The 555919-nt window shown below is 41.8% G+C and overlaps 117 protein-coding genes across 117 annotated transcripts in view, besides 6 other annotated features; 61 read left to right on the forward strand and 56 right to left on the reverse strand.

Annotated features, from left to right (window-relative positions):
* PVX_118105 (hypothetical protein, conserved) overlaps positions 1-12 on the reverse strand; it is a gene marked incomplete at both ends in the record, with an annotated part of 5199 nt that extends 5187 nt beyond the window's left edge. Inside the window, one exon of the mRNA XM_001615864.1 lies at positions 1-12. This exon is cut by the window's left edge and continues 5187 nt beyond it. Within this exon, the coding sequence (XP_001615914.1) occupies positions 1-12 (12 nt within the window).
* Positions 13-194: 182 nt separating this feature from the next.
* Positions 195-233: a microsatellite.
* Positions 234-2643: 2410 nt separating this feature from the next.
* On the forward strand, positions 2644-3669 carry PVX_118110 (hypothetical protein, conserved; the record flags this gene model as incomplete). Its single annotated transcript, XM_001615865.1, has 1 exon — positions 2644-3669. The coding sequence occupies one exon, from the start codon at positions 2644-2646 to the stop codon at positions 3667-3669; it is 1026 nt and encodes a 341-aa protein (XP_001615915.1).
* A 534-nt stretch (positions 3670-4203) lies between these two features.
* Positions 4204-4227: a microsatellite.
* Positions 4228-4528: 301 nt separating this feature from the next.
* Positions 4529-5892, forward strand: PVX_118115 (hypothetical protein). The gene is made up of 4 exons (XM_001615866.1): positions 4529-4924; positions 5083-5175; positions 5414-5489; positions 5638-5892. The coding sequence occupies exons 1-4, from the start codon at positions 4804-4806 to the stop codon at positions 5705-5707; spliced, it is 360 nt and encodes a 119-aa protein (XP_001615916.1). The 5' UTR covers positions 4529-4803; the 3' UTR covers positions 5708-5892.
* Positions 5653-5680: a microsatellite.
* A 114-nt stretch (positions 5893-6006) lies between the features above and the next one.
* Positions 6007-6031: a microsatellite.
* Positions 6032-6045: 14 nt separating this feature from the next.
* Positions 6046-6721, reverse strand: PVX_118120 (hypothetical protein, conserved; the record flags this gene model as incomplete). Its single annotated transcript, XM_001615867.1, has 2 exons — positions 6046-6428; positions 6664-6721. 2 exons carry the CDS (start codon positions 6719-6721, stop codon positions 6046-6048), a joined length of 441 nt encoding a protein of 146 aa, XP_001615917.1.
* Positions 6722-8444: 1723 nt separating this feature from the next.
* Positions 8445-10384, forward strand: PVX_118125 (hypothetical protein). Its single transcript, XM_001615868.1, has 6 exons — positions 8445-8940; positions 9109-9177; positions 9292-9389; positions 9520-9580; positions 9681-9828; positions 10103-10384. Exons 1-6 carry the CDS (start codon positions 8695-8697, stop codon positions 10246-10248), a joined length of 768 nt encoding a protein of 255 aa, XP_001615918.1. The 5' UTR covers positions 8445-8694; the 3' UTR covers positions 10249-10384.
* Positions 9797-11366, reverse strand: PVX_118130 (mitochondrial ribosomal protein S14 precursor, putative). The gene is made up of 2 exons (XM_001615869.1): positions 10996-11366; positions 9797-10767 (listed from the first exon to the last, which is right to left on the reverse strand). Exons 1-2 carry the CDS (start codon positions 11179-11181, stop codon positions 10615-10617), a joined length of 339 nt encoding a protein of 112 aa, XP_001615919.1. The 5' UTR covers positions 11182-11366; the 3' UTR covers positions 9797-10614.
* A 580-nt stretch (positions 11367-11946) lies between these two features.
* Positions 11947-11971: a microsatellite.
* Positions 11972-12030: 59 nt separating this feature from the next.
* Positions 12031-12061: a microsatellite.
* A 151-nt stretch (positions 12062-12212) lies between these two features.
* Positions 12213-14454, reverse strand: PVX_118135 (hypothetical protein, conserved). The gene is made up of 2 exons (XM_001615870.1): positions 13835-14454; positions 12213-13680 (listed from the first exon to the last, which is right to left on the reverse strand). The coding sequence occupies exons 1-2, from the start codon at positions 13997-13999 to the stop codon at positions 12253-12255; spliced, it is 1593 nt and encodes a 530-aa protein (XP_001615920.1). The 5' UTR covers positions 14000-14454; the 3' UTR covers positions 12213-12252.
* Positions 14455-14491: 37 nt separating this feature from the next.
* On the forward strand, positions 14492-15951 carry PVX_118140 (hypothetical protein, conserved). Its single transcript, XM_001615871.1, has 3 exons — positions 14492-15061; positions 15314-15401; positions 15543-15951. Exons 1-3 carry the CDS (start codon positions 14848-14850, stop codon positions 15634-15636), a joined length of 396 nt encoding a protein of 131 aa, XP_001615921.1. The 5' UTR covers positions 14492-14847; the 3' UTR covers positions 15637-15951.
* A 233-nt stretch (positions 15952-16184) lies between these two features.
* Positions 16185-18271, reverse strand: PVX_118145 (40S ribosomal protein S2, putative). Its single transcript, XM_001615872.1, has 4 exons — positions 17987-18271; positions 17546-17630; positions 16807-17392; positions 16185-16654 (listed from the first exon to the last, which is right to left on the reverse strand). Exons 1-4 carry the CDS (start codon positions 17991-17993, stop codon positions 16508-16510), a joined length of 825 nt encoding a protein of 274 aa, XP_001615922.1. The 5' UTR covers positions 17994-18271; the 3' UTR covers positions 16185-16507.
* A 3268-nt stretch (positions 18272-21539) lies between these two features.
* PVX_118150 (hypothetical protein, conserved) lies at positions 21540-22746 on the forward strand (the record flags this gene model as incomplete). The annotated part of the gene is made up of 2 exons (XM_001615873.1): positions 21540-22421; positions 22543-22746. 2 exons carry the CDS (start codon positions 21540-21542, stop codon positions 22744-22746), a joined length of 1086 nt encoding a protein of 361 aa, XP_001615923.1.
* A 749-nt stretch (positions 22747-23495) lies between these two features.
* Positions 23496-24877, reverse strand: PVX_118155 (hypothetical protein, conserved). Its single transcript, XM_001615874.1, has 3 exons — positions 24222-24877; positions 23827-24029; positions 23496-23732 (listed from the first exon to the last, which is right to left on the reverse strand). Exons 1-3 carry the CDS (start codon positions 24601-24603, stop codon positions 23532-23534), a joined length of 786 nt encoding a protein of 261 aa, XP_001615924.1. The 5' UTR covers positions 24604-24877; the 3' UTR covers positions 23496-23531.
* A 1030-nt stretch (positions 24878-25907) lies between these two features.
* PVX_118160 (hypothetical protein, conserved) lies at positions 25908-28401 on the forward strand (the record flags this gene model as incomplete). The annotated part of the gene is made up of 8 exons (XM_001615875.1): positions 25908-26346; positions 26506-26572; positions 26684-26795; positions 26995-27045; positions 27204-27319; positions 27433-27526; positions 27633-27788; positions 28014-28401. 8 exons carry the CDS (start codon positions 25908-25910, stop codon positions 28041-28043), a joined length of 1065 nt encoding a protein of 354 aa, XP_001615925.1. The 3' UTR covers positions 28044-28401.
* Positions 28402-30596: 2195 nt separating this feature from the next.
* Positions 30597-31358, forward strand: PVX_118162 (hypothetical protein; the record flags this gene model as incomplete). Its single annotated transcript, XM_001615876.1, has 3 exons — positions 30597-30720; positions 30850-31004; positions 31131-31358. 3 exons carry the CDS (start codon positions 30597-30599, stop codon positions 31356-31358), a joined length of 507 nt encoding a protein of 168 aa, XP_001615926.1.
* Positions 31359-32268: 910 nt separating this feature from the next.
* On the reverse strand, positions 32269-41231 carry PVX_118165 (hypothetical protein, conserved; the record flags this gene model as incomplete). The annotated part of the gene is made up of 1 exon (XM_001615877.1): positions 32269-41231. Exon 1 carries the CDS (start codon positions 41170-41172, stop codon positions 32269-32271), a length of 8904 nt encoding a protein of 2967 aa, XP_001615927.1. The 5' UTR covers positions 41173-41231.
* Positions 41232-45024: 3793 nt separating this feature from the next.
* On the forward strand, positions 45025-46245 carry PVX_118170 (pyruvate dehydrogenase E1 beta subunit, putative; the record flags this gene model as incomplete). Its single annotated transcript, XM_001615878.1, has 1 exon — positions 45025-46245. The coding sequence occupies one exon, from the start codon at positions 45025-45027 to the stop codon at positions 46243-46245; it is 1221 nt and encodes a 406-aa protein (XP_001615928.1).
* Positions 46246-47630: 1385 nt separating this feature from the next.
* Positions 47631-51400, reverse strand: PVX_118175 (hypothetical protein, conserved; the record flags this gene model as incomplete). Its single annotated transcript, XM_001615879.1, has 1 exon — positions 47631-51400. The coding sequence occupies exon 1, from the start codon at positions 51132-51134 to the stop codon at positions 47631-47633; it is 3504 nt and encodes a 1167-aa protein (XP_001615929.1). The 5' UTR covers positions 51135-51400.
* A 2067-nt stretch (positions 51401-53467) lies between these two features.
* PVX_118180 (leucine aminopeptidase, putative) lies at positions 53468-55629 on the forward strand (the record flags this gene model as incomplete). Its single annotated transcript, XM_001615880.1, has 1 exon — positions 53468-55629. Exon 1 carries the CDS (start codon positions 53764-53766, stop codon positions 55627-55629), a length of 1866 nt encoding a protein of 621 aa, XP_001615930.1. The 5' UTR covers positions 53468-53763.
* A 1404-nt stretch (positions 55630-57033) lies between these two features.
* On the forward strand, positions 57034-58224 carry PVX_118185 (hypothetical protein, conserved; the record flags this gene model as incomplete). Its single annotated transcript, XM_001615881.1, has 1 exon — positions 57034-58224. One exon carries the CDS (start codon positions 57034-57036, stop codon positions 58222-58224), a length of 1191 nt encoding a protein of 396 aa, XP_001615931.1.
* A 3772-nt stretch (positions 58225-61996) lies between these two features.
* On the reverse strand, positions 61997-65431 carry PVX_118190 (helicase, putative; the record flags this gene model as incomplete). Its single annotated transcript, XM_001615882.1, has 2 exons — positions 61997-62560; positions 64409-65431. The coding sequence occupies 2 exons, from the start codon at positions 65429-65431 to the stop codon at positions 61997-61999; spliced, it is 1587 nt and encodes a 528-aa protein (XP_001615932.1).
* Positions 65432-69838: 4407 nt separating this feature from the next.
* PVX_118195 (hypothetical protein, conserved) lies at positions 69839-73690 on the forward strand (the record flags this gene model as incomplete). The annotated part of the gene is made up of 3 exons (XM_001615883.1): positions 69839-72613; positions 72765-73260; positions 73557-73690. The coding sequence occupies 3 exons, from the start codon at positions 69839-69841 to the stop codon at positions 73688-73690; spliced, it is 3405 nt and encodes a 1134-aa protein (XP_001615933.1).
* Positions 73691-74696: 1006 nt separating this feature from the next.
* PVX_118200 (hypothetical protein, conserved) lies at positions 74697-77370 on the forward strand. The gene is made up of 4 exons (XM_001615884.1): positions 74697-75135; positions 75514-75691; positions 76041-76414; positions 76562-77370. Exons 2-4 carry the CDS (start codon positions 75532-75534, stop codon positions 77108-77110), a joined length of 1083 nt encoding a protein of 360 aa, XP_001615934.1. The 5' UTR covers positions 74697-75135; positions 75514-75531; the 3' UTR covers positions 77111-77370.
* Positions 77371-78572: 1202 nt separating this feature from the next.
* PVX_118205 (hypothetical protein, conserved) lies at positions 78573-81771 on the reverse strand (the record flags this gene model as incomplete). Its single annotated transcript, XM_001615885.1, has 4 exons — positions 78573-80452; positions 80585-80653; positions 80805-81067; positions 81486-81771. 4 exons carry the CDS (start codon positions 81769-81771, stop codon positions 78710-78712), a joined length of 2361 nt encoding a protein of 786 aa, XP_001615935.1. The 3' UTR covers positions 78573-78709.
* A 3610-nt stretch (positions 81772-85381) lies between these two features.
* On the forward strand, positions 85382-86035 carry PVX_118215 (hypothetical protein; the record flags this gene model as incomplete). The annotated part of the gene is made up of 1 exon (XM_001615887.1): positions 85382-86035. One exon carries the CDS (start codon positions 85382-85384, stop codon positions 85856-85858), a length of 477 nt encoding a protein of 158 aa, XP_001615937.1. The 3' UTR covers positions 85859-86035.
* Positions 85431-86450, reverse strand: PVX_118210 (hypothetical protein, conserved; the record flags this gene model as incomplete). The annotated part of the gene is made up of 1 exon (XM_001615886.1): positions 85431-86450. One exon carries the CDS (start codon positions 86448-86450, stop codon positions 85995-85997), a length of 456 nt encoding a protein of 151 aa, XP_001615936.1. The 3' UTR covers positions 85431-85994.
* A 2624-nt stretch (positions 86451-89074) lies between these two features.
* Positions 89075-91732, forward strand: PVX_118220 (serine/threonine kinase-1, putative; the record flags this gene model as incomplete). Its single annotated transcript, XM_001615888.1, has 1 exon — positions 89075-91732. One exon carries the CDS (start codon positions 89075-89077, stop codon positions 91730-91732), a length of 2658 nt encoding a protein of 885 aa, XP_001615938.1.
* A 1020-nt stretch (positions 91733-92752) lies between these two features.
* Positions 92753-94716, reverse strand: PVX_118225 (hypothetical protein, conserved; the record flags this gene model as incomplete). The annotated part of the gene is made up of 2 exons (XM_001615889.1): positions 92753-92799; positions 92949-94716. 2 exons carry the CDS (start codon positions 94714-94716, stop codon positions 92753-92755), a joined length of 1815 nt encoding a protein of 604 aa, XP_001615939.1.
* A 1252-nt stretch (positions 94717-95968) lies between these two features.
* On the reverse strand, positions 95969-99245 carry PVX_118230 (RNA helicase, putative; the record flags this gene model as incomplete). Its single annotated transcript, XM_001615890.1, has 3 exons — positions 98649-99245; positions 96475-98372; positions 95969-96333 (listed from the first exon to the last, which is right to left on the reverse strand). Exons 1-3 carry the CDS (start codon positions 98759-98761, stop codon positions 95969-95971), a joined length of 2376 nt encoding a protein of 791 aa, XP_001615940.1. The 5' UTR covers positions 98762-99245.
* Positions 99246-99929: 684 nt separating this feature from the next.
* Positions 99930-103097, forward strand: PVX_118235 (histidine -- tRNA ligase, putative; the record flags this gene model as incomplete). Its single annotated transcript, XM_001615891.1, has 1 exon — positions 99930-103097. The coding sequence occupies one exon, from the start codon at positions 99930-99932 to the stop codon at positions 103095-103097; it is 3168 nt and encodes a 1055-aa protein (XP_001615941.1).
* Positions 103098-104094: 997 nt separating this feature from the next.
* Positions 104095-105321, forward strand: PVX_118240 (hypothetical protein, conserved; the record flags this gene model as incomplete). The annotated part of the gene is made up of 1 exon (XM_001615892.1): positions 104095-105321. The coding sequence occupies one exon, from the start codon at positions 104095-104097 to the stop codon at positions 105319-105321; it is 1227 nt and encodes a 408-aa protein (XP_001615942.1).
* An 80-nt stretch (positions 105322-105401) lies between these two features.
* PVX_118245 (hypothetical protein, conserved) lies at positions 105402-106611 on the reverse strand (the record flags this gene model as incomplete). The annotated part of the gene is made up of 1 exon (XM_001615893.1): positions 105402-106611. The coding sequence occupies exon 1, from the start codon at positions 105966-105968 to the stop codon at positions 105402-105404; it is 567 nt and encodes a 188-aa protein (XP_001615943.1). The 5' UTR covers positions 105969-106611.
* Positions 106612-107784: 1173 nt separating this feature from the next.
* PVX_118255 (fructose 1,6-bisphosphate aldolase, putative) lies at positions 107785-111622 on the forward strand. Its single transcript, XM_001615894.1, has 3 exons — positions 107785-108159; positions 108290-108370; positions 109952-111622. Exons 2-3 carry the CDS (start codon positions 108368-108370, stop codon positions 111056-111058), a joined length of 1110 nt encoding a protein of 369 aa, XP_001615944.1. The 5' UTR covers positions 107785-108159; positions 108290-108367; the 3' UTR covers positions 111059-111622.
* Positions 111623-111879: 257 nt separating this feature from the next.
* On the reverse strand, positions 111880-113528 carry PVX_118260 (hypothetical protein, conserved; the record flags this gene model as incomplete). Its single annotated transcript, XM_001615895.1, has 4 exons — positions 111880-112382; positions 112531-112593; positions 112722-112815; positions 113126-113528. 4 exons carry the CDS (start codon positions 113526-113528, stop codon positions 112364-112366), a joined length of 579 nt encoding a protein of 192 aa, XP_001615945.1. The 3' UTR covers positions 111880-112363.
* A 786-nt stretch (positions 113529-114314) lies between these two features.
* On the reverse strand, positions 114315-114695 carry PVX_118265 (hypothetical protein; the record flags this gene model as incomplete). Its single annotated transcript, XM_001615896.1, has 1 exon — positions 114315-114695. One exon carries the CDS (start codon positions 114693-114695, stop codon positions 114315-114317), a length of 381 nt encoding a protein of 126 aa, XP_001615946.1.
* Positions 114696-117140: 2445 nt separating this feature from the next.
* Positions 117141-121872, forward strand: PVX_118270 (serine/threonine protein kinase, putative; the record flags this gene model as incomplete). Its single annotated transcript, XM_001615897.1, has 2 exons — positions 117141-117259; positions 117411-121872. The coding sequence occupies 2 exons, from the start codon at positions 117141-117143 to the stop codon at positions 121870-121872; spliced, it is 4581 nt and encodes a 1526-aa protein (XP_001615947.1).
* Positions 121873-123312: 1440 nt separating this feature from the next.
* PVX_118275 (hypothetical protein, conserved) lies at positions 123313-125124 on the reverse strand (the record flags this gene model as incomplete). Its single annotated transcript, XM_001615898.1, has 3 exons — positions 123313-123357; positions 123527-123597; positions 123753-125124. The coding sequence occupies 3 exons, from the start codon at positions 125122-125124 to the stop codon at positions 123313-123315; spliced, it is 1488 nt and encodes a 495-aa protein (XP_001615948.1).
* A 1292-nt stretch (positions 125125-126416) lies between these two features.
* On the reverse strand, positions 126417-127746 carry PVX_118280 (hypothetical protein, conserved; the record flags this gene model as incomplete). Its single annotated transcript, XM_001615899.1, has 3 exons — positions 126417-126467; positions 126632-127245; positions 127533-127746. 3 exons carry the CDS (start codon positions 127744-127746, stop codon positions 126417-126419), a joined length of 879 nt encoding a protein of 292 aa, XP_001615949.1.
* Positions 127747-129585: 1839 nt separating this feature from the next.
* On the reverse strand, positions 129586-130555 carry PVX_118285 (hypothetical protein, conserved; the record flags this gene model as incomplete). The annotated part of the gene is made up of 2 exons (XM_001615900.1): positions 129586-129972; positions 130313-130555. 2 exons carry the CDS (start codon positions 130553-130555, stop codon positions 129586-129588), a joined length of 630 nt encoding a protein of 209 aa, XP_001615950.1.
* A 656-nt stretch (positions 130556-131211) lies between these two features.
* On the forward strand, positions 131212-153832 carry PVX_118290 (hypothetical protein, conserved; the record flags this gene model as incomplete). The annotated part of the gene is made up of 14 exons (XM_001615901.1): positions 131212-131513; positions 131704-131794; positions 131902-131931; positions 132119-132178; positions 132334-132555; positions 132721-132789; positions 132885-133073; positions 133239-134990; positions 135129-137292; positions 137490-152056; positions 152262-153032; positions 153251-153373; positions 153524-153623; positions 153771-153832. 14 exons carry the CDS (start codon positions 131212-131214, stop codon positions 153830-153832), a joined length of 20502 nt encoding a protein of 6833 aa, XP_001615951.1.
* A 1523-nt stretch (positions 153833-155355) lies between these two features.
* Positions 155356-159270, reverse strand: PVX_118295 (heat shock protein, putative). The gene has a single exon (XM_001615902.1). The coding sequence runs from the start codon at positions 158827-158829 to the stop codon at positions 155995-155997; it is 2835 nt and encodes a 944-aa protein (XP_001615952.1). The 5' UTR covers positions 158830-159270; the 3' UTR covers positions 155356-155994.
* A 156-nt stretch (positions 159271-159426) lies between these two features.
* PVX_118300 (hypothetical protein, conserved) lies at positions 159427-161441 on the forward strand (the record flags this gene model as incomplete). The annotated part of the gene is made up of 1 exon (XM_001615903.1): positions 159427-161441. Exon 1 carries the CDS (start codon positions 160230-160232, stop codon positions 161439-161441), a length of 1212 nt encoding a protein of 403 aa, XP_001615953.1. The 5' UTR covers positions 159427-160229.
* A 1995-nt stretch (positions 161442-163436) lies between these two features.
* Positions 163437-164662, forward strand: PVX_118305 (dephospho-CoA kinase, putative; the record flags this gene model as incomplete). Its single annotated transcript, XM_001615904.1, has 2 exons — positions 163437-164131; positions 164533-164662. The coding sequence occupies 2 exons, from the start codon at positions 163437-163439 to the stop codon at positions 164660-164662; spliced, it is 825 nt and encodes a 274-aa protein (XP_001615954.1).
* A 1027-nt stretch (positions 164663-165689) lies between these two features.
* On the forward strand, positions 165690-171278 carry PVX_118310 (gamma-tubulin complex component, putative; the record flags this gene model as incomplete). Its single annotated transcript, XM_001615905.1, has 1 exon — positions 165690-171278. The coding sequence occupies one exon, from the start codon at positions 165690-165692 to the stop codon at positions 171276-171278; it is 5589 nt and encodes a 1862-aa protein (XP_001615955.1).
* A 943-nt stretch (positions 171279-172221) lies between these two features.
* PVX_118315 (poly(A)-specific ribonuclease, putative) lies at positions 172222-175060 on the forward strand (the record flags this gene model as incomplete). The annotated part of the gene is made up of 1 exon (XM_001615906.1): positions 172222-175060. The coding sequence occupies exon 1, from the start codon at positions 172550-172552 to the stop codon at positions 175058-175060; it is 2511 nt and encodes an 836-aa protein (XP_001615956.1). The 5' UTR covers positions 172222-172549.
* Positions 175061-176391: 1331 nt separating this feature from the next.
* Positions 176392-179443, forward strand: PVX_118320 (WD domain, G-beta repeat domain containing protein; the record flags this gene model as incomplete). The annotated part of the gene is made up of 2 exons (XM_001615907.1): positions 176392-176684; positions 177063-179443. The coding sequence occupies exons 1-2, from the start codon at positions 176561-176563 to the stop codon at positions 179441-179443; spliced, it is 2505 nt and encodes an 834-aa protein (XP_001615957.1). The 5' UTR covers positions 176392-176560.
* Positions 179444-179505: 62 nt separating this feature from the next.
* Positions 179506-180813, reverse strand: PVX_118325 (U6 snRNA-associated Sm-like protein LSm5, putative). The gene is made up of 3 exons (XM_001615908.1): positions 180517-180813; positions 180239-180318; positions 179506-180065 (listed from the first exon to the last, which is right to left on the reverse strand). The coding sequence occupies exons 1-3, from the start codon at positions 180575-180577 to the stop codon at positions 179901-179903; spliced, it is 306 nt and encodes a 101-aa protein (XP_001615958.1). The 5' UTR covers positions 180578-180813; the 3' UTR covers positions 179506-179900.
* A 280-nt stretch (positions 180814-181093) lies between these two features.
* PVX_118330 (hypothetical protein, conserved) lies at positions 181094-183426 on the reverse strand (the record flags this gene model as incomplete). The annotated part of the gene is made up of 2 exons (XM_001615909.1): positions 181094-182811; positions 183048-183426. The coding sequence occupies 2 exons, from the start codon at positions 183424-183426 to the stop codon at positions 181400-181402; spliced, it is 1791 nt and encodes a 596-aa protein (XP_001615959.1). The 3' UTR covers positions 181094-181399.
* A 1335-nt stretch (positions 183427-184761) lies between these two features.
* Positions 184762-187810, forward strand: PVX_118335 (hypothetical protein, conserved). The gene has a single exon (XM_001615910.1). It carries the CDS (start codon positions 185405-185407, stop codon positions 187187-187189), a length of 1785 nt encoding a protein of 594 aa, XP_001615960.1. The 5' UTR covers positions 184762-185404; the 3' UTR covers positions 187190-187810.
* A 1154-nt stretch (positions 187811-188964) lies between these two features.
* Positions 188965-193011, forward strand: PVX_118340 (serine/threonine protein kinase, putative; the record flags this gene model as incomplete). Its single annotated transcript, XM_001615911.1, has 1 exon — positions 188965-193011. The coding sequence occupies exon 1, from the start codon at positions 189082-189084 to the stop codon at positions 193009-193011; it is 3930 nt and encodes a 1309-aa protein (XP_001615961.1). The 5' UTR covers positions 188965-189081.
* A 675-nt stretch (positions 193012-193686) lies between these two features.
* Positions 193687-203461, reverse strand: PVX_118345 (hypothetical protein, conserved; the record flags this gene model as incomplete). Its single annotated transcript, XM_001615912.1, has 3 exons — positions 203357-203461; positions 196499-203251; positions 193687-196444 (listed from the first exon to the last, which is right to left on the reverse strand). Exons 2-3 carry the CDS (start codon positions 202744-202746, stop codon positions 193687-193689), a joined length of 9006 nt encoding a protein of 3001 aa, XP_001615962.1. The 5' UTR covers positions 202747-203251; positions 203357-203461.
* Positions 203462-203995: 534 nt separating this feature from the next.
* PVX_118350 (hypothetical protein, conserved) lies at positions 203996-205991 on the forward strand. Its single transcript, XM_001615913.1, has 2 exons — positions 203996-204281; positions 204413-205991. The coding sequence occupies exon 2, from the start codon at positions 204474-204476 to the stop codon at positions 205767-205769; it is 1296 nt and encodes a 431-aa protein (XP_001615963.1). The 5' UTR covers positions 203996-204281; positions 204413-204473; the 3' UTR covers positions 205770-205991.
* Positions 205992-205993: 2 nt separating this feature from the next.
* On the reverse strand, positions 205994-213965 carry PVX_118355 (hypothetical protein; the record flags this gene model as incomplete). Its single annotated transcript, XM_001615914.1, has 2 exons — positions 205994-213711; positions 213910-213965. 2 exons carry the CDS (start codon positions 213963-213965, stop codon positions 206406-206408), a joined length of 7362 nt encoding a protein of 2453 aa, XP_001615964.1. The 3' UTR covers positions 205994-206405.
* A 1542-nt stretch (positions 213966-215507) lies between these two features.
* PVX_118360 (hypothetical protein, conserved) lies at positions 215508-223965 on the reverse strand (the record flags this gene model as incomplete). Its single annotated transcript, XM_001615915.1, has 2 exons — positions 215508-223372; positions 223887-223965. 2 exons carry the CDS (start codon positions 223963-223965, stop codon positions 215508-215510), a joined length of 7944 nt encoding a protein of 2647 aa, XP_001615965.1.
* A 2820-nt stretch (positions 223966-226785) lies between these two features.
* PVX_118365 (protein prenyltransferase alpha subunit, putative) lies at positions 226786-229366 on the forward strand (the record flags this gene model as incomplete). Its single annotated transcript, XM_001615916.1, has 3 exons — positions 226786-227466; positions 227733-228963; positions 229240-229366. Exons 1-3 carry the CDS (start codon positions 227220-227222, stop codon positions 229364-229366), a joined length of 1605 nt encoding a protein of 534 aa, XP_001615966.1. The 5' UTR covers positions 226786-227219.
* Positions 229367-231601: 2235 nt separating this feature from the next.
* PVX_118370 (hypothetical protein, conserved) lies at positions 231602-239695 on the reverse strand (the record flags this gene model as incomplete). Its single annotated transcript, XM_001615917.1, has 1 exon — positions 231602-239695. The coding sequence occupies one exon, from the start codon at positions 239693-239695 to the stop codon at positions 231602-231604; it is 8094 nt and encodes a 2697-aa protein (XP_001615967.1).
* Positions 239696-242545: 2850 nt separating this feature from the next.
* PVX_118375 (methionine-tRNA ligase, putative) lies at positions 242546-245340 on the forward strand. Its single transcript, XM_001615918.1, has 2 exons — positions 242546-243201; positions 243519-245340. The coding sequence occupies exons 1-2, from the start codon at positions 243073-243075 to the stop codon at positions 244605-244607; spliced, it is 1218 nt and encodes a 405-aa protein (XP_001615968.1). The 5' UTR covers positions 242546-243072; the 3' UTR covers positions 244608-245340.
* Positions 245341-245695: 355 nt separating this feature from the next.
* PVX_118380 (hypothetical protein, conserved) lies at positions 245696-248662 on the forward strand (the record flags this gene model as incomplete). The annotated part of the gene is made up of 1 exon (XM_001615919.1): positions 245696-248662. One exon carries the CDS (start codon positions 245696-245698, stop codon positions 248660-248662), a length of 2967 nt encoding a protein of 988 aa, XP_001615969.1.
* Positions 248663-249547: 885 nt separating this feature from the next.
* PVX_118385 (hypothetical protein, conserved) lies at positions 249548-251347 on the forward strand. The gene is made up of 5 exons (XM_001615920.1): positions 249548-249900; positions 250083-250189; positions 250394-250470; positions 250581-250641; positions 250936-251347. Exons 1-5 carry the CDS (start codon positions 249881-249883, stop codon positions 250998-251000), a joined length of 330 nt encoding a protein of 109 aa, XP_001615970.1. The 5' UTR covers positions 249548-249880; the 3' UTR covers positions 251001-251347.
* A 25-nt stretch (positions 251348-251372) lies between these two features.
* Positions 251373-253167, forward strand: PVX_118390 (ADP-ribosylation-like factor, putative). The gene is made up of 2 exons (XM_001615921.1): positions 251373-252472; positions 252735-253167. Exons 1-2 carry the CDS (start codon positions 252053-252055, stop codon positions 252870-252872), a joined length of 558 nt encoding a protein of 185 aa, XP_001615971.1. The 5' UTR covers positions 251373-252052; the 3' UTR covers positions 252873-253167.
* Positions 253168-253301: 134 nt separating this feature from the next.
* PVX_118395 (REX1 DNA repair protein, putative) lies at positions 253302-253505 on the reverse strand (the record flags this gene model as incomplete). Its single annotated transcript, XM_001615922.1, has 1 exon — positions 253302-253505. One exon carries the CDS (start codon positions 253503-253505, stop codon positions 253302-253304), a length of 204 nt encoding a protein of 67 aa, XP_001615972.1.
* A 524-nt stretch (positions 253506-254029) lies between these two features.
* PVX_118400 (hypothetical protein, conserved) lies at positions 254030-255795 on the forward strand. Its single transcript, XM_001615923.1, has 3 exons — positions 254030-254284; positions 254476-254519; positions 254732-255795. Exons 1-3 carry the CDS (start codon positions 254280-254282, stop codon positions 255376-255378), a joined length of 696 nt encoding a protein of 231 aa, XP_001615973.1. The 5' UTR covers positions 254030-254279; the 3' UTR covers positions 255379-255795.
* Positions 255796-256260: 465 nt separating this feature from the next.
* On the reverse strand, positions 256261-257712 carry PVX_118405 (hypothetical protein, conserved; the record flags this gene model as incomplete). Its single annotated transcript, XM_001615924.1, has 1 exon — positions 256261-257712. One exon carries the CDS (start codon positions 257710-257712, stop codon positions 256261-256263), a length of 1452 nt encoding a protein of 483 aa, XP_001615974.1.
* Positions 257713-261453: 3741 nt separating this feature from the next.
* On the forward strand, positions 261454-263253 carry PVX_118410 (hypothetical protein, conserved; the record flags this gene model as incomplete). Its single annotated transcript, XM_001615925.1, has 1 exon — positions 261454-263253. One exon carries the CDS (start codon positions 261454-261456, stop codon positions 263251-263253), a length of 1800 nt encoding a protein of 599 aa, XP_001615975.1.
* A 725-nt stretch (positions 263254-263978) lies between these two features.
* On the forward strand, positions 263979-266090 carry PVX_118415 (hypothetical protein, conserved; the record flags this gene model as incomplete). Its single annotated transcript, XM_001615926.1, has 3 exons — positions 263979-264337; positions 264470-265719; positions 265953-266090. Exons 1-3 carry the CDS (start codon positions 264244-264246, stop codon positions 266088-266090), a joined length of 1482 nt encoding a protein of 493 aa, XP_001615976.1. The 5' UTR covers positions 263979-264243.
* Positions 266091-267089: 999 nt separating this feature from the next.
* Positions 267090-269324, reverse strand: PVX_118420 (structure specific recognition protein, putative; the record flags this gene model as incomplete). Its single annotated transcript, XM_001615927.1, has 1 exon — positions 267090-269324. Exon 1 carries the CDS (start codon positions 268602-268604, stop codon positions 267090-267092), a length of 1515 nt encoding a protein of 504 aa, XP_001615977.1. The 5' UTR covers positions 268605-269324.
* Positions 269325-271026: 1702 nt separating this feature from the next.
* PVX_118425 (serine/threonine protein kinase, putative) lies at positions 271027-279138 on the reverse strand (the record flags this gene model as incomplete). The annotated part of the gene is made up of 5 exons (XM_001615928.1): positions 271027-277725; positions 277867-278075; positions 278297-278539; positions 278748-278808; positions 279019-279138. 5 exons carry the CDS (start codon positions 279136-279138, stop codon positions 271027-271029), a joined length of 7332 nt encoding a protein of 2443 aa, XP_001615978.1.
* Positions 279139-282064: 2926 nt separating this feature from the next.
* On the reverse strand, positions 282065-283863 carry PVX_118430 (60S ribosomal protein L10a, putative; the record flags this gene model as incomplete). Its single annotated transcript, XM_001615929.1, has 2 exons — positions 283306-283863; positions 282065-282713 (listed from the first exon to the last, which is right to left on the reverse strand). The coding sequence occupies exons 1-2, from the start codon at positions 283308-283310 to the stop codon at positions 282065-282067; spliced, it is 654 nt and encodes a 217-aa protein (XP_001615979.1). The 5' UTR covers positions 283311-283863.
* A 4310-nt stretch (positions 283864-288173) lies between these two features.
* Positions 288174-290097, forward strand: PVX_118435 (KS1 protein precursor, putative). Its single transcript, XM_001615930.1, has one exon. It carries the CDS (start codon positions 288762-288764, stop codon positions 289488-289490), a length of 729 nt encoding a protein of 242 aa, XP_001615980.1. The 5' UTR covers positions 288174-288761; the 3' UTR covers positions 289491-290097.
* Positions 290098-291567: 1470 nt separating this feature from the next.
* Positions 291568-293337, forward strand: PVX_118440 (hypothetical protein, conserved; the record flags this gene model as incomplete). The annotated part of the gene is made up of 1 exon (XM_001615931.1): positions 291568-293337. The coding sequence occupies one exon, from the start codon at positions 291568-291570 to the stop codon at positions 293335-293337; it is 1770 nt and encodes a 589-aa protein (XP_001615981.1).
* A 290-nt stretch (positions 293338-293627) lies between these two features.
* Positions 293628-295211, reverse strand: PVX_118445 (hypothetical protein, conserved; the record flags this gene model as incomplete). Its single annotated transcript, XM_001615932.1, has 6 exons — positions 293628-293711; positions 293854-293961; positions 294138-294233; positions 294391-294515; positions 294740-294860; positions 295029-295211. The coding sequence occupies 6 exons, from the start codon at positions 295209-295211 to the stop codon at positions 293628-293630; spliced, it is 717 nt and encodes a 238-aa protein (XP_001615982.1).
* A 1188-nt stretch (positions 295212-296399) lies between these two features.
* PVX_118450 (transporter, putative) lies at positions 296400-299080 on the reverse strand (the record flags this gene model as incomplete). Its single annotated transcript, XM_001615933.1, has 3 exons — positions 297161-299080; positions 296931-297038; positions 296400-296779 (listed from the first exon to the last, which is right to left on the reverse strand). Exons 1-3 carry the CDS (start codon positions 298326-298328, stop codon positions 296400-296402), a joined length of 1656 nt encoding a protein of 551 aa, XP_001615983.1. The 5' UTR covers positions 298329-299080.
* A 2647-nt stretch (positions 299081-301727) lies between these two features.
* Positions 301728-304019, forward strand: PVX_118455 (clathrin coat assembly protein AP50, putative; the record flags this gene model as incomplete). The annotated part of the gene is made up of 1 exon (XM_001615934.1): positions 301728-304019. One exon carries the CDS (start codon positions 301728-301730, stop codon positions 304017-304019), a length of 2292 nt encoding a protein of 763 aa, XP_001615984.1.
* Positions 304020-304518: 499 nt separating this feature from the next.
* Positions 304519-308956, reverse strand: PVX_118460 (hypothetical protein, conserved; the record flags this gene model as incomplete). The annotated part of the gene is made up of 17 exons (XM_001615935.1): positions 308763-308956; positions 308476-308612; positions 308246-308362; positions 308042-308107; positions 307652-307753; positions 307409-307503; positions 307205-307259; positions 306950-307038; positions 306586-306781; positions 306196-306297; positions 305980-306069; positions 305778-305833; positions 305538-305631; positions 305270-305365; positions 305022-305054; positions 304865-304929; positions 304519-304570 (listed from the first exon to the last, which is right to left on the reverse strand). Exons 2-17 carry the CDS (start codon positions 308533-308535, stop codon positions 304519-304521), a joined length of 1368 nt encoding a protein of 455 aa, XP_001615985.1. The 5' UTR covers positions 308536-308612; positions 308763-308956.
* Positions 308957-309872: 916 nt separating this feature from the next.
* Positions 309873-311459, reverse strand: PVX_118465 (allantoate amidinohydrolase, putative; the record flags this gene model as incomplete). The annotated part of the gene is made up of 1 exon (XM_001615936.1): positions 309873-311459. Exon 1 carries the CDS (start codon positions 311394-311396, stop codon positions 309873-309875), a length of 1524 nt encoding a protein of 507 aa, XP_001615986.1. The 5' UTR covers positions 311397-311459.
* Positions 311460-314661: 3202 nt separating this feature from the next.
* Positions 314662-318364, forward strand: PVX_118470 (hypothetical protein, conserved; the record flags this gene model as incomplete). Its single annotated transcript, XM_001615937.1, has 2 exons — positions 314662-317964; positions 318125-318364. The coding sequence occupies 2 exons, from the start codon at positions 314662-314664 to the stop codon at positions 318362-318364; spliced, it is 3543 nt and encodes a 1180-aa protein (XP_001615987.1).
* Positions 318365-318880: 516 nt separating this feature from the next.
* Positions 318881-323906, reverse strand: PVX_118475 (metalloendopeptidase, putative; the record flags this gene model as incomplete). The annotated part of the gene is made up of 4 exons (XM_001615938.1): positions 318881-320184; positions 320355-322878; positions 322990-323379; positions 323551-323906. The coding sequence occupies 4 exons, from the start codon at positions 323904-323906 to the stop codon at positions 318967-318969; spliced, it is 4488 nt and encodes a 1495-aa protein (XP_001615988.1). The 3' UTR covers positions 318881-318966.
* A 193-nt stretch (positions 323907-324099) lies between these two features.
* Positions 324100-327608, reverse strand: PVX_118480 (delta-aminolevulinic acid dehydratase precursor, putative). The gene is made up of 6 exons (XM_001615939.1): positions 326801-327608; positions 326607-326654; positions 325867-326097; positions 325396-325737; positions 324973-325237; positions 324100-324764 (listed from the first exon to the last, which is right to left on the reverse strand). The coding sequence occupies exons 1-6, from the start codon at positions 326915-326917 to the stop codon at positions 324412-324414; spliced, it is 1356 nt and encodes a 451-aa protein (XP_001615989.1). The 5' UTR covers positions 326918-327608; the 3' UTR covers positions 324100-324411.
* A 2397-nt stretch (positions 327609-330005) lies between these two features.
* On the forward strand, positions 330006-333723 carry PVX_118485 (hypothetical protein, conserved; the record flags this gene model as incomplete). Its single annotated transcript, XM_001615940.1, has 1 exon — positions 330006-333723. The coding sequence occupies one exon, from the start codon at positions 330006-330008 to the stop codon at positions 333411-333413; it is 3408 nt and encodes a 1135-aa protein (XP_001615990.1). The 3' UTR covers positions 333414-333723.
* A 2078-nt stretch (positions 333724-335801) lies between these two features.
* On the forward strand, positions 335802-342447 carry PVX_118490 (hypothetical protein, conserved; the record flags this gene model as incomplete). Its single annotated transcript, XM_001615941.1, has 5 exons — positions 335802-341408; positions 341531-341671; positions 341806-341880; positions 342041-342102; positions 342306-342447. The coding sequence occupies 5 exons, from the start codon at positions 335802-335804 to the stop codon at positions 342445-342447; spliced, it is 6027 nt and encodes a 2008-aa protein (XP_001615991.1).
* A 319-nt stretch (positions 342448-342766) lies between these two features.
* Positions 342767-344299, reverse strand: PVX_118495 (triosephosphate isomerase, putative). The gene is made up of 2 exons (XM_001615942.1): positions 343868-344299; positions 342767-343749 (listed from the first exon to the last, which is right to left on the reverse strand). The coding sequence occupies exons 1-2, from the start codon at positions 343977-343979 to the stop codon at positions 343115-343117; spliced, it is 747 nt and encodes a 248-aa protein (XP_001615992.1). The 5' UTR covers positions 343980-344299; the 3' UTR covers positions 342767-343114.
* A 3320-nt stretch (positions 344300-347619) lies between these two features.
* On the reverse strand, positions 347620-348525 carry PVX_118500 (vesicle-associated membrane protein, putative; the record flags this gene model as incomplete). Its single annotated transcript, XM_001615943.1, has 2 exons — positions 347620-347846; positions 348033-348525. The coding sequence occupies 2 exons, from the start codon at positions 348523-348525 to the stop codon at positions 347620-347622; spliced, it is 720 nt and encodes a 239-aa protein (XP_001615993.1).
* Positions 348526-352227: 3702 nt separating this feature from the next.
* Positions 352228-354640, forward strand: PVX_118505 (leucine carboxyl methyltransferase, putative; the record flags this gene model as incomplete). The annotated part of the gene is made up of 6 exons (XM_001615944.1): positions 352228-352295; positions 352490-352578; positions 352881-352945; positions 353073-353135; positions 353233-353658; positions 353792-354640. 6 exons carry the CDS (start codon positions 352228-352230, stop codon positions 354155-354157), a joined length of 1077 nt encoding a protein of 358 aa, XP_001615994.1. The 3' UTR covers positions 354158-354640.
* Positions 354641-354679: 39 nt separating this feature from the next.
* PVX_118510 (hypothetical protein, conserved) lies at positions 354680-355820 on the forward strand (the record flags this gene model as incomplete). The annotated part of the gene is made up of 1 exon (XM_001615945.1): positions 354680-355820. The coding sequence occupies exon 1, from the start codon at positions 355278-355280 to the stop codon at positions 355818-355820; it is 543 nt and encodes a 180-aa protein (XP_001615995.1). The 5' UTR covers positions 354680-355277.
* A 1268-nt stretch (positions 355821-357088) lies between these two features.
* PVX_118515 (histone, putative) lies at positions 357089-360790 on the reverse strand (the record flags this gene model as incomplete). The annotated part of the gene is made up of 1 exon (XM_001615946.1): positions 357089-360790. The coding sequence occupies one exon, from the start codon at positions 360788-360790 to the stop codon at positions 357089-357091; it is 3702 nt and encodes a 1233-aa protein (XP_001615996.1).
* A 6973-nt stretch (positions 360791-367763) lies between these two features.
* PVX_118520 (ubiquinol cytochrome c oxidoreductase, putative) lies at positions 367764-368837 on the forward strand (the record flags this gene model as incomplete). Its single annotated transcript, XM_001615947.1, has 1 exon — positions 367764-368837. The coding sequence occupies one exon, from the start codon at positions 367764-367766 to the stop codon at positions 368835-368837; it is 1074 nt and encodes a 357-aa protein (XP_001615997.1).
* Positions 368838-370262: 1425 nt separating this feature from the next.
* PVX_118525 (hypothetical protein, conserved) lies at positions 370263-375547 on the reverse strand (the record flags this gene model as incomplete). The annotated part of the gene is made up of 2 exons (XM_001615948.1): positions 370263-375235; positions 375427-375547. The coding sequence occupies 2 exons, from the start codon at positions 375545-375547 to the stop codon at positions 370263-370265; spliced, it is 5094 nt and encodes a 1697-aa protein (XP_001615998.1).
* A 2069-nt stretch (positions 375548-377616) lies between these two features.
* PVX_118530 (hypothetical protein, conserved) lies at positions 377617-382015 on the reverse strand (the record flags this gene model as incomplete). The annotated part of the gene is made up of 4 exons (XM_001615949.1): positions 377617-377774; positions 377989-378103; positions 378338-380643; positions 380860-382015. The coding sequence occupies 4 exons, from the start codon at positions 382013-382015 to the stop codon at positions 377617-377619; spliced, it is 3735 nt and encodes a 1244-aa protein (XP_001615999.1).
* A 1074-nt stretch (positions 382016-383089) lies between these two features.
* Positions 383090-391093, reverse strand: PVX_118535 (RNA helicase, putative; the record flags this gene model as incomplete). The annotated part of the gene is made up of 4 exons (XM_001615950.1): positions 383090-383279; positions 383531-383626; positions 383773-386620; positions 386824-391093. 4 exons carry the CDS (start codon positions 391091-391093, stop codon positions 383090-383092), a joined length of 7404 nt encoding a protein of 2467 aa, XP_001616000.1.
* Positions 391094-392793: 1700 nt separating this feature from the next.
* On the reverse strand, positions 392794-394608 carry PVX_118540 (Ctr copper transporter domain containing protein; the record flags this gene model as incomplete). The annotated part of the gene is made up of 2 exons (XM_001615951.1): positions 393331-394608; positions 392794-393165 (listed from the first exon to the last, which is right to left on the reverse strand). The coding sequence occupies exons 1-2, from the start codon at positions 394027-394029 to the stop codon at positions 392794-392796; spliced, it is 1071 nt and encodes a 356-aa protein (XP_001616001.1). The 5' UTR covers positions 394030-394608.
* An 861-nt stretch (positions 394609-395469) lies between these two features.
* On the reverse strand, positions 395470-396057 carry PVX_118545 (2-Cys peroxiredoxin, putative; the record flags this gene model as incomplete). Its single annotated transcript, XM_001615952.1, has 1 exon — positions 395470-396057. The coding sequence occupies one exon, from the start codon at positions 396055-396057 to the stop codon at positions 395470-395472; it is 588 nt and encodes a 195-aa protein (XP_001616002.1).
* A 2267-nt stretch (positions 396058-398324) lies between these two features.
* PVX_118550 (hypothetical protein) lies at positions 398325-403682 on the reverse strand (the record flags this gene model as incomplete). Its single annotated transcript, XM_001615953.1, has 4 exons — positions 398325-398909; positions 399061-399236; positions 399790-400110; positions 401951-403682. 4 exons carry the CDS (start codon positions 403680-403682, stop codon positions 398325-398327), a joined length of 2814 nt encoding a protein of 937 aa, XP_001616003.1.
* Positions 403683-406020: 2338 nt separating this feature from the next.
* PVX_118560 (DNA primase small subunit, putative) lies at positions 406021-410121 on the reverse strand (the record flags this gene model as incomplete). Its single annotated transcript, XM_001615954.1, has 16 exons — positions 406021-406064; positions 406266-406364; positions 406430-406528; positions 406654-406722; positions 406848-406900; positions 407015-407151; positions 407338-407438; positions 407609-407718; positions 407908-407969; positions 408099-408173; positions 408395-408503; positions 408637-408719; positions 408823-408960; positions 409212-409327; positions 409720-409770; positions 410058-410121. The coding sequence occupies 16 exons, from the start codon at positions 410119-410121 to the stop codon at positions 406021-406023; spliced, it is 1410 nt and encodes a 469-aa protein (XP_001616004.1).
* A 1227-nt stretch (positions 410122-411348) lies between these two features.
* On the reverse strand, positions 411349-412182 carry PVX_118565 (hypothetical protein, conserved; the record flags this gene model as incomplete). Its single annotated transcript, XM_001615955.1, has 1 exon — positions 411349-412182. One exon carries the CDS (start codon positions 412180-412182, stop codon positions 411349-411351), a length of 834 nt encoding a protein of 277 aa, XP_001616005.1.
* Positions 412183-413966: 1784 nt separating this feature from the next.
* Positions 413967-416771, forward strand: PVX_118570 (cleavage and polyadenylation specifity factor protein, putative; the record flags this gene model as incomplete). Its single annotated transcript, XM_001615956.1, has 1 exon — positions 413967-416771. The coding sequence occupies one exon, from the start codon at positions 413967-413969 to the stop codon at positions 416769-416771; it is 2805 nt and encodes a 934-aa protein (XP_001616006.1).
* A 584-nt stretch (positions 416772-417355) lies between these two features.
* Positions 417356-425166, reverse strand: PVX_118575 (metacaspase 2, putative; the record flags this gene model as incomplete). Its single annotated transcript, XM_001615957.1, has 7 exons — positions 417356-417403; positions 417625-417661; positions 417783-417862; positions 417997-418078; positions 418199-418649; positions 418855-423810; positions 425019-425166. 7 exons carry the CDS (start codon positions 425164-425166, stop codon positions 417356-417358), a joined length of 5802 nt encoding a protein of 1933 aa, XP_001616007.1.
* Positions 425167-432400: 7234 nt separating this feature from the next.
* Positions 432401-434883, forward strand: PVX_118580 (translocation protein sec62, putative; the record flags this gene model as incomplete). Its single annotated transcript, XM_001615958.1, has 3 exons — positions 432401-433102; positions 433494-434504; positions 434779-434883. The coding sequence occupies exons 1-3, from the start codon at positions 433088-433090 to the stop codon at positions 434881-434883; spliced, it is 1131 nt and encodes a 376-aa protein (XP_001616008.1). The 5' UTR covers positions 432401-433087.
* Positions 434884-435948: 1065 nt separating this feature from the next.
* On the forward strand, positions 435949-436526 carry PVX_118585 (50S ribosomal protein L20, putative; the record flags this gene model as incomplete). The annotated part of the gene is made up of 2 exons (XM_001615959.1): positions 435949-436095; positions 436308-436526. 2 exons carry the CDS (start codon positions 435949-435951, stop codon positions 436524-436526), a joined length of 366 nt encoding a protein of 121 aa, XP_001616009.1.
* Positions 436527-436744: 218 nt separating this feature from the next.
* PVX_118590 (hypothetical protein, conserved) lies at positions 436745-450143 on the reverse strand (the record flags this gene model as incomplete). The annotated part of the gene is made up of 3 exons (XM_001615960.1): positions 436745-449332; positions 449674-449873; positions 450104-450143. 3 exons carry the CDS (start codon positions 450141-450143, stop codon positions 436745-436747), a joined length of 12828 nt encoding a protein of 4275 aa, XP_001616010.1.
* A 1759-nt stretch (positions 450144-451902) lies between these two features.
* On the forward strand, positions 451903-454979 carry PVX_118595 (DNA repair metallo-beta-lactamase protein, putative; the record flags this gene model as incomplete). Its single annotated transcript, XM_001615961.1, has 2 exons — positions 451903-452462; positions 452761-454979. The coding sequence occupies exons 1-2, from the start codon at positions 452372-452374 to the stop codon at positions 454977-454979; spliced, it is 2310 nt and encodes a 769-aa protein (XP_001616011.1). The 5' UTR covers positions 451903-452371.
* Positions 454980-455564: 585 nt separating this feature from the next.
* PVX_118600 (hypothetical protein, conserved) lies at positions 455565-466086 on the forward strand (the record flags this gene model as incomplete). Its single annotated transcript, XM_001615962.1, has 15 exons — positions 455565-455987; positions 456117-456523; positions 456620-456672; positions 456802-457039; positions 457188-457391; positions 457529-457615; positions 457807-457895; positions 458056-458430; positions 458638-458831; positions 458966-459078; positions 459207-461645; positions 461888-464580; positions 464827-465115; positions 465297-465794; positions 465919-466086. Exons 1-15 carry the CDS (start codon positions 455708-455710, stop codon positions 466084-466086), a joined length of 8127 nt encoding a protein of 2708 aa, XP_001616012.1. The 5' UTR covers positions 455565-455707.
* A 674-nt stretch (positions 466087-466760) lies between these two features.
* On the reverse strand, positions 466761-468644 carry PVX_118605 (hypothetical protein, conserved; the record flags this gene model as incomplete). Its single annotated transcript, XM_001615963.1, has 1 exon — positions 466761-468644. The coding sequence occupies one exon, from the start codon at positions 468642-468644 to the stop codon at positions 466761-466763; it is 1884 nt and encodes a 627-aa protein (XP_001616013.1).
* Positions 468645-470029: 1385 nt separating this feature from the next.
* On the forward strand, positions 470030-473822 carry PVX_118610 (hypothetical protein, conserved). The gene is made up of 7 exons (XM_001615964.1): positions 470030-470323; positions 470572-470631; positions 470794-471590; positions 471884-472018; positions 472194-472344; positions 472592-472977; positions 473119-473822. The coding sequence occupies exons 3-7, from the start codon at positions 471156-471158 to the stop codon at positions 473191-473193; spliced, it is 1182 nt and encodes a 393-aa protein (XP_001616014.1). The 5' UTR covers positions 470030-470323; positions 470572-470631; positions 470794-471155; the 3' UTR covers positions 473194-473822.
* Positions 473823-474214: 392 nt separating this feature from the next.
* Positions 474215-476257, reverse strand: PVX_118615 (hypothetical protein, conserved; the record flags this gene model as incomplete). The annotated part of the gene is made up of 1 exon (XM_001615965.1): positions 474215-476257. One exon carries the CDS (start codon positions 476255-476257, stop codon positions 474215-474217), a length of 2043 nt encoding a protein of 680 aa, XP_001616015.1.
* Positions 476258-477554: 1297 nt separating this feature from the next.
* PVX_118620 (proteosome subunit alpha type 1, putative) lies at positions 477555-479228 on the forward strand (the record flags this gene model as incomplete). Its single annotated transcript, XM_001615966.1, has 3 exons — positions 477555-478037; positions 478185-478267; positions 478551-479228. The coding sequence occupies exons 1-3, from the start codon at positions 477989-477991 to the stop codon at positions 479226-479228; spliced, it is 810 nt and encodes a 269-aa protein (XP_001616016.1). The 5' UTR covers positions 477555-477988.
* A 4430-nt stretch (positions 479229-483658) lies between these two features.
* Positions 483659-485143, forward strand: PVX_118625 (hypothetical protein, conserved; the record flags this gene model as incomplete). The annotated part of the gene is made up of 1 exon (XM_001615967.1): positions 483659-485143. One exon carries the CDS (start codon positions 483659-483661, stop codon positions 484682-484684), a length of 1026 nt encoding a protein of 341 aa, XP_001616017.1. The 3' UTR covers positions 484685-485143.
* A 1746-nt stretch (positions 485144-486889) lies between these two features.
* On the forward strand, positions 486890-487279 carry PVX_118630 (hypothetical protein, conserved; the record flags this gene model as incomplete). The annotated part of the gene is made up of 1 exon (XM_001615968.1): positions 486890-487279. One exon carries the CDS (start codon positions 486890-486892, stop codon positions 487277-487279), a length of 390 nt encoding a protein of 129 aa, XP_001616018.1.
* A 444-nt stretch (positions 487280-487723) lies between these two features.
* On the forward strand, positions 487724-491881 carry PVX_118635 (hypothetical protein, conserved; the record flags this gene model as incomplete). Its single annotated transcript, XM_001615969.1, has 1 exon — positions 487724-491881. The coding sequence occupies one exon, from the start codon at positions 487724-487726 to the stop codon at positions 491879-491881; it is 4158 nt and encodes a 1385-aa protein (XP_001616019.1).
* An 840-nt stretch (positions 491882-492721) lies between these two features.
* PVX_118640 (hypothetical protein, conserved) lies at positions 492722-495508 on the forward strand (the record flags this gene model as incomplete). The annotated part of the gene is made up of 1 exon (XM_001615970.1): positions 492722-495508. One exon carries the CDS (start codon positions 492722-492724, stop codon positions 495506-495508), a length of 2787 nt encoding a protein of 928 aa, XP_001616020.1.
* Positions 495509-496170: 662 nt separating this feature from the next.
* Positions 496171-497287, forward strand: PVX_118645 (cytochrome c oxidase assembly protein, putative; the record flags this gene model as incomplete). The annotated part of the gene is made up of 1 exon (XM_001615971.1): positions 496171-497287. The coding sequence occupies exon 1, from the start codon at positions 496598-496600 to the stop codon at positions 497285-497287; it is 690 nt and encodes a 229-aa protein (XP_001616021.1). The 5' UTR covers positions 496171-496597.
* A 604-nt stretch (positions 497288-497891) lies between these two features.
* On the reverse strand, positions 497892-514659 carry PVX_118648 (hypothetical protein, conserved; the record flags this gene model as incomplete). The annotated part of the gene is made up of 2 exons (XM_001615972.1): positions 497892-514140; positions 514286-514659. The coding sequence occupies 2 exons, from the start codon at positions 514657-514659 to the stop codon at positions 497892-497894; spliced, it is 16623 nt and encodes a 5540-aa protein (XP_001616022.1).
* Positions 514660-517835: 3176 nt separating this feature from the next.
* On the forward strand, positions 517836-522716 carry PVX_118650 (hypothetical protein, conserved; the record flags this gene model as incomplete). Its single annotated transcript, XM_001615973.1, has 1 exon — positions 517836-522716. The coding sequence occupies one exon, from the start codon at positions 517836-517838 to the stop codon at positions 522714-522716; it is 4881 nt and encodes a 1626-aa protein (XP_001616023.1).
* A 1191-nt stretch (positions 522717-523907) lies between these two features.
* On the reverse strand, positions 523908-526415 carry PVX_118655 (bromodomain protein, putative; the record flags this gene model as incomplete). The annotated part of the gene is made up of 1 exon (XM_001615974.1): positions 523908-526415. The coding sequence occupies one exon, from the start codon at positions 526413-526415 to the stop codon at positions 524124-524126; it is 2292 nt and encodes a 763-aa protein (XP_001616024.1). The 3' UTR covers positions 523908-524123.
* A 3526-nt stretch (positions 526416-529941) lies between these two features.
* On the forward strand, positions 529942-531465 carry PVX_118660 (tubulin, putative; the record flags this gene model as incomplete). Its single annotated transcript, XM_001615975.1, has 1 exon — positions 529942-531465. The coding sequence occupies one exon, from the start codon at positions 529942-529944 to the stop codon at positions 531463-531465; it is 1524 nt and encodes a 507-aa protein (XP_001616025.1).
* Positions 531466-534897: 3432 nt separating this feature from the next.
* Positions 534898-535772, forward strand: PVX_118665 (hypothetical protein, conserved; the record flags this gene model as incomplete). Its single annotated transcript, XM_001615976.1, has 2 exons — positions 534898-535233; positions 535341-535772. 2 exons carry the CDS (start codon positions 534898-534900, stop codon positions 535770-535772), a joined length of 768 nt encoding a protein of 255 aa, XP_001616026.1.
* Positions 535773-539031: 3259 nt separating this feature from the next.
* On the forward strand, positions 539032-540738 carry PVX_118670 (hypothetical protein, conserved; the record flags this gene model as incomplete). Its single annotated transcript, XM_001615977.1, has 1 exon — positions 539032-540738. The coding sequence occupies one exon, from the start codon at positions 539032-539034 to the stop codon at positions 540736-540738; it is 1707 nt and encodes a 568-aa protein (XP_001616027.1).
* Positions 540739-543745: 3007 nt separating this feature from the next.
* On the reverse strand, positions 543746-544252 carry PVX_118675 (hypothetical protein; the record flags this gene model as incomplete). Its single annotated transcript, XM_001615978.1, has 2 exons — positions 543746-543928; positions 544088-544252. 2 exons carry the CDS (start codon positions 544250-544252, stop codon positions 543746-543748), a joined length of 348 nt encoding a protein of 115 aa, XP_001616028.1.
* A 3546-nt stretch (positions 544253-547798) lies between these two features.
* On the forward strand, positions 547799-548591 carry PVX_118680 (early transcribed membrane protein (ETRAMP)). The gene has a single exon (XM_001615979.1). The coding sequence runs from the start codon at positions 548049-548051 to the stop codon at positions 548574-548576; it is 528 nt and encodes a 175-aa protein (XP_001616029.1). The 5' UTR covers positions 547799-548048; the 3' UTR covers positions 548577-548591.
* A 1980-nt stretch (positions 548592-550571) lies between these two features.
* PVX_118682 (erythrocyte membrane protein 3, putative) lies at positions 550572-553676 on the reverse strand (the record flags this gene model as incomplete). Its single annotated transcript, XM_001615980.1, has 1 exon — positions 550572-553676. One exon carries the CDS (start codon positions 553674-553676, stop codon positions 550572-550574), a length of 3105 nt encoding a protein of 1034 aa, XP_001616030.1.
* Between the last annotated feature and the right edge of the window lie 2243 nt (positions 553677-555919).

The raw sequence follows: 555919 nt of genomic DNA on the forward strand, positions 1-555919 counted from the left end.
GTTCTTCTCCATGGCTCTTCCTGCTCCACGCGGGGGGTGGAGGCATTTAACTCGACAGACGGGGAGCGTAACCAGTGAAGTGGTAACCGGTGACGAGGATGGGCGCAACTTACGCGGTAGGGGTGGATCGCAAAATGGGCTTGTCTGCTCCTCCCACTTTTATTCTACCTACAGGGAGGTGCCAATGGAAAGTCTCCTTCCGAAGGACAGGCAAAAAAAAAAACTAAAAAATGGAAACCCCCCTGCAACGTAAGCTGCTTACCACCCCATTGTAGCATTGATAAAAATTCCCGTTACATGAAACAGTGCAACGTGTGTTTGTATGCTTGGACGCACTGCCCCATTTCGCGTTTTCCTTTCTTACGTTTTATGTTAACCTTTTTTTTTTTTTTTTTTGCATGACCGCTTTGCACGCATGGCTGTCCTGCATATTTTTTTTTTTTTTTTTTGCACACAATTGTGTAAATATCCCCTGTTATGGCTCCCCCCTGCGAAGTGGCAAATCGTAACCTTTGCATCGTTCCCCAGTTGTGTTGCCTACTGATCGGAACTACACAGGTTGGAGTGTCGGGTTAGCCCTTTGGAAGCGTATTACGTATAAAAGCGATCAAAAAGGTGCCCTCTGAAAGGAAGCAAACGCGAGAACAAGCAAAACTGCCTTCCGTTGTGGCCCTACCGAGGTGTGCTCCCATCGCCGGCAATTTGTCTGTCCGATTTTTTTTTTTTTTTTCTCTCTGGATTTTCCCACTTGGAATAATTAACATAAACCTTTTGCACTTCTACGAATGGTATACTTTGGCGCAATGTACTGTTGGGGGGTTAATATGAAGATTTTTTAAAATGTTGCACCCTTTTTGGAGGTGCCTCGAGCGGAGATTTTTTTCACCCCTTCAGATGGGGCACTTCGAATGTGTAGCGCCCAAAGGGGGGATACTGTGTGGGGAAATGAACGCATCACAGGAGGTTAGGCAACCCTTAATGAGCATTCCATGGTGCCATTTTTTATTTCTAACCGATCGGGGTCACCATCGGGGAGGGATACCCTACAACTGAAGTGTTTTTCCCCCTCGCAGGTATGCCCCCATAAGTGGGTCAAACGAGTGAGCGGCTGTGGGCGCTGGGCGCTTCGGTTTATCCCCTCCAGTGCACATCGCCTCGCTTGTGCCCACGCAAATGTCTCCTATGGGTAGAGTGTCCTCACCGCAATTTTTCAGATGAACCTCCAGCCCGGTGCCGAATTGCAGTGAACCCTCTCCGCAGAACAGCGGCACATAAAAGAGCGCTTATGCTCGCTTCACCTGCTTGGAGAAAATGCCTAGCGCTAGGACCCCCACTAGTAGCACCATTTAAGCGCCTCCACCTCCCCATGGCATTACACACATGGCGACTACGGGTGTGCCTTTCTGCCGAATGGAACATCACTTCGCATGCACTAAAGTTTTCTTTCAAAGTTGCGCCTGCGCGGTTGGGAGGAAAGTTTGGCGCCTCTCTTGGTCAACACTTCGTCGGAGGAAAAAGAAGAAGCAACCCCCCCATGTGTGGCTACCTCCGTTGGGACAACCTCACGTGTGCTTTCTCTTTCCACTGCGAAATGACCCCGGTGCTGCGGTACCCACTATGTGTAAGTTCCCCCGCACCGGCACATGGTCTACCTCTCGCCCATGTGTTGCCTACTAACCTGAAGCAGCTCCCCCCGTGGCATGAAAAGTTGGCACAAAATAATTGCTACATATTGCATGCGCATAAGCGTGTGGATAAGCCCGCACAGGTACCCCTCTCCCCCCCACTGTTGAAGTGTTATGTACTACCCTGTGGGGGATTTATTGCCAACGAAAGCTTCCAAAAAAAAAAAAAAAAAAAAAAAAAAAATCCGAAATGGGGCATAAAAATATGACGATAATGCGGAAGAAAGGTGGGAAAAAAAAAAATAAATTAACAAAAGATATCTTTTCCCTTCCTACGCAAGGAAAATCTTTTGCAAAAAAAAAAAAAAAACGCACGCGATCCAGTTTGATGTACAGATAATACTTACATGTAGCAGTACGAGGCACACGCGCATTTGTATGTGGGAGGGAATTGGCAAAATTGCATCAAAAGAGGTGACTTTTGCACAAAACACGGGGGAAGGAAGAAACTCGAGCCGGGCAAGAAAAATCGCATCGCAGGTTATGGGCCATGTAAGAGGCCAAGGCGCAGTCACATGTGCTCTCAGAATTTTGAGGTGAAAGTGAAGTTGACTTTGTGAGGGGAGCTCCACTAAAAAGGGGGAGATAAGAAGCAGTAAAATAAATAGTAGAAGGGAAGAGAAGGAGATATAAAGTAGAAGGGATAGGAAGGACATCTTTTTTTTTGGGGAGGGCAGAGAGACTTTTTCCTAAATGGTTCCCCCTTCAGACTCCACAGGAGGGGGGCTCCCATTCCCACTTCATTAACGCGCGTACGCCTCGGGCGCCGCTTCATCGCGGGGGCTCGCCGGTGAGCGCCAAATCTGGGGAGGACAGAACCGCATGGTACGACGTGCGCTTCCGCAGCTGAGTCCCACTCGGGGAGGGGCAGCAGAACTGGATAGGAGACGCGCACCTGTGCATACGCGCATCCGATCGGCGAAGCGGCAGGAGGCGGGCGAACGAAAGATGTGGAAAAATGGAAAAGTACCGCGAGTTCGCAGACGCAGCCACAGGAATAAACCCATTTTTGCCCGTATGGGTGAATAACAAATTGAGCGTCCACGAGAAGCTTCTAAAGTTTCTGCTCTTCCCACTGGTGCTGTGCCGCTTCTGCTTCCTCTCCCTGACGTTGATTTTTATGATCTTCCTAAACAGTCTAGTGAACCTCTTCATATTCCAATGCGTTAAGGATTTTTTCTACCAAATAATACAGGGCATTTACTGCCGGCTGTTGCTGTTTTATTTGGGCTTCTTCTACATGGATGAGGAGTATGCTAGCCATAAGAGAGTGAAAATAAAATGTATGAAGAAGAAGATCCCCTTCAGTTATGATGACTATGGCCACATATATCTCTCCAACTTCACCTCCTTCGTGGACATTTTATATTTAGCATATCGTCTCAATCCGCTGTTTGTTATTATTAACAAAAATGGAAGTCTCTCCCCCGTTTTTTTTTTTGACTTAATAAAGCTATCTCTGCAATTTTCCCTTCCAAACAAAAAAGGAGAATTTAAAAATCTGGAACAAGTACATGTCTTCGCGAAGAATAAAAAAATAAAATCAGTTGTTATATTTCCAGAGGGAATGAAAAGCAACGGCTCCTGTATTCTCCTTTGGAAAAATGAAATTTTTACACACTCAGAATATGTTATTAAAAATAAATGCAATTTGATCGCTTTTACTTACGAAACAAGTTTAATTCCCAAGAAGTGGAGTCTCTTCTACACCTCTCCTCATACCGTTTTCAATCCCGTCCTTCATATCATCCTTCTCTGTTTTAATATATATAATAAAATTAAAATTGTGTGGCTGAGCGAAAAGGACATTGCCGAATCGTTACGCGAATTTGACTTCTCCCACTGCGATGAGCTTGTGCACTACTTGAGGAGCCTCATGGGCCTCATGAAGCCCACGGGCGGCACCCTCGTGAATGTGAAAGCGGACTTGCTGGAGAAGTTTGTCAAGTATTGGAACCTCACACGGGGCCGCGCCTACCTCTGAGGGGACCCCCACACACACATATATATATATATATATTTCAGGATAGAAACCGCCTAACCCAGCGAGTGTGTAACCCCACTGCGACGCGTCGGTGAAGGCTCATCCATCTGTGTCTTTGATCACCGTGGGGAATTCGCCCCATCTGATGTGATTTATATCCGCGGCTCCAATTGGGGGATAGGATTCCCTCCCCCTCCTTTTTTTCATGGCAACGCGCCATTCATGTGAATTTTTTTTTTTTTTTTTTTTTTTTTTTCCCTTTTAAATGCAACTTTCGATATGTGAGAATTATTCACCCCTTTGTGAAAAAAAAGAAAAAAAAAAAACATGCAATGTGTACGTTCGCGTGTATGGCGTGGAGGGGCAGCTAATGCGAAGGGGAAACTTACCCTCCCCGTACTTTCAATTGCACACCGCGTGGTGTATACGATTATGCGAGCAAGTTTCTACTTCCATATTGCGTTACTCCTGACCCCCCCGCGTGTCCACTTCGAGTAGCCTTCCAAAAAGGGGCAGGCCTCTTCTTCCCCGCGCCGTTGTTTTTTTCCCCCGGCCGAGATGGTACATCCCATATGGTCTTCACAACAGTGGATCTACATTGCACGTACGAAATGGTGAGCAGCATTTTGGATGTCCCCCTCGTGGTTTTTTCGCATCACCCATTTAGTGAGGAATAATCATGCCCTCAGCATAGTTCAAGTGGAGGCGTTTTGCAAAAAAAAAATGGCGTAGCATTTGCTCAGAAGAAAAATTAGGCAAAACTGCCAACTCGCGGGTCCTCACTAATGTGCATACACACTTTTATTATGCAGTGTTGGCCAGAAAAAAAAAAAAAAAAAAAAAAAAGCTATTTAAATTCGTTGCAAAGGTGGGTACACACAAGCGCGGGCATTTTTTTTTTTTTCTTGAAGGGCAGTTGTGCAATTAGCTGTACGATTAGCTGTGCCATTGCGAACACATTCCACGCCAAAGTAGACACAGCGCAGTTGCCCACGCATACAAACACACACATATATATATACTGGTCTGCTAATTCAGATGCGTGCTCCTCCTAAGGGTGGCCCTTTTTCCTCGCTCCCGCTTTAGCGATACACTTCCCAAGTCAAATTTGACCCCCAAAACTGACGGCTCAAAATGAAGCGAATGCTTTTGCTCACGCTCACCGCCTTGTTTTTCGCTACGAGCCGCGACGTAGGACTGTGCCACATGTGCACAACTGACCTGTGCGGGAGATGCTGCCGCCCCACGCGAGATGGTCCCCCAGAGGAGTTCCCGCCGTCGCGGTCGCATTTCGGTGTCGCTGTCGCTGAGTCTGTTGTTGTCACTGTTGCCTCCGTTTCCACTGTAGCCTCCACTACCACCTCTGCCACCATTTTCCTCTCCCCTTTTCCCGCGCCGACATCCTTTTTACAGGCTGCGAAAATAATTTCCAACGCACGATGAGGGGGAATGACCCCAGCGACAGCGTATACTGCAGACTCTGCGACTGCAGCAATCCAAGCACAGGTATGTCTGAGCCTCCACTCGTCCCTTTTTTCATTTTGCATTTAACGCTCCCAGTGGGGTCTACACATGCCTTCACACATCCGAAGTGGGAGCTTTTAAAAATTGACCGCTTACGAGGCAGTGCCCTCCGTGGGTAGCATCCCCAGTGTGTGCATATATATGTGTACATTTGCACGCTTGTACGTGTGCACCCCCCCACTTTGATGCTCGAGCGGCGGTTGCCCCCCTTTCGCAACAGGCTGTGGTTGGGTCGGAGACACCTACGGGAAAGTGATGTGCACGAGTTGCGAGTTCATCAAGCATGCCTCTGTCAAGTATCCCTCACAGGAATGCGAATTTACGAAAATATAAGTTCATAAGGAGGTCTTTTTTTTTTGTAGTCACCTCTTCCCCTTTTTGCATTCCCATTTTTCTACTATAACTTTTTTTTCCCCTCCCTTTTTTTTTTTTTTTTTTTTTTAGAGTAAAATATTTCGATATAGCAGGCTGTGGACATGAACTGAAGAGGGGAAACCTTCTCAATAGTGCCTGACGTGGTGGACTAAAGACCATATCAGTGCTCTCGTGGGGAGCACCTCCCGAATGGGTATTTCCCCCCATGTGTGGATCTTCCCGTGGGTGTGCTTTCCACCACTTGTTAGTGTTTTTTTCTTTTGTTAACTATTTTGTAACTCATCAATTTGTTTATTTTGCGGGTGGCTCGAGGTTGGTAAAGAAAAAAAAAAAAAAAAAAAAGCAAACAAACATGCAAAGAAGCAAAATAATGGCAGGCGGTGTGCTAGACATGCTGCGTAAACCCAGTCAGGTGCACAAAAGAGACCCCCCTTTTGCTACTTCTTGCAAAAGGAAGTGCAAACGCACATGTGCTGCTTAACTGCACTTACACTCGCAAGAGTTGCAACAAACCGATTTTGTAATGTCAGACAGGGCGCACTTCTGCCTCCGTCGGAGGTACACCGGATCGGACACATAACTGATGGTCGGCAATTGATACTTTTGATTATCTCTTAAGTCAGGCATCTTTTCGTAGAAGGGCCCCTGCGCGTAACTTATGAGGGGCACGTCGTACAGAATGTCCTTTGCGTAAAACTCGCTATCTATCTGATGGTAGTACAGAGGAGGATTGTCGAAAGAATTTAATACGATGCGTTCCGTTGGTATGCAGGGGAAAGTGGTGGGTTCCTCCTTACTGCGGAGTGCGTCCAGTTCGTTGTACGTGTAGGTCCTCTCAGTGATTTTTATTTCTTCCTTTTCTGATGGGAAATTAAGGTGGGTGGAGGGTATGCACACACGGCGGGGCTGGGTGTTCATCGGGCGGCCAAGGCAAAGGAGCGCTCGCGATAGCACATATGTATATATATATATACATATGTACACACATGCAAGCGGAGAAGTTGCACACTAATACATGCAGACGGACGAACACACAGATGGGCCGTGAGGCGAGTCGTTGGGACGCCTCCCCGTCTGCTAAGTTGCTATCCTTACCGCAGCAGCATTTGCAGGAGTTGCAAACTGAGCATATAGACTTCCTGAACAAGTTCATCTTGGCGGTCGAAAAGGTGGTAAAAATGGGAGTGCGGCACCGAGGAGGGACAGTTTTTTCGTTATCTTATGATTGTTGTGGATGCGCCGTTGTAGCTGCGATGTTGTTATTGTTGCTGCTCTGTGGGAGGGGAGAGGATAAGGGCGACGCTTCTTCACTCCACAGCGGTAGAAGGCGAAATTGAAGGGGAAGTCCTCTACGTGGGAGTTAAAAAGAACGCCTCAAAGAAGATGTACATGCGTAAGGAGTCAACAGGTGTAAATGCATCTCGGTAATTATGCGCTCAGAGCAAAAATTAGAACAGCCGTAAAATAACAACTTAAAAGAACAACTCAAAACAGCATATATTTTGCAAAACGTGGGGTTGTATTTTTTGATCTGCTGTGCTAGTCGACTTGAAAAAATAGACACATTCGTAACAGTCGAGTTGGAACATAACGAATGGGTTTACCTGAACGTTCATATTTTTTTCTAGCTATTTTGTTGCGTTTATTTTTTTTTTTTTTTTCCAAACAGCCAAAATGGAACATACGGCGTGTGCACGGGGTATAAACAGCCAAAAAGAAATTTGGAAAGCGACTTAATTTTTTTTTTTCACCTTGCCTGTTTGTAAAGAAGCCAAATAAATAGCTTTTTTTTTTTTTTTTTTTTTTTCTTCCTTCTGTGTGTGTGACAAAGGGGTAGCCATTAAAACCCAACAGGGGGGCACCATTTTGTGTGTGTCAAGAGCATAGTCTACCTATTTGCTACTCACTACGATACTTTAAAAAGACATTTTGGATAAATTCGCGCATGTGAGTTTTCCGTGGTGAATATTTCCTATTCTCCCACTTAGTAGGTAAAAAGTTGGGAAAAAAAAAAAGGCACACAATTGGGGTGATAAAAAGGGGTAACCCGCTTACTGCTAAATGGGTGGTGACTAAGTGGAAGAGTCCCCCGGATAAGGTGTACTCACGTTTGGTAAGGGAGTGGCATCATGGTGACACAGCTCATATGTTCATGTCTACCCCTTTCACATTTATTCCGTTATACAAAATTAAAATGAAAAGGGAAGGGCCCTCCCACCAAAATGAGAAACGTGTGTAGATGAGCAAAACGGAGTTATTTAAAACATACGGTGACTCTATCCGCAGTTCGCCGATTTCGCGTTCACAATTTTGGGTCGGCGCCGCCGCACAAGGAAAACTTCCTATACGCTTTTTAACATCGCAAATGAGTGATGGACGGTGTACATATAAAGACGAAGCCCTGGAAATCATACACATATCGCTTTTATTACGCATTTGGTAAATGCCTTTCGATTTTTTTTCCCAGTTGGGGGTAATTTAGGGGGCTAAAAAAGTGTTGCATTGGGGAAGATTAGAAAAAGGGGGGCGTCGTATTTCCTGCCAGAGTGATGTTTAAAAATTCGAGTTTTTTTTTTTCTCAAAATGTGACATAAGAGGGTTCAAATTTTATCCTTTTTTTATTTATTGGTATATAACACTTAGCGATTTTTTTTTTTTTTTTTTTTTTCGCCTCCTTATCTGACTTGAGACCCCCTTTTAGAAAAAGATTCATCCCAGTGTACGTTCCGCCACCCCCCTCTTCCGTCGCATTTTTCACAAAAGGGACATAAATAAACTGCCTCCCCTTGGAAAAACGTCAAAAAAAAGTGTGATAAAAGATACGCTAAATGGGCATCCGTGGAGGGTTAAACAAGAGAAAGATAAACCGCACTGCTGCACTCCCTGTGTGATTGTATCATTCCCTCACGTGGACTTAACAGCATGTTCAGCAAAATGTACGCCTATTTGATGCGCCACACCCGTTTTGAAAACCGAACTCTTTGAAGTATTAAAAAAAAAAAGGAGTGTAGTTACTATGACATGATGTTTTAACTTTTTTTCCACCCGTGAACATCCTAAAGCGTGGAAAATATTTGAGAAAAAAAAAAAAAAAAAAAAAGCAGATACGCTGAGCAGAAAAGAAGGATGGTTCATATTCCCCAAAAGTTGATCGTTCATTACCACCACTGTTCTATAAAAGGTGTTGGTGAATTTTTTATAGACTGCTTAACCGTCCAACTGCTTTTTTTGAAAACTGTTTTAAATTGCCCTTTCGTTCACCTGGTGGGGGAGGCACACCCCTTCAGCAGTTATGGGTCTTACCCCTACGCCTTTAACACACTGGAGGGGAATATCCTCTTTGGAGAAGAAATTATCGACTACATGAAAAATGTTAAAATGTATTTGAGTGGGATGCCGTTTATGCAGCCTGCAGAGAGGGGCTCACCGCATGCGCGAATGTAGAAGTGTTCTGTTTTCTTTTGCCCCTCCTCATCCGAAGTGTATGCTATTAAACCCGATCTGTCTTTCTATCTGTATATCTATCTCCCCCCCTTTCAGGTTTACCTGTTTGACTCGATTGCGTATGAACCCTACTTTGGTGTAGTAAACGAGCTGAAGGCAATTTTGGTACGTCTACCCATTTAGCTCTGTGGCGAGGGGGCCATTTTTATGGAAGATATTTTCCCCTCCCCCTTTTCCAGATTTTTTCAGTACCCCCCTCTCGCAATGCACCCTTCGCAGGAGTACTTCCTTTGGGTGGATGACGAGATTTACCACAACTTTACCAAAAAGATTTACAAAGATAGGTTCTTCTGTTTGTACTATATTTATCTGACGAGGTAAAGCAGTTGGATCATGTGTGGCAGCTTCTCACTCGGCTGAACAGACGTGCACAGACGTAACAAATCTGCACGTGTGTGTTCCGAAAAATGCATTAACGGCTGCTTAATTTTTTTTTCTCTTTCGCAGAAGACTAAGACGGGAAAACTACGAAAAGTGCCAAATGACTGGGCTGGATAACCACAATTTGGTCAGCCCGCCACACTAAATGAGGATAATGTTTGGGGAGAGATGCAAAAAAAAGTGAAGTGTAAACATCGCGTGGATTTTTCCCCCCTTTTTTTTTGCAGAATATAACCAGGCTGAAGAAAATTTTAAGCATCTTGGAGGAGGTCCTATGCAGTGGCGACAATTCCACTGGGGAAGGACGCGACGTCTGCTACTTCGACTGCTTGTGCTTTTCCATTCTGTCTATACTTTACTCCCTTCCGTCGAAATGTAAGCGAGGCGAGGTTTTAAAGGCAACCTTTCGTTAAGAGTGCCAGAAGGGGGGGGCACGAAAAAGTTCCCCCCACATTGCACCATTCGGCGAGTTTGAAAAAGATCGATAAAGGAAAATGGTGATGAGGGGCGAGCGGGGTTCATTTCTTCGCCCATTTTGTGCGGAGCTCCCCTCACGTGGGCCCCCTCCTTTTGGTGCAAATCTCCTTCATTTGAGCTTCCCCCCTTGTGTGTGAATCTGCCTTTACTTGGCGCCTGTTCCCCACTGCAGTCAACGAGGACCTGCAGCGTGCGCTGCTCTCACAGCCAAGCCTGATCGAATTCGTGAGGAGCCTCAACCAACGGTACGGGGTATGGGGAAATGAAAAGTCGTTTCTCCAAGGGGTTAGCGAGGCGAAGTGTTTGTCTCCAGGGTGAGCGCTGGTAGTGGGCGTCTTCCATTCGTTTGAATATGTTAAGCTACGCTACGTTGTGTTAATCAGTGCTATGCTATACCGTACTATGTTATTTTCTGTTTTGTGTTTTTTTTTTTTTTTACGTTGCCCCCCACTGGATGCCAACAACGTGCGTACTTCCAAATTGAGTTCGCCTAACCATCGGTGAAAAACATGGACGGGGAGAAAAAGCGCGCCTAGCCGAGTTTCTCTCTTGCCAAAAATAAAGTAACGCATAAGTGCAAACACCTGTGTGTGCGAAGCATCACGCCTTTTTTAAGGTGCCCCTTTTGGCGTAGTAATAACCCCTTTCGTGCGAGAGGAAGACGTGACTTTTTCTCCCCCGTTTTTACCTGAACAGGTCAGGTCGATAGCCATACTTTTTTAACCACCCTTCTCTTGCCGTTTGAAAAAAAGCCATTTTCGCCATCCTCGTGAATTTGTAAATTCCTCTAGAGTACCCGCCTTGTATGCACCTCATGCGTATCCGGTTAACTCCGACCTGGGGGTGGCGGCGAAAAAAAGGTGCAACAAATACATGCGGGATAAATTAAACGAAGCAAGGTATGCAAGTGCAGAATGGGGTGAATTTTCCAACAAAAGGGGGCCATGCATGATGAGCCCTGCGTTTGTGGTTGTTAGCCGGTCGGTTTAAGACACCCGTGCGGGGGAGCTGCACTTGCAAATCGGCGCTTCTTCCACGCAACTGCTGCTCCTCTGCCGCGCCTACCTTGTTGTTGACCCTTATTTGCCCCTTAAATCCCAGGTTGTCAAACACATTTTTGTAAACCCGCGTGTTGACTTCGGACTCCATGAAGGCGCGCCTCGCCAGAATGTCCCTGAACACTTTCCTGTTGTAACTGGGGAAGCCCAGTGGCACTTGGTTCAGGTAGGGCCCCGGGTTTCTTGCTGCCATGTTTGCTGCTTGTAAGACGATGGGGGAGCGTTGCGGCTTGCCTTGCTCAAGTAGCAGAGCAGGGCTATCTCATATGGGCCAAAAAAAAAGAAGAAAAAATGTGAAAGTTGGTCGTTCACAGGTGGATTACCTGCTTGGGGTGACTCGCCTAAAATGGGTCCAATAGGGAGGAAAACAAAATGGCTAAAAAGTGTGCACCCTGTAGGGGATTTTTTTTTTTTTTTTTTTTTTTAAATGCTCATGCAGAAGGAACGATGTGTGAAGGCGCCCTCGGGGGGGACATTCCGAGCACCGCGCGAAAAAGAAAGCGATGCCATAGTGATGACGCGCATATGAACAAGCGGTTGCGCTACGGCGGGTGAGGAACTACCCCCTTCGCGTTAACGCTCCAATTGGAAGAGGCATAAATGAATGGTGATTTTTCCTGCGAAAGGGGATAAATCTCCAAGCGGTATGCTTCCCCTTTTTTCCGTTTTGCTCACCCCTGTCATGGGGTTGTGCAGCTCATTTGGAGGTCCCCCTCCTACAAAAGCGGACTAGCATATTGAGCACCTGTGAACCGCTTAGCATTAACAACCGGCGGAGTAACTTCTCAACTGGGAATACACACGTAAGAGAATGGCAGAGGTGGACTGCGGGCCCATCATACACCTAACCATATGCTGAACACAAACACGGGGTCGCAGAAAAGGGTTAACAGTTGGACGGCGGTTTGTCCTTTTACGCTGGTGGGGGAAGCCCTCCGCCATGCGGTTTCCCTGCCATGTGCACACTGCACAGAATGGGAAAGCTAAAAGGTTTATTCTCCAATTTTTTGGAAAAAAAAAAGAAGTATTCTTTTGGAGTGATACAAAAAAAAATTTTTTTTTCGCAAATTATTACTATCACGTAGCGCGAAAAAACGCGGGCCGGGTGATCAAATTTTTGCGCAACTCTGCAGGGGGCACGCCTCATCATGCCGCTGTACACACATATATACTTGCACACGCAGGTGCATTGCTAGGACGGGGCGTCCGAGCGGAGACGAGGGCCAATCGGCTGGCTGCCCACCCACGTCACCGCGTGAAGCAGCTACTTCTTGGGGGCAAACCTCGGCTTCACGGATACCATCTTCACCTTCTTGTTGTTAACCGTCTGCGAGCTAATGTTGCACAGGTTTTTTATGCACTTCTGGACGATTAGGAAGCTCTGGTTTTTTTCCTTTATGTTTAAAACGTCTAGGAGAGTCAAGATGTCCATCCTGCCATTGTTTTTTTCAATCAGCTTTAGTAAAATTTTCGCGCAGTTTTCTTCCTTTATTTGTAGTTCCTTGTTTTTAATTTTTTCCTTAATGAATTCGTTGATGCTGTTAGTTTTGGCATTCTGCAGGGGTTGCTTTTTGTTTGGGGAGATTTTTTTGTCCCCCTGGTAATCGTCTTCATCCTCCTCATCGTCCTCCTCATCGTCCTCCTCATCGTCGTCCTCCTCCTCGTCATCCTCTTGTACGTGGCGCTTATCCTTTTGCGGCCTGTTCGTGGCACCACCTTTTTTGACCTTCTTCTGTGCCTCTCTTTTTAGCATTCTTTTTTTGGCGGCTAGATTTTTCTTGGCCATGTTTACAGTTCCGTCATCAGCTTTGTCATTCTCCTCTTCCTCTCCATCTTCCTCCTCCTCCTCTTCATCGTCGTCATCCTCATCATCCTCATCATCATCGGAGTACTGCTTCAGTTCATCATCCTCCTCATCATGCACTTGTTGCTTCAGCAGAGACTTCATAGTCTGTCCGTAAGTCGTCAATCGAGAGAGGTCATTATCTGAGTTGTTTTCCGAATCTTCATTTTCATCATTATTGTCATCATCATCAAATTCTTCCTGCCCAGAGTCCTCCATATTTATATCTTCATCATCGCTTTTCTTCCCATCATTGCTGTAATCCCAGTTGACTTTACTTTTTCTTAAGGCCGTGATGGAGAGAGCAGAATCGACGTAATCAATTTCGTCCTGATTTTCTCTCATTCTTAATTTGTATAAATTTTTTAATCTTTTTTTTTCTTGTCTTTTTAACCCTAAATCGTCATCTTCATCGGATGAATAAGATGAGTCTGAATTTATAATTTTTTTTTTTTTTTTTTTTTTTTTATTTCCTTCTTCTCTCACTTTGGAATTTACCTTCATAACTTCTTCTTTATTTTTTAGCCTTTCAATAATGTCATCTAACCTTCTGTTGTTCTGTTCTGCTTTTAGCTTTTCTTCCGGGTTATTATCTACGTTAAACTTGCTCAACGTTTTGGCCGACAGGTCCGGTTCGAAGACGTGCCAACTGGAGATGGGGTAAATATCCGAGTACTCTTCATTTTCCATTAGCACAAAAAATACATCCGTGTCCATGTTGCACTTTTTGGACATGTACGGCTTGTGATTTGGCTTTGCCTTTTCGCTCGACGGGTTTTTTAGCAGCCAATAGAAGGCGTTGTTGTTTTTGTCGTTCGGCGCGGGGCTTTCGCCATGCTGGTCTTTGGACTGGCGCGGGGGGGGGAAGGGAAAAAGGGGGGGAAAGAGCGAAACGTGTGGAGTGCAAACTGTGAAGTGTGCACTTCGCCGTGTGCGCTGCATTTCTGGCTAGCCGTCCAGCCCAGGTTTAACCTGGGGCGCGGCCAACCGCTGCCCCCCTTACGATGAACGTCACCGGGCCGGCCAACTTGCTAATCTCCCGATTGTCCGTAAAACGGGAAATCAAATATTTCACATCTCCATCCGGTTTGTTTATCCTGATTCGCTTGTTGCCATATTTGGACAGGGTGAAGTCGGAGAACTTCAGGGGTTCCTGTGGCTCCCCCATTTTGCGCTCTTCCGTTCAAGTGGCAGTCGCGGGGTTGTCACTCTGTTTCGGCACGCCTGCATTCGGGTTTCCCTCGCATGGTGAATTCGTCCTTAGCGCAACGTTGCAATTCTATTGGTGGGGAAGAACGGTGGGGGAGGCGTTGCATACGTTCGACCGCACAAAGAGGGCTAAACTGTGCCGAAAAATTGTTCAAATGGCTCGCGGCGGGGAGAAAAACCGACGGAGAATGGGAACATAAAAATGGATGCAAAATAGTAATTCCCGAGGAAGTACGCAAAAATGTTAACATATAAAGTCACGCGAGGGGGGAAAAGCCAAGGAGGAGAACGCAAATGTGAGGAGGGACCAAAACGGTAAAAAATTCTCCAAATGCAGACTGCCGGAAGTACAATACGCGAGCGCTAATCGATGTAAGCAAAACCATACGGACATGGCAAAACAATTTGGCGCCTGCACTATTTTGAGGGGAATTTTTTTTTTTTTTTTTTTGTGCGCTATAAATTGCTAGCAAAGCATTGTTCATACGTTCATATGTTCATATGTTGATATGTTCTTTTTTTTTTTTTTTTCCATCCCGCAAATTGGAAATAAAAAATTGCCCGAAAAAACGTCGCTGCGGTGTTCTGGCGGTAATTTGAGGAGGCACGAAAAGGGGAAGTTTATCCTCGCCAGGTCAGTAGGCACGTCGCAAACCATTCCCTCATAGTGACAATACTATATTACGCTTATCTACTTAACCCTTACCGTACGTATGCAAAAACGAACAGCGCGCCCGCAAAAGGACGAGAAGGAAAAATGACTTCACTTTGTTTAGCTGCCCTGCCAGAAGCTTAATCAAATTCAGAATGGCGTTGAAAAGGACCAAAAAGAAAACAATCGCAAAGGAGAAGGGCCCCCAAAATGGCACAACCAAAAAAAGAAGCAGAGAACAAAACGTCGTTAGCCAAGAGGAGGAAGACCGACTGAGCTTTAACCCCTTTAAAACCAAGGAAGCAATAAAGCCGTTCGAGTTAAGCATAGAAAATGAAAAAACGACCGATGAGGGAGAAAACCAAACAGGTAAAATAGGAAAAAAAAAAAAGAACAAAAAAAAGACCTCCAGCTGCGAGAAATAACAACGCGCTTTTACTCTTTTATCGTAATGGTTGCGCCAAATTATGTGTTAAAGGATTTTTGCCCATGGGGGATAGGCGTGTATACAATGAGGAATGCAAACGCGTAGCACATTTTTTTTTTTTTTTTACATTGCCTGTTCATAATATTTATTCCCTTTTTATTCCTTTTTTTTTTTTTTTTTCTTTTCCGCGATAGACTCGTTTAAGGAGCTGTTAAAGAGAAGGATAAAACAGATGAATCAGAAAATGAAGGAAAAGGAGAAGAAGGTGGCCGCTCACTTTAGGTAAGAGTGTCCGCTGTGCGCAGTGACCGCAGTGGTGCGCAGCTGTTGCCACTTTCTTGCAACTGTTCCCATTTTCCCGCAACTGTTCCCGTTTGCCCTCATTTTCCCTCACGCCGCCCCCGTTTAACCCCCCACTTGCAGACAAACGTACCAAGAGGATATCGAAAACTCGGGGAAGAGCTGGTTCGAAAGCAAGCTGCTGAATGACGTTCCGCGGAAGTTAACCACGTGTTGAGGAGGCGCATGGTTAAAAAAAAAGAAGAAAAAAAAAAAAACACATTTTGATGATAACACCCAGGAAGGACTTAACCCTTACGGATGAGTTCAATTCAGTTGGAGTGCTTCCCCCCACACAATAGTCATTTTAAAAGTGCCCCCCGTTCATGTGGCATATCCCACTATGTCGTTAATGTGTGACGGGATATTTTCCCCCCACATTCTGCATTTAGCAAAGTGGACGGTTATTTGACTCACATTTTTTCAAAGCTGCTGCATCGGTTGAGCAGATATATGGGCAACAAGTCAACCTGTTTGCAATTTTTTTTTTTTTAAAAAGAAACATCGTTTATGTGCTAACACATTTGTGTGAAATTTCCCCTCTATACTTCAACCGCAAATGTTGCAAAAAGGGGAGTGTAAAACTCCACATGGGGCGTATCCTTCCACGGAGTAATGGAAACAAAACAGGGGGAGAAAAAAGCTTACGCACATTTTGGCCCTTTCGTCCAAATTTCCTTCCCACTCTGCCGCGTAAAAAGTGCCTCCGTAAATAAAACCCTTTTAAATATATCACCATAAAATTTGAACTGCTATGTTTGCTTTATTTCATTTTGGTTTATTAAAAAAAAAAAAAAAAAATCCGCCTGCACAATTTTTTTTCTTTTTAATATGAAAATTTAAAATAAGCAACATTCGTTTGGGTAAAAACAAGTGATATGAAAAAAATAAAAAATGGCGTAGCAGAAGTCGCACCATAGCATAAGCAAAGGTTTCGCTTTTTCATTCTTTGCACTTAAAAAGCGCAAGCTTTCCGCAGAAATGCAACTTTTGGGTAATAAAGCGACTGGGCAATTCTTTCTACCTGCATGTTTGTACCTTCAAACCGTTTAGGGCGTCTGCTTCTGGATTTTCATGTTTTGGTAGGTCTCCAAAAAATCTGACCATTCTTCATAGGGAGACTTGTCAAATTTGGTTACCTTCCATAGGTCCGGAGTTAAGTAGCCGTATGTTTTGCTCAAGGCGTTGAAAATGGCCTACAAGAATGGAAAAAAGGAAAAGAAAAGGGGAGATACATGAGGAGGGGGGGCATTAGAGGCAATTACATGGGCGTATGCTATGTGGACCATTAACACAACAATGTGGTGCGTCGTCCCTGTTTGCCTATTTAAGTTTTCCCCATTCTTACCCTTAAAAAGTTGCCCCTCGTTTTGGTCTTTCCACAAGACGAGGAGAAGCAATCCTTAATGCCCGCAAAGTTAAGCATCTTCTTCGTCGTTGGCGCACCCACGATCTGCGTACCCCTTGGAGCTGGCACCAAGCGAATACGAACACTACCACATTTTCCCGAAACCTTCATTGGCACCGTGTGGGGGTCTCCGATTTTGTTTCCCCAGTATCCTCTTCTCACCGGAATTAGGGACAACTTAGCAGCAATGATTGCACCTCTAATGGCGGTTGCCACTTCCTTTGCGCACTTTACCCCTAAGCCACAATGACCATTTCCATCCCCAATGGCCACAAATGCCTTAAATCTCGTTCGCTGTCCGGCACGCGTTTGTTTCTGTACAGGCATAATTTTTACCACATCATCCTTCAAAGGGTGAGCACATTCTCCTGGCTGAAAGAAGTAATCAATAATTTGATACTCCTTAATGGGCAGGGAATGCAAATAAATTTCTTCGATGGAAACAATTTTCCCTTCCTTGACGAGACGTCCCAACTTGGTTACGGGTACCCAGTTCTTCAAGTCGTCTTCCGCGGACCCTCTTCCTCTGCAAAGGGGCAACAACGGGTGGGGTGAAAAGGTGCGCGTGCGCGGTGGAACAGGGTTCGCATAACACATGCATGTAGGCGGCTAGGTGGGGCGCGCCGCTTTATTTTGTGCATGCTCCGTCGCATAACCCTCTTCTCTTATTGCGGCTTACCTTCCTCTTCCTCGTCCTCGGCCACGGCCGCCTCTGGCGCCCCTCATGCCCCTTCCAAATCCTCTTGAAAAGCCTCCTCTATCTCCTATCAGGTGGAAAGAAAAAAGAAAACATTAGCGGCACTGTTCATGCGTACGTTTGATGTAGCCCCCTCGGCGTGCTGCTAAAAAGCTCGGCTGGGGAGGAAGTCAATCGGCAGCAAATGCAGGTATTCAGCCATTTTCCCAAGCAGGCACGTTACATCCGCTTGTGCGGCGTAAGGGTGTACACGAGGAGCATGCCCATATACGAACAAGCAGATTTACATCCACAAAAGTTCATTCACATAAGCACGTACATGCGCAGTGACGCGCCCGTTCTATTAGCAAACATTATGAAACGCCACAGAGGAAGATGGCATAAATGGGAACGCCTTTTCAAAAAAGAGCAATTGCAAAGTACCTTCCATGTTGCTTGCTATATATCACTTGGGATGGTTAAAATTGGGGTGTTAATTTTAACTACCTTCGTTAAGCCGTTACTTGCTACGTTGCGCGGATGGTATGTATCCTCTTACGCAGGCGAAGAATTATCGACTTGCGTTTGCGCTCCTTTTAACCCTGCCTGCCAGGTATTCGTTTTCTTACGTTTGCGTTAATGCTTTAGAAAAAAGATGCATACGAGTACGAGCGTTTTTGCTTACGATAGCTGTTCTCACGCGATTCAGCAGAAATGAAAAAAAAAATTTCGTTCCCTTTTTGAATCGTTCCTTTTTTTAAATTTTTTTTGTGGAGTTCATACGCAGGAATGTTCGCAGTTGCGTGTTGCTTAATTGTTTTTTTTTTTTTAATTGACCGTTCGCGCTGCTCGCGTTGCTGCTTAGCTGCGTGGAAATTTTTTCGCCTCGCAGTTGATACCTGCGTGGGTATACATGTCGCCGCCCCGACGAAAAAGTGGAAAGCTCACCAAAATTGTGTTTATAGAGGGGCAAAAGAAAAGGCTACAAAGTGGTACCTCTGCTGTGCTGCACAATAATATGGTTGGGGGTTTCCTCCCTGTTGTGCATTTGCCCAAGGGGTAAAAAAAAGGAAGCCATCCCGTTGAAGTTGCCGGTCGAAATGCCAACTCAGGTGTGGAGGAAGGCATACGGTAATTACGCATACATTTACATATATATACATACATATATAATATATACATTGGTATACGCTTTTCTGGGTGCCTCTTCACATGTGGGGCCCCCCTTTCAGTGAGAACGCCCCCCGCTGTGCAATCAACTCGGCGACCTTTGCCTGTTGCGGTGCCCTCTCCCCCCCGCCGGCATTACTTTCCCCCCCTTAGTAATTCCAAAAAATAAGGGGCTTTACGAGAAAAGCGCAATGGAGTGCCCAAAAAAAAAAAAGGAGAAAAAAAATAACCATCCGTTTAGGCCAATTTTTAAGCAGCCAAAATATGCCCGCAATAAAACGCTCACATGAAGGGAGTAGTCAGCCACCCCTGTATGCACAACAAAACAAACGGGCTATATATACAATCCTGTAGGGGGTAAATAAAAAAATAGCCACGCGCTAGCAAAATGGGGAGCGGCAACGGTATGTCATACCCCACTGTACACTACACTGCATCAATTGTACCTTTCCAGAGTGACATGGCTGCCACGGTGGGGAAGCATATCCTCTGACCCATTTGGCAATTTCGGATTGCCGAAAATTTCCGAATATTGCCGAAGATAGCCGAAGAGCCATTCATTTGTGGGCAAACTTTGGGGAAGCAGTTGCAAGTTTGGCTGAGCGGTGAAGCGATGCGGGCGCGCGGTATATACCCACCCATGCAGTAGGTAGGTACGTATATTATGTGATTGATTATCCACCTTCCTCACCCTGCTGCGTTCGCTACGTTGGCTACGTTAGCGGCTTTTTAGGGAAAAAATAACACCATAAGAAGGAAGGCGACAACGAAATGCGCCTTTTCCGTTTTTTTTTCTTTTAATTCACATGGTGATCAGCTAAGGATGCTACAATTTCGCTTTTTTTTTTTTTTAATTCGCTAACTTGGGAGGAAGTGTGACAGTCCGTTAAGTTCAGCGCTGCGAGGCGGATTGTTTTCCGCGCGGTGCCTCCTTCCGAAAAGTGAGCCCCCTCGTTGGCTACATTTTCAATGTACATATGCGAAATTGGCATTTTTTTTTTTTTAATTTTGCTATAAGTCATCACTTGGGTTAATTTTCCACTTTGTTATCTCGAAAGAAAGCTCTTTTTTTTTTTTTTTTTATCCCCCCAACACACGATACGTTAGGCTATCCGAAAAAAAAAAAAAAAAAAAAAAATTCAAAAGTTGAAGGAATATTCCAAATGGGACTGCGCCCCATCATATTGGTATGCATTAATAGTATATGGCGGTCCTCAAATGTGATCATTTCCTGCTGAGGAAAAGTTTCCCTCACCATGGCTCCTTTAATTTACATCACAGTCTGATGGTTCTTTCATTTCCTTTATCGCCATTCCGTGCGTGAATGGAGCACACAGAAAATGCGAGCCAGGTACTGAAAGACACGCACGTGTGTATACGTTCGCACATACATGCGTACATAATTACGTGCATACGTTTATGTACTTGCGAAGGGTGCTGGCTGGGGGATGCCGTCCTCTCCGGAAATTTACAACAGATCAAATGAAACGGCTGAAAGCGCGCCGTCCGATTGAAGCCTTTTCCTGCTTGGGCAGTGAGGCCATAAGTGAGTAAGCCTGACGGGAAAGGGCGACTCGGCGGAAAAAAAAAAAAAAAAAAGCAGCGAAGCACGCGAAAGGAGCGGCGAAAGGAGCGGCGAAAGAAGCTGCAAAAGAAGCTGCAAAAGAAACTGCCGAGCAGTCGCAAACGGAGCACCCCCCGTGGGAACGACCTCCTGCGCCAGCAACCCCCTTAAATGTAAAATTAAAAAAAATGAAGAGAAAAGTATGGCCAGTAAAAAACACGCGAAGAGAAAAGTGCCCCCCCCCATAGGCGGAAAAAGAAAGATCACCCCCGGAAAAAATATAAGGTTAAAGGGATGAGGTGTGGGCAGTGCCGCGGATCACCGCGGAATCGTCGCGGGATCGTCGCAGCGCTGTGGAAGGGACCTGTTCGCGTCTACGTGTAGCGGCTCCCTCGTGGCACTCGCTTACGACTGGAGGGGATGCGCATGAGGGGGACTCCGCCCCCTGGTGCTAGCATGCGTACAACGTTGTTGGAGCGTGCACGTATGTACACACGTGCGTATTAATATATGTGTATATGTACGTGTATATTCTCGCTCGTACCTTTGCGCATGCAGTTTTCCGCGAGCGGACCACGCCGCGGTTCAGGCGGCTCGAATAAATGGGCCTGTTTGGTCAAAAAAAAAAAAAAAAAAAAAAACAGAATAAATCGACAAAACATGTGCGCAACAGTTTAATGAATTTCGCTCGAACGTACATACGTAGATGATATATTGTGTACGTTTTAAAATCGTTCCAAGGCTGCATTTTTCGATTATTATTTTTTCCCTCACCTCATTGCCAGCAAGGTGAATAAGACAGTGTATATTGATGCGAATATATAGCCATTCATATGAATTTTTTTTTTTTTTTTTTTTTTTTTCGAGCGAGAGATGTTAAAAGAACAGCTGTTTTGAGACACCTTTCCGTTTTGCATAAACTGCTTGTCCTTTTTTTTTTTTTTCGCGCGGCAGATATGTACGCTCATGAGCGTGTATAAATATATTCACACAACGTGCATTCACACAACGTGCATTCACACAACGTGCATTCACACAACGTGCGTTCACACAACGTGCGTTCACACAACGTGCGTTCACACAACGTGCGTTTACACAACGCGCGATCACACAACGCGCGATCACACATCCGCGCACAAGCGGACACGTAGGGGCAGAGCCCCATGGACGTTTGCGAATCCCTCGGCAGACCCGTGAACCAGCCCCCACAAAGGGAGTTTCCCTTCCTCCCCCTCCTCTGGACAACATACACAACCCTCCACGATGTTTTTATGCAGGCTGTTTAGGAAGACGGTGGTGGTGGTGACAGTAGTGGTGGTGTTGCTAATCATAGCATCGGTTTTGTTAATCCTTCATTTTGTTAGTAACTCGAATTCAAGTGAGAAATTCCCCTTTGGAATTGGAGTATACACATACGACGTGGTGTTTAAGTACAGCCATATTCACGACCCTTCCATTGGCAAACAATTAAATGTTGGTTCAAATGTAATTCCAATCAATGAAGCGCATTCGCCATTCACACAAGGGTTATTTTTTATAGACAATGATACACTGCTCGAATCTTCGGGGTTATATGGAGCTAGCTACATCAGAGAGTTTTCTCTTTCCTCGGGGAAAACCAAAAGATTTAACAATTTAAAAAGTAACCTCTTCGCAGAAGGTTTGGCAGTTGTAGTCGAGCCAATGACGTATAAGAAGTTTATCCTAACTCTAACGTATAAGGAGAAAGTCATTCTCGTTTTTGACTACGACACTATGGAGCTGTACCATTCATTTGAACATGAGTTGGATGGGTATGGCCTGACATCCAACATAGATCTCCTACAATCTGTAGAAGATTTAAAGGCGGAAAACTTTGCCCGCAATCAGAAGCTGTGGACGACTACTGGGGATGACTATCTATACGAAATTGAAATTCCCCACGATTTTTTAAGCACTAAAAAATTGAGCATCTCTGGGAAGACCCAAATTACCTGCGCGGGCTTCGCCATTTATCATGTGAACGAGCTGGAGTACCATGTGCAGGCCAAGACGCTCTACGCCAACGTTTTCCTTACCAAGCTGGTCCTTGAGATTGACATATCCAAGGGCACCTGCCTGAAGATTATTAACTTGTCCGGCCTCGTCGAGCAGTGCGACAGATACGTAAGTGTGGGAGTGGCAGCGGAGGGTGTTGAAAATGTGCGGTACGTTTCGTGTGACCGCCACGTTGTTACACTATATGGTGTGTATTTTTTATGCCCACCATTTGCCCCCCCCCCAGCAGGACGGCCAGAAGAACAAGGAGTCCGTGCTCAACGGAATAGCCATCGACCCGCAGAGCAGCAAGGCGGACCTGCCCAACCTGCTCGTGACGGGCAAGCTATGGCCCAACATGTTCCAAATCAGGCTCATCAAAAGCGTCACCAAGTGGGAGGCCACCGCGGTGCTCAGCGAGTACTTCAAGTCGATTGGGCAGAAGGTCTCGTGAGTGGCCTTCGCGTAGGGCATGATCAAACTACTGCGCGGGTACATCAAGATTATGGCTACAACCTGGGGATGCGCATTTGTGTCCGTTCCCCCTCCTCGTTGGGGACCACCTTTTTTTTTTCTTCATCCCCATCAGCGCTACATCATTGCAATGCCCATAGAGGACCCCCCTTTTTTTTTTTAAGTATGTGTGTGTAGATTCCCCCCCCCGGATGCACACGTACACCAATTTTGTGTCGCACGGATTACGGCCAGCCTAAACTGCACCGTAAATTACTTGCGTTTTTTTTTCCACCATCCGTGTGATAATGTTTCTGTGTTAGCGAGGTGCCGTCTGCGCCACGACGCAGTTGAGACTGCGACGGCGACTGCCCCTGTTGCTGCTACTACAACTGATGCCAATGTTGGTTTTTTTTTTTTTTTTTTTTTTTTGTTCTTTCTTAAACAGACTGTTTATATGACTAAATCGTTGATAAAGAAGTGGCGAATGGCGGGAGCACCTTCAGTGGCTTTCTCTGTGCCGCGCTGGCTCCGCACAGGAGGAAGTGAACACCTGGGAAGTCCCGCCTGCAAAGTGCCACCCATTTGCGCGCGCTTACACGTGAGGTGAGGTGAAGTGGGCTGCACAGTTTATTCCTCCAACGACCCCTCCAATGTTGGCGGCCACTCCAATGTTGGCGGCCACTCCAATGTTTAGGACCCCTCAACGAAGTGAACCCTCCAAATGGGTTCTCTCCCCCCTTTGCGGGGAAAAAAAATCATCGCGGGGAGTTCCCACGCACAAAACTACCTCTGTATTATCGGCCTGTCTACAATGTGCACCACTCCGTTGTGGCACTTCATGTTCGGTCTGATGATCTTCGCTCCATTCAGGGAAATCGAGTGGTCGCAATTTTTAAACTCTCCTGTTATCTCTACAAGTAGGTCTCTGTTAACTAAGTTGGTGATTTTCTCAGGGGCGTCCCTCCTCTCGTTGAACACGAGCCACTGCAAGGGGTGGGGGAGCGCGTGTTGGTGAGGGGGGGTAGATGAGCGGAGGTATGGCGGCATAATAGCCCAATTACAGACAAATGCAACTCACGGGCTGGTAGGACGACCCGTACAGGTCCCTGTAGAGCCAGAAGTCCTTCGCGAAGTGGCCCAAAACGAATTCCATCAACTTGTCTCCTTCTTCATACAATTTGGCTAAACTCTCGGGGCTAATCAATTTCAGAGCCTCGTTCGAAGGCAGGAACCCCGTGTAGGGGCCTTCCAAGGAAAGCTCGTGTACAAGGGAGGTACCCACTGAGAAGGGGGGTGGGGAAATGGGAAAGGAAAATCAACGTGATGGGTACCCCCCAAAGGAGGCAGGACAAATAATAATGGCTCCATAAGAAACAAATAAAAGTGTGTACACCTCAGGGGAAAGACACCCCGTGAAGCGAAATTCTGTGTGCATGTCAGATCGCTGTGCACGCGTCCAACTCGCCGTTGTACCATTGGGGTGATTAAGAAAACGGGAGAATAATTTCAATTCATTATGAGAGTATATCAAATTGACCAACGTCCTCTTAATAGGTTTGTGTTCAAAGCACCAGTACGTTTTTCGATTAATGCTTTCGGGATCGTTCGTCACTTTTTGCGGTTTCCTCAATCCGCCACTGCGTGTGTATAGCCTTTTAATGACAAGGAAGGGTGGGCGGCTCTTTTTCATTCTTTTGTGTTTATGCCTAATTCGGGGGGATGTGTACACGCGTAGGTTTTGTTCAGCCGTTCGGATGCTCCGCTCCCTGGTTAGCAGTTTTTTGCGGCTCCTTTGGCAAAGCGGCAGGGATGGATCTGCGGTGGCGATGGCGATGGTGATGGCGTTGATGGGCATGCGTGCCTCCCCATTTTGTTAACAAAGTGGTGTGGTCATTCAGAAGGGGGTTCTTTTGTGCAGGAGGTAGGTGCCGTCAAATGGGACGCTGCCAACGGGGGGTGGGAGCCATTCCGATGAGGATACGGCTGCAACTGCGCTTAGGATCACAGTCACAGGTTTGCTGTGCCCATTTGAAGGGGAAAAAGGAAGAGGCATAGCGGAAAAGCGAAGCGGACATACAAAACGGACTGCACAAAACGGAGCAAACAATACGACCTTCAAACTGCGCCCCTCATCTGTGCATACTTCGCGCGAAAAAAAAAAAAAAAAAAAAAAAACGCCGCGTTTTCTGAGTTTGCCAATTTTTCTTAATCTTGGAAAACGTTTATTCCCATTTGTTGTTACATTCGTAAGAATTATTTATTTTATTTTTACCTGTTTGAGACATTGTTATTTTTTTTTAATTTTTTCGATGGTGAGTTCATGTGCAAAATTGAGCGAGGGAAATTATGCGCTCCTGTGCGAGGTTTTTTGAATTGTGTGCTGGACAAATGCATACGAGTTTACCAGCGAGGGTATGCGAATTGAACGAATGGACTGAAGTAGGAGCACAGGAGTCCCAGTGAATGCCTTCCGCATCCCTCGTTCGCAATTACAACATTGGGGGGATGCCATTTTAATACGACGCGTCAACAATCGGGTAAGTACTCCAACGGAAAAGTGTGCCGTAAAGTGAGTTCCTCAGTTTGTTCTCCCCTGCCTGCGTCCTTTGCGCAGTCGCGTTTGTGTGGTCTCTTCGGGATCCTCACGAAAGGGGAAAAAAAAAGGGTACACAAATGGGCACACATATGGATGAACAAACGGGTACCCAAACGGATGCATAAGCGCGTACGCCGGCGCACACATACACACGTTTGGCGCGCCCAGCTGAACACAAGGGTACGCCACGTAGCCAGAATTGCGAAGCCGTTGTTCTTTAAGCAGTGACACGCGGGAGACCGAATTGTGTGCCCTTACGCGTTCGCTTACGTGCATACGTATCGGCCCCTTTGTTCCATGGCCAAGATTGTCCGCATAGCCAGAAAAGAAAAATATATATATATCTTAAATTAAGCTCTCATAAAAAATACCATAAAAAGAGCTCTCACAAAAAAACTGCCACACACTGCCATAAACTGCCATAGAAAGGCAAACCACACGGCGAAGCCAAACCGGTAGAGCGTCCCAGCCGCGCCCCCTCCTGAAGACGCAGCAGTTCGGCCAAGAAACCGCCAAGTGGGAAGCAGTTACGCACACATTGATACCCCCGTGAAGCGCTTAAAATGGAGCACCTCTCAGTGACGAAGAACAGCCAAATGAACAACCTGGCGGCGTACAATAATCAGGAGGCAAACTACAGCTTGGCTGCCCCAAACCAGGAGGAATACTCAGAAAACGATCTGTTCTACACCTTTTATGACAAATTTAATGAAATTTTTTTGTTCATACAAAATTTGAAAGAAAATAAAAATGACTTGGAAGACGAAGTGGATGACAATTTAATAAAAACTTTACACAACTTATGTCTTGAATTTTTAAATTATATCAAACAAATAAACGATTTTGGTCATATGAATTTAAGTAAAAATGACCAGGATTTAATAATCGAGTCGTACGAGAAATTTGTGCGACAGTGCAAGCAGTACAACGACAAGCCGCAAGTGAAACAGCTGGAAAATGAAATTTCGAATTTGCTCGACCTGCTCTTTAACAACACCTCAGGTAGGCATAACAGTTGGAGGAGCGGCAAAAAAAGGAAAAAAAGAGAAAAGGAAAAAAAAAAATTAATTTCGCCCCCATGATTACCCTCCTGATGAGGACACATTTCTTCCCTTTCTTATGGACGAGTAATTTCCCCCTGCTCCTTTTCCCCCCACGCAGAGGCAGTGAATACCCTCTTCTCCGCGGACTCTTTTTTTATGGACCACGTGGAAAACTTGAAGCTGAAGTAGGGTCGTCCTCAGACGTGCGAATGTCGTTTTGTGTGTCGTAATTTTTCGCATCGGCAGTTCGTCCAGTGCGATAGCCACAATCTGGACCGCCTTCCACCCCTCTTCAGGCTAACCGAAAGAAACCAAAAAATCGAGTTCGAAAAGGAACGAGTGAGGAAGCTGGAGCTGGAGGCCAAGGTGGAAAAATACGATGAGATGTTCGAGAAGAACAAGCAAAAGGTGAGCATCGCAAATGTGCCCCCACGTGTGTGTGCCTGCGCATGAATAGTGTGTTCTCCATCATATGGATACCGTTTTGTCAGAGAGGCATATAACATGGGTGTTCTTTCTCATCACCATGCATATGTGTGTATGAACATGCACAAATCGGCAACCCACACAGTACTACATTCGCTTCATATTTCCTGTCCCCTCGAAGAATAACGAAATGGACGAAACGTTAAGCAAGCTTAAGAAGGATATCAACAAGGTATGGAGGCTCGAAACGCTGCTGTCAGGGCATGTACTGAGAAGTGTGGGGAGTTTTTCACCCAGTATGGCGCTATTATGGCGCAATTGTGGCGCAGTTGTGTCGCAGTTGTGTCGCAGTTCACTCGAAAATTTCCCCCCTTTTACACCCCCTCCCAGCTGAACGAAAAAATACAAAAATACGACAACTATGTCAAAAAGAAGCGCAAAGAAATCGACATCAACTTTTCGGATACGCTGGACTGCAAGGAAAGGATCAAACTGTTGGAGGAGCAGTAAGAAAAGAGAGTCGATCAAAAGAGGAAAAAAAAAATAAGCACACACGTGTGTCTTGCTTTGCACATGCCCTACGTTTACTTTTGTATTATCACCCCCCCTCCCTTTGCAGCATAAAGACAGTCGAACGGAACATCAAAACAACGCAGTTGTCACCCCTCAAAATTGTAGAAAAAACGGAGCACTACATCATTTTCGAGTTTACGGTATTATGCATTTGTATATTTATTTTTTGTTCATTGTGAAGCGCTTTTTTTTTTTTTCTTTCTTCTTCCCCCTTATGACAGTCTATTTACCTTTCCCCCTCTGCAGACAATACGCAACGTTATGCAATTCAAAGTGAGCAATTACCAGTCAAAGAACGCGCAAGTGGAAATCAACCCCTGTGACGAACATATTCTGTCTTACATAAAATCGAACATAAATAAATGCAAAGACATTTCGGAGATAACTTACTTAATCAAAGAGGTACTTTTGCGTGAACGGTTCAGGCAAAAAGGAGTTTTTTTTTTATTACTTTATTATTTTTTTTTTTTTTTTGTTCATACGTTTTTTCATGATTTTGGCTAGTCACATTTATAAGTTGCCAATTCAAAGTGGCATTTTTGCACAATGCTGTTATGCTTTCTCCTGTGTGTGTATGGACAAATCCTTCACCGTTGCTTCAACCCCTTTTTTACGTTTCATTCGCAGGCCATATACTTAAAATTTCTGGACATTTAAGCTTATCTTTCAACCATTTGGAAGAATAATCCCACAAAAGGGGGAAAGCAAAAAAAAAAAAAAAATCCCAACCTGTGCGTGTATTATTAACCGCTTCACTTTTCACCAACAGTGCGTTGTTGCATAAGTGAGCAAACTGAATTTTCATATGTTTACTTTTTGAATTTAAAATAATTTTTTTTTTAGTGAAAATGCATTGAAGAAATGCCTGTTATGTACGTACATCTATTTGTGTGTGCGCGCATAGTGATGCCCCTCTACCCCCTGGGGTGTATTTTTCAACTCGCCTTTATTTTTCTTTTCCGCGTTTTTGAGTTTGACGCATCAAATTGGTTCGCTCCAATTGTGTTTAAAATAGTACTAAGTAATGAAGGTGATGGCTACGCGGGGTAGAATGAAACCAAAGCAACCGTTTATGAAGCACCCCGTGGAAGGAGTTCCGTCGCACATTGGTGTGGTAGCCGCTACGAAATGTGCAACTTTAAAAGGTTGCCGTTTGTCCCCCCTCTTCATAAGGCTTCCCATACATACATGCGCATTTTTCGCTCGTTTGGAAATGTTCGCCAAGGACAGATGGGAAAAAAACTGAACCAAGCAAATATTGGGCCAAACCACAACATAACGAAATGTGGTTAGAAGTATGGTCCTGACTGAGGTTTCGTAAAATAACGTGCTCGTTCCAACATCACTCAATGGCAGTTGTCATTCCTTTATGATGATTCCCAACCAAGGTGACACTGTTTCGCGCCGTGCACACAGTAAAAGTGAAGGAGTGGATAAAAGGGATAGCTAAGTGGCATATATGAGAGGACTTCTGCGCGAGTTACGCAGTGACGGGAAATGCTCAATGTAGGAGCACACCCTGCGAGTTCTTTTTTTCAAAGGTGAACCGAGCCGCTACTCCATATAACAGCCGGCTTACTATCCATTTCGCTGAAGAGATAATTAGCGATTTGCTTAATCGTGTGCACATGTATGTAATAATGGTGAGCATGATATGCCCCAATGGAGACAGCCTACGTGTATGTAGTACACACCCACCCAACAGGGGAACAAGTTGAGAGGTACCCTCCTAAAGATATGTTGTTAGACTGCAGTTATTCCTTCTTTTTGCTAAGTATGTGCAGAGGTGTACACGCCGCGCTGTCTGCATTCGCCCCTTCTGACAAATGGGCAGAAATGTAAACAACGCGGGGGGCCACACAAAAAGGCCTAATTTTACGCAGCGGCTGGGAAGGAGTTCCCTGGTTAGACGTTCTCGATGTACAACTGGGTTTACCCTTCGTCAAACTTTTAAATAGACAGGAGGGGACATCCCTCCCGACTGCCATGAAGGACGTTTTGCGAACAGGAAGTTCTTTCGCATGATCAGGTGGGAAAACGCGTTGCATGCTACAGGGGAAAGGTGTTAAAATGGAAATCATTCTCCCTCTTTTGCTGCCTTAAAATGGTCTACCCGTCCATGCCGTGTGCAGAAATGTGAGCGGATGTAAACGGATGCAATCAGACGATTACACAAAATGGGTAAAAAAATAAAATTGTCCTCTTCGTTGCGAGGAAGTTCCCACTGCGTTTTAAAAAAAAAAAAATTCCCTACTGCTATGGATACACCTACGCCGATGTGCAGAGTCGTCGAGGCAGGCACTGGCGTGGGGAAAAACACCTAACAGTTTGGCACACAGCACATGTGTACAAGTGAATGTGTCCATTTCTGCCATTTTTCCATTTTGCGCGATTAAGTGCTCCATGGCGAGTAAAACGTACATATACGCCAATGTGTACACAATGGTGAAAGGGAATTGCAGCCGTCACATCAAATGGGAAAAAAAAAAAAAAAAAAAAAAAATCCCTTCGATGAAATTCATTAAAATTAAACAGAGGGGCAGACCGCAGGGTTAGTTTTACCAGCGAAAATGAAAAGGCCAAAATTGGCCTGATTTGCAATCACAATTGGGGGTGGAAAAAAAAAAAAAAGGGGAAAAAACAAACAAAAAAACGAAAAAAAAACGGAAAAAAAAAAAAAAACAAAGAAAAACCACATGACATGCTGCGTATCACATCACACTGCGCGCATTGACTTCCACACTCGCATGGCAAAGTCCACACGTACACATGTAAATTTAACCATCTTCGCGAGGCAGGAAGTGTAAATCAAATGTACGCTTCTTCCAATCACGGGGGTGAAAACGAATGATTAAAAATTCGGAGGTTTCAATTTTTCCCACGAGTGTTTGTACATAAAGGTGAGGAAAAAAAAAAAAAAAAGAGGAAAAAAAAAGGAAAAAAAAAGGAAAAAAAAAGGAAAAAAAATTAAAAACAAATGCGAGGGAATCTGCGCGTGTACGTATAAGTAAATATATAATCGCGAAACATGTCAATCCTCGCCTAACTCCGGTGTACATGCTCACAGCTCTCTTCTTCCTTCACCAGGAGTGACTGTATTCGAAACAAAGGCGGCGAATATCTCCAAAGTGAAACGCAAAAAAGGAAAAAAAGCATTTTGAAAACATTCAAAGTACCCTACTTTTAACATCGCCCAGAGCATATAAGCTAATGACAGAAAATACATCAATTAGGAGGAGGTATGAAAAGAGCTTCACAGAACGGCCAGGCTTCACTGAAGATGAAATTGAGGAAATAAGGGAAGCATTTAATTTGTTAGATACCGATGGGACAGGTGCGAAAAGGGGGAAAAAAAAAAGATGACATATGAGTGGATGAAGCAGTTCTATTCAGTTCTGTTGTTTTTTTTTTTTTTTTTTTTATTTTTTTCCCCCGTTATGTTGTCTTTCACCTTTCCCCGCAGGCACCATCGACCCGAAGGAAATAAAGTGCGCCATGCAGAGCCTAGGGTTAGACGTTAAGAACCCAATGATATTCAGGATGATAGCCGACCTGGAGAAGGACGGCTACTCCTCCATCGACTTTGAAGAGTTTATGGAGGTCATAACGTCCAAGCTGGTAGGCCTGCATGCACACCGCGCATGTGCGTTCGTACGTACGTACGTGTGTGTATGGTAACTTGGCGTGGCATATTCCCCTTCACATAACGCAATTATCGAATTGGCTCCTCCTCCCACCTCGTAGGGAAATAAAGACACGCGGGAAGGCATCCAAAGAATTTTCAACCTCTTCGATGATGACAAAACGGGGGCAATCTCACTGAAGAATTTAAAAAGAGTTGCAAAGGAGTTAGGCGAAACGTTAACAGATGAGGAGCTGCGGGATATGATTGACCGTGCAGATTCCAAGGGCGAGGGGGAAATTTCGTTCGAAGATTTCTACACCATAATGACGAAGAAGAGCTTCTTGTGATGTACCCCTGGGGGGAGGGCGGCCATGAAAGGAGCGCGCATATGCAGCTGCATAATTGGACGTGGCTCCTGAGCGGCAAATTGCATCCCCTGAAATGTGCCTTTTACGTGAGCCACTTTGGCAAAACGCAAAGACGATGTGGTTATCTGGTTAACTCCGCTACATGTCCATCAGGTGTGTATGTCCATTTTTGCGGTGGGAACATTTCCTAACCGCGTTGTGCATTTACCGTGTGGTGCCTCCACCTGGTATGATGATACAGGCAGGATGACTGCCTTGGGGTCGAAGCCATTGCCATTACCGAAGTGTATTTTTAATTAAATGCCAGTTGGGTTACGAAGGGAGATGTCCAGGGGTGGAGATTGCCAGGCATGTTAAGTAATTGTATGAGTACATGCCTGTGTGGAGCGCAACCTCCTCTCTTTACACTTCTCCTACGGCATATTTTTGCCCCTCCGTGGGGGTGTATAAAGGGGACACTTCAATTGTGCGCCCTTCGAACGAAGCCTTCGCGGCGAAAAAGTGTTTCTTCTTTTTTCCTTTTTTTTTTCGTGCGGCATTGCCGATGCCAGAATTTAACAAGTTTTACAAATGTACATTCGTTAGATCGCTTGTCCGTTTGTCCGCAGGATGAACGTGCTGTGTGTACATGGGTACGCCACACATCGAGGCGGTTTGCGCAGGGAGAAAATCCGCACACCCTTTTGGTAAACATAAGAGGGTTAAAAAAAAAGAAAAATGTACACAAGAACGTCTGACGATATGCTGACATAAAAAAAGGGGGGCGAAATTGAGAAGTGAAGAACAAAGCAGGGGCGGGGAAAACACGCGCAATTTGCCAGCACCACGGTTGGCGCACATAAAATTTATGGTAACTCCACACGTGTGCTCCGCTGCGAAGGCGGCAAACTCAGGCGATCAAATTTTGGTTGGTAAACTTGTGGCGGATGTAGGTGTAAAGCTCCTTTATTTGCTCCCGGGGGTAGTAGTGCACGTCGTCCGAGAAGGTGGAGTTGATAAGGTCATTAAAGGTGACGGCGTTCCTGTACATGTCCTCCACCAAGTGGAGGGAAAACTCCTTATTGTTGAAAATGTACTTGAAGAGGTAAAAAGTGTCGATGATTAAGTTCCTCAAATTGATGGTAATAAAAATGTTGACATTCTTCAAAACTTTTTTTTCCATTTTGGTAATAATTTCGACGAGCATGTTAATCACTAGGACAATTTTTTTTCCATTTCCTTTTATAACGTTAACTAAGTTCTGCATAATTTCATCTTCATTTTTCGTCTTATCGATGTGGTAGAGTTCTTTTTTTTTGAAAAAATTGATGTATTCGAAAAAGTTCGTTTTCATAAAGTGGTTTATATTGGCTACCTGAACGTGCATGTGGAAATGTTTGTTGTGCGTCTTTTCGTATTCCTTTACGAAGGAGCTGTTGATGAGGGTGGCTGAGATTCTCTTGTAGAAGTAGTCGCCCTTGGACGCGTACAGGTTGATGAGGTCGTCCAGGATGGAGCGGTTCACCATGTATACGAAGTAGCACGCGAAGTTGTCTTCGCAGGCGCTCTGCGGGGGGGTCGTCTCCCCGGCGGGGGCGTTCGCGCCGCTGGTCATTCCAGCGGTTACTTCACTCGCCTCGCCACCTGCAGCGCCGCTAGCCCCACCGCTAACCCCGCCGCTAGCCCCACCGCTAACCACACCGCTAACCACACCGCTGGTCACGCCGCTACCCCCCTCCTGCGCGTTCGTGTAGTCCCGCCTGCGCAGGCTGAAAATGTTGCCGCAGACGATCTTCTGCATGATGTGGAACTTTATATACTTGGAGATGTCCTTGAAGAAGAAGGAGTAGTAGTCGAGGTATTCCGAGTCGTGCAGGTCGCTCAGCTCGCTGTTGTTGGAAGTCTGCGCCTGGATCCACTCCTCCGGCACGATATCTTCATGCACCTTGATGTAGGCACTCACCAAGTTTTTATGAAAAATATAATCATTGTAGATGTTATTTCGTGGAGCCTTTGTGCGAATGCTCTCAAAGTAGAGGGCGAATCGAATGCAGTTCTCCGTGTCGTCTAAGTGGAAAAATTTCTTCATGAGCATATAGGCAACCTTCGTTTTGAAAATATTTTCATAGCGAAAGTCGTTATACAGGCAAGAGTTGTTGAAGAAGTTTTCCATTACGATGTAGTCATTATACGAGGTGATGATTCTGTCGAAGAGGGTATTGTAGAGAAGAATAGGCATCTGGAACATGACATACAAATTATTTTTTATATGATTCAGGTACACGCAGGCGATTTCCATTTCGTTGAAGCTTATCAAGTGGGTAATGTTCTTTAACTGCATGTTTATGTAGTATAGCAAATTCCTATCGCATATCTTTTTGAGGATATTAATTTTATCATTTTTTGTGTTCATACAATTTGAGGTCAGATGGTTTGATAGCTTCTTCAACTGGCTGTTCGGTTTGTTCTGGCCCAACGGGGGGAGAGATGTTCCCGCACCAGCATCACCGGTGTGGGCTTCACCCGCTTCACCGGCAACTCCACTCACCGTTGCGCTGGTGGAGGTGGAGCTCTTACTTATTTCATTCTCCTTCTCTAGGGAGAAATAATTATAATGCTTCAACATTGCTATGAGGTTCACATAGAGGTATTCATATTTTTCCGTTTTAAAAATTTTGTACTTCTTTAAAACGTTGAGTATGTCTCTCTTGAGGATAAGTTCCAGCAGTATGCACTCGCATGCACTGAGCTTCTTAACCCTTATGTGCGAGGGCAGGAAGAGTTTGTTCTTTCTGGCCTTCCCCTTAGACAGATAGAGGTACTTCTCCTTGATGTGCATGTTCAGGGGCTCCTCCTTGTTGCCGTTGTCCATCACGTCCGACACGTCGCTGCTGTTCGAGTTGAGGATTTCGATCAGGCTGTCCTCCTTGCGCTCGGCGCTCCCCTTCCTGGCCCTGCCCTTCCTCTTCGCGCGCCTGCCTCCACGGCAGCTTCGGGAGCTACTTCGGGCGCTACTTCGACCGCTACTTCTACCGCTACTTCTACCGCTACTTCTACCGCTACTCCCTGCGCCGCTTCCTTCACTGTCCGCCTCCCCCTGGCTGCTGGAGTCGCCGTCGCGGGGGCGCGCCGAGCTGCCCGACGAGCCGGCACTGCCGTTCGGCTCCTCCCGGTCCGTCGAATTGCTCGCCGAATTGCTCGCCGAGTTGCTGGCCGAATTGCTCGCCGAGTTGCTGGCCGAGTCGCTGCCGCGTTCCCCCTCCTGGTCCAGCTGCTTCATCTTCTTCTTCTTTGCACTTCCCTTGCGCTTCCCCTCGGTCTCTCCCCCCCCCTGCGTGTACTTATAATTAAACGACTTGTGGTTCTTATAAAGATTCATATAGTAGTTCAAGTAGGAGGGGTAAATCTTATTGGTGTACATAAAATTCTGGAAGTTTTTTTTCACATCGAGGCTATTTCTTTGAAACCAAAAGTGATATACGTTGAAGGCCTCGAACAGAGACAGCTTGGCGTTCTTCAGGACGTAGAGATTCTCGGCCGAAAGGAACAGCACACTTTCGTAGATGCAGCAGTTGCGGTCTATCCTCTTCAGCATCTTTTTCGCTAACATGTGGATTTGCTCAAATAGGTTAAAGTTATACGTTTCATCAAATTCGTTCTTTATCTTCATAATGCGATTACAAAATTTGTTAATTTTTTCATTGTGGGGGTAGAAGAGGATAACTTTCTCCGCCCAGTAATTTAAGTGAAAATTTAGAACACACAAAAATAGATTCTGTCTCAAGTCATTCAAGTCGATGACGTCTTTGTCTAAGTCCACTTCTATATCATCGAAAGATATTCTCTTGTTATACGCTACAATTCGATTTAGGCTTTTCTTGTCCGTCACCAAGTGGTCCTTCTTCGCATTTTTGCCTTCCTTTCCATCACGATCCAGGTCACCATCCACGTCACTACCTCCATCGTTCGTCTCCCGCATCAGGTAGTTATTCATTTTTAATCTTTCCTGGTCATTCAGTTCGTCCTGTTTCGCTCCTTTCTTCGCCTGGTCGTCCAAAAAGTGGTTCCCCTCACGAGTGCCAAATGGCAGATTCGATTCTTCCATACTTCCATGGTTCGGTTCACTCGATTGCTTAAAAGGTGCTGGTCCACCGCTTGTATTGTTCGTCTCTGCGGTTAGCTGGTTACTCAGCGTATTTCGGAGGCCAAAATGGGAGGCATCACCTCCTGTGGGGGGGAAAAACCCACTGGACGGCATACCACTCCCAGTTTTATCCTTTGTCGGACTGCCTCCCTCCTCTTTGCTATCCCATGGAGAAGCGCTAACATTCAGAACCCCCCTCTCGATTAAGTTGTTCTCTCGGGCACTTAAACTCGTTTCGTTAAGAGACGCACTTAGCATGTCCTTGCTTGGGATGTTATCAAATTTTAACGTGTTTAAAATATTTTTGGTATCATTTAGGGCGCTCCCCAATTTGCTCTTTTTGAAGAACAAACTGTCGGTGCTTAATTCATCGTTTTTTTCATCACCAAAATGGCTTCCACTCGGTCCTTTCCTCCTCGAGTTGTCACCCCCCCACTGATTCGTCTCATCTGTGGAGTCTCTCCCCTTCGACTTGGCCGCTTCGTCCTGGTCCTCCATGTCTACGTTCCTCCTCCTCTTCCTGTTCTTCACATCGTCGTAGTTTATGTGGTCGCTAACGTTTGCGCCGCTTTCCACTGGGCCGCCGAACAGGGAGCCTGTCTTGGGGGCGGCACTTCCAAAGGGGGCACCTCCAAAAGGGGCACTCCCAAACGGGGTGCTTCCAAACGCGCCGCTCCCAAACGAGCCGCCCACATTCGCACCAACCGCGCTTCCGTCAGTGCCCACCCCAGTGGCGCTAAACTTAAACACGTCGGATCGCTCGGGCTGCGCACCGGAAAGGTCCCCCTGCTTGCTCTCCCCCCCGACGGAAAAAACGGACGTTTTGTTTTTCTCCTCCCCCGTCTGCAATTCGTTAAAGGACGACGTTTTGCTGGGAAGGCCAAAAATGGGCGTCGAACTCCTGTCTTCCTTATTCGATGGAAAAACGAAGGGAGAAGCGCTCGTTTTATTTTCTTCCATTTTTGTTTTGCCAAAGCCGAAAGGGGAAGGAACAGAATCATTTCCTTTAGCACTCGCATCTTTATTCTGCCCATTTATAGACGATACAAATGCACTGCCAAAAACTTGAAAGTTGTCTTTTTCGTTTTTCCTAGACAATTTGTCTTCACCTCCTTTGTCTTTCTCTGGGAGGTCATTTTTATCCCCCCCCTTTGGCTCCTCCTTTTGCTCGCCCTTTACTTCTAGAGATCCAAAACCGAATATTCCACTTTTGGGTTTCTCCTTCTCCGTCGTTGCGGTGGTGTTTTCCCCCGTCTTGTTTAAAGCGAAGGGAAACAAACTGCTCTTCATGCCTGTCTGGAAGGTGCCTTTCTCATTGGGGTTATTACCACTGATGGGGTTCGTTGAGGGCGTGGTCGCGGTGGTGTCTCCATTTCCCTCCTTATTCGCTGCGTTAGCGGCGGCACCACTTCCTTCATTTGAGGCAGACGTGGCTGAGCCGAAGATGGATGCTTTTTTGTCGCCCCAAGTTGTTTGCGGCGCGCCCAGTGCGACGCTGTTGCTGCCGGTGCCTCTGTTCTGCCCAAACAGGGAGGTACCACCGGGCGCATCGTTGGCCGTGGTAGCGGTAGCGGTGTTGGCGGAGGTGCCCCCCTTGGAGACGCTATCCACCGAAGTGCTGCTAAAACTGAAGGGGTTGGCGCCCGTCGAACTTCTATTGCCAAGCAAACCATTCGACAAGGACGCACCCAGGGAAGTGTCAACCGCATTATTCGTATCCGTGGAGGTCCCCATTTTGTTATTCGAAAACAAAGAGAGCATATTACTTTTGGCTGTTTTCCTCTTCCTCTCCTCGAGTGTTAATTTTTTCACTGGAATAGCCAAACCGGGGTTGTTATTGTGGGGATCATTTTTGGTTCCATCTGGGGGGGTGAAAAAGGGGCTCCCTCCAAAGGGGTTATTATTATTATTATTATTGTTACTACTGTTTGTACTTCCACTGGGTTGATTATTTCCGAAGAGATTGTTCGTGCCGCTCTGGAATAAATTACTGCTGCTGCTTCCGAACAGGTTACTGCCGGTGCTCTTCCCAAAGGTGGTGGTGGTGCTATTGCTCTGCCCCATGCTGCTGCTCGAAGCTGCGTTGAAGGTAATTTTGTTTCCCATCTGATTGCTGCTTTGGTTAAAGAGGTTATTGGCCTTCTCCTGGTTGTTACTGCCACTGTCGTTTATGCCTCCACTCCCGCTGATGGTACTCCCGCTGATGGTGCTTCCAAACAAGTTTGTACCTCCCAGAGGGGGCGCACCCGCTCCTCCTACGGGGGGGGGAGGATCCACCGCGCTGCTACTCTTGTTCTGCCCAAAAATAACCTTCATGGGTTTATCCTGGTTAATCAACAAGCTATCCTTATTCACATAATTTGAACTGAAAATATTATTTTCTGGATTTGCGTTACTGTTGGGGGTTAGGAGAGTATTGTTCTTCACCCTCTTCGAGAAAAGCGGCTTTTTATTTACACTAAACTTTTGTCCCGTATCCGTGGAAAGCTTCAAATCTTTGAATAACTCCTTCGAACCACTTTCGCTGTTAAAGAGGTTCGCCAAGTTGTTTGCACTTGGGGTTGTGCCCATCGGTTGGAAGTGCGGCCCACTTGGGTTGCCCTGCGACAGGTTATTCCCCATGCCAATGGTCGCGCCTGGGGTTGGGGCCAGACTGGAGCCGAAGCCGAGGGAGCCGCCCGCGCCCCCGGGGGGGCCATTCAGCCCGAGACTGCCGCCAATACTTCCGCTCACATTTCCGCCAATACTCCCGCTCGCATTGCCGCTGACACTGCCGCTAATCCCGCTAATCCCGCTAATCCCGCCAATCCCGCCAATCCCGCCGGCGGCCTTGCTAAACGGACTGTGGTTGGCGGCGCTGCTGAGCTGCATCCCAAAAATGTTGGTCTGGTTGGCGGCCGCGCCTGCGCCTGTGCCCGCGCCACTCGTGCCGAAAATGTTCTCGTTCGGCTTGGCGCCCCCAAAAAATCCCTCCTTCTGAGCACCAAGGGCGCCCTGAAAACCGGGGCTCGGCTTCAACGACACGCCTGTGCCGCTGTTCATGAGGCTTCCGCCGCTTGCGCCGCCTCCCCGTCCGAACCCCCCAAAGGTGTTTGTACCGCCCAAGCCGCTACCCCCGCTAAGGGTGTTGGTGCCGCCTAAGCCGCTCCCCCCGCCAATGCTGCTAGCCGAGGTACCCCCCCCTGGCATGAGCGAAAAGGTCGAATCTCCCTTGCTCTTTTGGCCAAAAATAGACATAGGGTTACCTCCAGAAGAGGAACCCAACTGCATACTGTCCTTGTCCTGGTTCCCAACTTGACTGTTATTTCCAAAGGGAAAGAGACCTTTGCTTTGGTTCTTCCCCGCGGCATTTCCAAAGAGGGAAGTGCCTTGTGTATTTTTCTCGAAACCAAAGATGCGGCTGTTACTGCTGGAGGAGAGGTTCATGTTTGACGTTTCCGATGAGGAGTTATTTTTGGGATTAAAAATGCTGGTCGTTTGATTCGACAGGTTGTTCATAAGACTGTTGCCAAGGGTAGCAGTAGTTTGATTGCCAATGGTAGAAGCGGTTTGATTGCCTAGGGTACCACTGTTTGGACTGCCAAAGGTGTTACTGCTAGTTAGGCTGCTCTTCATTCCAAATAGGCTCCCCGACAGGGGATTGTTACCGCTGGGGTTCGCGCACGTGGCGCTGGAGTTATCTTGCGCGTTCAGAACTCCAGAAAAGGCGTTGGTGAACTTTGGCACGGTGCTATTTCCGGGGGGGTGCTGGATCGAATTATTGCTTAGCGAACCTCCAAAGAGAGACGTCGCCGCGGATGTGTTGGTGGTGCTAGTCGGGTTGGAGGTGCTTGACTGGGTGGTACTGCTAAACGGGTTGGTGCCGCTAGCCTGAGTGGTACTGCCAAACAGGTTGGTACTGCTAGACGGGGTGGTGCCGCTAGACGGGGCGGTGCTGCCAAACAGATTGGTGCCGCTAGACTGAGTGGTACTGCCAAACAGGTTGGCGCCGCTAGACGGGGTGGTGTTGCTGCTCTTCCTGAACAAGCTGCTTTCATTACCCTTGTTGCTGCTAAATATGTTGTTGCTTTGGTTAAATCCTTTGAATGGGTTGCTATTGCTGCTATTGTTGTTGCTTCCGCTCGCGGTCACGTTCGTGGTGGAAATTTGCAGACCACCACTCGGAGCGCTGCCACTCGGAGCACCGAAAAAGCCGGTGCCGCCAATACCACCTGTGCTACCCACATTGGTGGAACTTACAAAATGACTGAACGTGTTAACCTTGTTAATATTTTCCCCATTTGAAGATTTGCTTTTGTTATCCAAATTAGTGGCATCGGGAAATCCCCCGCCCAGCTGTCTGTTCCTATTTTTAAGGTTCGGGTAGTCTAAGACGCCATTTTCAAAGTGATGACCACCGCTATTGTGGTTGGAGGTGGAGGCAACCGCTCCGGGTCCTAAGCCAGCCATGTGATAGCTGCTATTGCTGGCACTCATATGGTGGGTGTTTTTCTTCCTCCTCTTCTTGGCATGTGAAATGTTAAAAATCTTGGGATGCAGGTTGATGAACATTTCCAGCTGCTCATTTATCTTGTTAATACTCTTTTTGATCTCCAACCTATTATTCAGGTAATTTAAAAACCAAACAAAAACGTTGTACCTTGCAAATTCGGATGAGTACCAATACTTGTGTATGATGAAGTTTGTGATGTGGTAAAATATTTCTATATTGTTAAATTTTTTTTTTTCATTAAAGAGTAAGTTTTTAAATTCTATGATGTAGTAATTTTTTTGACTTTCATTTTGGAAATGCTTTTGTCTGAGGTGTTTTTTCTTCCTCACATCTACTTCCATTTCAGCTTCATATTTGCTGCTGCCCCTTCGATTGCTCATTACCTCATCGTAATCGTCATCTCCGTAATTGGACGAGTTGGCCGCTACGGATGTTGTTCTGGACCTTTTCTTTGACTCCTTCGTGCGAGAATTTCTTTTCCCATTTGTGTGATCTCCTTCAGAACGTTCATTTGCTAACTGGGTATTTGCCTCCTTTCCGGTTGTCGCTTCCCCCCCCTCGTCCTCTTCCTCCTCACCTTCCAAATGTTTTAGCGTCCTTACATTCACGTGCTTCTTATTTTGGAAGAAGTCAAAAAGGAGGCACACAATTACTAGAATTTTTTGATAGTACAAATTTTCACAATCTAATTTTCTCACTACTAAAGTTTGCACCTTCCGAAGGACTTCCTCCACGTTATATTCGATGATCAATTTGTCGATATTTTTTTTACTCACATTTGTGTTGTTCTTTCCATTACTCCCTGGAGCTCCTCCCCCCTCGGCCGCCGAAGCGGAGCCACCTGCATAGAGCTTCTCATTATACAGGCAGACTCGGTAAAAATGGATGTACCATTTGTTGCTGAAATGGGTTCCCTTATTTTCGACGTTTATGATGCTCTCGAAGTAGCTCAGCAAGTTGTCCTTGTAGTTTGACACGACCATGCACCTCGGCTTGTTCTTCCTGGGCGTGGAGTATATTTGGTCGTAAATTATTTCCCTGTCGTGGCGGTCCTGGCGGTCTAGGCGGTCACCCCGATCGTGCCGCTCATTCCGCTCATTCCGCTCCTGCCGGTCGCACACGTCACTGCGGTCGCCCCGATCCTCGTAGTTCTTCCTCTTCCTCCCGTGAGACGCCATCTCCTTTGCAACTCTCGCTTGTCTGGTATTTACAATGGCGAAAAAGGAGCGCGGGGGAGAAAAAAAAAAAAAAAAAAACTCACTTCAGGGATTTCCTCTGAACATAATTCTCCCCTTTTTCGATAAGTCAATTTAGTGCAGCTGATCGCTTTGCAATGTCATGTGTGGCACATGGGTGGTATACTTATAAAAAAGGAGCGCCCTCCAACCCACAATGACAACGTACTTCAGTTATTTTTCCTACTTAATGTGCGTCCCCTCCTCTTATATTACACACGGTACACATATATCGCAACTGCTGCAGCTCTGCAAATTTTACATAACTGCCAGGGTTACAAAGCTTCTGGGTGACGCGAACGGGAAAAGCTACGCCCATCTACACATGCAGCGTACGCGCGTCCCTATGGCGCCACTTCGAAAGGGTCACTTCTTCTCTGTGCGCCTTTTCCCAAGAGAAGTGATCACCCAAAACCCACGTTGTTTCAAACGGGTTGATGAGCATAAAACACTTGTGCCTATATTATCCCTCCGCGGAGTAAACTCGGCAGAATAAAAAAAAAAAAAAAAACAAATGAACAGGATTTAACTTGGTTCAAAATTTTACTTCTCCTCGTTGAGTTTCCCCCCTATTTGATGTTCACTCTGGAAGAGTAAATCGGTGAGAGAAGCGCTACCTTCCCCAAAATTAAATTCAGCTCCCCTTGTCAAGCGTCGTATTTATATGGACGTGCGCGTGGTACGTACCTCTCTAAGTACGGAAGGGGAAAAACACGAATGAAAGCAAAAACGTGTGGGTAAAATGCAAAAGGCGTCAAGCGCGGGGGGGACTTGCGCGTAGGCCAATAAGCGAAGGGGTTAAAAACAAACATATAAGTTAAGCGTACTTTTTTTTTACATAAGCAAAGGTATTGTGCTTACAAAAGTACAATTGCGTATGCCATTGGAGGAGTACGCTTAGCAGCCGTGTAGTACTATGACCGTTCGCGAGTGCTATGTGTTTACAATTAAGGCAAAGGAAAAAAAGGAAAAAAGGGAAAAAAAAGAAAATAAAATAAAATAAAAAAAAAAAAAAAAAAAAAAAAATACCAAACTGCGAAATGGTTCGTCGAACGAAAAACAATTTATGGGAGAGGGAAAAAAAAATTCACAAGGGAACAAGCGAACAGGGAGCCGGTCAACAGGCGAACAAGCGAGCGGCAAGCACGTAACAAAAAAACAAAAAAGCGAATTACGCTTGGCAATAATTTTGCCATAAACGACATATGCACAGGTAAACTTGGTATCTTTCAAAAACGACTCGCTGGGTACCTTCCTGTGTATTTCCTCCAGCACGCACTCGCTAAAGCGCGGAAGCAAAAGGCGAAGCGCATATGTAATGCAATGTAATGTAATGCAAGCATATACATACCTGCACATGCAATAGCCCCCGCGCATATAAGCTTTCCAAGGCGAGCACCATTTCCTTGCTGCCAACCACGTGAGTCGAATTGTTTGTTCACAGGATGAACAGGCTTAAGCACAAGCACAGCTTTGGCCTTTCCCCCGCCACGCCGCAATGTGGCACCATGCACACGCAAAAGGGGGAAGTAGCGCACAGGGAAGGGGAAAAATAAAAAAGGCATACACATGTGTACGTACGTACGTTCGTGCGCTATGTTAAGCATGTTTGTACGCGCGTAGGCATATGGGCAGCACAAGTTTGTTCTTTTCAAAATGGAGGTATTTTTTCTTATTTTAATGCATGCGGCTAGGCGGACATACGCAGATAAATTTATTTGGGGGAGAAAAAAAATAAAAAGCTCGATGGGGTTCACTCATGGGTGGCTGTTCATGAAGGTGTAGCATACCCATTCTGGGGATGCCCTCTCACAGGAACGTATGTATGTGCCTATAACTGCACCTGTAGGGGGTACCCAAGTGGTGGCAAAACGGTTATGTTCCCCTGCCAAAAGGAAGGAAAAAAAAAATTGCGCACAATGGTTAAGAATGGGAAAGTGCTGCATAGAGGGGGAAAATCACTTCGGAGGTTTTACCTTGTACTTTTTATTTATTTTTTTTTTTCTTCTTCGCCTGGTCTGTTCATTTAGAGAAGATGTTGCAACATATGTTTGGTATCCCCTCGCGGAAGTTATGGCATACTGCTTGGACACGTTTCTGAAGAGAGCGGCCATCCGTTAATTTACAGTGGAAAGGGGACCAATTTTAAAACATTTAACGACGTGGAAAGGGTTAAAAAAGGGAAGGAGAAAAGGTACCCTGGGGAGTAATTCACTTCCGCGCATAGGTCAATTCGTTCGTTCGCTAGTTCGCTAATTCGCTTGGTGGCTGTTTTTTTTTTTTTTTTTCCAAGCTTGCCTTTTAACCCTCCCATTAACACGGAAAAAGCAGCACGCTGCGAACATGCAGGACGCGAATCATTGGCAACGCTCATCGGTGCTGAGTAAAGGCAAAAATGCACACGGGCAAATGTGAGTGCACGGTGTGTGCAAGCGATCCGTCGCGTAATGTCGGTCTGCCCCCAACCGTGTCTCCCCTTTTTAGGAAGCCGATCTTCTCACTCCATTGCGAAAGAACGGCACACTAAGGCGAAGCAAAAGGACACCCCAGAGTGGCCCTTTCGAACGGCATTTATCTTATCCACGGTTTTGTCACATGGTGAGGTAATATGGGGCGCCCTTTCACGCAGTCATATTTTTTCCGTTTGACGAATTGGTAGCTTCTTCCCAAATGGCTCCTTTACCACCTTTGCCACTTCTGCCACTCCATCGAAAGGGCGCAAAATGTAGAACAACAAGTGGGAATATATTTAGCCTACATGTTAAGTGCCCCTTTAGGTAGTTACCGTCAAGGGGTAGGGGGGAAACTTAAGGACTTTGTCTTCTTCGAGCATATTTTTGTTCCATTTCGGTGGGAACCAAGCCTAACATGGGACCCCAAAGGTGTTGTGCATAAAGGAGGGGGGCTTCCTCTGGTTTGGCTCCTTTTCCTTGCCGATGAAGTGTGTAGAAGGGAAGCTGTGCGGAGATGCTCCCCACCTCGGCGGATGCCACCGGGGGTGCTGTAAATTTGTACGGAAGTTTTGCGGGCCAATATTACTACTGCAGCTGTGCTCCAGGCTAGTAGACGTATACACCCCTTTCACGTGGCCGCTTATTCTCCAAGTGGAAAATACGCGCAGGGCTATTTGCAAACAGTTGCGTGCACCTACAGTGGGACAAAAAAGGGGGGAAAAAAATACATATATACATTACAACATTTGTCCCACCTTTTTTTTTTTTTTTTTTTTTGTATCCCCTGCGTGGCTGCAACTTTATGTGTCCCACAAATACCTCGCCGATTAAAAAACAAAAGAACGAAGAACCGGAAAGAAAATGACCAGCTTGTTGGTAGCAACCCAACGGAATGCTAATTATTCTCCCCCGTCATTGTGGAAATACGTGAAAGCGACACGCACAGGGGGAGATTTGTTCAGGGACAAACCGCACAATGATAAGGCATATTTTGGTAAAATTGTTTTTTTTTTTTTTTTTTTTTTTTCCATGTGGCACTTTGTGATAACTGCAAATCGACGAAGCGTACCATTTCGTGTTTGGCCTTCTTTGAGATGCGACATGTTGGGTGTTAATTCAATGCGCATATTGTTGTAGATCTGTGTACATATTTTTTTTTTTTTTTTTTACACTGCACATTTGGGGTTGCACTGCCCACTTTGCTTCACCCATTGGAAGAGAAGGGGTTCCCCGTTTGCCTAATCATTGAGGTTATCGCGAATAAGTGTACAAAGGATCACCCTGAAGAGCACACCATCTCTGTGCAGCCGACTTTCGCAAGTGATTAGTGCAGAGAAGGATAATGCACAACGGGGTGATGCTTTTCCTCTGGCTGGGAGTTTGCCTGACCTGGTCAGGTCAAAGCAGGAAGGAACCCACAAAACTGCTGAGCTTCATCGGAAGGGAAAACCACCCACCTGGAGGGAAAAGAACTAACACCAAGGGGTACATGAGCGCAAATACGACAGTCACAGTGGGGGGGGGAAATAACATAGCCACTTTAAACGAAGGGAATTACAAAAAAGAACTGAAAAACGTTAAGGTAAAGAGAAACATAAGCGAAGCGCTACATATGGCCACGTACGAAGAAATGAAAAGAGACAAAAGTGTCTACGTGTTGGGGGAAGATGTAGGCCTGTATGGAGGGTCCTACAAGGTAACAAAAAACTTGGCTCACTTTTTTGGGTTCGCCAGAGTGCTAGACACACCAATATGTGAAAATTCATTTATGGGGTTAGGCATCGGGTCGTGCATAAATGGATTGAGGCCCATAGTGGAAGGAATGAATTTGTCATTTTTAATTTTAGCCTTTAACCAAATTTCTAACAATGCATGCATGATGAGATATATGTGTGATGGCCAATTTAACATTCCTATTGTAATTAGAGGACCAGGAGGGATAGGAAAACAGTTGGGCCCAGAACACTCACAGAGAATTGAATCCTATTTGATGAGTGTACCGGGGATTAAAATCGTGTCTTGCTCCACCCCATTCAATGCTAGGGGGTTGCTAAAATCGGCCATACGAGATAACAACCCTGTTTTGTTCCTCGAGCATGTGTTGCTATATAATGTCGAGGAGGAAATACCCCTCCTACCTTATACCCTACCGATTGATAGGGCCGAAACGGTCAGAAGAGGAAACCACCTCACCATTTTATGCTACGGGGTTACTAGGCATGTCGCAATGGAGGCAGCAAAAGAACTAGCTAATATCAACATCGACGTTGAGGTAATCGATTTGATCTCTTTAAAACCGTTCGACTTGGAAACGATTGGGAATTCTTTGAAGAAGACAAGGAAGTGCTTAATTCTGGACGAGTCCGCTGGGTTTGGGGGCATTGGTGCTGAGCTGTACACCCAGGTGGTTGAGAAGTTTTCCCCCTTCCTGGAGAGGCGGCCCGTCCGCCTGTGCACGAAGGACGTGCCCATAGCCTACTCCAGCAGGTTCGAGGACGCCTGCATCGTCAAGAAGGAGGACGTCGTCTACATGGCCACCTACATGCACGGTCAGCGGGGGTAGCGGCATTAGCGGTATTAGCGGTATTAGCGGCGTAATCGGGGGTTGCGGCGTGCCGACTGAAAAGCCAAATCCCCGCTCGAGTAGCGCCTTCTTATGTGTGCACGCACCCGTCCATTTTTGCATGTTCCCAAATGGGCAGCCATTTTTAAGCCCCCCCAATAGGGAAACCCCTTTGGCACAGAAAAACGCTGCCAAACGCTGCCACGGTGGTTTTACCGTAAAAGCGCACGCATAAGTGCATCACCAATGTAGACCGTCCCAATGTGCACCATCCCAATGTGCACCGTCACGGATGGAGGCACACAGCGTCGCGCAAAACCGCAACTCAACGCAGAATAACCAACTGAACAGAAAAAAAATTAAACAAAAACCTGTTGATGTTTCATAAGGGGAAATTTCATTTGACTTTCCCCAAATAAGCGGGGAAAAAATGAAACCTTATAAAAGCTTAAGCGTATGCGGGGCACAAATACACACACAGCGGGATAAAAAAAAAAAAAAAAAAAAAAAAAAGCGAGGTTAATACTTAAAAACAAATGGAGGAACAAAAACAAGGTGTAAAAAATAGGGACAAAATTTTAATGAAATGTTAAAAATGCACTGCGTGGGGGGAAGGGCAGAGATAGTGCTCACTATTCGTTGCGTCAAATTGGGAAGTGATGTGGCATTTTTTCCTCCATCAGCGTTGCAGTGGGTTGCCACATGGGGGCGGCCAACACGGCCTGGTGTGTGTGCCTCCCCCCCCCTGAACAGTCACAAATTAGCCATTCGTAAGATAGCCATAAAGAAGTTACCCATTTCGTCGCACCGCTCTACCCAACTGAAGGAATCTTCAAATGGTGCACTTCTTTCCTGTCTTCTATCAAATTAATCGTTGCAACGCAATTTTTGGCAAACCCCTTTTCACGACGCCAGTGCGCTAGTCACCCTCTCGGTTGGTGGTTCTTCCTTGGTGTGTGCAAATCATCATCATGGTAAGTTATGAGAAGGCACTTGTTCCTTCGTCGGTCCCACCGTGTGCAGGCATATGCTCAGATTATGTGTATGCCTCAACCGTCTCCTACGCAATAACACCTTCATCTGATTATGTATAACTTTTAGGCAACTCCACGGGGGGGACCTCTCCCTATATGAGAAAAGACCGCCTTAATTTTGTCACCCATTCTTGTCGGCACCCCACGAAATGTTCACATAAAATCAGTTCGCCGTAAAAGGGGTATTAAAAAAAGAGGCTCCTGGGGGGCTTCAAAATTGTGTGCATATGGCTTGGGGCAATCTGCTCGATAGTATGCTCTTCCGTGGTAGTAGTCCGAACGGTTCCAATACGTTGCCAGCTCGCTGCCTATTCACCGCCATCTCGCCGCCAGCTCGCCGCATATCCCCCCTCAGAGGTACCTCTTCCCGTGGTGCGCGAGGAGGGGCCAGCCCACGGCCATGCGCGAGAGGTAACTCTGGTCGGTGTGCTCCCGGGGGTTTAAAATAAAAATGGGGAAGTGGGCGCCCCCGAAAGTGGAGTGCCTCTCGCTCATCGTGTCCAACAGGTGGTCGCTCGTCTTAACCACGTAGAGAGGCATTATATTAAAAGTCAAATTGTCATAGAGGAGAGAAAAGTACAACACGTTCCCCCGGTGCCTAAAAACGTACAACACGCAGCACCACATAATCAGCTCGAAGGCGTATTCAATCAGAATGACAGTCCCCGTTAAAAAATTAAACATGGCTTTTAGCAAATGAAGAATAATTTCCAAAGTGAAGAAGCTAACAATGATAAGTAGGTACAATTTATACATGCCCAATTTGATCTTCAGAGATTCTTCCCAGGAATTCATCATGCGTACACTTCTAACAAAGGAAAGCTTCACTTTTAAAAAATTTTGAATCGATAGGATGTTGATGACAAGTACCAGTAGCAAGCTCATATTGATAAAGATCAAAATGGGGGTATCATTAATTACATTTAGCTGGTTAAAGGATGTTAAAATGTATATGCTGCTAATAATTAGGGTTAGGGTTAGGTTTTCCCTTTTGCTGAATTGGCCCCTTGTTATCATGTACCCCTTACTGATAAGAATGAGGTTGCCATAGAAGATCGTATTGAACATGGTGTTCAGAGCCATATAGGCCAAAATGGTATACTCCACATAGCGACTATTATTGTATGGATATTGGAGCATGCAGAAAAGTAGCAGCATGATGTAGGATACCAGTCGAATGATAGAGGGAGACAACATCAGTCTATACAACGGGTTCAACATCTGTCTCCACACATTTTGCACATACACTATGTAGACCACATTTAGTAATAGCCAGGCTGGTATGAAGAAGAGTATTAATGCCCATTTTATGGTGTTAAATTTTTTGCAGTTATTTTGGTACACTTCTGGGGGAGGCATGTGGTCAATGTACACGGAAAAGTTGCTTCCTTCCTTCATGTATTTCTTCATATTTTTTATTATGGCCTTTTCTGCGTCCGTCATGTGTTCTCTGTTTTTTCTATTGTTCGTGGGCGGCCCGCCATACAGCTCTCCGCGGGCGCTCACCTCGAAAATGTAGTTCTGGTTGTTGTAGTTGATCAGGTAGTAGTGGAACCCCCCCTCGGACCCGGCGTACGTGCTCACTATGTAGTCAGCGCTATTAGCGGTGTTGGCGGTGTTGGCGTGGTTGGCGGTGTTGGCGTGGTTGGCGTGGTTGGCGTGGTTGGCGTGGTTGGCGTGGTTGGCGTGGTTGGCGTGGTTGGCGTGGTTGGCGTGGTTGGCGTGGTTGGCGGTGTTAGCGATATTGGCGGTGTTAGCCGTATTAGCCAAGTTGCTGGAGGTGTTTCCACTGCTCGCTTTGCTCGCGTTGCTCACGTTGCCCACATTGATGGCGTCGTTTGCTCCGCTTCTGCACAGCTCCCACGCCCTATCGGGGTGCAGCCCCAGCGTAGGATCATCTTCCCCGTCTAACTTCCCTCTGTGCACCTGAAATAGGCGAAATAGCTGGCGGTTGAAACAGTGAAAGCCTTTCATGCGGGCCAAATGGGAATACAGCCGCGATAAATGGTTCTCCCCCCATTTTGTCGCCACCCTTCCGTGTGAATGACCCCTTTTGTGGTGATCCTCCTCGCTCCGCTTGTCTGCCCCTCCTGGTAATTCTGTTTGTTTCCCCTGCACACACCTATGGTGCTCATTTATGAGGCACTTCCTCCCTACCGGGTTCATCACGTGGAAGAACTCCCTCCGCGTATTCACATCCCCATCAGGGTGCACGACCACCTTGCATGTTCTCAAAAAAAGGTTCTTTAAATAATCCATACAGTTGTCTCCATAGTTATAGTAGCAAATGTCCTCCTCCCGATGGGGCTTATCCCAGTTGGGCGAAATGTATGCATCGATCTGTTCCTGCTGTTTGGAGTGACTGCCTTCCTCAGGGGGGTCCATAAAACTTCGCTTGTATACAGGCACCTTCAGGGGGACTAAATACTCCGTGAAGTTTCGCAGCTGAGCCGTTTCTTCCTCGACTACGTAGGAGACGACCAGATAGGAGGTTTCTTTTTTCAAATGATCCAGAATGATAATAGCCCTTTTGTTAATAAAGCAGGTGCGTTCTTTGTGGCTATATTTTTTCTGCCCCTTTTTTTCACTCGTGCTGCTTTTCCCGTAATGCTGCTCCAGAAAGGGGGTGAAGCGGCTCTTTGCCTTCCCCTCGGGGTGGCAAGAAAATCCCCCCTCTTCTCCCACCTTGACCAGTCCATCAGAAAGGTGTTTATACTGAATGTATTTCTTTAAAATGTTCGCGAAGGTAGAGTTGTGCGGCACCTTCTTCTTTATGCTGTAGATGTGATTTCCTTCTGCAGGGGTGTGAACATCACTGTTATCTTCATCTTGTTCCGGGTCAGAATTATTTCCCGTTTTGCGAGTATTTGCCACCCCATCGGGTTTCTTTTCCGTTCCCCCTTTTGCATGCTTCTTCTTCTTTTTCCTGTTGATCCGTTTGGACTGATTGATGATATCGTTTTGATGTTCACCGGAGGAGTGGTACAGCACCATCTGTTCCCCTCCTTCAGTGTTTTCCCCTCCTGGGGAGGAAATCCCTCCTGTGCAGTCCGAAAAATATGTCTCCGATTTGTTTATAACATGGGGTTTTTTTCTGCGCACGTTCTTCGTGAGGAGTCCCTTCATAAAGGGGTAAATCTCGTATTCGTAAATTTCTTGGATCAAATTCAAGTGGCTACTCTGGCACATCTGGTTAGAAGGGGACGGCTCAACCTCTGTGCTGTCCTTCCTCCACGCATCGCTACTGTTGCTGAGTTGCCGGTCTACCTTACGGCGATCGGAGTGGTCTCCACACGTGAGAATTCGCTTTCCTCCAAACAAGGAAGCATCCGGGAAACCAAAATGGATTGGTTCAAATCCATTCCTATTGTTGACGCAGTCGGGGAGGCACCAACTGAACATCTGACTCAGCCGCTCAGAAATTCTCAACCCCATTGCGGCACACCTGTTCTGGAGCAGTTCGCTTGGGATTCCTTCCCCATCGGTACGGATGCAGTTTGTACCTCTCCCCTGGGGATAATCCTCTACGTAATGGGGCACGCCGTTCTTTTCATGATTTACCCCGCTACTTACTACACAATTTTTATAAAGGACTATTTTATCGGACTGAAATAGCACTTTTCTGCTTCTCTTCTCCTCCTTCTGCGCGTGGAGCAACTCGGGGGGGAAGTCATCGCTCCTGACGTCCACATACTCGTAGAAGAGGTGAAAATCGGGGAAGGCCTGAATGTACTTGTTTTCGGAAACCCCAAATGGAAAGGCATCACACGGGAGGAGGTAAAACGAGGAGTTGTTGAAAAGGACAGATGTTACGAACAGACAGGTGGACATGTAGAAAGGCACGAGCGCTTTCATTTTATTTGCGCGTCCCCTGTGAGGGTCTTATACTTTTGGAGAGTTCGTCTGATGGGGGCGCACATGGGGGGGGATGCATCCCTCCTCTCTGGGCGTAAGCTTCGGATTAAGCGGCCCGGATTGAGCGACTCAGATTGAGCGGCTCAGTTTAAGCGGCTTTCTTGCGTCTTCGCCTCGTATCCCTTCTTCACCTCTTCAACCGCGCGTTTCCTTTTTTTACATTTTTTGCAAAAACGGGGGACGAAGCTTCGAAGCGCCCATTTGAGACAGGTGACCGAATTGTCTGCTTACAAACGAACAATAAAAGGACAAAAAAAAAAAAAAAAAAAAAAGGAGGGATAGCCGTACCATGCACGGAAAGAGACAAACGCGCATGTAGACAAGTGGAAAAAAAAAAAAAAGAAATATATTTTCCCCCTTGAGGAATTTAAAAAAACTGTAGAGTGAACAAATGAGTGGGGATTATCCTACGAATGGGCTGATAATGTACATCCCTTGAGGGAGCGGCAAAATATTAGCATATTTTAAAGAGGGGGAAAAAAAAAAAAATTGAAAGAAAAGAAAGCAGTTAATGATCATACAAATAACAAATCTTCGAACAGTAAAAATGGTTAAAGGAAAAAAGCTCGATGCATATTGTGCAACAAAAGCTTCGTACAAAAACAACGGGATGAATATTTTCCCACTTACACAAATGATATGTTGAAAAGGACTGGCATAACGCGAAATGGGTCAGTGTCCAGCTGCATTAAATGCGCAGGAGGGGGGGAGGGGACCAAGGAAAAAAAAAAAAAAAAAAAAAAAGAAGAAGAAAACACACATGTGCCAGTTCATTAAGCTGCCCCTTCGCAAAAAAAAGAAAAGCGTGTTACATACATGTTCTGCGAAACATGTGCATGTTTGCCAAAATGGCACAAAGGTGCGAATGGGAAGAGCGAACGGGCGCGCGAACAAATGAGCAGGCAGCTACGCGGCAAGGAAGCCACGTAGCGATGCAGCAATGCAACAATTTAGCGATATGACGATGTGGCAATGCATCCACGTAATCAAATAGTCAAATAATCATATGATAAAATGAATAGTGGCTCAACGCAAGGAGCAATTCCCTACGTTGGAAAGGGAAAAACGCAAAAAGAGGCTTAAAAGGAAAAAAAAAAAACAGCCACAATTTTGCAGTAATATCAAACAACCCTTTAACAAACGCGCAATTTTTAAATCGTAAAAAGGGGAATTCTGGTTCAAATGAAATATGCCAAAAATGAGAAAACAAAAACAAAAACAATGAAAAGATCGAATGGAGCAAAAAAAAAATATATATAAATCCCTTCAATGTCGTTGTTTAAAAAATAAAAAACTGGCACAGATTAAAACTAAATTGTTCACCAAAAAAAAAAAAAACAACACCGACGGGGGGCGGCGCATCGAGGCAAATTTGAAACAAACGAAAAGGGGAAGAAAAAAAAAAATCGAAAAATGGCAAAAAAGAAAAAAGAAAAAAAAGAAAGGGGGAAAAAACGAAGAAGCAAAAAATGCGAAAAAACAGAATATACACCAACTGCGGCTGAACATCGCAAAATCTGCGGGGTTGCCATTTTTGCACAGGTGCGCGGAGCACGCGCACATACATATATATATACATATACATATAAATGTATATGTGCACATTCCAATACGCGGTGAACACGGTATACCCTACATATGCGGGGCGGGCTTGAAGGGGGGCCAACGGGAAGCGTAAAAAAGGTGCTCTTGCTTTGGGTGGGAGCCAAGGCATATGGCCATTCGCGCACGCACATGGGCAATACATGCGTTCGTATTATGTATGCACTTATGTAGGTATCCTGGTAAGCTACACTGGCCATGGGCACGAACAATTGAATCGATCCTACGCATGTAAAGTTGCGCTCTCTTGAGCCCTCCAAACTGCTCTCCTTAAGGAACGATGGCTGTGTGCACCCTTCCCCCCTACACCAGCGCAGCGATATTTGTATGAATACGCATTTGTTTCAAAGTTGGCCTCTTTTTGAAACTCTCTCATCAGCAAAGGGGTGGCACTCCCATAAGGTTTCCCCTCATGGAGAGTGGGCATAAAGCAGAGCAAGAGATACGCACTGCGTCATGAGCATGTACAAGCGTTCGCCATCCCTGGCATACCTTCACACGGGTGCGCGCCCCCCACCTACCCATATCACCGCTGAGTGCTCAGGCAAGAAGTGATGCAACGCGGGGGGGTGCAGCGGCCAAGTGGCGCGAAAAAATTAAAAAAATAAAAATTAAAAATTAAAATTAAAAAATAAAAAATAAAAATTAAACAATTAAATGGCCAAAAGGTTAAACACTTGAAAAGGAAAACTCAGCCAAGCAAAACATCATTTTACATTAAAGTACGTTACGCAACAAAGCAACACTTGAAGAACGCGCGAAAACGCCGCACGCGCAGTTTACACCCTGTTCTACGCTCTACCAACCAAAGAGCCAACATTCTCGCATGCTCAGCAGAAAAAGGCATACGCACTTTGCACGCGCGATTGTATTCTTAAAGGTACAGGAGCAACTGTAGGGAACTCTCCCCTTCCGCGCTTCAAGCCGCACGACAACAACGCGCGCCTTGGCGAGTCTGCAGCTTTCAATGCCTCTTTTAAGATCATCGCAGCATATAAAAAACACGTATTGGAATATCCCCAAAAAGAGCTTCCGAACAGGCGTACCACAATTTGCAGAGAGCAAGAAAACTCGCATTTTGCATTTGCATCCACTTTGTAAAAGCGCGAGTGGTGTTGAAAGCCCCCCATTTTTTGATAGCCAAACGTTTAGCAGCATTAGCAACAGGAAGGAGTTTCGCAAAATGGCGACCACAGTGCCGCAGGTAGTGTCCCTGGACCCGACGACCATCCCCATAGATTATCACACCCCCATAGATGACTTGAGCATAGAGGTGAAAGACATCAGCGCGGAGGCGTGTCCCGCGGATGAGGGTTTGATCGTATTTCTGCTCAACAGCGCCCCGAAGCATAGCAGCAGTGGTGGGAGCGGCGGAAACGGCGGCAGCGCTGGCAGCAGTGGAAATGGCGAAGGCGGCGCGCAGATAAAGATAAACTCCAGCGTGAAGGACAACACGATCAACGAATTTCTAAAAGAGGGAAATATGGAAAACTTTACGGGGAAGTTAGGGACGAGTAAAAGCTTCTACATCGCCAACGACCAGAAGAAGTACGTCAGCCTTGCGTACGTGGGATGTGGCCCCGCGAACGAAGAAACGGAGCTAGAAATTAGGAAAGTGGCCTACGCACTGGTGACCTTGTTGCATGATAGCAAGCATAAGAAGGTTTCCATTATATTCGAGATAAAAATAGAAGAGGCCCTTTTTAGGTTTTTCCTGGAGCACTTATTTTACGAATACGTGACGGATGAGAGATTCAAATCCGCCGACAAAAGTACGGAAACAGATTTTATTAAAAATTTATCTTTGCACATTGCCAATGCGGATGCGTACAAGGGGCAGATAGACAAGGCGCGCGTGTATTTTTACGGCACCTACTACGCAGCGCAGCTGATAGCAGCTCCATCGAACTATTGCAACCCAGTTTCGCTATCCAACGCAGCTGTGGAGTTAGCCCAGAAGGTAAATCTGGAGTGTAAAATTTTAGATGTGAAAGAATTGGAGGAACTTAAAATGGGCGCATATTTATCAGTCGGAAAGGGAAGTATGTACCCAAATAAATTCATCCACTTGACGTATAAAGGGGCCCAAACAGGAGCTAGCCAAAATGAAAAAAAAAAAATTGCACTGATAGGAAAAGGAATAACCTTCGATTCGGGAGGATATAATTTGAAAGCTGCTCCAGGATCTATGATAGATTTGATGAAATTTGATATGAGTGGCTGTGCGGCTGTCTTAGGATGCGCCTACTGTATTGGTACCATCAAGCCAGACAATGTAGAGGTGCACTTCCTAAGTGCAGTTTGCGAAAATATGGTTTCCAAAAATTCCTATCGCCCTGGTGATATCATCACAGCTTCCAATGGAAAAACGATAGAAGTTGGCAACACGGATGCTGAGGGAAGGCTAACCTTAGCTGATGCGTTAGTGTATGCGGAAAAGCTGGGGGTAGATTACATAGTCGATATTGCCACCTTAACAGGAGCTATGCTGTACTCCTTAGGCACCAGTTATGCTGGCGTTTTTGGAAACAACGATCAGTTAATAAATAAAATATTAAGCTCTTCTAAAACGTCCAATGAACCCGTCTGGTGGTTACCCATCATTAATGAATACAGGTCCTCCCTAAATTCCAAGTACGCTGATTTGAATAACATCTCCTCCAGCGTGAAGGCGTCCTCCGTGGTGGCTTCCCTTTTTCTGAAGGAGTTCATCGAGAATACGCCCTGGGCCCACATCGATATTGCGGGCGTGTCTTGGAACTTCAAGGCGAGGAAGCCCAAGGGCTTCGGCGTCCGCCTGCTGACCGAGTTCGTCCTCAACGATGCCGTGTGAGCGCGGCGAAGCGGCGGTTAAGCGGCAGCGAAGCGGAGTGACACACACTCTGCAGGCGCTACCCCCCCAGGCACTCCAGAGGCTGATCTACCACGTGTAGGGCTTCCCACCAACTCGCCTCTCCACACATCGTAGAGCACCAGCTAGCCATTTCGAGCTTGTACATTTCTGCCTATATAAGTATCCATTCTTTCCAACTAGCTTGTGATTCACCATTCACTTCTTGCGACGTGCCTTAGCGGTTCCTCTCGAGTTGTACATGTTGTACGTGTTGCGCGTGTTGCTTTTTTTACCTACCCACCTGTGCAAACGAAAGATTAGGAACTTCTCCCCAAACGAGTTACACACGAATAGCGATCCAACACGAAATTGAAAATGATGAAGTTGGTGCGGAGTTAGGGGCTCCCCAGTGAACTGATGTGCGTCATGCGCAATAGCAATCGTTCAAAAGGACGTGCTCACTTTTATTTGCATGTGCTTATAAGAGAGTGCTTAATCTTGGGCCTGTAAAGGAGTGCCCGAACTGAAAACGTTGTTGATGAGTTTCCACTGAGGCGTAGATGGGCCATCCTTTTTGTGTGTCTCCCCCTCCTAGCAGGGAAGCCCCGCCAGGCACGTACCAAAATGGTGCGACGCTGCTTCGGCCCATTTTAAACAACTGCGCGTTAACGTTTTGGCTGCACAAAAGAGAGGCAAAAAAAAAAAAAAAATATATTTTTGACGTTCCCCCCTCGCGGTGTACGTACAGAAAAGTGCGCATCACGCAAATGTACTTGCACACGTATGCTGTAAAGTGACGTGTGCACTGCTCGTAGGACGGAGCGAAACCGAGGAAGCACTCAAGCTGCACGTTACTTCTGCGGAAGGAGGAAAAAATGACAACACAGGGTGGTAAAAAGGGGTAACTAAATTACACACATTGAGGGTGCCATCCGCGGGGGGGATGTGTCCATGTGGAGAATTATTCATTTCTACTTTAAAATTTTTTTTTTTTTTTTCCCGCTTGTCCTAACCGCTGCTTAACAATTTATAAAATGTGAATACCTGCATGCGGTGGAGAAGAGGCATCAAAGAAGAACTCTACTCGGCATGCTCACCATTGGGGGGGGGCACACGGGGAGTACCTTCCTCAATGCACATCTTTACAAAAAGTAAAAAAAAAAAAAAATGAACCATATGGATGTGTGCAAAAAGTACCGTCTTAGAAAGACCGATCTGTGTGGAGGTCATCCCATAACGCCATGGAGAAGTGGCACAAATGGTGAAAAAAAATGCAGTGAACATAGACGGATGAACCGTCAAAGGGATGAAAAAACAAGTGGGTCAACTTCCAAACAAAAGGGAACAGATGGACAGGTAAAAAAAAACTCTTTTTCCCCAGTCGGCACACTTCCCAACCGTTCTATGCTGAACAAAGGAATTGAAACGATTTGGAATTCTCTCAACAGAGGTGAAGACAATTCCGTGGATTTATTCAACGTGGATGTTTACTCATTTTTAACAGAAAGGGGAAAAGAAAAATTTCAAAAAGTTATTTTACCCCACCTCTTATACAACGCGCAGAAGGTGGATGAACTGAAAAATGTTTTATTTGAAGATGAGGCTAATCCAAGTGGTGGTGAGTTCCACTTGAAGAATGTGTGCCAGGTGAAGAGAGTAGCAAACGAGAATGACTTGTGTTTGCTGGTAAAATTGGAAGGGGGAAGGGGAAGTAGGCCGGAGGTGAAGACCCCCCCCCACGAAATGTTGGTTTTATCGAAAAAGGCCTTTTTTAAAATAATACAGAGGGGATGCTTTGCTACAAATGGACTAGAGCATAAAAGTGAAGTGCTACTGAGGACGGTCCTACAAATGTGGAAACATAAGGAGGTGTTCTTTTCCAATAATCGGGAGAGTGCTCTCCTTAGGGGGGATAATTCACAGGGGGGGGTTACCCTTTCTGATTGGAAGAAGTGGAGCGAGAGGAACTGCAACGCGGGGGAACCTTCCCTCCTAAGGGAAGACTACCATGTGATGGAAAACGAAAATGTGCTCAACGATGTCATCCACGAGAGCATACTACTGTTGACGAAAAATGGTAGGCTGAGATGTAGCACAGAGGGGGACCCACAAAATGGAGACCTATTAATGGGCACACTTAAGCGGAGAAAATTCACTCAAATGAGGGGTTCCAGAAGGGAAAAGAAATGCGTCGACCCGATGGGCATATTGAAGGCGTTCCTAAAGAAGGACGCCGGAGGGGTAAAGCACAACGACGCGCTAAGCGAACTTCGCGAATGCACCTTTCAGCCGAATGTTCGCAAGTTTGTGGAAGCCGAAGTGGGTCGCGTGGCACGGGAAAAACGGGAGATGCACACCAAAGAGGGGATCGACGCAAAGGCCGAGCGAGAGGATCTGTTCGAACGGGCGGGTGGTCACATAGCAAGCGATGTGCACAAACGCCTGTTGGAAGAGTCCTCAGCTGAGCATGCCAATCGAGGGACGGAAGATGAGCGCGTCGCCACGTATCTGCAGATGTGCTGTCTGTCCTACGGGGTTGATATGGTAAGAAAAAAAAGAGACAGCATAAAAATGGACGACCAATGGACATACTAATTGGCGGACATTGTGGAGAATATTACTTACGCTTTTGTTAACACCGTCAAATGGGTTCGCACATCTAACGCGCGTCCTCATAATAACTGGGCACTGCAGATTGTACCTATGTTCGTGACGCCGTCGATCTGGCCCACTTAAGCCAAACAGTGTAAAAATGATCTTCCCCTTCTCATTTTCCCCTTTCACAGGAAAAAGAGTCCAAACGGAGTACATACAATCGTCACGATGTCACGCGGCAACCAACGCACAGGGAGAGCAGGAAGATATGGCGCAGCAGGACACCAAAGATGAGCAGTCACACGTTCGAAGCAAACATAATGGGTGAGCGAAAAAATGCTAGTGTTAGAACTCCTAATGGGAAAAGTGCCTGGGCGGATGGGCTCCGCGGAGGCTACATAAGTAATTACTTTAACTTCTCAGTTGTAGATAAAAATGGAGCACTCTACGGGTCGACCGCTTGCAAACCAGATTACAGTAGGGACATACGATTGCATGGCAGAAAGCTAAAAACGAAAGTTGTGCCTAACGTGGACTTATCGAACGATATGCTTCGCTCACCCTTTTCAAATGCAAACTGCCTTGCCTTGGGGGGAGATTCCCCCGGGGGGTTGCTCTCTCCAAGCGGTAATACCACAGTTGATGATGTCAGGAATAAAATTGACGGCGATAGGACCATCACCCGTGGCGGGAAAAAAAAACCACCATCCTGGGGTAGTCAACCTTTTCTTCCGCTTCACAGCAGTGGACTGACAAGTGCAAAATGGGAACCTCAAAGTGTGCGCGGCGAGGTGAGCGGTGAGGTGAGCGGCCAGCTGGGCGGTAGAATAACCAAAGCGTGTTCTTCCATTTCGCCGAGTGACCCTCCGAAGATCATTGCGGTGAAGTGGGAAAGGTCACTGGACGATATAGAGAAAGAGCTGTTGTGCTTGCCCCGGTCGGTCCGCCTCGTGCAGATTTGTTAAAAAGGGGGTGGCCACTGCTTCGACGGCTTCACGCGAAGCGGTTAAAATGGAGCGGTTAAAATAGCTACTTCCCATTTGGGCCAAATAACATATAAAAAATGAAAATCTTTTACAAAAGCAGCGAACCGAATTGCATATACCTCACGTGAAGGTTCAGTTCAACAACCCTCTTGGGAGGTTTCACCAAAATGAACTTTCTTTTTTTTTCTCCCCGCGTGTCACCCAATTGGGCGCTGAGGAAATTATAGCATTTCCCACTACGCTGGAAAAGCCGCCAAAATCAGCAGGCATAATGGAACGCCTTGACTGGAAACACACGTGATCTTAAACGTGCCAATTCGAAATGTCGCGCGCAATGTGCACAGTAGCGCAAGTTGAGGTGTTCTTACGACTTCGCATAAGCAGAGCTTATCGCTCAACCTTTCAGCGGTACGAAAAATTGATACACTGCACTGGTGTGAATATATGAGCATCGCCCTATCTCTATGCGCGTTACTGCTAAACCATAAACGCACTGGTTTGCTTATGCACAATTTGTGATGACTTATTGGCCACTTGGAAGCAGGAAGGGGGGTTGCTTGTTTAATTGTTCTTTTATTAATGCTCAAGGCATTAAAAGAGGGGTGCCACGTAAAGGATGCAAAATAAGCGTATTCAGCATTTCGCGCGGTACAACAATAGGTTCAAAAAAGGGCATACGCAGAATTGTAAAAAAATTGCCACATCGTAATGTGCCCATCCAATAGGAATTTAGCTCAGCTTTGTATTCATTTTGAGCCAAAACACCTGCCGCTAAAAAAACAAAAATATCTCATCAGCTTTGATCCTACTTTCTACTTAAACACTCTGATAATAAGAATACATTTTTGCGTACACAAAACAGCTTTAAAAAATTGCCTTCCATTCGTATAGCTATTAATGCAATACCCCCATAACACTAAATTACCTCCAATATAAAAACAATCAGTAGGCACCTTGTAATAAACTTCCCCTAATAAATACAAACCAACTAGCCCACACAAGAAATGCAAAAGATTGATTAGTTATAATTGTAACGCGCCCGGAAGGCACGACAAAAATTTGTGGTATAACGTATTTATTGTACCTACTACACGGCAATCTTTAGTAAAAGGCGAAAGATTGATACGTTATGTAGTAAGTACATACCCCAAACGGTATTTACTTAGCACTCACACTCACTATGTATTTTTTTCAATACTGAAAGTGTACCTCTCGCAATTGGGATATCATCTAGCTTTTTTTTTTGCCAAAAGGGGGGGAAAAAAAAAACACTCCCTATATTTTAAGAAGTACACGCTTTATGAACATTCATCCTTGTAAGTACCCATTATGATGAATTTTTTTCCTTAAAATTTGCGTTTTTCCGTAAAATTGCGTTTTTTTTTAAGCGGAGCCCTTTTTCCAAAGTTGCTAGCCAAAAGTGTGGAGTGCAAAGGGGCTACGAACTCACATTTTGCGCCCTTCGCGCTGACGCCGTGTAGGGCTAAAAATGAGAGAAAAAAAAATGCCCATAGGGATAGGAAATGCATTACGCCTCCCGTTACGATAAAAAGCAAGTAAGAGCAAAGGGATGTTACTCATTTGTTTAAGCGAAAAAAAAAGAAAAAAAAAAAACACAACAATATGTAGTAGTACCATTCCATTGTTGCACATACGAATTGCAGTGTGGAATGAAAATAACCGACATATGGGCTGTCCTAGTTTTGTGTGCTAAAAATGGAGAAAATTCAAATCACCCCACTCAGTTTTTCTATTTGGCCTATCCGAACGGTTCTACTTTGTTCGCCTATCCAAGAAGAGTTCTTTTGTGCGGGTCTGTGCGGGTCTGTGCGGGTCTTTCTTGTGACCCCCGCGTGCATCACTGTTCCTCCCCACCCATCCTAGCATAGCAGCTGTAGCAGCGTGACTGTTACGACTTCTCTGCCGTCCCAATAGGGAGGCTTAGTGAAGGCCTCTCCCCACTTCGACACCTTTTTGCCGAAAGGATCGCCTCGCTTTTCCTTAAAAAAGGCGCGGACAATTGCGTCGCGATGCACGTCGCTTCTACTCGCTTCGCCTCAATTCGATGCAAGGTGAAGAATAACAAATTGTGTCTGTCGCTGCGCGTAGTTGCTAGTGGCACGTGCAGTTGTATATATATATGCCTGCACGCGTGTACACGTACAAATTATACACGTGCAAACGTGCGCAATGCATGTGCGTATACGCGTGCGAATGTGTAGATATGAATGTTTATTCGTTTGTTCATCCATGCAGGGAAGCCCCAATGCAATTTTGCCCAGTCATGCAATAAACACGTAGCACGTAAAGTGATACGTTTTAAAAGGACTCCAAAAAAAAAAAAAAAAAAAAAAAAAAAAGAAATACTCCGACCTACTCGCGCATTTCGCTAATTTACAGTGTTTTAAAAATGTATTATCGAAACGTGTATGAAAGGTGAACTACAAATGGTGCAAAGCTGGCGCGCCGTCTGAAGTATGTGCAGTTACCGTTACCGTTACAGTTACATATGTATACGCCTGCGCATGCCGTGTTTTAAATGCTGCGGCTGCCACAGGCCCACAGAAAACAGGCTCCATGGACATGCACACATGTAAAAGTGCAATGTAGCGCTTATATATGCGCACAGAGCCACACCCGCACAACGGCATAACCGCAGCAGAGCATACTTCACACACCGCTTTAACGCTGGTAAATTTTTTAATAAAGCTTCCCATCTTTTTTTTTTTTTTTTTTTTTTAAAGAAAAAACATTAACCCTTTTTGCATAAAAGGAGGAGAAAAAAATTAGTAATATCTATTGCTTCCCTTCAGCGGAATGCTATTTACATTGTGTGATGAACGACCATAACCGTAGTAGGGGTTTCTCCTTGGGTTGTTAACAGCAGTGTAGGATATTTTCTCCAGCTGAGGGGGCACAGGCTGTTCAGATTCCCTTAGTATTTTAACTAAATCTCTAGCTAGTCTATACTTATCGGATGTTAAAAAAGTGAAGGAAGCTCCGTGAGCTCCTGCTCGACCAGTTCTTCCAATTCTGTGCACATAATCTTCAATTTGATTTGGGAAATCAAAATTAATGACATATTTTACATCCTTGATGTCTAGTCCTCTGGAAGCTACATCCGTTGCGATGAGAATGGGACTCTTTCCGGTTTTAAAATCATTCAGCACCCACCTTCTCTCATCCTGTTTCTTATCCCCATGTATACATAAGGCAGGCACACCATCTAGCCTCAAAGCCTTGGTGATGAAATCTGCATTCTTCTTCGTTTCCACGAAGACGATGATTCTGTCGTTGTCGCGGAATATTCTCTGAAGCAGCAACTTCAGGTTTGCTATCTTTTCGTGTTCCTAAAATGGAGGAAGAAAGGCGCGCAGATTAGCACATAAGGGGTCAGGCAGATACAAGAACATGCAGGGGAGCAAAATACTGGCTGTGCACGTGGGCGTAGACATACACAGGGCGTGCACATACATATGTAAACATACATATGCACATGGGTGTACATTTGTGCAACTGTGCGAACGAGCGCGGGGGCAAGCCGCACTCCAATACGCATTCAACTTGTCTTTCAAAGACGCATTCGGACGCGCTCGCAGGGGCGCCTGAACTGCTGCGCGCGCCGTCACGCACATAACGCATACCACACACGCGCGCAATCGCATCATAAGGATCATATTTTTGCCTCGCCCCTATTCGCGGTTGAATAAAGGCCCAGCAAGAATATCATAACTAACCTCATTGCAAATTTAAAGTGATAGGACTTCGCATAAAAAAGGGAGGAAGGGAAGGGGAAAAAAAGGGAAAAAAAAAAAAAAAAAAAAAGAAAAGAAAAGAGAAGAAAAGAAAAGAGAAGAAAAGAAAAGAGAAGAAAAGAAATTAGTAACAAAGGAAGCATATTATGCTATTTATTCATTTCTTTCTTTTTCTTTTCTTTTTTTTTTTTTTTTTTCCCCTTTTTTCCCTTTCCCCTCCTCCGCTTATTTCCCATTTTTCGACAATCTTGCCTCCTTTCTTCTTGAAAATTTTAGTACTTATCCACATGTATGTCATACACGGCGCTTACCTACCTTTTCTCATCTTAGCCGTTGCCATTATGTACCCCTCTCGTGGGAGTTTCGCAAAACTAATGACACAACAGGTGCGCGCTTAGTACGGTAGGGGGCCAAAATATGGTCGTCCAGAAAAGCAAACACTATATAGACAAGCGCGCAGCAACAGGGGGGGGGGGTGGTCGTACCACTCTTCACAAATGGCATACATGCGGACAAATACAAATATTTCGACAGAGGAAGGGCTCGCAAGATTGTCAGAATAATCGAAAGTACTTTCCAGTCGAAAAAAAAAGCTCCTCTTTTGCTTTTATCACTTGTAAATTTGCAATGAACTGCTAATTCTCTCCTTAATAATAGCAATTCCGCCGTATGTGGGCGGTGGCGCGTGCAGAATGGGCGCAAAAATGGAACGAAACAATGGAGCGCACAAATGGAGCGCACAAATGGAACGAAACAATGGAGCGATCATATGGAGCCATAAAACGCATTCCGCGTGGTGGAGGCACCGACATAGAACACACCACCGCGGTGCAGGCACGCGGACGGCTCGGCACAGTCGTGTAGGGGGAATGCACACGGGAGCGTGTTACGCAGAAGGGTCCTCAAAGAGGTCACTTTCCGCACGTACGTAAGAGCGTACAAACACCCATGTATATATATACATATATATATTTATATTTACATTTAATGTACACGCACGCCGCGTAACGTCATCAAACTACACAAAACAATCGCCCACTCGAGCACGAGAGGCACGCGGCGCGGTTCACGACACGGGGGGAACAAAAACAAAGCGAGCGTAGCAAAAATTTGCCTACACTGGTACAAACAGCTCGTGGTGGGACATTTCCACGAGCGCGAATTTTTCTGGCGTAACAGGGGAAACGACGAGGGAGCAACCCTAACAAAGATTCCCCCGTTGCCAAATGACACAACGGAAAAAACAGCACTGAAAAAAAAACAAAAAAATGGAACACATGAAAAAGGCACAAATTCGACACAAAAACAAAAAAAAAGATCAAATGATGAAGGGACACACCATAAAACGGGAGCAGCACATTGCCTCGCAGCGGGCATACGGCACACCACGCACAACTATGATGACAGAAGGAGGAACACACAGCGAATGCACAAATTAATTACCTCAATCAGATAAATTTCTTGCTTAATTCTACGGCACGCAGTTAACGTTAGAGAACCAACATTAACATGTATTGGTTGTTGTTTACACAAATCTCTCGCTAAGGATTGCACTTCCTTTGGCCAAGTAGCTGACCACATTAATGTTTGTCTGTCAGGCCTAATCTGCTCAACAATTTTTCGAATTTGAATTTCGAAACCCATATCTAGCATTTTGTCGGCTTCGTCCAAAACTAAGTAGGTAACTCTCATAAGGTTGGTAACATTCTGTTCCAGTAAATCGATCAGACGACCTGGACATGCAATTAAAATGTGAACCCCTTGTTTGAGGGCATAAATTTGACCACTCTTTGGAACACCTCCATAAGCACAAGTATTCCTTATTTTAGATTCTATAGAAAATTTGATACATTCTTGTCTGATCTGTTCAGCTAGCTCTCTCGTGGGAGCCATCACCAAAACGATTGGGCCATCTCCATACTTTAAACTTGGTTGAGCTAAAATATGAACAAATGCAGGCAAAATAAAAGCTAATGTTTTCCCACTTCCCGTTTCAGCCTTTCCAATCATATCCTTTCCTGAAAGTGCTATCGGCCAACCTTGTATCTGAATAGGCGTCGGAGTTACAATGTTGTTATTTTTAAGCGATTTTAACACATAATCTGGGAAGCCAATTTTGTTAATAGATTCTACTGGGTTGGGAACCCCTTCTCCTTCCAAAATGGTAATTCTGTGTTTGTCTCGAATATCTTTCACTTCCTTCGTTGTCAAGTTGCTTATGTCATCATGTTCTTTATAGAAGTTCTTTTCAAATGGAACTAACTTAACATTAGTCCAATCAATTTGCATTAAGTTTTTTCCTAAGGTACTTGAGCTGTTACTATTATTATTGGACATGCCCGTGTGCCCTGAGTATTCTCCGTAATTGGGCCTGAATTGCCCGTAGGCCGCCGCTTGGTAGTTCACATACGGGTTGGTGTAGTCCGGGAAGTTGGCGTATCGGTTGTAGTTGTTGAAGCCTCTCATTTTGGGTGGGGGAAGTAGTAGACTGACGGGTTGCTCAATGGGCTACAGATAACACTTTTGACTTGGTAAGCGGCCTATTTGGCTAGTTCGGTTATACGGCTTCTCTTGTTGACACGTATGTAAGTGTTTATACACATACACGAAAAGTGCAGGGATGTGTGTGCAACTCGCTGCGCTTGTGCGCTTACAAACTTTTGCTTTTGCGAGCCTTCCGTTACGCACGTTGGAGTTTTACTAGAACAGCTGCGTCAAATTAGCGCGCTCCAACCTTTCTCGACTTTTGGAGGGTAGCTCAACAGCCTTTTTGCTGCTCTATATATTTCGCCTCCGTCAATTTGCACACTATTGCAAATTCCGTTACGCATTCGGGTCCGTATGCATATGCGTTGTGGGAGCATCTACCTACGCGCACGCCTGGAATGCGTAAGTGCGTGTCCATAAATGTGCGCTTTGAGGAGGTATATCCCCCAGAGATTTTCTGGCGAACTTGCGCAGAGTTACGTTTGCCTAGGCGTGCTCACGTGAGTGGCAAGCATATGTACATATACACGTATATATATGTATATATGTTTATATACGCTTATATATGCTTATATGTGTTTACATATGCGTAGCCTGTTCACACATGCAGCTCTTCCACAGGAAACCACCCTTCTATATGTAGCTACGCGCGCACTGCTCTTGTACAGTAACGTGTCAAGGGTTCGCAACGCGCGCTCTGTGGGGAGGATGAAGATAACGCGTTACGCGCATAAACGTTGACGTCGATTTTGTAAATGAAGTGGTAAATGAAGTGGCAAATGGGGGAATAAACGATTGGTTAAATCGACGAGCGGCTGAACGATAAAATAACGCAGGGAGATGCATAAACGTTGCAGGCGTTTCAAAAAAAAAAAAAAAAAAATTCGCGCTCATTTATGTCGACATGAACAAGAGCGATACACGAATTGGTGAAACATTTTATGGCTGGCAAAAAATATGGCTCATTTTACCATACGGTGACCTCAAACACGGAACGCATATGTAATTGCCATGTATGCTATAAATATAAGTACATATTTACATATTTACGTGCGTACATGCTTGATTTTATACATATGCGTGGGGCAATGGGCGAAAGGAAAAAGGCTTCTCGCGTAACTGCATTAATTGAGGGGAAACGTAAACGCAGTAAGAAGGACGAACGCTAAATGAAAACTTTAACGAACGCGCGCGAAAGGCTTGGAAAATGGTCACGCAAAAAATTGCGAAAAGGTATACGAAAATTTTTACGAAAGGGAAAATGGTTAACGAAACGAAAATTATATAAAAAATGTAAAAAGTGGGAAATGCATAGGAAGAAAATATATTTCCTTAAAAATGCCTTTTGCTGATACGACGAACACGTTTAATTAGCGTAATAAAAAAAAAAGAAAGCATAAATTGTTATATATATATATATATATATATTCAGTACTGGCAAAAAAGAAGCGTAAAAAAAAAAAAACGCTATTGAGAAAGGGAAAAAAAACCCCTCGAATTTTTTCCTTCATTTTATTTATAATATAATATATGCGTGGGCTACGCATTATTATGCATGTAATGCCGCGTACATGCAATCCAACCGCGTGTTTGAGGCCAATCTTGCGTTTTCTGGCTACTTACAATTCAGAGGTGAATAAGCGCGTCGCTTCAAGCAGTATGCCAGCTGCGCGATATGCCCGTGCCACACGTACGCGTACGGAATGGGACGAACGACTACGCTTATGTATAAATGTACATGTATATATATCACTATATATATGTTATACTCGTATGTACGTACTTTTGCGTACACTGGAAGTCATCCGAGCGAGGGGGAACAAAGCGCATCTGCTTGCATATGTATTTTTTTTTACGTGAAAAGGCCTCGCATAATGGTCAATATATATTTTTTTTTTTTTTTTTTAATTTTGGCTTGATAGCATACCTTCCTGATGAGGTATTATTCCCATATATAGCTAGCCAAAAAAAAAAAAAAAAAAAAATTATATATAAAAAAGAATAACATTGCGAAGGGGTACATATTTGCAAAAAAAGGCTACCTCATTTGGGCGAGCAAAGTGAACGTAACTTTAAGGCGAAAAAGGCATTTCGCAATTTTCCCATCAGCATAAAGGCATACACGTGTACGTATACCTTATATGCATACGTACGTACGTATGTGCTGCAAAATATGTGATCAAGGAGGTGGAAAAGGGGCGCGAGGGAGGCGTAGCTGGCGTCCCCAGCCCAGCTAACGTATGTAGAAATAGCTGCACAAAGTTATGCTACGCGATGTGCCCACCTGTGCAGGTTATATATTTGTTTGAAGGGGTAAACACACACGTGGGTTTGTTTATTTATCCGATTGTGCATTCTCCCGCTGGGGGTTTGCCTGTCGGGTTAGTGCCCCTTTGGTAAAGCTTCTGCACATTGTAGAGGGCCATTTTTTTGCGTTGGAAAATTTGGTCAATCGCGTGGAAAAGGCAACGTGGAAATGGAACATATCGCGGTGAAGATGACTTTCCACCCCCCATCTTCGTCAGGCCTCCTGAATGCTCCCACGAACGCGTAGCTACGTACATAACGAGGTTTGCTTCGTATATTCGCATGTTCGCATGGCAGAAAAAAGGATCGGCTGATTTTTATACCTCATTAAAGTCGCATTTTCATCAAAAAAAAAAAAAAAAAAAAACAGGAAAATGACCAATTAAGTGGAATGCCCATTTTGTACCCCCCAATATATCAGGCATTTCCACGAATTAGATGCTCTTTTAGCGAATGGCAAAATGGGATACTCCCCATTGCTTCCTATTTGGCTGAGCATCCTTCAGTTGGTTCAGCAAAACATCAAGTCTGCGGTACACTGGGGAAAGAGATCCCCAAAATGGAAACTTCGCCAAAATTGCTTGGCATTATTTGATGTTTTATCAACTCGCCCAATCTATGCATTCCAATGGTGTTGTTCTAATTTCCCTCCGATCGCGACTTTTCAGCGTCCACGTTGCTGCCCCAGTGGAGATCAATACGATCATAACGGAAAAGGGAGGTGTTTGAAAAGGAGCACAATTCGATGGTAATGCCTTTTTCCCGCTTGATTCGTATGGCGGTTTTTTTTTTTTTTTTTTTTGTGCATTTTTACAAGTGGTGATATCAAGGGGGAGCTAAATTGTGTGGTGGAAAAGGACACCAAATTGTCTTGCAGTTCTTTTCCTCATTTGTAGTCTATAGGTGTAACGTGCGCAAGTGTGTACACATAAGCATATGCACAGTTTGCTTTTCCCCCGAAGTTCCTTCAAAGCGGATTGGTTCATTTCGATTGGCCGAACGAATACCATTTCTGGAGAGATGATGGCGGCATAATTTATCTCTCCCCAGGTGAACAGCCAATATATCACCTTCAGTTAAACACATGCATGCGGTGTAAATAATGCGAATAAGTATAGACCGATTTGAACTGCTCATGTGGTGAAAAGGTGCCTCATAAAAATGGAAAAGGACGGAATAGGCTGTTCTTTCGTATCATTTTTTATGGCCAAATTGTGAAGCCACTGGGGGGCATTTTCGTGCCCATCTCTTCCCCCTCCCACAACAAGTAGTAACACATAATTTAAGAAAAAAAAATATTAATTCCCTGTTGCGGTCTTTTTTAGTAAGTAGAACAAAATCTGTTTTATCACTTTTGCTGGATAAGTACTACCCTACAGCAGTGCATGTACTATTTGCCCGCTAGGGACATACCCAAGTGAGCACTGCCGCGCGAATAGGGTTAAAAGGGTCTTGCAAAAGAGAAGAAAAAAAAAAAAAAAAGGACTTGCCTGCATGCGTGTGTAACTATACGCACATGCGCTTATAACATTGCAGAAAAATGAAAAAAATAAAATAAGCAAAAGGGGATAGATCAATTCGGTGGTAAGCAGAACAGAAAAAAAAAAAAAAAAAAATTAAGTGCAAATGAAACGTATGCTCAAATGCAGCTCTGTTAAGCAGAGAAAAGTTTAAAACGTGGCTCGACCGTGCAACGGAACATAAAACTGTTCGTGGAACTATGTCATAATGAGTTACGTTATTTAATGTTATGTAGTGTTATGCAATGCTATGTTTTTTTTTTTTTTTTTTTTGTGAGGCATGTTATAAATTTATTTCTGCGCGGAAGTCGCCTGACTTACTTAACCTTTGAGAGAAATAACATTTTTTTTTTACATTTTCCACTCTTCAAACGCGTCATTGCAGGTCTGTTCGAAAGTCTGAGGAGCTTCCCTAGTACTCAGCAGGGTGGTTGGAAAATCGTTTCCGTCCGCTGGGCGCCTTCTCCCTCAGTGTTCTTTCTGCCGTTCTGGAAGTTTTACCATTTTGCCCGGTGAGCTTCTACACTAGTGGAACCCCTTAACACATCGCAGTTAAGACATGGATCCGCACTGCCACGAGGGTAAGTCCCAAAAGGAAGAGGAAAGGAGGGGCCATTTGAACGATAAAGTGGTGCGTGACTACACTAACGGTAGAAATGTATGCTCCTTTCCTCAGGATGTAAAAAATGTAGGCTCGGACCGTTGCTGCAAAGCGTTGGAGGGAAATCCCCTTCGCTGCATGAGTGGGAAGGATGGCCACAATGGTTGTGCAAGCGGGAGAGCACCCCCTTGTGATGACTCAAGAGGCGAAAATGTAGTGGCCAAGAAAAAGAAGAAGCCTTTTCTTAACAAGTTATGCAAAAATTATGTAAAGCTGACTCTGCACAGACCATGCTGCATCATGCTAAGTATAACCATCGGGTTGTTAATTGTCACTCTAATGAGCATCTCCTTTTACATGAACATATTTAGCGAGGAGGAAAGTAGGTCCGAAGTGCTGGGCGCTTTTTTGAGAAAGACAAATGGAGAGGAATTCACAAAAATGAATGTCGCCAAAGCGAGTGATGTAGTGATTCACACAAGTGACAGTATAGGGAACACAGTGGAACATTTTTTTAATTTTTATAAAAAGGAAAAAACGGCAACGTTGTTGTTTTATCTTGATAAGGAGGAGGACAATACGATTCTGGAATACGACACGCTGAAGGATATCTTCTTCTTGGTGCAATTCTTTAAGCAAATGAAGACGGGAAATAAAAAAAATTGGGGTGAAATGTGTAAAAGGTTTGACGTCCCTTTGATGGAGTCTAAATGCTTCGTGCTAGGGTTGTTCACCATTTCGGAACTTCAAAATGCAGAATATGACACGACCCCTAATTGGGAGGCATATTTTGATGGCCTCCTAAAAAAGGACGAAAGATCTTTGGGCAATTTTTTCTACAACGCACTTATTTTTCTGCCCAATTTTTTATATCAGCCTCATATGTTCGATATGAAGAGGACCAAGATAAAGGACATCACATCTGATATCTCTAAAAATGTGGAGGCCTTTTTATTTGTCTTCAATTTCGATGAAGGCATTGACGATTCTTCCCTAAATGAGTGGTATCGTCTGCTAAACATGCATGTGAAATTAATAAATGAGGGGGAAAAAGAGTTCGTAACGATTCACAATTTGGACAGCAGTACGTACGTTCACGAGATAAATCAGAGTAGGAATTGGAGCATGGCAGTTGTGAATGAAAAGGTATTGGAGGATAACGAGCAGTCGTTCATCAGTGTAGGTATCAAATCGAATTACGTCTTTGCCATTTTGTCTTTCCTCTTCATGGCCATTTATGTATGTACCATTTCGTCTGACGGGTTGAAGCATAAGGGACAAGACGAAGGAGCAGAAGCGATGAGGAGGAGGTTTTTACTTATCCTATCTGTATATTCGCTGACGTTCTTTTCCTTCTTCTCCACCTTCTTCATCAATTTGGTTTTCCAAATTAATGTTCTACGAATTTATTTATTAAATTTTTTCCCCCTCTTTTTCCTAAGCTTCCTATTTTGTTGCGTCAACATATTTTACCGCAAAAAGTGCGTAGTGGGACCTTCCAAAATGATGATGCGCAGAATGAGGTGCGCAAAACATTCGAAGAACGAGTCTGTTGATATGACTACCTATTATTTGCGAGCTAGCTACAAGTCACTTTATTTTGTGGGCAAAATTACCCTCATCGTTTTGGCTGTATACCTGGTTGGGTTTGCCTGCACGTACAGAATCGTCAACGTTTTTTCGCTGAACTCGGTCTTGGCCATCGTTTGCCTGTTTGTGTACTACGCTACGTTTTTTAACAACATGTTTGCCTTTTTGTTCTACAAGGATAGGCACTTGCTGTTGTCACCATCTCAGTCGCCACCAGATTCGAAGTCGGTTTGTAGCTCTTCGGGGGATCAGCCCGACCAGCACGTTATAGCCTTTTCGGAGGTGGCACCCAGTGGAGTGTCAATGAAGAAAGGATGCACATCGAGTGGTAACTCTCCAAATGGGGAGAGCCACCTCTCTCCGAACGCACACTACGCATGTGTAGGTGCGGATGGGAAGAAGCAACATATAAAAAATTCCGTCTACCCAAGTGGTAAGGAGGATAGTACCGAAAGGAAGGGAGACAACAAAAAAGCAAACCGTAGGAGGGCCCAAAAGAAGGGGGTCCTCTTCCTCGGTGTGTTATTTTTTCTTCTCCTTTTAGGTCTCTTCCTAAGCTTCCTAATAAGCAACGAGAAGATTCACCTGGATGTGTACCATTACATGACGAAGGAATCGCCCCTGAGGAGGTTCATCCAAAATTTTGAGAAAAAGGCGGGCTTCGTAATCGAGCCGGCATACTTGGTGTTGCCTTCTTCCCACGAGTTTGACTACGAAGATGAAGAAAATGCAAATTTGTTAATCAAGCTAGTAAACGAAATGAAGGAGGAAGGATGCATTCATGAGCCCATCGTATCTTGGATTCACGCATTTGAGTTGCTAAAAAATGACTGCCGGAATGTAGGCTCCTTCAACAACCAGTACGATTTGGATCGTTATAAAAAATTATGTCATGACATTACTCCACAGGGAAAGAGCAGAGAACTCCATTTGAATAAGTTAAAAGAAATATTTTTCAAAGAGGAGGAAAAGACATGTGATAGCTTTTACCAAATTGTGTACGAATGGATGAATCACAATGAGGAGGGGGTATATGATAGTGAATTTTTTAAGATCAAAACGATTTACGGGGGCGAAATTGGCTTCATGCTCCCCCAGTACTACAACATAAGGCCGCACTTGTTCTACGGCGACTACGTGAAGGTGAGTCACCCCGTCTGAGCGTAACACACGATGGGGGTGAACTGTCCATGTGGAGGTTTTTCCCTTCCCTTTCATCAGCACATCTGTAAAGGGGTCATTTTTCTCTCCTATTTTATTGCCACCTCCCCAAATGCGCCTTTTTCCCCCCCAGATGGACGACCCGCACAGCATATCGAGCAGCCGAATCGGCTTCGTCCTGCGCAACTACGCGTCCGACCAAGCAAAGAACTTTGCAAATTTGAACAGAATAAAAAATATTGTAAAAAGGAGTAACTTAAAAAATGTGTATTTTTACTCCGAAAGTTACGTGCTCTACAATCAAGCTACCAGATTTTTGTCAGAATGCAAACTGATGCTAATTTTTTACTTTTTAATTTATTTATTTTCTCTGTACATGTTTAACACCTTGGGGGTGGTAATGATATTTCAGTTTTGGCTCTGCTACAACTTGAGTGCGCTTTACTTTCTGCATAGCTTTGCAGTCAACACGGACGCGATTACAATTATTTTGCTAAAAATGGGGGCAGTCATATCTTTGTCTCATTACCTGTATGGCACTCTCTTTTTTAAGTCCATCATGCTGGACGGGAAGAGTTATTCCAACAGCATGCGTCAGTCCTACCCCTACGTGATGTTTCTACTGCTGTGTAAGTGGAGCACAACATGGGGAGCAAAAAAAAAAGAGAAAAAAGGGAGGGGGGGGAGTACCTATGCTTGGGGGAGCAGCGACAAAGGGGCTTTTACATAACGGATAGATGAACAGAAAGTTTAATTTTTCCAAACGGGGGATCCCCCCTTTTTGCGTAAAATCATTGTGCATATGAATAGGAGGAGAGCTTCTCCTCCCCCCCGCCTCGGAAGCATACCCATTTTTGCGCGCTTCACTAAACTGACATGTCTCACTTCTCTCTTTTTTTTTTTCCTTTTCACCCCCACTTGGCAGACCTTATTAGCTTCACCCTGGAAGACTACGCATCGAACGTTTTGCGGCTGCTCATCCTGAACCACGTCGTCTGGTTCTTCCTATACAGCTTAACAATTTTTTACGTCCACAAGGTGTACGTGAATAGGGCATGACAGTTGCTCTGCCATTTAGCTGCTCTGATCGTTTAGGTGCTGAGCGCTCGGAAGAAGAAAGCGCCTCAGGGGAAGGAGGAGAAACTACGCAACACGCAGCGCAGTAGTACCATGCGGTGTTATTTTTTATAACCACGTAGATACATACGCGTGTGTGCCACCGGTTTCCCTGCCCCTGCCTCTCTGTTAACTGTTTTTAAGAGAGTATTCTCCCAGGGGTGGTGGTTCCCCCTGCTGTTCAAAATGCACACCTTCTTTGATTGTCAAAAAGGGGCGAAACGGGACCCCCGTGTGATGCCCTCGCATACAAATGAACCACTAATTAGTAAACCAACCAACCAGTCAACCAATTAATCGATCCCAATTTGGTGCAAAAGAGCTTATCGGGTTGGTTTCCAAAAAAAGGGAAAGCCCCACGCGGGAGTAACCGCACTGTTGCTGTGATAGCACACATCTGACATTTTGCCAATTTGCTGCTAACGTGATCGACACCCACTTGGTTTTACTTTCTTCTAAACGTTTGGGGGCCATCATTCGCAATTTTCCCTTTTTTCAAAATGTGCCACTAAAAAAAAAAAGGGTCGTGGCGTATGTGCAGTGTGGCTCGAAAATGCGCTTATCACCTTCGTCATTTAACTTGCCCTCTATGGGGTCCCCCTTTTCACGCACCAGAAATTTAGCTCTTCTGCTGGGGGAGGCCAACGACGGCAGGTATATTCATTAAGCGAGTTGTAGAGTTGGTATGCCGAATACGAGGAGGAGTGCTGATGCGTTTTCTCTTCCTGCGTGTTAAGCTAGGCATAAACGAAAAAGGTGCAACTTGGGGGGGAAAACAAAGAAGTGAAGGAAGAAGTGCGGAGAACGGTGCGAAGAACGGCGCCACGATGCGGAAGCATTGCCCCAAAAACGAGTGCAAAAATGAAAGCACTTTTGCGCAAAACCACGTATGCTCAGAACGCTACGCACAAAACACATATTCACATGCGCCGCTCGTTTCACGTTGCTCGTTACTCCTCCCTTGTTGCGCTCTACCCCCATGTGGGCCCACTGCGCATACAGCAGCTTCTTCCACTACTTGGCTCTATTCAAGCGCGCAATTAAGCGGACTTTGCACTGGGATTAGAGCTGCTCAGAAAATATGGCGCCACATAACCCTACCCCTCCCACGACCTGCAAAAGCGGCACATGAACACGCCAAAGCACGTCGCGCTCACTCATATGGATACAGTGCTTATATGTGCTTACATATGCTTACATGACTTATATGTGCTCATATGTACTTATACTTTACTGCGCGAACGCAAGTATTTTTTTTTTTTTTTTCCCATGTTGAGCCTTCACTTGATTGTTATAAATAGATCAGATAGCATTCCCCTCCTATTCGAAGCTGCAAACAGTTGAACGTTTTAACCCCTCCCCAACCCCTGCAAAAGTGAGAAATTAAGGTATGCGCGTAAATTTGTATAGGCAAAAAAAAAAAAAAAATAGCTGCAAGGGTATTGTACTGTTGCTGCCGTATGGTCCTGACCCTACGACGGACATGCTGCGTGGTTTTTTTTTCCCCACCAAGTGAACGCAACACTTGTGTATGATTGTGGTCAGCCCATGTATGAACAAATCGTGGAGCGCGCCCCGGGAAATGGGACCGCCTGAATAGCCCTCACATGCATGTCACATCACACTGCGGTCAAGCGAAGCTGCGTATGCGCCCATCCGCCTAACGGCGCAACTGCTTAACCGCTCAACCGCTCAACCCCCTAACCGCTCAACCCCCTAACCGCTCTACCGCAATTAAACCCCCCTCCCCCTTTGCACTGCCAAAGGTGTGCACGGCCGAAAGCATGGCGGCGAAGATTCGATACAGCGTCCACACGACGAACAAGTACTCCGTGTTCGATACGGACAACTCAGATGAAGAAAATGAAAACAAAGCATTGAAGGAAGCCAAGAAGCGCGAAATAAATAGTGCCTATGAGGAGAGGTCCCACAGCAACAACCCAGGTAACATGAGCGAGGGGGCCAACCGCACAGGTGTAGTGGCCCGTCTGTATACGTTTACTTGTCCCATTTGTATTCCATTGAGGGAAGTTACACGCAGAGCAGGTGTGCGTACGGTTATGCGGTGCAATTGTGTATACCTGTCTGGGGTAAAAAAATGGAAAGTTTTTTTCACGCACGAGAGGAATTCTGCACACTGTGTGATGTGTGACTTTATCCGGAGTTAACACAACCCCGTAGAATGTTATAAGCAAAGTTTGGAGCTTCCATCAAACGTAGCCCCCCCATCTGGGGGGTACCCCACAATTAACGCTTGACATACCTGTGATTGTTTTCTCCGCTCCCCTTGTAGAAAAAAAAAAGATAACCGAAATAAAGGACCACAAGCCAACCGTGGCTTCTAAAGATGTCAGTGCGAAAAAGGTCAGCGCGTACAACGACCGGTATAGCAAATACCCTGTCTCTTCCATCAACGAGTTACATGAAAGTAGCCAAGGAAGAAGCAACCGAGAGAGTTACCACCTAAGGGGAAATAATATAAGAAGTAAATTCCCTCGCAAGAGAGGAGTGGGAGGTGGCGTCGGCGCAGGATACAGTAACACATCCACGAATATCTTATCCAGCAGTAATTACTACAGAGGTTCGAGGGCCCATGACTATAAGATGGGGACCGACAGGAGGAACTACAACTCTTCGTATAATTATAGCAAGTTCGACCACAGGGAGGTAGGTGTCAACAGGGCGTCATCCGTAGGTGCACCTGACGTTGCATCCGTTTACGCAGATGCAGTGCCTACGTGAGAGTTTCCACCATGCGAGTACGCACACTAACCAACCGCTAACCCCCCCATTAATTAACACATCACCCTGCAGAGAATCTTCAACGAGCGGAACGATAGCAGAGGCAAACATGAAAGTACAAAGAGAGAAACACACGTAGAGTCCATAAGTAAAAATAACGAAGAGAGCACCAACGTGGCCAGGAAACATGACTCGGTTACGATTGATTATGATTTGTATAGGAAACAACAGGAGAAGAAATTAATTTCCAATAAGAATGTGATGGAGAGTACAGATAAGAAGGCGAAAAAAAATACTTCGAATGGTGAAAAGAGCAAAGTTACAACACATGGTACGAGCTCGAGCAAACGAAATGACCATGCGGATGATGAAACAAAGGCAGATCATCCGAAGAGGAAAGCAATAAATGTTTATCAGTACATTTTGGAAGAAGGGGGAAGAGTTGATAGGATCCCAGGATTTCGCAGAGGGTATCGAAGCTATAAAAAATCGGATGAAGCCAATTGGAATAGTAGGATGGAAGGCAAGGCGAAAATACAGATAGACGAGAAGCTTTTTAAGAAGAGAGACCCGCCCAACATCAACGATGCGCGAGCCTTCCCCTCCTTGACCAGCAAATGATGCCAATTCGGAGTTTTTTTTGTACATGTATATGTATTTGTGTATATGTATTTGTACATGCCTATTTGCCCACGCGTATATACTCGTGCGTATATACTTATGCGAATTTGCCCATGCGTATTTGCCCATGCGTATTTGCCCATGCGTATATACTCATGCGAATTTGCCCACGCGAATTTGCCAATGCGCCTGCATAAGCGTACTTACCTGTACGCATGCATGTGTGCAAGTCTCTGTCCAAATGTGAAACAACCGTATTTTTAAGAAAAAAATTATTTTTTTTATTTTTTTAAAAATTAAACTGAAATGAAGCTCATATGAATATTTTTTTGTTCCAAGAGTGGTTGGCATAGAAGATCATTTCCCGGGGGGACACATCATTCTCGCTGTAAAGCGGTAGTTACACACTCGTACGATAGCAATTTTTTTGTTAGCCCCCCCGGTGTAGGCGTACTTTTCCGAGCATGGCAGCTTCCCCTACGCGCAGATAAATAAGACTAATTTGTGGCTGCCTTTTTTCTCAGCGTGCGCAAAAAAATTTGAGCAAAATTTGCGAGTTCTTACTTTATTAGGGGGACTATACCATGTATGCCACCCATTTGGAAAAATCCACTGCGGTATACATCACCGGGGTGGTCATACGTATGTGAAGTGAAACACGGGAAGGGACAAAATCAACAGGTGGTACCGCGTGCCACGTGAAAAAAAAAGCCTCTTCCACTTGGTGTTTCCATTTCTTAAGCGTGCCCCCTTTGGTCACACTATCAAAATGGGAAAGAGTTAAAACATCTTAATTTTGTTTAATAATAAAAGTTTTTTTTTTTTTCTTTTTTAAAAAAAAAAAAAAATAATAAAAAAAAAAAAACGAATAGTATGGAATAAAAATAAAGGATAAAAAAAAAAAAATCTATATTTTAAAATTGAAAAAAAAAAAGGTGCATACTCATAATATGACAAATGCGTTCGAACAAAACACGCGACAATTTCGGTTTGCGCTTCGCAGATAGTCATAACGATTTTGATGACGCATGAGCACACGAAAATGTCTGTACGCACGTGTGTACGTACATGTGCAGGTGTGCAGCTGGCCGTTATTACTTTCCCCTCTCGCACAGGAAGATGCTTGTACTGTCTGTAAAAGTAAACACACCTACGTATTTTATGGGGCGCGCGTTTGGGCACTCCCGGGCATCATCTTCTTCTTCTTCCTCCTCTTCCGCTTCTTCGTTCACTAATTTGAGATCCTCCGAACTGTAGTGCTTTCTTTTGTCACGCAATCCTTGCGGATCTAAGGGTAGGGGCGCTCGCACATTTGGGGGGGAGGCGCACCTTCAATTCAAGCTGGTTTTTAAATGTCTAACTCTGGGAATTACGCTATGCATCCCCCCGGGCTTTCCTTTCCCCAATTTGGCACTCCACACGTAAAAATAATTAGAAAAATGAATCGCTTTTTCCTTTCCACACTTTAATGATATAACGATAAATGGAGGCATAATCCACCAGGGGCGTGACAAACAAAACAAAAAAGTGACAAAAAAAAAAAAAAAAAATCGAGGGAGGCAAAATGATAAAGCGAGATGGAACATTTTTTTTTAAATCCTATTTTTTAACAAGATATGCTGCTAACGAACTAAACTGATTGAGCCAATTGGGGACTTCATTTTTGTTTTCTTCCTTTCGAGTTGGTTCGCTTAACTCATTGGAGGCACCATTCTCCTGGTTCAGCTGGGTGGCAGAGTTATTCTGGGCTGCTATAACCCCTTTTTGAGCGTTAAGATCACTGCGGGATGGCACGACCTGCGTTGTCACTGCTGCGGTTGCATCGGGCTTGTTCGCATTGGGGAAGCCACCATAGTTGTTACTGCTGCCGTGGGGCACGTTGTTAGCTACGAGGAGGTTATTCTTCCTCACCCCTTGTGCGTTCTTGAACGTGTTGCTGTGAAGCGGGAAATTATTATTCACTACGTTGCCTGGGCCACCACCTCCCCCCTGCTTAGCAAAATCGCCATAAAGACCACCGTGGTTGTTTCCGTTAATGTTACTGTTCATCATTCGCCCGGCACCCACCGCTGCAACTGAGCTGGGAAACTTGTTCTGATGATGGTTCAAATTTTGAAAGTTCTTGTTCACATGGGTTTGGCTGGCATTGGTCACGGGGGATTGTTGCAGATTAAAATTGGCAGCCACGCCAGGTTGGGCAGCCATACCAGGTTGGGCAGCCATACCAGTCTGAGCGGCCACACCATCCTGCAGCTGCGTCCCCAACATTGCTACACCATTTTTTTTATCGAAAAATTGCGGGTTATAACAGACAACCCCCAGGAAGATATTATTAAAATTGTTCGAGCTGTTTCCACCTCCAAAGCTGTTAACACCTCCAACGGAGTTGCAGAATTCTTTAAAAATGGGACTTCCCGGAAAGATAAGATACATATGCCAGTCATCACTTGTGGAGGACAACCCTACTCTATCCTTACTATTAAAATAATTTCTATAGGCATCCAAAATGGATTCGTCTTCTTTGTTCTCTATTTGGAAATAATACGTGGCTTCTATTTTGGGAAGAGTTTTCATTTTTTTCCGGTGACTTATAACTATGCTGGAGATGCCATTGTTCAGAAATTTTTTTACATCCCCGTTTAGGGCATATCCGATGACGCTCAGATTTTTTTTATTCTTCATTTCGAGGGTTCCTTTCCACAGGGCGTACTTTACATTGCTAGTGGGGCTGTTCAATCCCGTGTTGGGGATGGAACCTCCACTGCTATGCATGCCAGTTAAGAGTTTATCATTTCCGTGGAGCTGCCCCCCTTCCTTGTTTGCTATCCCACTGTTCAGCATGTGGTGCTTGTTCGGTTCTTTCAAAGTGGGAGAATTCTTCCCCCCTGTTAAAAGGTTATTCTGTTCGGAGTGGTACAGTGGGGCACCAGGATTGGTACCACTTGCACTCATGAGGGTATTATTCCCCTTGAATTCGTTACTAACCACACTGCTATTATGCGTGTTGCTTATTGTATTGGTAGCGATTGTGATGTCTACGGCGGGCCTGTTAAAGACGTGCTGGGCGCACTGCCTCAAATGGACACACAGGTAGAGTTTTATCCTGGGGGGTTTGTTCATGCCATCCTTAACTGATGATTGTGACATTTCTTCCAGTTGCTTATTTTTTGCGTCTCCAAGAGGTTTATTCATCATTTTATTCTCTTCGTGCGTCCTTATCAACTTGTTAATCTCTACGTCGTTGCCGCTTCCGCTGGGCAGGCCGCTCAAACTGCTCGCGCCGCCCAAGTGGACGTTCTCCATGGAGTTGCTTCCGGCTGTGCGGAGTCGCTTGTTTGCATGCTGTGGGGGGGAAGAAGAGGGGGGAAATGAGCAGGGGTGGACAGATGTGAACAGAAGTAGGAAACGATACGAATAAGTAACACAACGCATGTGTGCAATGGAAAATTTCCTAATGGTGCGAAGTAATCCTACCCCGTGTTCCCTAAAACTGGCTGCCTCCGAGTCGTACGGGTTGACGCTATCATCATTTGGGATGACATCCTAAGGGGACAAAAAAAAAGGGTAAGAAAATGGTCGCAGGGGGTAGCAGATATTCGGAGATGCACACAAAAAATATAAGCCTATGGATATGCACTAAATGGAGGGGGAGCAAAATAATCAGAGCATCGCTTATGCGGTCACGCAAAATTACATTTCTCGCCATGCGCTTGTTACTGTTGGGGTATCTGTTGTTGTAGAACTGGTTGTTCCGATTCATTTTTCGGCTGAACTTGTTGCCGCCGTTCGCGGGGCCAGTCATGTTTGCGCCGCTGTTCATGCCGCCACTATTGTTACCACCGCTGTTGTTGCTGCCCATGTAGGGGTAGTTGTTATAAATGCCACTTTCATCCTCATCGTTATCGTCATCTACTTTGTTGTTGTACCTTTTGAAATCAATTCGTAAAGCTCTTCCATCTACAGAAATACATAATTAGGAAAAAAAAAAGAGGAGTAATAAATGTGTGCCTAGCCGTAGATTTAATGGGAATATTTTTTGTGAAGAACGGATTGAAGGTGTAACTAAACGTGAGACAATGCTGCGGGGCACAGCGGAATGCAGAGGGGGATCATCTGAATAACAGGAGAGGTGCCACGGTACGGCTGAAGCTGCGCCCTTGGCCGCTATCGCAGAGATGGCAGTGATGAGTGCTATGGCGGATGAAACGACCAAGCGGAAACGCAAAAAAAAAAAGAAATGAAGAAGAGGAGAAACGGAGTGACGAAGAAACGAAGCAACGGAGCAAACGTGCAAACCCCCAAACAGTCGCAGTCATAGCCACAATCACTGCCACCGCCACGGTGACGCGCGAAACTCATTCGCATGAAGGATTACTTAGAAACTTCCCGTTCATTTGCTTTAGACATCTCTTAGCCTCCTCGGGAGCGCTAAACAGAACGTGGGCATATATGGCATACGGTCCGATACTTGTGTTCACTTTAAGGTTTATACTTTCGATAGAACCAAATTGTTTGAATAAGTCCAACAGTTCACTTTCTTTTGTCTCTTTTGATATGTTTTTTACGCACAAAATTCTAAGCGCCCTTTCATCATATCTACTCTCAAACTCTTTTTTACTAGTATTCAAACTAGTTTGGTTTTGTATTTGCACATCGGTCATTTAGTCGAAACTTTACAGAAAAAATAAAAAAAAAAAAGGCTAAAAAAAAAGATACGTCATTTGAAAATTCGCGTAACGAAATGAACCTTCTTTTTGTCCCTTTATCAAACTTTTCCGTTTCCCTGTTTTTTTTTTTTTTTTTTTTTTTTAAAAACTTTATAAATTATTTCCCACTGAAGGGGTTATAAAATATAAAAGGATATTAAAAAAAAAAAAAAAAAAAAAATAGGATTTATTTTTGTGTGGTTTTTATTTTTTTTTTTTACTTATTTTGTTAACAAATCGACGAAGGCTAATTTTCTATGGAGAATTTGGAACGTTGCACTGGGGAAAATTACTTTTGTTGTATTATTCTTAGCTATAGGCGCAAAAAATAATTCTGAAATATTTTCTTATCGCTTCTGGTATATATTAAAATGTACAGGGGTGTGTGTGTGTGTGCTACGTGTATAGTTGTATATATACGCGTAAATATGCACTAGGGTGATTGGGGAAAAAAAATTGTGACAAAAAATAGAGGTATGTGTTATTTTGGAAGTTTTCCTGCAAACTGTTTGGTAATCTCCGGTGGCATTTTTCTTACTCGCACATGTATATACATACACATATGCTCATTCACGCACGTATAATTATATGCTTGGACGAACGCGCGTGTGCGCACGTATGAATTGTATACGTAAACACTTCTATTTGTGCGAACGTGAAGAAGAGCGCCTCTCCTTTTCTGTTCTATTTCAAATCATTTTCCTTTTGCTATTCCACATATGTGCGATGCGTGTAAAAAATGGCCCTACACTTTAAAGGATGTGCAAGACGGGGGAAGGAGCACCGTTCCAACCGAGTGTTCCCACTGCATGTACCACTGAAATAGCAGCGTTCTTTGCGTGTACAAATCGGCAAAGTGAAGGGGTATATATACAAATGCGCAGGTATGAAGGTGTGTATGGTATATACATATATATTACATACATACATATATATATATGTATACATAATACATGTGTGCGCTGGTTCGCTATACTTAAATATGCTTAATTGCTGTGCTCCCTTTCAGCTATTCTGTATGTTGATTACGCTTTGCACATTAAATGGGGAAAACACAAAAAATTTACAGAGTAATAATACAAGCTGGCCTATTCAAATTCAACTTTAAATTAAAACGTCATTTTGTACCTTTCGCGTTGGCTAAGCAAATGTTCGTTTTGCGCTTTAGATAAACGTATTTATTTAAAATGCAAAGCATCAGCAGCCTTATTGCGTTATGGAAAAAAAAAACATACGCAAAAAAATAAATAAATAAAATAAACAAATTCAATTCGGCTTACATCACATTTAAGGTTTTCTTCTAACGTGAACCTTTTTCTTTATACATGTGTTTGCTATTGAGAGATTCAGGAATTGAATTTCGCGTTCAAGTATGTCATTTGCCTGCTTTCGATGACAATCTACATTTTTTATCTTTTTATGCGTTATTGCGTCGCAAGAAGGCATGTATACTATTATATTATACTAATTTACTTTTACAGTCATTCACAAAAAAAAAAAGAAGGCTGGGTTCAAAGCAAAAGGATATATTATTTTTTAAATGTTGAATCCTGCCATTTTACGCGTTTACATATTTCTTAAAGACTTTGCCGCAGTACGCTTCGCAAGTTGAGTTCACTCGATTTAAAGAAAATTCATATTCATGTTTTCTTTCTTTGCGTTTAACGTATGTACGTACAACTTGCGAAAAAAATGAATATGATGAGGTGAAGCGGAAAGTACGCCAGCCAGGCATGTAGGTACTGAATACTTAATTAAATGGTATACATAAAATGTACATAATGAACATATATACTTGCAGAATATATATATTACATTTGGGAGTTTCGCGCAAAAAGAAATAAATAAGGGTTTTCGTTTCATATATTTGTTTCGTAATCCGTTTTACGCGTTTATATGCGGTTATCTGATTAAAAAATGTTTTTTTGGAATTGTATAAAAAATTGCGTGTTAAACGAGCGTTAAGAAAAGAAAAAAAATAAAATGAAAAGAAATAAAAAAATAAATAAATAAAACGAAAAGAAAAAAAAAATAAAATAAAATGAAAAAAAAAAAAAAAAAAAGCAAAAAAAATGAAGCAAATTTTACGAAAAACGAAATAGCTTTATTTTTTTGCCATACAAAATTATTGCATAATTGCAACGAAAATCAGGCACGAACTGTCAGCATGGGGGCCTATACGTGCATGGAAACGCACTAAAAAAAAAAAAAAAAATCACATACATTTTTTCGCTCATAATTTTATTTGTTAGTTAATACAAATGGGTATATAATAAAAATAACCAATTTATGGCTCATGGCAGGAAAAAATGGCTAAATTTGTTAGCATGATTTTTCCCCCTTTTTGGCCGTTTTTGCGAAAGGGAGGTTATTCACTGCATTTATTTGCCTCATAATTGTACCATATAATTGTCAAACAGTTCGACATGCGTTTCTTGGCAGAAAACTGCTATATCATTTTTGCGCTAAAAAGTGCGATTTTTGTAGCAGTTTTTTTTTTTTTTTTTTTTTTTTTTTCGCACTGAACATAATTACCCTTCCCTTTGCTCGCTTTTTTCGCAAAGACATTTTTGCCGTCTTCACTGCGTATGTAGCAATTATGCACATGTCCTCACTTTTGAAGAAAGTGTTTAAAAGAAGAAAATGTTAAATGATAACCCCCCCATAATATATATTCGTACATAATGCAGCTTCAGTGCCACGCGTATGGGTATTTTCATTTCACACACATAAAAGAGTAACATATTTGTATGACCCGTTCAGGTGAATTCGCAAAAGAATTGAACAGTACGTATCATCGGTGGCGTATTTTTTGTGAGTGCATGTCAGTTCATATTTTGGGTGCAAACTAAGAAGACGTGCTGCATTCCCTACGTTGTCACGCCGTGCTGTGTCCCAACCGCCTTTTTTTTTTTTTTAATTTTGACATATGCAAAATTGACAAGCAGGACTATTGCGCAAAAATGTGGATACGCTTAAGTACGTTAGCATGTCACTTTATTAACCCTACGGGGGTGGAAAAATACTGTTGTGCGTAGCTTTTATGTTTAGCCACCGTTGCGCAGCGTATGGGCAATTTTGAAAAATTCGGTGCGATTATACAAGTGCGCATTTGGGCTGCTGTCAAATGTAAAGAAAAATTAGGTGTACAAAAGTGATCATGTAAGGGCATCCGTTTCGTCGGGCCGCTTGCGAAAGGCAAAAAATTGCATATATATATACGCACATGTGCATACGTACGCATGTATAACGAAAACTTTATGTGTTCAAACGGGGACATAAACATACATACAATGTACGCGCCACACCCCTGACGGGAGACCAGAACTTTCTTTAAAACGCGTTGCCTGTTTGTTCTTTTTCGAAAAATGATTGATAAATCACAAAACGGATTAACGCGCCGTCTGTAAGCGTATCCTTACGTGCGTAAAAAATAAACCCTATTTGGCTCCTTAAAAGGGTGAAAAATGTGGAATCGCTCAATTCACACTTTAAAAGGCAAAACGGCGTTGCTTTAAAGGCATGTTGAAAAAGGCAAATTCGTTAATTCTTAATCAGCACAGCGATGCAGGCAAGTGCTTTGCGCACAATACCAAATGTGGCTAAATTCGAATGGAAAGCGTACGTCGTGAAAGTGCGCAGAGTTCGAATTTGCATAAGGGGAGAAATTTTTGTTTTCTCAAAATGGCGTTCTCAAATAGGTGTCTTCTTAAAATGTGCGGAAATACCAAAAAAAGGGAGGGAAGGGGAAAGGAAAACAAAAAAGCAAACAATGAGGCAAACAATGAGGCAAACAATGAGGCAAACAATGAAGCAAACAACGAAGCAAACAACGGAGCAAGCGAAAGTGCCCCCCAATTGGAAAATTTACGACTCTAATATTATTTCCAAATGGGTGAAAAATAACGAACGAACGAACGAACGAATGAGCACACCGCCGAACGTGCGACACAAATGGCCTTTGAAAAATAGAAAGCCACCAGCTCTGCGCAAAATAAAAAAAATTATCCGTAAGGCGCTCGCTCTTTTTGCTAACTGTTAATAACCAGTTGCGCATTTGCCTCGTTGAACCGCTATTTTTTTTTTATTTTCCCCAATGAGTGGCACTCAAAAATATGTCCGCGGTGCAGGTGAAAACTTTCCCCTTAAAAAAAGAGGAAGAAAGTTCACAATTGCGTTCATTTAAAATGTTTTCTTTTTTTTAAATCTTTATTGTACGAAATGCACGAATCGATTATCCTTTTCGAGGCTTCCTTATTAATTGTGAGGGATCTTTTATCTTCATTATTTTCTTCGTTTTTATCCTTTATTTCTTTCATCAATAATTGTACCTTTTTTAATTCATTTTTAATGGGATGGTTGCTGAGAAAGTCGCCCGATATTTTCAAATAGGAATGAAAAATAGAACAAATGGAGTAGGCAAGAAATGAATTGTATTCAGCATACTGCACAGGGTTTAACACACCTTCCAAATCTTTTATCGAATAATGATTGTTTAGTAGTCCAAAATTTTTTTGAAACTCTTTAATGGTCGAGTTTAAATTTTTAAGAATTTCTACATGGTCATCTTTTTTTATTTCTAGTGTACCGTCTTTCTTGCACCCTGGGGGGTTGTCATTTTTTTTTTGGTCCATTCGAATTAATTTTTAAAAAAATGACGAATTTTGGAAAAAAGGCGAATTCAGGGGCGAACCAAAATTTGTACTCTTTCAAATGTGGGAACGTAAATTTGGTTACTGTTCCGTGCGTACTCGCGCAATTGCGCACTTTCCTTTTTGAAAAATTTTCGGAGATATGAGAAACAAATGATTCGATTAATTTCGTCTGAATGAACTTCCCATTTTAAATTTCTTTCACTTAAGATAGGTATCAGAAGGTAAGGGGCTATGACAAATTTTGGAGTTACTTATACGTGCACATTTTTTTTTTGGTACGTATTTTTAAGCCTTTAGGGCGTTAAAAAGGGGCACAAATGGGCTATGTTGAATGTAGAACGTTTGCCGCATAAATAAGTTATCAAAGCGCTACGAGTTTGTTGCAATTTTTCGTTTTCTCATCATATCGTCTCCTTCAGCGCATTTCTTAGAAATAGCTACACGTGTGATAATTTTACATGTGAGGTATGTTCCCCTTTTTTGGCTGTTCATACAAAGTAGGGAGATAATTCCCCATGTTTTGCGAGCCTGGCTTATAGCTGCTCTATCACTGTGTTAAAAAAAAACCGTCGCAGTGGAGCATTATCCTTCCGGAAAAATACACACAATGTTGTGAAGTCGCAAATTTACAGAGTTGCTAAGCTGCCAATATTACATACAAATAATGGCTTCTCTTCTCTGTGTGATATTAATGTCTGACGCGCAGGTATACATGTGCAGTAAATGTGTACACGAAAAAAAAGGAGAAATTGGGAGGTTTCCCATTAGGCGTAAAAGAAAAGCATTTCCGTCACCCTGGGAGTTGCATAAATGGGGCCACAATCGAAATGACGTGATTATTTCCTCTTCATCGAATTTTTCACATCATTTTTTTTTTCCTTCTTAAAATATAGTATACTTCACAATGCAGAAGAAAATCGCGTTTAAATTCATTCCACTCGCTCGCATAAAATGGGAAGGAGTTTCACAGGTATATATTTTTTATAAATACAAATTTAATGAGCGTATGAAAAAATGACTCGTGCGGGTAGAAAGCAGGCGCGTTTTCACCATTTCAACGTTTGTTTGTTTTTCTTACTCGCGTTTGTTTTCCGCAATTTGTGCATCTTTCAAATTGTGCTGCGCGGCGTGAAGGGGAAAATTTTTGAACAAAAATAAAATAACAGGAATGCGAAATATTGCGAAATGTTAAGAAATGTTGAGAAATGTTGAAAAATGTTGAGGAAAGTTGCAAAAAATGACAAAATATAAAGCAAAAGGAAAAAGAAAAAGGCAAAAGGTAAAAACTGTTCCCGATGCACGCAATTTTCGAAATGCAAACTGAAAATTAACCCTGTCGTAAAATTACACTATGGAGGAGCGGCGGAATGGCATGTGAAGCGCACTGCGTTTTTTGTTTCTGTTTTTCCTCATTTTGTTTTGTCAAGTAGGCGGCAAAATCTTTATAACTTTCGCCATGTACATTTCAACATGCATATGACACATGGAAATGAGGAAAGGTGTTCGATAACACAAAATGTGAATGTTATAATATATATACAGTTCTGCGCGTCGAGCTTTGTACATCCATGGAATGATGATCCCGGGAATGATAATTGTGCCAAAAACCTGTTGTCTCTGTTTCTATGTACTACATTTATTTTACAAAATAACATTGTTAGGGAAAAGGCAGGTTTCGTTTTCACGAAATGGTTATTTTAATTTTTTAATTTTTTTTTTTAAATTCTTCACAGTGTGCCTATGGAGTGACTTTTCCATTTTGAATGATCTTTTTTAAAATTCCCCCCCAAAATAAATAAACAAATAAATGTGAAAATATATCAGCACTGGGAACGCAAAGTAGGATATGCAATTTTGTTGCGTTTTCCTTTTCCTTCATTTGGCACTTCATTTTGCATTTGCTCTTTTCTCGATTGCTTTTCCTTATTTTTTCGCCAAATTTTCGCCGTTTTTTTGCCAGTTTTTCCCCACCTTTAGCCATTTTTTCTCCTTTTTTTTGCGCCATTTTTTTCCCAACTGAATCCATTCATCATACATACCACTTTTACCAAGTTAAGAAAACTCCGCGTTTAAAAAAGTGGGAGGCTCTTCCCCGCCCTGCATGATTGCGCTTTGGCGAAACGAAGCCCAGTCATGTGAGCGCATGTGGAATTAGCGTCATCCATGTAGCATATGCCATATGCATATATGGGCAAATGACACTACGTTGTGAGTGCTCTGCTGCCGCTCGCCTGGCGTTGCTCCGTGCATATAGCGTATGAGGCTGTTCACGCGGGAAGGCAGAGCGTAAGCGCATCGCATATACATACAATGCGCATGGGCGAAAAAGTATTCGTATAATATACAAATATATGTTCCGCGCTTTCTCATGTAAACTCCATCCCTGTGCCAAACACGCGGGGTAAATGGAAAGTCACCAGTTTTATACTTATGTATATGCATTTATGCATACATGCATACATATGTATCTTTAATTCCCACAAAAAAGCAATACGCGCAGGGAAACAATTTGGAAAAAAAAAAAAAAAAAAAAGAAAGAGGAATGTTCTGATGGCTATTTTTTTTTTCCTTTCTTTTGAGTAAAAAAAAAAAAAAAAGCCAAAATGATCCAAGAGAACTACAAGGACGGCAGTGAAAAATACAGCAGCAAATATAGAGAATATAATTATTACAGGAGTTATATAAGCGATATAAAAGGCAAGTACATGGGTTTTGGAAACATGCAAAGGGATAGCCCCAACGGCAGGTATTTTAATGACCCTCGAAGGAACAACAATTACTACTACCGCAATCGGGAGGGGAACCTGCACGACGGCGCGTACGGGAATTCGCACAGGAATTCGCACAGGAACTCCTACAGGAATTCATATAAAAATTTGCACAAAAATTTGCACAAAAATTTGCACAAAAATTTGCACAAAAATTCGTACCAAAATTCGTACCAAAATTCGTACCAGAACGGGTACCACGACTCGCACAACCACGTGTACAATAGCGGCTTCGGCAATGCGTACGGCAACCCCTACGGGAGCGGCTTCAAGCTGCTGAAGGGGAAAAGAATCAGGAGCTTCAACAGCACCAGCAACTCCAGCCGGAAAGGAAAGCTCTTTAAAAAATTTAAAAACTACGATGTGGACGAAAACATGATCAGGGCGTATAAAAATGGGAGGAAACGCAGCTACTCGTCCATGAGGGAGATAAATGACAGGGAACAAAGACACCATAAGGTGTACCTAGAGTCCAAGTACCACCACGAGGAGCATCAAAATAATTATTTAAAAGGATTTGACTTTACCAGAAAAAGAAACTACTATTCGTACAAAAAAAAATTGTACAATAGTGATAGAAGAAACTACGATACCCACTTTGGACAGGGGAACATTTTTTACAATAATGAGTATTACCTTTTTAACGACGGCGCTACGTTGAAGAAGAAGAAAATGTATTATGGGAATAAAAATAGCTTTCGAACGAATTCGAGAAGTTATAATGGGCACTCTGACAGGATGAATAATAAAAGGAAAGATTCCAACCGAAATGGGAAGTACAAAGCGACCGCAGTGCATCAGAAGGAGACAGGCAGTTTGGGAGGGGGACCAAGTGCAACCAGTGCAACGAGTGCAGCTACGGCGGTGAGAATTTGCAGCTATAAGGACAAGGATGACAAATCGAATAAATCTTTTAAGTTAAAAAATACCGATACGACACGAGATGATGGTACAGGGAAATCGGACGTGAGGGATGAAATTATGGGAAGTAGGAGGAACCTCGTCGTGTGCAGTGATAAGGAAAAAGGCTCTCAGCAATCGCTGCGTAAGTACACTCGAGGGGTAAGGAAAAGGAGAAAGGCCCCCAGCAGTTACAGCGGTACGAGAAGTGGACGCAGGAGCAGGCGAAGGAGCAGACGAAGAAGTAGGCGAAGGAACGCGCAGCGAAGGAGGCGAAAAAGAGATAGCCTCAGCAGCAATGAAGAAACGGGAACGAGTGCTCTATCACGAAGAGGAAGCAGCTACTCCTCAGTTGAAAATAAAAAAAAAAACCATGCCGATAGGTACAGCAGTGAGTCCTACAGGTATACCCCCTCAGACGAATCCACAGATGATATATCGTCGAGAAAAAAATACAACCACAAAAGAAACAGAACAAAATTTTCAGATATGGAAGATAACAACAATAGGAAGAAAAAAAAAAAAAAAAAAGAAAACTACGATTCTGATGACGAAATTGTACATTTTAGTTGGAAGAAGGGAATGGTCCTAAACAACTGTTACGTGGTGATACGAAAAATGGGGGAGGGGACCTTCGGGCGAGTCCTCCTCTGTCAGCACATGGACACGAAGAAGTACTACGCGGTGAAGGTAGTACGGAATATTAGGAAGTATACCAAATCTGCAAAGATAGAGGCAGATATTTTGAAGAAAATCCAAAATGATGATTTTAAAAATAATAATATTGTAAAATACCATGGAAGGTTTATGTACTACGATCATATGTGTCTCGTCTTTGAGCCACTTGGTCCATCCCTTTACGAAATTATCACCAAGAATAACTACAACGGGTTTCATTTGGAGGACATCAGGCTGTACTGCATCGAAATGTTGAAGGCTTTAAGTTACCTCCGCAAAATATCCCTAACGCACACCGATTTGAAGCCAGAAAATATTTTGCTCGACGACCCCTATTTTGAGAAAACGTTAGTAAGTGTTAGAAGAGCTACAGATGGAAAGAGGGTTCAGATTTATAGAACCAAATCTACGGGCATAAAATTAATCGATTTTGGTTGTGCCACTTTCAAGGATGGATACCATGGGTCTATTATAAACACAAGACAGTATCGTGCTCCGGAGGTTATTCTAAATTTAGGTTGGGATGTGTCAAGTGACATGTGGAGTTTTGGTTGCGTCTTGGCTGAAATGTACACAGGGGACCTTTTGTTTAGAACCCATGAGCATTTAGAACACTTAGCCCTGATGGAAGCTATCGTTCAGCCAATCCCCAAAAAAATGATATGCGAGGCGGTTAGAACGAATGGGGCTAAATATATAAATAGGGATGGTCTTAGATTGGCCTGGCCAGAAAACGCCTCTAGTTTTGAGTCCATTAAGTACGTCAAGAGGTGCCTACCCCTGCACAAGCTTATAAGGAACGATTTGTTTTGCGACTTTTTGTATAGCATACTGCAGATCGACCCCGCGCTGAGGCCGGCCCCCGCCGAGCTGCTCAAGCATAGGTTTCTGCAGGAGAGTTGTGGGTACTACTAGGGGGCGACTGTGGCGGCGAGGTGTGGCAGTGAGGTGTAGCGGTGGCGATGTAGCATTGGTGATGTTATCCCTCTTGGGGCACACCTCAAACGAAGTGGGAGAAAAACACTCCGAGGAGGACCACCCATTTTTAGGTAGTTGTATTTTTTTGCTCCTCTTTTGCTGCTCGTTTGCCCCCCATTTGAGTTTACGCAAAACTGATTATTTTTTACCCATCTAATTTGTTCTCATTTTTTTAATTCACCATAAGTTTTTTTTTATTTGTGATTTTAGCTATTTCGCCCACCCGTTTTATCCCCATCAGTGTATGCGCCTCTTTGGGGGGGGTGGCCTGAAAGAACGGCATTTTTTGAAATTGCCACGGTGTAAATCATAATGTGTCTTTTTTTTTTTTTTTTTTTTTATTCCTCTTCCCCGTGTGATGACCTCTACACAGATATGGTCTCCACGGTGGATAAATATATCACCCCGGGGTGTTACCCCTTTAATTGTATTTTTGGTTCATTTTGTGGGGCCCTAAATTTTTGTGTACACAAGTGGGGCCCATGTGCAAATTTGCGAATGTGCATATGGTTACATTTTTATATGTACGTTCGTGGGTTTGCAATTTTCTGCGCACGCATCGAACTTATCATATTTTTCCTAATTTTTTGTTTTAATGTAAAGCAGCGCTCTGTAAAATAATTCCCTCACTCATAGTGTGTGCTGCCTCTGCGCTATGAGGTAGCACTTGGTTAAAAAAAGAAAAAAAGGAGAACTGTGACGACAAAGTGGGGCGTAATACAAGGTACGCAAAGAGGCGGCTTAAATGTAGGCACAAAAAAAAAGAAAATGCAGAGGTAGGCGCTCTTCGACGGCGCGTTGAAAAAGGAAGAAGTGCCGCTTATTATTGTGTCTGTCCTGAATATCTTTTGAGAATCACTCAAGGGGTGCAAAAAATGGGAAAAAAGGCTGAGGGGGTGCTTCTTCATTTGCGATAACAAGATATCGATTTACGTTCAAAAAAGCCCTGCGGGGGAGTCAGTACAGCGTGGTTAAGAGCTTCCTTGCCTGAAAGCCATTTCCTCCTAAAAAAAAAAAAAAAAAAAAAAATTACACTCCGAAGAACCTTTCGGATGCATGTCCCCCCGTTATTTGCACATCTCAGGGGGGAGTTCCCTTCCCATGTGTGCCCAAATGGGAGAATTCCAGATGCGGGGGGAGGGAGTAACCCTACCAGTCAGCATGTAGAAGTATTCCAACTTGTTCACATCGAAATTGTATATGACGTCCTGGTTGTACAGATGGGCAACGTAATTCTTAAACTCGCGGAGGGTGAAATTACGAGCAGTTTTAACATCCCTTTTGTGTATGCCGAGCAGTTCTGGCCTGAAATTTCTCCTATTTTCTCTATCCCAACAGGTGGAAACGATTTTAACGCACCTTTTATATTTATTGGCGTCCCATTTGAGAAGCAGCTTAGGAATAGTAAAATAGTACGTAGGAATGTACCCATTATATTTTGTATTTTCAAAATTTATGGATAAATATTCTGAAACACTGAGGTTGAAATTGAACTGATCGACAGCTATGAGAAGGGGGAATTCGGTTTGTTTCTTCAAATGCTCGAACAATGCGTAGATGCAGAGGTTGGCATATGATGCATTATTTATGCCAATGTGTGCTAATTCTAACAAATTAGGGGGTGTAGAAAATTTATCTAAAAGATTTGGAATTTTTACATTGTCATAGTAAAATTTGTACAATTTTTGCATGTACAAATTTTTTTCCCTTTCACTTAAGGCATTATAATTTTGCTCATCATTTGCTACTTCCGCATCGATCGTTTTTTTGATAATGTCATCATAAATTTTTTTGTTATACAATAGATGTGTTCCATCTAGGCAGGTGCTTTCGAGTATCCCTTTATCCACTTTTAACTTTTTTAAAAATGATTCATTTGTTTTTACTAAGTCTTCAAGAAATTGCCTGCTCAGTTCAGGCTGAATATACAAGTTCGTATTGCTTCTCACAATGGTGTTAATGTCAAATTTGTATTTTTTTACATCTGGGACGAAGATAACAAGCCACTGGTTTAGCTTGGCCCAGAGGACCACGCTGTTCAGGATGCAGCTCTTTCCTGTTCCCCGCTTCCCGTCTATTAGGAAGCTCCTGCTTTTGTAGGACATCCGCTGGTGGCCGCTATGGTAGCCGCTGCTGTAACCGCCATTGGGGTTGCCTTTCATGCTGCGCGCTTCTTCAGCGGAGTCCCCACTCGCATCCCCCCCATCGTAGTAACTCGCGCACTCACCCCTTTGCGCAAAGTAGCTGTCCAGCTTGTGGGAATCTCTCCGCTTGCGCAGTTTGTAATTCTCTTCAAAGTGCTTCAACTCGTCTACAATTTCGTACGCCAATTTTCTGAATAGCAGTCCTACGCCCTTCAACTGTTGCGCCTTCTTTATCAATCGGTGATCAGGTGCTATTTGGTTCCTTTCCAGTTCGCGTAGAAACACGTCGAGGTTATCATGTTGGTGGTCTCCATCGGGGGAGGCCTCCTTTCCTTTGGTTTGGGTGCCACTCTCCCGATCGGTGCCCCCCCCACCGTGCATCAAGATATCCTTGGGCAACTCCCCTGCAAGTCCCTCTGGGAAAAACCCGTCCAAGTGTTCCTTCTCGAAGAGGAAGCACTTATCCACATTTTCAATGGCGAAATGGGAAGGGGTGACACTCCCTACCCTGTCATTCTTCACATTGATGTACATTTCTGGGTTGAAGAAAAAGTCGGCAACATTTTTTTTTTTCACCGGCCCATGAATATTTAGCAGCTTATTAAATCTTTCCTCTTCATATGGGAATGCCACCAACTCTTTGTTGTAAATCTTCATCAAGTCGTCTTCATTTCGTTTGCGGTTTTCTCTATACGTGCTGTGCACTTTACTGTTGTTGATAATGGACGGGATGTTGTACGTGTTGAATGGGCGCACAACCCCCCGGGGGATTTTCATCTTTCGTTTTGGCCAAGGGGGATGGGAAAAGGGAGACATGGGGTAAAAAAGGGCAATCCGCTTTGTTCGCTCATTATTCCCCGCTCCAGTGGGGCTTCTCAAAAAGGGGGGAAAAAGAAAACATATGGGACACTTCCATAGGTATAAATGGGCTAGCACATACACCGATGAGCAGAACCCCTCTGTGGGGAGGCCAAACTTACGTGTGGGGGAAAGCGGCCACTCCGCGCCTCATCAGTGGAGCAGCGGATTCAAAATGGCATATGTACAAGCGGAAGAGGGCTAAACTGAATGGCGCATTGGTATGAAACGCGCTCTCAAAAAGGGATGCACAAACGGTTAAAATGTCACCGTCGCGGGAGGAAGAAAAAAAAAAAAAAAAAATTCACGCAGGATAAATATCCGTACATGTATTATCGCACCCCCCACAGTTTTAAGTTACCTAAAAGTGGAACACAGCAGGTGAGCATTTTCGATTTGAAAAACCATCACTCACGTGGACCTGCTCAAGTGGCTCCCAACAGGTGTGCATCTGCGCATTTCAAAGACTCGTTCGTTTGTAGAAGGGGCGGAGCGGAGTGGTGACCGTGTGGAGAATTCTGCTGCTAAAGCTGTTCGTTGGAGCACCGACTGTGCGTGGGACTATGTTGTGCGGTTATACGCATTGGATGCAAAGTGGCCCCCTCATGTTGGTCACTCAAAGCTCGGGAGAACGCTGCCTGCACGGGGGATATGCCGCTTCAATTTTGTGCCACTTCACCATGTCATCGTTATGGGGAGACGACTGATAATCATTGGGGTGTTTATGCACAGAGGAGCTGAGATTCCCCCACCCGGTTTGCTAATTTGTTGAGAACTATTGTTCCTTTTTTTTTTCAAACGTTAAGGGGAGAAAGATGTTCACTTTTGCGAACAAATTGGGGGGGGTAAAAAAAAAATGCATAAGCAAACATAACATGAAAGGTGCAAACACAGACTCGAAGAATGCCACATGGGAAGTGATGGCGAAGGGGGGTGTAGAATAAGTGGGCAGATTAAACTGAAAAAATTGGAACCAGATCGGCAGAAACGGAGCAAACGAAGCGTAAAAAAAAGGGGTTGCTCCTAATTGGGTTACTTAAAAAATGGGGAGAGCTTCGTCCCTTCTTTGTACCCACAACATAACGAAGCGCAGAGACACATGTTCATCATCAAAAGGGGGGGAAGCTCCCCGAATTAATTTTTCCTCTTTTTAGTGTTCTGCAAACTGCTACTACTCCCTGTAGAGCGTATTGTACAGCTCCTTCTTGAGACGTAGCAACTGCTTGAGAATGGCCTCGTTTGTTATTTTCCCAGATGGGGTGTCCGAGTCGGAGGAGCTTCCTTCTTCGTCTTCCAATTCGGCTTCTCTAGCTAGCTTGCTCAAAAGGGATTTACTCTTATTGTCCTTTATTTGGTTTTGCAGTTGTACCATTTTGTTGCAGCAGAGAATTGCGGCGTTCATTTTGGCGTCTTCGTGGTCGCTGATTCGCTTCACCATTTCGAGTTCGTGGAGATTCTCCAAACTGAGGCCTATTTTCTTGAGCGAATTTTTCCAGCGCGCGATTTCGTCGTCCGTGATGAAGCAGATGCAGGTGCCTTAAGGAGGTGGAGGTGAAAGGGCATAAGAAGGTGAGCATTTCTCGGAGCGTATGCTTAAATATACGCTAAGACAACTGGTATGTTTTCACCCCAACGCAGTTATGAAGTTGCTTTTTCTTTGGGGGGGCGACTCTTTACCTGTCTTGAAATTTCTAGCCGTGCGGCCAGAGCGATGCACAAAGGTGATATCCGAAACGGGACAGTTGAGCTGAATGATGACGTCACATTTGTCTAAGTCGATTCCTCTGCTTAGCACATCCGTGCAGAAGAGAACGGAATGGTTAATCGATTGAGAAAATTTAGAAATGCTTTGCATGCGCTCCTTGAGAGACTGTTTGGAGTGTATAGAGAAAATGTTTATCCGTTCCTTTAGCGACAAGTCGCAACGGTATTTTTTTGGCACAGATGACTCTACCCCTTGGTCGAAGAATAAGAATCTAAATATGCTATTCAGCTCCTTCGTTTCCTTGATGGTGTTTACAAAGATGACTATTTTTTTTACCTGCCCATGTTCAGCACTGTCACTGTTGCGGTTTAACTGGTTGGGGTCATCTGGGGAGTGGCCCGCTGAACCGCTCAGGAAATACAGCTTGAGAAGGTAAAAAAGTTTTTGTAGGACCTTTTTCCTTTCGCATTTGACCATACTGAGGGAAAGTCCATCGGGGAGGATGCTGCCTCCGCCTTCCCGGGAGGAGTCGCCTTCCAAATGGGCATCAGCCAAATTGATGATGCAAGATTGTTCTTTCCTAATCGTAACACAATTTAACAGTTTGGCCAGATGTTCATTTTGCAGATGGACTGACAACCCTAGAGTAGCGGAAAGGAGAAACGTTTGAATAAATTTTTTCTTCTCCCCCACGGACTTGTACAAATGCTTGGCAATCAAATTGATGTCCCTCATGAAAGACGTTTCTATCATCTTATCAATTTCGTCGCATGCAAAATATCTGACGTGTTTCATTTTATCCAAATAGCTTATCTTATCATTTAGGAGTAAAAAGTACTTCAATCTTCCCGGGGTGCAAACTAAGATTTCTGGTTTGTTGGAAATAATTCTTTTCTGTTTGTTAAGATTTAATCCTCCAATGATTGTTGCGATGTAAATGTGGGTGTACTTATTTATGTTGCTGAAGTGGCTTAAAATTTGAATGGCTAGTTCTCTTGTGGGGACTAGTATGATGCACCTAAGTTTGGGAACGCAACTTCCCCTTTTTCTGTATTCCCTTAATTTATTTTTTACTATATTGTTTAATATGGGTATGCAGAAGGTTAGCGTTTTTCCCGTTCCCGTTTTGGACACTACGATTACGTCCTTCTTAAAGTTTATGGAGTGCTCAAGGGTCTGCTTCTGTATTTCTGTTGGCTTCCAGAAATTGGCGTCATGTAAAGATTTCATTATGCTGTACAGGAGGTTTATTTTTCCCCTCAGGTTCCACCTGGCGTAGTGCACCTTGTACTTCACTTCGTCCGCGCGTTGGAAGTGCTCCTCATTTTGGATAACCTTTTGTATGTCGAATTTTTCCCTTTTGGGGCTCTCCCCCTTTGTGCGGTCAGCGGTGGTGGGGGAAGCGGTCGGGTTGGCAGAGCGTACGGCCTGATCGTTGGAAACACCCTCCTCATTACCTCCCGTGGGGCCACTTTTTGGTCTTTTTTTTTTTCTCCCTCTTTTTTTTTTCCTCCTTTTGAACCCCTTATGGGTGTCCTCCCCTCGGCTGTCAATTTCGAGGGCGGGTTCACTACCAGCGGCGCTCTTCTTGGGGTCCCTTTTCCCATTTGACTTTTTCATAACCTTTTTAGAGTCCTCCTCCTTCGAAGTTGTCTGCTCCACATTTTCGCGTTTTCTCTTTTTGCTTCCTTTACTAGGAGATAACTTCCTCCCATTTTTGTTTCCATTAATTTGTTTTCTTTTTATTCTTTGCTTGTTAGTGCCACTCGTTTCACCTCCCTGGGGTGAACCTTCCAGGTCGTCCTTGGTTAGAATCTTTACGCTTCCCGCATCGGCGACCTCGATGGACACCAGTCCTTTTTTGCGAAACCTGAAAAGGGGTAGCACAAATTGGAAATGATAAATTTGGGGTAGATGAAACGAGGACCCATTTCGCAATGTCCTAGCAGTGTAGCGTTATTTTTTTTCTCCTCACAATTGTGGAAAAAAAAAAAAAAAATTATCTTAAAATTTGGGATATATATTGAGTGGTCCATACGCAGAACTTAAACAGTGAGGGGAGTAGCAATTCCCCTTGTTTGTCTCCGCCGATCTTAATGCATCAGCAGGGACGCTTTCGCAAAGGGCCACTGCAGTTGCGCCTTACTCTTTGAGGAGGGGGGTCTTCACAGCAAGGGGCTTGAAAATCATTTTGCTTTGCGGTCTGTTTTGCCTATTTCGTGAGTACGTATATTTTTGCATGAGCATATGCGTGAGCATGTACCTATACAGGCATGAAGGCCCCCCCGGTTGTCTCGCCTTTTCCTATAAATTGCGTTACATCAGGGGGTAAAAAAACGTTTGCGTGAAGAATGCCAGGCACTGGAAGGGGCAAAACCGTGTAGCAGTTGCTCCCACAGGGATGTACGCAAACATGGAACAGCTTTTCGAGCGCCGGGAAAATAAGCAGCGCAGGATGTTCCAAAACGGAGGAAAATTAAAGAGCAACTGGGGAAAGAAGCGAGCAAATGGGGAAAGAAACGTTCAAATGGTTAAAGAAACGATCAAATGAAGTCAAAAAAAAAAAAAAAAAAAAAAAGTAAAATACCAAAATGGTAATGCTCCAAGGGGGAAAAAGAAAGCGCAAAAACTGCAAACCTATTAACGCTGTAAATTTATGCGTACAAGTTATAAGCTGCGAAGTTTAAGCATGTAATGAGAATGTTGCCCTTTTCTTGCAATCTCATTCACTTGTAAACGCCGCGTTCTACGTGTCGACTCGACTGCTCACCGTATAATGCTGTTCGCATTGCGCACTGGGCGCGGGGTTTTGGTTATAAATTCCCCCGCACTGAGCGCCGCTCATTTTTTCTCTTCCATACTGCTATACATTGATTTTTCGCTCCTTTTGGGAAAACAGAAAAAGAGCGAATCGCAATGAGGCAAACATATCGGATGATCGGATGAGAGGCAGTTACGTTACTTTTACCACCTTAAGGAAAAAAAAAAAATACTACTCGATTTTTTTTTTTTTCAATGTAGCAGCCCCTAAGTAGCCACATTTTAAGCATTAGCGCAAATTAATTATACACTGGTGCACGTTCTAACTTGCGGGGTAAGCGCTTGCCTGCTGCCGACGAATGTATAACCGCGCACATGCGAGGAGAAGCGCTTCCGTATGTACGCCTATACATTATGCGTAATGTACGCTCCTCGAAGGAACGAAAGGAGCTCTCCGAAATATGACCTCTGAATTGTGAAGCGAATGCCAACCGAAGCGTTGATCGAAGTGCCAACCGACGTGTGAGCTTTGAGAAGATGCCCCCTTTTTATGTCTCCTAAAGCTCGCCCACTCGCCCAAGTTCACCTGAGAAACCTGTGCCAGACGTTTTCCCGCCTGCAAATCACACCAGAGAGAGGAAAAGGAAAACCGTGTGCCGCGACCAAAATGAGCATAAGCGTTTACAAGAGCAAAGTGTTCAACACCAAAGATGTGGTCGACGTATGCATACACCAGAGGCACCTGAAGCTGGAGCCGTCCAGCTTTAAGGATTCCGTTTATAAATTGAACGAGCATAAGATAGCAGTAGACGAGTTAGCAAAAGCGGATGGGTCGTTCACCACTAGGGAAGAAGTACCTGTAGGGGGGGAAGAAGCCCCAAAAGGGGGGAAAACCGGGCAAGGAAAACCCCGCAGCTATCACATGGACGAATTGAAATGCTTGTACTTTTTTTTTCTGATAAATATGCTACGATTTAAGAACAATTTGGATTTAAATTTGATAAGGAGCGTTTGCTGTTCGATTAATAACACCACCGAGTGTACCTGCGGGGTCGAGGGGTCATGCCCCTCCTCAGTTGTTCCCTTGCCCAGTGCACCACCCCAAGGGGGACCGCCTCACAGCGAAGTGCTAAAACAGTTCTTCATTTCGAATTTGGAAAAATGTGCCAAATTGGAATACAACCTTAACGATTTCAACATGTGTATAAGTGGTGTCCTAGAAAACTGTAGCATCGTTTTTTTGAATGCCTATAAGACGGTATCCTTGTGCAAGTACCTGACCTGCTGCCTTTGCAACCTTCTGGAGTTATTTCACATAAACAGTGAGGTGCTATTTAAGAACGCCTTTAACAGTAATGCGAATAATAGCAACATACAATCCATAAATGAGCTGATAGGCAAGATCAAATGGATGACTCACGATTCGAAGGTGGAGAAGAATAAGGACTTGTCCAAAATTTTTAGCGCAAATTTGTTGTTGTTTGTTTATACGCAAAGTAAGCTAACGGATGACGGTGAATATTTCATGTACCTAATAAATCAAAATTTTAAAAACAGCATAGATAGTTATAGAAGTGAGTACACCGAGGGGATGAACTCGTTAAATGGCTACATCACCATGTTGAGTAGAAGCATAAATGACACTCTTGGGGTGCACATCAAGAATGTGCTTGACATTACAGCCAAGGTGGTGCCATTATTTGTTGCGAAGTTGCACGAATTTGTTACGGCGAATGAGCAAATTGTGGAAGAACACGCAGATTTGAAGAAGCCCCTGTCGAACGGGTTTATATTGCTCCACGACGCCACCGCTGAGCAAAACACCTCTACAGGTTCGCTCCTCTCCAAGTTGTATGAAGAGAAATATTTAAAGAGCATCGAGGAGAGGTTCCTACAGATGGAACTCCCCAATGAGTTGCAAAAGTTTAGCGAATTGAACAGCATATTTTGCGAGCTGCTAATTCTGCTAACCGATATGATCATTCAGACGAACATTATGTACGACATAAAGGCTTATAACAAAGCGCTAGCACAATTGTTGAAGAATAAAAAAGTGTCTGGGGGCGTTCACCACATAGGGGTAGGGTGCCTCGAGTTTAAGAACTTTCTCTACTCCCTGATGGCAGAAAAGGGGGACTCCCAACTGGGCATTTTTAAACCAACAGAAGGGGAGACAAACGAAGCAATACCTATAAGTGGAAATAAAATCGTTATCAATAACTTCTTTCCTGCACTGAGGAGAAGTTTAAATTTGTACAAATTGGACGACCAAATTGGGGAAGTGCTAATCCAGAAGAATATCAATTTTAATTTGAAAGTTCCCAAAGGTGCCAAAGACTTTACAGGGGAAGACATGCAGTTGAGAAATATCTTTTTCGATTTTATAAAGAAAAAGTTTTTACTACACGGGGCAGTAGAAATAGATACCCCCATTTTTGAACTTAAGGAGACATTAACGGATAAATATGGAGAGGACTCCAAATTAATATTCGATTTGAAAGACCAAGGAGGGGAAAATCTATCCCTTAGGTACGATCTAACTGTGCCTTTGTATCGCTTTGTAAATACAAACAATTTGAATTCCCTGAAAAGATTTCATATAGGGAAAGTGTACCGGAGAGATGAACCGAGCATGAATAGAGGCAGGTTTAGAGAATTCTATCAATGCGATTTTGACATCGTAGGAAAATATGATACAGTCCGCACAGACTTCCACATTCTGTTTATATTCTGGGACATTTTAAATAACCTAAAAAAAGTGATTGGCAATTTTAACTGCAAAATAAATCACAGAAAAATTTTAGAGTACATGCTTCTCTCCAGTAATATTCATAAGGATAAGGTAAAAACGATTTCCAGCAGTATAGACAAATTGGATAAAATAACTTTTCAGCAATTTCGGGATGAGTTATTAAATGAGAAAGGAATCCCCGTCGAATCGGTTGATAAAATAGAAACGTACATTTCGAAGACGTTAAGTTTGTCCCCTTTTTTGGTCATCGAATTTTTAAGAAACGATTTAAATGAATCCCCTTTTGATGAAGCATACAAAAATGAAGTGTATCAAGTTATTAACCATTTGGAGGAAATTTTTGAGTTGCTAAAACATTTTAATATGCTCAATCAGTTTTCCTTTGATTTGTCTCTCGCCAGGGGGTTGGATTACTACACGGGGATTATCTTCGAATTTGTTCTCCTGTCCGAGACGGGACTGGGGAGTGTGGCTGCGGGCGGGAGATACGATTACCTGATAAGGAACAAGCGCAAGGAGTACATCCCCTCCGTTGGCGCTTCTGTCGGTATTGAGCGGATCATTGCCATCGCCGAGGGGGTGGTAAAGAAGGGTGGCTTGTTTGTGGGTCCAGGGGGGGGCGGCCTTCTCACAAAGAAGGAGGTAACCGTGGAGGATTCCCCCCACGGGAAGGTTGCCTCTTCGGGGAATGCCGCTTCCCCCGGCCTGGCCCTGAAGGACAACTCGGTGGAAGTCCTCATATGCAACATCAAGAAAAACTGCTTTAAAGAGACCATCGAGTTGTGCAAAAAGTTGTGGGAGGAGGACATATCGACGGAGTTTATCTACGTGAAGGACCAGAAGATACAGAAGCAGCTGGTGTACGCCTTGGAGAAGCAGATCCCCCTGGCGGTTATAATTGGCGATGAAATTGAAAGGGGCGTCATCAAACTACGGGAGCTGACGCAGGACAAGGAGAAGTCCGCGGGGGAGCAGGAAATCAAGCTAGAAGATTGTGTGCAGGAGATAAAAAGTTACTTCAGGGAGAACCTGACGTGGAAGCAGAGCATCACGAACGCTTTGTTTGGCCGGGCGGGGGTGTAGCGGCGGTCGTAGTTGGCGGGGAAGGACACGCGTAAGCTCTGCATGTCCCTGCCGCTGTCACTAAGAGGCGCCATTTTTTACCACCGCTGTGTTGAGGGGTGAGCGGGAGAGCGGCGAAAAAAAAAAAAATTAAAATTAACACAGAAAAGTTGTAACCCTATTCGAATGAGCAAAAAAATGGACGCACCTTTGCCACACGTAGTTGTGCAAGTGGGCAAAAGGTGAAGCCGCTCCATTTCGAATTTACGAAGCGTTTTTCACAGCATTTTTAGCGCACATTCTGCGTACATTTTTAGCACACTTTTTGCGCACCTTTTGCGCGTTTTTTCTTCCCTTTTTTTTTAACCCCGTTTAACCGCGTCCCCGTCACGAACCAATAAAAAGCCTTTCTTTTGAAAAACGCGCCAACTTATTGGCAAGGCGATTTTTTTCCAAAGATTTACAACATTTTATGGGCGTACATGGGGAAGCAATTTCGCTACACCTTCCGAATGCGAAGCGGCAAACAGGCCTTGCCGTTTGAGTCCTTTTTGCGCGTGCAGTTGGTGGAACAGACAAAGGGAGCGAAAGGGACAAAAAGGGGAGGAAATGTAAATGTGTAGTACACGCTGAGCGCCTCGAATAGATCACTTGAAATTTTACTGCTCTCGTCATCATTGTGTATGCACATGTGCGTATGCAAATGGGGGGGTTGAACCGGGTGAGCTTATCCTGGAATGAGCTCTCCCTCGTTTGAACGCGCCTGCCTGGGGGTCCTCTCCACACGATGTGATGATAAATTAGAGAAGGGAAAAAAGTGCACATACATTTGGTACACACTTTCGAATCAGCATACTCAGGCGCGACATGAATAATTCGTAGGCTCATAGCGCTGATTCGAAGAGGGGAAAGCAAAGAAGGTTCACCCCCAATTGAACTGTTTTTTTTTTCCTATTTTTTTTTTCCTCTAATCTGTCGTAACGGAACGACTTTTCCACGTCTGCTCCTCTTCCCAAATATGGAAGTCGAGTGGGACAGCGAAACTGTGACAAAATTTTACAATTATTTGTGCGGGACGATTAGCTACCAAAATTGCGTCGAATTGGAAAAGGATCTGCGAATCGAAACCGGAACGGAGGAAAAATTAAACAAACATAGTTGCAGCTCATGTAGTGACCATCATGGCGATGTAAATATAAGTTGCTTCAAATTTAAAAAAGATGATGATGATGTACTGGGAGAAATACTAGACAGTGAAAAGGACCAAGAAAATGTGAAAGCGTCCCTGGCAGAAATAACACAAAAGGCATTCACCATATATTCAAATGTAATTGCCAAGGCTGCTTCCAAAGGGGATAATAAAGTAACCCTAGAAACGGATCATTTTTTAAGAAGTGATATTTTGAGACTCGTTTTTAGTAAGTACATAACAACAAAGGCGAAGGAAAGAATCACAGAAATAAGTTCCAAGAGCACAAAAAATATTGTCACTTTGGCGAACCCTCTGAATATGAACGAACATGACTTAAATAAAATAGAAACAGACACAATTGCAAATTTGATGCACGATTATGTGGGGCTACAGAAAAATTTCCTGGGGAGGGACTACACTAAGTTAATATTTGACGAGTTAGTTTTTATAGAGTATAATAACCAGTTTAACTCATTTGGCAGGGAGTACAAAAATGTGAGAACCGATTTTTACTGCTGGACGTATATTACTAGCTTGGACAGGCAGAAACAGAGGGGGCTATATAAACTGCTGAAAGAGCTGTCATTACTCCCGTATGAGCTAAATAAAAAGGCAAATTTATCCTTGCAGATAGGTACGCTATTTCAGTTTTTGTACTTCTCCCCTAATAAGTCTTATTTAAAAAAGCATTGCCAAGGGGGGTATGGCAAAATGGACAACGGAAAGAAAGTTACGTGTATTTATGTCCCCTTTGTGCATTCAAATGATGACGTAGAAATTAAGTTGTACAGAAGTGAGTACAACGGGGTGAATGAGGAGAGTGAGGAGAGTGAGGGGAGGGGTAAGACAGAACCGAACGTTCGTGATGCCACAACCGTTCCGTCCAACCAAACGGATGATGGTGCCCCTTTTCGCGTGATCAAACCGGAAAGCGACTCGCTCATCTTTTTGCAAACGAGGAATGTCTCGTACGAAATTTCGAAGACGAAGAATAAGTTTTTCACCGTGAACTTTTCCATCTCGGGGCCCGTTTCCACGGAGCGGCGCTTATAATTTGACGTACGCCATCGGGGCGGTACATAAAAAGGTGCATACTTGTGTACACGTGAGTCAGCACTTATGTGGCACTCTGCTCAAATAGTCCTGCGCTTCTTTCTAATTTTCTTCCTCTTGTTGACGTAGAAGCTCCAGTACATTCCAGCGTTTCTTTTTTTAACTCCCATTTTTCCGATAATCTTGTAGTACTGTTTCTTCCTAATAGTTTTGAGCCAACTAAAATGCAGTGTTTTTTCTACACATCCGCTGCGTATCGAATTGGTGGGGGGTGTTCCCTTTCCAGAGTCTTCACTCCGATGGGGGCTCTCACTTCCCCAGGGTCTACCTCTGATGCTGTTCCGTATGCCATGTGTTGGGATAATACACTCAGTGCTGTTTCCCAAATGGACGCTTCTTCTATGCCCCATTTCGTAAGTTAACCCCTTTTTATGATAGACGGTGCAGTCCCCGAAGAGCAGAAAGGAACTGCCATCATGCGGCACGTTGCTCACCGCTTCGCCTTTTTTATTTGCTAAATTGCTAAAACGGAAGTAGTTGCTTGTGCGCACAATTTTGTTTACTAACGGAACAGACGCAAAGGTGGCCTTCTGGTGGTTCTTACAGATTTTCCCAATTAAAGGAAGGCAACTTATTTTTTGAAGCATCTTCTATGGGCAAAGAGTTCGGAGCAGTAGAGGCGTTCTTTCATCTTCCTTACGAGGGTGTTATGCGTCCGTTTAGCTCTCCCCCAGGGGATCATATAGGTGAGGGGGTACGCGGTTTTTTTAGTCGTTTTTTACGCGTTTTTTTACACACGCATTTACGCCTGTATTTACACTCTGCGAAGAGGGGTGGGCAAAAGCAAACGCGTGCTTAGCGCATTCCTTGGAGGTGTCAGGTTTGAGGTTCACTATTCGTAAAAAGGTGGTTCATAAGATTGTCACATTTGCAGTGGTCCGCATGACATGGCTAATTGGGGAAGTGTGTGTAGGGGGTGCTCCTCACACGAAAGCATGTTCGATATGAACAGCGGGATTTATAGTGACCGTTTGGGTTGCACGCAGGAAGAGCGCAGCTTGTTTGCCTCGCAAAAAGTGGAAATAAACAACATGGCACAAAAGTTTGCGGAAAAAGAGTTCGATGGGTTACAAAAAATGAAGAACAAATTAGTGATGCAAAAAGGGGGCAAAAAAAAAGTTCATCCTGCGTGTACATATATGAACGTAAGCATTTATAGTTCCTTTTAAATGGCGCAATAGCGGGGATGCAGCGCGGGCTGAAAAGGGAGCTTCCTCCGCCTCACTGCTTGGAGCAAATGGTTATATTTGTTTACAACAGTATGGTGGGTGTACCTGTGCAATATATGCCGAAAGTGAGATAAGTAGATGTTCATTAAACTGCGCCAACCTGTGTGCACAGCGCAGCTAAGCGATGAGAAGGGGGAATCCTTTCTTGAAGTGATTCCAAGCCATGTGATTATGTCGACATTTTGCATTTTTTAAACAGCGCGCTTAGGGGCACATGCCCGCAGGTACGCAATTATGAAGGTACCCAGTTATGCGTGTCCCTGGGAGGAAAGACAAAATAATCGCGATGGCGCAAATTGCATTTACACCCCACTGTAGTTTCATGGGGGGGAAACTATAACACACTTAAGCGTAATCACGCGCAGTCGGACAAGCGACAATGTGCAGCATTGTGATAGCCGATGGTGGAGAGAATCAGAAATGCGTGTTGAGCACCCCGTGAAAAAAAAGAAGAAGAATTATCTTTGTTTTGACCCTCCATACGTTTCGGCTCCTCTCGCGCAGAGACACGCTTAATATGAGCGGCAAAAGAACATCAAAAAAATATGAGTGCAAAGAGATGTTATGGCCCTGCGAACACTCGCTGGTGAGTGCCAAATTGCGCCCCACTTATTCTGCAAAGCGCCCAGTTATAGCTAGTCCCACGTGCACGTGTGGTTATGTGTGTATATATATATGTGTATATGTGTACATATATATATATGTATATATTTGCGCACACACGTTCACACCTGTTTGCGTGTCTCGCGTACTAACATTCGAATGTTCCCCCCTTTTAAAGCGCACGCTAAGTTTTTCCCGAGGTAGAAAGCTGTTTTTTTTTTTTTTTCTTTTTTTTTTTAGCTTCCACAGGTAAAACACATTTATAGAACTCCTTCCTATCCATTTTCTTCGAACGCATGTTGGAAATTTTTTTCCCCTTTTTTTGGTACACACATGTAGTACGTTCGAAACTTTTCGTGTCCAACTTTTTTTCGCTTTATCGAACAGAAAAGGAAAACGACCAATAAGACGTTTAACGATGTGCAAAGTTTTGCGAAGTGTTTTGCTTTCACGCGAGAGTTAATACGTGATGATTTTTTTTTTTTTTTTTTTTTTTTTTAAAATGGCTATTTAAAAGAAGCGTTCACACCATTTTTTTTTTTTTTTGACAAAATTAAAAATTAAACTTTTTCATCTTTCCATTTAAATATTTTTACAAAAATTTATTTTCCTTTTTTTCATTTTAAATTTATCATTTTTGCATTTTAATTTTTTTACACACATTTTTGACAAAAAGGAACACATAACTGTTTTTAAAACGATTAACCACCCCTTCGATCGCTTTGCTTCAGCATTTCCTCCGCTTCGTCCATTTCGTCCATTTGGCCCATTTCGCCCACTTCTTCCTCTTTTAAACGCAAAATTAAAGCAATTGTGCGATTAAAAAATTCATTCCATGCTTCACATTCAAGTTTGAAATAACACTCATTCAGCCGAACACATCCCTGTCCTCTCACCCCTTTGGCAATTACATATTAAAACGATTGGCATAATTTTCAACACAGTGGTACGCATATAGAGGGCGAAATGCATTGTTATAAAGCATTAATTTTGTAATCAAGTTTTAAGGAAAAAAGAAAAGAAAAAATTTCTATATACTTCACCAGGAAGAAAAACACCTATTTTTATTTTTGCAGGGAAGGAACACCTACGAACACCTACATTTGACAGTCCTACAAATAACATATTTACCGCAAAACTTTTGACTTTTAAAAATGGTAAGCCATAATGATGGCAAACTGGAGTTTGCCCATATGTAGAAGTACATGCGAACGTTTAGCGGTTTCGGCACTTACATTTACATTTACATAATACATAGAGGGGGAAAAAAAAAATGCATTTTTTTTCCTTTTTTTACATTCGCATTTTATGGGTATATACCTCCAGTTTCTATTCGAGTTTCCTTTTGTGAGCGTTTTTTTTTATGCTGAGGAAGGCCTGCGTGGGTGGCACTTCTTCCGTTGCACCAGGCAACTTACATCTTTTGTGCCGTCGTTTGGCAGTTCACATACACGCCGTTGGGAGCGGCGCTTGAAAGGGAGTAACCCATGTAGTGCACTTTTGTTCCCAATTTAGTGCCCACTTTTGTTCCCAATTTAGTGCCCACTTTTGTTCCCATTTTTGTGCCCACTTTTGTTCCCATTTTTGTGCCCACTTTTGTTCCCATTTTTGTGCCCACTTTTACGCCCATTTTTGTGCCCACTTTTACGCCCATTTTTGTGCCCACTTTTACGCCCATTTTTGTGCCCATTTTTGTGCCCATTTTTGTGCCCATTTTTGTGCCCACTTTTACGCCCACTTTTGTGCCCATTTTTGTGCCCATTTTTGTGCCCATTTTTGTGCCCACTTTTACGCCCACTTTTGTGCCCATTTTTGTGCCCATTTTTGTGCCCACTTTTACGCCCACTTTTGTGCCCACTTTTACGCCCCCTTTAGTGCACATGTACGAACTTCCGCCCCGCGCAATTGCTACAAACGGCGATGTGGTGGAAGTAAAATCACCCCCTTCAACCAACCACGGAACCGGTGTTTACCGCGTAAAGCATTGACCGGGGTGGCTTGCACGTGATATGGTATGAAGTTTACATTGACATACCGCAAGGGGCACGTACGCATTAACTGCATGTATAAATATGTCACTCTTGCAAGTGCTACATGCGAGTGCTACCTCTGCGCACTTCCAAATTTGTTGAATTTATTTGTATGTCGCTTTGGGAAATATCTTTCAATTTGGTACGTTTATTCCAAATATATATAAATTCATTCGCGAATTCTTTTGCTACATTTTTTTCACAAAAAAAAAAATATTTGCATAATTTTTTCTGAACTTTTAATATATTTTCCTTCGTGCGATAGCTCTATAAGTATATACATATATATATACATTTATATAACTATACCTATACGTAGAACATCTTATTGCTCACAAAATGGTACTGAGCATAATTTGAGAGCTTTTCACTTGTTGAAAGAAAAGAGAGATGACCAAATGTTTGGGGTTGGATGAGTGTTCCTCACCCCAGTAATGGTCATGCAATTTTGTTGTTACATTCGTGTGATATAATATGTATATGTGGGCGTTCCGCTTTTCCCCTCCCGTTGTATATGTGCCCAATTGTAGTGTACATAAATTTGCGTGCGTGATAGTACATACTACATACCGAGAAAACACAATTTGTGCACAAATTGCAAATTGGCTAGCTGGGCAGAAAAAAAAAAAAAAAAAAAAAATGTAGCCATCTTCCTATTATGCCCTTGCAAACACTGATGTCGATTTATTTTCGCCCCCCTCCGTGCAGGCCACTGGATCCGAATATAAAAACGCCCCCCTCAAACTACCCGCAGAAGTTGCTGAAGAAATAGCAACCACAGCAAAGAAGCTTGTTGAAGCAGGAAAGGGAATTTTAGCTGCTGACGAATCGACCCAAACTATTAAGAAAAGATTCGATAACATCAATGTAGAAAACACCATCGAGAACAGAGCTAGCTACAGAGACCTACTTTTCGGAACCAAGGGATTAGGCAAATTTATATCAGGAGCAATTCTCTTTGAAGAAACCCTATTCCAGAAGAATGAAGCTGGTGTCCCTTTGGTAAATTTATTACACGATGAGGGAATCATTCCAGGAATTAAAGTTGACAAAGGATTGGTTACCATCCCATGCACTGATGATGAGAAGTCCACCCAGGGATTAGATGGTCTAGCTGAGAGGTGTAAAGAATATTACAAAGCTGGTGCAAGGTTTGCAAAATGGAGAGCTGTATTAGTAATTGATCCAGTAAAGGGAAAGCCAACTGATTTATCCATTCAGGAAACTGCATGGGGATTAGCTCGATATGCATCCATCTGTCAACAGAACAAACTTGTGCCAATTGTTGAACCCGAAATTTTGGCCGATGGTTCTCACACTATAGAGGTATGCGCAACTGTAACTCAGAAGGTCTTAGCTTCTGTTTTTAAAGCATTACATGATCAGGGAGTTTTGTTGGAAGGAGCTTTATTGAAGCCCAACATGGTGACCGCAGGATACGACTGTGCTGTGAAAACCAATACTCAGGATATTGGTTTTCTCACAGTGAGAACTTTAAGTAGGACAGTGCCACCATCCTTACCAGGAGTTGTATTCTTATCTGGAGGTCAATCTGAAGAAGAAGCATCTGTCAATTTGAATTCCATCAATGCGTTAGGCCCACACCCATGGGCGTTGACCTTTTCCTACGGTAGAGCATTGCAGGCATCTGTCTTGAATACCTGGAAAGGAAAGAAGGAGAATGTTGAGAAGGCCAGAGAAGTGTTGCTAAAGAGAGCAGAAGCGAACTCCTTGGCGACTTATGGAAAGTACAAGGGAGGTGCAGGCGGAGCCGATGCAGGAGCATCCCTTTACGAAAAGAAGTACGTCTATTGAGGTTTCCCCACACATACGAAGAAGAAGAAGAATTATTTAAAAAAAAAAAAAAATGGGCACTTTGAATTTGAAGCATCAGCAATGTGTGTAAATATGTACAATATGAGTCCGCCCCCTCTGATGAAGCGCCACAAAACGAAGACTTTACCCTTTAGGAAGTGTGTCCTGCTAGACACGGATTCGCACAAACCTGTGCAGATGAAGCAGTTATATCTGCTGCTCGCCGCATAAGCTCCTTCCTTTTTATGCGTGCCGGAACCATCTGCATATACACCGTTTCGTAGCCCCGATGTATTTTTACTTTCCCCCCCCAAGCCGATACGTATATATATGCATTCCATGTACTATTAGCAAGCATTCACGATTTTTCTAATTAAATTAGTGCTTTGACCGAGCGCCGACAAAGGTGTATACGAGCACGTGTACCACCTATGTATGTATGCACGTATGTGCATGTGTACGTGTGTGTCCATGTGTTCATATGTCCCATCGATTATCATTTTTACACCACGTGTCAAGCCATGCAGCCGAGACTTTTTAATATTAATTAAAAAAGAGTCAACCAAAAAGAAAAAAAGTAGAGTAGCGGTAGTGGTATAAGCAGTGATGATAATGCGAGTAGGAATAAGCGAGCTAGCTAAATAGCTAATTAGGGACACGGCGTGCACAGAAAGTGCCTCCCCCGTGGTGCAATTCCGTCCGTGTTCGTAAGCGGAACTGCACAGGTTAAGGCAGCATTCTCGCAATGTACATTCCCCAATGATGATCATTTTTGCACACATTCATTCTTGTTTGAAACAGTTGGCGGATTAAAAATTGTGGAGGAAAAAAAAAAAAATGAGCGGTACAGAAAACGCTAAGGGAAAACAAATTAGGGTTATTCTATCTATGTATTCGTTGCATATGTGCCAAATGAAACATGTAAAAGTTGAGCACTCCGCTATACTAAAAAAAAAAAGAAGCGGGAGGAGGAGTTCACTGGGGTAGTGTACACAGGATGTATGTGCAAAATTGAGAGTTGCAAATGGCCGTCTACATAAGCCCATTCGGGGTGTTTCCTCATAAGAAGCTTACAAAATGTTGGCCACCCCGAATCAGCTTCTCCCCACTGCGTGTACTTATGGCATACACCCTTCAAACAGTAATGCATATAAAACTATGGTTACAAAAAAAAGTGAAAAATTACAATTCCGCGGTGTTACGTGGGAATGCAAAATTGAGCTGCCTTTCCATGAGGAGCACCTCTTGCTGGACTTGTTCACTTCTTCGAGAGGAGGTTGGCTAGCCTTATCGATGCTTTATCGCTTAAATGAAAATAATGTAGCTAAAGGGGGGATAAAAATATGGAGCGCAGCACAGTGTTAGGAATTTGCAAATAATGAGAACGCAAAGATGCAAGAATTTTACGAACATGTGGCACTTCACGGGACTTCCAATCGAATTGGACAAATGTTCGACTGCCTCGTGGTTACCTTAAGATGCAGCCGAGCCATCCAGGGATGAGAATCTTCTGATACTCCCTGAAAATTACCTTGCTGAGCGAAGTTTAAAGATAGAGTGCGCACATTTGGAGAAGAAAAAAAGGCAGAGTTATTATAAAAATGCTTTACAATTTTCCTCTGTATCGCTCTTTTTTTTTTTTTTTTTAAAAAAAAGGTCTTACTTGAATGCGGAAGCTACGAGGCCAGAAAATATGGGGGAGATCACGCTACTCTCAAATACGGTGTTCAATTCCCAGCACGTTAGGGTGCAGAAGCCTTTGGAATTGGGCAAGCGATGGGGAGTACGTATGTATGTGTGAGGTGTAAAGACAAAAATATATATGTAAACGGCAAAATGGTAAAATGACATGGCAGTCAGATAGGAGGTGGATTGTATCATCAATACACTCTCCTTTCGCGCACATCTTTGTATGAAGTGAAATGCTATGAAGACGGTGCGTAAAACCACGTGGGGGAGACACAAAATGGGGCCTTTTCATAAACGATGGGCATACATCTATACGTATGTACATCTGCACATGTGAAGGTATATCCACGGTGCCCCCCTCTCGCTATGCAGGCCTACATGTCCAGAATGCAAGTCTCGAAGCGAGGAAGTTTGAGACCTCCATGTTTTTCTTCAAATTGGATAAATTACGGAAGGGGAAAAAATTACAGACATATTTGTTGCCCTTACGACTACCGTAGTAGTTTAATTTACTAGCCAGACGGATTTTTCTATGATGAGATAAACTCTTGGGTGATAAGTGAGCTGTGTTCGGAGGACCCTTATTGCGTGCTACTGAACTGAACCCTTTTTTTAAACAATGAAATAGCAAGTTGTCATTTTTATATACATAAAACTTTCTATAAATTTCACGTCTAAAAACGTAACCAATTATGACCCCATTTAGGTACATTCGAATGGTGTACATGGATACGATGTTTTTGCACTTTATTTGGCTATCCTCCTTCATCATATCATTCATTTTAGCCTTTCCTCTGAGCGGCTGCTTGGTTGTGAGCTTGGCTGGTCGGTCGCGTACGGTGGCGGGGGTCTCCTTATGCGCCGATTCTCGTATTTCAACTGTTACGCTTCAGTTTTTTAGTTTTTATTTTTCACTTATTATTTTTAACTTTTTCTTTTTAACGTTTTCTTTTTCTTTTTTTTTGCCTTATTTTAGCTTCTCCGCGGTGACAACTGGCATAAGCCGAAAAAGCGGAGTGCGGAAAAAGGCCACGCAAGCAACGCACGTAAGCTCATCAAAGCTCACACAAACGCACATACGATGAGAGAGAAAGCACATGGATGGGCAAACCTATGTATATGTTCGCACGTGCGTACTACAAAGCATTGCGTTTTTATTTATTTTTTTTTTTTTGGGGGGGAGAGAAGGCTCTCCCATTTGCTCCTATTCGGTGTGGTTTCCTTTTTGCTGAATTGACCAGAAAGTGCATGTAGCTTAGATGTACATGTTGAGAACAACTGAACGTGTATTTTATCCTCCTCAGTTTTGTTCTTCCATTTTTTAACACTTGGCGTGTGTTCCCTCGTCCAAATTGGGGAAGAAAATGGATGAATTTTTTAAAAAAGGAGGACAGGAGGGGGGACAAAAATACGTTCGACGTTTTGTGTGTCGTTTTATTGCTTCCCATTTTGCAACAACGCTAATGATGTTTGGGTGGGCATACGTGTGAAGTAGCTACGGAGCTACGTATGTATGGGCGGATGTATGTATGGATGTACGGGCGTGTTTTTCTCTTGGGGTGACCCCTCACATGATGGCCTTCTTAATATTTTCAAGCTTCGTTTCCAAGTTTTTGAGGAAGCACAGATTTTTGTTCCTCTCCGTGGTCAGTATATCTGCCTGCTTTTTTACGTCTTCGTTTTTTTCATTTATTATGTTAATTTTTTTGAGCGCCTCATTTTTAAAGCTCTCCAATTGTTCGTACGCCTTTTTCTTTTCTTTATTCAAAAATTCGGTGATGGTGCTTTTTTTTTCTTCGTACAATTTGAGATAAAGGGGGTTTTCCGAGTTGGCCTTTTCTTCTGTGGGGATGTCCCTTTCAGCGGACACGTCCTGCAGCGCCTTTGCGAGCTCGCCTATCTGTTCACGGAGTGGGAGAAGCACGCCTATGTGTAGAAGCACCCCCATGTGTAGATGCATTCGCGCCCATTTCACCGCGCTGCACGTTTTTTCCCCTTTTCCAGTACCTTCATGTTTAATCCTTTCGGCTCTGCGTCCTTTTCTGTCATTTTAGGAAAAAAGGCAAAGGGGCACACAGGAAGCGGCCAAGTGACCTTCTACTAATCCTCTCAAACGTAGCGTTATGCCTCTCTCGCGGCAGTATTAAAAAGTTTTTTTTGAAGAGAGGCAAATGCTCAAAAGTGTACACACAAAGTATGCCGTTAGGTGTGCCCCTATTCCTTCTTGCAGAATACTCATGTGGGCTTACAAATACGGAGCGCCCGTTTAGAAGTCACGTTTAGTACAAGTAGGAACGAAATGTTATGTGCACATTTTAGGTGGTGAAAAGGGAAAATTTATTTTTTCTCACCTTTTTTTTTCAAATGGAAAAAAGTACTTATCATGGTGTCTAAATGTTTTTTTTTTTTTTTTTCAAAAAAAGAAACTAATTATGCTAGATGATTACCCCGACTAAGGATCCTTTTGGGGAGGAACCTTCACAGTTAAGGCACGTAAAAACGGTTTTTTATTTTTTCCCATTTTCCCCTTTTTTGTGCAAATTTAACCACAACGCAAAATCAAAGTTTGCATTCGAACACTTAAGAAAAGACGTCTTGTTTAAGAATGAACATTTCAACTTAAAAAAAAAAAAAAAAAAAAGCGCATGTTGCGCATAATCTATTTTTATTTGTAGGTAATATGCTATAGGTAAGTATGACATTTTGGAAGAATTATTTTTTTTTTTTCCTTCATGGCAAGAGCATACAAATTGCAATGCCCAAGATGGGATCACCGCAAAATTGTCCTGCTCGCGTATTTCGAAATAGGGAGAATTTCACTAGCGCGATTTAGACTCACGGGTTGGTTTTTTAGAGTTTAGATTTTTAAGCTGGTCTCTTAGAACTAACATTTTTAAGCTGGCCTTGGCAATAGGCGTTCCAATTTGCCCTTTTAATTACCCGAATAACTGCCTTCTTAATTCCCATTTAAGTTATCTTACTAATTACCTTATTAATTGCCCCCCCCTCCCTATGAAGTGCGCACATTAATTTCACCCAAGAAGGATTTATATATCCTCCCGCCCGTCATTACGAACGCGAGCGAACGTGAAGGAACGCGTCCGACGTGCATATCTCCCCCAGGTTTACACTAATCGAAATGATTTTTTTAAAATAATGCGGGTTATTTTACTAGTAGTGTAAAAAAGGAAGGACGCAAAAAAGAAGCACTTTAAAAGGAAATATAATGTGTGGTGTAGTTTCCCTCCAAATGAGAATTCTTCTTCCCCTTTTATAAACCAAAATGGAGGGAATGCTTTACTAATTCTAACGGTAACGCGGCAGACGTGACGTAGTGTAAAATGACCTAAATGTATAACGCTTTACACTACTGCGTTATTATGTCATTTTGCTGCTCTGCTATTATATCACTTTGGTTTTTTTTTTGCTTTTTTTTTGCTTTTTTTTGAATTTTTTTGAATTTTTTTTTGAATTTTTTTTTTTTTTTTCTTTTGTACATACATCATACCCCTGTTGATAAAAATAGTGTGACAAATTGGTTTGAAAAAAAAGGGGAAAAAATTGAAAAGTGAAAAGTGAAAATTGTGCAAGTTTTTAAAACAAAAATTTTCAGAACTTGCCAAGGGGCGTGAAAAAATATTGTGAAAAATTCAGTTGCCCTTGTGAGAAGGAGACATATACGTGCATGCGAAATTCATTTTTTTGCCTTTTCCTTTTCTGGGAGTGGAAGGTCGCACAGATTTGGGCAGCCCATTTTCGCCCCACTGGAAAAGCAGAGGTGAGAAAATTAGGAGCAGAAACGAGGAAGGCACAGAATAGGCAAAAATAGGTAAACGTAGGAACAAAGTTCAGGAGCAACATAGAAAGGACAAACCTAGGAGCCGCGACTTATAACCTGAAACGCAAATTTCCGAATTGCACATGTACCAACTACGAAACGGATAAGTCGACCGCACGGCGAGCAGAACGACAAAAGGGTGGAAGTAACAAAATATATATGCCCCTAAGAAAGGAAGCAAAAGAAGAAAAAATAAAATTTATGCAGGAAAAAAACGTCTTTGGAAAATGATGTGCGAAAATGTGTCCTCGTTAGTGGTTCGAATGTCAGAAAAATGATATTCCCAGAGGGAGGTAGAAAAAAAAAAAAAAAAAGCATCAAAATAGCGCATCGTAACGCATCGCATCGCTAAGCAACGAGGGAGACTCTTCCCAAGAAAGAAAGCAATTAGGGCCAAGTCTGGGCGGCTTCCCTGCAGTGGCATTCGGCGTGTAACACACTTCCCGTGCATGTGTGTGTATATGTGTGCGCACGTGTGCGTATGTGCTCGTCCTGCACACCCGCACTCGCATTTCTGCGCTTCGCACAGTGAAGGGTGTAAGCAGAGCGAAAAACATGGAAGAGAAAAAAACTGCGCGGGAAGAAAAGGATCTCATTTCTGCGGAAAATATCTTCCACGATATCTGCACCTTGATTTTGAACAAGAACATCGAAATAGAGATCATCCAAGAGGGGTACTCCTAAAAGGAAAAATATTTGAGTGCCATTTGTGGTAGCGCCTGATGGTGCAATGCATCACTTGTGTGTATCCGTTGTATGCCTGTGTATGTCCCGCTCTTCCTCACTCTACCCGCTTCTTTTTTTTCCCCCCACTTCCTCCCCCAGATTGCTGAAAAAGGTGATGGGCGATGAAGACTCCAATAGCATTCTGTTCCTAGAGGAAAGCACAAACACGCAGAACGATTTGACAAAACTGAATGCACATCTGGAGGTAGACAAAGCAAATTGGTCTCCAAACAAACACGAACTGAGGTACGCGGATATTCACATCACAGTCGATTTTAATAAGAAGCAGTTAAGTTATAGCATCGATAACTCCAAGATACATAAATGCTATCACTACAGAATTACTCTCCTGCTGGACCATATTACACGAGAAGGATTCCCCTTTAAGGATAGCATTTTGTATTTATACCATGGGATTAATGATAGGAGTTCCATGACGTGTGGATGCTGGCAGGATGGGAAGACTGTCGATAAGTCCTTAGAGGAGGACGAATCTAAAGATGTGAATATTCTCAATAGTGGAGAGATTGGAGAGGGTAAGGCGTTTTCCGCGCGGGAGAAGTCCGAAGAGCATATGAATTGGTACGAACAAAAGGATAACTTATTTTTGCACAAAAATGAAGACATAGAACAGTTGAGGAGAGCTCCCGTTTCGTACGCCTTCGATCAGAACATCATTTTTTCCAACAAGGAAAATGACGATTCGGATGGAAAGCGGTCGCATAGGTCGTCCCAAGTGAGGCATCCAAAGAGGGAGGTTGCTAAGCGGGCGGAGGGGAGCATCACAGATGGTTCGTCTTCCGATGGGGGGGCGGACTCGGAGAGCGCCAGGGAGGAAGAGAAGGAAAAAAAGAAGGGAAACAAGGGAGACGCTGCCCAAAACGGGGAAGTGAAAAGAAGTTGCCCTGATGAGGAGGAAGAAGAGATAGAAGACGTCTCCGATGGAGGGTGCCAACCGGTGGGCAGTGCCGCAAATGTGGGCACAGATGTAGACGCTGACGTGAACGCAGACGTAGTGGCAGTCATGGGCGCTGACGCTGACGCTGACGCAGAGGACGCGATTAAAGCGGGGAAGGAAGAGAGCAGCCACAAGGATGAAGGCACGGGATTTTCCATCAAAGATTTGGAAGAAATTAGCCACTTTCTTCGAGATGATTACATGAACAAAAAAGGGAAAAGTGGCAATTCCCTCATGATGGGAAGTAGGGGAGGAAAATACGTAAGAGAAAAAGAAAAAAAAAAAAAAAAATTCATGAAAATTATGAATGAAAATATCCCCCTAACGCTTATTTTGTCAGATAAGGGTAACGAAATATGCAAAGAATTGATTAATAAATATTCGAGGTATTATCGAGATTTTGTGGAGGAACGTGTTCTAGGGTGTGGCGGGTTCGGATACGTAATGAAGGTAAAAAACAAGCGATTTAATATTACCTATGCTTTGAAGAAAATAACCCTGTGCAGCAGCAAAAAAGGAGCGTGCTCTTACCTTCACTCCAGTAGTGACCTAATGAATGAAAACAACCGATACATAATGGAGGAAGCAATCATGATTGCGAAGCTACAACATGAAAATATTGTACGGTACTACGATGCCTGGGTGGAAAATAACATCGATTTCTACCTGCACGATGAAGTGGAAAATAACTACGAACATGTTAGTAAAAAGAAAAAAAATTATACACACTATATGGAAGAAATAGTGAACATGCGGCAATACTATAAGGAGAAAAAGGGGATAGACATTAATGAGAAATATTTGTACATTCTGATGGAGTACTGTCCAGGGAAGACGCTGAGGGAGGCCATCGACTGCGGCTTTATATATAAAAATGAGAACCTCCTATGGGAGTTAATAAAGCAAATTTTAAAAGGGCTACACTACATACATGATATGAACATTATGCACAGAGATATCAAGCCATCCAACATTTTCCTCCAAATTAGTGATAACATCTTGACAGCCAAAATAGGGGACTTCGGATTAACCACCCGAATTGATAACAATAGTAATAATATCAACCCATCCGCAGGGACAGTGAATTATATATCCCCTGAGCAGTTAAATGGAGAACATTTTGATCAAAAGGCGGATATCTTTTCCCTAGGTGTGGTATTCTTCGAAATGTTTCACGAGCCGTTTTCTACCCTCATGGAGAGGTCCATAGTGCTATCCAATTTGTTAAAAGGGATTTACCCAGATTATATAAAATCGGATCAAAAAATTTTCCACTTTTTATCCAAATTGTTAGCCATAAACCCGCAGGAAAGATCTTGTGCGTATTCTCTACTGCATGAAAATTTTCTATTCTCCTTCGAAAAGGACTTCACCGAGATTTACAATTTAGTGGAGAACAAAAGGAACTGTGAGGAAGTGCACACCATAATTAGTACCCTCTTTGACAAGGTTGAAAATAGCAAGGGAGAAAGTCTCATCAAAAAGGAGGACTTGGTATCCTTTCAAGGCGCAAAAATGTTTACAGACGAATCGGATATGAAGAAGTGCATTAAGAAAAAGATTATAACTTCTTTAAGAAAAAGGGGAGCCATTTTTTTAATCACTCCAATGATTTTGCGGAATAAATATTACACCAATTTGGAGCACTTCCATGTGGATGAGAGTAGCAGTTCACACAGTGTCAGCAAGAAAAAGGACCTCAAAATGTCCAACATTTTTATTAACACCAATAGGAATGCCCTCCTGGACAATATGGTGTACCTACTAGACATTTACGGCAACAGCATCACCTTGAGGCCCTCCTTCTTTTTCGCCTTCTCTGAGTACATTTATGAAAATATCGAATGCTACAATAGGTATAATGAATCCAATTTTTTCCTCAAGTTTTACACCAGTGGGTGCACGTACAAATACCCCACCGTTCGAAGCAAGCCATCGAAAAAGGACCCCCCTTCTGCAATTTACCCAGAGGAAGCTGAAAAAATATTCTATTGCATTTTAATTAGCTCGAAGAATGTGTACGGACAGGAAGAATTAAATTACCTCTCCATCTTCTCCAATGCGGATATTCTCGTATCTGTCTGCTCCTTGTACAGCCACATTTCGCACCTTAACAAATTGATGTTCCTATGGTCCTACATTGACCTCCTCCCTCTGATACTGCACGAATGTTTAGACATCTCGCCAGATCTCAGTGAAGAAATGAGTATTCATTTAAAGAAAAATTCGCCCCTCCTGGGAAATAAAGCGAACATTGCTCCTCTCCTACAAAAGTTCAAAATTAGCAGCAATAATCTCCCCAAGGTGTGCGATTTTGTGTATTCCCTATTTCAGCTCAAATGTGAAAATGGAAAAGTGGACGACTATTTAAACTCTTTGAGTAGGTTCATATCGGACGATTTGAGCAAAAAGGGTGTCCTTCCTCCTCATTATAAAAGCTCTTCCGCTTTACATGGGGATAAGGCGAACGCAAGTTATGGCCCCAGCGATATTGCCACAGGGGGGGGGACCATCACCGGTGCGAATGCTAGCGGTAATGTCGCTTCTCCCAGTACTGCTAGTGGGACCCCCAGTGCAGGTACCAACGATGTATCCATTAAAAGAGTCCAGATCGTGCCGAACGAACAAGCGAATCTAAGCGCGATTAGCAAAGTGAAAACCCTTTCGCTGATAGATAAGGTGAAAAAGATAAATAGTTTTATTGGGACAAGCTCCATCATGGAAAATACCTGCTTTGATTTATTCCTGAATTATGAAGAAAGCGTGTTTTCAAATGAAATTATATTTTACGTGATCGCCGAGGGGAAGAACAGGGATATCATAGCGTGCGGCGGGAAATTCGATCGGGTCATTCAGCATATGAAGAGCTGGGGTACGGCGGCAGGTACGGCCTTGCCTTGTACAGTTTTGCCCGGCACAACCTTGCCTGGCGGTGTGGGTATACTCAACGACCCTGGCAGCCGCGCTGGCAACGACCTGGGAATCTGCCTGGACAGCGACACCTGCTACGGGGGCGACTACGACACGGGCGGTGGTGGCACCGATTCGAAGCTGCTAAACATGAAGGCCTATGGGGTAGAAATTTATGTAGAGAAAATATTCCTTAAGGTGGCAGAGTCGAATGAGAAACCGCCTCTAAATGTTCAATCTACTGCAACATCGGAGAGGACGCAGATTTTTAAAAACATTTTACCCTCCCCCAATCATGAAAACGTTTTCTCCTGCTCGACAAATTTAATCCAGTCGCCTGTGAGCAGTGGCCCATTTAGTTACTCCTCCCCCAAGGTGGTTATTCAGGTGCACGAAATGTCGAATCTGCTGATAGCCTATGATTTGTCCAAGCAGTTATTACACAAGAATATCCCTTCGTATATTTACTTTTCCGCCAATAATGCAAACACGAAAAAGAAGATAAAAAGTTTTAAGCCGCACAAGATAAAGTTTATCATTTCGATCAAGTCAAGTGGCAGCGACGTGTCTTTCGATGCCCACAACCCTATCAAGTTAAATAACGTTAATTATAAAATTTTTAATTCGAAAAATGAGGACTACAGTTTTATGCAGCAGGAGGAGTTAATAAATTACTTAATTAAGAACGTCTAGTTGGGTTTTTCCGCGGGGAATTTTGTGTAGCTCCCCCCCAATGGGGTATTCCATATGGCCAGCTTAGGTGTGGGGACAGCGGGAAGCGCAGCTAGGTTGAGTTAGACTCCTAAGCTCGCGCTATCGCACGTTATGCACACGTTGCATACACATCCCGATGGGGCGGATCATGACAGCACACCCATTCGCAAGGTTGGCTGGCCCTCCATGAGCACACCTGCCCCGAGTGCACTCCCGCCCATCGCACATTCGACGTAGTACACAGCGCCGCTGCTGCCTATCTTTTCATGTTCACCTTTCCCAATTGGAAACATTATTAATTTTGCTATCGTTGCTCATTTTTTGTGATTCTGTGGGGTTCTTATTAATGCCATTTTGTCAATATTGTGAAGTCTTTTCCTTTTTTCGTGATTTTTTTGTCATTTTTTTGTCACTTTTTGCCATTTTTTTGTCATTTTTTTGTCATCCTTTTGCCATCTTTTTCACGATTAAGCGTGGATACGCGTTTTTCCGCCCCCTGGGTGGTGCCCACGCAGACACACGCATCATGGGCCCCTCTGCCCCGCTTGTTTGTAAGGACCACAAGTATATTTGTATATACTTCACAACGAGATAACGCACGTTTGCGTTAGATGATAAAATTCGCCGTTCGCCTTTCATTTAAGGAAGCGGACGGTGACATATTCGTATTGTGCGTATGTACACGCATATATTCTTGTACATGTGCTTATGAGCGCACTCCCCTTTTCTCCATTCTTAAGAGCCAACTTTATGAAGTCTCGAACGCATTTATAAAAGAAAAACTTCGCTGTGGAGTTTTAAACGACCCTACCGATGGTGACAGCATGGCCAAAATTCGTCTCCCCCTTTACTTTTTGCTTCCCTACTTTGCTGTGCCTGTTGCTTCAGGCTGAACAGAAAACATATCACAGGGATAAGTAACGCTGTAGGAGCAGCACACAGTTTGTTTATTTTCCCTTTCTGAACCTATTGGTTACTCCCTACCTTCTTGAATTACGCCTTATTGTATTTTCAGCGAATTTGTCCTAGCTGGACTTCGAGGAGGGACAAACACAAAATGGGGGAAAACAGAAAAGGAGAAATTGTTCGAAGGGGTTCACGCGCAATCTACCCCCTCATGTGTGTGCCTTCGAACAGTTTCTCCTTTTCCTTTTTTCCAACAGAACGAACGAATAGGTGCACATTTTGCGGGAACGTAAAAACTATCCATGTGTTTCAAATTAAAAAAAACGGATAGGGGAGAATCTCCTTAAACGGATAGGAAGACCCCCCTTAAACGGAAGAGTTATCTCCAAATAGGAAAAACGGGAGGAGGGTGCGAAACCCATTTGGGGTAAATTGCACAAGAAAAAAGGCATATTCAAAAGTTTACAAAAAAAATGAGAAAAAAGACATTCTTCCATATGAGTAGGCCTTTAATTATAAATCGTCCAAGTTTTCATTTTCCTTGATGTGTTTAATGGCCTGATGGGTAAAAAAAGGAGAACGTGGCGAGCCGTGGATCAAGGACGGTCATATAGCGCACACACACGTGCATGTAATGTGCATGAAATGAGCGTAAAATTGCACGCACGATGAGCAAAATGCACATTTAATGTACTCCCTCCATGTGCGCAATCTTGCGTCGGCATACCAAAATGGAATATTCCGCTAGACAAGTGTCCCTATCGTCAATGTACATGAATTTTCTCAAAACGTCAAGGCCTACGGAAAGGAAGAGAAATAGGAAAAATGGGAGAACACCGATGATACACTTTACGCCCACTTGAACGGGGTTCCCACTTCTTATGTAAGTCCACATGTGGGTAGTCCTCCCCACACAGAGATATACACACACCCCTGGGACTCTTCCAACGTACCGTTAATCTGTTTGATATAATTGGACACCTCTGGATTTGCGGAAAAGTTGGCCACGAAGCTAAGGATGTATCTGTTTAAAACAAATTTATGGTAAAGCATTTCCTCCTTTTTCTTAAAATGTTCACTTCGCACTCGCAAAATCGTTTTTAAGTACGTAAAAATAATGTCAACGAAGTTTTTTTTTTCTGTACAAGTCAGGTAATCCAGTTCTTCATAACGGTCACTAAAAATGTTGGAAATGAATAAAATTAGCTTGAAGTTTTCCAAACTGAATTTTTTTTTATGATATACGAACATATCCATGAACAGAACATTTTTGTGATACAATTCGATGTGCGTTTCTTGGAAGTTGTCAAAATAGTTTATGTCATTTATGTACGTTAGACTTTCCCTTATATGCTCAACGGTATTTTTGTACACATTTTGGTATTTGCAAATTTGTTCTGATTCCAAGTTTTTTTCATCAAGGATGTTGTACACTGCTTCGTAAATGAGCTTAAACATCAATGCGATGTATTTGAGTAAATAATTTTTGTTCTCCCCCCGGTGAGCAATTTTGCACTTCCTCGCTACAATGCCTTTCTTGAAAAAAAAAATCACATTTTCGTTCATTTTTTCCGTGTGCGCGTAAAAATCAACATACAACAATTTCATATTTTGCAAAATGTGTAAAAATAACTTATTTTCATTTTTCAAGGAATTCTCAATAAATATATAAAAGTAGTTACAGATGGTTGCCTTCTTTTTAATTTTTTTTAAAAAATCCCAAAGGGACAAAAAAAGAACAAAGGAAAAATCTTCCACTGTGCAAAGCTGCTCATACGTTCTCTCGTTTATTATAAAATTGTTCAGCAGCATAAAAATGTAATCCTTATTAAGCTGATTCATGATAATATGATAAAAATAAAAGGGGTACAGAAATGCAAATATTTCCCAGCTGTTTTCATTGTGGGTTACTAAATTGATTAAAAATATTAATTCGTACTTGTCCATGTCTGCATATGGGGAGACATTTCCAGTTGTTTTCTCTCCTTCCGGGTCACTACTTCGATTTCCGCTTACGCTATTCACATCGTCAGCATAATTTTGCCTCCCTAAAAATAAACTCTGGTATGTTTTCCTTTCCGTTATCTTTTTTTTAATCGAATCGTTATGTGGGATGTAAAAGATGAGAATTTTCAGCGCCTTTATGTAGTTGTTCAGCTCCGCTTCACGCTCTTCTACTCCTCCCTCGATTTTGTTTTTGCATATTGTCAATAATTGGATAAGTTTGTTCTGTTCATTCTCGTCTAGTGTGGCTCCTCCCTCTGGCTTCCTGAAGTTGTAATGCTTCTCGATGAAGTCCACTTCATTGAACGGCTCCGGCGACATGGTTTTTCTCATGCGCTGGTTTGTTAAGTTGGTTCAGGTGGGTCGCTTTTCAGGTGGGTCGCTTTTCAGGTGGGTCGCTTTTCAGGTGGGTCGCTTTTCAGGTGGGTCGCTTTTCAGGTGGGTCACTTTTCAGGTGGGTCACCTTTTAGGTGTATATCTTCCAAGGAGAATGTTGCTCCTTCTTTCCGCTTTATATTGGTCAATTTTAACATCTATTTGTGAAAAGGGCACGAAGCGGCCATTCCTACACGTGCAGTGCATATATGTAGAGGATGTTACTCTTCATTTTGCCCGCGTCATTCTGGGCGGCCGATTGTTCACGCAATTCAGTTTTTCTCATCGTTTCGTTTGAAGCATTTTTACGGCCTTCCTTTTTTCTAAAAAGAGTTACCTCTGAAGGGTTTTATTAGGTGTATATTCTGCTCGGCTCTCACTTTGAACCTTTTTTAATCATCCCCGAAATGTTTCGAATGACGATATGTATGCGTTGTTTTATGTATGCAAAATGTGCTTTTTTTTTTTTTTTTTTTCTCAATTTTTACACCTTTTCGTTCCTCTCCCACTTTTGCTAAGCAACGTATGCACTGCTCTTCAATGTGGGGTCATTTTAATAAATTGCAATTTCATCGCAAATTGATGTGATAAAAAATGTGGGTAATTTTCGAAAGGGAGAGGACAAAACGGCCAACCGTCACTTCTACTGTTACTACTTAACTGTGTAGGACCCCTTGGGAGTAATGTCACCCGAAGGGGGCACACGTTGAAAGAGATGGTCGGAGAGCGGGGCGTAACCAATTCGGATGTACCTCTTTCGCGGTAAAAAAAAAAGGAAAAATGGATGATGTACACCTTGTATGCCCCCTTATGGTGTGAAGTTATGCTCGTGCCATTCTTTTATCCTTTTTTTTTTTTCAATAAATTATACATAGGCGTTATTAGAAGGGGAAATTTATTACAATGTTTGGAAATATCCAGTTTTTGTGAACCTCCCCCATGGGGGTCTTCATCAACGCAAAATGGGGTGCAGCAGCGGTCCATCGTACAATGGAGCGATGAAAAGAAGTATCAATAAGAAGGATACGCAATTAGAAGGGAATGGCAATAAAAAGGAGAGGCATCGGCGCGGGCATTACAAAAAAGCAACACTAAAAAACGTAACCAAGCAAAAAACGGCAATAAAAGGAGCAACTACGCCAAAAAGAGTGCATCACAGTTGGAGTTACTGTTTGACAAAAAAGGGGCGTAAATTTAAAAACACAACGAAGTGATGACGCAAGGTAATGTCGCGACAACTACAGACCGTGTCCTCTCGTTTTCACCATTTCGGTTGCTAACTTGTCCGTCTACGGGGGGGTGGAAAAAAAAAAAAAAAAAAAAAATATATATATATATATATATTTATACACATGTAGAGTGTGGCAGCACAGGGGCGATAATGAATATGTCACACAAATCGCACAAGCTGCGGTTAACCACTTTCGCATTTTTCCCTCCCTTTTGGTATTACCTCCGGATCATAATCAGGGAACTCCTTAATCAATTCGAAAATGGCATTTCTCGTTTTTTCTATCAACTGATTGACAGTCATTCCAGGGGTCGGGTAAAAGGGTTCCCCAATCGATAAATACGCAGTTCCCAATTCAAACAGTTTTGATTTGACATTCCATAATTTTCCAGAGGCATGTAATGCACATGGCAATACTTCACAATTATTTTCAATTGCGAATTTAAAAAAACCTGCTTTGAATAACTGTAACTGTCCATTAATAGAACGTGTGCCTTCAGGAAATACCACTGTGCCTATGTTCATATCTTGGTACTCTTTACATGTTCTCATAACCTCCACTACACTTCCTGGCTTTACTTCCCATCCACCTTTCCCTTTGGTAAAATGAATCGGGATGTCTCCTGCCAAGTACAGCATCGGTCCTGCAATGGGTATTCGAAATAACGAGGCCTTAAAAACGTACTTCAAATTCCATTGCACCGTACCTGCATTAATTACCCACGGGTCTAGAGAAGATAAGTGGTTGATAAATATAATAGTTTTGGATGGCTTGTATCCCTTCTTCACTTTCCTGATTATTTTTAATCTCCAAAATGGGTTCAACGGGCACCACACTGTGTCGAAATGGGGGGGAAATCGCCATCACATGAGGGGTGGCAATGCATACGAAAGGGTATAATAATTTGGGTACCTCTCCACACACACATATGCATACACATACGCACGTGTGGTTAATTAGCGCTTTCTCCTTTTTCGGTGCAGTGGAGCATGTTGGCTGTCCACACTTCTTTTTTTCCTTCCACATGGGGATGTTTTTTTTTTTGCGCTCTGCTACACCTCGCCCAACTGTGGCTCTCACTCTGGTGGACCCTTTTAAGCAGCCTGCCCATTTTCTACTTACTGAAGTACATGGCAATCCTAAAGCAGTAGCCAAATATCGTTACTCGCGCCTTTTTGTTGCATATAATCAGGGGGAAGAACACAACGATGCATAATAATTGCGAGACAAAAGCAAGAGTGACTAACACCAGTATGAAGAAATAAATGTAAGCGGTAGCAATCAACCTAATGACAACATTAGATTGCTTGTCTCCCTTTTTTTGGGGTTCTTCCATTTTTCCTAAAATGTAAGTTAGTTAATATGTTGGGGTGTGGGGGGGGGAAGAGAATGAAATTCTGTTCTTCGCAATTTGGACCTTTTATATGACACTGTTGCTTATAGCATAGTGCGATATTTTTATGGCTGTGTTGTTGTAGCTATATGTGCAGCTTCACAGGGGGAGAAATGGGGAGCAATTATGTAATGCGTGGAATGGTACAAATTGCGGGGAGGCCTACAAATTACGTGGAGGGGCTTTCCCATAGGGGGTATGAACACTTCAGAGGGGATGCATCACATGCAGAGAGGCACTGTCGTCACGCAGGGGGGGCGTTCACATGTACATATGTGCTTAAAAGTTCGCACGTGTTGTGCGTATTTGCGTGAAGCTTGAGGGTGAAAGGGTGCCGAAGCAACAGGAGTGGAAGAAAAAAAACACGAAAAATATAGGAAAAAATATAGGAATAGAAACAAGAAAAAAAATAGGAAAAAAAATAATAAAACAAAATGGAGAAAAAAAAATCACCACCCTACGCACAAAGTCGCTTTAAAAAAAACTATAAAAGCTCGTTCTCACCGCGACAATCGCTTCAAGTGACTGCTCAATTTAGACGTCACCAGGGGAAAAATAAGGGGAAACGCCAAAAAAAAAAAATGTTAAGTGGGGTAGTACTCTGCGCAGGAGATGCTTGTGTGGATGTAAACTTGCAAAAGGTGAATAAACGCAGATCGATAAGCATATAACATAACACTTATGCGGGCGCGTATGTACACCTGCTTAGCGAAATTGAGTCTCCATGGAGGCAATTTTAAAGAATGCCGTGTTAGCGGGTAAATATCCTGTACATATGATGGTATAAAACCCAGGGGAGAGAACGAGCAACTGGCAAAATGGGTGTCACTATATAGGCCCAATTTACAGTGCGCCCCTTTGCCGTTTGTCAATGTTGCATGTGAAATTTTTATAACACATACAAAATGGCAGAGAGTGAAATAAATACTGAAAAATAATGAACAAATGGATGAAAAAAAAAAATGCAGAAAAATGGTTAAGGGGAATGCCAACTTGTAACATTACATAATTTCATTTTTTCGAAAAAAAAGTGAACAATTCAAAATGCGAAGCAGCCGATTTTACGTTCCAGGTTAAGTAAAATGTTTACGTATTTTATTTTGCGTATGTTATAAAAGTACATAAAAAAAAAAAAAAAAAATGGACCACAGTTAAATGTCCCATTTTATCTTAATAACGTATGTTGTAAACTCTATGCATTTCGAAAATTGAGTAAACGCCCAGTTTGCAAATTTGAGCACACAAAGTGAATGATGGTGTCTGCATGTAGGTAATAAAAATGTATGTGCATGTGTGGCAGGCGAGTATATGATAGCTTTACGGGGTGTATGTAAAAACGAGGGTAAACAGAGAGCTACTTGTGCCGTTTGGAACAGCTTAAAAAAGGAACTGTTAATTTAAATAAGTTGCGAAAAAGGAGGAATAAAAGTGCCCTGTTGCATCACATCCGCTTCGTTCGTTTCGCGGAACAGCGGTGTGTACGTGGACTATGAAAGTGTGAAAAATACACAAACATGGCTCCCGCGAAGCAATTCCACGCTGATATAAAACTATGCTAAGTGAACGTTCCAGGTGTACAAATGGATGGCAACGCTTCTCCCGTAAGTGCAAGTACAATTACGACTTTCCCCCCTTTTTGTGATTTTCCGTCCTGCGTTAAAGAATTAACCAAAAAAGGGGGAAAATGCATACATGTATATATGTACACACATTTTTTTTTTACATATGCGTGCCGCTCGACAATGCAGACAGGCATACAAAGGGTTGAAGATGCAAACATGTTCACTTTTGCAATCGCACGGAAACGGTCAGCGAGGATAACCTGAATTTTCGAATTCGCTTTTTTTCATTATCGAGGTACTCCTTCAGGTATATCTGCTTTTCCACCCCAGACTCATCTTCATATTTGTCTCCAAAAATTTCCTGAACTTCCAAGTCCATTTTTTCTCGACCAAAACGCACATACAAAATTTGCAGCGTTTTCTCCACAGTTATGTACCCATTCATTTCGTAATCGAACATGAAAAATTGAATTATGTTGTATAGGTCACTTGGAATTTGCTTCTTCTTGTCGTTTACGCACCGCAAGTAGAGAAAATAAATTTCATCATAGTCTAGGCAGTTGTCCATGTTGTCATCGAACTCCCATATCATTCTTTCGACTTCGCTCTGGCGGAGGGGGGGAAAAATAATTTTTCATCGGCCTATCTGCCTATTTTTTTCTGCCTATCCGCTTATTTTTTCTGCCTCCTCTATCCCGACAAAGAGACACAGCTTAGCGCTTCCTCTTGAGGGTAACCCACAGATAGCGAGTTACACTACGCTGATTGGCAAAAGTTATAACGTTCTCACGCTCAACGCAAGAGGGGCACTACGCACTCTCATTCGCCCATGGCTGCTACATCATGTTGTATGAAGATGCAGATGTAAAGTGCCTAAAATGGGGGTACTCCTAAAAAATGCGTAGCTCATTTGAACGCAAAATGAAGCAGTGGGGAGGAGGCATAACCTTGGAAATCTTGTAGTTATATTTATGCAAAATGTCATGCAGATTGCAAACGGAAATTTTTCCTGTATTGTCCTTGTCCATCATCTTAAAAACTCTCTGCAGATTTTTTTTTTCCGTGTTGGAAATTTTTTTCAAATTTTTGATGTCCAGTGGGGCTATAAATCCATTTCCACAAATATAAAAGTTGGGATTCTTTTCATTATTTAATTTTTCGATAACGGGTATGTACGGGTTGTCGTTCATTTTGTTTGGCTCTATTTGTTTCTTTTTGTAATTGCTTCTTAACTACACTGGCGGATTTTCAATTTTGTTAAACTTGTTATTGAGTGCCACGTGATGAGCAGCATTCCTTCGATGAGAGTGCCAATTCGTGTGAGGAAAAATATTTGCCATACATTTAAAGTGTGCAAAGAAAAAAAAAAAGCTAAAGAAAAGGGGAAATAAATCGTGCCGCTTAAATGGACAAGAAAAAAAAAAAAAAAAAAATAGGGGCCGCGAAAGAGAGAAATGTGAAAACATTTATTTAGGAAGTAAAAATGAATTTCAGCCCTTGCGCAGTTACCATACAGTAGTGGCAAAATTGCAGTGTAATACTTCTACAATGATAAAATTCGCATTTTTTCCCTTTTATGCATCTCCAAAATTGTCATTTTTTTCCACTCTTTATTTCGTTACACATGTCTAACTGCATTTCATGCATCAAAAAAAAAAAGGGACCTACTTATACACATGCCCTACGCTCGCGAAATAATACGCATGCACATGAGATAAAATGTTCCCACAGAATGCACCGCGATGTTGAAGCATAATGGCATAGCGCAAGACTGATTGAGAAAGCGAAGTGTGCCCCAATCCGACATTTGTTCACCTCTTTTTCTCCCTTTTTAAACGCTTTCGAAATGGAAGAAGTCAACTGCAGCGGGGTGAAAGATAACAAATTTGGGAGCTGCGGCAACAAGGGAAAAAATGCTAAATGTGACGAGGACGAAGGGGGGGGTTCCCCTTTTTTGAGGCCCGCCCACTTCGTCCATAATAGAGAAAAGGCTTTAAAAGAGTTTATCAGGAAAAAATATGAGGACATGACGAAAAAGGGCACCTTAAAGGATAACATTTCTTGCAACTACTTTCAGATCACCCCAGACATCGTTACCTTCACATCTTATGCCCCTTTCAAAAAATACGAAAGGGTGGTAACGTTAAAGTAATTTGACCTTTCGCCGTTGTAAAGGGCAACAAATTGCGCAGCGAGGGTGTCCAAATACATTCTGCATGCCTGCTCATATTCGGAGAGTGCGCATGGAGCTTTCCGCAAAACAGTTAGCAAAATGTAAGTCCCTTTCTGGTGATAACATTTCTGCAAAAAAATTTTTCTTAAAAAATAATTCCTGTAGAAATATCGATGCCAACGCGAGAAACCTCAAGTTCGAGTTAGGGGAAAATCATGTCTTCAAAGTGAAGCACATTTCGGATGTGAAAAAAAAGGTAAGGCTTTTAAATAATTCCCATGTGAAGCATGGAAATTTTTTTTTTTTTTTTTTGCACAACTTGTTAGTATTCGTATTATCTCCTCTATTGCTTCATTTTTTCAGGTTGCTCCCGGCATGCTATTTACCTTCAAGGTTGGGCCTTTACACAGCACAATGGCTTTTTTATGTTTGCGAATTGAAGGGCAGTCTTCAGAATTACACGCTGTGGAGACAAAATTTTGGCAGGAGCGAGGGGGGATGCGAAACCCTGTGGGGGTAACACTTATAAGGGTTCGTTAAAAATCCGCTTCGATAATACAACCATTTCTTCTCACTTTAGGTGGAATTCTACCCTCAGTCGTGTGAAAACTACGAATACGATCTGGAGATTCAGACAGAGGTATGCAAAACGTGTACCGCGGGTCTAGGCTTTGTTATGCTTTCCCATAAAAAAATAGCACCTCCATAATTGGACCACCCCCTTTGTTTTTCTTCACTTTGTAAAACTGCACAAGCGCACATTTCGATCGACAAAAACTCCGTTCTACACTACAGGGTAAATGCTTTACATTGCCTATACGATGCATGAACGATGAAATCATTTTGGATGTGCAAAATGAGATAAAGATGAATGAAACGCCCATTTATATGAAAAGCGAAAGAATCATAACGATAAAAAATGTTGGGAAATATGAAAATAAATTTCAAATCAGCTTAGCACCTCCCTTTTATGTTAATTCTTCTATCCATGTGCTGAAGGAGGGGGAGATGATAGAAGTTAGAATTTTATTTTTTAAAATGGCGACATGGGGGATAGAGACGCTCTTCGCTTAGCGGCAAAGTGGCGTGCTTCCTTTTGTCCTTTCGAATGGAGTCCATCCCTTTCTGAGGGTACAGATACATGCCAACACATGCGCGCATACGTTTTTCGCACAACTGCAGATGAAGATCACGTTCCTGCCTGTCCAAAAAAGAACTTACGAAGACTACATGATTATAAATTATGAAAATGTAATGCGCACATTGAAATAGAGCCTATTTTGCACAAACGGATAAGCCAAAGTGTGCAACATTTTAGAAAAAAAAAAAAATTTTTAATTTTTTAGGGAATAAGCACCCACACGAAAATACGAGGAGAAGGAATTGTGGCCGAGGTGCTAATAAAGGATAAGGACCTCACTGCTGACGACGTTTACGTAAACAGACGCAAAGAAATAAACGTCGTCATTAAAAATTTGTCCTTCTTTTTGCTGACCTACAATGTAACGAAGTATCATGTGTACGAGTGCAAATACGTAAGTGCGAGCGGCCACGCGAAGCATTCTCTGCACATAAATTATTGCACTTAAAAAAGTATTAAAATGTATTAAGATATATTGAAGCATATTAAAATGTGTTAGAATAATTTCCATCCCGCAAGAGCAGACCCAACTAGTCACTCCCATTTGCACGCCTTTCAGGATGACCCTTCAACGGACATAAAAGACGTGACCTTCGACGAGGGGGACAAAATAATCCAAAAGACGTTCATTCGGGACAGCGAGTTGTTGGACGAGAATATAGTAGAAAATGCCCTATGCAAAAATGAGGAAGCCTTCCAGGGGGGGGGCGACAGCGAAAGTGGCAGTGGCGAAAGCGATAGTGACGATAGCAGCAGTGACGATCGCAGCGATGACGATCGAAGCTGGGGAACACCCCCCACAGGAGACCAACTGCCCGAGAAGGAACAGCGTGACGCATTTCATTCAGAAACTTCAGAAAGGTCACTCCCATCACGCTATGATGAGCCAAAAAGGAGTAAGAAAAAAAAACAACAAATCATAGACATATCCCCGAAGAGCAAAAAACTGTACAGCGACACAAACACCCCCATCACCATTTCAATGTGTCCCCAGTTTGCCTCATTTTACAAAATAGTCATATTCGTATTTATAAGGGGATATAAGAAGGAAGAAAAAATAGTGGTGTACTTAAAGAGTATAGCCCCCGAAATTATCATAAGGGAGAGGATCCACAAAATTGATAGCATTCTCATTAACACATGCAGAAGGATATCCTTCGAACTGGTGAACAACTCCCCGTTTGATGTTCCCATGAAGGTAGAAAAGGTAGAGGATAATTATGACGAATTTGAAGTTGCATGCAGAAAGTTTACGTTACTGAAAAATTCTACCCACCTTCTCCAAATGGTATATATGCCAAAAGTGAATGGAGCATCGGAGAAGACATTCATAATTCATCAGAAGTATACAGATGTGAAAAGAGAATTAAAAATAGTGAGTGTTTGCAATTTTCCGCAAATCCTATTAGACGCAGAAGAAATAAACTTTAATCATGTGTCTCACAGCTTTGATTACAAAAAAACGATCACCATAGTGAACAATTCAGAGCTGACTCTTCACTACGGGTTTAATATTCCTAACGAATTGAAAGATGAAGTAAAAATTGAAAAAAATGGTAGCATGTTGAATAAATATGGGGAAGAAAAAATCGTCTTATCATTTTGCCCTAAACAATTGAAAAGATACATGACGAGTGTAGAACTTTATCTAAGTGAAATTAAAAGTTATAAAAAGATCCTCCCTTTTCTTGCCATCTGTTCCAAGCCGAAAGTGTTATGCGAACCCGTTTTTATCAACATAGAACCTATGGTTATAGATAAAATGTACAGCGAACAAATTAACCTCATTAACCAGTCGGAAGACACAGATGTGAAATATGAATTATTTGTGGACGAAGAAATCTACGACATTTGCGAGTTTCACATTTCTCAGAAGGATGGAGTGGTCAGAAGGAACCATCTCCAAAGTGTCAACATTAGCATAAAGAGCAAAATTATAGGGTACATCCTCATCGTGGTTAAGGTTAAAATATCTGGGTGTGAAGATCTTTTATTTTTAAACATTAAAGCTTGCTGCACTTGTCCCACCATAAAAATTATTCCTAGTATAATTGACTTTGAAAAATGCAACTGTTTAGATGTAAAGGAGAAAGTTTTTGAAATAAAAAATGAAAGTCCCATTAATACCTTTATCAGCTTGTCCAACGAGCTATCTGTCTTCAGCTTTTCGAAAAATAACTTCTACATAGAACCGCACGATTCTGCTTTTGTGCCTGTCTCTGTTGAGTGCTTGGACACGACGGCGTACGCGGACACGCTGCGGGTGAACGTCCATCGGAAGGAGGACATTTTGGTTCCCCTCAAGGCCCAGGTAGGGGCTCCTGCGCTCCGGCGGGGGCGCAATCAGCGTGACCGCTAATCGGCGAAGCGGTGAAGCAGTCAAGCGGCCATACGACCATACCGCCAAGCAGCCATACCGCCTTACCGCCACACCGCTTCCCCCCTGCAGGGAGTCGGATCGCCCATCCTGGTCAACCAAAGCGGCATAAACTTCCAAGTCGCGCACACGAGCAAAAAGTACGTCCACGAGCTGATCGTCTCCAACAGAGGGACGAGCGACAGGAGCGTGTACTTCCTCTTCGAGTCCGAAAAGAAAAGGAAGAAAAGGAGTGAAAGCCCCGAAATATTTGGCGTGACCCCAAGGAGCGTATCCATCAAGGGGGGCAGCGAAGCGGTGTGTATTGTAAGCGCGCTCAACTGCAAAGAGGAGAAGTGCGAGGACATTCTCTACGTGCATGAAGACACAATCGGTAAGAAGAAACTGTGTGCTAGTTTTAAAAAAATAAAAATTGAAGCTTCGTTTGTTCACCCGGAGATCGAAATAAGCGACATTGCGAATTTTGTTTACGACTTTAATGAGCGAGGGGGAGTGGAAAAAGACGATTGGGAGGATCACCCCACGGAGAAGTGCCAAAATTGTGTAGACGAAAGTGGGGAAAACGGACCAAAGCAGCGTGTTACCCGCTCGAAAAATACCAACAGATTGATGCAAGAAATCGAAATGAAGAATCTGCGAAATGCAAATGTAAAGTTCACCTTGTCTACGAAGTTACCCTTTTCTGTGGAGCAAGAAGTAATCGAACTGAGAGGAATGGAAAAAAAAAAAAACCGCATATTTTTTGACATGGATTTTATGAATAACAAAATTAGTAGCACCTATCAAGATCATCTGATCGTCCACTTTGTTGAAAATGGAAGAAGACAAAAATATGAATTGCTCGGAAAGACGATATATCCCAACATCGAGATGAATAAAACTTCTGTAGACTTTCAGTACATTTTAAAAAATTTATTTGCCCAAGAAACAGTGGAAATAAAAAATGTGTGCAATTTTAAAGTGTACTTCCAGTGGTTTTTTGAAGAAAATAATATGTATGCAAATTTTAATAAAGTTTTTAATATAATTCCCCATAGGGGGGTTTTACTGCCTTACGAGAAAAAACAAATCACGCTTACCTATAACAGCATAAATGAAAGGTATTACAATGTTAATGTTTTATGTCAAATTAGGAATGGCCCCATGTATCCTCTCAAATTGATAGGTGGATATTCGGACATTAAGTATAGCATCAACAAGAGGGAGCTCAATTATGATGTGCACTATAAATCCGTTGGGGAGGATTTGCTGACCATCCAAAACACGGGGAAAATTAAACTTTTCGTTGAAATTGTTTATAACGTAAAATTTCCCTCTCTACTGTATACGAATGTGAATAATTTTTTTGTCGAGCCGCACAACAGTAAGGACATCGTTTTTTACTTCATCCCTGGTATTCCGCAAAACGTGACGGAGACCATTTTGCTTAAAATTTGCAATTTTGAGGAAATTAAAGTGAGTTTGCGCTCCAGGGACAGCTCGAATGTGTTGCTTCTGACTGTGCGGGATGTTGCGGAGGGGTGTGCTGATGGGAAAAATGGAGAACCAGCGGGTGGATCTGCTGATGGGAAAAATGGAGAACCAGCGGGTGGATCTGCTGATGGGAAAAATGGAGAGCTAACGGACGAAGTGTACCCGCAAGAATGCGATCCAAACCGCGAAACAAACGGGGGGAGAAACAACAGCAAATTTAACCCCATAGACAGCTTGATAAACAAAGCCTTTTTACCCGATGACGAGAATTCCCATTATGAAAATCAGCGAAAGGGGCTGATCCAAAGGCTGAAAAGCAGGTACGCGGGGGTGTTTCTGACCCTCGGCAGGCATATCGAAGAAATATTGGCCCTTTATCACGACCGAGTGGGCGGAGATAGCGCGCAAGGGATGTACACGGAGAGGAACGACGAAGGAATGGGCATAATGGGTGACGTGGATGAATTGGGAGAAGCGGGAGAATTGAGCGAAGCGGGTCAATCGGGCCAATCGGACCAATCGGACCAATCTGTTGAAGTCCAGGGGGAGAGCCAAATGGACAACTCACCCCGCGACTCCGCTAAAAAAACGGACTCGTCCGAAGGCCCCAAGCGCAAGTACAACCTCATAGGCATCTTAAAAAGCTACTGCGCGAAGAACAGCGGCCTTTGTGGCATCTTTTCCGATTTGCTGAAATCCTTCATTTTGAACCAAAAGGATGACAAGTACATTCTCGGGAGCTTTTCAAAGTTGCAGAAGTTAGGTAAACCTGTTTTCCAGCTTTGATAAAGCCCTCGAGAGGGGTGGTTGTGCTCACTCCTCGATGCACTGCATTGTTCTGAACAGCGCTGTCGAGTCTGTATCGCTTATCGCGTGGGTAGCTTGTACGGTTTGTGTGGCATACGCAGCACGTTTAGTTTGTGCCCCTTTTGTTATGCCCTTTTTTTACGCCCCACGCAGGCAACTACGAGAAGCTCTCCTGCCACAGCTACGTAAACAACGAGCACATCCTAAAGTACCTGAAGCGGGTAATTTTAGAAAGCAACAGCGAGCTGCAGCGGGTCTGCCTAAATATGGGCAATGTAACGATCAAGGAAAAGAAGGAGGGAGTAATAACGCTAAAAAATTTAAGTAAAGACAAAGTAGGGTTAAGCTACCATTTGGGAAACCCCGAAATGAAGGACGTAATAACAGTAGCATGCGAACATAGGGAAGTAGATAAGGACCATTCCATCATCTTAAAAATTATAATTGATAATAAGTGCGCAAAGGAAAAATTATTTTCAGAACAAATGTTCATATGCATGAATGACAATAACTACTACACAGTGGAAATAAATTTTAATTACATCATCCCGGATGTCCATCTATTTTATGGACAAATTCTTTTTGAAAAAGTGGAAGTGAAAAGCTGTTTATGCAAAACGAATCGGTTGATAAATGCCAAAAATGTGGATGTAAAATTTAAAGTGAAAAATATTATTTTCTACAATAAAAAGTTAGAATATAATCATTTGAAGAAAAAGCCCCAAATATTTATAATTCCCAGTAAGGGGATCATTAAGAGCAATTCATTTTTGGACATTCGCATTTTCTTTGAGCCTTCGGATGTGTATAAGAATGCCAAAATAAGTATCGAGCTGTTTGTTTATCATTCCAATTTTACGAAAAGCATGGACGCCTATCTGAACAGCGTTAGAGATCACGTGCAGGCTGACCCAAGTGACATCATTGTCAAGCCGCTCCTCCTCAACAGTGGAGACGTACACCACAAAATGAAAATTACCAACTTTAACAATTTTTCAAAGTACCTGTTTATTTACCACTTGGATAACTACTATAAGTACTTTCAAAGCTTCCTTTATGACCTCCTGGATATTCACTCACATATATACATTGAAAAGAACCAAGAGGGGGATTTTTTTTACAGCAATTTGATGCACTACTTGGTGGGTGTGTACAGAAGGCAGTTAGAGCGAATAAGTTGCGACAGGGGGGGGAGAAGCTTTCCAAACGGTGACATTAATAGTTATATCGCACAAAGTTGGCATAGAGACGAGGTTAAGGAGGACCAACAAGTGCTCACGCACGAAGGGGAGGGTGTCATCCCAGAGGATGAAATAAAAGCAGGGGAAAGAGACCTCACACATGCAAAAGACCAACCTGCAAAGGGCCAAAAAGGAAGCAAACCTGCAGAAGAGCACTGCAAAGACAAAAAGGGAAAACACAAATCAAAAAAGAAAAACGAAAAGGAAAGGGAAAGGGAAAAAGAGAATGACAAAAGAGATGAACTAACAAATAAGAAGGAAAAACTGAATGATATACTAGCCGATTGCATACCTCCAAAAAAAGATGACCCAAACGGTGTAGGTACAGTCCCGAATGACCAACAAAGGAATATCAAAATTTTAGAAAATAAAATTGCCATCTTAGAGGAACTTATACAGAAAAACGAAAGCAAGTACAATTACTTTGAAGAATATTTAAAAATAATAAAAGTGAAAAAAAAAATAAAACAAAATTTCCTGCTCATTTGTCCGAAATATGTGAATCATAGAGGGATTGGACGCTACCTGCTGAACAACACCGTTTTGAATTTTTCCCCCCTCAAGAAAACAGAAACGGGGAGCGACCCTGAGAGTGATAACTTCCTAACGATTGGCGAAATAATACGGTGGTGTAACGAGATTAACGAGAAGGACAGCTACCCCCCCAGCGTGAAAAGGAGCTTCATTCATTACATCATCCACGAGAGGAGCGTAAATCGGAATAGGCACTCTACCAAAAGGCTAAGGACGTCTAACCGAAGCATGCACGAAAGTTTGACGAACACGGTGAATGCTGCGAATGCGACCTATTCGGGGCTCTCTGCCTTTTCTGGGCAGACGCATCAGAGCAGCTTGGACTACTACGTGAGTGAAGTGCTAAATGTGGGAGAGAAAAGGAGGGACCCGGAGCAAGCCGAGGATGGCATACACACAAATGACGGCGTAAGAATTAATGGGGATAAAGACCCGCACCCAATTTTAGAGGAAGGTACATCTCACGGGAAAGTAGGCGTCCCAAATAAAGATGCTCATGCCGCAAAGGAAACGAAGGGGGATAACGAAAAAGACGCGAATGGCCCAAATGTGGAAAAAAATAAATTCAAAAAAACCCCAAACTTGAGAAGTATAAAATCTAAGATAGACAATAAGCATGCGATAAATGTGAATAGGAAAAAAAACAACTGCAGGAAGGAGAGCGGAAAAAACAATGAGGGGGGTAGCTTGATGGACCAGAAGGCATTCTTTAACAAGTACAATTTGAGACACAATTTAGATTACGTGAAGCACTTTTTTCACTTTGCCCTCCTCAACGATGAAGAGTTTATGACTGATGTGAAATCGTTGCTAAAATTAACCATGACGGAACGGAAAAAAAACAAAGGAGAAAATTCTAACAAAAAGAATAGCAGCTTTGCAAACTTGTTTGAGATAATCCTGCAGAAAGTGCTACTCTCCCCGTTGTACGTGAATGGGGTGGTGTTTTTCTTCAAAAAAAATGAGTACATAAATTCGGAAAGTTTTTTCAACACATTTTTGAGGCTCACCTCGGATGAGAATAATCATATAATTTATTTGAACCCGGTGGAGGGGTATGACGAATTTTTTAATCCATCTAGCGGTGCGGACAGGGGGAAAGAAGCGGGTGAAAAGAGAGGCAAAGATGCGGGTGAAAAGAGAGGCAAAGATGCTGGTGAAAAGAAAGGCAAAGATGCTGATGAAAAGCGAGGCAAAGATGGAGAAAGCGAGGGGGGGAAAAGACGCGACGCAAAGGAGAGCCCCACAACGGACGCGCAAAGACTTAAATACTTTTATGAAAATATGACCAAAAAATATCAAGAAAAGATTGAGCGGAAATTAAAAGAGAAGCAGCAAATCGAAAAAATAATGGAGTCGTTAAGCGGACACACCGATTGGGGCAAAGCCGAACTGGTTCCACGCACTGTGGATGGCAGTGAGAAAAGGGGGGACACTGACGAGGAAGGGAAAAACGCCAACTTAGAAGGTAAAGTGGAAGAAGCGGGGGAATGTTCTTCATCCGTTGAGAAAAAAGACGGAGATGAACTGCTAAGAAGCTCTAAAAAGGGTGATCCATGGGTAGACACAAAGGATAGAGACATGTTAGGCGAAAAAGGGCCAAGCACGAAAAAAGACGTGCAGTGTATGGACGCGAATTCGCACAACGCTGTGGAGAGGCTGTATGAAAAAATCGTAATTTGCAAAGAAAAAAAAATCCTGAAAGAGAAAATGATTGGCCAACTTAACACTCACTGTGTTGAGAGAAACGCACAAGTGGATGAGCAAATTATCAAGTATAATAAAAAGGTGAGCAAAATAAATAGCTACATGAAGAACAGCGAATATGTGGAGCATGTGTCATTTTACAAAGAATTAAAAACTGTATTGCGTAACTTATTGAGAGATCTTTCAAAGAAGGGAAAGGATGATGACGATTCTGCCAACTTGGCGTGTCCCCATATAGCGGACCCTCTCGCGGGTAAGACACAAACGGGAGAAGCAGCTGATGATACGGCACAAATTGGGAAAGAAAGAAGAAGCAACATGTACGTAAGAAGAATAAACATCCAACTTAGTGAAAACTTTGTGGAAAAAATATATCAAGAGGATGAGGGATTAAAAAACGTAAGTAGTGAACTCACCGATGGGGTAGCGATGACGGGAGAGAAGATCGAAGAGGAGGACATTGGCAAAGTCGCAGAGAGCACCACCAAAGCTGTAGAAATGAACAGAGTTAATAACAAATTTGATTCGCAGCATGTTCATAAGGCACGCGGTGGAGGCAAAAACAAAAACACCGTCAGTGAAAAAATGCCAAACGGAGACGCAACAGAACGTTGTAACCAAGTTGAGAGAAGCGTAAAAACGGCTGTTAACAAAAATGAAGAACTGGTCAGGTACTTAAAGCAAAAGTTCGTTCAAGTCAACTTCTTTTACTTTTTTATAAACGAAGAGTTATGCTTTAGAAAGAGGAATGTTCTGAAAGAAATTTCCAAAGTGGTGCAGGAAAAATACAGAGACGTAAAAACGTCCGCCTACTTCTTTGACATCCCAGACGCCAAGATGTACGACGCATTTAATATGCAGAGCTTCATTCAGACTAAGAAGAATTTGGAAAAATGCGAGTGCAACTTTTATGCTACCAGTGAGAAGGAGCAAGCTGGGGTGGCGGCTCGGAGAGACGGGTGCGAAGAAGACAAAGTGGCGAAAGAGGAAGAGCACGGGGGGGAACCGCAAAAGGGGGATGCACAAGTAGAGAACGAGTTAAAGAGAGGCAAATCGAAAAGGAAGAAAAAGGAAAGGAAAAAGGAAGCCAAGAAAGGCAAGGAAGAAAGCGGGAAGGAGAAGGACAAACTTGAGGACCCAGGGGATGAGCACAAAAGTGAGAAGAAGGAGAAAAGGAGGAAGAAGAAGAAGCGAAGTGGGAAGGAAGGCGAGGGAGAAAAGGGGGAGGACAACAAAGCGGAGAGGGACAACAAAAGGGAGGATCACAAGGAAGGCGAAAAAGAGGAGAAAAAAAAAAAAGAAAAGGAACACCCCAAAGGTAAAGACGAACGGGAAGAGAAGAAAAGGAAGGGGAAGAAAAAAGAAAAGGAAAAGGAAAAGAAAAAGGATACCAAAGAGAAGCTAGACGAGAGCGAGCTCAAAAAAGGGGGTGCAACGCCGGAAGGTAGAAACAGCCTCGACAATAAGGGAGAAAAGAGAGAGAGCAAAAGCGAAGAAGGAAGGGAAGACCCCCAAAAAAACGCAACCAACGATGGAGATGCGAACAAGATGTACCTCTACGGGGGAAAGGAACTTACGGAGGAAGCCTACTTTGAAGAATTGGAAAAAAAAAAGTACGAAATAAAGGATGAGTATGACCACATTTTCTATAACTTCCGCAACGTACATGCAGTAGATGAAGCGGGAGAGAGGGGAAAAAAAAAAGACCATTACGTAATCGAGTTTTTACAAGTAGACAAGTCCTACGATAACAAGGACCAAATTCGATACAAAAATATCACCCACGTAATGTTGCAAAAAAGCACATCCACGGAGATTAGCGTAAAAATTAACACCTGCAAAATAGTGAGCATAAAAAAAAGAATATGCTTAATAGACCTGCTTGGGAATTACTTCTATTTAAATCTTCTTGTGGTGGTGGATAAGCCTAGGATTTACTCCAACCCGTATTTCATATTCAGCAACAACGTTGTTATGTGTGCCCCCCGAAGTAACTGCTTTGTAATGTGCCAAAAGCTATACCATTTTGACCGGGTACTGATAGGAAGAAAGGTCCACTCATTTAAGCACATCATCCAGTGGGAGTTAAAAGACGAGTGTGAAGAGCACCTCCTAAATTTTTTAAAAAACTTTAGAGATATCAATTCGCCCAAATTTAAAGTAGCAAAAATGAAGACGAAAAATATGATCTCCATTTTGAGCAACGAAAAGGATAAGCACAAATTGAAGAACTCAGATGGGATGAAAAATAGCGAAATTGATAAAAATTTGTACAAACACGTGCAAGTTTTGAACTTATTTAACTCCTCCCACTTCGACTGCTTCGTAGAACTTTCTTTTGAAGGTGTTCCCTGCAGCAGTGATAAAAATTACCAGGCGAATGATCTTAACAGTGCCGACAATTTCTTAAGCCATAACGATTTTTATGTGTACCCCAAGAAATTTTTCATCCTCTCCAAGAAATGGAAAAAAATGATCGTTTTTTTTTTGCCCCAAAAGGTGGGTCCCTTTCTGGAAAAATTGCAGCTGTCTATATATTCGGTAGCAAATGGGGTAGTAGACACAAATTACACAAAGGAGATAACAAATGGGGGGAAAAAAAGGGACAGCGAGTCACTCCGCGATGATAGCCTTTTCTCTAACGATGTAGACTTAGCCAACAAACAGGTTGACAATTACCTGTATGATATATTTTCTGTGTCCTTAAAGGGGGAAGGGATAAAGTGCTGCCTGAAAATGAGCGAAAGTTGCTTAAACTTTCACAAAATTCTCTTAAACTCTGTTCAGCAGAAAAGTGTAGAATTGAAGAACTGCAGCTACTGCGACCTTGCCTGGTTTGTGGACCCTGCCGACTTGAGGAGCGACTCCCCATTATGCATAAATCCCACAAAAGGAAATTTACTAAAAAGTGAAAAGAAAACGATAACAGTTACCATCAAAACGGATAGCGTCAATATGATAAAGAAAGAAATAAAAATCAACTACGTGGAGAAGAACTTCAGAAAAAGTGACAAAACGAGGAACAACGTTTATTTCACGTCCCTCGCGGTGGAAGCGGAAGTTTGCAAGTCATTCATTCAGGTAAGCACCGAAATGGTGGAGGAAGCTGCTAAAGAAGCTGCGGAGGAGAAATTCGACTCACTAGCAGAACGTGCCACCGCTGGGAGGGTCCCACTAAAGGATAACCGTGCTGCCACGAAAGGGGCTCCCCCAAATGGCAAGCAGTTATTGCCTGCCCACCTAGGGGACGTCTTAGAAGAAGACATTAACTTCAAATACGTGGAGGTAAATCAAACCAAAGCGTGCTTGCTCAAAGTGAAAAATACCGGAAAGTTCAAAATATTCTACGTGGCAGAATTAAATGAGGACCCCTTTTTAAATTATGTAAGCATGGAGTGTCTAACAGATAGCCTAAGTTCAAACGAAACGAAAATAATAAAACTGAAGGTAAGATCAGGTAGGAAGGCCAAATTTCAAAATGTGCCTCTCATGGTACACTTCTACGATATGGAAAACAACCACATCCAAACGTACAAATATGCCATTTCTGTCTTTTTCGATTATAACTATGTTAGGGTTATCCCTGCCATTCTAAATTACGACTCTGTGGAGGTTAAGAAGGAAGAAACTCGGTTCTTTAAAATAATTAATGATGGACATTTTGACTTTAAATACGAGATTAAACTGTTGAAGAGTAAGATAAAGAACGCAGAAAAGGATGAGGTGATACGGTACAACAACGTGGGGTGTGTGCAATATAAGGCAAATGCCGATTTGAAAAGCCCCTTTTCCATTTCACCAATTAGCGGGTTGGTGAAGTCCAAGGGGGAACAAACAGTCATGGTTCTTTTTAATTCCGCTGAGGAGAGGCAGTACAGATTTGTGTACATTGTCGAGGTGGAGAATCTCATGTCGGATGTGTTGCATACTGATAGGATGAAAAAGGAGCAGAAGGCCAACAGACAACCCCCTGACTGTCACAAAGAAGTCATTAAAATTTTCGCCTCGTCTGTGAAACCAACCATTTCCTGCGATGTGAAAAATATATTCGAAGAAGTGCTGCTATTAAAAAAAACAGAAAGCTATGCCAACTTTTTAGACCATTTCTTAGGCAAAAACAGCTACTACAATTCGGATGATAATACGCTATACTACAGATGGTGCCACGTGAATGAGTGCATTAATGAGCGGATAAAGATCTGCAACACGTCCGATGTAAATGCGAAGGTTCATGTAGAAATTAAGGAACTCGAATTTGCCAACCATAGGAGTAGAAGCGGAAAGGGGAAAGAAAAGGAACGGGAAAAACGGGGGGACAAGGCAAAAGAGAACGAAAACGAATCAAGAAGATCTAGTGTAAATCCTCAACAATCATCCCCCATCCGTTTTAACATGCGGGTTCAAAATGATAGTGAAATAAAGTCCAAGTGGTGCTTGACCGAACTGAATGAACAACGGCGTGGTGTCACCTACGGTGGTGTGTCCTCCTCTCTCAGCACCACCACAGGGGTTACGCGCTACCAGCACAAATATTTAGACATATGTTTTTATTCAAACCAAATAGGAAGTAAAAAGTTTCTCGTAAATATCCACCTGGCAAATCAGCAAAATGTGTTATGCTTTTCCTTTTACATAAGTGTAGAATTTTTTTTGCCCTCCATCAATCTGATCATTCCTCAAAGCTTGCTGAAGCAGCGCCGAGAAGATAAGGTCTACGATTTGGGGGACATCCACCTGAACAGTGTCATTTCGTTTAAAGTGGGATTAAAAAATTGCTTCAAGTATCCCGTCTTTGTAAAGGTCTTCTTTGAAAGGGTTAATTCGGTGCTAGATGGTTGGCATAGTAAGGAGGGGTGGAAGGCACAACTAAAAGGCAGCGCCGAATTGGAGAGTGCCTCCAACAAAGAGGCAGACTTTAATGAAGATGGGAATGATAGAAGTACCACCTTGTTGAATGACTCAAAGGAAGCTCAGCGCAAAAGGGGGGAAGCAAAAAGTAGCAACGTTTCAGAGTCCACACATGGTAGAAGCACTCCCTGTGACGCCGCAAAGGAGAAAACCTGTGTGCAAGAAAAAAAAGATATTTATAATGCCACAAATAGCAGCTCCTTTTTTACTACCCTTGATGATCATGTAGAGATGCGCACGAAAAACAACACCACCTACTTTGACTACAAAAGTGATAAAGATTTGGTGTACAAAACTAGGGAGAAACAAATGCACAAGTTCAGTTTGGGCTATCTCTACTACATAGGGCACAGCAACTACATGATAAGGGAAAACGAAGTGGAAAGCATTAAAATAAAAGTGGATAAAAATAAGTTGGAAGAAATGATAAAGAGAAGGAACACACAATTGGGGGGCTTAAAAGGGGTAGAAGGCGAAGAGTGCAAGGCGGTGGATGACATTTCAAACGAGATCGACGCGATTGAGCAGATAGCTACCCCTCATGGTGAGCTTAACAAAAAGGGATTAGAAGTAGACATTAATGAAAAGGGCAAAAAAAGTGTTAAGGAAAAGCTGAAGAGGCAAGATGTGGACAAAAAAAAGGATGCAAATAATGTGCGAGAAAATTTAACCAAATTTTCAACTTCTCTGAGCGCTAGTCAAGAAAAACAACTTTTAGGAAGCATACAAATTGGCGTGCTCAATAATGACTACGAATTTTACAATTTAAAATTCCTTGGAAATGTCGTAGAATCGAAGAGCTACTGGAATTTAGAACTCTTAAAAAGTCGCATACGAAAAGTGTATGGCGGTAAAAATGTGGACATTTTTAAAAATCACATCAATTTTGATCTGCTACCTGTGGGGTATAACCACTCATTTAGGGTTCCCTACGTGAACGACAACAGCCACGATTTATTCTTCCATGTAGAGGTGGAAAAAAAGATAAAAGGTGCCATTGACATCAGGCCGTTAAGTGGCTCCATACCAGCGAATAGCTCCTTTCCGTTCTGTGTTCAAATTGACATTAGGGAACCCATCAATTTGGTGAAGAAGCAAATCCCCTGCAAGTTCTCCGCAAACCCTTTTAACAAAAAAAGCCCCAAAGTGAAGGATGAAGATGGAGTGTATGATGACTCCTTATACGTAAGTTTAGCCTCGGAAGAAGTAAAATTCTCCTGTAGTAAAAAAAAAATTATTTTCAAAAATGTTCCCTTCTTCAATTATTCCAAGAGCGAATTGGTGCTGGAAAATATGGCCAATGTAAAGGTGTATGCCGAATTGAGCATCGTGCCATTAAACGGGTTGGATGACATAACGTCTGTTTATGCCTTCCGCCCGTTTAGCGAGAAAAGGATCACCTCGTTAGTGAAGGGGTTGGGTAAAAATCTCCTAATGAATGAGGCTACTGGGGAGAGGACAAAACAATTGGGGAACTCGCCAGGCAATTCTAAGCAAAGGGGAGGCACTACAACCGCTTCGGAAGATAACCACCCGGTTGGTAACCCTAATGGGGTACAAGCAGAGGATAAGACGGGCGAAAATAACCCCATCGACGAGTTTTACCTAACCAAGCACGACTTGACTTCGTCCGATTTTGGAGAAAATCCTCGTAACGGGGAAGGAGAAGGAAGCGGCTTTAACGAGACGCACATTGAGGAGAACCACCTGGTTGGAGAAGGCAGCGAAATAATTCCAAGTGGAGATGCAACAAGCACACCGCAGCAGCAGTGTAGGGTCATCAAAAAGTATATAACCATTAAGGGAAAGCACAAGAAGCGCCTGCAACTGTTTTGCTTTCACCACGTGTACAGGAAAACCTTCGACGCAGTGCTTCACATAAGGATAAAATTCTACAGCCAAATTAGCATACCGATCAAAATGACATTCGAAAATTACGACCACAGCAGCTTATTTGTGTTGGCGGACTGGAATCACAACTGTATTGTGGATAACATGGAGGAGAAGAAAAAAGTTCCAAAAAAGTGCAAAATGGTTGTACTCAGCAGGGGAGTGTTAAAAAAGGTAAGTCATAAAATATACATGTTGAACATTTCGAAGGATACCTTACAGTACTTTTTCGAGAAAATCAGCGAAATGGGAGAAAACGGAGGGAGAAACCCTATTCCGCTGAGTAGCGGCAAACAGAACGGGGAAAATAAGAAGAGCGAAAAAAACAACGACAACAATTCTGAGTGTATTAACTATAAGGGGTGTGTAAAGGAGAATAACTTTTCCCCAATTAGATTCCTTTTTAACATTTTCAATTCGATGGACTACAGCGGACGCTACAACCTTTACGTAAATGATAAGAAAGAGCAGCCCATCGATTTTGAGCTCAAGGTAATTGAGCCCCTCATCTTTTTTAATACGTCTTCTATACACGTCAACAATTTAATATTAGGAAAAAGCTACTGCTTCGTTTTTTACCTAATCAATTTTGACCTAATGGACATCCACTTTGAGTTTGACCAAAATTCGTATAACTCGTTTAACAGCAAAAAGGAGACCATCAGGATTGTTCCATTTAGCGGCGTTGTGAAATCATGCTATAGGAAGAATAAGTACCTATACAAGGAGATAAGAAAATTAAATGAGGATAATTCCATAGGTGTAGACGATCCAGATGGAAAGGGAACTATCGCGGAAGGGAACTCCTCCGCTCGTGCGACTTCCACGTCGAGCAATTCGCACGAAAGTGACTCTAATGGAAGCGGCATTCTGGGTGATATTCAAATTAAAGGTGCGTTAACTGGAGAGAGGAAAAGTGTAAAAAAAAGGATAAAGGTCAATTATGTAAACAATTATGAGAATGTTAAGCTGCACAACGAGAGTGACAACTGGTCGTGCTCGCTCACCAATTCGTCGGACGCGTCGGCATCTTCATCAAATCTCAGTTCTGGCAAAAATAAAGCAGAACAAAGGGCGCAAAATGAGAGAACTGTGCTATATGGAAGGTACAAGAAGGAATACATCCTCCCAGCGGAATTTCCGCAATGGGAATACATAAATACGTCGTGCGATTCGGGCAATGGGTCAGACAGCGAGTCAGGCAGCGAGTTAGACAGCGAATGGAATGGCAAAACGTATGTTAGCCTACCAGAGGGAAACAACAGAAAGGGAGACAGCCCTCACAGCAGTAAGTTTTTCCTGCTGAATTATTACCTGAGAAATATACGGAAAAGCGATAGCAACAAATTTGTAAGAGACATCAAACATGTGAGGGGAAAAGGAAGGTGTAAAAAAATCAAGCTGTTCTTCAAACCACACCTCGAACAGTTCTACAATTTTAACTTGCTATGCAAAATAGGGTCAAAGGAAGCACCCCTACAGGTTAATTTCAAAACGCAAGTCAGTAAAATTAATATAAATTGTTATGTTGAAAATTTCGACAAGGAAAAAATGCAACTCAATTTGGAGGAAGGCACATGGAGTGGAAAGCAAAAGAAATATAAAAGTCAAATGATCCATATTTACGACCTCATAAATTTTAAAGAAACGTTAGTAGGACGAAAAAAAGTCTCCAAAATTGTTATTGAAAATTTAGGTAATTTTGATCTAGTTTATAAATACTACTTACAAAAAAAGGATGAAGAAATTCGTATAATCAGCAGTGGGGATTGTATTCCCCAGAACTCCACTTATTCCATTTCTGTTGAGTATAACCCTTTGAAGAACCAAACGTACGTTAACTACTTGACCATTAATATTATGGACTACTATCTTCTTAATTTAAAAATCACTGCTGTTGCGATTAGCTTTTTAATTAATTTTTCCTTTTACAATTATGACTTTGGCAACGCTATTTTGTTCCCCGTTTTGGATGACAGCGCTAAGGTGAAGGGGGTGACGAACATAGACCAGCGCTGCGAAGAGAGCTTTTCCTCCAGTGACAGCTCACTCTCGTCTTTGATTTCTGCCTTCAAAAGGAATGAGAGGGATAGGAGGGTGAAGGGGCGCGAGGAGGAGAAGGCCAGGGCGCTCGCCGGCGAAGACGCGCAGGGCGCGCCTGGGAAGCATAAAAAGGGCAAGAAGAAAAGGCACAAGGGGGAGAAGCGTGACAGGAAGGAGGAGCGGCAGGAAAAGGGGAAGCAGGATAATGCGCAGAATGAAGTGGACGAAGAGGCTAAAATGAGCGATGCCGCTGAACACGCCGAGAAGGAAAAGGGGGAGGACAAATCGAAAGAAGGCCGCAAGAAGGAGAAGCGAAACAAGGAGAAGCACACACCCGCTACGACGAAACACCCACCCGATAAGGAGAAACACACACCTGCTAGGGAGAAAACGGAACAGGAAAAAGACCAAAGCAAAGCAAACGATGCCGATTCGAGCCAAGGTAGAAAAAGCGGAAAGAGCAAAGTCACGAATGTTGCGGGATCCAAAATTAAACAGGCGAAGATGCAAAAGGATCATGCAGACAACGAAATGGACGTCCTCCCAGAAAAGGAAAACAACAATGCGGTAGAAACAAAACTTGTGATTAGCAACAATAATGATGAGGACTGCTACATAGAATATGAACTGAATGAGGAATGTCTCACCATAACAAACCTTCGAAAAAAGGTGCACCTGAAGAGAAAAAGTAGGATCTGTCTTTTTATCCAATTTAAACCAAAAGAAGAGAAGAATTATAACTTCAAAATACCTTTTATGATAAACGGAGATGTAGACAAAATGGTTTACATCCACTTAACAGGATCAGCCACGCATTTCAAATTGCCCTTTTCTAGCAACAATTCGAACGAAATTCATTTTGAGGATGTACATGTGGATAAAGAAAGCGTTTCCAAATTTACGCTGCACAATAAAAATTCAGAAGATATATTTTTTAACGTATTAAATTATGGCTACTTGGAGAAGCACTACCTCTCCTTTGTCAAGTTTGACAATTCCGTTTTGCACACCTTAAAGAAGAAGGAAAAAAAGACTTTCGAGGTGAAGTTCCTCCCCGAGAAGTACCTTAACATGCAGATCCCCCTATACCTGGGTGTAAGCTACCGGGGGAAAAGAATAGCCTACTACTTGACGAGCATTAAATTGAGCAGCATATGCTACAAAATTGTTCTGAAGGAGAATTTGCTCACGTTCAACAAGGCGGGGCAGCAGGATGGAAGCGCGCTGTGCGCCGCAGACGCGAGTCGGGTTAGCCAAACGGGAGGAGCTACCCAAACGGGGGAAGTTACCCAAACGGGAGAAGTTACCCAAGTTGAGGAAGTTAAGGAAAAGCTGTTCAAGGGCGCGCACCGCAAGGACTCCATAAAGGGCAGGAAAATCCAGCTGCACAACAGGGGCGACATGAACGCCCAGTTTCAAGTTGTGTACCCGCAAAAGTACGAAAAATTCTTGCAGGTGTATCCAAAAAAGGGGATTATCTTTTCCTTCAACTTAACGAGCATTTACATCTTCGTGGACACCGATTTTGTGACGAAGGATTTGTTCCTCAACGATGTGTTCGTGGATTTGCTCCCCAAATTTAATAAAATCAACAGCAAAATTTTCTTAAACATATTTATTAATACGCGCAATGACATGATAAAGTGCAGGAGTGCGTATGTGAATAATTCGAAGTTGATCACTGCAGGGGGGAATGCACCGAGTGGGGAGGTCGCCGATGATGGGAAGACCGCCAAAGGTGGGAACATCGCCAATGATGGGGAAGCCCAAAATGAAGGGGGAAAAAAACGAAGCGCAGACCGCTGCGAAAAAGGCGAAAGAGATGAACACCCCGACTGTGACGACAAACGCGTCAATACAATTTGCCTAAAAAATGAAACCATTGTCACCTTCCTGACGGACATCAGAAAGCAGATAAGCAAGAGCATCGAAATATGCAACGAAACGGAAGCGAACTTTAAAATGAAATATAAGTTCCTGTCCAATGAGAACAATTTCTTCTCGCTGGCAAAACATGAAGACGTTGTGAAACCGAACGAAAGCGGAACATTTCAAATCGTTTACAATCCTCTGTTTGTGCAGAAGAGGAAGAAAAACAGTAACAACTATCACAACACCTTGTGCTTAAAATATTTGAAATATTTCCCCAAAATTCATCATATATCCAAGCTGGTAATTTATTACCCCAAGGAGGTGGTGAAGAATTATACCTTATTAGGCTATGCAAATAGTACCACTTACGAAAAGAAGAAAAGTTTCAATTTCAAATCGAAGGTTTTGAACAGTGCCTCCATCAGAATAAAGAATTGGCTAAATGAAAACCAGACGCTGTTCGTTTCGTCTCTTTTGTGTGACAAAGATTTGAACGTTTCGCATAGCGACAGCTTCTTCTTTTACGTGAGTGCGGCAGTAGGCAGTTAGGCGCAGCAAAATTGAGAAAAAAATAAAATAAATAAAATAAATTAAAAATGGTTAAACGGAGAATAATTGAACCAAGTGCGTAACATATAGCAGCATCCAGTAGGCAGTGCGCCCCCCCTTGGTCGCTCAACCGAGGAGCGAAAAAAAAATACGCACCCCTGTTACACTTCCCTACCCGCAGATACAAAACAAATTCGAGCTAACCAATAAGGAGGAAAAAAACGTGCCATTTAAAGTCATATCTTTGAAGGAAGGAACCTACCATGTGATGCTGACCTTTTCGAATGAAAAATATGAAGACGCGTATAAGATTCTCCTCCAGTTTGAAATCACCAAAAACGAATTTCTCTCCATAACAAATGTAAAGGGAAATAAAAAAGAAATAGTAAAAGAGCAAGTGAGCATTTACAACCCCCTGGATGAGGATGTAAAAATGGATGCACTCCTTGACTACACGTACGCATTTTTGGACAAGTCTATAATTCTGCAGAGGAAAAAAACTAATAATATTAGCATATACTTCTGCCTGGTTAGAAACGAAACCGACAGAGACGTCACCATCTCGTTTGCCAATAAAACAACAGGAACGTACAAATTTAAATTTATTCTCAACGTAAGCATGAACGATTTTGAAGATAACTTTTACTTCAACACAGATTTGGGGTCTATTCAAATAAACGAAATATCTTTTACAAATGTGTGCAACCAGAAAATTAATTACGACGTGGTCATAGAGGATTATGACGAGGAGAACAAAAACTCCAAGCAGATATTCCAGTGCGTCGACAAAACCGTCAGTGCTAAATCCGTGGATACAAACTTTTTCTTAAAGAACGAGACACTCAATAACTTGACGGAGAAGATTAACCTTACCGTAAAATATAACCCCCCCGATGTGCAAACGAATAAGGCCGTTTTGAAGCTCCTCTCAAAGGAGGGCATCATTTACAAGGTTGTAGAGAAAGCGCGCAAATGAAAAAAAAAAAAAAAAAAAAAAAATGAAAATGTTCGACACTGTTTCCTTGTGGAACAGTGGAATGATCAAATGGTGGAGAAGCAAGCGTTATGTGTGTGTAGACACGTGCATTAGGGCACCTCTTCACAGGGCATACATACGCACAATGCGCTGCTGCACCATTAAACACACTCGTGATGCTAAATTCCTTGCAGGGGCTGCTAATCGGGAAAAGCGTGGCGCCGAAACCGAAGGGACCGATATTCTGCTCGTCGCAAAAAACCACACTCATTTCATTTACGAATCCGTTCTTTCACGCGAAGCAGTTTTTTTTAAAAGTAATGAGGCGCTCGTGAACGTTAACAAGTCGACTTGGCGGGAGCGCGCGTACGCGTGGGTGCATATGTTTATATGCCCTTATTTATGCTTGTCTACCCTTCTTTGTACCCGTCTGCCCTCATTTCTGCCTCGCCCCTTTTTTCCCCAAGACGGACGAATGCTTTTCTGTCCCATTTGAAGTCACCAAAGTGGAAGCGCGCCAAACAGTTCATATACCAGTCAAGTGCAAAGCGACAAGTGCCATCTCCGGTAAGAGCAAACGTGGGTGTTCAACCGAATGGCGTAGCGGGAGGGCGCACAAATGTGTATATACGAGCGTGTAGAAGTTTTACCGCTGCTGAGCGTTTTTACCCAGTTTTCCAAAAATGACATTTCTTTTTTTGCTCCCTTTTTAAGGCAAACTCATCATCAAGTCGGAGGATGACATCACGTGGATGTATTATTTGACAGGGCAGTAAAATAAAATAAAATGAAATGAAATGAAGAAAGTTGCTGCTGAAGGATGTCACCTTTTTGTCCAAGAAGACACAATTGTCTCCAACTTGAGAAAAATTTTATCTACTTTTTTAAAAAACTTTTCATCGTTTATCCTTCGTTTCCATAGATAGAAAGTTCTCTTCATTTTTCTTAACATGTAATAACGACGTGCCTTTTCAAATTCGTTTTCCACTTTTTTTGCAGTCAAGTGCAGCCATTTGTAAAATGTGCTCGTCACAATTTCATCAATTCTGTTTTTTTTCACCTTAAAAGGAAACAAATAAAATAAATAAGCAGAAAACGACTTTGCGTGTATAAATGCACACACCAGCGCATACGCACGCATTACGAACATGTGTGCTCAAATTAACTTTTTGACAAATTCATGTGGGTAAATGCCTACGCCGTACTTTTAAGTATGCCCCTCTTGTGGCCAATAATTTTTTTTTGAGAATTTCGAAGAAGCGGAATTTTACAATTTTCCTCTGTTTTGCGTCAGTGAAACGGGTGATCGACTGTGCGACACATTTTGCCAACTTGCTTGAGCATTTATGTTTTCTGTTTTGGTAAGGAAAAAAAAAATAAGCGCTCGTGAATGTTCAGCACACAACATAGACGCAGTTGCGACAAAGTGGGGGTTATTTCTGTGCAAACTTTAGAAGAAGGCGTGAAGAGAGCAGATAATTAAAAAGGTTGGATTTTGTCCAAGCACGAAACGGGAAAAGTGCCTTAACGTAAGGCGCAAAGGAGGTACAGAAAAAAGAGAAAAAAAGATAAACACGTGCAACATCAGCGGTGGTATTCCTTTTGTATACACATTTTTTAGACGCATTTTGGCCTTACAGAAAGGATAGAAAAACGAGTTCCCTCCTTCTCCGAAGATCGCTTAGCTTAAGAACGCAGAGCAGGCTCTGCATTTTATAATAATCATTTGTAATTGCAGAAAATGCTCGTCTTTTCAGCTTAGCGCGATAATACTCTTTTACAACTTTTAACAGTTTGGCATGCTCTGCTTTGTCTTCTTCTATTTTTTTCTTTTCCCTAAAGCGTTATTTTGAAGGTGCACAAACGGTTGTGAGCGGAAGAGAGGTGCCCATTTTTTCTCAATTTTATTATTTTTTTTTTTTTCCCTTCACAGGTCATTTTCAAAGTGGGGCATTTTTTTCCATTTCGTACAGTATATTATTAAATTGGATCCTTTTGGCCGGTAATAGCTTATTGGGGGGAGTGTCCCCTTGTGCATTTTGCTGCTTAACTTTGTCGATGAATTTTTGCATCTTTTATGAACAGCTATGTAGACGCTTTCGCACGGGGGAAGACGACGTTGTTTTGAAAGGACCTCTCTACGTTATTGTCCAGGGGGAGTCAGGGGCAACAAAATGCATTCGTTAAAAGTGTATGTACCAACTCGCACAAGTAAACGAAAACTGCCATACTTTTAACATTTCCAAAGGGGGATGCGCAATTTGAGGGAGCTTACTCGCTTTGTGATAAGTGCGAGGGGTACTACTTATTATTCTATTAAAAAAATTGCTTAAATCTTAAAAAAAGAAAAAAGAAAAAAAAAAGGAGAATAATAAATTGCGTTGGAACTGTCCAAACGTTTGAAAACATTTGTAAGATACGAGTGTGTAACTTTTAAATGTAAAGAGGAGGAATATGCATTTATTTTACAAGTGGGAAAAAAAAAAAAAAATGCATACGAAAATGTTCACACATTACGCACATAATAAAAATTTTCAGAGTTAATTTAATTCTTAATTTGGTAAAGATTAATAAAAAAACAATTTGGAAAGTTTACAGAGCAGACATGTGTACGCACGTGAAAATTCCAAACGAATTTGCGAGATGAAAAAATTCAAAAAAGGATATACATATTAATATGTACATATTAATACATGCGTATACTTATATACATGTGCATACGCATATACATACACATATACATATCACTGTAATGATTAGACAAATGGGTGGAACTTATGTTGAAGCGCTGCGTGGGGAAAACATACACGCTTGTTATTTTCCGCCACTCAGCCATGTGGAACGTGCATGCACATGCGCAGCTTCACATGTGTGCATTTAAAAAATGGTTGATAATTAAAGGGGCCGATTGGCAGCCTACTCGTCCTGTGCGCCCGCATCATAAGACGGTTTTGTCCGAGCCGCTAAACATTTTGTCATTAAAAATGTTTCGATCGATGTTGTACAAGTTTGGATCCAGGCCGTTCATGTTACTTCCATTCAGGGCGCTATCGCTTAGGCCATTTGCACCTATGCTGTTTGTGCTTGCATTTGAGCTTTCATTTGCATTTGCATTAGCACTTGCGTTGTCTCCCCCCAGGCCGTCCAAATTGCTGGCGCTCAGTCTCTCTTCCCCGAATCCGCCCGTGCTGCTTGCATCCGCGCTGGGTTCACTTAATCCGGCGGACTCGCTTGAGCTGGATGGATTGTCAAGTGCTGGGTTACTCCCGCCTGCGTTGCCCTGAGTTGAATCACCCTGCGCCGAATTCTGGGCCGGCTCGGAACTGCTAGACGGGCTACTCTCTGAAGGTGTGCTGTCCAGATTACCCTGAACATTCATCAAATACGTCTGGGCATTTTTCTCCATCATCCCGATGACCCGCTTTGCAAAAAGACCAGTGTCGTCAATGGTGTACCCCCCCTGCATGGAAGCAATGTCAAATATCTGTTCTGCAATTTCTGAATTTTGAGAATTCATTTTATCTATTTGTATTAAATGATTTAGCTGTTTGATGATGTAATGGTTTGGGTTAATTTCTAGCACAGGTTGATTGGCTGACTGCCCCCCGAACATTTCATTTTCTGACATTCCTTGCGCGGTGGCTTGTTGTTTCATGTACTTTTGCATGGAGGGGGATATTCCCATTTCGCCTTGAACTAGCAAAGCAGGAGAGTTAATCAGCCTGTCGGAAATGCGGACTTCGTGCACTTTATGAGAAAATTTGTTATGTAGCCATCTGCATAATATTTCGTATTTCATTTTTAGCTTATCTAGGCTATCCGTCTGGTTTTGATCGTTTTCTTTTTTTAACTTCAAGTCCGCTTTGTTCACATCCAAGACATCGTACCCTTTGTATTTATTGACAGTCAGGGAGGACAAGCAAAATTCATCTATCGGCTCTAGGGAGAAGAGCACATCATAATTTAGTGCTTTCAATTTTTCCAAAGAGGGGGAATTTTGCGCGGTTTTTTTATTTTCCCCTGAAATGTAATAGATACACTTTTGATCGGGTTTCATATTTTCTATGTAAGTGTCCAAATCGATTTTTTTATCTCCACTATTGATGGAATAGAATTCAACTAGGGAGGCGATTTCTTCCTGATTTTCTTTATCCTCCACGACTCCAATTTTGAGATATTTTCCAAAGGTGTTGAGAAATTTATTCCATTTTTCTCCTCCGGTTTCTTTGAGTCCTTTCATCATGCTGATACTTTTAAGAACAATTCTTTTGTTGATAATGGAAAGCATTTTTGACTTCTGCAGAATTTCTCTTCCTACATTTAAGGGCAGATTTTCACTGTCCACAATACCCCTTAAAAAGGTTAACCATCTGGGTATAGATTCTGAGAATTTATCATTTATGAAAACTCTTTTGACGTAGAGACGAATTCCTCTTGATTCTTCATCAAACATATTTTTACTCAATTCCCATGGGAGTGATCCTGGGATGTATAAAATGGAATTGAAAGAGATTTGTCCTTCTACGTTAAAGTGGACATAGGCTAACGGATCATCATATGCCTTAAAGGTGTTTTTATAAAAGCTATAGTAATCATTTTCAGTTAGTTTTTTTTCGTCTTGCTTCCATATTGGTAACTGCACGTTAATTTTCTCCCATTCGTGATATCTTTTTGTTATCGTTTTCATTTTCATTTTATCTCCATCTTTTAGGGACACCGAATCGTCTGGAACTCTTTCATAGTCAATTTTTTCTGACCATATTTCGATAGGGAATTTAATAAACTCGGAATATTTTTTGATTAATTCTTTTAACTTATAATCCTCCAAATATTCGTCGCATTCTTCCTTCAAGTGTAGGACAATTTTTGTCCCACTCGATTGTATGTCTTCATATTCCTGTTCATATTTTTTTATTTCGTTAACCATAAAGCTGCCATTCAAATCTGAGAACCATCTAAAAATGGTATTTTCTTTTTTTGTGAATACCTCCACTTTTTTAGACACCAGAAAGGAGGAGTAGAAACCAACTCCGAACTGTCCAATTAGGTTACTATCCGCTTTGCCTTCCTCAATTTGTTTTAAAAATTTGGCAGTCCCCGATTGGGCGATCGTTCCTAAGTTGTTAATGAGTTCATTCTTGTCCATGCCAATTCCGTTATCTGTAATGGTTAGCGTTTTGGTTTCTTTATCTGGTTTGATTTTTATGATTAGCTTTTTTATTTCATCCACTTGTTCTTTGTTTTCTACCTCTCCATTGTTGTTAGCTCCCTCGGGGGTGGATTTTTCCACGTCACTTTTAGCTACCGATGAGTTCGCTATATCCTGTGCTTCTTTCATTTGTTTCTCATTTTGCAGTATTATCCTTTTCTTGTCACAGGCGTCCGACGCGTTCGAAATTAGCTCTCTCAGAAACACATCCTTATCTGTGTATAACGAATTGACTATTATGTCCATAACTTTATTCACCTCTGCTTTGAAATTGTACTTTTCCACCGGAGAACTGTCTGCCGACATGTCCTCCCTAATCGTCTTCACGTCATCATTAAAGCTGTTTAATGTGTTTCCCTTCAGTTTTTTTTTTTTTAAAAACGTTTTATTTATCCTATTATCTATGTGGTACCTACTCGCGTTTTTGTAATTCAATATGTAGTTTAATTTTTCTGCATTTCGAGCAGTATTATAAGCTTCTGTTACGTCATTTGGTTTTAGGAGGGCGGCAAAAAGGAGGCACAGTATTAGTTTTATTTTGTTCGCGACACGAGCATTTTGCATTTTTCACGGCTTCACGTTTTGTTTGTCTGTTCAGAGAAAACGTGTTGAGGTGAAAGCGTCCTACAATTACACTAACACTAACACCAGCTTGCCCCCCGCACGAAAGGGTGTGGTCATGTAAAAACATGTATGCACGTGCGTATAGGCAAATGTGGTTGCGCGAAGGAGGCAAAATTTAGAAGCAGTTCCTCATTAGCAGCGCTTGCCAGATTGTACACATGTTTTTTGTGATAAAAATGTTTGCTGCAATGGTGTTGTGGGTTTAGCGGTTAAAAGAGGGCAGGTATGCGAACTGCTGACAAGTTTCACGTTCTGTTTTTTTATTATCCCTACTTGGAAGGCGTTTTTTTGGCAGCATTAAGTTCTTGACCTTTCGCAAGTGTAAACATTTTGTTAATTTTGCTAATTTTGTTAATTTTTCCTATTTGCTTATTTTTTCGTGCTATACATAACGTTCCGCATGAGGCGCTTTTTCGAGTCCGCGTCGCATGGGCTGCGGCTTTTAGCGCCTTTTAGCGCCTTTTAGCGCCTTTTTTTTTTTTTTTTTTCCCCTTCCTCGGTTAATCCCAAAGGCATTTAATTGAATACCTTTTTTTTGGAAATTTTGGTCTGCTCATAAAACAAAATTAAAGTGAACTGAACGAACTTGACGAATGAATGGCCCCAAATAACGCCAACTTTGTCATGCAAATGCATACTTGCGGGGATTTCCAACAGGCACAGAGAAAAAAAATAAAGAAACAAACAAAGTTAACGAGCAAATGTTAAAATTGTTGGGGAGTGAAAAAATTAAAAAAAACATACGTAGGAAGTGAATATATAAATATATGCATATACGAATGCAAGCAGGAGAGTAGCAGCAAAAAGGGGAAAGTACCGTAACGGACGCGTTTGGTCAAAGTTTCTGATAAAAGTGAGCAAGGAAACCGCGCAAAATTAATAGCCCTTTGGACAAGTGGTGAGAAAATTCCACAAATGCATTCTTCTTTTTTTTTTGGAGACGTCCCTCTGTTCCCTTAAAAGGAGAAGCACTTTTCCATGAAGACCTCCCAAACGTAGTAGAAAAAATTGTTTGTTTTGCACATAAGAGCAACCTTGAATGTACGTGGAGCGAATCGGAAGGAGCGAGAAACGCGGCAGTAACGCTGCAGTAACGCGGAATCAACGCAACAGTAACGGCGGAAGAAAGTAGAAGAAAGCCCAACTGAATATAAATACCACCAATCGCGCTACACACGGAAAACGAACAAATAGGAAGCTGTCGGAGGTCGCTGTTCTGAAGAATTGCGTAGGAATGGAAATCACACATCGGACGACGCCTGCACGCAGATCGTTTACGCATAAGTGATCCATCACCTACATGTAAGCATTTACTATTTTATAAACGACAGGGGGAAAAAATGTTTAGGAAGAGAACCATAAGTAATTTAAAACATCGAAAGAAAACGGAGGATATAAAAAATGAAGAAGAAAATAGCAGTGCAGAAAAAAAAGCCAAAAGGGAAGAAGACCCAAATGATGAAACCTTAGGTGGTATTAATGAAAAAGACGGGCATATTAAAAAAGGCGATTTACACGAAAGAAAAGGCAATAATGACGATGATGAAGACGATGTGGTGTGCAAATTTCTGTTCAAGAAAAAATTAAAAAAGATGAATGAGGAAAACAATATGCACTTAAAAAGAAAACACAAACTGATGATACAATCAAAGAGTGAAGACGTTAAAGAGCCTAACGTAGCAGAAGATCGGGTGTACAAAGGAGATTTCAGCGTTTCGAAAAATTATGGCTCGTACGATATAGACGAAGACTCGAAGAATGACTATAGGGCCAGAATGGAAAGAAACATCGAAATAGGAGAAGAAATACTAAAGGGGAACTTAAAGGACAATGTTTATAGAGGAAAGGACGCTCACGAAAAAGCTCTGATGATCAGCAAAGATAGCTTGGCCAAAAATAAATACACAGGATTGTACGGCCCGGTACGAAATAGCGGCGCGAATGTGAGAGTCACTCTGAGGATTGACTATGAACCGTGCATATGTAAGGACTACAAAGAAACGGGTTATTGCGGATTTGGAGACACGTGCATTTTTTTGCACGACAGAAGTGACTACAAAAGTGGGTGGAAAATTGAACAGGAGTATGAGGAAAAGCGAAAGAGAAATGAAGCTCTCCGAAAGGAAAAATTAGAAAAGTGGAACGAAAAAATGTTGCGAAAGTTAAAAGAGAGGGAGGAAGAATTGGGCGACTGCGAAGATGGGGGTGATGGAGAACATGGGAAAAGTGCGCAAAAGGAAGGGGAAAATAATAGAGGGGAATCCCCCGAGTCGTCCGCTGTTTCTTCCTGCACAGAAAAGGAAAACTCTGACAGCGACTCGAGTGACGGCGAAAATAATCTCCCATTTGCTTGCATAAAATGCAAAAAGAAATGGAAACTCGAAATGAATCCAAGTGTCACTGAATGTTTCCATTATTTCTGTGAAAAGTGTTTCATTGAAATGTTTCAGAAAAATAAAAAATGTTTCAAATGTGGATTGCAGTTAAATGGAATTATGAACGTGGCCCATAACATTGTCGACATTCTGAATAAAAGAAAGTCAGCCAAATGAAATTAACTAGCTCTTTTTTTTTTTGAGCACACGAACAACGTTGTTTAGTGCGCAGACCATTTGACGCAGTTCAGTTTTGTTCCCCTTTTAAGTGGTCTCTCCATTAAAGCAGTTATTCGAATCGTCGATTTAAGGGAAGATAAGCGATCAGGCCTATCTGTTCATGTGCGTACGTTTTGACGCATGAATAGCCCGCTCCAGCTTTATTTCCCCCCCTGAAAACCGCTTATACGAGTTGAAGTCCGTTTTGCGCCTGGCTACGCAGTGGAGCCAGTCCGTGCAGTCACTTTATCGCGATTATACCACTGTTTTATCATTTTACCTTTGCCGAATTGCCCCTTCGCAGTTTAAGTTTTTTTTTTTTTTTTTTGGTGGCCTGAATATTTTTTTTTGGCCTCTGCATTATTAGCATAAATGTCAGCGCAGACATCAACACACAAAATATGTGTTCATTTTTTACGTTACTCCAACTGCACTATTTCAACAACAACCGTGTGTTTAGTGCTTGCCATCGCAATTTTGTTTCACAAACGTTATTTGATTTTAACACATACATGTGTCAACGTGACGAATATGTAAGCTCCGTATTTTTTTAGTTATAAAGCAGTAGTAAAAACGCTTTATTTTGTTGACCAAATTTGCCTACTTTTAACTTGAGGGAAAAAGTTGGCGGTAACGGTAATTGACACTCCTCTTTTTGTTAGTTCTGAATTGGAAGAGATCGCGAGTGCGGATGTGGGAATATGTACGCATGAAAGTGAGCATCACGTGGCACAACATAGTGTAGTATAGCACAGCATAGCAGAGCAGTCATGCCAATTTCGCATATCAACACGCATATGGCCTAAACAGGTATGCACTGCTATTGTACGTATGTAGGCAATTGTGTACATATGGAAAAACGTGATTTTTGATTTTACATTTTTTAATCGCGCGCGTGTACCACTTCTTCCCTTCCGTTAAAAGAAATAATTATAGTCAACGCTATGCAGTGTATATTGTGTACTGAAAAAAATCCACATTCAAACGTTTATATTTTATTTTTACAAATTATTTTTTTTTTTCCAAAATTGAAAAAAAAAAAAAAAAAAAAAAAAATGCCATTCAGAGTTAATAACAATATGCATAAGCATGAATAAATAAGTGTGAGTTTATCACATTTTATAAGAAAAATAAAAAAATAACGAAATGCATATAAAAGCACGCTTTATGATATAATTACGCACACGTGGAAGCATTACATATATTAGGATGACAAGTTTACCCCCCTATGCATATCTTTTTTTTTTTTTTTTTGCTCCATTTCGTCATATGATTAATGATAAATGAAACGCACAGTGCGATAGTTCGTCAGCCCCATTGTATCAGTCCATTTCGAGAGATTTGTTTTTGTGTTCCAAACGTGTTATTTCCGTGTTGAGGCGTAAACTTTCGTACGTACGTGCGTACGCAAGTACGTAAGTACGTATATGTGCACATGTGTATGCAACGCGTTAATTCCTTTTTTTTATAAAACTCCAACACGTATGTACAGTCCCCCCTGTAAATTTATGCACACGATAGACAAAACAAAAACGGATTTTTCTTTGCTGTGTACTTGTACCAGCTGTAGTGTGAATAGCCCATTTTTGAGCAGGAAAAGATTTGCAAATATTGCAAGAGTGGTTAAGTAGTATAAGGGCCGGCGCATCGGAAGATTAAGGGGACGCTCCTTTGTGTACGCATTCGCCAAGCAAACAAAGTAGGAAAAAAAAGCTGCAGCTGAATCTGAAGCGGGAGAAGGTGCGCCAAAAAGGGGAACCTCGAAGGGGAGCTGTGCAGGAGAGCGGCTTGGAAGAACCGCTAGGAAGAGCCGCCACGACGAACCACGACGAAACGCTACAAACCGCTACAAACCACGACGCGCAGACAAACCGCAGAAGTGATCAGCCAAAACAATCGCCGCGCAGAAACGAACACACAAAAAAATATGACTCTAACAGGAAGGAGACAATTATGTTTTTAACATTCTTTTTGGACAAATGTATTCCATGCTTCCTGGCACTAGGTTCAATTCCTATTGGGTTTATAAATCGAAAAAACAAATTCAAGAAAATAGAGAATCACAAATATGCCCTGGTCAGCACAATAGTTATGAACAGCTTCTTAATTTACATAAATAAGTTTTTCGGTCTATTAGGAATATTTAATTTTTTTTTGGGAAACTATCTATGTCTAATCGGTATCACAGGAGGAATTGCAGTGGGGAAATCAACATTCTGTAATTTTCTAAAAAAAAAAGACGTGGTTGTTATTAATGCGGACGAAATAACTAGCCAGATATACAAAAAGGGATCAACATGTTACAAAAAAATTTTGAAGCATTTCGGAGAGGACATCCTGAACAATGACAAGTCTATTAACAGAACTTTGCTACGAAAAATTGTCTTTAACAATGAGGAAAATGTTAAGTACATTAATAAAATCACCCACACGTATATAATAATACAGATAATCAAGGAATGCTTAAAGTATAAATTTCTGCACTTTAAATATAATGTAGCGATAGAGGCCCCTCTGTTAATTGAAACTAAATTGTATTTATTGACCAGCCCAGTGATACTTCTTAAATCGTCCGTGAAGAATCAGATAACGCGTATATTATCTCGAGACAAAAACTGCACGTACGACACGGCAATGAGTATAATCAAGTAAGCGTTGTAAAAGCGCCAGCTTTTTAGCGCCTCCGATTTGGCCCGGCGCACTACTTGACGCAAAAAAGGGGGGTTTATATGTAATGAATACGCATGTGCATATGTTTACACGTGTTGCTCCTTTTTATGGGCCCCCTTGCGTTTGCTTCGTCGCGCAGATTTAGGGGCCGCTGCACTGCCGCACTACAGCACTGCTGCTCATATGGAAATGCCTTTTCGCCCAAATTGCCGCGCGGCAAAAATGTTTGTTCTCACATATTGCAAGCCGCACGACCCCCCTTTGCTTAATAAACGCGGGGAAGTATACGCCTCAACGTGCGCGTGCGTACTTATTTACCGGAACCCCCAGTTCGGTGAATTCACGGAAACGCTTTTAATTTCCCCCCTCTTTTCCGTAGAAACCAGTTGCCAACGGATGAGAAAATAAAGTACGCGGACATTATCATAAACAACGATGGGGATTTACTGGACCTGCAGATGAAATGCGACGTGGTTTATAACAAATACTTAAAGAGTTTTTTCTTTTAATTGGTGCGCGTTGTGTACGTAGGAAAGCCTAACAATTTGTCGGCACGAGAAGATACAGGCGAAAGTGCCAACTCGCATTTTTCCTCCAAAAATGTAGAGAATATTTTTTCCTCTCCAGTGCGTACGCATGGCACATTTGTGTATACCCCTATGTACATTAGCACGTACATACGCATGTAAGCTGTGTATAAATGCGTAATTTTCATACACGAATGAATTGTAAAAAGATAACTGATTTGAGACCCCATTTTTATTTACCCAATTTTTGCCATACTTTAATTCCTATTCGTTTTTTTCCTTCGTATTGGATTTTAATTTTAAAATTATGTAATGAATTTTTTTTTTTTTTTTTTTTTGTGTAATTTTTTTTTTTAAACTTATAACACAATGTTGAAGTTTTGTTACTACTAAACTTTTTTTTTTTTTCTTTACGAATATGAACAATTTCTAAAAAAATGGTTACTTCTTTACTAAAGTAAACTATTTTTACTTTTTCGCAATTTGTGTAAACCTCTAAATGTAAGAAAAAAATATTATGTAGCACCACGGACCGGTCCTGATACAATTCCCCCAATGTGTAAAACGCTGCAGGTTTTGACATTCCTTAAGCGTAAAAATTTGTTTACACGAAAGAAAAAAAAAAAAAGTCCACTAAAAAGGAAGATTAAAAGGGATATAAAAAAAATAAAAAATACACGAAGAGGGCTTTTAAATATACGAAAGGGAACAAATCGGCATAATGTCAAACAAGGAAAAAAGCAGAAAATGAAAAATGTAAGGGAAGAGGCACAAATGTGGGAAGCCCGAGCTTATAAACGTTTATGAGCAAGCTCCCAGCCCCCCACAAAAAGCCACCAAATCTTTTGCATAATGTCACTCTGAAGTAGCATATATGTACCTTCATACATATGCGCACGCAAAGATATTCCCACGTAAAAGCACAGTTACCTACGTGCCTGTGCGGGTTTATGTATTATCCCCCCCCTACACACACACATACACCCTGAGAATTACACCTCAAGTGAAGATGATCCACGAGATCATACTTAGCCTTATAGGGCAAACGGGGGACATCATAATTTTAGCGGATAAAAGGAGAAATAAAACGAAAAAGGAAAACAACTTAAATATAGATGAATACTGCTTTGAAGTAAATAAGAACATTCACATTTTTCTAAACTCAGAAATAAAAATAATCAACGAAATTGTACAGCTGGGTTACTACTTTTACGTGATGAATGTATTCTGCTTGCTGGTTAAAAAGAACACGATTTATAAAAACCTGACGCACGTACACAAATTTAACAAGTTAAGTGAAGGGAGGAAGGGGAAGGGTGGCACGAGAGAAAGGCTACAAAGAGATGAAGACATCTCCAGCACTGCAAGTTCCTCGTCCAACAGCTCCTCATCGAACAGCTCCTCATACGAGTCATCTTCTGACAACGAATCGGAAGACAGTAATCATTTGAGAAATTCTCACCAGAAAAAACGAGACGAAAAAAAAAAACAAATAGATAACTACTTTGGGGTAATTTTAAAAAACATCAAAAGGTTAAATGGGGTAAGTCCGTATGGATACTACGCAAATGGTATAAGCAACGAAATAAGTAAATTCATGAGGAGGTACATGAAAAAAATTAGCGAGATTGAGGAATACATAAATAATAATAGCAACACCCCATTAACACAAATTCTAACCATGTTAGAAAAAAAGAGAGAGGAAATTATCATAATTATAAACATTATAAAAAACTATCTAGAATTTCAAAAGAGGGAAGAACAGAATGTGCTGGAAGGAGAAAGTAGAAACAAAACAAAAGAACTGATGGATTATCTGTACGAAAATTGCTTGAGCGGAAATTCACGAATTAAAGGCATATATCACAGGTATTTCAAAAATTTGGGGAAAATTTTACTCCATCAAATATTTTCCTGGATACTTTATGGCCAGCTGCTAGACCCGTATTACGAATTTTTTATCCAAAAGAGGCAATTCATCTACTCTGATGATAAGAAGATTTTTCTCTCCCCCGAAGAGTTGTACGAAAATTTAACGTTAACCAATGTCCAGAGCTTAAATTTCGAATGGAATTACCTATTCTTTCAATCCGTTTCAAATTTACCTGATTGCTGCCTAGATAAAGTGGCTGGTCGTAAAATCCTCTTCATAGGCAAGTCAATTCGCATACTAATTAGGAGCAACAAATGGAACACCAGCGATATCGTGAAGCTTTTCGCGATCACCAAGATTTTGTCCAAAGCGTTTGATGAAGCTTCTCCATCTGCAGGGTATGAGGAAGTTGCAAATTTGGAGCAAGCGACCAGTCCGATGAAGCCCTACAGCGGTGTAGGAAGCGAACACGGGCCGAACAGGACAAGCGGTGTGGGTGCTGGGAGGGGTGAATCTATCCCCAGCAGGCACGGCCACTTACATTCTTTAGACCTTTCCAGCTATGACAGCTCGGACAACCGCTCCGGGGAATCTTCCTCGGAAGGTAACAAAAATGAAACCATAAATCTGTACTGTAAGGAAATATTCGACATTACCATAGAAAAGATAAGAAGCATCATCGCATACAAGTTGTGGAAATATATAGTTAAGGACATCAACTTGATTAAAATTTTCGACCTGTTTAGGGACATTTATCTACTGAACAATGGAGACTTTTACGATTATTTTTTAGAAAAATCCTGGTCTCTCATGCATACACCGCCAAATTCGAAAAATGAAATTCTGCTGAAAGTACTGGCATGGAAAAACTCATCCCTGTCAGTGGAAGAGTACTGCAAGACTAAGTATGAAAATAAAAAGGACAAGTTAGTTCTGGAGAAATGTGAAGATGACGTACTATTTGGTGAAGACAACAGGGACTTAAATGCGTCCACCTTTTTTAGTAGCCCAAATGGATACCATTTTGATAATGACAACTCGGAAAATATCATTTCGAAATATTTCTACCCAAGAATATCTTACAAAAAATTTTCGTACGATTCTTTCGAAAGAGAAAAGTACGACAACTTGGTACTGGGTGGCATGTGCTATATGTATGACAAAAAGATCATTCTAAATGATTTTTATAAAGGTATACAAACCTTGAGCAAAAAAAACTACTACGATTATGATAACGTGTTCAGTGTGTGCGTTAACAATTATCGGCAACAGATTCTGAGGGGGTTCAAGCACGGCTTTGATTTTTCGGTAAATTTTAACAATTTTTTTGATAACAAATTTGTAGACATAGGTGGTAATAATGGGGCAAACGTGAAAGGGGGCGCTGTAGGTAGTAATGCTAAGCAGGATTTTCCGGATAATTTCCTGGTCGGCTGCTGCTTCGCCTTGGTTATCCATTCAATGAAGAACCCGCTGCTTTACAAAACGGACGTGCTGCACAGCTCCCTGGGGTATTGGGGATCTCTTGGAGATTGCCTTTCCGTTGAAATTAAGGTAAAATTTTTCGAAAAGGAGAACGGCGCACAGGAACAGGAGGATGCTTCCTCGGAGCAGCAAACAGGTCCCCCTGTTCAGTATGGGGATAAGCACAACCATGTGGTACTGGGCGACGTCGAAGTGGAGGTCTCTCTCTACATAGGGGGGAAAGGCATATCCTCCTTTGTCCACAACAGCAACAGCTACACCGTGGACTACGCCAGGGAGTCCATCCTGAACAACAAACTTTGGGCAGACAATGTAAACCACGAAAAGAAGAGGCTGTACGAAGATATGGAAAACGATGAAGGTTACTTACGGAAGAGGAATGCCAACAGTGCAGATGCAGCAAATCAGGATGACCTGATGAGTGAACATGTGGAAGGAAATTACGAAGAAGCTATAAAACAACCGGTGCTGAAAATCCAGAGTAATAAACAGACATTTTATAATATAAATAAAAACACGCTAACAAAATTCCGGGTGCGAATTAACTGCCTGAAACACTCCTTCAGTGTGTACATACAAAAACTGGATGAGTACACCCTCCAGCTGAATAACCCGAAAAATAAAATTAAGCCAATTATCCATATCAGAGCATTAGATATGACGCAAGCATTCACCCTCGACATTGGAAATGGCTACATAGGATTTTATACCTGCCCCATTTTATTCAAACACAAGTTGCTGGAAAAGAAGAACAAACTGAATGAATGGTTCAAACGGTTCTACAGTGAGACGCTGAATGCCCGCTCGCCTATTTACAAGAAGAATTTTTTTAACATGGGAGACGAAAAGAATAGGGAAGCGATACAAAACGAAATGAGAAATATCAACAAGATGATTCTGTACAGAAATGGGAATAGCCAGAAGAAGGGGGAATTAAACCCCGTAATAACCAGCTGTAATAGGGATAACGTGAAAAATGCGCTTCTGTTCAGCTCCTATGACTGCTCAGTGGAAATACACAAATGGTTCCACCAGTCGTACAAGTCCCCCATAGAGATTCCCGAAATTGACATAGACAACGAAACGCTGATATTTTATGACAAGCAGATAAATAAGAACATACAAATTCATAGCGGACTGAATTTGTGGAATAACATAGAGATTTATTTCAAGCTCACTTGGCCAATAGCTCTTATTATCAACACGAGTACCATCTATACGTACAATTCAATTTTCCAGTTTCTTTTCCTCTTGGGCAGAATTTATTACAATTTAAAAATTTTATGCTACCATAATAGGCATTTGTACAAATATTTGAATTTTAAAAAAGGGGGGCTGCTTTTTTCTCACTTGTTTTCGATAAGATACAAGATGCAGTTTTTTTTCTTCCACTTGATTAAGTATTTGCAAGAGGATATCATTAACTACGAATACAAGTTGATGATTACGCAGATTCACAAGTCGAAAGATTTTGAGTACACCAAATCGATTCATGACCTATACATTTCTCAGGTAGCCACCAAGTGCTTCTTACGGGTTCAGGATATAACGAACCCTTTGTTGGAGCTGATAGATACGTCCTTCAAATTCTGCTACTTCTTCCAGTGCCTAATAGAAAACGAGTTGTTCACAGATATATTAAACTACGAACTGGTGGATGAGCAGGAGAAAAACAAAACAAAAAAAGGAGACATGGCAGAGGCGGACGACGATCCGCATGATAACAATCATGAGGAGAAGGATAACGATTTAAATCAAGTTATTGAAAAGTTACTACAGTACAATGACACCTTTAATGAAAAGCTAGTCAGTGTCATGAACGAAATGGTTAACATAAGCTCCAACAGCAACCACGCCTACCTTGTCCACTTCCTAACCACCCTAGATTTTAACAATTATGTAACGAAGATAAAGGACTCTGTGGCGAAGGCCAAATCGGTTGGTGCTTCCCTATCGGAGAGTGGAACCCAAAATGAGCAAATGCAACAGGTCTCCTCCATCGAGGGAACCAAATCGGACCTCGGCAACGCGGTGGGTAGCAGCCTAGCAAGCGGTAACGTGGGTGATAACAGACGGGACAGCAACAAAAGGGACGACCACAAAATGGAGTACATGGGCATTGAGAACGTGAACGCGAGCGATAGTTACTACGCAGGGGGGAAGGAAAACCACGCGAACAGGCTGCTAAGTGGTTTATCGCACCGCATCAGCGGAGTGGACTACACGAGTGAGGCGAACCAACTTGGGGGTAATAAAGATTTTTTAAAAAAGAGAGTAGTTGACAAGTTCAGCAATTTGTTGCATAGCGATGTTGAGGAGAAGTGGGGCATACAGCGCAGCGGCATAAACCAGTACAGCCGCATCGGCATGTCCGAATCGGTAGACAAAAGCGTTTTAAATGGAGCTCCCATCCTCAGCCTCTACGGCAATGCCGACGGTTACTACGGCAGCGGTAACGACGCCAGCTACAATCGCGGCGGCATCGCCAATAGCAGCTACAACGCGCTAATTGACAAGTACTCAAACATACTGAACAGTTACATGAACAGCGGCGGTGGTGGCGGCGGCGGCGGCGCTGGCGGTAGCTCCGTTTACCAGGTTTCTCAAAATTACATAAACAGTTCGCACGTGGACTCGTACAACCCATCGTTAGACGTCTCGAAATTGAGGCACATAGGTGACGCTTCCCATGCGGTGGACCCCGGCATCACGGGTAACTCCGGCAACGCGGGTAACGCGGGTACCGCGATCAGCATGGGAGCCGTCCCTGGTGCCCCCAGTTTTAGCGTGCACAGTTTAGACGCTGGACTAAGCAGCAACAACGTGCCAGGTTATGAAAACAGCCTGGCAAGCAACATGAGCAACCTCCTGCGCAAGCTCGACGTAAACGGCAAATCCAACTTGAATAGCAAACCCAACTTCAGTCAAAATTTGCTCAGCGCTAACCACGGGTACGGCAACGCGTACGGAAACGCGCCGGCCGATTTAAAGAGCCTCCACGATTTAAGCATCAAGCAGAATTTCAACGTGCAGAATTTGCTGGACAACTACAACTACAGCTATAACGGCTTCTCCCAAAACGGCACCTTCACCAGCCATAGCTTGGACAAGCTCGGCAACGATAATAACCTCACGTCCCAGATGTATAACCTCTCCAGTGAGTCTAACTATGGCAACGTCCCCCTAAATGTGTATCGAAATGAAAATAACAACATTAGGGAAGCGGATCGGGAGAAGTAGTAGTGCCTACCGAATAGGATAAACTTTTGCGCAGATGGGGGGAGCGCTCAAGTAAGAGGCAGCAAGAAGCGGCGCGACTTTTTGCACCCCCAACGGTTCTTTTGCCATATAACAGGAACTTTTTTGTATGTCTGTAGTTGGGTATGTATACCGCTGTGTATAGGTGCATACCTACTGATGAATGTTTTTTTTTTCTCCCACTTTGGAACACCTCTGTTTTAGAGAGCCCCCCACATTTTCCTAATCTTAATTGTTAATTTTTTTCTCATCTGTGCATATATACACATGTGTACTTATATACCACATTGCGCGCGCCTCTTTTGTTAATCCCATTTGTCGAGTTCATTTTTTTTCCACTTTTTATCTGCCAAATGGGAGTACCTTTCATCGCGCCTGTTCCATTTCGTTTAAAATTTGTTTGTGATTGATTCTACACAGTGTTATACTCTTTTTATGTTTGCGTGGTTAGTGAGGTCCCAAAGGGATGGCGAAGATTTTTTTTTTTTTTTGTTTGTACCTACTTTGTATTGTTTGCAAGCACCATTTTGTGCACTTTTTTTTGCTCCTAATTTGGGGTGCAAGTAGGCCCTAACTTTACCAAAAACCCCAAAAATGACAGCCGCGAAAGAGTGTTACGTGCACATGTTGGAAAGCACAAAGTTACAATGCATACATCCTAGATGCCGCCTCAACAGTAGGATGTACGCGCTCGGTTCCGCTTCTGTAGAAACTTACACAACCTTTTTTTTGTTCACAAAAAATGGGAGTAATAAACTATACGGGGAAAAGTTTTGTGTAAAAATTGAATAGCTGGGGAACACGTTGGATATATTTTTTTTTTAGCCCGTTCAGCTGGATTTGCTCCCATTCGGCTGTTTTCCGCATCTACAGTGAACCATGTCGTAGGCGCGCAAATGATACGACATATGGATGGATGGCTGACGATGCTGGCGGTACATGAAAGGAAACAAATTCTTTACCCCCCCATTCTGCTAGGGCAAAACAGCACAGCTACGTGAGAACTTTGCAGAAGGCATAAGTTCCTCCACCCCTTAACCGCTTCTACACGTTTGTACCCCGTCGATTGTCCCCCATTTTGTACGTTTACCAAGGCAGAAATAGTTACAATCCCCCGTGTAGAATGCAGATCACCGCCGCTTAATTTTTGATGTGATATTTTTCCGAATTTGTTCGCCTAATGAAGGGGTATAAAATAGGGAAAGAATCGCCCCCTTTTGCACATTGCCCCATTTTGTAGCTTGCCCCACTTTATGATGTCAAATGTAGCGAATTATTTCTTTAAAAATTTCGTTTTAAAAGAGAAAAATGCAATCCTGAAATGTGGTATGTTGAAAAGAAGGTACTCCAAGATTACAAGTGTCAATGTGAATAACTGGAATGACATTCACAGGGAGATAATTCACAAAATCCATGACAGCGATTTCGTTTCGATTGACGTGGAGTACACAGGGCTGCATCTAAAGGATGAGAGGTACATATCTATTGATTCCAGTTATGAAGCCCATTGTTATGGAGCCAAATCTTTTTTCCCTTGCCAAATTGGAATCACCGTGGCGAGGAAGAATGACACAGTGGAGAAGGAGAAACGAGTAGCAGACGGAGGGGGGAAAAAAGAAAAGGAACAACTTCGTAAGATGAATATACACAATATTAAAGTTTCAAGACAAGGGAATGAACAAGTAGACCACAAGTACTGCTTAAAGGGTAACCAAGAGTGGGACATATCACCCTACTGCATTTATGTTTTTCCAAAGGAAAATAAGTACTTCAGTGTATCCACAACTACTCTCATTTTCTTAAAGGAAAATAATTTCGATTTTAACGAGTGGATTTGTAATGGTGTTGGTTATTTAACGCCACCTGAAGAGGAAGAAAAGAAAAAAAATATCTTCGAAAAAATCGACGAGCTAAAAAATTTGATGAATAAATGTAACACTAAAACGGGGGATGCCAAAGACAAAGAATTGGATGACAGAAAAAAAAAAGTAGATGTAGAGAAAATCATTCAAGAGATAGAAAATTATAAAATTGTGGACGACGAGGATAAGGAAGCCGTGATTGAGATAATAAGGAAGATTGGGATTTGGCTCACTCGCGGGGATATGCCCCATCCTGAGGGGAGGTTCACTCACGGAGAAGGGGATAAAACAAAATCGCTGGAGAAGACCAACTGTGCAGATGGGAGATCATTACACCGGTCGGAAGATGTGGGGGAGCCCCATTCGAATCACATCAATGCAACCTTTCAACGAGATGGCAGCAACGGGGGGAATTGCAACGGTGTGTACACGGATTACGTCCATGGAGGGGGGCGGCGTGAAGAAGAAAGTGCCACGTTCAGGGGAAGCACTTCCGGTTTGACAGAATCTGAAAGTAATGGCCATGTTACTTCTGCCCATCTAAACAGTGGTGATATCCCATTGGACTGTAAGCATGTAGGCTCATCCCTCGGTGAGTTAAACCAAGGGGAGGTAGTTAGGATGGACTTCCCACCCAGGGCAAAGCCAAACGATGATCCATCGGATTGTCCCCTATACATAGAAATAGAGAACCCGTACCTGCGGTTACTTGCGCATACGTTAATAACGAAATATTTCAGCGGCATTTTCTGCATATCCGTTAAGGTGAATGATAAGAAGCATTTGGCCGTCTATCGAACGGAAAGGGATTCGTACAAGGAACAAATTAGGGCACTAGAATTGGAGATAGAGAAAATAAACCAAACAGTTGGAGTGAGGTTGCTATTTGATGAAATTATAAAAAATAAAAAAATCATCATTGGCCATAATTGCTTTTATGACATCCTACACATTTATCAGACCTTCTATCATGAGCTGCCAAATTCGATTAGCCTTTTTAAGAATAAATGGACTGAATTATTTCCCTACACATTTGATACTAAGTACTTGAACGAAACGAATGAATATTTATATGCGCTGAATGGCCCTGCAACTTTGAAGGGGTTATGTGAGTACATGGCTTCCCTAATTTCGGCCAGCAACGATTTCGATTTTGTTTTTAATTTTACGAATGGCCATTCGGACCTCCCTCAGTGTTTTATCCCACTTGTAAAGTTGGGGGATCAACCAAGTGATGCAGTGGGTGATTTTCTTGGCACCACAGAGAGGTGCGCTTCCATCGATGCGAAAGAAGAGGCAAAAAGACGCGCAGATAATGAACATCCTATCCGTTGGGATGTAGAAGAAGAAAATATGCATCCCGATGAAACAGTATTAGCGCTCCCCCAAGGAAAACGCCACGACTGTCAGGCAAACGCCAAAACGAGTGACGAACACAACGCAGGTTATGATAGCCTCCTAACATGCCTGCTTTTCATTTTCCAGTGCCACTACATTTTGAGAAAAAATGATATGATGTGGAAAAACATCTACTTTAGTAAAACCAAAAGCACGAACGAAAGCGTGAAATCCTTTTTTGACATTTTTTTAAGTATGTGTAATAAAATAAAGATTGTAAAAACGCAGCCGAATGTGGTGTCGCTCACTAGTGCGGAAAACTACGAAATGGCGAGACATTTTTACATGTATGATTATCCGAGCTATTTTAAAAAATGGGAGATTATGAAAATTTGGTCCCCTATTTGGATCTCTCTAAGTAAGGTAGATGACCAGTCGTGCTGGATAATAGCCAAAAGTGACGACGACGCGAAAAACATTAAGATGATATATAAGATGCTGCAGAACCCGCAGTTTAAGCTGTGCACCTACGAGGAGTACCTAAACAAGTTTAAGTCCAAGTAGCTCGGGAAGTGTTTTCCAGGTGCGTTTGCCAGGTACGTTTGCCAAATACTTGTGCGCGTGCGTTTGCTAAGCACGTGTGTGCGTGCTTTCCTGTGCTGTCCCTTTTGCCGGTATGCCCATCTACACGCACACCCGTGCGTCTCATTTGTATTTCTATTATTTTGCCCCCCTTTAACTCCACAAACCACTTCCTAAATTTTAATAATTTGTTTAAAATTTTACTTCCACTTTGAGTAACTGCCGATCCCCCGATGAGCTTCTCCCTGGTAGGAAGTGCCACATTCGGGAAGGACCCATGCGAGGTGTACACGTGATGCATAAGCCCGGAGGAGCACGCTCACTCGTAGGTCCATTTTGCGCAAGATTATTGAGGTCCTTTCCTCTCTATTTCCCCCCTCCTGATCCTTCTCTGCGAAAGGGAATTTTTTAAGGCAGGAATACGCTTCTGTGTCGGCTGCTTAAACGGAGCGTATTTGCCTAATAATTTTATCACTACAGAGGGGCCAAATTATTTTTACGACTTATCTGCTTAAGTAAAAGGGGTTGTCGAGCGTGTGATTGGGGAGTTCTCTATTCTTTGCATCGGCAAAAAGGTACACCAGTTGAAACGAATACATTTAAATAGAACCCGGGGGGGTGTAACTACTCGGTGTGTCTTTTGATGCCCCTCCTCAGGCGCATTTGTTGAAAGTGAGCGGGGATTACACTTCCCCAAGTAATTTTTACGCACAGTGTTTCTCAACATGGGGGAGACGGCACTGTGAGTAAATATGCCATAAGGGTAAACCTTACCCATGTTTGGTCAAAAGGGATAACAAAAAAAAAAAAAAAACCCTTTCTGGTATACCGTACGAGAGGCATACGCGTTTAGTGATAGCAAAACGTAGTCATCACCTGTCGACCCGTTTCCCTATTGTGGAAAAAATCCCATTCTGGGTATAACCTCTCAGATGTTATGAATAGGTCCCCAAGTGTTGCCCCCATTTTGCCTTAGGTTCTGCTTCTGTTAGAGTCTTTGGCCTGTCGATTATCCAACAAAAGGCATGTGCACATATAGGCACGCGGGCGTTATCGCTATGTGTAAGTAGGTACATAAGTATTGTATGCCCATGCTGGGCATAAGGAAGTGCATAGCTATGCGGCGCAGGGAGATCAAAAGGCCCAGTTGCGCACTGCAAGTTTGAGGCGAAATTAAAATTGAGATAGTATCCATAAGGGTGGGAGCGGGTGCGCAGGGTGACCTGGCGCGTCGTTAGCTTCTACCCTCCAACTAGGTAAAAATAGCGAGGGGTAGAAAAAAAAAAAAAAACTACATATATATATGCATATATATATGTATGTACATAGATACAGCACAAAGCGCGGCCCCTAATACTTATTAGAACGGCCATAAGGCGTTCCCCTTATTCATGCGGGAAAAAAAGAACATTCGCGTAAAATGCTTTCACCCGTCGCACGCAAATCTCCTCTCTCTTGTTTTTTTCTAAAATATGGTGAAACATGAACGATAGCGACACTAAAAAATTCAGGAACATAAGCGAAAAGGTCCAGGGGAAGTACACCCCAGTTATAAAGTTCGGGGGAACGAATAAATACATCAATAGAAATTACACAAATGATTCCGGTACGGTCTTAAAAAGGAGATAGAAAAGGGCATAGTGAAATGTGAACTGCTGTGTTGAATGCGCTTAAGTACATAACACCTGTGGGTAGCCCAGTTTGGGTGGAAGCAATTGGGGGGAGGGGGAAATTATTAGGGAGCCTCATTAGGCAACCCTTTTAGGGAGCCCACTACCCCGCCTGCTTGTCACACGGACCTGGTTGTCACTGGGCCGTTTCACGTAAATCCCATGTGTAGTTGCAAACCCGCGTGTGGCTCCCTACCCCAGTTGCCACATCATACCAGACGCGCGTGCACATACGTATTTGTACGCCCAAAGAATGCTAGCAAACGAGAGAACTCACTCCCCCCCCAAAACCCTTTGTTTATTCCCCCACGCAGATGCCACAAATGGTATAAGTTTTACCGGAGATGAATTCAACTCAAAGAGCGTAGACATATACTATGATAACAAGTACGGGGTCAACCGAGTGTGCTTCTCCCCCCAAGGGAAGTACGTAGCAGGGTGTGGAACAAACGGAATAATTTACGTATACGATTTGTATGAAAATAAACTGCTGACAAAAATTTGCACAAAGATTGACAACATAAGGGACTTAACAATAAGCGATAATGATAAGTATATATACGCCTGTGGTGATAATAAAATTATAGAAATATTTGATCTGTACGAAAGTAAGAAGAAGGTCTTTAACGATGACGTTGCGAGGTATGTGGACGTTTCCATCCCGAGCATAATTAAGAGTCAAAATGGGAAAAGGGAAGATTGCGCTGTAGGGAGAAGTGGGCACAATGGCGGGAGTGACGAAACGGGGCAGGGACAACTGCCCCTGAAGGGGGGAAGAAGGAACCCACTCGATAATATCTACGCCCCATGGATGAAGGTTAAGCATAGGGATTTTACCCACAATAAAGTTGTGTACGTCCCAGTATATAACTACAGCGATTTGATCAAAAGCAACATCAATATGGTAGACTTAAATTGCATTAAAATGAGGAAAGTAAATCCAGTTATTAATAAGTCCCTATTTATTATTAAAGATTCACATGAGTGCAGCACCTCCTGTTTGGCAGTGCCAAATGTAAGCACCTTCTTAGTGTACTCAGGGGGAGGGGATGGGTTGTTAAAAATATGGGACATCAGAATGAATATGTTTACACTACATAAGAAAGGAAACAATAAAAAGGGTACATCCAATGTCATATTTTTAGATAATAAAAATCCGTATGCTTCTATATGCTCACATGAGGACATCCTGACCAGCATCAATTTTAACAACACGATTGACCATGAAGGTGCGTATAAAATGAGGAGGGCAGAAAGGAAGAGAGAGATGAGAGCCAGGGAGAGGAGGCAACGTGCAGCTAATGGGAACAACTCCCAAATGGAAAAGGAACCACACAGTGGGAAGACTGAACAATCGGCCAGCTTCGAAAATGAGAAGCTTTTCTTGGACGATGAGGGTAACAACTCGTCCTTTTCCTCCTCGTGTTCTTCCGTGTCCTACTCGTCCATCACCTTTAACCTGACGAGAAACAAATTTAATAACATCCTGATGACAAGCGGGTACGACGGGTACATTCGCCTGTACGACATTAACAATAATATTATTAAGTCCTTTTATGATGAGGAGAAAAGCATCACGCACTGTATGTTCAGCTATAACAACAAATATATCATTAGCACGAACAAGTCCAAATACGCAAAAATTTTTGACTTTATCTACATGAATAATAAGAAGAACGCAAAAAATATGGTGACGTACCTTTCGAACTACCAATCTTACCATTTGAACAAGCCCAGTGGAGATAACCCTGAGGGGGAGGATGACAATGAGTATGGCAACTGCGCCAAGCTGTACGATGACAACTTTTCGAAAGACATATACAGCGATAAGGAATTCCAGCCCTGCAACATTAAAAATATATATGAAGATAAAGAACTGGAGGAAAGGATAAAACTGGTTAACGAGTTAAACAGGAAAATAAGCAAAGAGGATAAGAAGAAAGCCGCGGGCGAGGGGGCAAACAAAGTAGCAAACCAAGTAGCAAACCAGGTAGCAAACCAAGTAGCAAACGGGGTGGATAACGGAGTGGAACACGAATCAGATGGCACCTACTCAAACACAGACTCCAGCGTCTTTGATGAAAATACCATAAAAACGAACACCTTTTACGAACATGTTAATAAAAAGTTGGAGCCCACGTGGTCCCTCTTTCTGGACAACATGAAATATATGAATCTCATCCCGTACGATGAGCTAAACGAAAGTCTGCGGAGAAACCACGAGTATGTCAAGGCGCATTATAAAAAATTGAACCATAGTAGTGGTAAAAGCAATTACAACCAGGGGGAGGCAAACTCGGCAAAACAAATCTACCACCCGGGAAAGGACGAAAAGGAACACATGCTGTACTACGAAATGTCAGATATTATAAATAACGAAACGGATATTCCTAATTTTTATTCCTGCGTAGCGGGGGATAAGTGCATCATCCCGTCAGTCGACACGTATGCACATGTGTATGACATATACACAGGTTTTCATGTTAACACAATAAGTAATCTGTACCTGCCAAACTATCATCATAATGATAGCTCCTATTTTGACTCGAGCAGCACACACCAGCCATTTTTCAAAAAGAGGCATTTGTCTTTTTTAACAAGTGCCGACACGTACCCGAAGAACCAGAATATCATTGCAACGTCGAATGGGTACCCGGATGGCTCCATTGTCCTTTGGGTTTTTGCCCCCTTCTAGTGTGGCAGATGCGTTGCGATGCGTCCACAAGGGGGTGGTGAAATAGGGGAAGAGAAAGAGGAAGAGATGCACCTAAAAGGGGGGGCTATTCGTACCAGTTACGTCAACACATTGCGGACCCTCCTTCCACCCCCTTTTTGCCACACGCATAAAATGCATTTTCCCCCAAATGATCTTTTTTTTTTGTATACGATATATTTTAAAAAATGTGGTATCACTGCGGGGGAACAATGCGCCACCAGTTCGAATGTTCTCATTCACAGGTGTGCACATTTATACATACACGCTCGCGGGTGTCACCTATCGCGCGGGCAGGTATTTGCAAAAACGTGAAAAGCGACTCTTCACTTTGAGAAAGACACAAATTTGAAAAGAAGAAAAAAAGAAAAAAGGAAAAAGGAAAAAGGAGCGTATTATCCCACTTGACATGCGCAAAAAAAAATAAAATAAAATACCATCATGCGATGTTTTCCTCCAGCTTTTCTTCATAATCGTAGTAATTAACCGGGACACCTCCTGGGACCATTATTGTTATGTTCAAACCGTTCAGCAGCAACTTTTTTATTTTATTCACCTTTTTAACGTTGTTCACGTAAGTGTATTCCGTGACATCTTCTAGTACCTGCGCGGGGGGGCAAAGCGGTTATTAATTGTGACAGCGGGGGGTTCGCTAAATGGACAGAGGTGATGTTGCACGGTGGGCTTTGCTTAGCTTTGCACTGCTTAGCTTTGCCCTGCTTTGCTTTGCTATGCTTTGCTTTCCTTTCCTTTTTTTTTTTTTTTTTTCCAAATTACCATATTCACGTATTCATCAAATCCGACGAGCTTTCCAACTATTTCTTTGTCACCCTTCAGCATCACCCATATTTTGCTGCCTAAAAAGGGTTGTTTGGAAGGGGGGCATTTTAGGCGCGCAAATCGGAAGCAGTTCTCGAAGAACTGCCTTCCCCTCCTAGTGGCGCGCAAGCATTTCTTCCACACAACGCGCATACAGGTGCATGTGCTTATCTAACTGCGCACACGCTGATGCAGATTTGAACTAGAAGATGCATAGCGCTTCGTTCTGAGCGAACCTATGCACTTATCCATGAGGGCAAGAGGCAAAAACGTTTCTGACCCACTGACTGTCGCCATTCTTGTTAAACTGCGTAAAAGGGAAGAAAATGAACGGGCTGTTCCTCTTAAATATGTACATAGAACTATAAATGGAGCATACGAACAGCCGTTACGTGGTACTGTTATGTTGGCTCCTTTCTGCTTCGCTTCAGTAGCGGTTCAAATATGAAAACTTCTATACATAGCACTGGCAACGATATAGCGGTAACATCACATGTTCGTTCTTTTCTACTTATTTTTTGCGATTTTTTTATATTTAAAAAAAAAAAAAAAAAAAACTGTTGTGGAAATTTTTGCAAGTCGGTTTATGCGCCAAAAAAGAAAAAATTTTGCACAATTTTTGAAGCGGAACAGAGCGTTTCACTTAAAACAAAAATATTAAAAGGTGAGCGGCGCCAAATGGAAAAACAGCCGCGAAGAGCCCTGTTCAGTGGTGGGCATAGCCCATAAATATATGCAAATGTATGCATATAAATCAAGTTGCCCTATTAGATGTGATATCATCAGGGGAAGCGAACGGGGAAGCCATATGGGGGGGAGAATAGCGCTAAGAAGGCTACATAGCTTTAAAATGCACAAATGTATGTGTATACGTGGAGTTACACGTAGCGGTCGCGCGGGGGAGTCTACTTGATGCCCCGCTTCGACTGGGCAAACGAAAAAAGAAGAGCCTTCAAAAGGGCCCCCAAAGGAGTGCCAGGGCAAACTTTCGCAAAAAAAGAGTATGTAAAAATAATGATAAATAGGTGCAATCGGCAACCAACATGCGCATGTGAATGAACAAATGGGGAGTTAACAGATACGTGAGGGACATACACCAGGAACTCGCAACAGAAACTGCTAAGAGCTATCCGAGTTCATGATTTCCCTGGCGAACTGCTTAACCGAGCGAGGCAATTTTTGGAAATTGTCCTCTTGTTTTTCTATGAGAATCCTTATGAAGTACCTTGCATATATTAAATTTAAGGTGCCCATATTTTTTTTTTTCCGCCTCAGAACTTCAAGAGATTTGTGATAAACGTCGTAATTGGTGCAGTTCAGTTGGAGGCAGCAAAAGGGGACCTGCGTCAACACATGCAGTGAGCAGCGCTCTATATTTTCCAAATATTTTTGTATTAACAAATCGGTGACATCTTTTTCTAATTCGATGGGAACATGGCAAAGATTGTGAACCTTACTTGGGGGCAGCTCCTCCGTTCTTTGCTCCGGGTGGGCACTTTGCACAGGTGTGTTATTCAATACCGCATGATTATCCTTCCCCAGCTGGGGGGATTCACAATTTACTTCTACTTCTGGATTGCCACCTCTTTGTGCGCCTTCCTTTTCGTCCGCTGATTCTGCGCTCTCATTCGTCACTGCTTTGTTACGCTTCTGAAATTCTTGATGCTTGTTGGGCAAATCACATGTGTCGTTTTTAACCACCTGGGGATCGAGCAGTTTGTCTAAAAATGACACCTCACTGGGTAGATTCCTTCGCCGTAGTGCATCTAACACTTGGGCGACTGACATCATGTCCATCGAGGGGATTATTTTCTTAACCTTCTGGAGAGAAACAAAATAAAAAGTATCATCTTTAACTTTTAACTTAGATAAAGACCACATGATGTTGCTGAATTCCCGTTGCGGAATTGTGTCAACAATTTCGATCACTTTATCCTTCAGTCGGTTTAAAAAAAATTTATTTTTATGGTTAAATTTGGCCATGTAGTGAACTGCATTTGTGATGTTTACGTAGGACAGCTGATTAACAAAATGGTCATTGTTCATGTATTTAATTATATATTTGAGAATGTTAATATTTATGTTGCACTTTGCAAATGCGTTCAGCAGCAGGGTTAGGTGGTGTGGTTCTACATCCCTTTCCTTTAAATTTTTATAAAACTTTTTTGTAAAAAATTTAAAAATTTCGTAATTGTTAACATTTAATCGGCTAATCATGTTTAGTATTAAGATGGAATTTACCACGCTCAAATTGTTGTGAATGTGTTCATCATTTTTTATTTTATTCAGTATGGACGCGATTATTTCGTTGTAATTAGAGGTGCATGCTGGAGAGTTCTTCACCTTTGGGCTGTGCGAATTTTCGTTCACTCCCCAATTTGCAAGGTTCGCTATAATATCCTCCTGCAACATGGTTAACGAACTTAAAATAATTGTCAAATCTAGGGTATTGTACTCATCTAGGTTTTTCTTAAAATGGTCTATAATTGGCTCAATGCTTCTGTGCTCTCTTAGACCGGCTTTCACCAAATCTGCGGCGTGGGTGGAAAGCGGGTTTGGGCAATTTCGTTAGTTTGTCAAGATGGGGGTGAGTAAGCCGCATTGGCTTAGGGAGCGGCAAACTATTACATAAAAAAAAAGAGGAAGCACACACGATTGCACATATGCCTATACGGATATATTTGTATGTGCACATTTGTGATGCTCTCCGTCCTGTGCCATTGCGCTCTCCTGTTTAATGGCCGCGCCTTTCACCAAAGGGACTTACTATGAAATACGTTCACGGCTATGCTAGCGGGCATCGCGTTCAGCCTCTTAATTAGGTAACCAAGGGTCGACACATTAAACTGGTTGTCATACACTTGAGAGGCAGTGTACAACCTCAGTATTCTATTAATTTGGTCAAAGGAGTATCGGTGTATATTGTTTTTAAAAACGTCGTAACTGCTTTTTAGGATTTTCCTGTCGTTGCCATTGTTTCCATTGTACTTTTCTATTATTTTCAAAATTTCTTCATTTTCAAATTTGTCTATATTTTTTATAATTAGTGATTTTAAGTTTTCCTTAAATGGGATGGGCAACTTCGCGGCATCGTCACAAGTTATTTTGCTCACATCGGCAATGGCGGCTTTCAGGAGTTTCCTCATTTTGCGTAGTTGCTGTGCTTTTCTTTTTCGCTCCTTTTTACACCTTTTATGGGCACTTTAGCAGTTCCTTTTTCAATTTTCAACTTCGTGCCCTTCGCAAAAAAGTTGGAATATTTTTAATTTTTTTTTTTTTTTTTACTTTTAAACGTTTTACATTTCAGTTTGGCATACGTACATGTGTGTCGTAGGGGAGATGATACGATATATGCATTTTCAGTTGCAGGTCACAATTGGCAACTATTTATCCATTATTTTGCTTCTTTTTTAGGGGAGTTTCCATTTAAGTGTGCGAGGAGGCAAATGTAGAAGAAGTGTTCGTGGCATTGGAAGAATGCGAATTTAAGCCTTATACTTTTTTTTTTTTTTATATCTACGACAACGCAGTTGTGGCATTTTTGGATCCCCACCATTTGGGGATAAATCATCGATGAAAAAAAGGAAAAGAAAAAATTATATTTTCCTTACTGCCTATTTTTTAAAAGCAAAAACCATTTTTATTTTATTTTGCGTCACATTTATTGTTGTTTTTTTTTTTTTTTTTCTTCACATTAGATGGTTTAAAAAAATGTATCCCATTTTGAAGGATTAACTTTCAAGGGACAAAATGGAACAAACGAAACGTTATTTCAATTTTAGCCAACCAAAAAATTGATTAAAAGGACATTTTTCCGTTTTCCCTATACATATATGTTTAACCGTTCATAAAACTATCTGCTTTTTTAAGCCGATCTTGTTAGCCCAGGGGAATGAAAAGTTGAATTTTCTCGCATATAGCAACAAGTAGTACGAAGTGAAGTAGAACTTGTTCACCTGCATTCTTTCCGCATTATTTTGAACTTTTTTAAGCTGTAAGATAGATATATCTTTCCCCATTTTTGCTCTCCGTGCAGTTGGAGCGTTCACGGATAATCCCAACTTGGGGTTACAGCAAACTGTTGGATTTTTTTTTTTGGCCAAATTGGGCATTTTGCGAAAGCAAATGAATATACTCTTTTGTCATGCTTACGTAGACGCATTTGTACATGTAAAAACGTTTAGCAGTACGAGCGCATACGAATTGCATATACATGTACATGAAAAATTGTACGCTTTCTTCACGTTTTGCGAAAATTCTATTTTTTGACAGCCCTTTTTAACTTTACATTTTACCAAAAGGGAAAAAATAGCGAAAGAAAATACGTGCTGAAAAGGAGTATACATTTATGTACACATTTTTGTGGCCCCCTCCAAGCGGCGTACATATTTCCCACTCGCAGAAAAAAAAAAAAAAAAAAAATGTACATAAAAACGCACGTGAAATGAAATAAAAGAAAAAAAAGTGTATAACAAATAAGCATATTTAAAACGCAGTAAAATGGGCAATCCAAATTTTTACGCATTTTTCACCTTCAGCCATTTCCCATTTGGCGCATACAAATTGTACATTTTTTGATAGTAATTATATGCCTTTTTATCAAAATGTAAAGTATCCAAGTTGCACACCTGAATGTTTGAAGAGTGTATGCGTATGTGAATGTGGCATATTCCGCGCATCCGCCCGTATATTTCTTATTGGCACATCCGTATGCATATTTATAATTCGCACATCCGTATGTATGTTTTTTAATTCACCCATTTGTGCAAACTTCCGTGTTATTATTTTTGCCGGAGGTAACTTTATGCGTTCCCCACAAGGCACGCATGAACGGCTAAATTAACAAAGCGCATCGCGCGGGGGAACTTGAAGTTCATTTTATTTTATATGTATAGCTGCACTTTAGCCACTCCTTCTACTCCCCCTATGTGTGCGCAATTTAATTTTTAAAAAAGGAGAAAAAATTTACCCCTAGTTATAATAATTAAACAAAGTAACGCCAAAAAAGTGTACCTCAAAACTGAACGAATGAAGCATCTTCTTTTTGAGAAACACCCCATATGCGAGCTTTTCCTGCGAAGATTAACCCCCCCTTGATGTGCCCACGTACTTAGAAAGGTAAAAATGTTTAACGTGTTTTCGGCAGCCTTTTTAGACAATAACTCCAACAATTTTAACAACGGTAATAAGCCCATTAACAGCAATATAAATAAAGGTAACAACTTAGCGAGGTCTATTTCGACCAACGTAAATAACGAAAATGATAGAAGCAAAAATTTGCCATTAAAAGATAGACTGGCCACAGTGAGAAATGCCCAAAACATTTTGAACAAAAAGAATTTAAATAAGCCGGATGAAACGAACAACAGCGGAAACAGTAAGGGGGGTGAAAATGCCAGTGGCAGCGCAGTCAACAACGGCGGAAATGCGAACCATGGGGAGAAAAGCGCCGCCAGCAGTAGCAACGCCCATTTAAGCGAAAATGCAGCAAATGCAGCGAATGCGGCGAATGACGGGAGTAAAGCAGCCCCGTCCGCTGTGGAGAACCATTTAAGCAAATTTAAAAACTATTCCAGTGTCGTAAATGAAAAACAAAATGAAGAAGTGGAGAAAAAATTAAAAAAAAGAAAACGAAGGAGGAAACATGTCATATTAATGGAAAGAATGAAGCAGAAAGAGAAGGACAAAAAAAGACTCAAAGAAATGGGCAGTCACGAAAACAATGATGAAGATGACGAAGAAGAAGGAGAGGAAGACGAACATGAAGAGCGAACCACGCAGAAAGTGGCAGGAAGACGTGGCAGGCCATCTAAGCGCTCGCAAAATAAATTGCAGCAAAAAGTACATCAAGAGGAGGAAGACGAAGAGGGGGAAGATAACGACGAGGGGGATGAAGATGACGAGAAAGAGGGAAAACATAACCGTAGAAGTAAAGGCGCGGATGCGAAATATTCCAAAAAGTTTTCCAACTCAGGAGACAGCAGAGGAGGAAAAACTTACATGGATAACACCCCCACGTTCCGGAGAAATACCAATGATAATAACGAAGGGGGAATGAAACCGAAAAGGAAGAGGCGGAAGAAAAAAGAAATGGAGGAATACCGAGCGCGTTTATTAAAAGAGAAAATGCAGCAACAAAATTCGTTGAGCAGCGTCTTAACCAAGACCAACAGTTTTAACAATCATAACAACGCCAATAATAGTAACGCTAATAATAGCAGCCACAATAATAGTAACAATAATAGTAATAATAATGAAAACAACGCACAAGGAGAAGTTAAGGTGAAGAGGAGAAGGGGAAGACCCAAATTGAGCGAAGTTGCAGCCATGAACAATGCCAATGATAAGTCGAAACAAAATGACATAAGAAAATATTATAGCAAAAATAGCGACCATCAAAGTATGAACAGGGGTGATGGCGGCGCAGAAAATGAAGAAGAAAATAAAAATGTTCTTAAATTAATTAATACCTCTATACAGGAAAATAATTCATTCATGAAAAAATCACCAACCGAAATTATAGAGCTTGAAAAGATTTACAAAAATAATATTAAAAAAGGCGTTACCTGTATCCCTTTAAATTACCAAAGCAGAGGAGGAGGAATGGCACTTATATTAATAGGCACACAAACGACCTATGGCCCAGTAAAAAATACCTACGGATTTATGACCTTTCTCATTTTAGATTGTGATTCAAATAATTTTTTCATCGACACAGGCATGAAAAGTAACGCTATAGAATGCGAAAAGCACATGCAGTTGTTAATTAGCCCCGGTGATATGTACATGTTTAAAAACCAGAGTCAGGAGGTGGAGGTGCGGCTCTTGCTAATTGTGTGCAACAGAATGAACGAGCCGTTTGACGCGAAGCTGCATATAAAGGACCCAGAAATTAACGTCCACAAGTAGGTGCAGGAAAAACGCTGCCACGGATAGCGGTTATGTGCCGCGCATGGATGGATGTAGGGGGCATGAGTGCACCCATGCGTGCTTGCAAAACCCCGACGGCGCTTAAAAGGGAGCGCGGCCTGCGAACAAGGGGGAAACGGTGCTAGCATTTAAAACGTGCACTTGTGATCCACACGGGGATTGGCACAAGTGCGGAAAAACACGTATGTGGAAAAATGCACACGTCGGTGGTTGCGGAGGAAGGGTTTCAGGATATCCCCGAGCGGCCCAACTTGGGGTGGCATCTGCAAGGGGCAAAAAATGGCTAGCCTGCAAATGCCGCGTTGTTTTGAACCCCTCGGTGTAAAATCGAATGTTTGTTGATGGTACGTGTATACATATGCGTACACACATGTGTATATTTTTTCTCATCATTTTTTTGTTGCCCCATTTGAACAGCATTTCGCGCCGCAAGTAACTACCCATTCGTATATCTACCCATTTGCCCCCCCATTTGCCCACTCCTTTACGCGTTTATTTTTGCGCAGCATGTAAGAGTAATGAGTAAGCGTAATGAGCAATCATTCCTCACCCCCAACATTGTAACAAAGCCTTCGTTATGGTATTCATTTTTTTAAGTTGCTAAAAAAGATATGTAGCACATGCCCCGCAAAAGAGTTAGTGAAACTTTTTTGATTCACCCTGTTTTTTGTTTTATGCCCTACGTGTTTAGTACAACACGCCATTATGATCTTTAAGCCTTCCCCCTTATCAGTGCCTTTTTTTTTTAACCACAGTGGAGGAAGTATTTTATGCAAACCTCATGTGCAAATGTGCGTACGGTGTGCATATGTGAATTATATACGTACGTGTAAATGTGCTTGTAACGCGTATGTTTTTTTTTTTTTTTTTAAGTGAAAAATTTAACAATTCAGAAAAATATGTTCCTTCATTAATATGAAAATGTATACTAATTATGACACGTGGTGCACAGTCTTTACACTCTGTGCAGTCACTTTTTACAAATTTTTTGCAATTAGGTGTGCACAAGTGTGTACCTTTTTTTTTTTTTTTTTTTCCTTTCCCTTCCCGATAATTATGATACTCGTATGTATTTTTTCCTGTCCTATGCGCCCAAGTTGTACGTCTTTAAAGAAAAATTTCCTATAAAAATAAGGTGAAACAATGTAGGTAAGCCATGCTTGTAAGTTTAAGCAGTTGGACAGTAAGTGCATACGTTTAAAGAATTACACATGGAAGGTGTAGCTTGTGGGTATTAATTTTTTTTTTTTTTTATATTGAGAATAATTAACGCGTGAAAATTTCTACTTAACTTGAGCGACGCTTTAAATAGGAACAACCTTGAAGCGCGAGGGGAGCGGTGCAAGGCAAAGCTAAGTGACGTAGAGTGCGTCACAAGCGTAATTCTCGGCAAGCGATTGACGGTGAGAGTTTCGCGACAGTGACAATTGCAAAATTGATTGTAAGAAAAAGATTTGCACAAAGGAAGCTGCACAATAGAGTAAAAAAAGGACATTTTTCACATTTTTGAAATGTTACGAAGGGGGAGAGGAAGCTAGAAAAAAAAAAAAAAAACTTCTAAAAATGTGTACATGACAATTTTTCGCACTAAATGAAACTAAAGTACGCGCCTTTCACCCCGCTCGGCGTGGCTCACCCGTTACAAAGTACGTTCTACACAGTTGGTTGGATTGGCCTCAAATGATTTGCTTTTTTTTGTTCCTTTTTCTGCTCTTTTTTGTGTTATTTCTTCTGCCCCTTTTCTGCCCATTTTTCTGCTCTTTCTGCATATTCACCAGAAAGGCACAATTCATTTACAAATCCATTTACACAATCTCATCTGCGCTTAGTGTTTCTCCTTCTCCATGCAAGGCAATTTAAAATAATAAAAAATGCTGAACAAGGAGGATTACCTAATTTCCCTTTTTGACGTAGTTGAAGGGTTCAACAATTACTGTACATTGTACAAGAAGAAACATTGTAGCACTTTTATTTTTTCTAGCAAGGTGCTCACGCAAAATGAGAGAAGTAAGGACACACAAGATTTTAAAAAAGCCTTTAGCGGCTTTGTAAGCAGAATAAAATTTTTACATTTGCACATTGTGGAGAAGGGCAGCCCGTATGAGGATGTCCAGAGTGCATGTGTGGGACGGGGTGACAGCAAAAGTGAGGAACCTCGGGGGGAACTGCGTCGCAGGGAGAAAAATGATCGTTGCGGGGAGGAAGCCAAAAATGGAACCGCTCAAAATGGAACCGCTCAAAGTGGATTCGCACAAAATGGACCCCCACAAAATGGATCCCCACAAAATGACACACACTCGAGCGGCGAAGTGAAGCAGCAATATGGGGGTGAAAACAAAGTGGACGAAAGGGCAGAAGCGGGGAAGGATCAAAACACGGAGAAGACAAACGAGGAAGATCATAAAAAAAATTCAGGCCAAACAAACTGCTTCGACTTCCACGATGTAGAAAGGGAAGGTAGAAATGAAAGCTACTCGTGTGGGGTCCATTTGTCACAGTCCGATTGCAGCTACACGGATGATTCACCAAGCAGCACAGACTTGAGCGACGAAAACGGGGACCTAATTCTTAGCCAAAGAAATGAGACGCTAATCAGATACGTCGTGGGCTTAGACTATGCGCTAAATGTGAGGAGAGTGTCCAAGGAAATGTTAATAGAAGAAATAAAGGAGTTTTTTAAAGTTCATAATAGCAACGTTAGGCTAAGCGAGTACTCCTCCTTTTTAAGTGACGAAACTATGGGTATGTTGAAGAGGAGGGCCAAAAATGATGCGGGCGGTGGCCATGGTGATTATTTAAATGTGCAGAGAAACCACACACCTAAGCATAAAAATGTAACCGTCTTTTTCTCCATCCCCGGGAACTATTTCTTTATAAAAAATTACGATGACCAGAGCAGGGACGCCCTTTCCACCTCCAACCACACGAACTATGAGAGAAGCTTAAATGGCATTACCCTATACACACTGTCGAATAATTCCTCAAGCATAAACGGAAACAACTGCAATTTGTATAAGGACCATGTGCTAAGTAGAAATGACTCTTACAACAAGTTCAGCTCACCAACATTTGGAATGGAAGTCGAGCGGCAAATGTCTCCCAACTTTGGTATCATGGAGGAGGAAAACAAAAGCGCACACAGTGGGGGTCACGAATTTGAGAGCAGTTCCTATCAACCGAATGGAGAAATGGATCATGCCTGTTTGACACCCAATTTGAAGAGTAGTCCGATGAACCAAAACGATATAAAATTGAACAAATTCGAAAGATGCATTCCAGAAAAGGAGAATCATGTGAGCGATTCTTCCCCTAATAGCAGTGGCGGTTACAAAAATCGTGACGGAAATGGCAAAAGTGCTCCCCATCAATCGGAGAAGCACCACACGTATGAAATTGACAGCGTGGAGAAGAAAAAAAACAACCTACATAGCAACACGAGCGATTTTTATCAAAGCATAAGTGACTTTTACAAAAGCAAGGAAAATGGTAATAACTCCTGTGAGGAAGGGAGCAACACCTGCATGAAGAATAGCTCCCTCTTTTTGAATAGCAATGAAACGAGTGTACAGACGAATGGTAAAAGCTACCAAGAAAATGAAAAGAACATAATTAACCTGTTCTTTGACGACGAGCTGTCAAGTGCCATAACTATAAATAATGAATCCTCCTTTGGTAAAGCAGTGGAGAGCTGCAGTAGAAATCTCCTCCATGATAAGGACCCTGCAGATGTGGATGGGGGCAAATCTCAGCAGAGTGATAAGGATGTGCCAAGTGAGGAGAACCACCACGCTGGTGTGGAGCAAGCGGTAAAGTACGAACGAGATGAGCGCAAGTGGCTTGATGAGTACTGCGAGGGAGATTACAATATGTTTAGGTCAAAACAGATCAAGAAAAAAAAAGAGCTAACGCTTGGGGGGTCAAATGGGATACCTATAGGAGAAAAAACGGAAAAGGGATCCCCACAAGAGGAACAAAAGAACGTTAAAACGGACCGAGTTACCATTTGCCATGAAGGCAGCCACGTTGGAAGTAGCCACTACAGTGACCCTACCAGGGTTGACCAAAATTGCTGTGACCACACGTATAACGCGATTAACCTAAGGATCATATACGAAAGTAACAAGGGCGAACTGAATTCCAAGGGGGAAATCCATTTTTTCCCAGGGCAGCTAATTTTGAATAAATATAAAGTGGTAAAAATTTTGTCCAAAACAAAGTTCAGCACCACGCTTAAGTGTTTAAATGTGCTATACAGGAAAAGGAAAGACAGGGGTGATGCTCACCGTGTAGATAATTGCATGCAGGGTTATCCTAGGGAGTGTTCATTGGCACATGCAAGCGATTCCTCACTGTTCAACGCTTCTCCCATTTTAGGAGATTCTAAAGGGGAAAGAATCCCACGTGAGAAACCCCAGGAGGGAGTAGAAAAATGCATCTCCAAGAGGGAACCCCCTTTTGGAGCCCAATCTGCGAGGGATAAAAACTACAAGTACGTCTGCTTAAAGGTGATGAAAAATGGAAAGAGCTTCCTAGACCAGGGACTGTTCGAGCTGATCGTTCTAAACATGCTATCGAATGAAAGTGGCGACTCCCAAAAAAATGGAAACGGAAATAAGCACACAAATAAGAACATTATACAACTGTATGATTACTTCTACTTTAAAGAACATCTAATCATAGCGACGGAGTACATGCAGAGCGACTTGTACAATTATTTTATTAAAAAGGGTAAGATAGGGACTCTAGGGCAGCTACAAATCTTGGCCAAGAGCCTGCTGGAAGGCTTGGCCTTTATCCATTCCAAAAATTTAATACACTGCGATTTGAAGCCTGAAAATATTATGATAAACATGAAGAGGGGGAAGAAGAAACTGAAAGGAGTAGACAAAGGGGGGCGCATAGAAAAGGGTTCCGACTCAGGTTTGGCAACGTTGGGTAGTGCACACAGGAGCAATTCATCCGCGCGGAACGATGTGTGTGTCGCGAAGGAGAACTTCTGCTTCGCAGCTAGGTTGGAGGAAAAACCGGGTAGTAGTACTAGCAGTAGTAGCAGCGGCGGTAGTAGTAGTACCCGCAAGACTCCCGCTAAGGGACACATCTTTAGCAGCGAAAAGTTTGAAAAAATAAAAATAATAGATTTCAACAGCTCTATATACGAAAGCGACAAGCTAGAAATGTACGTTCAAACGAGATCGTACAGATCTCCAGAAGTTTTACTGCAACAAAATTACGACAAAAAAATTGATATATGGAGCTTGGGCTGCATATTATTTGAATTTCTAACGAAGAAAATTCTGTTTGATCATCAAAATATATATCGATTTATATACTCCATAGCGTCCTACATCGGGCCCTTTCCATTTTATATGATAAAGGGTTGCCGCATACCACACCTTTTCACAAAGCACGGATTAATAATTTCGAAAAAAATAAGTGTTGACAGAGGTTGCGGTAACAGCGTTAAGGAAGAACCACTTGATGAGGTGGATGACGAACCGGTCATGTTTAACTCGAAGGACTTCTTCCACTTAAATAAAAAGAAAAGCCACACAAATGATTTATTAAAAGGTACGCATGCAAATCAGGGTTCGCACTGCGCGTCCATACGACGTAAAGAAATTTATTATGATGTTTGCTACCCAAGTGACAATCTGCTGAAGCGTAATTTTCAAATTGAAGACACTTTATTTTTGGATTTCCTCTTGTCACTACTGCAAATCGATCCGTGCAAACGGCCCAACGCGGATGAGGCGTTGAAGCATCCGTGGCTGAAGCGGAACATTTACCATGACGGGTTATGACGCGGCTGCGGCGCGGCAGTGGATAGCCACTATGGAGGGGGGCCGCTCACATAAATAACGCCACGACACCGCAACAATGCGGCACCACAAACGTATTACACAGTCGCGCGCGCGGTAGTGGGGGAGTAACAGCCAAATTTGGTACACACCTCGATAGGAATTTCCATCACAAAAAAAATAAAAAGTTGAAAAATCATAGCACAGATGGGCTGGCACATCACAACTAGGGGTAGCGCAGCATGGAAGCACATCACAGTGCAACATGACAGCACTTCACATACAACACGCAGTGGCTGCACAAATGGGGGCAAAGAAAACTGGGCAACGAAACATAACAAAGTTAAAAGTAAACGCAAGGGAAAATAACCTGTGTGGAATCGATTTTCCAAGCAGTGGAAAAGCCAGACAAACATTTTTGCGTAAATTTTTTTTTTTTTTTTTTTCGTAGTTTTAGCTAAACAGTGATAGTGATGCTTGATTTTTTTCTGTAGTTTTTTCCAACCAATCGGATGAGCAACTTTTACTTCTGCTTCGGGAAAGGAGCGCTTCCGTTAACGTTTAAAATGATTAAGGGGGTTAAGAAGGTTCCTTTCATTATGTTATGAACCTGTTTTGGTTATTGTTAGCAGAGGATTGGCCTGCATGTGTTGCGCTAAGGAATGGGTGACTCTGGGCTTACTTTTTGGCCTCCTCATTTTGTTCGCTCGTCTGTAGGTTTGTCTGTGGGGTTGTCTGTTGGTTTGCCTGTTGATTTTCCTGCAGGTTTGCGTCACCGTTGCCCTTTTCGGGCCTTTGGTCAGACGGTTCCTCCTTTTTATCTGGCTCCGCCGTGCCCGCATTTTCTTCGCTCTTCTCAGGGCCATTGGGTAAATTCTCCGGCTGCTGATCCGTTTGATCACCTGCCGTTTTCTCTTTCGCGCTGGGATCCGCACCGCCGTCTGGTGCCTCTGACTTAACGCTATATTTGGTCAACAACACATTTAGTAACTCTTCGAAGATATTTTTAAATTGCTCATTTTGGTTGTTATCTGTGTATAGTATGTAGTAAACGATGACGATGCTAATCCTCACGTTGACTTGCAATTTGGATATGTTTTTAAAAACTTCCTGGTCGCACTCGGGTAGGTTTTCCGCCTTTTCTGCAGCTTCCAGATTGTACGGTTTTAAGAGCTTCTTCTCCTCCTCATTTAGGAAAGAATAGCCATTTTTTATATGCCTAAAGCAGTTGACATGATGGTCCTTCAAGCAGAACGCATAGGACGATGAGACGTAGATAATATTTTTAATATTCTCGATAAAGGTCTCTTTGTAAATATTTAAAATTTTCTTCGCCTCTTCCTTAATCGTTAGCAGCGCGTGGTAGAAATGCTTCAAAAAGTAGAAGATGCAATTATTTTCACATGCCGTTTTGGTGACAATTTTATTGCACGACTTGTCGTGATTTAGGCAGAGCAAATCATACAGGTTGACGTCATTCGGTTCTTTGCAATCATTCGGTGAAGCAGAGTCGTTTTGGCCTTCACTGGGTTGGCAATGGTCGTTATGGAGTCCCTTCTTTCCTTCATCGCTGTGCTCGCACCCATCCCCCGCGAAATTCAGGAGCGAATGCAGGAAGGACAAAATGATGTGGCTCACGAAGCTTATGCTCATGCTTTTCCTGTAGCAGACGTTGTCGTAGCTTAGCATTTTCTTGGCGTACAAGTAGCTGAAGTAGTAATTATACTGCTTATGCAGCATGGTGTGTATATAATAATCATTGGCATAGTTGAACAAATTGGTTAGCACGTTTAGGTCTTGATCCACCGTCTCTATATTTTTGTAATTAACAATGCAGCCGCAGTTTTCGTATTCGTTTTGCTTCCACATTTTGTCCGAAATGTCGTTGTTCCTTTTGTTGTGCAGGTTGAAGTTGAGCAGGGCTTCCTTGCAGTAGTTGCTCTTCGCGTGCGCAGCTGCGTTTCGCTGCTCCTGCTGGCCACGCTGGGATTCGCTCGATTCGCCGTTCGGTTCGCGGTTGGCTTCACCGTTCGATTCGCCGTTCGATTCACTCTTCGCTCCACTGCTGGCTCCACTTTTCGGTCCACTTCTACCCCCCTTTTCGACCGACTCCCCCCCATGCGCACTTTTGCATATAAAGGGGAAGTAGTAGTTGTACGTGATGAGGGGCAGGATGATAAAGTTGCTTATCAAGTCTATCAGCTTTTCATCCCTATATACGTACTTGTCCTGTTTGGAATTTTTCTCGCTTTTGTTGTTGGTGCCACTCGCCGAATTGTCCCCACTGGGCCTTTTCACCTTTTTAAAAATATAATTCTCATTAAACAGAAACTGCTGCAGCTTTATGTAGGCTTCACTTCTGGTTCTCTTGGAGCTGAAGGAGCAGGCCAGAGACAGAACAAAACATATGAGCAGAAAAATGTACATTTTTTTCAACTCGATGATGTTTTCAAAAGCGATATTGTCCTTGTACTTTTTGCACAAACTGGAGTTGTAGTTTTCATTTTGGCAAGATCCCTCTGTTTCCTCCCCCTTGTTTGTTCTCTTCGAGTTGTTCATATACATGTAAGTACTTTTATAATATATGTTCGAAATAATGTGCAGGCACTCTGAATTGATAGAGGCGATATGTGCATTAATTTCTTCCTTCTTGTTATTAAAATATAGCAAATAGGGGAGAAGGGAGAGAATAATATTTTCGATATTAAAATTGTTCAATTTTAGCAGCACATTATTATTGTTAATAATGTTGTTAATACTTTCCGTGTAGATGGTTGCCTTTTCAATGTAAATGTAAATATCTTTATCATTCAACGAAATGTTTGTGTTGTTGGTATTTTTGTACAGAATATTGTTGGGCGTGATGAGCTGCAACATGTGCAGGTAGATGTTAATGATGCAGCTGTTTACATAAACGTTTTTAGAGATTTTCTCCAGCATGTAAATTATTTTGTCGATGAATCGGTAGAGAATATTCTTCTTCAGGAACTGTAAAATGTACATGAGGTATATGCCACAGAGGAAAAAAAATTTGCTGTTCTTTTCCCTAAGCTGTGCGTAGTTACTATCTGCGAAGATGTGCACACTGCTCGATTTGCTTGCTCCCCTTTTGCTCATCTTCTGCTTGTCGTCTTTGTATATACTAAAACAGATGTACGAAAAATTGATGATGCTCATGATGAGTTGCTCAATGAATAGCCAGTCCTCTTCCGCATCCGTCTTGGGAATTTTTATAAGAAATATGTTCTTTTCTATATCATTTATGGCTACCTTTTCCTCCTTGTAATGCAACTTTTTGTCGATATTTTCGAAATTCTCCTCGTAAATTTGGTAGGACAAATTGAGATCATTTGCGATGTCCTCTTCCGCCACAAATTTTATGTCTTCCATTTGGTAGTCCTTAAAAATGCTGTTATAAATGCTCACAAAGATGCTGCTGTCGTAGTTGATTAGGAGGAATTTATTCAGCAGGTTGAAGAAGTGCTCAAACGTCATTACGGTAATTTTTAGGTGCATAATGTACGTTTTTGTGTACAGGTTTATCTTAATTTTGTCCATCAGGAGCCCCTTTCCCTTATCCGTTAGGCTGCCCTTGCTTGGGTTGCTCCTCGGGTTGGGGCCCTCGAGCAGCATTTCGCTCGCGCTGTGGGTGTTCGCGGTGTGCGGATTTGCGGTGTGCATTTTCGCGGTGTGGGGTTCGCAATCCGCTTGGACGTTGTTACGCTCGTCGCAACTCGAATCGCTGCTGTCGCCCGAGCTGGCCTCGTCACAGGCATCCTCACAGGCGTCCTCACTGCCGCCATCGTCATCAACGGCGTAGGAGTAAATCTTATCAAATTCGTCCTTGTGTTTGCGCGGCTCGCCCCGTTCTTCTTGGGAGTCCCCCTTCAGCTGCTCAGCCCCATCTCCGTGGGTGCCACTTTCTTCAGCAGTTAGGTCATTCTTTCTTATAAAAAAGGAGTCGCTAGATATGTCGCTGAATTCTGAGTCGCTGGACGTGACGTTCGTCGAATTGTCCGTGTCGTAGATATTATTCAAAGTGAGGTCATACCGATTTTTTTTTTTTTTTTCATCATCCTCGTTCTTTGCCGCGCTCCTATGGGTGTGTCCCCTTAGAGATTCCTCCACAGGTAAATTTATTGGAGAGCTCATTTTTCCACACTTCTGTTGAGCCGCCCCCTCTTTGAATATCTTTGTAGCGGTCCTCCTGCCCATTCTGCATATCATGCTGTACAACACATAGGTGTAGTTAATTTTAAAATACATAATGTGAAAGAGCATTTGTGAGGTGAGCAGTTTCTCCTTCGTGTTGTAAAACAAATCGAAGGAGTTATCCGCGTTTATTAAAACTGGGTTGGAGTCATTAATACTTTCTTGGGCGTTATGAATTCCGGCGCTTTTATCATTTGTCATATAGTTGTGGTTGGCCATAATTTGCATTTTTAGGCTTGAGTTATGCAGATCGGTTCTGCTTCCCTGGTTGGCGTAGTGCTGTTCACTGTGCTTGGTAACTGAACATTTGATCATCAAAATTTTGATCAAATACACAAAACTGGTGATGTTCAAATTGGTAATCATATTGTTGTAAAAATCGTTTATGGTGAAAAAGTTGTAAATATCTAATTTTAATCTTTTATAAATTGTGACATTGTCTATGATGGAGCTGTTATCGACATTTTTGGGATCCACTTTAATATGCACATAGATGTGGTTGAGGTTATCTTCATCATTATCCTCTTCTTCCTCCTCATCATCATTATGTTCATCATCATCGTCTTCGTTTTCTTCATCCATCTGCTTCATTTCTGCACTAATTGTAGATATGCTTTTTTCCCTATGTGCATGTTCCTGCGTTTTGTCTTTTTTTTTCTTTTTCTTTTTATCTTCATCGAGTTTCTCAGAATAGCTTTCCCTAAATATGATGGACAAATTGGAATTTTCATTATTGCTATGTCTGGAGAAGAACATACTGCTAAATTCGTCAATCCATTTTGACTTGTTCATTTTTTTAATATTTTTTTTGAATATCAAAAATGGGTGCTGATAAATTTCTGTTATGCTTTTGTTGATATTATACGTCTCCACGCAGTTTCCCTTTTTGTACATTCTGTGGAGGAAATCCTTGTCGTTATTAAATTGGGTATTGTTTATATACATGTGGGGGTAAAAGAAAATGGGGACTAAATCTATGGTAATTAATTTGCAGAGAACATTTATGTATATTACCCACCCGTCTCGAAATAAATTGTGGCACCTTTTGATGAGATGAAATAAGAGGTACAGTAAAGACTGCGATTTTTGCGTCAAATAAAAATTGATGTATCTAAATATATAACAGAGCTTATTTATATTTTCTACATCATGGTAGTAGGCAAAATTTGTTATGGCCATTTTGAATATGCTCAGGCAATTTTCTGTCAAGTTGTAATCACTGGTACGTTTGAAAATTTCGAAAAAAATCGGAATGAAATTATTCTTAATTAACAATTTGTTAATGTCAAATTTGTAGAAGTATACCTCCTTTGCCTTAAATGAATGATAGTTTTTGTACTGCTCTTTCCTTTTTTCGAGCAACTTCCAGTACTGATTATCATTTGTGTAGGAGCTCTGCGTATTGGAGAACAGCTTAATTTCTTCATGCAGTATGCAGTTGTAGAGATTTTCCAAATATATTCTATCTACATTTTTGCCGTTATTTATTCCCCTGTTGTTTTTAATAAACTCTTCCAATTTCATTTTGTTCTTCACCTGGTTGTTGTGCAAATCTGTGTTTAACATAATGATCGAATAGGTTAATATGAAAATAACGTCGCTGTTTTCTACAATCACGTACTTCTTCTGCACTTCCTCTTCGCTCATCAGTTGTATTTTCTTCGAAATGGAGTGCACATTTCTGTGGATGTAATCATGCATGTCGACGTCTTTTTTTAGATTAATTTTTTCCTGCACATTGCTACGTTTCGAGGTGTTTTTTTTTTTTTTCTTCTTCTTTTCGGGGCTGCCTCTTTTACGCTCGCGCGGTGCGTCTCCATCTGTCTCCTTCAGTTCGCCGCTCTCACCTGGTTGGTTATTACTACGGTTGCTGTTGCCCACCCCTTCGTGCGAACTATCATTCAGGAAATCTATCAAGATGTACCTCTTCGTGTTGGCCAGCTCCTCATCCTTCAGTAAGCAGTCCACTTTGTCACCCTCTTGGCGGTAAACCCTATCTAAGTCTCCACAAATCGGATTGGAATAAAAAAAACACAAGCTGAAATGTTCTAATATCCTCTCGATTAGCTGCGCTTCCCCTGGTAACTTGAAACAGTGCAAGAACAGTCTCAACGAGGAGAGTAGCGACAAGTTGCAAAAATCAAACAGTCGCACGTAGCTCTTCAAAATGTTTATATTTTTTCTGTGCGAAATGTATTCCCCCACAAATTCTTTGTCTAGAAAGGGGTTATACCTCAGAAACTTCGCGATGGACTTCAAAAAGTGTGGATCCTCCATCAGGTTCCTTTGAGCGATACTAACAACGCTGTTTCGTTTCGTGACACTTTGTGAGCCGCTGTTCTCCGTGTGGGCAACGTCCGCCCTGTTCGCATCGCTGGGCCTTCTCTGCTTCCCGCTTTCTGCCTCTACACCGTTTTCTCCATTTCTGGGGTGCACGTCATCCGAATGCACCTCCGCCGTTTGGGTTTCCCCCGCGTTGGCGTCATAGCCCGCCCCTCCGCGCGTACTTACGTTTGCATTTTCGCCTCCTGACAATTCGACATGGGAGTGGGTCTCCCTCTTCTCGTCCCTTACGTTGCTGTTATCCCTCCCTCCACTGGGACAACTGCTGCCTAGTGGTGCCTCACCGGTATGGTCTTCAACAAACTGTTCCGCTGCATCTTTTATTAAGTCACCATTGAATTGGTCTATTGCAGAATGGACGTTGCTGCGACCAGAGTTGGGTCCCTTCTCGGCACTTCTCACATCACTGGGGTTATGCGATTTGGGGCTTGCGCCATCGTCACTATTTTTGGAAGCAGCCAAATGCGGCTTTCCATGAGCTTTATCACTGTTAAACTTGTCTGCGTCCATCTCCCTGGAGGCATGGGACTTCTCATCATAAGACTGGTTCGAATGAACAATGAGCTGTTCATGTTTATCTGCCATTAGCGAATCGAGAATAGAATCATTTCTATCCACTTGACTGAGGGTGTCCACCGTTTGGATCATTTTCATTTTGATTAACTCATCGATGGATTTATTTTTTAGTGTGTTAAAAATGGTTGCCGATTTTTTTAAAATTTCTTTTCTTATTTTTTTTTTCCTCATCAAATGTTCCTTATTTTTGATGTAGTCCACTTTTATAGACTCCTTAACATGTTCGAAAAGCAAAATGGAGCAAAGGAGGACATACCTTTTGTCCTTACTTGATGTGAGAAAGTTGAGGGAGTACAGTTCATTCATGTTGCTTTTTTTTGGTTCCTGTTTTTCTGGAGCATTTTCGGTGCCTTCTCCATGCTTAGCGGGATTTTTTTTACCATCATTTGGCTGAATCACTTCATCTTTTTTTTTTTTCCCCTTGGAGGATTCGTTGGAGGAGTCTAACGCGGTTGAGCTTTTATTGCCCCCACTTTCATCCTTCAGTAGATGTTTTTTTTTTTTTTTTTGTATTTTTCTCTTCTCGTGAAACTTCTCCCTCCAGTTTCTACTTCCAGATGTGCCTCTCAGCAACTCGATTTTCCCAGAATGGATAACATAGCCAAAAATATCTGCGTATAAATCGTTTCTGAATTCACTTATGAGCTGATTTGTGTATCCGCCTATATCGCCCATTCGACTGTTCGGATCGTTCAATACGTTGCTGCCACTTCTGTTGCTGCTCACAGCTGAGGAGGTGGCACAAGTTCCCAAGCAGGGGATTATTATGTGCAAGATGTTCTTTACCATCTTAAAAATGACTTCATTTATAATGGTCGTATTGTGAATAAAATTTATGCACAAATCGAGTACGGCTTTTATGAAATTTTCCAGCAGGTCAGATGCGTACAAATTAACATCATGGTTGTAATATATTTCAAAAAGGACATTTTCAAGACAAAAATAGGACAAAGTTAGCAAGGCAGTTTCTGTAACATTTTTGGAAGAGCTCTTCTTCAGTATGCTTAATAATATATTAATAAACACTTCGTTGTAAATGCAAAAGTGTTTCTTATAAAGGATAAAAATGTTTATATAGGTCCTCATGGACCTGCACATGAGGATATAGGACGATGAGGTGATGTGCAGAAATAGGCTCCTTATTATGTGGGACAGAGCGTCAAAGTTTTTGTTTATCAGGGCGTATCCGCAAGTTTCCAGAAGAATGTTCAGCAATCTGAAGGAGAGCACATTAATGCACTCCATATTGTCGTTCGAAATTTCATTTTCAAACAAGTCATTATACAGGGCAATGCACTCCTTCGTTTTTAACAAATCCTCGACGAACTTATTTTTGTTGCTATTCATTAGTATCAGAATGATGGTTAACAAATCGTGTATGAAGTCGTCATCTGGGAGGCCCGCGGCATTCGCGCAGGCGTTGCTGGATTGGTTTGCACACGCGTTGCTCGATTGGTTTATGCAAGCACTGCTAGCATGGTTTGCGTACCTATCGCTAGGCTCATTCGTGCTGACGTTGCTCGGTGCGTTGGCAGCAGCGCTGATGACGCTGCTCATACTGGCGCTGCCCGCGCTACTAGTCAGATTATTCATTACAATGTAGAAAATGTTTTTCAAGATGGATTCACAATTGCCCTTAAACAACAGGGAATACTTATTATTCTTGTATATTTTAAAAATGTAGCAAATGATTTTTATAATATTTTTCCTATCAACAACTTTGATGGCATTACACAGTATATTATTAAACAAAATGATGGTGTCGTAGAGTATAATTTCTTCATGGTTAATATTGTTGTAGTTGATAGGTGCACACAGTAACGTTTCTATGCTCACGTTAATGATGTTATTCCCTTTGTTAATTAAAAAATCGGGGTTTTCTTCCTTCTTATGAGGAAATTTTTTGGTTAACTTATAATTTTTTGAAAAAAAATGATATTTTTTTTTCTTCGGGATTTTTTCACTCATCTTGGATGACAGCACCTCGCCATCATCATGCTTTTCTTCACCCACTTTGAGATGACCATTTTCGTGTGCATCGTTTAGTGCCTTCTTATTTAAATGCCCATTCTGATTATTCCTCACATCGTGATCGTTGTCGATGGAGATGTACGACTCCTGTTTTTGGGAAATATTTTCATCATACGTCTTTTCATTGAAATAGCCACTGTTATACTTTAATATGTGGTCCAAGGAATGTAAAGCGTTCAATTTTATTTTGTAAAAAATGTTATTATTTCTTATAATGTTTAAAAAGGGGGCTATATGATATATATCTAGCTTATTATTAAATTCGTGTATGTCTATTTCTTCCTTCAAGCTGTTGGTCAAATTGCTGATGCTGTTGTACAGGATGAACAGTGCGTCTACGATGCTGGAGTCTAAATTTTTATTATACTCATGCTTTTTAATAACCGACAGTACGTTTATTATTTCATTTTTTATGATGGTGAAAATGTTTAATCTTGTCAATTCGTCATGTAGAAATTCGGGGTTTAGGTATTCTATTCCGAAGTTTTTTCTATCGTCCTCATTGTATTCATACGTGTGTTTGAAGCATAGAAATTTCTCCATTTTTTTTTTTTCGTAATATTTGTTGTACTCCATTTTTCGCGAAGAGGGGTGTGTGCAAATCTGTTACATTTCTATCAGGGGGGTAACTATTCCTTTTACCTTTTAATCAATCGCTGACGAATTGTCGTGAACAAAACTGCGTAACTGCTCAGGATGGGGTTCTCCAAGCTGCACAGCTGGGTGGAGAAGCAAGCGACTGGGTTGCCCCTTAACTGGTGCTACGCACGTTATATGCATACACAACATATGCATACGCGTATTCACGCTCGTACTGTTATCCCCCCACGGGGATTTTCCCCTTCCATTTATTCTTTTGCGCAGCCACGATACGACAGCTTACACGCGCAATTGTCGCTCCTTCGAAGACGTGAAAATGTTATATACACACATTCGCAATCTTTTGATGAATTCAAAATTGGATTTTTTTTTTTTTTCCTTCCCAACACAAAAAAATGTGTCACTCATTTGAGCCTACGTAACACTTCTTCCCATTTAAAAGGTTCTGCATACTTTACATTCCAAAGTGCAGATTATTCTGCTGAGAAAAAAAAGAAAAAGGTTAGAACAGAATGACTACCCAGGGTATGCTTCAGAAAAAGGGGCATACAAATGTAATATACACTTTTCGTGTACAACTGGGCACCTTATCTCCTTCACTGATTTGGGAAGATAAATTGGGCGAAAATTTTCACAAGGGAAAAATTCAAAAGAGCGAAACAAGGAAAGAGTAGAGCATGAAGCGTAAAAGAAAAAAAAATTGTGATATTGTCATATAAAACAAGGGTTTAAAAAAAAAAAAAGTTTCCTACCGAAATGTGAGGGAACAAATTTTTTTTTTTTTTTAAACTACGCATAAGGGTAAAAAAGGGCCTTGCAAATCAGAAAGGGAAGAAAAAAAAGGGTATACATTTGACAAGAAAATGGAAAGGAGCTGGGATTACACGTAATGTATGCATAAGCGCAAAAACGTTTGGATGCCTACCGACTGTTTTTTTTTTTTTACTAACATGTATTGTAATATGCGCCATGAGCGTGGCACAAATGACCCCTACGATGAAAAAAAAAACATTTCGTTGCAAGGGCGTTTTTCCTCTGCGATTAGCTCCCCCCTCTTTTTTCAATATCGTCGGCTAAAAGGGAAGCAAATTGAGAAAGGCTACTCGCATTACGCTATGTTCTTAAAGCGAGTAGGATGAAATTCAGTTGAGTTATTCAAAAAAAGGTGGCAAAAAAGCACTTTTCTGACAAAACGAATTTTTTATTATTTTTTTTTTTTTTTTTTGGACTACACCCTCTACCGCTTTTTGTCGTACACTTAACTCAAATTGCACCGGCAAAAATGGGAAGAGGTCCTACGTCCCATTAAAGCGCTACAAATGTTTGCAAAAAAGAGTATTACACAATAAATATATCCATATGGAACAGTTTAATTTTTGTGATGCGTAAAAATGGGCAGTTCATCCCTTCTACACTTTAAGGTTAAGGAGCGTGTTACCGGCAGTGCGGTTGATTGCGCTTTTTACAAACACACGGATTTGCCTACACTATGAAAAAAATTGCCTAACAGTGTAAGAGATGTTTTCGTTGTAAGGTTAATATTGGGCACGCATTGTTCACAGAGCGATCCATTTTTTTAGTGCTTTATTTCCCCCTATTTGTGGTACATTTGGGGGGCTTCCACCATTCACCGTTTTTTCAGTGTAAGCTGATCCGCGGTCCCCCCAGATGTAACGTGTGTAAGGAGCGCCTGCCAAAAATGCATGCACATATGTGTACGCACCAACTGGTTATCCCCCCAAGACGCACTGCTTATGGCACACCTCGACAGGATGAGGATGCCCCAGTTTGAACGCCTAAAGCGCTTCCAATGGGCGAGAACAAAAAGCCAGTTCAGCAGCGCCAAATCGGCGCTATCGAGTGAAAATCTGAAAAAAATAAAAGACCTCCGAAAAATCACAAACTTGTCGGTAGGCATATGTAAAAATATTCTGAACAAAAATGAGTATAACATTGAGAGAAGTGTTAATTATATTTTTCAAAATTTTAATAAAAGTTACGAAAAAGAGGCGAAGTTAACAGAAGGGTACTACTGCTTATCGTCCAGGGGAAACTGCACAGCGATAGCAGAGCTGAACAGCTACAACGACTTAGTAGCGGAGAATATACATTTTAAAGAGCTGTTAATTAACTTGTGTAACAAATTAATTGGAGATAATGTAACTAGAAAAGTAGGGCAGATAAATTTGGACGAAGAAATGCTGTCTCATTATTTGCCCCTTTTCTATGATGAAAACAAAATGGACGTTGACAAATTGCTAAACCGTGTGGAATTTAAAGATATTTTTAAGCATATATATTTTAACAGGACCATAGGGCAGCTTATCAACTACACATCGTACATTTTAAATGACCATATTTTTTTAAGCAAATATTTGCTCCTTAATTTAGACCATCTGAAGAGTTGTCACCTAAATGTGCACATCATTAGAAAGAGCTATCATCATAAAGAAACCAAAATTGACAACTTTGTTTTATGCAAAGGTTTTTCCTTTTCATTTTTGTTTATTAAATCTGATGAAGTTATCCCAGAAAGGGTTGAACTGATCTTAGAAAAATTCGCTTCACTTGTATGTGTGAACATATTGATATATAAATCGAAGCGATGTTCCAGCGCAAACCAGTTTGACATTCGTGGCTGCTTCTATGTCAATCACGTTGGGCGTTCCGCTAATGAGTTGGGGCAAAATGGAGGTAACGCTTCTTCGCAGAGGGGCAGCCAAATGGGCAGCACGAAAGGGAATGCTATGAAGCGAGAAGGAGCTGCCCATGAAGAGAGTGGCGCCGACGAGCACGACGACTTTCTGCAAAAAAAGGTGCAATCGTTCTGCATACTACGTGAGTACATAGAAAAAATGGATCACAAACTGTTAAAAAGTATTCCAAAAGGAGATGTAACATTTTCAGAAATGATTAAACTTATGGAGGAAGAATTCAAGATGAAAATTTTTGTGAAAATTGTGTACTCTGTGCTTAATGAGGACATGCTCATTTTGTAATTACCCTGGGGCGACCTCGCACCGGCGGATTAGCAAGTTCGCGATTTGTGTACTATTTTGGTTCTCACGCGTTAAAATGTGTGCGCATGTGTGCAAAGCTTCTATAGTTATAAAACGCGTCAGTTTTGAGGGCTACCCCCCTTCTTTGTAGAGCCATTCTTTAATAAGAAACTGCGCTCTGTTACTACATAGGAATAGAAAAATAGACAACATGTTGGTGCCTAAATTGTTGCTTCACGTGGGGCTCTTTAAACGAAAGTGCGCGCTTCTTTCGTTCGGTTGTATCTCCTGCGGGCGATTTAAATATAGTTGTGAAGATTAGTCTGAGTAGGGTTGGCCATCCATCACTTGTGAATCACCTCACCGGCAAAGGCTCTTTTTTTTTTTTGCCAAATTGTGCCGCTTTTTATCTCGTCCCGCATGGCTCCATCGACGTGATCACCAAACGGCGAATAGTCGTTCTCACTGAAGGTGATAAATAAATTATTCTCTCTTAAACGGTACTTTCTCGGGCACCAGTTTGTGCCATTTAGATGCCGATACGCTTTTACGTTCCCTTGCACCCATAAGGAATGGAGCGAGTTATTTTTTTTTGTCTAAAAATTCGTTGCTAGGTTTGTTGCCCTAATCGTTTCTTCAGTTTGGCAATTCCGTTGGGAGGCCATTTCTGACACGCATGTTGCTTAATTGGATGTTTTGCGGGTTTGAAAAAATTCTTTGGACCGAGTGGTGCACGGCTTCCAACCTGTCATCCGACCTGCCACCCAAATATATATTGTTCCCGCTCGCGGAACAGCTTTTTTTTAATGTTTGCCTTTTCTTTTCGCACCCTTTAGTTGTGCCTCTTTCGTTTGTTTTTGTTTTCTCCACATTTTCACCATCCGTTTTGTCACTTTTTATTGGCAACTCCGCCGCGTTCTGTGCCACCCTGCTCATCTTGTTCAACGTGACGGCGTCTGCATCATCATCATCCTCATTAGCATCCTCCTCCTCATCACCCTCATCATCACCCCGATCATGTGTGTGTTCAAATTGGCGCCCTTCGGTTGCGCCCATCTGGTCGAATTTACCCCGTCCCTGTGTTGTCATTTCGTTGTCTACCTCGTAGGTGTGCACTACGTTTTGGCCCCTGCTTCTAGGGCTTTTGCTGCCAATAGCTTCGCTGCTGTCGCTGTCGCTGCCGCGGCTACTTTTCCGGTGGACCTCCTCGAAAGGGAACAGACCCGAATCTATGTTGCTGCCAGGTGGACCGTTCCCAATCGTGTCATCAAAAATGGCAAAACCGCGGGGATAACTTAAATTTCTGTTGTGAAAAGAAAGCGCTTGCTTTTCGGAGCCACACTTGGCAAACTGGGGAAGGCCATCAATTCCGCAGTTTGCAGCAGAAGAGTAGCTTTCGGCAAAAGAGGAGTTTTCGCCGAGGACATTTCCACTTTGACTTTTTCTTCCGCTTTGGTAGGCACCCTTTTTCAGAACATCACTGTTTAGCGATGAATCCGTTCGGGTGGGGGTGGCAAACTGACTGCTCCCAGAGCCAGTAACGTCAAGTGCATTTTCGAATTTCTCCGTGTCTAAAAGGTTTACAGCATCCGCTGCAGTGTGAGGGATATATTTTTTACCCTCCTTTAACTTGCCTCCAAAATACTCCCCCTTTAGTGTGCCAACCTGCTCCCCACTTTTCACCCCATCGTTGTATTTACTTAGCGTTTTTATTTTATGTTTGCAAATCGCACAGGTGTATTTTTCTCTCCTGATGGATTCGTTTATCGACGAGTTTAGAACGTCCCTATCGTGACGATTTTCCAATTTGAATAAATACTTATCACAGAATAGGCACTGTATATAGTTCACATCGTTTGAAATGTATTCATTCCATTTTTTTATTTTCTCAATAATTTGATCTAACTTATTTGTGTTGACAAAATTGTGGACGGTACTATCGCAGTTGCTGCTCCCTCTTACGGCCCAATCGTGGTCTGCAAAATTGAAGCTTTGAGAAAAGCTGTTCGAGTGGTAAAAATCGCTAAAATGGGAGTGGTTAAAATGGGAGTGATTAAAATGGGAGTGGTCAAAATGGTCGTTTATTTTTTCGTTGTACTTCGTATTCACCGTATGGTCGTCACTGATGAGGGCGTTGCCTCTCTCGCCAGGGCTGACCATCCGTGGGGACTCTTCCTTTTGCGTCGTGTATGCCTCTGCCTGAATTGTCCCCTTTTGGGGGGTGCTCGAGGAGGGGTTCCAATTAAGAGGCGTGTCTCCGTATATATGCTCACCGATATATTTTGATTTTCTCAAACTGTCTTTTTCGTTGCATGAAGGGAAAAGGTAATTTTCCTCCCTCTTTCCGTTTAACGAATTGGTGAAATTTGAGTATTCCTCTGGATTATAATCACCTCTTTTTAGTTCCTCCCATTTTGCCTTTATCCCACTTTGGCTTACGCTCCGATGAGTGTTGAACGGTTTGGAATTTTCTTCCCCCATGACTCTGTCGAGTGTGTCCTGCAAATCATCGAAGAAATTGGAACTTTCCCTCTTTTCGAAATTGATATGTTCGTCCAGATTGTAATTTTCCCTTTTATAGTGACAGTTTGATTCATCGAAAGGTGGACTTAACTGTCCGTTCTGTTGACCATTTTGTGAGAGGCACTTCGTCTCGCTAACTCCTTTGCGGTGTCTTCCAATCTGATTCATTTGCGTTGCATGTGTCTCACCTTGTGTTAGCTTCTTTTCTGGGGAGTCCCCTTTTTTTTCCTTCCCCAACCAGTGTGCGTTTTGAATGGGCGTGTTTTCATTTTCGTCCCTCTCAGCATGTGGAATGTTATTTGCTTTTTTTTTTTTTTTCTTCAATTTTGCTCCTACATACCCTGAGTGACTGTCACCATTGGTGAGCAAGTCTACATAGTACTTTTCCACCACATCAGCCGTAGCGCTGCTATCCCCATTGTGTTCTCGCGCTTCGTTAAAATTGTCTACCCGTAACTTGGACAGGTTGTCGTTTCCATTTTGCGCTTCTTCATCGTTAATTGCGTTGGAGTGTTTTTCGTATGATTCCTCTTTTGCGTGTTCTTCCCCTTTTTTGCGTTCTTCCCCTTTTTTGCGTTCTCCCCCTTTTTTGCGTTCTTCCCCTTTTTTGCGTTCTCCCCCTTTTTTGCGTTCTTCCCCTTTTTTGCGTTCTTCCCCTTTTTTGCGTCCTTCCCCTTTTTGGCAACCTTTGCTCGTTCCAACACTTCCCTGCGCAATCTTCCCTCTGCTTATACACAGTGAGTTTACAATTTGGTCGTAGGAGCAATTTAGCTGGTACATATTTTTGCTTTTCCCCAAGCTGTCATTCGTGTTACTATTATTTCCGTAAACATTGATATAGCATTCGCTTCGTGGGGGATACTCCTCGGTGCGTCCCCCATTTGGGAAGCTCAGCCATTCTGCATGCCCCCGCCCGCTTCTACACTTATCACTCACGTTAAAATGCGTGCTGAGTTGTTCTACAGTGATTGAATTTGTCAGATGATTGTTTTCATTTGGCGAGGCCAAATTCTCCTTTTTTGAGCCTCCTATGTGGTGCCTCATTCGCGTGAGGTGTTTTTCAAACGGGTAATTTTGCTCACCTACTAGTTTACCACTTAAAGTAGACCTGTTTTTAACGCCCAACGAATTTATCGATTTAGCTGACCGCATGCAGCCTTTCCCTCCTGCAGTATTATCATACAGTTGTTTTTGCTTATCCTTATCGATTAACAAATTAGGACTTACGTGATAAGTATTGGCTGCGTTTAAACTTATGTCCACTTGATGCAATGACCTACTCGTGGGGATCTCCTTTTTAAGGGGATTGTTTTTCCCCCCCGTTTGTGTAATATACGTTGATGTGGTGGTAGCCCACTTGGAGTTAGCCATTCGGTGGGCAGATCTCTCACTTGTGGCTTCTTCTCCGTTGTGGTTTCCTCTCCATATGGTGCCACACAAATCGGGGGTGCTTTTCTGATTCCACCTCAAATTGGTCGAAGCGAAACTGTCACTCTCTTTCTTAGGGGTGTATTTTCCCCCACCGCAGGGGGTGCTATTAATAGGGTGTTTCGTCACACTCTTAGTAAAATGCGCAGAGAGGAGTGATTCTCCTGCGAAAAAAGGGCTACAACTGATGTGGCTAAAATTCGAGTTCGTTCTTGTTACAAGAAAATCATTTCCACAAATAGGGGTCTGCCTAGTGAATATTTTCCTCTCTTTATTTTCCCTATCCGTTGGGACAGGCCGATTTGTCTTATTGCATTCCCCCACTGCGTACCCATCTGCACAATTTAAATAATTGCCGCATTCTCTTTGCTCAATTTTTTGTGCATGTTCATAATTTGGGTCTCCTGCTCGATTGGGCGCATTGCCAAACCTTTTACGAAAATTGCCTCTTCCTTTTGCACGCAAAACGTAGCAATAAAAGGTGTTCGCTTTGAAGTGGTGCAAACATTGCTTGTAATTGAAAAGAGAGAGGGGCCCTTTAAAGTGAAATTCTCCTTTATCATAAAGGGGCAAGCCATTTGGTGCTGCACATTTTAAACCCCTTAAGAGATAATTCGAAATGGCGCTATGATGTCCTCCCGATTTAGTCCAATTGTGTAGGAGATATTTAGACACCTTAATTCTGTAGAGCAGCTCGTACCTAGAATGTTTTTTTGCACAGTGGTCTTCCTTAAAACTTCCACTTTTTCGCACAAGTACTTTTTTATTCATTGCTTCACACATGGAAGCTTCTTTGCGCGTTCGCTTTGTCATTGTTGAGCCCCTCCAAGAAGGGGGGGTTCTTTTTCTCATCCTCATATGGTTCATTTCTTCGGCACCATTACGCAGATTGGTCATGTCTGCGCGTTGGAAAGGACAATCCGGTTGGTTACTTTCCACCGAGTTGTCTTTGCAAAAGAACTCGCTCCCATTTGCGGAACGATCGCTTGATGGACTTTTCGCGAAGGGAGGAGCTTCTCTCCTAGTGATGCTATTGTTTTTTCGCAAACATTTCTTCTCACTTTGATTTAGATAATATTCAATTCGTTTGATTCTTTTGTCTGTTTGAACGCAAAGTTGGTGCACATCTGCGTCGTCTTTGTTTAGATGATAAATAAAATTTTCTTTTCCCTTTCCGCAATCGCATTTTTTAATCTGATTCGTTGAAACGGCTTCCTCATCGCTCGAATTGTGTAACTTATTTTTTTCCACCATGCAGTTATTTATCCTTTGCACAAGTTCGTTAATTAAGAAGTTGTCTCCTTCGCAACCCTCATGTGTGGAAGTGCCCTCGGCTGGATCGCCGTTCTTCACTTCTTCTAACTCTTGAGCATTTTTTCTGACGTAGTCCCTCAGCCTGCTTAAATAATTATATTCCTCCTGCAGGAGGAAGTTCAGTTTATGTTTATATCGAGTGTAGAAGGATAGTATTTCTTGGAGGATGTGTTTCTTTCCCCGGTCGTTGCCTTGTCGATCAGTGCGCACATCCCCGTGCGCGTCATCTTGCGCGTCATCATGTGTGCCATCATGTGTGTCATCATGCAGGTCGGCACTTATGCAATTTGCATGTCCCTTTTTGCGCTGCTTTCCAAGCTCTATGTTTTCCCCTTCATGTGGCAATTCGGACCCTTTCCTACTTAGCTTAACTGCATTGGAGTCCTTCCGTATGTCATTTGTGCCTCTTTCTGCTACTGTTCTATGGCCCTTAATGGAGGTGTTCCCTCTTCTTAACTTCTCAGTTGGTTCGTCGAAGTCTACAGCAAGCGCTCCTCCATAGGGGGTGTTACTTATGGTGTTGCTTCTGCTTAGTGTGTTTCCCGTTGCATGGCTTAAAAGATAAGCAATTTCACCGTTTGAGTTGTTTAAGTTTGCTTCTCTTTTCGCTGCAGAATTGGATGAAGTCCGTTCCTTTTCAATTCTTCCATCTCGTATTTTTATTTTACTTCCCCCTGTGTTTTTCCACATTTCTGCGTCTACACATGTGTTGTGTGTTTTGCTTTCACCTTTGGGGGAAGACCCTTCGGCTTTCACTTCGTACATTAGATCACCTGCTTTGCCATTTGTGGTTAGTCTCTCCCTATGTGTGTCGCAACTATTAAGGGGGGGTATTCCATAGTCGCTCATTTTATGCAAGTCTTTTTCAGCGAGGCAACTTTTGTTGTTTTCTTTAACGTGGCTTGAGTTCCTTTCATCATCATTGTTGGAGTTACTTTCGTGGTTCTTCCATTCGTTCTCACACGGTGTGGCCATTTCGTGGTATAACTGATCACCTTTCCAATTGTTTGAGTTTTCTCTGGTGTGTTCAATGGACCTAATGGGTGAACAGCTATGGCAGTCCTTTACGCTGTTGACATATTCACTTCGGGGGTTAGGAGACTCCTCTTCGAGTGTATGAATCCCTCCCCGTGTTGCACGCATACGCTTTTCTATCTTCTTTTTGGCAAAAATTGCCATGTTTATTTTTTTCCTCTTCTTTTTTACCACTAAGAGTTGGAATTTCTTACCGCCTGAGTTGTCACATTTGGGGAAATGGTGTCCCCCCATTGGGTGGTCAATTAAATGAAGTCTGCGATGGGGTGACTTGTATTTTGATGCCCTTCTGGGGGGTGTATAACCATTTCGGAAAATGTCTCTACAGGTGTGACTGCGTTTATTTTTAAGATTACCAAATTTGTTATCCCCACTGTTGGCTGATTTTTTTTTTTCTTTTTTTTTCCCATTATTGTGGTTACGTCTCCTACCCCTTTTGTCGTCACTGACTTGTTCGCACATTTTGTTCTTTTGCTTAGCAGCGCTGAGGCTTCTTTTACCTTTTTTGTAATTACTACTACTTGGCACAGAAAAATTGCTGCTACAGGAGCGTATGTAATATTGACCGTGTGACGTATTGCCTCTGCTGCTACAGGAGCGTATGTAGTGTTGACCTTGTGATTTGTTGCCGCTGCTGCTACTACGACTGCTTCTTTCCTCCCCCATAACGGATGGGTTTTCAAATTGGCGGTAAGTGTGTTCATTTCGGTACCCCTTTTGTGGGGGCGCATTACCCCGTTTAGTGAAATAATGGGGAGTATTTCCTCGTTCTGCATTTATTAAATCATTTTGATTAATCCTGTTGGAGGGGCATCCCTTCTGGTTCTGCCTACTCCTGTGGGCTGTCCCTTTTGCGACTCTGTCTTGGCCATTTTGGTAGGGGGGATCCAACCTTTGCATTTTCGTATGCTCTTTTCTTTTCTCCCTTTCTTCGATTTTATCATCTACTTCGCCCCCTAAACCGTTTTTAAAACTTTCGCCTTTACAACTGTGGTGCATATTATAACATTCGACGGCGTTGTCTTGAAAGGGGGAAAAGGACGCGTGTTCCTTCCCAAAACTTCTAGTCTTGATTTTCAAAGTGGCACATGTCTTCTTCTTATCATTTAGAACTTTCCTAAATTCGATTAACGATTCTGTTAGTTGGTCTTTATTTTCTTCATTCGCATTTTTTCCTTTTACATGTTCATTTTGGTTCCCTAAATTGTTTTTCAATTTTTTGAGTTGTTCACTTTTGCTTTTTAATTTTTCATTTTTACTTTTTATACTTTCTCTTTCAACTGTTTTAAAAATCCTTTGGAAAAGTTCATTTTCTTTGATGCTTGACAAATCGAACTTGGCGCTGGTGGGGGGGTCCCATTTGAGTGCCTTAATATCTTTACTACCATCGAACGTAGTTTTTTTACATTTTTGGGACAAGCTGGATGGACCTTTCCCGACATCGTTCTTCTTCTGCCTAAAGCTGCACCATTTGTCCTTCTCGCTTGCATTTCGCCTGGAACCAACTGACGTGATGGTTAACTTTTCTACCTTTTGATTGACGTCATCTTTACGAATGGAACTGTCCGCGCTTCTCTCCTTTGCCCCATAATTTTGTATTTTCCTGATGTTCTTTTTAGATTGGGCTAGCTCATTTACAAGGCTGCAAAAAAAAAAGGGAGGGATAATTCACACACGCATCATATTTTGCCTGCAGGTGTGTAGACGCAGCAGGGGAAGCATTGCACAAAAGTGTGTACCCCCTCTTGTGGGCAGTTTACACGTTGACGCGTTAGCTACGCGGCATTTGTGGGAATGGCTGTGTCTATATGTATGCGCGCACTTGGCGCGTGTTGCCTACTTTTCCAAGTTTTTGTCTTCCGCTGGAACGAGCGAAAAGAACTTCTGTATGAGCATGTTACATGGGTGTGTGTGTGCACAGGTGCTAAATTAGCTCAAAGGGGTTACTGCAAAGTTGGAGGGACGACTGGTCAGTGTTGCCCCTTTGCGTTTTATTTCTCTACTTTAGTTATTGCATATATGTATATTTTTTTTTTCATGGTCTTTTACTTTTTTTTTTTTACTTTCGAGATAATTCGCCTCGCACACATTAAATTTGCGCTTGGCTGACCCAACTTTAACCATGCCCTGAGATTTACAAACCTGTCGTTACGCAATTCGCATTCCTTTTTGTAATTTTTTCCCCCCGTAGCGCATTGCATACACGAATGCGCCGCTTTAAATCTTATGTGCATGCCCTAGTTGCAAAGAGAACTTTGCATTTAGCCATGCGCAATTTTGCCGCCACACGAATGTTTTATTGAACTTTACACAGGTTAACCCCAAACCATTTTAAGTAAAATTTTTCAATTAAATTTTATCACCAGTTAAGGAACATGTGAGCTGTTCAACTGGGGAAATTTAGCCATACAAAAAAAAAAAAAAAAAAAAAGTGCGACACACGCTTTTCTGGGCGCTCCTTACAGCACGTGCAAATTTTACACGTAATGCCTGCCCTGCAGTAGAGAAAGCAAAATTGTAAATATAACAAGGACAGTGTAAGTACGCGCAAACATTATAGAGAGAAGATTCCTGTATACACACGCGCATGCTTTTTTTGATGCGCTTAATATACCCATTTGGAGGAAAAAAAAACACACATACTCGAGTTACACCTACGCTGAAGTGGAGAATAGTCTTATGTGGCCCATATAACGCCAGATGGAACTTAGGAAAATTATAAAGAAGGCATTTTCGAACAAAAAAATAGCGGGGCAATTTTAAAATAACATTTTCCATTTGCGTGATTGCATTTGTCCCTTGGCGATGATGGCCGAGCGCGGAATGGACAAGTCACAATTTCGTTTTTTTGCTAATGTTTGCCTCATTTTGGAGTTAAAAAAAAAGACACTCGCGAAATAGACGAATGTGTGGTTAAATAAATATGTATGCAAGTGCACACATATGCAAGTTTTTACACACGCATGAATGACCCGTTTTTTCATGCGAGGCATGCATTGCGGGAGCAGTCACTCCGCTTTGTAAGCATTTTCGAGGACTGCCAACAAGCGGAATGTTCTCACCTCAAACGTTCAAGGTACGAACCATGTTACGTTAGAAGAAATATATGAGAGTGTTGCCAAGTGTTGCCATGTGTTGCCATGTGTTGCCACGTGTTGCCACGTGTTGCCAAGCTTTGCCAAGAATTGCCTGACTTTTTTTTCTCCTCCCATGTGCGTCTTATTTACCCGCTTATAATTTCGTCAAAGTGTGAACTGCGCGAATTACGCGTTGTGGCGATATCCAGAAACATTAGTTCCCCCCCTGGGAGGGGGAATGGTGCTTCCCCTCTTGCGCCTTAAAATTGTAGCTTCGACCTTCTAGACAGAACGCTATTTTGGCGATGGCTGCGGCATATATGCACATACATGTGCTTGTGTGTGAGTGCCCCCCCTACGATCAGCCTTCCTCAATGTAGCCACTTTGCCCGCACGTTATGTCTTGGCCCTTATCTTCGTTCATCGCAACTTCGGGTGTAAACTGGTATTCGATGTTATTCGAGTTGTCCTTTTCCGCGCGCCCGTAATTCTGTGCATGTCTGTAAATGTACATGGACATGAGAATTACAACTGCACCAGCGAAGACGGTTATGCTTCCGTACTTGAATGTTTTGCTGTTGTGGGCTTTGCTTTCTTTGCGTCCGTTTTCGCCTGCGTTGTTATTTCCGTTCCCACTTCCGTTTTCACTACCCTTTTCACCTGAGTTATCATTTCCGTTCCCACTTCCGTTTTCACTACCCTTTTCACCTGAGTTATCATTTCCGCCTCCGTTCCCACTTCCCTTTCCACCTGCGTTGTCATTTCCGCCTTCGCCTTCGTTCCCACTTCCCTTTCCACCTGCGTCATCATTTCCGTCCTTACGTTTGCCCCCCTCGGTGGCCTCCTTTCTCTCCTTCTCATCCTGACTCAACGTGTTCATTACGTCCTCTTGAAGCTGCTCGTCCAGGAGTTCATTAACCCTCTTGGACATATTTTGGGGAAAGGGAGCTTTGGTATCATCCGAATCTATGATAAAATTATTCTGGCCAACAATAAGATATTTGTCATTTTCTAATTGTCCCTCGGAATTTTTTTTATAAAATAGCTTATGGACGCTCTTCACATCTGAGTAGAACTTGTATGGGTTTTCATTTTTTCCCCCTTCCACTTGTTTGGTACCTTCTACAAAATCTTCAAGGACGTCTAACTTTTCCTTAACATAATTTTGTTTTTCACTGTTCGTTTTTTTACTATTATATGTATTTACTACATTATCAATTATTTTGTTTATATTTTTTACATCAGCTTTTTCTGATTCAATTTTTTTCGATTCTTCGACTGGAAATATGCTCGTTTTTTGCTGCGTAATTATAGAATCTGTGTTTACATTGGTTCTACCCGAAACTTCACCAGTTGGCTCGTTTTTCCTGTTTGCGGTGGATGCGTCTTCTACCTCTTCCTTCACCTCGCCAGCTGTTTCTTCACTCACTACACTTTGTGCATGCGGTGATATGCTTGCCTTTTTCTCATCATCTATTTTATAATCTAAAATTTGTTCATGCTTGTCTTCCACTTTTTGTTCATTTTCACCATTTCCATCTAAGGTGTTTACTCCTTCATGTTCCTTTAGAGTCACTTCCCCCTTTTCGTTATGTGCAGAGTGTGTACTAGCACCTGCCAGTTCTTCTTTCTTTGCCCCACCTCCCACTGTCCCATCAATGGGGTTCGCGTTATCTTCATGCAGCTTCTGGTCTATGTCAGAAGTTTCGCCTTCCTCCGTTGTTTTGCTCTCACGCGATGCCTCGATAGGTTTATCCTTTATGGTCTCACCTTCTTCCGTGCTCCCCCGTACGTGTTCGCTTTTGACGCCTTCGGCTTTAGCTGCTTCGCCGTGTTCACCAGTAGCTTTAGGTTCGCCCACTTCTATGTGTTCACCTGCTTCTTTATGCTCACCAATAACTTTAGGTTCGCCCACTTCTATGTGTTCACCTGCTTCTTTATGCTCACCAATAACTTTAGGTTCACTCACTCCTGTTTGTTCTCCTGTTACGTCATGTTCACCAGTAACTTTAGGTTCGCCAGCTTCTTTACGTTCTCCTGCTTCGTCGTGCTCACCAATAACTTTAGATTCTCCTGATTCTTCACGTCCACCTGCTTCGTCGTGCTCACCAGTAATTTTAGGTTCACCTACTTCGCCATGTTCTCCTCCTTCTTTACGTTCTCCCGATTCTTTACGTTCTCCTACTTCTTTATGCTCACCAATAACTTTAGTTTCGCCTACTTCGTCATGTTTTCCTGCTTCGTCATGTTCACCAGTAACTTTAGGTTCGCCCACTTCTGTATGGTCACCTACATCTATGTGCTCAGTCACGTCTTTACGTTCTCCTGCTTTGTCATGCTCACTAATAACTCTGGATTCTCCTGCTTTTTTACGTTCTCCTGCTACGTCGTGTTCACCAATATCTTTAGGTTCGCCTACTTCGCTATGTTCTCCTACTTCTTTATGCTCACCTGCTTCTTTATGCTCACCAATAACTTTAGGTTCGCCCACTTCTATGCGTTCACCTGCTTCTTTATGCTCACCAATATCTTTAGGTTCACCTACTTCGTCATGTTCTCCTGATTCTTTATGCTCACCAGTAACTTTACGTTCACCTGCTTCGTCATGTTCGCCTACTTCTTTATGTTCTCCTGCTACGTCATGCTTACCAGTAACTGTAGATTCTCCTGCGTCTTTATGTTCACCTACTTTGCCATATTCTACTGCTTCTTTATGCTCACCAATAACTTTAGGTTCGCCCACTGCTGTTTGTTCTGCTTCGTCATGTTCACCAGTAACTTTAGGTTCTCCCACTTCTGTGTGTTCACCTGCTTTTTTACGTTCACCTACTTCACCATGTTCTACAGCTTCGTCATTTTCTCCTACTTCTTTATGTTCGCTCACATTTGTGTGTTCACCTATTTCCCTACTTTCGTTTACACCGTCATGCTTACTTGTGGCTTCCATTGCATCTGCACTTTCACCTATGTCTTTATGTTCGCCTACATCGTTACGTTCACTTGCGTCCACGGCTTCGTGTTTGCCTTCACTTTTAGCGGCAACTATATCCATGTGGTCTCCTTTAACTTCAGCTACTTCTTCCCTTTCACCTGCTTCTTGATGCTTTTCTACATCTTTGTGTTCACTTTCGCCCACGGATTCGTGTTTGCCTTCATTTTTAACACCCACTATATCCATATGGTCTCCTTTAACTTCAGCTACTTCTTCCCTTTCTCCGTTGGCTTTGTGTTGGCCTGAATATGTGGGTTCATCTACATCTGTGGGTTCACCCACATCGGTGTTATCACCTATATCGCTATTATCACCCACGTCGCTATTGTCACCCACGTCGGTATTATCACCCACATCGGTACTGTCACCTACATCGCTATTGTCACCTATATGGTTGCTTCCCCCCTTACCTTCACCCATGTCTTTGTGTTCGCCTATTTCTGTATGCACACCCACATCTGTGCCTTCAGCTACATTTGCACCTTCATCTACGCCTTTATCCTTACTTTCATCCTTTGCTTTATGTTCATCTGTAAGTTCATTCACGAATTCACGTTCAAGTGCATCTTCTCCTTCAGCTGCATCTACCCCTTTGACTGCTCCTCCTTCTTCTACTGAGTCTCCTCCTTCTACTGCTTCACGTCCTTCAACTGCTTCTCCTCCTTTGATGGCATTTCCCCCTTTGACTGAATCTTTTCCTTCAAATGCTTCACCTCCTTTGATGGCATTTCCCCCTTTGACTGCATCTTTTCCTTCTACTGCTTCTCCCCCTTTGACTGCATATTTTCCTTCAAATGCTTCACCTCCTTCAACTGCTTCACCTCCTTCAACTGATTCTCCTCCTTCAACTGCTTTTCCTCCTTCAACTGCTTCACCTCCTTCAACTGCTTCACCTCCTTCAACTGCTTTTCCTCCTTTGACTGCATCATTTCCTTCAAATGCTTCTCCTTCTTCTATTGAGTCTCCTCCTTCTACTGCTTCTCCCCCTTTTACTGCTTCACGTCCTTCAACTTCGTCTCTTCCATTGACTGCCTCTCCTCCTTCAACTTCGTTTCTCCCTTTAACTGCTTCTTCTACTGAGTATCTTCCCTCAACTGCCTCACCTCCTTCAACTGATTCACCCCCTTTGACTGATTCTCCTCCTTCGATTGTGTCTCCCCTTTCAACTGCTTCTCCCCCTTCAACTGCTTCTCTCCCTTCAACTGCTTCACCCCCTTTGACTGTGTCTGAATGTTCTCCCACAATTCCATCCGCCACATGATGCCCCTTCACCGCATGGTCTGCTGTTACGTGTGTTGGAAGAGCTTCTCCGGTTAACTCGTTTCTGCCCTCCGTTTCATTTGCCAAGTGGTCACTTTTGGGTGATTCCTCTAGTTCTGTTCTACCGGCACTTGTTTGATCCTTTGTCTTGTGTTCCTTTGCAGCTTCTTCGTGTACTTTCTGTTGTGTGTGGACATGATCTGCCTCCAATTCCTCTGCCACATGTCCGTTGGATGTTCTACGTTCTTCCTCAATTTCTTCTTTTGCTTGATTGTGTATAGCGTGATTATCAGAGGATGCTCCTCCTTGAGTATGTCCCCCCGCTGTTTGCTCTTCCTGTTCCCTTTCACTTGACAGTACATCTCCCTTTTCACCATTATGTGCGTCTGCATGTTCTCCAAAGTTATGACTTATTATGCTGTTTTCTTTCATCATTTCTTCTAACTCTTCGGGATCATACGTATTGCCATCTTCCACAATATTTTCTGCATCGTTTTTATCCGCTTTGTGCATTTCGTTCATGTCAGTTTGTCCTACGTGTTCCCTTATGTTTTTATAGGATGCTTGATGTGCATTTTCGTCCCCCTCGGGTACTTTTCCTCTGTTGGTATCATCCCCTGATGTTATTTCTCCTCCTGTAGATTCAACTGCCATTTTGTGAGTTTCCCCATTGTTTTCAACGACTAAATGTTCTTTGCCTGTTTGAACACGCATAAAGTGTTTCCCTTCATGGCCTTCATCGAGACTTCTATGCTCGCTAATTGATTTACTTGATGCGTGACTCGCTTCTTTCGCATGCTGGTCATCCGTTTGATCTTCCGCTGTAGCGACGTGACTGTCAAATACGTTGGCCGAATTGGCATCTTCCGCGTTCCTGTTTTGTTGCTCACTTTCGTGCTCGCGTTCGCGTTCGTCTTTGCCTCGAAATTGATGTTGACTTTCTCCCTCGGTGTGCATCTTATCTGCGCCTATTCTTTCTCCCTGTAAAACATGCCCATCGGCAATGTGACTCTCTGTGTGATGTGCCTCTGTTTTTGTTTCATCTGGAATGGCGGATTCGACGAAATGGTGGTCGCTCTCTTCCGATTTTTCCTTCATTTGGTGTACAGCATGAGATTGCGTACTTGCCGCTATGCCCCCATCCGTATCATGCGTTTGCTTATTATGTCCACTAGCTCGTCCATCGTTCGCCCCGCGCATCTCTGCTGTGTACTCAGTTGGTGTTTGTTTCTCATTTTCCATTTCTGGCAGTTCATACTGTTTTGTGGAGCCATCCGGAATGTGGTTCTTCGTTATAAAGTCTCTTATTAATTTGTCATGGCTCTTACTTTTATGTTCTTCTCCTTGGCTATCGTCCACTTGTCTATTTAAGTCTACCTGTTTAGTCTCTGTGTGTTGTGGCTGTCCCCCTACCACTTCCTCACCATTTGTACTTCCTTTTTGTGCATCGTATTTCACTTCATCTTCCCCTTTTTCGCTTCCCTGCTCTGCAGTTACTCCTGTTTCTCCGTTTACTTGATCATTTCGTGTCGCAGCTTCAGCGGCGTCATTCCCGATTTGGTTCGGGTGTTCGTTCGAGTGTCCGTTGGCGTGTTCGTTCGAGGACCCGTTGGTGTGTCCATTGGCGCTTTCTTCGACTCTGGCCTCGTCTTCAACGCGACCATGTTGCGCTATTTCCTTCTGTGCACTTTCCTTTGGTGCATCTGTACGAGCAGCTCCTGCTTCTTCTTCTACCCCCTTGTTCACTTGAGCTATTTCATCCTCTCCACCTTGACCATCACCACCCGTTTCACCCTCCCTTTTCGGTGTATCACTCTCTTCATACAATTCTTGCTGATGTTTATCAGTCAATCCGTCCTTCCCATCATGGGTGATTTTATGAACAGGTGAATTGTTATGATTAGCTGAGGAGTGTCCCTGCGATGCGTCTACTTTAGGGTCTCCACTTTCCGCATCAGCACCGTTCTCTGATGGGATATAATCATTTGAATTTACCTCGTCATTTTTAGTACCACCAATTTGAGACTTCGTGTTGTCATTTTCTTGTGGATTTATTGGTTGATTATTTGAAGGTCCTCCAGCTTCTACTTTAGGCAAATGGCTCTCATTTGACAAACCGGGTGAATCAATTTCCGCAGTTCCTTCTTTTGCCCCTGTGTCAATTGTATCCATCTTTGCGATTTCATCTGGTTTGTCAAGGTCGTTTGCTTTGATAATTTTTTGCTCCATTTTCTCTTCCTTTTTTTCTGCTGCATCAAGTGTATTTTCCGCCTCCTCAGGATTGAGCCTAGTTTCCTGGTTAATGCGCTCTTTAGCATTTTCGCCATCCCCTTTTCCATCCCCCACTTTTTCACCCTCCTCCAGCTTCTTCCCATCAGTTTTTCCTGCAGTGTCCGAGTCCTCCATCCCGACATGTGTGCTTCCGTCTTGGTGCTTTCCATCTGCTTTACCTGCGATGTCCTCATTTGTAGTTTGGACGGTATTGCCCCCGCTTTGATCCTCCACATTTTTCTTATTAGCGGTACTTTCAGGTGCCGTCTCCACGCTAACCCCTCCAGTTTTATCCTTTCCACCTGCCTTCCCTGCGGTGTCCTCCTTTGCAGTTTGGACGGTATTGCCCCCGCTTTGATCCTTCCCATTTGCAGTCGCCGCGCTAAAACGTGAGTGAACCTTTCCATATACCTTCACATCGTGCGTATCGGGGTCTGGTTTCTCCTTAATGGCGAAGTTTCCCAAATGGTCGATGATCTTTACTTCATCATCTTCCTCGACATACTGAATCAAACGTTTGTGATTTTTAATAAGACTGCGCTGTCTTTCTATAATCGAGTCTGTTTTTTTTTTTAGTTGAGCGGTTGCTTCCCGCATCATTCGTGGATGAGCACTCTCTTCGTCAAATTCACTTTCGTGTAATCTGTTCATTTTCGTCCGTTGTGTGGTTTCTTCTCTACGCAATTGCCATGCATAATCATTAAGCATTCGTAGTAAATTATCATAAACTTCATGGCGTCTTTTTGCTTTTTGCTTGGGTGAGCAAACTGGCAAATCATAACAGGGGACATACTTTTCTAAGAGTTCGTAATTTACAACGTGTGGTGTGAACATATATCCTTCACCACAGATACCTCTGCAGCTGTACATTTCGCTGGCGCATTCGCTTCTGTAATCTTCTTTGATTATTAACTCATAATTGAAAAGGTTCCTACAATTAGCAGTGTAGTAATCCTTATTAGTGACATTACGTCTGAGGGTAATTCTTTTGGGCATGGTCCTCTGTCTTTTCCTAAAATCACAAGGCCCACTCCAATCAGACCAGTCGTTATACCTCTTACAGGTGGCACCATATTCCAAAGCATAGCAAAATCTTTTTATACTGATTCTATTGTGACTATCAATTTCGTCCGTAAAGAAATATGCTAAAGGAACATGTGAAGATTTATAATTACTCATTTCAGAGATCTGAAAGGTTATCTTCTTGGATTCCTCAGAATTGTCTGAGAAGAAAAAAACCCCCAATTTTTTGCTTCTAATGTCTCTTATGTAATTTATGAATTCATCAGAATATTCTGAAGGTTCCATTTTTCCAAAAAATTTACAAATAATTATAACATTTTTTGATTTTCGCATATCGCGTTTGTTTAATATATACTTTTCGTAATACTCCTTCAAAGACCCAAATACATTTGAGTGCTCATGTGTTGTAATTCCATAAGTTTTGTGTTTCTCCTGGAAATGTTTTAAGGTTTCCATCATGTCATATTGATTATCCAATAGTTTCCTATATGTATACAAAAGTTTATCATCAAAAAAGGAATATGATAAATAATTCAAAGTACCCTTCATAGTCATCGCCTCGCTTGCAATTCTGAGGCCTAACAAATAGGAAAACCACTCATTATGATGAGATTCTGCGCTAACCAGGATGTGCAGGTTCATATTCTTACAGTAGTCTTTAAACGAGTGGCTATCTAGTCCTGAGTTGGTAAGATGGGAAGTGGGGTTATGCGCTAGCGTTAGGGCAAACATTTATCCTCGCGCAGGGTACACCGGAAAGAAAAAAAATAATAAAAAAAAAATAATAAAAAAAAAAAATAATAAAAAAAAAAAATAATAAATAAAGCTCTCCCACATATTGCTTATAAGCGGTGTGCATATGTTTGTGTGGAGTGCATACGCATGGTTCACTGGAAAGGCACTCTTGCTCACACGTAGGAAAGCATTTTCAGAACGTATGACGAAATTTCAGTTGCAAGAATAAGGCATGTATAGACAAACTCCGTGTAGCGGTTTTATGAGCAAGCACTCGAGGTTCAGCGTTAGGCTTTAGGGGGAAGAAGGTCTATTTTGAAACATCCGCTGCGGCATGTTCTTAGAGGATCGACAAACGCGTTTGCCTCAGTATATTTATACACTCATATGTACAACACATGCTTGCATACATGCGCACATAGGGGGCATGTCTTTTTTTTTTTTTTTTTTTTTCCTTACCTAAATACTTTTCACTATAACTTTTGCCAAATGCCAGGGGCAAAAGGCTAAAGGTACTTAACAGCATTAACAAGTTCATTTTTAAGGTAAAAAAAAGTGAACGTAGTATTGAACACGGGGAAAACTTCTTTTCTTTTTTTTTCTTTTTTTTGAGAAAGGTCAGCAGGCACTTTGTTCTGTAAACGCATATAGCTCTTTACTTTATCCTCTACAGTTGTATCTTCGTCTAGGGCTATATTTCCACGTTTAGATTTGTACAATCCGCGAATGTGAATCTTCCTTTCTTATTTAACCCAGAGCATGTTTAAGCGCATCGGTTGTGCCCCCTCGTGGTTCTTAGTACACGCGCGCAGGTGTCTACACATGCATGTATAAGCAAGTGTACAGATATGTACATAAATGGGTATACAAATATGTGCATATATATACTTATACTTATGTTTATTCTTTCTTTCCTCCTCTTTCTTTCGTTTGGTTTTGTTTCTTTTTGTTTCGTTCTGTTTGGTTTTGTTTTGTTTCCTTTTCTTTCCTCTTCTTTTCTTTTTTTTCTTTTTTTTCTTTTTTTTCTTTTTTTTCTTTTTTTTCTTTCCTTTTTTTCCTTCCCCTTCGCAACGGGACAACCCCTTTTTAAATCACAGCGTGCGCCACAAGCCAATCGTTCGTGTGCGCATAACCATATGCAAAATAGAGCATACCCTTCAGGTGCAAATCTGCAAACATAAGCAACTTTACGTACACCGAAAAGCAAACGGAACGTAGAAAAGGAGTTAGCTAGTTGGTACATTAAAGGAATAACCTACACAGGAAGCACACAAAAAAGATTTTTTCATTTTTCATTTTCCATTTTCCCATTTTTCCCACTTTTTCATAAGAGGAAATGTTGTTGTGTGTAGAACGGAAAGCACACCAAGTAGGCAACCAATGCATGTGTGATTGGCTAGGAAAAGAATGCCTAAAAATTGAGCTGTTCTGTAAGACATTTTTAGTAGAATTTGCAATTTATACGAAATAGTGATGTTGCATTATGCCCAGGGAATTCGTGGGGAACGCACGCAGGGAGGAAAGAATAAAGAAGAAGGGAAGACAAGTGGTGGTTCCATCCACTTGGCCTCGCCTACCCATATGAGTTGTAATTTTCTTTTCTTTCTTTTCGCGTAAGCTTCCCACCTTGCGTCTGCTTCTAGCAGAACAGAAATTATCCGCCTTTTACTCACCTGATGGAATGGCTGTAAAATTTCCAAAGTTCCACTTGAGTTTTCGTTCTAGTACAAGTGAACGCAAATTAGCTGAGGACAAAATGGGAGGCCGTTACCCCTGCGGGTTATTCATTCCTGCCAGGTATAGTGGCGTGGCTGCAAAAGGGACACCCTGCTTCTACCAATCCGTGTCATTTTAAGCAAATTTGTTAACATTAATGTGTTTATGCCGTTTATGCCGTTTATACTGCTTATACTGTTTATGCGTTTTTTTTTTTTTTTTTTTTTTTTTATTGTCTTTTAAGACGTTACTTCCATCCACGCCAAATTGCTTCTTCCGTTTACCCCTACGTGTTCGCCATGTTGTCATTACATGAGGGAAAGGAAAATGTATACACATGCGAAAGGTGTCACTCATGGGTGGGTAATTATTTCTACACTTTTTTACTTTACCTGGCTTGTTCATATGCGTCTACATTAAGCCTGTAAATTTGCTTACGGTTGAAAAAATGAAGAAGAGGTGGATCTATCCATGCACAGGCACTTTTCCTTTCGTTAAATCCGGAGGTACCCCCCTCATCGCGCCAGCGAATAAATACTCGCACACGTATATATGTACATATGTATATATTTACTCATTTTAATGTGCTCCTTTTTTTTTCTTGGCTATGAACGACCGTTTACGCGTGATTTAAAAAAAAAAATTTCCGCGCAACTTAGTATGTAAAAATTGCTGGGTAAAAATAACCAGAGCGCAGTTGGCCTCACTCAGTTGCTTCCTTTTGTCTTTAATTTGCTTCAAAATAGAGGCCTGCGCAGGCTTCATTATTCGCCGTTCATAAATATTTTAAAATTTGTGGGTAACAATTGTGTAAGCATATTTTGGGAAAGAATGCGGTAAAATTGCACCCCCCCTTTGCAGCAAAAAGGTGTTGCAAAAAAGGCGGCTAAGTCGCAAAAAGGAGGTTCTCAAAATTGCAATTTTTTGCTCATATTTGCAAAAATGTTATCTTCGCGCGATTCGAAATGGCTACTCCGTAGGTGTCGAGCGACTTCGGCGGAAATGCCAACTGGGTGAACACGTGCGTATGTGTGTGTATGTGCAACGCCGGGTGTTGTAAAAAATCGCAGTGGAATAAGCACACTGCTTGCTGCCCCTATCATTCATCTGTGTGCATGTACAAATTATATTTCCGGTTCGTCATGTAGCTGTGCCTATTTAACAACCTTTTTTGCGTTATGAAAAAATTTAATAGGGGGGAAAGAAGCCTCAGGGTGCGTGCCCTCTGCGCACATAAAAAAAGAAACGCAATGGCAAAGTGGTGGTAATATAAATATTCCCTCCCATTTTAAGCATTTTTATACGGTAAATGTGTGCATTTTTGCATCTTTTTTAATCATCACATTTTTAAGAGAGGAAAGAAAAGAAAAAACTTAACGTTTTGGGATCGCTGAACATTTAGCGGTGAAGAACTGTTGCAACTTTTTTTTTGTTTCTCCTTTTGCGCGACACTTTAGAAGTTCACTAAGTATCTCACGAAAGGCAACATATGTGTATGGGGGAAAGGATTTAAAAAGGCAAGAGTTCAACACACGCCTTTTTTTTTGGGGGGGTTGTTTGTGCTTTATTTTGTATCCTACAAAAAGGGTTACGCTTCTTCATTTGGTTTACGCAGCCGTGGCGATGCGGCATCGGCAATTTTGCTGAGTAGCAAATATTAATACAACGGTAGGTCGGCCTTTTCTTCCTGTGGCCCTCCTTTCCGCATCAATCCGGGTATCTTCTCAAACGTTCCAATGGTATATGTAATTGCGTTCAGTTTCCTCCAAAAATAGAGGAGCCCAAGTGGTGGAAGAGCCAGGTGTTCGAATTTAATCATGACTGTCACCAGAGGGCATCGCATAGCAGTGTGGTGTTCACCCTTCCGCAAATCGCTTCCCCTTTTTGACGTAAAAAGTATTAACCTCGTTTGAAAGAGTTGTGCAGCTTTGTCATCGAGGGGGGGAGCAGAAGAGAAAAGATAAAAAAAAAATAAAAAATAAGAAGTAACAAATAAGGAATGCCGCGTGAAAAATAGCGTGTGAAAAATAACGTAGGAAAAATTACGCATCTCAGATAATATAGCTTAATTGCAAAATGCATGGACGCAGAGCCAGCAGCTCGAAAGATGAGAAAGCCAAGCTAGAAAAGGTCAAAGAATTAATCCCCCTTGTGAACCACTTGATAAAAAAGAAGAATGAAAAAAGCTACGATAAAGAATACATCGAAACGACATCCGTCATTTTGAGGAGGTGTCCTTATCTGCAGACTTTGTGGAATTTCAGGAGGGAATATTTTGAGTCCATGCAAAATGGCAGCGCACCGGTTGGCGAAGTGGGGAAAGGTTAGAAATGGCACCCCTTGTGCGGCATACGTGCTACACATTATAAGAGAGGGAAAGAAAGACAAATGGGGGGAGGAATTCCCACTCCGAGGGTGCACACCAGTGTGTGCAAGGCGTCGCAAATTGAGAAAAGGGGGTTGAATCTTTTCACCACTAAAGCCACACATATTTGCAGCATGTCGTATGAACCTGGTTTTTCATACTACTAAGGAAAAAATACATCATGAAACGGTTCTGTTTGAGGGCATTTTTACTCCTTTTTATAGGCGACGAAGAAGCGGATTGCCCCAAGAACCCCCTCCCTGAGGAGCTAAAAATTTTGATGAAAAATGAAAACACAATGGTTGAAGAAATTTTGAGCAAATTTAACAAGTGCAACGAATTGTGGTTTCACAAATTGTGGATAATAAAATTTTGCCTAAAAAATGATCTAATGGATTTTTCTGACCTTATGAACGAGTTAGAATTTTGCAAAATCGGCTTCTACAAAGATGATAGGAATTACCACTGTTGGAATTATCGGTCCTATATCATCGCATGTGTGCATATATGCGTGAAGAGGGGGAAGCAGGGGGAGGCTCACAGAGGGGAAGGCAGCAGTGACGAACGCGACCCCCCCTCCGCAGAACTTGGCAACCAATTTGACGTCCACAAGTCCAATTACGAGCTGTCGAAAACACTAATTGAGAGGAATTTTTCCAATTTCTCCGCCTGGTTTCTGAAATACACCATTCGTGAATCTTTAATTTGCACCGAAAACGAGTTAGACTTGATAACAAATGCAATTTTCACGGATCCGTTTGATCAAAGTCTGTGGGAATTTTATAGATGGTTTCTTTTTCAAAAGGGTAATGACAAGGAGGAGATATTTTTCACTCTGTTGCAAAATAATTGCATTTATTTCTTTTTCCAAAATTTGATTAAGGTTAACTTATCCAAATCAAAGTGTTACGATGATAATGGAAGGGAGATAACTGGAGAGTGGGGCCAGCATTTGGTAGCTCTGAACAACCCGCAAGACAGTTTCGAATCCTACGTATACTGTTTCAAACTCACTGATGAGCATATCCTTTTGAATGGCCAGCCTACTTATTTAAAATTTTGCATATTTTATTATAAGTATAATCTTTACGAACCAGAGGAGGTACATTACGAAAAAAATGTCCTGAGCGATCTGATGGTGTGCCACGACTATTTGGTTGAAGAGGACAAGTATGAGCACAACTTTGTGTACCTGATCGATTTCCGGAAGTTTTCCCAAAATGAACATTTCAAAATATTGCTAGATTATGATAGACATAGGGGAGCAGACCCTAAAATGGACTCAAATTCTAGTTGCGTTAGCCCCTTCACTCCGCTATATAAATATATCAATCGCTCCAACATACTGTTGAACACAGCCAAGCACATAAATTTTGCTTCATTAATTTTGGAGCTTGAGAAAATAAATGAACTACTACTTTTGGAGAGCAATTGCAAGTTCGCCTTATTTACCAAGTAAGCCAAGGAGAAGGGGGCTCTCCCTCCGCAGGAGTTTGCAATTTGTTCGTCGCGCCGAGGCATATGCGGCCAGGTTAATAGGCCTTTTGTGCGTTTTATGTTGGTGTGTTCGAAATGTCGAGAGGGTTCACCTCTGAGGGGGAACGGACGTGCGACAAACGAAGAAGCGCCGAGAAGTGTTGAGCAGCGGCGAGTTGCCCCTCTGAGCGCGCGTACAAGTGACTCATTCATGTGCGCGAAACATTTAATAAAACCAAAACGATAACATTGCAGGTTCGAAATGCTAAGAAGGCTGGAACAGTTCGACGAACTCTTCCACCTACTTGAGTTGCTAAAGCAAGTGGACAGCATCCGGGTGGAGTACTACAAAGACTTGGAGACGGAGCTGCGGATACAGTAATTTCTGCTTCGCACATGCCTGTGGTTGTGCCCTCTCTTTTGTGTGTTTTTACCGCCGTGTTGGTTTGTCCTCCCCCTCATGTTAACGCCCCCCCCGTGCAGGAAAAAAATACATGATTACTATGGGGATTCCGAAATGGGTTAAGCGCATTCAGCAAAAAAAAAAAAAAAAAAAAAGAAAAAGGAAAAAGGAAAAAGAAAAAAGTCGCTTCACTCCTCGCGCATTTTGAAATATAAGCTGAAGCAGAAACTTTCGTCCGTGTCTTCCCCTTTTCGATAGGCGACAACGGGGCGCTGGACCTGAGTGGTCTAAACATTGACAGCGTGACGTACCCCCTCATGATTGAAGCCTTTTTTATACCCAGCATTAATTTGTCCAACAATCTCCTATCAGAGTCGTAAGGGGAAAAAGCAAAGAAGAGGGCCGAAGGGGCGGCTCCGTGCACAGTGTGTACATAAATATGTATGCATTATGCATCTATACTTGTATACATGCATGCTTGTGGGAGCGCTCACCCATGCGCGCTTTACGCCTTGCCCACCGCAGGTACACCGGCAAGTGCACAGTGAACTTTTTGTACAACCTGAGGGAGCTAAATTTGAGTCATAACAAAATAAAGCGCCTCGTAGTGCTGATGAAGAACTTGTACAACCTGAAGTTACTGGAGAGGTGAGTTTATCGAAGGCGTAGAAAGGGGAGAGAGCCCAGCTTGTTGCAGTGCCTTTTTCCCCTCCAACTGGATATATGAACATATGTATATATCTATACATATATGTTCATATGTGTATGTATTTTTATTTTTTCCCCGTGCACGCCCAACTTGCTGCTTAAAAAATTCGGCGCAGGCTTGATGTTAGCAGCAACGCACTGGCAAATTTGGACGAAGATCTGGACAACTACTCCTTTGTATTGTTGCCCAATTTGAAGTAAGCCAGATGGACCATCGCGTCAGCGAAATTGCCTTCACTTATTGCGCATTTAGTTGTGATTTCCTTGGTTCATTCGCCGACAGGCGTGAGAGGGAATTCCTCCCACCTCCTCTACACTGTGCTGTGAATAAAAGGTGCGCACCCAGGGACGCCCCCGTACGCATGTTTGGTATATATGCATGTATAGCCTCATACAAACTGATGCGTTTCTGTTCCCTCACCCTCCCCAAGACAAATTAACATCAGCGATAGCAACCTTTCCACGCTGCTGAGCAAGAGGTACAAGCATATGAGCGAGCTGAACACGTATAAAGTGATGCAGGACGGTTGGCAGGTAATTTTATCCAAAGGGTAAGGCGACGTGGCTGCGCAAGACATACCTATTAGGAAGAGTGGAAACGTCCGATGAAATGCTGCCCTGCTTTCGAAAATACACACACGAAGAAGAAGTGGAAACCCGATTGGCGCTTTATTAAACGCGACATTTTTGCTTAACCCCGAATGGTTTTCCCGTTGAAGTGATGAAAAAGGAAGTCTCGCGCGTTGAGGGCAGCTCCAACACGAACAAATAAGTAACGGGGTAAATATTTATGGACGCACTGTAGAGCGCAGCCGCTTGAATACACGTTTATGTAGCGCCTCCAAAGATCGCTTAAACCTCGTGAGAAACCCCCCACGTGTCGGGCACGCCAAAACGCAGAAAACGGCCTGCCCACGCTGGAACATTTCTTTCTTAATTTATAAACAAATGGAAAGGGAGTTTTTCAAAAAAAGGCAAAATGGAAAAATAAAACAAAATAACAACAAAAGGAGGAAGCTTCAAAAGGTATTAATTCTGATTAAAAAATTGCAAATGTGGAGCATGGTTTACACGTTTTTTTTTTTTTTTTTTGCACAATTTATAAAAGCGGTTTTAATTAAGTACACATCAACAACGGCATTTTCGCGCCCGTTCGGACGGCGTACACACGCATGTGCGGGAGTAATACGGATGCACACTGCACGTGTGCAATTTTTATGTTTTTAATTTTGATTTCATCTTTACACAAAAAAATAAAAAAAAAAAAATAAAATAAAATAAAAATAAAGTAAAAATGCAAATGGGCGGTAAGAAACAGTTAATTCACCCTACCGTGGCAAATCACTCACAGGTAGGGGGGTCTCTCCACGAGTTGTGCTTTCCACGTGGCATTTCCTCCAACTCCCTGAATGCATGCACGATGTTGCTTCTTACTTGTAATACACTCGGTGGAACTTGTTTGTCTAAACACTCCAACTTTAATTTTATGAGTTTTCCCTATTTTGTTCATTTTTTACAGGAGTAATTCTCCTGCCCCGTGTTCGCTGAATCATTCAGAGAGGACAACGTAGAGTTTTGATTTTTCAACACGTCCAATTTTTCTAAACTATAAACCTTCTCATTGCGATGGTTGTTATACATGTAAATAAGATTCACCTCGTCGTCCGAAATGAAAAGGTCGTCTATATTAGTAAGTCCACTGCTCTGAATAATATTATAAAAGTTGTCATCATTATGGGTGTGAGACGATTTGACAATCCCATTATTATCTGTTTGGTCTTGCGAAAGGCTATCCCTGCTGGGGTTCACATTGTGTACATAACTTAGGGGCAGGTCTTCATTAAGCAGAACATTTCTTTTGTTGTATTCTTCTTTGAAAAATGGCTTATAAAATGAAGAAAGCAATTTAAAAAGTTTTCCATTTTTTTTGGTACTCAATTGGTTGCCTCTTAAGGGGAAATTGCCATTTAGCTTTAATTTGTACACGCGGTTATTGTGCCTTATTATGAATGTGTTCATTTTTGATAAGATGCTTTCGTTCAAGGTGCCGCCGCACCTTTTTTTGCTAATACAGTGCTTGCCCGGCTTGTCCGTCTTGGGCAGGTTACCGGCGCAGCGGTTGGCCCTGACCAGCTTTCCGCAGCCGCTGCTGTTGCTGTACGCGCGTACCACCGCCGATGCCGACGCCGTTGCCACGTCCGTGGTGCTGTTCGGGGAAGAAGCCCAGCTTGGCGCCCTCATGCATAACCCTCTGCAATTTCCTGTAGTGCACTTCTGCACGCACTTGTCATTAGCGCCATATTCGCTGCCGTCATAGTTCGGGCCATCCCCCCTGCTACAATTCTTGACCAAATTGCATGCCTTCGTTGGGTCCCCCTTTAGGTGGTCCCTTCCCCAACTGCAGGACTCACCCTTAGATTGATTTTCTAAATTTTCCAAAAGGCATGTATCCAGCTTATATTCGCAGATGGGTTCTTTTAAAATGGGTTCCCCAAAATGGTCATAATTTTTTTTAATATCATTTAGAGGCATGGTAAGAACTAAATATTTCTGGTCTTGACAAAAATACTGATTCTCTCTTTTCTCCTTTTCAATTTCGTACTGAAGCAGTTGAAAAATAGATTTTAAATTATCGCTACATCTGTAGCTGTTTGTAAAATTTTGAATTAAAAAATTAATTCTCTCCAAGTCCTGTATGTACTGCTTATTAAGATAATTATCCGATTTGTCTTTGTAGTTTTTCAGAATGTTTGCAAAGTCGATAGAGAAATTGTTGGTAAAGCGAAGTGTCGGTATTTTATTCGTGCCACTGTAGGGTTTGTTCCAACTTTCGCTATCCTTTCGTAGCACTTCATTTAGGATGATTGCGCTCTCCAATTCGGAATACGCAACTTGGCTGTTCGCATGGGCCGCTCTTTTATCTGCGTCACTGGGTGCACTCCCCACGTGGATGTTAGTCCCCCGATCAAAAGGTCCACCGTTGTCACCGCCGCGATTACCGCGGTTACCGCTGTTACTGTCGTTATTTTTTCTAATGCCGTGAATGGTAGTGTCTCTCCCATGGCGTGGGAACAAACCGTTCCCATTTTGTGCGTCCACACCGTTTACGCCGCTTCCGTATCGCCCACCGCTTCCTGGGTAGATGTCTGGGAAGGGGGCAGCGCCTCCCCTGTGCATGTACCCTAGGCTGCGTTCATCATTAGGATCCCCCCAGTGATAAGTCCCCTTTGCGCCTATTCCCCCCTCCATGTTGTTCGTCCGTTTGCTTTCACCTGCATTTTGTTCCAAATCGGTTTTACGGGCAAACCAATCTGACTGCTCCCCGTTAACATTGATGTGCAGAGCTTTATTGAAAAGGTTCATCCTACTTGCGTCGTATTCTTTCTTTTGGCTTGTTCTGTCCATAGGGGGGGTGACACCCATGGTATCTTTCTCCTCCGTTTTGTAAAAATTGATTCCCCCATCCATGTTTGTGCTTTTTATGTGTGAGTGTAGGAAGAAGGGATTTTTCTCGATGCCCCTTTGCGCGGCTTTCGCTTCTTTTTGGAAGAAATTTAGATGAGGGGTGTAACTATTTACATTAGTGTCTGCCTCCACTGGGTTGTAAATGATGCCACCGGGGTCTCCCATTCGTTGGGGTTGCTCCTGTGTTGCGTTATTTACAAACACATGATGCGTACTTTGCACCGATTTTGCCACGTGTGCAGGTGCCCCCCTACTCATAAACTGCGCATTGGAAATGCTATCCCTTTTGTAGATGTGGTCCACTTCTTGACCTCTCGAGGAGAACAAATCGCTCTTTCCCTTTTCATGCAATAATTCGTCCCTCCTGTCATCGTTAAAGCGATTCTTACAAAGTGCGCCGTTATAGTTTTTCCCTTGGGTGAACTTCCCTGGAAAGATTTGCTCCTCACGTATGTATGCATTTTTACTTTGGTACGCACGCGGATCTTCATGTATGTAATTCATATTCACACCTGCATTGGTGTTTAGGCTTACGTTCACCCCTTCATCGTTCCTTTTCCTCCTCTGCGCAGTTAACAAAGTATCAGGTTTTCTACTCCACTGGCTGCTTACACTGTCTTTTAAAAAAATGCCGGCCTCTTTCTCATAGATGCCGTTATAGGGGATGTCCTCATTTGACATGTTGCTACTTCTGTTAGGATAATCTTCTGTTTTTATACCATGCTTTATGTATTCTGTCCGTTTAAATGGGTTATCCATAGAAGGTACTTCTTTCGTTCTGTGCTCCTTGTGGGGGATGTGTCCACTGGGTGGATCCCCATTTGAGAAGGTCCTATTTAGCATTCGTTTTGAGTTACGCAACAGTTCTTCTTTATTGCTATGCGTAAAAATATCGTCCAACTTACCATCCTTTTCGTAAAAGAGAGGGGCCTTCTGTTTAAAGCTCTCTCTCACTAAGTGTCTCCCCATCCGTTGATCCTCCATTGGGGGTACTTTCTCACCACAACTAGCCGCGTCCCCCGTCATGATTAAATTTTTGAACTCCTCATTTTGGCAATCAACCCTCTGATGTGCAAATTCATTTCCGTTTATCAGATTTGCAGCGTTACTTTTTGCGTTCCTTTTTGCGTTATTTCCCGAAGGGATGTTCTTCAAATGTGCGTCCATATGGTTTAAGTTACCTCCCCCCAAGGGTGCAGGTGCACATCGCATGGTGCAGTACCTTTCTTGGGGGACATCTCCGAAGTTTTCCTCACTTTGGGTCACTAACTGTATGTCCTTTTTTTTTTTGCTTAGGGAGCCTACACTAGCAGGGTTGTCAATGCTACCCATGCTGTTTTTCGACGAGTGTGTTTTATAGTTTGCGATGGAAATGTCCCAATAGCTCATGCGTGGGTCATTCATGTGGGCACCCTCTATGTGGGTGTCTCTCGTGCACATGTTTTCTCCTCTCATTCCGTTCATCGCGACATCGTTTGCGTTGCTGTAGAAGTGCTCACTTTCGTGATGCATATTTGCGCAGATTTGTTCATCCCCATCAGGGGTGCCTCCCTTTTTTACAGCCCTGCGTCCATCACACTGTGCAGTTAGATTGCCATTTGGGTTATAGACCAATTTGGTATCTCCATCCGTAGGGTTGTTACTGCAACCGGTGGAGGGACACCTCTTCGTCTTTTTTCTCTTTTCCTTTAAATTGCCACAATCGGTGTTGTCCTCTCCTGTTGAGAGATCCTCTCGCTTGTCGTTTTTACTTTTCGCCAAATTGCCCTGCCTTTTTTTTTTCGCCACACTGTTGGTGAGGTGACTGTCCCTTTCGACTTTACTGACTGCGCGGTTTTGTTCTGCAGCGTTGGAGTCTTCGTCGGAGTCTCGGTTCTCCGTTCCGTTACCAGAGGCTTCCCTTTCGCGTCTGCACCTTTGGTTCGCTTCTTGGTCGCTACAAAATTTTAATTCCATTTTTCCGCTACTAGAAAAATGACTGTTTTTGTTCTTTCCCGTTTTCGCCTTAACGCTTTGGCTTTCGCCCTCATCCGAGTCGTCACCACTGCTGCTTATATCACTCATACCGCTGCGCCGGTTGCTACTTGGGCTTTGGCTATTATAACCATTGCCTGTGTTGGTCCCCCTGCTATTCCTAATGCTAGCGGTGTTACTGTGCAGGGGGGTTCTATGCGTCTTCTTCACATTGCTCTCTTTCAAGCGAGCAGACTTCCTTGGAACAGTTTTACTGTCACATTCGATTTCGTCCTTCTCGTGGTTTTCACTGCTGGACGAGTTAAAGCTACTGCTACTTTGGTTGGCGCCCTTTTTTCGGGCAGATTTCTTACTAGTGTTCTCCTTCGTTTGATGCTCCTTTTTGCAAGCGACAACAGAATGTGTCTTGCTGCCTGGTACATTTTCCCTCACAGAACAGGCACGTTGCTCATAATCCGAAATAATGTGACTCGATTTCTTCTTCATTTTGCACTTGACCACCACGTTCGTGTCATCACCATGTGCATTATCTTCATCTTGTGCCATTGTTTGTTTGGTCTTTAACGGATCCTCTTTCTTCTTTTTTTTTTTCTCTTTTTTCATTGCAACAGAGTTTTCGTTATATTCCTGCGCTATTTGCGATTTTTCCAAAGTGTTAGCGTTTCCATTTTTTGCTCTCCCCCTGCCATTGGCTTTGCCTCGCCTATCACCACTGTCCCGATTATTATAACCGTCGTCTTCGTCGTCACTACTGTCTCCTTTGTTACTACCTCTGTCGCCTTTGTTAGCGCCACTGTCGGCTTCGTTCTGGTTAGTAGCTACGTCGTGCCTAAAGGGGTTCATAGAATGAGCGGCTTTGCTGGCGACGAGAGGGTCATGCGCGTCGTCACGCGCACTTCCCCTTTCACGGTCACCATAATGATCGCCCCCCTTGTCGGCACTTAATTCTTTTAAAGCGTTATGTTCGCCTGGATATTTTTTACTACCCCTTTCGACGCCGTTTCTAGGATCCGAATGGTTAACATTGGGTGAGCTGCTTCGTCTGTGCTTGTTTTTCACAGAACTGTCCTCACCTTTGAGGCTCTTTTTGCAATCATTGTTCCCTCCATCTTCATCACGACTGCTGGCTGCACCCCTGTCACTGCCACTTTCGGTGTAGCGATCACTCCCATTATGTTTTTTTTTTTTTTTTTTTTTCTTCTTCTTGACATACACCGTGGGTGCGTTTCTGCATTCGTGTTTGCACTTATTTTGTTGCAGAGGCGCTTTCGCTTCGTCACAACTGTGTACATGTCCGGGGATTCTCGCATCGGTGCCAACCCCTTTGTTACTTTTATTAGCATTGTTACAGTTAGCGGAGTGGTTAACATTGTGCCTACAGGCATCGTTTCGGCTCACACGATTTCCGTCAATTCCATCGATAAAATTGAACTGCTTGGCGTCTTCATAAATGCAACTTATGTCATCAATTAGTGAGTTACTGCTACTTCGATGGAACTGTCCATTTTCTTGTTTCCCCTTCAGGTTCATTTTTCTTTTTGCATTACACTTTTTTTCGCTCCTATTTTTTACTTCTTTCGTAAGTGCATTTTTTGAGTTGCGGCTTTTTTGGGCTACCCTATTTTTGGGCTCCACAAAGGACTGCATGGAGCTCGGGAGGGACGACTCGGAATATGAAGAAATATATTTACTTGATAACTCTTCATTGGTTTTTATTTTTTCATTTTTTTTGTTTTCCTCATGTAGGTAGAACGTATCGTTTTCATTCCATTTCGCGTTAAAAGGAAATTCCCCATCGGTTTCAAGTCCCTCTTTGAAGTAATGCTGATCCTTGTCTGGCTTGTTCCTCTTCACATCCATTTTGTGTTCTCTGTCAAATGGGTCTTTTTTAGTGCCTTTCTTCGAATAATGGTTAAAACTGCTGCTGGGTACTTCCGATCCCGTTTTGAATATATATAGGCCGTTTTTTCCTACACTATAGTTATCATTACTATTTGTTGCTGCGTCCCTTTGGGTTGGACCTTTCTTGTTGGTTTTCTCACCACGGGGGGGAAGCTCATTACCAGAGTTATGGTTGTCAACGCGTTGGCTATGAATTGCATTGCAATTTCTTTCCACATTGTTCCGATTTTGGTTGCTCTTACTACTTCCCCCGTTTATGTTGCATTTTTCGTTGCCCTTACTAGCAGTACTACCGCTTTTATGACTGCTACACTTTTCCTTGCCGTTGGGAAGCGGAGCCGCATTCTCGGCTCGCTCCTTTTTCACATAATGATAGACACTGAAGGGGTTGTTCTGCTTCATTTTTGCGGAATCGGCTTTATTGCTACATTCATCTGAGCGGCTGTCCTTTTTATTTAAAAACTCGTTCAGTGCACTTCTGTAAAAGTTAGTGACATCACCATTGTTGTCCTTCTCTAACAGTTTCAATGTTTCAAATGAGCTAATATTAGACTTATTTGCTAATTCGGCTTTGGATAGTTTCTCCTCGTTTTCTTCTATATACTTCTGATCGATTAGAATGTGGTGGGGTGTCGCTGGTTTGTTTTTTGCTTCCTCTTCGTTGTACGTGTGCCCTTTTAACACGGGGGAGCTATTATACGGGTCGTTGCATTCTACGTTTCTCATGTTGGCGTTGAATCTGTAACTGCTGTGGCTTCCCTCAGCGATGTTATGACCGCTCGGGTTGGCGCTCCCCGCATTATGGTCATTCGCGGCGTGGTCATTCACAGTAGTTCCCCCCGCTTTGCTGGCCACGCCGCTACTATGACTCTCCTTGCTGGGGGCCTTATTCTCCGCAGCGTCATTTCGAATACCCTTGCTATCATAGGCGTATTTGTTCTTCCTCTTATTTTTCAAAAAATTCAAAATGCCCATATTTGTGTTGTTACTCTTTTTAATATTAAGATTGTTAAACATGTCGTAGATCTTAATTCGGTTGTTCGTGTTTTCCCTTTCGATGCTCTGGAGTCTATTTGAGAAGTGCAAGTCGCCTTGCTTTGTTTGCTCATCCATTTCTTGAAGAATTCTATTCTGTGCGTCTTCGTCATTGTACACGGATAGCGAATTCATCTCATTGTCTCGCATGACCAGCTCGGCTTTCCCCACTTTGGCGTAGTCACAGTTGTCGTGTATTAAATTTTCGTTCAGCGAGCTTTCATGTGCATAGGGGAAGCACTCCCTTTTTTCCGCCTCATAGTTTCCATTCCTGCTTCGCAAGCTGCGGCTACTGCAGCCGTTGCTGTGTCGTTTATTATGCCCTGCGCTGCTTCCGTGGATGCGACCGGTGCTGCTTCCATTAATGCGACCACTGCTGCTGCCATTATTTTGGCCGCCATTATTGGCACTGCCGTTGTAGTGGTGTGCAGAGGTATGATCGTTTCTATAATTAAAATAGCTGTTGTAGTTATAATCCGCGTAATCGTTATTCTGTGTAATGTCGTTTTTGTTCATCAAAATGGTGCTGCTAACATCGGACATGCTGTCGTAGTTATGCTTCGAAATGATGGCATCGCAGTTGCTGTTTATATTTTCTATTCCCTTGTTGGTCGTTTGGATTAAATTATTATAATGATTGCTTATCATGTTGACGATTTGGTCGTTATTTTTGTTGCCGTCACTTTTGTGGCCGTCACTTTTGTGGCCGTCACTTTTGTGGCCATCACTTCTGTGGCCATCACTTCTGTTGCCGTCACTTCTGTTGTCGTAACTTTTGCTGAAGTACCTGTTGTGAATGCGCTCTTTGGACAGAATAATGTTCCTTTGATCGCTAAGACTAATCAGATGGCTTCCGTCCACCCTCACTTGTGAGCTTCCATATTTATTACTAAGTATGTACTCTGGGTCCACATGGTGGTAACTGTAGCTTTTCAAATGTTCCTCTAACGTTTTGCTATGCAAGTCGCTATTTTTGCTGCTATCTTCATCCATTAAATTATCACCACAGTAGAGATAATTCTTGTTGAGATTTCCATTTGGTGTATCGAAACGGTCTAGGTAATTTTTTTCCGCATTTTGCATCATATGGTCTGCATCATTTTTGCCGTAATAGCTTTTACCTGTCCTGCCACTGCTTCTCTCCTTTACGTTTAAGTTGTTGAGTGAATCTTTTTTGGTTATAAATTCATCGTTCAGGCTATCTACATTGACGCATTTGTACATTTTCTTCTACCTAATGGTGTAATCATAGCGTAAAACGTGAAAGTTGAAACAAACGCGGGGTAGGGAGGAGGCGATGAGACCAAACGGAACAAACACTGTGTTATTCGTAGCTACTGTAACTGTTACGTACGGTCAGTGTGTTGGTACGCATTTGTTCATACGGCAGAAATGTATATAAAACTTTGCATATCATTAAAACAAAAAAAAAAAAAAAAAAAAAAAAACTACTTTGTGTATACTTATACATATGCATGTAAGGTAAAAACGCGCGCGAGGAAAAGAAAAATGACTTAATTTTAAACAAAGGGAACAATGGAAATACCAAACAATGTACAAAATGTGAGTGACGCGCTATTGCGTTTTATCATTTTTTGCGAGTCGGTGGGGGAGCGTGAAAGCAAGAACGGGAAGTATAGCATGTCACATCATGCGTTCAGGCGGCACGCGTAAATTCGACGCGCTCGTATGAACAAATCAGTGCGTTCCTTTATCAAAGCTGGGAAAATTCGCAAATAAGAAAATTGGCAAATTGGCAAATTGGCAAATTAGCATATTCGCAAATTAGCACCTTCGCATTTCGCACATCCGCACATTCGCACAATTCACCAAACTCTGGCATAACCTTCTTCACAACGCTTCCTCATAACAATGCCTTTAGCGCGCGTGCCAAAAAATAAGGTGAAAAATGCCTCGCGCTTATTTCGCTCTCTGGCATGTTCTAACAAAGTTATATATGTATAATAACGTATGGACTTATTTTTTTTTTTCCTTCTTGTGGCTGTTCGCTTAGGCCGAAGCGAAGGGCACGGCAAATGGCCGAGTTAACACAAAATGGCACATAAGGATAAGTGTTCAAAAAATGGAAAACAAAAAAAAAAAAATTGCCTCACACTTTGAACGTGTTTTATTTTTTAAATAATTTTCACTTGTTACAAATGCGTACATTCATTTTAAAAGTACCCCCCCAAAAAAAAAAAAAAAAGGACACCCATTTTGAATGCCATCACAAGAGGATGCAAAGTTTCGTGTGATCCAAGTGGATATACAATTTTGTAAAAATGGTTCGAATATGGAAGGTGTAGGAATACGCCGAATGACACCGAATTTTATTCTGCATGAACAAGTTTGTTCGCGCTAATCGTAGCGCAGTTTATGATAACGTCCCGACAGTTCCAACGTAGCGTTGCGTTTCGCCGCGGGGGTGATCCTTGGAGCTGCACATGTTGCGTATGCCTTATGCATGCAAGTCTGTAAGTACACATATGTTCACGTTTATACGCGTGCAAGCTGCACATGTGCAAATGCATGTCGCTTAAAGGTGAACAAATCGTCGCGTAGAATTAAAGTAGGTTGCGTCCGTTCCGCGGGAGGGGTGAAGTTGCGTCGCCGTGAAGGCTCACTTGTAGAAAAAAAAATTCCAACTTTGCGAGGAGGTACAAACGGAAAAAACTGCTAAACAAAAATGGAGCATTCTTTCGCCCACATGTTTTAACGCTCCCCTTATTTTGGGTTGCCACATCTTTCTGTAGAAATGGCATTTAACTGTTTCGAATGGGTACTTAACACAAAAATGTGGTTTGCAAGGATGGATTTTTTTTTTTTTATTCTTTTTTGCATTCACTGTCACATGGGAAATAAACCAGCGGCCAATTTTGTCCATAATAAATCAGCACAGGTTTGCGGCGGAATGGTCATTAAAACGGTACGATAAAAGGTGCGATTATAAAACCGCAAAACTGGTGCAAAGATATGCAATTGCCATTTTGTAACGTTTGTAAATTTTCTACTTTGCGCATTTCTGAAGAGCTGAAAATGTAGAGAAGCATTTAGACAAAGTGTGCTATGCATGATTTTGACGAAGTTGTTTTTTTTTTTTTTTATTTGTTTGTTGCCCTGTGCTGAAGTAGAAAATTCTGTTCATTTCATTTTAAAGAAGTGACGGGAAAAAAAAAACGTACGTTGGATATCCCTTTTGTGGAACGTAATATCCTACCATTTTTTTTTTTACAATTGGGCAAAAGGAGCAAACACGCATTACGCGCGTACTACTAAAAGGGGAGAAAAATAGTACACTTAAACGGAGAAAGAAAAAAACTTTGCGAAGAAGTGCGTTTCTGATTTATGACAAACTGAGCATGTGTACAAACTGGCACATTCAAACACCCCCATTTTTGCGGCGTAGCTGCCGCGTAAAATATGCTCGCACAACAACTCCCGGAGGGTTCTATATTTTTTAAAAAAGGAATCTAAGACGTGTGAGGAGAGGTGAGCACAAACATGTGATACATTTCTGCTGCTTCGACGCGAACGATACCTGTTTAGTTACATTTTACAGGGAGAACTCCGGATGTGTGCGAAATGGGCACAATTTCCCCATGTGGGTTACTCTTTCTGCCCACATAATGGTACATGCATTTTTTCTCATTTCAAAGGTTTACATTATTCGCTTTTCCCCACCGTACATCAAATTTTTACACGCAAAACGTATATCACATGGATGTAACATTCGGATGTATTTGTGACAACCCTGTATGGTACGCCTGCCAAAATGTTGGCCTGCCTTTGTAGTCCCTTTCCAACGGAATGGCGATATGACTACCTTTCTGCAACGTTTTTTTTTTATTTCGCTTTAATTTTCTCTTTTCTGAAGAGGTATATCTTTTTAAGCGCTTCCAAATTTTGGAGAAATTAAAAAATGGTCACATAACCTTTTGGGTAGGGGGGGGCAAAAATAGAAGCAACGTGTAGTATGATGTATGCACGGGTTGCTTCTTTTCCGCGTAGGCGCCCTTCATTCGGCCTACCCGTACATTGTCATATTTTTTTTTTTCTCGCTTCATTTTGTTGAATGGGTACAGTATACGTTGTCAATTAATTTGAGTTGTCGCCGCATGTAAAAAAAAAAAAAACATAAAAAAGTTCCACTCTTACGAATGGTATATTTCAAACATGACGTGAAAAGCAGCTTACAAAAAAAAAAAAAATACAAAAGTACAGAAGTACAAACGTACAGAAGTTCAAAAGTACAAACGTACAAACGTACATGTACAGATGACAAGTGAACGAAGAGGCAACGAACAGCAGAAACGGTTAACCGCTTTGACCAGTTGACAAATTGTCGAACCAAAGCGGCTAGCTTCCACTGGTAAAAATCGAAAAAGCGAAGTTCGAAACGCGCATAAAACGCAAACGCATGCATGTATATATTATGAGAGGGCTGCACGAAGCAAATATGCTAATTCGCCAAGCAAAATTGCTAACTTAAAAAAAAAAAAAAACTTACATAGCTGAAGGAATTCACAAAACCGGCAGTTCCGTTCGTCATATATAACGACACAACCCCCTTTAGAAAGAGCGTAAAATATTTGTCGAGGAAGATGTGTGTTTTAACGTTAGTGCAGGACGATGTAAAATCAGATATTCTGAAATTGGTCCTTGACTTTATCAAAGCGGTGGTCGTCAAAGATGATGAAAAGGTGGCTTTTCCCGAAGTGCGACATGAAAAGGTAAAAATGGGAGCAAGTACACGGGGGAATATAAGCGGAAATGTGTTTATATGTAGATGTTGCGCATTACGCGAGGGGGCCATCCCCAATGGGGCAACATACTGAGCAGCGATTTATAACGCCGTTATGTGCCCACTTGGAAGGACAATTTTTTTTTATACCAGCGATGTGTGCACCTACATTGTACATTTATTACATGTTGCAGTTGAGTTGGCTAAAAATAAACACGTGCAAGTGTGCCTTACCTTTGCGTAATTTTTACGCAACGCGTTTTTTTTCATTTTTCATCCCCGTCTCTGCCGCTCCCCCCTTTGTAGAAAATTTCCTTCCAGTATAAGGACAAACAGTACAAGGAGCTGTTTTGCACGCTTTACGCGATTATCGATATATACGACTGCTACAACGAACTGTTTAACGAAGATGAAGGCAAAGTGAGCGAAAATGAAGAATTCATTTTCCATTTGGCAAGTGACAAATTTAAACTGAAGCAGCTAGACATGAAGCATTTGAATGATTTGTTATGCGAAAAATCGTACATTGTCTCGAATAGGCATGCCTCCATAGTGGACATTTTTTATTTCTGCTCTGTTTATAAACCTTTAAGTGAAATGCCCGCCAAAGAGAGAGTCGAAATTTCACACATATATAGGTGGTTTTTACACATTCAAGAAACCCTAGTGGGGAAATTCACTACACTAAAAAAGTTGGAAGTTAGGGACAGTCTGGAAACTTTTCTAAATAGTAAAAATGTAATGAGCCCAGGTGAACGAGCTAATAGTGTAAGCATGAGACAACAGAAGGATGATAAGAATGCAAAAAATGAAAATGGAGATAATGAAAAAGGTAAAAAGAAAAATAATGCACAAAATAAAAATGCCCAGAAAAAAAAAGTAGAGGAACCAAAGAACCTCGATGATATTACCAGATTAAATATTATCGTAGGGTATGTAGAGGAAGTGGAAATTCACCCAGATGCCGATACGCTGTACTGTTTGAAGATAAATGTGGGGGAAGAAAAATCCAGGGATATTTGCAGTGGCTTAAGACTTAAAAAGAATTCAGAAGATTTACTACACAAATACGTTTTAGTGCTAGCCAATTTGAAGGAAAAGTCCCTTAGAGGAAGAAAAAGTCACGGTATGGTTTTATGCGGGTCTTTTGGTGAACAAATAGAGCTACTTGCCCCCCCAGATGGAGTCAACGTTGGGGAGAGAATTATTTGTGAAAATATGGACGTCAATAAATTGCCAGATAAAACCTTAAGCTTTGATAAGGAGAAAAATCCCTTTTTTCACATCCAGCCACATTTGCTCGTCAAGAACGGTGTAGCGCATTATAAAGATGCCAAATGGCTCTCCTCCAAGGGAGAAATCACTTGCCCCCTAGAACAGGGAACAATTTCGTAGAGGCCTTCTGATAATGCCCCATGTTTGTGTGTATCCTATGCATGTGCGATGGTGCTATGTGTAACGGTTGAGAGGTGGGAATTTACTCGTGGGGTTAGTGACCGAACGGGTGAACGAAGAACAAACAGCTGCGTAACCGAAATGCACAACGGGGAAGCAGGAGAAGCGGAAATCATGCACGCGAGGGAGGCCAAAAGGCCATCTCCATCTTTCGCTCCACCTTTTCTTCGCGTCGTCACTTCCTGCGCCTCCGCACATGCATATGCACATGTCCACACGTTTGTGTTTATGTAGAAAACCGCCTTTACGCGTATTCACCAAACAAAAAATGTATACTCTTTCGAATTGTGCCCTTTATATCAATTTTTTCATAACAGTTAAACTATAAAAAATGAAAAAAAAGAGCAAAAAAGCGCAAAAAAACGCAAAATAAAAAATCGTATAAGGTGTCACCCATGGGCATAATGCACGCACGTCGTGAAAGGATTGCTGGGGGAAGGAGGCTAAGCTCCCCAACCTGAAATTGTGCCAGCTGAAATGAGTGGCCGTTTTTCCCTGCAAAGGGAGCAGCGAGGATGAAAAGCGTGAAAGGGGACACCTCTGCGAAGTAAAAAAGGGAAGTCACTTGCCTAAAAAGTTGAAATAAAAAGGCTATTTTTTTGAGGCAATTAACTGCACAGGGTTAACGTGTGTGTATGCGTTTGTGTTGGTGCCGTTCCTTACTGCTGCTTAGCCAAAAAAAAAAAAAAAAGCGTCGTAATTTTTTGCCCACGCATTAGCAACGTTTTTGCAGAAAGGCGCCCAAATGAATATGCAAATGATGCCATTTTTAAGTCAGCGCAGAGAAGGAAAGTTTTTTTTTTTTCTCGAAGCGGACGATTTGCGCAATGCGTTAGATACGCACGTGCAGAACATGTGGAGGCATACCTCTGCAGAGAAAGGCTGACGCGAATGCGAAGTTGGGGGACGCACCAACGTGGCTGTGCAACGGTGAGTGGCCAGCATGACCGGTGATGGGAATACCGAGAAGCTCGCCGCCGATCGCTGTGCCGAACGCAACGCCAGGCACCCCGCTTGGTAAGGCGAAAATGCAGCTACTGGGCCAGATCTTTCGAAGGTACGCCAGCTTACGAGCCAAACTGAGGGCAGAACAGGTGAGCAAAAATATGAGCCACAGTGCGAGAAGCCGCGTGAGCAACGATGCGTACGGAACGCACGGATCGCACGGATCGCACGGATCGCACGGAGAGGCGGGCAGCCCCAACGGCGTAAGCAGAAGACAGCGGGAGAGGAACACAAAAATAGATGCAAAAATATATGAACAGTTAAAAAAAAAAATGCTGGGGAAACCCATGAATAAGTTGCAAAGGAAATACCTGAACGAGAAGAGGCCCAATTTTGCGCCCATATTTTTAGACCAGTTAAAGCCAAGAATGATACTGTACAAAACGGCCATTCAAGTGAGTGAGCTGCCCTTACCAAAATATCCAGAAATAGCATTCATAGGCAGATCAAATTGTGGAAAATCTACCCTAATCAACGAATTGTGTGGAAGAACAAATAAAGCGAAGGTGAGTAAATTACCAGGATGCACGAAAGAAATACATTTTTATAAAATAGCAAAACCTTGCTTGTTATGTCTAGTCGATTTGCCAGGATATGGGTTTGCCCATAGTAAGGAAGAACTACGACTACAGTGGAATGAATTTACTTTATTTTATTTAAAAAACAGAAAAAATTTAAAAAAAGTTTTTGTTCTCATTGATTGCAGAATTGGACTGAAAACAAGTGACAAAGAATTGCTCCATTTTTTCGACCGTTATAATATTAAGTACCAGATAGTCTTAAGCAAATGTGACTTACTGAATACGAAAGACTTAGCCATAAAGATTCAAATCGCGAACGAGGAAATCGCGTGCTTTAAAAATTTGGAGGCCCCCATCATTCCCCTCAGTTCGCTCAAAAGGCAGAACTTGAATGAGCTGCGGAGGGAGATTGCCCGGTACCAGCTAAACAAAACCATCGTTAAAAATAACATCGTCATGAAGATCAACGACTTGATCGAGCAGAGGCGGTTGCGCAAGTTGGCGGCGGGCGCGATTAGCGGTGTTGGCGGGGTTAGTGGTGTTGGCGGCGTTGGCGATGTTAGCAGCATTGGCGATGTAAGCAGCGTTAGCGGCGCAGTGGAGGGCCAGCATAACCGCCCCCCGGGGACCCCCCCAGACGGGGGCCACGCAGAAGGCATAAGCAAAAGCAAAGGTAAAAGCAAAACTAAAACGACCAGCGTAGGGGAGACCCTGTCGAAGGACATCCTACTCAGCGATGACACCATTTCGGACGCATTAAATAGGTGGAAAAAAAAGGACACACCGATGGTGGACAGACCTTTTAATCAGTTTATGAGTTCCCACATGAAGATTATAATAAGTGCCCTGCAAGAAAAGTTTCTGCGCCACTGCCGTGAAGAGTTTAACGAGAGCGACCTAAACATTATTGACGACGTGATTGAAAAGTGTGGTAAACTGGGCCACCAAGATGAGAATTTGGCGAACCCATCCACAAGGCAGATAAATGATGCAGAACAGTTCTGCGTGAACAACACACGGGGTCATCACAATAAGGGGACCACCTACATGCAAAATAAACAAAGGAAATACAAGAAAGGGTTGCAGTTAACGGAACAGCAAATGGAAGGTGACAGGGGGGAGAGGCACCCTGGGGGAGAGACCATTGGCAACGAATCTAATAAGGATGTTAGTGAAGATTTACCCCCACGGGGAAGATCCCATGGAGGAGCCAGTAAAAAGATTGATGTGAAAGAAAATAAGAAAACCTACGTGGGGAGCAGCGAAACGGTGTCAGAACAGACGTGGGGTGCCGACCAACCGGTGGGTGATAATCACTCATCATATTGTTCAAACGGTCTGGAAGTTCCCCACAGTGTTGGGCATAAAAACAAAACTGGTGATTATTCAAATCTGCCCTTGCTAAGCAGTATCGACTCGATGGAACTAGAAAAGGAGCTACTCTTGGACAGTCTGCTTTTATCGGATGAAAAAAAGAACAACCAATATGAGTACCTCCATTGCGAAGACGTAAAAATGGATAATCTATTTGAAGCAAAAATAAACCAATCATGTAGCGATCAGTTTAAACGTGAGGATTATTCCAAAGTTAAGGAAAACCTTCTGTTGGAAGAAGAAGATACATATACCCCCGAGGATTATGCAAGTGGGTTAAAGAGGAGTAAAGCGGCCACACAGAATGGGGACATCCTCTCCAGTTACGCCTTTAACATAAAGGATAAAGGCACGCATCAAATATACGAAAAAATAAAGTCAGATGCGTACAAGATGTATAGAAGTAGGCAGCTAGAAAGTTTAGAAGCGCAAACCAGTTGGGGAACACCTGGACGAGGCAAAAATGTGCACAAGGGGGAACCGCACACTACCGTTCGTTCCGCTTCACAAGGGGACAGCACCAGTGTGGGAAAGGGCTCACCTATATGTAGTGGCTCCCCTGGTGAGCTAGCCACCCCCCAGGGGGCATCCCCCGCGAATAGAGAAAACACAGATATGAAGAAACATTACATTGGCTTAAAAACCAGAAGCAGCATTATCAAGGGAACCAAAAAATTAAAATTATTTGGTAAAAAAAGAACCAATGATATTGTTCACGTCCCTACCGATTTGGCAACGGACTATTTTAAGCTAAGCAACAAGACCACCGTTTACGATAAAAGGAAGAACAGCTGGAATTACATTAACTCTAAGTATAATAAGTGGCTTAAGAAAATGACCCGTAAGAAGATCTCCACCGAAATTACCAGCCCAGTTAAAAAGGTAGACGTCATGGTGAGATATGCGCAGAAACAGGAAAGCAAATATAAGAAGGAGAAAAACAAACTGCTTATGCGGAAGAAGGACTTGGGCATGATCACCAAACCGCCTAATCATAAGAGGGGCCAAAAGATTTCAAAAAATTTTACCCTATCGGATGAGCAAAAGATGTTTGATAGGGAGGCCTTTTTTAAGTACCGCGATGTCCAAAAGTGACTTGTGCACGGGGAAGGTGTGCAAATGGTTTTGCATTCTTCTGTGATGTGTGCTAATTGGGGGTCCTCTAATTTGGGGTCCTCTAATTTGGGGTCCACTAATTTGGGGTCCACTAATTTAAGGCACCTCTGCGACGGGGCATCTTCCGAATGGTTGGTCGGTTAGTCAGTTTATCAGCTGACCAGTTGGTCATCCGTCAGTGGCAGCCTTTTTACCGTTCCAGGTGTTCTTACGTAGTTGCGAGAAAAAAGCGCACATCGTTTTGAACCGTCCTCTATATATCGCATACGTACCACATGTTTTTCGTAAGGATGGCCCTCCAAAAGGGGGGGAGCCCATATGGCTATGCGGCACATGGGCATTCCGTACATTCGCAGGGAGGTGTACTCCCTTGTACATAGCAATGTGTCATTCCCCGCTTTAGCTCTTTTTTTTCTCTTTTTTTGTAGAAGTGTAAAACAGTCCTCTTTTGGAACTTAACCAATGACCGCTCAATTGAACGGTACGTTTGTGCATCAAAAGAAGAAAATAAAAAAAAAAAAAAAAAAAAAAGCAAACATGTTATATGCATACTTGTGTATATGTGCGCTTCTGTTTTACATTTTTTACGCATCGGCGCGCAATTTGCCAAATATTTTTCCCCCCGCTTTTCACAAATTTGTCTTTTCAAAGTGCACGTAATTTTGCCGTGTAAGAAAATTTGTCGAAGGAGAGGCATATGCACATGTACGTGGTCTCTCCCACGTGGCCGCGCATGTAATAAAGCTTACCGTGACTGAACTGGCTCAGTACACATCACAACTGCAGTTAATAAGAACGCCCCTTTTTATAAATTTATTCCTTTCTCTTTTTTTTTTTTAATACGATAAAACTTTGCTAATTTTTCATCGGCTCCTCGAACCCGCAGAAAATCCAAAAAAAATTGCGTGTTTTACGACAGGCAAATTTTTTCTTCCATATTTTTTTTTATTTTCCCAGCGCTCACCTGTAGGGGGAAGGGGCACACTCTTTTTATTACTCCCCAATTGGTCACTGCGTATTTTAACGTAAGGGCCAACTTTGCTACGTCGAAGGGACGCACAATTTGGCAACCCTGGCATAGGAGCGGCACATCAAGGAGGGCAAATCCCCCGATATAGCTTTTATGCCTGTGCGAAAAGATACTCGTAAAGTTTTACAAACAAGCGTAAGATATACACCTTTCCCGTGAACCCTAAAATGGAACAGTTCATAGCGCCGTAAGCAGGAGGCACATCGACCATGGGGGGATGATCGATCCTATCGCCCCGCACAAATTTACGTCTCCCCATGTGGATACATGCGTACCTATACATGTATATATATATGTGTAGCTATGCACGTGCGTATTTATGAGACCCTTTCTCTATGCCCCCTTTTTTTTTGTTCCCCAAACTGCCAGGAGAGTCAACAAAAAATACCTGAACAAATTTTACAACAAGAATGTGCGAATAGTGGGCAAGGTTTTAAAGAAGGAAGGAGGGGAGCTGACTCTGCAAACGTGCGATAGTAAGAGAGGGCTCTACAAACGTGATGTGATTACACCGTGCGAGCATAAGCATGTGCATACCTCTGTACATTCGTATATGCGCTAGGAAGTGTGCACCCCATTGCGCAGATACATTCTGTGTCTATGTATGAATATGCGCGTGTACACACTGGTGCCACGCTTCAACACCTGATGTTTTTTCCCCAAAATGGAATGCTTCTCAGATGAAGAAATAAAATGCTTTTTGAGTGAAAGCCAAGGGGAAGACAAGTTAGATCAGTATGTCGAAGTTTTAGGGAAGGTAAGGAGGCGCCATATTATGCATTTACGTCTGTTTGGGAGAGTCTCCCATGAGTGCGTTGGTTCGTTACCTGCACATGCGAGCTGCAATCCGCTTCTCCTCATTTTTAGGTGAACGAAGATGACACGTTAAGCGATATAGTGTACGTACAGAATGGAGGAAATTCTTTAAGTAAGCAAAAGAATATAAAGAAAAAGGGGGAGAGAACTTCCCCTCCTTGCACATGAGACGTGTTAAGCGGCCTACTGCCATACTGGCCATATGCGCACAAGCAGGTGTGCATGCGTACTCCTGTTCTACATCGCAAATGGGAAAAGTGGACGCGAAGAAAAGGAGTTATGCCGCTACGATAGTTAAACACTTCGGAAAGTTTCCGCTTCTTAGAAGTTTACAAGTTCGATGCTGTAATGAAATAAAAAATTCACGTTAATTTGCATCTTTTCTTTTTTACTTCCTTTTTAACAGATTTAAATGAAATAAATAATTTAATAAACTTAACCTTTCTCGAAGAATTTGGGGAAATCTTTTAATTGCCTCTAACGAAAGGAGTTATTTTGTGTACGCCTTGGGCCTGCATGTTGCGGGCATTACACAGTGGGGTTTTGAATAACACCCTTTTATGTTTTTATTTTTCGCAGTAGAAGTTTCTTTTTTTGAGATACTACTGCTATTTCGCGGGAAATTTACCTTTTTTTTTTTTCCTTTTCCGCGAAATGTTTTCATATCAGTTCGATGGGATTTCTCCCATTGCCTGTAAATTTTACGTTGCCTTTTTCCTGCTTCTTTTTGAATGCATAAAGGCGTTTGTACTATAAAGCGAACAGCGACGTTATTTCTTTTTTTTTGCCACAATTAAACTGAATTAAATTAGCAAACAGGGCAAATATTATACCTGCTATTTTGACCGGTGAGGTTATCACAACTTGCCATTTTGCGTGCATACCAACGGGGAGGAAAAGGCATTAAATTTTATGCATTTTTAAAATCGGCCGCGCGTCGATGTGGCCGGGCATTTTTTCCTTCATTTTATTACACCCCAAAGGAGGATTAACTTGTAATAGCGGATTGGTGTGCGCGTGGAGAAAGGCATTTTGCAAAAATTGAGGAATATTTTTTGGAATTTCTCCCTTGTGAGAACTACAGCGCGAAATTGCTTTTCGTGCACGATTGCATTGGCATCACTTCAAACCGTGACTGATTAAAAATGTCCCTATTTCGAAACGGAAAGGGACAACCGTTTTAATGGCATATTTAGCGCATCAGTATAGAAGCTCGTTAACCGCTTTGCCATTTCGCGAGGGGGGAAGTATACAAAAGAGAGGCATAAAAATGCACGCAAAGGAAGCATTCAGGGGACTAAGGGTGATGACATTACTGACACTCGCTTCAACTGCACGCTGTTATCCGAAGTGAGTGAAAGGGGACGTGCGCCTGTCGTATACCTGTGCAGGCAGCACGCAGGTGTGTGTACGAGTATGTACATATATATATTTATATCTATATGTATGTGTGTATGTATGTACTCCCGCTGAGCCATTCGCCCGCGTAATTTTAAGGAGGCCCCCCCCGGGAACGCGCCAAAATGGTGCTCCTGAAAATTCTCAAGAAAATAAAGGAAAAGCAAAAAAACTTAAGAATAATCATACTTGGGTTGGACAACGCGGGGAAAACGACAATCGTGAAGAGGCTCCTGGGGGAAGACATTTATAAGGTAAGTCCCACGTTCGGATTTACCATTGAGACGTTGCAGTTTGATAAGCACCTGATTAATATATGGGACATAGGGGGGCAGAAAAGCATTAGGCACTTTTGGAAAAATTATTACGAGAATGTAGACGGCATTATTTACGTCATCGATAGTTCCGATTTGTTCAGAATCCAGTTATGTTCATATGAGTTGAAGCAAATTTTAAAAGAGGAGAGGCTCTACGGGTGTTCCCTGCTGATTTTATCTAACAAGGTGGACATAGAGAACTCTTTAAAGGTGGAGCAAATCGTTCATGTAAGTGTTGCGCAGTTTGGCAGTTTGGCAGTTGTTCTGCTGCGCTGCTGCGTTGGCGGGGAGAGCCGAGCGAACGGGAACGCGAACACGCAAATATACATGTGCATGCTTCTGCACATACGCGGTTAAGCGCAGCTGCGTGATCGCTCCTTTTTGAAGCGCACTCGTCTAAGGCGTAGTTCGTAGCACCTCTCGAGTGATCCACTCCTGTGCTTATAGAGACACACATGCCCATGCGCCCCTTGAACAATTCTCCTCGCAGATTTTGAAGCTAAACGAAATGAACATCGATCGCCACTGGTGCATAAATGAGTGCAGCGCTTTTTCGGGAAAGGGGTTACTAAAGTCGTTTATGTGGTTGATCGATGACATAAGCTACAGAATTAACAGCACTTACTGATTTGGTTCCTCCCCCTCGCGCTTATTCGAACAGGATGTGCCATTCAAGAAGCTGTACGTTTGTTTGAAGCGCATATGTATGTATTATTTCTTCCCATTAGTGCAAAGTGCGCGCTTTACTCAAGGTCCTATTCCACTGTCAGACAATTTTGCATTTTTTAGGAGTTAATTGCTAGCGAAAAGGAGAAGATCACACAAGCGCATAAAAAAAAGTTACTCTGTTGCTTTCCACGTATGTATATTCATTTACATACGCAAACACGTGCACACACAATTGCGCAATGTGCTCTTAGCAGATGGCATTTTTTGAAAAAGTGCAACGCTTTTTTGAACGAATGGCCATTTTTCGGAGTACGTTTTGGAAACGTATATTCCCCTTGAATGTAAAAAAAAAAGGTAAGACAATTCGGCAAATGAAATAATTTCCGCATTACTCTTCCGTTTCGTGCCTTTCCGTGTACTCCAACTGTTTTATCACTTCTTTTTCCAAAAAGTCGTATACATTTTCTTTGCACAAGCAAACTGTCTCACTGATTTTTTCTATCAAGAAGTTTTTGTCTTCATTCATGAGCAGAATTATTTGCATCGTTGGCTCGTCGCATTTCACTAAAACTCCCTTTATAGCAGTAACCATTTTTTTACTGTCTCAAAAGGAGTGAATTTTTTCCCAACCAGTTAAGCTTTTGTCATAATCGATCGGCGTACGTGCGCTGGTTAATGTGGCAGCTGGATTAGAAGCTCATATGGTTAGCTCTTTATGTAATATGTGGCCCCCAAAAAAAAAAAAAGGGGGAACTACAAAAAAATTATCTTTAAATGTTAAGCTGTGAGCGGGATGGGGTTCTCCACACAGTCTTTACAACTGGATTATTCACCCCAAATTTTGTGCATAATTTTACGGCAATTTCTTTCACCATAAATGGCATAATTTTTCGTACATTTTTACTGAAGCAAAAGCAGCATTTTTGGGGGGAGGAAATGCTATGCGAAAAAGTAGGCACTGCTTTTTAGCAAAATGAGCGTATATTTTTTTTTTTTTCATATATGATTGTACTATACCCACGGGAGGGGGCTGATCGTACGTGAGGGAAAAAAAAAAAAAGATAACGTTGGGACGAACGGAATAAACGAAATGATCGCATCGTAAAAAGCAAAATCGTTGGAAAAAAAAAAAAAAAAAAATAAACGCACGTCAGGACATGTACGCAAATAAACACTCGTGCCGACCATCAACACGTTTTAGCAGCACAGGGGGACATAAGTGGAAAACGCACAATTTTGCAACAACACAAATATTTGGGGAAGGGCAAATTGCTAACCTGTTCAGCTGAGCGGACAAATACATTTCAGTCAAGGGGATAAGAAACCGCGCTCCTGTGAAGCATTTTTACAAAACAGACAAGCGAACATGAAGTAAGGCCGAGGGGGAATCGCCAACGCGGGAAGGGGGCGCGGCGGATGCTTTGCCCTGTGCATATTTATGCTATCACATGCTCGTTGTGATGGCCACATTTCATTTCGTGCACGCCGCTTCACTTCGCCCCATTTCGCTCCATTTTGCTACACTTAGTTTATCTCTTTCTCTGAACGATTTTCCCCCTCAGATTTTTCAAGCCTAAGAAGGAGCACACGCTGGACGACGCATATGGTAATAGCGTTTTATGGGCGCAAAAAAAAAAAAAAAGAAAAAAAAAGCACCATGTAGGGTGTGTTCCCTTTAAGGGTTCATATGTTTGTTCCCCCCCTTTTTTACTAATCATCTAAACGTCCGGTGAATGGACACAACACCGCACGTGTAAATGGAAGAGTACGGCCAAGTAACATGCCCCTTCTCACGAACACCTGCTCGCCCCTTCGCAGGAAACCTGGAGAAGAGCGTGAAAAGCATTGATGAAAATATCGACAAGTACAACAAGGAGCTCAACATCATTAAGCAAAAAATTGAGGAGGAAAAGAAAAAGAAGCCAGTCAATCAACACGCCATTAATAACTTGAGAAACAAAGCGGCCATCATCATTAAGAGAAAAAAAACGTATGAAAGTAATAAAGAAAATACGCTCGGAATTCAATTTAATATAGACCAAATAAAATATGCAAATGATAATGTGCAAATGTCAATTGATACCTGTAAGGCTCTGGAGAGCACAAGCAAAATTATGAAAAAAAATATGAAAAAAGTGAACATTGCAAAAATAGAAAAATTGCAGGATGACCTTTTTGATTATATGGAAGAGGTAAAAGAAATTGGGGAAGTTTTGTCTTCCTCTTATGATATTCCCCTAGAGTTGGACGAAAACGAAATTGATGCAGAGCTGTCCCTAATCGAGGATAGCATCATAGACGAACAGGTTGAGGATAACATTACTGATTATTTAGAGAGTGACAAAGTGGAAGAGAAAGAGGAAAAGGCGCCGGAGCAGGAAATGCCTGTCACGGAAAAAAACACAGAATTTGTTAAAAATAAAGCAAACCAGAGTGAAAGTTACTATACGCAGAAGGAGAGCTAAGGTGGAAAAGGCGACCCTCAGTGGTATGAATGTTCGTTGCAGTTAAAGTGGGTCAAGTGAGAAAAAAAAACACACAAAAAAGGGAGAGATAGGATGGGGGGGTTAACCACTGCACTGCTCTTCTTCTCTCATAAGCTGCTTACACAGGTGTGTGCATTTATTTACCCCCGCATTGGGGCTCCACAACTGCGAGCCGTACACTTTTCGCTTCAACGCCCTCGCATGGGCAAGGTAAGCGGTTTAATATTTGAACATGTTATCGTAGTGGCACGTACCACATTTTGTGTGCACCCCTGCTGAATTAATGTAGAAGGTATTCCTTTTTTTTGGGGAGGCCTTTATTTTTTTTTTTTTTTTTTTTGTAAATTATCGAATCCTTTTAACGCCTTTTTTATGCCCCAAGTGTGGCACCCATATGAGTATTCGTCGCGTAGGAAGATAAATTTGTCTAATCAGGAGCAACACATTTGTAAAGAATGCGTGGCAGAGATGGACGTTGAGGGGGGTCATGTCAGTGGGCATTTCTCCTCCAACTGCTGCCTTTTAAGATGAATCGAGGCGAAACAGTACATGAGGAATTTCACAAATATAGGAAAAAAAAAAAAAAATGTTTTCCCTTTCGATTAGTTTTAAGTACCACTGGGGCTAATTATGTACACAAATTCACGAAAAAAAAATTGCAGCAAACGGTTTGGAGGGCTGTTGTGCTGGTAGGCACACAGGGAGGCAGCATGTTGAACGGTTGCGTTTGCCTAGGTGATGACTATAAGCGGCAGGTTTTGACGCACACGTGTGGAATAATGTACATACGAATATGCACACATGTGGAATAATGCACATCCGAATATGCACACGTGGCGGTATATACTGCCCTGCCGGCGCTCAGGAATCCTTCTTAAAAATCTTGGAGGGTTTATACTTGCTGTCCTGTTCGGGAGAGCACATGAAGGGCCAGTAATCGTGCAGGCATTTCTCGAAGACGTGATTTATAAACTGATGGGTGTTGTTTGCGCAAGGCTTGTACTGGTTGAGAGACGAATACACATTATTATATATGCATTTATTTTTTGGGGTAGCGCTAATTGAGGGGCTTTTAAAATTAGTAAAGACATCATGGTCGGGGGAAAAATACTTGCTGTTAAAATAGCTGCACTGATTGCTCATATTGTAGGCTCTTATTTCGGAACAAGCAATATGGTGGCAATTATACATGTCTATATTTGCCCTTGCAAAATCAAAGGCATGTATAAGTTCATGCGTCAGTATATATTTGAGCTTATAATAACTGTTAATATTATTTGAACACAGCCAAATGGTGTTGCTTATAGGGTTGTACCCACCTACGTAATTTGATTTTCTTTCCTTGGAAGGAGCAGTGGTTGGGTTGTTACTATACCTAATGGGGGACAATTCCGAGCACGAGCAATTTTCCTTGCTCTTTGGTTGATAATTATTTTTATTATTCACAAAAACATCACCCACTTTGTACGGGGGGGTGAAGAAGCTCCCCACCTTTTGAAAAAATGTTTTCTTCTGCTCTTTATTATTAGGGCAATTTATGTAGATAACGTTAATTGGGCGATTTAACGCAGATAAGGCGTCCACTAGAATTTTAACTCTATAATTGTTCAACACGAAGTACATAAAAAGTTGCAACTTTATTTTGTCGTACGGACTTATGTCGTCATTAAAGTGGGTTACAAATTTGCTTTCCTTTTTTATGAGTGCGCTGTTTGGCAGGGAGTTATCTGGAGGGGGGTTATTCGGGGAGTGCTTCTCTGAAGGGGAGTTCTGTGGCAGTTCCCCTTTCGTTAAAGGTGTCCCCTCGGGGTAAATTTGCCCTCCCCTGTCTGCGCCACTCCGTGGTTTGTTAGTCTTGCTCGACAAGCCATTCTCCGAATTTGCGTCTATTTGCTTCTCTCCTGTCTGGGGGGCATCCCCCTCAGCGTTGCGATTCGCCGTGCCGCTTTGATTGCTACCCCCGAGTGTGGTTTCCCTGCCTTGGTTCATCGTGGGGGTGCTATCTGCCCCTCCATCAGGCGTGACCTTTTTATAGTGGTGAACAAATCCCCCATTTTTTTGAAGCATAGATTTGAAATTATCATTTATGTTACAATTGATCACGAAGAGGTCATTATAGTTCGGCCACTTGCACACATTTTTATATTTCAGTGAGTATTGTACCAAAAATAACATGTCACTGAGTTTCTTTTCTTTTCCTTTTTTTACAAAAATTTTTTCTACACTCTTTTTTAAATCAAATTGGTGGATTTCTTTACCAATTTGTTTAATTTTTTCCTTTCCTCGTTCCACCCTCTTGCGTACCTCTTCCATCTTTTGCTCTATGCTCAGCGGAAGGGGCATAAATGGGTGAAGCTTTTACTCTTTTCCCTGAACATGCCTTCCGAGTGTTCCCTTGCCTGTTCGATTTTTGCCTTTCATGTTGTACGCAGCACCTTTTTTTGCGCTTTTCGAAAGGGGCATAAAAGGAGATATCACTCAGGGGGGGGGGAAATAATCGCGATGACGGCGGGATGAAGAGAGAAAAAAAAAAAAATCAAATTACACCTGTGCGAGGGGTAATACCCAATGGAGCAAACCGAGCAAACGAAGCAGCACCAGCAGAAAAACCGAAATGAATAAAACGAGCTACATACAGAGGACCCAACAAGGGAAATATTATTAAACGTTGCAAAAGTGTAGATAACTTACAACCTACACGAAATGGAAAAACAAATGGGGGAAAAAAAAGAAGTGTTATTTCCAAATCCGTGCGCATGGAAAATTTTTCGCAAAGTAAGGACGTCCCCTCCTTATACAATTTGGGACAATGCCTCTTTTGTCTGCGTTGCTCATCATCCCAATGTGAGAAATGATTAAGCAGTACGTTTAAGAAGGCAAGCAAATTGGGGCGTGCGATAAATTCCCCTACCATTGGGTGTGAGCTCGCATGTTGTTACCAATTTTGAGAGTGCCTCCTCGTGGTGGAAAAAATGTATATGCACATATGTAGATTCAAAGTAGCTGATGTTCCCTATGAACGTTTTAAAGTTGCAAAAAAGGGGGGAAAGCGTTTACGTGCCCCCTTTTCCGTTTCGAATGAAATTTCAACGTGGTGTGTGATTAATGTGTAGGGAACACCTTCCGTTTGTTCTTTTTAGCTTTATCTAGCTTCGTTTAGCTTTTAACTTGCTATGGAAACGTGTGCAGCCAAGATGGGCTTGAACTTGGGTACATTCTCTTCCAGTTCGATTGGACCCCAAAAGAGGTTCGCTTACATCGATTCCGCGTTTTGCGGGTTGCTTCTACATATGGGAGAAATTGCCTCCTTTGCACGATCCGCCGCTGACTCGCTTTCGTTTCCGTGAAGGCGGTAAAAAGACCCCAATTTGAGCAGCTCCAAGGTGAGATGTATTAAGGAGATTATTTCCATCCGGAAGCGACGAGGAGAGGCGAATTTCAAAAAAGGGGACGCTTAGAAAGAGGGGTACCTTTCCAAATATAATTTTGCAACTTTTTCATTTTTCAGTTCTCTCATGTGACAGTTTAATAAGCTGTCCGCGTAAAATTGCAAAAGCGCTCGTTGAAGGGACGGCTGTTTCTGCTTTGCAGGGGGTGCGCCTCCCCGCCTTCCATTCGTGGTTTTTGTCCGAATGGAGAGAAAAAAATAACAGACACATATGTGCATATATACATATTGCCATCAGAAATTTGCGTTTTTTGGGACATTTAATAAGAATAAAAAATGAAGAAAGCGGGAGCGGAGAAGCAACGTGTTAACCTGTTAAGAGGAAATTATACTGCAAAAGTTTGTTTGTTTGCTTGTTTTTTTTTTTTTTTTTTTTTTTTTTTTGAACCAAATTAAGCATTTTTAATCAGAAAGGAGGGAACGTGTGGCAAAAATCATGCATGTTGCAACATGAACATAACTTCATTTTTTAACAAATAAATGAGAAAAAATAAAAAAAGGCAAAGTGGTGTATTTTCTACAAAGCGAAATATACACAGTTTGAAGCTTACACCATAAACCATTTTTGACGAAAAAAAAAAAAAACGCTTAAAACGGTAAGGATGTTCTTCCCATGTTGCGTTCTAGCACATCAGTAACGAAGGTGAAATGTCAAAACAGACGTGAACATTTTCGAAGATGCGTATTTGTGTGTACATATGCGCGTATACATTTTGTTTTTTTTCACATTTTTTCGTTTTTGTTTCCCCCTTTTGCGTGTCTGCAGTCTGCAAGGTTTACAGGTGAGCAGTTATTACTTTTCGCCCACTTGCAAAAAGGGGGAACACTCAAATGCGCCAGTGAGCGGTGAGAAATGACGAAGCTGCCAAAGGTACAGAGCCGTATTTTTCCGCCGAGGGCGAACGGGATGACTTGACGTGTGTTCACTCACGCGCATAGATATGTATATATATTATATGTATATATGTGTATAATGCATATGTGAAGGTATATACGTATGCGCATGTTACTCACGCGTTATGTGCATAGCATATGCATAAACACATTTTGCGCGCATACGCAGCCTTCTTAATGAAATGTAAAAAAAAAAAAAAATACATACATGTAATAGCGGCAAAATATAACAAAGACAAAACACAAAATGAACATACAATTTTTATTAGAATTTTTCTTCATCGCATGCTAACCCCCGTACCGTTATCAAAGCAACATTTGATAAGTCGGCAAAACATCCTCTTTAAGCGTTTCCCATTTTTATTTCACGCCATATTATTCTCGCCGAGTGGGGGGAAAAATCGCATCACCCTTTGTTGCAAATGAACATATTGTACATAAATGCGCAGCACTTTTTTCGCAAATCTGAAGCACATATTTGTGTAAATTCACCAACACGAGCAGGAAAATTTCAGGTGCCAGTACTCTGTGCCATTATTAGCAACCGCAACAGAGTGAAGGAAAGGCGTGGGCGCGTAAAACAAATTAAGTTAAGAGCGGCAGGGGACTCGCTGCAGAGGTGACCCATGATTTGTAACTCACGACGCACAACGCGTTTCCAAGGAGGAGGATGCCAGTCTACATGTGACGCTTAAAAAGGTACAATACGTGGGGGGAACAAGTTAACGTGTACATAAATTATACACGCTTAAAAAAAAAAGGAAAAAAATTCGCACATGAGGAAATATGCATATAGCAACATGTATACATTTTACCTACATATCTACAAGCTGCACTTTTGCTGCTTTGATTTTTCGTTTTATTGCCGTTCCATTTTTCATAAAATTTTTAATCAAGGCTATTGTTTGCGCGAAATGGTGTTCCAAAATGGCAAATGAGAGAGGGAAGCGAAGCGCTGTTACACGTGTTTTCGCTTACGTGGTATGAGTGTTCCCCGTCACGCTGCCTCAGCATGTATAAATGTTTATGAACATGTCGAAGTGCGTGTACATTTATTTGCCCTTTTTTTTAAACGCAATATTATAGGTAATGCTTTTTTTTAGCGCTCCCCCTTTTTGACTGTACTGCGGAGCTGGGTCAGGATCGTCGCAGCGTGACTTGTTCCCATTCGTGAACCCATACATTGGGGGTGAAGTAGCATACACGTGATGTATTTGCCTCGCCGTTTGGGGTAGATAGGGAAGCAAAGAGGTACCTGCAAACGTGGGGATATATATATACATACTTATATATACACTAACGTTTAACCGTGCGGATCAGTTCTGCATGCCGCTTGACTTCCCCGCGCTTGGGCGTCCTGATTGAAGAAGAGCAGGTGGAGCGGCTCGAGCTGAGGGCGCATTGGGGGAGATACGGACGGTGGGCAAGATTTTCACCAGGAGGGAACAGCGTGGGATACAGCTATTATACCTATTATACCTATGTGCTAGGCGACTGTCCCATACAAGTTGCTTTGCTATGTGGGGGACTTTTTAGCAGGGCTGCGGATGCGTACGTGTACACAGGTTCCTCACCTTGTGTTGTGCACTGATGTGAGTGCTTAACCCTGCCGTTCTTGTCATTCTGCCGCCACTCCTCTTTTTTTGTGCTTACGCATAACGTTGTGATAAGCGGCCAGTTTGGTCCCACTTGAACAGTCGGAGGAGCCCACCATGGAGTCGCCAAAAGCCTCAATGCATGAAGCGTACAAGAGCTTCTGCTCGCAGCACCCCCTGAAGAAGTTGTCCATGCCGAAGAGCGACCTGGTATGGTCCTACTACGACATTAATAGTAGAAATGAAAACATAGTGATTTTTCTGCATGGGATATGTGGGACAGCCGGGTGTTACTTTTACCAACTGGATGCACTGGCAAACTTAGGGTTCCGAGTCATCTCCTTTCAGTACCCATGTTATAATTACCTAAAGGATTGGATAAAAAATATGTGTAACATATTGGAATATTTAAATATAAAGAAGGCACATTTTTTTGCCTCCGATTTGGGTGGATACCTAATGCAGTTGTATGCAAAATTGTACCCATCCAAAGTGGAGTCTTTAATTCTGTGCAATTCGTATAGAAGGACAGATGACTTTGCTGCAGTTGCAGCGTTCAGAAATGTCTACGGGAAATTATACAGCTTTTTGCCCCATGTGCTATTAAAAAAAATTATATTGGAAAATTATATTTATGTAAATTATGTGAATATAGATTTGAAGGAGAAAAATTCTTTAGAGTTCATGAGTAACGAAGTGGACTTAATATCATCTGCAGACTTGGGGGGAAGAATAAGTTTGCAATTGTCCTCAGAAAACGTCGACAGTATTTGTGTCAACGATAGGAGTATCACCATTCTGCAGACATTAAATAATACCTATGCGGATAGCCTAAATGAGGACATGAAAAATGCTTACCCGTATGCTAAACATGCCATCTTAAAATCGGGGGGCTCCTTTCCCTACCTCAGTAGGCACGAAGAGGTCAATATGTACATTTTGGTTCACCTGAGGAATAACTGTAATGCTGTTTTTGTGAAGGAGCAAATAAGTAGCATGAGTTATATGCACCAACTGAAAAGTGAAGAAGTGGACATTGAGCAGTTCGCTTCTGGGAGAAAATTTGGCAAACGGGTTGATGGGAATGTTCGCAAGATGACCAGTGAAGGGGGGAAGTGTAAGATTAGCACCATCAATCGGTGTGGCACGAGTCCCTCTAGTGGTGATATGCATAAGGGTACAACCTACCACACCGAGGGTGGAGACCCTAACGGGGCTACCTTTTCGTATAAGGAAAGGAGAAAAACGGAGGAAGGCAAAATAAAACAGGGAGTACGTAGCATCAGGAGGGATGGGCACCCAGAGGAACAGGAGGATCTTTTTAATTTGTATAAATATGGCAGCTATAATAGTTGTGAAAATTTTAGCCGGAAGGACACAGTGACTAGCGAGGAGACCGTTAACAGCCACGAAAAGGTGGACGCCGTGGTCAGTAGTGGTCAACATAGTCGCTACCGAGGCGGTGCGTATGGGGAGGTATACCCCACGAAAGATGATTTCCACGCTGGGGGAATAAGCGCAAAGTTTGGTGAAGAGCGCCACGAGAGCTATGCCAAGCAGAATCCGTATGAAGAACAAAATGAACATTGCGCGAATTTGCACAATTACACAAATGAGGCATTCCCAGATGATCCCGACGCGGACATCGTGGGTATAAATCACAATGACGGTTATTACAAAAATGGTTATCAGCACGTGAGCAGAAATGTGACGCGCGAAGACGATGTGTATGGCAGCCCTAATGGCGAATATACGTACACGAGCAATGAGGACATCCAAACGGCCGGGCGAAGTGTGCGTAACTCGGAGGAACGCTACAACGACGAGTCTTTAAATTATGCCGACAGCTGTAATGAAAATGACCCGCGGTATGGCCGCGCAAATGTTAATAAAAATGACATTTTCTGCCATTTTTAACCTTCGCCCATGGGTGTTTTGTTTGTGTATAATATCCCAGGAGAGGGAACCCCCCCTCCCTCTATTCTGTTTAATGTACCCGCTTTGCAGTTTTATATATGCCTCCCGCGGCACTGGTGATGAAGTGGGAAAGGGTGAACTGATGGCAGTTTTTTTTTTGAATTCGCGTTTGCCTCCCCATTTGGGCTCCCCCGTTCTTGCGTATTTGTAATTTTGCCCGTTTCGTAATTTTGCACCTTTTGTAATTTTGCACCTTTTGTAATTTTACACCTTTTGTAATTTTGCACCTTTTGTAATTTTACACCTTTTGTGAATTTGTTTTGTTACACTGTTGCTGCTCAGTTTGGTACTACATGATTTGCCAGTGCCATTTTGCCGCGCCACTCGTGGATGGGCCAGCTTTGGAGCAACTTTTGCGCGGGAATTTCTGCCACGCCTTGAGGCCCTTCCTCCGAATGACCACAAGTTTGAATTTGCATACGTACAATTGCATAGGTGTACGTGTGACGCTTTTTAAAATAAATATAAAGGAGAGAGGAAAGAGGAAACGAAATTGTGTAAACACTTTCTTTTCTGCATTTCTTCCCCGTTTTTTTTTTTTCTTTTTTTGTCCAGATTTGTGTACACAAGTGAAAAAAACTTGCATGTTTTTTTTTTTTTAAAACGTGCGCATATTATGCAAATATTTACGCATACATGTCCGCGCGTATGCCCTTTTTAATGGCGAAAATTAGCATTCTTTAAAGAGACGAATGAGTTAAAAATTTACATATGGTGTAGCAGCTGAGTGGCAGAAATAAACGAAAAAAAGGCAGTGGTAAAAGTGCTTGCGCATTTTTATGCGCGGAAAAGGTTGGATAAGGAAAGGGCAAAATGGCGAACAAGTGCAACATGCTCAGCGAGTAAAAAAAAAGGAGTAACCTTTTATTTATTTTTGTTTTTTTTGTGCGTGTGTTGAGGAATGAACGTGGGGAGAAAAGCGGAAATAAGATGGACATCACGGAATTTGAAATACCGCTCTTTTCGCCAAACATTACTGAAATAAATTTTGGGATCTTCGACCTGTGGCTCCGGGGGCACAATGGTAAGGGGGGAGGGGAGCGCGCGCGGCGAGAATGGCGCGCTAAAAGGGCGTAAATAAAGAGCGAAATAAGAGCGATAGAACGGCGAAAGAAAACCACCCCATGCGTCTACCCTTCCTTTGCCCACCCCGCAGAATACGAAGTGCTGTGCATGCTGCAGAACAGCTTCTACGCCGACTTGCTCAAAAGGAAGAACGAGTTGAACAACGCGGGCGACGGGGATGGGGATGGCTATGCTGATGGTGACGGCGATGACGACTTCGACGGCGAAGATGTAGAGGGGAAAACGACGAACAAGGAGAAGAGCGACCATGCGATTAGCAAGGAGATCGAAAATGCGGTTAAAGAAAAATACAAAGACAATGTTTTTTTTGTAAAAAATAGAATTATGAATATGTTTAACATGGAAAATAAGGAAAGCGACTACATAGGGAGCAACATTTTGTTCGACCATTTTCTATGTTTATACATAAAACAGCAGTTTTATATTTTTAACATTTTATCCCACCATTTGACCAATTTGGATCTGCGTTTTTCCAATTTTTACATCCCCATAAGCAAAAATAAGGCGCTAAAACTGATAAAAAATTATTACAACATTGACTTCAATTTGGAGAAGGAAATTATAAAATATAAAAGCATTAACAACATTTCCAAGTACACAAATGAGATTGTTAAAATTACCAGTATACACAAAATTTCAGTCAAAAGACAAATAGAAAATATAAAAAATATGTGGAAATATGTGATAAATATCTACGAAAGGAGAAATATAAACATAAGTACGTTACATAAGAAAAGACGGATAAGTATGAAAAAGGTATTAAAATTTCTTAAAAAGAATTTCCAACTTTATAAATTTTTTATGAAAAAGGAAACCGTTTTGGACATGAATAATAATGATGGGCATTATCGAAATAGGTCATTTTTATTTAAAAAAAAAAAAAAAAAAAGGAAAGGAAAAGGAAAAGGAAAAGGAAAGAAAAAGGTACAAAATAACACCAATTCGAAGAATGAATATCTTCAGTATAATATAATTAAAACTTTGGAAAATCTTGTTGGCATTTATTTAGCCAAGAGGTACTTTCGCCTCTACTGGATTATATCCTATCATATCGAGGTACCAAAAAAGGTGAACATTCCTTACCCCTATTTTAACAACATCATTTTGTTGTTATTGGAAAAGCTACAAATTAACGATCTGATTCTCTCTAAGGAATATATAAATATTAGTAAAGAGATATACAGCACCTTCAAGAGCAACAAGAATATGGACGCGCTGAAAAGTAAGTTGTGTGGCCTCGCCGACATTAACAACTCGCTGCGCACCAGGGTCCTCATTCGGCTCAAGTGCATCATGAATCTGCTCTGCTGCTTTAGGAATGTAAGAGAGGGGCGTTGGAGAGGGTACCTATATACGCGCACCGCCCTGCGTGAGGCTCTACCCCGGGGGGGAAAGCCAAATGGGCTCACTGACTCATATAACGCGCTGCGTTGGTGGCGGTGCGCATTTTTTATGATTTGCACCTTCCCCTGGCACGTTGCCACATCGTTACATCGCCACATCGCCGCATTGCCAATTCACGGCGTTACCGCTTCTCTGTCCCCCCCCCGTAGTCTTACGAGATAACCAAATTCCTGCTAATTTTCTACGAGCTGCAAAAAAACGAACCGTTCACGAACGAGAAGACCTTCATAAAACAAAACATCGGCAATAACAATTTTGTGAACAGGATAATGTGCTTTATAAAGTAATCCGATCGTTCGTCTACGTGTATAGATGTGCATGTATGAGTTAGAGGAAGAGCGAGAGGGGGTAGCGGGAGTGCTCCCCTCTTTGAGACTCCCGCGCCTGCCCCTTTTCGTGCTTCACCCTCTACACCTTCACTTCTTTACAGGGAGGCGGAAAACTATTCCAAGAGGAAAAAGGCCGAGTATGAGAACTTAAGGGGAAACGAAAAAACGAACATTTCGTAGTGTTTGTCAAAAGGGTTTAGGGGAGAGTCTGCCCAGCGCCCACATTTGTGTCGCGCGGAATGCCCGACGTTGTTCCTTCGGCATGCGCGCCATTGGTATCCCCCCACACATCACGCGGTTAATTTGTTGGCTATTCGCATCGCGTGATTGCACTATTTGATTGTTCATTTTTTTGTGCCTTTTTTTGTACATTTGTGACTAGCAGTTTTTTTTTTTACCGAACGAACTCACACTAGTATGATGTGTGGGCCTTCACAATTTGCACACACGGCGGATAAAGCCGAACTCCCTTATTATCATTTCTTCCTATTAATATGGCCATTTTTTGCTGGAAAAAATGTCAAATGTCAAAGTGGTGAAAGCTTTACACGTCTGTCACTATGATGACCAGTAGTGTACACATGTGGGAGTTACGTTTTTCTTTTTTTTTTTGGTGTTTTCCTTTGAAATGCGTCACCGTGGGGTAAAAAAAAAAGAAAAAAATCGTGCAGATGAAAAATTTAAAAAGAGCAATACGAAATGGTGTTACGAAATGGTGTGCACGCAAATGTGGACTGAACGGTGGAAGGGCCTCTCAGCTGTGGTTGCTGACCTGTGCGTCCGATTGTGCTTATCGTCTGGCCCACCTCTTTGATGTTTTGTTTCCCCAGTCCGGGACGCACCATTCGTTTGCCCGCCAAAATTGCAGCAAAGGGGTGCCTCTCCCATTTCGCCATAAATGCACACATTGAAGCAGTGCGGCTAACTGTACGTATATCAGGGGACACATTTGCTGACCTACTTATCATCGTCTTCTTCTTCCTCTTCCTCTTCCTCTTCCTCCTCATCTGCCTCATCGTCGTCATCGTCTTCCTCATCTTCCGCGACGTAATCCTCCTCGTCATCATCATCCTCATCCGCAACGTACTCCTCTTCATCCGATTCGGAGAGTTCATCGCCAAAGTCCTGTTTTTTATCGGCAACATTGGCATCATCCTGAATGTGTATATTTTTACTTTTTAAAAATTCCAAAAGAGGGAGGTATTCACTTTTATCAATATTGGTATACTCATAACTCATCCCTCTTTTGTGTTTTATAATTAGGGAGAAGAAACGGTGTTGATTTATGTTGCCCGTTCTTTGAAAACTGAGTGTGACGATATCATCAAAGGAGATTAGGATGACCGGTTTTATAATAAAAAGGAAGTATTTATTTAGGGGGTACAACTGTCCACTGGCTGCTCTATAACTGCATGTGATGCCATGTTCATTTTTTGCTGTTCTGTAGTCCCCTGGGATGATGGCATTCTTTTTAACCAGAGCGGTAAACAGTCTAGTAACTACATCGTATGCTTTTCCGGAGAGTGATTTTTCCAATTTATATTTTTTCAAATCTTCCTCACTTGCGTTGATATCCAATTCCATATCATCATCGTTATTGAGTTGAATCAAAATGAAAGGGTATTCAGTTTGTCCTTGCTTCATTTTGTTATTTAGGCTAAAAATTAAAACGTACTGATTGGAGTTACTTTTGGGCACTAGCAACATTTTATTTATGTTAGTATACTGAATGGTAAAGTCGTAGGACTTCCCATGTAGCTTGAACGATTTTGTGTACATTTCGATTTCGTATCTTCCTCTTGGGACCAGGAGAGGAATATTTGCAAGGGAAGCAATGCATTCACTTTTGGAGTCTCCTATATTTACTTTTTCTAGCAAATCATTTTTAAAATTTTGAAAATTTTGATTTTCATCATTTTCATGAGGATAACAGAAGCGTATTTCTGATAGGAAATCTTCATTCGTTTTTTTATTTTCCTCATTTTTTAATTCCATCGCTATGTCCGTCTTTATCTGGACATTCAGCTGACTGATGCTGTTCGTTGGAATGGTAAAAGCATACTTATTGTCTATGTCAAAGGTTATGTTCGAGTTTTCCAGCTTGAATTCTCCCCAGTTCCATCCCCTCGTGGCTAGCTTCCTGCTAGCTAATCTGAGATTGAAATATTTCTGAAAATGCTGGGTTATTTCGGATGTATTTCTATCTGGGAATCCGTCGAAAAAGATGATCAAGTTGTCTTTCTGCTCACTGAACTTTAGGTGTAGCCTGTTATTGTTGTAGCTCGTTTTTATCCACTCCGCTTCACTTATGTCGCTGCACTTGTACTGGTATACGCTGTTCGTTTTTTTGTTTTTCCATCCTAGGAACTCGTTGGACATACGAAACGATCCGTAGTCGCAGCCCCCGAACCCCCGGATGTTTCCGATGGAGATCACGGGGTTGCTCCCCGAGCTGCCGGCGTTCTCTCCCATGGGTTGTAAGGGGGCGGCGCAGTAAAAGCGGCAGTGAAAGGGACGGTAAACGCGCTAGTGTGGCTTCCTTCCTCAGGGAGGCTCTTCCGAAGTCCCTATTTTGTGAAGTCCCCTTGGAGGGATCCCCCTCAGCAAGTCTGCTTCAACTTGGACTAGTGGAGCCCTCCTTTGAGGAAACCCCGTGCACGCGGAGAAAAATCGGTGCCGAGCAGCCTCGCAATAATGTTGCCACGACTGTCCGAGGTTCGTGCCTCCCCCTTTTTGCAAAGCTCCGTAAAAGGTCTGCAGACCCCCCGTGGTCGGATAACTGCGTCACGGAAATTTACCCAAGGAGGGTGGTTCCTCTTTCCGCAGGGCGGGCTTTGTTTCCGGCTCAGTGGGCAAGCTGAGGTAAAACGAAAAGAACACGAACGCGGAGGTAAGTTTTTAAATGTACATATATGCATGTACGATGCCGCGTGCGTTTGTTCCTTCGAGGGGGCACTTGCACTTACGCTTCCGCGCAGTTGAGAGTTATATTTATCTTTGCAGGCCTGCAATATGCACTGCATTTGTTGGGCCTTAGAAATGTCCCCGCCCAGCCCCAATAGGTCTTTCAAATAGGCGTGGAAAAAATAAAATACTCAGGCCATTCTGGGTTTAGCATAAACTATACTTGCTATTCCACACGCTTGCGCGAAAGGCGCCAATTTGAGAAGCTGCTCGAATTTTCCACTCTTCAAAAATGTTGGCTTACCGATTTTTGGCTTCCCCTGGTTTAACTTCTTATTTCATGGAGGGGCGAACTTCATGGGGGAGTATAAAACAGGAGGGAGAGACTTGAAAAGGTGGCGTGCGTGCACGAGTCGGACCGAAATGGGGGTAAAAAAAAGGACAATCGTCGCCCAAACGAAAACCGAAATGGAGCGGGTCATAAACGGGTCATAAGCGGTTTATAAACGGGTTATAATTTGCAAAAGGGGCAGCCAGATTGGGAAAGAGAAACGGAGCCAAGTGGTGATAAATGGAAAAAAATCGAAGCAAATGAATATGTGGCGAGCCAAACACGTGACACTTCACAAACTGAACCAAAAAAAAAAAATAAAAATAAACTGAGGGGCATGTAGGAGAGCTCAACAAAAAAGAGGACGCATAAAAAGGGAAGCAGGCCATACCACAATCGAGCACACGATTAAAGCGACTAACTGCTGCTACGTTTGTGTAATTTTTCCTCCCACCCCCTTTTGTTGCCAGAAAATGTAAAGGGGAGTCACCACGGAGGGAAAAAATCGAGGTGACAAACGGGTGACACGAAGGGGAAAGAAGTCATATGCATCGTAAAAAATGGTTAGCCCAAATTAGGCGCCTAAAAATTTACGGGAGATATCTTCCTACTACATTAGTAAAACTGACAGTGTATGTCAAAACGGCTTCCACGCTGGACTCTTGGCATACGTATAGAAAAGGCTTCGCCAGTTCGTCGCGCTGATGCGGGAAATGAGCATTCGGCATATTTTGCGGCATTAATTTTGTGCAATTGTTTGAATATTTTTTTTTTTTTTTTTTTCATTCACCTATTGGCACATTAAATACGTTCCCACGTTTGGAACCCCTTTGAGTTCATCCACGAGTACACCATTTGGGCATTTCCCCAGAAGTGAAAGACACGAATGTGCAAAAATGTTGACCGGTTTTGTGTAAAAAATGGAGCCAAAGTGTGAGCGATGGGGTGAAGAAAAAAAAAAAAAATTCCCAACTAGGGGGAAAAAAAAAAAGAAAGATACAGCTTCCCCCCATTTTGCTAAGCACCTCCATGAGTGACGTTTCACCTCAAATAGGAGATGTAAAGATTTGTTTGAAAATCCTTAGTGGTACTTACCTGCCCACACGCGTAAACATATGGAACGGGGAATGAGGGAGACTGCGCCCATTTAATTGTTCCACTGCACACACATGAGTAAGTGTACCCACATAGGGGTAGGCATAACAGGCGCGCATATCGCACGTAAGGCAGCATCTATTGGGAGTGCCACGACGAATTATGGGAAAAGGTAGAATGGTGGGACGCCGAAAAGGGTCATTCGAAAGGGTAAACTGGCGCGCCAGTGTTGCGGTAAAAGGGGAGCAGCAAAGGGAGAGAATTCGAATATACACAGGTACAATTTTATAAGCGAAACAGGGTATAAACGGCTAAGCCGCGCAAAGGTGAGCGAAATGCCCGATGACAAAAGACCAAACAAGAAGAGTGGCCAGTTCAACCTGTTTTTTTTTCCCCTCCTCCCCGCATGGAGGTAAAGGTGCACACAAACAACTTGACCATTTGCATTCTCATTGGGATGCCTCCTCCTCCGTTTCGTTTGCCCCTCCTTCGATTAACACGTTTCATAGCGCCTCTCAAAAAGGAGTACTCAGTGTGATGCGCCCAAAATGGGTTTGGCTTAGTTTAGTACTTGCTTGAATTTCTGCTAAAAATGTTCATCCATCGTAGCTTGGGGTACAGCGAATTTGCTTCCCTTTGGTCGTCCATTTTTGTTGCAAATTTGTTCTCATAATTTTGTTCGCGGATATAATTTCTTTTCGTTTTTGCAAAGTTCTGAATGGATGTCTTGTTTAAATTGAGGTAGTTCCTCAAGTTGTGGTCCACTGCCGGGGGTCCATTTTGGTGGTCACTCCTTTGCTCAGTCCTGTTACTACCGCCACTCTGTTGGGAGTTCGTTAGGTTACTCCCCCCAGTGAGGGAGCTTTTCTTTGAGAGGTAGCTATTTTTATAATGCCTATATGGGTTAATATGCGATGATGAGTAGAACATGAGGTTGTTGAGAAGGTCCAAGTTGGAAGGAGAGGCGTCCAAATTGTAGTAGTGTAGCAATTTATCCGTTTCGTCTTTTTCACTTGATTTTGAATCTTTGTGGGATGCTATACGTTCAGGGTTCACTAGTAAGTTACCATGTGTGTGATCCCTTTTTACATCTCCATCATAGGACATGCTCAATAAATTACTCCGAGCACTTTTCAAATCGTAGCTTCTATTGTGGGTTAGATGATCTTCATGTTTCTCCTTCGAATGAATGGTATGATCCTTCTGTGCGTTAGGGATGTTCCAACTTGCTATCTGCTTACCTCTATCAGGGGTGCTCTCCTTAAGGGTTGTCTCTTTTTTATTTTTAGCTAGCTCTTCATTTGCCTTGCTCGATGTGAGTTCATGTGGGGGGTCTTCTCCCTCGATGGGTCTATTAGGCACACTCCCTTTTTGGTTCCTCTCCCGTTTTTCTTTTTCACCTTGTGGTTTGTACTTTTCCAAAGCTGCATTCATCATGTAGATGTGTTGTGTGTCCAGGAGCGGGTTCCTTCCCTCATCCTTTGCTAACAAGTGGGTGTCCTTTCGACTGGCGCTACTGCCATGCGTTTGAGATTTATCTGCGTCCAGGCCCCCGCTAGGTAGTTCTCGATTTATCCCTGTAGGGGATTCCACCTCGTGACCATTTTGAGGATTACTTGGCGAATTTTTCCAAACGGGGCCCTTCTTAAGTGTGAGGGGAGTGGCATTCTTTCCCGCACCTTTCGCACTTTTGTCTTGCTCGTCTTTATCGCTGCTCCGCTTGGGGGTAGAGTGTTCCTCTGGGGAGGCCCTCTTTAAGCGAGGCTTCCCACTCTGTTTTCTCTCTTCATTCTCTTCTATCTGCTCCTTCGCCTCCCACCGTGTGATGACCCTTTCCCCGTTTTTATTTTTCACTTTTTCTTTCGTCAGCTCATCTTCATAACTTACATTTTGGATGATCGAATAGGATTTCTTCACGTCGTCATACAAGGAGGTGTATCCTTTCCTTTTGATGGCATCTTTTCCAATGTGTGAGTCGTTTGTGGCGTCGGATGCGGGAACGCCGCTTAACTCTTCGAGCTGGGTGGTTATTCGCTGACTGTTCCGTCTGCATCCACTACGGTTATTGCTGCTGTTGCCGTTGCTAGAACTACCGTTGCTGGTACTACCGTTGGCGGATGCCACTTCCTCGGGGGAAGATCGCTCCCCACTGTTGGCTACACTAAAGGGGGAGCTCTCCGTGCGTGCCGCTTCTTCACCTTGAGTCTCATGCACTTTGATTGAATGGTCAATTTTGGGGCGGTGAAATGTGTGGCTTTCCAAATTGGGGATGCGTCTGCCACTTGCGCTGTCGCCCCTATTGTATGTGCCGCTCTTTCCGCAGTGCCGATCAGCGATCCTGTTCATATTGTAGCCTGACTGCATAGGTTTCTCTGTGCCCTTACTTGTGAATGCCTTCTCACCTGTGTAGCTTCCCCTTTTTTCGTTATAGTAACTGACAAGGCTAAGGGTGGGTTTCACCTGGGAAGGACACTTTGAGGTAAGATCAGTGGGCACCTTTTGATTTGCCAAGCTATCCTTTCGAAGCATGCCATTTCCATTTTTGCTAAACAAAATTGGTTCATGTGAAAGGGAGCATTTCCTTACATTGGCTTTGAATCTATCAGAAGTGTAGTTTACTCCCTTTTCGCATTTGCTAATATAATGTTGACTCTCCTTTGGGGGGCACCAAATTGTGTGTCTTTTTTCACTACAGTTGGGACTCGATTTGTCTGTGCTAACCACATGTTCATGACTAACAGGGGTGGATACCCCCCCGTTCGTTTCGCTCACCGTATGGTAGTAATAATTTGCGCTGTATGTGTGGTGGCCATCCTGGTTGGTTCCCCTCCGAGTGGCACATCTGATGTAGTCAATTTTGTTGGAGGAAAAATAGACATGCTCCTGGTCACTTACCCGTTCTTCATCATATGGTGCCACTTTATCACAAATTGGAACCCTTTCCTTGTGTGTAAATTTCCCCTTCGTTGTTAATTCATCTTGGCCGCACCCATTCGCGTAGTACCACTCACCGAAGTGGCTGAAATTTATTACGTCATTTTTACCTATTGGGTTATGTGCTCTGCGGCATCCATCTGCTTCCTTCTTTACGACGTTTTGGTTTTCCTCGCCGCATTTTCTTGTGTCTTTTTTCACCCTTTTACTAAAACATATGTTGCCTTTTTTATAGTGGCTTAATGGGGGTAGGTGGGTTTTATTCGTCTTCCTCTTACCGTGGGGAAATAATTTCTCCAAATTGATGTAGTGCTTCCTCTCATGTTGGTTTTGACTGTTGGGCAGTACTTCCAGGTGCCTATCGTTCGAATAGTACAATTTCTTTAGCAGCAAAAAATTGTTTTTTCCGTCTATCTGTTGTTCATTTAACATTTTGTTGTCCCTTCCTTTCGTTCCTTTCTCGTTTTTGCAAAGCGTTGTTGCCTCCTCCAGATGGTTATACGTTGTTTTATCTGTGCTGGAGTAGCGTCTGGATTCTGCCGCCTCTGTTTTTTCTTCTTCATGACGGTCACGTTTGGGTAAGTTAGGCCTGTCAGTTTTTTCTATAGCATGTTCATTTGCCCTTCCTCTTCGCTTGTCCACTTTGTTTTTTTTCCCCTCATTTTTAGTTGAACTTTTGCGCGCACCCACCACTGCAGTGTCAGTCCCGTTGTGGTTGCTCCTTGCGCCACTGTTGGTGTAGCTCTCTCCACATGCACGTTTCTGCCCAGCGTTGCAACTACGGTTGTTGTTACTACTACCACTGTTGGATGTATTTTTTTTTTTATGCCCCTGGTTTACCTGTTTGTCGTCACCACTTGGGTCGCTCTTTGATTCACGTCGTTGGATTTCTTTACTTGGATTATTGGTGCTGATAATTTTTTTTTTTTTTTTTTTTTTTTTCGTCTTCGTTTCACTTCCATCGCTAGGGCTTTGTTCGAGGGTGTTCTTACACTCCCCTTCGGTGTGTTCTTCCCCTGGTGTGTTACTCCCTTCTTGGCTAGTTATATTTTTGCTTTCATCTTTAACTGGCAGGAGTGAAACTGCTTTCGCGGGGGAGTTATTATCCCCTTTGTGTGTTTCTCTTTGATTGTCCTTTTCTGTTTCCCGTTCAGTTCGTTTGCCCACTTCATGCACTTCTTCATCGGTGTTATTATCCGCTTTGGTCTTTCGCAAATTCGAAGTGTAAGTTTGCACTGGGGCACCCCCACTGGGAAGGAACCCCGCCCTGTCATCTTTCTCTCCACTGGGCAAGTTCCATTTTTCGGACTGCTCATCAGTGTAATCCCTTGGTGAAGTACCTTTCTGTTGTGTGTTATTCATTTTTTCGCATTCGTTAATTCTCCCCTTTTGGATGAACAGGTTGGTGGTAGATTTGTTTTCCTTTTGGTGACTCTCCTTGGGGTTGCCCTTCAGTTCGTTCGTTTGCATGTGCGCCAGGTAAACTTCATCGCAGGTGGGTTCACCAATGGAGACAATTTTTGTTGCGTGTTGGGATTTGACAAGGCACGAGTGTTTATTTCCGCTGGGGGCTATTGCTTCCCTTTTGAGAATAATGCAGGTGTCTTTCTTTTTGGAGTTCGTGGGGTTTAATTGCACTTCTGCGTCGTTCGTGGGGTTTAATTGCACTTCTGCGTCGTTCGTGGGGCGTAATTGCACTTCTGCCTCCTTGTTCGTGGGTGCGCTCACCTTAGATGTGATGCTTCCGTCGGTGAGGAGGGTGTCCCTTGTGGGGTTACTGCCGGTGGCTCCCCGAGTGGCGTGCTCACCCATTTGCCCACCTACCTGTGCGGCTCTTCCCACCTGCTGCACCACATGTGGTTGTCCATGTCCACTCGGCAGAGCATTCCTCCCTTTGCTTTCCCCCCCCGTCTGCTTGCCCATCACATTTGCCCCATTTTTAGAAGCGGCGAAGAGCGCACCTGCAGCGTCTTTACCCCATTCGTGGCTAGCCAACTTTGTGTGACCTCCCCCCTCTCGGTGTTTAGCGAAGGGGTCTTCCCTCTTGCGGTCAGACGAGCACACGTTGTTATTACCACTGCCGTTATTACCACTGCTGTTGTTGCTGGGCGTGCCCGCTTCGACATATTCGGAGACTCCCCTTCTGCAGGTCCATTCCTGGGTGTAGTCAGCATGGTTGGCGGCATTGTTGGCGGCACTATTGGCTGTCTTATTGTCTGCCTTATTGACTGCCTTATTGGCTTGATTTTCCAGCAGCACGCAGGAAGAGGGGCAAGTGCGTCCACTGGTTTGGTTGCTCAAACAGCCTACATAGGTCCCCTTATCATCATAGTAATAATATTTGTACTGTACATGATGGCTGTAGTTCGCATTTTCATAAAATGATGGGTCACTCGGTGAGACGTTTACTTTCGCGATGGCGGGTGTGTTGTTAGGACTAGGAGCTCCGTTTGTGCAATTCGAGGCGATGGTGTTAGTGGACTCTCGTCCGTCACTCACGTTGGAAGAATATTTGAACTTCCAGCTGGTGTCATATTCCCTGCTTCTGGTGAGTTTACACTGATCGTAGTGCCTTAACAGAGTAGCCCTCCCCATGGTCGTTACGTTAAAATCGTTTGCGCCTTTAAAGAGGTACAAATTACTATATAAATTATTTTTCCCTATGGGGTTCTCCCTACAGGGGAGAAGCAACACATTATTGCTTTGGTTTCTACAGATGTTGTTTTTATTGAGGTATAAATCGTAAGTGTTCTTCATCTCTGTACACAGGTGGGGGTTCCTGTTCACTTGGTCCATCCACTTGGCTTTATTTTCTTCTACATGCTCTAGCTGGGGTGGCTTCCCATCATAGTAGTTGACGCTATTTTGATTGGTATTCTTCCCATCCACGTAGGTATTGTCTAGAATATAATTTTTGAAATATGCTCTCTCCACGTAGTAATCATTTTGACCATTCTTGCGATGATTGGTTATTCCTTTTTGTGTGCACACTTTGGTTTTTTCGTTACCATCAAGTGTTTGTTTTTTGCTTGTTTCCATGGGGGGGTTTCCTCCCTCTTCACCCTTTTGATTTAACGCATACCTATCTAGTGTCTCCCCTTGGTTTTTTTTCTGTGCAAGGCGGGCGTCTGCGTAGACGGGGTTCTCCCCGTTGGGCTGCCCCCCATTCGGGTGATTCACGTGGGTGTTCAAAACGCCCTTCTCGTCGTACAGGTAAAACTGGCAGTGGTTTGCGCTTGTGTATTGGTTTTGGTTTTGATTTTGCCGCAAGTGGTGGGGGTTGCTCCTGCCCAGGAACGAGTTGCTTCCTCGCAGATGGCACGCTTGGCCCTGCTCGTTACCGCTGCGCGGGGAGGCGCCAGGTTGATCGCTCCCCTTTGGGCTTGCACTCGCGTATGGCGTAGCGTAGGGGGCTCCAAAAGGAGCGGCGCACGGAATCCCGTGAGGCACCATGTTTAGCAGCCCGTTTTGCCCCCCGTTGAGTATCACATTTTGGGCACCGCTGTGTATCACATTTTTCCCCCCGCTGTGTATCCCATTTTGAGCCCCCCTCGGAAGCGCGCTGGCCACCACCCCCGGGACGCACATATTTGCGGCCGCAGAACCATTTTCCCTCTTGACTAGAAACAAATTCTTAAACGTCTCAAAGTCCATGTCGTTCTTACCGCTGCCAACTGGACAAGCGACGGTGGACGAAATGGGGAAATCCATTTTCTTATGCAAGTGAGATACTTCCAATTTGGCTTTCCCCGTATCAGCTAGCCATTCATGGTTGACCACCTCATCAAGGGACAGCCGATTAGCGGGATTGATGGTGAGCATGCCAGAGAGCAAATGTCGAGCATTCATAGAAATTTTATTGATCCTATGTTTGGGGAAGACGATTTTATTTTTTACAACCGAGTTATAAGCGTCTTTAAGATTTTTCCCTTCATTATCAAAGGGGAGCAAGCCGAATAACATGGCGTAAAGGATAATCCCCAGACTCCAAACATCTGCCTTTTGACTGCTATACCCACAGGTGGTGTTACACCCTAAGACCTCCGGTGCAGCATAACTTAAGGTTCCCACTACGTCGTGATGTAGCTTATTTTTTTCATTAACACAGCAGGCTCCGAAGTCCCCTATCTTCAATTCGTATTCAGAGCAGGATGGTAACTTCCCTATTCTTATTAACGTTTTTTCTCTTTGACTGAGTTGTCTTTTGCATAAGAAGATATTTTCTGGCTTCAGGTCCCTGTGGGACACGTTGTTTCGGTGCATGTACTGGAGCCCCTGGACGATTTTGCGGAAGAAGTACTGCGCGCTGAGTTCCTCAAGGTGGAGCTTCTGCGGTTGGGGTGATGAGTGGCCACGCGCTGTTAGGGGAGTGGAGAAACGCATGCAGGCACAGGTGCGCACGTAGGCACATGTATTCACGCAGACATGCATTTACGCCCATCTGCTCGGGTGCAAATCCCTGGGGCTTACATTTCTGACGTAGGATATGAGGTCCCCCCCATCACAGTACTCCATAATTTGAATAATTTTGTCCCTCGTCTCGAGGACGTTGGTCGTTTTTACAACGCACGGGTGGTTCATTCTGCAGGAAATGCTGATCTCCTCCTTGAGCTTTTGGAAGAGCTCTTCGTCGCCTTGCACGGTGGACTTGTCTATGGCCTTGGCCGCGACGAGGGTGTCTGCGGGGGCAGCGCGGTGAGCATGTATCGGTGCATGCGGGTACGCGTGTAATTGAGCAAGTAGTTGTGCGTGTAATTATGCATCTATCTGTGCATGCAATTAAGCAAGTAGCTGCGCTTGTAATCACGCATCTATCTGTGCCTGTAGTGGTGCGTGACTGCTTATCCGTGCTCGGAGTCACGGCGCGAATTCAGCCGCCCCCTCCAGCGGAGAGACCAACCTGTGCTTTTGTCCAAAGCCAAGTGAACCTGACCAACGGACCCAGTATTTATTTTCTCCAAGATGATGTAATTCTTAAGGCGAAAGTACAGAAGCGTATCGCTTAATTTCTTCTTGGAATACCTGGGCTGTATTCTTTTTCCATCTGAAACTAACAAATTAAATAATTTCTGCCCCTTGTCCATTCCCCTAAACATGTAGTCGTCAATGTGTTCGCCCCATATGAGCGACTCGGGTTTTTTAACTTCAAAGGGGTGGAAGGAGGAGGGGATCACGCAAATAATTACACCATTTTAGTTACAGAGTGATGTTATTATCGTTAGTATTACTCTAATTGGAATGTAGAGCGGGTGGCATGGGGGAGTGAACGGGCATAGTGTCTCGAAAAGAGCCCCCCCCGAACTGATGCTTTATCCAAATGTGCAGCTGCACATTTTTGTTTCATTTTTTACTTGTTATGAAATCGATGAGCTTCCGAACATGCGGCATGGAGGTGTGGTACATCTTTAAGAACTGCGTCGAAAAATGGGAAGGGGAGGACACGTAAGGTAGCACAAAAAGGAAAAAAAAAAAAAGCTAAATAGTGGAAGATGTCATGGGAAAAAGAAGCCTACACATTCCTCTCCCAAACGGCAAACATCAATCATTGTGTGGAAAAAAAATCGTGTCATAGGGAACACCACACCAAGGTGTCAAAAAGTGCCCCTTTTTTGCTAATCTTACCTGCCATATGAAAAATATATCTTCGGTTATCTGCAGGTCGTGGTCGGCAATGGGTTCGACTTGGGGGAGCAGGCGCAGCTCCCTGTCCCACTCGCTTCGCCACTTGTCCGTGAGTGCCATTGGGGGAATCAAAGGAGAAAAGGAAGCGGCGAATCGAGCGAGCGGCGGAAGGGAGCACGTGGTCCGTAGATGAAGCAACAAATGGGTTAGGAGCAAAATAGTCCGTGGGGAAGTAAGCGCTGCGCAGCTCGGATGCAACACGGGGGTGGCTCAATTTTGGGGCAAACCAATGGCACGAACATTGGCGTGAACATCGGTACGCAGAACGAGACGCAGCGGAAGGGGCACTCACGCTGACGCGTCTCTCCCACAAAACAAAACGATCGACTTGACTTTGCAATCGTGTCTCATTTTGAATTAACACATTTTTGCGAAAGAAAAACGGAGGAGGTGGCAAATTAGGTAGGCAATATTTACGAGGCACAAACAAACACCATGGGGAGGTGGGCGACAGGAGGGTACACAAAAGGGAGGAAAGACAAGTGGAAGTCGGACTAACGCCAGGCGGACGGCTCAATATGTGCGCCCTGTCTAGGCCCAAACGAACAACGCACGTGGCAACGGCGGACGAGCAAACTCTGTGCTAAGTCAATCTACGCAGATTTTTGCGAAGAACAAAAAAATAGGCACATGTATGTGGTTAAATACAAATCAGTAAGTTACAAAAAAAGGAACAAAAAAAAAAATTGATTGAAGCATATTGTCTCCTTTTTAAGAGTCCCAAAAAATTATTACCCGTGTGCACAGCGTGCGCGTACCCCTTTAGGCAGTCCGCATTTGTTCACATATAACCACGTAAAAAAAATAATACCAAAAAAAACGAAAAAAAAAAACAAAAAAAATAACACAACAGGGGATAGGAAATCCTTCAACTAAACAAAGTGTGTACATTTATTTCTTTTTTCTTAACTTGTGAACTATGCTTGAAATGTTAAAAAGGAAAAAACTGATTTACAAAAGTGTGCATTTTTTTTTTTTTTTTACAAATGAGCAACGTATGCATAACCACGCATGCATGTGTAACTTTGGGAAATGAGAAATTTCAAGGGGGAGGAGCGTGTGTAACGCGCAAAAGAACAAACAGAAGACCTGTGCGAGTTAAGCGCAAGGTGTAAATGTGTAATGTAGGCATAAAGCATTTTTCGCAAAGTACAATCCATTTCGGCAAAAGAGAAAAAGCAGCTTTCGGCCCTCAGACTTGCACATATGCGTATGTGTGCTCAAGTGGTTAGAGAAAATTGCGCACATAAAAATGATGAAGGCGGAGTGGGGGATTTTCCAACTGGGACGATGATAGAGTACGTGCCATGCGAAACAACAAGGCGTATGCTTCCTCTATTAAATGCTTTAACAAGCACTTTTTATTACCCTTCATGTGTATGCCCCCATTTTCATGTTCCCCCTCTGGAAAAAACATGTTACCATTTATTTATGAGCGTGGAGTCCCTGTGGGTATGTAGACCTACACAGCAGCTTCCAGCACTCAGAAAAAAAAAAAAAAAAAAAAAACATGTGCATGCTTAACAACCTTTCAGTGGATGTAACACCCCTGTTGTAACCCCTTTGAAAGAAATTAAAACTTCTTGTGACAAAGTACTCACTCTACGTTGATCGTTCCGTTTTACCATTTCAGTGCCGGAAAGGTATTCTTTTATTTTCTCTTAAAAAGGGGAATTCCCAATTTTGTTTTTATTTAGCCCATTCGGTATGTCCCCAGTTTGCACTTTCCTGCACAACAGCATATTTCAGAAGGGGTGAGGCGATAACGCGTTATTTTTTTCTTGTCAAATTTTGCCCCCTATGAGAGGTGCGCCCCTCGGGAAAGTCTCTCCCCTATTGGACATCGACTGGGGGGTAAACATTTGGGAGATGACTCATAAAAGAGCAGCGGAAGGAACCGATGTGTTAAACCAAAAAGGGGAAAAAAAAAAAAAGATGACAGGAAAAAAAACTTAGCTTACCATTTTGACGCTAATTCGACATGTGAATATGAACAGACTGGCACACCCCACCAGTGCGTCTCCTTTTCCAAACCATTTGATCATTTCCATCCGGTTGACACGAAAGAGGCAGTGTATGGAGGCATTACTGCAAACAATTTCGTAACAGAGGGGGAGAAAAAATAGCCACATCGCGCCGAAACAAGCACCACACCGTTTGCCCCATTTTGTTATACAACGGGAGACCCGGCGGAAATGCGCATGGAGTGAATTTCCATAAGGCGAAATTGTACATATTGCATCCTTTCTTTGGGGGGATTTTCATATTGTTCTGTCTCCCCCACTGGAGTACACATCTGCTGGCGCGCCTTTTTCGGGTGTTACTTGCCTTGACATTTCTGCTTCGCGTACCTCCCTGTGATTTCCTCTTCCCCCTCTGTGACCTATCCTGCACCTTTTTTTTTTTTTTTTTTTTTTTTCTTATGAACGATTTGTTAAAAATCTCCCAATATTTTGTCACTTAGAAAGGTAATTTCTAGTCTTTTTTTCTTTTTTTTTTTCTTTCTCTTTATTCTAATTCGAAATGGAAAAAGAACAAAAGTTTTTCAAAATATTGGTATTCGAAAAAAAAAAAAAAAAAAAAAAAACTTGTTACTTGGAAAAAAGGAGAAGAAGGTGATAACAGCGTAATAAGCTCATAGGCAGGAAAAAAAAAAAAAGAGTAAATAAAAGAATAAATATATATGCGCGTACATATTTATGTGCATCTCCACAAGACATTTTTTTTTTTACGAATTCGTCCCTGTGCGGTAAGCCCTTAACCACAACGGCTGCCTCTCTCCAGCTTCGTCTGCAATATTCCTGCTTTTCTGGAGGCATGACCAGGTTTTCCTTTTACAGTTGCGGCGCAGGCACTCCTCACATGAGCGCACGTGTTTCTCTACGGAGGTGCCTTCGGCATGGAGACGCATCACTCAAACATTTGCGATGCGATCAGCACGGGGAGTACAAAATGAGAACGCCCCTCTACGCAGCCAACTCGCCGCTTAACCGTAAATTCGCTGGGGCTTTCCCATGGTGCTCTTAATGTGCAGCGTCCTAATGTTCTGCCAATTCTTTTTCAAAAGAGAAACCAAAAAGTTAATGGCATGCACAATGTTGGATCTCAGTTCCTCCTCTTTCAAGTTGGCATGACCAACAGGAACACCCATGCATAAAACTTTTTTCAATTGAAATTTTATGGAAGATTTTAACTCTAAAATTTTATCATTTATTTTATCATTGTGTGTAATTAGGGAAGGAAACTTTCCTGCCTTGTTTAAACCTGGACCAAGAAGTTTTGGAATTTGTGGCAAGATGACCTGACTTGCTAAAAATGCATCGTATTTTTTGGCCAACTTTTTAACCAACGTTTTATCTTTATTTAATTTTTTCATGGCTTCTATGTCCATATAATCTAATTCTAATTTTTGTGCTTCCTCCACGTGTACAGCATCTCCTAATATGCATACCTTCAGTTTCTTTCTCACTTCATTTGACAATTTGACTGTTCCTGAAAAACGCTTGTCTCTCTGCGTGTCGTAATCCTTCAGGCCGATTTGCAGCTCAATCGTCTCAACGAATTTTCTCTTCTTCGTTTTTGTGCCTTCGAACACGTCGGCGATGGCTTTCTTTAGGAGATCTTGGTTTAGCTTGCTGAGAGGGGACGGCGGGGAAGGCGAAGCAATTGCGATGGTAAATCGGAGCAAGTGGAATGGGCAAATCCCTCACGCGGTGTGCAGCGCGGGGGGGTATACACACCATACACAGCATACACAACATATATGAGATATATAATTTCATAATTTGTGTTCCCCGAGGGGGGCTCTAATGACATGCGTGGGCAAACGAAGAGGCACAACAAATGGGCAGCATTCACAAGCAGTATGTGTTCCTCCAACGGAAATGCAGTCTCATTAAGGCGGCAAGAAGGACATCAAATGGTGCGTTTGCAAGAAAAAATGGCAGCGCTGCATTGTGTTGTATGTACGTGATGCTTGTTCATCTGATGGGCTAACGTGGCGATGTTTTTTTACCCACCCCATACAGTGGTTAATCTCTTCACGTAAAAAACGCCACAAGTATAAGCAAGCGCATACAAGAGTGCACCCACGACAGCATGGAGATATGCATATAAACGTTTATGTACGCTGGGATGGGTGTTGCCTCTCTGTATATGCCTTTCCCCCCCAAGGGGAGTTCGCAACAAGAACACATAAATCCTGTGCCCCATTTAGTATGGCCTTACCTCATTGTGTAAATGCGCGTTAAAAGGAAGGAAACACTTAAAGAGTTATGCAGATGGGAGGTTTCAAATGCGTAATTGTACGAAGCTTCTTTTTTTTTTTATTATTTTTTTTTAAATAAAGCAATCGCTTGGGTAAATTTTCTGTTCAAAGAATTATCAAATGTTCGCTCCAAAGGAATTAAAACAGAGTGGAGTTATATTTTGCAATTGCATCTGTTTCTGGTTGAATTTGTAAAAAATGAAAAGGTAAAAAAAAAAAAAATTGTGGATTTTATAAAATATGAAACGTACAAATTGGGATGAAAAAAAATTGCAATTCGGCAGTGAAAGCCCAAAGAAAAGCTACTCGTCGCGCAGGCAAGCATAAAAAAAAATGTATATACAATCAGTACGCATGTATATAATATATGCAGCTCTTCATACATTTACGTATTTTTTTGGCCGATTTGTTGTATATAAAAATGATTATACGTATGGGGGAGGCGCCCATTCACGGCGTTTACCCTTTTCGCGAGGGTGAAGTCCGCGCAGCGAAAAAAAATGCTGTAAACCCTTAAACGAAGTTTGTAGTATAGTGCATAAGATTTCCTCCGGATTATTTGTGCGTAGGAAAGGAAGAAAAATTGTTCACGCGGTGAAAAAGAAAAGAAAAAAAAAATAAACGTCAAAATGTGAAAAAATAGGCCGTTCCCCCCCAAAAAAAAAATTAAACAAGTTAAAGGCTTTAAATTTAAACCGCCAGAGAGGAAAGAGCACCTGGTTGCTAGTCAGTTCAGTGTAATTCTTTGCACCGCGAAAAATGTAAACCCCGCGCATATGCTCGAAAGGGTTATTGGGCACCAGCAGGGGGGGGGATACATACGCGTATACGTTATATGCTTATGTATATGCCTGCAGCGATGCCTTATTTTTCGACATTTTTTTCGAGCCAAAAATTGCAATGCCGCATACGTATATATAGCAGTATGTACCTGTGCATATGCACTATTTTTATCGCTAACGAAATCACATGTGGCCTAAAAAAATTGCCACTTGAAAATTGAAAAAATCACGGGTGTATGCCGCTGTGTCGTTTTATGTAGTAGCCTTGACGGGCACAGAAAGTGCCCCGCGCGGGGCAAACATATGCATGTTCATATGTATGCATATGATCATATGCGCCCTTTATGCGTGTGCTCACTGGCGTTATATATCTACGTGCACGCTCAACCTACAATTAGCTAAATGAGCCGGTCACATTTTTTACATTCACGTGAGGTGAGAAACTGCCTTGAAATTATACGCAGGAGGGGGGTTTCCTTTTTAAAAAAGAACGGATAATTTTGCGATAGCTAAAAGATGGAGAAAAATGTTACTGTAAATCTTTTTCCCGCGCGTTAAGCCCATTTGGGATTTTTTCCCCCATACCATTTGGCGTTTATATTGCATGAGAAGTAGGGATATCGAAATGCAGGCCAGAAAAAAAGGCACAGCTAACTAAACGTTTGGCAGCGCTTAATGAAGGTTACATCTGCCGGGGACGCCAGACTTGTGCGAACGGGTGTGGAGCAGTGGATGCACGATTATGCCCCCGTTTGATTCACCTCCCCGTTTCGCCATATCTACAACGATGGAAAGAAAAAAAACACGTGTACCTTTTTGCGGCGTGAGAGGGGTCAGTTTACAAATGCGCCTCTTACAATTCGTTACTTGGATTGCACAAATGGTAAAACCCCCCCAAAAAAAAGGGCATAACCGTAGCAGTGACTTGTGTTCCCCTTACGCACAGCGCAGAACATCGTTGGGGCACTTGTGCACCACTACATCAGTGCAAAGGAGGTTACTATAGATGTCCTATCGGGATATATGCACCACGGTAGGCTTCCACATGCTTTTTTTTTTTTCCCCTGTTAAGAACAAAACGGCTCGCATGCAAAGTAGCACATAGTTGTGAATAGTAGCATAAGTGTGCGCTCCCCTTCTAACAAATGCAACATAATGCAGCATAATGCTTATTTATGAAAAGCGCTAAAGGGAGGAAGCCAATGCAGTACATGGCGTCGGCTCCCCGTTTTGAATTTCTTAACTGTTGCATATGTGTATGTATAAGTGTAAATACGCAAAGGCATACGTGCAGTGGTTAAGAAGTCCTATTTTTATGCAACAAATTGTGTTATCTTCTTCAAGCGCTTTTTCGAATGGTGAGCCTTTTTTCATTATATTGACATAGCCTGCCACGCACGGTGCAAACCTTTGCGCCTAATTTTTCCCACGTTTCGTGCAAGCGGGTCCATATGTGCAAGTTCAACCGCGCGTGCTCATGCACCGCAGAAGGAACCATGTGTGCGAAGATTTAAAAAAAAAAAAAAAACGCAAATAAATAAAATCTTCAATGGTGCAATAAAATAAAAGTGCAATTTACACATGTTGGCATTTCACCCGCGTAAAGTGCAAACTCGTTATGGTAAAGAGAAAATGATCCTTATAAGCTAACCACTGCCGTTACGGCACTCATCACCAGTGATGCAATGGTGCACCGTTCGCTATAGTAAAAATGAGTCGCATTGAAGAGAAATTGCCTGTGTCCCTAACCACAAATGTGTGAGCCTTTTTTTGCTAAGGATATGCGCTCGAAAAGGGGTGAACTGTAAAACAGCGCCACTATGCGATAAAATGGGCCAAACAAACTCGCAAAGAGGTCACAAAGAGGTCGCAAAAAAGGCCAAAAAAGTTGCAGCCAAACTGGTTAAACCAATTACGCCGCTTATTAAAACAATTTTACGTAATCCCAAGTTTGTCGCCGTACGAATTTTTTATAACGCCACATATAAGAGATAAACTTATGTACAAAGCAAGCGCACGGTTGGCTTACACCCCAAGACCTTACATAGGTTGACTGGTTTACGTTGGGATTAATAACTCCGTGCATGAAGCAGTGAATAACCGTCACATATCGAAATGGTGAACAACGAGCAAGACAACAGATTGTTTTGAAATTCCTTTTTTTTCCCCTCAATCATATGAAAGATTATTATCTTCCCAAAGTTGTTTTTTTTTTCCTTTCTTTAACTCTGCATATTTTGTATTCGCTGGACCAAGGTGGCCTCATCTGAGAATGCAAATATGTACATACAAACGCGTACGCGCATGTAACTCTGTGTTGTGTTATCTTGACTGTAAGGGGTGGGGGGGGAAGAGCTCTTCCTTTCGGTAATTTTATTACGCGAGACATTTCAACATATCAGTTGAGTTGTGGGCGTTTCAAACCAGCAGCCATTTTGTCACCTTTAAAAAAGTTGAAAGTCAAGCAGGCACGGCTATTCCATGGTATCAACACAGGCGCAGTTTGCCGCACAGAGGTACGCATGCTTAAGCATACAAGCGCGTACAAATGTATGTATACATATATATACATATAATGCAAGAATACGCAGTGCCAACATAGCCATATCAGCACTTTGAACAGCCCCCGGTGGCCCATTTTTTCACCACTCACAAAGCGAAAAAAAAGGCGTACCGGTGGTACCATAACGAGCATATGCCCGTCCCGCATAACCAACAAAAGATACGTGCTAAACCCAGTTGCGTACTTTTTATGATATATTTTGACTTTGTTATGTAAGAAAGGAAGCGTCACCGCCGCATAACATTGCAAAAAAATTTTGCTTCATATTTGCACAGTCGCGCCGAACGGGACAGCATGGCCAATTACGTGTTCACTTAAAATCTGTACGCAAATATATCTGCACGGACGTATGTTTTTTCATACGTATGTATAAAAAATACATGCTGCGCAGGAAGGAGAAATATAATTACATAAATGTATGTAATACACCATATGTACCAATTACGTACCTAAGAAACTTCGCAATTTTCGTGAGCAAAAAGCGTTATTTTTTCAATTCATAAAAATAGGCATATCACAGCGTATTATTATATACTGATTTGTACATACCGCAAGAAATTGGTAATATTTATACGCATAGCATAGCGAATGGCCTTTTTTTTTATATATGGTATGCACTGCCGAAATTTTCGGAGGACGGACGGCCCTGCATAAAAATATGCGCGAAAAGATAGCTGGTTTTGTAAAAACACCTTTATTATTTTTTTTTTTGCTTATAGCAGAAGCACAGTAACGCATAACGCCATTAATTGTACGTTTTGAGAAAAGTAGCACGTAGTAGGAATGCATTTCTGCATATATGAATGAATCGCACTTTCCCCTTTACATTGTCCCATTGTAGTTATCTCCTCGCAAAGGCGTACATAAAATGATTTACGTAATATAGTGCATATTTTTACGCATAAATAAATGGTGAAGGCCCTCTCGTCAGAATTGCGCTTTCGTTTTATATGAAAAATAATTCACCCCACGAATGTATAATATATAATAGTGTTATTATATGCGCAGTGCTACGCACGTATGACTTACGTACATATTTGCACGTAATATATAAAAAACCGTATACATACATTACATTATTTAAAGAACGCTTTGGGCCGAGCGAAAATATACACCCGCGTAAGCCGCACTGCTTATCGGCACCACGCATACGTGAACATTTATATATAAAACGTACGCGCATAAAAAAATATATATGTAAAAATATTATGCTGCGCGTATGTATATATATATATATAATATATGCATACGGCGTATATGCACAGATATACAGTGCGGCAAAGCAGCTTCGTTACTTTGCGTACTCGTTCACTTGCCCATTCCTTTGCGCATATCTTCGTACTTTACAAATGTACGCCTTTTCGCTTAAAATAGAAAGCAATTTTACAATACCAAAAAAACGAATAACTAAAAAAAAAAGCGTTTGGCACGCTGCTATATATTTATTTATATATGTAATATATATATTGCTTTTATGGACCCTGAAGTAGCATATTGAAATTGGTAGCAATATATTTTTTTATTCACTCTCATTTTTTTTATTGAATTTTTTTTTTTTTAAATATATCTTTTCTTTTCTTAGCTTTTTTTTTTTAAACATATCTTCTTTTCTTTTTACCTTTATATATTTTTTACATTTTTTTTTTCTTTTTATAAATCTTCATTTCTACGAGTTTCATTTGATTTTAATTTTTTGACCTTTAAAATTGTTGAATTATTGCGCATATATTTTGTATACCTTGGTTTTTTATTTTTTCTTCATTTTTAAAAAAATAAGAAAAACTGTGACAACAAAAGGATAAAGCAGAAGGAGATATCCATGTATAGTACATACTTATGTATATAAACGTGTATGTATAATTACGTACAGAGAGTGTATACATACGAGTATAAGTACAAGCACGTATACAGTATAAGGAGAAAGGTATACATTTATATATATGTACAATTGAAGATAGCCATTTTTGCAAAGCTCCATCATTATCATCATCTCCCCCCTACCACCATCTGTGATCTCCCTCGAACCTGAGAAAACAAGTATCCTTAGTGTACTTTGTTTTTAAGATGTAAAATGGTGGATTCACCACCCAAAAAAAGAGCATTGAATACTACTGACGATAAAAAAGAAAAAAAAAACATGGTTAGCAAAAAAAGTAACCCAGCCGAAGCTGCTGAAAACGTCGAGGAAAGTCTGGATAACGTAACTGGGGACAAGAAGAGTGAAGCTTTGAAAAAGGATAAAAGAAAAAAAAAAGAAAAAAAGAACAAAGAAAATGACATTGATAAAATTAATGACGAAGAGGAAGAAGATGAAGGAAATGATGAGGAAAATTTAAAAAAATTCGCAGTCGACACGAGTGAAAATGACGATGATAAGGAGGAGGACGAAGATGAGGATGACGATGAAGACGACGATGATGATGAGGACGATGAGGATGACGACGATGATGACGATGATGATGACGATGATGATGATGATGATGACGATGATGACGACGATGACGACGATGATGACGACGATGACGACGAGGAAGAGGATGACGATGAAGAGGAGGAGGATGATGAGGACGATGATGACGAGGAAGACGATGATGACGACGATGACGATGATGATGAGGATTTTGAGGATATGGATGATGATGACGACGAAGATGACGAAGATGATGATGACGACGATGAGGACGAGGATGAAGACGATGAGGATGAGGAGGATGAGGACGAGGAAGACGTGGGCGGAGACTCCAAAAAGGAGGGTGAATCGCACACGAAGAAGGACAGCGACGAGGAGGCATTCGACTAAGAGGGGGTATGTGCCTCAGCGCGCGCAGCAAAATGTGCAGCAAAACGCGCAGCAAAGTGCTCAGCAAACTGCGCATCCAACTGTGTAGCATACGCAGCAACGTGTGCGCAACTCGTGCCTCAGCACGCACATCAACGTGCGCATCAACGTTCACAGCAACGTTCGCGGCAACGTTCGCAGCCATCTGTATATTAATACACATATCAACATATGTACACTTTTTTTAAATTAAAGAAGAGAGGGATTACGAAAGAAGGAATATTTCAACGGCCCACAGCCTACTGTTCAACATTTTTATAAATGAGGATGTAAATAATATACCACCATGTTTCTTTAAATCATATCTCAAAGTTTTTAAATACTCATTTGTGTATTTTATGTGTTATCCAATTACATTATAAAAATTATATATATAGATATGTACACACATACATACATACACACACGTATACGCACATATACATAATATGTACATATATATAAAACACTTGTTGTATATGTATTGTACCTATATATATTTTTTTTTCTGAAAACAGTTGTTCTGCCTTTTATTTTTTTATGTTACAATTTGAACATTTAAAATATTTTACATGTATACCACAAAAGTAAAAATAAAAAAAAAAAAAAAAAAAATATATGTAACAAAAAATAACTAAATTTAAAAATTAAAAATAACAAAAGAATTTGAACATAGATGAAAAAATATTAAAATATTTTTGTTTTCCCAAAATGAAAAGTCCGCCTCCGCAGGGGCATGCAATGTGTGTACGTACGTGTGTATACTGCATGTGCGCGAGTGTAAGTGCTGCCAACGCATGTACCACGTCCACATGTGCCGTTTCGTATGTGCATAGTACACGCATGTATGTATAACATATGTGTATCCTGCTATGTATGCTAATTAATTTAGGGGACCGGTTTTCCACGACTTGCTCCTTTTTTAAGAGTTCAAAAAATTGAGCATAAATTACTAGAGACATTTTAAAAAAAACATTTCATCATGTTTTCACGTTAGCTATGTCCACGGCGTTATAACAGCGGAATTGCTAGTAGGCGCGAGGCGGTAAGCATACAAGTGTACGTCAGCGTATACAAATACACCCGCTTTCTTGTTGTTATGGCCCAATTTGACCCTTTCAGCAAGTTATGTTCTTTTTACTCCATAAAAATGGTAGAAACGGGGTGATACATGAATTTTACCCCATTTTAGGGCAAGTTCACCAATTTGGCATTCGCAGGAAAGTGGTTGTATGCGGGATGGGGAATACGGGATAGCCGCCCCCAAATGCGTATAGGATATGTGTGCCACATGCAGGGATACAAAATTGCATATGCATGCATATGGATGTAATTATATGCATACGGCACACAAAGTGGAGGCGTCCCTGATTGTGCTCAAAGCGTTTATGTTTCTCCCGACTGGGCACATTCGGCCACTTCTTTTTCTCCTTTTTCCTCTAAAGTAAAAATGATGTTCCCCATTTGGGGCATACAACCATGTCGCATGAGAAGTTGAAAATGCGCACCTGCAAAGGTGTTACATGGGAAAAATGGGAACAGCCAAGTGCACAGAAAAAAAAGAAAAAAATATGAACAGTTCACGCAAAATTTGGTTGAAAATGTACACCTTCCGCTTACATAAAAATGGCAAATGAGAAAATATGTTACCTGTTTTTATTAACCAAATAGCATGAGCATACACTTCCAGGTATGAAAAAAACGATTTGCAAAAGTTAAAATAGTTTCGTCACAGTTGTCATTGCAGATTGTGCTTTTGCATAAAATATACAACAGAACGTTATATTTTGATTTTTCTAAACCACATACTTTGAGAAAAAAAAAAAAAAAAAAAAAAAAAAAAAACACAACGGCTAGTCATTTGTAGAGAAAACTTATCGCTAACTTTGGCTAACCAAAATATCGAGTAAAACATTTTTGCGATTTTTTTTTTAAAAGCATGAAAGTGGTGGTATAACCAAGAATAGCGCTCTCTATTGTGAAGATAAGATTAATTGCGACCTTTTTTAACGATCCTTGCGGGGGAGTAATTACTGGGAAAACACTCACATGGAACAAAATGAAGGCAAATTGTGTGCTGTGCTATAAGTGCAAGAAGAACAATGCTGTAGTTTGCACGAGGGAGAAATCGTGCAAGGATTGCTTTTTACAACTGGTCGAATATACATTTAAGAATACGTTAAGGGAAAAATGCCTGTTTAAAAACAAGGGGGGTCACAATTTTCAACTTTCACGACAACTTGCACAGAAAAATGATAAAAGGGAGGATATGCAGGAGAGAAAGTGTAATAAGCCGTTTGCACACGGAGAATATGCCCCCGGCGAACATGCACACTTCGCGGGAAGAAGCTGTTGCAAGGAGCTGAACGAAGGAATGTACTCGGACGGGACAGAAAGGAAGGGAAAAACTGTCACCACGTTGAGTACGCAACAGCAGAGGAAAAAAACAGCTATCGCGTTTTCCGGGGAAATTTGCTCGTCTTTTCTGCTCTTTCTGTTTGTAAAATATTTGAAAAACGTCAAAAATAGGAAGAACGATTTGTTGCTGACAAATGAATATTGCGTTTTTAGCGAAATAATATTCGTAGACATTTTTCAAGATGAAAATTATATTCTTAGCTTGATAGGCGCTATCGAGGAGATTTTTCGCCGTTTCGAGGAGAGCGGCGATTCGAAGGGGGGGAACGACAATGAAGTAGTTGCGGCAGCAGATGAGGTGGACAAATCGGCATTCCACGAAGCGCACCACGCGGATAGCCAATCTGAACATCGCGGAGAGGAAACCCAACACAGCCGCAAACATGACAAAACATCTCCCCCAGAAGGAAGCGACCGGATACTGTTCCTCAACGGGGTGTTTAAAAAAAAAATAAACAAAGTACACTTCACAGTGTTAAAAAGCAATTATTTCGTGAATGAACATTATAAAAGCGAATTCCTAGTGCACTACGACTTGGTGAAAAAGGAAAAAAATTATTACCTAAATTACATAAACGAGCTAATTATATACAACGCCATTTTAAAGTACAGCATAGACGAGAACATCAATTACGTCCTCTTTGGAAATAACGCAAATAACATCTCCAACAAATCATTTCTCTATACCATATTTGGTAACGGAATAAATCTGCCCATATGCACAGCGTATATAGACAACAGATATAAGAATATAAATTTTATTAAGCCATTGAGGGATCTACTAAATAAAGAAATATACATTTATTGCTATTATAAAAATATTGCCTACTTACGAAACACATCTTTTGATGGGAATATCGTTTATAGGACCATAAATGAGATGCTGTCTTCTCTGGATTCGAAGAATAACACGTCCTCCATAATTAACAACACGACGGGCAATTTGATCAACATGGTCAACATGGTCAATTTGATGAACGTGGGGAATGAGGCGAGCATGGCGAGTGCAGCCAAAATGGCGAACTTGACAAGTGCAAAGCGACATCCCTGTGGAGGTAAGAATAAAGAAGACTACATCCTCATTGATGTGAATACGCAAGATGGAGAAAAAAATAGCGACGTGGAAGTTGTCCCAGAAAAGTTACACAGCTACAGCGATATTGAAAGAGATCACGCCGCGAACTACGTGAAGAAGTGCACAAACACGTATAAGAGTTTCTTTGCCTGCTATATATGCTCAGGCAATAAGGAGACACAGGAAGAGAAACAGTTTATAAAAAAGATGAACAAAATTCAGTTGACAAACTTGGAGAAAATGAAGCACACCAGTTTGATTTGTTCCACGTGCCTCAGCATATTTTCCTCCAGCGACAACTGCGTCAATCTGTTTAATGTCTTTTTTAACATTTGAGTTTGGCAAGATTTTGCACCTTCGCGGGAGCCGCGTGCTCGATGGCACCTGCGCCCGGCAGGTTGGCGGTTAGCGATTAGCGGCTCTACGCCCTGTAACATTGTGGCTGGCTGCTCTACGCCCGGTAGTTCCTCGCCCAACTCCTGTGCTCTGCCCCTTTTTTGTAACTGTGTCCTGTTCCCCCCGAGCGCCCACTGCAGGGGGTGATAAGCAGGAAGCTTCTCCCCGCGTATGTCACAGCCTAAAGGGAAAGACGCATATCTGTAAGGTGAGGCCCAGACGGGGTGCAATCACAGCCAGTCGTCAAAATTGATATTTGCCTTTTTTGTTCCTTCCGCCTGTATAATACATTCCTGCGAGTTTTGCGTGGGTTCCTTTGGGAAGGGTTGAGAAGGGCGCGGGCGTTTTCGCCGCGCGTGGATGTGTCAATGTGTGTGCAGATATATATGCGTGTGTACGCTTCCACGCGCGCGAACGCGCCTGCGTCGAGGCCGCTCCCCCCTTCGCGCGTCTCACATTGGGCACTTCGCCATCCTTGTAGATGTGCATTCGAATCCTCCTCTTGATTTTTTCAATTTTGTTAATGTGTATTTTTTCCTGGTTTTCCGCCCGTACTGGGTCGCCCTGTTGCTGAAGAGTGGCATGGGGAGATATTTTGCATGCCCATTAGGCTTTGCACACACGTGAATGTATGGAAGCGTTCGCATTGGCATTCGCGTGTGTGCATGTGTGTATGTGTGCGTATGAACCCCGCACGCGCAAGTGGAGGCGTGTGCTTATGCCACCGCCCAAATTGTAACTCCTGATTTCTGTACCTTAACTTTGTTTCTATACGCATCAAAAAGGATCAACTTGTTTAGCGAGTCCAGCTCCTCTGCCCACAATTCGTAAATGTTCTTATGGGGGGGAAGAAACGAGTGGAAAGTGGGTGACTATATGCATACGTTCACGCTATGTGAGGCTAGGGGGGTTATCTTTCGTGGGGTAGTCCACGTGTGGATGGCACCATCTAGGCAAATTCGCTCACCCATATGGTCATCTTTTCTCCCTTACGTTGTAAATAACGTAGTTTTGATACGCGTTGGAGAGATACTTTTGCATTTGCTTAACCTCTTCTTGCTTGTTCACGTAGGGAACGATGCAGTTCTCGAAGTACTTCAGCTCTCCTTCGCTGTACACTTGGTGGGTGAGAAGTGCAGGGGGACGCATATAGGTGTGGGGGCGTCAGTGTGGGGGAGTCAGTGTGGGGACATCAGTGTGAGGGAGCATGCGCCCCTTAGTGAGCGACTACCGCTATCTATAAGGAAGCGGCTGACGAAGCGGCTAACGAAGCGGCTAACGAAGCGGCTAACGAAGCGGCTAACGAAGCAGCCCAGCGTGGTAGGTTGCCTCTTTGCCTAACTGTTACTGAGCGGGAAGTAATAGAGGGGGATCTTTTGTCTAGCTAGCTTGAGCATTTCTTCTTTTTTGCTATTGTCCAGCTTTATTTCTTTGACGAAGTTTTCCAGGTTTTTCAGCTCCTCCTTCGCAGGTAGGTGGTATAGTCAGATGGGTTCGAGCGAAGTTAAGCAAAATGGCACCCGTTGGTATAAGGGAAATGTCCACATGGGGATAGCGAGAAGCATAACCACGGGGTTGTGTTGGTTCCCCTCTGTATGTTCTTTCTTTTTTGCTTTTTTTTCCGTACTCACCGTGCCGCTAGCATACATAGGGGAGAAATACTGATAATTGGAAAAATTGGAATAGGAAAAGTGGTACGCAAAAGTTAGGGCATCTTGCACGATTTGCTTCTTCAGGGTAAGTCTCTCCTCGCTGGTCATGCTAGAGTAATTTTTCTGAGAGCTTCTGTTAACATCCTTAATTCCGAGGTGCATTTTGATGTCTTTGTCTTTCTCTTTGTGTGCTGTGCGGTGTGCGTTGTGCAAAGAATGCGCCTCGAAGCTTTTCTCCGCCACGACTACGAACTTCTCAGTTGACGGAAGGGGGCAGCGGCACGTCAGCAGACTCACCTACGTGTGCACATTTCAGTGACCATATGAGGGTATATATGGCCATGTGGATATGCGGAGTAAATTTTGCCACCTAGCTGTGTACAGGTGGAAACTGTGCAAGGGTTGTCTTTACTCAGGTCCTTCAATTGGAAGACCTCCGCTGCATGGCAAGAGGGGTTTTGCTAACCTGGAGCTGCCGAAAGGGGAAGTTGGAATCGCAGCAGAAATCCGAAAGGGTAAGAGAGGTGGGAAAAAATTGGAAAAAAACATAACCGCAAAGAGCGCCAACAAAAAAGGGCTGCAAAAATGGTAGCACAAATGGGAAGAATTAAACGGGCAATGCGATACACACACGTGTGCGACGAACAACAGGGCTAAACTAGGAGGAAGTATTTTTTTGCAAGATGTGCTTATATGTGCACGGGAGGAAGGTAAAGCGGAGCCGCAACCTTCGCGAGGAGTGTTCCGCACGGGGCGCTGGGAACGTGGCAAAAATGTGTATGCGCGCGGTGTCTTTTTGTTTCGTTACAGTTATGTTTCATTTTTTGGGTCACCCGGGTGATATATATTGCGAAGCTGCTAGCACCGGTTGCTGCGCCGTCACGCATACGTCAGTACTTTTAACGTTGCACAAATTTTAAAAGTGCCCTTCGGTGTAACCGCAAAATGGGAGTAGACGGAACTTGGCGAAATGGCTGGCGGCGGGATGGAAATACGTGGCGATGGGTCAACTGGGTCAAACAGGATAAACGAAAATTTTTCGAGAGGAGCTAATTGGGGTTAACTTCTGTCGATGCACGTGCACAAATTAGAAGAAACAAAACAGGAGTACGTTGTTGGGGAGTTTTTTTTATTTTTTTGCGCGAATTTGCTAGCTTGGAAAAAGCGCACAAAAAAGGGGGGGTGCCAGCCGGGCACTCCCCGAAGGGGACAAATGGTAAACAAAGCGAAGTAAATGAAAAAAAAAAAAAAAAGCACATAGGGAGCGCAAAATGAAGCGCAAAAAGGCCGCGTAACGTCGCAGCACAACGTCACCGCGTAACGTCACCGCGCAACACCACCCCGGGCGAGCTAATTAGACAAAAGGGAAGCGTTCATCCTCTTGTGGTACTTAAAGGAGAGGTGCACAAAAAAAATGGATATGATGGACACGCAGGAGGAAATGAAAAAGGGGGAGAGCTGATTTTCGATGTAGTAGTAGCTATAAATGATGGGCGAAATGGTGAGGGATAAATATCTGAAGAAGGAAACGATGCTTTGGGAAAACAGCTGATCCTTTTTGGCAAAAAATAAAGATATGATGGTTGGTATGATCGGCTCTATGTACGCATAGGAGCACGAATGGATGAAGCAAATGCTGATGTATTGAAAAATTATGTTATAATATTTTATGCTGTGGTAGGTCAGCAGGATTCCCGTGCTTTGTATCAGCAGTCCTATAATTGCCGTGCCTGTGGGGGGGAAAAGGGAGGAGAGTGAGGCGGGTCAGGGGTAAAGGCGGTGTGGCGCTTGTGTGGGATGAGCCTGCCAAATTGTCCCTCCCCAATTTGTCACCCCGCTAAAGGGAAAGAAACGTGAAGGGGTGAGCCTCTCCCTGCGTACCATTATATCCAAACGTTTTCAAAATGTACGAGAAGGAAAAGTACTGGTAGAAGATCATGATGATTCCGCTCAGGGAGACAAAGACGCTGATTTGGATCTGCTTGTTGTCTGTTAAAAAGGAAAAAAAAAGGGGGGGGGGAATATATATGCGAGATGTGAACGTGTATGCATGTGTCTTCCCCTCCTGTGGTTCCCACTCGAATAAACAACAAAGTAGCCGTGTGACTAACCTGACGAAACGTTGTCGTTGTAGAATACAAAAAAAATGTTGCTCATCAAGTTGGAGGAAAAGGCTGACGTAAATCTGAACATGCAAATCGAAAGGAGGCACTTCAGCTTGTAAGAAAGAGTCGTGTGGGCAAGCGCACGCATCTTCTCCTTCACGTAGAGGGTCAGCCTGGTGATGTAAAAGTAATCCCGTCTCTTCAAAAACTGCTGATATGACCGTTCGGAAAATTCGTCATGGTCGTCATGGAAAAGCTTCTTCTTGTAGCGTTCGACCGTGTGTTTTTTTTCTTTGCTAAGCAGGTGGCTATTTGGGGAATTTTCACCAACCAACTTTCCACTCGCGGAATTCGCTCCTCTTTTGCAGCTGGCCGTTTCGTGCCTATCCCTGCCACTCTGCGCAGGGTTGTTTCTAAATTGGGACTCGATCGGGTCGTTCAGGTATGGGGCATTCCCCCCATTGGAAGGCAAACCTTTTTGAGCTTTTTTTTTCCTCCCCTCAGTGTCCACATTCAGAGTGACCAAATTAGCATCTTCGATGATTTTTTTTTTTATGTTGTCCTGATTGTGTGCAAGTAACTCACTCGAAATTGTCAACACGATGAGAAGAGAGGCAATTAACCCAAGGGTGTTAAAATTTAATATAATTTGGAAATTAAATATTGTTAAAAACAGCGAAGATAGCAATGGCCCCAGGATTATTCCAATTGCATTAAATACATTTATGTACGTGTAATAAATACACACATCTGTGTCAACCAAATCGTTGATAATAGCATTGACGACGACGATGAACACGGAGCTACTGCCACATATAATTCTGTTTATAATTAGTAAAGGGAAATTCAATTTTACGTAAAATAGGTACATACCAATCAGGTTTAACAGAATTAGAAATACAAGTAAATGCTTCTTATTGATGGAGGAAAAGAACCCTATAATCAGGCACATTACACATTGGGAGAGCGAGTAAAAGCTTAATAAAATCCCTAGCTCCTTCACTTGGATGTCATAGTAGTTTAATATATAAAATGGGAGCAGCGGCTGTAGGAAGGATTCAAATAGCGTCTTGATAAACACAGAGAGGAGAATTTTGAACAGCGTTTTTTTCTTAATTTTTTCGTACTCTTCATTATCGGAAAATAGGTTTTCATCGTCCCTTTTCGCTTTCATCCTAGCTGCTGGCTATCTGGCATTTACGTGCAGGGATTCGCGGTGGGCGCGGTCGGCGGTTGGCGTTTTGCGATTGGCGGCTGGCAATTTGCGCCCTATGTGTACACAGCCAACCTGTAGGAGGGTCACTTTCCTCGGGGGATAGTCCCTGTAGGAGCCTTTCTGCCTCAGGTACGATGCGTCTCTCTCTAACAGCGTACTGCTGTCACTCCGCTATTGGGTACGCGCGAGGGGGAAGGGGTAACCATTCGCATTTAGAAGCACCTAGGGTAGTATGCCCACGGGGAGAGGAGCACCCATGCGTAAATGCTGCGCGTACACCCATGCAGGGGCGAAACGGTGGGGAGGTTAGGGGTTCGAAAAGGGGCTCCTAAATAGGGCGCCTACACAGGGCTCCTCAAGAGGGCACCTAAATAGAGCGCCTAAACAGTGCTCCTCAGCTGGAGAGGAGAGGGGATGGGAGGAATTTCCCCGCAAAGTGAGACGTCGAAGGAGAGCACCCCAGGGGGTGTTAATTTGATCCCTTTTATCTCCGATAAAATACCTCCAAACATTTGGCCCCGCTATTTTTCCGCGATGTAGTACCTCTATATTTTGGCCCCGATATTTTTTCGCGATGAGTACTCTCTATATCTCTCCTCTATACCTTTCCGCGCGCGATTCTACCATGTGAACGCTTCCCATGTGACCACGAACTCGCAATTTTTTTTTTTTTTAACTCTCCAAAATGCCTCTCCACGCATAAACACAACACACTTGGGGGGATGGAAATTCTTAAAAAAAAATGGAAGAAGGGATTTCCTTGCGAGTACGGTGGAACGGGGAGTTGGGGGGCCCTCTCCTGATAATTGCACGTGGTGCGATATACCTACTGCACGGGGGGTATGCATACCAATATGCACATGCGAGGTGCATAAATACGTATGTAGGGGGATACGCGTGGCTCTGTAGGATAGGTGCGCTTGTACAAGTTGAGCTATTTTTTGTTATATATAAATATATGTATATATATGTGTCTCCGGGCTTGTATTTTCTTGGGACGTTCGTCTTCGGCATGTGCTGCTTGGGGCCGCGCCTCTTTTAACTGTAGGTCTCTTCGTGCCTTTCCCCTTATGGCAGCATTTGAACGAGGCACGAATCCACGACCGTATGCTGGCATCAGGCGCTAAGGAGAGCTCTAAACGCGTGTCTCCGTGAAAGCATACGGTTGAGATGGGCTCTCCTTTTTTCTGGCAGATGCATGTATTCTTTCAGCTTCTCGGAGAGCATGTGTACGCCGATTTATCTTTATCCCCTTCTTAACTTGGTATGCGGAAAAAAAACTACACTAAATGGCCCCATGAATTCTGGTACCCAATTTGAAGAATTTAAATGAAAAAAAATTTTAAAAATAATAATTTTTATTTCAATAAAATATATTTTTATGAAAAACAATAAAACAAAATAAATTTTATTAATCACTTCTTTAAAAAAAACAAACACACAATCTTATATCAACTTACACAAACAAATGTAAAAATTGCTAAAAAAACTCCTCAAATGTAAAGTTTTTCAAACTTCAATAACTAGCAAATTGTAAATGTTTACAAATTGTGAAACCTCGCAAAAAGGAAATTTCGCCAGTTTAGCCAGTTTGGCAAATTTTGCAAATTTCGCAAATAAGTAACCCACGCCATTAAACAGGCCAGCCTTACAGTCAAGGCGAACAAAAACCAGCCAACCGAAAAAAACTCTTCAACTTTGCAAGTTTTGCAAAATTAAAAAAAAATATAAACAACTTCAAAGTGTAAAAAAAAAAAAAAAAAATTGTTAAAAAGTTTTCTTATTCGACGTAACCAGGAAGTCGTTTAAGTATAACCCCAAAGAAAAGTATTCCGGAAAAAAAAAAAAATAAAAAAAAAAAAAAAACAACTCAAATTAAGCCAAACCGAATCGAATCGAACCGAACCGAACCACCATAAGGGAAGGCACATTGATCAGTTTTGTTCAAATTTAAGCTCGGCAAGTCAAAAGTGGAGCAGCAAGGCCAAGTCGGGGGAGCAGCTCAGGTATACACCACCATTAGAGGTATACGCCACCAAAGCTCTACCCCCATCAGAAGTATACACCAGCAGAGCTACACTCCACCCAAGCATACGAAGCACCGCACGAAGAACCACACCGTGAAGCAGCAGCGACAGGCGAAGTCGCGGAAGAAGTGCAACTCTGCATAGGCTCACATACGCGTTACATATTTCTCGCCCAATCCCGCAAGTTGCATGCGCAAAGTGGGAAAAAAATTAAGCGCTCTTCTCTGTTGTGCTGTGCTGTGCTGTGCTTTGCTCCGCTCTGTTGTTGCTCTAACGACACATCGGCTTACAGATCCCGACGGTATTTCATTTTTGCATGCTTTTTTTCCACGCAGTTATTTTTCCCTCCCCGTTTAGAAAGTTCCCGCTAAACGAAAAGTTGATTTTTCACTTTTCTCCGCGCGCTTGTGCCACATTTATTTTTTTTTATTTCCGCGTTTTTTTTCGCGCGTGTTGTTTTGCCATTTTGGCAATTTTGCCATTTATGCAATTTTTGCCATTTTTTTACCATTTTGGCCTTTTGGCCATTTTTGCCATTTTGGCAATTTTTTTACCATTTTGGCCTTTTGGCCATTTTTGCCATTTGGCCATTTTTGCCATATTGGCTATTTTCACCATTTATGCCATTTTTCACCATTTTATTCCTTTTCGTACCAGTGTTTTCCCTCTTTTTCGTTTCATCACACTTCTTTCGCTTGACCTTCCCCATTGCGTATTCTACCATTGTGAGTTATTTCCCCTTTGCTTTGCAACACCCCGTTTTGTGCTTTTCACAAAGGCTCCGTGTGTTCTCCAGGAGCATTTCGTATCCACCTTTCTGCGTGTTGATCTGCCCTTTGTGTTTTTTTTTTTTTTTTTTTTTTGCGCTTGCATCTTTTCCTTGATTATTTTGCATTTCCCATCCACCGAGAGAGTTCCCCATTCGCAAGTAGCGAAAAACTCTCCGACGGAGTGACATATAGGGTGCCCCCTACAAGTCATCTGCACGACCAGTGTAGTGTATTTTTATGTATATTCATTTTTGCAAAGTGAAGCCGAGGTATACGCGGTGAGACTGAGACGCGGCTTCTAACCACATCGTCATTTTGGCGCAGTGCGATAGTTTGCATTGTACCGCGCACACGGTAGTCCCTTGGAAAGCCGAGGTAGAAGAGTTTCTCTCAAATCGGAGAGAAAGAAAGAGGTAGATACTAGTTCGCTCGAGGGTATAGCCACTGAGCAGAAGAAGCTACGAAGACGTTTCGAAGAAAAGGGAGTGCGGCCGATACGCCACCCATATCACCCAAGTGAAAGCCAAAGCGAATCCCCAAATTGGAAAAAAAAAATAAAAATGGACGCCCTATACTTATACAGCGAAAGCGGCAATAAGTTGGTGGAACAGCTTTTCGAAAATGACATAAATGCTGAAAAGACGCACGAAGAGATTAAAGACATAATAACGGGCAGTACTTCAGTTGAAAGTTCCAATTGCACTGTAATCAGCAGTGCGTGTGAGGAAAGTATAATCAGGAAGGCCTTCGAAGGGAAATTTATCTTCTTCATTAAGCAGGATTCTCTCTACTTTGTAATTATAAAGAAGGATGAAACGAACCCAGTGATGTCAGTGGAGGTGATTCGAGAAATGGTGGAGCTTTTTAAAAAATATTTTAAAATAGAAAAGCTGGAGGAAGATACGATAACGAATAATTATTCTGTTGTTGTTTTTCTGATTAATGAAATATTAACAGAGGGAGGAAAGCCGAGTGTACTTATTGACGATATTTTGAAAAATATGGTGCAGCATGGTTCGGGACTGCTCAGTGAGACATTAAAACACGCACCCGTGGCGAAGAATCTGCCGAGCTTGCTTCCAATAGAGAAATATGCTCCAGCGGAGGATGTGCCAAACGGGGAGAATGCCAATCAGAGTCAGAATAACGGGGCGGAAATCCAGAACAAAGGTGTGTCAAATGCCTTTTGGGGAGCAAATAACTTATGTCAAGTGCAGAATATGATATATGTAGACATGATGGAGAGTGTAAATTGCGTGTTGACTAAGAAGAACAGGTTACTGCACTTTGCTGTTCAAGGGAACGTTTTCGTCAAGTGCACAGTTCGTGGGTCTCCATTACTTAAAATGGCCTTTAACAAAAATATAAAACTGCATTTGACCCACCTACATTTCACTGCCAATTATAATATGATATTCAGAAGAGCATTTTGTGACCCGAACGCAGAAAGAAATTATCTCTACTTCGTCCCCCCGAATGAGCCATATCTTATTATGCAGTATTTTTACCACTTCCCCTTGAAACGTAATAGGAAAAGAGTGCCGGCAAGAAGTGCATGCAGTACCGGACCCACCCCTGCGGAGCTAACCAATGTGCTGAATTTAACAGCTGATAACTCCACGCGGGATCCTCCTTCCCTTACGGATAAGAACACAGAAGAGGGGAAAAAGCAGGTGGAAAAGAAAAAGGAGCAAGTGGATAAGGATAAGAAAGAGGAGCAAGTGGCTAAGGATAAGAAAGAGGAGCAAGTGGCCAAGGATAAGAAAGAGGAGCAAGTGGCTAAGGATAAGAAAGAGGAGCAAGTGGATAAGGATAAGAAAGAGGAGCAAGTGGCTAAGGATAAGAAAGAGGAGCAAGTGGATAAGGATAATTGTAAAAAGGAAGACGATTTGAAAAATGAAGAGAAGGAAGCTTCCTTAGCGGAAAATCGATTCAAGAATTACATGGAAGGAAAGAACAGACCAGTTCCGGAGGGGCCCCTGCACAGGAGCACTAACCAGGCTGCGAAGCCTGCACGGACTGGTGTAAAGACCTCTAAGGGGAAGCAGCAAGGTGGGAGTGCAAATGCGAACGCCCCGAGTAGCGAAACGATGCTGTTTCGAGACATGATTCCCAGCATAGAGAGCCACGAGAAACACTTGCTGCCCATAAAGGTTCAGGGAGTCGTCACCTATGTACCTAGATCCTACAAATACAACATCAAGCTGAGACTCATTCTGAATGAGATAACGAAAAGCCGTAGTAACCCAGCACAGATAAATGGCTATGAGAATATCTCTGTAAAAATCCCAGTGTATAATTTCATAAGGAATGTTAATATAATTTGCACCGTAGGAAATATAGTGTACACAGAATTCTACAATTCGGTCGTTTGGTGCATCCCCCGAGTGGACAATTCGGACATTGAATTATCGGCTGAGTTGACCTTTTACATCCAGCCAAATCCAGATGGGTTATTTAGTAACCATATGTATTATTATGAAAAGCTTTTAAGGTACCATAATAATGAGTATATCAATGGGCTGCCGGATACTTCCAGAGGGAATGGCATTGCTGATTGCTGCTATCACAGTGATAATCCTAATAATGGTTTAGTGGTGAGAGGCAGTAATTCCAGCAATCTTCGTAACCCAGTTCGTGTTTTCCCCAACCGTTTGTCCAAATGGTTGGATATGGAAGCGTGCAACTATCCCGAATTCTCTTTCCCAGTGTATGTCTCCTTCATCGTCACTGGGGTAACGGCTTCGGGGAAGCATGTAGAAAATGTCGAGTTGCACAGACCCACACATGCGCGCCTGTCCCCGGTGTGCAGGTACAGCACTTCCTACTCCCATGTGGAGTTTAGAATATAGGCGCGCCGTGGAAGTGGGCCCTCCTGTTTGAGCAGTGTAAGCAGTTTGAGCAGTTTCGGCAGTTTCGGCAGTTTCGGCAGTTTCGGCTGTTTTAGCAGTTTCGGCAGTTTCAGCAGTGTGAGAAATGCGCACCGCACGAAGTTGTAGAAAAAAAGAAAAAAAAAAAAAAAAACACCCATTTAGACATGGACACATGTAGAAGACACAACAGGGGAGAGCCCCGTGCAGCATTTCTTCAAACGGGGAGCGCACGATATGTAGATGGATGGGATGAAGTATCTTCAGTTCTTTTGCCTCCTCTGCATTTGGACTATGTGCAGTTTACATGTGTTTCCCTTTCGCGAGAATTTTCGACTCTGTTAGAAATGAAGAAGCAGATGTGGAGAGTGGCAAAAAAGGGGAAGCACCAATGCACGTGTGCATTAGTAGCTCCATGGGGTAAGAGCACACAGAAGATTTGAAGCGACTCAGTGGGGTGCAAACTGTACGATCACCCCTGTTAGAGAGTACCCAGCTTTATGGAATTTTCAAGGTCCAGGGTGTCGTCAACTCTGCGCAAGGGGGTGCGAAAAAGGGGCAAGAAAGTGACCATCCGGTTGGGATAACAACGCTCAAGTGTGCATAATGATTCCTAACACGTTTTCATGGTTACGCTTTTTTTTTTGTCTAATGCGCGCATCTTTTGTTTTCGTCATTTATGAAATTATGGGGGCGTTGTGAAATGCGAGGCGGCATTAACGAGCGGCGCGGTTTATTGAAGCATCTTTTTCCTGCCCAACTGTTCATGCCTTATATTTTATGCGTTTACTTCACTTTGCGTATATTTCTTTTTCCCTTTTCCCTACCTGCACATGTTCTTGTGAAAATCGACGTTCTTGTACAGGTTGATAATTTCCAGAAACTCCAAAGACTACAGAACAAACGGGGAAGTGACAAGTGGGGTCATATTTTCCCAAAATTAAAATTTTTAATTTTTATGCTTCACTGTTGTTAAGCAGTTACCTTGTAGGATCTGCTGATGTTTCCGTTTTCTCGCTGTAATTGGGGTAAAAAAGAAAATGCAAGGGGGTCAGGTTCGGCATGGCGAAGGTGTGTTGTGTGCGTTTATATCTCCTTCCAGAGAAGAAGTGGTCAGGGGTTGTCCCACGGTTCTTCCTTTTTGTGAAGTCGTTCGGTTGGCTTTTCGCTTATCCAGCTGGTGATATGCCTTTTTTGTGTAATTTTTTTTTCCTTTTTTGTGTAATTTTTACGTTTTTCTGAGTTATCCGCATGAGGATCTCTATGACTATCTTTAAATTTTTGATATACTGCAGCATGTCTTCATTCGAGTGAAATTCGACTTTATCCTGCGAGGGGTCATCCGGGGGTGGGGAAGCAGCGCACATAACAAATGCCACATCATCATCATCATCATGTGTGTGTGCGGATGGCTGTTTGTTTAGTACTATCGGCATGTCTAATGTACACGCTGATGTTATCCCCTCGTGGCGCAAAAAAAAAAGAAATTTTCTTTTTTACTTCCATATTAATCGAGTGAAAGTAGTTGTTTTGTTTCTCCAGGAATTTTTTTATTTTGTCCAGCTTCATGTTAATGTCTTCTAGTTCCTTTTCGCTACGAGGTTTACAAAAAATATTTTTTCAGCATGTTTCTCACAGGGGGGTGGGGGTGCGGAGGAAGGCTCCCAAAGATGCCACATGAGTACGGGCGCACCGACGGGGCAACTTCATTAACCACTTCGTAGCTGTAGAAGTGTGTACCTTGCAAAGACGAGCTTGTACATGTCATACATGTCGTCCGATATTTTTTCCTTTTCCTGTTGTGAAGCAGAAGGGGGAGAGTCAAGGGGGGGTAAATCACGATCGATCACCCTGCAATCCGCCCCCTGTGCACACATGCACAACATTAGCGCAGCCCAAACTAGTAGGTGCTGCCATTCGCTTGCCCACTCTCCAGTTTAACATTTAAAATTTTGTTCTTCAGAATATTCTTGTCCTCCGAAAAGGTGTTTATGATGTCGTTGTTGAGAAGGATGTATTCCTTGATGGCGTCCTACGGGGAGTGCGAAAGGGGGGGAGTGGAGGCAAAATGAGGGGGTAAGCGGCGTATGGAATAACGGGGCTGTAGAGGGCGGGGGAATGGCCCCGTAGCGCCTAAGCATATGCAGCGTTGCCTTACTTCGAGCTTCTTCTGCGATGACTCCTCCTCCTTTTGCAGCAAATTCTTTTTATTTTCAATGTCTTGAAACTTTTGATTTATGTCATAAATGTCTGTAACGCCCTGTTGTTGCGCAGCGGGGGAGGGGGAGGAAAAGGAGAAAAAAAAAAAAAAAAATTACATTCGTAGCTTCGACTGGAACGGTTGCGGTGGTTTGCCTTTTACGCACAGTGCTATGTGCATGTGTGTGTGTTCCCCCACAGGGAGGCCATTTCGAGGGGGGCACATAAATCCCATTTTGCGTCCGATTGACTGTTTTGCGGTTCATCGGCGGGGTTGTTTCGCAAGGGGGTGGGTGTTCCCCTCTACATATGGGTAGCTCTTCCCCCTTTTTTCGCCTCCTCCCCTTACGGTTGCCTCCCTCAGCTTCGATATAGTGGCGTATATATTGCTTGCATTTTCGAAGATATTGGACGCGCTCAATTTTAAGTAGTTGTTGTGTAGCAGGTAGTAGATGAGGAGCTTCTTGAATTTTTTTTTTTCCTCGACCATCAGCGCTATGTCTGCGTTGTGCAGTTTGTTGTTTTTGTACTCGTTGATCATTTCCCTGTGAGGGGGTAGGGAGCGAGTTGGGCACGCGGGTGTGAAGGGGAAGCAGGGAGGCCACCCGCGAAGGGGGAACCATGCACAAAAGAGCAGTGATGGTGAAGAGATGGTGAAGAGACGAAGAGACGGATGTGCATGCGCCCACGTGTACATGTGCTTATGGCCCTACCGCCGTATCCTCAGTATATTGCTGTGCTCCTTGTTGACATTCATATATTTGAGGATTTCTTCATTTTTATTTTTCGCCTTCATGAGTTCCTGCAGGGGGGCGGTTGGGGCACACATGAGGAAGGGGCTGTCATTCATCTACTCACATCTGTCTATCTGTGTCGGTTCATCGGTTCTTTTGGTGAACCCCATGTGGCCACTCCTGCGCATTTTTACAACTCCCATTTTGTGGAGTGAAGACAAATGTGCTCCTCACCGTTTTTTTCTCATCGATGGATTTTTTTAAATTTTTATTTTCCGAAGTTATTTTTCTGTTATGAGGGGGGAAGCGGAGGGAATGCACAAATCGGTGGCGACGTAAGCATGTCTACATATCTATGATAGTGTCATCATGGTGGTGCCCAGGAGGAACGGGTCCTTTTTTTTTTTTTTTTTTTTTCCGCCCCCTTAATGGCATTACTGAATCGCGTTGTGCAGTTGTCGTTCGCTATTTTTAAGGCTCGTGACTGTCCTCTCCAAGGAGTTTAAGTAGAAATACAGCATTTTCTTTTCCTTCTGTTTTTTTGGGGTGAAAGAATATGGCATGAAAGGAGAGACTGACTTTGTGCGTTGTCGATGGTTTGGGCCCTTTCCCCGGTGAGCCGCCTTTTCGCCGGCTTGCTTGCGCCCTTGTTCGTCTTTTCCCCCCCCGGGGGCTACTTACCTTGAGCCGTTGCAACATAATTTGGTAGGTGTACTTGGAATGCTTGAGGTTTTCAAATTTGTTTAATATCTCTTCATTCTTCGTCTTCAGCTCTTCATGTTCCTTTTTGTTTTTCGTGCGTGGGGTGTGTGCCAAATGAGTAACTGTGCAGTGCTCAGCTGGGTATCTGCCTATAATGTGAATGCCTCTTCACGAAATGCCCCTTCACGTAATGCCCCTTCACGTAATGCCCCTTCACGTAATGCCTCTCCCCACAGTGCCTATCCTCGCAACTACGTGAGTACATGTAGGGGGTCACTTCCTCATTCCTCCCCTCCTCATTTTCCCCTTTCTACGCGAGGCGAATGTGCAGCTAGCGGGGGTGCGAAGCTGCGGCCCTCCTTTCGTTACAATTTTCTGTTGCACGAGGGAAATCTTGTTGAGTTTTAATTCTCGATTGAGGAGGTCCAAATTTTTCTGCACGAAGGTTGAATGAGCGGTGGGGTGGAAGATCAACCGTGTGCGTTGCTACTTGGACCGCCTCTCAGTCGGTTCGTCGGTTCCTCCCATAGGACTTCTCTGGGGGGACATTTCTGCCGCGATTTCGAGCCTCACCTTGGTGTTTTCGTACTTATTAAAGGTAGTCTCCCCTTTTTCCTTGATGAAGTTAAATTTCTTTTTCACTGAATATACAATGTCCTCTGTATTTTCGTTCAGTTTTTCATTGTCTTTCTGTGGGGGGTGTTCAAGGGGCGCTTTTTTGAAGTAGGCACAACTGAGTGGCAGTTACTTCCTTGGTGTGTGTTTTCTTCTCACACGTGGGTAACTTTTCATTCTTTTCGTACCTTGTAGAAGGGCACCAAATCCTTCAGGTTGCACAGCTTGTCGTTGTTTTGGCTTTTCATTTTTCACTTTGGTGGATGTACCGGAGGCTACGTCTGTGGCTGCTTCTATTTCGTTTTCGCTTCGCTTTTTTCCCAATCTGCGTTGCAAAAGGTTGAGGTAAAAATGCGGTGGAAATAAATCCCGGCAAGTGTGTTCTGTTAACTTTGCAATTGGCGACACTCACTGATCGGTGGGCTACGCATGTACGTCCCCCCGGGGGGTTGAAAATCTCCCCCCTGTTATGTACCTGCTGGTCAGTTCGTGTGATATGGGCTAAATTGCTCCTTTTTAAAATTTTTCCGTTGAGAAAGGTGAAGAGAGGAAAAAGGAAGTGTAGTAAAAATATGTACAGCGAAAAAGACACAAAGGAGAAAAAAAAAGAAGAGAGAAGAAAGAAAAAGGAGTTAAGCAATGTCCTGCGTTTTCGCACAAAATGGAAGCTTTTTTTTTTTTTTTTTTTTTATGTACACATTTTTGCAACTCCTGCTTGAGTCACCCACCATTAAACGGAAATGCATTTACAATTACGCCGCTTCGCATTACAGGAAGCCTCCTTTTTGGGGGTTAAGAAGGACAAGTGTGCCGGTTTGAAGGGGCTGACGAGATGTGTGCTCACGCGCAGTGCGCGGCGGCATTTTTGGAGAATCGCCATGAAGACACGGTAGTAGAGTACGCGCAGCACATGCGCATTATACCGGCGCGCATATACCTTCCTTCACGCACAGCGCTCTCCAAGACGCACGCCTGACTAGTCTGTGCCAAAACGGCGCTACTTAAATTCTAAACGGGGGGGAACATCTTACGAAAGTCATGCTTCACATAAATTTGAACCAGTTTGCTTAAAAAAAGTACCAAAAATTATTTTTTTTCAGAGTTATGAAAAGGGGTGGGCTGACTGGACGAATGGCTGGGCGTGCGCACGTACACGCACACGCACAGTTTTGTGAAAGTGCGCGGCAAAGGGGATTAAAAAAAGAGAGATATGCAAAGATGCAGAGGTGCAAAGATGCAGAGACATATGGAGAGCTACCAAGGGGAGAGAGAGGTAAGAAAACAAATGTCTTTTTTTCCCCTCCTTTTGTTAAACTATGACATACACTTTTTTGGCGAGCGGATCTTTGAAGGGCGCTTACGTGGCGCTTTCACTAAAAGGTTTGAGTATCTACCCGCTTTTGCGCACATGGCGTGGCGTTTCTTCACCTGTAGAGGCAGGTTGGGTCCCCCCCATTTCGGGAGGGAGGCCCCCCTTTGTCACGCGCCGCTAATATAATCAGAGAACTTACATTTAGCGGTGTGCATGGTGTAGGCCCAATTGGGGTCTATGATTTGTCTACTTCCCCTTCAGGCCGCCCTCCACTCACTGGGGGGTGGAGAGTACCGTGCCGATGACGTTGACTTGGGATATGCCGCCATCAGGATGCAGCGAAATTTTAAAGTGCGTGGCCGTCCTCTCCATGATGGTGAAGTTATACTCGAGCAAATTAAAATTGTAAAAAGTTTTCTTCTGATCATTGGCCAATTTACATGGCGGCAGTTGCAGCCAGTCTATTTTTTTTTTTTCCAATTTTTCGTCTTCTTCAAAAATGCGTTTCTGCTCGAGCAAATCCAAAGTGAGCATATCCACACAGTCTAATAAATAGATGTGGATATATTCGGGATGGTCATATTTATAATTCCCAATGTCAAAGGTAAAATTTTCGATGACCCCTCGAACGCCGAACTTAAAAATGGAAACGTTTTTAATTGAGTTATAAGTAAGTGTGCGTAGAATAATTGGGGGCCTATTGGACAACCTCTTTGTTGAAAACCCATCCGTTTTATACGAATCGATCATATTTTTGGGATGGCCTTTGTGTATATCATCACAATGGTAGTATATTAAAGTGCATCCATTTTCTGGTTTATTTAGGAAAATTTTTTGTTTTGATAAAATGGTATGTTTTTTAAATAGGGTGACAAATTCGCCATAAAATTTTATTTTATTTATACCTCCATCTGGATATAAATTAATCCGTATGTGTGTCCATGGCTTGATCAACGACGCATCGTTAACTTGAAAATAGTAAATTTTTTTTTTTTGAAAACATTTGAGGAAGTCTACACAATCTGCTTGGAGTAATTCAACCCACGGCGTATTTTGATTTTCCAAAATGTCAGATATGGATTTATCAATTTTGTACGATTCTAAAAAATTGTAGCTTTTCCTTTTTGCAATTTTCTGTTCCCTCTGTTCCGCTCCTTCTTTCTCTTCCGTTTCGTTCATTATGTATTCTTCCTCTTTCACAATTTCGTCAATGCAGGAATTTTCCACCACCTCGATGGATAAGTGGGGGCATATATCATCTTCCATGTTTTCGAAATTTATTTCCATTCCGTATATAACACTTGGGTACTTCAATTTTAGTATTAGCCACTCGTGTCCTACGTCCCTCCTTCTTCTCGTCACCCACCCGACCTTGTCCTCAATCATTATGTTTTCAGATTTGCTGATCGACTCGTCTGTTACGAAGAGGACCTTTGAGCCGAAGTGTTTGGACAAAATGTTATTAAAATTTAGGAATTTTACTTCTTCTTTTGTTTCAATTTCTTTCGATGGGATTTTCGCATTTTTACTTACAACCCAGCTGAAGATGTTGTTAAAAAGGCTTAAGATTTTTCTTTTTTTTTTTTTCTTCAACTTATAATTTGACTCGTTATTTTCCCCTCCTGTTTCCACACACAGTGGGGCTTCTCCCCCTGTTGGTTCTTCTTCCCCGGTGATTTCACTCGGCCCTATTTCTTGCAGCTTCCTCTTCTTCGCGCTTTTCGCAGATTTCTCTTCATTTGAGCTACTCAACGTTTTGCCTTCCTCCTCGGTCGTCTCTTCCTGGGCGTTCATCATTGTGCGTTTTGGTCTTTTCCCCGTCCGCGTGCGTTTTCATGAATGCTCCCCGGCCCGTCGATCGGTCTGCTACGATTTGCTCTTATTGTGCTTCACCGAGGGGGTCCCTCCTGTTCGCTACCTACGTGCGTGGGTATGTAAGTGTACACCTACAAGTGTGTATTCCATTTAGCGTGGGAAAGCGTCAGCCTCAAGTATGTATGTACAGTACGCGAATGCACAGTTGGGATGCGCGAATTATGCGCTCTTCCGTCACGTGGAAGAAATGGTCCGCGCGTTTTTTTTTTTTTTTTTTTTTGCACATGGGGGGAAAGCAGTACGGTTAGGCGCACGGCGTGTGTGCTTTGCATAGCGTTGAATGGGGAGATTATTTTTTTTATATTTTATTTTTTCCATACCTTTAAGATAACTATCCAGTTGGGCACAGCACTGTGTGTATCTCTTCCCCCTTGGAGGAATTCCCCCAGCTGTTGTAGATCCCACGCCGCGTCTCACAAATGTGCGATCGGGAGTGAAGTGGCCACGCGTTGGCGAAAAGAAGGGTTCTCACATTTGGGGTGATGAGAAGGGGACGAGTAGTGTCGCCACCGTTTTGATGTTATGCATATAAAATGGGGGCCAAAAAAGGGGGGCGAAAACAGGAGGGCGCAAAAAGGAGGCGCAAAATAGTTGTGCTACTTTCCCCTTTTAACGATGCCTTGGGTTGATAAACGGAGGCGACGCGGCTACAACGGCGTGGTGGAGCATTAAACTGAACGGAGCTAATTTGAATAACATTTATTGGCTGATGTATCGGTTTTACCAAAAGCGCGACAGGAGGTGCAGCCGCGCGTGGGACATGCGGCCAGTGGACACTCCCCCTCCCCCTCAAGACCACCAACTGAGCGTATTGCCCCAAACACAAATGGGTAGAGTACACACAGAGATGTAGCTAGTTATAATTTTTACCCTTTTTTTTTAGAACACAGCTCAGCTTCCATGTTATGATTTGCATTCACGGGGTTGGGGGAAAAATCGTTTGGCGAATATGCCGTGAAGCTTACATTCGTGTAGGGTTGACAGGCATGCGATATTTGTATGCGATCTGTTGATGGTTTCCCGAAATGTTTCTCCAGCCTTTGCGTGTTGCAGATTGGGGGGAAGAAAAAAACCTACTGAGGAGTGTTTTTTTTTTCTTGCTAATTATATGTAGAGCTTCCCCACCACATGTTACAGTTACGAACGTATGCGTATACCCTTTGAAAACGCCACGCTGTGATGTGCCCATAAAAAAATTTCTCCTGTTTTGCTTTGCGAGTAATCCACGCAAGTGTTAAATTATGCTTCTTTCTTTATAGGGGTGTTATTTTATTTTATTTTTTTTTTTTTTTCCCACCTTCCTCGCGTGTGCGCCACATTGCAATGAATTGGGCAATAGAAAAATAGGAGCGAAAAAACTCCTTGGGTGAGAAAAGGTGTCCTCTCGTGGGGACACACATAAATGGCGAAATGGAAATTTAAAATGAAGCGGTTGCTTATTCCAAATGGTAAGAAATGGAGCTCCATTTTGAAGCAAAAATGAGTAGGCTTGAAAAGGGGCAAAAAAAAATATCACAATTTGTAGGCACGCTTAAATGTCCACAGTTCGCGAACGGGGTTTTAAAAAGGCATCGGCTAACTGAAGGAGATATAAACCCGCACCGTATGCTACAATGATATGGAAAAAAATGAATTACGTGGGAGGAGTTACTCTGCCCATGTGCTATTTTTCCAACTGTGGAAGACGTCCTGCGCGTACCACCGAGCGAGCAAATCGAATCGGCGAGGTGGAAAAGCGCCTGCGTAAAAAATTAGACGTGACAGGTTTTATTTGGCAATTTAAAAAATAATCGGATGCGCGCCGGTGTACGTTGTTTCTCGTTATTTTATTCGCGTCATTTTTTAAGGCTATTTTTTTATCGTGTTATTTTTTCCATCTTTGATGGGATGGTCGTTCTACGAGGTCTCCCCACGTGCCCCCATGCAACGCGGAAAATGTGGTAATCCCTACTTGTGGGGGCGTAAAATGCGCGCGTGAAAAAATGAAAGCACTGTTGGCGCGCGTGATGAGAACAACCTCCCTTAGGTACACAGCGGCGGTGTGTCCTGTTAGACGCAGCTAATTTTGATTTACTGCGTGGTTGTTGTGATGAGAGGCACGCACACAAACTTGGAGACAGAACTGAGTGTAACCTTTTACGCAGAAATTATTTGGCTTCCCCCAGTTTTTTCACCCTGGGTGGGTTGGATGAACGTTTTTTTAAAGGACATTTCGCTGGAGCAGCGAAGGGATAAAAAATGTATTCCGCTTGACCAGCGCAAGCATTCGCATGGTGAAATGGAAAAAGGCGGAAAATAACTGTTGCCCATTTTGTTTTCCCCCTTTTTGGTACATATGGAAAGATACGCAAAATTGAGAAGATCCGTTTTAACAAAAGGGGTGTAATCCCATGGTGTGTGCGTAAAATTACCGTCACAAATGTGTGAAACAAATGTGAAAGAAAAAAAAAAAAAAAAAAAAAAAAGTAAACTTATGTGTGCTCTTTTTATTTTCCCCCTTTGACATTTCGCAAAGGTAGGAAATGAAAAAATAGCGTAATTGTTGATTTGAAAAAGCGCAAATGAGAGGACCGCACAAAAAGCCTCAACCTTTGCGATTGCATAACTCATGTATGCAAAGGTGAAAATACGACGGAGCGCGGAAAATAAAAAAAAAAAAACGCGCAGATGTCTTCGCGTAACCTCGTTGTTGCCAATTCGCAAAGGGGGAAGGTGAATTTTTTAATCGCCCTAACCTAAAACGCAACTCTTGTACGCTTATTTACAATTTTGTGTGTGAAAGTTTCCGCTTAAGGGGTGCGCATCAGGGGAGGCATAAAATAAGATACTCCCTTGGACGCTTAGCGCAATTGGCTTGGCGTTTAGTCAACAGTTTGGTTGTTTCCCCCTGTTTGAATGCCCTTTGGGTAATTTTTTTTAATTCCCCTATCTGAGAGTACCCCACACTTGTGTGTGCACGTGTGCCCCGTTGGTCACCCACCAAGGGGGGTTGTCCGTCAGATTTTGCGAACCGCCTTGGCGAAATGGGGTGGGAAAGTTGAAAAAAGGAAAACAAGAAGGGGCAACTTTGCGAAAGACTAACCAAATCGAAGTTTAGGGGAGACATACTTCATCCTCCCCTCTGTGCTGCTTCCCCCCTGTGCTGCTTCCACACCGTGCTGCTCCCCCCCCCGGTCGCGACGAAGCCATGGAGGCCGCGAAAGACGAACGGGGAGAAGGGGAGGGGAGTCAGGAGGAGGAAGGGGACAACTTCCGCAGTGTGTACAAACAGGTAGTAAAAAATAAAAGTGCAAACGGAAAGACAAACAGGAATAACGCATTTGCGGAGATGCTGGAGGTAAGCAGGATCACCGATTACAACGTGGTGATGAAATATGAGTACCTCCTAAAGCTAAGCTTCTTCAGTAGCAACGTGAACGTATTGAATGTATATCGGTTAGTGAAGCAGGAGAGTGAAAAACAATTTGGCGAAGTGGCAGCTCGTTTGAGGAGCAACATGCTGCTTAGCATAATGGACACGAACAAAATAAATGATAAAAGTGAACATGTAGGTGAGTACTTTACAAAGAATTATGAGGAGCTAAAACAGCTGGAATTCGTCATTGGAAACACGGATTACCCGCTAGGGTTTGAAAAGAACACCAATGGGGTGTTTCGAGTGTACCTGTTTAAGATAATACCCAGCAAAACGCTCTTATTAAATAAAAGCAACTTGAGTTTCATGGAAAAGGGGAAAATGCCGAGCAATTACGACTCAGTTGCGGTGGACAGAAATTTGTACTACGAGCAGGTGGGGGAAGGGCAGAGCGAACTGGTGAGAAGCGGGAGTGGAGGGGGAAGCGGAGGGGGAAGCGGACCAATGAAGGGCACATCAGCTAACCTGGGGCGGGGAGGAACCAACTACAGCTACATATACAAAGTAAAAGCAGCTGAGCAGGTGCTTCCCCTGCTGCTAATCGAATTCGAATTCAAATGCCTACGGGTGGACATCAGTGTGCCCATATGCGAGTACTGCTACACCGCTAAGGCTATCTACTACTGCCATAATGACAAGGTCCATTTGTGCAATATATGTGACATAAAGCATCATGAAAAGAATAAAATTTTGAAGAATCATAGGAGGATGCCAATATCCGAGTCTCCATACCAATTTGGAAAGTGTGCGTACCATCCGAATGAGGTGGTCGAGAGTGTTTGCATGAAGTGCTATTGTAGTTTGTGCCCTACCTGTCTCCTGATAGGGAGTCACTCCAAGGGCAATTATCGTAATCACCCCATTGTGAATATAAAAGACGCTTTCATTCTGTCCAATCAGAAAAAATCCCTAAGTGATATAAATTTGGAAAATAGGAAATCAAGGATACTCCTTTTGTTGAAAAAAAAACACAAATTGTTGGCAGAGATTTATTCCAATTACACTTCTTTGCAAAAGCGAATTGATACCTTGTACAGGTACATCATTGACGAGTTGAAAGTTTTAAAAAAAAAAAAAATGCAATACATTATGGCCTTAAAAAGGGCAGTTTTATCTCAACTACTCACCATCGAATGGACAGAGGCCTTCTTCTATCATACCAAATTGTCATTAAATTTATCTGATTTTATTTTATACCAGAAAAAACATCAATTGGCTGTCCAATTTTTAATAGCCAAAAAAGGGAAGGATTCAGATTTTATGAAAAACGCTCCTCATTGGCTGTTTCAGAAAATTTACGTTCAGTCAAATTTGTGCATTTATGAAGATAGCTTTTTTAAGCTCAACTTTGTTAGCCCTAAGGATCTCGACGAAGGGATGGCCAAGGGGGACCTAAATAGGAAGCGGTGCGTTTTGAAGGGGAGTCGAAACAAGCTGGAAGAAATGTACAATTTTAATAACGTCTTTAATGATAAGAAGGGGTACTTGGGGTTGTATGACGAGACGGCCTTCGAGGGGGGAGCCAACTCGGAGGAAGGCGCTCATCAGACGAGTGTTAAATACTCCGCCGCAAAAGGTGCAGAGGATGAGCAGTCGCCTCGAGAAGCCACCCATGAGGGGTTCTCTAATCAAATAGAACCTGTTAACACAAGCGGATTGAACAACAAAGATTTGCAGAGCGTTCTGAAGCTAAAGAAGGAGTATGCGTCCATGTACGACGTGACTGAAGAGAAACCCACCAACTGCAATTTGTTAAGCGAAATTTTTAGAGACGAACGGGAGGGGAACTCATGCGGGGGGGGAAAGACCCCCCTGAAACAGTCACACATTTGCAGAGAGTTGTGGAAGCACCTGGTTAATTACAAATATATAAATGTGATCCATGTGTTGAAGGCGAGGTGCAGCTTGAACACCCTCTTGCTGACTCACTCCTTTTTCAACGTCGCGTCTTATTATGACAATCTGGAAGACCTAGTGAAGCACATAATCAAGCACGAAATTTTTACTCTGCTTAACAAAAATATTGACTACCATACGAAGATGAAGGTCACCCACGTGTTGGACAGCGTCGCCACGTTGCTATGCCTCCGAAGATTTGTGCTCGCACCTTGGGTTGATAAGTACATCGAGCTGTGCTGTTCCCATGTTGGGAGTGAGCAGGGGGGGGGGTCCTCCCCAGGTGAAGAGGCCCCCCCAAATGGAGAAGCCACCCCAGGTGAAGAAGCCACCCCAAGTGAAGATATCATCCGTGAGAAAAATTCAGACGTGAGAGATGAACACGCGCCATCGGTGCGTGCACCAAATGAGCAGGTGAAGGGCATCAATCTGACCAGCAAAAGTGCCCCTGGTGAGGTGGCAAAAGGGGATAAGAACAGCTGTGGCGAATTACGAGTGGGCAGGGAAAAGGAGGAGTTCCCAACAAACGGGGGAAACGACACTACGATGGGTGACCAAACCGTGTTGGAAGAGGACAATACAATTTCGGAAGACATGGACACCAAGAAGGATGAGCACCACGTGAGGAGCACCAATAAGCATTACAACATGGCGGGAGCGCTCCTCACTGCAGGTGAAAAGCAGGAGCTGTCCTCCCTGAAAAAAATAAAAGAACACATATACGTATACTTAGAAATGCTAATCAACGACTTGGTGAAGATCCCCCACAAGGACCTAAACGACGGTGTCCGATTTATGTTTTATCTTATCCACGACGAAATTGACGGAAAGAATAAAAACTTAGTGATGAATGAAAAGAAGTTCAGCATACACACCTTGTGCTTGTGTCTGGACATCTTTCTTAACTCTGTTTTGTACCCCTACATTTTTTACGTGCATGAGGAGAACCTGAATGGTCAGGTGAAAACCTCCATGTGGAAGGACCCTTCTCTTCATCAAAAAGTGGTAGTCCTGTTTGGCCAAACGGTGAGAGAAATTTCGATATATGTTTTTCAAGTGTACAATTTAGGAATGTATGACAGCAACTTGAAGGCGTTCATAAGCAACATAAAGGATAATAAGATGCTTCGGGGCAGGGCCACCAACGAGAAGATGTTCTTCCTCGACGTGTCTCAGAAGGTTAGCGCTGCGGAGTTTGCCCAAAATGGGTTTAACAGTCGGTGTAGGATAGTTTGCGTAAAGGGGAGAGGGGCGGTTAACTCATGACTCTTCCACCCTGCTACCCATCTTCGCACTTCCCCATTTTTGCACTTCCTCATTTGCACTTCCCCCCTTGCAGCTCTTCCAATGGATCGTCAAAAATTTGGAGTCGCCCAGGTACTACGCCCCCGTCAGGTGGAACTCCCGCGAGGGGGTCGAAAAGAGTTACCAGCGGATCGTCCAGGAAATTGTCCACATAGACGAGTCGTCGACAAACAATTGTGTAAACGAGAATGTTGATTATAACATCTTATTCAGCACCAAGAATTTTAAGGAGATTCTGTCTCTCTGCTACTCGATGCAGGGCGTCGGCGCGTGAGTGTACGAAAAAAAAAAAAAAAAAAAAAAAGCGGCAAGCTCGGCGAGCGAACGCGCCGAAGAATAAAAGACAAATTCGATGAAGCTCAGCGGAGCACTGGGACGGTGCTGCGAGCCGAAGGAGATCAAACAAAAGTGGAAGAGGCCCCCGAGTATGCGCCGTTAATACGCATAAACGCACAGCAGCCCGCACGCAGTTACACAGGTGTGGGTGATTACGATGGTGATAGCGAGGGGAAGGGGGGGGGCGCTCCCAGCTGACAAACGAAGGAAATGAAAAAGGGGCAACATCCCGGTGCACACTTCTGTGAAGTGTGTAGAAGCGTATCGACAGGTATAGAAGTGTATAGATGCACATAGACGCACGACAAGGTCAACACACCTGTGCCGAAACACACGTGCAGAAAGGAACTCTGACCAGACGTCTGTGCAGGAGAGAGATGGGGAAATACGCGCGTGGGTTTTAAAAAAAAGAAGATCACCACTATGGTGTATAGGCGCGTCCAGGTTGCTACCCGCACGGGAACGGTTCAACCAAAATGGAGCCGCGATTCAGTAAATCTGCAACTGCAACTGCAAGCACAACTGTAAGCACACCTGCAGTTACAACTCGTTTATGTTTCTGTAAACGCCCGCCCAAACATCCTTCGGGGAGGCAATTCCACAGGATATGTGGTAACCTGCGGTTTGGTTGAAGAGGACATATAGGGTCAAGAGGACGTCTATCTTTTCGATTCTACTCAGTATAAGGTTATCCCTCAGCAGGGATTTATTTTTATACTTCAGTGGGAAGTGGGTCAGCTGCATCCCTGAGATTTTATCGACAAAGAATTTCAAATCTTTGGTTTTCTTATTTAAGTAAGACAGCTTAGCATTTTCTATCAAGTAATCAGAATAGTTGTAAAAATTTTTTGTAAAATTTTCAAAGCTAGAAAGAACTTCATTTTTTATAATTTTTAAATCTTTCGGATTTGTCTGAACAAGCAAGGTAAAAAAACCTGCAAAATATTTTTCATAATTTATAAATTCAAAGGAAGAATCATAAGTTAATTCTTTTTTTTCTCGCAAATAGTGAAATAATTTACTGTTCAGGATGTACTGAATGATGTAAGATACTGCGTTGAAGAATATCGGGTTGGTATATAATTTTTTTTTTCTTGTAATTAATTCGGTGATATCTTCCTTTTTGTATTTTTCCACGTTGATGTGATTTACAAGTTGGGTGAATCCCTCACTTGTGATGTTTTTTTCGACATGCTCATCTTCCATTTTGTGATGGAGAACCTTTTTTAAAAACTGTAGTAGGTATAGCGATATGTGCACCCCATTGGAGAGGAAGCCAAAGTGGTTGGCACTCTTTCCGATGAGGAGGAAAACGGCGTGATCTTCTTTTTCGTTTAAATAGACGTAGGTGGCTTCCTTTATTTTCTGTTCGAAGTTTTGAAGTGGGCACAGCAGGGAGTACTCCTCCTTTAGGGGGTCCCTTCCGATGGGTGTGTCGTTTTGCTGTGGGTTCTTTTCATCACCATGGAGATTCATTCGTTGGGTGGTTGCTACTCCATTCACTATTGTTTCTTTTCCATTGGTGGACGCCTCTCTTCTAAGTGGAAGCGTCCCAATGTAGTGCAGCACGTAGTAGTGAACGAAATCGGATGTGTCTCCTACAATGGTGAGCTCAAACAGGGAGGGGTCGCTAAAGAGGTGCCTTAGCACCTTCTGCACCGTCTCCAGGGACATTTCTTCGGCTTCTCGCAGGTCGAAGTTTTGGTAGCCCAGCGCGCCGTCGGACAGGTACGAGAGGGTTTGGCCCAGCAGGAAGGACTGCAGGGGGGGAGAAGCGGCGCACATGCGGGGTAAATGCGGCGTAAGTGTGGGTAAATGAGGATAAATGCGGGTAAGTGCAGGTAAATGCGGGAAAATATGGCTTTCACGCAGCACCCACGGTGCTACACCAACGCAGCTCCGCTAATACCCCACAGCGCTACACCTACCTGGAGATTGTTCTTATACTCGTAGAAGTCCTTCCGGAGTTTGTCCACGACCCTCTTGAGAGCAGCCTCCTCAAGGCGCGTTTGCAGCAAAATGTTGTTAAGTATGGAAAAGGCAGAGTTGACATTTTCGTGTTTATTATACGTATAAATATCTATAAAAAAATATTCGTCATTAATGTCAATGCATATATTAATGCTTCTATTGCTGCAATGAATTTCGACGTTTTCTCGACTGATGCTTTCAATTTCTCCCCCCTCGAAGAGGCATATAACTGAGAATAATAAGGGGAACACGTTTTTTTTTTTTTTTTTCAGGATGTCATTATGCGGTATGATTAACCTCAGGTAGATGTTTTTTTTGTCTATTTGTGTTTTGTAAATGTTCACTTTGATCCCGTTTGCCAGTTGGTAGTTTTCAACTTCTCTTTGGCTTTTCTCCGCCGCCACATATCTTTTCAGGTTGAGTCTGTCCGCGGTTGCTCCCATGATTAATTCGCTGGGCACTTGGTCCAGTTTGGTGTTCTTCTTTCCCCGCGCGGGGTGCCTCAGGTGTGTGGCCTGGGGGGTTTGCAGGTCGTCCTCCCCATCCATGCCGTAGCACGCGCGGAAGAGGGGCAAATTGGGCGCGGTGTCCATATTGGTCGGCGTGCCAGGCGTGCCAGGCGTGCCAATCGGGTCAATCGTGCAAATCGTGCCAATCGGGTTAATCTTAGTCTGCGTTTCCACACCTGGGAGGACGCACGGGAAGGGCTGCCGGTCCCTCTTGATCTGGTCAATCTTGCGAAGGATGCCCGCGAATATGTCTCTCCTGGGTGGGTCCCCCGCCCCGGGCTGCACGTACCTAGCCATGTGCAATTTGGTTGTGATATGCTCATACAAATATCTCTGTGAGAGTAACGTGTTCTGAAAGCTTAGGGAAAAGTTGGGGACGTCGGACACCGAATTGATGTTGTCTAGGAACAGCCTCTTCACGTCATCCTCGCGGAAGGATGTGAAGTCTACTTTGGGGACGTGGATGATAACACAGTTGGGCTTAAAATTGGTGTTTCCCTTGAATATGTTAAACAAATACTGAAAATAATTTTTGGCAAAGGAATTAATTTGTTCTATTTTTAAATTATCAAAAATTTCCTGCTTGAGTTTTTTTTCCCTCTTCTCATTCAGGTACACATGTTTGCAAGAATTGTAGTCGATAATTTTTTGTATTTCGTCTGTGTACATTTCGTTCATTCTGGTTTCCAAAATTTGTTCCTCCTCTTCCTTTTCTGGGTGCACCAGCTTCATCTGCTTTGTGCCTGCCCCGCTGGAGGAGCTGCAATCGCCTTCGCCACCGCCGCTACCTCCCCCCGCATCGTCGTACTCAATCTCGTTGGCCCGATAATTTTGTAACTCGTCGTTGCTAAACCCATGGGCTAGCAAACCCTTAATGAAGTTGTAAAAAGCTGTCACAGCCTCTGCGAACGATTTTGTCGTCGTCTTTATTTCCACCGTCCTGATGGTGGCCCCCTCGTTAATATTCGTGTACTCATTAATATCGATGCCGTTAAATAAATCACGCTTGTACACGTTAAATCGGAAGGACAGGCAATAAAACATAACGTCCTTCATGACATACGTTTTGTAATCCTCCATCGTGCGAATGCTTTTTATTTCCTCCTTCATCAGTATATTTATGTTGACATTATTTAAAGAATATTTTATAATTTCAAAATCTGTTGTCAGGTTGGGGTTTTCTTTTTTGCCTGACTTGTTCAGAGTTTTTTCTTCTTCCAATTTCGGTTGGTACTTTTCGCTGAGGTAGGCCCTGAACTTCAGCTCGCTCAGGGCTTCGTTTTGAAGCGTGCTTCGCAGTTCGTTGAGTTTGTGCGCGTCGGCGATGTTGTCATCAGGGCGTTCCTCATCAGGGCGTTCCTCATCAGGGCGTTCGTCACTGGGGAGTTCGTCACTGGGGAGTTCGTCATTGGGGAGTTCGTCATTGGGGAGTTCATCATCTGGGCGTTCGTCATCTGAGCGTTCGTCATCTGAGCGTTCGCCGCTCGGGGGGGGAGTGGCGGAACCCTTGTGGACCTCTTCAGAAGTGTCCTTCTTATCGCCAGGTGTGCCATCCCTACCTGTGTGTATCTTTTCCTTTCCTGTGTCGGCGCCTCCTATGATGGGCTCCTCCCCACACACTTCACCCATTTCATCTGCTGATCCATTTAAGGGGCCACTTTCCGGGTGGCCCTTTCCTGAGCAGTCACTGCCATACATGTGTACAATTGCGGGTAAGTTTTTATTTCTCGACCGCAACGTGTTGTCATTCAGGATGGCCAGGTACTTCATATCCTCCGGTGTCAGTTCCTCCTTCTTCACGTTTTGAAATTTTTCGCTTACCAACTTGCGCGCTATGTCCACGTTGACATCTCCGTAGATGAACAGGTTGACATTTTCCGTTCTGAAGAAGAGGTCGAAGTATTTTTTGATGTCCTTTGGCTCGTACCTCTTCAGCAGCTCCAGCTTGCCGATGGGCAGTCGGTGGCTCAGTCTGCGGTGGGGGTGGTGGTGATGGAGGTAGCGATGGAGGCGGTGATGGAGGCGGTGATGGAGGCGGTGATGGAGGCGGCGCCCCCAGTGGCGTGCACGCTTCGCGACGCACCTGTTTTCCTTGTGGAGCGTTTTAATAATGTCCGAGTTCATTTTGTACTCCACCGTGTTGATAATGCTGTACTCTGAAAAGATGGCCTTCTTCTCCTTGACAATTCGTTCCCTGTTGAATTGAGTTTCTCCTTTTAGGACCTCCACCATGGTGTCAATGCACTTGGACAGGATGGCATGCTTGTAGTTAAATTCGTCTACTGTGTAGATGTCGTAATTTTCAATTTGGTCCTCCCTAACGGTTTTAATAATATGGTCGTGCTGGAAGTGGCTCAGGGAGTTCTCTTTGTAGAGCTCCTTGTTCAGGCTCACGCTTATGTAAAAGACGATGTGGTGGAAATCGGTGTAGGCGTTCGTGCGGATATTCTTGTCGATGATGTTTTTCCGATTTCTGTGTGGGGCGGTGGGGAGGTGAAGTTGCGGATGTGCGTGCGGTTAGGGTGGTGTGCGTACGGTCAGAATGGTGTGCGCAAAATGGTGTGTAAACATGTGCGGGAAAAGACTCGCCCCTTTCCGAGGCAACCCGCGCAGCATGGCCACGCCGGGACAAACAGCGCCCTACTTGGAACCCATGTAGGAGACATGCTCGCAGAGGTGACTTATCCCCTGCTGGTTCTTCTTTTCATTCACACTGCCAGTGTTCACTTCCATGTAGACGTGCATCTCCTCGTAGTTATAGTCAATCGGGTTCGTGTAATTTTTGTATTCATTTGAAATTCTGTGCGAAGGTAATATCACGTGTTTTTCATTACTCAGGATGTACTTTTTTTTATTTTTGCTTTTTCTTTTTTTGTAGATGATGCTGGTCAGTCGGTTGGGCAGTTCTTCCTTTATCAAATCGTCGTCTTCTTGTAGTTCGTTCGCCTGAGGAAGGGGTTGAAGGAGGGGCGTGGAGGTGAGGGCGGCTGGATGGCACATGTCCGTGGGTGCATATGAAGTTGGGTGGACACATATGCGCTCGGTGTACACATATGCACGCGGCGTACAAATGTACGCCTGTGGCTAACTGAAGGAACGCCCTATTTGTGCCCGTTCTGTCCCCCAACCGCGCCCCATTTGGAACCGCCCCGCATCGAAAACGGACGGAGCACTCGCCCTCTCCATGAGCAAACGTTGAATTTTCTTTAAATTGGTGTCGTATTGTCCACAAGAAGGGGGTGAAAAATGGGAAGGTGCCCGGAGGGGAGCACGATAAAAGTGTGCGGAAAAGAAAAACGCATAAGTTGTATAAGCGCGCCAAATGGGAGAGGCACAAAATGGGGGGAAAAAAGAAAAGATAAAGAATAAAAGAGAAACAACTTAACACACCGCAGATACGAACGCCTGCAATTCACTCGACCGCGTGGCGATGGAAAAATAGGCACATGCGCTCTGTTAATTTTTTTCCCCTTTAAAAGTTGGCGTCCTCTTTTAACTACCCCCATTATAGCGTCAATTCGACGTTAAAATTGCTGTTCAAATCGTCGTCTACGTCTACATTACGGTCATACAAATCTTTGAGGTACAAACCATACTGCTTGGCGAAGTAGCTGATAATTATGTTTGCCCCGGATCGTAGGTAGCTCTTAAAGAGCTCCGTCAGAATTTCATTTTCATAATTTATGTGTGCATTCAACTGTTTGACGTAATTTTTGATCATCATGTATTCGCCAGAGACGTTGTAAACAGCCAGCGGCACCGTGGCGTGTTTGTCCATTCTGCTTCTAATGCGGCTGACCACGTCTAGGTAAAATAGCGACGGCTTGACCATGAGGATATCGGCCCCTTCGGCGATGTCTGCAGGGGGGAAAAAAAAACATATATATATATACAAAATATACAAATTTTGAAAAAAAAGAATGCGATTTATTTGCAAAACTTTGGAGACTTCACACGTATATGCTTTTTCTCCCTTTGCGGGGAAGCGCAAAACGGCGGGCACACACACACACATATATATATACGCCCAAAAAGGTGCATTTTGGAGCGCCTCCTCGCTTATTACGCTTCTCCACATGGTTGAGGTCAAAGTACGCGTTGAAGTCGTGCTGATAGGACTGCTTATTTTTGACGACGTTTTTGTGAATGTTGGAATTCAGGATGGATCTAAATGGCTTATAGAGACATGAGGAGTACTTGCACGTGTAGGACAATATGAGGACGTTTCTGAAGTTGTGAAAGTCCAGGTTTTTCCTAATTTGTTCAATTCTGTTGTCCATGGAATCGCTGGGACACACCACGTCGGCGCCGCACTTGGCTAGGCATAGGGCCTGCGAAAGGGGGTAAACGTGGGAGGAGTCACCGTAATGATGCGTCTCCTTCGTTTGCGCGAGTGGGGAAGGCCCTCGAAAGAAATCATAAAAAAATAAAAAAAAATAAAAAAATAATAAAAAAACTCAGAGGAGTCCCCCCCACGTGCAGGCATTACCTGCTTCACCAGCGTGTGCACCGTAACGTCGTTGAGTATTTCCCCCTCCCGCTCGTCATATATTCCATCGTGCCCGTATATGTTGTACGGATCCAGAGCCACGTCCACGTAAATGACAATTTGGTCTTTAAACTTTTGTTTTATTTTGTTTATCGCGTTGCAGAAGTAGCTACTTTCGTTGTAGCATTCGGAGCAGTACGTCGTTTTTTTTTCCTCCTTCACGACTGGGAAAAACATAAAGTGGTGAATATTCAATTGTAGGCATTCTTCGATCTCTTTCACGATTCCGTCTACGCTGTAGGTGTGGATTCCATCCAGCTGGGTTTCCTTCTTGGGGGCATCCTGCGGGGGGGGTGTCATACGGGGGAGTGGTACAGAGGTGGCCCGGTTGCAAAGGAGGGCTCTTCTCTCTCTCTGGGCGCTCTTCCTCTTTGGGCGCTCTTCTCCCTCTTTGCGCGGATCCATTTGTACCTCCTCATGAATGAACATCGGGTAAATAAAATTGGACATCCGTATGCTATTATTACTGTATAGGGAACGCAAGTGCCTATTCCTCTTTATCCTCCTTTCCCTCCTATTCGTTTCGATGTAGACATTATCGTTTATATCTTTTGCAAAATTTTTCAGGTCGCTTTGCCTTGCCACATTTTCGTTGTACACATCTTCAGTCGATTTCTGGTCTTTTCTTAAATCGCTCAAATTCTGATTACAATTTTTAGAGTTCGAAATAAAGGTTGTGTTTTTAATTGGCACAAAATTGGTGCACGCTTAATCGGCGGGTCATTCAAATGTGCGCAGTTTTTAGGGCGTCTTCATTGGAGAAGCGGTTGCGGTGGAGCGATTGCGGCGGAGTGGTTGCAGCGGGGCGGCGTGATGTGGCACTCAGATACGGTAGGCGCGGGAGAATGTGGTGATCACACGATGGTGAGCGGTGTGCCACGTGAGCGGTGGATACCACAGATGTGTGCACTGTGGCAGTGGCTATCCCGCATAAGTATGCACTATGTCCGTGGCTATCCCGCATAAGTATGCACTGTGTCCGTGGCTACCCCGCACGTTTGCGCCTGGCAGCATGCGGACAACCACAGTCACGTTTCACTAAAGAAGCATGCAAAGTAACATTTGGGGGGAGAGGGCGACTTTCTTTTTCAGTTACGTCGTTTGACAGAAATGGCTCAATCGACGCGCTTTTTTAAATTTTTTTTTAGTACGTTATTGTTCTGTGGGCTATTCCATCTTCTGAAGGGGGCCTTGTACCTCTGAACGGGGGGAGAAGCGTGCCCATGTAACGCGTTCTAGCTGTGTATGCGCGGTGTGTGCAAAGCCATGCGCCTATGCAAACGTGAATGCGCATATGTAAACGTGCGTGCACCTATGTGCGGGGCCAAATAGGAACGACTGTTACCTTCGTCGACTGGGGAGAGTACAAAATGTAGGCGCTTTTACAAAAGTTGCTATTAAGACAACACACCAAATTGAGCACAGAAAAGTAAAGCAAAATTATTCCGTTTATTTTTATCATTTTTGGTGTATTCTCCACGTGCACTAGCTAAAAGGGCGAAATGAACAAGTTAAAGTGGGGAATTTACACAGGGTTTTTTATTTTGTCATGTATACGTCAAAACGGGGGAAGTTCATTGGTGTTGGGTTGGGAAATGCTCCTACGTATGGTTAACATGTTTTTTTTTTTATTATGTTTTTTCTCTACATGAGGGTGTGCAAAATGGCATATTTGGGGAGCACTATTTGGTTAAATAATACAATAGTGTGTTTTTTTTTTTTTTTTTTTTCCTTTTCACTGGTTCGAGAAGTACTGTGCGCCTATGGGTTCGCAGGAAACGGCGTTTACCAACGCAGCTATTTTTCGGCTACTTTGGCGCGTTGAAAAGGGATTCTTCAAACACACGCTCATTTTGTTAACTTTTCAAATGTGGGAATATGCCTCATGGATTGTTTGAGAAAATGCGTTCTACCATTTTGACTTAACTTGTGAGTGTATATGTCCCTATGTACAAGTTTATAGCTCTTCCTCTGCGCGGCAAAAATAACGTTTCGGGAGGAAGCAAACTGGTTCGAACGTTCAATTATTTTAAATGTTAACCGAGCACAGAATCGCTGTGTAGAAACGGTTAGCAAATAATTATGATCAAAGTTGGAGTTTCTGCCGGTAATATCGCAGTGGGATGTACATCATCGCGACGCCAATGGTGCGTGAAGCAGGAAAAGAAGTGCCAACAAGTGTAAATCGCGTACATTTCTTTTTACCCGCAATTGTGCTAACGGTTTGAAAGGGGCACGATGACGCGTGGAATGGTGATGAAAATTTAAAAAAAAAAAAAAAAGAAACGCTCCAAGTTCGCAATACAAACGCAGCGGAACCTGACAAGCGCTGTTTCAATTGGGGCAACCCCACATGATGTAAAGAAGCAGCAAGGTGTAATTTGTCGCCCCGGAGGAGATGTGTTCTCTCCTCCCCATCGCCGAATTGTTATAGCCCGTGAAATGGTTACTTGATAAGGTTAAACCTTCTGGGCTGAATGAAAGGCGATTTATGTTTTTTTTTTTTGCATCTTTCTCAACGAACCGAACGAAAAAATTGCTCATAAAAGGGTGTAACATTTTGTGCAGCATGAGAGGACCCCCCCCTTACGGCATGCTCTGTCTCCTTCTATTGGAAGATAAAAACAAAAGCGTTTGGAACAATTAGAAGTGGAGCCAGTTATTTTTCTTATATTGGGGGAAATTTCCACAAGGAAAGCTACATAAGCACCCTTCATCATCATCATCACCATCACCATCACCATCACCATCATGTGTGTGCGCTCGAAGTTTGAGAATTGCGAGACTGCCATTTTGTCAGAAGCGGTGTGATCTCATAAGAAAAAAAAAACGACAATTGTAAAAACTAAAAATTGGCGTTTTTGGCGTTAATCCAAAGCGTTGCGCGGGAAAACTGCTTAACCATTTTGACGACGAAAAAGTTTGTGCAAGCGGTAGGAGCAGCTAGCCATTTGGGTTTTAAAAAAAAAAAAAAAAAAAAAAGTAAAACAGCGGGATATTTAAAAAAAAATTATGAACGGTGCATAACTTTTTAAAATTTCCCCTTCTTCTTACGATTTTTTTTTTTTATTTATTTAACCCCCTTGCGTATGGCGCTTTACATTTTTCTTCCCTCACTTTTGCGCCAGTTGTCACCACTTTTTAAAGTATCTTATAAAAACACAATGCGTTATTCGTTTTATCCAGCGTGAGGGATGTCTCAGAAGAATAACTAGAAGGAGTTAAAAATAAAATAAAAGGGCGATATGCCCTTTTGCCGGAAACGTGAGGCGATACATGGAAAATTTCGCGCATGTATATGACCCTCCCCTCTTATGAATACATTACATTTATTTGCCTTCTATGGCAATTTGGCAAAAAATAGACAATTTTTGAATTTGGCTTTTATTTTTTTTGTGCTACGTTTGTACATTATTAAGTGAAAATTTTGTGTTTTGTGTTTGACCAAGCGTATAGGGTGCACATATGCCAGGGCGCACCTTTGCATACGCGCAGAAGTGCATACGTCCACGTATGTTCTATCCATACGGCAAACGCACCCCTCCCTCGTGCATACGTTCTCGAGGAGCTACTTGACAACATATTCCTGCTCGCTTAGTTGCATGGAGCCATCTTTTGAAGTAAATTTATTATAAAGCAAGCATGCATCATCGTTCGCCTTTTTTCTTTTTAATCAGCTGACGTGAAGCAATTTTTTTTTAAACGAGAAATTGTCAACTGGTGGCACAATTTTTATGGTGGCGAGCAATTGTAAGCGCGCTGCACAACTGCCTGGGTGTCTGAGAAGTCGGTTTTATGGCCTTTTATTATGCATGTATTTACTTATACATGTATTTATTTATTTACATATTTATTCACTTCTTTATTTACTTATTCGTTCATCTCTTCACTTTTTAATCTGGCACTATTGGCATACAACTCGGCACCCAGCGGAACAATCGCGCGCTTCAAAAGTGCATATGGCAAAGAGTGGCAAAATTATAACCAAAGCTGCTTTGTGGCAGTTTGTTCTAGAAAAATCCCCCGCTCGTTTGGAAGCGCTCACTTGGGAGCATCCACTCGCAGCTTCCATTTTTGCCCATTTTGACACAATTGACATGTTACGTGTCACCCCATTTTGAAAATAAAATTTTTAAGGAGCTCCCTCCACCGAGCAGTATTTTTTAAACTTGTCAATACACACACGTGCACAATATTCTCGCGTGCGCACAACACCTTGCGTCACTTGGCTGCTTTTCGTTTTGCGTTAAATGGTTCATTTTATGCATACACTTGGAATGTACTTAATTTTTTTTTTTTTTTTTCCCCTTCTCCACTGTTCACGTTATATTTAAGTTTTTTTTTTTTTTTTTAACTTTTTAAGTTTACGAGATATTGACTACTGGTTATGTTCGCTTAAATGGTTGAGCGAGTGTAAAGGGGAAGCACATGCACACACATGAATGTATGCACGTATGTACATATTAATCGTGCGTATGTATGTGTAAACGCGTGCAACCAGGAACAGTTTTCCAAATTAACCGCGTTTATATATATCTCCTCCTGACGAGATGGATGTGCTGAGAAGAGGCGACACGTTAAACCCGAGGGTTAAAAGGAGCAGGAGCGTAATCCAAAGGGACGAAACAAACCAGGAAGGAAGCAGCGGCGGCAATCATCACCAACTGGTGATTTATGGGAATTCTTTCAAAAACAATTCGCTAGGGTACGCATGGAATGCATACTTTGATAAGAACAAAATAAAGAAGAATATTATGGTATGCTGTGATTTAAACAAAATTTGCGATGACATCTTAAGAGGAGTCGAGAACAACAGCTTGACTATTAAAACGTTTTCCTTTCTGCTCATTGGGGTGTGTAACATATACAAAAAGAAGGTCTATTTCATCGGTCAGGATTACGATTTTTTAAAAAGGAAGATCCTGTCGCTGTACAAAAATAAGGACAACGAATTGAACGATTTGATGGTAACTGGTAAAGATTCCAAGAGGAGAAAAATAGGAAAAGACAACGAAGATGATGGTAACAAAAGTGGAAGTAAAAAGAGGCTAAACAGAAATTCGCTAAACATAAAGAGGGGTTCCATTGGTTTGAACGAGCTAATCCCGTCCGTAATTGACAATTTCACGGGGAGGAAATCTCGCTTTTCCTTGAACGCTGATGAGATAAGCATTGCCGGGACGCAGCACGACAGTTACAACGACGTGTTTAACGAGAGCGAGATGAACAACCAGATGCTCCTGGAGATCTCCGGCCTGAACTACCTGAACTTTGACCACGAAAATGAAGAAGCCGAGAATGGCAGCGGTAATGGCGGCATGAATGGTCGTATTAGTGGCGGCGTTAATAACCACTACGCGGGTGGGAATAACGGAAGCACCAGCAACCGCAGCAGCGTTCACAGCAGCGTTCACGGCAGCATGGGTCACTACCACGACATGGAGAAGGCGTTGGAGGGGTCCTACATTTCGAGGAACAGCATCCCCATGAACAACCTGGATGGGCTGCATCTGAATAGGGCACTGTCCGAGTCGTTTCACAACCCCATGGATAATCTGAACATGGAGAATTCTATACTGAACAACATGATTCCGAAGAACATGTTTTCTAATTTGGAAAACTCCATGAATGAGAGGGGCAGCATGCTGGGTGGGTTTGACGACTTGGAACTTAACTCCGTGCACAGGAGCGACGGGTTGAACTCTATGAATCGGTTCAACGATGGGGTGGATAGAGGCGACAACTCCGGAGTGATGAACCACCCAGATGGTGGTATTACAGAGAAGAGGAACCTCCAGAACGAATTCGCCAATGTGGGGGGCGCACAAGCGTTTCACCAGCCCTTTGCAAACTTAAACGTACAGGGAAATGAAAACGGAAAGGGGGCAAACGCAAATGATGGCAAACCAGGGAATAACAACTTGAATGGGATGATGAGCACATCTAGGGACTTTGCAAACATGCCGTATAACGTGTCTCCAGGAAACAGCCATTTCATGGGAAGGTACCATAACATGAACGCTTCGATGCATAACAGAAATGATTTGTACAATTTGAATCCGTTTATGAGCATGCACTCAATGAATAACAATCATATGGACGGTCGAAATGGTTATGCCCCCTACGCGCAAAGGATTCCCAATCATAACACTTTTGGAGACTTGGATGTGATGAGCAACGTCATGGTGGGTAGCATGTTCACCCCCCAGAAGAAGAGAAACCTGTCCAAGAAGAATGCCTATTTGGGGGCCCTAAACTTTGAGTCGTACCAGAATTTTGACTACTTCCATCAGAAGGACGACGATGCTTTTATTAAAAAGTTGAACACGTTGCTCGGGCTGGATGATGATGAGGATGAGGGGGAGGAGGCACAGCGGGGAAGGAACCGTGCCGCTGAGGGGGAGAGAGGCGAAGAAGGCGAAGAAGGCGAAGAAGACGATGATAACGTGCAGGTATCTCAGGCGGATAGTGCAAAGGGGGGAGCCGCTACCGAGGGGCAGACGGGGAACTCCAAAACGGGGGAAAATGACAAAAGTGCAAATAACCAAATTGTTCTGAACGATGCAGGCGGGGGTTCTCTCCTGAATGGATCCAACACCAATCAGCTGGTAGGGAAGAAAAGAAAGCTAGAAAAACACATCATAGATAAAAATTATATGATAAAAGATTCGGTGATGAAGGGGATGCTGAAAAACGAAAGTGTAGACTACAAGCATTTCCTAATCGACACGATAAATAGCGAAATATATGAGAAGATGCAGAAGGAGTACCCGTCCTTTCAGCATTTCTTCCTGCACAGTAGCACCGATAAGGTGAGGACTCTGCACAAGTTGGAGATAAATTTTGGGTACGAATCTCAGGATTGTGAGAAGAAGAAAAAAGCCCTCGAAAGTTATCTCTCCTGCTCAGTGGGTAACAAATCCTTCTTGTATGAAAATAAAAACGCGTTTGATCACTTTAGCATGAAGAAGTGCCTGGACAACATCGACGAGAGTATGGAATCGAACGAGACGCTGTCGAACCACTTCTTATCCTTTGACGGGGAGCACGAAGCAGGGACCATGCGAAGTGACAAGCACATGATGCATTTCGAGGAGGTGCGCGAGCAGGTCGGCGGAATGCACTTTGACCTACCGAGTGAGAACCACCCGAGTGGGTACAAAAGTCGGTTCAGCGTCGATCCCTCTCCCTCGCAGCACGAGCAGGTGGACTTGCACATTAGCCATTTGGATATTGGCGAGTTGAATGGTAGCGATTTGAATGTTAGCGAGTTGAATGGTAACGAGTTGAATGGTAACGAGTTGAATGGTAACGAGTTGAATGGTAACGAGTTGAATGGTAACGAGTTGAATGGTAACGAGTTGAATGGTAACGAGTTGAATGGTAACGAGTTGAATGCGAGGGACCTCTCCTTTAGGGACGACGTGGGCTCTAGGTTGCCCCTGCAGAGTCAGCTGTCCAAAAGCTTGGTGCCCTACGGAGAGAACGGCAGCGTGGAGAAAGGTGACGAATTAGAAGTGAGTGGGAGTTTCCTAAATGACCGACTCAATTCCGAATTCACCCCCTCGTCGGCGTCCCCCCACCTGGATTTGTCCCTCCACTCGAATTATGACTTCTCCAATGTGTTCACCAAGGACAATGAGGGTTCAGTGCTGGATGATAAAACGGTGCAAGTGGATGTAAATCTGAACCAGGACTTTGACTTGATTGCCAAGGAGTTGCTCGAGGTGTATAAGAATTTGTCGACGAAAATAAACTACATTTTTTTCGACCTCATTACGAAGAATAGGCAGTCTAAGGATGAAGTAGCTGTTTTGTTTTACATCACTTTGCACTTGGCAAATTTGGGGTACATTCACATTGTGCAGAAGCCGATTCTCGCGGACCAGCTGGATTCCCACGGGGAGAATTTCTCCAGGCCGATCCTCATTCAGTACGTGGGTCAGGGGGGCGACTGAGGTGGTGCAGACACTATGTTGCTTTTGCGCCGTTCAGGAGGGGGGTTACCTATTTGGGAGAGGGACCGAGGAGGGGGTTCCTCCTGTGTGCAGTGCCTTTTTCTCCACTTGGGGGGAGGAGCCCCACCTGTCTGGCCTTCCCCAGGTGTGAACAAATCAGACGAATGGGTGGTAGCGCGCAGGCCATCTTTCTCCCTTCTGTGTGCATGCTCTTGCATTTTCTGGCCGTTTAAAGGTGCTCTCCAGTTAGCCCTTCGGCAGTAACGCATTTTATCCCTTTGGCTGTAACACTTTTTACGCCGTGCACGCAGCTTGACTACCTCCACAATTGTAAATTAACCTTTGAATAATCTTAAGGTGGGGAATTTTCCGAACATGCAGACTTGGCTGTGCGGAGGAGGCTCCACTGGTTAAGGGCGCGCTCCTAGAGGCACATGCTGTGTAGGCGGTGTGAATGTCCCCCCAAAGTCGGGTAGGGCATCCCAGCTAAGGTGTGATCTAAATAGAAAGAGGTGTGGGAGACAGGATGCGCGAAGTTACTGAATCAGTTCGTTCGATCACCCCCACGGGGTGGCAAGGCCACAGGGGATTCGCCTTACCATGTGTTTCTGCATGTATATGTGTATGTAAATGTATATGTGTATATATATGTGCATGTTTTTTTTTTTTCCTTTTCTGTGTTACCCGTTCGACTTGTGAAGCGGAGCGCACTTCTGCGGGGTTGCGTCCCTTGGGAAATGTTACAACCAAAAGGGGAGGAGCAAAAATGGTAATTTATTTTTTTTCCCCAAAAAAAATGCTCGCCAGTTAGCAAACACTATGAGGGATGAAGCATTCTGTTCGTTCATAAATGGTTATCTTTCTTTCTTCCCGCAAAAATGACGTAGTACGATGCACGTTTTTTGTAGTGTGGCATTAGGACACTCTGTCACGGTATATATATGAGTGATGCTTGGGGGGACATGTAAAAGTGTACATCTTTGCAAAGGGGGAATGTCTACTTTTTAAGAGACGTTTCGTTTGGCAAATATTGGTGAAGGGGTAGGCACATGGGTCGGGCTCGCCTCTTAAGGTTCCTAATTTTTTTTTAATTAAGCTGCGAGGGGGGTTCCCCTATTTGCAGTTTCCCCTTTTTTGCAGTGTGACGCATTTCCTCTTTTAATTTTCCCCGTTTTCACATTTTCACATTTTCGATTTAATTTTTTTTTTTTCCTTTTTTTTTTGCGTATGCTATGCCTTTTAAGCAAAAAAAATTACTAAATTGCGCAATGATTATTTTTTTTTTTTTTTTTTTTTGCGCATTTTTCGTATGCTTCATTTGCATTTTTTTCCATTTTAAAAAAATGCATTTATAATTAATCTGAGGAACAAGTCCAGGCGATTTCAAGCATCAGACTGGATGGACGAGTCGCCCACGTGTTGGTGAATCTGCGCGCATACGTACGTGTACGAGGAAGAACATGCGCGCTACATCCATACGTGCATGAGGAAGAACATTCGCGCTACACCCGCACGTGCGCGCTTTTCTGTGTGTACGGCTGGAACAAACCTACTTGACTCCCTTTTTAAAAAGGAGGGGAAGCCGAGCAGCGCCGCCCCATTTAGCCGTCCCTATTTAGCCGCCCCATTTAGCCGCCCCATTTAGCCGCCCCATTTAGCCGCCCCATTTAGCCGCCCCCATTTGTAAATCCCCACTTTTTTACGTCACCAAAATTTGTGAAACCATCCCTGTCCCTTTCCCATTTTTGGCGTAACCGACGGAGAAAGTGGACCATCAACGGCTCAGCAGGGGAAGAGAAAAAGACCACTCCGCAGCCGCAAATGCATAAGTGGCTCAAAAGAAAAGATACATAAATATTTTCCATTTTGGGGGGAAAGGAAAGTACGCCCCATTTGTTTGGTAGTTGCCTCTCCGGATTAGCCCCCCGTTGATATGAGCCCTTGTCGGTTGTAAGCTTTGGCGAAGCGCGAGGGGTGTTGGCAACCACTCCGTAAGTTAAGCGTCATCGCAGGGAGCTGCTCCGGGCACATTAAACGCACGCGAAGGGGTAGTTACCCGGGCGAGGAGGGTCAAAAATAGGTAAATTAATAAATGTATATATATATATATAATACCCATTTTAACCGACTGGACGCAGTTTAGCACTTCATTTGCAGCAAAACTTGTCCTGCATTGAACAGAGCCAAAGGTCGCGTGTCTTATGCGTGGGGAGGGAGAGGCTAACGGGTGGCGAGTAGCCCATCGGTTTTGCGAAGTACCTACGTTCGCCACGTCATAGTGAAGCTTTCACCTGAACAAATCTGCCAAGTGTTACTATCCCTTTTCCCCCACACACCCCGAAGAAATGAAAAGAATGAAATCGTGTCGTTCCCTACAAAGCGAGAACAATGAGTGATGATGACTTTTTCCAAGACAAAGGCAGCAGCTCGTTACAGTACATCAAGTGCAAGACCAGCACGAAGATTGATGACATTTTGAAGAGGCGGAGAGATAAGTTGACCAACGGGGGGCGAACGGGTGAGGGAAGCAGAGGGGAGGGCCCAAATGGGGAGAGCCCAAATGGGGACTCCCCCCCAGAGGGTTACCCCAATGCAGGAAGGCAAAACGAACGGCACAGCGAAGGAAGCAGACATGGCAACGATGAAATGTACCCCAAATGGGGAGAAAAAAGTGACAGTGACGACCGGAGGAGCAGCTACCAACTGGAGGAAGTGAACAAATATCTCTCAAAGCATAGCCATGCAAACCTGCTGGATGATGGGGAGCTCAAATTGGAAAGGAACCACAAACAGTACAGTTACACTCTAGGGAGGAACAGTTTCGCAAAGGATTCGACGAAAGATATTTATCCCTACGATGAGAAATTAAAAAAGGGGAATATTAAAAGTTGCGGCAGTTTGTCTGCCTTTGATCATGCGAAAAGGAGCCAATTAGGCGCGTCAAAATCGCTGGACCGTTTAAGCCTACAAGGGAGGGAGAAGAGTAGCAATTCACACCATCAGCATAATGAGGAAGGCGCAAACTACGCAGAGGACCCCCTGGGGGGTATCCTAAACCACATATATAAGACCCCTAGTACGGAGGTCCTTTTGAGGGAGATAAGAAGCAAAGGGGATGAAGACGGCAACGTTCTTCACGACGGTGATGATATCGAGGGGGAATATAACAACGGCCATGATGAAAATAGAGATGAAATTTTTGCAAACTTAAATAAAATCTACCTGAACGATGTAGATTTAAATAAAACCCCAAGTAAAAGCTTCTCGAGGAGTTATTTCGAATATTTGAAATTCGAAACAGCTGGGAAGATGAATATGAGTGAGCTGGAGACCCCCGCAAATTTGAAGGACGAAAAAGATGAAGAGGGCACGAACACCCCATTTATTACGTATTATTTGGCTGGGCAGACAAGCAAAAGTGGGCTTGAGCAGGAGGGAAATCTTGACGATCCCTGTGAGGGTGAAAAGGATGGAGTTGCCCCCTCTGCGGAGGAGGCTCAGAAGGGAATTAGCGGTTATTTGCCAGAAAAGGAGCCACACACACTGGAAGAGTTAACTTCGAAAGGGGATAGCCATTTTGTTACGGAGGAGGGAGGCGCTGTTGTTCCCCATTTGGTTAATCATAATAACATGGTCTCTTACCAGGGGGGTGACCCCCATAATAGAAGCAGCTACAGCGGGGGGGGCGAGAGGGGGGCCCTCCTCAAGCTTGCCGGTTCGCAGAAGTATAATTTTGTGAAGAGTGAAGAAGAATACAACATGATGAGGGGAAGAAATGGCCAAAATGAAATGCGCAAAGATAATGTAGCCACGAATGGTAGAATTGCACAGAGCAGCAACGTAAACTTTTCGGGAAGAATTATCTCCAATAATAACGTAAGCTTTAATGATAACATTTTTCTGTCAAATCAGTTTCACATAATGAATACGAAATCGTTTCGGGACAATCTGTTCGTCGATTCGAAGCAATGCCACAGGGAGAACACCATGCCGCTGCACATGGGGAAGCATAGAAGTGACGCTTTTCCTCCCCGGTGTGAGCTAAGAAGAAGTGTAACCTTAAGAGACATGCCGCTAACTAATTCAGTGGTGGAGAAACCAGGCGTCTGTGAGATCTCCTCTGGGGAAGGCGCTTTGCACAAAGGAGGGCACAATTATGCCAGCCCATGGAATGGCAAAGTAGAGACCCATGAGGATAGACCCTTTGATGTGAACACCAACAATCTGGTGGTTAACTCAATGATGGTGAAGAGGTCCCAAACGGGAATTAACCAAATAGACGAATTTGCAATTCATCGGAGTGCCAGTTTTGGGGATAGAAAAAATAGCGCCGATGTGGTAAGCAAGTTGGGTAAGGACCCCCCCACAGGTGTATATTCCCGTGAATACACCAAAGGGTGTGATAACCCTCCGTTTCGTTTTAACTCCTTAAAGGGGAGCACCACGCAGTTAGCCAGCCAAGAGGAGGACAACCCTAGTAGGTGGGGCAGATCCGCAGAGGTGAGCAAAAGTGTCAATTACAACATCGGAAGGGGTTATAGCAATGTGCACGAGTTGTCTACAGAGGGGGGAAGATTACCTCGGAGAAGCGACCCTTCCAAACAGAAAAATGAAATCATTTTCACCAAGCTGAGCAATGTGAACATACCAAGTGATGATGCGAGTAGTGCTCTTCTCAACGCAGGGATGTACTCAATCGAAGGGAGAGAAAAAAAAAATTTCTCCAACAATTTTGAAAATGCGTACCTGAGGGGAAGCCATTATAACGATGGGGTGGAGAGAACGTCAAGTTACACCGGCGAAGTTGGGAAAAAAAAAAACGTCACTGTAGATATTGGGGGAGTGAATAAACATGTTTGCGGTGGTGTCAACCTTTTGGGGATAAACAACCCACATGAATTGCAGCCCTTTGAGGGAGCACACATGGGGATGGGTGAACAGGGGAGCGCAATGTACAGAAATGTGCCCAGCAACAACTCAAATGTTGTTATACCTGCTGATGGGATGGGCAATGTACAGACGGATGAGCGGAATGGAGTTGGCTTCTATAGTGGCCCCCTAATGGGGAGAGAATCACTCCCCTTGGGCAACAAAAGCAGTATGAATAGGTTAGGCGAGACAGCCGATTTCGGGGGGAAGGAAAGCAGCGACCTCTCCGAATCGAGACATAACGACAACACGGTTAGGATTATATCCAGCGAGGGTTACGTTTCTGCCCAGAGGAGGGAAGTCATCGACGGGCGCGATTTGAGGCAGTACTGGTTCGACTACATAAATAGCAGCTTTGGTAGCGTCAATGCGAGTGACATACGGGGGTTGATATTTGGCAATTCGCACGGTCGCCCCGGTAGTGCTGTTTCCAACAAGGTGGGGCCCACGTCCAGTCAGACGCAACAATTTGCATGTACTGTTCCTGGGGACGTCTCCGCCAACCGAATTAGTGAAGAGGCGCTGGCGGAACTCATCCGGGAAAAGATAAAGGACAGCATAAATGACGTAGTTGAGAGGTTGCTCAATCAGAGGAAGAGCCCCGACTTAGTGAGAAAGGACCTCCTGAACGAAGTTGAAAAGGAGCCCAATTTGAGCCACGCATCGGAGGGGTACCACAACAGGGGAAGAGACAACAGGGGAAGAGACAACAGGGGAAGAGACAACAGGGGAAGAGACAACGGGGTGTGCTGCAACAGTAGTGTGAAGGGTGACCAGGTGGGGGCAGACGAGGATGTCGCGCCAGTAGAAGGGGTCGCCGAAGAGATGAGGGAAAAAAAAAACAATCTTCTTTTTAACAACGGAGTGACTAGAACCACAGGTGAATCACCAGTGGGGGAAGCCGACCAGGCAAAGGGCGGCAGCAAGACAGCACGTTGCTCTGAAGAACTTCAAAACGAGGAGCATCCACCACAGGGGAGTCATCTCCTGGGAGGAGAATCCACCAAAGAAACGATCCAGCTGGAGGAGGAAGACATACACGAAATTGAGAAGCTGAATAATCACCTCAAATTGAACAAAATAAAAAAATCTATAAATCTGCAAAAGGGAGACAAAGAAAAGAATCAAGTGAATTGGAAAAAACTGCTTTACAATTGTATAGACATAATCTACCTGTTGACGAACGAAAATAATGCGAAAAATAAAAAAATGAATTCCCTGTTAGGAGAAATAAACAAGCTGAGCGAATATGAGAAGAAGATAGACAACCTGAATGAGGAGAATGAAAAACTCAAAGTAGAAATTTTGCAAAAAAACGAACTCGTGAAAAAGAAAGACATCAAAGAAAGGACAAACCTAAATGTCAAAATCGCTGAGCAAGGGAAAAAAATTGCCAACTATGAGAAGGACATTAACATATATAAAAATAAAGTCACCAAATTGAATCATAAAATAAGCAACAAGGATAACGAATTGGATAAGCTGAAAAAGAAGTACCAGCTAGTTTTAGACGAAATTGAAAAGTGCAAACAGGATGCCACTGCTACTCTGAAGCAGGTGCTGAACAAGAAACACACCACCCTGGTGGATAGGCAGTGTCTAGACATTTCCAAATATTACGAGGTTGAGATGTGCGTGCTTAACAGGCAAATCAGAAATTTGAAGGACCTCCTCAAAAGTGAGACCAAGGAGAAAATGATGCTCAGCAGGAAGTTAGGCGAGTGGTCTAAGGGGCAGCCCGAGGGGCATTCCCATGGGCAGTCCAACGGACATCCCAACACAGGTTCGTATTCCCGCTCGGACACACACAGTGATGACGACCGTGGGGAGGAACGCCGCAGAAAGGCGGACACCCGTGAACAAACCGACGAAGGCACCTACAAAAAAATGTGCCAAAATTTATTCAACGAAATGAATGAAATAAAGAGAAATTTTGACAATCAGAGAATTTTATATGACCAAAAAATTGAGCAACTCGAGCAAAAGCAGGAGCTGCAAAATATTAAGAATAAATTGGACGCATCCGAAAAAATTGTGGAAGTGTACCAAAATATTTTTCGCGAAAATGTGAATTATATAAAAAGTGATAATTTGCAAAAACGGGATTTCAGTCAAACCATCGGTGAGGTGCATCCCCAAGGGGAGGGCAAAAGTTACGGCCATTTGCAGAGCGCTCAGAAGGATGATTTGACCAGAAAGGCAGATGACGGTGGCTTGGCTCGACATTCCAATGGGGGGAGCAGCTACGACGACTTTGGCAAATGCTCCGTTGCCTTGTCGAGGAAGGATAATGCTAATCCTCAGATGAATGCCACATTCGCGTCTTGCAGCATGCCCGGGGCGTCTGCAGAGTTCACCATGAGCAGGCTCCCAGTGGTTAGCGGCATGGTTAGCGGCGTGGCTGGCGGCATGGTTAGCGGCGTGGCTGGCGGCATGGTTAGCGGCGTGGCTGGCGGCATAGCTAGCGGCATGGTTAGCAGCACTGGCATGGCGAGCGGCCTAGTGCCAGTCGGCCCGCAGAACTATCTGAGCGAGTTTGTGAAGATGTACCTGGAAAACAACCCAATCAGTGAATCCCAAAACGGGTTCAAAACTAGCGACCTCGCAGAATGGAGCCAAAGATGCACAGAAAATGTGCCCAACAGCGAACAAAAAATTAATCACCTACATGAAAGCTTAATGAAAATTGAAAAGACAGAATTGGTTAACATATTCATAAGCATATGTAGCGAATTAAAAAGTGATAACATTTTTTTCGTCATCCAGTTTGTAAAGTTTATGTCCTTCATCGTGTATGAACAGTTCCCCTTATTCACCTCCTTCTTTTACAACGTCGCCTCGATCATTTCGATCAACTCTACCAAATTTGATGAGTACATAAATGTGATAAAGAAGTGGAAGAGCCACTACCTGAATGGGCAGAAGTACTACCTCTTCCGCAGGAGTGTCCTTTTAATTTTTCAAGCCGACTTGAAGGACGTCAGACGGAGCGACATCGACAGGGCTTGCTTGAGCCTCGTCCGCAGTTTGTACCAGAGGAATCTGGAGATGTCCAAGTATTCGAATGTACGGCAAGCCGGTCCACAGCGTGCACCGCGTTCACCCTACTAATGCACCGCTGAACCGGTTCTGCACCGCGTCCACCCTGCTGATGCACCGTCTCTATACCGCTTCCACCCCCCCCGCAGGACTCCTTCGAAAAGGCCGAGTACATAATCAACAAGCACTCCAAGGAAATCATCAGCAAAGTCATTAAGACCTACATGAACCTCTACGGCATTGACAAAATCAGCAACATCATCCCGCACATGAATTCGATGAACTCCAAGGTGCGTGAGGGGGATGGTCCATTCGGTTGAGAAAACTCGTGAGAGCTTAGCGCACTTGGCTAGACAAGCCACCTTTCGTCTTGGTCTCCCCACACATGCACACACAGTTTACCATTTCTTCCCCCCCGTTGCAGCTCAAAACGCAGTCCTACTTCGTCAGGTCCATATCGTCCTGCTTGAATTTGAGCAAAACGGATAATTTTCAGGAGGTTCGACGGGTTGAGCGGTGCATACTGGCGCGCTGGTGGCCCCGCCGCAGCCGCGTTTCCTTTATGCCGCCTCACCATATTGCCGCTTTGCCACATTTCCGCTTCCCCACATTGCTGCTTTGCCACACTGCTGCTTCTCCACTGCCCCACCCCCCAACAGATCGAGCGGAAAATAAAAGAACTCGCGGCAACCAAGGGGATCAACGAAAAGATAAAGAACAGGTAGGCACACAATGCGTTCGAAACGTTGGATGCGCCAGACACGTTGGGGGCCCCCCAAAGGAGAGACACTTGAACGTACATTTTACGCGCAGTAGGGACGCGCACAAAATAAGGCAACCTGAAAGGGGGAGGGGCCCCCTGATGTGTGTCTCTCCTTGGTCTACCTACTCATTACGCCCACCCCCAATTGACTCCCTCTGCAGAATAAACGTAGACGAAATAGACGAGTATCTGGCGGCGTACACAATTATGGGCACGCTGAAGAAGTACCTGAACGTTACCCTCACCCAGGACCTGCTGCCCTCCATCTCGAAGATCATTCAGAAGAACAGGTCATCCCAGTGAGGGTGGCGTGGTGAACCCCCATATTTCACCTTTGCGCCGCCCCCCATTTGACCATTTTTTTGTTACACATTTTGGCTTTCTCCCTTCCTTTTGAAGTTTATTTTTTTGTCTCGACGTGTTATAAGCGTTATGTGCTATGTGTGAGTCATATGTACCCCCGTTTGGCGTCCTCCACGGGGACCGCTCATTTTTTTTTTGTTCACTCTTCAAATAAAAGTGAAGTGTTATTATGAATTATTTATATCATCCCTTATGAATCTCTAAAGTTGACGTTTTTTTTTTTGTTTTTTTTAACTTGTGAAATTTTTTTTTCTTTTTTATAAACGAAATGGCATTATGTGAAGATGCAATGTGCGAATGGATCTGATCTATGCACAGCTTCGTAAATCACGAGCGGAACGAGCACACGTAAAAAAAAAAAAGAAGCATATCTATATGTGTGTATATGTACATGTATAGACGTGGTGACGGCTGCTGGGCGGTGCGATTGCTTAGACGGAGGTGTCCCATACATGGCTCTTATGAAAAGTAATATACAGGATGTACGGCGTCGGAAGTGCGGTCAGGGTTCGCATTTCCCTCTGTGCCGATGCAGATGCGGAGGTAATCACGTTGATGACTTCCCTACAAAGGGTCACTCTCTCTCTCTTTTTTTTTTTTTTTTATATTACATAGCACTCTTAATAATTTCAACAAAGGATGATTTCAAAGAAGCATTGCCAACGAGGAACCCATCAATATCTTCCTGCTTAATGAGGGAAGCACAATTGTCGGTGTTAACACTACCCCCATAGAGAATTCTAATCTGGTTAGCATTTTTTTCTCCACATTTTTCTTTCACAATATTTCTGATTTCTTTATGAACCTCTTGTGCTTGTTCAGGCGTGGCAGTTTTTCCCGTCCCAATGGCCCAAATGGGTTCATATGCCAAAACGACATTATCAAAGTTATCAATTAAATGAACAAAACTGTTAACTTGCTTTGTTATCACATCGATGGTTTGATTTTTTTCCCTCTGTTCTAGGGACTCACCAAAACAAACAACAACTTTTAGGTTATTTTTTAGACACTGTTGCAATTTATCCTTTACATCTTCATCCGTTTCGTTGAAGTATTTTCTTCTTTCAAAATGTCCGATGATTACATATTCTATGTTCAGGTCTTTTGCAATTTCCGCGCTGATTTCTCCTGTGTAGGACCCACTGCCGAACTTGGACACATTTTGTATGCCCGTGTGGAACTTTGGCTTCAGCAGGCTCTTCGCGAGTTCGTAGTGCACGCTCACGGGGAAAACGACCACGTCTGCAGTGGGGGGGGGGCGGCGTTGTGGAGCAGCGTTGTGGAGAAATCGCCACAGAGCAATCGCCACCCTGCATAGGCTCCTACACCGCCGCGGCGCAGTGCCGCCCGCGCGACTTACCCAGCTTGGCGGGGTCGAAGTCCAACTCATTAAAGCTCGCCGCCAGGGCCTTTACGCTCTCCTGGGTTCCATTGCATTTCCAGTTGGCTGATACGAAGTATTTTCTCGTCATTTTGGGGGGTGGGTTTACCAGTTAGTAATGTGTGTGGGGTAGCGTGGCTGTTACACGGGCCTTCAAGGTGGGAAAAATGGCAGTGCAATTAGCATTTTAGGAAGTACACAGGTGGTACGTGAAGAGGAAGCCATTTCAGGAATCACACAGTCGCTCATTTGGCAAACACACAATCGCTCATTTGGCAAGCACACATTCGCCCACTTCCGTGTGCGTATTCTTGCAGATGGGCATATATTTGCAAAAAGTGTCAGCGTAAGTATGCAACGGTACGAAAAATGTAGGCGTAAATTTATAGGCATATTTAGATACTCCAGCATATGTGCGCATACTGTGAGCCTTCATAAGTATAGATACATTTTTAGCTCAATTATTTGTACAAAAAAAAAAAAAAAAAAAAAAAACTTACGTTGAATCCTGCGGGGGATGCTCACTTAAAATTGGCAATTAAAAGAGTAAATAAAACGAGAAATTTACAATTTTGAAAAAAAAAAAAAAAAAAGAGGAATTGAAAAAATGATTAATTTCGATAAAGGTGGTTCTTCTTAAGAATGTTAAAAGGAACTGAATTGTGGAATGACGTTAAATTTATTTGTAGAAGGGGGAAGGGATTAAAAAAAATATATTTTTTTTAAAAAAAGTGTTACTATGTTTGCGGATAAAAAGTGAATACGGGCATGACGACAGGGATTATAAAATTGTTTGAAATGAAGTGATGTTATTTTTGTTATTTTTTTTTTTATTGCTTAATTTAGCGTGTGGCTTTTTTTTTTTTTTAATTGTGAATTCTACATTTCAGTGGAGCTTTCCTATTTTGGGTACTTTTTTTGTTCCATTTTGTAGCATTTTTGTGTACTCTTTTTTGTGTACTCCTTTTTGTGTACTTTTTTTTGTGGCCGCTGGCTGTGAGGTCTCCCTGCGTGCGCCGATGCGCCTTCCTTGCAGGGGCCCAAGAGGTCACCTCCACTTGTGTACATTTCGGGTACGTCCCCAATGCACATGAATATATATTGGCGCTTCTGAAGTGAGCGGCCGAGTGGGGGAGTTGGTGGACCAGCTGATTGGCTGGCGTGACTAATGGGAAAAAAAAACCATCAACAAGCTCTGCTTATTTGGCATGATTATCGGGAAAGAAAAATTTAATTTAAACACGCGAATGATTATATGTTTATGTATTTGTGGAGAGAAAAAAAGTTGTAGGAAGAGAAGCAAACGTATATATTCGCATAGCATCGTTACACGTCAATATCTATGTGCATGCACCAGTGCACGCGTGAGCATTGTAGGGGGGGGTGGAAGCTGTGTCCTAAGGGGAAAGTGGTCTCCCCGCGCGTTGCCTTCGCCACCTATATATGCACCACTTGGGGCATTTTTTTTTTTCTTGGCGCCTTTTCATCCCGTTAGCGATTCGTTTTGGCGATGAAACCTTTTTAATGTTTTTGTAGGGGGGTACACATGAAGAGCAATCTTCCTATTCGGCAAAATTGTGTCGATTTTATTTTGCTCAAAGGTGACAATTTTATGTGACGGTAGACACTCCTGCCCGTTTTTTTATTTTGCGGATGTTTTATAAGGGCCGAATGAGCAGGCGTGGGAAACCGCGCTAAATTGCGCGAATCGCGCGAAATGTGGTTTCACCAAAAGGGGAAAAAAAATCGAAAAATCAGTAGATTCGCAAAGGAAGGGAATCCTACGACGCTGTTGTAATGTATGCGTTCCTTTTGGATACGTGACCATTTGGTACGCCTAATTGTTTGCGCGTTGTAGGCCCGCTTTTTTTTGCGCGTTTTACGACCCCTTTTTTCACATATTTTGGTACCCCCCTTTTGTATATTTTTTCATGCGGTTCGCTTCTAGAAAGAGGGGGGAAGGATGTCAATTAAGCAATCTCCATCCGGTGAATCCCCATGTGAGTTTTCTCATTCGTCGGAAAAAATAGCGCGCACGTGCGCATATGTACGTATGGGTGTATGTATGTATAAACCTACATGCGAGTATTCCCCTTAGCGACATGGGCAATTGTTCAAACGCGCTTAAATATGCGTTGTAGAGCGCAGCCCAGGGAATGGGAAGTTCGTTCAGGTATTAAACCTTTACTTGTAGAAGCCTCATAGGCCATACTCCTTTCGTAAAAATGGGCCGCTCTCCTTTAACCGAGTGGGCTTCCCTCCCCCTGCGTGGGATAACTTTTGGGAATTTTTTTAAGGCTAACGTTTTGCCAGTTGTATATAACTTCAAAAACAAAAAAACTTTATTTATATTTTGTCTGTTATCAAATGTATGTAGGGAGGTTGATAAAAATGTAGATCATCTACATTTAAAAACTGCCTATGCTTCGCACACACACATACAGGGACGTATGTGTACGTAAATGTACATGTGCGTGAGTGTGGGGAGGAGGAATACATATATGCACGTAAGTGTGCACGTATGTAGGGGTGTATAAGTACGCAAAGGGGATGCACATAGCGATGCGCATAATATGATATATCTCCTTTAAGGAAAAAAAAAAAAGGCTATCATTATTTTATATATTTTTATAATAAATAAAATAATAATACATTAATATGGAATGAAATGAGAGGGGGGGAAGAGGCAGATGATGAGGAAGAGGTAGATAACGAGGCAGAGGCAGGGGAATTCATAATGTGCGAAGCTAAAGAAGGGGAGTAAATTATAAAAAAGGGGCTACACATACCAGCACATGTGCGTGCACACATACGGGCTATATATAATCTATATGTATACATTTCCACATATGCACACACATACACATGCTTGCTGGTACATGCACATAACTTAGTGGGGACTTTTTTATATGATTAAAAAGGAGAAAGAAGGAGCACGCACATATGGTAATTGTGAAGGGGGGAAATGCAAAGATGGGAAGAAAAAAAAAAAAAAGGGGGGAGGGTTAATTGGGGAAACGTAATTGTATAGGCTACTACGCATATGTGCACACAATATGTATATAATGATATATAATATACACATTTTTGTGACGCGCATGCGAGCCTGTATCCCCCCCCTTTTTTTTTAATAAAATAATTCTCACTTCTTCGCACTAATATGGTTTATGAAATTTTAACTTATTTTAAAAAGTAATGGCAAAATAATTGTTTTTTTTTTTTATTTAAAAAAAAAAAAAAAAAAAAAAAAATACCACAAAATAGTGACCCCTAATGGGGAGGTTGCATAGATTACACATTCTTCTAATTCTGTTGGGGTTTTCCTCTTTACTTATAGGACCTTCGGGAAAATCACTAAGACATTGCTTCCACATTTCCAAATGTACAAACCGTCACACGAATGGTAACCCAGATTGGGGCTATAATTACATAGTGATCCAATCGACTTGGTAAATTTTTTCACCACTGTATGATGTGGCGTCTTTTCCAAGCTTGCTCCATATTTCCCTTTGATTTGGTTCCCATAGATGGAGTTACATTCCCAGTGAGTCTCTCCCGTGTGTGTGCGTTCTTTTGCCCATTTTATACGCTGAAATGTTGACAATTTTTCTTATGCCTTTCCCTGGCGGGTATATACGCTAATGCTGTCCACACGGGATGGCACATGGTAACAAGGGGCCACGTACAACGACGCAGAGGGGGTCCTCCTCGTAGGGTAGGCCTCCCCCCCTTTACCAATATCCCATATACTTGGTGACGACGGCCAACATCACAATGATTATCGGTATGAGTTTATTGTCGACGAAAAGTTTGTTGCAGTTGCTGTTGTATGCCTTGAGTTGATTTTTCAAACTTTCGTTTTCCTTCTCCAGGGCTGCTTTCTGCTTATCCACAAAAACGCAGTAGTTTAGGAGTTCGTGGTACTTCCTCTGCATACCTGGGAGGCCACCTTTTATGCCTTCAAAAGGGGGGAAAAACACGCACATGAGGGTAGGCATGAGTGTTGGGGCGTAAAAGCACGCACCAAATGGCATATGCATACAGCGGTACATGCAACAGCTGCACGGGGGTATTTACACTCTCAAATCAGCTGCAAACGCTCACACCGCGGCACACACACGGTGAGGCCTGCGCTGGTTTGTACCTTCCGCCATATTGGCATCGTCCGCATTTAAATTATTTTCCCCGTAATTCAAATTGTGACCCTTGTTGTTAATTTCCGTGAGGGGGTTATTATTTGGGGGTAGATACGAGTGCGGTCCTTTGGAGAAACTCTCATCATTAAGCACGACGACCAACTTATGGTCTTGTATTTCATTTTTATTGACGGTGACCCAGAACTGCTTATCGACCGTGGTATCATCATCCACATTGAGACATTGCACTTGGAATTTATCATTCGAAATATTATCCTTATCGGATAGGGGTTGCAAAATAATTTGGATGTCAATTGTTTCCTTTACGTTAATTAGGCCAAAGGATGGTCGGACGAGATAATTGTTTGGCGCCGTGGTTTTTATTTTGAATGCCACCTTCCTGTCGCTTATGTTTTCTAGTTTGACCACTTGCGTCACGGCTTGGAAATGCACCAGGGGGAACTCTATGTTTTTTTCGGGGCTCACTTTTAGCAGTTTCATTTTTGCCTTCGCGGGGGGGGCTCTCAATGTTACGGTTGGTTTGGCGACGCCTGTCAAGTTGCCTTGCTTTGGCGCTATGTTGCTTCTATTCGCTGCTACGCCCTTCTGGGGATCTCTCGGACTGGGTTGCTTTCCTCCTTTGCCAGTTCCCGAATTGGTCCGTTCTTCCTCTTCGGTCTATTAGAAGTCGGTCTCCTGCTCTTCGCGCCCCTTCTCCGTTTCGCTGTTATGCTGCTTGACTGCTTGGCTGCTTTGCTGCTTTGATGCCTTTCCGCCCAATCACCACTTTATATGTTCGCCTCTCTTCGCTCCCTGTATGTCCTCCTGAACTGGCGCCTCAGTGTGCTTATCCCGTGTGCGCGAGTTGGCCCAGCTCCACTCCGCAATTCGTTTAGCTGCTCGTTTGGGTGGTGCACGCACGTCACATACATATGCAAGCGTACATACATGTGCGTACATGCCGTGCGGCTGTGGTGTGAAGGAGCGCTCTGCTAAGTATGGCTGCTCTGCTAAGATTGGCTGCTCTCCTTAAGCATTAACACCTAATGGGGGTGGGTGAATGCAGAGCGTTCACGTGCGCTGGGTGTACTGTACGGGTTAGGTGTACGAGCTAGTTGTGCGAGCTAGGTGTACGCAAAAGGAAGTGCAGGTACGCTTGCAGGCACATACGCATATGCATATGCATAATGTTGGGAATGCGTTTTCGCGCAAGGGGGGCTTTACGAGTGGGGAAAAATTATGGGATGGTAAGTGGGGGGCAATGAAAAGAACTGCGAAGCGAAAAGTGAGAAATGGATGAGCAAGGGATGAGTAAAGAACGAGCAAAGGATGACTAAAGAACGAGTAATGGATGAGCAAAGAACGAGCTAAGGATGACTAAAGAACGAGTAATGGATGAGCAAAGAACGAGCAAAGGATGACTAAAGAACGAGTAATGGATGAGCAAAGAACGAGCAAAGAACGAGCAATGGATGAGGAACGAAAATGAGAGATGTCAAAAGCGCAAACACGAATTCGAAAAAAAAAAAAAAAAAAAAAAAAAAAGTTGAAAAGCTTTTGCGCATACTGTTATACACGGGAACCATGAGGGTATAGCTTGTCCCTTAATTTTATTTTCTCATTTTAAAAAGGAGGGCTTGCTTAAGCGCAGCGCGCAACTTCATGTGACATATATATATATACATACGCGTATGCACAGGTGAATGTATGTACCTTGCACTTGGTACCGTATGGGATACACGCCGGGTGAAGGGGCTCCTGAGCGTTATTCTTCTATACGCTCACTTACGTATGCCATGCTTTTGGAAAAAGGGATTTGCAAAATCACTGCTAAGGCAATGAACGTAACTGCTTGTGCATTGCATGAGCACAAAAATTGGGGGGGATGCATACACGTTAAAAAAAAAAAATATATATTGTAAGGGATTACGTGGGCGAATAATGCGTCAAAAAGTAAGCAAGTAAATAAATGAGGGGGAAAAGGAGCGGAAAAGAGGGGATAAAACAAACGGAAGGAACGTACATTTGTTCACGTGGAAAAAATGCAATTTAGCGAAAGGGGTTGCGCGATGTTTTACGGAGTTCCCCGATGTTTCGCGAAGTTTTGCTTGTTTTGCGGAGTGTTCCGAAGGTTCGTAAAAAATTCATTTAATATGATGTCTTTCACCTTTCCTTTTGCCGAGGCTTTTTTTTTTTTTTTTTTCTTCCTTTGTGCAACACGCATAAGCGGAAAAGCAGGCAGTGTAGCATCATAGAGAGGGGAAAAGTTGTTCCTTTAAAGGGTATATTTGTACATCCATATGTGTGAGACAAACGTGTTTAAAAGGCTTCCGTGTATAATTTTTTACACGTTATGGGCATATGCCCATCTTTGCATTTTTCGGGGGAATGTGATTCTTCCCGTATGATGCCCAAATGGGGGAGCGAAATCTTTTGCAAATGAAATGGTCACGTGATTGGTTTCTCCGTCCAAGGGGAGGCGGAGCGAATGGCGGCGAACACTCCGCGAACACACAAAGGAGGATAAGTTGCACGAGAAAGTTGCAACATTTTTTTATCAATTTAAAGGAACTTAGAAGGAAGCACTTCCGCAATCGGGTGGACGGGTGGATGTGCATGCACGGATGTGTGATCACGCTGGTAAGAATAAAGCGAAAAAAAAAGAGAAAAAATTTGTGTGCACCTTGGTTTCTCCCCCTTCCCCAGTGGGTGGTAGTTCCACTGCACTATGCTTTCCACAAGTTGTGTGTATACCAGGCGAGGTGACAAAAAAGGGGGGTTTGCAAAATAAGCGTAAAAAAAATTGCCCTTAAGGATGCTAAAATAGGGCTAATGGAGGTGTGCGCAGTGGGAGGCGTGATGGAGCGGAAAAGGGGCAAACAAAATGGGGGTCCACACATGAGTGTATGTGTGCCAAACTATACATGTATAGATATATGTATGTGTACGTGTTGGTGTGCCTGTGCATGGGGGCTATCAAACTGGGTAAACGCTTTGTCGAGCAAATACACAACGGAGGAGGGAGGAAAAAAAGGAGCTACCACTGAGAGGATGCAGCTCTTTGTACACCAGCGGAAAGATAACCGAATGAATCTACTGAGGTGCCCCGCACTGTTTAAGGGCAATACAAAATGCTTTTGTTTCTACACAGAATGGATTCCTTTTAGAATGATATCGGGGAGTAGGAGGATGGCTTTGCCCGTGTTAGACGCCTTAGTTTTAAGTCCCCCCGCCTAATCACCCACCGTTTTGGGCACTTCAACGAAATGTATGTGAAAATGTTTGCAGTGTCGACTGGAGGAAGTGGTAAGTGGGACACGGGTTAAGGCCCGAACATGGGTGGGGCGCGAAAAATATGCTCCGGGTGAGGAGCAGAGATCATTTTCGGTAGTCATACCCCAGCTGTGTATATGACACATTCGAGTTGCTTTTGCTATATGGGAAAAAAAAAAAAATAATAAATGAATAAACAAACCGTAAGGGGCTTCCACAGGTGTGCACGTCGCTTCTACTTCATGTAGGTACTTCCTCGTGCTATACCCAGAAAGGTTTTCCCACACCACACGTTCCAGGGCTGTAGTTCCGTGCAGGGCAACCTGTGTGTTGTTGCCCTATACGGGGTTATGTCAAGCCGATAAGGGAGCAAATTACGTGAAAAAGGGCCACCAAATGGGAAGTAAATAGCATGTACGCGTGAGCTAGGGGGGGCTCGCAAAGTCTTCCTGAAAAATGCGGAAAAACGCTCATTTGTTTTTTTGGTTATCGCCAAATGGGTTACCATTACATGCTTAGGGGCTTTTGGTGGGAGTGCGAACTGAACAGGCTGCTTACACTGCAAAAAAAAAAAAAAAAAATAATAAAATAGTGAAATAATAAAATAATAAAATAAAAACGTGATAAAAGGAGCCGGCACTTTTAAGCCTCTTCTATGACGGGTGCTTGCTTATCCGGGGATAGAATTAAAAAGGAAAAAAATGGGAAAAGAGCTCCTACTCCAATTTGTGCATGTACGTATACCATGCTAGGGGCACAAGCGCAGCATAACTTCATTTCGTATTTGCCTTTTTAGGGGGCTCCAAAAAATAAGAAGTTTGTCCCAAAAAATTAAGTCCTGCCCCTTTTTTTCTAGCCTTTTCTTCATTCGATTGAGAAGGAAAAAAAAAAAAAAAAAATATTTAAAGGACGCAGATTCGGAAAGCCAAGATGAATTCGTTAAAATCAACCAACGTCCGAGTGCAGAGCACAACCCATGAGGCGGCCAGCAGCAAACTGTTACACAAAAAGAGGGGAAAAAAGAAAAAACAAAAAATAAAATGCAGGACAAGCGAGCGAGAGAGGCACGCTCTGCTGTGAGAGGCCACCGAATGAGATGTGCTCTCCTGCGGTATCCGTAGATTCCACCGCCGCGCATACACCAACCTTGTAGACATGTAATGCGCGAACTCTCACCCCACTTTCCCCTCAGTTCCGCCGTTAATCTAGGATACTACTCGGACCCGTTCTTAAAATATTTTGTCAAAAGGATCGAGAAAAGGAGTCCCCTCATAAACAGAGGTTTGTGCGTAAAAGCGTCTGCAAAATTGAGGCGCGTTAACCTGTGCAGTTGGTGCAGATGGGCCCTCGCATGAGTGCTTATCGAGCAAGCGGTTTCAGGGAAGTAGACCATCGGGCGAGGAGGTCCTTCGCCCAGCTTAGCCGACCACGTCGTTTTCTACAACGTTTGCGTCGGTCACCGTAGACTGTTGTGTATGGCGCTGTGTTCATCTAGCTATCTATGTATCTGCCTATCTATCTACCTATTTATCTACTTTTTTTTTTTTTTTTTTTTTTCTTTTCCTTTCATGCCCCCTTGAAAGGCTATTACGCCCGCGTCGCCGCAGTGAGGCAGTACATTGAGCTCTTTTTCAAGTCCCTAGAGGAGGTAACTGACGGAGAAAGGAAAGCACATTCAGCAAGGCGATGCTGCGTGTACGTGCGCATTTATGCATGTGCGTGTTTCTACTGGGGCATGTGCATAAACGTGCCCACGACTGGCACACCCCTTGCAGGAGGAACCCGTCCAGGTAGTGAACATCGGGGCCGGCTTGGACACCACCTTCTTTTGGATAAGCGTAAGGGGGAAGCGAATTGAAATAAAGAGGGCCAAATGGGGGAGAACCGTGTAAATGTGAAGAACACATATCCCATGCCGTTCTTTCGCACCCACAGGAACAGCGGAAAAATGCCACCTATTACGAAATGGACTTCCACGAACTGCTGCGGGAAAAGGCGAACATAATAAACCGCGTCGATGAGTTGAGGGGCTTTCTAAAGGGAGCGGATCAGGGCGACGTGGCAAGCAAGCCAGAGGTGGAGGGCAAGCCAGAGGCGGAGGGCAAACCTGGCGAGGAGAACAAACCCGGCGTGGGCGCAGATCTCATCAACTGCGCCAACTACAAAATGCTGTCGTTCGACCTGAACCACTCGAGTCTCCTGGAGAAGCACTTAACGAGTTACGGGTTCGACTTCTCAATCCCCACTCTGTTCATTTGCGAGTGCGTTTTAATTTATTTGGAGATAAGCAGCAGCGACAGTTTGATACAAACGCTGGCCGGCCTTATGCGAAGCACCTCCTGCATGTTGGTGTATGAACAGGTACCTCGATCGGCGCTGAGGGGAGTGGCGCACTGGTCGCTTAGCGGAAGAGGCAACACCAAAAGACGTATTCACCCGCCGAATGACCACTTCTTCTTATCCCCTTCCCCCCCTCTTCTTCCCCCCCTGCAAGGTCAACCCGAACACCGCCTTCGGAAAGGTGATGATAAGCAATTTCAGCCAAAGAGGAATAGAACTGAAAAGCATCTTCAAGTACGACAGTTTGGAAAAGCAACTTTGCAGATTTAAGTCCCTCGGATGGAGTCATGTCTACATAAGTGACATGAACGAAATTTATGATTATCACTTAAATCGGGATGAGAAAAAAAAAATTGAAAAAATAGAAATGTTTGATGAGTTTGAAGAATGGAGGTTGCTACAGAATCATTACTTCATTCTCGTTGCGTTTAGTCCTTCTGAAGATTTAAGCAAGAATGCTCTGTATGTTTTTTTAAAGAACATGAAAGATGGGGGAGGAGGGTTTTCTCCAAATGTTTAGCGATATGTGAAGCAGTCGTGCGCCATATGTTTAGTGATATGCGAAGCAGTTGTGTGTTATATGCTTAGTGATAACCGTTCGGTTGTATCTTTCTCCGTTGTATGTTCCCCACTGCGTTGATCATTTTTTTTTTTTTTTTGTTCCCCTCCTGTTATCCGCTGTCCGGATGGATAAAACTACCCCTGCTCATCATGCGTAACTCGTTGCTGTGTAAGCGTACCACAGTGCGCCCACGTATTTGTAGTGGCATTATTTGCATTTATGTACCACGTGGCAGGTTATGCTAAAAGGGGGTTGGCTCTCAAAAGGTAACAAACATTTTGAGGGAAAAATATGGACATTGGGGGTCGACCAAAGAGGGCTTAAACGTACGCGGTGCTTAGCACTGTGGGGGAGTAAATCGCGCAGAATACGCGGCGGGCTAGGGAAATGGTACAGAAGTTGCGGCGCTGCACTGCGCTTCATCACACTTCATCACGCTTCATCACGCTTTATCTCACTTGGTGGCTTTGTTTTTTTTTCCGCGTGGAAGGGCCATGGGAGAGATGAATTTCCATGCCGTCGCCTGCACCTCGGCAGCCTCAGTGGGAACAACCGGTGGGTAAAAAAGGAAAAAAAAAAAAAAAAGGCACAAACGGGTATCCTTTCACATTGAGTACGTACATATTCGCATGCGTGTCAAGTCCGCGTGAACTGCGCTCCGCGGCAAAGGCTTCCTGGCGCATATCAAACGGGAAAAGAAGTATGCATTTTTTAACGCGCACAATTGGATGGAAAAAAAATGTGTAATACAAAAGGGAGGGAAATAAAGCGAACACAGAGAAGAAAAACGCGCCTACAATTTTGCTCATTCGCTCGAACATTTTTCGTCTTCAATTTAGCTCTTCGTTTGTGAACGAGTGTGGATTTTCCCCCCATTTGAACCTTGTCGCATTGTTGCTTCGTACAATTTGGTATACCCCCCCATGCTGACCGCCACATGCGAACAGCGCAAGTGTGAAGGAGTAGAGGGAACGATCATAGCACACTGGCGAGTTGGCGAGTGCCCCCTGGCGGAGAAGTATGCCATTTTGAACACCCCTCCCCCCCTCTGCGGTTAAAAAAAAAACTCGTGCCAACCATGTTTATATTCGAGAGCGCGCAACACTACTTTAACTTCTTCCGGAACTTTAATGGATGCTACACAGATAACAAGCTGCTGAAATATTTTTTTAAAAAAAGTTACAACAACTGGTTTAACGATCCGACTCAGTACAACTATTACTTTATTTCCTACTATGCAGTGGCAATTTCCTTTTCCGTTTTGATGAGGAATTTGCTGTTCAACCCGGACGTTCATTTTAGGAGACAGGACAAGAGAAGAAACATTGTTGATCGGTACCAGCACCATGCGTATTCAGTTCCCTACTACAACCACTGGTTAAGAAATTTTAGCCAGTCGTTTAAGTGCACACTGATAGACAACGAACCGGATTACCAGGATGAGGACCCTTTGCACATTCGCCCCAAGCGGGTCCAGTTTTACGGGAGGTTCCCGTTCTTCTTTGAGGTCCCAAGGTACGGCGTGGATGACCCCTATTACGAAAAGAACTCGCATAAGTACATGCAGAAGTACTACGAGAGCATTGGGTATGTGAAGCCGAGCGAGCCGCAGGAGGGTTAGGTCGCCCCGGGAAGAAGAAGAGGAGGAGGGAAAAGAAGATGAAGAAGACCACTAAAACGATGAAGAAGACCCACTAAAACGATGAGGAAGACCGCTAAAACGATGAGGAAGAAAGGTCTGAATTTCCCCCCGGGGAAGGAGCCAAATAAATGTGTTTGAAAACGTTTGGGCGCTCGCACAGGACGCCTTTTTTTTTTTTTTTTTTTACCCATTTGTGGAGGAGTTGTAACTTCTCCCCGTTTTTTGGCTAACAAATGGTTCCCCCCTCTCCCTTGCTCCTTCCCCTTTTAACCTCATACGTGATGTTATTTTTAAAAAGGTTATGCGTCCCAATTGGTACTTTCAACAAATTGGTAAATTCCTGAGGGTGGAGTGTCCCCTTTTCCGGCGACGAATATGTACCCAAAAAAAAATGACAACGTTGTTTCTTGCATAATGAAAAAAACATACCAGCATTGAGTACCTATTTGTGAATAAAAAAAAAATTGAAAAATGGACCCTTCGTAGAGATATCTCTGTGTTTCCATTTTATCCCATCTATCTGGAAACGCCGAGCGGCCAAGTGTCAACCATCGCTCGTTTTGCGCGAAAGGGAAGTAGCCAAAAGTAGACGACTTTAAAAAGCGACGCCTTCCTTGTAATAACATTAAGTTTATTTAAAAGGTGAGCGATTTTTTTCCCCATTCATTCGTGAAAGTGTTTTAAAAAAGAAAAAAATTAAGACCGTACCTTTAAATATAAAATTGTACAAATGATTTCCCAAAAAAAATAAAAAAAATAAAATAAAATAACGTCCGTACGTGTATGCATATATAACTTTGCGCATATACAGTTTCGTGCATATGGCGCCTGGGTGACAAATAGCTCGTTCCGTATGAGCATTTAACAAATTTACAAATCTTAAAAATTATCTGTTAATTTTTCGTAATGGTCTAAAGTGGGATAATCAAGGGGGGAGGGGGAGATGACCATAACGTTTGTCGCGTGTGTGTGGGATGACACTACCGTTTTGTCGCGTGTGTGGTGATGGCGTGTGCTGATGATGGGCTTCCCCCCGCGTGCGTGCGGTGCTAAATGCACGTGCGCTTTGGTTGAATGTGTACAAGTTGCTATAAAAATCAGGTTCGCAGCTGTACGTTCGTGTAACAATGATGGCGTCGCGTTGGGTGCGCCTTTCTTGTGGCCTCCGTCCCGTTTCTCCCCATCTCACCGCTCCCCCCCTTAGCTCTCCCCATTTTTCACTTTATTTCCGTTTTGGCGGGAGAGCCTCACAAAAAGGAGTGCGTTTTTTCCTTCACCTTGTTGCTGTGATATTGCTGCGGGTTATAATTACAAACGTAATTATTTTCTTGGGCAGAGTATTGTTGAGTCGGTTGGTAAGGAACACCCTGCGCATTAGGGTTCAGGTTCAGGTACATTTTGGAGTGCACGTTTGGCTTCACATTTTGTTGAGCAGTGGACTTCATGTTTGGCATGATGTTGCTTAGATGGTTATGTGCAACGCTGTTGTTGTCTATATTTTGGTTAATCATATTTATGGCTGTATTTTTTGCCGCCGTATTTTCTGAGGTGTTTAAAATTTCGTTCAGGGCGTTTTCGGCCATTCTGGCGTTTATCTGTTTGTTCATGGGCGCACTAATGTGGCTGCTTGGTTGGATGTTCAGCTGGCCACTGAATTGGTCGGCCATTCGGCTGGTCATGCGGTCGGTCAGGCGGTCGGTTAAGCGGTCAGTCAAACGGTCAGTCAAACGGTCTGTCAAGCGATCGGTCAATCGGTCGGCCATAAGGTCGCTCATGTGGTCGCTCATCTGATCGCTCATCTGGCTATTTAGGTGGTCACTTATGTAGCTGTTTCGCGAGCCACTGTGGTGGTTAGCTAATTGGTTGTTCGGAAGTCGGCTTGGGGGGAGATGACTTTTGGGGAGCTGAATTTTGGGGGGATGATTTTTGGGGGGTTGATTTTTAGGGGGGTGATTCTTGGGAAGGTGGTTTTTGGTAAGGTGGTTTTTGCCCAGGTGACTTTTAACTATCTGGCTGTTCATTAGTTGGCTACCCAATTGGCCGCTACCAAGCTGACCGCTGTCGTACGGGGCGCTGTCAAACTCGCCGCTATCAAACTGGGCGCTGTCAAACTGGCCACTATCAAGCTGGGAACTGTCAAACTGGAGGCTGTCAAACATGCTGTTCTTCAGGCGGCCGCTATTAAAAAACCCATCGTTGAGCAGGTCTTCATTGAGCAGGTCTTCACTGAGGAGGTCTTCGTTGAGCAGATCATCGTTGAGCAGATCATCGTTCAATAACCCATCGTTGAGCAGCCCATCGTTGAGCAGCCCATCGTTGAGCAGCCCATCGCTGAGTACCCCCTCGCTGAGCAGCCCCTCACTGACCAGCCTCTCACCGAGCAATCCCTCGGTGAGTAGCCCTTCATGTAGCAGACCATCACTTATTCGGTTATCACCCACAAGTGCGCTGTTCCCCTTGTGTGCGTTGTGCTTCCCATGGTTTTTGCGGTTCTGAATAGCGCTGATATTGGTAGCCGCTGTGGTGGCCGAGGTGGTAGCCGTCGTGGTGGCGGCGGTAGACGTAGTGGTGCTCGTGGCAGTAATGCCATTATTATTCAGCTTGAAATAGTTATTTATCAAGTCTTTACTTTTCAAGTCCTTATTTATCTCCGCATTTGATTTCGTGGGAATGCTGTTTACACTCATCTTGTCATTTGTTCGGCTGGGTGGGAGGTTGTTCCCATCGCTTAAGAGGAGGTTGCCTTGCTTGCCGCGATTACTTTGTGAGTTGCTATTTTTGTAGAAGGGGTTAATTTGGCTGTTAGCCATCATTTGTGCTGCCATCATTTTGGGCACTTCACCGCTCTGAGCATTTCTCTGATCCAGGGAGGAAGAGCAGGAGGGGGGGGCGTTGTTCCTTGGCACGGACGAATCGTTTAAACTTACGTTTTGCATGTTGTTCATGAGGTTACCATTGAGGATATGGCTGCTGACTACGTTGGGGCCCTTTTGGTTATATCCCGGGTTGTGGTAATTGTAGACGTAACTTTGCTGGGGGTTCAGGTCGTCACTTGATTTGTCATCGCTCTTGCCGGTTTGGAGTCGTTGGTAGTTGGTGTTCCCTCCGCTGGGGTGCACCTCCTGTAGGTGTACCTCCTGAGGGGGTGCGTCTCGCATGTTTACATCCTGTGGGTGTACTTCCCTCGAGTGCTGCCCCTGCACCGCCTGGCTGTGCGAGCCCCCCTTTGGCTTCCTCACATCGTCGCTGCTCACCATGTTGTACTGAGCCAGCGCATGCTGCGCCGACGGCATTCCATTGTACGAAGATGATAGCGAAGTGAGGTTCAAATTAGGGTTCAAATGGATATTCCCATTGCACTCACTGCCACCAATATAGCCATTATCATTCGATACGTTAGACACGTTAGACAGGTTAGATAGATTAGACAGGTTAGAAACGTTTGACAAAATTGACAAATTTGAAACGTTAGAGACGTTGGCCATATTGGGAACATTCACTGTCTGCATGGCGTAACCAAATCTATTTTTCAGCTCCTGCAGTTTCTGGTAGGAGGGGATGTTTCCATTGACAAGGTCCTTGTTCTGCAGATTACTAGGAATGTTTACTGTTCTGCTGGTGGGTATATTTTGGTGCAACTCGTTGTAGAGACTACCAGATTCATTGAGCATGTTCTTTACATACTCTTGCTTACACTGTCTAGTCATATTATCATTAACGGATGAATAGCATTTGAAGTTGACATGACTTGCATTCACGTTGTTGTTGCCGAAGTGCTCACTTGTTGAGCCCTGGTTATTACTACTGCAACTGCCTCTGCTGTTGTACTTGGTTATTCCGCTTACGTGCGTGCACTGGTTTCCACTGCTACTGAGACTGTTGCGATGCTTCTCTTCGTAGCCTTTCGCGTTGTGCATGCACCCTCCCTGGTTGCTGTTGGAGCTGGAGTGCTCCTCTGTCAAATGGCCGTTTTGATTAAAACTCAGGAACAGGTTCTGTGCCATGTTGACAGCGTGGTTGGGTGGCGGCGTCGACGAGCTATCTGGGTCGTTGCCATTGTACAGGGCATTTAAATTGGCCGCGAATTCGTGCGCCGCGTCCCGCAGGTTTGCCATGTTGGCGGTTGGTCCGTTTGTGCTTCTCCCGTTTGCGCCCATCCCGTTCTCTGCTGCCAGGCTCGCGACCGTCACCGCATTCGCCGCATTCAACTCCTTCTCCGCGAGTTCCGCCATCTCGGCAAGCTCCTCATTGAGCGCCTGCATGCTCACGGCGCCCTTGTCGTTGCAGGCCGACGAATACAGGTTGTAGTACTGCTTCACGGTGTCGAAATCGACTCTGTGGTTGTCGCTGCCGTGGTTGTCACTTCCGTGGTTGTCACTTCCGTGGTTAACGCTGCTGTGGTTAACGCTGCCGTGGTTAACGATGCTGTGATTAACGCTGCTGTGGTTAACGCTGCTGTGGTTAAGGCCTCCGTGATGGGCACCGCCATGGATGCCGCCTCCCTGGCTACAGTCACCACTGCCGTTACCGCTGCTACTGCTGCTGTTGTTGTTCCTCTTGGAGTTCCCCTTGACATTTAAGTTAATGTATTTTATCCGTTCCTCTATGGGTATCAAGTCTATCAGAAAATCAAACATATCTCTTTTGCAAGCAGCTGAAATCACGTCTTGTCTTTGCAGTGTTCTTCGTTTGCTCTCTTCTGTGAACTTCCAGGCATAATTAGTTAACTCCATAATGAACAGCTCGCAAGCCTTGGCCAATAAGACAGGGGTGTCTGCTGACACCATCTGATTGCTTTTTATTTCATCATCTTCCTTCATAATTTTTTTAATTCTAGAAATGGGTAAATTATGGGTTCTTAAATCTTCCACACTCATATTTGAAATTTCGGCTAGCTGGTTTTTCCAAAAGGCATCAACCTCATCATCTTTGACGTTTTTTACATTCATATCTACATATATCGGGGGTTAAAAAGGGGAGAAAAAAAAAAAAAAAAAAAAGAGAAAGAGAGGAAGAGACAAACGGACAAATATGAGGGCACACGGTTGCTAATTCACCGGGCCAAGTAATCAAAGCTTCCTCGCACAATACGATTTTATAGGGAAGAACAAATTAACTCATTAATAAAATGGTAGAGCGAAATGTCTGCTTATCGAACTGCATTTGCAATTGGCATATGCTCGAATGTGTGTGATGGCTATCTGAATTTCACTTCGCCCCCTTTTGTACATGTACACTTCGGAAGTAGTGCGTGATAAAATGTGGGGGGAGTCAAAACAAGGCGGTTTAGAAAATCGACCTACGCCTTGTTAGCAAAATGAGGAGGAAACGAAAAATATTGCTGCCCTTGGGAGGAGGCGAAAAATACTGCTGCCCTTGGGAGGAGGCGAAAAATATTAGTACACTTTGGAGGAGACAATTAGCCACAGTAGTGTGTGCTCAACAAAGATGCACTTGGGTAGATGCATGTTTGGTGTCTTTCACAATTGTGTCTTGGGTGAATTAATAAAATCTGTTAAACAGTTAACCATTCGGGAAGGAAGGGCGTCTTCTACTTCTGCCTGATGGTCATTCTGCGATTAATAACTATTTCGACAGTTTGAAAATGTACACGAGTGTGTGTTCGCGAGGGGGGGCGCTGTTGCACAGTGGAATGTGTTGCTATCCCGGTGAAACGTGATGATAACGCTCTAGCCTAGCCATGTGAAGGACGACGAATGCGCGATGCTTCTCCTTTGTTCTACTGCTTTCACACCACTCCTCTTTGTTTAATTCTCGATCGTTCTGAGGAGCTTAGTAGAATTACTCCAGAAGAACTTCACTATCATATGGAAAAAAAAAGAGGGAAAGGGGGGGAAAAAAAAAGTGTACATAAATGCTTAAGCGTCCATGCAACTAATGCGAAGCAGCGCCACACAAGTACAAATGGAGTGCGTTTCCCCACTATGTCGCTTTGTCGATTTGCCATTTTGTCATTTTGCCCTTTTGTCATTTTATCATTTTATCATTTTGCCCTTTTGCCATTTTTCCATTTTTCCCTTTTTTCTTTTTTGCCCCCTTTGCGTCCTTTTCCTCGCTCGCTCTCTACCACTTTTGCATGAACAAGCAAGAAAATTGTGGAAAAAAAAAAAAACATACAAATAAGCATTCGGATAAGTGGAGATGCGAAAGGGTTGTACAAACAAGTAGCACAAATGTTCACTACATTTTAGCGCCCAAGCGGGCTTTTAAAAAGTCATGCAGAATGGCTTATGCACTGGCATGCGCGGTCCGTACGCACGGATTCGCGCAAGGGGTACTCCAAAGGATGCCCGCAGGGTGTGTAGGCACATGCACATGGGAAGAAGGAAAATAGAAATGTGCCACTGACAAGTAGTTCTGCATTATCCCATTAAACGAAAAAAAAAAAAAAAAGAATAACTACACAACACTTGTAATTTTCCTCGTATACCCCACCTCTGCATTAGCCAAGCGCCGAAGCATGGGAATGTAAACTACTTCATTGCGCATTTACAAAGGGGTGCTTATATAAAATACACATGTGCATTAAAACTGAACATTAGCATACACAGCACTGCATTTTTAAAGAAAGCAAAGGGGTAAAAATATTCAATGTGGTGCGAATTTCCACGCGGAGTGAGCAGTGGAAGGGGAAAAAACGGTTAAGCTTATTCCCCCTGCATGAGGAGGACGCAGGTAGCTTGTACGTATCGATGTGCCTCTATGGGCAAATAAATATGCTAAATTAAAGCTACAGGTGAAGAAGAGAAAAAAAAAAAAAAAAAAAAACAACTGCGTGACGGGTAAAATGCGGAGCAAGGGAGGGAAGCGCGGCAGGACAAAGCTTGTGTACATATGTGCACAGATGCATACGTATATTCGGAATGGTTAAAAATCCGTTTGTGCACATTTCGGCAGGCACTTTGTTCACATGTATGCGTCTTACCGGTACAGCAGAATTTCTTGGTGAGGAGGAAACGGGGGGATGTCGTTATAAACATATATAGTGCCTCACAAAAAGGCGTGATACAAGTAGGGGTACGAAATTACGCACACACACAAAATGTGGAAAATACATATCTGTGCGTTCATCATACACACATGAGCATTTGTGCAACCCTTCGTTTGAAACGTGTTACAAGGGATGGTGCATGAACATTTAATGTTCTTCTTTTTCAAAATTAATGAAGAAGATTATGCACATTTTTACAGAAAAGGTTAACAAAAAAAAAAAAAAAAAAAAAAAAAAATGGTCGCATTTTTCTGGGGATTTGTGTTGAACTGCTGCTTCGATGTTAGCAGCGTAAATGGGGTATGTAGAAAAACTTTCCTTTTTCCTTCTTCTCTTTTTTTACTTACGCTATCAGCATTTTTGCTATACCATCGGGCATCATGGAAGATAAGTGGAGGAGAGGGGGTTGGTATATTCCGGAAATTTGGAGCAAATTTCCTTTTTGTGCCTCTTTCGAATTTTTTTCAGTTTTCTGAATTTTCTGAATTTGTCGAATTGGCCGAACTGGCCGAATTGACTGAATTGACTAATTGACTGAATTGACTGAATTTTTGTTTGGTCACAAGTTGTTCTAAGTCACTTGCAGGCATTCCACCTGGCGCCAGTTTGTGGCAGTTGATTTTTTTTCACTTTCCCCTTTTTCCGAATTAATACATGAATGAATAAAATCGAACGAATTGGCATAAAAAACACTGAGAGGGCGAAAAAAAAAAAAAAAAAACAGGAAACACGCAAAGCGCAAAGCGCTGTTTTGAAAAAATGTACACATGTATGTGAAGTCACATGTACATTTCACATATCGACATGTTCACACTTGTACATAATTAAAAAAGGAAAAATTGAAAAAGAATTGGGCGATGTGTAAAAACGGGTTTTGCTTTCCCTCCTCTTTTGTTTATATTTTACATTTGTACTTTTCTCATGTGTATACATGTATATACGTATACACTTTTGTTTGCGCGTCCACCTTCACATAAGTGAAAAAAAAAAAAAAAATAATAATAAAACGAAATGAAGTAAGAAAACGAAAAAGAAAACAAGTTGGGAAAAATAGTGAAAAAGGCGAAAAGAGCGAAAATTAACGAAAAAGTACAAACAAGTACGGAAAATGGCGAAGAATCAGAAAAAATGGCAAAAAATCAGGTGAAAAAAAAAAAAAAAAAGTATGTTTGTACGCGCATGCATGTACAACATGTGACACGAAATTTTTCTTCAACATTCAGACAAACAGAAAAGTGTTTCGAAATTATTCATGTAGAGAAAACTTTTTCCTCCTTTATCGTTTTTCTGCTTTTCCAAAGGAGGAAGCAAGTCGTTTTAATTTCGTTACTTTGAAAAAAAAGCAAGCGTGAAAAAATTGAAAAAATGAACCAACTGAGGTGAAATTAATATAAAATAAAAGTTTGGGGGGGGGAAGAAGAAAAACATTGCTTCCTCTGCACGTCCAAAAACTTGTGAAGAGAAATGGCATTCCTTCGTATGAGTGTGATTCTTAGGAGATCAACCAGGTTCGTCATCCTTTCGCTGGCACGTCGTCCTTTCGCTGGCACGTCGTCCTTTCGCTGGCACGTCGTCCTTTCGCTGGTACGTCGTCCGTTCTCCGGTTCGTCCGTTGGCATGTACCATATTTTACTTACTGTTTGCTTTTACCGCTTGGTGATCTTATAGCGACGCTGCGCGCACCAAAACTGTACGCAAAAAAGTGCGTAAAAAAGTGCGCAAAAAGGTACGCAAAAAAGTACTAAAAAGGTACGCAAAAAAGTACGCAAAAATGTACGCAAAAAAGTACGCAAAAATGTACGCAAAAAAGTACGCAAAAATGTACGCAAAAAATGTATGCAAAAATGGCACGCAAAACTGTACGCAAAAGTGTACGCAAAATTGCTCGCAAAAGTGTACGCAAAATTGCTCGCAAAAGTGTACTCAAAACCGCGCACCAAAACTGGTCGCAATTTTCCTCCCCGCACTTCTTTCGTATGCACTACACATACGAAGCTACAACGAAAAAGAAAGAAAAAAAAAAACAAAGTTGCGTTGACGCACGAAGCAGAGCCTGCAAGGAGGAGAAGCTCAACATTTTAGGCGGTGTACAGAACTTTTCGCAAATGCGAAATTGAGAAGTGGTCTCGGTTATGGCCATGCGCATGGCGGAAACCCTCCAATCTACAAAATGGCCCAGTTGTAAGAACGGCCAAACAGCCTGACAAATGCCACCTCTACATGCATGTAACCATTCCTCTGAGCTAAGCCGCTCGAATATTTGCAGTGCCACAGAAAAAAAAAGAAATGACGAAAAAGTGTCTCACTAGTGTACAGGCATATGCAAAATATACATGTGCATCCAACACAAATGTGGCTAGTGATTCACCTAAAAAAATTGCGACAATGGTCACCTTTTTTCTATTAACATATGTGAGTCCTTTTTAAGAATAAAAAAAAGGAACAATTCTTTTGCTCTTAAGGAACAATGTTGGGAGAGCAAAATTGATGGACCTGCCTGCCCAGCATTACTCTCTGCAATTGAGGAGGGCGCATTCACCCCGAACAAATGATCATTACATTTTGGCCTGTGCCCAAATGTGAAGTTATCAAACTGGGACTAAAATGTTATTGCGAAGAAGAGGTGTGTGGGAAGTGGGGAGGGTGGAACTTCCTCAAATAAGTAAAAGGAAAAAAATGAGGGGGATCTAGGAAAGACCCTCGTAGGGGGGTGCCTTTCCCAGTTGTCCTAACGTAGCGGAAAATTCTGAGCTAGTTACTCATTTAGACGGGGGACAATAGCGCATGGGGTGATGTACCCACAATGTGTGCATTTATGTTTATTTTATATTGCTTTATTTTGCCTTATTTTGCTTTGCTTTTTTTTTCCCAAGATTGTGGAACCACATGGTCATCATGAAGCGCTGCTGATTAAGCACTACATTTGCCATTTCTTACGTGATGGCTTGCCACCAGCCAGGTTACCCCCTTTGGTTCTCTCTTCCTTTAAGCTTCAAATGGGACGAGCGAACTTGGTGCAAAAGGCAAATGCATGTCTGTTCCCCCGTCGAGCGTATAATCTGCTTATCCTACACCCTCTTGCGCGTAGAGGGGTGAACAAATATGCTTGTGTGAACCTGCTGCATGGGGTGGAGTGTGCTTTTTCGGCTTTCCACGATGACACATGGAAGGCGGATCAACAGTGCAATTTACTTAGATGCCTCCATGACAACTGTGCTAAAATGGGTTGCACGGCGGGGAACGCATGCAGATCTAAGCACGTGTGTATGCACATGCCTTTATGTGCATATATATGTGGGAATAACAGCGGCAACTGTTTTGCGGGCGTATAGGTAGGGAATAATTTTTTTTCTTCATTTTTGCCCCCTTTGCATTTTTTCACCTTTGTTGCAATTTTCCCTTGGCTATGCGCGAATATTTTTGGATGACCCTTTTCCTTGCGAGGTGCGCGATTGCTGAGAGGTGCATTTACACGTTGGGACAGTCGTGCAGGAGGCTGCCAGTGTGAAGAAGGCGGCCAATGTGTAGGCTACACAAATGCGCACTATAAATGAGGGATACACGCCGAGGTGAACGGAAGCATATTGGAATGAACGTACAATAGCAATTGCTATCCCCGTTCATGTCACCACCGGGCAGCGGCAAGTTCGACCCCTAGTTTTACACCAAATTGGAGAAAGGGGAATCCCAATTTTTAAAAAGAAAGGCTTTTTCCGCGTTTCTCATCAGGTCACTTTTTTGCGATTGTATCCGCCCCAGCGCGTTTTGAAAATTAGCCGGTTGGCGTACGTATACGAATGTATGTACGGATGAACATGTTGGTTTTTTTTCCCATTTTTTCCCCTTTTTTTTTCCTTTTTTTTTCTTTTTTTTTTCCCTTTTTTTTTTCCTTTTTTTTTTCCTCTTTTTTTTTCCTTTTTGTTTTTCCCTTTTTTTTTCCCGTTTTTTTTCCCTTTTGCGTTGCCCTTATGTGAGCGACTTCCCACCATATCGGTAACGAAGCATCCTTTCCTCGCCAAAAGAGTTATCACAAATGTTATGCCAGGCTGGGATGCATCAACTGCGCATTTCCCTTTGTACACTTTTGGCGCGTGTGGAAGGTTCCCAATGTGTTTTACTAGGCATATAGGTACATTTGCCAAAAAAAAAAAAAAAAATTGTGAAACATTTGAGAAAATATATAAAAAAGGGTTGAACAGGTAAGAAAAAAATATAAAATGAACAAATGGATGTTTATTGCGAAAAACGAGTGTAACGAATTGCCCATTGTCGGAAAAGTAGAAGACATTTATGTACCACCGCGAGCGTAAACTTTTGGGAAATTGCGCCAAAAGGTATGTGCAATGTTTATATGTACGTAGGTATGTATATATATATGCATACCTTTTTTTTTTTTTTGATTAGTTCCACGCGCACACTGCTTTAGTATCCCATTTACTGCGCGAGAGGCGACACATAGGGCCACCACCACCTGGCAGTAGCGCCCCAAGTGTGATCGACAGGATTGTTTTCTTTTCTACTGAGCCGTCTGAGGGGGTTCTCCAAATGTTAAAGCGGAAACAAGTGGTAGAGGGTATGCAAGCATTCGTGAGCACACACGCTCTCGTGTAGCCATCCGAGTTAGCGCGGTTTTGCAAGTGGAGCTAGAATCAGCCGTGTGGTTCGCACAATCAAAGTACAGTCAAAGGTAGCCCAATAAAAGGCAGTCAAATTAAAGACAGCCCGTTCTAAGGCATCCCATTCAAAGGCATCCCGTTCTAAGGCAACCCATTGAAGCAAAACCCAACGCACACAACAGGTATTAAGCGAAATATGACCCAGTTCTGCGGATTTGAAGGGAAAAAAGGCTGTTAAAAAAAAGGGAAAAAAAGGCAAATAACAGCGTAACCAAACAAGAAGGGAAGCGAAAAATGAAAAGCATAAGGAGCTTTGACCTTTTAATAAAGGGGAGAATATTTTTAAAAAAAAACGAACTCAACAAAATAGGCAGGAGGACGTTCGGAGGAACCTTCAACCACAACATAAAAGAAAACGATCGAGTACCAGCCGCCTCAGAAAATCCAAGTTACAAAAATCTGTTCGACCATGCAGATGATATAAAGCTGTGGGAAATAGAAGAGAAGGAAAATATTTGCCACAAGAAGGTGGAGGACCTGTCCGAGTTGGTCGAACCGTCAAATCATCCACATCAGTATGAAGGCATATTTGTGAGGACAAGATATGCACATTACAACCAAACAGCTGAACCCGTTTTTCCAAGAAAACCAAATTTAGAAAAAGGAGAATTAGCCAGTGGAGCTAATGTAACAAGAACGGATGTGTGGCATGACCCTAACGAACCTGCTGTCGTTTCAGTGGGTAAATTTGAACCACATAATTTTAGACCAGCTGGTTATGCAGAAAATGCACCCAACCCAGATAGCATTAACTCAGATTATCACCCAGATTTTAGAGAGTACAGATTGAGAGAGGGAAATGCGGATAGAAGAAGCTTTATGTATTTTATAAGTGCCTCCTACTTCTTCATCATGTCCTCAATTATGCGATCAACCATATGTAAATCGGTTCATTTTTTTTGGATTTCCAAAGATTTAGTTGCAGAAGGAACTACAGAGTTAGATATGAGGACTGTAAACCCTGGAGAGCACGTGGTAATAAAGTGGAGGGGGAAACCAATTTTTGTAAAGCACCGAACCCCTGAGGATATTCAGAGAGCTAGGGAGGATGACAAGTTGGTGGAAACGATGAGAGATCCGCAGTTAGACTCTGACCGAACTATTAAGCCTGAGTGGTTGGTTAATATAGGGGTGTGTACCCACTTAGGTTGCATTCCGGCCCCCGGTGGGAATTACAGCGGCTACTTCTGCCCTTGCCATGGTTCCCACTATGACAATTCCGGCAGGGTTCGCCAGGGCCCCGCGCCCTCCAATTTGGAGGTCCCCCCCTACGAGTTCGTTGACGAGAATACGATCAAGATAGGGTGATTCGTTAGCGGTTGGGCTGTTTAGCGGCGCGGGTTTGCTCTCTTTAGCGGGTGCTCTGTTTTGCTGTTTAGCGGTTGCCCATTTAGCGGTTTCCCCGTTTAGCCGTTGTTGCCTCCATTTTTGCCGCCGAACACCCCTCGTGGGACAACCGCACCGGCAGAGCCATGCCCGATAGAGGTCAGGCCTACACGGAAACAGTCCTGGAACGACGCAAGGACCACCCATTTGAACCCGAGCTCACCTCCTCAAAGGCCACCTCTCTCGTTAAAGCAGGTGGAAGCTTCTTAGTGCGATCGCGAGCAGTTCATTTAACCCGCTCCCCGCACATTGCGTACTGCACATTTTATTCGTCCGGATTTTTTTTTTTTTTCCCCTCCAAGGAGGCATATTTTTGTTGCAACAAAACAGGCCATTCTTTTAAAACACCATGCTGTGTGTATATATAAATATATATACGCGTGTGTGTGTGCATTTGTGGCGCACCCATTTGGGCATGGGCAGAACGCCTTTCCGAAGTGCGCAAAATGGTTGGCGACAAGGGTGGGAGTGACCCCAAAGAGGCGTGTCCGCCGCGCTGTGCGCATTTATCCATCTGCAACGTTTGCGGTTTTAAAAGGTTCCACTTCTACCGCTTTTCTTTATCATCCGTATCGTTCTGTAAAAAGATGGCGGCTGAAGGGAAGCGGTGAAGCCGTGAGGGGGGTACATTTTCTGTGCGAAATGTGTGCCAAAGGGGAAAAAAAAAAAAAAAAAAAAAAAACACATCGACAGTGCAATAACAAATTTTTGTTCATTAAAAAGGGGAACACGTGGAATGATCCAGCACGCAAATGGAACTTTTCAGGAAAGCGTGAGCAACTGTGGAGATCCCTCCCTCCTTGTCAGCTTCAAATTTTTGTCGCAGGCGAATTTGCCTTTGACTGTAGGTGTAGAGGTTTCTTTCCTCCACTTCGGCGTTGCGCACAAAATGTGGAATCGAAAATATTTTTTAAAAATTGCGTTTTAAGTTTCAGAATGACGAATGGACCGCAAAAAAAAGGGTGGCATTACAAAAAGGGGTGTCCACGCGTGTGCAGGTAATGTGTGCGTGGACGTGTGGGTGAAGGGGCGAGTAGGCCCTAGACTAAGGTGTGTATACCTGCGCACATGTTCGCACGCGCGTGATGGGGCATTTTTAAAGATGCCCGTGGGGTGAAAAGACTAAAACAATTGTGTGAAGGGCAAACGTGAGCACGGGCACGCGAACGAGCGGGCTGCGTAGGAGGGACGGGAGCACAAGAAAGGTGGGTGCACAGGAAAGATGGATGCCATGTACGCACGCGGTTTGAGTATGCCTTGTTCATCCGTACGCTTATTTGTCCTTTCTTCTGCCTGCTTTTCCGCCTGCCCACTCTACCGCGTCGCGCCTGCGTCACCGCTCGACCGTCACTTCCTGTGGCAGGTGCAGCCCTGAACGAACCTGTTCAGCTTATTCGATAAATGCTTGTACAAGAGGAAACAGAAAAAATTGTTTACGAGGAAAAGGATCAGGAGGAGGCCCAGGAGGAAGGCGTACAGGTTCCCTCTATTCTGAGGATCTCCGTACGCGCCGCCGAAATGTGATGCGCCGAAATGTGATGAGCCGAACTGCGCACCGGTGGGCGGTGCACCGCCAAACTGAGCACTGCCAAACTGTGCGGCGGCATCGCCGGCAGCGCCCCCGCTAAGGTAGCTGATGAGCACTCTCTTGTAGTGCCTAAATTTATACACAAGGTGGTGAAAAAAGGGTAAATTCCTGAAAAAATTGTAAATTTTAAAATAAAAGGTTTGAAGGCTGTCCACCGAGGAGTTATAATAAATGAGGGGGGTCTTGAATATGTCGTTATGACAATGATTTTCATAATACAAAAAATTGAAAATACTTTTTTTTTTTTCTTTAAAAATAAAATTGGGATTTTTATCGTGAAAGGAGTTTTTATTATGTAGCAGCATATTTTCTTCCTCTTCACCGCATAATGGGAACTTGCCGCCCATGGAGGCAGAGGTACTCCCCCCGTTGGCAGCAGTCGTTCTTCTTCCCCCACTTGTGCTTGGCCCTACTCCTGCTGCTCCTCCTCTTGTGGGTTTTTCGAAAAGGTATATTTTTTCTATCTCATCGTATAGCAAATCTTGTAAATATTTGCAAATATACTGGAGTGAATCAAAGGGTTTTTTTTTTTCATTAATTTGTAAAATGCAAATATCTTTCAAAATTTTGAAGAAGGATTCTGACTTGTTTCTATTTTTGTGTAAATTTTTCATATTTTTTTCGTTTATCATAATATATTTTAGCAGAAGGCTAATTGTGTTTTGTAAAATTTTAAAATTGGACAACATGTGGTAGATAATCTTCGTTTTGTTGTTTGTGATTTTTATAACATCTTTCAATTTAGAAATTACGTAATTATTTTTATTTTCAATAGTTTTTACTTTATCTACCAATGTTAGTAGGGCATGTCCTCTCGTATTTTTTGCTTTTTCTTCAATTTTTTCTTCTCGTATGCAATTCTGTTCATAATGATCGTACTGGATGTGATCATTCAGCACATGGTCAAATTCGTCCAGGTATTGCAATTTATTCTCTTTCATATTTTTTTTTTTCGCTTCACTGTTTATTGCTTTTTCTTTCATTTTATTTTCCGGTTTGTTAATAATTAATGGGATTTGTTTTCCAGATTTTAATTTGACAGAATATATTTTCGACTCGTTATTATCATCATATTCGCTAATGATATCGTACACTTCGTTCACAAGTTTGCTGTTGCTTTCTTCTGTTTCTTTTATTTCGTTCAAAATTTTTATACTTTTGTCATTGTTTTTTTCTCTGTACTTTACATTTATAATATTTTTCGTTTTGTCTTTTTTTTGCATTTCTTTGTGTATCCCCGCCTCCTCTACGTACTGTTTTAGGTACCTGTCTGAGTATATCATGTTTTCCATTTCGCCTAGGGTTAGGCACATCTTGGCCTCTTCCAGGTGACCATGTTGACTCCTTTGGATGGGTTTTTCGTTGTAGGCCCTTTTTGACTGCTCCTCCAGGTGGTCGGTACCTCCCCCTGCCTTCGCACTCTGCTCCTTTTTTGATACGTCTTTTTTTTCTCTTTCCAAGGTGATTCTCCAAGTGGATATACGGCTTATAATTAGGTCCACAAATAGTGCTGTAATCGCTTCGCACTGGGCTTTTTTTCGATACTGCAAATGTACTTCTTCTTTTTCCTGCACACTTGGCACCTCCTGTGGGGGGCGCAGCAACCCTCCCCTATTTCTCACGCTATGGGGGAGGTCCACGAGGGTGGCTTTCTCCATTCGAGCCGCTATGGTGTAAACTAGCTTACTTTTAGCGGTGGGCAGTTTTTCTGAAAAGGGGTGATTTGGCCTGCAATTTGGTGAGCAATTTGGAGTGAATTTTGCCGTGAAAATTTCCGCCCAATTTGCCACATGATCGGAGACGACTTCTCTTACGTAGCTTTCGCTCTTCGCTGGGTCCTCTGCAATTCTGCGGCTAGACAGGCTACTGCAAATATCTGCCATCAGCTTCGGTAAGAGCTTCACATCCCTGGGGCTTCTCATCAGCGCCATGGTGTGGTAGCGCGAGTGCACGTTTTTGCCTCTTAACATGTGCAGGTACAGCGTAAGTGTGTTAATCGTTGGGGGGGGTTCAACACTAACTTGGTGATTTATAGGGGGGTCCCTCAGGTGGGGCGGTTCCACTGGGAAGGGTTCCCCATCAGGGTAGTACTCCCCAGTATCTGCGTCCTCCTCTGCACCCTCCACCGCATCTTCCTCTGCACCCTCCTCTGTATCCTCCTCCGAACCCTCCTCCCTGTAGGCGTAGTACGACAGATCCGTTCTCTCCAAACGGTCCTGCCTTTTGCAAGTCCTGCTTCTATCCGAGTGGGCAAAAAAAAGGCCGTGCAGTTCCTTCTCAAGTGTGGATTTGTCTCTCTTCTTCAAAAGGAGCCCATTCTTCATCAAATCTACACACCTGCCACGATTGCGCAGACTAGCTAGTGGGGCACATCTCACGAAGTACATAAGCAACACTGAGTCGAATGTGTTTTTCCACTTGGTCATGAAATCAAAGCACCATTTGAGGCTCTCCAAGTTGTGTGTTTCGCGGCCCTTTCTCAGTTCACTGAAGAGGTAGACCATTATCAAGCCGTCCTGGGATTGTTCCTTCAGAGGGGTTAAAATTTGCGGGTCCTTTATTCTACTCTGTTGCTGCATTTTTTCCAAAATGTAAGTCATGAGAGGGTCCTTCTTCTCCTCCTCCTCGTGGGGGAAATACCTCGATGCGTCGCATGTTGGGAAACGAAAAATGGGCGAGTAAAAAACGTGTAATTTTTTTATATGCCCTACTTTGTTAAACCGCTTTGATAAGAAGACGTTTCTAAATATTCCCCTTTTTTTTCTGGTTTTCCTTTTTTTTTTCTTCAAAAATTTATGTCTTCTTCTCCTTGGGGGGGGCAGCCTCTTTCCAGATATGAAGACGAGATACTTTCGGATGGTGGACTTGATCAAGTTACGTCTAAAGGTAAGCAGTTTGTTAATATCCCCCGCGTGTTTTTTCAAACAGGTTATGTCGTGACTGCACAGGAGACGGGGCTTCCATATAGTCAGGAGGGGGTACATACGCCTATTCTGCAGAATACTATTTTGCACGTTTTTTATAGCCCCGTAGTTGTAGCAGTGCAGTTTGGGGGGTTTCCTCGGTGGTGCCCCACTAGGATTCGATGAAGTGGTCCTCTTGACAGACGTGCGTGGAGTGGTTCCACTGTGCTGGGGAACGCGTCTCTGGATATCCCCACAGCTGTGCAATTTTGGAAAGACCCTCCTCATGTGCACACGGAAGGGGGAGAGAAATCGCCGATGGGTGGGGACATGCTCCCCCGGGGGGCTTCCCCCAAGGAGTGCATCATCCACTGGATTGAAGAAGTGATCCACTTGGATGGCGTCTTCCATGTGGTGATCGTAACTGAGCTGGTCCTTATGCCTCATGAGGTAGGCAACATAAGGCATGTACTTGTTAACCACATTTTTGTAATTCACAAATGGGTAATTTTTTAACAGCTTGGATATTCTGAGTTTGTTAAAATTTTGAAGCAGAGCATATTTCTTCTTCATAGCTTTGTTCAGGATAACTAGCGAGTGGGGTGAGACGCCCTGATGGGATTTCTTCTTGCTTAGCAAATTCTGCTTCGTGGCTAGAGAGGGGGATAGACTAGCTCTGTCTTTCTCTTCCTCTTTCTGTTGACTTGTATTCACTTCATCCTCCTTGCTGGTGTTCCTTTCGTGGTCTCTCTTATCATCAAACGCGTTTCCTATTTGTTCTGTTAAATGGTCAAGTGACGGTTCGTTAATGTGACCCCCCTTGGAGTCTCTCTCGACAAGTTCTGCGTTCATTAGTTCCTTTTCGATGAGCTCCGTATCCATCAGCTCCTTTTTGATCAATTCTGTGTCCATCAGTTTTGAATCGATAAGATCCGTGTCTATTAATTCTTCTTCTATCGTTTCAGGGTCTAGGAAGGAGCCTTCGAAGGGGGTAAAGTTGGGCACCGTCGGGGGGGTTGCACTGTGGGGAGGTGCCCCCATGGGGGGTTGCTCTGTTGTGATATTTTCGCTCGTTTGCATTTCTGGTGAGTGGAGTGCCTCCCCGTTTTGCTTCTTATCTATGTGTCTGTTCCCATTTCGCCCGTCGCCTAACCCTGGTGCAGTCCCCCCACCCTGTATGCGCTCCTTATCCTCAAGGAGGACCTCCAAATTTTCTATCACCTCATGGTCGCGGATGTTTTCATTTTTGCCATGCTTGTAATTGTCGTGGAAATCCTTTTCAATCTGAGTGATGTTATCATCGGAGTATATTTTATCGCTGAGCATATCAACCCCAGATGAGGCAAAAATTTGCAAATGCGTCAAAGTGCAATAATAATTCTTTTCTAAGTTATGGTGAGAGAGCACAACAAATTTCATGTACTTCACCCAACAGTTATCTTCATCATAATTTTTACAATAATCATAAATATTAAACAGTTCAAAGCTCTTTGTAAAGTTGGTGGCAATTTTCCCTAGCTTTTTCCATTTCTTGGTTGGGTATACATCACTCCCTAAGATTTCTATCACTTTGAAATTAGACGCATAGTGCTCTAGGGAGACTAAACCGATTTTTTCTATGTGTATAATGTCACTGAATGAGTAGATCCACCAGATGTCAGAATTGCATGGCGTCAGCATGTAACTGTCATAGTCGTACTGTTGGATCGATCGGATGTTTATGATGCCCTTGCTGTACTCGATTATCTTCGTCCCGGTGTCCAGCGAGCCGAAGTCGATTTTCAGCTTCAGGCTCGTCAGGTTGTAGTTTTCGCCCAGGATGTACTTCTCTGCAGTTAGGGGGGTAAGCGGTTAAGCGGTTAAGCGGCGGTGAGGCGATTGCGCAGCGGTGAGGCGATTACGCAGCGGTGAGGTGATTGCGCAGCGGTGAGGTGATCGCCCGGGCGTAACGGACTGGTCGACTTGCCAGCTGCCCCTACGAAGGCGAACCCTAGGGGCGCCTCTCACAACTCGCGCATACCTGTCGACGAGCTGTCCTGGTTGTTATTTATGTCGTTCATATAAGTCGTATCTTTGGGGGTGAAAAAGCTTTTTATAAGAAAAAACAAAAAATTTATTGAAATTAAAAACCACCATATCATATTCCTTGTCTTCCGTAGTATAGTAACGTTTCAATTTTTTTTTTTTTTTCTCTTATTTAGCTTTCTGGCTACTCTGCAGCTTTGAAGACTGCCCGTGCGTGTCCCCTTTGGTATGCAGCGTTAACTGAGCACTGTTGCGGGGGGTGGTTACGCGGCTACTTCTGCAGGTGCGCGGGCATTTATTTAGACGCTTGGGAAGTCGCATGCTGCATGGTTTGCTTTGCGTAGCGCCGCACCGGTCTGGTCGCGTGGGGGCATGTGTGCTGGTGTACCTTCGCAGATGAGCAGTTGGGCAGTTGCGTAGATGAGCAGTTACGTAGTTCGGTAGCCGCCTATCTGCGTGTCTGCTCCTTCCGTTTCGCCAACCAGTGCCGCAGCTACGGTGGTCCCTTACTCGGCGCGTTTCTGCTCAGCCCAGATGTGCCTGATGACTGGCTCGGTTTTGCCTTCTTCGGCTGGCAGTGAGTGAGCGTTCTCAAATATACATACAGATATGTACTTGCATACATACATGCGCCCGCCAAGGTTGTGCGAATGGGTCTGCTGCCTTGGGGGTGTTGCACTTCCCCTCAAATGAGCTGCAAAAAGGGGGTGCCGCCGTTTCTGTGTCTTTGCCGTTTTCTCGTTTGGACTTGATGCGGAAAAAGGGGGACGTTAAAGAAACGACGAATTGGGAAGGTCAAAAGGGTTGGAGGTGGGACAAATGGGCGGCGCTGCGAACAAAGGGGCGGCACCGCAAACAAATGGACAGCGCTACGAACCAATGGGTTGCGCGGCAAACAAATGGATAGCACTACGAACATGCGGGTAGCACCACGAACATGCGGGTAGCACCACGAACAGGCGGGTAGCACCACGAACAGGCGGGTAGCACCACGAACAGGCGGGTAGCACCACGAACAGGCGGGTAGCACCACGAACAGGCGGGTAGCACCACGAACAGGCGGGTAGCACCACGAACAGGCGGGTAGCACCACGAACAGGCGGGTAGCACCACGAACAGGCGGGTAGCACTACGAACAAACGAACGCGCTCTGCTGCGTGCTTTTACAAAGGCGCACGGGTATGTAAGAGTCGCATACAGGTACATTTAAGAGCGATGATGTGAAGGTAAGCGTTTAACAGGACTTCCCTCATGTTGGTCAACTTAAAACGCCGAAAAAAACAAACAAAAAAAATACAGCGTAGCGGTGAAGCAGTGGGGCAACGAAGATGAGAAGTTGCGAAGTTGCGAAGTTGCGAAGTTGCGAAGTTGCGCAGTTGGGAAGTTGCGAAGTTGCGAAGCGATGCAAAAAATGAGCCTCTTTATTTCCCCGCGCTTTTCGTTTTGTTGCATGTTTAAAAAGGACGTTCCTTTGAATTTTTTCTTTAATTATCGCGACGTTTTTGGGACGTTTTTGCGACGTTTGGGACATTTTTGCCACGTTTGGGACATTTTTGCGACGCTTGGGACATCACACAATTGCAGAATTGCCGCGACGCTTCGCATCATTTTTGCCCCATTTTTGCCGCGTTTTTGCGGCGTGTGCCGATTTTTCCACAAAGGCATTCATGGCGAAAATGGTTTGAATAACTGAAATCGAGGGGGACGCGCTGTGGTTGGCCCCACAAGTTTTGCCAAGCATGTACGAGTTGTGGGAGTTTCGTCGCGTACGTTCGCAGAGATGTATGCAAAGAACGTTTTGCTGTGCATGCATTTTGTGCGTGTGCCCGTTCATGTCGTTCGCTGAACTGCACTGTTTTGTAGCCTCTCCCCACACACACACACCGTTGCACATCGTGCAGGGGGAGAAAATGGTAAAGATGTGTTTGGCTGCTGGAGGAAGGAGCTTCATAAAAGGGTGAGAAGCAAAAATAGCGTAGGGGAATACCCACAGGGGGGAAATACATATCACCTAAAGGAGTAACACCTCTCCAAGAAAAGAACGCTTGTAATGAACTCTATTTATTGGCTCTCTTGGCATTTCCTTAGGCACGCCGATCCACTTTGTCTGGCCGGTTTGTTTCCCCCCTTTTTTTAGGTCTTGAAAGAAAAAAAATGAAGTGCAGGAAAACAACTCGAGGGGGCCTCACAGGCAGAGAGTACATTCACGACTTAAAAGGGAAATTTTTGTTTTTAAAAATTTCTTGTAGTAGTGATTAAGCACAAGCTTATATTCCTCACAGTTTGGAAGTGGCTCTCTCGGTTTGGCGCAACTGGAAATGTCGCTAAAATTGCTGAGGTTTTCTGAGGAAAAAATTGAACGAAAAAAATGTGGCACAGGTTTGTGCAAACGTGTTGTTGGGTGGGGGTGAAGAGGGGAGCGATCTTGCGTGAGCACGGACGAAGTTGCCACAAAAAAAATATATGTATGTATGTATATATATATGTATGTATATATATATGTATATATATACGTACACACTGCCGCGGCTAATGTGGCCACCCCCGCAGAACCTACCTTTCGCTTTCTCGCTAAGGAGCAAGGGGGGAGATGCGTCCTGTTCGCGGCAGAACTGGAAGACGCGGTTCAAAATGTGGAAGTCAACGGAGAGGTTGTCCAAATAGATTAGCAGCTGAGAAGTGGGGAAAAGGGGGTAGAAAAATAAAATAGACACACCGATATGATTTTGCTCGAAAGGGTGAGGTGACTGGCTGGCTCACTGCCCACAGGAGTGCACTAGTCAATCGGCTGACGCAATAATGATAGGAGGACAAAAAAGTGAGCGGAGGCAGTCCATGTGTGCCCCCATGGGATGTGCGTAATGCACGGAAAACTCGCCGATCCGCGACTGCAAAGCGGCACTTACGACTTCCCGAATGTTTGTTCGAATGCTTCCATCCGCGTGCATGCGATGTAGAGAGGTAGAAATGGTTCGAATTATTTTAACCCTCTTAAGTCTACGTAGGACAGCTCGAACGTAAGGCGCTAAGGCTTTTGGCACGTCACCATCTTGAAGCGACTGTAAAAAGTGGGCTCGTTTTGCATTTTTAAACGTGAGCGACGCTGCATCGGTAAAATGGGATACACTTTTCTGCAAATTTTTCTTTGATGCGATCGTGAGGCTGTTATTTGGCGTAACTTGTCTTTGCGCATTTGTTTCGAAAAAGGATGAGGCAAAAATAGAGCGCAGAGCGCCTATGTAGGGAAGGCTAAAATTGGACAGGCACGGGGAGTAGTAATGAGAACTTAGGAGCAAAATGCTGCATCTGATAGACTCCAAATGGAAAGATTTTTTCTCTAGGAATGAAGCAAACTGGTGTAACTCCTGCATATGTTTGTTGTTGATTAGTGTTATTATTGGGTAGTGGCTATTCATTTTTGCCTTCGCTTTTGATTCTTTTTTAATTGTTTTGATCAAATAGGCAATTCTTTGCAGCATGGCGTTATGCTCAGGATCATGTTGTGATGTGAATTCTACAGAAATTGGAGATTTTTTTTTTTTTTTTTTTTTTTTCAAATCAACATATTTTTTGTAGTCTAAGAAGAACTTATATAGGAACGTTTTCTCTAGTATGCTTTTTAACTTGTCTTTGGAAAGAGTTTTGCCCTCTTGTGGGGCATCATTCAGGGAGAGGTACTTCGAATGGGTCTCTTCCTCGTGGACTCTTTTGTAATGCGTGTCGATGATGAACTCATTCTTGGGATAGTTATAAATAAAGGAAAAGCAAAAGTAGAGAAGCAGGAGACTAACTACATTTTCCGTTTCGCCGCAGGAGGGATTCATATTCTGGATGCTCCACGATAAATCAGCTAGCAAGGTGTAGATAACTCTCTTCAGTTGCGTCTTTTCTTTTTCATTTTCCTTGTGCACTTTTTGTACTATGTTTAGCGTATAGCACATGGACTTTATCATTTTGGTGACCATCTCTATTTTGAGGAACTCACATTTTTGCTTCACGTTGAGGTACTCCGTTGCACTTCCAAACAGTTCGACCTTCACATGGTACGTGTGTGTATTTGCTCTGCAGAAATGTTTGACGATTTTTTCGCTCTTCTTCATTTTGTAGGGGATGTTCTGTAGGAGGATGTCTCTAAGGGGGAAGAGCAGCTCGTTCGTTTGGCCTTCATTCGTTCGCTGCTGTTCAATTGAGGGTTCATCTTCCTGCTGAGCCCTTTCTAACCGATTCTGCAGCGTCTCCCCTTCGAGTGCACCAGCGTGATCGCGACGAATGGAGCAGAGGATCCCCCGCAAGCAGAGATTATTCTGAAGAATGAAATCCAAGTCTGTGTATCCTCCCACCAAGTGGGTGGTCAAAATGTCCATAATTTGGTCTCTCATTTGGGGGCATTCCAACGAGTCTACATGCAGGGTCTCCATTTCGCCCATTTTGTCACAAAAACTGCTTTCATTTCTAATGAGAAGAACAAACTGGTACACGTGAAGGAGAGTAAAACTGGAAGCTGCACAATGTTCTGCATTATTGAGGTGCAAATAAATTTCCTGTTGTTTTTCTATGAAGACAAAAATGCACAGCATGATATTCACAACGTTTTCGTAGTACCGGTTGAGGCTCCTTAGACTGAAGGATCTAATCATGGCGAAGCAGAAACAGAAAGGAATGTCTCGTTGTAGATATTTCCCCACCATATGTGTGTTGATTATTTCTAGTCTGTGCTTTACTTGGTCAGTGTGTGTAATGATTTCCATGTTGAGGGCTCGTACTTGACTCAGCAGAGTGGTAAAAAGCCTCAAGTTGGTAATTCCCGTTTGGAAGTCCTCAAAAATGTGGCATGGTACATATCTTCTTATATCTTCAATTGAGAGGTAAATTTTTTCCACATTTTCTAACTGGGTCTCTCCCCCCTGTTTAATCAACGCGAGTGCTTTTCTGGCACTGACAATTATGTAGATGCTGTACATATAGTGAACGTAGTTTTGTGACTTTATTTCTTCTAACGTGCTTAATGTATTCACACAACTGCTGCTTCCCTCCATTGGTGCGTTTTCCTCAAAAATGGCGTCCTGCACATTGTAGTATTTGATTTCTTCCTTTATGATGAGCAAACAGCTGTCACATGCGCGGATGCATTCTTCCAAGTTGTTCGCCAGCAGGTGGAGGAGGGAGCAGTTGTTCAGCACCTTTATGTGTTCCTCCTTAATGAGTTCGTGCCCTGCGGTTTGGGGGAGGGGAGAGTTAGGAGTGGCATGTAAATGGCGGCACGTGAAGGGTGGTATGCGAATGGGACGTTCGCACGGGGGTTTTCAGTGTGGCTCGTGCAGATGGAGGGCGCGCCACAGTTGGGGGGGAGAGGCGCACACTGGTGCTACGCATATGTGTGTGTATATATATATACATCTATGCGCACGTATGTACGCTCGTTTCTCACCCCTGAGCAGGTAGGAGGACACGGATTTGAGCGTCTCCAAGCAGCTGACAAAGTCGGAATTCCTGAAGTAGAGCTTCTTCGCCTTTTCTATCAAAACGATGAGGAAGAAGTTTTTGGTGGACGTGCAGCTCGGCAGCTTCTGCTTCATCATTCTGGACTCTCTTGCAGGCAGCTCGTTCCTCTTCATTTGGGTAAACTTCAATTCGATGACCCTATTGTGCGTTGCTCGATCTTGGAGGAGCAGAAGTTTAGGCTCGTTTTTCTCAACCACGTCGGATCGGGGTACTACCAATTGGTCGTTACTTCCCGTGTTCTCTCGGATCAGTTCTTCCACTTGGCTGTCCATATCATTTGATGTCTTTTCTTCAGAGATGGGCAGCTCACTAGAGTTATCAACATTTCGATGTGCGCGATTTGCCGTGTCTACCTCATTGTGCTGTTCCAGTTTATCCGTTTCGCCTTCGTCACAATTTTGGTATATCGAATCGATCGCTCTTTTGCGGATTTCTTCCTTCTGGTTTTGCAGCAGCTCATTTTTTTGTTCCTCCAGCTGGGACTGTATCCTTTGCGCATCATCTTGCAGCTTCTTGACAAAGTCGTCTCGCGAGTTTTTATCTCTCTTGAGAATTTTCTTTAAATCGTCTAAACTGTTGATTCTTCTTTCATTAATCATCGATTTGAATTTCTGCTCCTGAGCAATTAATATGTTCTTTTCTTCCTTTGAGCACTTTATCAAATTTGGGTATGTGGCATTTTTGTACATGAGGAAAACATTGAAGTAATTTAAATGCCCCCATAATTTGCTCTCTTTTTTCTTCAAATTTAGGGTGAAAAAGTTAGTGCTTTCTCTAACTTGTATGTGCTCCTTCAGCATGCTTATTTTGTCATACAGATCGATGTTCACCATTTTATTTTTGTGGCTTATTTTGATGTACGTGTCTGAAATGAGCAGGTCCTTTGCGTTTTCCACTTCCACCAGGTGTTCGTCGTAGAAGCACAGGTCTTCTAAGCAGCTGACATCGGAGAAGACGCGTTCGCGGGGCTGCTCGGTTTCGCGGCGCTGTTCACTTTCTAGGCGCAGCTCATTTTCGCCGCCCCCTTCCTTTTTCAGCCTTATCTCCACGGAGTCGAAGTTTTCTCTCCAGGTGAGTTCCATGGGAGGGGAAGCGGTGCGTAGGAAGCGGTACGCAGGGGAGTGTTACGTAGGGGAGTGGTGCGTAGGAGAATCGTAGCAAAGTGGTAGGAAGCCGTTTGCGTACAGGTGGCCTACACGTGCTTCTATTTTCCACGTTATCCAGAGGAAGCAAAGCTCCGGGGGAGGAACAAGTAACGAAGGGCTGAAGTTGGAGCAACAAGCCGGAGTGAAGCCCAAAGCTATAGTGTAGGTAAAAGCTAAGGTGTAGCCCAAGGCTAAAGTGCAGGCAGAAGCTAAGGTGTAGCCCAAGGCTAAAGTGCAGGCAGAAGCTAAGGTGTAGCCCAAGGCTAAAGTGCAGGCAGAAGCTAAAGTGTAGGCAGAAGCTAAAGTGCAGGCAGAAGCTAAAGTGTAGGCAGAAGCTAAAGTGCAGGCCGAAGCTAAAGTGCAGGCCGAAGTTAAAGTGTAGGCCGAAGCTAAAGTGTAGGCCGAAGCCGGCTCAATTCCTAAGAACCTCAGGGTTAGGAAATTTGCTCCAAGTTGAATCTATCAACATAGGATCGCACAAGATATCCGCATGGAAGCTTTTTCGTGAATAATTTTGTTGAGTAGATTTTTTTTTGTTTTTTTTTTAGAGTATTAATTTGGGGTGTTAAATGTGAAATAATGTTGGACACTAAATCGAGAGAAAACTTTTCACAAAAGTGATAGAAAAAAAAAAAAAAATAATTAAGCACATAAAAAATAAAGATGCTATTGCAGTTAGAGAAAGTTTTTCTTCTTCGTTTATTCAACAGAAAGCTGGAAGTGTACCTGTACGCGTAGGGGAGGTGAAAGCATGCGATGACGTGGAAATGGGGTGAAAGCGGGCCAAACGTGGGACCAAAATGGGGCCAAAACGGGGCCGAAATGAGGGCAATATGGAGACAAAATGGGATCAAAATGGGGCCAAAATGGAGACAATATGGAGACAATATGGAGACAATATGGAGACCCAATGGGGCCAGCATGGGGCCAAAACGAAGTAACTTCGCGTACATCTCAACGAATGCCGGCCAATCACGTCAAAGTAAATGCACCCAAGGAAAAACGAACACCTCAGGGAGGTAATGCACCAAAAAATACGGAAGCAACGAGGATATGGAGATGAACCGATTCACGGGGATGCAAAAAAAAGTGCGCTTCGGTAAAAGCGCTTTTCTCTCTAACCTCGTGGTCTATCCCGTAGTAGGTGTCACTATGTGCGTACACGGCGAAGTGGTAGGTCCCCGGGGCTAGGTCTTCCAAACTGCATGCAGGGAAAAAAAAAAAAAAAAGCAAATAAAACTAATATGCTAATAAAATAAACAATGTGGTGCCAAACGGGGGAAGCAGTTGAGAAAGGCGTGAGGGGATACGAGGCGGAGGTGAAGACACAAAATGCTAGGACTAGCCCCCGCATCTGTCGCGTGTACCCCAAAAGGAGTGAGGCAGTCGGGGCAGGCCCATTTTAGCTGCACGGGGTAAGCCCATTTTAGCCGCGCGGGGCCGCTTCCCTACGTGAACGAGACGGATGATGTTTTCCTTAGGGCCGAATTGTTGAAGCGCTTGATGGAAACCGATTCGTCTTGAGCACAATCGTGCAGGATGGCGTACCTATTCGGAGAGGCATGGAGTGCGAAGATGTTAGAAAGCACGGGGTGCGCTTATGGAAATATGTGCTTCAGTTTGCAAAGGCTATATTTCCTGAAGCGCATAGGGACCCACGCGTAGGCCCCTCAAACGCGTAGCTGCTCTCCTACCACTGCACATTCGCACTAGGGGGGGTACCCGAATTGGCATCCCTCAACGCTTTATTAAAGAAACAAAAAAAAACTCTAATGACAATTTCATTCGGATCATGATGTTTCATTTGAAAAAAAAATTTATTTTCATTTTTTTGATGATTCACACAAGGAATGCTGATTAAGTTATGTTTCTTTTCCGCCAGCTCGTTCCTAAGGTTAACACTTTTGTAAAATAATTTGACGCTGCTAGTTAGGGTGGGAATTTGAAAAATAAAATTCAACTGAGAGGTGTGGAAGATGTTAAGTGAGTATAAAAAGGATTTGTCAAATTTTAGTAAATCTTTTAAATTTTTTATTTGCAATTCTGCCAGTTTGGCTAGCTGGCTATCATTTAGGTCCTTAATCAGGTAAAGGGAATTTTGGCTGGGCTGGATTTTCTGGTTAATGCACTGATATATGAGGATCAAATTTTTTATATAATTGTACCTACCAAACAGTAGGCATATATCAATGAACCCATTAATAACTCTTGCTATTTGGTCCATAACTAATTTTAAGTCTATGTGATAATCTACCGTTTCGTAGGTGCATTCGTACAGGCGGGAGAGAAGCAGGAGATACGTTTTGACGTTTTTCATATTCATGTCGATGTCTAGGGGGATTTGGTTTCGCAGCTTCACGTTGTACTTGTCTTCGTTGTGCCTGAGGGGGACGTCATCGAACTCTCGGGCCTGCGCGATCAGGGCGAACAGCCCGTAGAAGTCCAGTTCCTTTGCCCGCGCGGGGGGGCGATGGTGGTGGCGGCGGGGGCGGCAGCGGGGTTCATCCCGTTGGTCAGGATCGGCGCGGTGGTCGGGGGGGGTTGATTCCTCCTCCACGCAGCGATCTTCGTTCGGTGAGCCGCTACTCGGGGCGCCTATCTCTCCGCTTATCGCTTCCCCATCGGTGTGTCCCCCCAAGTTCATGGCTGCCTCCCCCCCATCGACTACATGGTTGCCATTTTGGAGGTCCCCACTGAGACCCTCTGCCCCATCGTTTTCTCCTTCCATAGCATTTGAGCGGCCACAATTCTGCTCAACCATTTTGTAAAAAAAAGACACCGTTTCACATTTCAAGTAGTACACGGAGGCGATATGCCCCAGGGGGGTTGAGCAATAAGTGTGCATGTAATCCTGCATGGTGACTTCCACACATTTGTTAGCCTCCAAAAAGCTGATGGTGCTGTCGATCATTTTGTTTACATGCTCATATATAACCTTCTTGGCTTGATTAGACAGTATGTTATTCTCAAATAGCTGGACATATTGCACATCCTTAATGTAGTAGGAGGGGTTCGAAAAAAGTCTTTTAAAATAATATGACTTGGTCAGGTAGTTAAAAATGTCCTCCTTGTTGTTTATTACTTTAGAACAAATTTCTGCATTTATGTGTTCATTTAAATTTTCAGTAATATTTGATTCTATATTCATAGGATGATAGAGGAAATTTTTGATTGCGTTTTTTCTTTTTTCTTGGACCAGCAATATGGCTAAAGCTTTGTCGTCAAATTGTGGCCTTCCAGCTCTACCAATCATTTGCAATAAATCTGTGTAGGAAATATCTTTGTACTTCTTCGTCTTAGCATCGTAGAATTCATTTCCCTTTATGATTACCAGATAGGCAGGGAGGTTAATTCCCCATGCTAGGGTGGACGTGCATATAAGTATTTGAATAATTTTATTTAAAAAAAAATACTCTACAATGTTTTTATCGTTTTCGTTTAGCCCAGCATGATGGATTCCTATTCCGTATTTCAGCAGGTCTTTCAAGTGTTCATTTTCGATTATGTTCAGGTAGTTTTGGAAGAGCATGTTGGCTACTTGCGTTTTTTCTTCTCCAGAGAGGTTTTTGTTCATTAGGGCGGCGTAATCGGGCAGATCACTTGGTCCGTCTTCGCCGCTGTCGCTGGAGAAGTGGCTGTCATCGTTGTGGCTTCGTACCAAATTATTAGCGTTAAAGCTACTACGACGGTCTTGGCTCTCACTTGGTTCCTCCCCATCTGTTGGAACTCTCTTTTTGCCTTTTTTTTTCTTCCTTTTCCCGTCCTTTTTTTTACTACTGTTAAGTAAAAACTGGATGTGGCTCTTATCATTCAGCAAATTTTCCGTATGCAGAAAGCTGAGGTTGTGGGAGCTGAGGTTCAGGGAAATAATGTCATACGCCGTAACTCTCGTTTGTCTCCTAGACGAAACAAATATGAGGACATTCTTCGTTTGGGCATATTGGTTAACCGCATCGAACACGTTTTTGTTCATAACTGACATTCGTGCGCAGTATGCCTTTTGGGTGAACCCTAGAATGTGGGTTTTACAAGGCACTATGCGGCATGAGGATGGGAAATTAAAAAGGTAGTTTTCTTTTACATCTAGCCATAAAATCAAATCGTCTACACTCGTTATGACGGTGGTTAATCCTACGAGTCTTATTTTTTTATTCAGGTACTGTTCCATATTTTTAAATCGATTAACCAAAATTTCTATCACACCTCCTCTGTTCTCCTGGCCGAGTAAATGTATCTCATCGAAAATGATCAAATTGACGTTTTGCATGAATTTTTTATTTTTCCAATTTCTAGATATAACGTCTAGTTTTTCGGGCGTACATATGATTATGTCACTCTCCACGATGCTTTCCTTATTTTCGTTTTTATCTCCCGTCAGTTCGATTACGTTTTTGTTCAGAAGATTTTTAAATTTGCTCGTCCAGCTCTTGTGCCGCTCGTTTACAATGGCTTTCATGGGGCACACGTACACGGCCTTTTCCCGTTCGTGGTGCAGCAGGTTCCTCAGGATGCACAGCTCTCCAATGACGGTCTTGCCGCTTCCTACGCGGGGTTGTGCGGAGAAGCGGATAAGCGGTTGAGTGGTTAAGCGGCTAAGCAGCTAAGCGGTTACGCCGTTGTGTGGCGATGTGCCTACGGCGTGCCGCTCCGTGCGATGGCTGCCGCGCTCCGCAGAGCACGGCGATGAGCAAACCGCTCGTCACACCGCTAGCCACAGCGCTAGCCACACCGCGCGGCAAGCCTACCTGTAGGGGCCCCCAGGAGGATGTTCTCGTCCGTGTGGAACGTCGCGTGGAACATCTGAGTCTGGATAGGGTTGAAGTACCGGAAGGAAAAGAACTTGATGTAGCTAGGGATCTTCAAAATTTGCGTCGACAGGGGAACGACCGGAAGAATTTCGGAAAAAATATTAATCTTCTGATTAATGAACAAATTGTTTGTATTGAAAATATGGACGAAGGACAAATTGCACCAATTCATGGATAAAAACTGGACGGTGATTTGAGGGGGCATTTGATTCGAGAGAGGGAATTCGAAAGAAATGTCGTGGATTTTTTTCCTGTCTTTTTTATGGATGGCAAACTTTTGGAAATATAAAATGTCATTATTTAGCGTGTTCAATAGGAAGAGGTGAAAGTTTTCCTGAATGTCATTCCACTGATCGGACCAAATAGTATTTATGAGTTGCACCTGCAGATTTATTTTCATGATCGTCTGGGTTATGGGTTGGATGTATCCCTCAATATGCAAATTTGGAATTACATTCTTGTAGTACAAAATTTGATTGGTGTAGACTTCATTTCTTAGAAAGAAAAGAAGCTCGCTTTTGGTTAGCGTGTCGACCGATTCGTGCGTTAGTTTTTTTTTTTCTAAAATGTTCACCACGGACTCTTTTAGGTAGACGGTGTAGTTTTGGTTTCTCCGGTACCTCCCCTGTGGTGTATCGTGCAAATCATGATTATTAGCGTTCTCCTGCTCTTCGAACATTTCCGCGGGATTTACGTACTTCCCCCTGTAGGGTAGCTGGTTCGGGTGAGATGCTGCATTATCTTCTGGGGGGGCGTTTCTGTGTTTCCCCCCTCTGGCGGGGTGGCTAGAAAATGTCGCGTTCCTCTTTTCGAGTAGCTCATTTCTGTAGCAGAAATGCCTGAAGACGCAAGAGTTGATGGGGAGTCTCCTCAGAATGGATACGATAAGATTATGGGTGTTCATAATCAGGTTGGAAATATTCTTCAAAATGTTAAGGCATATTTCGTAGTAGGCATATAAAATGCGGATGATGTTCTGTATAACGTAATTAATTTCGCAAATGAGGGAGAAGTTACTTATTTGTATCCTCCTCAGGTACGATTCGATCAATATGCGCAATGTCATGCATTTCGATTCGTCATACTGCTCCTTAATTTCGCACCTATTTTTTAACCACAGAAAATCATTCATGTCTTCATTTCTAATTTGTATATTTTCGAATTCTTTCGATTTGCTAATAACGTCAATAACTTCTACGTAATTACTTCGGTCAATATTTGCCGCGAAAATTCCGATGGTTTGATAATCTACATAATACTTGGCTGCAATGTGTCCATAGAAGGTTCCAATAAAGTCGTTGGTCAGGAGTACTCTCCTTACTAGCTTATTTTCACTCAAGTTTTGGATCGCCTTAAGGATAATTTCCTTCCTTTTGTTGTACAGATGCATGTCTGAGGTGAGGTCGGCATCATACAAATTGGGGTTCTTCTTCATTCTGACGTACAGGTAGGTGTATTCTAGCCACTTGATGCCATCCTCCACGTTTTTGGTTGTCCCTATGCTTATTTCCGCGTTTAGGTGATTTTCTATATTTTTTAAAAAGCTAGATTCGATAATAGTATTATTGGTTAGCAGTTTTATATACTTGTACAGCTTCGTCCTTTCGGTTATGAGGATGGCATGTCCGTGGTCCTCATACTGAGGTCTTCCGCACCTTCCGAATATTTGGTTAATGTCAAGGATGTCCATATCTTCCATTTTTCCACTTTCGGAGGAAAAGAAATTGGTCCCTTTGATGATGACGGTATGAACGGGTAGGTTAACTCCCCACGCTAGAGTAGAAGTGCAACATAACACGTTGAAGGCCTTTTTTTTGAATAAATCTTCCACCAGTATTTTATCATATCTGGACATGCCCGCGTGGTGTACGGAGCAGCCAAATTCATAAAACTGTTTCACATACATGTTATTCGATTTTTTAATTTTTTTATTTATTTCGCTATCAGTGTAAAGGTTAGTAAGGAAGTACTCTATTTCGCCATTTTTCACAGCATGGTCTATCAGAAACTGTATAGTTTTATTGGTGTCATTTCTTGAGCACACAAAAATGATGCACTGCTTGTCTTTCCTCAAGGCATTTATAATTTCCCCGTAGGCATACATATTTTTGGCTATATTCAATTTGTTCAAATTTTTTTCATGTATTCCGTAGAGCGTCTTGTCCAGCTGGATGGATCGGTAGCTCTCATTGAAGTAGAAGCACATGTCCTTTTCCACTTTTAGAAAATCCCTCACGTCGTTGTAATTGGGTAGCGTGGCTGACATGGCCATGATTCTTCTCACCGACTGGGACGTTTCCGAGTATCGTAAAAATCGAGCGACAATCGTTTCGATCACGTCACCTCTGTCTGTATTTAGCAAATGTACTTCATCAAGGATCAGACACTTGATGTGCTTAATTAATGACTCGTCAGATACCGTGGTGGAGTAGCTGCTGTTTCTTAAAAGGATGTCTAGCTTTTCCGGGACGGTTACTATTATGTGCACTTCTTCCAGCTGTTTGGAGGTCAGGCTGTGCTCCTTCGTATACTCGCACACCTTTAGGTTGAAGATTTTCAGCTTCCTTTGGAACAGGTTGGTTATTTCGAAGACGAGGGACTTCATCGGGGCTATGTAAATGATTTTGAATTCTTTTGCGCTTATGCAGTTTGCGCCGCGGGCGGGGGCGTAGTCTCGCTCGCTAGCGCGGTCGCTAGCGGCCTCTTCGCTGGGGGGGTCCTCATTCAGGGGGTCTCCGGCTGGGAGGTCCCCTATTGGGAGGTCCTCGTTTGGGGGGTCCTCCTTCAGCTGATCCTCACTTGGGAATTCCTCCAGCGGGTCGCCGGTCAGCTGCCCGTTCCGCTGCGCATGGTGTACGTCTGCACGGTGGGTCTCTTGACCGCTCCTTCCTTGACCGCTCCCTCCTTGGCCGCTCCCCCCTTGGACGCCCCCCCCCTGACCGCTGCGCACCTGGGCGATTCGCTCCAGGCTAACTCCGTTCTGCTCGCAGAAGAGGCAAATCTGCTGCAGTATGACCAGCAAGGCGATGTTGGTTTTTCCACACCCCGTGGGAGCGGAGACGAGCAAATTCTTATTCGTCTGAAAGGCAGCCTTAAAAACTTTAGACTGTACATAGTTAAAATGTTCGAACTCGAAAATGTGTTTGTGCCAAAAGGGTAGCACCTTCACAGGAACTAACTCGTCTTTATTAAATTGGAAATTTTCCAGTCTGTTGATCCTCACCTTGGTTACATTGTCTGTGTATGAGTAGGAGGTATTTCTGGGCACCTGGATTTCTTCCAGCTTGTTCTCTTCATTAGGTATGTAAATTTTTTTCACATCTCCAAAGTTGTTTTCTTTTAATGTATATAGAAAAAAATCTACAATTTTTTCAATGTTTTCCTTTTTCACCAAAACATTTTTTTTGCTGTTAATTCCGTCTGTCGTTTTATCAGTTATGAAGAAGTTAGAAGCGAGAACTTTTTCCTTCACATCTACATATTTACTTAACAGTTTGATGTCTCTTTTTATACTTTCCTTGTTCTTAATGATGTTGAATATGAAATCTATGTGTTCTTCTCCTAGGAGGTCCAACAGGCTATTTTCCAAATGGTCCTTTGTCATAGTAGTGTATATAATTTCTGTAATAAGTTCGTTCATTTCGTTTAGGCTTATCTTCTTGATTTGGTTTCTTCTGTTCAGAATGATGTACCTGTCTGTGTTTTGGCTGAATGCTTTTCCGCTACTTAAAATTTTTTCGCACGTATCATGCACGTACATCAGCCCCGATTCGTTTCCTTCCGGGTGGTCCTCCTCGTGGTCCTTCGTCCGCTTCTTCTCTTTTGGAGGCACCCTCTGCTTGTGGGCGCCATTCCGCATGTGCTTCTTCTCCTCGCGAATCAGGCCCAGGAGTTTCCGTTTCAGGGTGGGCTCCCGTCTGCCCAAGCGAGGGGCGATTTGGCTGAGGCTGCAGCTCAGGTTGTTGTCGGGGTCGCCATCGTGGCTGCCATCTAAACTGCTATCCAAACTGCTGCCTAAACTGTCATCCAAAGTGCCATCTAAGCTGCCCTCCCTGCGACTGCCCGCGCGCCCCGCCCCGTCGCAACTTCTGAAGAAGGAGCTCCTCTCTATGTACGCTACCGCCTCGTCGATGTCGTACGTCCCGTGCTTGATGGAGTATTCGTAGTAGGAATTTCCCTTCAGTCGGTTGTTTAGTCGCGACTTCATGTGCCCGGCCTTGTTCTTTCCCTCCTGCACACAAGCGTCACTGTGTTTGCGCAGCGGGTTGCGAAGCGGGCAGCGAAGCGGGTAGCGAAGCGGTTTGTGCGGCTATACGCGCCTCCCTTCGCGTTGGTATGTGTGCACGTACACGCACCCCTGTGAGCGAACTCCCCTACCGCGTTAACGCTTTATCGTGCTGTGAGGCCTTACCGAGTAGGGCGCACAAATATTGAGAGGAACTATATCGTTGCAGGCGTTTCTATGTTTATTCCTTGGCAACAAAACTGGTGGTCTTTTTTTTCTCTAATGATAAATGAGACGACTGCACGTGGTATTGCCAAATTCGTACTGGGCCTTGCAGGTAAGCAATCCTTTCATACATACACATATGGTCAGCACTTTTTATGGCACTATACTTCATCACGATGAGCATGCTGTGCGTTGTGTAGGAACTCCAAATTGTGGTTCTTCTACGTAGTTAGTTTTTTTTTCTTTTCTTTTTTGTGCTCTTCTTTCACCTTGGGTGTTGCGTAATTAACTGGTCGGGTGGGGATTTTGTCCTTACACGGAATTTATTCCGATTTGCTTTCACAACTTAAGGGCCCTTTATGAAATGAGTTCTCTGGCCAAGCGGCTAAAGGATATATCCGCTTCTGTATAGCATTATGTGTAGATGCTCTTTTGGGGCACTCTTCATATATGCATATACGTGACTACTCGTACGTCAGAAGTACAACTGTGACTGAAGCATGAAAATGTAAATGAGCACTTTTAACGGCTGCATTATAAATGGTGGTCATCTGGTCAGCGGGTTAACGCAGTTGCAGACTGAATGGATCCGAGGTTGCCCAGATAACCTTGTGATGCACGAAAAAAAAAAAAAAAGCGTTACCCCTTCTACATAAAAAAAAAGAAAGAAAAAAGGAAATAATCCCCTTCTCCCCTGAGCTAATTCTCTGAAAAAGTGACTAAAAAGTTTTGATACCACTTAATGGTGGGGTTAAAGGAAAAAAAAAAAATAACCAAATTGGGAAATAAAAAAAAGTTCTTAAAAATACGCGGGAAAAGTAGTATTTTATTTTTTCATTTTTTTTTTTATTTTTTTTTTTTTAAAAAGATTAGTTATTATATTAGTGTATGTCCCTGCCGCCGCTGGGGAGGGGGTCACTCCCTACACATGTAGGGGGTAGGGGGGAACATACAATGACAGGTAATACAACTTGACAGTGATCCGTTTGCGCAAAAAAAAAAGGAAAAGGAAAGGGAAAAATAAAACAATTGCGATTCTTAAAAGCAAAGGCACGCGGAAAATAATCTATCAGGGAGAAATTCAAAAATAACGAAATGGTGAAAAGTGCCAGGGGGGTAAGCGAAAAAGAAAACACAACATTTTACCAAATTATATATAAAGAAAAAATAAATAAAAAAGGAGAACAAAAAAAATGCAGTAAAATCATGACAACATGTGGACGTAAGAGGAGGGTAAAGGCAAATGGCACTACCCGCATCAGTTGCGTGCCTGGGTGCTCTTTTCGCGGTGAAGTTAAAATTGGGCTTGGGTGCTTCGCTTCCCTCTTAGCCGTTCGCCAGGTTGGGGGGAGTTACAAAGGCATATGTATGGGCACGCGGAGGCACTCGCAAATTCATCTGCTGCGCACAAATCGGTTGGGAGGTGTCTGCACACCACGGGAATGATGGTCAAAGAGTCAACACCCGCAACAGGCGGGGTCTCCATGAAACTCCTTGTGGACGTCCAACCCATCGGTGGAGCTTTTCCCACACGTGACAAACTTATGTCCAAATAAAAAGAAACCAATCGATAGGCCCACCACAACGGCGAAGAATAGGCCCACATTGAAAGTCATAACGATTAGCATTAATAGGTAGTCCCATGAATAAATGATAAATGAAAGCAGCGATCTCGTTAAATTGTTTTTAAAAAGAACTCCACTGTTCATTACGTTTGTGTCTTTGGTCTGCGGCAGGGCCTGTTCGACGTGCAGTCGGAGCAGCTTCAGTAGGACTGAGAGCACGCCGAAAAGGAGGCATAGGGCCAGGGAGATGTAGTAGGATGTTTCCTGGGGGGCAATGGAGGTGTGTAGGTGGTGTGCAGGGGGTGAACAGCTTATGATAAGATGGTGAGCAGGTGGCCAGCAGGGGGCAAGCAGAATGCCAGCAGATGGTGTGCGTCATGGTGTGCCGCTTAACAACCGCCACTGCGAGGGGATCCCCGCTCGGCTTACCGTTTTGGTTTCCCAGAATTTAAACAAAATAATCGTGTGCGTGGAAAGCTGAAATGACATGGGCATGGCCATGGCCATGCTGTGGCCCGTGGTACTTGCACCGCCATCCTCGCCGCTATCTTCATCGCCAGCTCCCTGCAGTTGGAAGTTATTTTCCTGCTGGCCCTTCGTGTGCTGCTCAATTATGTTTTTATACGATTTGAAATTGTCCCAGCAGTCATAAATAAAGGCCAGCTTTTTTTTGCAGCAGTTGTGGGCACATTCTACGTGTAATGAGGGTGTGCATTCCGCATGGTCCTTTGAAATTTTGTCACCCTGTGAATTCTTGTTATCCTCGGAATTCTTGTCACTCTTTTTTTTTTCCTTGGGGTTCCCAGTTGAGCCCTTTTTCCCACAACAGCTGTGTCCTTTTTTCTCTTTGTTCTCTGGTCCCTTCTTCGCGTTGTTCTCTGGTCCCTTCTTCGCGTTGTTCTCTGGTCCCTTCTTCGCGTTGTTCTCTGGTCCCTTCTTCGCGTTGTTCTCTGGTCCCTTCTTCGCGTTGTTCTCTGGTCCATTTTTCGCGTTGTTCTCTGGTCCATTTTTCGCGTTGTTCTCTGGTCCATTCTTCTCGTTGCTCTTTTGGGCCGTCGTTCCTCCAGTGGTCAGTAAAAAATTTATAACTAGTATTATTAAAAGCACACTCCAGATGTTTCTATTCATTTCTGTTGTGCTTACTTGGGGTAGTAAAAAAAACGGGAGAACGATTACACGAAGGGGATGGAAAAAAAGTAATATCAAAAATGGTGAAGAAGTAAAACAGAGTGGAATGAGATTAACCACGTGGATGATTAACCTTTAGGGTCTTTTTTTTTTTTTTTTTTTCTTCTTCTCTATTGAGCACATGAACAAATAACCTACACGGGATGTGCAGATATACACGTATGCATAATCATTAAGGATAACTTTTCGTAAGTTATTATCTTTCTCCAGGAAATGCTTCTCAATGTTTATATTCACCCTATGCTTTCTTCACGAGGAGAAAAAAAAAAAAAAAAAAACGCACTGTCACCACGTGCAATTTGATTGAATCATACACAGGAACACAGCCAACCCACGCGTAGAACATACAAACAGGCTGCACAGAAGGAAGCGCAATTTAATTTGCTATCACGTTTGTATAATTTTTGCACAAAATAGGGATGCATAATGTATGCCTTATTTGGCAAAATTGGCCAATGCCCATGTGGTTAAGCACATTTTAAAGCTTGATATTCTTTGTGGGTTTGCGTTTTTCGCATTGAAAGGTTTTTTTTTTTTTTTTTTTTTTATGAGGTCTGTTATTTTTAGAGCGTTGGAATACACCTGTTATATGGCGACACTACGGCATCTTTAGAAGACCCCTTTGCGAAGCAGAGTTTGATTTGCACCCCTCCCCTGGGCGGCATCTCCCTTCTGTTCCGTGTATAAATGGAAAGAGGTTCGCAAATGTGACAGGCGAGAGGTGCAAACCTCGAATGAGTTACTGCGGGGTGCCCATTTTTGCGCGCTGTGCATACATACGTGTTGGCCGATTCATTCGGCAATCTGTGTATGTAGAATGTGGCGGCACAAATGTCAACTTTGGTTAACTATGGTTAACTTCGAATAACTATGGTTAACTTCGGATAACTTTGGATAACTTTTTTTTTTTTTTTTTCTTTTTTTCCACTTTTTCGCGTGTTTTACAATTATGTGTGGCTCCGAAGGCTGGCAGCCTCAAGTGAGTTGGTCGTTTTTCGAAGTCTCATTCGTGGCGTGCGACTCATTCGCGCACACGCGAATATGAGCAGGGAAAAAAAACGCACACCTGTGGAAGGATGTATATTACACGCGTGCATACGTGTGGAAGTACATTTGGGGCGTGATCTCTCGCGTTCTTTCGACAACGATGTAGACATTTTGCACACGAAATGTTAATAATAATACATGATGGATTGGTACAAGAGGGGAAAAAAAAAAAAAAAAAACACATTTACATACGAAACGGGCAGAAGCATTTTCTCAGTCATACAGGTCGTAATGAACCAACATGGTGGACGACCTCGAAAATGTAAAACTGGTTCGTAGTTCATAAACGTGTTTTTTTTTTCTTTTTTAAAACATGGCTTCGCCGTCCCCCTTTTATAATGTGGACAAATACTGCGCAACGCCCTCCTCTGATGGCTTCATGGACACCTTGCCCTTTTGCCAGTTGGCTGGACACACATCGCCGTATTTCTCATGGTGCTGTATGGCGTCGATTATTCGTAAAATTTCGTCCACTGAGCGACCTATTGCCAGATTGTTAACGAGAAGATGTTGCACAATTCCATTCATGTCGATCAAAACGAAGGCCCTCAAAGATACGCTATCATCAAAGAGAACATTGTAGTCCTTTGAAATGCTTTTCGTAATGTCAGATAGTAAAGTATGCTTGATATTGCCAATGCCTCCTTTTGCCAGTGGGGTTTTTTTCCATGCAAGGTGTGTGTATTTGCTATCTACACTGCATCCCAACAATTCTACATTCCTTTCGTGAAATGCATCCAAGGCTTTATCCAATGCTATTATTTCTGATGGGCACACGAAGGTAAAATCAAGAGGGTAAAAATATAACAGCACATACTTCTTTCCGATAAATTGTGTTAAATTCACTTCTCCAAAGGAGTTATCTCCAAAAACGGCCTCAGCTTTGAAAAAGGGGGCTTCCTTTCCTACGTATGTCGGCATGTTGTTTTAAGTCGGCAAATGGGGGCTGTGTGCTGATTTGTTTATGCGCTCCTCTGGGGGATGTTTATTTCGCTATCTGCTCACGCGGATGTTACGCAATGGGGGGCAAGGTTTTGCAAAGAGGTGTTGCAAGTGGGAAGTATATTTTATTTTGCTTTATTTTTGTAATATTTCGCTGCTTTTGTTTTCTTGAAATGTTTTTATTTTTGCGTAAGTTTTATTTTGGAAAAAAAAAAAAAAAAAAAAAAGCTTATTCGAAAAATTTTTTAATTGTAGAGTGACTGCATTGTTACAAAAAATTGAGTTTAAAAAAAACGCTCACATGTTGGCAAAATCGGTACACCGACAAATGGTTTGACTATGCAATAAAGCGCACATGTGAATGCTTAAAAAAAGAAAGCATCTCGAGGGGATCTCTACTTTTTGCCAGCCCACATGTACCAAAAAAAAAAAAAAGTGGGCTACATTCATAAATCTGATGTGGATGCAGGCATACTTTAAGTGCCTATTCCAGCCAGTTTGTTGTTCCCCCATCTGCTGCATGAACGAACTACACATTGACATTTACACAATTTTTATCCCTTTCATTTATTTTTTATTTTTTTGCTGCTTGAGGGGTGGCTGCAATTTGTCAGCATTCCTTTATAAGTGGTTTTTCTCCGCACTGCCAAGGATATACATGCCCCTTTTTTTTTTTCTTTAAAATATTTCTCCACGCTTGTAGGGGCAAAAAGGCGCATGCGGGCATATGTAACAGCCTATGGGCAATCCCCATGCATGTGTTCAAACGGTGATACAAAATAGTGCGGAGTTTTGAAGAAAAAAAAAATGGAAAAACTGCTTATGTAGAAAGAGGACTCCCCTCGAAAGCACACACGCATTTTTTTTTTTTTTTTATACTCCCCTTTTTTTTTTATCCCATATGGAGCCCCATTCTTTCTATGTGACGCGTACTGCGCTGTGGTTATGCGTTTTTCATTCTAGTGAACTTCTTTTGAACATTTAAGGAAAAGGGGGAATCGTTATATATGGTGTGTTTTATAGGCCACGTGGGGAAATTATAACCCCTTTTTGGCAATGGGAAAAAAAATAAAACGCCCCTTTTTTTACGCGTTGAAATGTCATGCGTAAGCCAAGCAGCTATTTTTTGGTCAAACGTGCGAAGTTCCCCTGGCGTAGCCGCCACATTTGGTATCCCATTTATTTGGGCGCACATACACGTTACGCGTTTTGGGTCACCCTACAAAGGGTGGAAGGATCTCCCCCCCAAACTGAGAAAACCCCCCCGGAACGTATGCTCGTTTCTTTCCATTTTATGTGCGGTTAATTGGTCCTTCGAATTTGCTCACACGTGAATGTCACCGTTTCGCATCCAAAAGGTGAAGAACCTTGTGTGTGTAAGCTTAAGTATGTGTCGCTCCACATGGGTTAAATGAAGCTACCTTGTGGGAAGCTGAATTTTAAAAATCATCCCAAGGATGTGACACTTGCGAATGAATAGAAAACGGAGAGGTTTAAAAAAAAAAAGTACATACGACGAGCTCCCAAAAAATGGGAGTCGACGAATTGCAATTTTTCGTCCCCCCCTTTGTAACAGCGTAAGCTGATAACGCGAAATGAATTACGCAGTATGGCTGTCCTGTCCATGTGTGCACATTTTCCAATCGGTCTACATATATGTAGATATCCCTAAATGGTCAAAAGAGCATATTTGTCCCATTTTGGAAGTTGCCCCACATTTTATTTATCCATTTGGTGGCAATGGGGCGAATGCCAACAGTTAGACGGCTCCCCTTTTTGTTGTAGTTGCCCAATGAATGATCACCTTTCGCGCAAAATTCTGTAGACATATATACTTTTTAATAGTAAAATATAGGATTAATCAAATTGTTTTTATGAGAAAATGTAACTAGTTTTTTTTTTTTTTTTTTTTTTTTCTTTTTATTGAAAGGGGGAGAAAGTACGTAGCTTAAATGTGAAAGGGGTAAAAAAAAAAGACGTAACCACAAATCTGTTGCTACAGAATGTGTGGTTACAAATTGCGCACATAAAATAAAAAGGAACTGCTGCAACGGGGGTGTACCGTACCATTGGGGGGCGGGATCAATTTTTCAATTTTTCCAACAGCAGAAGGGCTCCTTATTTATTTCCCCCGTTGCGTAACTCCAGTTGAGGCTAGCGTTTTCCCCCTTCGGTGCATGCGAAAGAGCGTCCGTTCTATCCTGTTGCACAACGGTGTTACATGTTGTAAGGTAAAAGTATAATCGTTAAATCCCCATTCGATGTTGATCAACAATGGGAATCTCCTCCACGGTGTCGTTGAAAAGAGAGTGAAAGACATTATATGAGGAGGGGTAGTTATGATACATGTGGTTAACGTTTACGGATTCTTCAATGGAGATATCCATAGACACACATTTTTCAAGATCATATAAGATGCTGCATTTGCTTTGCATATTGTCTATACATTTGATGACCGAATTATCTTCTGAAGGATTTGTACTGTAATAGGTTTCTGACTTATGGTAGGTATCATACATATCATATGATGAGGGCAAATTGAAGACATCCAAGGGTAACAGCAATGGGACGTTTTCATCTGAACCGTTTTTTAAAGTGCGATCCAGGTAATTCTTATGCTTAATGAGGAAGCTATTGTTTATTAGTTGTTCTATGGGGTCTCTTGGAGCAGCCCGCTTCACTTGGGGTTCCCTCTTTTTGTTTCTGAAATAATTTGAAAAGTGTAAATACGATATACACCTTTCCCACTGATAATTTTTTATGTAGTCCAGGGATTCCTTTAGCTGTTTTTCCTTTTTCAGTTTTGCATTTTTGTCTCGGTGCTTTTGCTCCTACGGAGGGGGTGCATTAGGGTGGTGCATTAAGGAGGTGGACGTGAAATATAGCACTCGGTCGGTTCGCAATGGATTAGTAGAGCGACTAGCCAATGCATCGCGGATCGATCTGACTAATATTTCAATGTTTTTCTCTTTTTTCATTTACATTTTCCATAAGGGGCATCAGAATGCATTGAAACTTATGCTGTGTGGAAATGAAACAAATGTCGCTTAGCTCATTATTTATAAATTCTGTCAGCTTCGAATATCCAATTTGATCTATGTTTATGCTTTCTTTATACACGTTTTTGTAAATGAGGGGTAATCTACTTAAGGAAAAGCCTTGGGAATAGCAAAAAAGAAAGATACCATGTATTTCCTTTTTTTTTACACACGCCGGGGATGATTGCATTTATCCCTGACTGGTCAAACATGTATGTTTTGCATTGGGATGGAGAAGAGCCCATATCCCCACTCTTATTACTTCAACTGCTCTAGCTGCATCTCGTTGGTAGGCCCCTAATGGGCCCCCATTTTCTGCGTGTGTAGGGTCCTGTGGCGTGGATGCCACACGGTTGTTACAACTACTAATACTATAACTAATGCTACTACTAACACTGCTCGTACTGCTACTAACATTACTACTACTGCTATCACTGATCAGCTAGCTCACGATAACATTTCGTCAAGGCCCGCGAACGGGCTCTACTCACACGCATGCACACATGTGTTTACGCTCACACGTTTATGCACACGCATCATTTCTTTTCTTTTCATTTATTTCTTTTCATTTCTTTTCTTTTATTTCTTTTCATTCCATTTCTACTCATTTATTTCTATTCATTTATTTCTTTTCATTTATTTCTTTTCATTTCCGCCACTGCGCGCGAATTACCTTTCCCCTTTGTTTTGTCCTCTGAGTAGCTATGCAGGAGGCGATAGATCCTATCCTTTATGAGGGTTATGGAGTTTTCCTTGTGATTCTTAGAATCGGGGGTTTCATTAACCAGCATTTTGGAAACATACGTTTTGGAAATGGCCATCGAGGTAAATATGGGAATAATATTGTTGTTGTAGTAGGAGAGGATGTTCAAGTCGATGCATTTTTGGAGTATGTGTATGATTCTCCCTAACTTCATGGTCCTGAAAATGTATGGGCCCGTGTGTTTTAGCGTTTCGGCCAGGATGTATCTCCCTCCCTTGTGATTGTTGTCACCTGCGGGAGAGATGCGGTAGGGGGGGTGTTAAAATGGGAGGCAGAGGAGGTGTGAAAATGGGCAGCACGGGAGGTGTGAAGATGGGCAGCACGGGAGGTGTGAAGATGGGAGGCAGAGGTGTTAAAATGGGAGGCAGAGGTGTGAAGATGGGCAGCACGGGGGTGTTAAAATGGGAGGCAGAGGAGGTGAGAAGATGGGAGGCAGAGGTGTTAAAATGGGAGGCAGAGGTGTGAAGATGGGCAGCACGGGGGTGTTAAAATGGGAGGCAGAGGAGGTGAGAAGATGGGAGGCAGAGGTGTTAAAATGGGAGGCAGAGGTGTGAAGATGGGCAGCACGGGGGTGTTAAAATGGGAAGCAGTGGAGGTGTGAAGAACGGCAGCGCTGGTAGGGTTAAAATGGGAGGCAGAGGAAGTGAGAAGATGGGCAGCGCTGGAAGGGTTAAAATAGGAGGCAGAGGTGTTAAAATGGGAGGCAGAGGAGGTGAGAAGATGGGAGGCAGCGGAGGTGAGAAGATGGGAGGCAGAGGAGGTGAGAAGATGGGAGGCACAGAAGGTGTGAAGATGGGCAGCGCTGGAAGGGTTAAAATAGGAGGCAGAGGTGTTAAAATGGGAGGTAGAGGTGTTAAAATGGGAGGCAGAGGCGTGAAGATGGGCAGCACGGGGGGTGTTAAAATGGGAAGCAGTGGAGGTGTGAAGAAGGGCAGCACGGGAGCTGTGAAGATGGGAAGCAGAGGAGGTGAGAAGATGGGATGCAGAGGAGGTGAGAAGATGGGAGGCAGAGGAGGTGAGAAGATGGGAGGCAGAGGAGGTGAGAAGATGGGAGGCAGAGGAGGTGAGAAGATGGGAGGCACAGAAGGTGTGAAGATGGGCAGCGCTGGAAGGGTTAAAATAGGAGGCAGAGGAGGTGTGAAGATGGGCAGCGCTGGAAGGGTTAAAATAGGAGGCAGAGAAGGTGTGAAAATGGGCAGCAGAGAAGGTGTGAAGATGGGAGGCAGAGGAGGTGAGAAGATGGGCAGCACTGGAAGGGTTAAAATGGTTGGTAAAAGAAGTGTGCACAATGTAGGGACAGAAGAGTGAAAACATATGGGGTCAGGGGTGAACAGAAATGGAAACAGGAATGTGCAAATGTGGGGACAACAGAGTGAACAGAACTGGAAACAGGAATGTGCCAGTGTGGGAACACATTAGAACAAAAATGGAAACAGAAATGTGCAAATGTGTGGGGACAGACGAGCGAAGAAATGAGTACTACACAACATACAGGTAAAAACAGGCGTGAAGAACCACGTACGAAGCTGTGGCACGAAGAAATATGCACACAGTAAGGTGTAGCGAGCCCCACAGAACCCGAGAAGGCTTCATCATTTCGTTACTAACATCATGCCGTGCAGACATGTACTTAGCTTAGATGAGCACACGGACTCACTAGCTAAAACTTCACACAAGAAGCGAAAGAAAAAGAAGAAAAAAAAAACTATTTTAACGTTAAAGAGCGGTGCAGCAAAGCAGCAGTCCTACAGAATTTATGCGGACTTGTGGACCCAGCAACGAAATACATACAACACATATAAATGTAGATATATTATGCACTCAAATAAAAATGGCTCAAGGGGGGGAAATTTAAATGTAAGTAACGAGAGAGCAATACATGTGCTTGGGAATTTCCCTCAGAGCATTCGAGAGGATGGCTTCCGAGTTAAAACGCACAGAGAGTGAAAACGGCATATGAAGTCACTACGGGTTCGCCAGCCTGTCCCAATTCCGAGATGCACAAATGCACATATAACAAAGTGAATCACACAGAAGAGAAATGAAAACACAGCTTTCCGCTCACACTTACTGGACTGTAATCTGAACCTGTCAATAATATGAATGAACAGGAGAGGGATGTACTGCAGAACGCTTTCGGTATCATCATTGGGATTTATAAAGAAATCTTTGGATATATCTTTGAGGTATATGCAGATATTTTCGTTATTAAATGTTTTCCTGAAATATGCCTTTTCTCTTTTTTCTTCTTCCTCCTCTTCTTCTTCGTGTGGATTTATTTTGCAAATTAAAAATCTCTGATGGATATCTTCTCTGCAAATGTTCACGAAATTTGTGTTTAGCACTCCACAGTCGGGGAAATATTTGCTTATTTTCCTTTTTACTTCGTTTGCTTCTGGCAAAATTCTTTCATAGTATAAATATTTGATAATTAAAAAGATAAAATCGCTGTGTATTTGTTTTATGTCAGTACATTCATTTTCATTTTTGTGCGTGTTCATACTTTTGTGCAGAATTGCGCAATTGCATGAAGCGTATTTATTTGCGCTTTTAAAAGGAGGAACATCTCCCGTGTTTGATGTGTACTCATTTTTTGCCTTGTGATATTTTTCATTTATTGGGCAGCTTTTCTTCACTCCTTTTTTTATTTGTTGATTGTACTTGAAGAGTTCGTACTTTCTGTTTGGCCGAAAAAATGTGTACATACCAGAGGGCGGGGTTTTCAGCAACCCCCTTTCGTGGAAGGGCAGATTTTTGGCGCTGGGGCTGAGGCTGAGACTTTGGGAGTGGTTGGGGAGGAAGCGCCTGCCGTAGTTTGTGCCGCAGTTCGTTGTATAGTTCGTTGTATAGTTCGTTCCATAGTTCGTTGCATAGTTTGTTCCATAGTTTGTGCCGTAATTTGTGCTGTAGTTCGTGCCGCAACTCGTTGCGTAGTTAGCAGCGTAGTTCGTCCCGTAGTTTCCTCCGTAGCTCGTGCCGCAACTCGTTACGTAGTTAACAGCGTAGTTCGTCCCGTAGTTTCCTCCGTAGTTTCCTCCGTAATTCGTGTTGTAATTAACCCAGTTGCTCTCCCCGTAGTCCGCGCAGTGGTCCGTGTCGAACCCCCCGATGAAGGGGAAATTGCCGTTGTCCGCGTCCACCCCGAAGGCCCTGCCGAGTGTTGAGAAGCCCCTCACACGGGGCGACCCACCGCGTATGTTGGGCGTTTCGCCCGAGCAGACCCGTTCGTTTATCCCTAGGCGAATCCCCACGGCATCCTCCGCATTGGTGTCCACATTGGTATCAGCATTGGTGTCCGTGTTGGTGTCATCGTTTATGTCATCATTTGTGCCGACGTTTATCTCTTCAATTGTGCCGATGTTTGTCTCTTCTTTTGCCTCTTCACCTGCATGCATGTGGATTCCAGCCAGTGCCGCCAGAGTGTCCTCCACATATGCCCCTACAGGGGTGCTTTCATTTTCAGCGCCTTCCCCAATCGCGGCACCCACCCTCAAGTTAAATGGAGCATCAGCTTTCCCATTTCCGATGGTGTCGGTGTTTGAGCAGGGCGAGTAATTATATTTCACATCATCACAATTGAGGCTGCTTGTGTTTTCACTAGCCCATATGGACTTGCCACTTTCATCCCCGAGAAGTGCTGTTTTTTTTTCGTGATTTATTTCTACGTATCTTTCGCTTTCTAGCGTCTTTTTTTCCCACGTGTTATCAGCGTTATCCGCGTTAGCACCATTCGCGGTAGTACGAGAAAGCGTGAGGACCGACTCAGAGGGGGTTGCCCCCGTAGGCGATGGTGAAGTACTCATTTTAGAGATTAGAGATCCCTCCTTTTTGCTCACGTAGAGCTTTGCGCAATTGAGGAAAGGGGCAATCGACAAGCGAAGCAGTTACACAGCGAAGCAGTTACACAGCGAAGCAGTTACACAGCGAAGCAGTTACACAGCGAAGCAATTACACAGCGAAGCAGTTACACAGCGAAGCAATTACACAGCGAAGCAATGTGGGGAATAGATTGAGCAAGTCTGTAGCGAGGCCAACAAAAATGACAACGCATTAGCTGCCCCTGAAGTAGCAAAAAAAACACTCCTAAGTGTAAACGTAACAGATATACTAGTGTGTAGTGGAAAGTACATGCAGATAAGTAAAAAAACTGAAGTTTTTGAAAGCTGATTTTTCAGATTCTTATTTTTTTTATATGATTAACGCCCCCCACTTGAGTTCTTATACACTGTGTGTTGATACTGTACCAGGCGTGAATGCGTAAGATGAAGCATGTAAAATAGGAATGCTATTAGCGTGAATGGAAAAGAAGTATCTTTATGGTAAAGTGACATAACAACAGGGGATATAAAGTTGACTGTGAGATCAATTTCAATGAAATACGAGGATTTTTCAATGATAGGAAAGTCATCTCTTTTTAATAACTTTGATAAGTTTTTCTTAAACGTTATGAACATTGCCATTTGAGTTAATAAAGGTATTACGTGTGTACCGATAGCAAGAAGCCTGTGCCCCGCTGAAATGGAGTTCCTACGCAGTTTAAATGGAGTCTTACGTAGCTGGAAAGTTTCTATGCGCAGCTGGCAAGTCCCTGTGCGCAGCTGGCAAGCCCCTGTGCGCAGATGACGCGCACATTCTGCACCTCAACAAACCAGGCAGTGAAATGCTACACATATGAAAGTAGCTCTGTATTTTCATTTCTTTGGGGGAAAAAGGCATAAATGATAAAAAGGATGGGGGGAGAAAACGGGGGATATTCCAAACAGATTACGTTTATTTGCTTCCCCACGAGATGTAGAGCACTGCCCCTACAAAAGGGTGCGTTCGTGAAAATGAATTTTTGAAAAGTACAGTGGAACGGATTATTGGGGGCCGTTTTAGAGAGCTGTAGGGTGTAAATTTAGCCCTGGGGGTGATAGCTGCTGCTTGGAAACTCAGATCGGTACCCCCAGTTTGTTCATACACTTGATAAAGGCATCGGTTCATGGGGAACTGATGTGTAGGAGCTCTCCATTGGGTGTGTAGGGGAAGGAGGAATTTGATCGGGGTGCATCCGAATTGGCCTTCTACACACACTAGGATTGGTGACCCTGTAGACTGTCGTTGAGTTCTCCCGACACTGTTAGATATTGCGATGATTTGCAAATCCATATGGATGGTTCAGCCTTGTACATACCATCTCTGTACCGATAAGTGCTTGCTGTGCGATCTGGTAACGTGTAAGGAGCCCATTTTGCACGACAACCCATTTTGGTTGCACACACCAGGGACATAAACAACGCACGGATTTTTGCTCTAATCATAATTTGAAGGAAAAAACAAACGGATAGCGCAGTGCCAGATGTAGAGGATTCTGCCCAAGGCGCTTGCCAAAAGGGAAAGACCCCACAGAAATGTGAAAAGAATGAATTCTCCATAAGAACACATCTGTGCAGATTTAAAGCGCCAACGCATCGTTTCCGTTTTTAAATCGCAGAAATGTGTAAAGTTATATAAAGAAGTTAATATTATGTCGGCAATTTTTCGCCGATCTGAATTGGACTATCCTAGAATAAATCAAACAAGAGGGAAAAGAAACGAGGGGGGAACTCGCCGTACCAAAAAAAAAAAAAAAAGGGAAAAAAGAAAGAAGAAAGAAGAAGGAAGCGTAACAATAATTCTTATAGAAAATGAAAAAATATATTTTCCTTGACAAAAGAGGAAAGAAAAAAAGTTATTTTCTGTACAAAATTTAAAAATTCTGAAAAAATGCAAAAGTCAAATTTCGCAAAAAAATTGTAGAAAAATTCTTCAGTAACATGCCTAAAAAGAAATATGATAAAATCGGTGCAGATAATTGCATTCGCAAAAAATGTTCCGACTAGCCTCTAAATTTCGCTTCTTAAAGGAATCCACCATTTGAAGATAAAGGTAATGCAAATTTTTTCAGTTAAAATGGAAAGGAATAAAATAAATTTTTTCTTTTAAAAAAGAAAGTGCTGTACACATGGTACGGACGAAAGTGCAAATAATAAAAAAAAAAAAATGCATCCATAAAAGCAAGGTGCTTTTTAATGCATGAGGGAAAAAGGGAAAAATGTAAATAGGGGTGCATTAGCTCCGAACTCCCAATTGTGTCTAGAAAACGGCACCTCTTTAGGTTCGTCAAAGGTTGCTGTAGTCGATATATTTGGGGCCTTCACTTATTCCTTTGGTACGAAAAAAAAAAAAAAAAAAAAAAAAATGTCACCTTTGGGTATCATTTAATGTGAGAAAAATAAAAAATGATGCTTTCTATTTTGCGTAGGTAAAAAGATGGAGGTGAACATAATGTGGCTTGGTGCTAGGGCACATAACTACGGTTGGGTCACTCGAACAGCCATGCGAAGAATCGCAGGTGTCTCTTTTACTTTTCCTTTTGTCCGCGCATGTTAACAAGATGTTTTCCAAAAAATTCTGACGAAAGTAATCGATATATAGTTTCAGGGATGTTCTATATTCAGGGTCCACTGAAAAAAAAAAAAAAAAAAAGAAGCGAAAATAGCGATGGTCCTGCATCAGTTCGTTATCATGCCATTAATTTTTTCGAACATGTGTTGCATTTCGAAATTATCTTCATTAGGTGATTCACCTTGGGCATTTTGTGGGTCGTCAAATTGTTCCCTCAGTAATTCTAGCGAGGGGTGTGAGCACAAGTGTGTGGTTGGGAAGGTGCGTATATACCAATCGGCACGCGCGCCAGTATATGCATAGAACGCACATGTGACATGCGGCTGGAAGAGGCCAATTGCTAATTACTTAGTGTGGGCACCAATTGGGGATTAAAGTTGTCTATATTTTTTATATTCAGTGGAACGCACACTCTTCCTGTGGGGAGGTACAAATGTGTGTTATGTTTTACTGCACAGGGTGTACGCTCACAAAAAAAGGGGTGAGGAGCGCTTAATTGGTCTGCAAAGGGGCTTTTTCGAGTGTCCTATTCGGCCGCCTACCTGTGCCGTTGTGAATGCAAAAGGGGCTTTTGAGCAGGTGGTTTATTTCTTTGCTGCGGGGGGAGGTGGCAAAGTGGCGATGTTTCGTCGGTGAGGAAGTGGGGAAGTGAGAAAGCGCGACGATTCGCTGCTTCGCCAGTCCAGTTCTCCCCTGCGGGTGAACTAACCTAACGTTAATATCGAGTCTCGGGTACGTGAAGTGGAAAACCAGTTCCTTGATGTATGAGGGGATAATTATATTCGCATTCGAATCTTTCTTCTTAAAGTAGTTGCCGGGCGTTAGGAAGCCGTAGATGGAGCTCAGCTGGAGGGGAAAAAAAAAAAAATTGCAACATCAGAAGGGTGATCTACGTGAATAAGTCTGCATTTATGGGAACACACACATGGGAGGAGTACCGGGAGCACTGAACTAATGCAAAATTGGGGACCCCCAGTTAAGGAACGTTCCAAGCAAATCCCCATCGTTTTCATGCCATTCCGTTTTTCTTACTTTTTCGAAAAGTTCCTTCGAGTTGAAGTTATTATTATCGATGAACTCTTTAAATTCGTTAATTTTGGCGCTCTTCAAAGGGTCCACGTTTTTGGCCGTTGCTGAGGGGGAAGCGACAGATTAATGCGATGCACAGGATTGCGGAAGAATGTTTATGTACAATTGTTCGCTTAATAGACTGTTGGTTAAAAGGCAAATTTTTTTCCCCTTCTCTCCTGTTGTGGTTCCCCCTACCCATGAAAAGTGGGGGTCACTCCTTTTTAATCCTTACCGTAGGGGAGGTAATCGATTATCTTGTTTACGTGGGGGGAGCCCTTCTTGAAGAAGTCCTGTTCCTCCATCAGGATTTCGAAGTACTTGTAGCAGATTTCAAAGGCCCTCCTGGGAAGAGCGTCGATGGGGCGAAAAAAAAAAAAATATATATGTGTGCACATAAATATATACATGTGTATATATACACACCTGCGGAAAAGGAACCATTATGAAGTCGCTGGCGACCCCCGTGCACAGCTACCGGCAGTGGGACCGACGCGGGGGCGCGCTAAATACGCCCCATATTCCCTGCAGTACTCAATCATGGGATATTTTTCCTTGCCCCATATGGAAACCTTCTTCTTCTTCATATCCGAACCCTAGAAAATGGGAAAAAAAAAAAGAACAGAAATTCCTCCCACCACAATAATATTGTGAAAGTAAATTGCCTTGGGTGTGTAAATAAAAAAAAATATTGTAATGTATTTTTGTTTAATCCTTTTACATACCGATAGGATGTTCAAATAGTCTGCGAGGGCAGCTCTGGCGTCGGTTGTGTAGTGGCGGCAAGATTCGTCACAAACCTGGGGGGGGTAGAAACAAAATCGGGTCAATGAGGGAAGCACAACGCGTGATTGTATATATGAATGTGAATGATTAAAAATGTAATAGAATGGGGGGAAAAGACAAAAAAGTTCGCCTTGGTCAAACGTGAACGGGGCAAAAATAGAGTCTAGCACATGTGTAGCTGGATATTACGCCTAAGTTTATTTAGGCAAATTGAAAGGGAAGGAACGGATCATACCCAGCAATGTATTCCTCTTCTCCCTGAGTAGACCCACAAAATATTTTGAAGCGCAAAATCTTCGCGCAGTGCCGTATCAAGAAGTACAATTGCTATGGTTAAGAATTTCCTAAGGGGGTAATTTTCCAGGGGTAGTAAAACAAATGGGGAAGAAACAAATTAGTAAGAAAAAATCTGCCAAATGGTGCATGCATCTGCTGAAAAATGGGATGATAGTTTTTTTTTTTTCTTCTCATCCTTACCAGCACAATTTGCACACCTTCTTATCATTACAGCATGTTCTGATGTCGTCATAGTCGTTCATATCGATATCGAATATAAGTTCCTGCATTGTGTATGTATACGTTTCGGTGGGGAGATGAGCTCGAATGGTAAAAAAAAGGGCGATAGGGGAGAAAAAAAAAAGAATCCCCTATGCGCGCTGTTACCTTTTGAACGGGGTGAAAAATGTCCCCCTTTTGATCCTTCTGATATACTGGGTAGTTATACACTGCGCCGATATCGAATTTGATCGGCACAAAGTTGGACAGCAGTTTGTCCTTGAATTCCTCCGAGTTGTTAAAGGACTGGGAGGAAAGGACCATGGGGGGTGAGGTGTCATATGAAGTGAGATGTACATGGTTAGAGGGGCACAAGAATACGGCTACGCTTTCGTTCTGATAGGAAAAGGCTTGCACACTGCGTAGGTAATTAGCCAACTGCAAGCATCGTTAGCGTGTGTGTATACGAACTATGCGGGTTTGCCTGGGTAGTTTTTCACATGCGTAAGCAAATGCGCTCATTCAGACAATTCTTTTTTTTTTTCGTGACGCCGTACCAGCCACCTCATGTAGATTTCTTCTTTCCCTTGGTCATTCTTCTTACAAGTAAAGGAGAATTCCCTCTTGGCGAAAAAATGGGGGTCGTTCAGCCTGGTGTACTTGCCCTTATTGTCTTATTGCGCAGAAAAGGGGGGAAAAGAAAAAAAAATTAGCTACACATGGTTGGCGGTAATTGTGCGCACCACTCAGCTTGTGCGGGTGGGTGGAGATATCTCCATTCACAATTTTGTTAAATGGTGTTTTTATTTCTCCATGCCGTTTCTCTGTTGATATATTGTCCCTTTTTTTTTGCTTTTTCTATCACGCTATTATTGACATTTCGAGGGCGATTTTAAGGGCAATATTTTCCGAAGAGGAAATCGACGCAGGAGTGAATCACTCGGGGGGGAAGCATTTATTCCAAGTAAAGGGCACGGTTATGCCTTTCTTTGCGGGAGGGGGCGCGCACGCTTCGTGGGCTCACTGTGATTCGTGCGCCCCCATGCTTCTCCACTTTTGCAGTACCATTTTTATAGTTCAGCCAGTTGCATAGGTCGTTGATTGGGCAAAGGTTTCCTGTGGAATGGGGGGGGAAAGAAAAAAAAGGACGCACATGCGTATTTGTGTGTAGGCACGTATGTGTGTACATGTACGCAGCTGCACAAATGTACAGATGTACACATGTACACATGCGTGTACTCTAGCAGGGTTGCTCTTCCGATCCCGCCTAAAACGTGCCGCGTTAAACACATTGCCTGTTGCCCCTCTTGTGGAGTGACCCAATCTGTTCGACCGTCCAGCGCCGGACCGATGTTCCTCCCCCACTGGGGGATAGCAGATGCATATGCGTCATTTTAACTAACTGTAGTAAAAAATCAAATCCGTTTCGTTAACGGTGGAGTCCTTAATTTCGCCGACAATTTCCATCTCGAGGTGGGGTTCCGGGAAATATTCAGGGTGTTCTCTTTTTCACTTTTACTGATATGTGAACGCCCTCCTGTTTTTAGTAGCTAATGAGAAGAGGCGTTACTTTGACATGTCGCGCGCGTCAATATGCTTCCCTTTTTTCCTTCCGCGATGCGTAAGCGAAAAGGGTATTCAAAAGTTTCGAGAGAAGAAAGAGCATTTGTGTGAATAAGAAAAAGGAAGTGCGGATCATGAAAAAAAAAAAAAAAATTATTTTTAATTTTTAATTTTATCTTTTACATTTTATGTTTTAAGTTTACGATATGTAAGCCGGCGCAAATTAGACATTCCCAGAAAAAAAATCCCCTTTTATGTATCTCCCCCTTTTATGTACTCCCCCCTTTCGGCACCTTCCCTCCCTTATGATTTTTTCCCACCTCTTAAAAAGAATCAATGGTGAGATACAATAACGGGCGATGCGTTTTACCCCCTTTGGGAGGCCTTTCCAAAATGGGGATTATAAACTCCAAAAAAGAAGAAGCAAATTTTCACGCTAAAAAAAATTAAAGCACAAATTGGTGAAAGCGTACGAAGTTTATTTTATCCAACGCGGTAGGGAAAAAAAAAATAATGGAGAGACCATAAGGGGAATATAATTTCCCATGTTGCATATTTTCCCGGGTGGGTTAAATTGGGATTGTATGTATTTCCCCATTTTTGCAAAGATTCTTTTTTGGCATGAAAAAAAAAAAATAAAGGAAGTTAAAGGTGGGCCCTTTGTTTGTATACCCATTTAACGCCATTCTGGGTGGGTTTACACCTTTACGTGAAGTCAAACAGGGGTGTGAAGCGCTATGTTCGCCTCATAACTATACATTCCTACCGCATGTACTCCGCGTAGCATAGTGGCAATCCGCTCTGCGATTTTTTCAAAGCGGATGGAAGTTCCACCCCAACGGAATGAACCCCTTTGTAAAAGTGAAGGGCAAACAAAAAAGAACCAACATAACTGGGGCAGTAACGCATGCGTGCATGGGTAGTAATATCATACGTACAACTTGCCCATCTGTTGGGCGTGGATAGACTTCCCCAGCCCCTGCCGCTTTCTCCCCGCAGAAGGGGCATACCCTCATGAAGGCTGCAAATTTCACGAATGTGCGTTCCCGCGTCTGATCCCGCTTCTAACCCCGCTTCTGATCCTGCTTCTAATCCGCTTCTGTTCCGCTCCTAACCCCGCTTGGGCCCAAATCAGCCAAATATATTTTGGAACATACTGAACAGGTCGTGCTTCCTCTTGTTAAACAGCACATCATCCAGTATGCCGATGTATTTTTGAAAGTCGGGGTCGTAATTTAATATGAGTCGATACTTATACTTGACGTCTTCATATAAAGGGGCGCTTCTATATATGCAGGAGCAGGTAATTAGGTATGCAATTTGAACCGGGAGGGGGACATCCTTTCGATCTAAATTGGGCTCAAATTTATTTATCAAATCTAATGCCTGTTCAAATTTGTCCAGCACAAGAAGACATAGTGTGGTCCTTAAAATGAAAAAATCGGATTCACTCGGGTAGCCTTCTTTTTGCCAAAGGCAAATTATTTTATACAATATTTCATTATCCTCTAGGTATATAAAATGATTATGAGCTAAGCTGTATTTTTTATCCTCAAAATAAGCATATGCTATGGCTTTGTGGAAATCTAGGTAGCCAAATATTTCATCATCATTCGTGGACCATAAGATGCACTTGTTCATAAATTTATATTTTTCTTCTGTAGAATTTGGGGGGCATAAGTTAAAAATTTCGATTATTTTTTTCGCATATTCTTCGCTAAATTTTATATTATGTTGTGTTAGAATTGTGCAACACTGGTACATTAAATCGCACAGCAGAACGTACTGTTCTGCCTTGGCCATTTTTTGCGAGAAATAAAAGATGATGCTCATGCAACTGCTCACTTGGTTTTTCTGCAGCTTCCTGTTTATGAGTGACTTGATCAGTTGGTGCGCTTCGTAGTGCTGGCCCTTTTCTATTTTCTCCTTGGCCAGTTTTTCCTTGCTCATTTTGTCGCTACTCATTTTGGTGGCTTTGCTCAGAGGTGCGCGAAGTTGTTTCAACTCAGCGGGGTTGCTCTCTCCCTTTTGCTTAGCGGTGGATGGGGTCCCTCTTCTACCTGCGATGCAGCACAAATGGAGTTTCACCCCGGTTAGCGCTGGACGGCTCATACAATTCTGTTCAAATACACTGGGCGGGGACGCTCCCCAACACGTTTAAACCGCTGTAGTATGTTTCCCCTTTCTCAGTTGCGCATACTACGCAGTGCAGCAGTTAGACCTCAAATGTGGAGCTAACTAGGCGTGTCCTTCTACCGCTACGCATATAACTATGTATGTGAATATATTTTGGCGTATGTTTCTGCGTGCGGATGAAGGGGCCTCGCTTCCCCTTCAAGTTCAATCGTACAGGCGCGGGAATTCCCCGTTCGGCGGGCGTACACATGCGTGGGTAGCCAGTACGTATGATGCGCAGCTGTGCAGGGGTTCCTCTGCGGCGCTTTGCCGGGATGCAAACTGTATCTGCCCCACGGAAGCTTTATATTTCCGCCTCGCGTTAGATTTATATTCCCGCCTCGCGTTGGTTTTATCTTTCCTGTGCGCCTCTTTCGATCTGCTCTCGCTGGGTTATTTTTTCCCCCTTCTTTTGCGCTGTATCATCGCTAACTTCTCGGAAAAAAAAAAAATCAAAGCAGGGGCATAGTATCAAAGGGTGAGCGGCATGAAGTTCGAGGTAACCTCTTTAAACAATAATTTTCTTTGTTCTTCTAAAAAACGCCTTACAAGAGCGCAAAAAGGGGGCATTATTCAAACATTAGTGCATATGCAAGTATACACTAACTTGCGTGGCAAAAAGCGCAATGTCGCGCGATCCGCTTGCCATACATTTGCATCCACATGCAGCAGCTAAATTTTTGTGTCGATTTTTTTCTAGGCACTTTTTTAAAAACGCCAAAGTTAAGCAGGCCCAGCATGGAAATGTAGGGAGGGAGGCTACGTATAATTAGCGACTCATTGGGGCGGAAGTACAAAATAGGGGAAGCAAAAAATAGGCCTTCTTTTTTTTCTTTTTTTTGTCATATTGATATGAAGTAGACTTCTCCGGGGGAGAGGCAAAAAAAGGGCAACGTGATGACAACGATTAGAGGCGCACTTTTTTGAGGGCAATCCACAGCGTTGTAAGTTGAGCGGCAAAGTAGGTGATGACAAGGTGTTCCTCCACAGAGTGAAGAGGAAAACATACCGAACTGCCTGTAACGTGGCTGAGGAGAGGAAAGCTTTATCCCGAATTGTGAAGGCGGGACAATGTCACGAACAGCTGAGCAAGGGGGCCAAAAGAAAAAAAAAGAAAAAAGAAAATTCAAGGGGAACAAACTAAAAATGAGATCACCGTTGAAATTTTCCAACAGTGGTGAGTAACTCTGCGTAGCGATAGAGTAAAACCCGAGGGACGCCTTTTTCTGGGGAAGAACAGCACAGGGAAAGACATACCATCAGGTTATATGTGTCTCTCCATCGAGTATATAGCAGTGAAAAAAAAAAAAAAGATTCAGGTATATAAGTAGGGTTTCCCCACAGGAGTTTTTGCCATATGCGTATACACATTTGGCACCTCCAATAGTTAGGAAGAGGCCAAGTATAGCTCACACATTTGGGAGGCCTCCCAGGTGACAACACCTGCATAGTAAGAAATCATAGGGGAACCCCTCTCGGTCGCTTTTCTTCCCCTGAAAACCTGTTTAAATCCCAAAAAGGGACTTCCTCTCTTTTTGGGGTAGCCCCTTCCCCCCCCCTGTGGCGCGAACAAGATGAACAACATCAACATCGTGTGCCTGGGTGGCGCGAGCGAAGTGGGGCGTTCGTGCGTCATTATAGAAAGTGCAAACAGGTCAATCATGTTGGACTGTGGAATTCATCCGGCGTTTATGGGCATCGGCTGTTTGCCCATCTACGACGCGTACGACATTTCGAAGGTGGATTTGTGTTTAATAACCCATTTTCACATGGACCACAGTGGTGCCTTGCCCTACCTGGTTAATAGAACCCGTTTTAAAGGAAAGGTATACATGACGGAGGCGACGAAAAGTATCTGCTATTTACTGTGGAATGACTATGCGCGAATTGAAAAATGCATGCACATGATGAATAAGATGAAAGGAAGTAGAAATAAAAATGAGCCGGGTGAAAATGAAGCGGACGAGTATGGCAACAAAGGGAAAAGGGGAGGGCCATCCTACTCCAGTGATGAGTTTGGAAGTGAAGACAATGATGATGATTATTACCAAAGTTACATTTGCGAAATGGGAGATGGAGATATAAAGCATAATGTACTGTATGACGAAAATGATATAAATGAAGCCATGAAAATGATAGAAACGTTAAATTTTCATGAGCACATAGAATTTGAGGATGTAAAATTTACAGCCTATAGAGCAGGACACGTCATCGGTGCGTGTATGTTCTTAGTGGAAATAAATAACATACGTTTTTTATACACAGGGGATTATAGCAGGGAGGTCGATAGGCACATCCCCATAGCGGAGATCCCCGCCATCGATGTCCACGTGCTAATTTGTGAAGGAACATATGGAATTAAAGTGCATGACGATAGGAAAAAAAGGGAAGTCCGTTTCCTCAATATGATTACGAGTATATTAAATAATAAAGGGAAGGTCTTGCTCCCGGTGTTTGCTTTAGGAAGGGCTCAAGAGTTGCTACTAATTATGGAGGAACACTGGGAAAGAAACCCCCAGTTGCAGAAGATCCCCATCTTTTACATTTCGTCCATGGCTACCAAGTCGCTGTGTATATATGAGACCTTCATAAATCTGTGTGGCGATTTTGTACGCCATGTACTTAATGAAGGGAAAAATCCTTTTAATTTTAAATTTGTAAAGTATGCGAAATCGTTGGACTCCATTTTGAATTATTTATACCAAGATAATAACCCCTGTGTTGTTATGGCTTCTCCTGGTATGCTACAAAATGGAATTTCGAAAAATATTTTTAACATCATTGCACCTGATAAGAAAAGTGGAGTTATCCTTACTGGGTATACCGTCAAGGGGACTTTGGCTGATGAGCTAAAAACTGAACCGGAGTATGTCCTCATTAACGACAAGCCTGTGAAGAGGAGGTGCCGCTTCGAGGAAATCTCCTTCAGTGCTCACTCGGATTTTAATCAAACCAAAACGTTTATTGAAATGTTGAAGTGCCCAAATGTGGTTCTTGTGCATGGGGATAGGAACGAATTGAACAGACTGAAAAATAAGCTTACTGAGGAGAAGAAGTACCTGTCTGTTTTTACGCCCGAGTTGCTGCAGAGGCTGACTTTTCGCTTTGAGCACAGTGACCATGTGGTGTCGCTGGGCCGGCTTTCCCACCAGATTAGGTGTCTCGCTCGGAGGGGGGAAGGCTCACAAGGGGGAGAAGCGGGCGCGGGGGGTGCAGCAGGCACAGCAGGCACAGCAGGCACAGCAGGCGCAGCAGGCGCAGCGGATGATGGAACAAATGCGGAGAAAAAAGATGAACAGTCGGGGGGACAACCCCCCCACGAGGGACGCACCGACCAGGAGAATGCAAAACGGAGCGACAGAAATGGAGAGGAGAAAACCTTTCCCAACGGAGTGGATGCCATAATCATCTCGGAGCCGAAGGCCGTCCCGGTCATGATTTACGCCAAGGATATTTATGAGTACACGAATTTGAAGACTGCGCTGATTGACCAGACGATCAGCATAAAATTCCCGTACAAGTTCGAGCTGCTGTACCATATGTTGAGGGGGGTGTACGAGGAAACGCACATGGAGGGGGTTGGCAGCGGTGTGGGTGGCGATGTGGACGGCGGTAACAGTGGGGACGACGGCGGAGCGGTCATCTTCGTGCAGGACGTGAAAATCCAGCACTGCAGCGCGGAGCAGGTCATAAGGATTAACTGGCTCTCAAGCCCAGTGAACGACCTAGTGGCGGACAGCGTCAATTTTCTAATTCTAGAATTTCTCGACACCATGAAGAGTGACAGCCACCTGCCCATCTGCAACGAAGTGACGGATGATGAGATCTATCAAATGATCATTTCGTACGTGCAGGAAAATTATACCAACGTGGAGAGGTTCTCCAAAGTGGAGCTGAAAAGGTTCCTTTTGCAGAATGGCAGTGGCAGCCCCGAGCGGGGAAAAGACGAAGAAGCAGAGGCAAGCGGTGCAGATAGAGATGGAATGGCTAGTTTGGAGCATGACCAATCGCACTCATCTGACAAGGTGAACCGAATGGAAGAAGAGGAGGATGTACACGAGGACCGTGATGGGCAAAGCGGGCACAGAGACAAAATGAAGAATTTCCGCTCCCTTGATAAAATATTATTTGACTACATCGCGGCAGATGCCAGTTTAGCAGTGTCCGCTGATGAGGAGGAACCCGTGGTGCGTATTCTCAATGGCGGGGTTCTTTATGAAATACTAAAGTTTGAGGTGAAGGATAATAACAACAACGATGTTAATGTGTACGTCGATATAGACAATCGGGAAGTGATCTGTGAGGAAGTTACCATTTTGTTAAAAATTAAAGAAATTTTGAAAAATATAGAGGAGTCCCTATTGCCCATGTGCTTTTAACGCGTCGGTGCGTAGGGCACACAGTGCGCATAGGGTGTATATGCACACGCTCATTTGTAAAGCTTTTTCTTTTTTTTTTTTTTTGTTTTGTTAAGTCGATTTTGTAAAATGAACACTTGCTCATATGTTGCGTCGTCACACTTCATAGCGTGACACCTTTTAACAGCTCTTAAATCTTAAAAATTAGAGTTTACTTAAAAAATGAAAAAAAAAAAAGATGATATATATCTGCAAAGTGAGCGACGGAGGAACAAAAAATTAAAAAGGGGCCGTAAAAACTAAAACAAAGAAGCAATTCATCAAGGATATGTATTATTGTGAACAAAAAAAAAAAAGGAAATCAAAACAAACTACACTTTCTCAAAATTGTTGTCTTTTGATATTTTCACTTGATATCAAAATGAAAAGAGGGCGAGCGCGCACATACACATTTGCGTGTGTAACTTATGCTTATACGAACGCTCCTTGAAACAAATTAAAGCGAAGGGGGGGAATAAACAAACGGGGCGACATCACCACGAAGGGAAACTCCTCTTAAAGGTATTTTACGTAAAAAAAAAAAAAAAAAATGGGGATCCGTTCTGTTAAGAGACGCATTTAATGCTCAAATCGATGATGCCAATTATGTTCTTCTGCTCGTGGGAAAAAAAGAAAAATAATGTAGCGTTACAAAAGGGGTGCGTTTGCAGTTGCGTCAGATGGATGTGTAGCACATGGCTGGGAGGAGGTCGTTCTTTCCAAACAGTCCACTGCAAAGACATGCACTTGTACTGCCAAAGAATATCAGTTCGCATGGAAACAAAGTAAAGCACATTCCAATGGCGCTGTTTTTTTTTTTTCCCCTTTTGATTACCTTTTCATCCATTAGGGAGAAATTTCCGTTCGTGTTGCTATTCGAGGGAGGGGATGCGAATGGTTATGAATCTGCCGTTTTGCTCATTTCGTGGGCACACACATTAGGGGTACACTTCTATAAGTGCACGTGATGCGGGAACCGCTTCGTGTGGTTACCTTATCCGTAATACGCTCCTGGCGAGGAAGTAATTTTTCTTCTTCTTTTTGAACAGTTCCACGTAAATTTTGGCGTTGTCCTGTGGGTGGGGGGTGCGCAAAAAAAGGGGTTCAGTTCGTTCGCACGTTTCGCCTGAGGGGTTGCACTTTTTCGTTTTTTCCTCTGGCGCGGCAATAAACGAGCAGTCGGCCGCCCATTTTTCTAAAGGATTACCATGTCGGACACATTCAGGATAATGTACTCCAGGTAGAAAATTTTGTCCCTGACGATTTTCTGGCACTTGGTGTTGTTTCGCCTGGCGAGGGGGGAAAAACGCGTAGCAGCGTGGGTGAGATGCATAGGCATAGCAACATGGGCGTTACCGCAAAGCTTCGCACACATGATTATGCAATCCGCTGACCGAGTCGAGACCTACCTGACGTACAGAATGTTCAGGTCCTTATTTTTGACGAAGCAGCTGACGAAGTACTCAATGGAGGGGTCCACCTTGACGTGGGAGCAGAATTTTATATCCTTTATGAAGATGAGCAGGCACTTTTTGGAAAAACTGGCCTGCGTTTTTTTCTCCTTGATTTTGCAAATGTCCTTCATGTATTCATTTAGGTTGTTTAATCGTAAGGAGGGTTTCCAGAGGGGCTCTTCTTCCGGCTTTCCTTTTTTCCTAAGGAGCAGACTTTCGTGCGAGAGGAATTTTATATCATCCGGCGAGTGGTCATTCAGGAAGGACAGCTTAAACTTTACGTATTTCAATTTGTACTCCCGCTTGATGTTGACTAGCAGTTGGGACGCGACGATGAACAGGTCGTGGTAGGAGAAGTCTTTCTTCAGCACGGCGACTGCCTTTCCGAGGCAGTAGGTTAGGAGGCCTGCGTGTAAGTGCGTTTGTAAGTGCGTAAGTAGGTATACGTGTGAGTAAGTGCGGACGTGCGTGTGTATGTGCGTATGCATGGGCTAATTTGCGCGTGGCGTTTTGCACATTTGACTCCTCCGGAAGGCATGCGCCCCATCACGCCCATGCTCAGATGTGTACAGATGACTGTGCGCTACCCCCTTTGCGCGACTATCACCTACCTCTAACCCTATTTTTGATGAGGAGCTCAAAGTCTCCCCGGTCCCTGACGTCAGGGGAGAAGAAGAAGATGGAGGGGACCAGGACATCCTTTGCATTTTGCTTCCTCTCCTCCTCCTGTTTATACAAATCGTGGGAGAGGGGCTTCCTCAAATTTTCGACGTAAATGGGTTCCACGTGTCGATCTCTTATCTTTCCAAAGGTTCTTAGAGAATAGACGTGCTTCTTATTTGTGCTCATTAAATGAACATTTTTGGAAATTTCACTGGAGTGAATGCTCTTGTTATACGTGATGGAGGTACAGGTGGGGACAAAATAGGAAGTATAGGTGGTGTCAAAAATGATGCACATTTGTTTGCCTCCCTGTAACTTTTTAATTATATTAAAAACTTCATTTGAATAGATGTAATTATTTTTCGAGTGATCCTCTGGCAGTAATGCAAAGTTATTATTCTGTGAGAATTTTGAATCAATTATTTTGATGGAATATCCGCAGAAATAAAAAAATAAAATATCTCCATTATTCGAATTGACCACAAATTCGTAGAGGTTATTAATGATGTTACTTTTGTTAGCCTTTTGAGCGACGAAGTTTCGGTAGCAAAGGTTGCAATCATTTAGAAGTGTCAATTCATTAAATTTGAATGTCCCTACTAAATGTTCGCACATTTCCAGGGTGTCATTTACACATCCTTCCAGCAGCCCATTGTAATTTAGTGTAACGAGGAGAGCCTTCTTCTTCCCCACGTTGGGGGGTTCTTCCTCGTACAGCGAATATCTGCTTTCTCCGTTCTTCACGTAGGAATTTTTTTCTTCTTCCTTTTCGAATACGTTTTTCTCGCACAAGTCGAAATGCACGTTGTCTTTTTTCCTTCCGGGGTCGTTCACCCGGGTTTGTTTAGCATGCAACTGATTGGGGTATTGCTTATTTGTTGCGGGATATTCCTTATTGGTTGCGGGGCATGCCATATTTGCTGTAGCGCATGCCTTATTTGTGGTGAAATTTTTACCGGTGTCAACTTCGAGGGGGGGGGCAGCAAAACCGATTCGGCTGTTCCCTTTTATCAGTTGGCTCTTCTCATCACTGGGGGGAGCGGTAACGGTGGCGTTGTTGCCCGTTTCGTTGTTGCCCGTTTCGTTGTTGCCCGATTCGTTCGAAATGTCCCTGCTTGGCTGCGGCTTGGGTGGGCTCTTCGCGCTGGCCAGATAGTCAACACTAGTTAGGCAGCCCCCCGAAGCAAGGCCGGCGGCACTATGCACCCCCTGCGCGTCACCGCTTGTGTTCTCATTGCAGAGGAAGGACGAGAGGTACGAATTTTTCATCGTGTAGTAGGATTCCGCCTGATCCGAGCGACTTCGCTCCGAGGTGCCATCCCCCATTTGGGCCTTCTTATCGAGCTTATTCTTATACTTCTTTAGCTGCTCAAATAGTTTTTTATTTTTGGTTAAACTGTTAATGCATTTTAGGCAGGTGTTTAATTCTTCGTAGACCTTCGACTTTAGCTGCAGTATTTGATCAATATCGTAGTGCACATTTTTTGGACTTTTTTTTTTTTTTCCCAATTTTTTTTTTTTCTCCTTTTTTAGCGATATGTTATGTGCGTCTGCACTTTGGGGGGAAGAATGTTCCCCCCCATCGGCCTGCCTCTTCACAGAAGCAGCGTCGTGATAGTTCGCTTTAACATTTAGAGGGGCATACGCTTTGTCCTCCGCAGAGGCGATGGACTTTATGTACTCATTGTGATTCTCATTGGTGTTCCCCACGACAAATTTATTTATTTCCTTTTTGGTGAAGCTTGGAAGGTGGGAAAGTTTTACGTGCTCTAAATTACTTCTAACCTTGTCTGCCAAGTCCTCCTCGCTTCTCACATTGTGCAATTTGTTCAGCATACTGACGATGTGTGCGTTGCCATCAATTAGGTTTACATTACCCTGGACGGTTGGCCCCTCTCGGTTAGCCCTGTTTAGCAGTTTAACAATTGGGTTTTCTTTATCGCTTGAGAATGGAAGCGATTCGAATGCCTTTTCATTTTTGTACATAAAATGGTGCATCGTATTGGAGATGCTGTTCTTCCTACCATTCGCATGATGTTCTTGTTTTTTCTGCTCATAGAGAAATTTATTCAAAATGCACTGCCTCATTAAATGCTTCGCGTTTTCGTTAATTCCGCTGCTGCCATCATTTGCGAATAGGTTTGGGCTACTTATAACTCCATGTTTTTTTTCAAGTTCACGTAAGCGGTGTGCGTTGTTCATTAGGTAGTCATCACTAGGGTTGAAATGTTGGTAGGGTTTAAAGGCATCCTGGTTTGACATCCCCCATTTGGCATTCTCTCTAATGTTCATTTCGCCGAAAGGGTTGCTTTTCGAGGTGAGGTTGCCCTGTCCGTGCTGGCCAATGAGTAAACCCTCTTTATTACCTGCATGGTCATAATTACTGTTGCTCGTTTTGAATATATTATTTATGTACTTATTTACATTCACAAACTCCAGGTTGGTATCATTTTTGTTTTGCGTTCCGTTTTCATTTTTTATTCCTACTAAAATTTTGGACACTTTATCTGAGCTGTTAATGAAGTTGTTTTGTATCACTGTGCTGTAGTTGTATATATTCTGTTTGCTGCTATTCCTGTCGTGGTCGCTTATAATTTTTATGGAGTTGTTGTCCGTGGCGATGGATTTCCTATATGCATTGTTCATCTGTTCTTTGAACACTTGGTTTACCTTTTCGGTGGTATCGCTCGCGGCGTGCGCCACATTGTTGTGGGGTCTCATTATCGGTTCCCCCTTGGGGGGTTCGTTTTTTACAATCGCCGTGTTGGAGTGGCTGTTCGGGTGGGTGGCCTTCGTGGAACGAGGCTGCTTCGGTTCATTTGTTGCGTTCTTATTTTGGGCCAATTCGACTGCGCTATTTTTTCCCCACTGGTGTTGCTTACTGTTGAGGGGCACATTAGGGGGAGCTCCTCCTTTCGCACTGCCGATGGGCACATTTGGCGAATCTCCGCCTTTTGCACTGTCCTTGGATAGGTCCAAATGGGGAACGTGGCCGAGATGGGGGCCCTCTTGCGGCGCTGCCTTTCTTTGCGGATCATTATTAGCGCGGTTACTAGTGCGGTTGTTCAAGCAATTATTTGGGCAATTATTTGGGCCATTATTTGAGTCATTATTGGGGCCACCTTGTGGAGCCCTCTTTGGACCCTCCCCATTTTTCTGATTCCCCCCTTTGTGCGCGAGTCCACCCGTGAACTGATAAATATTGGTGACGATCTTTTCGTGGTACTTGTGCCGGTCGTCCTGGTGGGCATTCTTTTGCGAAACGGCGCTGATTCGCGGGTTTCCACTGGGCGATCCCCCATTGGGAGTTCCCCCACTGGGAGCCCCTCCCTTGTGCGCATAATACAGCTTAGCAAACTGATAATCTCGGCGAAGGGACACTACTTCATTCCCGCTCCTTGCGATAAATGCAGGAGAGGTGTACTTCAAATGATCTGTATTTTTGGCGGAAGCAAAACTGATGTTCGGAAAGGCATTAGCACTGCTACTACTGTAGTTCCATTTGTTATAATCTCGAATGACGCTATCGTTATGTCCACCCGGTAGGTTATATCCTGCGATATTAATCACCCTGTTTTGATTAGAGTTACTATACATCAGGTGAGCATTACTGCATCTAGGGTAGGGTTCGTTAAGTGAGGAATCCCTTGGAGAGGTGGCAAATTTATTTGCTTCACATTTGGAATCAAAACTATTTTGTGACTTATTAGCACTGGATGGAAAAATAAAATTGTAAATTTTATTGAGGGCGTTATTATTTGGTTCTCTTTTCCAACTAGCCGTTTCATTATTATTTTTTTGGTATATTTTTCTTCCGAAGGACGTGGAACTTACGTTTGTTTTGTTTATGGATGATGAACTTCTTCTTTGTCCTTTCTGGACATTTGGCAGATGGTCATACGAATTAACGGAGGGGGTTAAATTCTTGTTGGCTTCCTTTTTTCGGTTGAAAATTTTAAAAACGTTTTTTCTGGACCCGTCTTTTGTGTTTTGCGTCGAATTTAACATATGCAGGGTGGCATACTTCTGTGCGTCGCCACTTAAAATGAAAGAACCGTTATGTAGGGGTCTGCCATTCTGTAAGTCCCTGTTACCATACGGCACGTAGCTCTTCAGCTTAATGTTATTATTGCTGTAGAAGTTAACTGGTTCGCGTGCATTCGAAAAAAAGGCATGGTTGTGGTTGTGGTTATGGCTGTGACTGTGGCTGTGGCCATAGAGATGGCCAGCTGGGTGGTAGCTATTATCGTATGATGAAAATTTCCCATTTGGGTGCTTTCCGTTACGGTGATTTTGCACCTGTCTGTTGTACTCATCCAGAACTATTCTGCTGTAGTGCTCGTATATATTTTTGTTAAACTGATTAAATATGTTTCTGTTTTCCTTCGCGTCGTGCATTTGGTAGGAGGAGAAGTTGTTCGCCATGTTGGCCATGTTGGCCATGTTTGCTACGTTTGCTATACCTTGGGGGCTATAATTGGGCACGTTGTGCGGTCCGCTCGGAGGGGGGCCGCCCTGCACACGCGCGCTGGCGATGTAGTTCGCAGGGTGGTTAGCGGAGTGACTGCCGCTACAATTGACGTTGCTGTTCAAGGTGCCCTCCTTTCTGTAACCATGGTAACCATGGCGGAGATCGCTCATGCTGTTGCTGTCCTTGGATCTGAAAGCATTTCCATATCGAATCCCCGAAATGGGATGCAAATACTTCTTCGTTGGTATGCTATTATCATTAATTGAATTTTTTCCATGCTGGTTATTTGTGACCATGAAAGGGGATTTCTTCCTCACATGGGCAGCAGGAATGCCTTCTCGCTTTTCATGTTTGTTCGTACTTTTCACCCCATGCGTTGTGTTGGCCATTCCGTTGCTCTTCGTTCGAACGTTTTTATTATCATTTTCGATATCTGCATAGGATTAAAAAAAAAGAAAAAAAAAAAGAAAAGAATATAAGGGTCTTTACATATAAAAGCGCTATTTGTGCACGTGCGCTGTATGCACAGGGGTGTGTAGGCGTGGAGAACGGCGAACAAGCTGAAGTACATGTAGCAGTGGCATATCCCCCTGAGATAGCAAATGCCATGATGAGTGGACTTCTACTTGCGATTCGGGGGGTTGCTTTGGGGAGCAATTCGCGAAGAGACGCAATTTATGTCGCACGGAGCAATTTGGACACTTCCCTCTCGATTGGAAGGACGTGCAATTATAAAAATTCGATAATAAATTAGGGTGAGCATAACAAACGGGGGGAGTAGGACAAACATACATGGCAAAAAACAATGAGTCGTATCGCCTCAAAAGAGGAACAGCGCACCCCCTATCATTTCTTCCAAGTTGTACACACACATACACGCAGTCAAAATTTTCGAATGGACACATAAAAAAGACGGATGATAAAAATGGGGGCAATTAAACTGTCACTATGTATTAGCCATAAAATGAAGATTACCCCGAGGGGGAAAATGCTCACGAAACATTCTAACGAAGCACAAAAAAAAAAACATATTTGTGTAAAAAAATGTCCCAGTTTGCAACCATTTCGTGCAATAAAAAAAAATTCCCAAAGGTATAACATTTAATGCAAAAAAAAAAAAAAAAAAAAAAAAAAGATGATACACATAGCAGTTAACGTAGGGGGTATCCTCTTGGCAAACTTGCGCACGTATGTTTGTGCGTATATGTATGCACTCGTGAATACGTAAAATGTACGTTAACGCGTTGGAAGGTGGCATGGGCAGGGGGGACAAACTGGTTTTGCATTAATGGAAGGCGCATCAAAAATGGGAGTGATGTCAAAAAAGAAAAGACAAATGATTAAATGTGACTGAAAAAAATAGACACCACGCATATGCATACGTATACGCCACATCCGCATATGTTCCATGTGTATAATAAATGCATGCAGATATACGCCGACGTTTGGGCGCCCTGGACAGATTTAAAAGCAACAATTTAAAGCTGCTCTTCAGACAACTGCTCCCCATCTGTCAGCAACACGCATAAGGTGTACACATACGGGTATACACACAGGGGTAAACACACAGGGGTATGCACATAGGGGTGTACACATACAGGCGTACGCATACATGCTGCGGAAGTCACCTCCGAGTTTTACCTTTTATCAGTATTCTTCCCCTGGAGTCGCACGATATGTTGGCCGTAGAAGTGTCATAATCTTCATCCCCCAGTTGCTTGTTCTGTTTGTATATGTTAATGTTTTCATATGAGCTGTACAGTGGAGAATAGGTGTTTGCGTTATTCATTTTGGTTCGAGGGAGTCATGCGGTGGTCGGCTCGGTGGGTCAGCTCGTTGGGTCAGCGGGGGGGTGTCATGCGAGTCATTCGCGTGATAGCTTCGCGAGGCTGCTTCGCAAGCGAAATTCATGTGCGCAAATCCTCCCGATTAACAGAAAAAATTCACACAAACGGTTGGCACAGTTGCGAAAAAAAAATTCTGACAATTCGCGCAATTCGCCTAATTTGCCTATTTCGCCTAATTGGCACAGTTTTTTCAATTTTTTCAATTTGTGAACGCGCACAGCACAATCATCAGCTCAGTTCACGCAATTTCCAGCAGGCACGTAAACTTCGCCCAGTTTGCTCCAACGGCCGTGCGGAATTTTCATTTGGAAAAAAAATTCATTTCCAACGGTGGAACTTTTTACAAAAATGTATGCGTGTGTTTTCACCGCGCCGGATATTTCATCAGTGGGGGAAATATAACTTCACGTGAGCAATATGATGCATTTTTGTTTTTTTTTTCTAAAAATACGCAGAAAAAATAACCAAAAAAAAAACAGTTACTGTATAACTCGCTTAACTTTACTGCGTATTTTTAGAAAAAAAAAAAAAGGCGTACATTTACGCATAAAAGAGTGGAATAAACAGAATTTAAGTGGGGGAAATGGCGGAATGCATCACAGCGTGGCGAATTGCGGAGAAGTGGCAAAAAATAACAGTGCGCGGTATATTTCGTGATGCATATGTAGGCCTATTTTTTGCCGTCAAAACGCATGAAAAAAGTGGGTGTCATTTTTTAACATGTGCGTTTTTGCATATACATATGCGCAACTGTTTGAGGAGGTAAAATTTTGCTTGGACGTACCTTCCTACATTCCATTTTGTAGAAACATGCTAAACGTTGAAGGCTGCACATGGCCATTTCGGGTAAATGTGCGCTTCTGAAAGTGACATTGTAAAATTGTGGGGGTGACAACTATAAATGAAAGAGTGAAAGGGGAAAAAATGCTGCATATATGTAAAAAACAAACCGGGGGAGGTAAAAAGTGGCATCTATGTGTGCAAGTCAATCAGGTTGCGCTGTTTTATGCATTTTCCTTTTTTGAAAGAAAAAAAAAAAATGGAACTTCACTGAAATGTTCGAAGGAATATAAAGCAGTGCATATGTTGGTGTGCACGGGTTAGCAAAGGTAGGAAATGAAGAACTGTGAGGAGTGAAGCAAAAAAAAAACACTTTTTACCATTGGAATTCCACATTTGTAAATGTTTAAACTGCCTTCCGATTTGGGGGCAAGTTTTATTTTCCCCTTTGAAGGAAAATCACAAACCTTTTTTTTCCCTTGTTCCGCTTTGTTAAAAGAATTTAATTATGTGCGTACCCACGAATGTACGCATTTATGTCACGTGGAAAATTCTACTAATTTATAGGCTTCAGGCAAAGGGATTTACGGGCGCATATACATGCACGAACGTCAGTGGGCATGTACGCAGAGGTGGAGAGGTAGGCAGATATGTGCCAGTGCTCATACAGACGCACAACACTGTCGTGAACGGGGCTTACAAATCACTCCCTTTAGAACGGCTCAAAAATTACGCTCCCGTTGCTACAGTTCACTCATTTGGTTAACTTTTTATTTGTGTAACTGCGCTTGGCGTGTTCAATGGGGTGTGGCACAGCATGTTGCCACAGTTTCGCCACATCATCGCACCGCAGGAGGGTCCCCATTTTTGGCGTTATTTCGAAAGTGCAGTATTTTGCTTATTTTCCCATTTGACAAATTAAAAAAAAAAGGTTCCGCGTAGACGTTGTCGTGCTGTATGTGAGCAGCATACACGAGTAGCCTTTTTCAAATAACTATGGCTAGGCGATAATGGGGGGAAAAAATGTTCAGCTTTTTTGCTGTTGCTTTAAAGCATTGTATGTGCGGCACATATTTACCGCCACCTGTTGGCATGTTTACTTGCCTTTAATTAAATTAACCCGTGTATGTGCCTTTTCCTTTTTTCCCGTTAAAAATGATAAATTGTGGTTACTCGACGGTGGGCATCCCAATGTGAAAGGGCCCTGCATTGAAGTTACATTTGTATATTCCATTATACGAATGTGGCAACCTTTCCGTGGAGGGGCATGTTCCTTAAACCCTGGTTGCTGATTCAGAAACTGCCCGCATACGCAGAGTTCACGTAGAAAGCATGTACATACACACGCGAGCGGATAATTCTGCTTTCAAAATTGTTCACCTTAGGGGGGGAAGAGACAGATGGGCGTAGTAAATACGTACCTTACAACGGTATGAACATGTTTCGTTCCCTTTTTTTTTTCCCTCATAAGAATTCCATTTTAAGGCCATATATCCCCCCTTGTTATTTCCCCCTCATTTGTTGCGACAAATTGGTGCACATTTGTGACCCCAGTTCTTTACCCCTCCCCTTAACGTTGCAGTTGTAAAATAAAAAAAAAAAAATCCTCTCAAAAAGGACGACATTGTAATGACTGCTGAACTGTACGTACTGCTTAAATCATTCTGTTTCTTTAAAAATTCGCATACACACATAAGGAGGGGAGTAGAAAGAGGAACGTCACATTGTTACATGCCATTTCCGGAATACGTATTTCAAAATATTTCAAAAGTTTTCCTCGTCAGAAATTTAAAATGAATGCATCCCTTATGCGAAGGGAACAGTTATTTTTCCCCCATCATGCTGTGCTATTTGGGAAGCTTTGCCGACGTAACGGAAACGGCCCTTAACGATAAGACTTTCTCGGGAACACTAAATACAGTTGGAATATTCAAATAAGCTACTTCATTTCGCACACAAATTTGCGGGAAAAAAAAAAGAATAAAAAGGAAGGGGGAAATGCGAATGGGGAAAGGATATAAGCAAAAAAGGGAATGCTTTAAAAAAAATTGCTATTTTTTGGCGATAACGCGAAGGCCATATGAGGCATACGGAAAAGAAGATCTTAACGCAGTTGGGGACACTTTCATTTAAATGCGAGAAAAGCTGAATTGGCCTAGTAGGCTCATAGTTTCTCTAGATCGATCGGAAATTGCACACCGCATATCTGTTCATCACAATAGGAAAATAAAAATTGAGCGATTAATTTACTGGCACATGTAACAAACAGAGCGTGTATACGCTTAAGTGGATGGTTAAGCACCGAGTTTAATGCCAAAAAAAAAAAAATCCTCCTTTTTTTTTGCCCTTATGAGTGTGAGTAACTTCATTGCAACAGAACATTACCGTTACGCGCGCACGCCTAAACCTACAAACAAAAATGTAACATTCCATATGAATGAAATTTTATAAATTTTGTTTTAAAAAAGCAAAAAAAAACCTTGGAGCACAGAGGTGGCGAACCACCTTAGTACTCGCAGGGTTGTGACGGCTAAGTTCTGTGGGGCTCAGAACTTAGCCCTTTTGGGTAATGTGAGGCTCGAACTCACGACCTCGGGATTATGAGACCCGCGCGCTAACCGACTGCGCCAATTACCCGCAAGATTTTTAAGTAAAATTAAAAGTATAGTGCCTTTTCGTCGAAAATTTGCTCTACGGTCACTCCTTCCAAAATAAATACGCGCGATGGGTGGGAAGAAAAATTATTTTGCAAAAAAAATTGTTTTGAGGATTATGTCGATTGGGGTGTATATAAATTTTTTTTAACGCAACAGTTTTGACTTAAGTAAATAATGAAGCATTTGCTTGTAGTGTTACTGCTTGGGATGGATATTTTTTTTTTTTTTTTTCACATAAGTGTTTTAATTTAACAAACATATGAAAAGCATTTGCGTGTGATATCACAGCAAAGATCAGTTTACTAATGTAACTTATGCGTTTTTTTTTTGTTCATTTTTTTGAAAATAAAAAGGGGTCATTTGGAGCTCGCGAATTGTTACTTTCCCCAAAATGGTTTCCTTTGTCCGATAACACTTCTCTCTCATAATAAGGAAGGCATACTTTTTTTTTTCTGCGTCAAAGGTTTGATATGATTAATTAACCTGACGAATGCATAACATTTAGGCAGCCCACTTTGCAAAATTATGTTCAATTTATTTTCCTATGTTGAGTGGTCCTTACTTTGGTATTGCTGCAACGTGCGGATGATATGCTTAACTGCATGATGGCGTTATTTTTACAAATATGTTGCTTTGTGAAGAGTCAAAAAATTGGGGAAAAAAACATAACAGTTAAGTGTGCTTTCCCTTTCCTTTTTACATTAAGGGTGACCATTTTCCGTTGGAGAAAATTGCACACACGCTAGAGGAGGCATTTAAGTAAAAGGCGCAAACTGCGATGCATAACGCAGCATTTTCTTTTCAAACAGGGGTGGAAAAAAAAAAGTGTAATTCGCAATTTGCTCTCCATTAAGCGAAGCGGTGAATGTGTACAGGCATTTTTGAACGCCCGTAAGGGGGCTAAATCATCCTCGCAAAGGCTCGCACACACCGCTGCTCCTCTTTTAGTGAAGAATATTTTTATGGGGAAAGGACAGCCATTTAATCCCTGCGGCGAATGATTCATTTTTCGCGCTAAAATGTTACGCCAAATGTGTTTTACCTTACAAAAAAGGAAAAACGCAGACATGGGGCATGATAAAAAGGTGTGCCAAGCGATGATAAAACAGCATGGCTTTTTTTTCAAATAACATTTTTATTTTGTCTTTGATTTTGACATTGACATTGGCTTTTACTTTGACGTTGATGCTTCCCTTTTTTTGCCATGGGAAAGCGCGGCACAAATGAACATATGTAGAGCGTACATAAAAATGCGCCTCCCGCTGAGCAAGCACTGTAGGCAGTGCGCAAATGTGGCAGGCGTAGGCAGCTACGTTTCGGAAAGCCCAGTTCACTGCACGTCGCTTTCCTTGAGGGAATAAAATTGCACCGATGAGTTAGCATGGTTGTTAAGTATGACTTCAAATCATAAGGCGTAGAATTTCTGCGCAGAGGTTCGATTCCTCCTTCGGTGCGGTAAGAAGAGTACGTGCGCGAAAAAAAAAGGTAGCGTTTTGCCGCTATCGTCCATTTTGTAGAAAGAAGAACAACAAAAAATATGATATTTTTTTATATCATAAAAATTTTGGCTTGAATAAATTATTGCAGGTTTGGGAAAATCCGAAAGAAGGAACATATTGCCAACAAAAGAAAAATAAACCGACCAACTAGCCCTTATAGAAATTAAAAACTATTCCAAGGGTGAATAAAAAATAGCGTTGCTTCTCCTACTTTTGTAGAGGCAAAACGATGTTCGCAAAAATTGAGCATTGGGAAGAAGCGGCATTGAAAAAGGAGGAAAGCGGTAAAAAGGGGAGAAGAGTCTCATTTAGTCGTCAAATGATGAAGCAGGCAAATGCAGCTGATCAACAAGTGGGGGGAAAGCTGCTCATGCGATTCAGGCAAAGGGGATTAGTCCCCATAGCTACGCAAATGTGCGCCTAAAGAAATATACACAATTAATTGGCCAAATAGGCGCACATTTTTTATGTTATCATTTTTGTCGCCTTTAAGGTTGAGAAATGCCTTGTTTGACGTGCCGATCGTACGCCAAAGTTGGCCACCACAGTGTATCCCCTCTTCGTTTTTTCTTTTTTTAAAAAAAGTTCGAAGCGCGGAAAATGGGAAAGGCTCATCTTGGGACATCACAAAGCGGTTAATTCAAGCACGTCCACCCAACTTAATTGCTTTTCTTACGTCCCCAAATGGATGAAATGTCAAATTGGACGTCTTTGAGGTGTATGTCCAACATGTGTTTGCAGCCCCATAGGAGCTTAACCATTTTAGGCAGTGGTGAACAATCCCCATGGCTGCTACTGTGTAGCATTAGAATGTTACGGACGTATGAGGGGGGGGGGGGGTTACCTTTTTGCTTTTTAAAATGTAGGGCAAACTTGTTTACATGCGAAGGGGAGACATCACATATGCAGGAGGGGGAACACACAAAAGGTACCCCTATAAAAGTTCTCTTAAAAAAGGCACCCCTAAAAAATGGCCTCTTACTTTTCTGAACAAGTCATAACTATTTCGGTTTGGGAAAAAAGTCATTTGGTTTATACTACCAAATGTGAAAGACGGTTTTTGGGGGGTTCTCTTTTTTATTGGCCTACCTTTTTTCAGTGTGCCTCGGGTGCACACAAATACACAAATGGTTGTGTGTGTGCATACGTTATTTTTCCCTTTTGGACCCTTTTGCCCCATTTCGAAGCAGCCCTTAAGGCTACGTTGTGGTGAAGTGGATAGTGTGTAACGCGTTAGACGCACTGTCCTTTTGGGGTGCCTCTTCAATGGTATGTAAGTAACCTTTTATCATTTCCACGTCACGTGGCTGGGGGGTACATTATTTGCATACACCACAGGAGGTTAATTACGTACCGACGTGTGCACAGATGCGTGGGCCCTTTCTCCACAGCAGTAGCATTTGAACGAAGCCATACAATTTGGCTAAGAACTTGTCATGCTTTCGCCCCATTTGTTGATCTAATGGTCTGCATAAAAAGGTAGCCCCCTTTAGCCATGTGGTCCTATGAGTTCCATCCCTCGATGGACAAACTGGAAATGCTATATACTTCATGGGGTTATCGCGTGGTTGTAAATATGTGCAGTCAGCAAACGTATTGTATGTGGCTGCTCAAGTTGCGCTAAAGGTTTGATTGAACTTTTGCTTTTTTCCCTCTGCAAGAGTGTTTTTATCCAAAAGTGGCAGTGCGGAGGGGGGTCAGAATAAATGGGCGGTTCGCTGTTCGCCGCTTTCTGTTCGCCGCTTGCTGTTCGCCCTTGCCGTCTGCGGCGTGCGCGCCTAATTTGACCTACAGCTCGAGAAGGCATAACCCTGATCTGAGCGCGTGAGAGGGGTGAAAACTAATGGGGGGGATACACGAATGGAATTTTTTTTTTTTTTAAGATAATGATAATACTGGGCAAATTCACTGCCATGTGTTTTACGAGCAATACCGCGTGGGAATGCAATTTTTCCCAATTTTTAAAAAGTGATAAGAATATGAAAATATGATATGCATAAAAAAAATAAAAAGTGAGTTTGCGCAATGTGAGCAGCGCTGAAATATAACGCGCGGGCTGGAAAAGGGAGGCGGCGAAGGGGCAATGTATGGAACGCGGAATGCGATGGGCAAGTGCGGCATGCTAAGTGCGGCATTCCAAGCGCGACACGCAAAACACAGCCATTTAATGCCCCCCCAAAAAAATCTCCATATCTGATCAAACGAGGTAAACGCTAAAACGAAGGTAGTGACGAGAGGTCAATCATCAGCGGGTGAAAGCATGTCAAGGGAAGAGGAAAAATCAACAAGTGATGCCAGAGCGCGAACACATTAACACATGAATTACCGAGCGGAAAAAAATCAAACAAAGAAGGAAAAATTAGGATTCAAAAAAAGGGCGCAAAAGAGGATGCAAAAAGAGGATGCAAAATAAGGATGCGATTGAAGGCATAGTCAAAAGCACGGCAATACAGTAAGGCGAAATAATTGACGTATGCATACATGTATATTTGCATACCCCCAATGCATACGCGCGAATATTTACTTGCATAGCGGAGAGAGGATATAACACAGAAAATACGGTCAAGTGCACGAAATTGGGAAAAAGGGTGAAATAGCGATAGAAAGAGGGAGGTACTAAGGAGTGAACGGTGCGAACGGCACAAACGGGACGCAGCAAAGAGTAACGGAGGGTAGCACTAGCGGAAACGCAGTGAGAAGCACTAGGAGCGGCGCAACGAGCCGTACACACACACGCGGACGCACACAGAGGAACTGGCACGTTATGGGTGCGATGACCGGAATAGAAGAGCAAAATATATGATGTTCTCACTGCATAAGCATTGCTTAAGTTAAAGTAGTAGGGAAAATATATTCTTCTTCCCTTTTTGCCACACAATATTTTCCCCCCGATTAATGTTTTTGCATTGCCACTAACTTAGGTCAAAATGAGCAGATCAGAGGTAAGGCTGTGAGTCTTTGGACGCACCAGTTGGCGCGCCGTTCTGCCAGCATAGCGTTCTGCATACGGTTTTGCGCAGGGGTGTATACCTGCATATGTATACTTCCCCACGTGTGACTAGCCGTGCCGATGAGCGCCTCTATAATGGGTGGCGCCATGTTGTGGAGGACTATGCCAATGCGTGGGGCGTATTTAACCTTTTTTTTTTCTTTTCTGCGTTTCGCATTTTCCACATCACCCATTTGTTGGTTAATGCTGGAGAGAGCGCAGAAAGTGGATGGAGCTAAATGCAAGAAGAGAGCTGATAGTTTATAGGCACCCACGCATGGTTGTGCAGACTCCTTTTGATGGCTTATCCTCATTGTGTGCTTCCCACACTTACCATTTTGCAGGACTTAGATCCAGACATGCTTGCACTGTTGACGTGCGCATTCGATGAAGGAGTGAAGGTGAAAGGCGCAGTGGAAGTTGGAAAAAGAGCAGTGGAATATTTCCGAGGAGATGAGTTTGTGCATTTCCTCTACACCAGAAGGGACATGCTAAAAAAAAAGTTCCCAACTTTACTGCAAAATAGGACCTTAGCAGATTTGAAAGATATAGAGGAATTTTCAGACACGTTTATACAGAAGGGATTTATATATAAAGCGCAATATAAGCCAATTAAGGGTATAAACGAGATTGATGAAAATGGAATGTATAGGAGACCGAAATGGCCAAGGAGGTTAATAATGTCTTCAAAACAAAATTTTGATAGGACAAGTTTTTACATTCTAGTTCATGAAAGGAATAAGAAGTTACAATATTTGATGTTAATTACGTTGATATCTATAGTACTAATTTGTTGTATGTTTCCTATTTGGCCCCTGAGATTAAAATTGGCTTTGTGGCACTTATCTGTGGTATTTATATCGCTTATGTCTGTAATTGTGCTCATCAGGTTGTTCCTATTCATTTTCTTCTGGTTCTTTGGAGTAGATTATTGGCTGTTCCCCAATTTGTTTGATGAAGAATGTAACGTCGTCGAATCTTTTACGCCCGTTCATCAATGGATTTACAGAAATGACACGTGGCTTCTAGTCATTGCAAGGATGTTTACGGCTGTTTTGTTAGCCATAGGTATACACCAGTTGGGAAAAACTCATTCCATTTCCGATATTGGTAACTTTGCTACACAGTCCTTTATTGATATCATAGAATGGGGTAATAAGAAGTTGGCTGCTTCTCCGGAGAATGTGTCTATGTACAAGTCTTTGGACTCCAAGGCGACTTTCGAGGTGGAGTTCCAGGATGACGGCGTGGTGTACGACGAGAACGAGGAGAACTACGACTGCTTGAAGGGGTGCGGCTTCCAGACGTTCGAGGAGCTCGTGCGCAAGTGTTTCCTCAAGTGCGAGTGCATGGAGGTACGCGCGTTAGCCGCGTTAGCGGCGTTAGGGGCGTTAGCGGCAGTGGCCACGTTGCACACGTTGCATATGTTGATTGCGTTGTTTACGTTTGTTACGTTTGCCTTCTCACTGCGCAGCCGCAGCAGCGGATTAATGCAAAAGCGAATTTCGTCCGCCCGCCCGCTTAACGAAAATTCTCCCCTTTTGATACTTTTGCGGCTGCATTTTTGACCACCCCTGTGTTGCGCGGTGCACCCATTTATTTCTATATTTTTTTTTTCCCCCTTTTTAGAAAGTTATCAAGTCGGAGTGCTACAAGAAAAAGTGCTCACGGGTTACCAAGGAAGTTTTGGACGAAGCACACAAAGAAGCTTGCTTTGGGAAGAAGGACAAATAGGCATGTGGGGTGGAGGGAGACAGGAAAGGCCCAACATGTTGGCATCGGTACATCGTGTCGATATTGTTATTGGCCTCAAATTATCTGACGCGTGGTGCATCGTGCGTGTGTGTACTCTACCCCCGCGCACGCGCCAGTGGCCCCTCCAGTCGTTCTCCAGGAACCGTTTTTTTTAACCATTTTTCATAAGCAGTTTTACGAAGTAGTGTTTCCCCCCATTGTGAATTAATCTGATTTTATGTTTGTTTCATTTCGGTACATTTTGTTGTAGCTACTTCGCCGTATTTCGCCTGTTTCGCCCCATTTCGCCCTATTTCTCCCCATTTCTGTCCTTTTCTTGTTCTTTTTTTTTTCGCAGCGTTACTGTGTATATCCCCTTTGAATCCTTCCACATTGTGTACACTGCACCTTTACTGTCATTTTATTCCTTTGCATTATTACATGAAGCGTTTTTATGAATGTTAATTTTTTGTATTTTAAAATGTATTACACGGGAAAAGAAAAAAATTATATCTACTTTTTTTTTTGATGGCATTTGTGTTATTTTTTTTTTTTTAAATAAATTTTTAAAGGTTTTTAAAAACGTATGATTAAGTTTTAATCGTATGAGCTCTTTAAGGGAGATGATACCCTGTGGGGTTATCTTTTTTTACGCGTATCTGTACATCACATCATTTTTTTCCCCCTTTTGGAATGGCTCACTGCGGGGAGGTGTAAACATGGAGTGGGGTACGATGTGCATAAAATGATTTCGGCCTATTATCCATGTTTGCGCTCAGCCCATATGAGTGAGTCCGCATGGTCGACAATGAGTGCCTGCTTCTGTAAAGAACAGCACCATGTGAGTGTTTAAAAAAGTGCAAATTTGTTTAAGGAAGAAAAAGAGTGCTCAATTGAGAACCCCCTACATAGTTCTTGAAATGAAGGGAAACTCCCAACATTAGCAAACTTCATCTCAGGTCCAAGCGCACAAACAAACAAACACACAGCAGCAGCAAAACATTATTGCGCAGAGATAGCGATATATTTAATTTTAAAAAGAAAGGAGAAACCAAATTGGATAAGATGAAGCTGCCCAGGGAAGTTGTTTTTCAAGTTGCGAAAGGGTTTAGAGGGAGGAGCAAGGGATGTTTTAAAATTGCGAGGAGCAGGGCCATGAAGGCGCTGCTGCATTCGTACATTATGCGACGCCAGCGGTATAGGAGGCTGCGGGTATGTGGAGATGCGCCAAGGGCGAAGGGGGTTACGAAGGGGCGTTCCCTTACATACGCGCCCACGTCAAGTGCAGTGTGTGTACACCTACGCAGATAGGCATGTGTAGAGCAGCCATGTGTGCATTCCATTCTGCTAGGAAAAGTTCTTGCCCACTGTGTCTTCTCGCCGCTTACCTCACCGCTTCTCATCACCGCTTCACCCCCCTTCAGGTCCACTGGATAGCGAGCATAAACAGGGCCTGCAGGGAGTGGAACTTCACGTACGCCCACTTCATGAACAGCCTGCTGAACAACAACATCATGCTAAATAGGAAGAGCTTGTACAGCCTGTGCTACACGGAGCCGATAAGCTTCAAATGCCTAGTGGACGAATCGAAGTATGTTTTTTTTCAGAGGAAGCTTAAGTTTAGGGACATCTCGCAGTTGTGAGCGGCAGGGTAAAGTAGCCTCTCGGTGGGAGAGAAGTGGGCGAAGCGATTACAGTGCAAAGGTGTGAATTGTTCAAAATTGTTGAAGCAGCAATGTTGCTTAATTGGGGGGAAAAAAAAAACGTTACAATGCGGATCGTGACAGGTAGAGGGACGTCCCCCCAGTGCAACTTACATGGGAGTTTGAGGCCATTTTCGCAGCTGCCCCCCTCCCCTCATTCAGAAGGAACTAAAAAATTCAATAGCGTAATTAACACTGCCATGGATGTAGTCAGCGTACATCTTAATCTGCTCAGCGTTGTATTGCAAAGGGGTGTCAGAATGATCGCCCTGGTTACTAAAGGAGGAGGAAAAAAATTTGCTGAGGGAACCCTGAAACTCATTTTGAAGAATGGAAGAGCACAAATTGTTGACTTGGTAATTATAATTCTTTGGAGTGTTGAAAAAAAAATAAAAGTGCATATGATCCTTCTCGAAGTTGATCCCTTTCTGTGCGTCATTTATTAGCGCATGGGGGGAAGCAAGTTGATTGTCCTTTTTGGTGATGCCATCATGGGAAAGTTGCCGTGCTTGATTTTGGACCGCCTCCGAAGAAAGTTCCCCTGTTTGTTTTGCTTCCAAACTTCGATGAGCCGCCCCCATGTTGGAGATTTTCGCTTTCCGTTTGCCCCTAAGTAGGTGCAAATAGTCCACCAGGAACAGGTCGTATTTAAAAAATTCCTTGTGGAAGTAGTGGTACTCCTTTATGTATAAGCATAAGTAGAACCTATGCAGTACGTGCATGTTAATCATGAGGGGGTGGATAAATATGAGGTACTTTACCAACTTGATTGACTGTTCGAACTGTTTTAGTTCGTTTTTTATTTTTCTGTAAAGATTTTTAAACTGCACGACGAGGTTGTCTTTCTCCTTGTTATGATAAATGGTGATGTATTTATTGACATCATTATTGTTCATAATTTTAATCATTTCGGTGACGATAACGAGCAGCTCTGCGTAGAGGTAGTAGTACTTGTTATGTTTGTCCCTTTTGGGATTTTCATTTTTGTTGTTTTCATGCTGATTTATCTTCGCCCCTCGGAATGCGCTCCACTCGAAGTTGCAACTTTTGAAGAACTCATATATCTCGTTGAGGACGTATATAAAAACAAAGTATATATTTAAGTCACCAGAAATGCACAGGATGCATTTTTTGAAAGAGCTCTTATTTTTTAGCAATAGCAGGTAGAGGTGTAAAATGGAGAACTTGATTAGGAGTAATATTTCTTTGCTTCTCTTAATTTTACTGTTTTGCAAGAATATCAAGTTAAACCATAGGTTGTCATTCTTTTCGAAAGTGAAAAGCAATGTTATTATTCTCTCGTCTGAGGATGAGTTGATGAAGCATGAATTAAAAAATACGATTATGTAGTACGTCGTCAGCAGACAAGGGTCCTTCTTCTTGATGTATTTAATTAACACATTGGAGAGCTTTAAAATTTCGTTTTTGTTGTCTATAAAAATTATTTGGTAACTCAACAGCTGGAGAATCAGACAGATTAGGTGGCTGCTCTGTTCAATTTCCACCTTTGATTTGTTCACATTATTTCCAAGGTTGTTCATAACGTAGTTAATTAGGAAGTGCAGAAATTTGCTCCTACTAAATTCGTTGCTCAACTTTTTAATGCACATGAAGTAGGTTACTTCTCCCTTGTCTTGTCTTTTCTTCCTTCTCAAACTGTCAATAAGGTGTGTCGTGATATCCTCCTGTGGGGGGTCCATTTCCGGGGTGCGACTTGCTGCCCTTTCTTGGTTCACCGTGCTGATAGCATTATCATACAGGGAAAAGTCAAAGAAGTACGTGTTAGTTATGGTCAGGTAAAACTTCAAAATAACGGAGCAGAGGTATGTGCCCTTTTTATTCTCCATGAGCTCCTTTAAGTGGCTGTTCAGCATGTCCAAGCAGTTTAGCCCATTTGAGCAAAACTTGAACAACGTTGCCACGTCATATAGGATAAAGCAAGCCAAAAAATTGAAGAAGTAGTTTATGTACATGTAGGAGAGGTACCCAATTTCTTTATCCACCTGGGGTATCCCCCTTTCGTTGGAAATATTTATTTCACTTTTGTTATTGCTGTTCAGGTAGAAATGGAATGAGTTCCAAACGGACTCTACCACATTTCTGTCCGTCAAATATGGGAGTTTCTCCAGGAGGGTCGATACATATTTGTATTTAAAAATTAGCGAGGAGACGTTGCTATACGTTTGTATTATTCTGAAGCAGTTGATGGTGTACAGGAAGAGCAGCTTTTTGTTTCTTTTCAGCTTTTCCATTACTGCGCTAATTAGTTGCATGTCCGGTTGGGGCGCTTGCCCGGGCTCGCCCGGTTTGCCTTTGGTTCCGCGGGGGGGGTCCTCCCCGGGGGGGCCGGTCTCGGCGCAGCGCGAATGTTTATCGTGCGCATCTTCGCTTAGCGAAACGTTATTGTGCGAAACGTTATTGTGTGAAACGTTATTGTGGGCATCTTGATTGTGCGAAGCGTTATTGTGTGCATTTTGATCGTGGGAGTCTTCTCCGTGTTTCTTCTCTCCCATTTTGGCCCCCCCTTTCTGCGGCTCCCCCCTCTTTCTGCGCCCCTCCTCCCTTATCCTGGCCAGGGCCATACTCGCGCGAGAGCCCTTCACATTCTTCTGGCGAGAGGAACACATTTTTCCCTCTTTTCCCTCTCTCTGAGTAGAGGTCTCCTGGGATGAGCTACCCCCCGCGGGATTTTTCAAGTACCGATTTGTTCGGCAGAGGGACTGCCCAGGTAGCTGCGTCTTTTTCCTTTTCAGGTTAGCCGTCTTGACCATCTGCGCGTACTTCAAGTGAATGTTGAGGAGGTCAGAATTGTAGAAGGTGGCGAAGTGTTCCAAGATATGTCTGGCAATTTGCATGAGGATGTTTTCCTTTATTTCGTAATTGAAAGAGTAGTAATCGTAAAAAAATAGGAGGAAGAATAGGACAATGTTGGTGGTAACTTTGTTTAAAAATATTTTATCATTTTTTTTAAACTCTAGATGAACATGTTCGGGGTTGTCACTCTGGTGGTTTTCCTCATAAGCGGAAGACGCCATCCGATTGAGCAATTTTTTTTCGTCTCTTATCCCACCTTCTCCTTTGTCGTTATATTTATTATCATTTATTATGTACAGGATGAATAAGTATATATTGTTATTGTGAAAAATGTTGCGAACAACTACATTTTTTATATTTTGGTCGGTGTAATTTTCTAAGTTTTTGTTCCAATTCTTTTTTTTCATATTTATTAACGTGTTGTAAAGGGCGTCCACGTCCACGGATGTGTTCTCTTCTTTGATGGGGGTGCTAATTATTTTCCCGCCATTTAGACCCACCCCTCTGCCATCCACATATATGATGTTTTGAAAAAAGGAGGGCAGGGTGAGGACATTTTTTATTTGAGTGAAAAAAATGTTGTAAAGTTCGTTCAGGTATATGTATATGTAGGAGACGAATATGTACAACAGGTTATGAATCATGACTTCATTTTTTTTTTTTTTTCTAGTTAATTCTTGCTTATTCTTTAAAACGTATTTCAAATAGTGCTGTATCATTTGGTTGAATTCTGGGAAGAAGTTCTCATTTTGGGAAAGCAGCATGGCTAGGAAGTTTCGGTCCTTGAAGCACATGCTCACGATGAGGATGTAGTAGTAAATTTTGTCGTATATCAGTTCCAGGTCGTTTTTTTTCTTCTTCTGCAGTAAGAAGTAGTTGAGGAAATGACTTAGGTAGAAGTGATTATCGTGGCTTATGTTTTGTGTGAATATGGAACTCCCTTCTTCGCGCAGGTGGTGGGTACGTCCCTCCTCGTTGGAGATGAGTCTGTCCATTTGTTTGCCCCCGTTTTTGCCAGCACTGTCTTTCTCCGTTTTTTCACCGCTATGGGTGAGGGCGATCGATTGGTTTTCCGCTACACCTGAGGTGCGCATGTTTGTAGTTGTCTTGCCGGTCTTCCCGCCCTGCTGAACCGCCTCACCCTTTCTGTTGTAAAAGTAAATTTTGTACTTTTGCAAATTGTTCATTGTCTCCCTCTCATCGCAGAATAACAATTTTAGGAAAATTTTAAAAAAGTACTTTTCAAAAAGTTTGGCTTCTTTTAAAATGTAGAAATTGGTGTAGATGTTTTTTCTGCCCAAGTAGTGGAAAATACGTTCGCACAGGATGGCCATGTTATCTTTCGTTGTGTTCTTCTGACTGTTCGTTTCGCCAGAATGGCTGACACTCCCATTTAGGCAGAAAAAAAAAGGGAAGTTGTCTAAGAAAAAGCTCAGGAATAGTACAATGGATAGAAATAAAATTTTTGTTTCTTCACATTGGGGGCAGTACATCTCAATCATGCAGACGTAGTTGGGGTTGGCCACTTGGCTCTGTTGATATTTGTAAATTTTCCCCTTGATAGAGTCATCTTCATCATAGTGGTCACGTGGATGTATATAGGCCTCCTCCTGATCGGTTACAACGCAATTTTTAAACTTACTTATCGTGTACTGGTAAAACAATTGGCAGTAATTTTTGTAAATATCTTCCTCCTTCAGTAGGTAGTTGTGTTTGTTGATCAGTCCGTTCTGTTGATCCTCACTGGTCGTGTCTGCGTCCTTTCCCCCTGGGGTGTTTTCCCCCCCATTAAAGGGGATAAGCACCTCTTCACAGATCCGAACATTCTGCATATAGATTGCATATTTTAAAATGACAAAATAGATCCTTTTTAAAAATTTGCACACTTCCTTGTCCGCTTTGTAGTATTTCAGAAAATGCACCAAAATATGCTGCTTCGAACTGTGGGAGTTTTTAAAAAGATGCTTCTTCCAAATTTCGTACTTGAATACTTGGAGGATATACTTGAAAAAAAGGAGAAGCAGCTGGACATGCAAACATTCGATCATGATATCGTTGTAAATGTTGCAGAAGTTGATCAGCGTGCTCATGTATTTGTTTAGGAAGACTTGTTTGAAGATGCGCAAGTTTGTCCTTCCTTTGGGGGGTATCCCAACGTTGTTGTTTTGGGTCTTCTGTGTGTCGCTTCGTTGGCGGGTTGTGTTATCGTCATCTGGGTTTTTTTCTAACCCCGTATTGTGGGATCCCCTCCCCTGTGTGAAAGCCTCCCAATCATGGCGCATTAGCAGGTCTATACTTATGCGTGATAAGTCTTCATTAACCAAGTGGAGGTCAAAGAAACAGCCCCGTCTCAAAACTACGTGCAGCATGGACATAACATTTTTCACAAAGTAGATGTCCATTTTGAGATACCCCTGTTCGTGGTTCTGAAATGTGACATTCTCCACATTGATGGTCTTCTCCACTTCGTACACATTTATTATGTTGGAGTAGATGTTGCTATCTGCGTTTGTTTTAGCTGCCTCTCCTTTTTTAATTTTTTTTTTTTTCCTATATTTCGAAAGTAGGAAGAAAAGGAAGTTGACCAGAATGGACAAGTTTTTCCTTCTCTCCATTTGCTTACTTCTGATTCGTCTCTGCTCTTTGAGCAGCATGGGGTTTTCCCCTCCTTCGTCCATCAAGTTGAAGTTGCTCTCATCAAGGTGGTTGCCTCTAACTGTATGGTTCGTACTTCCCATCCGATTAACAGAGGAGAGACTACCATGGCAGTTGTTCTTTATCCTAACGTAGTAATCATCCAGGTGCACAAAATTGTAAAGCACGTTGAGGGAAAAGCTGGAAATTTTATTCTTCAAAGATGATGTAGCAACTGATATGAAGAGCAGTTTGTAGATGAAGAGGGAAAGGTCTATATCTTTGTCTAGGGGGTGGATTTTTCCTTCCATGTGTTTTTTTTTCTCTAGTATTAACTGTATGTAGAGACACACATCGAAGAGGCTTACTAAATGTTTCAGTAGCAGCATGTTAGAATGAATGATGGCGCTTGCGCTTGTTTGGTTTTTTACTCCGTTCAGCTCAGCTTCCTCCTTCTTACTTATTGTTAACTGGTTGTACATGAAAAAAAGGAGCTTATTAATGTACGGGAAAATGGTGGTATACACGAAATGTATGGCACTCACTATTTCGTCGTAGTCGCTTTGGAGGAGGTAATGCGTCTGCTTGTTTGGGACTGTTCTTGCCTTCGAATTGGTGCCACTATCCTTTTGTGTTGATCCATCTGGAGTACTTTTACTGCTTGGAGATGCGTCTTGAACATCATCTCGTTTGGCCGATTCGTCACCTGTTGTGAAACTCGCATGGTTGCATGCGCTCTGCCCCTCCGCAGAATGGGCGTGCCCCCCTTCGGTGCACAGCAACTGCATGTAGCAGTTGTTCAGGTAGAAAAATAACTCGCTCAAATTGTAGATGTAAGAAAAGTTGGTTTCGTTATCTGCAGAGTCGTTTATAGGTGGCAACACTTTTAACACTTTTATCAAATTGGAAACGTAGGAGGAACCATTTTCGGAGGTGGGTTTTGTATCCACTTTGGCATTTAAAAAGAGAAAAGAATTCACATTCGCGATGGGGAGTTGGGGATTCGCCAGTTTGTCACTCGGTTCGATGATGCTCCAAGGAGACGGGTTGCTGCTTCTGTGGGTCAGAGGGTGAGGTGCACTCCCAACTGGGGCATTTCCAACTGGGGCACTTCCAACTGGCGCGCTGCTCACCCTTTTTGACAAATGATAATACTTATTAATGAACAGGAAGTACGATCTGAATATATTCGCCCCATCGTAGTTGCCGTGAAAGGACAATCCCTTTGCCTTCAGATTTAACTTGGCGTCGTGGAACGCATGCAGGTAGGAGTACTTGGTGGAGAAGAAAAAAAAAGATTTTAACTTTTTAACGTTTAGCAGAAAATTATTTGGCTGCAGTTTTTTATAAAGCCAGAAGGGAAGGAAGAAGAGGATTTTCCTCTCTATATGAAATGAGGCCTTGTTTACACCGTCCATCTGGTTGGGCTGCATTTCCTTATCAACATGTTTACTCCTGCTTGAGTCTTTTCGGTTGTGTCTATTTCTGTGCGGATTAAAAAAAGAGTTGTCATCCTTTTTGGGTTTCTCCCAATGGGGTGTATCATCTTCGTCTCCACATCTTTTAATGACATTTTTGCGGCCCTCTTTGTAGTACCCCTCCATGTATTCCACCTTTACTTCGTTAATTAAAGAATTTTCTAGCATGTTCGTGCAGCTGTGATGAGGCGAATTTGTTTCCTCAGCTAGCCAATTAGGAGAGCGGTCATCCCTTTCTGCTTCCATTTCGCCTTTCCTACTTTTCTGCTCTATTAGCAAATGCGGTTCGAGAAATATCCTGTGCTTGTTCAGGAGGAGGACGTTCTGGTCGAATATCAAGTAGAAGCTCAAGCTGATGGACAACGCTTTGACAATCTCATTATCGTAAAAGAAGAAGCAAAATAAATGGGAGAGATAAAAGTACCTCTCCTTGTATATTCTTTTGCATATTCTGCTATTCCTATAGTTTGTGATGATCAACAGAATTATTATTTTTAGGACGTAGACAAAAGATTCAATTTTGTATGTGCTGGTTTGCTCCTTGGCTAGCATTTCCCCTATCAGTTTTGTGTACAAAAATTTTATTTTTTCATAAATTGAGAGAAGGAAATGATCCATGTGGGGTTGGTCCCCCCTTTGGGTTTTACTCTCTGTAGTGTTCTCTACGGAAGTGTCACCTGCTCTGAACTTTGCTTTTCTCTTCAAAATGAATGACATTACGTGGTCGAAAAAGTCCAGAGGGAGTTCCTCCGTCTTCATGTCTACTTTCCGTAACGCTTGAGTGATAACCTCTTCGTCGCTAAGCATATGGTTGAGTATAAAATGGCTTATGTATATGTTTAACATATTGGTGTTAAATTTCCAGTCGTTTGAGTAGCTAAAGGTGTTATGGCACTTGTTCTGGTGGTGAGGAACTTTTGTAGAGGGTTCATTTCGGTGGCTTCTTACAGGGTCTTCTTTGCACCTCCACGCTGTTTCGCTTTCTTCGCAGATGTTATATTGTCTGGCTTCTATCCCACCTTGCATTTCCCCCCGTTTCATCGTACCGCTTGGTGAGGCATCTTTCTTCGTGCTGCCCCACCACTTGGTGAACTTTAGCCTAAACTGGTGATGCAATTTCCACATGATTTTAAGAGCGAGGGTCCTCTTTTTCTTCTTCCTCTGAAAAAGCAGGAAGTACAAACTGTGAACGTTTAGGAAGACGTTCTTGTAGAAGTAGGCGAGGCTGGCCAGTGCTTCCTCTTCCGTTTCGCGTTTTCCCCCCCTGCCCCTGGGCACATCGCCGCTGTGGTTGCCACCTGCAATGATTGGCTCAAAATGGTGGTCATGCAAAAAGCCGAACGAGCTGTACGCGGCCTGCTCCAGCACCAGTATGTACTTCTTTTTAGAGTAATACAAAAAAAGGAGGACTTTGGAGAAAAGCTTAATATTTGACAAGAGCGTCTTTTTTTCCGTCCGTTCTTTCTCCATAAGGGAATCAAACAGGGTCTCCACTTTTTTCTTGACATTTTCCAGAATAAAAAAGAGGTAGTAATTTCTTATTTCCTTTTTGCTATATACGCACAGTTCGTATATGACGTCAACGAATTCGTTTACTTGGAAAGTGGGGGTATAGAAATCTGGGGATTTACTTTTTTCCTTCCCTCCGTGGAGAGTGGATCTCCCAGGCACGTCATCATTCGAGCAACTGTTCAGATAGAGTTGATTGTTCCTATCAAATTGGGAGTTCACCGTTTGGGTGGCTTCCCACTTTGTTGGTTCGTGCTGGTCGAATTGGCCCCTATTTTTGAAGGGATATACTTGACAGGTGTTCTCCCCTAGTAAATGATTTCCCTTTTCTTCACCGAAGTGATTTTCCTGCTCATTTTGACGATGGTGATCTGTCCTTTGAGCAAATATGGGGGTAACGTACTGAGTGTCTTGATACGCCTTGGGGTGTTCTGGTTGGTTTGACTCTCCATGGCTGCAGGTTACGCCGTGGCGATTATTTTGGCTCATTAGGTCATTCTGTGAATGGGTAGAATTTCCCATGTGTGCATTTTTGGAGACATTTCCCCTTTCCCTACGTTTGTCAGAAATGGTATTATGACTGGACTCTCCATAAGATAAGTCCACCGCTTGGTTCCCCCAGCCCATTTGATAGTTGTAATTCCCGACAGAGTAACCCCCTTGGGGTTCCTCTTTTGGGTCTTTATTTTTCCAGTCAAAGGACCCCTTTTCATAATTAATGTTAAAAATAAAATTAAAAAAAAAAAAAATAATTTCCGTGTTGTAGCTATACATGATCGAAATGATGTTGTGCAGGAGAAGGACAAAATTTTTAAACAGTTCGACGAACTTGACATTTCCTGGGACATTCGTTCTGCCTTCCGAGTTGTGACTAAACGTTAGAGTGTGCATTTTGTTTTTGCAGCTCTTTAATTTGTTCACAATGAATTGGTACATGGATCCCTTTTCTTGTTTATTCGCTTTCACGTAATTTGTGAAGTTGCTATATTCAGAGGACAGAAGCGACAGCGAATTGAAGAGCATTCTGAGGCTGTTTTCGACCAGCACTTGGGTAACTCTGTCAATGAAGTGGGCATCGAAGTGGGGGAAGTCCCCTTGGGCGCCGCTAGCTGGGGGCGGCTCCCGAAGTGTGAAACTGTCCATTTGATTTTGGCGTAGTTCCTTTTGGCGTAGTGAATTTATGAGCGGCTCTTTTTTGCACTGCCCTTTTTTGAAGTCGCCCCCTGTTTGTAGCAAAAGATGGCAAAACTGCCTTACGCAGTGCGAGGCGGCACTTTCATGTCTACTGTGTGCATCTATCGTTTTGCTCATCTTCTCCGAATTGGGGGCATCGAAAAAGTCCTGCGATTTGAAAGTCTCCAGGGGGTTAAGAAACGGCTCATCATTTGCGTCGGCCGGACTTGAGAACATTTCGTTGGCATGTGGGGCGGGCAGGTCTGCTGCGGCGTTCGCTGCGTGGTACTTTTCGAGAAAGCCGTTGAGGGCGGAGTAGCTAGTCGGGATGAAGAAAAAAAAGTGGGAGATGTTATTGCTGGCGTTTATGAAGGTGGGGATATCTGACCGGAAGGCGGCTCCGCCGAAGCAGCTAGGCAGGCCAACATGGCCAACACCGCCAGCATCGCCAACGCCGCTAGCACCGCCAACACCGCCAACGCCACGATAGACGAAAAACAAATTCGCCAAGCAGTGCAAATAAGACAGGAGGTCGGTGTACTCCTTATAAACCTCGTAGTCATAAAAGAAGAAAAAAATTTTGAAAAAGTGCAACAATTCTAAGTGGTGCGTGTTTAGGTGCAGGTCGAAGAGGAACCGTCTAAACAGGTCGACCAGTTTGGGTTGAATCTTCTTCATCAAAATGAACGACACGGGGGTGTAGTTTATGTAGAGGCAGACGATTTTCAGGAGCTCCAATTGTTTAGGGCTGTATTGGTAAGTACGCCGAAGGGCAGTATTAGTAAACATGTCAATGCTTTGAAATTTGTTTTTTTTTAAATCGCTAGAGGAGTTGGAAGAGGAGGAAGAGAAACTGTTCAACTTGTGGATGCTTAGATTTTCTGAAAGGTACTCCCTAACGGGGACCCCATTTTGTTTTTCCTTTTTATCTCCACGCCCATGCAGGTTGTTCTCTTCGATGTAGTCAATGAGGATCTCCAAGTGGGAGTCCTTCTGCTTCCGTGAGTCGTCAAAGTAGCATTCTAAGATGTTACACAGGAAATTATAAATGAGGACAAAATTGTCTATGTGGAAGTTGAGCGTGGTGCATTTTTTCTGTAAGCTGCTAATTTTGCAGTGCGAAATTTTTAAAATTTCTAGCATGAAGAAAATTAACACTTTGAAAAAGTAGACGCAATTGTTCTTCGTTATGAATAGGTAGTAGTACGTGTCTCCTTCGTTGAAAATTGCAGCGGTGTTATCCCCCGCATTGCGAATCGCCCTCTCTTCGTTCTTCCTTAGGTAAAATGTATTTATGCGATTGAGGTCATCTGTGTTGTTTTTTCTATTTGTCTCATTTGTCTTGCTTTCGTTGTTCGCCGATTGGGGGGGTCCTCCCACCACGTCAGAAGGCAGTTTGTCCCTTTTATGGCCATACTTGAACTCTGTACCGGGTTTATTTTGCCCGAGGGAGTTGCGCCCCTTTCCCCCTTTTGGGAGCAAAAGTAAGTAGAACACATTTTGGTTAATTAGGAAGAAGAAGTTGTTCAGGTAGATATTATGAATGCTGTTGCACAGGCACCCCCCCCTCTGGGTTACACTTACGTAAAGGCTATAAATAATTATAAAAATGAGATAAGCTAGACTATTTAGAAGGTTATTCATATGATGGAATTCATTTTCTGCCTGATTATTTTCGACGTAATTTTTATAAATATAGTGAATATTGTAACTAAGGGTGTACACAAATTTATAGTTAAAGAGAAAAATGTCTTTATTGAAAATGTAAATATATTCATTTAGAATTTTGTTCACCTCTTTGTGCATATAAACTAGGTCGTCTATGCTTATTACTTTTTTGATTATGTTCATCCCCAAGCATTCGAAGTAGTTGAATTTCATGCTCAGGTAGAAATGCAGCAGGTTCGTTTTGTGAATGTAGTTTTTTATTTTGTAGGTTATGTTTTTGTTATACACATGTTTGTTATGTAGGTGAGTGAAATACGCAAGGAGGGTATCTTCCCCCTCTTTGCTTCTCCCATGTTGTCTTTTGCCCGCGCCACTCTTTGCGGGGTCTCCCCGTTTGGCCTGTTTCGCTTCTTCCACGCCTTCCACGTCTTCCACGTCTTCCACTTCTACCGCCTCTTCCGCTTCTTCCGCCTGTTCCACCCCGTTTATCTCTAGGAAGTTCCTTCTGAACACATCGAAGCAGTCGAAGAAGTTGTACAGGTAGAAAAATGTGTAGTTCCTCAAAATGCGTGCGTAATGACTTTCGTCGCAATTGTAATAGATGTGGGTATCTCCCCGTGTAGGTACCGGTCCGTGGTTCAGGTAAGCATGCCCTTCCCTTATCTTATTGGACTTATATATCTTATAGGTCAGGAGCAAATGTATGCTCCGTTTATTCACTTCGTTTTTTGCTTCATATAAGGAGTTGTAATACTTAAAATCGTCACTTTTGGAAAAGTTATTTTTTGTAAATATGTTTATGCAGTTGTTTTTTTTCATTATTTGGCTTATGTTCAGGAGATCCTTTTGAGAAAGTGTGCCATCTGCATTGTTTTGCGACGCTTCGGTGTTTTTTTTTGTGTTTTCCTTTGCCTCCTCAGGAGAGTGTTGCCCCAGCCGAGGGTTAATACTTGTCGTCTCTTCGACGGAAGAGCTTTTTTTTCGTGTAGCTTTGTACTGTCCTCCCTCTTTATTTAAGTCCATCATGTTGCTTGTCTTTTCCGTTGCGTTGTTTTTGTACTGGGGAGTTTCCCCTTCATCTGCTTTTCCATTTACTTCCGCAGATTCTCTCTCCCCATTTTTGTTCCCCCCATTTGTGCTACTCAGACCATCGGGGGAATTATTTACATCAAGCTTAGGTGCACACTCTTGAGTGTCCCATTTTGAGAAGTCGTCTGGGTTGTCCCCATTATATGCACGAATGAGATGGATCAAAATTTTGACCACCTGGCTGTATTCATCGTTACTGTTTTGCACCTGCATGTGCTCATAGTTTACGAGGCAATTATCTGTGTCGTGGGGGACGTTTAATTTTTTGGCGGCACTATTCTTTTTGTACCTGTCTTCGTTATCTCTAAAGTGGGTTAAAAACGCCTTGGTGAATGTGTATATTCCGAATTGTTCGAATTTGTTTTTGACCTCTTGATCCTTCTGTGTGACAGTGTGGTGGAGGGGGTGGGAATGGGCAGAGTGCGAGCGAGCATCGGAGCGGCTACGTTGCCCTTTCGCAAGCATGATACATAGAGCATATGTTTGAAAGATGCAAAAAGAAGCGAAGTGGGGCAAAGAAGACGATGCATTAAACGCACTAATGAAGGGTATTACGGCACAGAAGGGAGGGGGATACACATGACAGCCTTACATGTAACATATTTATACATTACACTTCATCTGTGAGAAGAAGCAAAACTACTATGCAGACGCGAAGTGGCCATGCTGCTCAAATTATTCCTTTTTTTTTTGCACAAAGGGGGTGCACATTTTCTTTTTACCTCTATTATGCACCGAACGAAGTCCAAAACTTGGGTGAGCGCTTTCAAAGGAATGGAGCTGTTTCTATCGTTAATGTAGCGAAGAATAACATCAAAAAAATAATTTCTTTTCTTAAAGTCCGTTTCGCTTATTATGCCTTTTTCGTATTTTTGTATGAGCATAATCATTGACCTGTCTCGGATGTCATCTATGGTGTGCCCTAAAGTGGGAGCAGTGCGAAGAGGCTGCCGCTGTGGGTTCGTTTATGTGATTCGGGTGCAGGTGCAGAAGCAGGTGCAAGCGCAGGCGTTGTTTCGCCTTCGTGGTGGGACAAGAAAATTGGCTCATTTTTCGGGGACACGATATTGCGTGTGCTTTTTATGTGGACGGAAATTTTTCTTTTTTTTTTTTTTTTTTTTTTTTCCAAATGGAGAGCACATCTAGTTGTACCTATCTTTTGAATGAGGCTGCTCAGCTTATCGTCGTTCATTTTGACTGGCGCGTTGGAATGACACGAGGTTGTTAATGATCGGTGGGGTGCTGAACAGGTGGGTATGCAATGTCTGTACGTACGCGCATGGCCATGTGGAGGACGCTATTCCGCCTCTAACCATTGCGGTGACAATCGTAAATAAGGTTAGACCCATGAAGGGGAGTGGAAAAAAGGATAAGCGCTACATCTGTCACTTTTTTAGCTAACAATATTTGTCTCTTTTTTAACTGATAACATTTTTACATTTTTGCAATAAAATGCTTGTACGAATGATTTGCCCCTTAGTTGAAAGAAGTATGCTTTGCTGCTTCTACAAAAGGGTTAAGCTTTGCTTTGCACGGGCAAGAAGTAAAGTAACATGTGCGAGGGGGCTACAGAGGGAGCAAAGACGTAGTGTGCTAAATTATGGATGACCGTGCGAGAGATAAGATGCGTGGCATGTTCGAAGTTCATTCAGATGGGGAAGCGATATCATAAGGAACGCGTTTTTTTCTCCCCACACATTATTTCGATACGCTCCGCTTTTCGTGCCCCTTTTGGAATTTTTTTTTTTTTTCCGGTCTTTCCCCCGTGCATACAATTTGTAGCATGAATTTGAAGCCCTAAATGTGCAAACAAAAGAAAAAAAAATGGACTACGCATCAGTCCCCCATTTAGACTACAAAGGGTTTAAGGTTAAAAAGGACCTTCTAATATCCTTCGAAAAAAAAAAGGAGAAGTCTCCATTTCCACAGCGATGGGTAATTGGGGGATGTCTAAAAGGGGTATACGCCAAAACATGCGTATATGTACGGGTAGGGGGAAAAGAAAAACAATGCTTATTTCCTTTTTGGAGGGGAAGACAGCATATTAAAAAAGCTTCACACTTTTTTTTTTTTTTAACAAATGCGGCAAAGTTAAACCTTATTGGGATGTTTAGTAGAAAATAATTTTTTGTGCAATTTTGTCTTGCACGTGCACTCTGTTTTGATGCTCTTTGGAGAGAAACTTTTTAGCCTCTGTGCGGTTACAAATGTGCATATTTTTACCACGGTAGCATTTTTAAGAGGCATTATTTTATTTTTTTCTTTTTTGAATCTACCCTTTGGTCATCCCAAAATGGTGTTTCTACGTAGGGGCATAAGTTCATGCTTTTACCGTTTGTTGTACTTTTGAGAATATGATAATCACTCAAGTGAGAAGGAAAACGAACAGATTTGTAAAGTTAAAAGGATGGAACGGAATTGTTGTTATGTCGATTTGAGCAAAACGTTGCAATGTTAGCTTTAAGAGGTAGAGGCATGCTTATATGGGGCAATTTCCCCGATGAGCGCTTTTGAACTTTATGGGGAGGTGCTCTTTCTTCTTTTAGAGGTAGCAGAACAAGACAACCGTTGCATCACTGTTGGCTGTGATGAGGTGCGTTTTGCCGAATTATGGCTGCCCAGTTGGTTGGAAAAAAAAAAAAAAAAAAAAGCTGCTTCCCCCATACAATGGGGTGTACGTATATATGTATGTACACGTGAGCGCCTAAACTCGATGTCGTATTGCCCCTCATTTTTGATAAACGGAGTGACCGTTCATTCTCTCTCAGTTGAAGTGCGGCCATAATGCATTTAAAGCGAAAAGGGGTCAAACAGCAAAACTGCTTTTGCTTTATTGCCATGTAGTAGGCAAACATAAAAAAGGGTGCTTACCCCGTGGGAGGAAAAAACGACGATCAGCGTGGACACTTTTGAATGAAGTCCATAAAGCTGGAAAAATAACGCGGCAATTAAAAGGGTAAATCAAATTGTTTCATTCTGCCCAGTTGGTCCCCTTATGCTCTTTTGGTGAGGCAAACAAAATGGTGAGCAACGCAAAGAGGTGAAAATGTAAACATAAAACTTATACATTTGCGCATGCGCCGAATGAACGAAATATAATGTGTTAGCCCCCCTCCCTTTTGTCATGCAAAAGTTGTGATTCTTCGCTGGAAAGGTAAAAAATGACGAAAGTCGTCGCATTGTAACGCGGTATTCCTCCCCGGATGCGATGAGCAATGAACTTGATTGGGGCGAAAATGTAACAAATGATTACGCGGCACGATTTCGTTTCGCTCGTTCGTTCGCTCGTTCGTTCGTACGTTTCGTTCGCTTCTTCCGTTTGAGATCGCGGGAACGCATATCGTTGGAGACAAAGCGCAAAGGAGGAGCAGGAACATTTTCAAAAACAGTGAAGCCGAATGAGGCCGGAAAGTTGACAGAATGGCTGAGGATAACATACATGTGATTCAGAATGACCCCCTCATCATCGTAGATAAATTCCCCTACACCAGGAAGAAGGACAGAGTCACAGGTATGGCGGCAGGCGCGGCCGCATCTGCGTGTGTGTTTCTACGCACATGGTTATTAACACATTTTGCACACCCGTTTTGATACCGCCGTACTGTGCATGGTTGTGAAGAGGGGGAAAAAAAAAAAAAAAAACACCCATTCTAGCAATAATCTTCCTGGGTGAACATCACACCTATGTGTAGAAACACATCTTTGAAATGTGCCTGTTTGTAAATCCCCCCCGTGAGCCCTTCACTTTGAGTGCTCTATTTTGAAAAATGATCCCCCTCCCACTTGGGGGCGACTTTCCCCCTTGCTAGGCGAAGAGGAAGAAGAAAAAAAAAAGAAAATCACGAAGATATATTTCTTGACGCATTTCCACGCCGATCATTACACCAACATAAATAAATACTTCCACGAGAACGTCTTCTCGTCGACCATAACGAAAAAGTTGCTAACAAACATCATTGGGGTAAATGAAAAGTATATACACAATTTAAAAATTAATAAGAATTACCATCTTTTCAATTTCGAAATAATTTTCCTCGACGCAAATCATTGCCCTGGGTCTGTAATTATCTATTTCGAATTTGCCAATGGAACAAAAATAATACACACAGGCGATTTCCGCTATTCCAATGTGCATACATTTTTGATAAAAAAAGTGCTAAGTTGTAAAAGGGGTGAAAAAAATGGAGAAACCAAAATGGAAACGTTGATTTCTACAAAATTGGAGGAAATAGCGAACAAAGGGGAGCTGTCCACCGGGGTGAAGACGAGCTTTTCCTGGAAGGGCAACCCATACGACATCCATTTTAGGAGCGAACATTTAAATATCTATAAAAGAAAAACTTACATTGTAAATTTTGAAGAATTCAGAATGGCTTATTTAAAAAATGTTGAAGATTTAATTGGGGGACTTAAACATAAGGGGAGAGAATTCTATTTGTATGATTCTATTGAAAAGGAAAATTACTTTAACTTTTTCATTTACGTAGATTTGTCTCTATATTTTAATCAGAACGAGGTGGACATTTTGCTTCTGTATGATGGCAAGAAAAGGCTAAATGACAACTTGGTAATTAACGAGGAAAATGTGAAGAATATTCGCTTCGTCGCCACCTCTGAGGGGGAGAAGTTAGAAGATGGAACTTGTCCCAGCGGAATAAACTCCCAAGTTTTGATGAAAAAGGAGTTGCTTCACCATTTGTCAGATAACCCCACGTTGAATCTTAGTAGAGGAAATGGACTCAAGAGCGATAGGACGAATGGAGAACAGGTAAAGGTAAAAAAGGAGGAGGACATCGACGTGAATGAGTCGCGGTTTACACATGAGCATTCCATTGAAGGAGAGAAGACGGTGGTGAAGGCGAAAAAAGAAAGCGTGAATGATCTCATCAAGTTGGAGGATACTCAAGGTGGGCAAAAAGTAAATGCCCCGTGTGATGTGGACGAATCGGAAGAAGACTCAAATTACATAAGGACCATTTACCTGGACACAACGTATGCCCTGTCGAAAAATAACTTGTTCGCGCCGCAAATCTATTTGATTAATTTTATTATTTATATATGTAAGAGGAAAGTGAGAGAAGATTCCGCTGAAGCGGGGGGTGTGGCGGTAGAGACGGGGGAGAAGCACAAGGCTAACCTTGCTAGGACGGGCAAACGAACCCGCGCGCATAAATATAAAGAAGAAAGATGGGGAGGAAAAGTGGGTAGAACAAACAGCGAGGAAAAGAAGGGGATAACCACACATGGAGAAGAAAAAAGCGAAGCCAGTGGAGCGGAGGGCAGGGATGAGAAGGGCTTAGGGGGAGAAGGGAACCCCCCAAAAAAGACCCTATTCATGTTTGGAACGTACAACCTGGGGAAGGAAAAAATTTACCTAAGCGTATCCGAGGCGTGCAACATGAAAATACATTTTAGGAATGAAAAAAAAAAAATAATAATTGAGTCCTTCTTACACAATAAAAGTATGTTAAATAGAATAACAGACAACAAGTTGGAAGCGCAGATCCACATAGTTGACATTAACTACTCGTATATATTCCCCAGAATTGAAAAAAATAAATTTAAAAATTTAATAGACGAAGAAATTGAGAAAGAATTTGATTCTTTCTATTATATTATCCCCACAGGATGGGTGAAAAAATATTCCTTTTATCAAAAAAATGAAATCTCCATTTTTTTAATCCCATACAGTGAACATTCGAATTTAGAAGAATTGGAAAGCTTTGTAAAGTCTATCAAGCCGTGTAATATAATTCCCACTGTGTTTTCCAACCCGAAGGAAAAGACGAAGATCCTAAATATCTTCAACTCGTGCCTGAACTTACAGCGGGAAGTGCTCAATTTTTTAAAAATATCTGATGAGAGCTGCCTGGTCAGGAATAAAAAAATATCCAAAAGGGGCGAAAAAACGAATGACACAAGGAAGCAAATTGGAAGAGGCAAAACTGGGGGGAGAAGAAATTCCAGTGATAGCAGCCAACCCAAGTTGACGTCCTTTTTTCCGTTCATAAAAAGGGAGAAGCGGTGACACTCCCCTGGGGGGATGCAGAATACGTCAATTCGCAGTTTCGTCTCGCAGCGGTATTCTGCTTCTTCTCTCAGCGAATAGGCTTACAAATGGGGGTGAAAAAGCACAGGTGATAATGCTCCCCCTTTGTAAACTTTCCGCAGTAACAATTTGTCGACTGTTTTCGTATCCACCATCTTACGCTCATGTAGACATTTGGGAGGATGCCGTATGGGACCCTACTTGAGTGCTCATGCCTGGAGGCATTTCTCAACAGCGGCTAGGCGTTAATATGCCTTTAAATATGCGCGTCCATGTAGGTCAAACGCACGTATGGCATGACAGCACGTGCGATTTTAATGTCATTTTTTAATGCCTCTCTTTAATTTATCTTCTTCTTTTTTTGTTCGTTTGGCTGGCAGTTTGTTACGCTTTTTTATGTCGCATCGCTTTTTCTTCGCCTTTTATTGCTATTTTTTTTTTTTTTTTTTTTGTGCAATTATTCCCCCATGTCATATGCGCATTTTTCAAAAAAGCGCACAAACACATTTGACGGATAAAAAAAAAAAAAAAGTACATACCATAAAATTAGCTGCAAAAGGAAATGTACCCATTACCGCATTTTAATAGGAACAGAAGTGCCACTGCGTAGTTATTAACGTAGCTGTCTATGCATGCGTAATTTTTTTTCCATCTTTGGAGGGAGAATTCTCATGTTGCCCCCCTCGATGTGGTTAAAAGACATGTAAATGTACAACATGGAAAAAAAAAAGAAGGGAAAAAAGGATAAAGCTTCTAAAAAGGGGTTGGGGAAGGAGAGGAAAGAAGTCGAAACGGCGGGTGCAAAATCGGTAAAGACATCCGAATGGGATGTGAATGGGGAGACCAGATATATTGAAAAGGACCAAAATGATGACACGCTTCCTAACGAAATGCTCTTCACTGAGAGGGAGCTGGGGAGTGAAGAAATAAATGAGAGGAAAATGAAAAAGGAGGTTCATAAGCTCCATCATAATGGGAACAAAACAAGTAATACGAATAGATTGGTAGCCCTGTGAAGGGGATAATACACATGCGTATGCACGTTCGCACGAACGCACATGGGTGTACATGCGTGATTTCATGCATACACATTCGCCCGAATGGTACACATTGCAGATAAGAGAAGGAGCGAAATGGAGCGGTGTCACACGGAGCATTGCAAAACTAACAACGGAGAGGATGAAGATGGCATGTTCCCCCCTTCAAATGAATTCAAGTTGACTAACCTGAAAAATAATGAAATTTTCGAAAGGAATATGCCAAAGTGTTTAGACGAAATATCTCCCCTTGAAAAAACAGAATCTTTTGCAGCGGAAAAGGGGGAGGGTTCCCATTTGAAGGGGCTCAACAAAAGTGTCCAATTTTTAAAAGATATGGAAGGATTTAAAATGAGGAAGCAGAGAATGGACGACCTTGTTATGAACATAGGAAATAAAAAGGAAGATAATAAGGGAACTCCAAATGGGTGTGACAGCTTAAAGGATGGATCTAAGGGTGAAGTGACCCCCCCTCTCAATATAGAAGTATAATAAGAAAATGTTGTTACCCCCATAAAGTTAACATTGCTAGTGTTCAAAATGATGGAGTGTTTTTTTTTTTTTTTTTTCTTTGCATCGCAGGAAAAGGAAACCCTGTCCTACAAGCTGAAGAAGCAGAAAAAAATTGAAAAATAGTAAACATCGCTTAGAACAAAATTAAGCATCATCACATGAGGGTGTAATTGTCTGTAGAGGCGAATTTTACACTCTTTTTTTTTTTTTTTCTAATTCCCCTTTTGCATAATTTACCAACGGAAAAACAGCAAGCTCAGCGGCGAAGAAAAAGATAAGTACATGAAAAAGTACATGCTCAAACTGGAAAAGCAGTACAAAAAAAAAAAAGACGAAGATTTAAAAAAGGAAGTAGAAGAGCAGAAGGAGGAAATAAAAAAATATCAAGAAAAGGAAAACACGATCCTTAATTATTTAAAGAACCCCAGGTTGAATTTGTCCAAAACGGAGGATTTGAATGACTACTTGTGTATTAGTCCCACTACAGTAGTAAGTTGGAGTTCGCTGCATGAGCGCGGAGCTGCTTCTTTTCTGAACGGGAGAGAACAAGGGGAGGATCTGTTAGGCCGGTTGGGCAATACGTTTAGCAGCACACCTCGCTGCACACACACGTGCATGGTGCTGCCCCTCCACAAAGTACTTTACAGATGTAGCCAAAGACGAAACGATGACGAGGGATTTACTAATCACGAACAAAGGGAGTACTCTGCTGCACGTTATTATAGTGCCACCGTCCACGAGCCACTTTCACATAAAAGACATCATTAATGTGTACAACAAGAATGAGGAGAATTCCAAGAACAATTTGAACAATCAAATAGCCCCTGGGCATTCCTTGAAGGTAAGGAGGGAGCGATCAGTATGGCCTGCATCTTAAAATGTGATAATTAGTCTAAGGGTAAATGAGGGGAAATTTTCCTCCCTATTTTTCTCTCATTTTTCTCCCAATTTTCCCCCATATTTCTCCCCATTGGGAAGATCAAACTAGGTTACAGCGTTTTCACCCTGAAGCACCAGAGGGACCAAATAAAAATACTGTCGGAAGCCGGGAACAAGACGATAGACGTACAGATAATTAAAATGAGAAAAAAAGAAAAAAAGGGGGAATTAGAACAAGCGAGTGTGCACTAAATGTGCCCATATATATGTGCCGCTTTTCACTTTTATGTGAACTGTTAGTTGTTTGCCCCAAGCGAAATGCACCTTTTCGGAAGGGTCCCACAAAAAGGGCATGTCGCGATATTTCCCCTTTGCAGATAAAAGCGTTTCGCTCAATGCCAAAACTGAAGTTCCAGAAAATTTTTAATTTTGGGCCCATTCGGTCTCACGAGAAGAAAAAAAAATCGTAATAAATTTGGGAAAAAAAAAAAAATGGATGAATAAAAGAACGTATCGTGGGGTCACCAAAATAGCTCTCCACCAACTGAGTAAACCTCTAACCATTTCTATGTCCACCCAATTAACTCCTTTTTCTGCGCATTTTATCCCCTCCCCCATTGTAACAGATTTTATATTAAAAATGAAGGACAAGAAACCAACGTACTGATATTGCCGAGGAAGCTATTTAGCTTTTACGAGAAAAAGGAGAAAATTGAAAGGGAGGAAAACATATTAAATTTGCTCATAAAAAAGAAGGAAGATTCAAAGGAGGCTCCCCAAATGGGGGCAAATAACGGAGCTGGAAAAATCATTCAAGTGAAGGAAAAGGAAGACACCTACTACACATTCAATAGTGTAAAAAGTTACTCTCAGAATTTTCTCTATTTATATCAAAATTTGGCCCATAATTTTGAGAATCTATATTTTGAAAATATTTTGCAAGATTGTTATTACTTGAACTTGAAAAGGGCAGAGGAGAAGGTAGTCACTTTTGCGTTTAGGTATGGGTAGAGAATAGGCACTTTGCATTTTCCCGCCGTTCGTTTTGTCTTCCACAAGGGTGTTCAGTCTGTGTGAGAGGGTAGTCATTCTTCTAACCGATTTAGCGGAACGGGAATTCGCGTACGTTGGGTTTGTACATATATTTCTACTCGTGTTTACAAATGGTTACCTATGTATGCACTTTTGCACAACCTTCACCAATGTAGAAGCGGAAAAATAGGAGTATATGAGAAAGATTACCTCATAGTAACGGACATCGAATGCGACTTTGGCGAACTGGAAGACAGAATAAAATGCGGCTTTCTAAACTTGAACCAAATGAACGTTTTTCCCTTTTGCGTTAAAGCCTTGGTGGAGCCGCTGCTCTTAAATTTGGTACATATAAATGGGAACGTGCCAGGTGGGTTCGCCTTTTCCTTTGTTCCTTTTTAATGCTATAATTTTCAAAAAGGGTGGAACAAGCCAAAGGTGAGGTAGCAGAAAAGCACGTTTTTTTTGTTTTTTTGTTTTTTTTTTTTGTCGTATTTTACGCAGGGGAGTATTACGAAGGGAAGGTAGCAGAATACCTGCAAGGGGGAGGAAGAGACAACTTGAGTTACTTTTTCCACAGCACTTCTTTGCACTCGATTAGATTTCCGGACATCCAGGTAGTCACTCAGAGTTGAGCAAATGTTGCGCTACACATGTGTGCCTAGCTGCATGTTGCTGTAACCCTAGGGGTTCCTTTCCCCGGACTGGTTATTCACGTAAAGGGTACCTCCCCCACTGATTTAAGGTTAACAGCGGGTACAACGTTGCCGAAGTGGAGGTCCTAAACAACGGGCTGATTGACCTAAAAGTGTCATGTAGCGTATACGTAAAGGCAAACTCGGAAAGGGAGGAGAAGCAAACCATTTTGGACAAAGAAGACAAAGGGGTGTACTACTACAATGAGGTGTTCAATGTTACGTGTCCACATTTATTATACGATGAAGTAGCAGAGGGGAAGTCCTCACCGAAGGAGGAAGAAAGGGAGAAGGGGAGAAAGGAAAAAAAAAAAAAAAAGAAAAAAATGTGCCCTGTGTATATATACCCCAAAAAATTCACCTTGTCGTACAAAAAGAGGCAAAAGGTATATATCATTTTTAAGCCTCAAGAAAAACATGAAAATTACAAAAATTATTGCTTCCTTTTGGTAGTAAAAAATTTGAGCAAGGGATCGGATATAAGCATTGGAGATTTGTTAGAAATACAAAAAAATGGGGGCGAGGAAAACGACGGATTTCCTCTGGTGTGCGTTAGGGAGAATAAAATAATTAAAAATAAAAAATGGAATGAACGATTCGAAAATGATATTTCGAAGTATGAAGACTCGTCTTCAGCAGAGGGTGGCACGTGTTCGAGCTACTCCGAGATAAGTCAAGATGAAAGTTTAAAAAAAAAACAGAGTAAAAAGAAGAGCTACTTTGGGAAGAAAAACAAGAAAAAAAAGTTTGTCGCGTTCTGCATGAATGTATACGCTAATATAGTTAAGCCCATTGTACATGTGAAGACGAAAAAATTGACCAAGTGCCTTTTGCTAAATCCGCTGCATTTATATAAGACCAGTTTTACTATAAAAAATGGAAGCGACTTTTATGTTAATTACCGCTTTGGGGATTTAATTCATTTGGATGGTTTGTCTAAAGGGGAAAAGGGCATTTCGTCTGACAAGCGTAGAGGAGTTATCCAGGGGGAGAACACCAACGCGTTGAAAGTTGAAGAAAGAGAAACGCCCATCTGTGGTGGAATTCCCGACGATGACGCAGGGGGTAAACGGAAAGAGGAAGACCCTTCTGCTGACAAAGAAGCGTACCAGATATGCTATTACAACTACGTAGATGTGCTGCGTGACATGCGATCAGCTAAAAAGGGGGGCGAAAAAAGCACCACCGAGGGTAGAAGCGGCAGAAGCAGCACCGATCGGGTGAAAACAAAAATATGTGAAGGGGGAGAGAACAGGCCGGATGGCAGCGAGGTGGAGAGCAGCAAGGCGGTTGACAAAAAGGGAAACACAGATAAAGGAACAGACCAATTGTTAAGTAAGAAAAATGTGAAAGGGGGCCAAACTAGCGGGGAAGCGAGTGCCCCCCCAGACAGAGAATGCTTTCGCAGTTTGAACAAAAGGGTGATAAAATATTTTTACGAAAGGGGAGGCAGTGATGCAGTTAGCATGTACGTGTTGGTTGGAAATGCGGCCAGTGAAATGTTTAAAAGGGGGGAAGTAGAAAGGGGGGGAAATGGGAAGAGTGGGAAGTATGAAAAGAATGGGAAGAAAGAGGCAACTCTGCAAAGGGAGCAAAGAGAAGAACGCCGCGGGGGTAAGAACTGGACAAAAAAGGCAAAGAGCAAAAGTGTGCACATTCTCAAAGTTGAAGAGGGGGAATACTGCCTAAAACCACATGAGAAAAAAAAAATCCTTTTATATTTTCTAGTGAATCATTACGGATACCACGAAATGAACATGAGCGTAATTTTTTACATGGGTAAGTATATGCTCCAAAAAAATGTTAAGGGGAGAATCTTGACCAGGTGCAAAGGGATCGAAATAAGTAGAGACTCCTTCTTCTTCCGCAATAGCTACTCCCATTACTGTTTTTGCAATATGGTGAAAATTGGAAACTTAGATAAAGACTTAAAATTGATAAAGTTGGGCCAGACGTCTGAGAAGAAGTGCGGGTTCGTCACCCTGTATATGCTTTATTTGTCTGCCTTTAAAAATAAGGGCAAAAAAAGGAGCACACTGAAACGCGAGAATCTGCTTAACCATTTCAGGAGAAACTTTCTCTCCTTTTTAGAAAACGAAATAGACAAGAGTTGTATTAAGCAGGAGGGTGATAAGTACCAGTGCGACTTGTGCAGGTGTTCCTTTAAATACGATTGTTGCATCCACTTTTTCGAGAGTAAATTTTTGGCATGTACAGATGGAGATGGCTATTCTTACCAGTTTGGGCAGGAAAAATACATAGTGGAAAATGGAAAGATGGCTAGTTTGATGGAAGAACCTTCTCGTTGCCACCACCTTAGAGACAACTTGCAAGGAATTTATAAACATCATGCGAATAAAGATTTGTACATACATAACAGCGAGGCCGAGTTTGCGGCGCACCTTTTGATGTACCCCTCCAATTTGTTACTGCTTCCGCTAAGAGAGACGGTTTTCCTCTTCTTCGTCTTCCTCCCGCATGCGGGGAGTGTAACTCCCCCCCTCAGCGTAATGCAGAGAGGGAGCGGCGAAGAGGGAGATGCGAAGCGAGATGGGCAACACTGCATGCACAGTGGATCGAGCAGTGGGGCATTTATGATGCCCAGTGAGGGGCTAAGAAGTGACACAAAAGTGGCTAAACGAAACGCTGTCATCATTTGAGGTAGTGCTCATTTGCCCCTTCCCTTTCGCGCCGCCGCTTAACAGCCCACCCCTTCCAATTTTCCCTGCAGATAAACTGGAACACATTTCGAAGAGACATCCTAATTGAGGGAGAGTGTAAAAATGGAAGCGTAAAAATAAAGCATGACAAAAGGTTAGGTAGTACCAACCCTGCTGATACGAAAAGGGGAAAGAATTACGTTGGAATATGTAGCGATACATTCCACGTGAAGGTAAAAAATTTAAACGAGTTAGACATTTCTTATGAAATGTGCCAAGAGGGCAACAACGAATTTGAATATAATTATCACAAAAAGGAGTACGTGGTGGTTTGGAATTGTATGCCCAAGTTGGATTGCTACTATGAAGACTTTTACACCTTTGCGAAGGTTAATAACGTGAAAAGGGCAAAGGATAAGGGGTTTTTTTGTCAAAATGGGGAAGAATTAAAAGAGGAAAAGCACTCCTGTGGTAAGCAAGAGGGCGCAGAATATATGGAGGGGGGTCCCCTTTGGAAGGGAGAACAATCAGCGGAAGACGGTCGGCCAATACACGGCTGTGTCATCATGGCGGATTGTCACTCAAACGAAGTAAAGGGAAATAAAAGCAAAACGCACGAATTTAGACTGCTGCTCTTTCATGATGATGGTATAACTAAAGATAACAATTTTGTAAAATTGAAGTTTCCCGTAAAGTTGAAATATTTTCATTATCGGGAAGTTATAAAAGTGTCTTGTTATTTTGCCAAACACACATTTGATTTTGTCCTAATGAGAGAAGAAGACTTATTGCTATCTTTGTTTAGCTATATCAAAATGGTCGTATGTGATGGGGGATGGTGCGAAAAGGGGGCCACTACTTGTGTAGGAAATGAGGCAAAAGAGGAGCAGGGAACGAAGGCAAACTCGACAGACTCGTTTGTAGACGAACTTATGGACGAACTGCTTTTCATTAAAAAAGAAAAAAAGGATGACCAAACGGGGGGAGGAACAATCAATGAATATTTCAAGCAAATGAAGAAGTTTTTTCCCCCCAATTTTGATGAAGACGTGTTGGCAGAGTTTCAAAATTTTGTGCTCCAAATGGACTCAACATTTGAAGCAAAGGAAAAGCAAACACACGGTGTGGATGGAAAAGGGGAAGAAGAAAAACCTCCAGATGAAATAATTCACCAGGGAGGGTTAAATTCGGATGGGGATTTCCCCCATGGTAGGGGTGAACATACGAACAGAAGGTCAAATAAAGGGGTGGAGAAACTTGTGTGGGTACATAAGCTCCTACACGGGCTGAACAATAAAGTCGATTACAATTTTGTCAATTTTGTGAAGAGGAATAAACGCGAACTGGACTTTAAGTACGAACGAGGGGAAATCACAGGGGAGCAGCTGAGCAGTGTGAAGAGGGACAAAATAAACCCAGCGAAAATGGAAGAAGAGAAATGCCACCCCCCAGATGATGCCACAAACTTATTCAAAAGCTACTGCTGCGAATTGAACAGAGAAAATGGCACCATATACGTTATAGTAAGCAATAAGAACAAATATGACCTTCGCCTGAAGCTGCGTTCGCCCGCCCACATAGATGACAGCTTAAATGAAGCATTCCACTTGTGCATAGACAATTTAATTATGAGGAAGGAGTGGCCAGGCATTTCCCGTTTTGTAAGTGAATACAAATTGGGCAAAGGAGAAACTGCGCGTTGTAAGGCGGTCAATTTAGATACCTTGAATTGTGGAAAGTGCAGCAAATTAAAACACTTAAGCGCTGCATATAAAGGGAAAAACGAAAAAAAGGAAGACCTCTATTATCAGTACTTGAGTAACGTTCTACGCGAAAAGAGGGAATACTGCTTCGGCTTGAGAAGTAACTTTTTTGTGGACTTTTTCCAATTCGAAAATGTATTAAGTTCCATGAAAAGTTCCTTTGTAAAAGTCCACTTGCATGCAGATAATGTCAATTTGTATGAGGATAAAATTACGTTGAATTTGAGCAAAAGCGAAAGATCCTTCAAAATGGTTATTGCCTCCCAAGTAAAATCGCTTCACTTGTTGAGCCCACACAGGGAAACGAAAAATGGCGATAAATGCATTTTTTTTAACTCAATTTTTATAAATAAGGAAATTTTTAAAAAATTCGAAGAGCTAAACAGGAACGAGAAAAACGAAGAAGTAGACAAAATATGCAAGTGTTTTGAAGAAATATTAAAACCGCGCGAAATCGACCTATTTAACTCGTCCAATTTGCGGAAAAGGGTCCACTACACTTTCAGTAAAATTCATCACATTAGGGATGAAAAGGGGGGAAGAGGAAAAAAAGGTGCAGCAGAAGGGGAGGCAGCGGCACAAAGGGGGTATAAAAGAGAGAAGCAGATTGACGAAGATTCAAATGAAAAATATGAAATCCGATGCGGGGAGGGTGAGACAACTGAGGATTCGTCCCACTTGTCCGACGCCGCAGATGGCGAAAACATGTCTGATGAAGGGCGCGAAATCAGAATTGAGGGCGCGAACAAGTATATGGACAAAAACGAGAAAACAAAGGTGAAAATATTTTTGGAAAACGTTTTACATAAAGAAGGAAAACACTTATACAAAATTGACTGCAAGTATAGCTATGCCAGTCCGATGGACGCCACCTCTGAAGTGAAGAGTGAACCTGCTTGCGATGCTTTAAATGAAAAATTAAGGAAGCTGCTCTCTCTGCAGTTTTACCTATCGGTTAATGTGGAAAAGCCGAGAATCGCGCTGCTACATAACAGTAAAATGTAATTAAAAGAGGCAAATTTAGTAGATAAGCGCGCGAATCGAAAGCAGTACGCCAAGGGGAAGGATACACATGAGCGGGAGCGTAAATACGAATAGGCATATAGTTGTAGACAAGCGTAGCCCCCATAGCATCTCCTACAGTGACAATTTAAGCAATTAAATGGACACCAACTAAAAAGTGATAGCACATATGAACACCCCTGTTTGCTTCATCCATTTCGCTTTTTTTCTTATTTTTTTGGTAGCTCTTACGGCAAGAGGGTAAAATTCGATTTTAATTATTTCAACAGAAAGGCGTACAAAAGAATTGATAAAATGTACAAAAGCGAAGAGATTAATGACATATTATATGAAGACGTGAACAAAGTGAATGAATACTTTGATGAGGTTTTTTTGAGAAACAAAAATTTGAAGTTTTATTTTTGCAATCAGCAGGACGTTCCTTTTTACTCGTACATATACACGAAGAAGTTCCTTCAAATAAAAAATGTTTACATAGACCACGAAGAGTTTGACCATTCCAACACGAAAATTGTAAACACAGATGTGGGCCACATAAGCCATTACTGCTTTGTCAATTTTTTGCGAACTCGTATTTTTGTTCGCGTTGCACGTTGGGGAGTCCTCGCGACTACACAGATGTGCATATATATGGATGTGTGTAGGTATACTCACATATGCATACCCCCCTTGCGCGTGCGCGCCCCCTTTTCAGTACCACATTAAGAGCAAAGGTAAGGTATGCGTAAAGCTAGAAGTAGACGAGCTGAAGCTGAAAAACGAACTAAAAAACAACCCAAGCCGTAATTTGCCCGTGAAAAATAAAATAGAGAAAAAGTACATACAAGAGGATTTTTTAACATTCCAATATTTAACAAGTAAAAGGCAACAAAGGTTTTGTGTCGAATGTCATTATAATGTGCCCTTTTTAATTATCAAAGAGAACCAGCCCATATTTCGAGAGTTTAACAACTTGAAAAGGAAAAATCAGAAAATCGAAAATTGCAAAGAGCTGAACGAAATTGAGAGCAACCTTTCTGACAAAATAAAGGCGGGGAAAATAATATATAGCGAAATTGAAATGAGGGACAGCGTCTATTTCATTTCCATCAGCTTTAGTGAATTAAAAGTGTACAAGCTTTGTCTGTTTTTGTTTAACACGACGAGATTTCCCGCCACGTGGGCCGTAAAGGAGGGCGACCCGTCTAGCGGAGTACTAGGAAAAAAAATACGAAAAAAGAGAGGATGAAAAAATGAAACGTTTTCTCTTGCAAACATAACGTTGAAACGTTCGCAAGCAGAAATCTCCTTTTTTTTTTCTTACTTTTACGATGCAGAATTCTTACTCCTTAAAAGGCGCCGATAATAAGGTATTCCACTTCAGCAAAACGAAAGACATCCTATTTGGAAAAACGTACGACATGCATGACGTGAACCTTGGAAAAGACGAAAACTGGAATAACCCTTTTCTGTTTCCCGATTACATTATAGTAACATTCACGTAAGTCTTTTTATTTTTTTTAGTACTTCTTATCTTCCCGCATTTTAATTATGCATGGATGTAAACAATGCTACGCGTACATTTTTCGCCTTATCGACGCAGGCCAACCAGCAAGAGCGACGTAACAAAAAAATACTTCATTGACGTGGCCGATGGAGAAAAGGTAGATTTTTATTTAAAGGGAGTTTATATACCAAAAAATGATGAACAAACGAAAAACAGTTAAAATTTTGTGAGGGGACAAAAAAATTAAACTAAAATGAGGTAAAATTAAATTAAAAAGCAGAGGGGGGGAAATCAGAAGGGGTAAGGGGTAAGTGGTAAGTGGTAAGTGGCCATGTTGCAAAGTAGGCAATATGACCACTATGGGATAGCTAGCTTTTTTTATTATTCAAAAAAGCCTTGCACACCAAATAAAAAAAAAAAAAAAAAAAAAAAAAAACTAGCTATTTAGCTGTAAATGTAGCTATTTTTTATTTTTTTTTAATTTGCAATGTATTACACGAACAGGTAGGAATCACTTTTTTTTGTTGGCATTGTAAAAATAACCCTTTCCTGTTCACAGTTTTACAGACGCGACGAATCTTCATTGGTGACCACCAACTGGTGGATAAAACAAAACCATTTTGGGTGGTCAATGGTGTAAGCTGCTTACCAGCGTATTCGCCTAATTAATTCTTAACCTTTTCTTTGTTTTTTACTTTTTTGATCAGTCGAGTCCCTTTTCGTACTGTCTCCATTTTGCGGGTAGTGAGCCATGGATGGCCCTGGCAGAATTTTATTGTAAATATTATGAATATAACTGTAGACGTCTTCCTCCTTCTTATTGGTCTTCATATTCTTGGTGTTTTTTTTATTTTCATTTAATGTGTGTTCATTAATTTCTTCGTCAATGGAGCCAAAAAGATCTGGTCTGTTAATGACAAAAAGAGATAAATTTCCTTCAATATCTTCAAGGGGCGTGAAGGATGCTTCCTTCTTTGCCTTTTCATATAGCTTATCTTTCTGTTCCTTCCACTGCGGATCCAATAATAACGTTTTCAAATGTTTCGTCATATCGTTGATGTCAATTGGTTGATTTGTGATTGGGCACAAGTGCATGTTTTGATTGTTTAGGCGATGTTTTTTTGATTTTTCGTAATTCTTTACAACTATGATTCTTTCTTCATTATCATCATCGTCATCGTCTTCCTCGCCGACTTTCCTCTCCGCAACTTGCTCTTCATCTAATGTGTTATCACCTTCCGCGTCATTATTTTCTTCGTTCATTTTTCTTTCTTTTGGTCCCTGTTTAGCGTATTTTTTACCCTTTACGTTTTCCCTTTCTTGGGAGCTATCTAAGGATTCCTCTTCGTACCCATTACTATGATGTTTGTCTCTCATTTTGATTCGTCCGACCCCTTTTTCATAATATTCCTCCTCTCCTTCTGCTTGATCGGTATACTGCTTATCCGTATCTGCATCAAATGTTTCATTGTCCATTCGTTCCATCATGTCATCATCTGCGTACACTGTTTTGTTTACATTGCTATCATGATAAGAGATGTTTTTAATTTTTTCCAAATTCGTGTACTTTTTATCCGTATCGAAGAGCTGACTTAGGACATAATTTTCGACATTGTTAAAGTCAATGGATTGGGGAAGATAATCGTCATTTTCGTCAAAGTTAATTGTTTCCACAACGGAGAAATTGGTCCAATCGTAGAAGGTATCACATTTTGTTTTTTGTTCCATTTTTCGCTCTTCTTCTTCCTTCTTTTTCATATTAAAATTGTAAACACAGTACGAGTAGTTTATAATATCGCTTTTGTTCGTGGAATATTTTTTTAATTTGTTTATTATGTCATCATTTGGTAGTAGGCACTTCACATATATATCGATAAGTTTTGAAAAGTAATTAAAGTAAAGATTATTTGCTCGCAGAAAATCATACTGATTGTTATTTTTTTCTCTGTCTATGAGTTCATTTAAAAATTGATTTCCATTCCTTGCAACAAATAACGCTGTTGTTTTGATTAAGTCGACGTCGACTGAGCTGATAAATGGAGTTGTAATTGTGTATATATCTTCCTTTACTTCAATTTTTTCCTCCTTCTCTTGTGTAATTTCCTGATTCGCCTGATCATCTATGGCATAGATAATTTTATTTTTTTCTTGTTTATTGTCTTCTTTTATAAAATCGCATATTTTTAATATGTGTTCATTATTACTGGCTTTGTTTAGATCTTCCCTTTTTTTTATTTCTAAAATGGCTTTGGGGACTAAACTTTTTTCCTCTGCCCCTATGAATAGTTCATGTAGCTTGTACTGATAATAGTAAAAGTAGGGGTGCGAGGGATTTATAAAACTGAACTGTTTTTCCTTCTCCTTGTAGATTTTTTGCTCGAATATTTTTCCATTTTTTTTAACGAAAGCGGCTGTTTTGTCAATAACACTTTTCATGCTGTTTGGCGGCATGGTCATTTCTCCCTGCAGGAAGTCGAGTCTTCTCCGCATAACGTCATAATCCTGGACGTCCACGTCGTCATCGAATAAGCTCCCCTTGACTGTGGCCTTCTCCATTTTTCACATATATGTTGGTGCTGCGCGCGCGTCGTGTTTTTTCACTCCGGCTGGTGGATACTTGTCATTTATGATGTCTCGTTTTTTGGAGAACTGTATTCTGTCACTCAGCCTGTTTGTTTGTTTGTTTGTTTACCTGCCTGTCTGTTTGCCTACCTGCTTGTCTGTTTGCCTACCTGCTTGTCTGTTTGCCTACCTGCTTGTCTGTCTTTTTTTTTTTTTTCCCCTCCTAGGGATTCGCGCTATGGTGCGAATATTCTGCAGCGCATACAGATGGGCAGTTTTGTTTTTTTCTTGGTGTGCCCCCTACGGTGCAGAGTTATTCTTCTGTGCGGCTTTTTGATTAGCCTTTTCCTATGGCTGTATATTTATTTCATTCGCGCTTGCTCTAAAATGGGGGTTAAACGCAGATGAGGATGCTTCGCCTACTTTGTAACAACTATGTATGTGCAGCGCGAGCTTTCTCATGTGGCGTAAACCTTCCCTTTGTTCCACAATATAATTTACATTTGGCGTGGTGTATTATAATGCTGCTTTTTCTTTTTAAATTGTTACTTTTTTTTTTTTTTTTCTCCTGTGTACACCAAAAGCTTGCCTTACCGTATGTGGATACTTTTAAAATTGCGTTGTACGACTGGCCTTAAAAAAAGCAGTACACATGAAAAGCTGGCATATGCAGATAAAGCTACAACGCGTAGAATATTTTCATACATCGCAAATGTATATGCATATGCATACTTTTGAAAAGTCTTTTTTCGTAAATAAATAAAATTAATTGAGCGGAGAAAATGGCATAAACGCGAAAAGTTTGAACTCATAGGGTGTTTAATTATGCGCAGTTTTTCAGCACCCCTGCGATTTAATTTTCGCACAATCAGCAGTGAAACTTGATTGTCGCTAAAATGCGCAGGCGTGAAAAAAAATGCTTGGTATACATAAATGTATAAGCAAATGAGCAAAAAATGCAAAGGAGCAAAAATGCAAAGCAGATACTGGTCAATGGAAGGGGGAAAATGAACTGCCAATTTTGAAAAGGATGTCACTTTGATGCGTTTAACAGTTAAGAAATGGAAAAGGGTTAATTTTTTTGGTATTAAGAAATGCATGGAAAAAGGAGAAAACAAGGTTTCGCGGTAAATCGTGGTTCATATGTGCCTGCCTATATGCAGTTTATATGCATACGTTATGTAATTAATACGTATGTATATACTTATAACCCCATCTGCAAAAGTTAAGCACAAAAAAATTAAAACGGGTAAAAAGCTATCGTTACCGCGCTGGCGTAAGAACATGGCATATAAAAATTGTACATTGCATATTATGCGCGAAAAAATATACATCCGTTTATTGCAAATGCTTGCTTAAATATGAATGTACGGCATCAACACAGCAGTGCCAATCGTTTGCAATGCTTTTCTTTCGTATAGCACTTTTTTGTTCAACTTTTTATTCATTATATATTTTTTGCGAATTTTAGCAAAAAGGAGAAAAAGTAAAACATAGCAAAATAAATAAGTTTTCATTCCTCTGGAAGCAAGTACCAATTTTGCACAAGCATTTCATATGACACATTCATTTTATGACTTTTACGATAATTTTTATTTTATTAACGCTCATATATATGTACTTTGGCGAGGGGCATGATTGTTCTTATTTTTTGTTGATGAACGCGTAAAGAGGTAAAAATATGCATATGAGCGTGTACGTATAAACGCGGCGATCGTGCCCACGTACATGTGGTAATGTGGCAATATACATACGCGTATGCATAAGCGCAAACAAATGGGTATATAAATGGGTTTACAATTGCGAATACCTATACCTACCCATATGCGCATCCCCTTTTTGCGCAGAACGTGCTAGCCACTGTGCTTGACACTTTTGCCCACTGCCATTCATCCCCCGCTCCCTTTGCAATCATTTGTAGGCTGTTACTCCCGGAACGAGCGAAAACACCGCGCCTTTACCGAAGCGTATAGCTAAACACGTATGCGTTTCTATAGATACACACATGTGGGCTTATCTGCTCGTGTGCCCGCCGCACATATCAATTTGTGTACGTATCAATTTTTACGAGCACAGCACTTGAAGGGAGCCACGTTAAACACATTTTTTTTTTTTTTTTTTTTTTTTTTTTACAAAAATACAGAGCCATGAAATGCCCCGTTTGTCACCAGAATTAATTTTCGATTGATGCTTAGATCGCACCACGAATGATGCAATTGCACATTGTATTATTGTATGAGATGCATAATTTATAGAATGTAAACAAGCTCACGGGGTGTATATAGTTTGAGATTTTTTTTTTTTTTGAACAACGCACTTTAAAAAAAAGGGGTAGAAAAACGTCTTAAATTAAAGAGACAGAAGAGAATATTACATTCAAGGACATATCATATGTGTAATTTTTTTTTGTTTAAAGAGAGTCCCCCTTCTTTTTAACGCTACCATTTTTTTGATTCCCCAATTTTTTCTAATAATACATGTATATATAAAAATTATGTTGCAAAGATGGATTCGTACGAAGCTAAAAAGAAGGAGCTGTATTTGAAGAGGAAAGATATAAATTTATATTACCATCCCATCAAGACGATAAAACTTTTTTTCTTGGAACTGAGAAATATCATTTATAAGACCTACAAGAAAAATAAAAAATACAACAAGGTGATACTCCTTGGCATCATACTGGTATTGTTTTTGTTCAAAATAAGATATAAATATGATTACCTGAACAACTTTTTAATTTACATAGAGTGCATAATATGGTGGCTGTCACTGGGAATTTTAAGTAGCATTGGGTTGGGGTGCGGTATGCACTCGGGGGTACTGTTTTTGTTCCCACACATTTATTTCATTTGCTCAACTTCGGAGTACTGCAATTCGTTGAACTTCGACTCCAGGGTGAACATGTGGGGGTCCCTGCTGACGTCCGGGAATTACTTTGAGGTAAGGAGGAGCAGGAGGGAGGAAGCGAGAGAGAGAGAGAGAGAGAGAGAGAGAGAGAGAGAGAGAGAGAGAGAGAGCAAAGTAGAGCGTGGCAGAGGGAGCCAAGTGGCACTCCTAATGGAAAGTAACAAAGGGTGTAGACGAAACGTGTTGAAGGGAGCTAAAATATGCGCCCACTCCTACCGCTGCTAAGTTGGCCCCGCAATTTTGTTATCTCGATGGGCCAGCATCCCAAAATTGTTATGTGAACAAAACGATTAATTTTTTCTTTTTCATATCCCCCCCTGATACAGTGTATAACTAAGAACGACGGGAATATAACCTTGTCAAGATTATTCATGAAAATTTACCCGTATTGTCTAGTATGGGGAATAGGAACCGCGCTGGGAGAACTGCCACCGTACCTCACGTCGTACTACGCATCTAAGGTAGAGGGGAAAAAATAGAGTGTCAAAAAAAAAAAAATATATATATGCGCTGAAATGTGCATTTTGCATGGTACAGAGCTTAAGAAGGAAGAAAGGGGGTAGCTCCTTTTTATTTACACATTGTAAAAAATATTTATATGCCTTTCCTTTCCCCCTTGTGCTTCCCGTTTAATAGTCTACACTGAACGACGAGGATTATGAAGAATTCGAAAAGGACATAAAAGAAGGAAAGCGAAACATAATAATCGCCATGAAAATATGGATGATAGATTTTATTAAGAAGCACGGATCCATTTCTGTTTTCCTTTTGTCATGCTGGCCAAATGGTATACCATCCATGCGTGTGAGGGCGTGTCAAACGCGGTTATTTGTGTTCGACTAGTTGGTGCGCTTTTTGCTTATCAGTGATAGGCATTGTTCGATTCCACATTGGAATGACGCTGCGCGGTGTTGCATTGTGTGTAGAGAAATGATCAGTATTATTTTGCTGCGAAGATGTGTGCACGTTTTGACCCGCCATTCGCTAACTGCCATTCGCTAACCGCCCTTCTCCAACCGCCTCCCCCCCTGCAGTGATGTTTGATCTGTGCGGAATTTGCTGTGGTCACTTTTTGATGCCTTTCGGGAGCTTCTTCATTCCGCTGCTTCTAGGGAAGGCCGTTGTTAAAACCATATTTCAGAGCATCTTCCTAATTTTTATGTTTTCAAATAATTACAAAGGAATGCAGTTGAAAATGAGGCAGAAGGCGTTATCCATTTTCCCCCTACATCGCATTTTTAAAAACATGGACCCGTCTTCTCTCGAGAATTATATAGATGAAAAGATCTCGATTTTGAAATATGGGCAGAAAACAAAATCCAAAATGGATTTTATGTTTTTATTTAACATATTTTTTTTTGTAGTACTTATATTTTTTTTTATTTCCTGTGTAAATCAGATAGCCCAGAAGTACCAGAAGGTATGCTTTTACGTGAATATGTTTCGGAAAAGTGTACCACCTGCGAGGCGGCATTTTTAAAAGTTTTACACACTGGTTTGGATTTTTTCCCTTTTCCGTTCTTCCATTTATTTTTTTTTATTTTATTTTTTTTTTTTGCAGAACATCGACAACGAAGAATTAAAAAAGTACAAAAACGGGAACGACGAAGTTTTGACGAAGAAATCAAAGAAATGAAGATTTCCCCCTTGGACACAAAATTAAGCATTTTTATAAGTCACTTCCACGATGCACGCACAGTTGTGAACTACAAGATTTAGCCTGCCATGTGTATGTATACCAGCCTACCCGTGCATATGCATTTTTCATCATACCGTGAGTTTGACTTAAAAGGAGATGAAACACGAATTTTGTTTAGTCATTTATTATAGCGCAAAATCGCGATTCCTAATGTGCTTATTGCACGCATGTATTATACCTACGTGTGTATATATGTGTAGGTATATACGCATGTATATGTGCGCTTCACTGTTTTTATGGCCGCCTGTGCGCATAAGTAGAGGGGGGGCACCATGCATATGCCTATCTTTCCATGCGCGTATGCATGTGCACGAGGCGATCTATTTATGTGCATATGTGCGTATGTACTTGTATCTATGTGCACCCTGTGCGTATGTACTTGTATCTATGTGCACCCTGTGCGTATGTACGTGTATCTATGTACACCCCATGTGTATGTACCACTTCTGAATGCTCACCTAAGAGCTGACTGTTGGCTCACCTTTTGAAAACCATTTATGTCGTTTAATTTTTTTGAATTGCATTCTCTTGTCAGGATTGTGTTTTAGCAATTTTCTGTAAGATAGAAAAAAAAAAAAAAAAAAAAAAAAAAAAACATGAAAATGTTTTGAAATTAAAAATAAATTAACTTAATTACCCCTTATTTTATACCGCTTTAAGTGTGCATACCTTAATAAGCGTTTTAAGTCCTTGTCAATTTTTCGGTACTTTGGGAAAACCAATTTGTTGCTTTTCATGTTTTGGTAAATTTCAAAAATGTGGTCTCCGCTGCGAAGAAGGGGAGGTGTGAATATGCAAAAGGAAAGGGGGTTTATATGACGGGGGTGGGGAGGGGAAGAATAAGTGCCTGAGATGTGGACTGAACCCGTGGCTCATGCGGCAGATGTGCCAGGGGGTAATTGCGCTGGTTCAATTATGCCGTGGTTGGAAGGTATCATCGCGCAAGGGTGAAGACGTACTAGAACGGCGTTCGTCCGAAGAGGAAGGTATACAGCACCGATCCGAAGTTGTACGACAGCCTTTTCGAAAGGTGGACATCTGCATTAGACACATCAAATAAGCCCTCGAAGGAGTTAAAAATGTCCGTCGTTGAGCTATACACTTTGAGGTTTTTCAGAGTAAAGGAACACTCATCGAAATCTATTAGCTTCATAATGTTGTGGTGGTGGTTTTCATTTTGTGAGAAGGGCGACTCACTTGAATCTTCTGTAAACAATTCGTCTTTTTGATTAGGCTCGTTTTTTAGCATATCCGCATGTTGGGTGTTTTCGCTATGGATACGTTCTTGAGGGGGCTCACCTTTAGCCGTCCTGCCGCCACTCCGCTGGACGCCTATATTTAGCGTGTGCCCATCGGCACCCCCACCGTTGCAAAGGTATTTATGCACGAAGTATACATCTAGGTATGGCAAAAGGGCGCCGCTCCATTTTCCCGAATCTTCTTCGCTAAAATATAGCCAGTAGAATTTTAGAAAGCTGATCGAATTTGTTGACTTGTGTTTAAAAATGGACAGATTTTTTATTTTGTTAATTCGGCAGCCCTTTGCGTGGAGTTTATGTGCACTATTTGGAATCGTTTTTGCCCTCATTTTTTCCTTCATTTTCGCCTTCGCTTCCTTTTCTTTAAATGGAGGTGTTTGGGGGGGCGCATCTTTCGGCTTCACCTTTTTAACGAAGGTCTGGATGTACGAAGTGGCATCGTGTGATGAGAAAAAAATATCGCTTAATTTGTTTTTTACAAAAAATGTTTTTTTTACATTCGCGTCGTATTCGTAACACTCAGATAGATCCACGTTATGGATGTATTTAATTTTTTTATTTTTCACTCTTTTGGGGGTTAATTTTTTGTAATGGCAGTGTAAGTAAAGCATTTTTCGGCTCCTTTTTTCGTCCACCTCGTTTGTCCCTTTTTCCTTTTTTCTTAGGAAAATATTTATATTGCACAGTTTTTCAGCATGCCCGTAACTACTGTCATTTTTTTTTCGCCTTTTTTTCGAATTTTCGTTGAGCTTTTTTTGGATGTCCATTTGTATTTTTGATATATCTACACACTTTGTTTCCATCTCGGGGGGTTTGTTTCGTTTTTTTCGTTTCACAGGTACATGGTAGGCATATATTTCTTGTACGTACCTACAGGTTAGCAGTATGTTATCCGGCTTCAGATCCAAGTACGTTACACTTTTGCGCAACAAATAGGTCAGTGTATTGTAGATATTTAAAAAGAGAAGTTTGAGGAAATTCTCTGAGTATAAATGTACTTGTACAAATCTGTCGTCTATTTTTTGCGCTTTTTTTCGATGCACGGAATATATGCCGTATTTTTTTTTGAAATGCATAGATTGGTAGGGCACTTGTGGCAAAAGGGTGAATAGGATGTTTTTTTTTTGGTCAAAAAGTACCTCTTCAATTTGTATTACATTTTGATTATCCAGATAATTTAAAAAAAAAATTTCATTTAAAATTTTATAAAGATAGTTAGTTAAGTGCACTTGACTGTTAACGTAGTAGGGGCAGTTTTGCTTTAGGCAAATTCCAACGTGGAAAACTTTCAAGCAGTATTTTCTGCTGTCCACAACATTTTTGCAGCTGTATATATTTCCGTACACACTTTGGTATATGCATTTTAAAAGAAGGTACTGGTTTAAAAAATATGAGTTGTTTTTCCTCACAATTTTGTATGCACCATTTTGGGGACATACATTTTTGCAATTTCCAGTTTTTTCCTTCCCCCTTTTTAACAAAATGCTGTAAATAATGCTATATTTTACGTCATAAGTTACTTTTAATTTTTTCTTGATTTTTAAAATGTCTACTAGGAGCTTCTTATTAAAACTGCTAACAAATTCGTCGCTCAGTTTTATTTTGCAATTTTTGGAATGTTCCTTTGTGTCTATCGTGGTGATAGTGCCCCTGTTTTTACATTCGTTTATTTTTTCCTCCACTTTGGATTTAAAAACCAGCTTTGTTTTTGCCTTGTCGAATGGGCAATTTAGGAAGTGCATTTTTGAGGCAGCATCGCAGGTGGGGGGTGAGCGGCCTGCAACGTCACTAATTTGGGCGCAAATTCTGTGTGGAAGTTCTCACCCGGGGGGAGGAACGGACAAAAAAAAAAGAGAGATAGAGTGAGGGATCATGCTGGAAGGTACTGCCAACCAAATGGACGCATAAAAGGGCGCAAGGTGGACGATTTGAAAGGTGCTACCGACTGTTCGCTCAGCGGAAAATCGAGCGAAAGGCAAGAAGGGAAGTATTGCAAGAGTGATTATTCTAGGGAAATACGTTGCCCCATTTGCAATGTAACTCGTTAGACAATGCAGAATTGAGGAATTGCCGAAATGCACGAAAGTGGCACCACGGCTAAGCCTCCACTTGTCTGCACACACTTAAGGGGCGGATAGATATATGTGTACCTGCTCAAACGTGCGTGCCATTGCTGGGGTTCCTTGCTCACTGGAGAGATGTTCCCTTATAAATCACTGTGAGGTTAATCACAGGGAAAGCAAACACACGCATTTTTTCTTTTCTTGTACAAACGCCCAGCAGGGAAGTCTCCGTGCAGGGGGGGAGAGCATTCAAAAAGAAAAAAAAAGGTGTAAAAAGGGGGGTCGCGATTTCTCACAATAGATATATGGGGAACATTCATGAGGGATATACCCTGAAGTGGCTTCAAATTTTTGATTTTGCTTATTTTTTTAATTGGATGTTTCAAAAGGTGGTGACACACTTAAGGGCAGTCACGTGTAAGTGACATGTGCGGAGAGAGTCTGGCATACAATGTGTAGTGGTGGGGAAGGGAGGAGAGAGAAAAACAAAAACATTAACGTGGGGCAGGAGCAGAAATAGTGTATAGCACAAAGAACAGAGAAGCTCTCGCAATATTCTGCAAGTCGACTTAGCCGCCCTGTAACTGAAGTGTGCTGGCGCATGTGCCTTTTTTTTAAAAATGCTTTTACATTACTTCATAAAAAATTGCAAGTTTTTCTTTCGCGCGAAAAGGACATATCTACACGTTTATGACTTGTGCTTATGTACGTCCATCACAGAATGGCACATATACCTTGTCACCCTATTACACATGGCGCGCATTTTGTGCTAATACACTTGAGCGTGGTTCGAACGGAGCGGCATATCCTTAACACTCCGTGCACTGCCTTTTAAGGCTATATATTTTTTTGGCGAGCAAGCAAAATTTCGCAAAAAAAAAAAAAAGGAGAAAAATTAATGCATAATTGTAACAATGCCACGATGAAAAAATAGTTAACCAACAGTTAAGGCAATTTTTGCACAAGGGGAACAGGTACGCATATGGTAGAAGAAAAATATGAACCTTCATTTTATATTATTTAAGCCCAAAAGGATTGCCTTTTAAGGTAGAAAATTTTGTGAAAATAGCGTAAATTTTCAGCACTCAAAAAAAAAAGGAAGCATTTTTGTGCCTTTGTTTTTTTTTTTTTTTCGAATTAGCCATTTCTGCTTAACTTTGCCGCTTCACCTCGATCTTGTAATTCACATAGTTACATTTTTAAAAACATTTTTCCATGAGTAAAAAAGGCCTCATATAATTTCGATTTCACGATAAGGAGAAAGCAGAAGCGAGAAAAAGTAGGAAGAACAGAAATAGGAAGAATAACACTAAGCAGGAAAAGAAACACACTCAGAAGGGACGAAGTGGAAGGCGAACTGGAAAGCGAAATTACAAGCGGAGAGAGCGATTGTTCAAAGAAGCAGCAACCATGTATCGAAACCTGTACGACACAGACAATATTACTTACTCTCCGGAAGGTACTAAAAGAAATGGCGAAACGTAAATAGAAAAAGTGTGCATGCTTTGGCGTGTTGCGCTGATGAGGGTATGCCAGCATATTGTATGCCCATGTGCCCATACGCCCATACACATTTGCATGTATCTACACGTGTGAACCCTTTTAGGAAGGCTGTACCAAGTCGAATACGCGAATGAAGCGATAAAACAGGGGACCTGCGCCGTGGCTATAAAGTCCAAGGATTTTGTGGTACGAAAGGAGGCGCGTGGGAATATAGCCAGACTGGCAACATGTGCTGCGCTTTGAGGGGGCCTCTTCACAATGAAAGCGGGAGGGGGGAGCACCGACAAGCGGTAGTAGCAGAAATGTAACAAAATGACGGAATAACAGAATAGAGATGCAACCCCGTAATGTTTGCCCCCCACCTGCGAGAGGCCACAGTTGTCCACCATGCAGCGCGAATGCCCCACTTTTCGCGTCCACTCACGTTGCTCGCTTTTTTTTTTTTTTTTCGATCCCTCTCTCCATACAGGTCGTTTGCGGACTAAAGAAGCGCATAAGCAAGTTATCGTTCCACCAGGAAAAACTGTTCAAAATCGATGACTACATCGGTGTGACGATGAGTGGCATCACATCCGACGCAAAGGTTTTGACCAAGTACATGCGAAACGAGTGTCTCTCTCATAAGTTCCTTTTTGATGAAAATATGAATATAGAAAAATTAGTGAAAAAGGTGGCAGATAAGTATCAACAGAATACTCAGAGGAGTAGTAGAAGGGCATTTGGCGTAGGGTTAATAATAGCTGGGTATTTTAAGGAGCCCTACATTTTTGAAACGAAGCCAAATGGTTCATATTTTGAATACATTGCCTTATCGTTTGGTGCTAGATCTCATGCATCGAAAACGTATCTAGAAAAAAATGTACACTTATTTGAAGATTCGTCGTTGGAGGAGCTTACTATTCATTGCTTAAAGGCCTTAAGATGTTCCCTTTCGAGTGAAAATGAGTTAACTATAGAAAATACATCGATAGCTATTGTTGGTAAGGATAAACCATGGCAAGAAATTACCACCGTAGATTTGGTGGAGCTTCTAATCAGGGTAAACGCTGAACAGAGAACTGAAAATGTTGACGCAGACATTCAGAATGAGGGAATTCCTCCAAATGAAGTAGATGCATCAAATCCACAGGGCGATCAAATGGAATGACGCGGAAAAATGCGCCTCTGTATAGTGTGCTCTCCTTTCCCACTGCGCACGCGTGAGCATAGTGAGGCGTGTCCAGTGTGTTGGTTTTTTATTTATAAATGGATAAGCGGCATGTGCATGTGTACTGCTGCGTACGTGCGTATATATATATGCATATGTATATGTACATATTTATATGCTTATGACACGTGGTGCATGTAATATGTACACAATTTTAAGGGTTTTTTTTTTTTTTTTTTTGATACCTTTTTAATATTTAAAAGAAACAATAGGAAAAAAAAAAAAAAAAAAACGCTTACTCAATTAAAATAGTTTTTTATTGCAGATCATTTTTGTTTCCCTTTTGTGAGCGGTTTATTTAAAGAGAGGGAAAAAAAAAGGACAGCCTTTCGCTCAATGTAGGGGCGAAATGCTAGAACAAAGCTCAATTTATTTACCTTTTATTGTTGTCTTTCGAGGAAGCTACTTTAATAAGCACAGGTATATACACTAATTAAAGCAGGTTTACGCGAAGGCACCGCAGTGGTAAGCGAATTGAGGGGGATCTCCCATCTACGCTTACCTGCAATCGGTAGGTGTAATATGTTTGCACCTATTTGTAGAGTGAATACGAACAGTAGCATTTTCTATTATGTATGCCGCTTTGGGCTGGCCGCACCTTTTGGCCTAAATGATTCCCCCTTGCACTACACCAAATTGGCAAAAACGTGTGCGCAATTTTTTGAGAACGTTTTAACAAATGGGAAGGAAAAAATTAAAGATGAGGAGGTGCGTGAAAATGTTATTTTAAAGAGGAATATAAAATAACTGCAGCGGTGTAATGCATGCGTATCTGTTGCTCATTCAAAATGTGGCTTCCTTTTTTTTCCTTCTGTGATGTGTATGTTTCACAAATGGCTCTTTTTTCCCTACATAAGTAAAACAAAGCACATGCAACGGTTGTTAAGAACTATTTTTTTATATTTGAAAAAATAAAAAATAAAGTCAAGCAGCTTAAATTTGAATGTAACAAATTTCAAACATAAGCGGTTGTTCGGGTGCACAGAGGGGTAGGGGTGCCTGTAGAGAATGCTGCTCCTTTGTAGAGTGTGAAAGATCAAGCAGAAAAAAAAAACATTTCTTTACCTTTAAAACGGGGATAGAACTGTAATATGTTTTAAAAAAAAAAAAATTGTAATTTTTACGAAAGGGATCAGATCGACGCAATGGTTTAACCTTTTTTTTTTTTTTTTTTTTTATGGAAAGCAGGAAAATTACTGAAGCGAACTGATGCAAATGGAATATGCCAAAATGTTCGCGTGTACGTTTGATAGCTAAATATCAGTAGGGTGAATTTTTGTATGTATGTACACCAGTATGTGTTTTTTTTTTTTAAATGTGTAAATGTGGGCGTAAATAATGACGCGTTTTTTGTTTAAATGCGCATATGTAGGAATATAAATAACTTTTTTTTTTTTTTTTTTTTTTTTTCCCATTAGCATTTGCGTTACGTTTGTACCCCATTTTGATTTGTCACGTGATGCATACAATGTTGGTGAATAACTTCCACTTCTTTTTCCTTTTCGTTTATTTCCGCTTTCTGAGGTGATGCAATTTTTTCCATCCACAAATGCATGTGTAGATAAGTTCATTTGCGTTTTTATTGAAAACCATTCGTTTGAAAGAGTTTTAAAGGGGGCGAGTGACATTCCGTTTTGTACATTTGCAGCTACGTTTGAAGTGTTTGCAAGATTTTGGAGCGGTACGTGAAGGAATAAAGCGTAAAATTGTTACATGCGTGTGTGGCAGTGCGGCTGTGCGCAGGTGTATGCGTATGCGCGCGCGTGTGAACGTAGGCACGCACGTGGGCATGTACATATGTATATATATATACATACATATATATATATATACGTGTGCCTGCATATACTTTCATATACCTATGTGCACACTCCCCCGTGTGCGTGGGCGACGGGGAGAGCCATTTCACGCGGCGAGGGGAAAGACGGCACATGCAGCAACTTGCAGTAAACCGTCCCCCTACCATTTTGTTCGTGCCATTTGAAAACGCGCAAGGGGAGAAATAACTTTTTGGAGGACCCAAGACACACTTGGGCGCCGGACGAATGTTTCCCGCCTCGTCCGATTCGTTTGGGCGTAGTGACACTCGCGTGCTGGAAAAATCGTAAAACGGCGAATTCGAGCTGCCCTGTTTTTTGTTCAATTGGTTACTTCGCACAGTGTTGTAGTGTGGCGTGCTTGAGCCCAACCTTTGGCCATATGCCACGAACGCATTTCCGTGCACACGAGTGTATATACGTGTATATACGTGTACGCACCTGTAGATACATTCCTGTGAATTAAAATATTAATGCGGACCGAAACGTACTTGTACACACCAAGGGGCAGGCACAAACGTAGCTCAAAAAATAATCAGTCCAAATCTTTTGAGCTCATAGCCCGTTAATGTAAAAAGTGTCCTTTACTCCATCGCGTCCTTGATGATAAATCCTATTTGCATTAATGTTAACATTTGGATGATTTAAATTTCTAATTATTTTTCGATGTAAGTAGCATTAAATGTGTATGTGTTCCTGTGTGAAGTAGCTGCATGTATTGGGAAGTGAGAAAAACCGTTTTGTTACACCAGTTCGCGCAGACGTAGAAGCGCCAACTGATGTAGTCTCCTCATAAGTACGTATGTATATATTTACACATTTCATCACTCTGCCTATTCTTTCCCGTGTTTTTTTTTTTTTTTTTTTACGCCCTTCAGTTGGATCAATTTCGTCCAAAGTGTTTCACAAAAAGGGGAGTTTTCCGTTTTGCCAATTTGTAACTGCCCAGCGGTGGTGTAGACTTTTCCCCTTTCCCGTCGAATCCGATACCACGTGTATACGTGTGTAGCCCTCCTCACCACTTCATACTATATTCTGCTAGCTAGCAGATGGTACACGTTATGCACACTGTGAATGTGTCCATCTGTTCTTATCTGGTGTGTAAAAGATTGTGTGATGTTCATTCGGTTAAGTTCAATTAGAATACCGAATTTCACACATTTTCAAAGTCTACCTATTTAGAATTCGTTGAGACATATATGGATCATTTAAAACAAATTTAACATATTCCTAGAATACATCTACGAAGTGTTTTTTTTTTTTTTCCCTTTTTTGTGCAATGCATATGGAGTGGATGCTAGCTTTATAGCTTTTCGCTAGCAGTTATACGTTCCTTTAGCGAAGCAATTTAATTTTGAGACCAGTTAATTTGGGCTCGCTTAATTTGATATTAAATAATTTTAAGATAGCTGAATGGTAAGGTAGTTTGATCTTAAGATATGCATACGTATGTTACATATATGTATTTATTTTTTTTTTTTTTCGCATAAATATAGCGTGGGTAAGAAGCTTTTTCCCCCTTTTGAATCTTACCCTAAAACTACAGCTTTGCGGAATCGCCACTCGTTTGCCATTCTTCCCCCACCCCCCCTTGCCTTGCAATTGTAATAGCTTCCTCCTCTTTGTATATTCCTTTAGCTGCTTCGCACAATTTTTTCCCATTTTTCGAATTTTTTCTGGTTTTATCTTATCATATGATATCTCATTTTAATTTTTTTTTTTTTTTTTTTTACAATTTATGATGCACAATTTACACCTTACAATTTATATGTAAACATTTTTTTTTTTTTTTCAGTTCATTTTTTTACATCACTTCATTGGAGGTTTCTCTCAATGCCAAAGTTTTTCTCGTGCCACGTTTTACTCCTCACTTAGTTAAGCATTTGTTATCGTCCTTAATCCCATTTGATGTTTTATTTAATGCTTGCTATGATATATAAGCTTGTATATATTTTTTCCTTTTATGTGAATACATCCTTTTAGCATTTTTTTCTACCTATTTATATATGCGTACCTCCCGTACTCACGTGTTATGTGCTTGGTGAAGCCCCCTTTTTCGTAGATAGTTAGCCTTTTCATTAGAGTTCACTTTTTTCATTTTTTCTGCCTTTTTTTTTTTTTTGCGCAAAAATTAGGCTCCCATTCGTTGTGCATACGCGTAGCAATAAATGTTTGTTGCGCATTTTTTTGTGTACTACTTTTGCGTTTTCATATTCGTGAGCACGTTAACTTAAATCGAGGGGCAACGTTAACGGGGAAAAGCAGCAGAGCGAAGATAGTGAAGCCACGATAGTGAGGCAACAATAGCGAGGCCGCAGTAGCGAGGCCAATAGGGCGAAGCCAAGATAGTGAAGAACATATATCAAGGAGACATTTGGACGCGTTCACTCGTTTGACAACCCGCGCGCGTACACATCGGTGCCGTAGAAACACACACACTGAAATTTTCTCGTGTATATGCACATGTGCTGTTTAGCACATCGTTACGTACCGGTACACACCAGTTAGGAGAGAGAAAAACGGGAAAAAAAAAGAAAAAAAAAAAAAAAAAAAATGTCTTCTGTATCAACCTTGCCATATATAGGAAGTAAAATTTCGTTAATTTCAAACTCGGAAATTAGATATGAAGGAATTTTGTACACGATAAATACGCACGAGTCGACCGTTGCATTGCAAAATGTCAGATCATTTGGAACGGAGGGGAGAAGACAGCCGGACATTCCACCATCCAATGAAATTTACGATTTTATAATATTTAGAGGAAAAGATATAAAAGATGTAACCGTGAGTGAAGCCGCGAAGACCATTCCGGACGACCCAGCGATCGTTTCCATGAACATAGCACCTTCGTCTAAAAATAACTTAAGCGATAATATAAATTATAACAACAATGTGAGTATGAACAAGCCGATGAAGACTCAAAACAATATGATGCAGCAACAAAATGATAGAAGTATGAACATGAATAATAGGCGATATTTTAATAGGCAGAATTACAATTTTTACTATAATAATAACCCCAACAATAGCGGCCACAACCACAATCACAACCACAACAGCAATCACAACAACAGTTATAATAACAGCGGTAGAAATTTTAACAATTTTAAATATAAAAATTTTAGGAATTATGAAAGACCCTACATTATCGGGGAGCTCGAGTCACAGCCGAACCCAGCCCTGAAAAGCAAATTCAGCCCCGACTTTGACTTTAGCACAAACAATCTAAAGTTTGATAAAAGCACCATACTGGACGAGAAGAATAAAGACCCCCTAACGCTGAATAACAATATTCAAGTAGGAGGGTATGATAAGAACTCCAGCTTTTTTGATAACATCAGTTGTGAAACGCTAGATAAACAACAGGGTAAGGATGAAAGAGTAGACCGGGAAAAATTAAGAATGTTAGATGTAGACACCTTTGGAATAGCTGCAGCGCACTATCGAACCAGTGGACACAATCGAAACAACAACAGGAATAAAATGAGAAACAATAGAAATAACAAAATGATGGGGAACTTTAACTACAACTATTATAATAGAAGTCAGAACCCGTTTAACAGGTACCCTGCTTATTAGTTTTTTTTTTTTTTTTTTTTTTTACAACTGCGGGGAGGCGCCTGCCTGTATAGGTAGACACAGATATATATGTGTACACGTATGCACACTTATGTGCACACTTATATGCACTCGTTTCCCCCCGCACGCGCGTTGAGGTGCCTCCATTTTATTCGTTTTTTTCTAATTAATGTTTGTGCCATTACATGCGTAATAAGCCATTTAATTCATTTTAAAAGTTCCCACCGGTGTAGACGCACTTATGCGGGCGTGCCTACCCGTAGAGAGATGCGCCTTTACATAATGCACGTAGCCAATTTTTCACGAAGACAAGCGGCCCCCCTGGTTAGATCTTCAGAGTGACCTAAGGTGAACGTACAAGTTTGTTCCTGCGTTTGTGTGTTTATGTGTGTACACTTTGACATGCTTGCACGTGAGCTCGAGGGTGGGGGGTTGCATGCATGTGTGCACGTACGTGTGTATAACATGTGTGTGTAGCGTGTGTGTATCACAAGTGTGCGTATAAGGCGTATGCACATCGCGCGTGTACGTATATGTGCACTCATGTGATCATGTATGTTGTGTGCCCAGGTGCATGATCCATTTACATGTGAAAAAAAGGCGAATGAGCAAATGTTTATAATTTTTTTAAGTCAAGTCCCCTAAAATAATTTCCTTTTTTTTTCTTCTTTTTTTGACGTTAAAAATGTTTTTTTTTTTTTATTTTTTTTATTTTTTTTTTATTTTGTTTTGCTTTGCATAAATGCTTCCCTGGGTGTTTACATAAGTATTTACCAGCATGCTCCTTTTCCCCTTTTTGCTGAATCATTTTTCATATTTAAAAATTGCGATAAGAATGCAAAAACGAACGGATGAAGAGACTATGCGGTGAATAAATTAATACGAAGCATGTTGCTTTGGTCTGAGAGCGGGCGCGGTTCGCACATATCGGCGTATATGCATATGTGCACATAAGTGTGTACTAAGTTGCTTGTACGTTCGTCGATCTACTAGCCCGTGGTCGTACTCAGGGCACATTCAAGCGTACCCCCTAAGGGAAGCAACCTTTTGGTACTCCTTCTAGTGAAACTACTGTGCAAAACAGGAACAAATGGAGGTAATTTAGCGGCCTCTCGCAATCATTTAAGCGAAATAGACGCGGCTGGTTATTGAGGCGTATTCATCGTGCATACATTTGGGTGGTGTTATAGGAACATGGGAAATTCACCCCGGGGGGAAGAAAAAAAATGTTGCGTTAGCGTATGTAACAGTGAGGAAGGCAAACACGTTACACGTGTAGCGGCACCTTTGGCCTTACGGACAAACGATCGGTTTGTTCTTCTGGCACATTTTCTTTGCCCTCCCCATGGGTGCGCTTTAAAATGTCATTTTGAAATGGACCCCAACATGTGATTATCTTGGAGGGAATATTATAACATCAGTGGTATTCTCAAATTTTGCATTTTTTAATTTACCCTTTTCATGATCACAGTGTGTATTTATTTTTGTTCACACAACTGGGACGTTATGTTTAACCGTTCAGCATAATTTGGGCTGCATTGCGGTGTTGCTTTTTTCCCCCTCAGTTATGAATCGGGATGGTGGAGCAACGCGCAAGGGGGAATATCATAATAGCGAGATGGTTTACTCTACATCGCAAAGATAAGCGTACCACATTTTGTTTCGCACATTTGTATTTATTTTAATACATTTTCGCAGTATGGTCCCCTCAGTTTTATCTCCTATTTTTTGCCAAACAGTTTTGCATCCGGTGTAGGCTCCACACAAATGTAAAAAAACGCATTTAATTTTGTGCACATGTATGGAGCACCATTTTGAAGTTGTCACAGGGAAAAAAAAAAAAAAAAAAAAAAGGCGCGTCAATATTGAACGAAATTACGCATAGGTAAGCAAAAAATAGATACTTTATTTTAACAGCTTTTTGGTAAATCTCGAATGAGCTGCTTTTTATGAAGGAGAAAACTCTTCCCCCATTTTGTGAAAGTGTTTTACAGTTTTTATTTCCACCCACACTGCCCCTATCTGAGCCTCTCTCCACATAAGCTAAAACTCTGCAGCAGCGCAATAATAAGGGAACGCTCAACGCTGAACGCGGAGAGGTTCCGCCTTGTGTAAGTATTCTTGCAAATGCGTTGACCTGTCGGATATGATTACATTTTTGACCCTTTACCGCCCCACTTTTGCTGCTTCCCGTTTGGCATTAAAATGGAAAACGAAGCGCTAAAGGAACAGGAAGGAGAAGAAAATAAAAGAATATTAGTTTTACATAAACGTTATAGAGAAGGCCCATTTGAAAACAGACTAAGATTCGAGTGTGAATTGGAATTTGTGCAATCGCTCAGCAATATTGATTATATAAAGCATTTGTACGAAAATAAGTACTTTAGCGATAAGAGGTTTTTAAATTATTTGAAGTATTTAAATTATTGGAGAACCAAGCCGTATATTTTCTACATCCATTTTCCCATTTGTCTGTACGTTTTGGAAATATTGAATGACGGTAAAATTGATGAATATTTTAGCAAGGAAAGCTCATTTAACAATTTCGTGTACTACTTAAAATTGCACTGGTTGTTTTATAGTTACCAAATTTAGGACGCCTAGCAAAGGGAAGGGGGCAGAACAGTTTTATTGCGCTTACGAAAAATTGACTAGTTGAGCGATAATCGTGTAGGGTAAATAAAAATGCGAAACGTACTTGCGTCAGATGTGCCCCCCAAATGTGTGTAGCCATGAGGAGTGTTAAAAGAGGGAAGACGGAAGAAGAGGGGTGGGGGAAACCTTTTTGAAGGGGTGTAGTGAATGACCACCTATGTGTTAGCTCTGTCGTTTTATCTTTTCACCAAATTGAACGGACTATAATGTAACGCCTACACATGTGTGCCATTTGAGTGCTCTGCCTTTTTGTAAAAAAGGGGAAGAATAGACAAGTGAGGTCTAGAATTTTTGCTATATTTCCCCTTCCACAATTTTCCTCCAATCACCCCCTATTTCTACGTGCTTTCCCCTTTTGGACAACTCCTAAACGTGGAAACGAAAATGAGGAGAGGCTTCTTTTCCAGAGTGCACTACAGCAATTGCGTTCATTACAAGTATAAAAAAAGCCGGGAAAAGTACAACAACAGAGGGGCGGGTAAGTTATTAAAGAATCTAAATTACTACTCAAGAAATGAAAAGAAAGAAATTTTAAAAAAAATTCATGAAAATATTATTCTTAAAAAAAACCATTTGAAAGAAGAACTGTCCCAATTTTATATAAACGATAAAGATGTGAAGGAAATTTTCGAGAGGGAAAAAATTTCTGATCAGGATGATAAATTAGCCATAATTAAGCAGGTGGAAAGTAACGAAGAAGCGCTGATAAGTAAGTTTAACAATTTCTACGATTTGCTTCATTTTTCTTTACAAAATTTGGAGAGACCAGGGGGGGCGCCCTCAAACAAGAGGACATTTGAAGTGAATGGTATGGACAACTACACAAATAGCAATACATTTGAGAGACACGAATGCGTTACAGCCAACCTGGACGTGATAAAAAAGTTTTTGGTTTTCATTGATAAAAATTTAGACGCATATGAAAGGACATCCTGTTGGTTTAAAACCTGTTTCTGCCTCAACAAGTTTGTAATATACTTTTTTAATTATTCCTTCCCATTCATCGAATTTTTCGATTCGAAGCTCTTGTCCAGGTATTCCCATTTGTTTGTAAAATTAAGCCTTTTGGAGAATTCTCCCTTTGTTTCTAAGCAGAAAGAGAAAAGGGCAGAAAAAATTTACACTGTAAATATATCAAATGAGGAGATCTTCTATTTGGTAAAAAATAACAACAAAAATGTGATCAGATTGTTGTTACTGTTGAGTGCGCGGAAGAGCTACGTGGATCTACTGGACCTCTCCCAGGTGTACATGCTATATGTGAAGAAGACGAAAATTAGAGAATGGATTGAAAATGTGAATTCTTATCTTGTAGAAAGTGTGATGGGAGGTCGAGGGGGGAGAAGGCAAATGCCCACATTTGTAGAGGAACCCAATTATGAAGGTGAAGAAGTTCTAGAAGAATCGCATGAAGAGAATTTTTGCGAAGAGGACAACAGAGCAAATTACCACAGCTACTTCATTTGCCTGTATTTTAATCTGCTTTACTTGGTAAACAAATTGGTGAGTAATTATGTTTCATTCCTGCCCTATATGAATGACAATGTATTGCCCCTTCTGGATTGTATAGGAGTACTATGTGAGGGCATTTTAGAAGAGGACCATTTGAGCGAAAGGAAAATAAAAAATCTGACTCTGCTGCTGAGCAGTAGGGATGTAGAAAAGTACGTAATAAAGGAAATAATAGAAGATGCTTCGTTATCTAGGCCCATTCAGGTGAGTGAATATGATAATGGCGGAAGGGATGCACCCGTTGGTGGTAAGGCTGAAGAAATGGGTTTCCCAGGTGAGGAGATAAGTTACACGGAAAATGGAAACGTGTCAATATGTGGGGGTGATAGAAGAGGGACAAATGGGTCTACACCCCACGTGGAAGAAGATTCACTATTGAGGAGGAGCTTTTTCCTTGAGGAACGCCTTCTAAAACTGCACGTTGAGGCAAAGCTTAATTTGAAACTCCTTTTCGAAAACATGACGCATTTCTTCATCCTGAGCGACTGTGAAGGAGTCCTAAAATTTTTGCAAACGGTGTACCTAACGAGATATACAAATATGTGGAGCATAAATATGTTGTTCTATAGCATATGGCTGAATGCTGAATTGTTAAAAATGTATCAGGTGAAGAATGTGCTGTTTTTTCTTTCCCTATTTAAGAGCAACTTCATTTTAAAGAACATAGATTTGGGAAGCTCCATTTATAGTTGGTACAGTAAGCAGTTAATATTCTACCTGCGAAAAAGGGTCGAAACTTATTTCGAAAACAACACATTGGAAAGTAGCATCAAGAGTGTGTTTATCGTGTCCGATTTGTTGAGTCACAACAAAGTGATAAAAAAAATTTTACTAAAAAAGTTAGTTTTGTTAAATTTTACTAATATACAGCCGAGTCTTTTCTGTCAAATATTTTTCTTACTAAATAAGCTAAGATTTGATGCAAGCAATAAGTTATTTTGTGAGCTATTTTTGAAGCATTACAGGAGGGTTATTCACTCCTTGACGTGTGTAGAAACGTTAGATTTGATTAAAAATGCGGAGTATTTAATAAGTAGGAAGAAAAGAAAAATATTCGTCCTTTTGATTTTGTATTTTTTTAGGAAGTTTGAGCAGAGTGCGGCTGTGGGGAGTTGCGCCCCGCCACCCCTCAACGTAAGTTACATTTTTAAGCTAATTAACATTATAAACAAGTTTAGGTTATTTGAATATTGCAGGAAGGATTATTTTTTGCCAATTTATCGATTTATTTTTTTCCCAAAAGAGGGGGGAAATGGGGCAGAGGAGGAGGCAGCATGGGTCTCATCCGATAATCGCAATGGTATGGACGGGTGGAAGCGTAACCATTATTCTTTTTTAATAAAAAATAACCAGACGGTGTTGCTTGATGTGGGGGAGGCAGAAAGAAGGGAGAAAGGGAAGGGCCTTCCACTGTTGAGGGAGCAGAAAGGATGTAAAGATGCTTCTGTGGTTGAACCAAATCAGGAGGATATAAAATTCGCAGGCAGTAAGCTAAATGGGGAATGTCCCATCATGTGCACAAAATACCTGAGGGTAAAATTGGAAGTGTTAACAACCAGCGAAATATTAGATTTAATCTTCTTCAGCATAAACATAAGGAAAAACGTTTACCTCATTGGTGAGCTACATACAGAGCTGTTTTATAGGATCCTCCGAAACGCGAACTTTTCGAAAAAGCAAGTAGCCCTATGTTTTAGAAGCATATGGATGTCCAGAGTTTTTCACCTCAACTTTTTTGAGGCCCTAATAGACATCGTAACGAACAACATAAAAATGGTTAGCAACTCCATTTTCGCGTTGGACGTATTGCTATGCTTGTGTTCGTATAAGCATAAGAATATATATGACCATTTGATAGCTTCCCTTTTTGACGTATGCTTCGACGACATTGATAAGATTTTAAAAAATATGAAAACGCAAGTTCTTTTTTACTGCTGTGTGGTATTCTTGGAGGTGTACTACCCCCTGCTATTTTTGAAAATCATCAGAAGAGGGAGAAACGTTTTTCGAGAAAAGGGAACGAACAGTTCGGGGCGGCGGCACGGAGGGAGGCAGCAAAATGGAGTTCCTTGCAACGTTGTTGGTGACACTCCGGTGGGGCGTGGAATAGAGACGAGGGTAAAAAGGATGGAAAGGAAAGACACACATAATGGGGTACGAAACGATGTACCCTGCGACGCGAAGCACGACATGCTAAAGGAACCTTTTGGAAGGGGTGAAAAGGAAGGAGTACAAATCATGACGGTGAGAAAAAATGCGGACATTTGTTTGGAGGACAGCGGAGATGTCCAGCACACCGCCGATGTACTAAAATATATGAAGCAAGTTTTCCTCTTGAAGCAAAAAAAACATGCCTACAGTTACGACCTAATTCGGTTCTGCGAAATATTGCACAAATTAAAGATAACAAAGATTAGGGTTAATAACATCCCCAACGTTTTTTTTAAAAATCACGAAATTGACGATTTGCTTGTGTTGAGTGTGTTTTATCCGGCCTTAAAATTCTGCATCATTTTTACAAAAGGTGAGAAGGCATCAAAAAATCTGAACAAAATGATTCATGTGTCGAAAATTGGTAGGCAGGCAAACGTGCATAACGTGAACCAAGGCGCTGTGGACGTTTTACTCACTGAAGAAAAGAACCTTTCGGAAGGAACGTTCAATTTGCAAGGAAGCTTTCCCTGTAATGGAGAGAGTGTAAGTAACCCCGGTGGAGTAGGTAAGGACAACCTGCTTGGTAGCCCCTCTCACAACTGCCGCGAGAACGATGTGGACATCCTCGCGCAAAAACTGTATTTACTTAAAAAGCACAAAATAATCACCATGGTAATACCCATAGAAAAGGTCGACTTGTTTTTTAAAGCAAACCTTGTGGAGGAACAAAATGCGATCATAAACGAATCGAACACGATATTTGACAAGGTGTATCAGCAACTGTTAGCGAGTAAGAGGAGGGAGATTTTATCCGATCGAAACATCTTAGCATCGCTTATGAGGAAGCAGTTGCAGTTTATTTTCCACTTAAGTTAAAGCAAATGGTGCGTGAAGAGGGGCAGATAAAAGGACGCACTCTGGGGTGTGCGGTGTGAACGCATTAGTGCAGTGGAAGCTCCATTTTTTGCGTGCGTGTTATGTTAATGTGGGTCCTTTCCCGTTGCTTTATTTATTTTCACCTGAGAATGTGCAAAGGAAAGTTCCCAATTTTTTGGTACATTTTTTGCCCCCTACCATAAAAGCTTCTATGCATGGGGGATGTCCCAAAGGGGGGTGAGCCGCATAAGCTGCTAACCTGTCCGCTTAACAAAGCCGTTTTGTTTTTTTTAAATGTTACAATTTTTTGTAAAAGAAATAAATGGCAGCAAGATGTTGCGTATATGTTTCCCTTTTTTATGACACCATGTGCATTCCTCTTTTTTTTTAAAAACATACGACCTGTTTGCAATTTTAGATTTTGCAAAATTTGTCAACTTAATCCTACAAAATGGGCGCAGTGTAGTTTAGCCGTTTGGGGCGCGACGAGGTTCACACGTGCGCAGTGGCGCAAAAGGGGCAAAATAGAAAAAAAGGAAAAATAGAAAAAATAGAAAAAAAACTCATCACATCATTAACTGGTAGCACTCATCCGAGCAGTGCTTTTAAATTCCCGGCAACCGAATCAACCCCTTCATGCATTTCCCCCACAGTTGAGGTCAAAATTGAAGAGAGAGAGAGAAAATAAAAAAAACGCAGGTATGATTACACAAATGATGGAAGAAAAGTTAAGTTTTTTTTTTTTTCCTTTGTAAGCATAGGAATGAAGCCACAGTGAGAAGCAAGGGAAATTCCATCTACATAAAATTGCGCGCTTGACCAGGGTATACTTTTGCAAATATGAAAAATTATGCCATATTCCAGAGGGATGAAAAGAAGCTGCTTTTTGAAAAATTCGAAAGGGACATAACAAATTTGTTAAAAATTTATAACGTATTTTTTGTAATTGGCATTTTGGAATTCGAGGAATTTATAAAGCTAGCCCTGGTTCTGTACGAGAAGAAATTTCACACCTTAAATGAGAATAGCAGATTGTGCATTTCATTTTCGGACAAGATTTTTGCACACTGCTATGACTTAATTGAAGACGATTTGAGGGATTTTTTCACTCCACTGTTAAGTGATCATGATGAGAAAGAGGAGGGGAGTGCTCACCAAAATGATAAAATTGGTCTCCTGGACGAGGCAACGCTGCTTCAGAAAATATTACTCGATCCCCTTTTAATTGAATTTAATGTTATAATTTTAACAAATGTTCACAGGAGGTTAGTAAAGACCGATTTGATACTGGCACTACTGAAGAAGATACTTTTGAAGAGAAGCGATTTGGTCATTTTTATATTTTCTAACTGTCTGGTCGGAAGCGTACTTACCTTTTTTAGTTCCCATCAGGGTGTACCAATTTTCCCACATGGTGAGTCCTCGTCCGTGGGTGAAGAGGAGGAACACGACCGAGTTAGCCATAAAAGGGATGTTAGCAATGCGAAAAAATGGAAAGCGAAAATAGAACAGCGGGAAAGCGAAGATGAGGTAAGAGCGGAAGTGCGTGGTGAGAAGTCGCTTGGTCATTTTCATAGGGAAAAACAAACTAGCGTTGCAATGAGGGAGAAGCATTTCGTAGCAAAGATTTACAAAGGGGAAGGCATAAAAGGGGATGGAAAGGACACGGAAGAATATGTCTCTCTAAAGGGGGTGGCACATGGAAGCGAGTCGAAAGGTTTGCCCACGCAGAATGAACGTAGCGCGGATAATTTTTTGAAAGAGAAGGAAGACGCCCTTCCAGAGTACCACATTTATAAGAATAAACACGAACGCAGGAATTATGGAAGAGGTGATATAGGGGGAAAAAAGCATTTCTCCATTAGAAATAAAAAAATGAAGGATTTAATAAGTAGGAAGAAGTATTACGTGAGGAGTAGGAGCAACACTCTATCCAGTGATGAAGGGGATAAAGAAAAAGGCATACCCCGAGGTGATAGTAAAAATTTGGATGTTTCCCCCGCGGATGTAGAAAAAGGAAGAAATGTGCGCAATTCGCTATTCGAACATTCGGCGAAACACTGCATGATGTATGAGCAGGAGGACGCAGATTTTTTGAACTCGTCCGGCATAAATCTACCTCATAATGGAAAAGACCAAATTGGTAACAAGTTGGAAGAGTGGAAAAAGTTCGCAGAAGGGATAGGAAAAGTCAACAAAGAAATTAACGTATTCGTTTTTCACATTTCTAATGAGAGCACTTATGGTGAAAGGGCAAGAAGTAAAGCGGGCGAACCGGTGAGCGGAGATATTTACTATTTGAAAAAAAGATGCGCAAATTATTTACACACGTGTATCGTTTTAGCTAGTAACCTATTTAGAAATAAAAAAAGGAGCAGAGAAAATGTTCTTCTCTTTTTAAATAACGAATACGAAATAGATGTGGTTAAGAGGGGGTTGCAAAATGGAGGCATCGAAAATGGTCACATCATAATTGTGAACGATGTGCATGAAGAGGACCCCGATTGGGGGGAGTTACGGGACAAAATTATTATCCTAAAGGATGCAGAATTTTTTTATAAAAAGGTAAAAAATGTGAAATATGTTATAGACCCATGCTTCGTGAAGGATGAAATATATGATTACGACTTGAACGTGACGAACAAGTACACCATCATGTGCAGTAGGAGCAAATGTGAAGAGCGGCGACTCGTTTGCAGTGACACCATTTGTTATCGATTGATAACCGAGGATGATTATATGAATTTGCTAAACGAAGGATGCGTGCCAGAAATATTAAAAAGGGACATTTTTTACAACATATTTTTTTTAAAAACGTTAGGAATGAAGAATGTCTGTTCATTCGATTTTGTCACTGCCCCAATGGTGATCGCTCTGAAGAGATGCTTCGAGATGCTTTACATTTTAAAACTTATGGACATGGATGGCAATGTAACGGATAAGAAGTTAAGCCTATTAATTTGTCATTTGCCCCTAAAATTTAAGTATAGCGTATTTCTGCTGAACAGTATAAAGTACAGGTGTGTGTACGAAGTGGTAGTTATTGTAAGCATGTTAATTAACGAACCCATCTTTTTATATAACCATAAAAATGTAGAGAGAGTGAAGGCTATGCGATTACCGCTAATGGCTGAAGAAAGCGACCTTTTGAGTTACTACAATATATTTCAAAATTTTGAGAAAGCAAAGGATAGGAAAAGTTTTTGCTATGAAAACTTTTTAGCATACAAATCGGTTAAAAAGGCCACTAAATTTTTTTATAGATTAAAAAGAATATTGCATAATTTCGGCATAGAGATGGAGAAGTCAAATAATGTGGAATGCATACTGAAGGCAAAAATATGTTCCTTCTTTTATAACGTTTCGAAAGTGGTAAGTGATAATTCGTATAAGCTCTTAAATGGGAGAGGTGCAAATGAGTTATTTTACCTCGATCAGCTGTCTGTGTTGAACGAATCGGAACAACAAAGGAGGAAGTTTATCGTGTACACCGATGCTTATTCGAATAATGAGTCCAAAATTTTTGTGAGACACGCATCTGTTATTGATCCCTTATGGCTGGTCACTGAATGTCCATCGTACTTTTCCAATCGGCATTGTGCGAAGCTCGAGGGGATGGAAGTCTGAAGGGTTGTAGCTGCAATTGAATTTTTGCGTTACTTCGAGAGCGCAAATGGGGGATATATCTTCCCGTTGGTAAAGCTCTCAACAGTGAGGCCTACACTTGGAGGGGGGGTTAGAGGCGCGTACTGAGGCTTATCAACCGATTAGCACCTGTAACCATCAAAATGTCGCACACAAATGATTAAAATGTTGTGTTACTATTTGTAAAAACTTCGATGAACGTTCACCAAAGCGATTCCTTTGGAGCTTCCGTCGAATTACAGCTTTGCGCGTGTCTCCCAGTTGGGAGCTTTCCACAGATTGAATACATTTTTTGGTTCACAATTTTGAAAGGGGCATTTTTCCACATTTGCTTACCCAACTTTTTCGTTTTTTCATACGCACCTCAGGGAAACTCCCCATTTTGCGTGCCCAATTTTTTTTCAAAATGTGGCACACTTTTTTCTCATCAATATTTAACTTCAAATGGTATTCTCTACACATGTGGTTATCAATTCTGTGGGCAATTTCTGTAGTGTGCGGTTCGTTTTTATATGCCGAAAGTGTTTTTTCCACCAAAAAAAAGGCACAAAAAAAAAAAAAAAAAAAAAAAAAATTAAAATCACCCTTTCATATTTGTGCAGATTTTATTATTTTTTCTCACTTGGCTGTAGAAACATTTCCCCACCTTTGGAGGTGCTAAAAATACAAAGGCGTTTTTATTTTCACTCCTTTTTTAGAAATCCCCGCTTGACAAGCTGACTGTACTTTTTGCGAGAGTGGGCAAAATGGCCCCAAAATGAAACACTTCTTTTAGCTTAACGCTGGAAACAGGCAAAATAAGCACAGAATGGTGTGTTTTTTTTTTTCTTTTTTGCGCATCGATCAGCGTTGGAGAATGAATTACTCGGCTGATTAGCACACGTTGTATAGCAGCATATAACAACGTAAGTGCCATTTTTTTTATCTAAACGGGGAGGAACGATGTCACAAAATTTGCTAAAATGTAGTACATATACCTATGCAGCCCTTTTTTGTAAGTGTATAAATACGTATATGTGTAAGTTGCGATAGTCCATCTCTGTGGATTACCCAAAGCTGAGGAAGAACAAAATGAGCGTCATAAAAAGGATCTTGAGCAGGCTGAGCATGAACAGAACGAACAAGGGGAAGAACAATTTCCTCGTGTTAGAAAAAAAAGAAAAGTTGGAAACCCCATACTTATATTTGTCCCTATCCGCCTGCATGCTTGGACTATCCTTTGCCTTCGTGCCACTGTACCAACTGTTTTGCCAATCAACGGGATACGGTGGAACCATACAAAATAAAATCGACATCAGGAAAGTGTTGGAGAAAAAAAAGGCAAATAATAAGAACAGATTAATTGAAGTGAACTTTACGAGTCAGTCTAATATGCCATGGGTGTTCGAGCCAGAACAGAAAAGTATAATTGTAAAACCTGGGGAAACGGTGTTAGCATTTTATAAGGCCAAAAATTTGCTTGACAAGCCAATTATAGGAATAGCTCTCTACCATGTGCTTCCTGACGAGGCAGGTTTATACTTCAATAAAATTCAGTGTTTTTGTTTTGAAGAGCAGATGCTAAATGCGAATGAAGAAATTGATTTGCCAGTTTTGTTTTTCATCGATCCAGACATTTTAAATGATTCTCGATTAAAAAATTTGGAGAAAATTACCCTGTCGTATATTTTTTTTGAGTCTGACTCGGAAATCCCCGAGGAATATCAGCACCTTTCAAGGGCAATCGCGCCGAAGAAGAAACCCGAAATTCAAGTCATTTGAAGTGGGGCATATAGCGCAGTGTGCCACCACTGTATAGGTTTTTCAAAAGCGGCTTCCTTTTCGCGCTGAAAATGGAACGTAAAAATGGCCTATATTTTTACCATAAAGGGTGTGCTCATTTGTCGGTGAAGGTGCAAATGTAAGAAAAAAAATAAAATAATAATAAAAAGGGTTCTCTTTTTTCCCCCGTGCAGTTATCATTTGTTTTGTGTGTTATCCTCCACAGCGCACCTTCCAGTTGGGGGATTTTTCCAGAATGGCTGGAACGTTTATTTAAATGTTGGGCGTGCGCCTCGGTTTTTATTACCGCACTTTAAAAGATTCATAAATGTGTACATAAATGTGCACGTATATTTGTATATGCGAATTTAGCAAAAGGGCCGTTGTTATAGAGGAGAATAGTAAGCAAATGGTGAGGAGCCCACATGGGCGGCAAAACACCGATGCATGAACGTGTAAAATAGAGTTGACAATAGAGTGGACAATAGAGTGAACAACGGAAGCGTTTTGCGAATGAACAAAAAAGAACAAAAAAAAAAAAAAAATACTTTTTCCATCCAGGTGCTGCGCACATGTGCTTATTTCGTGAGCAGCGAAGCCGGATTCACTCGTTTGGTTCCTTCGTCTTCGAATGGTCCAATTTGTAAGTGCCTTCATTTTGCAGAACGGAGAAGATGTAATGAATATCTTCATCCAAAATTCCATCGGAAGGTTTGCTCTTCCGAGAATTTTTCAATACATTTCTGAGCGACTGTGACTTTTCGTTTACGTCTATACAGTCCTTTAGGCATTCAATTTTGGACATCAATTCTTGCTCAAGTTTTTTTCTTTTATTTAATTCTTCCTTATAGAAGTAATAATTTTTGACTCTCATTTTTTCTGCAGTATCGCCTGTTTTTATTTCATTATCGATTTCTTCTGTTTCTAGTTTTATTTCATCCCTCAGTTTATTTATGTAGAAGACAAGACTTTTTTCAAATCGTATGAATTTTTCGTTATAAAGTTGATACAATTTGGTAAAACTTTGCATGTCCATTGACTTTAACGTTTTCATAGCTATGTACAATTCGAATAGGGAAATGAGCATGTTGAAAGTGCTTTCATTAAACATTTCTGAGGAAAAAATATCCATGGAGTGGTTGAAAATGTTTTCAAATTTGTAGGAATGGTCCTTATGATTGATGTGGTTGTGTATCTCCGGGTTATCCATTTTGATTGATTTTTTTTTTAATTTTGCTTGAGTCTTTTTTTTTTTTTTCTCCTTCTTTTTGAGATAACTTAGAACGCCCATTTGTGCTTGTTCCTCACTGCTTTTCCTTGTTTCGTTCTTTCCCTTTGAGGGTGCATCTTTATCAGATGGCGCATCATCCGAGTAGTTGTCATTCATGATATGGTTATTTTTCTCTTGCGCGTGCTTCCTATTTTTTAGGCTTCCCATTTGGTTATACGATCCATAGCTGCGACTAATTTTTATTTCTGTGTTTTCAAAGCTTTGTTTCTTTTCCAACGCTTCGATGGGCGCACTGTTTTCGGGTTGGTCCTCTGGCGTATTCGCAGAGACGCTGAGCTTTCTTCTTTCCTGATTGATTAATTCACATTTATAAAATAGAGGAAAGAAGACGTACTGGTCTATGTTCATTTTTAACTGCTCCATGTTGTGTGGAAGGACAACATTTGTTTTATTAACTTTTTTAATCCATGATATGTAGACAAAGGCAAACCTCATGGAGAAGTCAAACCAGTTTTCGTAGATCGAACCCATCTTAGATGCGCATAAGAACTTGTCGATAATTTCTATTATGGCTGATACAAAATATTTAATGTTTTTTCTTCTTCGTTTATCTCTTGCATAATTTGGAAAGAAGGAAAAGAATTTCTTCTTCTTATTTTTGGCTTTATCCCCATTTAAGTCTAGGCAAAATTTGTTTTCAAAAGGCATTTGAAATAGCAAATCTTCATTTTGTTCGTCATACCATATGAGTGCTACGTTGTGGATGTTTACGGGTAGGTGGTTTTTCTTAATGCAGAACATTTCCTTTTTCTTCTTTTCCTCTTCCTCATTAGGGTTTAAATTCTTTGCTTTGGATAAATCGTCATTTAAGTTGATGTTATACCTTTTTATGATATTCTCTATGGGTTCAAATTTTATATTTTCCCTTGACATTCTGTTGATTTTATTTGGACCATCATTATTTGGAGACTGTTTGGATAAAATATTTTTCTTTTGATTTTTATTTAGGAAAAACTTTATTTTATTCATAACTTTGTAGTACAGTTTGTAGTTATTATGCTTAATGTTACTTTCCCCATACCCAGCTGTTTTTATACTTATAATATTTTCTGTGCGGATGAAATGTCTAGAAAGGATAATTTCTCGAATAATTTTGTGGAGCATGTAGAGGTGGTAAAAGAGGATAATCAGAATGGGGACAAAAAAAAACTGCTCATAGTTCCAGTAGAAACTTCCCCAAATGGTTAGGGCAACGAAAATGTTTAAGACATTCCCAAGGCACAAAGATATGTTGAGGATGTTGAAGGATCTTCCATCAAAGGGGTTGGAATAAATCTCCAGAATGGAGAAAGTTGTTAATATGACTGTGATTAGGATGACATAGTAAAATTCGTGGTGTATACTGAAAGTTATTAGTAACACCAAAATGATATTTTTCAAGATGAATATAAATTCGAAGATTTCCTTGCCTTGTTTATACCCTGTTAATAAATTGGACAGTAAAATGTTAAACAATTTATACTTATTGCGCTTCGAATATAGGGTTATCAAAAGTGTGAAAATGCCAACATAGAAGAATAGGGCCAGGATAACTACCATAATTCCTGTGAAGAAGGAACTATCAGAAAGGGTGCACTTTTGCGTGGTCAAATAGGATAAGTATAGCTCTGATTCTTGGGACTTGTATTTTATCGGTTTGCAAAATGCGAGTTGAATCACTTCCATAAGTACGTAGGGTGATGACAGGGCGATGAGCAAAATGTAACAGGGGAAGGTGTCGTGTAAAAATGTGAGGAGTCTCCTTCCTAACTTTTCGTTTCTCTTATGCATAAATCGCCAAGGTCCGAAAATCTTCTTATTGTAAATATACTCAACCGTTTCGTGTAGGAAAATGTCGTACATTTTGTCGTCCCTGTTTAGGTATTTTAATTCGTACTTCGGGCATTCCCCATTTGGGTCGTCCCCATCTACCTTATGCAGGACATCGTCTTCGCAGAACACTTGGGCGTCTTTTTTGTTCGTCAGATTGGGAACACTTGGAGCGTTTTCATCAATCAGGGCGGATTTGCCATTTGTTTCCCCCGCGTTTTCCTTATCACTTACGCCATTTTTCTCCAAGTCGTGCGTTACCGTCGAATGGTTGCACGAATCTTGGTTGTCCCCCTCCTCCGTCTTGTTAGACACGTAAATTTTCGATTTCTTTCCCTTTTTGGGAGAAGCTTTTCCGCCCGGGTCCTTCGTTAGGCAGTCCAAGTGATATTTCGCCTTCAGCTCGGGAATAGTCGAAAGGATGTGCTCAAAATTTTGTATCTTCTTTTTGCAGAACAGTTTGTACACGTGAAGGATAACAAACATGATGAGCGTTATAGAAATGGCATCGAAGAGGGGCGTAAAGATATTCACGTACTTTTGTATGTACCATATTTCGTTGTAGCGCATATCTGTATTGTAGGAGTGGGCAAAACAGGCAACCCTCAGGTAGTACGAAAACATTTTCAAATGGGAGAGAAATACACTTTTGTAAATGTGCCAATATTTGGTAATAAATGAATTGGCTGTGGGTGAGAAAAATCCATATGCCACAAGGGTAAAGGAGCCATTAAACCAAATTTTCATCAGAATACCACTTATGTACAATTTGTTAAAGCAACTATTATAGTTGAGTGAAACGATAACAATAATGATTATATAATAAATCATTTTTAGTAAGACCATAAGCAATATTTCGTTGAAAAAATTTTTACATCTGTTACAGTTGGACTTGAAATGACTCATGTCGTAGCCCTTTTGGCAATTATTGCATTGGTATCCTGTGGACCCTTCCTGGCACAAGTTGGTTATTGTTCCTAGACACCTATCAGGTAGAGTACAAACATGAATGTCTGGCAATCTTTCAAATTTGTTGTTTTTCTTTCTCAATTCGTTTGCCTCTTCTATGTATTTGTTGAACATTTCTTGGAAGGAGTATTCCATTTCGTTACTTTGTAGAAGGGGAGGGGTTGGTCTCGGTTCAGGTTTAGCCAGTAAAGTAGTCGGCACCATTTTTTTTAAATAAGTATAAATGGCATTCGTATGTTTGTTTGGGATCACCTCGTTTGGATTTTTTACACTCTTGCTATCCTTCAGCGCGTATTTCAATATTGAGATGGCATTTGCCTGGTGGAATAGAGGATTATGCGCTTCGTCCGCTTCGTCCGCTTCGGCTGCATTTGTTGCTTTCTTATTGGCCTTCTTTTTTTTTATGGATTCTATGAATTCCATATTTAGATACAAATTTGGGTTTTTTTCGAAAAAGAAGTAATTCCCGCTTTCCACATTTTTTTGAATAAACAAGAGTAAGTTGTAATAAGGGTAGGAATACTTTAACTCGTCATTATCCTCTAGGGGGTTCCAATCACTGATCGGGTGTTTTTCCTTATAGACTGCATAATGTCCGTATAGGGGATATGGATTTTCATGGTCTAAAATGTTTATATTGTTATATGCCCTGTTTTTTAGCAGATGGAGAAAGAGGTTAATATTGAAGCCTCTGTTACATACGGCTCCTTTGGGGCACGGTTTGCAACTTTTGGTGCGTTTGCTACTTTCCATTCGGTTAGCACTATTTTCACCGTCGTTGTCATCTTCTGTGGTGACCAAGTAGTAACTGTTTTTACAGAAACATTGGTTTTCGTATGACGAGCCTATAAACGTTGTGGAGAAGTGTGGACAGACCCCAGAGCAGCTGTTATCATATTCGTTTTCCTTGAATGTATTTGGAGGACATGGGATGCATTCTACTTTCTTATCTTTTGATGTTCTTAAAAATTTTCCATGAATACATATGCAGTTATTTATTGAGCTTCTCTGTATTATTCCTTTTGGAATGACTAAATCGTTGGGGCATTTTTTTGGCAACGTGTGAAATTGGCCTTGAAAACGTTTGTTGTTTAATGTGATGTCCGATTCGAGTCCTCCTTCGCAGTAGTGATTATCGAGGGAGCATGGCCTGCATACAGCTATCTCACGCTTTAACGTTTGATTGGTTCCTTCATTAACTTCTATCCTGTTTAGATTATTCAAGCTGATTTTGACTATTTCGGTTCGGTAATATACGTCCGTTTGTTTCTTCTTTGGGACAATAAAATATTGATCAATAATATTTTTGTAGTTAATTTTTTCCGAATTGATAAAATTTTGCAGCGTGTCAAAGGAGAGATAATTTCCTGGCGTACAAGAACAATCGTAAATACTGGTGGATCCTATATTTACTGTTGAAAAGGTTAGGGGGCAATTTTCGCACTTAAAGTTTCCTACGTTCTTTTTGTACGTCCCTCTCTCGCATACCGCACATCTAAGGGTCGCAATTCCGACGTAAGAGTAACCTTTCATGCATAGGCATTTATCCACATGCTTTGCCAGAGTGACTACCGTTTTTGAGTTATCTGGACAGGATATCAAGTAAGGGGTGTAATTCCCTGGACAGAACTTCCCCATAAAGCATCCAACCGGTTGATATTGCTTATACAGTAAAAATTTTCTATCTCTATCGATAGAGCAGGTAAAAATGATGCTGTTTTTATTTCTTAATATAAAGTCTGTGTAAGCTACAGGAGTTCTGGACACGACCGCATTTTCTACATTCTCGTCGAAAAATTCGTCCACGTTGGGGGACGTATAATCGTATATACTTTCGAAAGAATAATGCTTACATTTAAAATATCCAACAATTATTTTTTGATTATTTTTTAAAAATATTTGTGTGTATTCTACTTTTTTCCTTGAGAATTCCACCCCTGTGCAGTAGATATTCGTTTTGCAGCTGTCTACGCAGGACTGCAAATTGGGTTTATACGAGATAGTAAAGTTGGGGCTGCTCTTGAGGTGCAGGTTCACGTGGCACGTGACCTTCAGCATCTTGTCAGATTCCCAGTCGTAGTTTTCTTCAATATTTTTCATCAGGACGGTGTATATGTAAAAGAGGGACGTCCGCTTTAGGAACCCCATTTTTTTCAAGTGCTCCAGGTTGTACTTGTTATCTTGCGCGTTTGGCGCGTTTGCAGCGTTTGGAGCGTTTTGCTCATTTTGCGCATTTTGCGCGTTTTGCGCGTTGTATTGTCCCTCTGGAGGCAACGCCGCTCCGTTATTTTGCTGTCCATTTGCCGGCAACGCCGCTCCGTTATTTTGCTGTCCATTTGCCGGCAACGCCGCTCCGTTATTTTGCTGCCCATTTGGGGGCAACACCGCTCCGTCATTTTGCTGCCCCTTTGCCGGCAACACCGCTTCGTTATTTTGCTGCCCCCTCTTGTCCGGGTTGTTATCCGCATCGTTGAAGAGCTGCTCAAACTTTTGGTCCAAAAACAACTCATACACGTCGTCGTCGAAGCTTTTCACGCTATCCTGGAAATAGCTGTAAATTCTATCTTCCGAGTTTATGTCGAATTTGTACCTGACGTATTCTATGCCTATGCTCCTGAACATGAGAAGGAAGTAGCCCTCCACAGGGAGGCAGTTGAGGATGGACGTGGATCCCTCTGATACTGTGTAGGTGTGCTGTGGGCAGGGAAGACAGTACTGCTCTGACAAGTTATGGCTAAAGAAATTCTTTGGACATAATTTACAGCTCAGTTTTTTGTCAAGTGCGCTTCTCCTTTCATTTATGGAACCATAACCAATTTTGCATTTGCAGTCAAAAATGGAGGAGGCTACTGTCCTGCTCACAACGGAGTTGGTGGGGCATCCTTTTGGATTTTTGGCGAACCCTTCGCAGTATTTGTTACTACACGGTAGACACCTTTCCTTTTTGATATCCATGAAGTACCCACTTTCGCAGAATACGCACTTGGTTGGTTTGGGCATGTCTATCTCTATTGCAAAGGTTTCCCTGTTGGGTTCGTCCGGATTGTTCCCTAAAACGAGTTCGCTGTTAATGTTAAGGGTTCCAAAGTTGGCGTGGTCTATTTTGCGGTCATTTGGGGGGTCATTTAAGGGGTTATTTTTGTTGCCATTTTCGCGTCCATTTTTACGTCCATTGTTATCAAAATAGGCATACTGCAGTGTTTTACCTTGTAGGAGCAGATCCTCATCATAATTGAATATTTTGTCCACCAATCCATAGTTGTGGTCATTCGGAATTGCAAAAACGTTCGTGTCTAAATACCTCGGGTCGCAGAGCGAGCAGTAGATAACTTCGTCTTTTACCTTGCCAACAGAAGTGCAGTAAGTGCACGATTGATTATTCTCATTGTGGATAAAATTTCTCTTACATACACACTCATCTGCGGATGTGATTCCTTCTGGGGACATTTTGTTTTTAGGACAATGTATGAGTTGATCGTTTCCAGGGCAGTAGTAATTTTTGAGACATAAAACACATTTTCCATTCAGTTCGTAATAGCCTTCACTACATTTGCAATTCATTTGGTTGTAACTCTTGGCTCCGTATATTGTACTCTTTCTGTTAATGGGGCACCCCTTGATACATATAAAATTACCAGTCGATTTTTTATAATAGCCAGGTTTACACTGTTCACAACTGGCAGTTTTTTCTGAATATTCATACCCAGCTGAGCAAAGACAATCTGTTATTAACTTAGATCCACGTTTCAAGGTAGACCTGTTTTTAAAATATTTCTTGCACAGATCACATTTTAATTCTACGCTATTCCAGAAGGTTCCAATTGGACAACTCTCGCACGTTTGATTTGCGTAGTTATATTGTTTCCCTACGTCACAGTAGGAATATAAATCTGTATATACCTTAACTTGGTGTTGAAAATGCGTTTTAGCAAAAATTTTTAATTGGAAATATCCAAAGTGCTTTAATTTTCCTGTTATTACTCCTGTTTCAGTTGAGATTTCTAATTTTGTCAATGGATCCACCTTTGTGCATAGATCGAAAGAGTTTAGAAAGCAGAAGAAGATGACCGAATCGCTGTATATGTCTATTTCTGGGGCAATATTTAAGTAATCATTTGAGTTATAATTTTTTGCAAAAGTATATTCGAAGGAAATGCTAAAGTACTGATCAAAGGAGTTGAAGTGATAATGATAAATGATATTTTCTGCGTTGATATGAGATGTAATTATTAGTAAGTTTTGATCTATTGCTATGACCTTATTGACTGCATTATGTATGTAGCCTTTTTCCAACCTGATTGCTTTGACAATTCTATATTTGTTTTTATTCAAATCGATGATTTTAATTTCGTTACTTCGTATTTGTGTTACGAATGCTACATTGGTTCTATATGGGGTGTGTACGGTTTTCTCCCCACGATATATGGAAAAATTTAATGGGTTCTTTAAAAAGAACTTATGATTTGCAGCGCTATATTGTTCCAGTTGTATGATTCTTTTACTATACAAATTGTAGCTAAAAAAATTATTTTTTGTAGAATCCAATATGTAGAGTATATTATCTTGTATGCTAATGAATAACGGGCTTTGATGTCCTTTCAGGTCTAGGTGTTCCATTTGATTTGTTAAATAATTGCTAGTTTGCACCACGGTGATTAGGTTTTTAATATTCTTTTCGATTTCTTCGTCGTAAACTGAATGGTCTACATTTTCAGTAGCATCTCTTTTTTTCCTAGCAACGGTGATGCGCGGTCTAGCAGCGTTTTCGCTGCGTGGAACTGGTCGTCTGGCCTGCTTCTTTGCTCTTGCAGGCATGCTGGAAGGTACTATCTGACTGTGCACTTCGTTTTTATTTCCACTAGACAGATTTTTTTTCTTCCCATTTTTGAAAAAGTCGAGAAAGCTGTACATGGAGTTTCTCCTTTTTGATATTTTCTGTGGGCCGAGAAGTCCATGGAAATAGTTGATCAATCCGTTGTTGTCTACCTTTTTTTGCAGATAGTTGTATAACTCCCTTACATTTTTGACGAGCGCGTTTTCCTCTTTATTTGCTACCGATTTGGGTTTTTTTTTCGAAGCATCGACATTGGGATTGGCGTCTAATTTTATCTGTTGCCCACGTGGGTGATTGTGGGGAGCGCTTTGTTCCGCCCTCCGGAGGCGAGCAGTTTTTTCTTTTTCGTTCCGCATATCCCTTCTTAACATGCGCAATTGTAATAAATTTTGATGAGCATTTTCAGTATAGGAATCTGCGCTCTGTTTACTCCTTTTGGTTAGCACAATGGCCTCTTTTTTAGGTGCCTCTTTACTCGTTAATAATGCCGTTTTGAAATTTCTCGCACCATAAGGGTAAACAGCACCATGGAGGGGAGAAGGCACCAAATCTGTAGTGTAGAAATTGCGACCCTCCTTTGGGTAAAAAAGTGTAATATTTTTACTAGTCGTTCCTTGTTCACCCATGGGGGTGTTTCTTTTGTAGGCCCTTAAATCTTGGTCGTGAATACTTCTTTTCCGTTTCGCATTGTTGATAATATTAATAGCACTCCCCTCAGAGAAAATTTGAAAGCGCGCAATTTTCCTGAGATTTAAATCAGTTACGTAGATGTAGCTTTCATCAAAATCTACGTCAACTGGGAATGGCAAATTGTGGTTGGTGGAGAAGGAAAGTTTTGTAACAAGTGCGTAGAAGAATAGATGCGTGTTTGTCAAAATGATAGTTCCGTGTTTCTTACTCTTGCAAGATATTAACTGATGGTTTCGTATTTCTGGGAAAATTTCCTCCAGCTGTTGACTTTTATCGGAAAATGCTAATTTTTCCATATCAAGGGTGATTTTAAAACTCCCCTTTCTTTTTATAACATAGGCATCATAAGAATTGTTATTCACACAAACGTTTAGCATAATATTCATTTTTTTAAGATTAGAAGAAATGAAATTTTCATCAAAGAATGATTCGAGTTTTACATAATAATTGTTAATGTTTAAAATTCCTACATCGTTGTACGTGTCTTGTGTCTTATCCAGTATGCACAGTTTGTAGGTATTCCTTTTGTTCATAAGGACATTTTTAAAAATGATATAATTGCTGTGTAGAGTGTATTCATTATTTTCTACATGGTAGCCATTTTTATCCAATCTGTAACAGTTGTTGTCAAATTCGACAATATATAGTGTGTACTCATGAGGGGGGATATTTTTCCCTTGTATCTTTAACTCAAATGTGGTGTCTTTTAACTGTACTAGGGTTTGATTCTTATAGAATCCCTTTTCTTTCAAATTCTCTATCCTTAAATATTTGTACTCGTGATATACATCGTGCGCATTATTCAGTTGTTCCAGGGCTGAATTGTTCCCTTCGATGTTTTCGTTTATGTTATAAAAATATAAGCTTAATACCTTATATAGTAAATACACCTTATATGTTTTGTTGATATTAGGATAACTGTTTTGCTCGATAGGCAACGATTCCAGAAAATCTCCTTCATAACAACATACAAAGATCGATAAATCGTTTTTTAAAGTTATGCTATCTAGAATGTAGTTAACTGTTGCCCCGCTTTTTCGTTTGTAGTACATAATTTCTTGAGGTTCCATCTGTACGCCTTCATAAAACTTGGATAAAGCAATTATTATTTTTTTCCTTATCGCTCTAGTTATATAGATTAAAAGGTGTTTTACCCCTGTTCTGTTCTTATTTTTATTTTTGCCCTTGTTATCTAGCTGACTCAGATAATGGCCCTCTGAATACCCTCTAATTTTGTCTTCTTTGTCATCATTATCGAAGAACACCCTCTGCTTGCCACCTTTATCCTCTCTTTCTTTGGATTCGTCATCCTTCTCGTCGTCAGCATACTCTTCCTCTTCATTCTCGTCGTCAGCATACTCTTCCTCTTCATTCTCTTCGTCATCACTCTCTTTGGCATCCTCCTCTTTGGCATCCTCCTCTTTGGCATCCTTCTCTTCGTCAACCTTCTCTTTGGCATCCCTCTCTTTGGCATCCTTCTCTTCGCCACCGTTCTCCGCCTTTTCCTCCTGCTCTTTTTCCTTCTGTTCTATCATCCTCCTCATCCCTTCGTCCATAAGCCTGTTTATTTCAGCATCATTTTCTTTATCCTCGTCGTCCCCGCCGTTTTCGTCGCCTGTCTTATAGCCCATGGTATCAGTACTAAATCCGGTGGGTAGCGTATCCCTGTTGCTAAAGAGCGCTTCTTCCATAAAATAGTTGTAAAAAAAGGTTTTCCTCTGTTTGATTTTTGAGTACGATTTGAGGAGGTTCTCTATTTTTTCCCTATGTTCTCTTCTCGGTACCAGATTCTGGCTGGACTCGGATGTAATTCCTGCGTGTCCAAGCGTATAATTATGAATGATAGGATTGGGTGCGCGGGAAAGTTCATTATATTCTACTTTTCTCAACAGGTAGGTATTCTTATACCTGTAATAGTAGGAACTGTAGCATACAACGAAGTTTATTTCATTTTGGTAGTGCTGTTTAAAAATGTTTAATATTCTCAGTTTGAAATTAGCGCTGTTGTTGAAGGCGGTATTTTTGAAAATAGGGATAATGCCGTTACTTTGGTTTCCCCTAGTATTGCAAATGTCCCTATTGCTATCGTTGTAGGAAATCATGGGGACGAATTTGATGGAATTTCCATTCAGTGTATACATGTTAACTGTCTGATCAATTTGATCATTCTTATCTGCAACTCCTTTACCTAAGGTATGGTTGTGAAGAAGGCCGATATATGAGTAATTTTTCCGGTCTTTGCAATTTTCGCTATAATAATAAAAGCAGTAGCATATTTTTAAGTGCTTCTCTAGAATATTGGTTATTTTGTAAATTTTAGAAATCCATGTGAAGTTATCATCTATTTCTTTCACGATTTTTCTTGGTTTTCCATAGATCTCTATAATCTGCTCCCAGCCGATGTGGTATTCCTTGTTATTTATGTGGATGATGTCGTCAAATAAGCTTGCACTTGTATCGTCCGTGCATGGTAAATCTTCTGCAACGAACAAGATTCTGTCATTTATGTGGACCCACTCATTTAAGAAGGAAAAGGTAAAGTAGCCATCCATATCTGTGTGAACTTCTAAAATGCTCGGACTGGACAATTTAAAGAATGCAACCTTGTTTATATAGTCAGCACTTTCACATTTTTCCTTTGAGCACCAACATGCGACAACTGCTTGAGAGAGGAAATTAACATTTGCATCATAAGTTTGCTCATATTCTTCTACCTTTGCAGGAAATGTTAGGAAATAATCCCTCTGATTTATTTCTAGGCATATTTTACTCAAATCTTTCATTATATCAATTGGGAAAATTCGAATTGAGCCATTTAGCACTTTGGATGTTTTTAATTTAAGGGTAAACGGTTTCATAAAATGTATGATGGAATTCATTGGGGGTTCTGTCAACACAGCAGTGTGCACTTTTATTATCATAGAATCTGCAGAATAGTAATAATCATTATTGCACAGTCCTTCTACTAGTTCGTAACAAGAGCAGACGTGTAAATTGTGGGATCCATCATCGTTTCTATGTCCAACCATGATGTTATAGTTGTCAGCATCTAAAACTGTTAACAAATCATTCCACTTGTGGACCGTAACCTTCCCGCCTATTTCTTCTTTCTCATCAGCAGTTAATAGTTGTTGAACTGATTCGGAATAAAAAAAATTTTCACTGTTCCCATAGTTATTTTTGCATGCATTTGAATCTTCATAATGTTCATAAACGAACCGGATTCGAACATTATATTTTGAGTTAAACTGTTTCAATTGCAAATTGAATGGGATACCAGAAACGATTTCGACAAGCTTACTTTCATTAAACAGTCCGTAGAAGATAACATTTCCAATGTTGTAGTAATGCTTGTCAGTGGGCCTGAGGAATGCACATATTTCATACGGTTTTCTCACATCTGGAGGTATAAAATCTATGTTCAAATCGAACGAAACCTCTAAAATTTTCTGTAATGTCAAATCGATTTCTTGCGTGCGAACAATTTCCCCCTTTACTTCTTTATAAAATTGGCTATACTCATTTTTGCACTCCCTTGTGTCACTTAATGTGAAATAGATTGTGTCCTCTTTTGTTTCTGTGTCGTCAGGGTGAGGTCTCAAATATGAGAAATACATTAGAGGGTCCTCATTTTCTTTGTTTTTTTCTTCTTCTTCTTCTTCTTCTATTTCTTGTGCTTGTCCTTTTTTATTTTCCCTTTCCTTGTCAGTGCTTTCTTTTTTAACAATTTGTTTCATTTTTTTCAGTTGCATTATATCTAAAAAATATTTCACTTGAGAACTGTACACAGTTTGCATTTTTATAGGCGTCTTACATGGCACCCCTGAAAGGCAGACGTATTCTTTGTATCCCATGAAGCCCGAAAGGAAAACCATAGCCTGCATTACACCTTTATGTAGTAACTCCATAAACTCTGAGCTGAAAGTGAAGTCTTTTACTGCCCTCATTCCGGTATTAAAATGTTGCAAATCATCTTTTAATTTTTCTTTGTCATCTATTGTGTAACCAAATTCCAATTCCAGAGGCTTAAATTGGTTTTCACTGTCACAGGCAACGTTCTGTGTTACTTTGCATACGCATAGATTATATTTTTTGGGGGATTCTAATTCTTTGTAGAGATTCAAAATGTGTTCTTCTTTATTTAACTGTGATTTTAAATGAAAATGCTTAATGTCATGGCAATCATCTTCTACTAAAAAAAAATACCCCTCCGTGTTATAATTCATAAAGACAGCATTTGGTGGCATGTTTATTTGCACTAATGGATTAATGGAGTGATCCAAAGAAGAAATCTCTGTTATCAAGAACTGCATATTTTCGAGACGATTACAGAAATTTTGTCTATCTCCGTAACACCAACATAGGGCATATTTTTTCCTTATCGGTTCCATGTCTTTGCATGTCAACTTATCTTCACCAGATACTGTACAACTTTGAATGTTATTAAAAATTTCTTCTTTTATATTATCATATATTTTTTCCAAGTCCCATAATTCTCGGTAATTGTTACGCAGGAAAGTGTAAAAGTCACAGGTTAGATATCTGAATACTGTAATATGTTTGTCGTTAATATTTTTAAAATAGCCATGAAGCGTAATTTCCGTTTCGTCCTTAGCGATAATTTGAAAAGGTTGTCGCGATGGACCTACGTAATAAAATGTGCCAATATAATTTTCCTTAAAGGATTCCCCAATTTTTCTGGAGTAAATTATTTTATAAGGTCCTGGATTCATTTTTTCTATGACATGCTTTGAGATTCTAAGGTACAGGTCAGAGTTCCTCATGCCCAATAGTATCTCCTCCGCAATGATTTTTTTTTCTTTATTTTCCCTATAGGATATAATGATTCTTTCTGTTTCTGTAAGTTCAACATATATGGTATAGTGATACCATAGCAAAGTGAATTTTGCTTTATGCCTACAGTTCGTGCCTCTATAGCAGTAAAAGTTAATTTCTTCATGAGGTCCATCAAAAAGGAGCAAACTGGTAAGTGCGTGGTTCTGCATTGTTTCATATGCGCAGTTATGCATCTTTATAGATTTCTTAAAATCCTTGTTGTTCCTATTCATCTTACCTATTTTTGGTTCCCAGTATTTCTCTGGGTTCCTAACGGGGTTGTGCAAACTGTAGGAATTTCCCCTATGTGTGTAGGTGATAACCCCCTTACAATAATGACATTCTTTTATAAAAAATATTTTATAATATTTTAAATGGTCATATTCTATATTCAATTCAATTTCGCTCAAATTGCTGTTTATGTCTATGGCGACCTTTTTATACAGATTTGTCTCCCCATTTTGGTAGGAATATATGTTGAGAGTTTTTTTGTCCCTGCACAGGTTTTCATATTCGATATTTTTTATTTCGAATTTCTGGTACGGACTACTGATATAGGTAAAGAAAAAATCCGCTTCTATGGTAAAGGCAAATTTCTGATCTTTGTAATTTCCACAGATAACCAAGTCTTCATTTAGTATGTTATTGTTAATCTGACTCACATTGTAGAATACACTAAAGTCTACAGCGATTATGTTCGAATCGGCTTTACTTAACTTATCATTTTTTTTGAACTTAATTTTTATATCTGCGAATGCGTATGTTCTACATGAAGTTCCTACTTTTGCTGCCCACAGGTTTGAAATGTTGTCCGACTCGAATTTAACAGTAAAGTTACAAGGGGAAAACAGCTTGCAAACATATTTTTTTTTTTCTTGCGGTATTATTTCATTGTTTATATAAATGTTTGTATACAAATTGTAGGCACTTAATCCATTGCTATAGTTACACTTTTCTGCAAGCGAACACATGCATAAGTAGTACCTGGGTTTATCTAAATTGATTTCCTCTTGCACTTCGTACTCTGCTCTTGCGTCTACAATGATATCCTTGTGAAAGATCTCCTTAGGATAATTCCCCTTGGAATGTATAAAAAAGCCCTTACTCGAATTACAGTTTTCATCCTCTTTTATGGCGAATTTTAGAAGCCTGGTATTTATGTCTTCATTATATAATGATACGATGGCGCTAACTTCCAAAGGATCTAGGTTATTGACCTTAAAGCCAAATAGCTGCTCAATTCTGACAGAACCGATGTCAATATAGTTAATCTGCTTCACACATAGCCTCATAGTAAGGGCACTAAAATCGATGTTAAAATTTAATTCCTCATTTTTATGTATATACTCATTATCATAATTACTTTTCCAAATGTCATATTCATTTATGACTATCTCTTCGTGAGAGCATTCGTATTTGACGAATGGCCCCAAGTAGTTATTATATTTAATGTTTTGCCAATTGTCGTTCATAATTACAGAGTTAATGATCGAATAGTATAGGCTGTATTGAGGATTTTCCACCAACTCTATGGTTAGTAGGTGACGTAATTTGGTATTGTTCTTTGTACACAAAATGTTTTCTTGTAATAGAATTTTTTCACTAATTATGTATAAAAGTCCGTCTTCTTCTTTTGGGTAGGTGGTTATAGCATTCTTTTCCGCATCCTTATTATTGCAGTTGCTTGGGGACCATGAAAAAGTGGTGCTTTCTATATTATTCATAATGTATTGCATTTTTTCCACAGCGGTGTACGTTTTTATAACGCATTCTGAGCCTATAAAACAGATAATGGGTCCATATATCTCTATAGAAAATAGGTTACCCACTTTATGATATTTCATATCCTTCAGTATGCATATTTCGCGGTAGTATGTCGTATTATCATTTTTAAAAAAGAAGATATAATGATCTCCACTAAGCACATGATCTTCTTTGTAGATAGGAGTGCTTATAACTGAGCAGTCTGGTTTAAGCACCAACGATTTATCCATTATATATGGTACATTATTAAAAAGGCTGACACTAATTGTTAGGGGGCAAACTGGATTATCGAAGGTGCAGTAAAATGTATTATTAGCAATTGTCTTATCCGCCGAAAAGGTACTAATTAGTAAAGATGACTCATTCGTTTTGAAGCAGATGTAATAGGTGCTATGTTTTAACTCAGGAAAGTTGGTTATGTGCCCAATGTAGCCTACGCAATCTATTACTTGCACATTTTTCGTTAATGGTGTTTTTAAAACAGTTTCACACTTTTCATTTTCCGAAATGAAAAAGCTGTCTAACAGGTTAAAATAATCTATGAATTTTTTTCTGGTATTACTGTCGCAATTGGCTATATCTCCCACGGTTATCTTCTCGTGGTTCTCTTGAACTATTTGATATGGTCGATCGGTTTTCTCAAGAGAGGATATAAGTGAGCTGGAAAAAAAAAAAGGCGAAAAAAGGACCATTAAAAGGTATGTACTTGTTGTGGAAAGGTATGGTGAAAGGGATCTCAAACGGTGGGAGACGCTGTTGCATGGGATTATGTACAACGCGTGGGTTGTATTCATGTTGGCGTTACCATTTATAATTTCGATCCTTAATGAAGATATCTTCGTCCTGCTTTTGCACAAATAAAAACTTGTTTTTGTCATTTTTTTTTATGAGCACTTTTCCATGATCATCATTCGGTGCATAACAATTTTGGATTGTATTATCCTCAGAAATTAGATAACGATCACTAATTTCAAAATTGGGCGTTGATTTTCCATCATTTTTCAACTTCAAAATGGATATATAATCAGTTTCAATCTGTTCCGCATTAAGGACGGCCTTCTCACTCGGGTAAGTAAAATCTGAAATGCGTATACTAGCCTTTATATTTTTTAAGAAAATTACCAGCCATATGGTTAAAAGGGAGAGGTTCAAAGCGCGACCCCTTTTTTCGCATTTCATTTTCTCTTTAACATTTAATTCTGTGCATTTTTTTTTAGTTGCACTGGCATGTGCATAAGTCTACACACCGGTATACATAGATCTGCACATGTACACCTTCACATAGGTAATGCAGTTAATCAACTGAGAATAAGGTCATATTATAAGAGCTTATGTTTTTTCTCACGGAAGGGGTAAGTTGAAGAGAAGCTGTGCAAGTGGTTCTTTCTTTTGTTTGTTTTCTTTTTTTTTTACTGCATATGTAAGCTGACAACGAGATGTTACGCCGGAAAAATTTTGTCTGGAGATATTTCAAGGCAAAAAAAATGTCCCCGTCCAAAAAGTTGTGCAAATTAAAGGGGTGCACATTTTCTGCGAAACGGATGCCTTGAGGGGGGGAAGCTGGGATGCATGAATGGGCGAATAAATATACATGTGCGTATTTGCGTATATCTATACATGTGGAAGCCTTAAAAAATTAGCGGAAAAAATTTCATTATAATAAAAATTTCACTTCACTTTTTACGCCATTATTAAGAAAAAAATAAACCCATGGAACAGTTTTTTTTTGTTCTGTCCACAGAAATTATTTCTGAGTTGTCGTTCTGTGGTGGTAAAAATTGCGCGCGCTTAATACTGTTTTGTTTCGTTATGTGTTGCTCTTCTTTACCTTTCCATCTTTCATTTTATGTTTTATATACCTTTTTTTGCTTTTACACCTCTGAAGAGCCCTTTTGAGGTAATAAAACATTTTTCACGCTTTCATAGGCAGCTGCTTTTAAGATCACTCAGGTGCATGCAAAGGGACGACTCAACTTTGTTGGACATTTTTTTGCACTAATTCGCATTTGCCGTTGCGAGTTTGTTCTATTTCTTTTTTCTTTGCTATGTAAAAAAAAATAAATAAAATAATAATATAATAAAATAACTCCTTTTTAAGCATGTGGTAATTTTTTTATTCGAGCCTTTTGCGAAATATATGTGCTTATGGTATCATCAAGCAGAATTGAGCTGTCCACCATTTCGCAGGGGGTGCATATTGTAGCATAAAAATAGGAGAACGTATAAAGCGGAAACATAAACATGTTGCTCACACGTTTATTTTGTTACATGTTCTTTGTGAAAAGCTATTTCGAAATTGCAAGCCCCTTTTACGACTGTTTTTGTGTAAATGTTTTTAAAAAAAAAACGCTCACCCTTTCGGTTTTAAGTTAATTTATGTGTAGAGCTCTTTTTTCGCCCTGCTTTAATTTTTTCACATTTTTTAAAAACGACACACGTTTGAAAAATTGCCTTGTGTAGGTAAATTACGTTTACGTTTATTTTTATTTATTTTTTTATTTTTTTTTATTTTTTCCCTGTGCCACATCCGAGGTTTATATACCTTCGACGTGGTGGCTAACTTGCGAATGTTGCAAATTAATTTTCATTTTTTTGGAGAGCAATGTATGGTTGTGCGCGCAAATATAAAGTGGTAAATTTTGGCCGAATGGCGTAGATAAATACAAATGACCATTTAAGAATCTGTTCCCAATAAACAAATCGGCACTTTAACTTCCTCCTCACGTGATGCTCAAATGGAGCATTTGCGTAAAATTCATTTTTTTTAAATTGTAAGAGGTGCGCGCGAAGCTGCAAAATGAAAACTGCCTGCTCGTACATTTTTAAATTTTACGCAAAAAGGAAAACTATTTTGAAGTAACCCCCACGACGAAGAGCTATGTGATCATTAATTTCTCTCTTTTTTTTTCCCCTTTTTGCCGCTAACTTTTTTGTAATACAAGCATATGTATTGAACATGAACGATGTATCTTTCGAAGAGATGCTTTCGAATTGCAGTTTAAGTCTTACCCCCCGGTTGGGGGTAAAAACAGGAAAATTGGGGACAAATAAAAAGAGAAGTCCATTTATTTAATTACCCATAGTGTAGAAAAATGTTGCGTAATTTTTTTTTTTTTTTTTACAAAAGGATAAATGCGTTACGCTCAACTGATTTGGTATAGGAAGATTTTTTTTTTTTTTTTTTAATTGCTTTTCCACCGTATTTTGTTCTTTTAAGGTGTACTTACACATGGGGGATAAAACGAGGCTATTTTAAAAAAGTGAACTAGATCAAACTTGGCGTTTTGTACTTATTCGTTGGTGTGCATTCGATTTCATTTCAATTTGTTTCGAATTGCACATTGTGTAGGAGTTATGCAGAGATTGTCTTATAATGTGATGTTCTTTTTTTTTTTTTTCCCATTTTTGTTACATGCAACAAAGTTATTTTCTTAGAAACGTATGTTATTTGTCTGTCTACAAAAAAATACAGCAATGCGTTCTTTTATTAAAAGGTAAAAGAATTATTTCCGCTTAAATGAGTTAGCATAACTTCACATATTAAAAAATACGAAGTGCGGAATTTAGGAAAAATTAAACATTTTTAAAGAATAAAATTGATGTTCTACATACGCCATCGGCAATGTTATGATCCAATTAACAGTTGTCAAATTTTGTCCTGCATTAAGATCAGCGAATTGTGTTGCGCGATCTTAAGCATTTTGAATTAATATATAATTAACTGTTTGGGCTTAGCCCCTTTCGCTTGTTCGTTTGTTGCGAGCTTTTGCTCCGTATATGCTCCGTTTTTGCCCCTCGACGGAGTCATCTGTAAGTCATTTTATTCCTCTGGAGAGTCGCAGTTCTGCATGTCATGTGCAAAATGTGTACCTGTGTAGACGAAAATATTTAGGAATTTTTGACCAAGTGGACATAAATTTTATTTAAAAATATTATCCATTTGTGATTATTTGTCTCATTAACGGTACTCTTTTTCTTTCCCTCTTAGTCATCCCCCTTCTTGACGACACACACACATACACATCTTTGTTGTGGCAACCATTGGACACACAATTTGATTAACGCCTTGTTAAGTTTGCAACCTTTTTGCTCACAAAGTAGAATTTATTTTTCTATTTTTCCGTCTCCAGCTAACTGGCAAATTAGCTTACATTTTGTTATATACGGATAAGGCAGCCTATTTAGGGAGTTCACCATTTGATAAAACAGTTTGACCAGACTGTTTCGTGTACCTTTTTTTTTTTTTCACTTTATGTGTAACTCCTTTTGCACTATTTTTCTTTGTAGGTGAAGCGTTTACACGATTTGTTCTCATCTGAGTCCAATTTTTGCTTCAACTTTTGAGTGTTAGCAGGATGAATTATTTAATCCCCGTGCTTTGGTGCATCATCTTGAGCTGCTTTGCAAGAGGACAAGAATCCGCGACAAATTTTTACAAGTTTGTAGACTCCTCCGCGTCGTCGACATACATTTCAGAGGAATCTGGGAGTTCGCTTTATGATGCGAAAAGGGCCATACAGAACAACCCCAGTTACTGGTGCAGTTCCGGGAATCACTCAAAGGATGAAGAAATCAACTGGACTGGTTATTTAAATACAAAGGGGTTCATAAAAGGAGTGAAAATATCATGGGAATACAGCCCCGAATTAGTAAGCATATCTGTGTCTAGTGATGGGGAAAATTATAAAAATGTTATTCCTTATAGGAGGATTTCTGGAAATGAAGCCTCTTTTGATGAAATTTATTTTTTTAAAAAATTAGAAGAAGTGGTATCAGTAAAAATTGGATTAAAAAATGCTATTCACAAATATTTCGGAATAAGGGAAGTGAAGATCATAGGAGGAGGAAATCCATACTTTCTGCTACTATCAGGAATTACAAGTGATAATGAAATGTGCTTACAAGTGGAAGAAGGGTTAGTAAATAATGACAATACGTCCGTTATACTAGATTCATGTATAAATGCCTTAGCAAGCGGGGACGGCAGAGAATTGTGGAAGACAAATTCTAACAACCAAATAATTAGTGCCTTTAGTGACCCCCCCAAATGTTTATCTGTTATCAATTTGGATGATTTAGAAAAGAATAAAATTGTTTTATACGACTGTTTAAGAGCTTTGGAAGATGGAGATGGAAAGTCTAATTGGATATTCGAATCTAATTCACAAATTCGATTGCAAAGAAGTGGTGAGCCGCTGTGCATTTCTCAGAAAAATATATACGGAAATGTGCCTGGAATTCATGATATTCTCCTCAACATGGATGTCACGGTTGATGCTAATTCGACTCTGGATGATGATCATAATGCGGACAACACGGTAGATGGGAACTTGAATAGCTACTGGGCTTCGGCCACCTTTGCAGATAATTACGAGCACTTGGTTTATCTCATCTTAGATTTAAACAAGTACGTAGAAATATCCAGGGTAAAAGTCTCTTGGGAATACCCCCCTTTGCATTATAGCATAAGTGCCAGTGTAGACAACCAGGAATATAAAGTCATTGCTGAAAATTTAGCGAACCCTAGCTTTGTAACAATGGATAGTTTGAAAAATGTAGAAACGAGGTATATCAAGATAGTAATGATGAAGCCTCATCCGAAGCATGGAGAAATGGGGGATCAATTTTTATATGGAATTAGGTCCATAGAAGTTCAGGCGAACAATTTAGAATCTATTATAAGCTATTGCAGAGATGCCGCCAATTCAGATGACGCTAGAGATAAATACTTTGTTGAATATATAACCGAGTTTGACCAAGACTTAACTAACAAACTGATTAACCTCGAAGATGATGTGTCGAAAAATGTAAACTCTATTAGTGATAATTTATCAAAACTGGAAGAACTGCTACCCAATATTGAAACATGCGTAGAGGAAAAGAAAGAGTATGATGAAGAATTGAAAGAGTCCAAGGAAAAGGCAAATGAATTGAATGACAAGTTGTCCTCCCTAGTGTCAGTAAATTCAATTCATGATAACGATTTGCTACGATTAGGTATGCTTCCTGGTGATTCGTCTTCCTACCCAGCTAGTGATTGTTCTGTAATTAAAAATGTTCAAGAGATTCCCCAGTCAGGATTTTACTGGATAAAGCCAAAGTGTGCCCCTGAGCCGTTGAGAGTATATTGCGACATGGTGTCTAGTACATCCCTCTACGTATGGAATGGTAATCCTCCTAAACATAGCGATCATTTAATTAGCAGTATTATAAATTCGGTGGATGATATAAGGCAACACTGTGCTGAAATAGGGTTAGAGCCCCTAATTCTAAGGTCGAAAAGCCAATTAAATAGCTTAATTTTGTCGTTAAAGAAAATGGGATACACTCTGAATGGGAAAAACAACATTCCTCTTGCTTATGACTATTCTTGTGATCACGGTAGTTGCAGTGGAAAGTTTCACGACTTGGTAAACGGCAACATAGATTTAACGACGCTAATTTATTTAAAAGCATCTGAATCTCCGGACAGCACAAAAGTGAGACAAACTGCTGGAATATCCTACGATGATGGGTCTTTCAAATTTTTTAACCTAGAAACATCTGATATATCTGCCATAGTTTGCTCTACTAATTCGACAGAGAACGATTCTGCGTTACAATATTTGAACATAAACTGTGAGACGACGGCACTTGAGGATTATTTCAACTCAATCGTGAATACGAATGTGGTTGTTCTTTGTCCTTTGGGGTGTGCCAGTGAAAATTTTAAAAACAAAGCGGTGTATGGAAGTAGAGGAATATATGCAGATAGCAGCTCTATTTGCAGAGCCGCGATACACGCTGGGGTGGTGGACAATAAGGGAGGCCTAGTCAATGTTACCATCGAATCTGGAATGGATCGCTACGAAGGTTCGGTTAGTAATAATGTAGAATCTATTTCTTTAAATAAAGACCCAGCAGGGGGGCTGCTAGATATAATCACTAAAGATAGGGAAGAAGATATTAAGGAAGAGAGCAGCATTTTTCATCACAGGACGATACGAATTGGCAATTTATCTGCGGACTGTCCTATGGATTTGTTTCAGTATAAGCAGACGTCCTTTCTTCAAAAGGGAGACACAACGAAGGGGATGAGAAAGGAGTTGCCCTTCAGTGAAGACGAAAATAGAGATAGTATCATTTTTCACGAGTTAATCACCGATCTGTTAAGCAACGTTGATGCAATTCATGGAGTTGACCCTTCGGTAATTTCCATCGTCCAAGATGAGACAGTCAGGGTGATAGAAAAGTTGAAGAAGCAACTGAGACCAGCTGATTTGTTATCCAAGAAACAAATTGACGATGCTATCAATTTGTATAATATCACCGAAAATTTAGCATTATACCTGTACGATTTGTCGGGAAAATACATGTACGATTTGGAAAGGTTGAAGGAACGTTTGGAGGAATTAAAGAAAGAACAGAAAGTTGCTCTCAACTTTGGTACCTTCAAATTGAACTATGAGACTATGAATTTTTCTTCGCACTTTGAAACGTTTGATTCAAAATTAACAAAAAATGTGTCCAGCAAATGGGGGTATGCAGATACAGATATAGCAGGACATACAAATAGTGTTGGCCAAACGAGCAGCATCTCAAACAGAGAAATAGGGGAAGGATATTATGCCAAATTGAAAGGATTAAATTTTTACGACTTTGAAATAAACGTCAGTATGTTGAGCATGGGAAGTGGATGCTCAGGTATTGTCTTTAGAGCCAAGGACGATTTTAATTTTTACCTATTTGATGTGTGTGATAGGGAAGGAATGAAAAGATTGTCTATGGTAGAAAATGGGAACGTGGTAATTTTGAAAGAAAATTTAGCAGAAGTTAATACAAATAATAAGTGGAATAAGTACAAAATTGTGACCAGTCATGCGAATATTGATATTTACGAGGTTGATGAGAATTCAAATGAGACTAACATTTTGAGGTCTCTAGATGAAAGGTTCCTCTCTGGCACTGTCGGTTTGTATTCGCAAATTCATGGGCAGGGTTCCTTCTTCGATAATTTAGAGGTCATAGCTCGACCATGTTCCGAGTTGTCCACAGGGGGGGCGAGCAAAAAACAGAGGGAAGTTTCCAGCTGCCCCTACTACAAGGAAAACTACTTGGGCGAAACGTTGCCGTACAGCTTCATTAACGATGTGGATTATGAGTGGACTTTTGCAAGGGGGGGCGACCAGGATGGTCCAGAAGATGGTCAAAAGGTTGATCATGAAGATGATCGCCACCTTATCGGCAACTACAGGGAGCACCTGCTATGCTCAAAAAACGTAAAAGTCAGCGCCGCGCCCGGTGAAGAGACCTACAACACCATAGCACTTTTAAAACAGAGGAAGTGCTCTGACGGGTACTTTACCCTGGACGTGAATTTCTCCAACGATGAGAGTAACGAAAGTGACAATGATGAGTTCGTAAAAATTCTTTTCAACTTTGTAAACGAGCAAAACTACAATGCGTTAGAGATGACAAATGATGGCGTCAGGATAGTGACGCACAGAAATGGCAAATCAGTGACATTGTCCGAATTGACCGATAGGGAAAGAATTAAAAAGGTGTTGGCCCCAAATGAGTGGATTAATATAAAAATACACTTCCACAAATTAAAGGTCACAGCCGTTATAAGTAATAACGAAGAAGAATTACAACTAGACACAGATATTGCCGATGTAGATATGATCCGTTCAGGCCAAGTTGGTTTCTGGGTACAAAATTTTAGTGAGGTGAAATTTGCCTCCATCGTTCTTTCAGGTGCGATGTCAAATAATGATGGACATTTTATTCAAACCCAATCCAAGGCATGGGGAACTTGTGAAGATTCTGTACACGTATTAAATAGAAGGTCTTCATGTCAAACGGATATATACCCAAATGAGACGAAAGAGAAACATATTAATTGTATTAAAAATTTTTGTGAAGAATGTTGTTTGCATCATACACAAATGCTAGATAGTAATGAGAAAAAGCAATGCGAAAAACACTGTAAAAGAAATGACCACTTGGCAGCTAAGATGCAGACTCTGTTTGAAAAATTTTTAAATAAATGTGTTTCGTTGGAGGAAAATAAGGACTACGAACAGTGTGCAGAAAACGATGCCGAATGTAGGAATAAGGTGTGCGTACTTTGCTGCAAAAGGAACGACCCGGGAAGCTCTAAGGCGCTGAAGGGGTTATCTCTGCAGAAGTCAAAGGATATACAGCAAAAGGAAGTAATCGAGTGTCAATTTCAGTGCAACCGGGCCCATGCGTGAGCTGCACAAGTGATAACGTAGTGCGCGCATGCGTAGGGCTAAACCAGGCAAATAATAGAAGAAGCAGTTGCAGAGTGGGGTAAAATTCATTTCTGTATGAACGCAGTTTGTCACGTTTTCGTTGCTACGTTTCGTTGTTACGTTTTCGTTGCTACGTTTCGTTGTCACGTTTTCGTTGTCACGTTTTCGTTGTCACGTTTTCGTTGCTACGTCTTCTTTGTGCTTGTCTTTTCTTTTTTCTTTTTTTTTTGTCACAAAACAGGGCTTATGTGACTATTTTTTTTTCTTTTTTTCCTTTCGCACGCTCTCTGTGCTTCATCAAAAGAAAAAAAAAATTCATTATATTATATACATGTTTATACACTCAATGATCACGATGCTGCACCCGTTTGGGAACTTCGTTTCACCTGTGTGGGTACACGCGAAAAAAACGTATACACATTTGCACAATTAACAAATTAAGCGGGGAGAAATGCCATTATATTTTGCCCCTTTAGCAGTTTCTCCCGCATGGTTGCTTCGGCACTTTTGCGTTTCTTCTTATTACGAAGAAATGTGCACTGGCTTCTCCATTAGGTACAGTTTCCCAGTTTTAATTTGCCCATATGTTTTGTTGTTACGAAGAATTGGAAAAAATATGCAAGTTGACTGGGCACTGCAACAGGCACATTTCAGCGCGGAGGTCAAGCAGCTGCAGTGGTTCTCTTTACAACCAGTTGGTGTTGCATCCTTTTCGTCCTAGGGTGAGGAAGGGGGAAAATTGCTACGAAGAAAAAACTACAAAAAAATGCTACCAAAAACACATTCTAACAATTTAGCGGCGAAGAAATAGCAGAAGCGTTAACCCGCCTGGACACTGAGCAGGTTGCTTCCGATTTGTGTTGTGCTTTACTGGGAACTTTCCTATACAGGCGTTCCCGCTTGAATTATAGAACATCATTTTTTGGCAACAAATTGGGGTTCCTTTGTTCAGTTATGCCGCCGTTAAAAGGCGTCCCTTAAGAACGCTACATCACTGCATCACTCCATCGCTGTGTTTCTATGCCACTGTACCATTACACTCAAAAGCTGTAACTTAAAAATGGGGGTGGCACCACTTCGTAATTGCACAACATGGTAAGTAACATGTAGCCACGGGGGCAATTTATTAATTATCTAAATTAAAAACGTTTCGTTTTTTTTTATTTTTTTGCGATGGTTTATCACGTCGTTTTAAAAAAAATGGGCATTTTAATGCAAACGCGATGCACGGTGCATGATGCGGGGGGGCACGCTATTCTTGCGTATATACATCGTGCGTGTCTACACAAATGTTATATGAAAAAGGGTACAAACATACATATATAGAGACAACACCATTCGGGGAAACGGTTTTCCCTCTGAGGAAGGCTACGCTGTGCTACTTCCTTACGGCGTAGCCTTCTGCGTGGCGTTTTTTCTAAACAGCTTTTTAATTCTATTTTTCAAAATTCTGTAAATCTGTTGCCTCCTTATAAATTTCTTGCTATACGAATTGTATGTATCTAAAAAGTTCCTCATGTCCAAATTGTCAACGTCAGATGATTCGCTCGAAAATTGGTCACTGTTATAGTTCGAATTGTCCTTAAAATGTGGGTCATTGTACATCAGATGAGAGTTGTCAAGGGGGCTACTCGTATTTGGCTTCTTCCCAAAGGTACTACCTGTGGATGTTTTATTTTTCGCTTGGGAATGGTCCTTATCATAACTGTGCAAGTGAGAACTGCTAACATGTTGAACGCTTTGCGTAACGGGATTTTCTGGCCCACTTCCCATTTCGAAGTGTGAATTATCTTCTGTTTGATTTTCACTAGTTGGGGAGCACTTCTTCATATTTGTAGCTGACTGTTTGGTCTTCTCATTTAATAAGTACGACTTTATCTGCTCACGAAAATGAGATTTGTTCCCATCGTTGAGCATTATGTTTGACAGATTTTTATCCAATGTTAAGACATTTTTTATATGATATCTACCAACTCCCAGGAGGTAATTTTTATTGTAGGAAATTTTTTGGTTAAATTCGCCAAAATCTGCTACATCTAAGCCGAAAACTCTCAAGTCGTTGAAGGCAGCATAGTATAAATTTTTTGAATCTGCATTATCTAGAATGTTGTAAATATTTGGGAATATATTAATGAATGTGGGAAGATTTGATTCTCCGATAAATTTTTTTACACTTTCTTTGTAGTTTAGCAGTTTCATGGTTAATTCTTTTTTTTCAATGTTGTATGTTACGAAATCTTTTTCTGGTTTGTTTTCCTTATCTGGGGGTTTCTCTTCCTCTGCAGAATTGTCATTTAATGTGTCCGCAGGGGGGTTATTATCCTCGTATTCGCCCGTTTTTACACTATCATCGTTTAATTCGTCTGCGTTGTTATTCTCGTTACTGTCGGGTTGGCAGGGGGGCGACTCGCAGTCCGCGCAGCTGGCTTCTCTGTCAATGCTTGTGTCAGTCTTAGCATCGGTCTCGTTTTGAGCACTGCTGTGCGAAGTGGGCCCCGTGTAGTTATCCCGTTCCTCTTCATTTGATAGTTTCCTCTTTTTAGTCTTTACATTCGCACTTTCGTTTACATCGCTTACGTCGGTTACACCGGTTACGTCAGTTACGTCGGTTGCGCCGGTTACGCCGGTTGCGCCGGTTACGCCGGTTACGCCGGTTGCGCCGGTTACACCGGTTACGTCTCTTTTTCTGCTGTTTGGGGATAGCTGGGCGTGATTTTCACTAGTGCACGCTGGGGAATTTTTTTTATTCTTTTTTTTGGACGAAATGGGAACTCCAAAAAATACTTTCCGTAACGATTTGCTTATATTTACATAGTTACATAGGGGGGAGCAGCTGCCCTTGTTATCTGACAGTACTTTAATCAGCATGTCAAAAATGTCCTTCGATTTATCATTACTATTTTGAATGGTATCTAAGATTGTGGAGAAGTTCTCCTGCTCTAGCATGTTCTCTAAACTTGCATATGCATCATTATTATATCCATACATGTCATTTGGGGCGATACCGTTAAATGACCCATAGGCGTTGTCATAAAAAGGGTTGTTACCATGCATGTGCATATTTGTCTTTGCTAAATTTTTATTGTTACTTTTTTTTTTTTTTTTATTAATATTCCCGGGTTGGTTCATATCAGCATGTTCGTTTTTAAAGCTTATGCTTCCTTTGCTTGGTCTGCCTACCTTTCCTTGTTTTTTTGGCCTGAGACTTTTTTTAATTTCCTTAACAGGTGTTTTTTTGGCCTCAATCATGTTAGGGTCATATAGGGTATTATTTAACACATCCTTATCCTCACTGTGATATAGCAGATGTATATTTAGGTACTTCCTATATATTTTGGGGGTAACCTTTTTATAGTAGTTTTCTACATTTTCTGCGATTCTGTGGTAGATGGTACTTTTGTCGTTGTATGTGTAACAGTTATTGATAATTAAGAAGAAATCCTTTTCGAATTCTTGAAAGTCTCTATATTTATAATTTTGGATTTTCTGTTTCATGGTGGTAAAGTCCATTGGCTCTTTTATTATGTTCAAATAATCTGGAACAAACTGCACATTGACGGGATAGAGAAATACCCTTTTCTTATCGAAAGAGATTAGCTTATTTAGCAAGTTCATCAGGACTTCATTTTTCCTCCTTAGCTCCTCCAGCTCGTCGTACTTAATTTTGTTTAAACTCATTTTGAACGGTCTTTTTAATTGGGGATGTGGGGGGTTTGCTGAATTTCGCGGTCAAATGTGTGCAGTATTGCTGGGGGTACAAAGTTGTGGCTTACACGTACCTACTTAAGCGCAATTGCATACGTATAACGTGCTGCTGTAACCACCCCTTCAGTTGACGTAGCTGTCCAATTTGATGGCATATTTTTTACTGTGAAAACGGTTTTAACATTACAAATGATGAATGGTTAGCATGGCACACTTATCGGTTATAATTTCATATCAAAAAAAGGGGGAATGGTCAAAAGTATGAGTTTCCCTCTTTTGTGATTATATTATATATTTAAACAGTTCATTGATGACGTTCCTCTTTAAGCATTCACTTCATCACTGTTAATGGTCGAAGTTGATGAAGCGCCAGGTTATACAAATGGGCGCAAAAGGAGAAATGGAAAAAAAAGAAAAAAAAATTGATGATTAAATCGTACAACACAAAAAAAAAAAAAAACGATACAGAAATTTCACAAACTTGGTATAATGTTTAACAAATCGGATGCTTTTCAACATTTGCGCCAAATATGTTTTATGTTTTTCCTAAGGGATGCCTCCCATTAGCTTTTATTTAATGGCAAACTTCTTCGAACGGATGTATGTAAAAATGTATATATACGCAAATACGCTTGTTTGTTTTTTAATTTATCTTTTACGTGGGTACTTTATTTGTTGTTTCCACAATTTGAAGCAAACAAATTGTACTTTGCATTCACGTAAGTATAAACGTATGGATATGAAAAATGGGAAAAAAAGTCATTTAAAGGTTTAGTACGTAACAATGCCATTGTATGATCCATTTTAAAAAGGAATGGAAAAATACAGAAGATGGCAAACCTAAAAAAAAAAAGAACAAAAATGATTTTAATATGAAAAGAAAAAAATGAGTACGTTTACAAAGTTGTAAAAATGGCGATGAATTTTTTGGTCAAATTTTTTACAAAAAAAAAAAAAAATTTTGCGGACGTGCCATTTTGAACATGGCATCAATTTTGCTAGTTAATTTTACTCATTTTTTCTTCTCCATTTTTGCGATTTTTTGTGACAATTTTATGCAAACGGTTTTTGCATCTCTTTGATTGAAAAAATAAGCGATATTTAACATTTCATCAAAAGTGTTATTATGCTTAAATTTACGCGAACGAGGGAAGCGTGTTTTGCAAGCCAACGATGATGAAACGTATGTATATATACACGCGTACATAACGCCTTTTCAGGAGTTTGCCTTTTTCCCCTGCGTGTGGCGTGTTGGGGCCCTTTTTAAAATTGTATGTATGAATAACTTCGATACGTTTATCATAAAGTAATACAGAAATGACCCCTTGAGGGCAACACAATTTTCACAAGCTCTGCGAAAGACAATTTTCCCGTTAAACGTTTACAAAGGTGGAAATATGAAATGTAGGGGAAAATAAAAAAAGGAGGTGTGGCGTTAAGGGTACCTTTAAAATTGTTTAACTGGTTAATGAATAGATAAACTGGCATGGCACAGGCGTTTTCGAGTGGTCCATCCATTTTTTTATTATCCCCATAAATACCATTAACAGTTATGCTTCCTTTTGCTGAGCAAATGTACCCCCGATATGGGCAGTATTAATTCCGTGTAAATGTGAAAACGGTTAAGTTATTTTTTATTTGTTTTGGTTATCGAATTGTCACTTAACACATGATGGGGGGAACTATTCTCGTTAGTCTTACTATTTTGAGGGGCAGTCTGTGAAAAGCGCATCAAATGAACGGAATAGGCACTGCTGGAGAAGGTACAAGTGATTATAAAAGAGCAATTCAAGTGCATAGAACTATTTTGATGGCAAGTAAAATGTTCATTGGACGAGAAGTAAATAAATAAGGACCAACATAGCATCATTTTTTTATCACCCCGAATGGTGAATTTGACCTTTCACTTTTCGATGATGTTTTATTAAACAAATTATGAGAAATTTGTTCGCACATGTGACTTATATTGTAATGACTTTTCGAAAGGGTAAAAATTAAAACGTGCACGATTACGCCAGTTACGATAACGCGAAATACGCCACTCCTTAAATTTGTAAAATAATCCCTTCCTATGAACGCGTAGCATGTCTATCGTTTTGTATTAAATCGGCATGTGGTAACTGTAACGGGTTGACTAAAATGCAGCAAAATTGGTTAGTGCCATCTCGAAAACGTATGCCCAGTCTGAAGAAGGGGTTGGTAACAGGAATTGCTTATGCTGCCTCTCGTATGAAAATGTTTAGAATCGTGTGCGTGATAAATAGATATATTAAAAGGGGATGCTAAAGGTACGACGTGCAGACGTGCCGTTCTTATTTGATTACTTCATTCTGTTCATAAATTATGGAACGTGTGAAATATTCTAGTAGGAGAGGGTGTCCAATGATGCCTAAATGTGTGTACGATGTAGTCCCAAATCCGTGGGTTTATTTTACAATCCTGCTATTTTTCATTCATTCGGTTTAAAGAGTTCACAATGAACGCGCTAAAAATAGTTTTTTCCGTATTCTTATTTTTCTCTTTTGAGACTAAAAAAGGGAGGGAAAGACTCACAAGGAGACATGCTTCTTCTACCACCCATAGCTTCTTATGCATTGATAGCATTTAAGCAATTCGTTTTATGGGTACATGGAGGTGTATTAGCCCCTTTTGACGTTTACCTATTTTAAGCAATTTTTAAAAAAAGGCATTCTTTCGTAATGCAATAAAAATGGCCTTTTTTTTTTTACGTGGAGGACAACACCTCAGTTTTGTTACTTCTATGTCGCAGGAATAGATGTGCCTCAAAAAAGGTGAATGTCTGCCTTGTACAATAACGTTAAGCAGGCATGTGGTGGATTCTATTTTGTGAGTAAATTTCTCCTTTTCGGATTAAGCAATGGGAAAAGATAACTGTAGAGTTTTCTTTTTTTTGTGATTCACTTTGAGTATTTCCGCCCTTTTCCACCAAATGAAGGGTAAATTATTTTCGCGAAAAATTGCATTCACTTTTTTATAGCAAATTTGCTGTGGTGTTTCTACAGAGTTACGATTTTTTTTGCAAAAAAAAGGAAAGCACAAATGGATGGTTTGTAGAAGGTTTTGTCTCTGCTCGTGTATGCGTTTTAAAAAATGTAATCTTTCACGAAAGAGTGCGTAGTTAAGTAGTCGTGATTGACAGAATGGGTAGGTGGACCAAATAATTATGCAAAAAAATGGGTTATTAACGAGTGGGAGGCATAATTTCAATTCGTATGTGCAATACGAATATGTGCAACTTTGGTTTGAGACGTGGGAGACATCAAAGCGCGATGGGAGGGGGAGAAGGAAATTAAAATAGTTCCACATGCATAAGGAATAGACAAAATGATTCCACAGAAAGGACATTTTCGTGAGAGAAAAGGAGAAGCTCTTTTACGCATGGGAAAAAGAGGTATTCTTAATTAATTACCAAGCGAAGGAAACTTTTTTTTTTTAAAAAACTGTGAGTTTTAAGGAAGGCTACAATAGGAACCCCCCCATGGTGCGCGAAATTTTATTTTTACACGTGGGACAGTGCGGAAATCAGCTCGGACATGAATTTTGGTCTGTAGCAATTAAGGAACAGTTGAATAAAAAAATAAACGAGAAAAAAGAGTTAATAGGAAAATACAGTTTTATGAACGATTCAGTGACTTCTTTTTTCGAAAATGAGGGCGAAAATTTTAATTTAAATCAAAAAGAAAGTTTGAAAGCACGGGCTATATTGATAGACACCGAAACAGGGGTAGCAAATGAAATTATGAAAAGTTCTCTTTCTTCCTATTTTGACGAAAATAATATTTTTACCCAACAATCGGGTGCGGGAAATAATTGGTCCCAAGGGTATATGCATTATGGAAGAATGTATGGGAATTTAATTGACAACATAATTAGAAGGAATGTAGAAAAATGTGATTCGCTGCAATCGTTTTATATCACATCATCATTAGGGGGTGGAACGGGTTCTGGGTTAGGTTCTTACATTTTAGAAATGCTGTCTGATAATTATAAACAGATAAAATTTAGCAATTGCGTATTTCCTTCAGCTTGCGATGATGTGATAACATCTCCGTATAATAGCTTTTTTGCCCTGACCAAAATTCACGAGTTTTCGAATTGCGTTTTACCCGTTTCGAACGATGCGCTGCTAAACATTTTAAATAGTAAAAGAATGAAAGATAAAGATAGAGATAGAGAAAATGACAAAAATGATTATTCAAAGATGAATAATATAGTGGCTAACGTAATTGTAAACTTAACGAGTTCTATGCGATTTGAAGGCTCATTAAATGTAGATATAAATGAAATTTGCACAAATTTAATTCCTTACCCTTTTTTTAATTTTATGCTATCATCTTTGAGCCCTTGCACAGAAACGGAAAATATTAGAACATTCGATCATTTATTTAAAAATGTTTTGAACCATAATAATCAAATGCTTATTGCCAACCCCAAGGATGGTCTCAGTTTGTCTATGGCTTTCCTAGTTAGGGGAAATATCAACATTTCAGATGTTACCAAGAATATATTATTAACGAAGAATAATTTGAATATTTTACGGTACAATAAAGATGCCACCAAAATAGGCTTATGTAATGTGCCTCCTTTAAACCAGCCATATAGCTTGCTGTGTCTAATTAATTCGTGTGAAATACGAAACACCTTTTTGCAAATTTTGGAAAGATTTAATAAGTTATTTAAAAGAAAGGCACACCTGCACCACTACTTGGAGTATCTAACGATGGATGACATTTTAGAATTTAAGGAGAAAATACAAAATTTGATTTATGAATATAGCTATATTCAGAAAAATTCATTTTGTTCACCTAAATTTTTAGATAAAAATACCATCCACATTTTGGGGTATGACGTGTGTGAGGAGGAGGAGGAGGAGGATGTGAAGGTGAAGGGAGAGAACTTCTCCAGTGAAGACAGCGCGCGTCCGCACTATTTGAGGCCTAAAATGAGCAAGTATGATAGAAGTGCCAACTGGTTTGACTTTAAAAGTAGGCCCATTGTTTGAGGTACCACGCGGGTTCGAAGTGTGCTCGTTCGTTTGGGGTACCACATAGAGTTAGAAGTGCGCGCGTTTGTTTGCGCATTGGCCCAAGTGCTTACTCGGCCAGCACTATTTGGAGTACTCCCCCGCTGTACTTTTTCCGTGTAAAAACTGTACATTTTAGTTATAATGCGTTTATATTTGCCACCTTATAACAATTTTGCACCTTTTTTCGTCAAACGTGCTAAAAAAAATTAAGGCTAATGAGTAATGAAAGTCCACGTAGATGCAGCATTTTTGTTCATAAGAAAAGGCAAGTCTATCAAATAAAGGCACAACACTGGGGTGGTGTAAATGTGCGCGTGTACGTACATATATGGGAGCATCATCAAAGTAGCAGGGTCATTACAAATGAGCAACCTGCTATTGTTTATTCTGTTTCGCGTTAATGCGTAGAGGAGGGGTTCACCGGATTGTTCTGCATTTTAAAACGCGTGTTAAATGATAAGTAGGTTATGAATGAATTTAAAATGGAGGTACGCTATGTTGCAGTAGGTGCCCACTACTTGCCTTTTCTCTTTAAGCATTTTGGGCAATTTGCCTACGCATAGGCAAGTCATACTATGTGCAAAAAAAAGAAACCAACAAAAGAGACAAAAACGAACAAACGCGAACAAGGCTTTCACAAAGATGTGCAATAATACCATGCAGAGGAGTGGAAGTACCTTGCCATTAAGCGTTACGCTGTTCCTTTGTAAAGTGGAAGAGAGGTCACTCATGGCAACTAAATTGGGGGGCAAAAATAAATACGAATGATATTTAGCGGTTGATCAAAGGGATGACCTTTTTTTATGCCCATCCAGTTATGGTTAAAATTGAAAATTTTGAAAAGGGAGAAACTCTTAATTAATTAGTGACCGTGTGAAAGTACTATAAAATGGCTTTAAAAAAAGAAAAGCACGACGCAATTTGGCAGTAAATATTGGTAAAATCGTTGCAGTGTTGTATGTGGGTTGAGCCCTGGTTTTTTGGCATAACCCTTTTGGATGACATAAAAAAAAAAAAAAAAGGATTTCCTTTAACGTGCACATATATAGAGTTATTTTATCATTTTTCCAAAATGTGTATTAACGGAGAGGATATGATTAATTCATTTATGTGTGGTGCCCTTTTTTGAACAAAACATTGTTCGTTCTACATGCATAACATGCATAATTTTCGCTTCCGGGGGAGGCGCAAAAGGGAAAAAGTTCCAAGTGAACATTTTTCCTGCAAGGGTTATAATGCCTTGTATTATGAGGAAGTGCTCACTTCATATTAGCGCTGAAAAATATGAGGTAATATCTGTTCCCATAAATGCACTATTAAAAGGGGCATAACCGATTCGGCATAAATGATACCATATAATAACCCCCCGCAATGTGCTAATTAAAAACTTATGCGTTCTTTTAACGTACAATTCATGTGAGCGAAATGGATTTGTCAATAATTAATGGAAGACACGCATGCCCATATAGTAAGTGCTCAACGAAACGAATGTTTCGACTTGATGCTTAAAACGGAGGGGTGCCATTTTATGGGCCAAATTTTATCGTTTGAATCGACCCATTTTTGACATGATCCGAATAGCGTAACGATGATTAACACTTGAAATTTGTTAATAAAAAAAAAAAACGGACCTCATGAGGCACCAATTTTACTTTTGGGTTATGCCACTCATTCGGGTATTTTCATTTGTCTAGGTGAAGTTACAAACTCTGAATGTAGCTTTACGCATGTTGAGGAAATTATATTAATTATTAAGCGCATATATATTTTTTGCAACATTTTAAAAGATACTGCTCCCTTCTCAAAATATGACTCATTTTTTGCAACCTTGTTGACCGTGTTCGGAGAAGAATAAAGCCTCGAAAAAAACTAAAGCAGGAAAAGGAACTTTTTTCATTAACGATTTTTTTGATTCATTTCATTTTTATCCTTCTACATTTTTGCGCAAGAGGATACAATTTTGACTTTTTCTTTAAAGGTCAACAGATTGAATATGGAATCCCGAGGCATACTAAGGGAACGAAGAATGCATATAACAGAATAAACGCACAAAAGGCTCAAAAAAAAGAAAGCACTTAAAAAAAAAACAGAAAACATTTTTCAGTTGCAAAGCCTGCTACAGCGTGAAGTGCACACAGAGCACTTAAAACAGTTAAGGTTATGGGATAAGGGGTGCAGGGCCATTACAGGTTGATCACAAATATGTCAATAATTGGTCATATTTAGTGGCACGGGCGAAACATAAGTGGTTAATGCGCAAAAGCATTCTACATCCGATAGTGCTGCTTTTAAGTGTTTATACTCCTAAGTGCGTAAGCGTTTTGCAGACATAGCTATTTAAGCCCCGAATTGAAGGAAAAAGCCGCAAGTGCTACATAATTATTCTTCTGCATCATTTTTTTATGCTCTTTTTACAAATCTTTGAAAATTAAAAAATTATATTGTGTATGATAAATAGTAACAATTAAGCAAAGGTGATTTTTCCAATTTTGTGAAATATGCATTTTATCAGAACAATTCAGTAACGCGTTCGTTACATGTACATGCAGTATAAATGTAAACATAAATATACTTCAAAACGTGCGTTTCGAAGCCCTTGTGGTATATAAAATTGAAATTTACATGTTACTGCGTGGAATTATCCGTTTATTTGATCATTTTTGACTTCCAAGGAAACCCTGTAAAAAAGGAAAGAACGAAGGGGCCACTGCAGAATTCGCCACATTTTGTTCCGGGCATTCGAACAAGCACACAAAATTGTGCCTTCCGAAGTTGTAGGATAAATACTACTTGGTGGAGTTCAGAAAAAAAACTGAAAAAAATTGAAAAAAAATTGAAAACAACTCTGTAGAAGATATGACATTTATGCTACTTAGTATTGACATTGTTGGGGAAGTTCACAATCTGGAGTTTTCTCCCCTTGTGGTTTTCGAATTAGTTTAATACCGAACAACCTTCTGAAATATTCTGCATTATTACAAACGGAACTGAAGAACGAAGTGGTGGATATTCTTTATCAGGAGTTGCACACATACATATATCTATTTAAGAATACAATTGGGAAATATGGCTGAACCAAATTTAACTACACCTGGATTCCCAGGAGGATCCACTACTACCACATTGAGAGGATTACTTGAAAGTGCAGTTTCTAATATGAGCAGTAGTGGTTTATTAACGACTTCTACTCCATTAAGCACACCAGTTAGTTCTCCTTTGGTCGAAGATTTACCTACAGACGGACTTGCCAATGTTACAGCTGGTGGATTACCTACCACTTCAACTACATCAGGTACACCGTTTAGTATTTCCCTTGTTGAAGATGCAGTTACATCTGCAGTTACTACAGTACAAAATGTTGTGACTGAATCACTAAATACAACACTTGGAAATGTTACAAGTTCAGAAATGGGAAAGAACCTTACTGATGCGTTAAGTTCTGCTGTTTCGGGTATGTTTAATGGTACTCAGAATGCCACGTCCATTCCGACTTCTGCCAATGGAACAGGAGGATATACATCTACATTAAGCGAAGCCATCAGAGAAGCGGCAAACACAACCCTTAGCTCTATTGCAGAGATTGTGACAAATGGTACTACTGGTAATACAACTCAGCCATCATATGTGAGTGCTACCACAAATGGAACCACCCCTACAGATCCTCCGTTTAACCCTGCTGTACCTATTTTTTTATCAATATTTCTCCTTATTTCAATTGCCATATGGGTGTTTATAATATATACGGTAAGAAGCTATTCATGTTTTTATGCTTTTATGTTCATTTTTAATTATTCAATAAACCTTATATACACTTAACTGTATTTTTTATCCATTTTTAATGCATCATTTAGGATATTCGTGACACTAAAAAAGATAAAAAAATAGAAGAGAGGGAATTAAAAGAACTATTGAGGCTGCTAAGTGCAGATTACGAAAATGAGAGAAATAAACGTCGTAGAAGAGCAAGGAGAATTCGTTATCATGATGAAGAAGGTAGTCTTGAGGAGGTTGATGAAAATAATGATAAAAGGGACGATGGGGATGATAGTTCAAGTAATGATAAAAAGGACGATGGGGATGATGGTGCAAGTAAAGATAAAAAGGACGATGAGGATGATGGTGAAAGTAAAGATAAAAAGGACGATGGGGATGATGGTGCAAGTAAAGATAAACAGGACGAGGGGGAAGATGGTGCAAGTAAAGATAAAAAGGACGAGGGGGAAGATCGTTATCCTTCTAGTTCAGTTTTTGATCCGTATTTTTTAAGTGCAATGAGATTCTAATAGTAATAATATATCACACGTTGTGAACTATCCCTTATAATTTCTATATGTAAAAATGGAGCATTTTCCGTTTGATACTCAAAAAGTGTTCTTGCAGAAAATGATTAACCGTTCAGTATTTTTTACTCACCAATGTAGCATAAATAAAATAAAGCATGGGTCTAAAATTTTGTATATTAATTTTACGTATGCCCGAAGGAACGAAAAAAAGAGTTCCCTTAAATATTGATCATCGATCATTTTCATTTTGAAAACAGTACTTAAATGCACAGCATTTCGGAAAGGATTTTTTTTTCCTTTCGAATTGTTCTAAAGTGTGCATAAGTATTTTTTTTTTCCCATTGTATATTATTGTACATTAAGACATTTTGTTTTTCTGATGTTTTTAAAAATTAACGTGTAAAATAGTAAAACAAATGAATTTTTTTATTAAGTCAATCTTTTCACATAATTTTTACGAAATAGTGGTTCGTCTTAATGTTAGAAAAAAACGTGCCAATTGGAATGAGATGTACGTTATTCCTCGTTCGCTTCAGCGTGCGAGTAATTTTATTCTAATTATGGGCACAGTTATGCGTGGTACAACTACTATATGTAGAACTCATTTGGGGAGAAACTAACGAGTGGTCAAACTATTTAAGTTTTGCATTTAATTAGGAAGGAAAACTTATGAAATTTTTCTTCCTTTTAAGAAAATATTTTATTTGATTGAAAAAGGGCATGTTTTTTTTTATATTTTTACTCCGCTACATTTCGTAAAATGCGTAAAATTGGACAGACCACGGCGGCGTAATTATATTTGCGGTATGCTTATAGGAGTAAAACATAGTCGATAATATCAAAGAGGTGAAATGGTTAGAATCGGAGAAAGTGCGTCTTTATTCTGTTCAAAGGTGTTTCTAGGATTGTAAATTATCATTTGTGATAAATGAAAGAAGGAAGGCTTCGTATTGAGTCTGTATTGGAACATTTCCCAAGCAGCCTTTTCATCATGAATGCTGTGATGTGCACTATGTATCTTTAAAAGATGTGTAATCAACGTGTTGTATGCGCTATCGATTTAAATAAATTGGTTTATTTTTTAAGGGAATAAGCGTATTAATAATAAGGCAGTTAAAACAAATTAATTAGGGCATAAAATGATTTGAGACTCCTCACTATATGCTTATATAATAAGAGCTATTTTGTAATGAAAAAAATTTGAATATTTTTACATTGAGGTATTTTTTTTAAGTGTTTTACAACATGCATGTCCTCCATTTTACATTTCGTTTATTCATTTTTTAAAGATGGTAACATAACATTTCTGTGAGAAGAAATTCGTTAAAATTTTCTCTTTCGTTGGGGGATAAGTTTACAGACAAAAGATTCCTCCATTATACCCATTTGAATACACTTTTTTGTTCTTCCCAGTTTTAACTTAACATTTTCCATACAAATGTTACTTAACTGTAAATTGGTCAAGTTATATACAAATGGATTGACATAAGTCGTGGCCATTATTCAAAAATAACAATTGCTTCACTGGCTGGTTATAGCAGAAGGGGCAATCTCATGTGCACAAAAAAAAAGAATCCTTTTTGCAGATAAGTAAAGGAGCATGATGATGAAAGCGAATTTTTCCTCACTTCTAAACATTTTCATGGTTCAATATGCTTTTATTTCTACACTTTCCTGCTAAAAAAAAGCCTTTTTCCTGGTGCGTTTTTTTTGATAAAAGGGCACATGTACGGATAGTTTCCCATTATATGGTTTCCCCCCCAAAACAACATCACATTTTACATGCAACTTGGTTTAGTGTAGCATAAAAATGTATTTTATCCTGATTTCCATTTCTTAATTTTTAGCTCATGTTAAAATTGAAGAAGATGAGGTTCTGCGAGTCCATATATACCAAGCGGATGTGAGTGTCCGAATTTTAAAAATTTCGAAACGCTCTTCTTAGAGGCACATACAGTAGAAACGGTATATTCTTTATTTTGGGACGAATCTGCTATTATCAGCTCAAAAAGGAATTGCATGCTGAAGCGTAAAGCTTTTTTTTTTTTTCCTGTAAGAACTATTCTGTGAGTATATAAAAAAATGCGCTGTTCCTTATGACATTGTATAAGCAAAAAAAAAAAAAAAAAAAACTCTTTACAGCCTTTAATAATTACATTTAAATTGACACAAAATGATGAGAAAAAAATGATCTTTAATCTGTTATTTTTTCTCAATTTTTTTCTTACAAGAAAAATTATAAATCATGAGAAGAGGTCTATTTAATGCCACATACATGCGAACCACGGGCATATCGATTTTCCTATATGGAAAAAAAAAAAGATGTAATTTAATCATTTTTTGAATAAAAATAAGCGTTTTGGGCGAGTATACATTCAAATCATTTAATTGTGGATTAAATGTAAGAAGAAACATATCATATGCTGTAAAAAAAAAAAAAATTTCAACTTATTTTAACTGAAGCATCAACACATGTACAACACCCTTACATTTTCGTATGCCTGCATGCCTCAAATAACGCTGGTTTATTTTATATAATTTATAGGACCCCTAAAACCATGAACAGAATTCTTTAAATCCTTCGCAGACGAGTATTCTTATAGCACATTTTTCCCATGCATTTTGATTTAATTTCACATGGGAATAAATTCAGTTAATAGTTGCTATTCATTTTATTATCGTGTTATGTAATTTTTTTAATGATTTATTCCCGCCCATATTAAGAACACTTGACAAGTACACAACACAAAATTTTGAAAACAGAAAAAAGGATAGTTCGTTTTTCATATCAACAATGAAAAATCCTGTAAAACGAAAGCGGTACGATTTAAAAAGGCAAAACAAGTAGAATTTTGTTGCCTGCCTATAAATTTATTGATACCTGACTGGTGCAGAAAACAAAAATATATAAACATGAATGTAACATAAGAGTGCTGAAGTAGACTCATTGTACAAAAATAAAATGTGATCAAGTTAATGTTTTCATGTGGTTGTTTAGCATGCTCATTTTAGTGTAAACATCCCTTTTAACATTTCACTTTTTTCTTGAACATGAATGGATACTAATTGTGTCTATAGTTAACTGTTACTGCATATTTTTTGCTATGATTATTTTATGACGTGCAGTTAAGGTTTTAATTTTCTCATGTAATGCAAATAACACGATAGAAGAGCGTGGAACTGTGATATTTACATTGTTGTAGAAGATAAAATTGTTATATTTTTACTGCATTTTTTTTTGCATATAATGTCTTTTAAAATGAAATATTTCTACAAATTGGCCATAGTCTTAGTCTATATTCATACATATTTCATGCGAAACAGATGTGTGAGAAAAGTATTTTTAGCTGAAAAAGAACCTGATTCTGGTGTAAAATCAGGGGATGGGAAAGGCTCTTATGATGATGATGATGATACTATGACAGAAGTTATAAGGCTTTTGTCCCTTCAGGCTTTGGGGCAGGAACAAGAGGAACAGAAGAAATCCGAAGAAGAGGGTGCAGCTGGAGGGGCGGAAGAAAAGGGGGCAGCTGGAGGGGAAGAAGAAATGGGGGCAGTTGGAGGGGAAGAAGAAATGGAAACTGGAGAGACATCCCCAAGAAAAAGAAGATTAAGTTTAAGACAAACACATTTTCAATTAAAAGATATTAAAAAATACAAGGGGAGCTCTGAAGAAGAACAGACGGAAAAAGTACAAGAAAAGGGAGCAACTTCAAGTGTATCATCATCAAAAGTTGCACCAGAAGAAAAGCCTGAAAAAACTAATGACCCCGAGTTAGATGAGTTTAGACGTGTACTAAAGGAATGTGATGATATGAATGTCGAAATTGGTGAAGAAGCAATAGAGGAATATATAAAGGTAGGGGTAAACACAGTAGAAAAAATTTCTCAAGTGCATAAAGATTATCCATTAAATTTGGCGAAAGGCATTGACTTTGAAAATCCTCGTATGCCTTTTGGAGTAGCAGACAAAAACTTTGATCTGAAAAGTGAAAATGAATTACGCGACACTCTATATTTTGATGATTACATGAATATTCCATTATTTGAATTTTTAAATAATACTATGGTGGGTAATTTAAGTCTGGCAAAAGTTAATCATTTATATGTCAAAGAAAGTATTAAATATCAGGCATGCAGTGGTTCTCTGTTGGAGTATCTTGGTTCAAAAAACTTATCTTTTAACATTGATCATTATTTTGGTCTTAATTTAGGAACATATTTATCTGAGGAGCAATGTGAAATTTGCAATTTTGAAGATCCAAAAATAAGGGCTATACGAGAAAGACATGTGGAAAATACTTATGTAGTTGAAAGATTAACTGTGATAAATTGCTTTAGGCATTTGAATTTTGCCGAACGAAGGAAATTAAGAGATATAATTTTTTACCAACATAAGAATATTTCTCATATAAAAAAAACATTATCTCTCTTAGCTGAAAAACGTTTTAAAATTAAGAAAGATTCAATGCTTCTTTCACAAAATTTTTCTTTGCCTAAAAATTTTATATATAAGGATGTTATTCTTTTGACATGTCTACATTATGTAACCAGTTACTCTATTGTAATACTTAAGCCATTAAAAATTAAAGTTGTTGGAAAAGGTGTGATACAATATAGGGAGTTTTATAATACTTCAGGTATGCTAAATCATTTAATAGCTTTACTAGAGTTTATGGAAAGTAATTCACAGTTGTGTCGTAAATTCTTTGATACATATAAAAATGTTGGTGGTTTTTACCCACGTTTGAAATCAACTGACGATATAGTACCCATTTTTAATTATTTAACGGTAAGATATCAAATATGTTGTATAATGTATAATATAGGTAAATTAATTTCGAAATTTCAATATTGTGAAGATAGGGTAACTAATTATGAGGAGCATCTTCTTGGGGATTATGTTAAAACAATCTTTTCATTAGAACGTACATTAAATAAGGCGAAAGAGTTGCTTAAACACTGAATACAAGATATGTGGTTATATATTTAGGGTTTAAATAAAAACAAAATGAAAAATGTGTATAAATCATTGCAATTTCTTTTGTTTGTTGTACATATTACAGCATAACTTTCTTTATCAAAATATTTTGAAATGTAGAAAGAAAAGTAATTCTTATTCTGTTCTACATTTGTAAGATAAATAAGACCATCTTTGTTGCCTTTTTTTTTTTTTCTTATTTTCTTAATTTCATAATTTGTTACACTTTGAAATTTTTGAACGTTTTAAAAATGTTTGTAGAGCTAATGTTTTCCGCTTTTAGTTTTGTACTTTTTAACAATTCCGTGTGTACTTAAAAAAGTATGAAAATGTACAGTAAATATATGTTTTTTCTATGAGTATGTTTTATAAGATAAAAATTATGCCTTAGAGGTATAAAGCAAAATTCCACCAAAAAAGTCTTTAAAAAAAATCTCTTAAAAAAAATATTTTTTCTTTAAATGAAAGCGAACATGTGCTGAATGTACCTTGTGCATAATTTGCGCTTTATAAGACGCACAATTTTTATCTGCTATGGAGGATGCAACAACTATCTTTTTATTTTGCACACAGGTTACAGCAGTTGAGCGTTTACTTAAGTCAGATTTAATTTATCATAATGAACACATGTAGTGAAATAGTCCGCACGGAGCATTTTGCAGTACGCGCCTTAATTTAAGCAGAACTGCGTTATTTTAATTATGGCTATAAAATAATATACGGTGAGATCCCTTTGTGATGCATTTTGTTCAAATGGAACAGTAAAAGAAATGTTGCAATTTGTATATAATAAATAAAAAGAAATGATCTTAATTTTTTGATCGGTTAATGTGGCATATATATGTGCAGGAAAAAGTTGCATTAGAGGGTGCGCAATTTTTATGATGAACAGGGAAGAAAAACAAATTGTTTGCTCATTTGTAAATGAGCTGAGCGCATTTGAAATTTTGCTATCCATTCGCATTATGTATGAGTTGCCTTTTTTTTTTAAAATAATGTGAAACGAGTTTGTACATCCTATCATAAAAAATGTTTTGAAAATGTTTCAATATTTTTTAAAAAACACAATGTGATGAATGTATCCTCTGTGGTGATGCACGTTGGAGAATGGGTTTAAATTTTTTTACAGAGTTCAGCCATATAGGAAAAATTACCCAGTTGCACATATTTAAACACATATTGAGAAATAATTGTGATTAAAAAAAAGTTATTCATGAATGTTTGTTAAGAAAAAAAGGAAATTTAAACCATACATGCTTGCATCTCTTGTTGGGCATATTCATTTCTTGGAAAAAAAAAATCAACGTGGAAAAAAATTCCCAAGTGTAAATGCTTTAAATATGGTGATGAAATTTACTTCACATATTGCGCATATTATAAATATTTTTAAAAAGCTTCGCACGCAAATTTTTTAATTTTGAAGAACACTTTTGCGATTATATATTATACGCGAATTTTTTAAACCAATTGGCCATAATAACGAATTCGTTAAGATGCTAAAAAGGTGATATAAATGAAGTACAAAGTAGGAACGTATCGCTTTATCAGAGAAAATTTACAAGTATAGTGGTAAATAATTTCGGCATGCTTATGACGCAAATGATTGGCAAAAAAATAGTCAGTACAGTGTTGCTCCATAGAGGTCATGAAATGGGCCAGCCCCCCATACCAACAAAAATAAGATCAGAGAATTAATTAATGTCAAAATTGAAGAAATTTGAAGAGGATAAATTATACGAAATAAATACACATATATACCACATAATGAACAATTTTTACCCGCCTAAAATGCCCTCATACAGTTTTTAAAAAGGAATTCCTTTTTAAATATAAATTATATGTTCGGTTAAATTGGCATCATGTCTGAAGAAACTGCACATTAAAAGGTGAAGTGCATAAAAAGTAGAATGCATATAATTCTCACGCATTAATGTGTTAAGAAGCGTTTCATTCATACGTGTGAAATGTAAGAAGGTGGAGAGAAAATTTCTGAAATGTCAAAAGGGGTTTATATGTTGGCGCATTTTTTTTGTTTCATACATGTGTTCATAACCCGGTTTGTGTTAACACACGCTTCAATTTTATAACACGAAAATGGTGATATATCATTTCGGAAAGGCAATATATATTCGTTTTACAAATGTGCGCTGAGAAAACAGAAAGGGTGATTAAATAGGGAAAACCATTTTTGTGCACGTAAAATATGTAACACTTCTTTGTAAGGACGAACCTGAAAAGGGGGTTGCTATCATAATGGGCTTTTCCCATAAGACATCACGTTCATCGAAAGTGAAAATATTAATCATTTTGTTATCATTTTAGGATTACCCCGAATGATGATTGGATTTGTGTGGGGGGTACATAACATATACAATTATATTGTTTGCATATTCAGGGGGGTATTAAAAACATTATAAGTTTTCCATTTTGGAAAAAATTAGAATGAAAATGAAAGCGTAAAATGTAGCATAAATTGTTTAAAGAAAACTTATAAGAAAAAGATGTGTTAAAAAAAAAAAAAAACACAATCCACTTAAATTAGCATGAACAGTTTACATTCATTTTTGCCCACCTTAAAAAGGGTAAAAGAGACAGCAAAGCATTATTTTACTAAAATTTTATAACAGTTATGATGCGTGTGCAGTTTATGTATGCATAACATAAAATTATATATGTTCACAATTTTGTGAAAGCTCACAATATGATAATCTGAGCGCCAGCCAAATTTACGGTTTGACGCAGGGATTAACCATTGTGCATTTATGTGTTAAGTTTGATAGGAATATACTCATCTGTAAATAAAAAAGTCTTACATTCGTGCACACTTCAAAGGGGAAAATAACTGATGATCGATCGGGTTATTGTAACGATGGGAAAAGCTTTGCCTAACAAGTTTCACCTGTGTATTGAGCTATCTGATTGATTAGAAGTCACCAATATTTGAAAGGCAGGCAGATATGAACGCGTCAGTAGTTGCTTTTATTTCATTTTGTTAATTTTCGTCAGAATCTGTTTCTTTTTCTTTTTCCTCCTTTTTTTCCTTTTCCGATTCGTCGGATTGGTTGATCTCGGGCTGTTCAAAGGTTTCCTGTGCGGCACCAGAGTGAGGTATATCGTCTATAGGCAAATCAATAAATTCAGCGGGAGCTGCTCCTTCCTCTTGATTCACAGGAAGCTGAGGCGGTAAATGAAAAGGTAAATTGCGCATTATATATGTAATATGTACAGGTATATATAATAAAGAGGCGTATGTATAAATACGTGCACACATTTTGCAACAGTTTTTTGGGACATTATTCAACCATGCCGAAGGAAAGCATTCCTTTATTCTTACCCCAACGGCGAAGACCAATCCTATGTAGATAACCATAAGGGTAGTAGCTAAGACGAGTATGAGTCCGGAATTTGCAGCTGCCTCATCAGCTGATATTGCAGTAGGCAATTCGTCCTTAATGGTTTTTAAGGCTTCTCCAGCCAAGGAGTTAATATCAGAAGTCATTTTCAACAAGGGTACCTTTTAATCAAAAAAAAAAAAAACAAAAAACAAATTAAAATTGATGTGAAATGTTATTAATTTTTTTTTGTGCACATGTATATATAGTATTCGTATAAGATTATTCTGTGTCATTTTTGTACATGTAGACAATTATTTTAATTCGTAAAAGCGCAGAGTTAGCAATTACAATTTATAGCATTCACTTGTTTTTATTTTTCTTACTTAAAAGATAGATAAATGGTGAAAAAAAATGTAAAAATTAGAGAATATACTACCGTTTTATTGAAGCAGTAAATGGAGTAACGCGGTTTTAATACTTTTCAAGTTAAATGGCGAAGGGGGATTTAAGCAGAAATGATTTATGCACCAATATAAAGAAAAATACAAGTTACATGTTCTGTATTAGTTCTATTTTATTAAATAAGTTTGCCTAAATTGGGGACAAAAGTAGAACTAAAATTTTACAATTATTCATTTTGAAATTTGCAAAAGTATGCTAAGGCAAAACAGTAAGATGGCAAATTAAACCACTACTAAATTGCAATTTAATTGATGCTAGAAATATACATTTTGCATAGAACAATTAACCACAAAAAAAGGTCTGCTAAGAAGGCGAATACAAATAATAAATTTTTTAAATTCAATAGATTATTTCGGAACTGCTAAAATTTTGTTATTCGTATTTTTTTTTTTTTTTTTGTCTTCAACTTTTTTTAAATACAATTTTGTTGAAATAAAAATTTTATGAAGCAAATGCGCATAATATCATTCCAGTAGGAATTCCCATTTTTTATTTATTTTTTTTTTTTTTTGCGATTAATTATAACGTACGAAATAGAATAATTGTCTGCAACCAAAGATTTTGCAACGGTAAAAATAAAAATGTAGCATTGGGCATAGAGTTATGTAAGGCATAATTACCTTTACGTAGCAGCAGTAGTAGCGCCAACTTTTAATGGTATTTTGGCAATGCGATTTTAGGATGCATTCCGGTTTGTTATATGCCTTCTTAAGGAATATTAGTTTTATTTATAATAAAAAGTTCATTTCTGCAGCATCACTATTTTGATCTTTTTACGTCCATAATTTGTTTTTTTTATTGTTTATATTGAAAAAATTAGGAACATGAAAAATAAAATGAAAGAAGTATTCACTATTTATGACATGTGAATAAATTTGAAGCATTGTAAAAAGACCTGCAGGAATCTTCATGAAAAAAAGAGCGCTTAAAAAAAAAATATAACATTAAGTTATATTCATGAGGAAGAATAATGGGCAACGTACAAATGCTCCAAAACGAATGAACAAAAAATGGTAGCATTAATTTGAAGTGCATGAAATGTACAGAATTTGAAAAGTATGAACAAAATGCGAAATAGCAGAATTAAAAAAGGAAATATTAGCATTTTTAGCAGGTCCACGAGTTTTTTTATAGCATTTTCTTTTTCATCGTAAGGCTATTTTTTGTCATATGCTTTTCGTAAGAATGCGGTTTGTTGTTGCATGGACGAGGGAAAACGGAACAATTTGAATTGTTCTAAGATATGAAAAACATATGCCTATATAATTAAATATACATATATGTATATACACAACTGAAACGCGCTGCGCTTGAGATAACTAAGCAGCTATGAATGAAACTACGCATGCGATTGCTATCTGCAATTTGTAATTATGCCACCTTTTGATGATCAGCAGTTAATGGCCAATATATGCATGGCTAAGGTGGCCAGTCACTGGGTATTTTCCTACATATGCATAGACAACTAAGTAAGCGCTAGTTATTGACGAACCTATGCACAGTTTTACTGAAATATTTGGTACCGATATGTGTCTATTTACGGGTACATTTTCTAAATTTTATTCCCTTCTTGGGTAAAATACCACCATTCTGTGGAATTTTGAACATGCGACTTACTGAGCGCAGCTTTTTAAAAAGTTTCTTTTTTTCAATGTGTCAATGTGCTACACGAACGGGGGTAATCTCTTCAAAAGATGGATGAAAAACTATCTGTAGGTGTTAAAATGTATATTAAATTTGCTCGAAAGTTGGGTTGTTTTTTCGATTCGTTCCTTATATGCTTAAAAAGTGCTATGCGGGTGCAATGAATTGGAAAAAAGTTCATATAGGAATATTTTCTTAAATACATCATATCATTTTTGAATATCATAAGGATATGCCGTTTAATGGATATCGCTGAGCCTATTTTATCATCTTCGTACATGTGTACAACTTTCACGCATATAAAAATTTGGATGTGCTTGTCTAAAAATGTGATTTTTGTTAAACAGAACAGTTAATGCAGACCATAACAAAAAAAAAAAAAAAAAATACGGTATAATGGTTTAATTGAGAAGACAAAATGGGTTAAAATGATGAATATGAAAAGGGGAAAACAGGTAAATTTTAAAATGTTTTCACGAAAAAGAGCGACACCAAATGAATTTCTCTTAATAAGGCATAAATTCTTATTTCTGAATATTGCTGCTGATTCTTTTTTAGCATCCGAATGAAATTCAGTTCTAACATATGTCCTTTTGCACAATATTCAATTAAAATTGTACAAGGTCAACGGGGTTACCACTGTAAATTATGTGTACGGTGAGATTAAGCCGCTGAAACGTATTTGTATTCACATATGTTTTGCGCTGTGTGGGGAACGTAATTTTTATTCATAAATAAATTTGCCGCAAAAATTCTTCACGATTTATTGGTTAATTGTAGAAAGGCAGATGGTACATTGTATATTTTTCTTTTCCTCATTTGTTTCCTCATTTTTTTTGATATTTTCTCTCCTTGAAGAAATAAACGCATTGGGGGAGCACGCCGTGATATGCTACAACAACATGCTACGCGTAATTGTACAAATTTTTTTTTTTTTTCCAAGCAACCTCTCGTTTGGTACGAGCTTAAAAAAAGCTTTTCCTATACACCTTATTTGCTTAAATTTTGATATAACTGACCTCTATTCCATTTTGCCACAAAGTGCTATTTTCTTTTATAGTTGCATGCATTCGCAAAGAAGACCACTAGCGGTTGCCTTTACATGTGCACATATATTTAATCAGTTTTCTTGGGGGATTTTCTCCTTAAATGATATTAAAATTAGTTATTCGTTTTGAATACCCTTTTTATAAAAAAATATTTGTTTCTTTTTCCCTTAATTTTTTCTTCATTTTTGAGAAAAAACTTTTTTAGTCCACTTAAAAGTGGCATGCAACTGTGACAAATGCAGTTATTACGAAACCCGCATGCCTTTACCACGCATGTGTAGACACATAAAATGTTGTGGTTTTAAAATTTTATGCTTTTAATTTGTGGTTTAAAACATTGTAATTAATTATAGGGGAAGCAAAGCACATGTAGGTGACCTCCCACTGCAAATATATTTGTTCGTACGCATATGTATGCAGTGTTAACCACATGTATCGGCAAATTTAAACGATAAAATGTTTTGCTAGCAACACAAATGAAAATGGATAAAATGAAGCGAAAAAAAAAAGTGAAATAAAATAAAAAATAAAAATGAAAAGTGGCAAGAAAGAGTTGCATGTTATAAAATTGACACATTAACAAGTAAACAATTTGACACATTAACAAGTCAACAAATTGACACATTAAGAAGTTAACAAATTGGCACGTCAACATTTCGACAAATTTATGCTACGAAAATTGCGCAACTGCTTCGGCAGACGAAGAAAAAGCTCCCTTTTAATTACGCCTGCATGTGCAGTATATACATAAAAATTTTGTATTCTTTTTTTTGCCAAGTCGTTTTTGTTTTATTTGTTGCCCCCAATGAAAATAACCAAAGTGTACATTTTTATCCTTATTTTACTCTTTCATATTTTATTTGAACCCCATTTGTGCAATGATGTCGTAAAGATAAGTGATTCGCATTTGATGAAGTCCCCCATTGAAGAATTAAATAAAAAGAAGAAAAAGAAGGTGATATATGCCGTTATAGGCACACTGTTGGGCATACTTGCCGTAGCCGCAGGTGGATTTGGAATGACTTATAAAAGGGAGAAGCCTTCCATATGGAAAGATTTAGGCCCGGACGCGCATGGCATTTTAAACAGCACAATTGCACAGGGAATATGGATGGCAAAGAAGAACATGACTAGGGATACCACGCCCGTAGATAAGTTATTACCGCAGGTGGATGAAATAAAAAATATAATAAAAGAGGAATTGGGAAATAGAAAGTTGGATATTGATAAATATGATGCATTACAAATAGAAGATTTTTGCAATTTTTCGCTTTTTAATATTAGAGAGTCTATGATATCATTTCAAAGAAACTTAAGATTAGGAAAATTCTAGACCAACCAGTAACATAAGGTATAATAAAGATATTGATGGGTGTGTACAGATGAGACGGGGGTGGAAATACATTTGCTTTAAATAATAAAAAAAGAGGTATTATCACCATTTTGTTGTGATTAAAATGTACATGTCATTTTTTATATTTCTTCAGTAAACCCCCTTCAGCAATATTGGGAAAATTTTGTGCTTTTAATTAAAAAAATAATATATAACATATAACATATAACATTGACAAATGGCGCTTACATAATTATAAAGGGGAAGCGCCACCCTTTACCTTGTTCAGCCCTGTCTGCATTGAATCACGTGCAGATTTTTTTATATTTTATTTTTTCCCAATTGTTTGATTTTTGATTTGTGTTTTATCCGCTATAAAGTGTGTGTTGAAGTTTTTAATTTTTTTAAATTTTCTAATATATTTGCGACGTGTGTGTTTGTGTATATATGTATATATATACCGTGTGTCAGCGTGCGTATCAAAGACGAACTTAACATAAAACACGAGAAAACATAAATTAAAATATATATATTAGAAAGGCTTATATATCTTTTCGCATTTAAAAAGCAACTTCTTCGAAAAATAAAACATGTCTGCAGGGTATAATAACGTTTTCGTTTTTTTTAAATGTAACATGAGAGCGTAAAAATTAGTGTTGTAAATGTGAAAAATGGCGATATATTATATCGAATGACATTTCTCAAAAGTGGGAAAGACTAATGAGAATTTGTTCCGCCCCTTTTTTGGTGAAATATTCCTTTAACATGCTTATAGAGGGGAAATTAATTTTACGGAACCTGTGTCATACTAGTAAACCAGTCATGGTATGGGAGACAAAAAAGACACGCTTTAAAATATTTTGAAGACGTTGCAAATGTGGTTTATGCTATACTGTTGCTTCAAAGCGGCATAAAAAAGGAGAAATGAAATTTTTTTTTTTAAAATGTTCGAAAATATGTTCAAAAAAATTGAGTACGTTTATATGCTCTTACGAATATCTAGTTAACACATTTGTAAAACGAAAAAAAAAAGAAAAAACGCTTAATTTGACTCTGTTGAATGAATTTATGTAAAATAATGTAAAAAGGTGGAAAAAATGTGTTCGTAAACGGAAAATTACAAAATTAAGTTGTTAATTCAGTTAAATTGTTTTAAAAAAAATTTCATAAATTGTTAAACAATTTTACACATAAAAAAAAAAAAAAAAAAAGTATAAATTAAAGTTGAGATGGCTAAAAAAACACATATTTAACAGAAGAAACAGAAAAACGTTTATTAATGCAAATGCATACAAAGCGGTAAAAGTTGTGCCTAAATACGAGAGAAATTGAATCCCTATGCTTAAGCTACATTTTACATAAAAAATGGAAAAAACAAGAGGGAAAAAATTGAAGAATTCTCGGATCGACAGGATTGCTCACATTGTTAACCCCCCCAGGATATACATTACATAGGTGACATTACAGTGAACAATTTATAACAAGCTGTTAATCTGCTAATTTGCGTGGGATAGAAATTGTCAGCATAAATAAATGGGAACACACCTGTACATATACACATCTTTAAATATACATGTGTGTATCCTTTTTTGGAGGAAATAAAAATTTTATTATAAATAAAATTTACATTTCGTTATCTTTAATTAGTGCATCTTGTCTGTGTTCTGATTATAAAGTAGGAGACAAACGAGATGCGGATAATGCCAGAAAGTTGGTTAAATCAACGTAACCTTAACAATAGGGCACCCACCACTTGGACATGTGCGAATATTACTTAAAGGAGGTAGATAAAATATTTCAAAATTTTTTTTTTATGCTCAAAATTTTTTCAGTATCATGTGATTACAGATCGCATTTTACTATTTCTGCACGATTCCGTTTAATAAATCATGGTGTGCAGTCATCATTAATTCGTTTACGTTTCTGCAATATGAACTGTTTTCATCAACCAAAAACCACGCGGGGGATACCTTTTCGTTGAAGATGCGGCCTTTTCTATTTTTTTTTCAGTTCACTCGTTTTGCTCATTCCCTCTTGAGGTTTCTTTTTCTGCTCATTGTTTTTCTTTACCGCATTTTTGTTTACTTCAGCTTTGTCTACTTTAGGCTTTTTTGCCTCAGTTTTATTTACCCCAGTTTTCTTCACCACGGTTTTTTTTACTTCAGTTTTGTCTACTTTAGGCTTTTTTGCCTCAGTTTTTTTTACTTCAGGCTTTTTTGCCTCAGCCTCTTTCTCCTGAGCCTTTTTCCCCCCCGCCTTCGCCATCTCCTTTCGCGCCAATTTTGCTTGTTTCCTCTTCATTTTAAAATACGCCTCCTTTTCCTTCTTCCTCTTTTTTTTCTTCTTTTCCTTTCTTTTCTGTTCTTTAATTCTTAATTTGTGCTTGTTTCTCACCTTTCCTTCCTTCAGTCTTTGTTTCTCACAATTAGCAAGATACTCATCGATCATTTCTTGGGTTAACTGACCTTTTATAGCTTTTTTCCCCAATTCGTATAAGGACGAATGCTCTTTTGCTACCAAGTATACATGACGATCCAAAAGGTGCAACGGAAAGGGGAAAAGATCTAATAATCCATAATTTTTTGGTGGCGGTCTAGGTTTTGATTCATCATAAGTGTATGTGTAATATTCTAGAGGCTTAATTTTTTCTTTTTTATCTTTTATTGGTTTTTCATATATTCTTTCGACAACATCGTACTCTTTCACTTCCGTAACTGGGAGCTTTTCTCTAAATCCGTAGGACGCTTTTTCAAATTTTTCATCATATTCCTTTACCCCGTCCTTTACATCTGCTTTTAATTTATAACGTTTCGTTTCATGTGTTTCTATATATTCTTCTACCTCCCCTGTGTCATTTTCCTTGAGGGCACAGAAAACAGTTTGAACAGTTCTTTCGATTCGCTCTACATCGGAGGGAATATTTCCTGATATTCCAAAATTGTTACCTTGCTTATTAGCATTATTTACCCTTGCTACAGTAGTTACGGTTTCGCCTGGCAGGGCATTTACATTTCCCTCCGTTGCTTCATTACTTGATTGATCATCAATTTTTGGTTCTTTTATTTCTGGCTCTTTCATTTTTGGTTCGTTTAATTCCGAATCTGTGTGCCCCTTTAATCCATAATCCCTTGTTTCGTCCGGCTTTTCGAATTCTTTTAATCCTGTAGGTGCACTATGTGTTAATTGATTTTCCTTTGCGAGGTTACTTTCATTATATGCTTTTAAGTCGTGTGGTTTGTTCTGCAATTGGTAGTCCTTCGATACGTTACTTTCGTTATATTTCTTTAACTCAGGTGGCCTGTTTTTCAGTTGATAATCTTTTGATATGTTACTTTCGTTATATTCTTTTAATTCGGGAAGTTTCCTCTTGAAGGGGTATAATGGTTTATTATATGTTTCAAATTCTTGGAGTTCAAGAGTTAGTTTATCGTTTATTCCATATATGACTCCGTCTTCATTGTCATTAAAATGTTTGCCTCTTTTCAATTTGTACACTTTCGTTTCATATTTTTTATTATCTCCTTCCCATTCACGTAAGTTTACTTCATATTCGCGTTTATTTTTTTGGAATGTAATAGATTCCTTTATGACATTTTTTTCATTCTCTTTTTGTTCACCAGCAGGTATATTTTTTAGCACATTGTTTGGTGACTCTTTCTGCTTATCTGTTAAATCACTTTTGGGAATATTTTTTAAAGGATAAGTTTTCGATTCCGTGTCTTTTTGGTTTCCTACCAGTCCACTGGGTGGTTTATTTTTCAGTTTATAATCACTCGATTGGTTCATTCTTTTACTCCCCACTATTCCACTAGGGGGGGCATTTTTGAATGGATAATTTTTTGGTTTCTCTCTTTTTTTTTTCTCATTTAATTGGTTCCTTGATACTTGCATTGGTGTACTTTCAGTAGTTTTGTTGTCTTTCTGGTTAGCGGGTAATTCGCTGAGTTGTTGCGCGGGTAACTCATCGTTTTTTGCATTATCCTCCGATTCGGGTGATTTCGCTTTCCCTGAAGAATGATTTGCTGGTTTGGCTTTTAATGCATCCGTGGGTGTTTCCTTTGGTGAGTTAGTTGTCTGTTCTCCTTTTTTGTTGACTTTTTCACGAAGTGCTTTCTCTGGTGAGTTAGTTGTCTGTTCCCCTTTTTTGCTGACTTTTAACCCACTAGGGATTGCCCTTTTCAGAGAATTTTGCATTGTCTTTTCTTTTTTACTGACGTTTAATTTGCTAGGGGGGGCTAACTTTGCAGGACTGTCCACTGATCGGACTTCATCGTTACTAACCTTTAAGCCAGTGGGGGAAGACCCCGTCAGGGGCTGAACGGTTGATCTGATCGATTTATTATTAACTTTTAGTCCTCCCATATGATCTCCCTTTAATGTGGAATTCGTTGATCCATTTTTTATTGTGTTCCCTTTTCTTAGGGGAGGTTTTTGAACATCCTGCAATAAATGACCTGTTGACCTTTTCGTTCTTTTGTTAATTTTTAATTCAGGAGGGGTAGTTCCAACTGGTGGATTGTCTCGTGTTACATCAGCTTTTTTATTAACCTTTGATGCACTTTGTTTGGCATTCCCTAGTGAATTATTTCCCGATTTATCCTTTTTACTAACGTTCGGTTTACTTTGAGGGGTATCCTTCAATGTACCGTTAGCTAATTCATCCTTTTTGTTAGCTTGTAACCCGGTAGGAGGAGAACTTTTCAATGAATGGGTCGCTGACTGATCCTTTATGTTAGCTTTTAATCCACTAGGAGGGGATTTAGTTAAGGGATTATCTGGCATTCCTTCCGCTTTTTTATTAATGTTTAGATCGGTATGAGGAGCACTCTTCAATGTGTATCCGACTGATCTGTTCTTTTCATTTTTAACGCTCATTCCAGCATGCGCAGAGCTACTCTTTAATGCTTGTTTCGTTGGTCTGATTGTCTCAGTGTTCACTTTTAACCCGTTGTGGGGGGTTCCTCTTGGTTGGCTCCCCACACTTGCTGGAGTCCCATTTCGATCTTTTAATTTGTTACCTTTTAATTGAGTGTATCCTGTATTTTCCGCTAATGATCTATCATGTCTTGAAGCCACTGATGTTCCAAAAATATGTGGCATGTCATAGAATTCCCGATGCTTAGTCTAGAAAAAGGATAGACAGTGAAGAAGTTGTAGAGAATAAATCATTTTGGATGTCAACTTGATGACATTTAAAGAAATGTCCAATGGTGTTATGTAGAAAAATGCAGGAAAAGTTTACTTATGCATTTTTGCGCTTTTTCTTTTCCTTACAAAGTTAGAGCAAATCGATGTCCAAATGAGGAAGAATATTACAAATATTTTAACATGGAGGAGGAAAATATTTTCTTTTGTCCCTTTATGGCACTTCATTTAATTTTCCATATACCCTGAAGCAAATTTTCTAGTTACGTTTTAATGGGCATCCATGAAACAATTATATTTTATTTTGTCGCGTTGCAACATGCGTGATAAGGCATTTTCCTCATTACTGCTCAGGTTAAAAGGAATAGCCAAGTGCTGAATGGTAAATCGAAATAATACGCACACATTATAAGTGTGTTATTGTTATGGCTATTGCTATTGTTATTGCTATTGTTATTGCTATTGTTATTGCTATTGTTATTGTTAGCGTGTGTGTGTACGTGTGTGTAAAGGCGGGGGAAAACAATTTCATAATAACACTAAAAAAGGTAAAACAGTCTGACATACGAGGGAAATCTAATTAATGCAACTATTAAAAGAAAGGTGTGCGAAATGAACCAATTGTTTTTAATACGGCAAAAAGTTTTCTTTAATTATATGTTTTTCAGCAAAGTGGAGGGGGCAAAAAAAAAAAAAAAAAATAATAAACAATAAATAATAAACAATAAATAGTAAACAATAAATAATAAATAAAACAATTAGCGGAAGGGGGAAATTACACGAAATTTTGTTCTAAAATTGGAATATCAGAACAGATGCATGTTTCAGTAAACTCTTTAACTTTAAAGTTGAACTGGGAGAAGGCATTAGGTGAATAAAAATTAAAACAAAAAAATTATAACCAAGTAAATTTAAAAGAGAAAAATTATCACAAAAATGGACTGTAAAGAATTATTCTGCTAAGGGACCCTTTTTCAAGAATATTACTCAGCAATTTTTGGTTTTACTATGATTACGCTATTTATTCATTTGGGTGTTCCTGTTTTGCATGATAAAATCTAAATTCTCATTTTCCTTTTCTTTTCCATGGTAGGAAGGTAACACATATATATTTACATAAAAAAGAAATAACCGCCGAATGGTAACGATGCTGACATGATCATTTTGTATATGCATATGTGTATATGTAAAAATTAACGATCACACAGGGTGACCCATGAGGGAATTGCACATTTTTACCTAGTTGTGTGAAAAATAATGAAAGAAAACGTTTTTTTTTAAGCTCATAATGGTAACCTAGGGCAGTAACAAAAATGGCATATTGCTACATGTTAGGGTTACTCTGTTACAGGAAAAGGTAACTAAAAAAAAAAATAAATAGATAGTGGAAAAAAAAAAAGAAAAGAATTCTAGAATGTTATGTGTAATGATCAATAAATTTCCACCCCTTGGAGAAGTCAAATAAATGGTTACCATTCCAATAATTCTAAATTTAACATACAGAAAAAAGTGGAAAGTAAAATAAAAGCTTTCTTTCAATTTTTTTAATTATTATTTGCTTCTTTTTGGAATTATGAAAAAAAAAAAAATGCTTCTAAGGGTAACACATAAAAAAATGGCACCTTTAATTATTCCACTCAGGGATCACTTAATCCTTACAACACATTTCTCCAGAAATACGTGATAGTTATAGTGAATGAAAAAAGGTAGAGTTATTTAAATAGGCAATATTTTCGTACATTTCTTAAAAATAATTACATTATGTGTAGAATAAAATTTCGCTGCATGTTTTTAAGTAGCACTTACATTACAAGCACATAAAATGAGATGAAGGTGATCCCTTAAAATGAATAAATCGTGCACAGTATATATTACCATTTTCGTATTTTTAATTTAAAAGGGATGGAAGTTGTAAAATAAAGATCTGCATCATTTCAGGTATTAAAAAAAACTGTGCATAAAAATATGTACTCGAAAAAGACGCCCTGCATTAAGCGTGTTCCAATTTCGTTCACTTATCATATGATATGCATAAAGTTAAGATCAAGCAAGAAGAAGGTGCACTACTGCCCAACGAAATAAATTTAATAATAATTTATCTTTCAATTGAGCGCTTTGCACAACATTTATATTACTTCTTTGGCTTAAAAGTGTGAATGGATATTCAGCCAAAGTGTAACTAAGGAATAATGAAAATA

Source organism: Plasmodium vivax, chromosome 12 (assembly GCF_000002415.2).
Source record: "Plasmodium vivax chromosome 12, whole genome shotgun sequence".
In the NCBI taxonomy this organism is placed as follows: domain Eukaryota; phylum Apicomplexa; class Aconoidasida; order Haemosporida; family Plasmodiidae; genus Plasmodium; species Plasmodium vivax.

What these genes read in the sequence shown, in the direction of transcription:
- PVX_118295 (XM_001615902.1), bottom strand. Translation starts at nt 158,829, where the DNA reads ATGCAAAATGCTCGTGTCGCGAACAAAATAAAACTAATACTGTGCCTC.
- PVX_118140 (XM_001615871.1), top strand. Translation starts at nt 14,848, where the DNA reads ATGGCGTTGAAAAGGACCAAAAAGAAAACAATCGCAAAGGAGAAGGGC. An exon ending in TGAGGGAGAAAACCAAACAG is followed by an intron (nt 15,062 to 15,313) that starts GTAAAATAGGAA and finishes TTTCCGCGATAG; the next exon opens with ACTCGTTTAAGGAGCTGTTA. An exon ending in AAGGTGGCCGCTCACTTTAG is followed by an intron (nt 15,402 to 15,542) that starts GTAAGAGTGTCC and finishes CCCCACTTGCAG; the next exon opens with ACAAACGTACCAAGAGGATA.
- PVX_118335 (XM_001615910.1), top strand. Translation starts at nt 185,405, where the DNA reads ATGTTTAACGTGTTTTCGGCAGCCTTTTTAGACAATAACTCCAACAAT.
- PVX_118350 (XM_001615913.1), top strand. Translation starts at nt 204,474, where the DNA reads ATGCACATATGTGTACGCACCAACTGGTTATCCCCCCAAGACGCACTG.
- PVX_118375 (XM_001615918.1), top strand. Translation starts at nt 243,073, where the DNA reads ATGTGTGTTTTAACGTTAGTGCAGGACGATGTAAAATCAGATATTCTG. An exon ending in CCGAAGTGCGACATGAAAAG is followed by an intron (nt 243,202 to 243,518) that starts GTAAAAATGGGA and finishes CCCCCTTTGTAG; the next exon opens with AAAATTTCCTTCCAGTATAA.
- PVX_118115 (XM_001615866.1), top strand. Translation starts at nt 4,804, where the DNA reads ATGAAGCGAATGCTTTTGCTCACGCTCACCGCCTTGTTTTTCGCTACG. An exon ending in CTGCCGCCCCACGCGAGATG is followed by an intron (nt 4,925 to 5,082) that starts GTCCCCCAGAGG and finishes TCCTTTTTACAG; the next exon opens with GCTGCGAAAATAATTTCCAA. An exon ending in ATCAAGCATGCCTCTGTCAA is followed by an intron (nt 5,490 to 5,637) that starts GTATCCCTCACA and finishes TTTTTTTTTTAG; the next exon opens with AGTAAAATATTTCGATATAG.
- PVX_118400 (XM_001615923.1), top strand. An exon ending in CACGCTGGACGACGCATATG is followed by an intron (nt 254,520 to 254,731) that starts GTAATAGCGTTT and finishes GCCCCTTCGCAG; the next exon opens with GAAACCTGGAGAAGAGCGTG.
- PVX_118135 (XM_001615870.1), bottom strand. Translation starts at nt 13,999, where the DNA reads ATGGGGGAGCCACAGGAACCCCTGAAGTTCTCCGACTTCACCCTGTCC. An exon ending in CCGGCCCGGTGACGTTCATC is followed by an intron (nt 13,681 to 13,834) that starts GTAAGGGGGGCA and finishes CCCCCGCGCCAG; the next exon opens with TCCAAAGACCAGCATGGCGA.
- PVX_118495 (XM_001615942.1), bottom strand. Translation starts at nt 343,979, where the DNA reads ATGACGAGAAAATACTTCGTATCAGCCAACTGGAAATGCAATGGAACC. An exon ending in CTTCGACCCCGCCAAGCTGG is followed by an intron (nt 343,750 to 343,867) that starts GTAAGTCGCGCG and finishes CCCCCACTGCAG; the next exon opens with ACGTGGTCGTTTTCCCCGTG.
- PVX_118155 (XM_001615874.1), bottom strand. Translation starts at nt 24,603, where the DNA reads ATGCCCATCAACGCCATCACCATCGCCATCGCCACCGCAGATCCATCC. An exon ending in TTTTCTTAATCACCCCAATG is followed by an intron (nt 24,030 to 24,221) that starts GTACAACGGCGA and finishes CCCCCTTCTCAG; the next exon opens with TGGGTACCTCCCTTGTACAC. An exon ending in ACGGGTCGTCCTACCAGCCC is followed by an intron (nt 23,733 to 23,826) that starts GTGAGTTGCATT and finishes CACCCCTTGCAG; the next exon opens with TGGCTCGTGTTCAACGAGAG.
- PVX_118480 (XM_001615939.1), bottom strand. Translation starts at nt 326,917, where the DNA reads ATGATAAAAATAAACGGAATAATTTTGCTTTACTTTTCTGTGCTCAAT. An exon ending in ACTCTCCCCAGTCGACGAAG is followed by an intron (nt 326,655 to 326,800) that starts GTAACAGTCGTT and finishes CCCCCCGTTCAG; the next exon opens with AGGTACAAGGCCCCCTTCAG. An exon ending in CCTCAACCATGTGGAGAAGC is followed by an intron (nt 324,765 to 324,972) that starts GTAATAAGCGAG and finishes TCCCCCCTGCAG; the next exon opens with ACATCGCCGAAGGGGCCGAT.
- PVX_118200 (XM_001615884.1), top strand. Translation starts at nt 75,532, where the DNA reads ATGGCGGCGAAGATTCGATACAGCGTCCACACGACGAACAAGTACTCC. An exon ending in GTCCCACAGCAACAACCCAG is followed by an intron (nt 75,692 to 76,040) that starts GTAACATGAGCG and finishes CTCCCCTTGTAG; the next exon opens with AAAAAAAAAAGATAACCGAA. An exon ending in GCAAGTTCGACCACAGGGAG is followed by an intron (nt 76,415 to 76,561) that starts GTAGGTGTCAAC and finishes ATCACCCTGCAG; the next exon opens with AGAATCTTCAACGAGCGGAA.
- PVX_118680 (XM_001615979.1), top strand. Translation starts at nt 548,049, where the DNA reads ATGAAAATAACCAAAGTGTACATTTTTATCCTTATTTTACTCTTTCAT.
- PVX_118390 (XM_001615921.1), top strand. Translation starts at nt 252,053, where the DNA reads ATGGTGCTCCTGAAAATTCTCAAGAAAATAAAGGAAAAGCAAAAAAAC. An exon ending in AGGTGGAGCAAATCGTTCAT is followed by an intron (nt 252,473 to 252,734) that starts GTAAGTGTTGCG and finishes TTCTCCTCGCAG; the next exon opens with ATTTTGAAGCTAAACGAAAT.
- PVX_118435 (XM_001615930.1), top strand. Translation starts at nt 288,762, where the DNA reads ATGGTGGATTCACCACCCAAAAAAAGAGCATTGAATACTACTGACGAT.
- PVX_118125 (XM_001615868.1), top strand. Translation starts at nt 8,695, where the DNA reads ATGGTTCATATTCCCCAAAAGTTGATCGTTCATTACCACCACTGTTCT. An exon ending in TTATCGACTACATGAAAAAT is followed by an intron (nt 8,941 to 9,108) that starts GTTAAAATGTAT and finishes CCCCCCTTTCAG; the next exon opens with GTTTACCTGTTTGACTCGAT. An exon ending in GGCTGGATAACCACAATTTG is followed by an intron (nt 9,581 to 9,680) that starts GTCAGCCCGCCA and finishes TTTTTTTTGCAG; the next exon opens with AATATAACCAGGCTGAAGAA.
- PVX_118385 (XM_001615920.1), top strand. Translation starts at nt 249,881, where the DNA reads ATGGAACAGTTCATAGCGCC. An exon ending in ATGTCGAAGTTTTAGGGAAG is followed by an intron (nt 250,471 to 250,580) that starts GTAAGGAGGCGC and finishes CCTCATTTTTAG; the next exon opens with GTGAACGAAGATGACACGTT. An exon ending in GAATGGAGGAAATTCTTTAA is followed by an intron (nt 250,642 to 250,935) that starts GTAAGCAAAAGA and finishes CCTTTTTAACAG; the next exon opens with ATTTAAATGAAATAAATAAT.
- PVX_118145 (XM_001615872.1), bottom strand. An exon ending in CGAGGACGAGGAAGAGGAAG is followed by an intron (nt 17,393 to 17,545) that starts GTAAGCCGCAAT and finishes GCCCCTTTGCAG; the next exon opens with AGGAAGAGGGTCCGCGGAAG. An exon ending in CGAGGGGCAACTTTTTAAGG is followed by an intron (nt 16,655 to 16,806) that starts GTAAGAATGGGG and finishes CCATTCTTGTAG; the next exon opens with GCCATTTTCAACGCCTTGAG.
- PVX_118610 (XM_001615964.1), top strand. Translation starts at nt 471,156, where the DNA reads ATGGATTCGTACGAAGCTAAAAAGAAGGAGCTGTATTTGAAGAGGAAA. An exon ending in CGTCGTACTACGCATCTAAG is followed by an intron (nt 472,019 to 472,193) that starts GTAGAGGGGAAA and finishes CCCGTTTAATAG; the next exon opens with TCTACACTGAACGACGAGGA. An exon ending in TTTGTCATGCTGGCCAAATG is followed by an intron (nt 472,345 to 472,591) that starts GTATACCATCCA and finishes CCCCCCCTGCAG; the next exon opens with TGATGTTTGATCTGTGCGGA.
- PVX_118130 (XM_001615869.1), bottom strand. Translation starts at nt 11,181, where the DNA reads ATGGCAGCAAGAAACCCGGGGCCCTACCTGAACCAAGTGCCACTGGGC. An exon ending in AAATAAGGGTCAACAACAAG is followed by an intron (nt 10,768 to 10,995) that starts GTAGGCGCGGCA and finishes CGCCACCCCCAG; the next exon opens with GTCGGAGTTAACCGGATACG.
- PVX_118325 (XM_001615908.1), bottom strand. Translation starts at nt 180,577, where the DNA reads ATGGCGACAGTCAGTGGGTCAGAAACGTTTTTGCCTCTTGCCCTCATG. An exon ending in CCTCATGGATAAGTGCATAG is followed by an intron (nt 180,319 to 180,516) that starts GTTCGCTCAGAA and finishes AACCCTTTTTAG; the next exon opens with GCAGCAAAATATGGGTGATG. An exon ending in TTGATGAATACGTGAATATG is followed by an intron (nt 180,066 to 180,238) that starts GTAATTTGGAAA and finishes CCCCCCGCGCAG; the next exon opens with GTACTAGAAGATGTCACGGA.